This window comes from Phoca vitulina, unplaced genomic scaffold (assembly GCF_004348235.1).
Source record: "Phoca vitulina isolate PV1807 unplaced genomic scaffold, GSC_HSeal_1.0 scaffold41, whole genome shotgun sequence".
In the NCBI taxonomy this organism is placed as follows: Eukaryota; Metazoa; Chordata; class Mammalia; order Carnivora; family Phocidae; genus Phoca; species Phoca vitulina.
The window spans coordinates 544,123-1,120,838 of NW_022589744.1; the positions used below are offsets into that span (position 1 = coordinate 544,123).

The 576,716-nt window shown below is 41.9% G+C and overlaps 6 protein-coding genes and 1 pseudogene across 21 annotated transcripts in view; 5 read left to right on the top strand and 2 right to left on the bottom strand.

Annotated features, from left to right (window-relative positions):
- The first annotated feature begins 1,754 nt into the window (after positions 1-1,754).
- Positions 1,755-96,222, top strand: MAPT (microtubule associated protein tau). 9 transcript variants are annotated; one of them, XM_032429427.1, is made up of 13 exons: positions 1,755-1,929; positions 51,083-51,241; positions 55,340-55,426; positions 61,800-61,865; positions 65,618-66,712; positions 69,377-69,432; positions 72,047-72,244; positions 73,299-73,431; positions 76,811-77,076; positions 87,008-87,100; positions 90,563-90,644; positions 92,050-92,162; positions 95,522-96,222. In XM_032429427.1, exons 2-13 carry the CDS (start codon positions 51,100-51,102, stop codon positions 95,735-95,737), a joined length of 2,547 nt encoding a protein of 848 aa, XP_032285318.1. In that variant the 5' UTR covers positions 1,755-1,929; positions 51,083-51,099; the 3' UTR covers positions 95,738-96,222. The 9 variants fall into 9 exon arrangements, with proteins under 9 accessions (XP_032285318.1, XP_032285315.1, XP_032285309.1 ...); XM_032429418.1 differs by lacking the exons at positions 65,618-66,712; positions 72,047-72,244 and adding an exon at positions 57,886-57,972 and having other exon boundaries at positions 1,766-1,929; XM_032429419.1 differs by lacking the exons at positions 1,755-1,929; positions 65,618-66,712; positions 72,047-72,244 and adding exons at positions 1,946-2,025; positions 57,886-57,972.
- A 4,675-nt stretch (positions 96,223-100,897) lies between these two features.
- KANSL1 (KAT8 regulatory NSL complex subunit 1) lies at positions 100,898-280,289 on the bottom strand. Of its 5 annotated transcripts, none has more exons than XM_032429416.1 (16): positions 279,974-280,289; positions 278,046-278,183; positions 232,586-233,957; positions 152,248-152,389; positions 145,186-145,287; positions 131,672-131,784; positions 130,698-130,893; positions 114,518-114,689; positions 108,587-108,769; positions 107,915-108,103; positions 107,428-107,576; positions 104,904-105,025; positions 104,346-104,403; positions 104,022-104,134; positions 102,989-103,241; positions 100,898-102,703 (listed from the first exon to the last, which is right to left on the bottom strand). In XM_032429416.1, exons 3-16 carry the CDS (start codon positions 233,872-233,874, stop codon positions 102,476-102,478), a joined length of 3,309 nt encoding a protein of 1,102 aa, XP_032285307.1. In that variant the 5' UTR covers positions 233,875-233,957; positions 278,046-278,183; positions 279,974-280,289; the 3' UTR covers positions 100,898-102,475. The 5 variants fall into 5 exon arrangements, with proteins under 5 accessions (XP_032285307.1, XP_032285304.1, XP_032285308.1 ...); XM_032429413.1 differs by lacking the exon at positions 279,974-280,289 and adding an exon at positions 279,169-279,359; XM_032429417.1 differs by lacking the exon at positions 107,915-108,103 and having other exon boundaries at positions 279,974-280,282.
- Positions 227,051-227,146, top strand: LOC116648162 (annotated as a pseudogene).
- Positions 280,290-302,561: 22,272 nt separating the features above from the next.
- Positions 302,562-376,704, bottom strand: CDC27 (cell division cycle 27). 4 transcript variants are annotated; one of them, XM_032429335.1, is made up of 19 exons: positions 376,508-376,704; positions 360,485-360,560; positions 350,653-350,800; positions 348,954-349,079; positions 345,353-345,450; positions 344,457-344,611; positions 344,145-344,356; positions 343,055-343,169; positions 341,235-341,350; positions 333,505-333,604; positions 332,342-332,549; positions 331,964-332,133; positions 328,536-328,688; positions 326,754-326,962; positions 323,724-323,841; positions 313,640-313,768; positions 308,113-308,187; positions 307,142-307,234; positions 302,562-305,306 (listed from the first exon to the last, which is right to left on the bottom strand). In XM_032429335.1, the coding sequence occupies exons 1-18, from the start codon at positions 376,532-376,534 to the stop codon at positions 307,160-307,162; spliced, it is 2,310 nt and encodes a 769-aa protein (XP_032285226.1). In that variant the 5' UTR covers positions 376,535-376,704; the 3' UTR covers positions 302,562-305,306; positions 307,142-307,159. The 4 variants fall into 4 exon arrangements, with proteins under 4 accessions (XP_032285226.1, XP_032285224.1, XP_032285225.1 ...); XM_032429333.1 differs by having other exon boundaries at positions 307,142-307,298; XM_032429334.1 differs by having other exon boundaries at positions 331,964-332,136.
- Positions 376,705-379,733: 3,029 nt separating this feature from the next.
- MYL4 (myosin light chain 4) lies at positions 379,734-404,372 on the top strand. The gene is made up of 9 exons (XM_032429336.1): positions 379,734-379,753; positions 380,728-380,885; positions 391,978-392,128; positions 395,186-395,213; positions 401,105-401,254; positions 402,568-402,741; positions 403,210-403,287; positions 403,785-403,828; positions 404,309-404,372. The coding sequence occupies exons 3-8, from the start codon at positions 392,012-392,014 to the stop codon at positions 403,811-403,813; spliced, it is 576 nt and encodes a 191-aa protein (XP_032285227.1). The 5' UTR covers positions 379,734-379,753; positions 380,728-380,885; positions 391,978-392,011; the 3' UTR covers positions 403,814-403,828; positions 404,309-404,372.
- Positions 404,373-437,863: 33,491 nt separating this feature from the next.
- On the top strand, positions 437,864-473,463 carry ITGB3 (integrin subunit beta 3). The gene is made up of 15 exons (XM_032429965.1): positions 437,864-437,888; positions 439,279-439,364; positions 447,432-447,627; positions 448,520-448,772; positions 450,299-450,461; positions 451,292-451,453; positions 453,334-453,429; positions 453,852-453,941; positions 454,682-454,816; positions 456,039-456,468; positions 460,756-460,978; positions 461,877-461,977; positions 464,068-464,187; positions 468,885-469,051; positions 470,627-473,463. Exons 1-15 carry the CDS (start codon positions 437,864-437,866, stop codon positions 470,690-470,692), a joined length of 2,313 nt encoding a protein of 770 aa, XP_032285856.1. The 3' UTR covers positions 470,693-473,463.
- A 6,711-nt stretch (positions 473,464-480,174) lies between these two features.
- The window catches only part of EFCAB13 (EF-hand calcium binding domain 13), a 145,605-nt gene continuing 49,063 nt past the window's right edge, over positions 480,175-576,716 (top strand). Inside the window, exons 1-24 of the mRNA XM_032429966.1 lie at positions 480,175-480,286; positions 481,934-482,021; positions 484,618-484,683; positions 486,572-486,687; positions 490,266-490,426; positions 500,081-500,195; positions 502,578-502,708; positions 503,593-503,675; positions 505,454-505,597; positions 519,485-519,628; positions 525,360-525,431; positions 533,148-533,642; positions 535,683-535,820; positions 537,066-537,137; positions 542,006-542,149; positions 545,572-545,646; positions 548,288-548,431; positions 550,874-550,945; positions 554,077-554,220; positions 554,807-554,878; positions 559,755-559,799; positions 563,698-563,847; positions 566,544-566,615; positions 575,225-575,368. Coding sequence (XP_032285857.1) covers positions 486,658-486,687; positions 490,266-490,426; positions 500,081-500,195; positions 502,578-502,708; positions 503,593-503,675; positions 505,454-505,597; positions 519,485-519,628; positions 525,360-525,431; positions 533,148-533,642; positions 535,683-535,820; positions 537,066-537,137; positions 542,006-542,149; positions 545,572-545,646; positions 548,288-548,431; positions 550,874-550,945; positions 554,077-554,220; positions 554,807-554,878; positions 559,755-559,799; positions 563,698-563,847; positions 566,544-566,615; positions 575,225-575,368 — 2,647 coding nt within the window. The 5' untranslated portion in view covers positions 480,175-480,286; positions 481,934-482,021; positions 484,618-484,683; positions 486,572-486,657. The remainder of the gene's footprint in view (positions 480,287-481,933; positions 482,022-484,617; positions 484,684-486,571; positions 486,688-490,265; positions 490,427-500,080; positions 500,196-502,577; positions 502,709-503,592; positions 503,676-505,453; positions 505,598-519,484; positions 519,629-525,359; positions 525,432-533,147; positions 533,643-535,682; positions 535,821-537,065; positions 537,138-542,005; positions 542,150-545,571; positions 545,647-548,287; positions 548,432-550,873; positions 550,946-554,076; positions 554,221-554,806; positions 554,879-559,754; positions 559,800-563,697; positions 563,848-566,543; positions 566,616-575,224; positions 575,369-576,716) is intronic.

Here is a 576,716-nt window from a genome sequence, read left to right on the forward strand (position 1 = left end):
ATAACTTTTCTAAGTTCCTTCTAGAGGTTGGAAATACCCCTTTCAGTTAGGGTGACTAGGGGAGGCTTTGGTAAAATTTGAGCTAGGGTTTGAAGGTTAGGTAGGACCTTGGTAAGGGAAGAGAGGGCAAGGACTTTGTCAGAAAAAGAAAACCCCAGAGTAGAGGTGAGGAAATGCCAGCCAAACAAGATCAGTTGACCATAGAGGAGAGAAGAGAAAACTGGAGAGGACAGAGGTTCCTTGAATGCTGAGGAGTTCAAGGCTAAGGATTTAACTTCATTTAAGGGGCAGTTAGAAACCTTTAGATATTTTTGAGAAGAGAGTGCCATGATTAAAATGATTGCTTCCTTAGACTGATCTGACTACAGGGTGCAGGGTGGGCTGACATAGGGAGAAAAGGAAAACAGGGAGACCAGTAAGGTAACTACATTTCCAGAACGAAGGTAGCAGTCTTTAACTAGGATGGTGGCAGTTGCAACAATAAAATAGGTCATTTCCAGAGACTCAGAACCAGTGGTTGAAGAAATTAACCGTGCATCTTCATCACCCATCCGGTACTCCCAATAATAACGTATTAATCCTGTGTGAATAAAGCATTTTTAACAGCCTGCTTTTTGTATTAACGTGTAACATACAATATTGTTTTTTGGTTTTGGGTTTTTTTGAAGAGAATATAAGTGCTATGCACATTAAAGCTTCAGGACATGCCCCATGCCCCTAGCAGAAGATGGCTGCCCCCCAACCCCCATACATATTAAGCCTCCCACTGCCAGGGCTTAAATTAAATGTTGGATAGACCAGGGAAGGCCAAAGTCCGGGGGCCGGGTGACTGGGGGAATGAAAGCCATTGGTCAATTTCAGGGAGGTGTGCTATCCAGGTGAGAATCTCCAACAGGCACTTGGAAATTCGGATCCCAAGCTCTACTTAACAGAATAACGGTGTTTCAACAAGCAAGCTAAAAATAACTGTATTTATGAAACTACTTTGCAACGTGATAACCGTTATTGGAAACTTCGTCTAATTTAAAATTTTATTCTAGGGTCACGGTTAGATAAATAATACATTTGAATGCTCCTTATTAAAAACAAAACAAAACAAAACCAAAAACGTGTATTACGACTAAGTCTGTTTAAAGTGGATTTACTAAAAATCCACTTTGGTCAATAACAAGGGTGGAAAGAAAGCAGGTGGAAAGGAAGCTGACCCAGGGAAACTAATCTCCAACAAGGGAGACCATTTCAGGAAACTCCAGGGCTCAGGATGCCTGGCCAGCCGTAAGCAGAGCGAGCCCAGGGGAGGCCCTGAGTTCCGGGGTGGACGGACTGCGGAGCTATGTGAAAACCTGCCCAGGACCTTTCCGAGATAGGACATCACCCCAGGACAGTAATGAAAAGGGGCAGCGGATCTGAGGAACAGCACCAGCTTCTTCCCAAACCCAGGGAGGGGAACCTAGTCTCTCTCCCAAGGGCGGAAACCCCTTAGACAAAGACTCCAGCCACGGGAGGAGCCCGAAGTGCGCGTGCGCCATGGAACGCGCATGCGCATAGCGGCCAGCGCCGCGGCTCGAGGTGGCGAGGGAGGGGAGGGAGAAGAAGGGAAGCGTCAAAAGGAGGGAGCCAGGAGGCTGGGGCGGGCCGAGTGGTGGGGTGCTCGCGCGCGCCCACTGGTGGCCGGAGGAGAAAACGTCCGCGAAGGCCTCGCTGCCCACCCCTCCCTTGGGGAGGCTCGCGCTCCCGCTGCTCGCGCCTGCGCCGCCCGCCGGCCTCGGGAGCGCTCCCTCTCGCTGGTGCGCGCGCTCGCAATCTTCGCCACCCACCAGCTCCCGCACCCGCAGCAGAGCCGCCGCCGCCGCCCACCTTCTGCCGCTGCCACCACAGCCACTTTCTCCTCTCTTTCCTCTACTGTCCTCGCCCTCTGTCGACTATCAGGTAAGCGCGAGGCTCCTAAATCTGCCTCCTCGTCCGCCCCCTTGCACCCCCAGGCTGCCGCCCCTCGTCCCCCGCCTCAGAGATGGGTTTCATGAGGTAAGCATAGGTCGGGGGCAACGGCTGGGGCCCCTCCCTGCGCCCTGTGCGCTCCGGGACTGGGACTAGGGCGTCTTGGAAAGGCACCCATGCAAGGGATGCACGCGCGCGCGTGTGTGTGTGTATGTGTGTGTGTGTGTGTGTTGGGGGGTGTCCTTAAAGACCCGCTTCGCGCGGACCCGGGCAGAGGTTGTGCCCGAAGGGTGGGGCGCGGATGGCGGTGACCTGGGGGAGGGGGCTGCTGTGCACTCTCGATCGTCACCTTTTGCCGCAATGGGCGTGTGTCTATATGTGTGTGTGTTGGGGGGTGTCCAATGACGACCCCCGAAACCGAACCTGTAATCCGATTTCTCTGCTTTGGTTGGCCATAGGCCCTTCAGGAAGGTATGGATCCGGTTCTAGAAAAGATGAATTCCTGCCTACCCCTCCCTACACCTCCCCGGCAGCAATTCCAGTGGGGCTTTCACTGCCCCTGATTTAAGGCGGTGGCCCACCCCCTCCCCCTTTTCCTCCTTCAGAAACCCACAGGGGACATTTGGGGGCTGGGAGTGGAATCGAGGAGATGGGGAGGGGTCCAGGCGCTGTCACTTTATTTGCCCTTCCCCCTGCGCGCGCCTGGCACCGAGACGCGAGCAGCGCCGTGCCCGAGAGAAGGTATTGCGCGGATCCCGATGTGGAGGCTCCGAAAGGCGAAAAGGCTGGAGTCACCTGGCCTTGCAATGTGGAAGGACTGGGCAGCGGCGGATCCCCGCTCGCTAGCGCTCGCAGCCGCAGCCGCGCACAGACAGGCGCGGGGGCTGCAGGTGCATTTCGGGGCGGGCCCCTTTCTCTGCGCTCTGCGCCTGGCGTCCGGCGTGTGCGCTCCCTGCCGGAGGCGCGGGGCTGGCGCGCAGGGCTCGCCCCTCACTGCGGCAGTGGGTGTGGACCCGGGTGGGCAAGGAGGGGGAGGGTAGGCTGTGCCTCCTCCCACTCCCACCCCTGCTTTTTTTTTCCCTTCCAAACGCGAGGTGCCATCTTTTTGCGGCGTGTCACGTCTTTACTGTACCGTGCCAAGCCGGGTGGCTAGGCTTTGGAGGCCAGGGCGGGGACTGTAATTAAGTGGGGACCCCCACTTGGTAATAATTCAGTAATCAACGCTGAAATCTTGGTATTTTGCTGCTGTGGGCTTGAGCCCTGGGGGCGTTCACCCGGAATCTTTCTCGGGGGCTAGATGCTTTGTTTGTAGGGCTTACGTGATCTGCGCTGCCAGCCCTGGTTTTTTTTGGCTCTTATCTATGAGAGGTTTAACCTAGGCCCCCGCCCTTCCCCCTATTTTCCGCCCCTCATTTTCGAGCCCTCTGTCAGATCTCGGGCTGGCTGGGGTCAAGGAACCCCAGTCACAGCCCTGGGGGCACGGATGGAACGGGCGTGACCCCGCTCGGCCCCCTCCTGGAGCCGGGCGGCGCGCCAGGAAGCGTCCGCGGGGCCGAAGGGCTGGGATTCGAGATCTCTGCGCGCTGTGCCGGGGGCCGCAGAGGGAGGAAGACCCTCCCTACACCCCGAGAGGCCTGGGGGCCACCTCCCACGGGCTGCCCACCAAGGGTCACCAGCGACCCCTGGGAGGTGGCGGGGACAGCGCGCAGGCGGAGCCCCTCTCCGCTTCATGCCCTGTTGCTTCGCCAGGCGAGAGAATGTAAGGAGGGGGCAAGAGGGTTCCTCCTGTGCTTCGGGCCACACCCATTTTTCCTGAGATGACTGGGGGGGGGGGTCGCGGAGGGGTGGTTGCTATGGAAATCACACGCGTCCCAAGAACGGACCTCTGGGCGTTGCCCCGCCCCTTCCCAGCCAAGATTGAGAACCCTAGGGGCAGGCGAGGCCGCGGCGCCTCAGTCTTTCCCAGGCCGCTGGAGGGAGACCCCCCCACCTCAACCCTGAGCGGGTGACTCTTCATAATGGGCCTCCGGCGGCCTCAGCCACCCAGATCAGCGTCCCTCGTGTATTCTTATTATTGTGGCCGAATATTATTTTGGAAACGTACAAGATTTTAACTTGAAAGCCCGAGTACACCGCCTCCCTTGGAACGGGGCCGGGAGCGGGGAAGGGGGGTATGGACCTCTGGCAAAGGAGTCCGAGCCTCGCCCTCCTGCGATGAGCCGGGTCCGCGCGGGTTTCTGGTTAATTCTATCGCTGCAAACTGATGCGGGGGCGCAGTTCCGAGAGGGATGAACATCTCTGGAACCGAATCATGCACGCGAGCCGCACAGCTTGGTCCAAATGTCCAGGGAATGGTCCGGCTCCGGGTCGAGAGCCCGCCAGAGGCCAGGCCGAACCTTCCCGGCTGTAGCGTCGGAGGTCGGAGCCCGGGTAGTGTGGGGCCTCCCTGCAGAGTTGAGTTCGCCAAGGGTGGGGTGCAGGAGAGGCTCAAGGATCATTTCGAGCATCTTCTCCGCTTGCCCCTCTCCACCTCCTCCACCCTAGAACTGGGCGCGGAATTCAGGTTCCAGACAGAGCGAGGGTCTCGGAGCGGCCCTGAGAACCGGTAACCCGCGGCCACGGGTGCCCGGGGCGGACCGAGGGCGGAGGGGTCACCTCCTGTCGATGGGGGGAAAGGGAGCGTGGCGGGAGCGAGCACATTTAGCTCAATGCCGGAAACAAAGCGCAGTCCAGACGTCCGCGATTTTGCTCCATTTTGAAATGTGTTGGAGCTTTGGTGGGTCTCTTGGTCTGCATCCCGGGCGCCAGGGGATGGATCTTCGTAAGCGGATCTGGAAACACCATCCCAGCTCTCCGCGCGCTTGAACTAAACGGCTTCCCCCCTCCCCCTCCCCTTCCCCCTCCCGGGATCTCGAGGGATGCAGCATTTGCGCCCATGCTCCGACGGGAAATGTCCGGGCACGGATCCGAGGGCCATCGATTCCTGTCCCCGATCCCCATCAGGCGGGAGCTCATTTACGACCCCACTTGGCCTCTGGCACCCAGGAACCTCCCGGCCCGGTCTCCAGCTGGGCTGAGTTGGGATGGATGATGGATCCTGGGAGAGCGACTGCGGGGCCTGGCTCTCCAGGCCACCTCTCCTGTGTGCTCAGGTTCGGCAGGATGGCTTTTTGATCCCTTACCCCTCCAACTGACCTGTCCTACAGCAGAAAAAGAAATGTCTTTCCTACCAAAATTAATGAAGGTATTATTTTGCATTTTATGATGCTGCTTAGGTTTGCTAGATAAGAATTGCTTATCTATTCCTCCATCTCCAAACCCTTCCTCTATACAATAAATGAATTACCACCCCATCCCACTCCATCCCAGTGGCTGGTCTCGAGTGACTCCTGAAGCTAATCAATTTCTTGACCAACAGTTGCTTCTGAAACAGCTTGTGTTTACTGCAATAACCAGGCTTGGCTCTTGGGGTTGCCTTTGGATAGTTTGTGGGAGAGTTTTGTTGGCTTTGCTGGGTTTTGGACGAGTGACAGTCCATGTTGTATGTGCCTGCCCCACACAGACCTCCTCTGCATCTGCCCTGGTGGAAGGGCGTGGCTTTGAACTGGTTTCAGGTATCAGGCTCAGCATCCCTGACAGGAACAAAAGAAATGGATTATTTCCACAAATTGCAAGAAAACTTAGAATCAGTTTGACTGAGAAAGGGCCAGATATACTCCAATTGGGGAAAGAGCCCCTGCTATTGAACAGGCGCTTTGACCCACATGCCCTTGCAGGGCAGTGCCAGCCTGGAGATGTAATAGGATTGTGGTGCCCTTTCTTTAGGCTGAATTTTCTTTCTGCCCTTTTAACATCAGTTCATGAAGCCCATTTGTTGAAAATTTTTTAAAAGTTGTGTTTTATTACAGCTTCCCTCAGCATTTATGTGTATGAATATGGTTTGAGTAGCTCCACAGCTGTATATGAACATATATTAATTTTCTAGTTAAAACACGTGATAGTTTTCCAACTAGATAGTATTCTCCTTACTCCCACCTTGAAAAAGAATCACTCAGAAACAAATAAAAACACCCCCAGAGGCTTAATACAGTGTTAGACATACACATAAATGGGTAAAATGGGAAAATGCAGGTCAAAAAGGTGGCAAAAAGAAAATAGAATGGGGGGCTATTTTCAAGGTCATGGCATCAGGAAGGTTTGGGGACAAATCCAGTCCAGTCTGTCCCCTATCAGTGTCCAACTGGCACCCAGAAAGCGGCCTGTGCCCCTTGGTGCACCTCCACACCCTCCCTCCTCTGCTTCTGAGCCTTCTCCCTTCCCGGAACAGCACTCCTTGGCCCCAGAGCCCAGTCCCCACTGCTCACCCCACCCTGGTTGGCCAGAAGAGTTCAGGAGAGAGGGTGGGAAGAAAGCACACAATACCCCAGGGGGAAAGAAGACCCTGCCCTGTCATCTCTGGGACTGTAGGTTCTCCTGGTGCCAGAGGTCAGAAGGATGTGGTGGGAAACCCCATTTGTCTTTGCCCCTTCCCCTTCCTCCTGCCCTGCATTTTTCATTATCGCACTTCAAAAACTACCCCTCAACCCCTCCACATCCCCAGAAATATCCACCTGATTAATCGCTCCTAACATGCCACCCTCGCTGCTTCCACGGTGATTTGCAGGAGCCCCGGCATTGAGGGGCACACCTGAGCAGGTGAGGGGAAGAGAAGACTGCTGCCTCACCAGCTGGGCTGCTTCTGGGAGAGGACCCCAATATTCCAGCTGGGACTCTTGGCTGTTTTCCTGTAAAACAGTGGTGTTCAGTCCCCAGGGCCATTGAGATGTCTAGAGATGCTTTTAATTTTCACAACTGGGGTGGGTGCAACAGGCACCTAGTGGGTAGAAACCAGAGACGCTGCCAAACCTCCTGCAGTGCACAGGACAGTCCCCCACATCAAAGAATATCCAGCCCCAAATGTCGCTCATGCCAGGGTCAGAAGCCCTGCTATAGAAACATTGTTACTTTGGCACTCCTATCATAATGGCACTTATGTTTAGGGAGTGTCTTTTAGGAGGCGCTGTTTTAAGTGCTCCCCAGAGATGATCTCATTTCATCCTCCCAACAGCCCCCTTTCGTAGCAGGTGCTGTTATTATCTCTGTTACATATGGAGAAACTGAAGTACAGAGAGGTTTAGTAACTCACTACAGGTCACACAACCAGTGAGTGGTAGAGCTGGAAGTCCGACCCTAGCTCCCTCCCCTTCTCAGCTACGTGTGGCTTTAATAGGTCTTTGTGGGCTAGCCTGGGAACCCAAGCATGATCTGTAACATTGACCCAGTGGAAGATTCAAATTCCAAAGCCACTGACTCACAAAATGAACTTTTGAAAGAGTCTGTAATTGGAGCACAACCTAAAGCTCATTATTTCTGATCTAGCCTTGACACATGGAGCAAGGGATTTAACTCAACCTCTGTGTCTCTGTTTATAAAACAAAGAGAAAATATCTCAGGGACCTTAAACCTCTTCCCCCAGACCCAGGTTTTCAAGACGGTTCTGTCATACAAAGGAGCAGCTGGTTCTGACTGGCTCAGAGAAGGCTAGAAATCAAGACTGGGGGATCATGACATAGACTCAGCTATGGTCACGGTCAAATCAGTGAAGTTTTAGGGACAGCAGATCCTCATCTATGGACAGTGGACAGTGCCCTCAGAGGGATCGAAGTTTTGGCACCAGCCAGTGGGACCAGCTCTGAGCCTGTGGCTGAGTTGATTTGGGTGGACATGGGAAGGGCCTCATGCAGGAATCTCAGGGCTCCCTTGGCAAAGGTGGGCCTGGAGGCTTTTCTCACTTCTTGGGGCCCAGTCTCTGCAGTGAATATTCCTTTATGTTGTGGCACAGAGGGACTGCCTGGAATCCTTCGACCCCAGGACACACTGCCACTCCACCTGGGGGAAGATCAGAGGCCACTGTCATTCTGCAGCCGACCCTGTGTGGGCCATCAGACATACACCATACACGCCGGTCTCACCCCTATTACCTCGCCAAAGGGGTTACTGTCCAACCATGCTTTTCCTGTCTCTAGGCGCCATGCTCCCGCCACCTTGGCCAGGTTCCTTTCCTGCACAGATGGCCTCGGCCTGAGTGTGGGCAAGCAGTGTGAGACCATCTTGGGATGGTTTCTGAACTTTCTGGGTTCTCTGATTAGGAGACATTCTGCAGATGTGCAGCTAAAACCGGCTTCCCCAAAATACAAACTTGAATGACTTCCAGGTGGATTATCTGAATTTGTTTTTTGCTGCGTTGACATTTCAGTACTTGCTTCAATCAGGGGCACTATCGAATGAATCCGCCCAAAATGTATTCTGTGCCTCAACTATTCAAGGATGGTTACTGAGCATCTTGAAGGCAAACACTGTTTCTTCCTCGACAGGCCCTCAGTGCAGGGCAGTGTCTTGCAGATAGAGGTATTAGGTTTGGCCAGTGGTTAAGGGTATGGACTCTGATCAGACCTCCTGGGTGCAAGTCCAGGGAGTGGAATGTCTGTGGGCCCCAAGCTGTGTTGTTTAGCCTCTTGGGGAGTTTGTTGTTGTCTTCACCTTGGGGTACGGCAGTACCTCTCTCCCTGGTTGCTGTGGGGTTTAAAGGGGGTAAGGAGGGGATGCAGTGCTTAGCCCAGGGCCTGGCACATAGTAAATTGCTCAGTGAATGGTCTCAAGGGCAGCAGCCTCTGGATCAACACTTGTGATGAAAGTGCAAAGGCATCTACTGACCCTGGTGATGGATACACTTGTAACAGATAAATTGTTGCACTGACTAAGGATCAAGATAGAAGTGGGCAGCTGCCCGGTCCCCCGAAAATCCCACACACCCATGTTTAAATGTACAGACAGAATTCTTGCCACAAGCAAGCGGAGTAACTTATTTCTGTTGTCTCCGCTTCTGTCCTCTTCCTTCCTGAAATCTGCTCCACGCCAGGAATAGACTGTGTACTCTTCACACGAGCCGGAGCTGAACCGCGCCCTCCCACCATCCTGGGAACAGTGACCCGGCTTAGCTAGCGTGTTGGGTTCAGAGCTCTTACTAGCTTACTCACTGAATAAAAAGTGGGCACAGGGGCGCCTGGGTGGCTCAGTCGTTAAGCATCTGCCTTCAGTTCAGGTCATGATCCCAGGGTCCTGGGATCGAGCCCCACGTCGGGCTCCCTGCTCAGCGGGGAGCCTGCTTCTCCCTCTCCCACTCCCCCTGCTTGTGTTCCCTCTCTCGCTGTCTCTCTCTCTGTCAAATAAATAAATAAAATCTTTAAAAAAAAAAAAAGGTGAGCACAGATGGGATTGGGAAAGTAATGGAAGGCAGTGGAGGAGAGGATTTACAAATGAAATAATTAAGCAGGCTGTTGAAGTTGGTAAACTGGCAAGCAGGCTTCATGGTCAAGAGAAGAGTCAAGCAGAAAATGTTAAATAAAACAAACTCAACATGTTCTGAATCCAGGAAACTCCAAGCATCCCATGAGCATGCTCATATCTAAATTACTAAATTTGGTTTAAGAAGCCTTCTTATCTATGAAATGAAGACTGAGGGTCATACTATGTTAGTTTTTAAAAAGTCATTAAATCAGAAAAATCATTATGAAATGATACTCCTGGTGTTTGGATCAATTGGTTGGAATTTCTTGTCTTTTTTACCTAAGCCACACTCATAATACATTGTTTAGGAATTCAGATTTTAGCTCCTTGGAAAAAGGGCTTACACTAAAGAGTAATCTGAATGCAGAATCTCTCTAGAGTTTTACTGCTTCGTTCACAGTCTTTAATATTTTGTTTGACAGTAAAAAAAATTACTCATTTTTATGAAGTCTTTCCAAAGCGTTCAACTAGGTTTTCCTAAAACCAATTAATGATTTTAAGAGTTTGCCTTTCATTTTGCACCCGAATCTCATCGGCTTGCGTCTTATTTAAATTATGTGATTATGGTAACAAGTGTGACGGGCCTAGAAGGTTGGCTGTGGTAGGAGGAGGCCTTGGCCGTGGACATCAGGTCCTGTGGACCCAGCCTTGAATATTTATAGTCCTTCCTTTCTGCTTCTTACACGGTGTCAGCCAGGACAGGGCCCACTGTGGAGACTTTGGTATTAAGTGAATTGTGGGCAGTCATCTTCCCCGCCTGCCCCATCTCTTGCCTGCCTTCCAGGATGAGCTCAGCACTTTGAATTCATTCACATAAAATCCCAGGTTAAGGGGGTGTTACAAAATTCTTCCCATAAGACCCAAAATAAATATAAATCCCACCTACTATATTAACCCTCCTTAGTGAAGGGATTTTAGATAAAGGTCCAACTATTAAAAACCATTTTGAATCAGCAAGGTAGAATTAAATCTGAAGCCATTGGAAATGATGTTCCATTCATGGCCCTTCCTTTGGTCTTGCCCCCTCTCCTGCTCAATCCGGCATCTAAGGGCAGAGGGATGTAATTATCTCTGGTCCCAGCTGCTAGTTTGCCTACCCATCTGTGGGTTTCTGTTTTCCCAGGAAGGCTGGGTGATGTTGTCTTCGGAATTAGTCTGCAGTCGTAGCGTAAAAAGCCCAGGGATGCGCTTTCATCTTCGTGGCCTCCTCCCCCGGACACCAAGGATATTAGAAGACCCCTGGGTGCATAATTGCTGTCATGTGATCTCCAGCCAACACATAATGCCAAGAAGGAAGGGCTGGGAAAGACCAATTCATAGAACTGTGGAACTGTGTCCCTCCTCCAGGGTGAAGGACCTGAATGAGAACCAGTGTTCTAAATTATGTGTCAACAGAATTGTCCTGGACCAAATCCAGTTCAGCCATTGATTTGTAGGTCATATTGGCACCAAACTATTGTCTTAACTCATGCCCCCCCCCCACAGCCTAGCCCTCAAAAAGAGGCTTATTGGATAATTAATAATCTAAAACCAAATGCTTTGACGTCCAAGGGAAAGTTACAACTTAAAGAATCTCTTTGGTTTAAAATATATGTACATATAAATATTATAATTATATATATATTTTAAATATTTATTTATTTTATTGGAGAGAGAGTGTGAGCACACGTGTGGGAAGGGGAGGCGGGGCAGAGGGAGAGAAAGAGAGAATCTCAGGCAGATCCCCACTGAGCGCAGAGCCCAACATGGGGCTCGATCCTAGGACCCCCAGACCATGACCCGAGCCGAAACCAAGGGTCAGACGCCCAACCGACTGAGCCACCCAGGCACCCCATAATTATAATTATATATTTAAATGTGAATATTCACTCCCTTATTTGATGTAGGTCTAGACTTTTTATATTAGGTTTGCTGAACACCTGACAGCTTTCAACTTTAGTATTGGTAATGCATCAGAATTTAAATCAAGGTATGTTAATAAGCCAAGCAAAGGTTGTATATATGAGTAAAACACTTGTATATGATCTTCTGTGTTGGGGTACGGTAATAATTGCGGTATAAATTCGTGTGAACCTGTCCCTTTCAAAGCTCCCCTTGCCAAGAATCACCAGGAATAGCTGTTTGGAAGAGTCCCCAGCCCTTCTGCCATCCACATGCTGTCTTGTCTTTTCCCTAGGAACAGGGAAATTCCACACCGGCCCCAACCCTCGTGCAGCAGCTTCTGCCTGTGCCTCACCATGAGCCCAGCTTAGAAAGGAAGGATTTCGAAGAACATCCCTAAATCCGATTGAAAAATGGAGTGATCAGTCACAAACTCACCTGAACCTGCTTTAACCCTATTTAATCTTTCCCCAGGGTTAATCTTGTGGGACCGGCCTGCTGGGCGCCTCCACTGGGTTCAGTTCTGCCTCCAGTATCTCGAGTCCCTCCGTCTTTCACCCTGCAGGGAGCGATGGCTGCACTCTGTTCCCTGCAGAGTGTTAATAAAGACCGAATACATGGAAATAAATCCCTTACGGTGTCACTGAAGTGCTATAAATAATTATGAACCGATGCTTGATGTCTGATGGGAAATGCATGGGAAGAAATTTTTTTAACTGGCAGGATTCATGTTATAAGTTGATAATCTGGGCCAAGTGATAAAGAACTCAAAAAAAAAAAAAAAAGGTCTTATCATTTATTGCTGGCAAGACTGAATTCCAGAAGCTAGCCATCGCCTCATTCTGTGGGCCTCTTATCACCCACTGCGTGGGCTTGCTTGCCAAACCCTGAATTTAATTGCAACCTTTCCTGTTTACCAACTTAAGAGACTCGGGTCAAAGTGGAAGATTTCCTGTGCCTCCATTTTTCCATCTGTAAAATGGGGATTGTGCAACCCCCTCACCCCCAAATGGTTGATAATGCAGGCTCCCTTCGAACTGGGTAGTTGCAGAACTGAAATAAAACCGTCTATGAGAATTCCTTCGAGCTGCTCAGGAGACAAATGCCACAGGGAGACAGAGTCAGGCGCCGGATCTGAAATCTCCACGGGCCGAGTGGAGCCTGATGCCTGAGATCATTCAGCTGCCACCACCCTGCTCCCCTCTTGGCGGCAGGACAGTGCAGGCTCGTTCCCAGGGGTGAGCAACCATCAGCAGGGCCCGTGCCCAGCACAGATGGACAGGCAGCTGCAGTCCAGCCTGGACTGGTCTTGTCAGTTCCCTTCTTTACAGAGGACGTCTAAAGTGCAGGACAGGACAGAGTGTGGTCGTGCCTGTAGGGTAACCTCAGGTGATCCCCTGCCCCTGCTGGCGCCGACTTCTCCGGAGAGGGGCGGGGGCCTCCCTGACCTGTATCATGACCCTCAGATGGCATTTCCTGGGAGCCTTTCCGTTTTTGCAGGGGTTTTCAGTTTCTTCCTAATCAGACAGGGACTTGGTACAGAATCTCCTATTCTAATTATGCCCAGGGGCAGCCTCTTCTGGCTACTCAGTGTTCAGCCCTGGAAGGGAACCGATTAAGGCAATAGTGATTAAATTAAAGGCTGGAGTTGACTTAGGTGGTACGATATTCTGATGGCTGTGTAGTGGCCAGAGGCTTGGTGAAGTGTCATTAATTGAAGCGCTTGCACTTGGAATTTGAATGGAGCTGGAGCTGGGTTATCGTCCAGCTGTGTTTGTCCTGGGAGTGGAGGGCTTCTCTTGCGTGTGGATGGTGGGTAGTATGTCAGGGCACGTGTGTAACCCCAGCCTGCCAACAGCCCGGCTGCCCTACTTCAGACGGACTTAACATACTCCCTATTGGTCTCAACTAGTTTTGTTTTATGAAGATGCTGATAATAATGGTACTAGCTGGTTGCATTTATTTTACTAAAAACATGGCCTCATTTAACCCTCCCTCCCCCTCGAGGCAGGGATTATCATCCTCATTTTGCAGGGGAGCCGACTGAGGCCCAGAGACTTCACCACCCGGGAGCCAGATCATGCTTCTCCCCAATTCCTGTGCCTAGCTGCCTTCATGCCTCCCATGCCTCCCCTCGCAGTCCACTCTCCACGCCAACAGACCTGTCTTTAGTGCGAATGACCAGAGAAGCTGTGCCCTCCAGCCTCCCTGAATGGGTCATATGCAACCTGAGCCTGGAGAAAGTATTTTAAACCCAAAGCTAGCCTCTAAACTGGGCTTCGGCTTCATGTTGCTGGGGACGGCAGAACCAAATTTAGTGTATGGGCAGGTCGACACTTATCCAATGGAGAAGCTCATTTTTCTTCCAGTTTACACAAAGCATGAAAAATGTCCACACCTGCCACACTTCTCTGGAGGGTTTATGTGTGACCGAATGCTGGAAAAGGTGGCCAGGAGGGGCCTGGGTGTCTAAACTCAGGGGAGATGACATTCAGATTCCCAGGCAGTGTCTACAGGGAGAAATTTAATTCAAAGTGGGTGTTTTCCCTGGGCCAGACTGTCTGCTATTAGGAAAAAGTGGGAGGGAGGGAGGGGCTGGATGGCATCATACAGCCTCCTGGTGCACTGTCTGATCCCCCTCACTCGACAATCCACTTTATTTCCCCCATGTCTACACCACTGCCGTTCACCTCTAGGACTAGGAAAAGGGGGAATGATGGGGAGCAGAGAAAGGAGGCTTACACGGATAGGGCTGGGGGTCACACATAGTGCATATTTAGAATTGCAACCTCACCAGGCACTTTTATGATACTGAAATACATTTCCACAGCCACCCTTGCATCTAAAGAAAACAAGAGCCATTTCTCAGTTCTGTTCCTGCCTCCCTCCTCCCCAACTTTTTTTTTTTTTAAACCCACTAGCTCTAAAGTAAACTATATACCATATGTGAGATTCCCACCCTAGTTTGTTTTCTTGGGTTTTTCTGGGGTGGGGGGAGAACCGTGATCATTTCATGGTATTCATAATAATAAATTGTATTCAGGGTGTGAGTAGTGTGAGTAGTTCTTCAAGAAAATTCTTAAAAGCACCCCAAACTGAAAGACGGGGCCACCTGGAGGAACGTTGTTGGTCTTGGCACTGAGCACAGGCCTGCTTAGCTCTCGTGGATCTGGGTGGGAGCTGTAGGGTGCTGACCCCTTTGCGCAAAGCACTGGATGCAAAGTTAGGAGCATGGGAATGCTAGGCAGAGGGCAGCTCTCTTGCCCATTGGACAGGCCAGGGCATGCTGGCCACATCTGGGCCTCTTGGTGCAGGGAGCTCATTCATCATCAAAGGTTATGGCCACATTATAGGCACCAGACCCTACGTCACTGGGACTTAATGACTGAGGCTCCTGGGATTGCTCCCTTCTAGTAGAACAGACCCTGTCCGCAGTGGGCCCAAGTTTGAAGAGAACACTTGGGATGACCTGGCTTTCTGGACATACTAATATTGTTCTAATTTGGACTAATTAGGGAATGGTCAGTCTCATTTAAAAAGCTGATTTATTTTAACATTCTTATTTAGATATTTGGGAGAGGGGAGTCATAAGGGAACATTTTTAACACCAGGCATAGGGCAGGGCTCACATTTGGGTGGCCTACATGGTGTGATGTCGGGGTGCTAGGGGGTCTCCTCTTTCCCCAAATTGCTAACAAGCAGATAGTACTTTACAATTTATATGATCTCATTTAGTTCTTGATGTGAGCCTTTAAAAATTCTTTTCCCTTTTCCAGATGATGAAACTGAGGTTCAGGGAGGTTAAGTGGGGTTCAGGAAAGTTAAGTGGCACCTCAAAATCACATGGCTAGTTTTAGACCGACCTGGGATTTGAACCCAGAACTGCTGCTTCTCAAGAGCAGGCCTCGGGGGCCTGGGTGGCTGAGTCATTAAGTGTCTGCCTTCGGTTCAGGTCATGATCCCAGGGTCCTGGGATCGAGCCCCACATCCGGCTCCCTGCTCCACGGGAAGCCTGCTTCTCCTTCTCTCACTCCCCCTGCTTGTGTTCCCTCTCTCGCTCTCTCTCTCTCTGTCAAATAAATAAATAAAATCTTAAAAAAAAAAAAAAAAGAGCAGGCCTCACCCTGGCTTTTCCATCCTTGGATCTCCATTCATTGCTTTAGCCTGAGGGATCTTACTACTTGTTAAACGGCCAGTGCCTGAGTAGGGGGTAGGGGAGAGGAGACCTCACAGCTTCCCACACCCCGCCCCAGGATAAAAAAAAAAAAAAGCTTTTGATTTTTTTTCTTAAATATATATATGTCAGTGACCTGGAATTTTAGCTTTATGATTATTAAATGAAGAGATTGCTTTTTCTTCTTAAAAGTCTATTCAGCATAAGATGTGTTTGGGGTGTGGGCAAAATTTGTGCCCCCCGAAATGGTCCCTGCACCCTAGGAATGGGGAGGGAGTGGCACTGCAGGTAAAGGGAGAAATCACGGAGTCCAAGCAGACCCCTCTGGGCTGAACCACTGGGCTTGCCCTGATGATTTGCTTTGCTGCCATCACCCACATTTCCAGGGATCTGGGAGACATGGGGAGAGGACGAAACCTCTATCGTGTTAAAGCAGACCCCGCTAAGTAACACATCTTGTAGTACAAGTTATTTTTTCCTTAACTAACAGCTAAAAACGGTTGCTAGAATTTAAAGATAATTAGTAAATTAATTGGGTTTTTCTCTAGTTTCAAAGCAAATTGATTAACACTTTGTGCTTTCACATCACTAGGGCCCATTATTTTGTGTTTGATTTCCACAATTTTGTCCGATTCCACTGTTGGGGCCTCCCCGGGGATCAAGGAGCCCCAGTATCTTTGTATCTTCGGTGCCTGGCACAGCACACGGCACAGAATAAACGCTTGATAATTCTTTAAAGAATGGATAGATGGATGACTGCATGAATTCAATACTGATTAAAACTTAAGGCCTTTCTTAAAGAGACTTGAGAACTGAAAGGGAAATAGGTGTGTAACCTGTATATTTGTGGGTGACATGTCACTTTATGATCATTTATTTATTTAATTTTAGAGAGAGAGAGTGTTCGAGTGAGTTGGGGGGGAGGGGCAGAGGGAGAGAGAATTGTAAGCAGGCTACACACCCAGCGTGGAGCCCGATGTGGGCCTCGATCTCATGACCCCAAGATCATACCTGGAGCCAAAATCAAGAGTCGGACGTTTAACTGACTGAGCCACCCAGGCACCTCCCACTTTATGATTTTAATACCCAGTCCTTTTATATCAAATACAGTTCTGGGGCACCTGGTTGACGCAGTTGGTGGAGCATGCAACTTTTTTTTTTTTGTAGTTTCAAGTTTTTATTTAAATTCCAGTTAGTTGGGGCGCCTGGGTAGCACAGTCAGTTGAGCATCAGACTCTTGGTTGTGTTCTGCTCAGGTTGTGTTCTGCTCAGATTGTGATCTCAGGGTCATGAGATCGAGCCCCATATCAGGCTCTGTGCTCAGCCAGGAGTCTGCTTGAAATTCTCTCTCTCCCTTTCCCCCTCCCCCACCCCCGTTCTCTCTCTCAAATAAATAAATAAAATCTTTAAAACAACAACAAAGAAAACAAATCCAATGCTATATTTTCTCTTAATGCTTTCATATAAAGACCTGAAGTGGGGAGAAGTATAGGTCAGCATTTGGAGTTTTGAGTGTTAAAAGTAGAAATGCGTGCATCTTTTGCCAGAATCTTTTCAAAAGCTAAGACTTTGTATTAGTTTAAGCCTTTAGATTCTCCTGAAAACTGGAACGCCACCATAAACCATGAGCCCTACTTCAAAGACAAAAGATTTTGATGAGCAGGATTGGGTCTGAGGCCTGGTCCCCAAGCTCATTCCAGGAGGAGTGATGAGCAGGTGAAGACAAACTGCTTAAGTCCCTGCCATCTCAGGAGAAACTCAGGCCCAGGGAAGGCTGTCAGAATTAGCAGATTAAACTCCTGGATGCCTGGTTAAATTTCAATTTCAGATAAACAACAATTTTTTTTTTTTTTAGTGTGTGATAGGCAGCAAAATGCCCCCCAAAGATATCAGCCCCTAATCCCCAGAAACTGTGAATATGACCTTATTTAGAAAAAGGATCTTTGCAGATGTCATTCACTGAAGCATCTTGAGATGAGATTACCCTGTATTATCTGGGCAGGTGATAAATGCAGTCACTTGTGTCCTTACAAGAGGGAGGCAGAGAGAGATTAGAAGACTGTGTGATTGATGACAGGGGGCACAGGTTGGAGTTACGTGGAGTGACGTGGAGTCCAGCAGCCACCAGAAGTTGGAAGAGGCAAACAAAGGATTTTCTTCTAGAACTTCCGGTGGGAGTGAGCGAGTCCTTGCCAACACCGTGATTTTGGCCCAGTGATCTGATTTTGGACTTCTGGCCTCCAGAACTATGACAAAATAAATATCTGTGGTTTTAAATCAGTTTGCAATTTGTTACAGTGCCCACGGGAAACTATCACTCTAAATATATCCCATGCAGTCTTTGGGACATACTTACACTAAAACAGTTGTTGTTTATCTGAAATTCAGATTTAACTGGGCGCCTTGTATTTTAACTGGCAACCCTGATTGCCAGGGCCAAAGAAAGGGGCTTTAGAAATTTGCAAGAAAGCTGATTGAGGCTGTCAGGAAGTAGACTTCCTTACACTAGGAGTCTTTGTAAGCACAGTTCCACTGAACCCATTTGAACTGCACCAGCTACCCTCTGGACAAAAGAGGGGGGCAATTAGACAGGTGTTAATGATTTATTCTTTCAACAGTCACTTGAGCACTTCCTATAAAACAGAAGCTCTGTGTAAGGGTGGAGGAGTTGGGCATTAACGGATCCCATCCATGAGAAACCCTGCGAGATAAATCACATGAAATATTGCCAATCACCGAGTTTAGGTGATTCCACATTTTTAATACCAGAGCTGCCCCCGGGGAATCTTGCGCCTTTCCACTGAGGGGTAGTGGGGCCCACGTAGGAGCTGGGTGGTCCCTGGACTCTCGGGCTTTTAAAGATGCTCACAGAATCCACGGTGTTAGCGCTTTCAGGGACCTTGGGTCATCCAGAACACGCAGGGAGTCCTGGGACACTCCAGGATTGCCCCAGAGGCTTTACCAAAATACCCATGCCTGGGAAAAGAGAGAGAAAAAGGTAGTTCACAGGAAAAAAAGCCAAAGTTTTCAGTGGGGACTGAAAAGATGCTCAAGCTTGCTGATTCTAAAAGACTGCTGATAAAGCACAGCGGGATGACACTGTTGGTGGCCCAGGTGGCAGAGATCCTTTCTATGCAAGCAAGGGCAATCTGTATGGGGATTCACTGGGGAGTCGTCTGTTACACAAAAGTCTGGAAATAATTGCTATGAAACTGGTTGACTAAAGTGGGGCCCCCCCAGAATGCACTGCTGTTGACATTCCCTCAGACACGCTAAGCGAGGAACAAGGGGGCTACCATGTGTTCCCACTTGTACAAAAAGAGGGAGAATGCCTGTGAATGAGGCCGTGTATATGGAGCCCATCTTTACCTGAAGGAAAGATGAAAATCAGGTTTTGATGGTAGCCTCTGGGAGAGAGAAATCATAGGTGCGGGCAGGACATGTCATTGTCACTCTGTACTCTACTATTGATTTTTTAATCATGTGTATATGTTTTTAATTAAAAAAAATTTTTTTTAAACAATTTACTTATTTGAGAGAGAGAGGCAGAGGGAGAAGCAGGCTCCCTGCTCAGCAGGGAGCCCAATCTGGGGTTCAATCCCAGGGCCCTGGAATCATGACCTGAGCCGAAGGCAGACGCTTAACCCACTGAGCCACCCAGGTGCCCCCATATGTATATGTTTTTAAAGCTAAATTCATATATATACTTAGGCCCCAGCTCTCTTCAGAAGGATGAAAACATCTGGAAGAAGGGTTCTTTCAAAGGCCCCTGAGGCAAAGCTGGCAGGCATGACACCCCTGGTGGAGAAGTTCTGAGGTGGCTTCACCCTCTCATTTCAGAGAGGCGGAAGCTCTGTAACCAGGTCTTTGTGGGCTAGCCTGGGCACTTCACTGCCTTAGACAGAAGGACTTCCCAGATGAGTTGTAGGAATACAGCTTACCAGGAGCATGCGTACACAGTGTGTGTGTGTGTGTGTGTGTGTGTGTGTGTGTGTGTGTGTGTGTGTGAAGCATATATAAAGTGTAATTGAATACAGAGAGCACCTTCTGGAGTATTCCCTTGGAAGTAGGGGGGAGGGGGCAGGAGGACAAGGGGAGGTGGACTCCTGTGTTCTTTAAGTACCCAAGCCTTGTTGTTGTTTGTGACAACCCAAACTAGCCCCACGAGCCACCACCGTGGTCCCCGGAGTGCCTGGTAGCCTGCATTCCAAGTGAGACCCCCATGGATGAGTTCCTTGGGGAGGGGGGAGACCGGACGATGCGCCACTTGACCATCTTCATGCCCAATCCTTTTATATCAGAAACAACTTCAACGCTATTTTCTCTCTCAGTGTTTCCACACAAATGACCTCATTTCATTCCCCCACTGCAGGCTAGGGGGCACTTCCTGTTTGGAAGGGGAGAAAAACGGAAGCTGCTGGAAGTTCTCGCACCTCAGGGGTGGGGACGAGGCAGTGGTGACTTTTCTGCCAGCAGCCCTCGAGGCCCGGGCCTGTGTCCCGGCCTGGCCCCGCTGCCTGTCTCTTCTGGAGTAACTTCCGTGAGCAACTGCATCCCCTGCTCCAAGGCGTGTCTGGAGTTTCTCCAGAACCCCCCACGTTCCTTGAAGGACATAGAACGTGGCCCCAAGACCCTGTTCTCTGGGGACACTTTCCACACCCAGAGACGCAAAAAGGCACTTCTAGTCTCTTTCAGATACAACACAGCAGTCCTCAGAGACGTTCCAGCCAGTCCTCCGAGGGCCTCATTTCAGTTTTAATTACCGTGTTGTCCCATTGGCGCTCTCCAGGGAGGCTGACAGCCACAGCCGTGGCTAGAATGTAACTTTCCTGCCCCCCAGGCCGGAGCATCTCCCACTGTTTGTTGGCTCAGTCTGCTTGGCCTGTAGGACCCTGAACTCCCAGAACCTTGAAGGTGGAAGAACCCTCAGAGGCCACCTGGTCCCACCAACTAGCCACTGCCCAGACCTCCTCTGCTGCCTTCCTGACCGAGTCACCAGCGTTCCCTCAGGATGGTGGCTCACAGCCTCTGTCAGCCATTTGACGGGGGGACTGGGATGGAGGAGAATGAAGGGGCCAGCAGAGAAAGGTGAAAGTGTTGGGAGCGGCCCCCAAATGTGTGACATCCTTAAAATGAATCACCACTTTCCCTTTCCTGCTTTTTTTTCCTCCTCGAGGGACTCTCCTTTCTCTCACACCTCCCCTGCTCTCTGAGGTTATACTGAGAAAAATCAGCAGAGGTGCCAGTGCAAGGTGTTAAGGCCCACAAGTTTGGCATTTTAACAGATGCCAGAGCCACTTGAGCAATGAGGTAACAGCCCAGAGAGGTAAAGTGACCTCCCCAGAGTCACACAGCAAGTTCATGGCAAAGCTAAGCTAGCACAGGTCTCCTTCCTCCTCTTGTACATCCTGTCCCAGGCCTCGCATTGCCTCCCTGCAATGGCTGGGGTGCTGGAGGGGGACTCTCAGACCCACCTGGCCAGTCGAGGGATTTTCATTAAAGCAGCCAGGCTGAATTGGCTTCACTCCTTTTGAAAGAAGAAGCATACACCCTGCTTAAAAACGCCTGCTAATTTTCCTAGAGCATGTCCACAATTCCTGGAGGATGCCTGGGTGTCCCTAGTGGAATAGCTTTCCCCTCGGGTGTGCTTAAATACAGAAGCAACATTTGTTGCTGGAAAATATCCATTAGGTTAATGAGGTTTTTCTTGCCCACAGAGATGAAGCACGTCCCAGCCATGGACACGTTGCGGTGTGAGCAAGAACTGCACAACCCACAACCCGTTCTGCCCACCCATGTGGTGAGCCCCGGGAGAGCGTGGAGTGGGCTCATTCATATTTCCGTCCACTTTGGCCATTTCCTCCATTGCTGTCTCCTGGAGCCACCTCCCTTTCATTTCCGAAGTCTGCCTCCCCCAAACCCCACATTAGCACAAAAGCTGCTATGGGGGCTCCTGGAAGGTCAGCCCTCCTTGCACCTGCCTGGTCTATTCTTAGTGGCTCAAAAAATTTCCCCAAGTGTTGTTTGAATCATTTATGGTTACCATGTCTTACTCAAGAAACAGATATGAGACGTAGTTTACCCACCTCTTCCCGCTCTCCTGAATTATTGGATGAGAAGTGGTGGCAAGGGTCCACGCCTGGGAGGAGGGCAGGCCAGGGTTGACTCCAGGCTGCCCTCTCCTAGCTGTGTGACCTTGGGTAAGTCGTTTGACCTCTCTGAGCCTGATCCCACATCTGAAAAATGGGGAATAATAGCACCTCCCTTTCAGGGCTGTGGCTAAGGAGTGGCAGTGATTCATATAAAGGGCAGAGCACAGCAAGTGACTAGCCCTTAGTTATATTCCTGAACCACCACCATGACACCCTGCAAACATGCCCCTGTGTGATTAAGCTTTTAGAGGCCAGGTTGTGGAACTGAAGATGGGTTACAGAGGGACTCTCACTTTCTACCGTCTGCACTTGCATTTTTTCCCAAATCCAATAGGTCTGTATTTCTTTTGTGTGTGTGTGTGGCTAAAAGCTTATTATTATATTAGTAACACGTGAGTAGATTCTCATTATCAAAAATTCCAACAGCAGCATGAATTACTTTTATAATCAGAAAAAAATACAGATATCATTCTGAAAAAACTCATCTGCATAATCCCATTTTCCACCCTTCCGGCGTTTTTGAGTCTTTGCGGGCCCTCAGCTGCCAGGGACACTAACCACTCCTGCCGTGCCTGTTGCCACCTCACCCCCCTGGCCACGCCCCCTCGCTCTGGCCACGCCCCCTCCACCTGGGCAAGCTGTTGGATTGTTTCCACTCCCATCCAGCGTGCCGGGTCTCGCCAGGAACTGGAGGAAAGGGCTGCCCCCACCCCCGCCCTCTTCCCAGTGCACCCTCACCCCTGCCGAGGCGGGAGCCCCTACCCTGCGGAGGACCCTGGAGGTTTCCTCAGACCCCGTGCCGACAGCCCTGCTCAGGTTAGTTCCTGTGGCCACGCCCACAAATGAGCTTGTGGGAACCTGTGGGCTCCTAACCAGAGCTGACTACTTACTCCACCTTGCTGACGTTTCTTTCCTTCCCTTCCCCGCTGCTGGACTCTAGTGGAGGTCGGTGGGCTCACAGCTCAGAAGGGTTCACGGGGGGCTCAAGATGGGCCTGGCAGCTCAAAGCTACTAATGTCTGAGACATGAGCTCTGTTGCTAGGCCTTTGTGGGCTAGCCTGGGCACCTGGCTGCCACAGGGAAACTTCCAGGTGAGCTGTAGGTGGAGAATGCAAGTACTGGAAGTGTTTTTCCTGGGCTCTGTATGCACCTGTAATTCACTGTGCAGTGCACATGCTTTATATAGATCGGAGGCCTCAGGTCCCTTTTGTGTTTTTGCTTTTGTTTGTTTCGGGAGATGGAGTGGGCTTTCCCCCAAGTCCTCTGCTCTCTTCCTATTGACCAGCTGCCTGGCTGGAGTTGACAGTAACAACAAAACAAAAATGGTAATGGCTAACGTGTTAGCCTGGTTCAGCTCATCTTCCTGATTCATCTCATTTCATCACTACATTACCCCATTGAATTTGCAATTCTATCCATCTTTTCACCTGGGGAAACTGAGACTCAGGGTGGCTAGGTAACCTTCCTACAGTCCCTTAGCCCTTAGGGGCCACACTCAGCAGTGCAGCAGTCCCCTCCTCATCCTTGGCCTGGAAGACACTCCAGCCTGAGCATCACTGCCTCGAGGGGCCTCCTTTCCCCAAGCTGTGGACTTCCTGCCTGGCTCTTCAACACCGTGCCTGATTGCAGGGGCTCAGCTCTGCCCCTTGACCCATCTCTGTCCTTCAGTGACACCAGACTGGAACGTTCTGGCGAGGTATGGGGTGGCTGCCCAGGCCCTGCCACCTGCAAACGCCTCTTAGTGCCTCGGAATCCACAGACACACCCTCCCTTCCGCAGTCACCCACTAACCCACAGGGGACACATCTGAAGTCCTGAGACAGCGGGGCGGGGGGGTGGTGGTGCTCTGCAGGCTCCAGAGGCAGGGCCTGGGAGTGCTAGCAGCAGAGCTGAGCAGTTACAGTGACAGCTGACTGGAGACAAGGAGCCTTCAGCCAGTCTGCCCCTCATTTGCCTGGCACATTGTGGGTACTTAATAATAATTAAATTCATAATGAACATCAAAAAGCCCAGCAAGTGGTAAATGCATGCATCTTTGCACAATTGTTCTACTGCATGATGAACAAGCCATTAATGGTTAATAAGCGATAACTGTGAATATGGGAAAATCTGATTGCAAAGTTTACTCTTTCCTCCCCTCCCCAGACTTTTAAAACATAGGATCATTTCCCTTACGTTGTCCTTGTAGCAGGATTTACAGTGAAAAGAACTGGGACAAGAACCTTTCTCTGCTCCTCCCTGTAGACATGGGCACACATTTGGAGTGTGTCTCAGTCCATGAGAACCGGCGCGGAACAGGCAGTGGGAAGTTTTCTCCTCCGACACAGGCCATCGGTATCCCTTGCAGGAAAATCCTCTTCTCCGAATACCCTGGCAGCCATTTCGGGAGTGTGTCCTATGAGACAAACTGGGTCAGAGCATGGAGACTGCTTAATTCTTGATGCTCACCAGCCGCTGAGTGTGCAGGACACCGCAGCCCCTCCTTCCTTAACAGCCCGTTCTGGGCAGCCTTCCCTGGAGAAAGCACAGTGCCTGGCCTGGGGTCACGGGGCTTGGAGGGAAATCTGAAGGGGTTCGTGATTGCTTAGGTAAGTGGGTGACAACAGATTGCTTGGTACTCTCAGGGACAAGGTGCAAAGAGCCCAAACAAGAAGCATGTCACTTAATGTCCACACAGGAGTGGCACTGGGGAAACCCCAGCCAATGGTGGCTTCTTGTGGAAGCGTGGACCCAGCTCTGGCCAGATCATTCCAACTTCTCAAGATAAACCAGAGACTGTACTTCAGAGGCGCCTGGCTGGCTCAGTCTGTAGAGCATGGGGCTTTTGATCTCGGGGTTGGGAGTTTGAGCTCCACATTGGGTGTGGAGATTACTTAAAAATAAAATCTTAAAAAAAAAAGATCCATTCTCTTAGCAACTTAAAAAAAGAAAGAAATTGTACTTTGATTAAATGTCCCTATTTTCAAGTATGGGTTACTAATTTAGAAGCTTTAAAACTCTGTCATATAACTCACAGGCTGTTTGTCTGGTTTAAACTCTATCTGGAAGAATTCAAGCTAGACAGCAGGAAGGTGGGGGCTTTGAGACCTTGGGGGAAGGGCGTATGGTCCTGGTCCTGCCCCTGCTGGCTTGGAATCGGGGTGACAACCAGGAGTCGCTTATAGAAAATCATCCCAGTGGAGTGACAGCACGGTTACTGCAAAGCGCTGGGGCAGGGAGCTGTTCACCTCTGTGGCTGAGGCCCACTCTTTGTCAGCTTTGGGCTATTCTGGTGCCATCCTGCTGGAAGTAAAGAGCAGGGACTGAGGAGTCCCCTTAGGGAGGCTCAAAGCACCTAAGCCCGTGACCCTCGCAAATGATTTTTGACTGACATACACTCTGAATCCTCTCTCTGGTCTATATCATCGCTGACTCTGGGCAACTCTGTGCCCCTCTTTCTGAAGGCCTCATATGTTGCTCTTTGAGGGTTCCATTCATCTGATACTTGTTGGTTGCCATCTTTTAACTAGGAGTATTTTATCAAAATTCCCAGCCAAGTTGTCTAAACAAGTTATACCTTAAAGTGTGAAAAGATTCAGCATGTCCAATTGAATGCCTGCTGTGTGCTTGGGAACCACTCAATCCTGGTCCTTGGGAAGCTGAGTCTAGCTAGGGAGGAAACACACACAGTGGTTTTATAAGTCAGTTTTATAGGTGCAATGAAGGTGTTATGTTATTATGTTGAGGCATCTTGACATTCTTTTTTTTTTTTAAGATTTATTTATTTATTTTAGAGAGAGTGTGCATGAGTGTGGGGAAGGGGCAGAGGGAGGGGAAGAGAGAGAATCCTCCAGCAGACTCCTGGCTGAGTGCAGAGCCTGACAGAGGGCTAGATCTCACGACCCTGAGATCATGGCCTGAGCCGAAATCAAGAATCTTGATGTTCTCTTTAAAGAGAGGATGCCTAGAACAGGTGTTACCCGAAGCCTTCTCTCCAGCATTGGTTGTCCTCTCCCATGACTCAGGGATTTTCACTGAGAATAGGATGGGTACGTGGCCCAGAGATGAGGCTGAGGTTGGGACTGGATCCCCACTAGGAACATCAGGCTAGGCCAAGACAGGTCCCCAGAGCCATCAGGAAACAGTGGCCCCTCAACGGCTAGTGTAGCCCAGAAGCCCCAGAAGCGTTCACTCTTGAGACTCAGGGAGGGGCGGCCTGGATGTGGTCCAACCATCCCAGGTTTGCTTGTGGGTGCCAAGGGAGTGTCCCGAGCCAGCCCGCCCCCAGGGCTCCGCCGTAGCTCTGGTTTCCTCCCATAAAAGGGAATCTAAGTCTCTCTCATTAAAGTCTCTCTCACCTCTGCAGCACATAAGGACACTGCAGCTGTTCATGGACTCAGCCACTATGCCACTGTGTGGGACCTTGACCTACCCACTACAGTCTTTAGAAACATATCCCCTTCTTGAAGGGTACAAACCCGTGGGGAAGGAGAACTCAGCCATCACTTCTGGGAAACAACTTCTCCCACAGTTTCTCGGACATGGCAGTGAGGTTTCATGCACATAATCTAGAACCAAATGCCTTGGTTCAAATCCCAGTCCTACCATGTCCTAGCTGTGTGAACGTGGGCAGGGTGCTCAACCTCTCTGTGCCTGAGTTTCCTCATTTGTAAAATTGGTGTAGAAATCATAATACCCACCTCATAGGGTTGGGAAGAGAATGAAATGAACTAAAAGAGGTTTGCATGCAGCACGTGATTGCTGAGTGTTTGCATTTAAAAGACACAATCCTTAAGTACATTCTCTGGATTTCACAAGCTCTCTTTTTGCATTTCACAACTAAGCCCCATCTCCCTTGTAATCCAGCCAGAGTTCTGCTTCACAAGTGTGAGACAGGCCCATGTCCATCTGCAGAAAGAGGAGAGAGAGCAGCCCCTAGCCCACTGTAGTGACACTGGGACGTAGCCTCCTCCTCTCTGCCCCACCAGGTGCTCAAAGTCTGGAATCTCCAAAGCCCATTCAAATGTGAGTGTAGGGTTTAAGTCACCTGTAACTCTGAAGGCTCCTTTGTTCAGTTCATCCTCACTTAGCAGGGTCATGGGGAGTGGAGGAGGGCATATCAACTCCCAAATACCGGAGAGTGGTGGGCTGCCTTCCCAGCCTCCTCCACTCTGCCTGTTCATCCATCGCTTCCCATTCGAAGGCAAAAAGAAAAAAGAAAAAAGAAAAACCAGTGCCCAGAGCAGGGGGAGAAAGGCCCCAAACTCCATGATTTCACAGACCTGGCTCTTCTCCTAGGGTCACTGTGATGTCATGCCTGCCCTCCCTGGCCCTGCAGCCCCTGGGGCCGTCCCACTCTTAAGCAGGTGTGTGCCCACCACCTCCCTGCAGCCCCCATCCAGCCCATCTCTGCCAATAGGGTCTGCTCCTGCCCGTTTGGAATCAGGGTGACAACCAGGAGTCACTTATGGAAAATCATCCCAATGAAGTGACAGGACGTCCCCTACAAAGCGCTGAGGTGGGAAACTGCCTTCATCTCTGTGGCCGAGGTCAGCTCTCTGACAACCGGCTCTGCACAGAGAAGCAGCTTCAAGAGGCCTCCCTGTTTCCTTAGGTAATGTTGCTGCCCTTCCCTGGGCAACGCTGGGGGCTGGCACTCAATACCACACCTGACTTCCCCCGCCTCCTGCATCTTGCATCTTCCTAACTGCTTAGAATTTGGAGCTGAATCAGATCAAGACTTGCCTGTAAAGCAGGGAGGTCTGCAGATACCAGCACAAGCCGTGGGCAGGTTGTCCTAAGAAAACTTGCCATATTGTATGTGGGTGAATTTAGTTTTGACTCCTACACGCCCAGTTAGTGCCTTTCATCCCATGATCCCTTGCTTTTCCTTCTCTTTCCTTGTCGCTTGTGTTGGACATGAGATAGGAAGGCAGAAATACATGTTTGTGGATTTGTTTACTGGTGCAGTGACCATTTCTCGAGTGCCTGCAGGGGGCCAGAATGAGAAGCCCTGAGAGGCAGGGTTTCTCCACCCCTTCGTTTCCACTGTCAGAGGTGATTTGGGACTGGTCCTCCCCACTAGGGCCACACCTCCCTCTGTCTGTGCCCCCGTTCAGTGATGTTAGGTCTGCTCCCATACAATGCCAGTGGCAGGAAATGTTTGGGAAAATTTCCAGGAAGCAGTTTGGCAGGCTGTATAGAGAAGCTTAAAAATATTGCTCTCCAGGGGCGTCTGGCTGGCTCGGTCGGTGGAACATGGGCCGCTTAATCTCAGGGTCGTGAGTTCAAGCCCCATGTTGGGCATGGAGCCTATTCAAATATATATATCTCAAAGATATATATATCTCCCCCCCCCGTCAATCCTTTAATTTCCAAGTTTAGACTCTTTGTCTATTCATGATATCTGCCTCCCGTCCCTGGTAAAAGGTGAACACTGTTCAGAAGCTCTTCTGATGTGGGCTCACTCCAAATTCACTATATATATATAGCTATCCTTTGACCCAGAGTTTCACTTTTGGAATCTGTCCTAAGGAAATAATTAGAAACATGAACAGGATGTATTTAGTAAGAAGTTCACCCAAGTGTTGTTAATAAGAAATCTCAGAAGCAGGCTATGTGTCTGGCCTCAGGGAAATGGTTACGTAGAATGGCAGGTAGTCATTAGAAATTGTCTATGGGAATTTAAATGACTTGAGAAAACCCTTCGGATATAATAGAAGAGCATGGTACAAATTGTATGTCTAGTATAATCTTGACTATGTTTAAAAATGTATATGAAGATCCAAAAAGGACATGCATGTATGGACTGGCTGGCTCAGTCCAGTAGAGCATGCAACTTCTGACCCCAGGGTCATGAGTTCAAGCCCCACATCGAGTGCGGAGCCGACTTAAAATTAAAAATTAAAAAAAAAAAAGGACATGTATGAAAATATTAATAGTGATGTCTCCAGTGGTAGGATTATAGGTAAGTACTTCTTCTGAGCGCTCTTAGGAAGGCTGGAAATATAACCAAAGGGATTTGTCGATTTCATTTGTTTTCTGTTGTGGAAAAAATGTCCCTTAAATGTTGCAGGGGAGTGGGTGGTGGTATCGGGATTTGGTAGTCTTAGGAGGAAGGAAGCAAATGTCCATCCCCGGGGTGGGGAGGGTCAAGAGTTGCTGTGCTAGGCTGACCCGAATGGCAAGTGCTCATTCAGCACCGTTCTGTTCCGGCTGGAGCGCGCTCTGTGCACCTCTCCCTGCAGCTTTCCTGGGCAGCTCTGTGACCTCTCCCTGCAGCTTTCCTGGGCATCACAGCTAAGGCCAAGCCCTGCTCTACTCCATGCCCAGAATTCCATCCCTCCACCTCTCCCACCATTCAGCAGGCTTCCCTAGCTTTTACTTTTCCCCTTCCCCTATTTCTGTCCTCTCCTCCTCTCCTGACTCCTTCCTCAATGTCACCATTTAGGAGGTTTAAATGATTCCTCTCTTTAAAACAAGACAAACGCCCCCTTCGGTCAACCATCCTAGCTCACTCCTCATCCCCAGCCAGATTGTTTCCTAAAGCATCCTTGACAATCTTGCCACCTCCTTGTTCTCCCAGCGTGCCCGCCCTCCTCAGCTGAAACCAGGCTGTACTCTGCATTCTTAGAGAAGTCTCTGCGCCTGACCACCAAGGGAACGCCCACGGCGGGGCGGGGGGGGGGGGGAGCGGAGTGCAGTGCATACGCCCCACAAGGCTTTGGCTCTGTCCCTGTAGAATATTTTATGTCATTGTTGAACACTAAAGGAGAAGTAAGATGGTCTCAGGTATTCAGAGGACAGACATGATTTTGCTTCATCTCAGGACAGCCTTTAGAGGTGGGGTTATATCCCCATGTTACAAACAAGTAAACTGAGGCTCAGAACGGTTAAGTCACTTGCCCAAAATCACACAGCCAATAAATTGCAGAATCAGAATTTTAACCCAGATCTTTCATCTTCAAAGTCTGTGTTCTTTCCACTACCCCCCCCCATCAATCCTTTACTTTGTCTATTCATGATATATGCCTCCTGTCCCTGGTAAAAGGTGAACACTGTTCAAAGCTCTTCCGATGTGGGCTCACTCCAAATTCACTTGATTTTGCTTTGTCACGCCTGCCCGGTTCCCCTGCCGGAAGACCGGGAACTAGGTCATGGCTCAGCAGGGACCACACACTCTGGCTGCTGTGAGGGCCAGCCTCTGGTTTCAGGCCTGGGCAAGGGCCAGACCCCAGTGGAGCACCACCCTCTGCGGGCCCTGCTCAGGTTTCTCAAACCTGGCCCTGACAAGTTATCATGAGCCTTCACATCACTGAATTTTACATTCTAGAACTCACTGTCACCATAGCTGATGTGTGAGGTGGTGTTTAAAGAAAGGAGCATTGAGCATTAGCAGAGAAATTGGTGGTCTGGGGAGAAACTACTCTGCATTCTCTTGCAGACCTGTGATGCATGCACCTGGTGGATTGTTGAAGGGGTTTGCTCGCTCATCACAAGCAACTTTACAGAACAGGGGTATAAGCCACCAGGTACCTGTCACTTCACTGTCCCCCCCTTTCTGTGACAGAATTATCTTCAGAAATGATCATGAGATGATCATAATGATAGCCAGAAAAGAAACAGAAATAATAAAATGTTTCTCTTATTGAATGCTACACATATAATTATGCCACAATGTAAAAAAAAAAGTAATTATTACAGTACAAAACAGGAAAAAAGCTCAACTTCTTATTCGTTTTTATATCCACTGAATTTTGATCATTGGTTGCAGCCCGATATAATGATAATTTATGTAAATCACTGTTACCTTACTAATAAGTGAACTTTAATAAAAGTGAGACATCTGCAGAAGTTGCCTGTAATTTAGCAATCACTAAATCATACCATGCTTGTACCACTTTATTGCTTAATTTTTTTGTTTTAAACACCGTACCTCAACAATTTATTTTATTTTTAAAGATTTTGTTTATTTATTTGACAGAGAGAGAGCATGAGTAGGGGAGTGGCAGGCAGAGGGAGAGGGAGAAGCAGGCTCCTCACTGAGCGGGAGCCCGACACGGGGCTCGATTCCACGACCCCGGGATCATGACCTGAGCCGAAGGCAGATGCTTAACTGACTGAGCCACCCAGGCGCCCCAAGGTTTCCTGATTTCTGATAGTGACCTGATCTCAAGCCCACTTCCCACTGAGTGCGGAGCCCGACGTGGGGCTCAATCTCACAACCTGGAGATCACGACCTGAGCCGAAACCAAGAGTTGGTCGCTCAATGTACCACACCACCCAGGTGCCCCTTAAAATATTTTCTGATGGAACTTTTGCTCTGTTATATTTACTGCCTTAAAAAAAAAAAACAGTAGTAGATAAACAAGAGCATGTTAGGTTTGAGAAGGTTGAAGCGAGCAATTGGTTTGAACTAAATTCTCACAGGTTTTTCTTAGGAATGATCTCTCCAGCCATTTGCCATCAGTTGACTCTGAATTCAAAGAAAGAGCCTTCCATTTGTTGTTTATACTTTGCTTTATTGATTTGTTTCTTTAAATTATGATCATTAGTGGTCACTGGGACATTTAAAAGGGATGTGTTGGATCTAAATGATGCATGAGTTCTTCTTTTCAGAGAGTAGTTTATACTGTGGGTTTTAATTTAACTTAAAAAACAAAACAAAACACTTTTCTTGGACAGTTGCCCAAATGATCCCATCAGCCATTCAGCTGAGACTCTGCCTCCTGCTGGTGCCTCAGTCCCTAGACTTTTGCTTGCTGACAGCCACTGGTCTGGAGACTGGTCGGCACGTGGGCGGGCATGGACTCGAACGCATGACCGGGCTGATGTAAAGTCATCAGTTCTCTGGAAAATGAAAGCCTGCTTTCTGAGACTGTGTGCAGCCAAAGGAGTTCTCTGCTCCGGGAGGCTAATTTCTTGTCTTCCTTTGCTATTGACCAGCTGTGTCTTTGGGCAACTTGCTTAGCTTCTCAGTTGCCTCATCTGCAGAGGATCATAACCTTCTTACCAGACAGAAGGTGGACCCTGAGCCCAAGATTTTTTCGTGTTTTTCTCCTCTTAGAAGGACCTCTGATCCTACAAGCTGTTTAACAACCCTGGGTTAATAATTGGGAAAAGCAAAGGGAACACTTCTGTTTAGATAAGTATGCGTGTTTTTGTCCTCTGGCTGGAAGCGTGACTGGAAGGAACTGCCAAGTTACAGACCTCTCTGGGCAAGGTTGCCGTGTCCAGGAGCCCAACACTGGCATTTGACGATCGCCTGTGGTGGGGTGTGCTGAGAACTGTCCCTCCACAGAGGCCTTTCCATTGCCTCAGAAACTCTGGGCATCCCCTCCTGGGTGTTGTAAGGCTGCCTCTTCCTCAGCCCCCACCCCATCTGTTCCCCTCTCCTTCCCTTCCCCCGCCCTCCTTCCTCTTGCAAGGCTTTAGCTGCTGCTACCTTTTCAGATGAGCAAGTCCTGGCCAGGGCCTCTTCGCGGCTGCATTATGGAACCTGTCACTGCTTCTGGTCCAAGGATCACCCTGCCGAGGCGGCCAGAGGTGGGCACACAGCCAGGGCCAGTTTACTTACCCCCTCGGAACTCACAGGCGGTGCAGGAATTTGGACTCTGCACGAATTAGCGGCTCCACCACCAGCCCCGGAGCCAAACCTGCAGGACGCAGGCTCTTCATTCTTTGTTCATTTCCAGCAAACAGGACTGTCGAAGAGCTTGTGGGCTGCTCTGGCTCCTCGGGGGACTGTTCTCCCGACCTTGGCTCAGGGCCTTTTTAGCTGGCGCCTGGCCTTAACTCTCTCTGATCTGGGCTTCTCTAAAATGTCTTGTCTCTCAACCATCACCCTCTTGACCAGTGACGCCCCTTTGCCTGAAGATGACCCCTTTGCCTGATAATGACCCTGTCACCACCCTCTCCGGCCTAGAGGAAGGACTTTGTTGCTCCAAGCCTGCCCTCACTTCGAGTCTTAGCCCCAGGTCAGCTAGAGCTTTATCCAGCCTTCTCTACCCACATCTCCTTTCTGCTGCTGCCATCTTTGTCTCTTGCACCTGTTCCCGTACTTAGCTCACAGAATCACAGACTCGTGGGGCACAAGCCAATCTGCCTTCTCTCTTCTGACCTGGGTCTTAGACTGTATTTATCTCTTTGACTTCCGTCCCAGATCTGAGAGAGCAGGGAGCCCGTCTTCCATCCCTTTTGTCCAGCCTGGAGCCCGTGCACGTGGTAGGCGGCATTCTGAGAATGGAGTTGACCGTGGGGCCACTTTGCTCCGAAACTATCCCTGTGTCATCCAGTATTTGTGTATGTTTCTCCCTGGCCAGGCTGAAAACCCTGACGGGCAGGAACCACATCTGCTCTTTTCTGGGTCTCTGGTGGGGGTGGTACATGCCTGCCTCATAATCTGCTCACCACCCTCATCCCTGAGGTTACCCCAGCTGCTCAGCCAGGGCTGGGCCAGTGGGGTTGCTCTGTCCTGTTTATATCATCCTCTCCCTGCCTGGCCTACTCTGCTGCCCGTAGGTATCCTGGGGTCACCTTCAGTAATGGAACATATACATGCCCATGCATGTACACACACACACACATACACACACACAGCCCCTAAGTACCGCATCAGGCATCTGTACACAGTACAGAGCTGACAGGCCTGAATCAGCCCTCAAGCCTCCCTCCATGGTGTGGTGATTGGCGAGCCTCTCACTTAGGAGCCCGCTTCTCTCTCCGTCTGTTAATAATAAATGCTTCCTACAACCTCAACGTGGCTGCTTTGATTTAAAAGTGATCTTAACTGAAGAGACTAATGGGTGGTCCTGAATTTGTGCCTTTCAAGCACAAAGCATTGCTTCTTAATTAATGGGATCCTATCCTTTGATTGGGAAAGGCCCTCCCCCCATCCCATCATTAGCTACCCACATCTGGACAGCTCCCAAAGCAGACTCCTGCTTTGAGGTAAGCCCAGGTGTGTTCCCTGAACACCCAGGAGGCTTCGAGAGCCACATGTGCCATCTGAGCACACAGAGCATGTGGGCCTGGGGTTGTGAAGCAGCGTGAGAAGTGCAGAGGGGTGACTCCCACTCCATTTCTTCCCACCCGGGAGAGGAGGGCTCTTCCATCCACTTCGCCATTCAAAGTGGAAAAGGAGCCTCCCTCTCCCACAAGTGCCCGCTCCTATTTGCTTCTGTAACTAACTACTACAAACTTAGTGCCTTAAGTCAACACCAATGTTTATCTGAAAGTTCTGGAGCTCAGAAGTCTGACACGGGTCTCACTGGGTTAACATCAAGGTGTCGACAGGGCGGCACTCCTTTCTGGAGGGTCTGGGGGAGAATCTGCTTTCCTGCCTTTTTCCAGCTCCTGGAGCTGTCTGCATCCCTTGGCTCATGGCCCCACTGATCTTCAAAACCAGTGTTGACCAGCTGAGTCTTTCTCAGGTCACATCACTCTGATACCAACTCTCCTACCTCCATCTTCCATGTCAAAGGACCCTTGTGATTATGTTGGGCCCACCCGGATAATCTAGGATCAGCACTCTATTTTAAACTCAGCTGGTCAACAACCTTAATTCCATCTGCAATCTTACTTCCCTTTTGCCATGTGAAGTAACAGATTCGTAGGTTCTGGGGATTAGGATATTGAACATCTCTGAGAGGCCATTATTCTGTCTCTCACATTAACTAAATGCAAATGCATAGTTTTACTTAAAAGAAGATTTAATAATTAAACTTTTCAAACCGGAACTAGAAGGAGTGTGATAAGTATCTAAATTAGGATACAAAGAATCTGAATCATATTTGATAATACCTTTGGTCACATTGCACTTTTTTTTTTTTTTTAACCAGGTTTTCCTAAATAAGATGAGTTCCTTTTGCATCCTGTTAGGGCATCTTATCTCATTTTGTATTTTTTCACCTAAAATAAGCCTTTAATCACTGGCTTGGGGTGTTTAGACACTCTTGGTCCCTTGGATATTCCTTATAAGTCAACATTTCACGGCTCCCTGGAAAATGCTGTCCAAACAATAAGCCACAAGAACGAAAAAGGAAGTACAGAGTGCTGTAATTGTAAATGGTCTTCTTCGTGGTTTCTAATTACTCTGCTCTTTCTCTTGAACTGAGGAATTGAAGGGTGACAGGTTCTTAACAGATAATCATGTGATGTGACTTCATCCTGAGCCCCCGGGGACCCAGTGACAGAGCACGCACATCTATTCCCAAAATGTCCCTGGGGCCGCATGCGAGAAGAGCCTTGGATTTCATGCATGGCCTGCAGTGGGGACAGTTTTTCTTGACATGTTCTCTCTGAGCATGTTTCAGATTCTCGTGTCCTTATTTTTCTTCAGTAAAAAGTGATCTGTCCTCTCAGTGAACTCACTTTCTCATGTTTTTCTCCATCATTGGTGTAGTCTGAAGGAATCAGATGATTTCTCTCCTCCCTGATAGGAAGCACAGATTGAGTATTGTGATGGGGACTCAGAGAGAACAGTGAGTTGTAAAATCTATGAAATGGGCAAAGACAGCCTGTATACTACAAGTTTCTGTATTTATGGCAAAGATGTTGTGGTATTTTCTAAGTAAACGGAACTGCATTTGACCTGCAGTACCAAATGCATGGATTTGATGTTATGGAAAACAATGAATTTTCTGCCTTACTTGGGGTATCTTCAGTGAAATGTCCCCCTGACTTAGGTTTGTATCCTAGCTTCAGCGCTGACCAGCTGTGTGACTTTGGGCAAGTTACTTCACCTCTCTGTGCCATAGAGGGGCTCTTTCTTTAAGGCCCATTCCAAGCTTGAGAACCCAGGATTATATGGATCCATCCTGGCCAAGCAGGGGCTCCCAGAAAAATACCTGGAGAAAAGCCTGTTTTGAGGGGAGGGGAAGAAGGAACAAAAACAGGAGAGACCTTGATGACAAAGATGACAAACTCAAGGTCATTCCTGGTTAGCCCAACACGCAGCCGACAGAGCAGTTATATATCTCATTTATTTTGTTCACTTGAGGTTTACAAAGGGGTGGGAGAGTTTGAGCTCCTTCTCTGATCACAGGGGAACATTCTCTCCAGTGAGGTGTCAGAGGTACATCTGTTACCCAGGGAGCTGGGGTGGCCCACATGAGAGAACAGGCTGGCTGTCAGATTTGAAACAGACCATGAGCTGTGAGCTTGGGAAGTGTTAGCAATTAATGTTGACCCATCTCCCCCTACATCCCACCAAAACCCATCTCCCTGCCCCACACACTCATTTGTTCACCAATTTACTGGGGGCCTTCCTCGTGCCAGGGTTGGGCCAGCTGCTGAAGCCACAATGGCGAAGAAGGTGGCATGGCCCTCCCATCCTCAGGGCATTAACAATCCAGCACAAGCACCAGGTAACCAGAGAACCACAGCACCGTGCAACAAGTGTTCATCAGGGCACACATAAGGGCTTTGGCAGAGCCAGGAAGGGCTGCTTAAAAGTGCTTCTAGGAGTGCTTTGATAAAGCCTGGAGCTTGAGTAGAAGTTAGCCAGACAGAGGGGCGGGGAAGTGGAGGAGAGGGCTTTCCTGGCAGGGAGACCAGCACGTGCCAAGGCCCGGATGTGAGAGAGAGTTTAGTAGTTTGGGCAGCACCCATCATTTGACCAGGTGCGGTGAGTGGCTCTCAGTTCACACGCTTTCATTCATCCATTTGTGAAGGTATATTGAGCACCTACCTACCCCATACCAAGCAACACACTAAGAACTGAATTGTTTCCAGTGGTTTAAAAAAACAAATGCAGGGGCTCCTGGGTGGCTCAGTGGGTTAGGCGTCTGCCTTTGGCTGAGGTAATGATCTTGGGGTCCTGGGATTGAGCCTTGCGTCGGGCTCTGCTCAGCAGGAAGTCTGCATCTCCCTTTTCCCTCCCCCAGCTCATGCACTCTCATTCTCTCTCTCACAAAAATAAATAAATAAATCTTAAAAAAGAGAGAAAAATTTAATTTTGAGCCTCTCTTGTGATGTTTTGAAAACATCATTATTAATATAATTCGCATGCCATAAAATTCATCTATTTAAAGTTACAGTTCAGTGGTTTATAGTATTCCTTTATGATTTTGATTCTGATGGTGATTCTGGAGACACTGCGAAGACCCAGAAGCAGCTCAGATCACAGACAGGGATGACCGCATCGGGTCACACTTCTTTCCTGCTCTCCTGCTTGATGACTGATGGGTGTGCAGAGTCTCCCCTTGGCTTCCACCCCCCAGGGTATAGGGCTTTCTCATTCTCCAAGTAGAATTTAATTTCCTATTATGTTTCCAAGTGTTTTGTACGTCTTCCTTGCCAACTTTTTCTCTTTTAGATGGAAATTGAGTCATTCTCTCTTCTTCCTTCCTGAACTATAATTTCTGTTTCTGAACATAAATATTGTCCACGCCTTTCTGCTGGATAATGGACATTTTGTGTCTGGGCTTTTTCTGAAATATGTTCTTGGAGCCTAGAACCTAAATGTGTGCCCCGGCTTTGATTTCCTGTCTCTCCCTGATCCGAATTTCTGATGGGTCAATTTTAATTGATCCATGTATTTGTATACCTGGATTGGATCTGGTTCCAAATTTATGTTTAAATTCTTACTTTCAAGATAATTTCTTCATTCCGTATAATTATCCATTTTCTCCAGCTCCAGCTGGATACTCCACGTTGTCAAGCATAATGATTTTATCCAAATCAGAGGGGCATGACCCGGGGTTCCATGCTGGGTAATATTTGCATTTCCTTATTCTAATTTTAACGAAACATCTTATTGATAAATATTGAAACTATTTTGCCAGTCTCAGGAGATGCAGCAAAATTGTCTGGTTTCCCCTTTATCTAAAGAGCTTTTATTTTTCTATTCTGACCTAGCCATGGGATCTTACAGGACACACTTCATTTTGGAAGTGACATTTTCTAGGGCTCGTAAGGCTGTAGCTTCGGCTCTGTGGGGCTCCTCACATCCCTGCTTCTCTAAATTCCTTTTGGAACAAGGTGGATATAAATGCATGAACAGTGACAGCTCTCTAGAGTGTAGACACATCAACGCTCACACGTCACTGGATCTTAGAGAATCACACTTGCGATAGGCAAGGGTTTGTGACATCAGAGTCCCACGCCCAGGTATCCGTGGCTTTCTTGTTAAATGTGTAACTTTCAGTGAGCAAACCCAACCCCTTGGTCTCATTATCTTCCTCCCGGAATATTAACCTTTCTCATCCAGGGGTCCCCGCTGGCTCCACAGGCCTCCACCCCTGTCCGGTACGTCTGGTGGTGCTCCTACGGCCTCAGGTAAGAACCCCACCTGCACATTGTCACCCTAAGTGGCCTCTGTCTCTGTGATTGATCACGGAGGGGTCCTGATGCCTAGAGTCAATGTTAAGTGTCTTGGCAACCTGTCCCTCCGGCCTTGCCAGTGGCTGAGGGCACTTTATGACACGTGAATCAGAGGAGAAGGACACTGTGGGAAAAGTCCTTGACTCTTACAAGGGTGTTTTGCATTGCCGCAACGGGACTGTATTTATTGCTTTTTATCAGATTATAAACATAATATATATTTATAAAACAACATAATAAAACAAAAACGTAGACACCAACAAGAGAAAGTCTCCCTAATTCCACTTCCCTTCCCAGAGAAAACCTCTGTTCAGCCTTCAGGACTTTTTGTCTGCCCTATCATATATATGTTATTTTTTCGTTTACAAAAATTCTGTACAACCACGTTTCTAAAGCTGCTTTTTTCACTTAGTAGATGCAGGATGGCCCTCTCTCCATGCCAGTGTGCTCCTTTCTCCCCCATCCCTCTTACAAAGGAGTCAGCTTCACGCAGGGTGCCCCAGGACACGATTTTGGCCCTGTCTCCAGGCATCACGGGACCAGGGGATGATCTCACTGGGTACACCATCTGCCCTGCCTGGCTGGAGGCTGCACTGGGAGGGCCAAGGGGGCACCACGTGTCATTAGATCCAAAGTGGGGTGGGGCTCTGTGCCCTGAGAAGCTGTTTGGTCTGAAAAATACAAACAGGACGCAGGAAGGTTTGGCCAAATGATGGGTGATAGGGTTGTCATGATAATAACCACAGGTGACACCTACAGAGTGTTTTCTGGGAGCCAGTGACGGTTCTAAGCACCTGACGTATATTAACTCATTTAAGCTCCACATTTGACGGACAGAGCAGTGGAGGCTCTGAGAGGTTGTGTGACTCACCCAAGGTCACCCAGCTACTAAGTGGCAGCCTGGCCTGATGCCCACTGTGCTGTACTGTTGTTAACACGGGCCCCGATACCGTGTCGGGGCACCTTTGTCAAAGGAGGGATTCAGGGATGGTGTGCCTGGGCTGCTGTGGCATTTCTTATGTGTGTTGGAAGGACACTGTTTATTTTCCGTCCTTCTGAGACAATGCTGAGTTCAGGCCGCTCATTACTGAGGGACAGCTGCTAATTAGCGGCAGGCTCCCGCCACTCTCCTCTCCCCTGCGTCTTCCAGAGATGTCCTCAGATTCAAAAAATAGAAATGAAAACATCTTAAACACGACCGCTTTCCTTCTTCATTCTCCTCTTCCCTCTGTGTCTTCCCCATTGTTCCCATCTAATGAAATGTCATGGCAAAAGGAGCCCATTTCTGGTCATTCCTGTGGCTTTGGCAACTCCGGCCTCCCTCGCAGCTTCAGGGCTGCTCCCAGCAAGCTGAGACTTTGGGGCCACGGTTCGTCCCTCCCCAGTCACCTGCCACATCCTCTCCGTGCCTGCACTGGGAGGAATGTGGAGCTCAGACTCCTTAGTTCTGCTTTTGGCATTTACCTTCTCTCCACCATTTCTGAGACCTCCCCAGAAGGACCCCCTCATTTCCCCTCTTCTCCCCGGGCTGACTCAATGCTGCCTCTCACATCTTTGTGCCATTACTCCCCCTCCTTCGGAGTAGAGGCACAGACCAAGGCCCTCAGATTGGCCCCTTATCTTATCCCTTCATGGTAAGCCTCCTCTTCCCCACCTTCAGATACCTTCTCCTTGCTCATATCTCCCCTGTGTTGACAACAGTCCCTTACATCAGTCTAGAACACGGCAGTTCACTAAAGTGCTCTCTCTCACGTGCATGTTTTCAGTGACCCCCACAGTCACCCTGTGAGACATGTGTCCTCATGGCCCTGTTACAAATGAGGAATCCGTGGTACAGAGAGGGCAAGTGACTGGCCCAGTATAGAGCAGCTAGTGGTCCCCACTGAGCCTCAAACCCAGGGCTTTAACTCACACCAGGTGTCTTTTCCACCCAAATCCATGGAGAGATCTGAGCCGAGAACAAGGGTCCTTCAGGAAGGTGTGGAGCTGATGCCTGCCCCTCAGAAGCCGAGAGTCCAGGCATTCATTCAACTGACAAGGCTGGACTTGATGCATGTCACAAAGGAGTTGGGGTGGGGGCGCCTGGGTGGCTCAGTAGTTAAGCTGCTGCGTTCGGCTCAGGTCATGATCCCGGGGTCCTGGGATCGAGCCCCGTGTTGGGCCCTGTGTCAAGCTCCATGCTCAGCAGGGAGTCTGCTTCTCCCTCTCCCTCTCCCCCTCCCTCTCCCCCTCCCTCCATTCATGCTCTCTCTCTCTCTCTCACTCTCTCTCTCTCAAACAAATAAATAAAATCTTAAAAAAAAAAAAAAGCAAAGGAGTTGTGGTTGAGCAGCCTCTTGGTGCACCTGTGGGGGTAGACACAAAGATGGCCTCTCCAGATCTGGAGACCCCGCTTCACAGGAGAGCCCCGGGGGCAGAGGGGTGAGGAAAGTGAAGCAAGGGATCCTCCAGGCTCACCTCTGGGCCTAGGATGGAGGGGGCAGGATGGAGGGTGCCTCCCAGACCCTGCTGTGAGGGTGAGGCCTGGCAGTGTTCTCAAAGTGCCTTGAGAAAGGGATACCTGAGTGCCATCCATCAGTCCCAGGAATGGCTAATGGAGGAGCAGGTGCTTCTCAGAACCCATAATGCTCTTTGGCAAGTAGCCCAAGGGTGCCTCTGAGAGGCTTCCCAGCTCCCGAGGCATTGCTGAGGCAAGAGCCTGATGGAGGAGGCCCATTCATCAGCTATGGCTCTGTCTCTGTCTTCCTGTCCGAGACCCCGCTCAGCCCTGCCCACAGTCAGTTCCCATGCACACTCCAGGCGACTTCCCATTCCTTAGCTGAGCTTTCCAGCAAATCACCACACACCAGACTCTGTCCCCAGCTCTGCCACTACTTCTAGGTCCCCTGGAGGTCCCCCAGCCTCTCTGTGTCTCGGTTTCCCCAGCTGCAAAATGGAGCTGAGATGACGTGCATTAGGGCTTTGGAGTGGAGCTTCATGATTCCTTGATAGAGGTCTCCACCCAGTGTCAAACCCACCCAGTGAAGGCTAAGATTGCAGACTCAGCCACACGCATCCCCCGCCCCACCCTGGGCAACTGAGCCTCTGTGCAAAAATGGAGATAAGAGGGGTGCCTGGGTGGCTCAATTGGTTAAGCGTCTGACTCTTGATTTCAGCTCTGGTCATGATCTCAGGATCCTAGGATCGAGCCCCATGTTGGGCTCCGCACTTGAGATTCTCCCTCTGCCCCTCCCCCTGCTTGCTCTCTCTCTTCCTCTCAAATAAATAAATAAATCTTTTTAAAAATGGAGATAAAATAGTATTTCCTACTTCACATAGGTTGTTACGAGGATGAAATGAGATAAAATGTGTAAAGAGTGCCTGGCTCTAGATATATCTATTCTTATAAGGGGAAGATTATGGATGACTAAAAAAGGTGGGGGGAGGCCCTAAAAGCTCCCCTCCCCCCAGCACTTGTTAAGTGTAATCTTGTGTTGGTTTGTGGACCCTATGCTGCCTGTTAGAGCTGGAAGACAGAGACACAGCAGCAGCACTACAAATTATATCCACTAAAGATCAACCAAAAATAAGATAAAGCTTATTAATATACCATATTATTAAGTGAATGAAATAGGCTACAGAATATGGTCTTATTTAGAGAAAATTCTATGCGTGCCCAGGAGAGGTATCATGTTATTTTGCTTTGCTCTTTCACATTTTTGTATTTGACTTTTTAATAATGACTATGAATCACTTTTTAAAAGAGATTTATTTGTTTTGGAGAAAGAGTTTGTGCATGTGCGGGGCGGGGAGGGGGCAGAGGGAGAGGGAGAGAATCTTCAAGCAGACTCCTCGCTGAGTGCAGAGCCCATCTCAGGGCTCAATTCCAGGACCCTGGGATCATGACCTGAGCCAAAATCAAGAGTCAGATGCTCAACTGACTAAGCCACCTAGGCGCCCCTATGAATCACTTTTATAAAACAATACATTTTCTCTCTCTGTTTCTCTCTCTCTAAGAATTAAGAGTGGTTTGCCCAAGAAAAGCAATTTTTTGCTCTTGTTTTCTTGGCTTTGATATCAGAAGAGACTCCTCTTTATCCATTTGGTGCTCTGAGTTCAGGGCTTTCATCTCAGGTAGAATTAAAGTGGTGGCCAGGGACATTGGTGGTTCCTGAATAGGACAGAGGCTCAGCAACCTGTCTCTACCACCCATCAAGATGTCACACAGCAGTGCCGTCCTCATTGAGACCTGACTGATGGAAAACATATCAGAAAGGGGGTTGGAGGGAAAGCGACCACAGTTCTGAACACAAAGCCCACCCAAGCCTGATCTGTCACCCTGCCAGATGTTACAGAACTATTTCTCTATGCCAGTGACTACAAAGGAGGAGAGAAGCCTTTATTGAAAAAAAAAAAATTAAAACAGAAATCTGAGGCTTAGAACTAGAATTGTCCTCTCAGACACAATCTGAATTTTCTTACGATGGTGGACATTAGCCAGCTGACATCAGCCATGACACATTGTGTGTGCACAACAGCACCACCTCCCCCCAAAAAGCGCCCTTCATTCATGCTTTCATACAACTGTTGATTGTTCTCTTTGGATGGAGGCCCAGGATTATTCCATTTTCTTCTCACCAACATAAGTCTTCCCTCTCTGTGGGCTCCTTTATCTTCTCTCCTCTTAATTTGGCAGTTATGCTTAAAATCTGGGTATTTTTCATTATTGTTCAGATTTGGTTCTAGAACATTCTGTGGTACACTCTGATATGATGTGGCCATGATCTCACACGTTAGAGCTCCTCTGAGGTTTGCCATGCCACGAGCCTTCCCTCATGCACGTCTTCCTGAGGACGTCCCTGTGCCTGTCTCCGTGCTGGGTACCACCTGTGGGGGGCAGGGGAGAAGGGGGGCAGCACAGACAGAGAGGCAGCTCCTCAGACACTCACAGTTGGGACCAGCTGTTAGTGAAGGGTGTCTGAAGCATCAGAGTTGCCAAGAGTCAGCCTCAAGGGGGTGTTGATTTAAACCCTTGAGGCTCTTTCTCTTCCTCCGGGTAGTTGGCTCCCAGCTTCCTGAGTAGAGGGATTTCCTAATGACCTGGGGCCCCGACTCCGCCTCAGCCCAGGAGACCTATATTCGTGCCCTTTCACTAATCTCTGTATCTTAAAGTAAAACAGTTGGACCGTAAGCATTAAAGAATAGAGTGTAAATATGACGAGGACATTTTCGAGGTAAAAAGCTTTAGTTCAGCTGAGCAAGGGTCCTGGTGTTCCTAAGTGGGCATCTCCATCACTGCTTGATTCAATCACGATTATCAGTGTGCTTAACATTTTAGGTCAGATTCTGGCGCCAGGCTGCCTGGGCTTTGAACCCGGACTCCATGACATGCCTACTGTGAGACCTGAGGCAACTTACTCAACCTTCCCGTGCCTCAGTTTCCCCTCTGTAGAAGGAGGCGTAATAATGGAGTCAGGTGTATGAGTTAAATGGGAGTCAATACCTGGAGACACTTGAAACATGGCTCCTGTCATTAGGAGGAATTCTGTTTTCCACCCGAGTGCACTGACACATTCCCGATGGTGCAAAAAAGGGACCAGAGCAAAGGAAAAATGGGATGCAGAAGCCAAAAATAACTTTGGGGAACAAAGTTCATTGTAAGGTTATTTTTGGATTCTAGATTTATCTCTACTGGATCTTCAGCTTTCTGAGAGAGGTCCATTTAGGGTGTTTGTTTTTTTAATAACAGCTTTATTAAGATACGTCCTGTACTATAAATTCACCCTTTAAAGGGTGCAATTCAGTGTTTTCGGCAGATTGGCGAAGCTGGGCATCGGCGCTACTCTCTATTTGCAGTGTGGGATTTTTCAGCGGAGGGGTTCCGAGGGCGAACGTCCTCTTTCTGGACGGAGCCACGGGACGGCGATTCGGCTTTGCGCTGAGTCACGGCGGGCACCCCGGGGCCTGCGGTCGCTGCTGGGGCAGAAGCCCGCCGCCGCCGGCTGCGCGTCTGCTGCCCCCTAGCGAGGCTGCCCCTCGGCCCGGACCAGCCCCGCCTTCGAGGTGGGTTCGCGGAGGGACGTGCGGTTCAGACACGCGAAACTCCGTCCGTGGGGCTCCGAGCGCGGTGCGCCCAGGGCGCCGGCTGCCCTCGGCTCTCCCTCCAGCCCAGACAGCCCGTCATGTCGACCAGTGCTGGACGGGAGAAACGGGCTGTGCTTTTTAAACAGTCTGTTGGGACGTAGTAGCCTAGAGATGGGTCTGAACATCAAAAGATCCGAGTTCAGACCCTGCTCTGCCCCTTCCTAGCTGTGCGACCCTCAACAGGTTATGGAACCTCTCTGAGCCTGTTTCCTCATCCAGAAAGCAGGGACAATGATTCCTCTCATGAGGTTGTTGTATTACAGAGAGACTCTCTCACTCTCTCTCTCTCTCTGAAGTCCCTGTGACTGGCTATAGACAGGGCTCACATAAGCAGATGCTATTAATATTCCAAAGCTGCCAAAAGGGTGTCCAGTGTTGCCCTGGCTTACCCAAGGAGCTTTCTAGAACCTGAATTACTCATTACCAAACTGCAATGCTGTGGGTAAGACAATTAGGAAGAACAGGAAACAGGCAGTAGGTGCAGGAAGGCCATTTGATCTTCACCTACACCAGGTAAAGACCACCCTAGGTCAGAATAAACCTACAGACCCCCTGGAGAACCATACAGGAGGAAAGGCCTGGATGGGGAGCACACGGAGGCAACCGAACTGCCAGGAATCTGTGTCTCAGAGGACAGCAGGGCCAAGGGAGCCCTATCTGAATCTGAGTCAGGTTCCAGACTGCCTCCATGGTCTTCGGCAAGTCATTTAGCCTCTGAGGGCCTTTACCTGTCTGGGATTTGTGTCCTGCCAACCTCACGGGCTTGTAGTGAACCTAGATGTTCTGTCATGGGGAAGGGTCAAGGAAAATGGCAAATACGCTCCAAATAGTGAGCAGAGTCCCCTGGTGACCTTCCAGAAGTCACTTCTCAGCTGGACTAGGTACCTGGGGTTCCCTCATCCACCTCTGGACACTTCCGAGGGCAGCCTGGGATGATCAGAAAACAGAGGTGCCTCTTCAGGTAAGCTCCACAGAAGATGTGATCTCTGCCAGGCAGAAAGTTGGCTCCTTGCAGCCTCGGAAGTTCCCATTCTTTGCGAGCAGAAAGGAGCTGGGGCATGGCCTCACTTACACAGCACCTACACATCACTGTGCCCCATGGGGGCCCAGCCTTGGCAAAGTGAGGAGGAAGTTGAAGGTTGTCTGGGGCCCCCTGCCGGTCTCCTTCTTCTGTCATCCCCCCTTCCCGCCCACACCTTTCTTCTCCCTCCACCCCAGTTTCACCATTATCAGGTAAAAGTCACAATAAAAAATTCTATTTTACCTTGTTTCCAAACTTGTCATTTATTAAAAGACCATGAGTGTCCATCAAAGGGTAAATGGATAAATAAAATGGGGTGTGTCCATACAGTGGAATCTTACTCAGAAATGAAGCCCTGAGTCCTGACAGCATTATGCTAAGTGAGAGAAACCAGTCACAAAAAAGGCCGCATACTCAATGATTTCAGTTACCTGAAATACATAATCCATGGAGACAGAAAGTAGATGGGTGGCCGGCAGGGAGTAGGGGTAGGGGGGATGAGGAGAAACCGTTTCATGGGCACAGGGTTTCTTTTTGGGGTGATGAAAATGTTTTGGAGCTAGTTAGAGGTGGTAGTTGCCCACATTGTGAATGTGCTAAATGCCACTGAATTGTTCACTTTAAAATGGTTAATCTTCCGTTGTGTGACTTTTTCCTCAATAATAATAATAATAATAATAATAAAAGACTGGGTAGCAGCAGTCATGATTTGATTCAGGGATTCATCCCTCCCTGTACCTTCACCCCCTTGCCTTTCCCTTATTCTGTCTTCACCTGTATGTCTTCTTTGTCTGTCTGTCCCTCTCACCCTGTGGACACTTGACCCCTTCTCTGCCCCACTCTGACTCTGTCCATCAGCAAGGTGGCGTGGGGCTGGGAATGTGACCTCTCACAGGACAAGGCGCCTTCCCTCGTGGGCCAAAGCTGGCTCAGCTCCAGAATGACAGGGACAGACCCCAGGACACTCTGGCTCTTGTCTTCTCTAGTTAGGAACTTTCCCAAGGGTGCCTAAAAAATGACCCTTTTTAGTTTACAGATTTAACTCAACTTTTATGCCTCTCCTAGAATTTCTTCCTTACCTCCTACCCCCCACTGCCTTTAAGTCACTGCCTGGGAAAACAGGAGGTAGGAAATGAGAGAGAGAGAGAGAGGAGAAATTGGTTGATTTAGAAGAATAAGAAAGCACAGGGCAGCCTTCGGAAAACAACTCCCTGTGTGTTTATTTTCCTGTCTGTGCGTCCCTCTTAGATTACAGGGATCCGTGGGGTGGTGACTGAGTCTAGTCTGGGCTGTGTACCCACCTCAGGGCTGTGCTTATTTTTGTGTTTTCCAGTCTCCTGTCTTTGGCTGAGAGTCTTAGGGCTGGGATGTGTGGCTGTACCATTTGTCGGAAGAAGAGAACTTTAATCGGGGAGCCCCCCCCTTTTCAGGGCATAAGTGGAGGGTGGGCTTTGGGACTTCGCGACTTAACCATGAGCAGAATGTGGCGAACCATATAGTGCATGCGGGGCCCCAGCGTCTCACACCTCCCGGGTTCCTTTGGAAGAACTGCTTTCTCGAAAACTGGTGATTTTAAAATAGGAGCAACCAACCACTGGACTGGGGGCAAACTGACCTCAGGAGTAGAGAAAAGAGGAGAATGCCCCCTCCCACCCCTGCATTCTTCTGCAAAACCCTCCTGAACTCTGCCAACTTCTTTTCACAAGCTCATTGAGTGAGAGATTTTCTGCTAAAGGATCACATCTGTCTGATAGAGAGAGGCCTAGAAAATATTTCCTGTGTTTATTCCCCGGAGACCTCAAGGGGAACCTGTCACTTCTGGGCCAGTCTCGGCATTGGAACTGCAGCCTGATCACCTCCACTGCAGAAACCCAGATCCCTTCATAAACCATCAGCACTATGAGGGTGAGGGTCCCACTCACAAAGTCAGCACAGAAGATGGCAAGACATCAAGAGTGACCTCCCCCCCAGGGAAGTGCAGGCCTACGTTCCCCACCTCCACCCAGAGAGATTTGGGAACCAGAATGAATGGGAAGACACACTATGCTCCTCCAATAGGAACACTAAATATTCTGAAGAGAGCAATTTTTATCATCTTGGCACATGACACAATTCCAGCCAAAATCCCAATGGAATTTTGAGAATTTGAGAAAAAATATTCTAAAGGACATCTGCAAGAGAAAACATGCAAGAAGGTCAAACAGTTTTTTGGTTTTTTTTTAAGATTTTATTTATTTATCTGAGAGCGCACAAGCAGGGGGAGCAGCAGAGGGAGAGGGAGAAGCAGGCTCCCCACCGAGCAGGGAGTCCGATGCGGGACTCTATCCCAGGACCCTGGGATCATGACCTGAGCCGAAAGCAGACGCTTAACCAACTGAGCCACCCAGGCGCCCCAGAAGGTCAAACAGTTTTGAAAAAGAAAATGAGAGTGTCCATGGCCACCTAAAGAATGACTTGAGATCCAAAGTTTCACTCGGGGGTGTGGGTGGGGGCAACTTTAACACCAATACAGGCAGATAAATGGGGCAGAGTAGCTGGTTCATTTGCTTGGGCGAGAGGACAGATTCTATGACTAGGGCTGGGCCGTTGGTTTAACTATTTTATTTGGGAGGAAATGTTTAGATTCTCACCTCATGTCATACACCTAAATAAATTCCAGATGAATTAATAAGTCAAATGTAAAGAATTAGATCACTGAAAACGTAGCAGAAGCTATTGATGAGGGGCGCCTGGGTGGCTCAGTTGGTTAAGCATCTGCCTTCGGCTCAGGTCATGATCCCAGGGTCCTGGGATTGAGTCCCACATCAGGCTCCCTGTTCAGCGGGGAGCCTGCTTCTGCTTCTCCCTCTGCCATTCCCCCTCGTGTGTTCTCTCTCTCTCAAATGAGTAAATAAAATCTTTAAAAAGTAAAAAAGTAAAAGTCTTTAAAAAAAAGAAAATATCAATGATCTTTGTGTGCCGTAGCAATAGAATAAATCACAAAGGAAAATAGATGTGACTATATAACTATTAAAACTTGCTGGCCAAGGGTGATGGGCGGCTCAGTCAGTTCAGCAGCTGACTCTTGGTTTCAACTCAGGTCATGATCTCAGGGTCCTGGGATCGAGCCCCGAGTCAGGCTCTACACTCAGTGAGAAGTCGGCTTGAGGATTCTCTCTCTCTCTCCCTTTGCCCTTTTCCCCTCAAATAAATAAATAAATCTTTAAAAAAAAAAAAAGCCTTGCTGGTAAGAAGCCATCAGGAACCAAAATAAAGGTGACTGACTGGAGAAACTATCTGCCACAAATGTGATAAAGGGTTGATGTTATTGATGTATGAAGAGCCCACTCAAGTCATTACAATGAGCACTGAGATCTGAACAGAGGTGCAAAGGATATAAACGGGCATTTTATAAAAGAGGAAACCAGTAAATGAGATTTTTACTTGTACACCTCCATCTACCATGTTCCAGGAGGGGAAACTTGGTCATTCATTGAAAGGAATTGATCAAATCTAAAGGACAAAACCACAGAGCTCATTAAACTTAGCATTCACTGAATCTTGAGCTGCAGCTTGCACGGGGTAACCTGAGTTGGCTAGCCTGGCTCATCTGGGTCAGGTGTAGTGTCTCCAGCCAGCTTGGGAGGCCTTGAACTTCTGGGGTGATCCCACCGCTCCAGGGTGGGGCATCTGATGACTCAGCCAGATGAAGTGACTCATGGACCAGTCTCGGGGACAAGCCATTGGGTGGTGATCAGGGACGCCCTGAGAGGTTCCACCAGCGAGGAAGATGCTACTTCCTAGAGCTGGGTGGGGAACAATAGTTTTCTCAGATAACTGGTCCCTCTTAGAAGAGGGGTTCTGACGTTTTGGGACTTTCTAAGGGCAACAGACCATTAGCATATCTAAGGTTAGAGAATATCACCACCAAGTCCTAAGCCTTGAAGGATGAATGGGGACTCTGATCTGCCCAAAATAAAATCCTGCGCATCGTTGGGGAGATGTCAAAGATTTGAAGAACCTCAATCTTGGATGCCTTTGCCAAGAGCTCCCTGAGGCACAGGGTCCTCGGTCAGAATGAAAAGAGGCCCCTTCTCTATAGGCAGTAAATATCTAAGTGGGGCCAGGCTACCCACACAGCAGAGGTCCTGCTGAGCTCATTCTTTTTTTTTTTTTAAGATTTTATTTTTAAGTAATGTTTACATCCAATTAGAATAAAAGAAAGAACATAAATGAAGGCAATTAAAGAAGGGGAAATGGCAGCACACATTTTAAAAATGAAAATAAAGACTAAATTTAGATTAAAATTACGATAAATTATAAAAGTTACAATTATAAGAAGGAAAGATTAAAAGAAAACAAGCACAATGTAAAAAGTCAGAAAGATAGAAGGATAACATAGGCAAATATATTTGAAAGGGACTTCAAAAGGTTAGAAATAATAAAATGATCCTCTGGGCTACTTTTACTAAGTCTAAAATTATCTGTAAGTCTGTAAGTCTAAAATTATCTCAAGTTAAAATATTAATTAAATGAAAAGCTGACATGAATCTGGGGCAAAAAGTAAAAGTAAAAATAACAAAACACTATAAAGATATAAATAAATACATGTAAATAAGTCAACTTGTGTTTATTATATATATTTACTTACATATACTTACATTTACATGTGTGTATTTACTATGTATACTTATGTAACAAATCAATTGAATACATGTAAAATAAATCAAGACAGAGCTGAGATTTTTAAAGGGTTAGAAATAAAAATCAAGACCAAAAATTACAGAAGGGTAAAGAGAGGAAGTAGAAACAAACAAAACAGGAGAGTTTCAGAGATAAGAGTAAAAATAAATATAAAGTAGAAAATAAATAATATGAGATGAGTAATTTAAAAGGAAGGTATTGGGGCGCCTGGCTGGCTCAGTCAGTAGAGAATGTGACTCTTGATCTTGGGGTCGTGAGTTTGAGCCCCGCGTTGGGGGTAGAGATTGCTTAAAAATAAAATCTTTAAAAGGAAGATAACAAAATAAAAGACAGAAGACTCAAATTGCAGAGATAAAAAATGAAAATAATAGAATAACCCAAAGTGGCACGAATGGACCAGAGCAAAATGGCATACTCAGACGTGCAGAAATTCAAAGTTAGTAGGAGTTACTTTTAAAATCATGAACTAAATATTCTCAATAAAGATGAGGACAGAGTATGAGCAAATGACCATTTCTGGTGGGTTCTGTGGAGCTGGAGCAGCTGGTCCGGCTGGGGCTCCAGCGGGAGGTGTACATGTTACTCTTCAGCTGTTCGGGATTTCTGAGCCCCAACCTTGGAATGCATACCTGAGGGGCCTGGTGGGGGCCCCTGAGGTGAGTGGAGGCGCAGCCCTGACCTCCAGGAGGGGCCATTCCACTCAGAGCTAGGGGGGAGGGGGGATTCGGGACATTTGGGTCAAGAGTCAGTTTTGCTTCACTGTTGTCTTATGATGGAAAGATCATGGTTGCTTCTCTGTGCTTCATTTTCCTTACCTGCTGATGTCTTCCCTCTCCTGTTTGGTCTTACGCTTTCCATTAAAAAATTTTTAAAATCAAGCTACTAGTCAGCAGCATTTATATTTTAATGAAGTGGAAAGAGTGCTGGGCTTAACAAGTCAGGCCCGCTGGACCTGCCCACCTGGTGGTTTTGAGTAGGACTGGATGTGATACAGGTGAATTAAAAGTGCCCATACAGGGGGGCGCCTGGGTGGCTCAGTCGTTAAGCGTCTGCCTTCGGCTCAGGTCATGATCCCAGGGTCCTGGGATTGAGCCCCGCATCGGGCTCCCTGCTCGGCAGGAAGCCTGGGAAGCCTGCTTCTCCCTCTCCCACTCCCCCTGCTTGTGTTCCCTCTCTCGCTGTGTCTCTCTCTATCAAATGAATAAAATCTTAAAAAAAAAAAAAAAAAGTGCCCATACAGGTAAACAGGGCACATGGGATGAGGTTGGGCATCCCATGGGGAGGGGATAGGGAGGTGGAGAGTTGTCTTCTACGACCCCCTGGGGAGGTGGCACTTCTCTCCCTTCCCCGACCCCACCCCCCAAGCGTGTAGGTCCCTCCGCTCAGCATGCCCCGCTCATCCTCCCCATCTCCCTTCCCCAGGTGGGCCTTGACCCAGGATGGCTGAGCCCCGCCAGGAGTTCACCATGATGGAAGATCATGCTGGGGCATACGGGATGGGGGAGAGGAAAGATCTCCCCTCTCAGGGGGGCTACACCCTACTGCAGGACCACGAAGGGGACGTGGACCATGGCCTGAAAGGTGAGTGCATGGCCAGGCACGCACACACAGCACGCTCAGGTGCTTGCTCCGGGAAGGGCTGGCCGGAGGGGTGCGCATTTTAAAAGGAATTTTAAATACTTCTGTTGGATTGTCAACAGAGTGAAGCCTCTTAATTTGAAAGGGCTAAGAGAACTCAAAATGTGAGGCTCTTTGAGAATACTTTTCCAAAGGAGAGTTTGACACGTGTGGACAGCAGCGTGACAAGGACTGCAGGGGGTTTGTCAGTCTGATGAATACAGGGTGCTCACTTGAGTCTTCAGCCACATCGATTAATCTTTAAACCAGCCGCATGCATTAGCATGCAGAATCCTCGGCTTTGGACGTTATTTGTGTGTCCTCCTTACGAGCCTGTCTGGGCCCTGTTTCAGCAAGAGTCGGTCAGCTCTGGGATTCCTGCTGTACCTACACTAACAAACTGCATCCTCGAAACCTCTAAATAGTCTATAATACAGTCTTTGGGCCAAATTGTCTTGGCCTCCTCCTCTCCCCTACCAAACACATGTGTTTCATTTCACTGACCACGGAGTCTGGGGAGGCCCCTGGAGAACACTATGCCCTCTCTCCTGCTTCGGACGCCGTCCTCTGTGTCCTTGCCTGCAGCTCCAAGTGGCCCTAGTGTAAGGATTCCGTCCCTGCCCTCCAGACCCATTTCTAAGGAGACAAAATAGCAAACAGCCTGCTCTTGTTCTCTGTTAATGCTAAAAATAATAAAAACACTTTGCAGCCTGGGGTATGGAGTAGTGGCCGGAAGTGGCAGAGGGTTCATCTGTCCGGGAAGTTTCCCCGCAGGAGGTGGGGTCAACAGCAGGTCCCCTGGGTTGGGGAAGCGTGAGGAGCAATAATCCCTACTTGCAGGACTTCTCGGGGGCCTGGTTCCAAAGGTGACTTCTGTCTCTCTGTTTAAGCAGAGAATGTAGGAGTCAGAGGAACCCGGGGATCAGACAAGTGGGCTCCCGGCTGGAGGAGGTGAAGGAAGAGTGGGTACGCTTTCCTGGGGAGCTCAGAGGCTGCACTGTGGCCTTCTCAGGGCCTCCCAGCCCCAGGTGCTGGGGGAGGGGAGTGGGGGGAAATATCCATGCCAGCCAGGTGTCCCAGGGAGCCAGACCTGCCCTCCTAATGTCAAGCTCCAAATGGGGGCAAAAAAATGTGCGTTCTGACCTCTCTCCAACCATAGCCCGGCTCCAGCCAGAGCTGCTAAGTAAGGTGCGGCTCCCAGGGAGGGCAGTGAAGAAATCTGCTTTCTCCTTTCAGTCCTGCTCGCTCCCTTACTCCCTTTGTCCCCCACTGTCTCCTCCTCTCCCACGTTCTCCTTTTCCTCCTTCCCTCTTTCTCTTCCCACCTTGTTTTTCTTTCTCCTGCTCTCTCCCCCCCCCCCCCTCCCCCTCCAGCCCCTCCCCCTTCCCTGTCTCCACCCTGACCCCAGGCGTGTAGAATGAGAGGGGTGGTGGCCCCCAGGACTCGATTCCAAAGGTCAGTGGCACCCCAGCTTTCTCCCCACAGCCCTCACTGGCTGAGGCAGCTTGGGGTGGGAGCCAGAGTTTGCCTCATTCCCTGACTCCCTGACCCCCCCTGACTGGGGCCCTAAGAGCTCCTTCCTCTGAGGACCTGAGCCCACACATCCCCGCGCAAGTCTGTTCTATGTCATGATGGCCATCGCTGCTTCCAAACTCAAGTGTCCTGATTTGGGTAATAAAGTCTGTGGCCACCCTGCTTATAAGGGAACTTCCTTAAAATGGTAATTCAGGCATTTTTGTAGAACTCTAGGATTGCAAACGCCTTCGCCATCAATGTCTCAGGCAGTGCTCACAGTAAGTGCTAAGGGCAGGTGTCACTTTCCCTGGTTGACAGATGACAAGGGGAATTCCCTCTCTGAGTCACAGGCTGCTAGGTGGTGCTGCCCTATCAGAAGGGCTGCTCAGCTCCTTGTCATCCGTTTTGTCCCTTGTCCCTCAGCCAGGTGCCCTGGGAACCCCTCGTGGGTGGAATCCAACTTAGAATCACCATGTACTGAATTCTGCCCCGTGTGAATTGTGCCAGTGATGCTCTCTTTAGAGTAGGCTGGTTTAAAAATTAAATTTAAAATATATACAATGTTGCAAAGAATGTACTGTAACAATGTAGGATGTTAATAATTGGGGAAGCTGGATGTGGGGTATATTCTCTGGAGTATCTTTGCAATTTTTCTGTAAATCTAGAACTGCTCTCAAATAAAAATTTCATTAAAAAAAAAGTCTAGGAGAAAAGGTGGTTTTTACCATTCCTACTTTTTGGAGGAGAAATGAAATTCAATTTGTAAGGTTAGAACAAGTTTACCAAGTTCTTTTGTGTTTCACAATTGTCTCACGTATGCTTCCTAAAACCACTCAATTCTTTAACATAAAACATGATCAGGAGATTTATGCTAAAACATATATATATATATAAATATGATATAGGTATCGTATATATATATGCAAAATTTAAGTTGCTAACTTTTTGTCACTGTTATGAAAGGAAAATGTTTGTATATAGTTTGTTTACCCAAAGCATATACTTCCTAAGAAAGCAAGTGATACTTAAGAGATTCCATAGTTCTCATCAAATTTATTCTTGCTTCTAAGGATTTAAAATGAGTTATTTTTATACGGGGAGTGAGCGGTATGACTTGGCAAGAAGGTGTCACTTTACTAGCAACGTTTTAGATAAGTGACTGACTATCTTGAATAATGACAAGAAACCACGTATAAAATACTAGAACGAAGAGTATTTACATGGAGGCTCCCAGTTGGACAAGGATTCGATACAGCCAAGAGCTGCCAGGTGGGAGAGGGGACAGGGGGTTAACTGATAGAATAATGCACCCTAAGGAATTAAAAGGTGTTAGTGGGATAACTTCTTAGACCTTCCAGATAAGACATTCAGAAGAGGCTTCTTCCTCCTTCTTTCCCTCCCTCCAAGAAATTTAACAAGGCTAATGGAAATGGTGAGGATGGCAGGCTCGGGACCGAGCAGGGGAGAGGCTATTCCGGGACAAGCGTGCTTGGGGCACCTCGTGCCTTATGCTTCTGTACTCGGACAGTCAAGGCTGATTAGTAATGGCAAGACCCAGCAGACAGTCTGCAGATGCTTCCTCACCATTTGTCCAAAACCTTCTTAAGGCAGTTGGCAGGTTTTTGCAAGCCCCGGGCTCAGGCTGCTGTGTGTGTGCTGGAAACTGGTTTAGAATGAGCCCTTCTTCTGGCCAGATGGTCGCCCCCAGGGCCGGGTACCCAGTGCCAGCATTTTAGCAATGGTGTCTGATCTCCCAGTGCAGTTGAACACCACTTGCCTTTTCTCATTTTGGGGTTCTTCTTCGTGCACAAACCCACCCCCACCCCCAGACCCTGCCCTGAAAATGTCTCCAAGGCTGCCCCCACCCTGGGTGGAGTGGCTTTCCTGGAGCCCACCAGAGCCTCCTTGGCTCCGGATTCTGAAAGGACAGTTGTCTTGTGGATAACCGTGGCATACATTTCAGGTGTTACAGAACTGGTGTGACTCCAGTTCTGTCGGTCAGTACTTGGAGATCTTTCTATGCAAGGAGCTGAGTCAAATCCAGACACACAGCCGGAAGTCCAGTTACAAGTCACGGTGTCTGCCCTGAGCTCATTCCTTTTCAGAGGAAGGAGTTGGATCTGAGTGTTTTTCCAGGCGTCTACTTGTCATCGACGAGTGGTAGTGATCTCCCATGAACCTCTCCGTCAGGAAAGACACAGCAGCGGGTTTATTTACAGCTTGGCTTTGTAGTATCGTCCTCCCTTTTGTCAATATAAGAGCCCTTGCCTCCTTTGAAACCACCAGCTGATTAAAAAGCAGTTTCTTTTCTCACCCAGGAACGAGCATCTTTGCCTGATGACCCTGGTGTGGGGATGCAGTTGTGTTGGGGTGGGGGTGGGATCGGTCCCCTTGGTGAATTTATCATGTGGCCACGTCCCATCCATCTGGGTTCCACAGCTGGGGGATTTTCAGGTCTGAAAGACGCTGCTCCCCATTTCCTCCTGAAGCCAAAAGGAGGGGTGGGGAGAGGCCGCCGTTCTGAGGGGCTCATTGTGTATGTTCCAGAATCTCCCCTGCAGACCCCTGCTGATGATGGATCTGAGGAACCGGGCTCTGAAACCTCTGATGCTAAGAGCACGCCGACCGCCGAAGGTGGGCCCTCCTGTCATTGCTTCATTCAGACAGCCGCTCCACGCCTCCAGCCTGCGCTTAGCCATGCTTTAAGCCCTGTGTGCCCCCCTTCCTGGCTGTGGTGGCTGCCACCTCTCCCTCTGGCTGAGAGACATGCTTGTTCGGGGCTTTGCAGGACGGGCTCGGGCCCCGGAATGTGACGGGAGCCAAGCCCTGCTTTGATGCCTTGCTCGCCAGGGCCAGGTTTGGGCACCTTCGTCGTGTGTGGGCTTTGAGGCGGCCGCATTTGCAGAGGCCAGGTTCTGTGGCAAAGCGGGGCCTGAGCACGGCTCCACAAAGCCCCTGCTCCATGTCGATCGTCCTCCCCATACTCCTTCAGAAGCCCCCACCCACCTTGCTCTTCTCTCAGGAGCCACCAGGCCCCAGAGCAGCCTTTGGGCTGAGGAAGGGGCCGGCTCAGTGCACATCTCCAAGCTCACATGTTGGGACTGCTCTGGTTTAGTATCCTTCATTTCTTGGGCTCTAGGCTTGGTCCAGGCCTCTGGACCTTGGCCAGGGTGTTCATTCCAGCACATCTCCTAACCTGTCCTCTCTAGACGTTTGGTGTCTAGGTTATTATAAAGCTCCTCATGTATTTCCTGAAGAGCTCCTTGGTCCCGATTTCGACTACCTGCTCTTCCCATCTATATCTGTTGAGACTGCATTTGATTTCAGATCATGGAAAACCCAACTAGCTGCGGCATAGATATGAAGAGGTTTCTGTGTCTCACATAATAAGACGTCTGGAGGGCAGCAGGTCCCCAGGGTCATCAGCGCTCTTCTGTCTTTATCTGCTGCCATCCTGAATGGTTGGATTGTTGCTTCATGGTGACAAGATGGCTGTGGCACTTCCAAGCATCACATCTGCTTTCAGAGCAAGAAGAAAGTAGCAAAGCAAAGTGGCCAAAAGGGCCCTGAAACCAAATGTGTTTCCTTTTTATTAGGAAAGCAAGAGTTTTCCGACAAGCCCTAGCTAGCTGACTCCCACTTACGTCTCACTGGTCAGAGCTGAGTCTCATGGCCGCCCTGGCTGCAAGCGGGAGGCTGGAACATGGAACATTTTGCTTTCCGACTCATTAGTCAGAGAAATCAAGGGAGAGGGGCATTGAGGATGGCTTTTGAGTAACCAGTCTGTGGTATCTGCCCTTCCATCTTTCCATCCATCCCCCAGGAGGCTTCTCAGCACTTCTCCTGGCCCTGCCCATGACTTTGGAGGCTGTCACAGGATGAGAACCTGGCCCAGCATCTCCCCAAGTGTCCACTTTTGAATGAATTCACAAAGCGACTGTCAAGTGCCTGCCAGTTGCTTGGCATAAGGGTGCGTCTGTGGGGAAGAAAGTGGGCGTGGCCCTTCCCCCGTGGTGCTCAGCCTAGTGAGGAGAATACCCAGGCCTAGTGCTCTTTGCTCTTCTTAGAGCTGGTAATGCAAGACCTTTCCCGCTGATCTTGTTAGGACAGTTTTGCAAGTTGCTACCGCCCTGTGAAGATCCTCAGAGCCTAACGCCAGACTTCATGGCAGCCTCCCAAATCAAGGTTTTCAGTGCTCCCATCAACATTATTCTGGAAGAATCTTCCAGCCAAGTCTTGCTGCACTCTGGATCCTGTACATGTGTGAGCCCCAAGAGCTTCCACTCCCACCCCATGAGGAAGGGGGCCCTGCTGGGGGTGGGCTTTGCCAGGCTGCTCAGCCTGCTCCCGAGACGACCATAATTAAAATGGGTTCCATTTGACTAAACTGACTCAGGCTCTTGGAAAGCTTTCAAAGCTGACAACTCCTTATGTCTGCCTGGAACAGCCTGGGAGTGTGCCAGGGCAGTGCTCGGGGAGGACTGCTGATTTGGAAGGGTTAACCCTGATGAGAGGCTGACAGCCATTCCTGGTGGTGGGTTTTTACCTCTGGCCTCTGCTCTGAGGACCATCTGTAGGCCTGTAGTCAGGCACCCAACTCTGGACAGGACCAGCCTGTTCGTTGCCCCCCAGGGGAGTCTGTGCTTCCAACCATCAGTCATGGGCTCAGGGGACAGGGGGCTTGGAGTTGGGAGAGCACTTGCTCCCATTTCGCAGATGAGGAAACCGAGGCCCAGAGAACAAAGGTCTTGCTCAAAGCCTCACAGAGATGATCTGATTTTCAACATTTCTTCTTTAAAAGCACCTGGGCCCACACCCAGCAGTCTCTTTTGCTGCAATGTTGACATGGGGGCTGTCCCCAGCAGATGGCCTGGGTGTCTCATGAGCCAATGCCACCAAGCAGGATATGAATGTGCTTCCTGCGGAGACATCAGGCAAGAGCACGGCTCTGGGCCCTGCTTTGTGGTATTGCTTTTTGCATGCCGCTGAGTCCCCTCCTGCCTCCCCGCCCCTGCCTGCTCCCACACTAGAAGTAAGGTGAGGGGCTTGGCCTGGCTCATTCTAGCCCCCCTAAGGCGACTCTCGGTTTTCAGACGTGACAGCGCCCTTAGTGGATGAGGGAGCCCCCGGCGAGCAGGCAGCCGCTCAGCCCCACACGGAGATCCCAGAAGGAGCCACAGGTGAGGGTCACTCCCATGGCGGGGTGGAAGAGACCCTTGCCGGGTGCCCGGCTGCCCTACGTGGAGGAGTGGGTGTGAATAGGGGTGATGCTCTCCCCAAGCGAGGCAGCCACGTGGGTGGATGCTGGGTTCTGGGAATCTTTGGTCGTTCCGAGTTTGGTGCCTTGATGCCCTGTTGCTTCCATGGCTGCCTGCCAGCCTCTCGGAGGACAGAGGACCTTCTGGAATCCTTCCAGCTTCTCCTCTCCCGTCTCAGCTAGCATGTCAGCTCAGAGCTCTCTGCCGGGTCCTCTGAGGCAGGCCGGTGGCAGATTCTGCCTTCTTCACCCCCAAGCTCAGTCCCCTCTCCTGCTGGGACTCTGCCCAGTGACAGAGTCACCTCCTAGTGGGGTACCCCAGCATGTGGCAGGTCCAGATGACTAATCCACACCTTTGGAGGATCTTAATGGGACAACCCCTAAGGAGTTCAGCAATGTGATCTAGCATCCATTTCTAGGACCGTTGCTTCAAACATGTTTGCATAGAACAGGCATGACCAGACTGCCCTGTCAACACAGATGATGGGAGTAGCTCAGTCAGGGTACCGACCAGAAATAGTGGTGACCTCAGGGCCACCAGAGGCCCTCAGAGCTGCCCGTGCCCTTAGGAAGTGGCGAGCTCAGCCCAGAGAGCTTGCTTTCATCCCCTTCTCGTCCTCCTCTTTGGGCTTACATAAAGATTCAGCTGTTGGCGTGGTGATTTGGAGGGTGCTCAACAAGACAGGCAGAAGAGTTCTGGACAAGATTTCAGCAGCAATGGAGAGTGGGGGAAGCATCCCCAGACAGGAGTCTTCGTTCCTTCCTAAAGATGGTGCTCACGGCAGCCATTTGGGAAACTGCAGCCTTTTTCCAGGGCGCCATTTGTGGAGAACACCCACGCAGAAGTCCAGCAGCAACCCCCCCACCGACTCATCAAAGTAGTTTCTGCTTTGTGAGTTGGTCTTTTGAAATGGAGAGAGGCGGGGCCTCATCCCGACAGTGAAGGTCGTTTGAAGGCTGTGGAATGACTCATGGGATGAGATCTTGGATAACCCAATTTTTGTCTCCCCCGTCCCAATACAGCTTACTCAGTGGGGGAGCCCTTCCTCTCCCAGGGTGAAAACTGTACCTGTTCTTGACTTCATCATCACTTCTAGGTAACCAAAAGTACTGTAGTCTCTTCAGTCACAAAACGCAGTCTTCGAGTGCTGGGTAGCATGTCCAGTTCCTTGCAGTAGCCCAAGCTCATTCGGGGTTACAGCCCACCCCTCTGGAGCTGGGGAGGCAGGGGAGACCGGAGGCAGGAAAATTCGTCCTGGATTGGCACTACTGTGAGACAGCTTCACAACGCTCTGCCGTGTCTAAAGTTGACTCTTTCTCTCGTGGGCACCTGTTTGGAGCTCTTCAAGCCCCTCGATCCCAGTTATCCCCCCGCAGGTCCCTCCCTCTGCACTGGCTTCCAGCAGACACTTCACTTTCCTCGGCCCCTTGGAATCTGAAGATCCCCCTCTAGGCTTACTTGTGCTGAGGCTGGCTGGCTTCTGTTGGTGGCCTACCGGCCGTGGTCCAAGACATCTCCACACGACTGTTGCCCTGGGCCCGTATCGGGTCTGTGGGAGACACATGGGCATTCTTTGCCCAAGCAAACTTGGGGTGTGTAGACTGACCGCATGGGTTGCTGCCACACCCCTTCACTCTGCCCCTAAAGCAGGGCCAGCCCATCTCTCCTGGTTTTCCCAGGTGGGATTCTGACAGTAGTCTCGGCCATGTCGCTATCCGAGTGTCTCCGAGTGGTGCCTTGAAACCCTTCCAATGGGACTGAGATGAGAGGTGGCCACGTAGCTGTCCTCCACACTCCAAGCCCCCCTCTCCACCCTCTACATCCTCAACGAGGTAGGGAGGTTTCAGAATTGGGGGACTTTTTTCCAGCTATCGTCTAGGACAATGTGTACCCTAGTTTAGTCCTTGCTTTGGCGTGTCACAGTTGCTGTATCTTGGTGCACTGATGAAACTTCTCCTTTGAGGTCCATTTGGGGGTGCAGTATGGCCACCCCACTGCAGGAATCCCTGCCTTGCTGGGGTGGGAGCCCCTGCTTCTGGGGGCTTCAGGGATAGAGAGAGGCCATGTAGTAACCTGATAGCCCACCCACAGTCATACACCTGCCCTGCCCCCTTTGGCTTCTCTGAGCACCCCCCCTTGCTGGGAACTGGGGAGGAGGCATCGGAGTTATCAGCAGCCTTCGATTTCTGACACGTGCCAGGGCCAAGATATTCAACCCTGCACTGGCCTGTGAGTGCGGTGACTTCCCAGCACTCTAGCAATGGTGACATCCCCATGTGTCCCCTCCTGTTCTCGGTCTCCAGGACTCTGTGCCACTCAGCTGGACTTGCTGTCACTCCAAGCCTTTCTACCACAGCCTCGTCAGAAATTCAGACCAAATCTGTGCTTGGAGCTGCATCTCTTGGACAGTTGGCTGTTGTCAAATGACACGGACCTATCACCGTTGGACCTCGCGGGTGGCACAGTGTCAGCTGGTGGGGGCCCAGAGGGTGGTCATGTTTATGATCCGGCCAATGGGGAGCCCGCTGCCGGCCCCCTCTTACCCTCACTGCAGCTGTTCTGGGACAGCGTACGGGCTAGGTGTTTATAAGGCCACTGTGCAGCTGTCCAGCGACCCCGAGAATCTTTCTTTTCCCTCATCCACGCTCTCCATGGGGGGCCCATGCTGGTCACTTGGCATTTCTGTTGTAGGTGTAAAATCTCAAACATCGCAGGACTGGGAGAAAAGACTGGTGGCCCAGCCAGCAACTTGTAGGCATTTCTTCGGGGTGGTGGCTTCTCTGTCACTGTCCATCGGGGCAGGATGGTTCTTCTGGGGTCATGAGACAAGCGTGCATCAACGAGTGGCCAACTTGCTTTATAGACAGCTGTATCCATTGTCCGGAGCAATGTCCTGGTTCTTCATGGTGCAGAAATTGGCGTTGCAGTAAAGCTTACTGATTTCGGTGCTGTTGAAGATGTGGTCTTCTTCATTTGGGGTGACCTGTGGCTCCCTGAGCAGGAGCCCAAGACGCCCTAGAAGTTGATCACTGGCACCGCTGCCTTCCCTCTAACCAGGTGACACCTACTCCTAGCACATGGTTAGAGGGGTTTGCCCAGTAGTTTGGAGACAAGAAACCGAACAGCTTTGGAGCACCTCCCATACTCCCGGCACTTAGCTAAACACATTCACACAAATTCTCATATTAACCATCACTACCGTTATACGAGACAAGCCAGCATCACCACCTGGGGGTCTAGATGAGCAAACAGGCTCAGAGAGGTTAAGTAAATGGTGGTGCCTGGTTGTGAACCCCAGCCTGACTCAACAGCCCTAGACAACTAGTGTCTCCTTGTACCCTTGGTGCCCCCAGAGCCCTGGCTGGGGCCGGGAGTGCACCTGCCACTCAGACATGGTTCCAGTGTCAGAGGCTGAGCAGCAAACTGCCTCTCTGACCTCACCCATCCTGCGTGTCTTTGTTGAGTGGGGCGCTCTGGACCCTGGGCCCACTGTGGAGAAGGTCTTTCCTACAAGTTCATGGTCACGTGGAAGGTATGTGGGTGTGGTGGGGTTCACTTAGTAACCTGCTTTCATCCACATCCCCAGCAATAATATTTGCAAAGAGCCAGAGGAGCAGCCCCTTGGTACTCATAAGATGTGCCTTTCCTGAATATTCTTGGAAAAATACTGGAAAATGCAAAGAGCTTTGTTTCTGGCAAACAGTAACTGTCTTTGCTTATATCTTCTTCATTTGCTGACCATAAACCAGCTGAGGAAGCAGGCATTGGAGACACCCCCAACCTGGAAGACCAAGCTGCTGGACACGTGACTCAAGGTCAGTGGGCTAGAATTGCCAACCATGACCTGGGGGTTGGGAGGAGGGAGATGGAAACACTCAGAGGGGCTCTACCCTATAAAGAGAATTTGTACCTGGGCCCTAGTTCAGGGGATTTCTAGGAGTTGGCTCTCATCGAGGTTGGGCTAATTGGATATAGAAAGAGCTCTAATCCCTTTTTTTCCCCTAATTCCTAAGCTGTTTAGTGGGGAGTCATGAAAGAATGTCCCAACAGAAGCACAGAGATGCATGATAGGTGATTTCCTCTGCAGGCCGCTCTCTGGCCTGTCCCTGGAGCAGGGTCTCAACCATATCCCCACCAAGCAAATTATTTTCAACTTTCTCCTGTGCAACCTTTAGACCTTATTTTGATACTCTTCTCAGGGACCCAAACTTCCGTGTTCAAGGAAACCAGCTTTCTGTAATCATTAAGCACAAGTGTTTTAAGAACTTAATTTTATAAATCCTAAAGATTCCTTATCTCAGGAAATGGAGACCTCTGATATAAATGGAGACCTCTAGGTTCGTTTTCTATCACTCAGTGCATCAATGAACTTGAGAGTCTACTGTATCATGTGGAGGTTTCTAGATTGCCAAAGAGCTAGGAAGACACTGTTCTTTTCTCCAGAAAGTGATGTGGGATTTGTCCAACATTTAGTGCTGCCGCTGGGGCCAGCTGGCTTTAGGAGGACTCTGGGCCCAAAGAAGTGTATTGCTGAGGGTATTTTGAAGCTTAACTACATGTGAGAGGGGTCAGTGCCCCGTAGCTGGCTAACGTTCTCAACTCACATGGCATGGAGAGGTGTGTTTTCATTCTTAAGCTTACAAAGAGCTTCAAAAAGTATTAGAAGAGATAATCAATGTAAGGGGGAACCCCAGCCTGTGCATTACATAATGAGAACTGCACCTCCTGTTTCTTTTAGGTCATGGTTTTCGACTTAGGTAAAATTAGAGGGTTTTATAACCTCTGGAAATGATCATTTATTTCCATAGAAGGAAGTGGATTTGGGTTTTTTCCTACAAATTTTTTTGAAGATTTTATTTATTTATTTGACAGACAGAGAGAGCACAAGCAGGGAGAGCGGCAGGCAGAGGGAGAGGGAGAGGGAGAACCAGGTCCCCCGCTGAGCAGGGAGCCCGATGCGGGGCTCGATCCCAGGACTCTGGGATCATGACCTGAGCCGAAGACAGACACTTAACCAGCCCCCCAGGCGCCCCTTTCTACACATTTTTACTGCAGGCTATGTCTTCATGCCCCTGTGACATATTCCATGCAATGAAAAGATCAGGCCAACATCTTTTGTGGGAACTTTATTTTTGTGCTCACTGAATTTTTCCATTTTTTCCATCAGTGGCCTAGAATCGTGTAGATATAAAGATGAACACCAGATTGACATTTGCCGTGGGAAGTGGGCACCAAATATGTGAAAACATCGAGGTTTCTACCTCCACTCCCAAGACCAACACCTCATGCCTTGATGGGGATTGCTGGTCCACACTGACAAGGCCACTTTGCTCTGGTGAACCTATGCGAGGCTCGGACACACTCATGATCCACAAACACATCTTATTTCCCAAAGGCCTGTTGTCTGTTTTCAGATTTAGGAAAAGCTGTGTAACAAAAGCCCCGTTACTAGATCTTCTTGCAGTTTCTGCGGCAGAAGGCAAACCTCTGGCAGCCTGTGTTCATGAAGTTCCCCTAAGGTAGACGAGGATGTTTCAGGATGGCGTGCAGTGAACTGAGTGTCAGGTGTGGGAAGGCCTTACCCATGTCCTGCTCACACCAGGGGTAGACCTTTCATCTGTGTCACGAGCACCAGGCCTCCTGAGGACAATGTGAGGGGACCGTTTATCCCGAGTCCAGAGGCCTTCACACATGTCGCCCAGATATCGCTTCCCTTGGACTGCCCCCCCCCTCCCACCCCCAGATGATGGCCATGTTTATTACTTATGGAGCACTTCATAGTGTTCTAGGAACTGAGTAGACTCTTCTCCCAGCCTGGCTCCTTCCTGCAGAAGTACATGCATGATGTTAGGTTCAGTCAAACACGCACACACTGTACAATCAAATATTGGTGACTTTTTAAGGTGTGTTTACTATTTATGTTTGGGGCCTTTGTCTCTCTTTTCATGAGGGTCATTTACGGTCTTACAGTATATCAGTATGGTCACATCCTGACCACGAGCAATTTCTAGGAAGCTCTGGGAGGAAAGCTTTTTCCAGAAGGCAGGGAGACCTGGCCTGTCAAGGAGGTGTAAAGACTAGCACCTACCGCACGCGGCCTCTGGTCTGTCAAGCTGGTTGGTTGATGAGGTGTCATGGTGTTGAGGCAACTGCTCAGATTGTCTCTTGTTCGGGCTGTTGGCCCCAGTAAGGTGCCCGTAGACCCTGCAGAAAGCAGAAAAGAACATATCTTCCTGATACCAGTTCACCCATGCAAGATTCCTTTATTGATCATCGCTGGGGGGCAGGCACTGTGACTGATGCTAGGAACACGAAATGAGGGAGATGGTGAGCTCGAGGCCCTGGCATAATCGTGGGGGTGGAGGTGAGCTGTGACTGGCTTCTTGGTAGTGAGCCTGCCGGCGTCTGCACAGACTCCGCCTGGGTGGGGAGAGAGGGTGGTCACGTGAGAGGTATGTCCACGGCCACATGACTGTGTGCACACGTGCATTTCCCACCTCCTTCCCCTCAGCTCCTCCAGTACCCTGAATCTTTGGGGTCCTAGGGTGGAGTTGTGTGGGTTGTTCTGCAGGGACTAGATGCGAGGTGTGAAGGTTGGGAATTAAAAAAAAACCCAAAGGGTGTTGGTTAGGAGTACCAGAGAGCGTGACTCTCCTGTCCTTAATACACGGCCAGGTGCTTTAAGGAGGGCTCACGTGAACGCCGCACGAATGAGGCAGAAAGAATGAAGCGTGCCCTCCACCAACTGCTAGTTGTGGGATGGGCTGAAAACAGTGGTCTCGTTGGCAGGCGATGTCTTTGCCACGCAGAGTCCTTTCCCGCCACAGTGGCTGCCTGGCCTTATGCAAAAGGCCCATCCGTGATCCATGACCCAGATAAATCTGAATCGCGCTTCTGTTTATAGGAACCTTGTGGCAGGTCTGTTAGTAAAGACTCGAGCCCTGGTGGTGATGAATTTAGGCATTTTCCAAATCGTAAGGCGGGGTTGGTTTATGGGCACCTGCTGGTTTCATTTTGCAGAAAGGGGAAACAAAGAGAGAGGGAGAGAAAATGGTATCCTCACTGCACCCAAGCCAGGTCCTAACTAGAGGCCAGAATCTTCAGGAAGCTCAGTGTCCCTGGAGAGAAGAAGAAGCTTCTGTAGCCTAGCAGATTCAGCACAAGGCAGCCCCAGAGCGGGGTTGGCAGCCCTGGAGGTGCTGACATGCTCTGAGCCCACCCAGAGCCCGTGAGAGGCAGAGGAATAACGCTGGCGCTGCACGGGGCCTTGGAGGTCAACAGGTCTGAGCACCCGTTTTACAGTTGAGGAAACTGAGGCCCAGAGAGGCGAGATGCCTGCCCACCCAGCGTCACCCAGTGAGTCGGTGTTAGGTAGACCAACAGAGCTTTCATTCTGAGCAACGGAAAGCAACAAGGATGAGCTCAGAGCACACACTCCTTTTTCTTTGTTAGTTGGGCTTGTGGTGCTGTTTAAATGTCCTTTTCTTATTTCAAGAGTGCGTTCTCTCTCTTAAACAATTATCGCGTCCTTGCCAACCTTTTGCCACCTCTGCCTCTTCAAACCCAGAGGAGTTGAGCATTCCAGGCCAGCAGAGGGAGGTACCTGAGAGGCCCCCGGTCAACGGGCTTAGCCCTCAGGATCAGCCTGAACACGGCAGAGAAGCTTCTGGGGTCTCTGTGCTGCCTCTGGGGGAGAAACGGCCAGAGGCCGCCGCACTGGTGGTCTCCTGCCATTCCCAGCGTCACCCCATCTGCGAACCACCTTCTCCAACAGGAGGCCCTCAGGAGCCCCACCAGCAGTGGGGTCCAAAACCAGGGGATGGGGTCAAGGGGGGTCTGGCCTTTCCAAAGCCCACCTCCCCTGGAAGTCTCCAGATGGAGCCTGGGAGTGTCAAGGCTGTCCAGGAGAGCCTACTCGGGGAGCCAGGGCACCATCGAGGTGAGGCCACCGACCCGGGCACCCTGGGTCTGACAGGCCAGCATGGGTCCTACACGCCGGGGGCTCCCATCGAGGCTGACGGCCCCAGGGAGGCCACACGCCAGCCTGCGGGGACAGAACCTGAGGACACAGAGGGCAGTCGCCATGGCTTGGAGCCACTGGAGCACCAGCTTTTGGGAGACCTGCGCCAGGATTGGCCACCTCTGAAGGGGGACCGTGGCAAAGAGAGGCGGGGGAGCAAGGAAGTCGACGAAGACCGCGATGTGGACGAGTCCTTGCCCCAGGACTCCCCTCCCTCCCAGAGCTCTCCCACCCGAGGCGGGCCACCCCCCGCAACAGTTTCCAGAGGAACCACCGGCTTCCCCGGTTTCCCAGCTGAGGGTGCCATCCGCCTCCCTGTCAATTTCCTCTCCAACGTCTCCACAGAGATCGAGGCCTCACAGCCCCACGGGCCCAGCTCAGGGCCCTCAGTGGAAGGGCAGGACATGCCCCCCGAGTTCACCTTCCACGTGGAAATCAAAGCCAACGTGCAGAAGGAACAGGGACATTCAGAGCTGGATTTGGAAGGGGCTGCCCTCCCAGGGCCCCCTGGAGAGGAGCGAGAGTCCCAGGGCCCTTCTGAGGGAGAGGACACAAAAAAGACTGACCTTCCAGAACCTTCTGAAAAGCAGCCTGCCGCTGTTCTGCCAGGGAAGCCTGTCAGCCGGGTCCCTCAACTCAAAGGTCTGTGTCTTGAGCTCTTGGCTCCTTCCCGGCGACCTCGTGTGGCATCCAGGCTGCGGGCACTGCCACTGAGCTTCTGGCCCCTCCTTGACTCCCGCTGCTTCCGAGGTTCCTAGGGAGGGTCACTAAACCCGCCCCCCGGGCACAGCCGCTCGCCCTCCCGCAGCCGCCTCCTGCCCCTCGGGCTTTGGTAGCACGCACTCCTCTCACGCTTGCCCGCCATGCTGCATGTGACCTCCAGCCCACCCAGTGCTTTCCACCCTGTCCACTTCTCTGGCCCCCCGAATGACCCACAACGGTCCATCAGCCCACAGGTGGCTGGTGTGCCACCCTCCGCAGAGCAAGTAACAGCTGGTCCACTGTGGAGGGCTGATTATGTGCCCTAAATTCATTGTCTAGAACCCTCCCAACACTTCCAAGAGGGCATAATTAGCCCCACTTTGCACATGAGGAAGTAGGCTCAGAGAGGTAACATAACTCGCTGAAGTTCACCAAGTAGTAAGTGACAGAGCCGCGTTCAGAATCCAGGTGGGTCTGCTCTGAAAGTCATGCTCTTCCCTGTTCAGCACAGTACCTTCTAGAAGGTTCCGAAGTGTGCCCTCCGAGCCCAGAGATGCAGAGGGCATGAGCCTGTCTTCTGCTGCTCTTGTCAGTGGACAACACATCACATGTAGCAGGTGACACATACACGAGCATTTGGGGGTAGCCCAGAGCCCAAGCTGAGCCTTTGGCCCAACAGCCCCACCCCTACCCGCCCTGCCTTGTGGCAGGGGAGACAATGAGCACAAACAAAATGTTCCTGTCTGAATCTTCTCTTCCTCCCTTGGGGCAGCCTGGGAACCCCTGTGCTGAGGTTGCAGGGGCCTCAGCCCCAGCCTGCTTCCAGCACAGCAGCCCTTCGGGAGCCGGAGAGGTGATAGGGGAGGTTCCCCTGTGTTGGCGTCTCTGTCAGGAAGACGAGGAGGCCAGTGGAGACCTCATGGTTACTAGTTGGGTGCATTCATACATTTAGGATATCTAGTGTGTTGGAATTATTCACAGGGCTCAGAAATCCATTACTTGAGCTGTCAATTGCAAACATCTGTTAGATTTTATTAGATTTTACTTGTCAAGAGAACTTTGAAATGTTGTACATAAAGGAACTTGTATTAAAATTTAAGACCCCCCCAAAATTCCTATATTATCCTGTTTTAATATATCCTAAATTCCAAAATAGTAGGGGACAAATAAGTGTGACTTGGCAAATTATAATAGTGTTTCCTGAAACGGTGTTTTATTGAATACTGGCTATTGATAGATGTGTCCAGGGGAAAAGGAGCTCCGTGATCCAATAAGTTTGGAAAAAACAGGTGAAGCAAAGTTAAGCAAGGTTTGTTGCAGCAGGACTTGTCAGAGCCTTTAATATTCTACTGCACATTATGACCCTCTGAGAAAGACACAGAGTACGGATTTCCCAAATTTACTTGATCTGACCTGCTAACATCTCCTGGAAGAGGACTTGTGCAGTAGTACCCAATTTGGGAAATGTGGATCTAGCAGATGCTTCTGTTGTGACATGGATGGTGATATCAGGTTGATTTGGGCAAAAGCATGAATCAGTTCCACCTGGGGCTCTTATTAAAATGCATATTCGTAGGCCCCACCTTGAGCTTACCGAGTCTCGCGTGGGCCCAGGAATCTGTTTTATCAGCCCGTCTCCTGCACAGTAATGTGTGACGGTCTCTGGGCTGGATCGTCAATCCGGGCCACTCTAGAAATCCAGTCTCCGGCAGCCAGTGGGAAGCTCCAGGAGGCCCCACTGACTTTTCAGCAGGGGGAATACGATATTGAAACCAAGGACGAAAATCTATCATCGATTTTCAGCAAAGAATGTCAACAAAAGGGAGGGATGAGTTAGAGAGGATGCTGGTAGACACGTGGTTTCACCAGGGGGCGTGGCTTTCTACACACAAAAGCCGCCTGCGGTTTAGTCCTAAACTCGAGACACCTGTAAAATGTTTGATGGTAACTAGTCTGTAACTAATTTGGGAAAACGGCAAGGATTAGTCCCCTTGGGAGGGCCCATAGGTGGTGAGAAGACCTTCCCGGCAGGGTCAGGGGTGGAGCGGGCTTGTCAGAGGGCAGGGCAGCTGGGGCTGGCGACCATAGCCCCCATTAGCAAGGGGCAAGCTCTGGGTGACAGCATGAGTCCGGGGGTCCCGCAGGGGGTCGGAGCATAGCTGAGCTGCCCCGTCTATGGCCCGAGGGCCTCCAAATGCCCTTCCTTGGAGTGGGGTCGGTCCCCACTGGGAGAGGCTGACCCTGGCAGAGACAGGGAAGGAGCCTATGAGAGATGGGGTCTGCACTGTCTACCTTCCCTGATCGCCCCTGTCGCCCACGTGTGCCTGGAAGAGTTATCACCGCGCCCCCTCTGCATGTCCCCACCCTCAGCCAGCCTGCTGCCCCCTCTTGTCAGGGTGCACCAAGCAATGACCCCAGTGTGCTGTGTTGATACTAACAATGAGAGACAGATTCAAGGGGAAAGAAAATCCACTGGATTTCCACCCAGCCCAGCTGAACAGAACACATTGTACGGATCCCAAGAAATCAGCGCAACCGTATCCAGCTCTTTCCAGGAGCTCTGCAATCGGATGTAACATACATTCTCATTTTATATCTTATCAGCTCGCATGGTCAGTAAAGGCAAAGATGGGACTGGACCCGAGGACAAAAAAGCCAAGGTAAGCTGACAAAACTGCAAACCTCTGCCGATGTCAAGTTTATCAAGAAGCCATGCTTATCTGGATTTCTTTATGTAACATGTGGGGAACGTCTGCCACTGAAGGATGATTGATATTTAAAAAGTGCTTTGTATTTTTATGCAAACAGTTAAAATTCCAGCATTTATCCACTTCGATGCTTATGCCAGGGAAGGGCGGTCAGCAGGTGAATGAATTCATGCTCCTAACTGCAATTCCGTTAGCATAGTTGAAATGAGGTGTTCATAGCAAACAAAGATACACTTGAATTTTCTGCAATAAAGTTTGAATTTTGCACATCTTACACTGCAGATCCAGGCTCAGTAAGCGTATATGTACACACACATACTTAAGGTGTAGAGAAAATACCGTTTATTCAGGTGGCCGAGGGAGCATTGATCAAGGAAGTGACCTCTAACCTAAGGTGGAGGGTTCTGGATAAGCCCTAGAAGAGGGGATCTATGAGGCAGATGGGGAAGGAAATATAAAGGAGAGTTGCTGAGGCAGGGATGGGAACAGCATTCTGAGGAGTAGGAACAGCACAGCAAAGCCCAGAAGCATGGAGAGATGATGCGTGTTCTGAGAACTCTAGGCAGGTGGGTTGGTTGCTGCAGAGCTCTGAGTGGGGCTGATGTACGGTGGGATGTAAGCTGTGCAGTAGACGCCATCTTGAAATCTTGCCAAGGTGCCAGTTCGACTCAAACTTTAGTCAGACTTCAAAAACCAACCTGAGGAGCAGTGAATGAAGCACCCGCTCCCACCGAAAGTGCATCCAGAACCATGCTGGTTTTCTCAGTGCTTCCTGTCAGCTGTAGTTTCCCCCCTTAATGACTTTCCATCCTGGAAAATTCCCCCGTAAATGCACAGTAGAGTTTCCCCAGGAAAATCCCACTGAGGCCCTAGATGAAGACCTGTTTTTTGTAAAGGCACCTAAAATTTCCAGTATAAATCCTGCCTGAAATATCTGGGTCTTCACCCGTCCCAGAGCCCTGGTGGGGTCCTCAGAGGCAGAGGGTAGCTCTAGGAGATGGGTAGCATGCGCTGTGCCTCCCTTCTAGGGGGTCAGGGTTTGCCATCACAACCCTGGTGAGGAGCTGAGGGTCCTGCGGGGACTTGGGGGGCTCTGCCCTAGAGGCGCGAAGCCGTAGCAAGAGCTGCTAGCCAGTCGGGATGCACGTCAGGGGAATCCCAGCCTCGTGCATGCATGCATTCCATTCATACATTCATTTGCACACATGGGAACAACATCCCTGCCCTGGACAGGGAGGGGTTGGATCTTGCACGAACCTGGGCCAGGTAGGGAGTGCCGCCGGCAGAAGGGGGCCTTGTGCAGCGGGGGAAGGAGGAGTACCCACCCCCAACTTTTCTTATCACCAGTTTCAGGACCTCAGCCTGTGTCTGTCCCCTCACACCTTGCCCCACCCCTTGGGCCCTCCTCCTCGCCAAGGCTGGCCGCACACAGGGCCTCTGCCATTTTGGTGGGGGATCCGAGGGCAACGAGGAAACAAAGCCCAGGTCCTTGTTTGGTAGCTCTGACTCCCTCTTGGAAACATCTCTGGACTAGGCCTCTCTGTTTTATGCCTGAAGGTGTGACCCCTCCTCCTCCTCCTCTTCCCAGCTCACCTCCTCCCCCAGGGCCGTGCTTCCTGGTCAAAGTCCCCCAGAGCCAGTTAGGACAAACCATGGGTGCTAACCACTGTCCATCAGTTTCCCTCTCCTCGAAGGGGCAGCTCCGTCTGTGAGGTTGTCCGGCCCCATGGCCTCTTGTTGGGTTAACTCACCCAGACTCTTTCCTTAGGTAGAATGTGTTCAAGAGTGAACATTGACCAGATTAGGATTTACCAGACAGTGTGAAAGTTAGTTTTGCTTGAGACTTTAATCAGAAAGTGTGTGTGTATGTGTGGCACGTGCACACGCGTGTGCACATGTAACCTGAGGTGTACGGCAGAATCTTTAAGACTTGGGATAGGCATAATCCTGATGCTAGCAAGTGTGATACTCTAAATGTGGCGGAAGAAGGCCTAGGGTTAGCAGGCCAGCATGAGCTCCTCACCTGGAATTTAGCGGAAAGTGGGGCCCTGCTGACCCATGACACATTGGGGATGACGCATGACACATTGGGGATGACCCATGACACACTGGGGATGTTTTCTTGAAAAACATCTTAAGAGTCGTGCTTTGGCGATCTCCATGAACTCTTTGGGCGTGAAACACCTTTAAACCGGGGGTCTCCAAAGTGGCAGGGGTGCAGCACAAGAAGATCCAATGGGCTAAAGAACATTCTAGAACTTCTATCCATTTTTTTCCTCCTCTCTTTTAACAGTTCTATCAAACATAAGTTTTATAATGTACATCATATGTTGGCATCATAGTATATGTATTTAACTGATAACTACAAGGACGTTAGAGTGTGTGGCCACTTTCGGTCCTTAGGGGATAAGAAGGACGGATAAGGGTACACAATCCAGACAGTCTGGAGATCACTGCTTTAAACCATTGCCTGCCTTGTTTATTTTTAGTTACTCTCCTTTTTCAGTTTGTTCCCCTCCCCCATGTGCTGACTTTTATTTTGATTTTATTTATGTTTATGTTTAAGACATCCACACCTTCCTCTGCTAAAACCCTGAAAACTAGGCCTTGCCTTAGCCCCAAACGCCCCACTCCTGGTAGCTCAGACCCTTTGATCAAACCCTCCAGCCCTGCCGTGTGCCCAGAGTCATCTTCCTCTCCTAAACACGTCTCTTCTGTCACACCCCGAACTGGCAGTTCTGGAGCAAAGGAAATGAAAGTCAAGGTAAGGAAACCACCTTTGAAAAGATCAGGCTACTCTAGTACGGTTTTCAAATGGATGCTGTTTTTAGCCACAAAGACCTTCCTTCAGAGAAACTCTTACCTAGAAGCACCACGTAGAACAGTGAAAATTCTGGTTGAACTGGGACAAGGGGGGCGTGGCACTGTTTTTCTCAGCGCCGCCCCCCCCCGCCCCCGTTCGTTGTTTGTTTGTCCCTTACAGCACCCAAGGGGGCCCTGGTTTCCTGGTTTGAAAATCACCGCCCTAACTGGGAGTGCTTCCAGATCGCCCCCTTGTGGGTTAGATGCAGCACCACGCCCAGAGCCAGTCCCGCAAGGGCACCCTCCCCCCCACTCCCCTTGAACCATCCTATGATCTTTGGTGAATGTCAGTTTCTTTTTGAGTTTGTGTTATGTGTCAAGGTCAAACCCAATAACTGCCCCCAGTCAGCAGACGGCTTGCACACCAGCTCCCAGCTGTTGGCCAGCTTGCTAATTGGTGCTGGTGTTCACCCCGCCAAGGGCTCTTAGCCCTCTCAGGAGTCACCGAAGCCTAAGGATTGTTTGGGAGAGAACAGAAGAATGACCTAGCTCTGTTAGCACCCGCGGTCAGGTTCATCAGTGTCCCTGGGAGCCTCTGGTGAAACCAACTACCAGCAGTCAGGTGAATCCCTGTGGAGAGTCGGGAAATGGCTGTCCACACAGGAATGTCCTGCCCATCGATCGGCCCTGGGCGGATGATGAGCCTGATCGTCACTCTAAGCTCTGTTACCTTTTGATAAAACACAACAGCACAACTCATGCTGAGAACTCACGTAAACAGCTCCTCCAGGAGCCCACGGTGGTCGGGGAGCTTGGCGATTGGGTGGAGCTATGGGTTTGTGCGGCCGGCAAACCCTTGAGATCGTGGAAGACGCTTGTTGCGTCTACCAGGCAAAGGGTCACCCCAATCTTAGCCTCGTTTTGAGTTAAGGAGGTTGAGTGGGGCTGGCATGGATTCTAGGTGAGAGTCACCTTTCCCGGTCGTAAAAACCACTGTACCGTGCTTCGGTTGACAGGGGGCGGATGGTAGAACCGGAACGAAGATCGCCACACCCCGGGGAGCGGCCCCTCCAGGCCAGAAAGGCCAGGCCAATGCCACCAGGATTCCAGCGAAAACCACGCCCTCCCCAAAGACCCCGCCGGGCACCGGTAAGAAGAACGTTCTCTGGAATCCAGGTCAGGGGCGGCTGTCAGTAGGGGCAGTCCTCATCTTTGAGGGCCCCTGGCAGTTAATCACTGCCGTAGCTGACGAACACATGGACACCTGCAGCTCACTAAACACCTGAGCGCTCATTTTTGACAATTTTCCGAGATATTGAATCCCCACTTTTGAGCGATGACGAAATCAAGACCCTAAGAATGTGCAGGTAGAAGTCTGAGCAGCTCACTTCAAGCATGAAGAGCATGCAGCCACGTGACTAAGTGGCAGGAAAGGGGATGCTCTGAGTTTCTCTGACCCCAAGCCTCGGGGCCCCCGCGTGGCGGCTCTGTGCCTCTGCAAAGAGAGCAGCAGCTGGGATGGGGTGACCTCACACCAGGTGTGGCCCCCGCTCAGCTGAACTTGTTGGAGTGGGCCCTTTGGCGGGCCCTGAGCGGCTCGGCTGAGCACCTGCATGCCACGCCTATATCCCAGCGCTCGTGTGAGTAAAGCCCAGTTAGTTCTGAGTACCAGGCAGGCTTCCGTGGAGCGAATCTGCTCCCAGTGGTGCTATAAAGAATAGTTGCCCTCTTTGGGGATGGGAGACAGCCAGGCTGAGCTCCTCTCTCCCACCCCCACCCCCGCCCCAGGGGCCCTGTCCTGGGCGACCAGGTTTGGCTTCTGCACAACTCCGGGGCCATCTGGCCTGCCTTGGCTTTGGGGTGGTGCTCAGGGCCCCGTGGATCTTGTACAGGCCTCGAGAAGCCCGGACTGGTTCAGGGGTCTCTCTGCTGTGCGCTGACCCTGGGGTGGCAGCTCAGAGCCCTTTGTCTGCATGTTTTTGCGGTGATGTTTGCCTCCTTTGCCCTGGGGTGGTGCCTGCAAGGATGTTCTGCTCACGAATGCCCACTGGATGGTTTCTTCCTGTCTATAATTCATATGACATAAGGGTAATTCACAGAATTGTGATTGGATTTTGTACATGATTTTGATCCTGCTTTTCTTCACTTGGCATTAAGCCAGTTGACTCACACAACTCACATGGCTGGGAACGAGAATGCGCCTTTCTCTTTGGATCTTCCCTGCGTTTGGGTGGCAGCTTGCGGGTGGACAGACCTCGGGGGTGGGCCGCCTTGACCTGTGTCCTGCCAGTGGGGACCCCTGCTCCCTGAACACACTACCTGCCCAGCTCACCTCTGCCCTGTGGCCTGGCTGGTGCCTGCAGCATGAAGACTCACGGAGGCCCCGTTTAAGCTTGATTATAATGAGGCTTTCTGTGGATTTTTCTTTTTAAGCTACCAAGCAAGTGCAGAGAAAACCACCCCCTGCGGGGGCAAAATCCGAGCGAGGTAATTCGGGGGCTGCTTCGCCCAGCGGGGCACTCGCTGTGCGTGTGTGGCTGTTTGTTGGCCTAGGTTTGAGAGCAGAGACGACCTGCTTCTGAGGTGTGGGTTTCACACATTGAACCTGAACGCAGAACCGTTCGAATTCCTGCTCCTCTTTCTGTGGCTCATGCAGATGCATCTGTCTGATGGACCTTTCGATTCCCGCGTGTTCTCATGAACCTCAGCCGAGACTCTGGGGGCAGGAAGCATGAGTCTCCAGCTGTTTGTGGGTGCTGGAGGCTCGGCCCAAGGTGGAGGTGTGAAATTCCCGCTGACATTTATTAAACGCACACCCTGTGAGCACTCACCCCTGCACCGGACACTTGCCCTGGTGCTACATCCAGCCTTTAAATCAGCCCCATGGGCTGTGGCCGCTCTCCCCACTTTCCAGATGAGGACACAGGCTTAGGAGGTTGAATGGCTTGCCCAAGGTCAGTCTGCAATTAAGTGGCGCAGAAAGGACTTGTAGCCACCCCCAAGTCCAGTGGTCAGCCTGTGTGCCTGGAGGCAGAAGCAGGGGGACGGGGGGCTGAGCCTGGCGCGGAGGCCCCATCTGTTGCTTCCCGATGTGGAAAAAGCAGAAAAGCTTCGTTTGTTCTGTTGCCCCAGAGCTTGACGACCTTAGGAACGTCCAACAGACATGGAAATTCAAACTCTAAAAATGGCGGGGCTTCTTCTGCCTCTTGACTAGAGAAGTCGCTTTTTCACTGCTGCCCAGGGCTTCCAGGCAAGAGCCACCTTCTCCAGGGTGGGGCCTGCAGGTCCTGGTTTGGTATAGATGGTTCCTGGGGCAGGGACCAGGGTATCTGGGAAGCTTGGAGGTACCAATAGAGCTCAGTCACCCTCAGAGCCGAGGGGAGCCGGGCCCTCACCCAGGCACAGCATCCAGCCCCATGGCTCTGAGACTCAGGTGTGCTCAAGAATCCCCAGGGAACTTGGGAGGAACCAGCAGGACAGGCCCCAGCCCAGGGGGTTCTGTCATTCCAGGTCTGGACGGGCCCGGGAATCTGCATCTTACAGGTCCCACGCCTGACCCAAGGCTCTGGAGATGCTGACGCAGGGGTCCCTGGGCCACACTTGGAGAAACACTGCTTCATGGGGCTCATGGAATAGTAACTGGAGTGTGCGGGGGTCTGGGAAGTGCAGGACGGAAGCAGGCTGGGGAGCCAGGACTGAGTCCGTTGGGGAAAGAGCAGCCCCAGCAGCCTTCCTGGCAGTTGGGAAAGGTGCTCGGACAGCCATACATCGGCGTAGGGGGAAGGGAGTTCTTGGAGAGCACAGGACAGGGCGGCACAAGGGGGCATGGCTCATCTGGAGAGCTAGGGACGGGTGCACACAGAGCAGGCATCCCGTTCTGGAGCCCACATGCCACAGAGAGGTTGGGGAGGCTGTGCAGGGGCCTGCGGGGAAAGGGGCCTGGAACTTCCTGAAGAGCTTAAAATTCACCCAGTGAGTAAAGGGTCTAATAGATCCAGACAAGGGTGGCCCCTGGTCCTGTCACCGTGTCACCCTTATTCAGGGAAAAACCACATAGGATGGCACTAGAGTCTTTCAGAGCACATCCATGCGCATCCGTGCCTGGCCTCCCTCCCTGCGGGCACTGTCGTTATTCCCACGTTCCAGTTGAGGCCCGTAAGCTCTGAGAGGGAAGGTGACTTGTCTGAGACCACACAGCTAGCTGGACCTAGTCTCTTGACCCTGGGGCCGTGGGGCAGAGTTGTCCCCTCGAGAAAGGGTACCAGGTGGTCCTTGGTGACCGCTCTGTTTCCTCCCTGGGAAACAGGGAGTCTCTGTCCCTACGTGACCAGGCCTGGAAGAAAAGACATGTCTCTAGAAATGAGGTCAAGGGCAGCCTCCTGCTGGTTTAGCGGAGCCTCCGACCTGGTTCCCGCCTGCCTCACCAGCCCTGCGTCTGGGAGTGGGCCTTCGGGACAGGCAGCCCCTGGGACCTTTTCTGGCTCCCACCCACCCCAAGCACTGGCCTCACTGCCTCCTGTCTCTGCAGGTGAATCTGGGAAATCTGGGGATCGCAGTGGCTACAGCAGCCCTGGCTCCCCGGGCACTCCTGGCAGCCGCTCCCGCACCCCGTCACTGCCAACTCCGCCCACTCGGGAGCCCAAGAAGGTGGCGGTGGTCCGCACCCCACCCAAGTCGCCGTCTTCAGCCAAGAGCCGCCTGCAGACCGCCCCCGTCCCCATGCCAGACCTGAAGAATGTCAGATCCAAGATCGGCTCCACCGAAAACCTGAAGCACCAGCCAGGAGGCGGGAAGGTAAGGGCGCACGGGCGGGGACTGGCCCCAGGACGCCAGGAGAAGGAGTGTGGGTCCCCCCACCCCTGAGGCAGAGGTGGGAGAGTGACCCTGCCCCCACGCCTCCCCTCTCACCCTGGTCCCTCCCGGATCTCTTCAAGGAAAGGCAGCTCTGGTTCAGTTCTGTGTTGGGGTCACTACCACGCGGTGAGTGCCCTGCTCAGGGGAGAGAAAGTACTGGTTCTTTCCTTCCCTGTTTGAGCCCCTGCTGAACAGGCAGTCCCTGAGATTATGAGGTTGGCTGTATGACCTGGGGGCACCCGCAGGGGTTCCCCAACCTGTCTTGTGTTTAGAAACGACCAATCTGTAGGTGAGTGTCTCTGGCGTTCGTTGGACACCAAACCTAACCTCTATGTTAGGTTACTCTAAAATCCTCAGTTCTGGGGGAATTTGGGGTACCCTTCTGAACAACTGGTTCTTTGGGGCAAGTGGGCGCTCATGAGATCTTTGGGTTTCCTAAAGGTGGAGAAATGTGAGCTTCCAAAGGCCTGAAGTGGTGGGAGGTGGGGACTGACCTGGACCCCCTCCTCCTCCTCTCGTCCCCTGTCCCCCGTTGTATGAGTTTCCCAAGGCTGACATACAAAAGACCACAGACCGGGCAGCTTATATAACAGAAATGTGTTTCCTCACTGTTCTGGAGGCCAGAAGTCCAAGATCAAGGTATCAGCAGGGCTGTTTTTTTTGAGGTCCCTCTGCTTGGCGTGTAGATGGCGGCCTTCTTGTGTCCTATTGTGGTCTTTTCTCTGGGTGCCTCTCTGTCCCAGTCTCTCCTTCCTAGAAGGACACCTGTTATACTGGATGGAGGCCCAATTCTTGAAAGACCCTATCTCCAAATATGGTCCCATTCCGAGGCACAGGGAGTTAATACATCAGCATATGAATTTTGGGGGACACAGTGCAGCCCCTAACAGCCTACCCCCCCAGTACCAGGGGGTGGGGTGGAGAAGGGAGAAGAGGTGGCTTGTATGGAGTACAGAGGACCAAGGCTCTGTTGTTAGGGGCACAGATGTGTTGGGCCTCCCCAGCTTGGGCCGTTTGGGGGGCCGTGAACCTCCTGCTGTGCTGGGAGGATGTTACAGCACCCAGAGCCAGCATTTCCCTTTAATCAGTCAGAACCACTCGTCTCCGCCCACAGCGGGGGACCTTGGCACTATTGATGTCACTCTTGGCAGGAGCCTGGGTCTCCATGAAGGGAGGGCGTCTCAGGGCTTTCTGTCCACGTTGGTGCCTTAACCGAAACTCTGTGCTTTGCTCCCCGCGGAGCCTCAGGGCCTCCCCCTGGCCTTTCCCATCCTTGGGGCCTGAAGAGTCCTGCCCAGTTGGGAGGTCTGGGTGCCTCCCAGGGTAGAGCCCTGGGGCTCACGGCCACTGGTCTGTGGTCCACAGGGTTGGCTCTGGGCCCTTGTTTATTTTTCTGTGGTGTTTGCCTGGCTGCTCCTTGTAAAGATCCTGTGTCCTTCCAGAAGGGGCTCTGGGGCCGCTGGGGTGTTGGCTGAAAGTTGACCCCTCTGCAGAGCTTTGTGGGCAGAGGGTTGCCAAGGTGGTGGGATGTTCCCCCCGGCGTCCGCACACCTCCCTCAGCGCCGTGAGCGTCCCGTGTGTGCCCTGTTTTCATAGCATAGCGGGACCATTTGCCCCTCGTGTGGAAAAAAGGCAAACAAAACCCCACCAAGCCAGCTCTACACCTACAAGACGGTTGTGGGACTGTGACCAGTGTCTCAGGACAAGTCATGACTGCAAGAGGCACACTCCCCATCAGCATCCCCAGCCTGTGGGCTGTCACATACCGGCAAACACCCACCTCTTCCTTCTGGCCCCGGCCGCACCCCCCGGCCGCCCTGAGTTCCTCCGAGGTTAGCTCGGAAAGTGTGGGCACACCTGGCCCATCCAGCAGTTCTCCAGAGACCCCAGTGCCGGGGCTGAACATTTCCCACTGAGGACCCTTCTGGGGCCAGGACCTGCCCCTCACACCCAGGGCTGCCCTGTCTGTGGGGGAGCAGGAGTCCGGTGGATGGGGGCCAGTGACCTGAGGCTCCGAGTGGCCCACTCCCCCCGCTCCCATGACCTTACCATGCTGGTTGTGGAGCTATGTCCTCATTTACTGAAGGATTAAAGGGGAGAGGGCGACTTTATTTGAGACTATGTATGAGAAGAGGCAGGGAAGCGGCCAAGGGAGGAGTAAGTTTCCCTTAAATCCCATGGAAAACCTAGAAAATTGTCGGAAACCTCAGCCATAACAAAGAGGAACACTAATCTCCAGGGAAAAAGAAGAGCCAAGAAACAGGAAAGAAGGCACGTGGGATCCGTGGAGAAGGCCTTCAGAATGCCTGGACTAAAGGCTTCCTGAGGCCTCCTTGAGACTGCTGGGGCCCCATGGCCTCCCGTAGGGCCCGACAGACTGTAAGTGCTCAGTCGGTGCTTATCTCAGCTGCAAAAGGGACGGCGCTGTGAGTCTGAAGAATACCACGACCCCTTGAATAGCAGGTCCCACTGAAGAAGGAGAAGCAAGAGTGTCCAGTTTGAAAAACCTACAGAGACTGAAGACACAGAGGATCAATGTAAATCAGTGGCCGGGAAAAAAGTGTAAAACATCTGTGTTCTGCTTTGTACTTTGTTTTCATGATGTGCTACTATGAGCAGGTATTGCTTGAAGATTCCAGAACGGAATTATTTTTAAAGGAAAATGCAGATAGTCACTTGGCCACTTGGCCAGAACCAGCTGAATCCACCAAAGGTTGGGGGAGAAAGCAAGGCAGGCCAGCATGTGGACACGTATGCCTGTTCCGGGGGACAGCGGCTCTCCTACCTGACGGCAAGAGAATCACCTGGGGGGGGGGGGGGGGGGAGATTCTTTTAAAAATCCTAGTGCCAGAACCTTCCCCAGGCCCATTAGAATCTTCCAGGGAGCCTCCCAAGGTGTTCTCAATGTGCAGTCCCCGCTGAGACCCAGATTCTCACCTGCTGACTCTGGCCTCGACCCCAGTAGGGTCTCCTGTGCACCCTGGATCTGAGGACTGATTTTCCTCTTTCAGGCTTGACCCTGTCCGTTCTCAGATCCCATGCACCTGCCTCCTCCTCAGTCAGCTTATTCCCAGCCCAGGCCCAGCCCCTGTGTCCTGCAGCCCGGCTCTGACTTTGTCCCAGCCCTATTCTTGGGTGGGGAGGTGTTCATACAAGAAGAACCAGCATTACAAACACATTTAAAAAAATAAACTACCCACTGCAGGTGTAAGTGACATGAAATTGACATCCTTTCATCCCACAGCAGCTGCAAATCAATACAGTCCCTTTGGACATAATGAAGGAATGTCCATAGTTTTCACAACTTCATTCTGCCAAACCAGTGATCTGTCAAAGGGTCTCTTGTCTCCTTCCTCTCAACTCAGCTGAAGGTCACCTCGAGATCTTTGGGTCCCCTCACACAGAACAAGAGAAGTGTTTTGTACTCTAAAATTGGGGAAAGGAAGAAAATCCAACTCAGAAAAAACTTTAAGCACAGAAGTGTGCATTGAGCTTTATTTAGAATTGCAAAGCAAAACAATTTAAAGGCCTGACAATAGAGAGGTAATTAATGGTGATGCCATACTATAAAATATTATGTAGCCACTAAAAATATCTTAAAAATTTTTATAAATATAAACATTTATAAATGTTATACTATGAAGTTAAAAATAATAGTGTAGGGGAGCGTCTGGGTGGCTAAGTCTGTTAAGCATCTGTCTTCGGCTTAGGTCATGATCCCAGCGTCCTGGGATCGAGTCCCACATCGGGCTCCTTGCTCGGCGAGGAATCTGCTTCTCCTTCTGCCCCTCCCCCTACTCATGTTCTCTCTCTCTCTCTCTCAAATAAATAGAAAAAATGTAAAAAAAATAATAGTGTAGGAATATTCAGGTTTTGCCTACTGTTGATATAAAAAGTTTGCAGAGAAAATGAAACTATGACAAAATGCCAATAATGACTCAGAGATTGTGTGTTTTTCCCTTTCCTCCCAAATTTTCTACAGTGAAAACATTTCTAATCAGAAAAACATGGATAGGAATACGTTGTAACTGGAAGTGTTACAGTAGATGATAGTAAAGCAAAAAAGAAAAATAGAAGGACATAGAAAGTCCAAGTAATTGAGAAGGGAAATTTTTTTTTTTTTAGATTTTATTTATTTATTTGACAGAGAGAGAGAGACAGCGAGAGCAGGAACACAAGCAGGGGGAGTGGGAGAGGGAGAAGCAGGCATCCTGCCGAGCAGGGAGCCCGATGTGGGGCTCGATCCCAGGAACCTGGGATCATGACCTGAGCCGAAGGCAGACGCTTAACGACTGAGCCACCCAGGTGCCCGAGAAGGGAAATTTTTAAACACCAGGAATTAAACTGTATGACGGAGGATTTATCAGATGCTATGCCAATAATCCATATAGTCTGTAAAAAAAAAAAAGACCTATAAATACAGGGAAACATTGCACTTGTCTATTACCTCAGTGTCCTGCCCCAGAACCTGATTGTGTACATATCACCTACATTACCACAAGTACTTGGGAATTAAAAAATTGTCCTGTGTCACGTACTCTTCAGTTTGGAAGTGAAGAATGCCTTTTCCGCGTGCATTGGTAACAAACACCATATGTCATGTGGAGCTTCCCCTAAATTGTACTTCGAAGGAATTCATCATTTTAAATGCTTTTGTTATTTAAAAAAATTAAATGGCTGCAGCAGAGCAATTATGTTTTTCTGGAGGGAAAAAAGAATGCAAAAAATAAGAATGCAGATGCAAAGGTAAGAGCAGAAATAAATTCGAAAACACAACCAGTACAATAGGACAGAGAATAGCACCGAAAGCTGGTTCCTTCCTCCCGTCCTTTGTTCATTCCTCCGACAGTCCTGGGTCCCCTCTGAGCGCCAAGCTCTGTGCGGAGAGTTCCTGCCCCCGAGGCCTAGAGAAAAGGGGGCAAGAGGACAGGTTGGCCAGGGAAGGAGATGCAGCAGAGAGCCGCCCTCACCAGGGCAGGGTCCCCCACACTGAAGGTCCCCCCCACACAGTCACCTGTGTTACCGACTGTCACCCACAATGCGAAGTGTCACCCACAAGTCAGAGAAGACAGGACAGACCCTTTTGGGGACCATCATCTGGTCTCTGAAAGGACAGTCCCCTGCACAGAGTGCTAGCTTCACAGGCTGAAAGAGGACAGAGGGAAACCGCACCCTGGAAACGTTCAAAGCAAAAGCAAAATTAAGCTAGAACTGGCATCAGCTGGGGCGGCCAGTTTAGGGTTTAGGGTTTAGGCTGGAGTTGTGTTCGTTTACACCAGAGCCCAGGGGAGTTGCCAGCGATGGAGGGAGGTCCCCGCCGGGTCAGTGGTGAACCAGCAGGGCCTTTGCCCTGACAGGACAGGAGAGAATGGAGAAGGAGGAGGGTGGTGGAGGGCATTGCCCACAGGGACCCTCAGGCCGCATGGTCCCTGCGTTGTGGGGACTGAGCTTGGGAAGATCAGAGTTGAAAGGCAGGGCGGGTGAGGGCTCCGTGAGGTTAATGCAACCCCACTGAGAGCCCTCAGTATCCCTCTTTGTGCTCAGTGCAGAGCACAGAGGGAAGAACAGGGGTCCCAGGGACCATCCAGAGTTGGAGAGAGATGGAGCTCACTTGGGGCCAAGGCCGCCTGGTCAGAACTGGGGTGGTGCCTGTGGCTCTGAGGATGTCCAGACCAGTCGTGCGATGCGAGGGCCCCAGGCAGGACAGAAACCAACCAAGAGCCAAAGGATCCCCCCACCCCTCCCCCGCCCATCCTCCGGAGCCTGGGGCTGCAATATTCCAGGTGGCCACTAGATGGCAACAGAATGCTGCCTGTCTCCACGCTGGAGCACTGAAGACTGTATTTTTAAAATTCGTATTTAGTGACAGAGTCCCAGTTCTCGTTGTAAAAAGCACACAGAACATTTACGTGGAATAAGTTAAGTCAGCTTGTACCTGGTATAGTCTGCCTCTCCTGGATCAGGGCCAGGGACTCAGCCGAACCTGACCTGAGGTGCCAGACCCGGCAGAACCAGGTTGGGACCCTTCCCTGGGACAGCCCTGTAACTCCCAGGCCCTCTGGGCACCTCTCCCTGTGCACAGCATCTGTATCTCTGAACAATCTTGTGTAAATACCGTCATTTTAAAGATGCACCAGGTATGTCGACTCTAGTGGAGCCAAGCTGGGCCCAGCAAGCACCAGGCCATGCTGCAGACAGGCTTTGCCAGGGACGGCCGGTGGATGCTGGGCCAGCCTGGGAGCTCCTGGGGGGAGGACTGGGCCATCTGGAGTACCTTGAGACCCTGAGCCCACACCGAATCAGATCAAGGCCCGGGGAGCCTTTGGGACAGCTTCAGGTCCTCAAGGAAATAGACAAAACCAAAGTGGAGCTGTCCTCAGCCCCGCGCCACCCCAGCCTTTCCTCCTGGATCAAACCCTGACCGCAGGAATTTCTCCCTTGACTGTGAGTCCCCTGGATCAAAATTCGGAGCTCCAAAAACATTGTTCTTTCCTTTGGTGAGGATTTTCAGTGTCTGCTCAGAGCTAAGGCTCAACATCCTACATGTTACTCTAGCCGAGAAGTTAAGTTTCTGGATTCCAGTTTCAATGCCAACCCTTTCATCTCCCTTATGTAAATCTAACACTCTGTAAAGGGTGTTGACTTTATCTGACGACTAACAGTAATTCAGGTCTGCTTTGTAAATATCCTTATGCCTCTGCCAAATCCCACAAAAAAACTCGTTGCCTTTTGTGTGGGATTGGAACAAGAAAAAGCCACATAAAAAAAAGTCTACGTATATTGCAGATCTTGTTGTTGCCTAATGTCGCCAAATTCATTTGGTGAAGTTCTTAAAAGGGTTAGTTGAGAAAACCAGGTTATCTTCCTTGAAAAACTGGTAAGTTTTCTTTGTCAGATAAAGAGAGTCATGTAGCTCCTCATGTTTCCCGTTTTGCGTTGGCTTCCAGGAAGCTCGGAGTTCAGTGTAATGTGCAGTCTCATTGTCAGTCCTGATGACCTCTCCCTCTTTGACCATTATCCTTTTAATTTTGTTGCGTTAATATTTCGTGTGTTTGCGTGTGTGTGTTTTCTAATCTAGACTGCCGCAGTGTCTTTGTGAAAGCAGGCAAGTCAGCTTCTGGGACTTAACCAGTGGAAAGGGATGAGTAAAACATGATCCCCACAGAAGGAGTTCAGGTCTGACTCCTTAAAATCTGAGGATGGCATGAACTAATTCAGAGACATTGTGCCGAGGGGCAGCAGCGAGTCTTTGAGAAGCAGGGTGAGAGAGCCCGTCCCACTTGTTGCTCCCACTCCAGCCTGGGCTGAGACATGGCCACTGCATCTCCTCGCCACCAGAAGAGAATTTCCGCGTCCACCGAGAGAGTGTCCTTGAGGGCAGCTGGGGCAGAGCTCTGTTGTCACGTGGGGAGCCTGTAGTTATGTCCTGATGTGAGAAGGTCGCTGAACCTCTCAGGACCTCAGATGGCCTCCTCATCACGAAGTTACGGGCATGGCAGGTGAGGAAGATGATGTGGAATTAGATATTTACCCAACCTCTAAATGAGGAGTGGTTTTTACGTTTAAAAACCAGAGAAGAGGGGCGCCTGGGGGGCTCTGTCAGTTAAGCATCCGACTCTTGATTTCGGCTCAGGTCATGGTCTCAGGGTCATGAGATCGAGCCCCGCCTTGGGCTCCACATTGGGCATGGAGCCTGCTTCAGACTCTCTCTCTCCCTCTCTTAAAAATAAATAAATAAATAGATAAATAAATACCAGAGAAATGACAAAGGAAGAATCTGAGTCTATAAAGATATAAACATTCGTAGAAAAAAATAAATCTACCAGCAAAAAGGGGGCAAAGGGGCAACTTCGTAATAATAATAATAAAAAAAAATGCAGAATAAGCCAACAATGCAGTCCCATTTATTTTAGTCAAAGAAAGCAAACCAAGTCTTTAAAATGCCCGACGTTGGCAGCCATGTGGCAAAACGGACTTTCTCGATGGTGCTCACAGGGTAAATTAATCCGACCCTTTTAGAAAGCCACTTGGAGAGTCGTATTGAGAATTTTTAGAATATTTATAACTTTGACCCAGAAATTCTACTTCTGGGACTCTGCTGTGAAAATAATCTATAATATGGAAAGAACTTGCAAAAAGATGTTCGTGGTGAGACTGTTTCTGTTATTTAAAATAAGTATCTGATCACACAGATGTCACAAAATGGAATATGACATACTATTTAAAATAGTGCTTTTCGTGACTGTAGATAAGACAAATGCTTTGAAGGTGATGGTACTTGATAAAGCAAGATATAGAAGTGTATGTAAGTAATTACTACCCTTTATATGTACGTGATGGTAGTTTTATTTATAGATCTGTGACTTCAAGGGAACAGAACAAAAAGTGATTGTTGTGTTAGGGTGGTGGGAAAACTTTTGTTTTTTTGCTTTTTTAAACATATTTTTCAAAATCATAATGTTATGTTACTTTTCTAACGAGAAAAAAAATACATAGCTTTTTATTTTAAAGGAACAGAGAAGAGAATGAAAAAGGTGGGGCAGGTGTGTGCTTACCCAGTGTTTTGATCCAGACCAGTGAGATTAGGGGAAAAAATGGGGTGGGGTCCAAGAGAAGATTACTCTGTCTTTATTTTGTCAGGCTAAGGACATCTAAAAATGATAAACATGATCTGCTACCAATGTAATTTAATAACTAATAATTTAATAAAGGAAAGGCCGTTCTAACACGGGAAAGTGGGATGGACAGATTTTGCCATCATGTCCTCGTTTCCTCGTTTTGCGGAGAACCTGCGGCCCCCTTGAGGGCTGGCTCTGGCTCTGGGGTCAGAGTTTGGGACCCTTCTCCCCGCCACGAGCCAGGCCAGGGCTCTGGGACTCCAGCAACCACAGCTACCCTCACGGATCCCGAGTCTCCAGAGCAGGGGCCCCCGCCTGCCGTTCACAGAGGCCACAACGGAGGGGTTGGTGCCGTTTCCCGAATTTCAGAGAGCAGTGCTGGTTCTTACTGGGGAACTCCAGCTCTCCAGCTGGTGGCTGTTCTCAGTGAGGAACAGGAACACTGTTTCCAAGCAGGGAGCTCCTGCGGGGAGAGACCCCGGGGATAAAGATGTTATCACTGCTCAGGCAGACCAGACTCTCCTTCTCTCTGCCATGGTTGTCTGTGTATTTCAGTTTTTAGACAAATTGAGTAGAAATCAGTCACCGCTAAAACAGGGATATCTCACGTGGAGGGAGGTCTGGATTCATCTTTCTCTGTAGAGCCATCTGCGTCCTCCCCGAGAGGTGAGCGATTCGCAAACCTAGGCGAGCATCCGAACGAAGCAACCAGGGGAGCCTTCCAGAAGCACAGAGACTGAGATTCTAATTCTAGGTCCGGGTGGGGTCTGAGATTTAAAAACAAAAAATCTGCAGGTGATTCCAGTGCCTCCCAGGCTTGAGGGCAGCCACAGAAAGCTCTCGTGAATGTTCCGGCGGGCCTGGTAGGTGTGTGAATGAGGACACAGATGGGACTTTGTATTTCTTTGATTTATTCATTCAGTTACATAATTGAGCACATCTCACTCCATCCCAGCCTGGTGGACACTCAGCTGTGGCTTATAGGCCTCCGACGTGCTCCGGGGGGCCTCGGTGATGCGAATCGCCTCCCGGTGGATGTGCTTTCTAAGCCCAGCACTGTAAAGTGGAGCCCGTCACCCACAGTTCTGGAATGCCTTCCTGGGGCAGCTCCCAGGGAAGGTGTGACTCAGACCCCCTGCCCTCAGCCTGGGGCCTCCTCTCCCCACCCGGAAGCCAGACAGGGTAGTATGTTAGTACAGAGCAGATGGAGCTGGGTGCAGTATGTCACTCATCCTTTTTTCTGGCTATCAAAGGTGCAGATAATTAATAAGAAGCTGGATCTTAGCAACGTCCAGTCCAAGTGTGGCTCAAAGGATAATATCAAACACGTGCCAGGAGGCGGCAGTGTGAGTACGCTCACACTTTCCCTGCGCCGTACTGCGGTTTGTAAGCAGCAGCATGGGTGTGGACACTGGCGAGACATTGCAGAGAATAAACCATTCTCCGGTTCGGGGTCTGTCTGTGGCCCCCCTACCCGTAGCCCAGGCTCCCTGCAGCCGTGCCCACTCTTCTAGGAGGGCTGCCCCAGCATCCGTGGGTTCCCTGGCCCGTGCAGGCTGCAGGGGCAGTAAAGGGAAGATGACCGAGCCCCTCTCTGTCCCAGACCTGGAGGCCAGGTCCTCACCGCATAATAGCCCTGGTCGGTGCCACCCACCGCCCACCACGGGCTCCTGGAAGCCCCACAGCCTGCGTGAGGTTGGGCTGAAGGTGGCAGTGCTGGGGACTGGGCTCTGTCACCTCCTTCCCTGTCACCGGGGCAGGTTCACTTTGACAGCCCCATGGACAGCTGGCCCACCTGGGCTGACAAGCAGACACAACGTCTTCCTGACCTACTTCAGGGCAGGAGAAGTCCAGTCTCTGCCCATGTTTGTCCCCTGCGTTTGCAAGGGATGAGCAGATCCCTAAGCCCGGGCTCGGGTGTAAAACCAGTCCCCGCCGCTGGCAGATCAGGTGCAAAAGAGCCCCAAACAGTGCACCAGGGGACCCTGCCTACAGCGGTCGGGGGTTGACAGAGAAACGCGGCTTTGCACCCTTTTAGATTTGGCTTCCTCCAAATGTCCTGGGGACTCCTGGTGTTCCCAGTGGGTGAGGGCCTGAGATTTGGGGCTGGCATCCTCACTTCTTACCCACGCACTCGGTCAACTCTGCTGTTACCCTCCGGCCGCTCCGTGGCCACTCACAGTGGGGGCGTCTGGAGGTGGGGTGCCCCTTCACCCCGGCCCCCTCCCCCGCCTCTCAGTTGGCTGGCAGCCCACCTTTAAACACACCGCAGGGAGAGGGCCGAGCCCCTTTGAGGTCCCCTCCCCCCACCCCCGTGGGGGGACGGTTTCTGAGAGCAGGGATCTCACTCCCGGCTGGTGGTGCCAGGGGGAAGGTGGTAGCCCTGGGCAGGCTCTCCCTCCAGAACGTGCCCAGCCCGGGCCCGCACCCCTGCGTCCAGCCCCCCCGCCCAGGTTTATTCTTGCAATGTGCTGCTGAGCACCTGGATCCCGCCGCTTGTCCCCGGGACTAGCGTGTGCTTTCCCACCGCTGCTGCATGCGCTTCGGTAACGCTTCCCCACCGGTGTCTGCTCCGTGTCCCCTCTGTGTCCCCGGTCCCCGCTGTCCCGTCCCACTGCTCCCAGAAGCCAAGAGAAGGTGTGGGGACCAGCCACGCCCCCCGGGCTCCAGGTGGAGTGCGGGTGGCTGTGTCAGCTTTGACTCCTGGTGCTCTGGTGTCACGGGCTCTGGCGGAGGAGGAAGGCCACGTGCTCTCTGCTGACGCCGGTCTAGTCACTGGTGGCGGACGTGCGGGGCAGGCCTAAGCTGTGGGGTCCAGGGGGCCGCAGCCGGCAGACCGCTCCTCCGGGCGTGAGTTTTGGGGAGACAGTAGCTTCCCATGGCTGCTGGCAATGCCCAGGGCATCAGGGGACTTCCTCGGGGGCGCGTGCACGCACGCGCGCGCACACACACACACACACACACACACACCCCGTCTGGCCTGCGCTCTCTGCCCATCTACAGCCAGCCTATATGACCTGGGAGCCCCAGGATTTCTCAGGCTGGCCCTGAGCATGGTCCTTTGCAATAGGAGCCTTCACAGAAAGCGCTTCTCCTGGTGGAAGGTGGCTGGGGGGCTCCAAGCAGCTCCAGGTGTTCTGGGGGTGCTAGACCGCTGGCCTGGGCCCCAGCATCTGGCTGGCTGCTCTCTCTTCCCGAGCCGGTGGTGACTGCCCAGCAGGCAGGCCGTGCTCCTTGTCCATCTCGGGATCCTCCCCACCTCCTGGCTGACTCTGGGCCTGGCCTCCTCTCCCCAGCCTCCAGTCCGCCTCACCTCCCCTGCCCTGGCTCCTACCCTCAAGCAATCCTTTTCCCTCCGCCAGTCCCGGTTCCTCCTTCTCCACGCCTTCCCCTTCACTCCCTGTTCCCTCATCCGGGCTGAGGGGAAAGAAGGAAGGCTGGCTCACAGCATTTACTTCTCCCTCATGCCAGGAGGAGCCCCCTAGCCCCTTCCCCGCCTCTCGGCGCCCTGCGCAGCACGCGCCGTCTCCCAGGCTGGACTCCCTCTGAATCGTTCCTTCCCCACCTGCTCACCCTCACAGGCGCGGGCTGCGCGGGGCGCCGAGAGGCACACCCCTCGCCTCACTGCACACCCCCCCCCACAGCCCGTGGGTACCTGTCGGCCTCAACTCTCCATCAATAAATGGCAAATGCCAGCACGATTTTCATTAATTTGGAATTGTTCCAGATGATTTAGACAGGAGTAGATGTCCCCCTTTTTCTGGCTCTCTGGCTCCAGGCCATCTCTCTCCTGGGTCAGTCCGGGGGCAGAGAGTGGGAGCCAACTCCCCACTCCACGGTGACTGGCCTCTTGTACCCACAGGTGGCCTCACACGGGTGGCTGCTGGAGGCTCTGGGAAGTGTCCATCAGTGACCATCCAGGGACCCTCTCCCAGCCATGGCTATGTGGCCGGAGGGGGGGGGCGGTGGTGGAGCCTGTGGGTGTGCCCCCTCCAGGGAGCTGGGTCTTGGGCTGGGATTGGTGGGCTGCTCAGGGGCCGTCGCCCCCTCCGGAAGGTGGGCGGTGTGGCCAAGCCATATGCTGGGCCCTCAGCTGGTTCTGAGGAGCCCTGAGGTCTCCCCTACCTGTGTGTGTCCCAGCGGGTTCCTCTGTGCTGCCTACCCAGTTCCTGTCGCTTTGCTCCCTGGGCTACAGAACCGAAATGTCCAGGACACTGTGTGTCCAGGTGCTGGCTGGCTCTTCCCGCCGAGTTACCTAACGGCTCTGGGTCCCGCTTGCTGTCACCGTGCTCACTGTAGTGCTAGGGTTTGTGGGAGGCTGTCCTGGGAGAAAGCCCACCCATCAACCCTGCTCCGCCCGCTCCTCTCTGAGGCCCAGCGACCAGCAGACCTAGCTTCCTTGCTTTTCCAACAAGATTTTCTAAATGTGGCACAAATGGACCGTGCTGATCCCTTCTTGCTTTGTCCCCACTGAATGTGATGTCCGTGTCATGTCAGGGAAGAGGGACCGAAACCAGCAGTGTGGGCCCTGCCCCATGACAGAGTCTCCCTGTTTTCCCCTGAGGGATGGAGGGCACTCCAGTCCCACAGTTATTGTGTGAAGACCCGATTCCCTGCGGGGCGGGGTTGGCCGAAGTCCAACAGTACATTTTCCCACCATGGCGAGGGTGTGTTCCTTGGGGCGACAGGAAGCACTGTCCCCAGCAGGGCCTGATCTGACTGACACAGCTGCTTTTCATGGTGTTCCGGCCACAGTGAAATCATCCTGTTTTATTCTTTGTCTCTCGCTCATCCTCTCTCACCTCCAGGTGCAAATAGTGTACAAACCAGTGGACCTGAGCAAGGTGACCTCCAAGTGTGGCTCATTAGGCAACATCCATCATAAGCCAGGTAGCCCTTGCAGAAGGCGGGAAGCGGGGGAGGGCGGGACCGGCCGGGGGTGGCGGGGGGCTTCTCCTGAAGTGGCTGGGAAGGATGCAGGGGACGGGCTGATGAGGGGAGCGTTGGAGGTGGGACTTGCTGGGCCCCTGGAGGGGTGGCTGCCCTGTCTCGCTTCTGAGCCGGGCGCCATGCTGGCCAAGGCAAAGCGAGGACGGAGGGCAGATGCTGGGCCTAAACCCTAAGTCGTGGTTCTCCGAGCGGGTGCACGTAGGGCCTCTGGAGCTGGGGGAGGGCCTGATCTGGCTCCTGGAGGCTGGCTTGTGGATTGTTCCGGTTTGGTCCCCAGCTGACATGGGGGTGGGGGGGACACTTCACCAGCCATTGCCGTGCTCCTGCTGTGACTTTGTTTTAACAGAAAATACTGTTGGCGCTCTGCCGTGCTTACCTTTCTCCTCCCCGTCCCACACCGTGTAGAAACCAGAGCTATCTGTAGATTTCTCTCTGCGGTGATGGGAATATTCTCGACCTGCTCTGTCCAGTATGGTAGCCACCAACCACGTGTGGCTGTTGAACACTGGAAATGTGGCTAGTGCAGTTGACGAAATGAACTAATTTTTTTTATTAATTAAAATTTAAGTAGCTACACGTGGCTGGTGGCTTCCGTATTGTCCAGCGCTGGTCTAGAATCTTAACTCCTGCCTGGGAGTCCAGAGCAGGGGCTTCTGCCTTAAGCCCGATTTCAGAGCAGAACCTTTACTTGAAGTGTTCCCGTGGGGAGAGAAGGTTGGCAGAAACATAGTCCGGAATGTGTCTCGTCAGGTTCTGGCTTCGCTGGGACATGTCGTGGGGGTTTAGTCTCTCCCAGTGAAAACCATCCCTCACCTGGTGCCATCATCCTACCATGCTGGGAGCACCCTTCTTGGGTGGCTTTATCCTTTCTCCAGAAAAGAATGCTGTTTGTCTCTTCCTCAGGCTGTGTCCCCCGTGCTTGGGCTCGGCACCGAGTGTCCGAGGAGGGAGAAGGGTCAGGCCCCTTCCTCGGTTAGGGTGCATTTTGCCATTTAGTTTCATTCCGAGATCTTGCAGGGCTGTGTCTTACAGGATGTTGACATAGAAGGACTTCACTCTTTGGAAGCCAGCCAGTTTAGAGTGTGGAACCACTCCTCCTGGACTGAGCTGTCATTGACCTGTGCATTAAAGAAAGAGGAGGTGTTTGTTGAGCAAATATTGGATGCACACCTTGATGAGAGAGATGGAATAAACTGTTGTGAAGCCCTCTGGAAGGGCTTACTTGGGCCCAGAGCACCTTCTAAATGAAGGATAGTTTTACCTACTCGGAGAGACCGGCGTCTACCTGGCGTCACGTGCTCCGCTCTCCTTCAAGGCGCGGTGTGCTGTGTGCATTGTGTTTCAGGGGGTGGCCAGGTGGAAGTAAAATCTGAGAAGCTGGACTTCAAGGACAGAGTCCAGTCGAAGATCGGGTCCCTGGACAACATCACCCATGTCCCTGGCGGAGGGAATAAAAAGGTAAAGGGGGCAGGGTGGGGAGGAGGCTGCATTTGGATGTGGCTGTGAATGGAGTGGAGTGGACAAGCCTGGTCCAGTTTTCCAGGGGAGGAAAGCTGAGGGGCCTGTCTTGATCGGCTTGATGTGGATTCTCAGCAGCCCCCGGGACCGTGAGTCTCGGCCTTCGCTGCCCATTGCAGTCACCTGGGAGCTTTACCAGATTTGATGCCCGGGCCCGACCTGGAGACTCTGATGGGTCTCAGGTGCCACCTGGGCACCTGGAGCTTCTAAAGCCCCCAGGGGATTCTGCCGGGCAGTTAAAGGTGAGAACCGCTGTCCTCGGTGACAGCATTCGGCCCCGTGGTTGGCAAGCATCCGCAGAAGGAGGTAGCCAGCCCCAGAGCCCGCCCCAGCGCACCACGAACAAGTCATGGGAACATAACCTAATTTTCTAAATGGGTCACTAGGCAGTTAGAGCAAAACAGTGCTGCCGAAATCCAGGTTCCTGTGGAGCCCCTGCCTGTCTGGCACGGAAACGTCCACGGGGAGGCTGCTGGCCCGAGGATCTCGGCGATCCCCGCAGGTTCTTGAGCCTCCGGGTCTCACTGTGTGAGCGCGGGGGAGGGGGACACGGGGATGCGTGTGGCCCTGAGCAGGCTCCCTCTGGGCACATCACAGGATGTGGGCTCGCGGCTGCACGTTTCCTCTTTTGCAGAACTGCAGCCAAAGCACCCTCTGGGGGGCTCCCACCCACGCCTGCCATGAAGTTCTGGAAATGGCTCATCTACCAGTTTGTAGTGCCTCCCAGCAGCTGACAGAGCTGTGGTGGGAGGAGAAGGGGGGTTCCAGAATGGGCACAGACTCTGAGACCCGACCCAGCGTGAGAAAGGGTGCTGCCCGAGGTGGCCCGGCTGGTTGGAAGTGGCAGCCGGCACAACACGCTGGGCAGGGCGGCAGCGGGGAGCCCCCAGGGCCAATCGGAGCCCCCCTGCCCCCCGTCGGGCTCATCGCCGGGCCTTCTCGATAGACACACCCCATGTTGTGTTTGAGGTGAAAGCCCAACGGTCAGTTTTGGAGAAGCCCCCCCGGGATAGCTTAAAGCAGAGGCTACAGACTCAGGCCCGGGGACACACCCCACCCCTAGATGAGCTCCCCGAAGGGTGGTGGGCTGGGGCGGAGGACAGGGCACGGGCCCTTGGATGGCCCTGTGCTCTCTGGCTCCCCACAGTGCCCCATGCAGTCCCCTGACCCCAAGGTGGACCTGAAGAGGTTCCCGAAACTCGGCTTCCGAGGTGCAGGAATTCTTCTCCGTCCCTGGGTCCCTAGTCAGAGAGGGTCCTGGAGGCTGTGTGCCTCAGGGGAAGTGAGGAAGGGCCCAGTTCTCTGGGGCCGTGGAGAAGGTTCTCGGCAAAAGCCCAGCGGCTCTGCTAGCTTCTGTCACCTGCCCCCTTACTGGTTTAAGGCCCGGGCATTGCTGACTCCCTGGGTGAGGGAAGGTCTCCGCCCATCTCTGGAAGCTTCTATGTCCTGAGCAAAGCTCTGGGTTTGACTCTGCTTGGAGCTGTGACCCTGGGCAGGATGGACAAGTGCTCTCGGCTCATTTCTTCGTCAGCAAAATGGACAGAAATATCCACATCCCAGGGTGGTGGGGAGACCCAAATGAGACCATGTTCTAGAAGATTCCTGGTACTTTGTAGCCGTCTAAGAATGTGAGTCAGAGTCAGGCCTGAGTGTGAACTTCTGTTTTAACTCACCTCTGTGCCGGCTCAGAAAGGGTGGGCCTGCCCACCACCCAGAAGACACTGTCTTGATCCCAGAGAGTCCCCTCGTATTCAGTCCCCCACGTCCTGACATGATGAGCAAAACTGCTGACACATAGTGGAGCACAAGACCCCTGCCGCCAGAGCTGCTTCCAGTTTGGGAGATTTGGGGACATTTCCAGGACCCTATCACTTTTTTCTACAAGATACCAACATTAATGCTCTTATCAAAGCTTACGTCCCCACGGCCTTTCGAATACAGTGATACCGAAAGGCTCTTTTTGCAAAGCACTGCACCAAAATGGACAAAATAAGCGTAGAGCTTACATGGGAGCCTGGTTTTTCGTTACACCCACATTCAAGCCCCCTGCAACGGGGACTCTTCACCCCTTGGTCCACGGACTCCTGAAATCATGTGGAAGAATTGTGGGTGGGTGAGCGCATGCCTGCCTGTGTGTACATTTTCCTGGCTTCACCGGATGCACAACGGTTCCAGGGTCCAAAAGAGTAGGGAATTCCTGTGTCCACCACTTCAGGGCTCATCCGGAATTATTACGAACTGCTCACATCTCTAGCAAATGCTTTGAGTGTCCCAGGCATCCTGTGGAGCAAAGACCTCTGGACCCCTGGCTATGTCATCGTTTCTGTACTTGAAAAAGGACTTCGTCACGTCAGGATTTCTAGCCCACCTTCCAGGGCTGCCCACAGCTGCGGCCACCTCCAAACCCCCCCATCACTGGCGAGGAGAGGAATGTGTGTGGCTCCTGGCTAGCCAGCAGTGACTCTGGGGCTGTCCCTTACTCCTCTCCGGCTCCTCCTTCATGCTTTTTATTTTTTTTTAAAGATTGTATTTATTTATTTGAGAGAGAGAGAGCACAAGCAGGGGGGTGGGGTAGAGGGAGAAACAGACTCCCCCCCCCCCCCGCTGAGCAGGGAGCCTGACGTGGGACTTGATCCCAGGACCCAGGACCAAAGGCAGACGCTTCACCGACTGAGCCACGCAGGCGCCTCATCCTTCACGCTCTCCTGTGCAACTTGTTAGTATCTATAAATCAAACGCACATGCCTTTTGACACACCAGCCGTTCCGCTCCGAGGATACGTTTCCCCGCGTGTGAAATGCTGTGCACACGCGGGTATTCAGACACGGCGCTGTTTGTGACAGGCAAAGGCGGGGACGGCGCGGATACCCGCCTGGGGAGCAGGTGCGTTTTGGTACAGGGCGACGGAATCCTCGCCGCCGGCAGCACGCATCGGGGAAAGCGGGTGCCGATAAAGGAAGGTATTAGGTCGAAACGCCGAAGCGTAAAGCATGTGGATACTGTCACCGTGTGTATTAAATATACAGACACACTTCATACATCCCACGGGCTTGCACACGTGTGGGCATCTCTGGAAGGACACACAAGAAGCGAACGCCGGTCACTGCATCCGGAGAAGGAAAGCGGGTGGCCGGCAGGCAGGTGATGCGGGAACCGTGCGCAGGTGGCCCCTCCGGGAAGGTGATCACACAGCCCCCCCGCCCGCACCACGGCTCCCTCCCACCCCGGGCCCGTGGGCAGGCCGGGCTTGCCCGCCTTTCTGTGGCTTCACTCGCCTTCCCTCGCCTCCTCTCTTGCAGATCGAAACCCACAAGCTGACCTTCCGCGAGAATGCCAAAGCCAAGACCGACCACGGGGCGGAGATCGTGTATAAGTCGCCCGTGGTGTCCGGGGACACGTCTCCGCGGCACCTCAGCAACGTGTCCTCCACGGGCAGCATCGACATGGTAGACTCGCCCCAGCTCGCCACGCTAGCCGACGAAGTGTCCGCCTCCCTGGCCAAGCAGGGTTTGTGATCAGGCCCCCGGGGCGGTCAATAATCGTGGAGAGGAGAGAGTGTGGAAAAAAAAAGAATAATGATCTGGCCCTTCGCCCTCTGCCCTCCCCCAGCTGCTCCTCAGACCGGTTCATCGGTTAATCACTTAACCTGCTTCTGTCGCTCGGCTCTGGCTCGGGACTTCAAAATCAGTGACGGGGCAAAAGAGCAAATTTCATCTTTCCAAATTGATGGGTGGGCTCGTAACAATAAAATATTTTTAAAAACATTTAAAAAGATGGCCACACCCAACATTTCCTTGGGCAATTACTTTTGATTCTTTTTTTTTCCCCTCTGAGTAGAGGAGGGAGGAGAGGCTCTGAAAGCTGCTTCTGGGGCATCTCGAGGGACTGGGGGCACCCCTGCTCTGCTCCATCCTGGGGGTGTCGCAGGGGCAGCGGCAGCAACAAAGGATTTGAACCCGGGGCGCCATGTTGGAGCCACAGGCCGATGTCAACCTTGGGGTGGGGGTGGGTGGGGAGGGGAGGGGAGGGGAGGGGAGGGGAGGGGCGGGGCGGGGGGGTGGGGGGGCAGAGGGCAGAAGGGAGAGGTGGGAGGGGGTGAGAGGTGCTGGGTGGGGAGGAGCCGCTGTCCTCCTCCTGGAAGGGCAGCAGGAAGGGCCAACTGCCCCTGCCGCCCGCAGCAAACTTGGACCAAGTGGCCTCCTGTGCTTGGTGGCCCGGGGTCCGCTGCGGGCCAGGGTGCCACCCTCTGGAGAAGGGCTCTGGTCCCTCCCATACCGTGAAGGGACGGTTGGCGGGAGGGTGGCACCCTGCGATCACTTCCTCAGAGAAGCCTGACCTTGATGTCCCCAGTGCTGGCCTCTTTCTCCCTCCCTGCAGGGTGGGGGTCCTGAGCTGAGGGGCTTCCCTCGGCCCCACGGAAACCCCGTTTTATTAAGTTCTGAAGGTTGGAACTGCAGCCACGGTTTTGGCCACCTCACCGACCTGGGACTTTAGGGCTAACCAGTTCTCTTTGTAAGGACTCGTGCCTCTTGGGGGCATCCGCCTGTTCCCAAGCCTGGGCCTCGGGCGTCTCGGGAGCGTGCGGGACTCCGGCAGGTGGGTCCTGAGCCTCCTGCCCCTCCCACGGCCGCTGCAGCCACCTGTCTCCCCCCACCCCCCGCCATGCCCGTGTGTCTGCTGTGCGGAGCCCAGTCACTGCCTGTCCCCATTATGTCACGCTGTCCCGAGTCCCCAGCCTCACCACGCCCCTTCTCAGACATTGGATGCGGGAGGCTCCTGCTCTCCTCTGCGGGGTGTGAGCGAGTGAAGGCGAAGCCCGGGCACACGGTGAGACCTCAGGCTCTTGGCTTCGGTTCTACTCACCAGCTGGCGCGGCCCCCACGAAGCTGACGACCTGCCTCAGTTCCTTACCCCCCGCCTCTCCTCACAGACGTGGGCCAGGGTGGGCTCAGCGATGACCCGGGATGTTTTTGCCTTGTTGACTCGGAGAGCCTTTTCCTCCCAGAGGGCCTGGCCCCCTTCCTGAGCTGAGCTGGCAGCTAGGTTGGCTGTCCCGGTTCCAGAGGTGGCACCAGGACAGGCAGGCGAGGCCCCCAGGGCAGGACCACACTGCCCCCACCCCCGCCCCACGTCCCCCCACTTGCGCCCAAGCTTGTGACCGCCAGCCTCTGAGAGAGCCCCGCCACCGCCTGCCCTCCCCCCGCACCATGCGGACCCCCCGGAAGGGGAGCACCCCCCTCGGAAACGGTTCGTCGGCCCGTCCCAGCTGGAAGCAGTGCCGTCTGTCCTGCCGCAGCAGCTGACATATACATAGACGTCGCCTTTCCCTCCCCGTCTGCACCCTGTCGCCTTGTAGTCGGATCTGTTTATGCTTGGATTCACCAGACTATGATAATGAAAAGGAAAAAAAAAAAAAAGGACGCATGTATCTGGAAATGCTTGTGAAGAGGTTTCTAACCCACCCCCGTGGGGGTCCTAGATGTCTCCCCCCCCACCCCCACCCCCACACTGGGGCTCGGCTCCAGGGGGCCAGTGTGGCTCCACCCTGCTGGGGCCTTCGGATTGGAAAGGCTTTCACAGCACCTGGGACCCACCCGAGACCAGATTGTGACATCCGACGGCCCTGAGCTCCGAGGAAGGCCGGGAGCTACGGCGCCCCCTCGCGGCCCCGCCGGGGCTTCCCTCTGTCGGGGCGGAGCGCGTGGCCGGCCTGCTTGGCCGCAGGAAGATGGCCCTCCCGGTCACAGCAACCCTGAGAGAGGGTCTCGGAACCCAGTGCCAGCAGGGCAGAGGCCCGCAGCCCCTCTCAGCCCGGGGTCCCACCGCAAGCTGTCCCCGCGCCTGCGCGGACGGCCTGCGCCGGAGGAGCCCCGGGAGCCCGAGCTGCCCGACCGCAGGGCGCTGACGAGTCGGGAGACACGCGGCCCGAAGCCGCGGTCGGGGCCCCGCCTGCCCCCACGGGGAAAAGGGAACCGCCTTCGTAGAGAATCGCTGTAAAGAAATTCGGCAACCTCGGGCCCCGGCTCCGGCAACCCTGGGGGCTGCTGGGAGTCCAGGGCCGCCTCTCCAGGGCCGGGCGCTTCGGCTGCAGCCGGGGTTTCCGTGCAAGGAATCATCTGGGCCCAGAACCGGCCACCGTGAGGCTCTCCACCGCTTTGAGCCCCAGCTGCCCTTAGAAGGGTCCTGAGGCAGAGAAGGGAAATGGGGTTCAGGGTTGGTAGCTCTTGGACACGCGGCCCCTCCTCACCGCCAGGGACTCGCGCTGCCGCTTTCTGCAGTTGCTGAGCCCTGCTCTTCCAGACCTTATTCTGAGGGCCTTGCTCGGAGGGGTCTGGGATCTGCCCGGTGGGCCGGTCTACTGGGGGCGGCCTAGAGATCATGGTTTAGGGTGGGAGGGTCAGTGCTGCCAGGGGGACTGCAAAGGGATGCTGGCTCGTGACCCTGAACGAGGACAATCCCCCCGCCCCGCAGCCCCCGAGGGCTGGGCACTCTGCCACCCCCATCCCCCCCACCTCCACAGTCAGTGTCCCTCGGGCGTCCCAGACAGGCTGTGCTGTATGCCTGGTCCCTTCGAGCCCTCCACTCACTTATCAGTAGTTCCATTTAACTTGACTTCAATGCGGAGACTGTATCCTGTTTGCTTGTCGTGCTTCTGGGGGGAGGGGGGAGGACCCTGTAAGATAGTTACCACGGGCAGAGGGAAGTCTTGGAGGGCAGCAGTTCAACCGCCTTGTAACCCTTTTCTTCAGATCAGCCGTTTGCTAGAGGTCCCTGGGGTCTCGCCTCTCCACGGACAGGGTTCCCCAGGGCAGCAGGCTGCCGGCTCGCCTGTCCCCCGCCCAGCCCGGTGCCGGCAGCAAGGCTCGTGCAGGAGCCTGGACGTACAGCTGCCCTCTCTCTCGGGGACCCCCAGGCCCGCAGCCCTGCCTCCCACAGGCCCTGGCACCCTTCCATCTAAGGCGCTGGCCCCTCTGTGTCACCTTTCCCACCAGCTCCGGACACGCAGCCTGTCCTCCGGCAGCTGCCAAGAGCTCCTCCTTCACCGTCTTTTATCTGTCCCCAAGTAAAGCCAACAGGTGGGGACGAGGGTGGAGGTGGTCAGCTTGTTCCATCTATGGGTCTGAGGCTTCGAGACTTCTGGTTTCTCTTCAGCTATGAAAAGGGTTACCCTGGGCACCGGCCCAGAGTCTCCCCTCCTAATGGACTTCGCCCCGTGAATTTGCAGTGTTGGGCAGGACAACTTCTGGCACTTGCAAGTCCCACGATTTCTTCGGTAATTTTGAGGGTGGGGGGAGGGACATGAAACCATCTTAGCTTAGCTTCCTGTCTGTGAATGTCCCTATGGTGTATTGTGTGTTTTAACAAATGATTTACACTGTTGCTGTAAAAGTGAATTTGGAAATAAAGTTATTACTGATTAAGTAAGGTCTCTGTGCGTGGATTCGAAGCAGAAGATGATTCAGGATGTAGGATTTGCGAGTCTTTTCCCAACCTGAGAATTTGGCTCGGAACAGGAATGTCACGGTTGCTAAAACCTGGACATCAGAATTTAGCAGCTCTCTCCAGAGCCCTGGAGGTGCAAGAGGAGTCCTCAGACTTCTTCGTTCTGAGTTGATTCTCCGACTCCGCTGCTCGCCAACCATCCCGGTCCAACTCAAAGGGCAGTACCCGTGGGGCTGACCTCCGAGCCCGTCAGACCCGCGCCCGCATACTGCGACCTGCCGAGGCTGGGCTAGGCGGAGGAGAGAGTCTTCTGTCCCTAGGCCGGCCAGCCAGCTGAGTGAATGGCTTACGGAGCGGCTTCCTCTCCCCTTTGGGTCCTTACTTAGGTGGGGGAAGAGGTCTGCTACATCAGGACCGGGACACCAGGTAGCCCTCAGCAATGCCACAAAGAAAACCGAAACAGAAAACCGTAACCTGTTGTATTATTTAGTAATTAGGTCAACGTCCTAACAAGGAACCCTTAGGTCTTCATACAAAATTGCAAGACTCGTTTTCTTCCCCCCAGCCCCCTTGCTTGAGCCCCTGCGGGCAGAAGCTCCCACAGGGCAGATCCTCACTGTGGCCAGCGAAGCGAGAGGGCAGCCAGAGCCCCGCTGCCCGCGCACTCACGGCGATCTGTCGGGCCGGGGCTTCCCGGGCTCCATCACCAGGACTGCCGGGAGAAGGAAGGAAGGAGAGTAGAGGGATCACGCCTGCCCACTTACTTGTCTTATACAAAGAGGATCCAGAACTTAGCCACCTCAGAAAAATGTTACAAAATACACATTCTCATTGACCCCAACCCCAGGGAGGGGAAAAAAACACCCCAACAAAAGACGGAGAGGGGTGAAATCTCCGTTTAGAATTCAGCCATTTAGAAGAGATATAAAATGTCACACTGCTGGTCTCCCTGGAGAAAGGCACATCAAGAGGCGATGATCACTTACAACCAACAAAAAGATTATCTACAGAGATCCCCCGTCCTCCAGGCACCCCTCACCTCCCCTGACGACAGCCTCTCCCTAGTGACCATCAGGTGACCCCCGCCAGGTGGCCGGAGACACAATGGAGACTCCCGAAGGTTCGGAGCCAGTCCGGGCACGCAGAGAACTGCTCGGCAGGGCAGGGCCCTAGGCTGCCGCCACCGCCATGCAGAGCCCGTCCAACGTCAAGGAAAGCCTGGCAACACAACATTCTGTGACTTTTTTTTTTATTATTTTTTTTTCAATTTTTCCTTCCTTTTTTTTTTTTTTAAGCACTAGTCTGTGCTTTGCGAACAGAATCAAGACATTAACAAAGATCAGCTTCTCTGAAGAAAAGCATTTCTATAGAACAAAGACAGCTACATGTTTCGCTGCCAATACACAGCTCAAAGCAGGAAAAGAAAATATTTACAAAATACAAGGTTTTTTTTTCCATTTTTGTTTTTGTTTTTTTTTTTTTTAACAATGCTAAAAGGGTTATTCAGAATTTTCAACCTTATAAATAGAAGAAGCACTTTATGCATAGGGATATGGTGCATTATTGTTTTTTAAAGAAACAATGACAAACTCTTTAACTTGCAAACAGAATCAAAAAAATCACTAATGTTGAAAATTGTGAAAAAACCCCAACCATTAAGCAGTTTGTCTACTATTTTTATACGATTACAAAATGGCAACAAAAAAAAAAATAAAAATAAAAATAAAGAAGTCCTTATTGCCCCCCCTCTTGGTGATGTGATCATACATGAGACAGGCACAAGGTTAACCAAGGGGGGTGGTGAGGGAGCGATGGGAACCACAGCTAGGACCAGACAACGTTCCACAGGCCAGGGGAGCGTGGGAGGGGAGAGGCCTAATTGACACCGACAGGGGACTGGATGTGAAGGAAACGGGACTAAATGCATCCGTGACAAGAGAATCACACAGGGGAGATGGCTGCTCGTGTCCCTGACCCCCGCGTTTGCACAGGAGTGGGCCAGAGGTGAAGTAGCCCTAACCCTACCTTCCCAGATGAGGACAGGTGGTAAAAACGTCCGAGTGGAAGGACTGTGTGTACAGGGATGTGGATGGTGTCAGGGAGCAGACAGGGCACGAAGGGGCAGGCTGGGGACCTGAGCAGCCGCAGCCTAGGTTACTGCAGTTAAGGAGTCAAAACAGAGATGACCGAATGCAGAGGAAACCCGAACTAGGTCTCCAAGATCTGGATGACAAGGGGAAGCCATTCTGTCAACTGAGAGCTCAGTGAGAACAGGCGGCAGTTATGGCCAAGAGGCTCCGATGGGGGTGCTCTGGCACAGATGGCCAAGGGGGACCCAGCCACCGATGGGAGGGGAGGGGCAAGGGGAGGAGCCCAGAGCGCACTGTTCTCCCCCATGCGAACCGAGGGCGGTCACGCTGAGCTGGAGCTTTCCACCCCCTCTGCCCACTTGGCCGGTCCACCCTGCCCACGGGTGCGAGGAGAGGGGGGACCATCTAACATCGCTAAGTCCAGTGATTCAACAGTGCAGAGGACGTGCCAGGACCAGGCCAGCAGGGTCTTATCCTGAACTTCTGTTTGCCAACTGGAGGAAGTGCTCAGGTGTGTGTGACAACAAAACATGGAAACCAAAACCAAAACAAAACAAAAATCAAAACAAAACAAAAAAATACCAAAGTAGAATCTAAATTCCTTAAATTCACTAAAAACTGTGAAAATTTCCGGCATATGATGTTTGAATATCAAACGCAGAGATTTCTGAAGCTTTAATGCCAATAGTTAGTGAGTCTGTTTAGATTCTCGTTTCCCGCTCATCTGTGAGTGGGACGCTGAGCTGTGACCGTTGTCGCCAAATGCCGACTCTTGAGGGGGACAGCGGGAGGTGAGGTGGGGGCCACCTCCGCCTCTCGGCCAGTCTTGCTGCCTGAGGTGCGCCGAGTGCAGCGGGCTGCCCGTTCCTGCGCATCCAGCTGGTCCTCACACTCCGCCTGGGGGCTGTAGGCCAAGGGGAAGGTTCGCCGTTCCCACGGCTGGACGGACTGTGGGGGAGACAAACTGCCGCGGTGAGGAGCCAGGCCCGGCCTACACCCTGCCCCAAGGCCCTGCCCCAAAACGTGTGGACCGGAGTCCAAGACTAGTCCCTTGAGAGTTCCTGGAGTGGTCCAGGGAGACCCCTCGGAGTGGACGCCTGTTCCATGGTCCCTTCAGAAGATCAATTTTAAGTGCAGCCCCTTTAAAATGGGGAGGGGGAGGCATAAGATGCAGCCCCGTCCCCATTCCGTCCCCGACCCCGCCGACCCCCACGCAGAGGCTGCAGCCCCCACCTGCTCATCCAGCCCCAGCTCCGGTGTGGAACAACGGGTGTCTTCACTGGCTAGGTGTCGGAGCGCGTCCCGAGCCACAGGGGTGAGCGGCGCCGAGTGCAGTTCCGGGCTGATGGGGCTCCTCGGGGACTGGCCGTGGGAGAACTCCGACAGAGAGTGGCTACTGCTGACATCAGGGGAGGCGGGCTGGGGGGTGGAGGGGTTGGCACTGCCCAGCTGGGGAGTTGTCCGGCCATCTGATGACCTGTAAGACCTGGACACCAAGGAGTGCAAATCTCAGTGCCCCGGGGAACAGGGAATTATTCGAAGGCTGATTTTGGGGGGCTGGGGAGGAGGCATGAAAAGAACATCCCAACCAGAGGAGCTGAGGTAGACGGACACGAACAGTGCTTTCCCGGGAACCGTAAAGCCCCTCGTTCCCTCCCCCAGCTGTGTGCCGGCGCAGGCCCACGGTACGACCATCTTAAGAACTGGGTGCACCTAGCGTCCTGAGAGAAAAGCCACGGCGGAACAATGCCAGGGGCTCATCTCTGGCACAGCGCCCAGTGAATTCACAGGGAAGGGAAATTCCTCTAGGCTCTGAGGGGAAAAAAAGCAAAGACAAGAGCCCTAAATCTTTCTGAGATTCCTGAGGGTTTAGCTTCCAGTTCTTTCAAGCAGGACCACAACCCCCCATATTCCACTGTCCCAAGGAGGGTTAAACTGTGGTGAGGCCTCCAAAGCTCCTCTAGTTAAGTCACCACAACCCTCAACTGGCCCCCTAATGCCACAGACAGCCACGACCCGGAGCCCAGGAGACCATGCAAGTTTGCCACAACTGGACAGCGACCCCACTGCTCAGCAAGGATCCAGCCACGTGACCCTCATACCCTCATGAGTCCCAACGAACAGCCGGGAACGTCTGCGTTCTTGACCCTCGCCAGCAGATGCATACGCACAGCGACTGAGGGGCAGGGCAACCCCACGGACGCGGCGCCCAACCCCCCGCCCACCCTCCCTTCACAGGCCGGGGGACCTGTGCCTGCCCCGTCACCTGCTGCCCCGCCGCTGGGGTGGCACACTCGTGGTCCACAGCCACCGAGCCCTCTCCATCTCCTCACATTTGGCATGAAGGGCGGCGAAGGCTGCGTCAGACAGGTCCTCGACCTGCAAGAGAGCAGCCTCACTAGCCCCCCATCCTCCAGGAAGCCGAGTCCAAGTTTGGCTGGAGCAATTCTAGAATCAGCCCCAGCCCTTACTAGGCTCTTCCCCATCAGGACAGGAACACAGTGAGCCTGTACTTGACACCCACAGGTTTTTGAGGCACTTGGGGTGTGTGCGTGCGTGTCCTTCTGAGAGAGAATGACCCTGCTGTTACCTCCTCATTTTCCTCGTCAGGACTCCCCTTCAGAGACCGAAGATCAACCTCCCGCCAACTGCAAAATCAAAAAGGGACAACTGTGAGAGAGCAGGGCCGCCGGGCAGGGTGAGTGTGTCTGCGCCAGAGCGAGCGCTGGGCGCCTGTGGACGGCCCTGCCCTCCGCCCCGGCGGCCCGAGGCCAACGCAGGCCAAGGAACGGCTTACACCAACGGACTGCTACCCATCTACCCAATTTCCCAAGTTGTCAACAAAAGCTGGGAATAAAGATTCACAGGTGAAATCCTGTTTTGATGAGGACAACAAACTCACTGTTTGCAAACCTACTGTGCTGTCAAACAAACACGGCTACAGCCAGCACGCGGCCGGAGGTCTGGTTGGTACTCTTATTAACGGAATGAGAACGATACGCAGAAACAATTTCACTCCTATCAGGGAAGAATTTCTCTTAAAGAGAAGACAAAACCTAAGGCCAGGACCCAAAGCTCGGGGACAAAAGAGGGGAAAAGGCAGTAGCGGGAAGAAGAGGGTGAGGAGCCAATTAGCGAGGGCCTCTACCTGGGAGTAAGGATTTCCTTGTATTGTAGTTTCTCCACCCGAGTTGTTGCAGCAACAGACATCGGGATGACAATGTTGTTAATGTCGAATGAGCTCTCTCCCCTTCTCCTCCTCACTGGCTGCTGTAAGACAAAGGCGAATTTAAAAGGGAGGCGCAATTCTGCAAACATCAAATCCTACACCCAAGACACACAACCGGCTGGCCAGCACAGGCACCTGGGCCTCGGGCCTCGGGCCCCGCTACCCGCACTGGGGATGAGGTCTCCCTCCCACTTGGACGTCCCCTCAGGAGAGCCGCCAGGTGGCCCCACGGAGGCCCTCCTGCTCCCGAGTCTCTTCCTTCATGGGCTCACTCGCAAGAAGACTTCTACTGAATTTTGCAGGGGTGAGCACCCTGGGGCCTCAAGTCAGGTGCTGTGGTTCTGACTCCCCCACATACACCCTAACTACCCCCTCCTTCAGAGTTGTCCTTTCTGCTTTCCCTTGCTATCTCTATCACCCGGACCTTTAGTAGCTCCTAAAACCAATGCTTCACTAAGCCTAGTGCACTCTTCAGGTTAGAAAGGGGAGTCCCCTTATCCTGAAAAGATCCTGGAGGACAGGCCCAGCTCAACGGATCATCTAACCTTGGACGTCATGAAAGCACCTCCTCCTTGTAGATGTGAACTCTTCAGCTAAGTCCGTACCCACCATCTGCTCAGCCCTATGGGATTTCCCCTCTTTTTGACTATTATATACTTGTGGAAGAGTGGAGAGCTTTCTAGCTCTAGTGGAGCTGAGTGGAGGGAAACAGAGGAAGAGGACCTGGACCTGGCTACACAGCTCAGACTCTTGGAGAACGGAGACTTGCTTCTACAGGTTGAGAAGATCAAACTCTTAGGAAAGAAGACTGACAAGGGTCCAGTATCAGAGGAGGAGGTGAGCATCTACAGCAGCTCGGAGGCCAGAGGAGGAATACAGGAGGGAGCTGAAGGCCTTGGTTGGTTTCTATGCCGCAGGAAAAGTCCACCTGCTGCTTGGGCCCAGACAGCAAAGAGCCCGCCCTGAAACAGACACTGGGGCTGGGCCGGGGGGCGCCAGAGGGCAACAGTGGGATGACACAGTTTGCCGCCACGGCAACGCAGCCGGAGACACCCAGGGGCTGCAATTCAAGGCCAAGGCCCAAGTGCGGTCAGCTCAGAGGGAAGGGGTCGGGGAAGCACGATGGGGAAGATGCTGTCCCTTACAACTAACCACCCTGCTCTCTCTCTGTTCCTGGAGGGCGAGACAGGATTGATTCAACCCCTTACGTCAGGACATTCTGAGAACGCTGACAGGCAGCGCTTCCTGGGCCAGGACTTGAGCTGCTGTCGCCTCTCACCTCAGCCTACTACACTGTCTTTTTCACCCCCATTTCCTTCTCTATCAAATGAGAACAGATGGCCTCTGCCTCACAAATTTGGGGTAACTGTTTAACCAAAATGGTCGAAGAGAATTCTGCAAATCTTGCCCCGCTGAGCTCTGTAGCTCAGGCTTAGTGACCTCATACCCCAAAGCCTCTGCCACTGTCCCATCTCTGCTGAAAGGACACACCCCACTACCGGAAGTGTGCCTCATGGAAGCCTCAAGAGAGAGCTCTCCCTGTAGCTTAGTCAAGAATGAATGTGAAGCTTGCAGAAACAGGTGTGTGTTTTCCCTGCATCTTCTTGGGCCTGCTGTTAGCACCTTCAAGGGAAAGAGGTGGGAGTGGGCTGAGGACAACACCCTTTATGCAGTTTACTTAACCATGCAAAGCCTCAGCTTCCCCGCCTACAGAATAAGAATCCTTAATATCACTGATCTACATTTCAAAGGGCATTATCAGGATTGAATGAGATAATATGGGAAAAGCAAGCAGCATAGACACAGTGAAGACGATTTTATTATCACTATCACTATTACCATAATTACCGTAGAAAGGACCCGTCAGTGGGCACCAAGAAACTCTAGGAGCACGCGCTGAGGAGGCACACACTGAGGAATTAAAGTATGAGAAAGAAACCAGCGGGAAACGTGTGTCTGGAATGGCTGTGCCAACAGCTCTCAGGGATGGAGCGAGGCCCTGCCTTCTCCCCTCCCTTCCAGGACCCCTCACGGCAGGGCCTGTTCTCGGGGCTCCAGCTACACTCACCGGGAGAGTAAAAATAAGGAAATGGAATGCCTCCAATGCTCCTAAGTCTCGGTCCTCTACCGCTCCTCTCAGGTGAACTTCTGGAACCAACAGGATTAGAGCCATGCTACTGCTGAGTTCTGGGTGAGACCTAGCCCCACAGATCTGGAATAGTCCATAGGCCACCTTCAGGGTCTGTCTCAGCATCAAGCTTTCCACCATGGAAAACAGAAGGTCAAATACCACCCCTCTGACTTAAAGATGACACATCGTGGCGGGCTGAGCCCCCGCAAATGCCCTGGGTCTCAAATCCCACTCCCTACACTGTCCTCCAGAGCCACCCGAGGAGCGGTAACTGCAGAGGGGCCGTCGGGCCAACCCCACGCAGGTACTTACAGACGCGCTGGCTGTCACCTGCGGGCTGGAGCTGGTGGGCGCCGACGTGTCTGAGGAGGTGGAGAGCTGTCGCACCAAGGGGCTGTGCGGGGCATGCTGGGCGGCCGCCAAGTAGCTGGGACTGCTCATGTCTGGGTGATGCTTTAACACTGCAGACGTCAACAACAAAGAGGAATACGTGGTTACCTCACCGGCCCTGCGGCCAGCACGGGCCACAAGCGCCAGCAACACACAGTTAGAGCCAACGCGCTTCCTAAGCCTAGAGGATAAAAAGGTGAAGCAGACTGGGCGGCGGAAGGTAGGGGGCTGGGCAGGGGTGCTGCAGCAGTAAGAAGTGACCTGCATTTAGAAGCAGTAGGGTCCCTCTACTCTGCCTTGCTAGGAAGTGAAGGAGCCCAAAGCTGGGGGCAATTAAGAGAAGCCCAGGCTGCCCCAGAAAGCCCTGAGCAGAGGCAAATGCAGGCAGAGGTGCCGGGCCTGGCCCTACCTTCACTTCTCTCAGATGAATGGTCTCGCAATCTCATTTTGCTGGGGCTGGGGTCATGCGCAGGTGGCGGCGGGCTGAGCAAGCGCTCTGCTTTTGGCGCTGTCACTCGCTCTACCACGGGCGCGGCCCCCACATGGTCTAAGTGCTGCCTGTGGGTCCTGTCAGGCCGGACTGGGTGATGGGGCAGCTCTGAAGAGGGGAACAGAAAAGGAGCTGTGAAATCTTCTCTCAATCTTTTATGTGAGTTCCGAGCTCGAGTTCTCTCTAGGCCAATGGTAAGACACCCAGGGCAGGAGAGGCCTCTGGGACTGACGCTCCTAGCAGACAGCACAGAGGGCCAGGCCAGGCCAGGCAGCCCACAGGGCCCTCAACCAGAGAATGTGACTTCAGGCTACAGGAGACAGCCTGCCCACAGATGGAAACAATGTCATGCCATGGCTAGCTGTTCGTCCAGCACTGTGGGTCTTGCCCCGAGATGCATGGTGTCTGCAAGAGCTTTCAAAGTCCATCTGAGAACATCCGAGACAAGTAGAAGTAGACGGTGAGCTGAATTTGTATCAGTCAACTGCCTCTCCCAACCCCAAGATACTGCCACAGCAAATCAGTAACTTGAGAATATAAAAGGAATACAGAAATAACCGGAGGCCGACTCCCGGGTCCCCTAAAACTTACTGGCTGTTGTTAGGAAGGAGTTGACCAACTTGTGCCTGTCTTTACGAGTTGGATCTGGCAGGCTGCCTGGCATGGGTGCTCTGTGCTTAAGTGAAAACTTTTTGGGAGGTTTGATTTTGTCAAAAGGCTTGTTCTGCCACTGAGATTTCAGCATGCTCTGGAAGTGCAGGCTTGTGGGAACATCTGCAAGAAAGATGAAACGCTGCAGATTAGTCCAGACACCTGGTCTCCGGGCTCCTCTCTCAAGAAGGGAGATGTGTTCACACGTAACCCGGGCTCTCCAGTGGGCGAGGATCTACATCACACCTTTCTTTTATGTGCCCAGTGGCAGGATGACCCGGCAGGGCAAGCACTGTCCTGTGGAAGATCTGTTTATCTGAACTTTACTGAAGGCATTCTTTTATTCACAAGCAAGTCACTTTTACATGTTCAAGTTAAACAAATACGCCATCTAAAAACACCTTTTGGTAGATCAATGGAGTTTTCTTTGTTCATGTTGTCTACGAAGTATGTTAAACTTTATTGGTTCAAAAGATTGATGAACATCCTGCTTCTATTCTTCTAGAGACTAAAACATTTAAACCTAATACTATTAACACAGTTAATCAGGATATATTCATTCAATAAATACTTATTGCCTACTGAGTATTACTCCCCCCTCCCTTCCTTCCTAGCTCCTCACCTCCCACCTGGAGACTTCTTTTTTGCTGATTAGTTAATATTCGACATCAAAAATTAATCTTTTAAACTATAATTTTTACCACTTTGGTTTACCATTTCTTGGATCTTTCCATTTTCTTAGCTCCATTTTTTATTTTCCTAAGAATGTATCCTTGAGTAATTTCTTTAGAAAAAGTATTTCCAGACTGAAACCATTTTTCTCTGACCTTAAAAGCTTCTCTCTACTTTATTCTAACATTCAGTGCTGCAGATAAAATGGAAGTGGATTCTTCCTTAATTGTAGGTGGTTTTTTTCTTCTTTTAAGCTTTTCCAAAAAACTCAAATACAAAAAAGCTTGTCGTGTATTACGCTGACTCTACAGGTCAATCTGGGGAGAAATGCCTTCTACTCTGCCATCAACACCAAGTCTCTCAATCCATGAATGTGGTATATCTATTTATTTAGGTTTTCTTAAATTTTCTCTCAGCAGTGTTTGACAGTTTTCATTTTACAGGTCTTATACTTGAGAATTGACTTAAAGTATGTATTTCATTTGATGTAAGCATCATTATGCTCCTTTTTAAAAAGACAAAACAGGTACAGAGAGGTGAATTAGCTGTTTGAGGTTTTACAGTTTAGTAAGTCAACCAACATTCAAACTTAGGTTTGTAGAACCCTAGAGCCCACACTCTCAGCCACTACACCATGAGATTATTTTTTGGTCTAGAGAACGGAGAGGTTTAATTCTGAGGTGGAATGAGAGATTTCTCAAATTATTGGCAAAGAAGTAGAGTACAGGATATTTTTGAAGGGAGTTCTGTAGTGTAAAAACGTTTAAACACTCTTTCCTACAGTATATACCATGGATCTCATGACACTTTAAGAACAAATTTGAACACTGGGCTTCTCAGGTCTGGAATGAACATATATATCCCTGAATGAGTAAAATAGTTCTGTTCTCAGGGATGCTTTTCCCCAATGGGCAAGCAGCCTCAGCATCAGACATTATTTTCCAGTTCTGAGAATAGACCACTGGACCTTATGGCAGTCAAACAAATTAGGAAAACTACTGAAATTTTAAAGATAATAAACATTTGCTGTATGTCCAAGTATTGAGATATAGTATGTGAGGACAGTGCTGTCTTCTGAAAATTTTTTTGCATAATCATTCCTTCTTTTCCACACTTAAAAACAAATTCACCTATCCCAACCTTCAAAGATAAATGTCAGCTTTCAGCAACCTCAAAGTTGGGGAGATACCAACCAGACCAAGGATGTTGGATCTCATGGTGTTCCCAGCCCTTCCACTCCTCCCCTAAGCCCCTCAATAAAATGGTTTGATTCCCCCCACCCTCCCAACGAAGGTCAAATGTTTAAAAAAAGGATTTCCCATTAATAAACAATCAAGAATTGAGTTGAGGTTATTAACGGTAAATATTTTTTGCTGCAATTCAAAATGGTTAGGGAAAAAGGTGTGTAGGAAATAAAGCACTGTCTGGAGGCACTCTGAAAGCTGGGCTAAGCTGGAATGTCTAAAAGCCCCAGAAAGGGGGAAAACAACTCCTCTATATCCCAGGACACCTCTTGTCAACAGAAGAATTGGCAAGGTCTATATAATGGGACAACAGAAGCCTAATGATTTCATTTTTTCCTTGTACTTTCCCCAGTCATTGCTCTCCCAAACCTGAAAATTAAGCCAGGAAAAAAAGGAGGTAGGGAGGAATATACGCGATCTGATTTATAATGGAAACAGCACCAGACTAGAAATAAGTAGACCTGGATTCAGGTCCTAATTCCTTCACTGAGTAGAAGGCGAAAACAAGAACAAACCACTTAGCTGGGCAGGCACATCCCAGCACACATGCTCCAGCTCTCCCCTCCTTTGCTGCAGACAAAAACTTAAAAAATCTTCACACTCTTTACCCTATTGTACCCCAAGACCTCAGATTCATCTTTAAAAATTACAGAGTCCAGAAAGCAACTATCAATCAGAGTAAGCACAAGAGACGACACTATTTGTTACTGCTAGACTAGACTAGACTGCTGAGTCTCTCCATTCTTAACACATTACATCAGACTCCAGGACCATACCTAATCCCCTCCCCTCACCTGAACGCTCTGAAGCAGAAGCTGCTACAATTGAAGACTACCACCCTATGCCCTGGAGTTGACGTATTAAGCAGAATCAAGAGCAATTTCCCCTATAAACCCACTGAATAAGCAGTTAGGGATAATAAACTGCTGAAAGAACTCAGGCTGCTATACTTTGCTAGAAGTTTGCTGTGTGTTTAACTCCTCTCATATAAGAATGAACAGGAAGTCAGTTAAATCCCCCAGTCAATGAACAAAAATGATCTCTTAGGAATTGCTGGTCTAAGTTCATGCTCTAAGTAGTAAGTAATAACACCTGAGATCCATGTTGCACTAAAGCTCTGAAACGGATTAGATATGCAGGACCTGAAAGTAAGCAATGAAAGGGTATGAAAGAGAATACAACAGGGATCCATTCAGCCAGAAGACTTCACACATTCCATACCCGCACAGGCCATGCCATTAAAGTGCCATCATCAGAGAAGAGGGAGCAGATGCTTGATCAGGTCAATAACAGGAAAACAGAAGTGTTAGAACAGGAAATAGGAAATAGGAAACTAACATCATTTTAAGTTACTATTTCCTCAGACAAAATGAAAAGACCTTGACTTCACGCTCACTGGGGTCTGACATTCCACGTTGCACTTGACTGTTCTGCTCATTATGTTCCACCATTTTCTCAAGCAAATTTTCTAGGGTTGTTTTTATAATACTCACTTCCTCCTCCTGCTGGTAAACTGCGGTAGCCTCACATACACCAGTCTTGGTAAGCTCTCTCAAAACAGCATAGATCTTCAAGGCCAGCAGGTGGTGCTCTTATGAAGCTCAAACTCAAGTTAACATTCTTTCCACCAAGGTTTTAGACTTCCTCTACATTTCCAAGCTAAGGATTAACTGGCTTGATAAGGAAACAAGCTCCGAGGATCCTCCTAAGAGTACTAAAGAATTATCACACCCTAATGCCTCCACCTTGCCACCAGGCACCAAGCTCCTCAATTCTATCATCTCTAGACACTCTACTTAATGCGAATGGCTGAGGTGTGATCAAGAAGGGAGAAAGAACTCTAGGATTAAGAGTTGGAGTTGGTTCCCATCCTACCTACAAACTGATTAGGAAACATTAGTAAAACTACTTGAAAATCCTGCCATCTCTAAGCATCTTCTAGAGAACAGGCTGTAAAAGGGTGGCCCAGAGGTCAGGTCTGGTGCATGTATGTTTGACCCACATGCTGGCCACTAGTCTTCACTGTTACTATTCTACACAATGATACATGGGAAATCTCAATACTTAGAGGGGGTGCTATTCACACAGAATAATGGTGCCCTCTGGAGTTGGACATCTTTGTGAAAATTTTACAGTTTACAAACATTCTGAATGTGGTATTTGTTTGGATCAAAGCAAAATTATCCCAACAGGAACGGTATTAGATATGGTAACTGTGTCCCCGGGGTCAACCTACAGAAAGTCTAATTTATCCATAGGCAATTATGTTCATACATCCTACATGAAATAATAAAAAATATATATATATTCTCCTTTACAATCTTATAAGGAGATTTAATGACCAACTCTCTTGTCCAAACCCCAGTATCATGGTCAGGAGCTGTGTGAGACAGAGAGAGAGAGAGGAAAAGTATTTAAGGGCAGGCAGGAAAGTGAAAATGCTAATGACCAGAGAAAGGAGTCTCCACATCTTTCCTTCCTTTCTCCCTCAATGCTACCTATAGTTGCTTGAAACAGGATGGAGAAGGGAAGTGTAAGGGCACCAGTCTGTGAGGCAAACAGTCTGAGCATATGTGATTGGGGGAGGGGGAAGGCAATTCACAACTGTATACAGTAACGCTATTGACAAAGAAATGATCACCATGTTTATAAGCTGACATTCAGTGAGTATGGAAGAGGCCTTAACAGAATCAGAATATAACTACAGGCCTCAGGCTTCTTTATTCAAATACGAGACCATACAATTCAACACTGTGATCCTGCGAGAGTAACCCAAGAAATGTTCCTACGTTTTCCTGGTGGCTCCACCTGCAGTCAGAGCCTAGAAATGGGCAGAAAACTGGTTTCTCTTAATATCCTGGCTGGGAAGAAGCATACTACACAATGAAATGAAGGACAGGCATCAGATGACCCAAATTTGAATTCTAGAGCTATCTAAAACTCATCAGCCATTTAGCCTGAGATAAAGCACAACTTTTCTGAGCCTTTTCTTGATCTACCAAACTGAAGTTAACACCTTATGAGATTATTGAGAGAAGCAAATAAGAAAGGTGCTTTGTAAACCATAAAATGCTATACAAATAAAACCTTAAGTTATATGAGCTATAATCCAAATGGCAAGAGAAGGTAAAAACCAATGAACCCCGGAATCTGAAGTACACAGGAAGATGTGTTCTAAAGTTTATTTACTGCTCTACCACTCTCAACCTAAAATAGAACCCTGCCTAGCTTGCTATCCATATGGTCCAAAAGTTTATAAACTTTTTCTTAAAGGGACAGATGATAAATAATTTGGGCTTTGCAGGCCACACTATCTTTGTTTAGTCTGGGTTGCAACTATGTAATGTTCCTGCCGATCTAGCAGAAAAGCAGCCACTGACAAGATGTACACAAATGGGCTGTGTTCCAATAAAACTTTATTTATAAAAAACAATCATTACTAACACCTATCCTAGAGAATGCCCTCTTCTGTTTGACAGTTGATCAAACATTAAATCACTACAATCCCCTCCCCTTTAGCTGTTCTTCAAATGATTGAGTTCTTTTTTGCCTACCTAAATCCTGTAACTGCTCCAGGACTTGTTACCAGAACTCCCTTGACTAAGAAGGAGCTTGATCTAATATTCCTGATGCCATGTGACTTCTAGGAAAAGTGGAAATATTTAGTAGAAAACTTGGACCATATGGATAGCAAAGCTAGGCAGGGTTTTATTTCAGGGTCAGGAGCAACTTGAAAGGCTGGGGGGAAATCTCTCTCCTGGCAAGTTGCAATCTTTCAGTGGTACATTCTGGTCTGATGGATCTGCTGCACCCTATTTGCAAAATTCTGAGAGACTCTGTTGACTGAAACTGATACCTTGATAGCACCTGGGTTGTACCAGGATCCTGGCTGGCTTTCTTTCACTTTGAAGCCTTTAAGTCTCATTTAAGCTTTATATTCTGTGGCCTTTCTTACCATCTGGAAATGCTAGGACTGGGTGAACACAAGAGTCCAACTGGGAAAGGCGTTCCAACAGAGGGGCTTCATAGTGAATTTCTGGAGGCATGGTGACCGTGCTGCCTGAGCCACACAGTGCGCAGGAGGGGTTCACATCACAGCCAGAGCGCATTGTGCTGTTCCGATGAACCTGTGAAAAGCCAAACAAAACTGACAATTCAGTGTCTGATAAAACCCAGCTCTCTCTCATTATCCCAAAGATTCAGAAGGCTCTTTCTAGACTCCTATATGCCACTACTAACCGAAAGTTCAATTAGTTTGTTAAAAAAATCCCTTTTCTCCAACACATTAACCTTCAAAGTAATTAAGTAAACTTGCTTCTTCTTCAATGATGAAATCCAATTACTTGGAGCCGGGGCCCTAAGCATTACCTAGGTACCAAACTTGTGAGTTTAAAGCTACTGAAACTGTGCTGAGAACACCTTATAAAACCTGAATATTTCCACCATCTTGATGGTTTTCAATGGTCCCTGAGATGAACAGCTGGTGCCTGATTCCCAGATGGACATGACTTGCTCTCTCCAGCAATTTCATCCACCTAGGAGCCTGAATAACCAATCACACCTCTCTTGTTCTTTTCACAATTCCTTCTAAAGACTTTCAGGTGGTCTCAAACAAGGTGGCAAGTTTCGCTGGACTACACAGAACTCACTAGCTACATTTTAACCTAGCCTAAGATCCATGGTTATAAAGTTCATGGCTAAGTAATGAAAATGAATTTGGGGGCGCCTGGGTGGCTCAGTCGGTTAAGTGCGTCTGCCTTAGGCTCAGGTCGTGATCTCTCGGGGTCCTGGGATGGAGTCCCGCATCAGGCTCCTTACTCAGCGGGGAGTGTGCTTCTCCCTCTCCCCCCCTGCTCATGCTCGCTCGCTCTTTCTCTCAAATAAATAAATAAAAGCTTAAAAAAGAAAAAAAAGGCAATTTGGTAATGGTGAGTGTTCACACCATAGTCTTTATGTTAGATTAAATTCAAGGAGATAGGGCGCCTGGGTGGCTCAGTTGGTTAAGCGACTGCCTTCGGCTCAGGTCATGATCCTGGAGTCCCAGGATCGAGTCCCGCATCGGGCTCCCTGCTCGGCAGGGAGTCTGCTTCTCCCTCTGACCCTCCCCCCTCTCATGTGTTTGCTCTCTCATTCTCTCTCTCTCAAATAAATAAATAAAAAAATCTTTAAAAAAAAAAATAAATAAATAAATTCAAGGAGATAGAAATTATTCCCATTAAACTTCCTTTGTACAAATGTAAGCAGGCTAAGAAATAACCTCTCCTGCTAAGTCCACAGTGAAATGTAATCTAACTCTTCCAAAGACTTAATATTGGCGGGAAAAAAATGCTTTAAAAAAAAAAAAAGTTTGTTTTTTTTTTAAACAATTTTATGCTTTGGGGAGAAAACTTCAGAGGTCATGCTGAATGCAGGATTCCTAGACTCTAGTGTTAGGATGGACAAATCTGGCATGTGCCAAATCATAACCCATTAAAAAGTCATTTGGGCAGCATCCAGTCCTAGAAGAAAAGGACTTGCCTGTGGAACAGCACCATGAGAAGGGATGCTCTGAGCAAGGGTAGTATCATAATAAAAACAAAAGGGTAGCATGGAAACTGCTAGCGAAAAGCCTACAACAACTCCAAGAGCAGCATTCAGTTTCAGCACAAACCTCTCTTGAAAACTATTTGCCTTTACACACATGTACAGGAGAAAGATAAATATGAGAACAACATGGTCTTTATCAACATTCCCCAACTGCCTCCTTCATGCAACCACATAGATGGGTGGCATGCAAAGAAGCTCCTGTGAAGGTTAGACTGGGCACCTCGCACTAAAGTAAAAGAATTCTAATAATTAGCTGCAATTGTAGATGCCACTGAAAGGGAATTATACCAACTAAACACGATGCTACTGTGTAGACAACATTAACTGGTACTGTTTTGGGAAAAAATATCCCTTGCACTCTGTTTATCAGCGCTGGCTTTCTGAAAGAGATAAAATTTTGAGACAGAGCTGAGAGAGAGCTGCTGGCAGAGATGAGAACCACAGACCACACAGCAGATGAATGGGAGGAGTCAGGTAATTAGGTAGGATCCAGAAATTGCACCAAAACTTAAAACATTAAAAAGAGATTAGAAAAAGATACCAAAATCAAAATAATCTTAAGATGGAGATATGTCTTTCCTCATAAACTAACCCATGGCATCAATTACCTGTCTATATGAAAAACGAACATTCCATTTCATGGCTGTAGTATACCCTTAAGTCAACAGCCAACAGACTGGGTGTAGAGGAAAAAGAACATGGCAAAAATAACAAACTAAAGGAAGAGATTAAGATAAAAGCTAAAACTGCCAAAAGAGGAAATAGATGCCAGAAATAGCAAATTTAAGAGCTGTTCTTTGGGAGTTTTCCTTTTCCTTCTTCCTAAACCCACCTCAAGGGTGGGGTGGACAGGAACAGACCAATTAATAATCAGATAAACTTTAAGACTGGCTTAATGAAGAGAAAAAGGAAGAAATGCAAACATGTAAGAATTCCTCAAAAAAGCACTAGTTAAGTTAAAAACTGGAAACTGAGTGTGTACATATGTAATATGAGTGTATACAAATTATGCATTTCTATGATGTTTAAATGTTACATATTTTTGTATTCCATCTAATAAGGGAATACCATATACATGCATAAAATAAGGTAGAGGCTCAGACAAGTCAATTTCCCTGGTCAAAATCTTTAAAAACATTAAAGAGGGACACCTGGGTGGTTCAGTCAGTTAAGTGTCTGCCTTCAGCTCAAGTCATGATCCCAGAGTCCTGGGATTGAGTCTTACATCAGGCTCCTTGCTCAGCAGGGAGCCTGCTTCTCCCTCTGCCTGCCGCTCCCCCTGCTTGTGCTCTCGTTCTCTCTGACAAATAAATAAAATCTTTAAAAATAAATAAATAAAAGCTTTGAAGAAGAGGTAATTTTCTATTCAATTAAGATGGCTGATACTAACAAAGAAATTACAATTCTATTGTCCTTTCAGAAAAATAAAATTCTTTTAAAAAAGATTTTATTTATTTGAGAGAGAGAGAAAATGTGTACCAGTTGGGGGAGGGGCAGAGGGAGAAGCAGACTCTCCACTGAGCAGGGAGCCTGACACAGGGCTTAACCCCAGGACCCCGGGATCATGACCTGAGCCGAAGGCAGATGCCTAACTAACTGAGCCACCCAGGCGCCCCAGAACCTATCTGTGTTTTAAAAAAATCACAACATATATTTTATAGTACAAAAATAAATTTTAAAAATCACAACAAATATAAACAACCAAACCTGAGCCAAGTGGAGATTTCTGGATATCAGGATTATTCAATATTAGTATATCAATTAATATAATTTCATTTGAATTTAACTGCTCACTCAACTTCACTTAGATGTCTTAACAGGTACCTCAGTTCAAAACTGAGCCCCTGCTCTTCCCAATTTCTAGCTGCTCAGTCCTAAATCTCTGAACTTATCCTAAACTCCCTTCTTTTACCATATCCCATATCCAATCATGAAATCCTGTGGCCTCTACCCTCTTAATGTATCCAGAATCTGACCACTTTATACCACCTCAAATGCAATAACCCTGGTCTAAGTCAGTATCTTTTCTGACTTAAAAGGGGGGTGGTGGGGAGGGAGAATCTTAAGCAGGCTCCATACCCAGCAGAGTCCGATGTGTAGCTTGGTCTCATGACCTGAGCTGAAATCAAGAGTCGGGGGCTTAAATGACTGAGCCACCCAGGAACCCCTCTCATATGAATTTATTAAATAACTCCTCACTTGTCTTCCTGCTTGCCCCTCCTTCCAACTAATCAAAATACAGCAGTAGGAGTAACCGTGGCTTACCAGTCCTCAGCTCATAACGTTCCAATAGCTCCTCATCTCATAAGGAACAAGAGCCAAAGTTTTTACAAATGGTGCACACAAGGCTTTATACCATCTGTCGCTGCTATCCCTTCTCTGACCTCATTTCCTTTTACTTCCTGCTTCTCTCCTTGCTCACTCCACCACTGCTATTTCCTCAATATGCTAGGCAAAATTCCAGATCATGGGCCTTTCCATGGTTATTCCTCTCACCTCAGGTCTTTTTCTGAAATGTAACCTTCTTAAAAATAACTGTTATTGAGAAACATGCAAGTGAAAAAAATAATCTTTTCTTGACTATAACAATAATAAAAAATATTCTGGAGTAAGTTTAACTAAAACTTATAAACACAAACCTTTTTAAAGCTATTAATAATCTACAAATTAATCTACAATCTAAATAAGGTTTTGTTGGGGAAGGAAGAGGCAAATAAGATTTAAACAATCTTAAAACTGGAACTGAAAGAATATATGCTTAAAGGGAAAAGTCCCCATAAAATTTCTGATAAGCAAAGATAGAGGGGAGTGATTTGCCCTACCACATATCAAAATATCTTAAAGTTACAGCAATTAAAATAGTCTGCTACAGAAAAATTAAACAGAAAGAGAATTAGACCAAAGTATACATGACAGCTTAATATGTAGCAAAGGTGGTATTTCTAAATAAATTAGTTTAGGGGTGCCTGGGTGCCTCAGTCGGTGAAGCATCTGCCTTCTGCTCAGGTCATGATCCCGGGGTCCTGGGATTGAGCCCTACGTCCAACTCCCTGCTCTGTGGGGAGCCTACTTCTCCCTCTCCCTCTGCTGCTTCCCCTGCTTGTGCTCATGCTCTCGCTCGCTCTCTCCATCAAATAAAATCTTAAAAAAAAAATTAGTTAAAAAAAAAAAAGGAAAAGATGATCAATAGAAAACTGTGCATTAAGGACACTTCCACAGTCTAGGGATCACACAAGACTCCTACAGAAAACATGCCCTGTTCACCCTGCCCTGGGTGAGCTCACTGTGAAAGATTACAAAGCAGACCAAACACAGACCGATGTGTTGCAGTCAGCACAAAAATGGGGACAACTGGTCCTCAAGAAACTAGAAATGGAATAATTTTTTAAAAGTCATTTGTAGCCCAACATGGAGCTCGAACTCAGGACCCCAAGATCAAGAGTCCCATGCTCTACCCACTGAGACAGCCAGGCACCCCTGGAAATGGAATAATCTGAGAGCGATTTTAAAGTAAGTATATTGGCCAAAGATGTGGAAACCTCACGTTCTCTACCATTGGCAAATATATACATACCTACATGGTTCTCTTAAAATAAATAAATAAATAAAGTATATTACAGTTGTTCAAACAGATAAAGGAAGGAATGAACATCATAAAAGAATAGGAAAGGATGAAAAAAAAGGATGATTCTAAAAGTAACCAGAAATAAATTCTGAATGAAAACCACACACTGGGGTGCCTGGGTGGCTCAGTCGTTTAAGTGCCCACCTTCAGCCTAGGTCATGATCCCAGGGTCCTGGGATACAGTCCCACATTGGGTTTCCCACTCAGCAGGGAATCTGCTTTTCCCTCTGCCCCTCCCCCCTGCTCGTGCTCTCTCTCTCAAATAAATAAAATCTTAAAAAAAAAAGAAAAGAAAAAAACACAAAAAACCAAACAACTGACAGGTTTAATAATAGTAAACTAAACAAAGCTGGAGAAAAACCTGATGAATAGAAGGAACAGTCACAGAGGTTTACTGAGAATAAAACAGTGAGAGAGAGAGAGATGGAAATGGGAAGTATTAAAAAAAAAAAAGATACAGAAGAGAGAATTACAAGATCTACAACAATCTACATATAAATAGACATTCCATATTAAAGAGGAGAAAAGAGGAAAAGTTTAAAGAAGTAATAATTTTCAAAACTCAAGACAGACAAGAACTCTCAGAATGAGGGTGCAAACCAAGCCCGTAAGTGGCTAAAAATTAATTCATACATCTAAATATGTCCTTTGTTACTGCAAAACATAAAAAAAAAAAACCACCTCAAAGTAGGGGGTTGGGGAATTTAAATTACTAGAGAGAAGATACAGATAAACTAAAAGAATGACAAACTGACATCAGAATTTTCATCAACAATAAATACTGGAATGCAATGCATTATCAACCATGAACTTGTCTGTATCTAACCAGTCATCCTGGATCTATATGAATACATATGCTAAAAAAAAAAAAAAAAAAAGGGGAGATGGGGAAATAAGAGAGGTTGTTTATTTATTTATTTATACATTAAGATTTAATTTATTTGAGAGAGAGAGCACACAAGAGGGGGCAGGGTCAGAGGGAGAAGACGACTCCCCACTGAGCAGGACGCCCGATGCGGGACTCGATCCTGAGACTCTGGGATCATGACCTGAGCTGAAAGCAGTCGCTTAACCAACTGAGTCACCCAGGAACCCAAGAGAGGTTGTTTAAAAGTATAAACTTGCAGTTAGTAGATAAGTAAGTCCTAGAGATCTAATACACAATATAGTGATTACAGAGACAACAGTACTGTATTATAAATATGCAAAGAGACTAGATCTTAATTATTCCCACCACAAGAAAGAAATGATAATTTTGTGACATGATAGAGGTATTAGCTAAGGCCACAATTAGTTGGCAGGCGTACTGCAATATCTATGATCAAATCAACATGTTGTATACTTTAACCTTACACAATGTTACATACCAAATATATTTCAAAGAGAAATAGAAAGCAGACCAAAGGACACAGAAGACATGAACACAATCATTAAGCACAAAATAGAAGTTAAATTTAGAACCCTGAAGTCAACAAACGGGATATGGATATACTCACACCCACACAAACACTGTCTTTTTGAAGGAAATGTGGACTATTTACAAAAGATGAACTAAAATTATGTCTATCAACATGGAGATCTTGAAAAGGCAACAGTGAATTAAAAAACACACACCCCCCAAACAAGTTGCAGAATATGTACACCATGATGGCATTTATATAAATTTTTATATGAACATTAAACTAAACAATACATACTGCACTTTGCTCATGGATACATATACGTGTAGTAAAAATCCAAGAGAACCTGAACTGGGAGTATACACAACCAAATTCATGATAGTAGTTACCTATGGGGAAGGAAGCAGGTAGAGGAGATGATAGAGGATAAAACAAACATTGTTCATCTGTAATTTTCTTTTAAATATTAAAAAAAAGTCAAGATATTAACATTTAAGGTGGTATGTACATAATGATTGTTTTATCATTTTTTATACTTTACAGAATTAAAAAAAAATTAGGGAAGGAGGCAGGTAAACCTGCTAAGTTTTTCCATATATAGGGAATTCAGGTTCTTCACACAATAAATTCAGTGGTGCAGAAGTGCTCCAGAAAACTGGCAGTGGGAGTAAAATGAAGTTCAACTATTTCTCGAACTACAGCATAGGTATGTTAAGTATGAAAGTTGCTGAAACCCAGTAACTGAGTTAGGAATAGCACCTTTCCAGATTTAGAATTAAGAAAAAGATTCAACCAGCACATGAGTAGCAGAGACAAGGACCAATGGCCAGTGTACTGATTAGAATAGTGACCCGCCCCAAGGCCCCACCCCGATATTCATGCCCAACCAGAATCAAAGAATGTGACCTTATTTGTAAACAGGATTCTGATGTGATTAACATGAAGTGATACTGAATTGGGGTGGCCTTAAATCCAATGAATGGTGTCCTTAATAACACCACATGAAAACACAAAGACACAGACACACAGGGAAGATGATCACGTAAAAACAGAGGCAGAGATAGGAGGAGATATGCTGCCACAAGCCAATGAATGCTAAATTTGCTAGCAAACACAAACAAAGAAAGCAGAAGGTGGCAAGAGAGGATTCTTCTTTAGAGAGCCTTCAGAGGCAGCAAAGGGCTATCCCCCTTGATTTCAAACTTCTAACCTCCAGAACTGTGATAGGAAACAAATACACCCAGCTACTACATTTTTCTAGTGAAATCACAAAGTCTGGATAGATCAACTTATTTTTTAAGAATAATGAAAGAAAGAAAAAAACCCCTCAGCTTCGGGACTACGAGCAGAATACTGCAGAGTAAAGGAAAAGGAAGCAAATCTGAAAAACTGAGAAAGAACATACCTCCAGAAAACTATTAAACAAGTTTGGTAAAACAATTAATGAATGAAACTTCTCACATCTCCAATAGAGTAAAAGATAAGACAACTTCTATTACATGGAAACAGGGAAGATGAAAGGGCAGTAAGATGACATAAAAAGGAAATATAAAATCTGAAAAGAAAAAAGAAAAAATCTTAACTACCCATGGTAGTAGAACTAAAACCTACCTAAGAGGAACTATGGTCAGAACTAATGATACGGAGAATTAAAACAGAACGTGAGCAATAAACGTGTCTCTCTTCCTTTATACTAGAGGAGAACCAAAGAGATGGAAACCATGACAGAAATGGTAACAGCTAACATCTAAGTACTTATTATGTGCATCCAAACTCTGCCAATCACTTCCATGTTTAATTTAATGATGACACCGAGGAGCAGCAGCTAGTAAGAGCTAAACAAACAGGAGACAAAACAGTAACACAGAGATAACTGGAATACTTCCATTTCCAACTACAAACTTTGGGGAATCAAGAACCAAAGCTAGTATAAAAGACTTAATAGGACCATATTAAAAACCTGCAGCACTGTCCATTGCAGTTTTGCAATGATGAAAGTGTTCAGTATTTGTGTGACTTAAATATGGTAGCCACTAGTCACATGGGACGGACCACTGAACACGTGAAATGTGACTGTGCAAATGAGGTACTGAATTTATCTTAATTTTAAATAGCTACACATGGCTACAGTAGCTACCATACTGGACAGTGCACAGCAGAACTGGTTACCAATATAAAGGATTGAAAATAAGACCATTTTAATTCTATGCCAAAACAAAACAACAAATAATCACCCTCCGCCACCACCAAAAGACAGTGAAACAGTTTTAAGGGACAAAGGTTATGAGCTAAGAACCTGAAACATGGTCAAACTGTTGTTCTAATCCTGAAAAACTAGAAATTAAAATTAAGAACTCAGTAAGTTGGCATATTAAGGTATAAAAAGGACTATCAATAAACAATGAAATGTTACAGTCAAAACAAACCTAAATAAGCCTTTAAATCCAGTTTTAAAACTGAATATATAAAATGAAAAACTTTATTTAATAAAATCCCCATTAAAATCAAAGACTTTATGGAGGTTAAAAAAAAAATGATGTTTCAAAAAACAAAATGCTAAAAGTAAATGGGTGAAAAAAATCACATACTACAACATTAGTATTAAGAAAAGTAGAATGTGAGGCAAAAACTACTGGAGAGAGAAGCCTTAAGTCACTAAGAGGATGTAATTACATAGAACTCCAGACTAGACACCAATGACATTTTTTAAAAAATCAACAAAATATAAGCAGAAACAACAGAAACACCACTTTAACCCAAATGCTATAAAAATCTGTAATTAAATAACGAAAGGTTTAAAAAGAAAAACCATTTTGAATTTGGAAACTCAATCTGTAACTCTTGGGAAAAGAACTCAAAACTCATTGGCAACTTCCAAATAGCAAAAAGAATACTTCACACATCAAAGGCTGTGGAATGCTATCCAAAACTACACTCAGAAGAAAATTCAGAAAGTTGAATGCTTTTATTATTACGTAAGAAAGAACAGAAAATAAATTAAACATTTGAATAAAGGCAGACAGGAGAGAAAAAAAAAACCAAACAAACAAAAACAAAACAAACCAAGACCACAGGAGGAAGGAATTACCAGCAAATAACCAATCTTTGAAAAGACCAATAGGAAAAACTGATGACAAGACTAATCAAGTAACAGAAGACAAATATAATTAAGATTGAGACATGGACATAACTACAGATAACAAGGACTTAAAAATTAAAAATGCTTTCTATAAAATCTGTATGAGTTAATTTGAAAAATCTGATAGATGGACAATTTTCTGTAAAATAGATGCTGGTCTCAGATGGTCTTTACCTTAAAGTTCCAACAAATTTTAAAGAAATAGATACTTCCCAAAAAATCTTTAAAGTTTTCCAAAGCACAGAAAATGGTAAAGTGTCCCAATTCATTTTAAGAAGTTATCCAACATCAAAATTAATAGTGAAATTCTAAAAGTATAGCCATGAGCGGCGCCTGGGTGGCTCAGTCGGTAAGAGTCTGACTTTTGATTTTGGCTGAAATCATGTTCTCAGGGTCATGAGATTAAGCCCCATAGTCCGGCTCAGTACTGGGCTGGAGCGTGCTTAAGATTCTAACAATAAATAAATAAATAAAATAAAATAAAATAAAATAAAGAAGAGGAGAAAGTATTGCATTAAAACCAGGAATGAGATGCCTCACTGGGACCAACTATTTCTTAACACTGCTCTGTAAGTACATCACATCTAGTCAAGGAAAAGGAGTAAGAAGTGTATAAAGAGGTATCACATTATTTGCTGGTGACAGATAGCCTATCTAGAAAATTTAAAATAATCAACCAAAACACAGAGTTCAAATAAGTGTTCAATTACAGAAATCAGCAGCACTTACAAAATAACACTAACAGAAAAGATCTCATTTGCATCACAGAAACATCAAGAATGTAGGAAATACATAAAAACTGAATGAAGAAATAAAATACTTGGATACATGGAGAAATTCTATGTTCCTTTAATAGCATAAATTATATTAATTCTCTCTGAAGGAGTTTCCATTAAAAACCCAATGCAATGCACATGGATGAATTCCACAAAGTAAAGCTCTATTCATCATTTTCTGTTAATCACAGAATATTAATTCAAAGCATTAAATTCTTTTGGCTTGAGGACAGTTTATAAATAAAATATCAGAGCTTCTTCTATTTATTTTATCTTCAGCTTTTCAAAATTTGTCTTTGTCTTATAATGACTGCAAATGTCCACATGGCATTCCTGCTCCTTCCCAAAAGTCTGACTAGTATTGAAAAAGTTAGGCCTCTAAGACCTATCATAAGAAGCCCCTGTCAGTAAAGAATGTATCTTATTTGATATCAAATTATTCACTTTTATTTTTCTAGTTTTTGTTAAGGATATTATTCGAGAGAGAGAGAGAGCAAGAGAGAGTGCATGTGCGGGAGCAGGGGGAGGGGCAAAGGGAAAAGGAGAGAGAGAACCCTCAAGCAGATTCCCCACAGAGTGCAGAGCCCAACGTGGGGCTCAGTGCCATGACCCTGATACCATGACAGCAGCAAAACCAAGAGTCAGCTGCCCCAAATTCTTCACTTGTAATACAAACTCACAATCATTTTAGTTCTTTAGTTTTCAACCACAAATATCATGACACTGTGCCTTAAGAGAATGTCCTACTATATGTCATGTCCTGTATATCCTCATGTGTGATACAAGAGGAAGAAGTGAAAGACCACTGGGAATTCTCCAGAATCCAACTTTAAAATTTAACCCAGGGGTGCGTTGGTGGCTCAGCTGGTTGAGCGACTGCCTTCGGCTCAAGTCATGATCCTGGAGTCCTGGGATCGAGTCCCGCGTCGGGCTCCCTGCTCAGCGGGGAGTCTGCTTCTCCCTCTGACCCTCCTCCCTCTCATGCTGTCTCTCATTCTCTCTCAAACAAATAAATAAAATCTTAAATAAAATAAAATTTAACCCAGAGCAATCCTCCTATAATTATCCTCCAACACAAACAATAAAATTCCAAAATCACACCAGAGCACCGCCAAACCATCTGATAAGAAATGCTACCCCTATGTTTATACAGCAGCATTATTTATAATAGCCAAATTACAGAAGCAGCCCGAATGTCCATCAATAGATGGATAAATAAGAGGTAATGTGTGTGTGTACGTACACGCGCACACACACACAATGGAATAATACTCAGCCATAAAAAAGAAATCTTGCCATTTGCAAGGACATGGATGGAGCTAGAGAGTATAATGCTAAATATAAGTCAGAGAAGACAAATACCATATGATTTCACTCATGTGGAATTTAAGAAACAAAGAAGGAAAAAAAAAAGCATGAGAGAGAAACAGATTCTTAGTTATAGAGAACAAACTGATGGTTACCAGAGGGGTGGTGGGAGGGGGGGATGGGTGAAACAGGTGATGGGGATCGAGTGAACCTGTCGTGATGAGCACCGAGTGAATGCATGGAACTGTTGATATACTATACTGTATACTGGAAATTAATATAACACTGTATGGTAACTATACTGGTATAACACTGTATGGTAACTATATTCTAAAGAATTTTCTAAGAAAATAGAAAATTCTAAAAAGAACTATACGATCTTAAAAAAAAATTAAAAAGAAATGCTATTAAGGCCAATCCAAAAATCTCATGGCATGTTATTTTTTCTTTTTAAAATAATACCTGTACTATGATATACTTATTTTATAAAATAACTAACAAAATAAAAAGCAACCCCATATCGGCCCCACATTTATTTTAAAACTTTTACTGATTTGAAATTTCAGTATCTAGAAACTAATGTTTTAGATTAAGCTGTAAATATCTACCTCATAGAGGCAGAGCAGGAAATAAACATTAATGATACATGTTATATAATTTCTCATTGAGTGTTTCTTCACTGGCTTAGCTAACTGCTAACGTCTACCAAACCAGACCCCTGACAGTGATGAAATATGTAATACATAGCAGTATGGGCAACTTGTTCCAATCTGCACTAATATTACAATAAAATGGTGATACAGGAAGTACCCCCATGTTCTCCCCAGGCCTTACTGACTTCCATGGAAGATAACCCCACTCTCCCAATCTCAAAGCTCTCAGTCCTCCCAACTCTGATATTCACAACATCCTGGTGATTCTTCCTTAGGACTAGTTTTGAAATCTACTGCATCCTGAGAGCTTTGGGGCCTTCAGACAATATTATTTCCTCTAGGATTACTATTGTTACTAGTCTTTCTTTCTGACTCCAGTCTCTTTTATGGCCAATCTACTCCAAACATAAACTACCTGCACACTTTATCTTTTTAAAAATAGCTTATGACACTTAACTGCTCAAAACTAAAATTCTCTAAAATCTAGATGATAAAACCCAAATGAACAGTTTGAGCATTCAAAGCCTTTCATTATTTACTGATAGGTCTCATTCCTATTTATTTCCAACAAGTTCAACCTACTGAACCCCCTTCGCTGTAGTCACTCAATTTAAGATACTAATGACATAAAAACGGCCTTTTAGGAGCAAAAGAAATGTGCTACTACACTAAAAGTACATCTCAATTGTAAGATATACACTGTAATTTCAGAAATGTTGGTAGGACTTGATGGAATAAAAGTCCAGCTGTGATTCAGCTAAAATGACTGTCCTGGTAAATTGAGTGAGTTCCCTAAAGTGAGTTTCATATTTGGATCTAGAGTGAAGTAGAGATAATTTAAAATATGTAGTTAAGCCAGTAACACTGACATTAAACATCTGTTTTTCACATTCTATACTCGTAGATCTACTAGTAACCACCTTTCTTGGGTAGGTAGGAAATGTGGTGGGAGGGGCAGTAACAAAGGTAATTTGAGTTAATCCAGAAACATGTAGTTCCTATTAAGATTTTTTTTTTTTTTAAACGTGGAAGCAAATCCTATTACAGTGAGTGTGAACTCAATGCCATTTACCAACATCAGAAAATGGTTTATCTGTTAACTTCTTTGCTATCTAGGCTCTGTCATTAGAAGGTAAGATCCATTAAGGCAAGGACTTGGTTCACCAATGAAACCTGAAGAATACCTGGAGCACAGTGGGCACTTGACAAAGTGCTGAATAAATTGCTTGGCAAATCCAGCACCACAAGATGATAAAAGGCAAATATCACTGAGCAAGGAGACACAGTGAGCAACCAAGATAGACAAAATGGCCATCGCCTCCAACACTGGCAGAACTCCAGCATTGCTGCTATAACCAGTGAAATGGTTTGTTTCTCCAAACTCAATATATTTCTTTTGTCTTATTTTCCATGTAGCTTACTTTCCATGTAAGGATGATTGTGTTTTAGAAACTGGCAGTGGAACCGAAGAGTCTTTAGTATGCTTTATATGTCTCTCCAAAAGTACATTAGATCTTAGGCACAGACTGGAAGAATCTACTGTCAATAGCAACAAGGAAGGTTTACTAGATCACAGATTGAAAAGAATCCAGGAGGCCACCCTACACCACAGAAAATTTTTATAAAACCCCTAGATGTCATGACACAGGGGGACAAGCAAACTGCCAAAACAGAGGAAGGACACTATTTCCCCATGAAGTTTTTTGTTTTTGTTTGGTTGAGGGTTTTTTTGTTGTTGTTAAAAGCATCAAGAGTCATGATCAAAAACTACTTTCTTACATTTGACAGCAATATACTGTTTTCTCGCTTTCCTAAAATCAACTCTTCAACCTTTAAGAAAATAATTTAGATTTATAGGACTATTAATAAAAAATTGAGACTCAAATGTCAATATGAGAAATTTGCCAAATACCTTTTTCTTTTCTGGTATTTTGGTAATTCAGGAATTTTGAGGAATAGACAAGAGAAAATGGCATAACCTGATAGTTAATTTTAACTTACAATGCTTTCCTTTAAAAAAAAAAAAAAAAAAAGGCAAAGTTTTGCAGTCCAACTGCATACTATTAACAACACAAGCCAAACACTGAAAATCCACTTTCCAGATATTAGTGGTTCCAACAATTCTCTCCCCTCTTCTTTGTCAGTTTTCTCATCAGCAAATATAGTGTAAAAGCTCTGTCGTAAGAAAGATTTCCCTTCAAATAAGCTATTTCTCTGCTCTCCTTTACAGAAGCATTCTTTGAAAGTGTTATCCTAAACAATTCCCTCAATTCTTTCCCTCCCATTCTCTCCTGAACCCACTCCAAGCAGAATCTCATTCTTCTCCCGTTAGCAAAACTGCTCACACAGATCTCGAACAGCCCTAACCCCACCACACCCAACAGTTGGTTCGCAGTCTTCATCTTACCTGGACCTGGCTACAGCATCTCACACACTCCCCTCCTTCCTCTCTGACACATGTTGTTCATTTTGCCTTCCATGTGTCTCACTTTCTTCGTTTTCCTTCTACTTCACTTGTCACTCCTTCCCAGTCTCTTCCTCATCCTTAGAATACCTCAGGCTTAATTCCATCATCTGAGCTCCCCAACAGTCCCTATTCCCTTCGTCTGCTATATTTTTCTCCCCAGCACTTAACACTATAGGACATACCATTATACTTAATTTATTGTTTTATTCTGTCTCTACCCACTAGAGTATTTCAGGAGTGCATTTTTATCTGTTTTTGTTTTGTGTTGTATTCCCAATGCATAGAACAGACCTAGCTCGCTGTAGGAGCTCAATAAATATTTGTGGAATGAGTGAACAAGTGAACAATAACAAAAGTGCTAACAGTAACAGCCGCTCTGTACCAGTAACTTATCAGCCAGACACCCTCCACGAGCAAGTTATATTCATTTCATTTAACCCTCAAACAACCCTGTGAGATCCCTATGAGGCCTAGGGGGGAAGTGAAGGGTTTGGGGAGGGGATAAGGGGGTGTTAACAGGCTCCGAATCACAAAACTACCAAGTAGCAGTGCCAGGATTCAAACCCACATTTATCCTCTTCAAAGTTAATGCTCTTAACCACTGCATGGTATTAATTTTACTAAAGTATTATTTCATTAGTTTTGGAATAAATCCAACTCTGTTATTTGAAGAGGCAGCAATCAAAAGTTTCCTGCACTCGTGAATAATCTCCATTTTCTCTGTGAAGACAAACATTCATTTAGTCATAGCAATTTAAAAATTTTAATGGAGACTCTTATTCGAAAGGAAAGCATGCCACATTGCCATTTTCAGTGATAACAGGACAAGTGGGAAGCACATCACCCTCCTTCTATGTGTTGATGGCAGCACTTAAACTTTTCTCCCATTTCTATTAAAAAGCTCAAGCCAGTGATTTCCAAACCTGGCTCAAGAACGACCTGGGAGTTTTTTGTTTTTCTGAAAACAAGAGTCCAAGGCCCAACTTTAGAACAACCAAATCAGAATCTCTAGGAAACAGGTGTCAGGAACCCAGTATTTTCTCAAGCTCCCCAGGAAACTTGGGTGGTTAGCCAAGTTTGGAAAACACTAGTTAAATGAACCAAAGTTGGCAAGAGACTAATAATTCTATCTGAGCCTCTGGCTCACTGTTTAACAATGACCAAGTCTCACTGGTACTGACCTTCCTGGAAAGAGGAACGATGCTGTTGGGTCGAACAAGCCTTCGTTTCTTACAGCTCAGCACAGGACGTGTTCGGGCTGCCACACAGGTGCCATCAGTTGATGAAGAAACTAGGTTGAGTCGTTGCTTTTTTTGTAACTGTTCTTCAGCATCAGAGATGTCACCTGGAATGTGGTCTGCCAAGATAGGCTGAAGACTATACAAGAGGAAGGAAGAATATTCACTTCTCAGAAGACAAGGAAACAAAGCCTCTAATACCGGTTCAACCTCCTCTGCTTATAGATGTTCACAGACACAAACAAGTATTCTAGGGCAGATGCATGTCACTTCTTAATATAAGTGTGTGTGCAGTGTCTGTGCTTATTTTTAAGACTCCTGGTTGGCATTAACATCATGTTTGAAAAGTGCAAGTCAGTAAGTGATAAACTCAGGTTCCAAGTGATTAAGTTCTCTTCTACAACAGAAACACAAAGAAAATCGAGAAAATTGCAACTGGTAAGAAAATGAATAATCTTGAAAATGTTAATGAGCTGCCTAAGAATCAGTTCTTCTGTAAAATTCGACTTTTAGGGATGGGTACACATTGTTCACTTGTAGAGGGACTCCTTCAACTTTCATAAATACAGATTTACAAACACAGCCTTTAGGGATCTAATCCGTCCTAAAGTAAAAGAGTTTATGTAAACACTTCTCAAGAATTCTACCAAGACCAGGACCAACCATAACGACTCACAAAAGTAGGACCTATTATTTTTTCTCCATTGTGAGTTAAGTTTAGGCTACAGTAAGTAAAAGGGAACTACACTAAGCATGCTAATTAAAATATACTTGCTACAGTAAGCATGCACAATACTATTAAGCAATAAGGCTTCTGTCTTTAAACCAGGGTTAGTCCTGGCTAGGGATAACTAAGAGCCCCAAATTCATCTTTTACAAGCCTACTGCACGTAGGAAGTAGAAGACATAAAACTTACGTGTTAATAACTCCATTGACAGGTCTCAATGCTCCACATGATTTGGTAGACAATGACTCTGAAGGATGACCAGAGGCACCATGGTTTTCCAGTGGCTGAGAAACGGATTCGATCTAAAGGAGAAAGATAAAAATACATGATAATATTTAACCAACAGACTGAAAAGTGGTACCATTTCATCATTTAAATGAAACACCTCAAATTTCAGACAACTAACCTGCAAAACCAAACATATATGACTGAGAAAAAAAAACAAAAAACTGAGAGAACTGGCTTTTGCTTTGGGGTGAAGAAGGGTAAGGAACCAAAATATTCAACAGACTAATATTAAGTGCTTACTGATGGGGAAATGCTTTAATGATTCCACGGAACAGAAGCTTAGCAAAATAATTACATGGTAACAAAGAGTCTTCAAGGGTCAAGAGGATACACAGGTTCAGTATCAAGGCAACTAAGAGAGAATGTAAATGTAGTTAATACCTGCTTAACTTGACAGCGTATGCTGGAAACCTCTTTCTAGAAAACCATACTTTCTGTAAATATATATGCATATACTAAAATAGAAAAAAATTAATAAAAGTGAATAACTAATTACCTGATGCTATCAGTAACTACTGTCTCTGGACTACACAAATCAAATATATGCTTAGGACATAAACTGAAAAAAAGGGAGGTGGGAAAGAATCTGGAAAAGTTTGAATCCGACTATTTCAAAACAAATTATGTATTCATTAGGCTCAAAGGGATAGGTAGAGCCATGAGATGTCAATCATATGGAGTCTCTGAGTTACACTCAATAAAGCCACAGATACACTTATCCGGATACCTCCATTTTGGTGTTGCTGGAATACCACAGAAAGGCGGTGGGTCTTTGTCTCCTTACAACTCAAAATGACTTTAGGGTGTGCTTAAGTTCTCCTCCCTGTAAATGCTACCAGTCCATATCAAAGCCAATATTTTGAGGCTGAAATTCTCTTTTTTAGTATTATTTAATTTCTTTTAGATCTTTATACCCCTGGGGAGAAAACACCAAAGGATCTGCAGAACAGAGCAGTTGCAGGCAAGTACCAAGAAAGGACAATAGAGGGGCGCCTGGGTGGCTCAGTCGGTTGAGTGTCTGCCTTCGGCTCGGGTCATGATCCTGGGGTCCTGGGATCGAGCCCCATGTCACGCTCTCTGCTCAGTAGGGAGACTGCTTCTCTCCCTCCTACTCCCCCTGCTTGTGCTCTCTCTCTCCCTCTCTCCTTCTCTGTCAAATGAGTAAATAAAATCTTTTAAAAGAAGAAAAGGACAATAGACTGGAAAGCTAACTAAAATGTTTTCACACAAATTAACCAAAAAGCTAGATCAAAGTATACAAGCAGAAAAGACATAAGCAAACTACAATGAGTGAACACTGGGAAATGTTCTTAGAGAGAGCCTGTACAGGTACTAAAGTACCACATAAATCCTGATCAGATCAGTCCGTGATGCCAAAATCATGGCAAATTTGGCACACATACTCACTGCCTTAAACACTACATGGATTTCCTCTTGGAAAGTAAAGTGGTGTTAAGTAGCAAGACTTATAAAGATGTTCATATCACTCAATCCTAAAAATTATCTTAAAGAAATAACCCTATAATAAACACATTTCTCAAAAATCTTATATACATAGCTGATCACTGCAATGGTATCAATAATCTCAATGCTCAACATCTGAGGCACAATTATAAACTGTAGCACAGCAAATCAGACTATTAAAAATAATCACAAAAGACATTTCTTCTTCCTTTATACCAAAAGAATATTTAAAGGTAAAAAAAAAAAAAAAAAAAGTCTTTTATGTAGAAATGATTTTGGAAAAAGATCAAATTCAAAATATTTTTAATACAACTGTGATGACTATAAATGTACGTACACAGACAATGACAGGACAAAAATAGTGTCAGAGACAAATTTTTTTAGATAATATTTTTACATTAAAAAAAAAACAAACAGAAATCCCAAATATCCTCCTGAATGCTCATGAAGATTTACTATTCAGGGGGAACCTCAAAAAACCCACACATTATGATATGAAAAAGGACTAGATAATCAGAAGGACTTAATATTCAGGTTGGCATTAACTAGCAGATGTGTGACTCCAGGGATGTTACAGCTTTCCTAAGATTACAGAAGTTCTGGTTTAGATGAAGAAGTTTCCTTTCAACATGAAATTTCAGTGACTATGAACTTTCTGCTGGTATACCGATCTTAAGAATTTCAGTCAATTTTACATTCCCTTAAAATAAAAGCATTTAACATTAAATTATGGCAGAGATATGATCTATATATCTACATGTTTTATAAGGTGTCACTTACAAGTAACAGGTTGAATCCACATTTGATTAAAGTTTATTTTGTAGGGATTATGGGAAAATTAACTGTAAGGACACCTATCAAAACAAAATGTTGCCATTCTTTAACAAAATCTTATTTCAGAAAACCTTATGTACAGAAAGTCTGAAGAAAAAGCACAAAACATCAGAAATCTCACGACCTACAGATAACTACTGCTAAATCCTATCCTGTTTATGCCTACAGATATATATATATATATATATATATATATTTAAATGCCATTAATATTCAATGTGAATTTTACTGATTTTCTTAGAGGAACTTAAAATTTTCCTGGGGGCAATTCAGGCCCCCAAATTAAAACTGAAGGCAACACGGAAAACATTATTTAGCACAGAAATGTTTGTCAAAGATAAAACAGCACATAGCAAGCAATCAAGAGCATGAACCTCAGAGGGAATGTGCCTAGCTTCTAGTCCCAACCATACAAGGAGGCACTCGATAATCAGAGGACCATGGGATATCCTATAATCACACTGAGATCTAAAAGCAGGGCATTGGGGCAATTAGGTTCATCACTCATTCTCAAATGTAAACAGCTTAAAACATTAACCTCAACCCTCCAACAGTGTTCCATCTGGAAAAAGAAAAACAACTCACAACACAATTTTACTTAAAGATACTTAAACGCATTCACAGTTAAGAAAAAGCAAACACTCCCTATCCTGCGGTCCAAAAGGGTGCAAAAAGAGAGAGGGTAGAGATACATTAATAAACACTTCACAAATGTTAAACCCACATTCTAACTTAAGCTTGATCATCACTATTGCAGTGGTTTACATCATTAGTATTTTCAGGAAACTAATACATGACTCAGATATGGTCTTCCAATGGGAAACTGTAAAAAGGATCAAAGACTCTAAAGGCTCTCCTATCCAGAAAGCAGGACTTACTATTGAGCTTCTCTTGAACTGTATGTGGTATTCAGATACACTCTGAGGGTACATGCACACCACAGCCAGAAAGAAAAGAGTAGAAAAGCTGAAGAGAGAGAATTTCTCTTAATTCCCCTTTCCCCAAAAGCAGAGACTCAGGGGATTACCTTTTGGGGTGATCTTAAGAGTTAAAAGTAGCAAGGAGGGTTACTGAAGTGATTTCTTCCCTATCTGAAGGGGCTATATGGAAGAAAATAACACAGCATTAAGATTCAAATTTGTTATACATATAAAGCAGGCATCTGTCTGATTCATCACTCCTCCCTCTGGGCCAGACCATTAAGTATGACAAAGAGCCTTTAAAGAAAAGTTAGGCTAAATTAAGGTCTAAGGGGGTAGATTTTCTTGGGGTCTAAGAATCCATTCCCACTCAACTTATTCTGCCAAACAGTAGAGGAAGTAAAAGGATAAATATCAAAGGCACACACTTAAAAACACATAATCTGCACAATATATGTGTATCTTTAATTCAATTAATGCCAGGTCATAACTGCTTGAAATACCAATTTTTTAAGTGCAACATATTTGTTTAGAAAACTTAACAGTTCCATTCTGCTTACTGGTTTTTTGACCGTTATCAAAAAGGAAAGAAAAAGCTAACTAAAGAAGTCAACTTTTATTCTTGGTTCAAAATAAATTACTTTTTGGCTTTTTATCACTTATTTCATGTTTCAAGCTCATCTCAATGATACTCAACATAGTCTTGCTTAAAATCACCAAAATATTACTGGCCCATAAACAGTGTACCAGTCATTTCCATGAACTAGCACTATGGCCAGTAAATTGTGCTAAAATGAGAGTGGAACCTTCTGAAAATTCCACTTCTATCAAGTTACTTACCTAAGTTTCCATTTCTCCATATATAAAATGGGACTATATTCGCCTCACTTTCCTATGTCTCTATATTGAGGTTAAAAGAAAATCTAGGGCGCCTGGGTGGCTCAGTTGGTTAAGCGACTGCCTTCGGCTCAGGTCATGATCCTGGAGTCCCTGGATCGAGTCCCGCATCGGGATCCCTGCTCAGCAGGGAGTCTGCTTCTCCCTCTGACCCTCCCCCCTCTCATGTGCTCTCTCTCAAATAAATAAATAAAATCTTGAAAAAAGAAAATCTATACAGGGGTGCTTAGGTGGCTCAGTTAAGCAATAGACTCTTGATTTCAGCTCAGGTCATGATCTCGGGTTTGTGGGATCGAAGCCCATGCTGGACTCCACGTTCATCAGGGAGTCTGCTTCTCTCCCTCTGTCCCTCCCACTCCTGTACACTCTCTCTCTCTTTCAAACAGATAAATCTTTAAAAAAACTATATAATTATGCAAAAGTAATTTTGAATTTTTTAAATATGTATGTATGTATGTGATCTCTACACTCAACATGGGGCTCGAACTCATGACCCCGAGATCAAGAGTCGCATGTTCCTCTGACTGGAGCCAGCTAAGCACCCCTGAATTATTTACACTGAAAAATTTCAATCAGCAGGATGCTGTTACTTACAAGTCCAAAGGCTACTGCACCTAAGATTTGTATTTACCAACACCATTGAAAATGCACGTCAAGAATCTAGAAATACAGTAACTGCTAAAAACAGTCCTAAATTCTTGTTCAACTTATTATCCACATCCCTATTTTAATAGTCCTAATTAGTCTTTTTTTTTCTTTTAATATGGCAAATCAAATATTCCTCAGCCAGTATCTATCACTCTACTCTCTATCTCAAAACGCTTGTTGGGCCAATACACTATTCATTGCCCCTGGTGACTGCAAAACTTCAGGAAAAAAAAAAGTTGTTTCTACTTAACCAATGGTAGAAGATTATAGCTTGGGACTGTTTAAAAAGAAAAAGCAAGAGCTTACATTTTTAGCATGCCTTTCTTCTGAGAAAGCATTTATCCTCTGACTTGTTATCACCATCACTCCACAAAGTAAGGAAAGGGTAAAAGAAATGAGGCTTGTTTTACAAATCGAAACAAACACAAATAGTGAAGTCATCTGTCAAAAGCCACAGAACCAACATTTTGTTATGTTAAACAAATCTCAATTTCAAATCTAGTCCTTTAAAAAATATTTACCCAGTAATTACGTTTCCTGGAAGAAAAAAGGGGATATAAAAAAATATACATGTCACGTGCTCATTTGGGCAAAAGAAATACAGGAAAGCTAATCCAAAAACTAATGAAAAATGGCCACCTACAGAAGGTGGGAACATGAGGGAAAGAAGGGGAAAAAGAGAAGAAGGAATGATGGTTTTTTGTATAGCTTTGACTCTCAGAAATGTAGTAATGCTTCACATACTCAAAAACAATAAAATAAAGGGGTGCCTGGGTGGTTCAGTCTGTTAAGCACCTGCCTTCAGCTAAGGTCATGATCCCTGGGTTGTGGGAACGAGCCCCATGCTGGGCACCCTGCTCAGCGGGGAGTCTGCCTCTCCCCTCCGCTTGTTCTCTCTCTCCCTCTCTCTCTCAAATACATAAAATCTTAATATATACCCATCTGCATATATATGTACGTATATATATGCTTTAGCATACATGTTTCCCAGCTTTGTCTGTTGAGAAGCCCTAGAAGCAATGACACCATGCAGCAATGAGCACAACTAGCATCCAGATCTTGGTTTCTGAACTGTTGCCCAATAAAAGGAACCAGGGCTGGAGCAGGTAAAATACAAGATGAGCTGGGAACATCTTTTGGTGCCTAAAAGTAAATACTAACGGAGGGGAACATGTTGAAAAGACACAGGAACCAAGATGAAAGAGGCCAAATACCAAAAAGTTGTCTCAACAAGTAGAGCAACTGAATGAATAATAACAGTAACAGATTATAATCCATAAAATAAATATCCATGAATCCATTCTGATATAAACTGAATGACTGAATAAATACATAAGTAAATGAGAGAGAAAAGACAGCTCTTTCCAACAGAATTCCAACTAACAGATACAGAAAACAGAAAATCATTCAGTAAACACCACAGTAAAAATGGTTGCAGGCAAAACCCACCAGTAGATGATAAAATTGTGGATTAAAGTATAATGAGCAACAGAATATTACATGTATGAGACAGAATTCATTACAAAGGGGAAAATACTAACTTGACAGAGGGGAGGGCTGGCAGGCACCGCCTTAACCAAGGCCAAGGCCATCACCACCACCATCATGTCTCCCCGGTGCACTGAGAAGGGCACAGTACACTTCCGTGGTATTACTGTGATAAATGTATAACCTCTAATAATGATAAAACATCAAGCAACTCCAACTTGGAGGAACATTATACAAAATAACATACCAGTATTTCTGTATTAAGGCCATGAAAGACAACAAAGAGGAAGAACCACCACAGACTCGAAGAGATTTAAAGAGACAGGACAACTAAATGCAGTGTGGGATTTTGGACCCCCCTCCCCCCCAAAAAAAACATCAGTGAGAAAATGAGTGAAATTTGAATACAATCTGAATAGTACTGTATCAATGTTAATTCCTAGTTTTGATCATTGTACAATGATTATGCAAGTTAACCACACTATAGGAAGCCACGTGAAGGGTACGTGGGGACTCCATGTGCTACTTTTATAACTTTTCTGTAAGTTTAAAATCGTTTTTTGAAAGTTTTAAAAAATGAAGAAAAGTTTACCCAGCATTATTGAGTAGACTAAATTTCATTCATACACAAATCTAGTATCAGACTACAGCTTCCTGTCACCTTACAGGATGAAATACATAAACTCATTAAGATAAATACAAAATCTATTATGAATTGGCCCAATCACCCAACACTCCATCAAAGAAAAGTATTTGTAGTTCCTCTACAACACCAGGCTCTCTCAAGCCTTTCACATTATACATGCAGTACCCTCCCTGTCGGAACTCATTCTCAATCTTCAGCAAGTCCACAAGGACTCAGCGCAAGTACATCCTTCTCTATTAGACTACCTTTCCTGACCTCCCTTAGAAGTGAGAACTCTTCCCCTCTTTATTCCCCTGTTATGTGCCTCTTTTAAGACTATGAAGCTCTCAAGGGAAGATACCCGGTTCTGCCAATAGGTGTTCCCTAGGCACACAGCACAGTGTGGAACAATAAGCTTTTACCAAATGTTTATTATGGACCAAATGCTGTTAAAAGCATATTATACTTCTTCAATAGTTAATTATCAACCATTCTAAAGAGGTATAGAAACAGAGCCACTCTTACCTAAGACCCTTGAGGGCTGATGTGTCATGGAATTCATAGCTTTCACAAAGTCATACATTGTATGCACTGGGTTAAGTGCTTCAAAATCAAATACAAATCCAAACCCAAAGAATGTGAACACCAAGAGTGAATTGTAATGTAAACTATGGACCTTGGGCGGCTGTGATATGTCAATGTAGGCTCATCAGTTGCAACAAATGCACCACTTTAGTGGGGATGTTGACCATGGGGGAGACTACCCAAGGCAGGAGTGCCATGCCAGGCAGGGGGTATATGGAAATCTCTATCTTCTGCTCAATTTTGCCATCAACCTTAAACTGCTCCCCCCAAAATAGTCTTAATTAAAAAAAAAAAATCAAATACATTAATATTTCTGCTTCAAAAGGTACAGATAATTAAAAATATAAACAGTCTTAACATATATCACTTCAGGTCAAATTCTGCCACCAAATGAGCTTGATGCAACTTAGGAAAACCACTTTTGGTTCTCATAGATCTTTGGAGTTTGGAAATGCAGATAAAAGAGTAAGGACTTGCATTATTACTCCTACTTTGCACAAGAAGGTATGGGAAGTGTGGGGGGAAAGTAGTGTTCTACACATGTCAAACAGGTCAAGGTGGTTGGCAGTGTTGTCTGGATCTTTTATTTTCTCATTTTTTGTTTAGTAATTCTATGAATTACTGAGTTAGGAGTGTATGTATTTGAAGCATCCACCTTTATGACTCTTCTGCCTCCTTGATGAAATGACCCCATTTATCAATGTAAAATGTCCTTCTTTATCTCCGGTAATTCTGTCTTAAAATTTTATCTCTGGTATTCCTGTCTTAAAAATTATTTTGCTAATATTAATACATCCATAGCAGCTTTTTTATGCTTACTGTTCACACTATAGGAAGTACATCTTCCCGTCCTTTTATTCCCCATTGATCTGAGCTTCCAACTGTTACTATTCACCTTCAACCTAAAGAAAAGTTCTTTAACATTTGTTTCAGTGCAGACATTCTGCCAACAGATTCCTCTCAACTTTCTTTTATCTAAAAAGGACTTTATTTCCCCTTTTTTTTTTAAGATTTTTATTTATTTATTTGAAAGAGAGGGAGAGAGGGAGAGAAAGCACAGAGCGAGAGGGAGAAGCAGGCTCCCCGCTGAGCAGAAGCCCAATGCGACACTCGATCCCAGAACCCTGAGATCATGACCCCAGCAGAAGGCAGACGCTTAACCAAATGAGCCACCCAGGCGCCCTATTTCACCTTTATTTTTTAAAGGATTTTTTTGGCCATGTATAGAATGTTGAGGGGCAAATTCCAACCCCCCCCCATTTTAATGATCTTACCCCATCACTGTCTGTCCTCCACTGTTTCTGAAAAGAAGTCACCTATCCTTATCAATATTCACTTATATGGAATGCATCTTTTTTCCCCTCTGGCTACTTGCAAGATTTTCTTCATCTTTCATTCTCACCATGTTAAATTTCTCCTGCTTACTATTTTCTGAGTTTCTTCAATCTGTAAAATTATCTTTTTCATTCACATATCCAGCCATTATTTCCTTTACCCCCACCCCTCCCCACCAGTACCACTCAATCTCTCCTCCTTCTGGAACTCTAGTATACATAGTCACTGTTTCCCCAGGATTATGTTCATTTCTGAGCAGTTCTATGTTCAGTCTATTTTTTGGCTGGTTAATTTCCACTGATCTGTTATGTGCACTGACCCTTTTTAAAGATTTTATTTATTTATTAGAGAGAGTGAGAGAACACACGCACAGGGGAGAAAGCAGAGGGAGAGGGCCAAGCAGACTGTGTGCTGAGCATGGAGCCCGATGTGGGGCTCAATCCCATGACCCTGAGGTCATGACCTGAGCCAAAATCAAGAGACAGATGCTTAACCAAATGAGCCACCCAGGTGCTCCATGAGCCTTTCTCTTCTGTAAGTTTTCAACCTGCTGTTTAGTATACCAGTACACTTTTTACTCAGATACTGTACTTTTCAATTCTCCAATTTGTGTTCCACAAGTTCCATGCGATTCTTTTTTTAGTTTTCACCTCTCTGCTGAGATTCCCCCATGTTTACTATCTTTTACTCTAAATCTTCAAACATATTTTACTAGATGCTTTTAAATTTTTTTTTTTTAAGATTTTATTTATTTGAGAGAGAGAATGAGAGGGAGAGAGCATGAAAAGGGGGAGGGTCTGAGGGAGAATCAGACTCCCCGCTGAGCAGGGATCCTGATGCGGAACTTGATCCCAGGACTCCAGGATCATGACCTGAGCCAAAAGCAGTCGCTCAACCAACTGAGCCACCCAGGCGCCCTAGATGCTTTTAAACTCTTATTTCCTAATTCCAATCTGAGCCATTTCAGGATCAGTTTCTACTATTTTTTTCTCATGACTAAGGAAGACATCTTTCTGTTTATTGATAGGTCTAATAAATTGTTATTGGGTAATATATTGTATATGATATTGAACTCTGGATTCAATGAATTTTCCCAGAAGCATGTTAATTTTTGCTCTAATAGGCAAATTTCTAGTTCTATTTGGTTAGAAACCAAATGAAACTTGATTTTGTATAACATGTATAACATGTTTCATGCAGAAACATATTAGAGCCTATTTTGGATTTTTCCTTAATCCTATGGTGAGTCCCTTAGTCCTGGGAAAGTCTTTAAATCCTAAAGCATGAGCCTTCCTTAGTTTCAACGTAAGGCCCAGGCCCAAGGTATTTACCTTGGTAAATGGTAGAATTCAAACTCCAAAATTCTGTGTTCACTGCAGTGGGCAGTGATTACATTCTCTGCTCAGCTCCTTCAGCGTACCAACTGTTGCTTTCTACTAGGCTCTATCAAAACTCACTGAACTTGTGAAGTTCAAGGGTTCGATTAGCTGAAGGATCTGAGAGGGATTTAAATAGATTGTGGGACTAAGCCCTCCACTCCACCCCCCATGACTCCCTCTTTGCCACTATTCCCTCCCTCAATTTCTAGCTGCTTGGCAGCGGTGACCTCCAACCTCTGACAATATGAAAACCAGTGAGATTGTGGCTCTCTAGTTGAGTTCTAAAAACCCTGTACCAAACGGACTAAGGAGGCCCTCATCTCTGAATGTGTCTTCTGTCTGAAATTTTGTTGACTTTCTTTGGTAATTTTTAAATGCATTCTTCCTACCTAGTAATAGGCATAGGTTCCAAGTTAGCTCTTTTCACTCGTTAATTCTTAGTTGGGGAAAAGGGGACTACTATTTATTCAGGAGAGGGATATGGGAGGAGAAGAAGGAAAGGACGTTTTAGAACATGGGAGAACAGCGCTCAACAGCTTTATACATTTCCTCTTTCCAGGAACACACCCTTTTTGTTCAGAAGGTTTTCTATTTCATATCAGAATTTATTAGTGCAGCAGTTGACTTTATCAGTACCTGCAAAGCCCTTAGTTTCTCTCCTCCACCTACTCTTACCTTTCAAACTGCCTCTGAGTTAGAAGTCAGACTGAAGTAAGTTTGTTTTTTTTTAAAGGGGCATTTTTCTAGAAGTTTCTCCCTTCTTCTCCCCCACTACTCTGTGGTATAAAAACAAAACCCACTCCATCTCAGGAAACATTTCCTGCTTGTCTCCATGGTTCTAAAAAGGCTCACCCATGTATCCAGTCTCCAAAATAATTCAGTTTCTGCAATATCTGTACTGTGCTCATAACCAAAGCAGATATATATTAGTTCAGTCAAGAAACACTCATTCAGTTTGTAAATAACACAAAAAGATGATTATGTGTCCTTTCAGTGTAACACTTGAACATCATCTAAACAAGCCCGCCTAGGGTCATATAACTCTCATTAAATTACTTAACTTTGTTTTATTTACTATTTATACCTGATTAGGGCTCAGATGCCTCAAGTTGGATGTTAATTTCTAGAACACTGAGGAGTTAAAACCGATCTGTGTCTAGTTGAAAACATAACTCCAAAGGTAATGGCTTTATTATTCTTATAGGATATTTTAAGTTTTGGAGGTTACTGAGTAATCGCATTCCAGCACTCATTATTCCCACCTTAATCAGTAATTCACAATGTATTTCTTCGAAAATTGTGTTTAACTTCTTGAAACTATATCTTGATAGTTTAAAAAAAAAATCCTCTTTGGCTTTTTTGGTGAGCTTCAGAAATGAAAATACAAAAATGAACGACACAGCACAACAAAACACACCTCTGACATAATTATTCTTAAACCACAAGTCTTGAAATGTTTTTTGAAAGGGAGGAGTAAAAGGGGGGTGGCAATAAATACTTCCATTTTAGAAAAAAAATTAATAAGCAAAATAGAAATGGAAAATAGGGTGGTTAAATATGAGTATGAAAATTTACAGCTGTCCCTGTCAAGTGTGACTTAAGATTTTTTAAAGCAAAATTGAAGACAAGGTATAAAAAGAAGCTGGGTAACAAAAAGGCAAAATTAAAGATTACCTTAAGAGCTACAAATATAATTCGAAGTAAGCCAACTGTATTTGAGCAACCAAAACTATTACATAAAACAAAGGTGAACAGTCCAGTCCCTACAATATATTACAAACCAAGAACTTTAAAAAGCCTTCCTACAGTGAAAACCCCTGCTTGGCAGTTGACATATTAGGTACAAGGAAGATGATCTTGACCTTCAAGAATCACATGATCTAACACTAAGCATACGCATGCAAGTGAATGGTGGGTAGGAAAAGAGACAAGTCCTGAAGGGGTGCACGCACACGCACACATGTCAACATGTGTAAATACAACAATGAGAATCAGAAACACAATGAGAGACTGTCATGTCCTATCCTTCACCAGCACTGAGGTGAGAAAACCCTGACTACAAGAGATTGTCCACAAATTTTTGGAATTTCTAAATACACAAATATATAAATATCTTTACAAAACTCACTCCCAATCATGTATGCCTCAAATCTCATGTTTCCTGTACATCATACCACCAAGCACCAGCTGACCTTCCAACCTTACCCATGTTTTCTCTCAGACTTGTAACAATTTTTTTCTTGGCTAGAGCAATCACTAAAACAGTTTCACAAATCATTTGTAAAAAATAATTCTATAGATAGCATATAATGAGTCCACACTGTGGACTTGAATACTCGCAAAATCTGGCATTCTACTCTTTAATTTATTTAAAACCATTTTCCAGTTAAGAACCATTAATCTCTTAAGATCTTCACATTTATCCCTGGCTTTAAGTTCTCTCATTAGGAAAGTTAGTTTCCACCATATCACATGAATTCCTGCTTAAAATGATAATAACAAAGGATAACAAGCTTTGTTGATTTGCAGATGAAAGAGACTAGCTGGTTTAATGCAGGATTTAAAGACCCAGCAACTCTAGCCTCCCAAACAAACCACAGTCGTGGGACTCTGGAATTTCTAATGAATGACTTCAGAAATGCTAATATTCATAAAAGCCAATGAGCTTCTGGGGGAAAAAAGTGAAACAAATAAAAAAAAGTGCTCTTGGGATTCAGAAGTTAAAGAAATTAACTGGGTTTTGAGAGAAATAGAAAAAGAGAAGGAATCATGGAAGAGGAAGATGTGGACTAGGCTTTAAGGATACAGAAAATTAGAGAAAATGACAGCTTTACTCTCATTACAGAGTTAAAGGGGGTAACTCAGAGAGAGCTCTTTCAACATCTTTGTGATGTCCAACCTCTAGTCCAACCTTTTCATTTCGTAGTGTCCCAGAAATACCATCAGAGCCACATGGTTTCCTGATTCTCAGTAACACTCCACACTGCCACACTTGCTCTGGCTGTGTTGTCTTGAGTTAGGAACTGCTTTTTAAAATCAAGGTCAACCACACAGCTGCAGGAGGGGCCCTGTGCCGCTCTACTCAGGAATTCAAGCCTTGAAATGCCGAAGGTGATAAAAGGGGATATAGTCCTTTCCTTCAGCCAATGCCAGGATCCTTGTTACAGAGAATAAACTGTGTACTGATGCAAACCCCGGAATTCTCACTCATTTCCCCCCTTTTCTGTCTTTTATACTTACCAATTTATCATTCCCATGATCTGTCTTCACTTCAGAACTAAGCGGAAGGAATAAGTCTGTTGTATGCTCTGGGGGAGGTGCCTCCCCGAGAACTATCAAACCCTGCAAGACAGAGAGAAAAGCAGCATAAGGGAGCGGTATCCTAAGTCACAAATTTAATTTATGAGTTAGTATCACAAGAGTTAGGGGCAGGCGACTGGTTTACCAAAGCCCTTTTCCCTTTTCCTATGGTTCTGAAACAAAAACACACACTACCAGCAGCTTTGCTTTCTCAAGGGTTATTTCAACATAAAGCCTAGCAATAGCAAGGAGTAAGGCCCAAGTCAGACCCAAGCTTCCCCCTTTTCCCATTTGAATGCTGTGACCTACATAAGCTTGTTACCTTTAGCATCTTTTAATCTGGAATCTTGAGCAGAGTATGGTACTTTATACTGTATTATTAACTAGATTATACTGCAGTAACAGCAGCAATGCAATTTTTCTAGGTAACTTGATCACAGATGTGGCTTAAAGATTACCTTAAATGCTACAAATATAAATGTTAAGTGCTACAAATATAAATGATAAGCCAACGGTATTAGAGCAACCAAAACTACTACATGAAATAAAGGTGGAACAACAGTGCAGTCCCTACAATATATTACAAACCAAGAAATTAAAACCGTTCCAAAGGCACCTGTTTCTCATAAGCATAAATAACACTCCAGGTTAGGTTCCTGCTTCACAACCTCAAAGTCAGATCTTACATTCATCCCAGGAAATAAAAAATGTAAAAAAAGAAACTTAAAACGGCTCCACAAATCCTATCCAGGCAGCAAGGGCCCAGCTTGGTAAAGACAGAAGTGAGCTTACAGGGTAAAACAAAAAGCCACACACATGACTCTCACCGTGAACTCAAAGAGAGGTAACCAAAACCAAGTTTTGACACTGTATAACAGAAAGACTGGGATGAAAGTAACCAGGGCTTTGTGTCTTTGGTTCTCCTTCTCTGATCTAGAAAATAAGGAGATCTGAATGATAAGACTCTCTTAAAGGTAATTTTGTATTAGAATCACCTGGGGAAACTTACCAAGCTATACCTGCCCAGCTTCAACATCAAATCTACTCTGAGTCCCTAGGGTTAGGGCTGGGTATTTGACATTTTATAAAAAGCTCCACTGCTAAGTCCTAAGGCAAGCTCTAAATTGAAACATATTAGACTTGATTAGTCTTGACTCAGCATCAGAATCCCCCAGTGAACATCCTAAAATATGGATTTCAGGACCTAAAGATTCTGACTGTATCAATTTGAGCTCCCTACACAGACTCTTGTAAGCCAGTGAACCAGATGATCCATTCCTAGGGTCCTTTCTAACTCAAAAATCTCTGTTAAGATAGGGGATGCAAAGAGATGAAATGGGGCAGTGGGGGACTGGTATTAAGAAAAAACAATGGAATTCTACCTGTTCCCCCCCGAAAATGAAGAAAAAAAAAGTGTTACAACACCCCCACCCCCAAGCAAGAGAAACAACACTTACATATCCTGGAATAAGACTATGACTAGCCTATGTAGAAAATGAAGTGGTAACTCCTCAGAAAGGGAGGCAAAGACCATTAAGAAACGTTTGCCCTAGCCTTCAAAATGAAGTTTATCCGGCTAAAAGAACTGCTGAAAAAGATTTTCTTCTCTCAATCACAGCATAAAACAGACTTCATAAACTTTACCATGTCAAAGTAAAAACTATTCGCAAAAACCAGTCATCTTGCACACTATTCCCTTCTTAAAATAGTGCATTCAACATCTTCCCTGCTTAAGAGCCCTGGTTACAGTTACACCGGTCTCATGATCTCCTAGAAAATGTCTGTACATATATGAGGTTGTTGCCACTGAGAGGAGGGTTATTACAATATAGTTACTAGGTAAATAAATGCAGTTAAAGGTTACAATACTAGCTGCTCTTATGTCCTTTTCTTCATATTGATTCTGCCCTTTAAAAATATATTTATCCAAAATGTCATTCATCCTTTCAAAGAGCTTGTCAAATCCAAGTCCCATCTCCTTCCAAGAAAATGTCCCTGGTTAACTGAGCCCTACTTGTTTTATCTACATTACCGGAGTTCCTAAAGCATCCATATTATGTCCCACATTCTGTGTATTTGAATCTCATTTCCAGAGCAGAATCTTGGGCCAATTTATTTACTACTGCCTTAATTTATTTATTAACTAATGTTAAGCCCCTTAAAGACTTAGACATAATACAAATATATTTGAATCCCCCATATTCCCTAGCAGAATCATACACCAAGAAAGGAAATGTGTAACAATTGTTTTTTGAGTTTTAGGTTAAATTTTTTTTTTTCCTTGAACAAGAATATTAAGTTTATATTAATTACAGCCAGAGCCTAAATAATCCAATTACCAGGTATAAAGTTACTCCCTCAATTTTTTTAGGTGAGAAGGTAAGTCAGGATATAACAGCCACTATTTTCCAGAGAACACTTTTTCCTTAAACCACTGAGTAATTTCTTAAACACCTCTCTGAAAGACAACAAGGACACTCTCCTGAGACTTATAAATAAGACCTGGTAGGGACCACTTATTCCCCATCATTTTACAGACCCAGAGAGGATGGAGGTTGAAGGTCATGTCAACAGGCCAATCCATGGCAGAACTAGGGCTAAAGACTGGGTCAAACTACTCTTGTTCTTTCATTCATTCAAATCAAGCCATCAATTATCCATTTATTGACTTTTTTTTTAGGGGCTGGGGATACAGGAAAGAAGGAGAGACATTTCCTTCCACCCTATATCCCCATCCAAACCCATCCCTGAAAGTGCTTACATTCCAATACTGGGGAAGACAGATAATAAACAATATAAGTAAATAAATTTTATGTAGTACATTAGAAGGTGTAAAATGCTAAAGAAGAAAGGACAGTGTGAGGATTAAGTGGGAGTGGGCATATCAGGGCTATTACTGCACTCTAAAATAGACAGCAAACTCACAGAGGCCAAGATACAAAGACTGAGAGAGTCTCCCCATCCTTCACCACCGCTCAATTCAAAACCAGGATCATGCCCAGGCCCCCAGGCCTAGAAAACTCCTACATAAGGATCCAAGAAATTGGGATGGGTCATAGCTGCATGTTGTCATAATATATCCTTATAAATTATTCCTCTGTGGAAACACAAAGCTGTCCTACAGAAGTCAAAAAAAAAAAAAAAAAAAAAGAGAAAAATAGTATGAACCAAAATTGAAAAAGGAAGAATTGGTAGAAAGAATTAGGCTAAGCCTAATTACAAAACAGAAAGAAAAGCAAGCAAAAGAAAGCAAGCAAAAAGGAAAGAACAGAAAAAAACTTAAGTTGTAGACTTAACTGCTTCTATTTCACCAATTTCATATAATACATGGAGTCAAAGTACAAGATTAAAAAACATCACCTCTTAATTTATAATACAGAATTAAGATGTAATTTCACATACCCCCTCCCCCATCTTAAGATAAATCAGTGATCTCACTGCAGATCAGTTCCACAGGAACCGTCCTGGGTTACCTAGACAAGACATAGCTTTCCACAATGCCCTTATAACCCTGTAAGATAGGAATGTCAACTGCTTTACATCACTTTTGAAGACAAAGGTGTATTTCTAGGCTTCTACTATTCTATTCAGCTCCTTTTCTATCCAGAAACTTCAATGCTCTTCCGCCTCTCATTCCCAATAGTATGTCCATCCTTAGTTAGCAACTGCTGTGTAATTTCACAGATCAGTCAGAAGAGATAAAAGAAAAATGGTATGTTTTGTATTAGACATGGATGTTGAAGACTGTGTCTCCTTTAGCAACAGAACCCATTTGGTCCCTGTGCTTTCCCCCTCAGTTTTATTTGGCAGGTATGAAATCTCAAAAAAAAAAGCTCGAGACATATAATGAAGACAAAAGAACAGCAGAGTGTTAGACAGAAAATGCTTTGGAGTCAAATAAATAGCTCTGAGTTCAAATTTAGCTCTGCCTGTTACAAACTTGTAAGCTGTAAGATTTGCTCTGTGCACTAAACAACATACATGAACATACCTATCTATGTATATACTCCAGGTACATACATTGTTTTCCTTTATCATTCTATAAGGCAAGGGAACATCTTTAAAAAAACAAAACAAAACAAAAAAACTTACTGAACATGAAAATTAAAATAGTAAGGAGCAGTGTACAGAGGAGCTCTTAAACACTGTATCCTTTCTCCAAAAAGCAACAGGAATCATTACTCTCAAAAGAAACTCTCAAGATTCTCTCAACCTGGAAGTTAATACTTAATTTCTGACAGAAAAGAAACTGGTAATCAACTAGTGGTAGTTCTCACTTTTTTTTTTTTGGAATATGTCACTTTAAAAAAATTAATGTTAACATGCTAGAGAGTAAATCCTTAAAAAGAAAAAGAAAGCTTCACCCTCTAATTCCCCAACCTAAGACAAATTATAACACTGTACAGTTGACCACCAAACCTAGATTCATCTCATGAAAAGGCCTGTACTACCCAGGCAATCCTAACAAATCTTGGAGCAGGATAAGAAATGGGAACATCAATCCACTTTACCAAAACATAGGCAGTTAAAAATTTTAATAACTCAAAAAGCAGGCAAGCTCTTGGAAGCAACTAACTTGAGCAACAGTCAAATGCTTGTACCTCAGCTCTGAGCTCACGTTTACTTGACCATGAGCAAACTGCTTACCTCTCTGACCCTCCATTGGTTTACCTTTACATTTGTAAGTAATAGTAAAACACTTAGCACAGTGCCCAGCACGCAGTAAATGCTCAAAGACTTCTATTATTATAGTGATATGAGACCAAATGCATGTTAATTTACCTTCGGGGTAAATTTTATTGCTTACATGTTATACAGGCTTGAACAGTATCTGTCTAAAATTTATGTAACCTAAAACCTATAAATGTATCCTTATTTGGAATTAGGGTCTTTGCAGATATAACTGGGTTAAAATGAGCCCTACTGTGGGCCCTAAATCCCAATATGACTGGTGTTCTTTTAAGAGGGAAATGTGGGCACAGACACACAGAGACAAGATGCCCAAGTGAGGACAGAGGCAGAAATTGGAATGATGCTTTAAACGGAGGAACAACAAGGACTACCAGCAACCACTAGAAGCTTAGAAGAAGCAAGGAAATATTCTTCCCTAGAATCTTCAAAGGGAGTGTGGCCTTCCCTATACCTTGATTTTAGAATTCTAGCCTCCAGAAAATAAATTTCTGTTGTTTTAAGTTTACCACCCAATTTGTGCTGTTATGGCAGCCCCCAGAAACTAATACATTTGTTTTAAACAGACATTGTATAAATATAAATAAAGTTGTCAGTTTTCAACATATTACTTGTTAGGATTATCATTCAACTTTTACTCTTCCTATCACAATTTTGTAACAGACACTTTGTATTCAGACTGCAGACCAAGAAAATATATTATAATCTTGAACGTCTTATTTTACAGACCATGAAAATGGAGATTCAGAAGGTTCAGTGACTTTTCTTCCCAAGCTTATATAGCTATATGGTAGCAAAGATAGGACTAGAACAAAAGATTATCATCCCCAAGCCTGGCATTTCTTTAATACATTATGTTCTGAATAATAAAACTCTTAAAGAGTCAATATATCCACAAAACTCCAGAATAACCACTTTCCAGATATTTAGAAATATCTAAGACTTTTGAAAGTTTCCTAAAACTGCTGTCATTATTGCTGAGTTATGAGCTAAAGAATAAAACAGGAACCAAAAGTGAATTAAGAATATCTTCTCTGGGGTCCTGGCTGGCTCAGTCAGTGGAGCACGTGACTCTTGATCTCTGGGTTGTGAGTTCGAGCCCCCACTGGGTGTAGAGATTACTTAAAAAATAAGATCTTGGGAGGAAAAAAGTCACACACAGCTAGTGAGACTGTAAACCGAGGCTGTTGCCAAATTACTTCTATGAAGTATGCATCAAGGACATAAAAGTATCCATGATGTGACTTAACTAAAGATGTTTATTATGGTATGCTTTATAATTTTAATAAAGGGCATAATTAAAATAGTTGCCAAGAAAGGCAATAGAATATAGCCAATAAAAATGTTTTCCCAAAAAAACAACTAGAAGAGCACTCCAGTGGAATTTTTGGAGTAAAAGCTTAGATGACATATATGGGAGGCTGCAGAACTTTAAACTCTCATCATTTTATTGTCAGTTGGTCATCCTTTAACTTTTGGCCTACTAATTAATTTAATGCATAGAGTCCACACAGTACAGCAATTCTCTGAAGACTGTGACCAGCACTAAGGCAGGACAAAAAAGTGTTGAGACACTTATTTTTAAAAAAAATTCTTTAAGAATGTAAGCTCCACAAAAGTAGGACTCTTATTTAACCACTGACCCTTCTAAAGCGAACAGTGCCTGGTTCACGGTAGGCACTCACCTACCTGCTAAATGGATGCCTCTTCCATGTACATTTATCCCTCAGTCAAACCCAAACTCAGTAAGGGACTCTTTTCTAAGTTGATTTTTAAGAAGAAAAATTACCACAGTGTCACTATCAAAGATAAAAGGTAAGAATCAGGACTCTGCAGATCGGAGGACACAGAAAAACCAAAATCCCAAACACCAATGTCTAATTTCACTGGAACAGTCTTTCAGGAAAAATCCTGTTTTTCCTTAAGAAAGCAAGGGAAGCTTAGTGGTAAAATAGAAATGCATCTAAGTAGAAAAAGCAAGATGATATCCTCAGTCTTCATTGCTTTTCCATAAATATAACAAATAATGAGTTACATCAATGGGTTTTATTATATAGTCGCTTTCTTATGTTTCCTATTAGCCCAAATATAGGAACTGTTTTGTTCTAAACGCATGTTCAATTTAACATTATATTCTAATAGTGTTGTCTGCACTATTCTAAACAACATCAGGCCCTTAAACAAATTAAACCACTGTATCAGATCATATTAAACCCTTCTCTTTGACACAGTTAAGAGTCATGGAGGGATTGGGAAAAAAGGATAATGGTAATTTTTAGCTGGGCTGAAAAAGACCAGACATTTATCTCTTACCTTATTAGCACGTATCTGTTTGTAAATATCTGTTTGCTGCCGAATTCGATATTCCAAGTCAGAAACATGAGCCTGAAGCCAGTTCCAGCGGCTGACAATAGCTGCTCGGTCTGCAGCCCATCTCCATTCTGATCTGCGTCTCCTAAAAGGAAATAAACTGAGTGAAATTCAAGAGTAGAAGCAACATTTATACCCAATGGGAATGGGACGATTTTAACATCTAAAGGCCCTTATGTCGCCCACTCTAGTGCCAAGAAAAATCCAAGACTTTATGTATGTATATATGTATGTATGTCAATCACAGGACACACATGGACAAAATTTCACATATAGATACTTCCCAAATTAACTAGTTGAAACTGCCTTCTAGTATCCTGATACTGTGGCAATTTCAGAGGAGACACAGAAATATTCTCAGAAGACAGAAATTTCTCAGGAGATCGAGAAGTATTTTCTACTTTTACATAAGACATATATAAACAATAAAGATTATCTACACAGAAAATCCAAAAGACATCACAAATTATTAAAGCAAAGAATTTAGCAAAACTGTAAAGATTGGCATACAAAAACTCAAAGTGTGCCAACAAGCAGAAAATACTCATTTTTATAAAAAGCACTATTCACAACACCAACTAATGCTAACATGATACATACAAGATCTTTAGAGAATTAATAAAACCTGAAAACATAAAGACCTATAAAAATGAGATACAATTTTTTTTAAGATGGCAATTTTCACATGTGTATAAATTCAAATAAGTTCTAATCAAATTCCCTACAGGGTTTTTAATGGAAGCAGATGAAAAGATCCAAAAATTCACAAGGAAACAAAGACCAACAGTAGAGAATTCTCAAGAAAATATGATGGAAACTTCCTGGCATTACAGACTTACTGTAAAGCCATGACAATTAAAGCAATCCAGAAAGACAAAAAGACCAGTGAGACAAAATACAAGACCCCAAAACTTAGAACTGGATATATAAAAGGGATGACATCCATTATCAGTGGGGAAAGATTGAACTATTCAATGAATAGTACTGAAATGGTCAGTTCTTTACATAGAAAAAAGTAAAATTAGTTTCCTTCCTCATTATATAATTCCGTAATTTTGGAATTCCTAAATCTGAAAAGCCAAACTGAAAGAAAAGTATCTTTGGAAGGATTCCTTAAATAAGACAACAAAAAACATTTTAGCTAAATTTCAACGTACAATAAAGTTAAAGGCAAGATGCTGTTTGGTAAGATTAAATATCAGAATATAGAACAGAACTCCAACAAAAAGGTGAAAAAACAGACAATCTAATAAACGATAAATAGAAAATTCATGTAAGAGAAATCCAAATGGCCAATACATAAAAATACACCCTACCTTGTTAGATTTTTGGTTAAAATATTAGTATCAGGTCAAATATTAGGAAGCTATTTCAAACCCAGACTGGAAAAACCAAGTTTTGGTAAGATGTGGAGAACAGCAATTCATACACTGCCGGTAATAAAACCTGGCACATCTGCTTCTGAAAGGTAATTTCAAAACACTTGGCTAGAGAGAAAAATGTGAATACCCAACCATCATGAATTTCTATTTCTAAGAACACCTGCACATCTGCATGAAGAAACAGATTCACTGCAGTAGAGTTTGTAATAGCTAAAAGTTACAATCTAATTTGCTAAAATAGGGAAATAAACTAAGAAATAAGTTGTTTGAGATAACACATTAATAGTAAAAGAATTTAATGGACTACTGCTTATTAATAATTATTATAATATGTATCAACATGACTAAATCTCAACCATATGGAATGGAAAAATTGTAAGAAAATTAAAAAAGAATAAACATACAATAAGGGCTGTTACCAATACATAAATAGTAAATGTATAAAAACATGCATAGAACTGATATTCAACAAAGTTAGGATCAGGGTCCCCTCATCACCCTGGGAAGGGGAATGAAGAAGTTGGATTTTAGCCCTCTTTAATAACGAAATGTGTGATTCTTCTTTAAAAACAAAAGTCTGGGGTGCCTGGACAGCTCAGTTGGTGGAGCATGTGACTTTTGATCTTGGGGTGGTGGGTTCAAGCCCCATGTTGGGCATAGAGATTACTTAAAAAAAAAAAAAAAACCTTAAAAACTATAATAAAAATTAAAAAAAGTCTGATAGAAATATGACATTTTAACATTCCTTAAATATTAGAGGGGGTATATGGCACCTGGTATATTCTGTAATCAAGGTATTTCATAATCTTCCATAAAATTCTTTTCCAAGAAAGCAGCAGTCACATTGACTGTGTAGCCCCACCTCCAATCAGGATATACACACTCACTACTAAAAATTTTAAATGGCTGTAAGTGAACTTTAACAACAAACAAAACAACATAATGTCGGGGCGCCTGGGTGGCGCAGTTAAGCATTTGACTCTTGGTTTCAGCTCAGGCCGTGATCTCAGGGTTGTGAGACCGAGCCTCTCGACAGGCTCCGTGCTCAACGTCTGCATCTGCTTGAGACTCTCTCCCTCTGCCTCTGCCCTTCCTCCTGCTCTCTCTCTCTCTCAAATAAATAAATCTTAAAAAAAAAAAAAATGTCAGTGAGAGAACACATCTAACCACAGCAGGATTAGAAATGAGTTAATACTTAATTATACCATTATAATTAAGACCAAGGTTAGCAATGTGATATTTTACTTTTATATGGTCCAAAAATAAGCCATTCAAGCCAACCAATGTGATAAAGTATTATCCAATTATTTCTCTTTTAGAAAGAAGGCATTTTATAGTTCACCAATCTTGATGGAATCAGTACAAGATGTAAAGATACTTTTTTATTTTTTATTTTTTAAAGATTTTATTTATTTATTTATTTGACAGAGAGAGACACAGCAAGAGAGGGAACATAAGCAGGGGGAGTGGGAGAGGGAGAAGCAGGCTTCCCGTAGAGCAGGGAGCCCGATGTGGGGCTCGATCCCAGGACCCTGTGATCACAACCTGAGCCGAAGGCAGACGCTTAACAACTGAGCCACCCAGGTGCCCCAAGATACTTTTTTAAAAAGTATAATTACCTGAGGTGCCTAGGTGGCTCAGTCAGTTAAGCATCTGACTCTTGATTTTGGCTCAGGTCATGATTTCAGGGTTGTGAGACTGAGCCGCAGGTCTGGCTCTGGGTGGGCTCTAGCGTGCTGGGCATGGAGCCTGCTTAAAGATTTTCTCTCTCCCTCTGTCCTCCCCCCGCACCCCCATCTCTCTCTTGCTCTCTCAATAAAGAAGTGTAATTATCTGGTTTAATGTTGGCTGCAGGTCTAGTTCTAGCCCAAATTCATGAAAGAACCTCAAGAAGTTAAATATAACCTCTGGATCATTCCTGAACTATAAAAATGCCCCTCCACCTTTTTTATAAGAGGCAAAGCTAGTTAACCTGTATATCAAATTTCCAACTTCCATTCCTCTACAAGGTTCACCTTCCTATCCTGCTAAATCTCTTGGTTTTATAAGTTCATTTCATTCCCAAAGCTACCACAGCACCAAATGTCTGTCTACCATATCACCACTGGGCTACTCCAATAAACCTCCTTAGCTACTACTCCTAACATAAGTTACACATTACTTTTCCTAAATAAACTCCCTTCAAACCTCATTACTTCCTGTTACTCTTATGTGTAAGGAACCATACAGCTCCTCTGTGGCTTCTTTTCAAGTCCGAAGTCTTCAAGAAAACAAAGTATAAGGGAAGTCAAATATTGTAAAAGCAATTCAAAGACAAAAAGTGATTAGTAAAATTAACACAATGTTCATTTAATGACAGTTTATTCACAGACAAATTTGTTTTAACAACTGACAGTGGCTAGCCAAAACAAAACCCTAATGTTGAAAACTAAAGCAAAGGAAAGAAAATTTCTTGGCAGATTTACAGTGCTTCGTCCTTAGTCACCCTTGATGGACAACGAATCCTGGCAGCCTCTCCCAATGATCCTGAACTTAGCTCATAAGCCTTGTCACGACAGTGTTCCAGGACACCAAGCACTCTTAATTGGCAAGAAAGATGAAACCTATTTGTTATCTCTGAATTTAGACACATCTTAACCAAAAGCATTCATTCATTCATTCATTCATTCGACAGAGAGAGACACAGCAAGAGAGGGAACACAAGCAGGGGGAGTGGGAGAGGGAGAAGCAGGCTTCCTGCAGAGCAGGGAGCCCGATGTGGGGCTCGAGCCCAGGACCCTGGGACCATGACCTGAGCTGAAGGCAGACGCCCAACGACTGAGCCACCCAGGTGCCCCCAAAAGAATTCTTTTTTCCTTTCTTCTCTGATGTCAAGGGGGAAAAAAACAAAACAAATAAAAACATTTTAAAATCTGTTTGAAAGTCTGAGACTAAAAAAGAGAAGAAGATTACTTAAAACATTTCAGTTCACAAGAACTTTAATGAGTAAGTACTATTTTTCTCTGATATTAAAGAACAGCCTTAACACGCGAGCGTGCACACACACACATACACACACGAGTGAGGGAGGAGGGGCAGAAGGAGAGGGAGAGGGAGAAGCAGACTTCCGCTGAGCAGGGAGCCCGATGTGGGGCTCAATCCCAGGACCGTGGGATCATGACCTGAGCCAAAGGCAGACGCTTAACCGACTAAGCCACCCAAGCACCCCAGTATCTTGTGTTTGTAATAGCAGCAATATGGGCAGAAAGCCGAACTATTAGCAAAGGTATACAGTTAACAAGTCTGAGGTAGCTCTGAAGATGTTACCACACTCCAGTGACAGAGCAGAACACCACAAAATATTATTGTAAGAATAAGATCTTCACATCTAACCTTCCCCCCCCATAACAAATAAAACATGTCACAGAAACTCAGTTTACCAGAGGGAGAGGTGGATTCCCCCCAATGTTGAAAATGTAAATTTATTACTCTGATAATTTACAGATCAAAGAGATATTGATTTAGTATTAGTCGTACAGACTTTAAAAAAGAACACATGACTAAGGTTGCACAGTGATAATTACATACTGAATTGGTTTCTAATGTAGTCCTTGTGAATGATGAAGAAAGAGATATGGATTCCAACACAGATGAGTCTTTCAATTCTTTCTTGTTGCTTATCCTTTGCTAACAATTCGTGAAGTAATTGTTTTAACTTCATTGCCTATACAGGACGCTAGAATGCCTTCTAACCTATTATTCTGCTGTGTACTACTTTATTCCAGTTTGTACCAAAAATGTTTGTCTACACCTACCAGACTACTGCCTGAGAATTCATTTTAACTCCTATTTTGCCCCTCACTGTTATAAACATTTCATTGGTAAATTTGCTTTCTCTCCGTGTGCTATATGAAAATCCATTAAAAGTTTACATTATGGATTGATTTTTGGTTACCTAAATGCAGGAAGATACAGTATCAATGTTTCCTTTGGTAATACCACATGCATAATACATTTTAATGTTGCCAGCTATGTACCAGTATCTATTTGTATAAAATAGTATATGCTGTATGTATAGACTTCTTTTTAGAGGGTTAGAAGAATATTACCACATATCCAGAACTTAGGGTATTTTATAGGATCCAAGAATATAAAATATTTATGCTACTCACTTGAACAAAAAATCATTTCCTCTAAAAAAGCTCTTATATTTATAAACACTTTGAAACTATATAGTGGAAAACACTTGAAAATTTAGGGTTCAGCTTACATGTTGGTCAATGTAGAAAAAGAAAAAGTGATTTTTGTCTTTAATTTTCTAAAATCACCTTGAATGGTAATGTTAATGGAAATGTTTCATTAGAAGAGGAGTAACAGATCAACACGGGGACTTTTAAGCTCCTCCTATTTTTATTAAATTAGGAATTATACTTTGAATCCTCAAAGATGTCACTGATAAAAACTTTTCTATTGTACCCTGAGAGGTAATGATCTGAATCACTTAACTCAGAGGTGGTTACCACTGATTTTACTAAAATAAAAGCCATTAAGGAATGTAATTTCTGCTAAGAGAAAAACAAGAATTTGCAACATTACTAATATATCAACTCTTTCTATTTGATAAACCGCCACAGACAGCAGAGCAACAAGCAGCAGTGACAGATACTTCCTTTTTCTCAAAGATAAACTACAGCAAAAGCTGACTTATCTAAAAGGAAAAGTAAAGCTAGGCACTGAACCACGTCATACTTGACCTACTGCTGTCTTTAATGAAATCACTTAAGTTCTATTCCAAGATGGACAATCTGTTAATCCAGCAGAACAGTGCTGGTGGACACTACTTTTCCCTGATCTAGAAATATATATATGGCGGGGGGCGGGGGTAGGCAGAGGGAGAAGGAGAGAGAATCTCAAGCAGGCTCCATGGTCCCAGCGAGGAGCCTGATGTGGGGCTTGATCTGACAACCTTGTGATCTAGAAATTTTTTAAAAATCTCATTAAATAACAATGAACAGGCTGGAAAGACCTGAATGATGGTAATAATTCCTCTTCGATTCTGATTTCATTTCTATTTCCAGTTCTTTCACTTTATGTAAAAAAAAGAAAAAGTTCTATTAACAAATTAAAAGTAAAATGACTGTCTACAGCCAAGTTACACAGCACTATGTTGAAAAACTGGCACACAAATTATTTCAGAGTTCTGTGCTACTTCCAAGTGTTCAAGAAAGTCTGAGACACCTAGATTCTGAAATCTCCAGGTTCTTTAGATGACTTATAAAACCAACAGAAGCGGCGCCTGGGTGGCTCAGTCGCTGAGCCTCTCTCTGCCTTCGGCTCAGGTCATGATCCCAGCGTCCTGGGACTGAGCCCTGCGTCGGGCTCCCTGCTCGCCAGGAAGCCTGCTTCTCCCTCTCCCACTCCCCCTGCTTGTGTTCCTGCTCTTGCTGTCTCTGTCAAATAAATAAAATCTTTAAAAAATAAAAAATAAAAAAATAAAACCAACAGAATAAAGTAAGTAAAGTTGAGATCATCCCTGAACATCTAGAGCATACAAACAGTTGCTAGATTCACAGTATCCAGGGAGTGAGGGTCACAAGAACAGAAAATCTTGACATTATTGAGAGCCACATTAAAAATATATGTATATGGGCACCTGGGTGGCTCAGCTGGTTAAGCGACTGCCTTTGGCTCAGGTCATGATCCTGGAGTCCCAGGATTGAGTCCCGCATCAGGCTCCCTGCTCAGCGGGGAGTCTGCTTCTCCCTCTGACCCTCCCCCCTCTCATGTGCTCTCTCTCGCTCTCTCATTCTCTCTCTCAAATAAATAAAATCTTAAAAAAAAAAAAATATATATATATATATACACACACACATATATATATATATATAAGTATTCACTACCTAGCTCAAAAGTAGTATTGAAACGAATAGGTGAAGGAGCAGGAATATAGGTTCAACCCAAATTCTTAACTTTTATTTACTTTATGTGATCATAGACATGAAAACTGACCTCTGGAAATAACAGCAACATCAGCCTCATGGGAATGTGGCACTCATAAAATGATATAATCCTAACTGCAAAGTACAATCTGTGTATTAGAAAAGATTAAATAAACATAACCTTGGATTCCAATTCTGTATCGTAAAAGATACAAAAGAAGGGAAAAGAGGAGAAATAAAGAAATCTCTAAGAGGCAGAAAAATACAGGAAATAGATGATGTTTTCAGTTATCAACAGAATTCTGAGTCTGAGTGCTGGGCTTCACACTCATCTAAAGAAGTTCCACTCTAAACAGCAAAACTGAAGTACAGTTGACCCTTGAATAACATGGGGGTTTGGGATGCCAAAACAACGAACTACCTGTTGACTGGAAGCCTTACCAGTAACAAAAACAGTCAATTAACACATATTTTGTATGTTATGTGTATTACATACTGCATCCTTCCAATAAAGCTAGAAAAAATATTTAAAAAATCATAAGAGAAAATACATTTACAGTACTATATCGAAAAAAATCCACGTACAATGGACCCTCCCAGTTCAACATGTTATATTCAAGGCTCAACTATAGTTCATTAGAATAGATACTGTATTCAGTAACAACTTCAATGACATTACCCTCTGCCCAAATTTAGAGAGATGGAGGAAATAAAATAAAGGAGGGGGGGGAAGTATACCATCAAATATCCTTCATGTTTTGGCTGTAAAATAAAACTTAGATGAGAATGGGTTAAGAAGCATTTTGTATCTGTCATTCTAACTGGTTATATCAGCTTTCTAGAGAGGTTTGTAGTAACAGGAAACAAATCTACCAGAGCCAATTCTAAACTTCCAATTCATCCTGATAAAGACTCTGGGGTGAGAGGTGTGGGATGGGGGGTTTGAATACTTAACCCCTTTGTCCTACTGTTTAAACCAGATTACCTCTGAAATTGAAGAGATTTGTGTATTTTGGCAAATTACTTAAGCCAAACTTTCAACCACCAAGAACTCTTCCTCTCCCCCCCACCCCCGCCCCAGTGCCAGTGCCATTTAATAAATATTTAAGCACCTATTATTTATTACCAGGGATTATACTAGGTGCTAGGGATAGAGTAGTAACAAACAAGAACTGTGGCTCATTAAGCTTAGAGTTTAATGGGCAATATAAATGTTAATAAACAATCATGCAAAATGTGAGGTAAAAGATTTTAGCTATGACATAAGATCTAGGTTGAGGGATCTAGAAGACTTCTCTGTGGTATAAATATTTAACCTAATAAGCTCCAAAGAATAAATCAGGACATGGACAGGCAAACTTGCTCAGGATGAGAGGTCCCAGGGGGAGGGGGATGTGGAGATGCATAGAAGATACTAGGGATTGTGGTACGTCTTAAGAAGAAATCATATGTATACAGGTTCTGTACCTGGAGCTCAAACAGTAAACAAGCAGAAAAATGCACTGGAGTTGACACTGGATATAGGTAGGTAGTAGGGTCAGATCATACAGAACTCTGAAACCCATGTTAATTTTATGAAACAGTATTACGCAGTCCTGGTCTTGGCCTATGTTCTTGCATTTACCTTGGGCTCTTTTGTTTGTTTGTTTTTAAATTATTTTTTAAAGATTTTATTTATTTGAGAGAGAATGAGAGAGAGAGAGCATGAGAGGGGGGAGGCTCAGAGGGAGAAGCAGACTCCCTGCTGAGCAGGGAGCCCGATGCGGGACCAGGATCATGACCTGAGTCGAAGGCAGTCGCTTAACCAACTGAGCCACCCAGGAGCCCTCTTGACTTTTTAAATGAAAAATCTCAAATACAAGCTAACAGATAAAGAACGGCCACATAACCATCAACTAACTTCAGTAATTATTAACTCTTGGCCAATCCTATCTCATCTATAACATCTACCCCCAATCCCCGTGGATTAATTTAAGTCAATCCCTGCCATCAGATCAGTACATCTGTATGTATTTCCATGTGTATCTCTAAAACATAAACTCACTTAAAATATAGCAATACTATATACTATGCTCTATGTATATATATACACACACACACTATCACATAATCTAAAAAACAGTAATTCCTTAATGTCCAATATCCAGTTACTGGTCAAATATTCTGGACTGTCTCAACTGATTTCTCCAATTTGAAAATCCACACACTGTATTTGGTTAATACATCTAAAATTTGTAACAGATTTCCTCTTTTTCTCCTTGCAATTTATTTGTAGAAGAAACAGAACTATTTGTCCTTTAGAATATCCCACATTTATTTTTATCCTTGTCCCAAAGTCCATACTTTTGAACTTTATAAACTCAACCTCTAAACTACTTTTAGTTTGTTATTTAGTGTTTAGTACAGATCAACATATAAATTATTTGTACTTTTCTACATTTAATTTTTTACATGTTTAAGACTGAGACAGGGAAGCCTGGGTGGCTCAGTTGGTTAAGCGTCTGCCTTTGGCTCAAGTCATGATCCCAGGGTCCTGGGACTGAGTCCCGCATTGGGCTCCCTGCTCAGCGGGGAGCCTGCTTCTCCCTCTGACTGCTGCTCCCCCTGCTTCTGCTCTCCCTCTCTCTGACAAATAAAATCTTAAAAAAAAAAAAAAGAAAGAAAAAAGACTGAGATATGTACTAAAATACACCCAACCTTTCAAGATTTAAGGTACTCCAAACTCTTCTCAATGCCTATTTGTCAGACTTTTTATTAATCATATAGTAACATTTACATAATATGTAAATCTGCCAAACACAGTAAAACAAAAAATGTAGTAATTCTCCAACACAGCCCCTGAGTAGCAGTACTCAGGTCAATCTGTTTGTCATATCCAATTCAAGTTTCCAACCTGAAAATATCCAGGAGCACCCACCTCCCTCCGGGGAAATCTTTCCCCTGGAGAACTGTATCTCAGAATTCATTACTTTGTATTCTTCAAGTTTACTCTGATCATCTTATTTTGTTATTTATGTGTTCTCTATTTCCAAAGTCATGTCATGAAGACTTTGGTCTTCAATTAGATTATCCATGCCTCTTTATGGGTACTACCCACCATGTGTTTTAACTGTAGATCAATCTTCAATGACATCTGCATACATGTAGTTTACAAATAAGGAATTCCCAGGAAATTAAAAAATATATATATGAGACTGATTTAGCCAATGGTTTGTACTGCTTAATTTTCAAACTGTTTAAAAAACAAAACAAAAAAAAAAACACCCACCTAACCGAAGCTTGAAAGACCCAGAATGCCTTTGACACACTGAAGGGTTCCAACAGAGAAAAACACAGCATGACAAAGAAGGATGGAAGTGGCTTATAGTTCTTCTTGGCTGGCTGTAGGACTAGACACAGAATCTGAGCATGAAGATTCGGAACAAAACACTGGCCTAGTTACTGTGTCTTTTTTAGAGAATAGGACTCTGTTATGTTTCAAGAATAAAGCAAAATGACAAAGTTAATACAGAAAGACTCTCCGTTATTCAAAGAACTGCTACCCCAGAGTGGCTCCTCCAGAGTGAACCAATCAATTTTCTACTTCTGTGCCTACAGAGTTCATCTTTTTAGAGTGGATTCCATTTTAGAACCTTTCAAAATTCAAACTGAGGTCAGAATATTCAAATTCTATATATGACACTAGTTCCTCCTTTGAAAATCCTGAATAGTTAAATAATCCCACTTGTTCAAGAGCTATAAATTAAAGTATAAGTGTAGCTATTATTTGGGGCACCTGGGTGGCTCAGTCGGTTAGGCAGCTGCCTTTGGCTCAGGTCATGATCCCAGGGTGCTGGGATCGAGGCCCGCGTCGGGCTCCCTGCTCAGCCCTGCTTCTCCCTCTCCCTGCCGCTCTGCCTACTTGTGCTCTCTATCTCTCTGTAAAAAAAATGAAAACCTTAAAAAAAAGTTTAAAAAAAAAAAAGAGTAGCTTTATTTGATCTAACTCACTCACCTAAGCAAGAGACTGAAAAGGAGCATTATCTTACAACTTAAAGTACCTATTGTAAAGCAGCAGGGGGCTTAGAAACTTTCATAATCATCACAACATCGCAATAAAAACAAAGAAAAACAATCTCCAATCTTCAGCATTTCCCAACTTCCCAGCCCTGGGCTTTAAAGTAGAGTGGAGGAACAGAAAAGCACAATGTATTGACAAAAAGGAGGAAGGAGGAGGAAGGTACACCAGCACTTCTTATTCCATGGGGGAGACTTGTTTCTGGCTAACTCTAGATCAAAGAAATCTATGGATTCAGCCCCTTAGATTAACTATATAATAGGATTTCTATAGAGAAACATTTTTCTACTCACTTCAAAAACAAAGTACAGCTTGTAAGAAAGAATATGGTGTATGGAGTTAGTAAACACTAAATTCCAAATCCTGGCCCTGCCATTTAGCTATTTATAGTTACTGAGCCAGCTAACTGAAAGATGTGGAAGAACCAATGTTCTTATCAATGCTCAACTCTAGAAGTGATGTTCCAACTTTAGCATGTATAAGAAGTATCTGAAAGTTGAAGTGAGTCCCAGGGACTTGAATGAAAAGAAGCCTCTTGGATAGTTCCTATGCAACAAATGTGAAAGACCACACTTTCAGAAACAGTACTCAAGAGCTACTGAGGTTTAGGCATAAAAGGACACATCTTGAAAAAAATGAAGCTGAATCAAAAATCATTTTGTTAATTTATCAGTTCTTAAACAAAAGAACTTCTGGTCGAGGCAAGACGGTGTAGACTCTCTTCTTCCAGCTCATCCCTGTAAAACACAACTATAAACCCTGAAAATTACACCAAGAGGCAATCAAAGAAAAACTCTGAAAGGTGGAAACAGGAAGGTGAACTGGTTAGGGACCTCAGGACTAGAAAAATGACAGAGTAACAGGGCATCTAAAAAATCCCATTCAAAAGAAGGTAACCCAAGCCTAGCATTTCCTAACTTCCAACCTAGCAACAAAAGTGGCCTGGACAGGCTCATCATTCCCCTGATGGAACAGGAATACCACCCACAATACCAGGTAAGCTCTGCAGCAACAGAAAAGGGGAAGGATCAGGAGGTCAGCTAACAGTAAGAGGCCAGAGAAAACATTATTACCACATTTCTCTCTTTCCTTTTTACAACAAAGATTCATTATGTCTAATCTCTCTCCCATTACCTCTTAGATCCAAGTTCTCACCCCCACTACTGCACTGAAACTGCTAGTCAAGGTCACCAATGACCTCCACTGTGCTAAATCCAATTCTTAGTCCTTATCACTCTTGACCTATCAGCAGCATCTAACACAGGTGATCACTCTCTCCAACTTAAAATATTTTCATAGGATTTTTCTCTTGCCTTTTTGAATTCTTTTTAAGACTCCAACCAGGGGCGCCTGGGTGGCTCAGTCGTTAAGCATCTGCCTTCAGCTTGGGTCATGATCCCAGGGTCCTGGGATTGAGCCCCACATCGGGATCCCTGCTCGTCAGGAAGCCTGCTTCTCCCTCTCCCACTCCCCCTGCTTGTGTTCCCTCTATCGCTGTGTCCCTCTCTGTCAAATACATAAATAAAATCTTAAAAAAAAAAGACTCCAACTGCCCACACCTCTCAATCTTTTTTCCTACACCCACTTCCTAGGGGATCTTATCAAATATCATAGCTTTAAGTATTGACTATGTTTCTGACTCTAAAATTCTTATTTCTAGCCAAAACTGCTCCTCTGAATTCCTGATTCCTGTAATATACCTGCCTCCTCAACAGCATTTGAATGTCTAAAAAGCATCTCAAACTTACTATTCAAAACTGATACTCCCTCTTCCCCATCCTTTATACCATTCCAAACCTGCTTCAATTGGACTGATCTGCTTAGAGGTAAAAACAAAAACAACAACAACAAAAAACCACCTCTGTTATCCTTAACTTCAAACCCCGTACTCACCCCCCTCACAGACACCCTCCCACCCCAACACATACACACATTCAGTCCATCAGTAAATCTTATTGGAACTATTTTCAAAATATGTCTAGCATTCACAAACATTTCCTGCCACCCTCACTGTTACTTCTTTGGTCCATACTGCCCAGATTATTGCCAAGAGCCTCTTAAATGGTCTGGCTCTCATCCTTGACCAAATTCAGGCTATTCAGCATGAATACAGCAGCCAGAATGATGTTGTACAAAAGGACAAGTTAGAAGACATCACCCCTCCCCTCCCCGGTATCAGTTCTGGTTGCTTCCCATCTCTCTAAACAAAACAAAACCAAACCCTCCAAGTTCCTTACAATAACCTGTATGGCCCCAAATGGTCATGCACCACTTACTACCCACTCCATCCCTGCTTGCTCTCTGGCCTCATCTCCTACTCCCCTGGTTCATTCCTCTCAGTCACTGCTTTTACTACTATTCACTGAACATGCCAGATAAGCTATCAACCACAGGGCCTTTTAATCGGTATCCCCAAGGTGGACGTCCTAACTTTCTTCAGGTCTTTTCCTCATAAGTCACTTCAATGAAGCCTTCCCTCTTCCCCGAACAAATACATTCTCTCTTTCCTTTCCATCCCTCCTCCTGTAAAATATTTTAATTATCTATCTTACTTATTGTCTGCCCCCCCCACAGATACACTAAAAACCCCCTCTAGAAGAGTAGGGACTTTTTTTTTTTTTTTCTTTTTTTTATTTATTTATTTATTCATTCATGAGAGACAGAGAGAGAGAGAGAGGCAGAGGGAGAAGCAGGCTCCCAAGGAGCAGGGAGCCCGATGCGGGACTCGATCCCAGGACCCTGGGATCATGACCTGAGCTGAAGGCAGACGCTTAACCATCTGAGCCACCCAGGCACCCGAAGAGCAGGGACTTTTGTTTACTATCATATCCCTGGTGTCTTGAACAATGTCTGGCATGCAGTAGGTAGTCAAACATTTGTTGAAATGGAGGGAGGAAAATAGGAAGGGAAAAAACAAAGGATAGAGGTTAGAACTATGACCCCAACTTTTCCTTGTAATACATAAAACCAAAGTAATCCTTGAGTGAAGCTAGCCTCTTTCTCATTTGGTACCAATAGATCCCCATAAGCCATTCTGGCCTCTCTTGACCAAAGCAGAAGCCAAAACTATAGCCCACATTTTTAGTCCAAGTCTACACAGACCAGGGAAAATATTACAAAATGAAAACGGCCAGTAAGGTATTTATATGATCCATATTCTTAACACCAACCATACACAACTTGAATGGATACTTACTGAGGGTACTATAAATGTTCCACATGCTCTTACAAATAAAACAAACTTCTCACATCTCAATTCCCACACTCTTTCAAACCATTTCCTAAATAGTTAGAATCTTGAAGTGTATGACATATATAAGCTATTCTATTTCAAAGTTTCCTTGGCAACTTTTGAACATTCCTCCACATGAACTTGAAAACTATTTTGTCAGGTTCTTTACCATATGGTATATAAATCCACTCCCCACCTACCCCACCCATTAGGAATTAATTTTTAATGACCTAGTCAGCCCTCAGAGATCAAATCAGCTTGCAGTAAACAATGACTGAACGCACAATGCCCTAATAATTGTGAGATATCAGTAAGTAGTGCTATCCATTACAGCGCTAAGTACAATAACCTAGCATCCGGTTAAGTGCTCAATAAATGGTAGATGCCACTGCCCTTAGTATTTCTGACTACCATAACTGACTGAACTAACTAGGCTACCAAGAGGAGCTCTGTGCTCTTCCATCTAAAGACAAGCTTTTGTTTTAGTAAATGTGAATTCCTTAAACACACTTGAGAAACAGGAACTTGACACCAAGTATCTTTTGCATAGGAGGGGTGAAGGGTGAGGAGGGAAATGGCTTCAGAGGCAGATTATTCTGTAGTGGTCCCTCACTGAAAAAAAAGTGATGATAAACACACCCACAAACTCAGGATCATTGACAAGTGACCACAATAATTGTTCATCTTAACTCAGTAAGAACCTGTTCTTGCAATACTTAAAACAAAAACAAAACAAAACAAAAAACCCAAGCACACGGGAAAAATTTTTTATGTGCTTCGAAAATAATGGCAATATAGCTACGTTAAAATCTCTGATTTTCAGGACGCCTGGGTGGCTCAGTCAGCTGAGCATCTGCCTTCAGGCTCAGGTCATGATCCCAGGGTCCTGGGACTGAGCCCTGCGTTGGGTTGGGCTCCCTGCTTGGCAGAGAGTCTGCTTCTCCCTCTGTTCCCCCTGGCTTGTGCTCTCTCACTCTGTCAAATAAATAAAATCTTAAAAAAGAAAAAAAAAAAGAGTCTCTGATTTTCAACAGGACTACTGAGAAAAAGCACTCAGTGATCATACAATAAGATCTTAAGCTGTACTTCCTTTTACTCATGTTTCCTCTTAACTAACACACATTGTAAAAATCACAAATGTAGTGCTTACTATATACAGAACACTGCACATCATATATTAATTCATGTAAACTTAATGACACTCACACAGGTATTATTTCATTATCACCCCATTATACAATGATGAATTTAAGGAAATTAATACAAAAACGTTGAGAAATTTGTCCAAGCTCACACTGCTGCTAAGAAGAAGAGCCAGGACATGACCTCTCTACTCTGGCCCAGAGTTCTTGTTCTTAACAGTAGGGATAGTATAAATTTAAGAGAGTATCCACTGCCATATTAACTTTTTCAGAAATTGTGCTTAATTCACTAAGAAAAGGCTCAATTCACTCCAGGTGCTTTAACAAAAATTCTTTCCCTTAGTTATAAGACTCATACAGATTTTTAAGTTTCTTGATCAATCTCTTGATGATGCCAAGTCTAAATCTAAATCGCTCTCTCAAAATGTGCCAAATACTTTTAAACTGAAAGAAACCTCAGAGATTATCTCTAAGCATCTCAACTTTTAAAATGGTCAAAATGAGACCAAAATGGGGCCCAACAGAGTAAATGACTTTCCCAGCATCAAAAGTCAATCCAGTCAGTCAACCTCTTTAAAATTTTTATTTATTTATTTATTTGAGAGAGAGAGGGAGACAGAGTGAGTAGGAGAGGGGGGAGGGTCAGAGGGAGAGGCAGACTCCAAGCTGAGAGGGGAGCCCAAGGTGGGACTCGATCCCGGGATTCCAGGATCATGACCTGAGCTGAAGGCAGTCACTTAACCAACTGAGCCATCCAGGCGCCCCTAGTCAGTCAACCTCTTAAAGCAAGTATCAGAAAAAGATGCTCAGAAGAGTCTGGCACACCAACACAAACTAAAAGTTACATTCTGATTTTCAAAAATTATTTTGGCTTAACTAATTGGTACAGGTAACTATGACTCATACGTCGTCTTTTTAAAATTTAACAACTGTTTTACTGACTCAGAAATAAGACTACTTGTCAGTATGACCATCTTTGACGTTTTCTTCCTAATAAAAATATAGAAAATTAAGACTAATGATCTATTCTGAGAAATAAGCAGGAGCCATATGAGAAAAACACACACTTACTATCCAAATGGCAACATCTATACTGAACTAATAAAGAATTCCACCATTAAAGGAAGTCAAGCCCCCAATCTATTCTTTACTTGCATGGCCCTCAAGTTTTCTCACTTGCAAAATTGATCTCTAGGATCCTTCTAGCTCTAAAATTCTACCCATCTTTGCTCCTAAGTGTCACATTATAAACAGGAGAGTCAACATTTTGTTCCCAGTTTAAGGCATGTTTGTAAGTCCTGCAAACAAGGTCCCTACTAATTAATTACAATAACTGGTGTGTCAAAAGTTAGCTCTTACGAAGTTATTATCTTTATGCCAAGGAGTTCCTGAACTACAAACTATGTAGCTATCAATTTGTTTACTGTTAAGAACCCTGGACCCAGAATTAGCCTAAAGAGACTCTAAGCAACCCAGCATCTAAAACTAGAACATCTACCTGAATGGGACTGGTTAAGTATCAAAAAAATCTTACTCTTAAATATGAATTCTAAAGAGGGAAGAAGGATATGGATTTCCTAACTTGCAAAAGTAAGACTAGAAAAAAATTTATCTGAGGTTCTTAAAGCACACAACCATCAAGTTCTCCATAGGAGTACTACATTTTTGATAGTTTATAATAATGTTTCCCCAGTTACGACCACATGTTAACATTTTATTACAACCTTGTAAGCAAGAGAAAACATCTCTAGTATGCCAATTCAATAATTCTTGATATGAATGTTTAAAAGGAAAAGAGAATGGCAAAAACCATTTTTAAAATTTTAAACTAGACAACAAAATGAAAACAATGCCTAAGTTATCAGACTCTTGACTGACAGCTGACAGTCAACTTCCTGAGTAGATAACTAGCTCCGGAAAAAACAAATCTTAATCCCATTAAAAAACTCATCAGACGACTGCTTTAGCATTTTAATAGAAATGCTAAATTCTTCCCAGAAGGAGGTTATAAATTACATCACATAGAAGATTCTGTCTGGATAAAGCTTTAGAACAATTTTTCTTTTACGGTCTCTCCTTTTCATTTAGACACTCTCGAAAGGTCTGTCCAGTGGCTCCTGGGTGGCTCGGACGACTCCACTTCAGCTCAGGTCGTGATCTCAGGACTGTGACATCAAGCCCCAGGATGGGCTCTGCAGTGGGCATGGAGCCTGCTTGGGATTCTCTCTCTCCCTCTGCCCCTCCAGCACATGCTCGGGCAGGGGCTCTCTCTCTAAATAAAATAAAGGTCTGTCCAGGGAGAGGTCCATCTCATTACAATCTTTTTAACTAACGAGCACAAATTTGCTCCAACATTTCTTTTACAACACTTAGTTGTTTTTATAAGTAAGGCAAGCAGAATTGTTTTAAAGAATAAAAAGTTTACAACAGTTGTTCTTTCTTCCCTACTGCAGGAGAGGAAAGAGGATAAACCTGTACAGAGCAGCAACAGTTCTGTATCAGCCCCTCCCCACCCCCCACCAATTATACAGCTCATGAAAGCTAAACAGAAGTCCTAGGAAAAATACACATTCTAGAGATGAAGGTAATTTTAGAGGTGTATTACATGATGGCATATGCCTATATAACTTTTCAGAAGCTATATGTGATTTCAAAGTAAATGAAAGACAAATCTTCACTACGACATTACAAATGAGAAACAAGTTTATTTGTAGGACACTCCCACTCCCACCAAAAAGTATGTTCAAGCAATCCAAACATCTCTAGGGAAACCAACAGATATAATCCTTATAGAGGAGCAGAAATGCTATGGCAATTACAAAACATGCACACACAGCTTTTAATGTTTCCCCAGAGATCACTAGGGTCATCATAGAGGATGGCCATAAAATGCTTAAGTTGCTCATAGACACCAGGCAAATGGCACAGAAGTGCAGGAAAGTGGGTTATTCATCAGGCTAGTCACCAATGTGATGAAGCAGGGAAAGAGCCTCTGTGGATTGAAAAATACAATAGAAACAGTCTGGTTTGCTTCACATTTTCTGATTAGTTTTAGAATTCACATTACTAATTTCAGAATCACAGAAGAAAAGAAAGAACCCTAGGAACCAAGTCTTTCACAGATAAGGCAACTGATCTGCCAAGACTTATGGTACAGTGAGAGAGCTAGACCCAACTTCTAACTGAGAGGACGTTGTACCACACAAAAATTAAACATTTAGTAACTTAAATTTTGTTAGCAATAGCCTGTTTACATATTTCGTAGTCCCCTACTATTTGTGGGGGATATGTTCCAAGACCCCTTGTAGATGCCTGAAACCTCAGATGTACTGAACTCAGATATATACTATGTTTTCCCTATACATACATACCTATGATAAAGTTTAATTTATAAATTAGGCACAGTGAGAGATTAACAACAATAATAATAAAGCAGAACTATTATAACAATATGCTGTAATAAGTTATATGAATGTGGTCTCTTTCTCTCTCTCTCTCAAAATATTATTGCACTGTACTCACCCTTCTTATATTGATGTGAGACAATAAAATGCCTACATGATTAGATGAAGTGAGGTGAATGATGCAGCATTAGGCTACTACTGACCTTCGGGTGATATGTCAGGAGGATCATCTGCTTCCAGACTTCAGGAAGTAAAACTGTGGATAAGGGGGGACTTTGGTATTCCTCTCAAAGGATATGCTGATGAAGTCAAATAACCTATTCAACTATTAGAATCTTTTCTATTAAGGCACAAAACATTAAAAGTAGATCAGGAAGGAACAGAACTCAATTCACTTTCATCCTGTAACTCCTCTGTTCAGCCTCTACCAGTGGATCCCTTCACCTCTAAGTACAATGTAATCTCAACTTTACCATTAAAAAGTCATTAATAGTCTCCAACTTCTATTTTCCAAGAGAGTTCAAAAACTTTTCAACAGCAAGTAAAAGTTCCATCATTTTTCTTTCAAGGCTTGGGACCCAGGAATTATTTTATACATAGAACAAAAATAGGTCTATAGCTTCTAAAAGAGCACTTGAAATTATTTTTTTAAATGGCAGAACAATCTCAATGATTAACAGTAATGTTGTCATAATATTTTAAATTACATTTTTTTAAAAGTGTACACTGGTTGTGTCCAAATTTGAAAAAAATTGTATTATGACAGCTTTAAAAGAGGCCTATAAATTCTTTGGCACTTCTTCCATTCAGAGGTAGGGTTCTCTGTCTCTGTCTTGAATGTGAGAGAGCCTATGACCACTTGTCAATAAAATATGGTGAAACATGATGCTAGGGGACTTTCCAGGCCAGATATTAAATGAACAGGCAGATTCTACCCTTGTTCGCTAAAACACAGAGATGCCATGTAAGAAGTATGACAACCTTAGGCTGTTATGCAGGTACATTTGGCCAGCGGGTCTCAGCTGAGCAAAGGACTCTAGGCATCTCTAACCAGGTGCCACACATATGAGTGAAGATGCCATCTTGGAAATGACCAAGTAGTTGGCCCCCAGCCTTTGAATCTTCTCTGGCTGAGTCCAATCTCCTAAAACAGAAACAAGCCGTTCCAACTGTATCCCGAATTCTGACCCACAGAACCTGTGACAATAAACCTTGTTTTATGCCAGTTTGAGGTGGTTTACTAAGCAGCAAAAATAACAGAAATAGCCATCATCCAATCAAGTTCAACATTTGCATACTTTAGTTACCATCTAGTAATTCTATTCATGGGTATATACCAAAAACAAAACCTTTAGCATGCATATACGAGGAGGCATGTTCAGAATAAGAGCACTGAACATTGTTTATAAAATAAACTAACCCAAGGGAAAACCCAAACACACAAAGAGGAGAATGGATAAATTACAGTATATTTGCTCATTGGAGCAATGAAAACGGACTACGGTTACATGAAATAGCACAGATGAATTTTTGTAACATAATGCTGAAAATCCAAGTCCCATAAAACAACTTATAGTATACTCTCTTTTGTAAAGCTTAAGGCTAAACAAAAGTAACCTAGAGATCACTGAAGAAACTTGAAAAGGTGTGAGTGCGTGTTTTACCACTGCTTTAGAATCTTTGCTGGAGGGGCAGAAATGCTTTCTGTTGGCTTCCCTATAATTTTTTACGCAAACAAATAAATAATGCAACTAAAAAAAAAGAAAAGAAAAATTTAGGATAGAAAATGGGGGTGGATCTTATAAGTTTTTGGTATTAACAGTCACTGAGTTGGGCAGTAGTGTCAAAGGTGTATATTATTTTTAAAATAAAGCCATGCATGGACCAGTAAGTGTCATGAGCCCAAAAGTCTAACTAAAAAAATAAATACATATACACAGGAGTACATAAAATAGGAAGACATGCTATGAGAGAATGGGGGTTTGGGGCAAGAGTAATCACATTTTCATTAGGTTAAGAAAAATACCTTTTCTAGTTTAAGACAGCAAATACTGAAATCCATTATGCACTCCACCGATTTCCCTTTAAATACTCATGAAAGTAAGAATTTTATAGTTTCACGGAGCTAGAAACTAAGAATACTGGTCTCTGAGTATCCAGAGAAATTTCCAATAACCAAACTCAGAGAAGGCAAAAAAAAGTAGGGACATATAAGGAAAGATAGATTTCCATTTCCTACCACTATATCATACTTAGAATCTTCAATAACCAAAAATAGTGAGGGCATCTACTCACAACTCCTTCAGCAAACTTTTAAAAAAATAAAAAAGGAACTCATTTCTTTTTCCTTCATTAAATTTCAAATACTGAAATGAAAACTAGACAAAAGTAGATAAAAAAATTAATATTCAGTTGGCAATGAAAAGGTGCTAAAGCTGATAAGACGATGGGAAGCAGTATTCATTGACTGTTTCTAGCAAGGAAAGGACTACAGACTGCACTGGGTTATCCAAGAAGCAACACTACTCAAAATGGGAAAGCAACATGACACATCAGACGTAAGATCCTTTCTCAGGCCAGCACATATGGGCACCATCAATACCAGCAAGTTGGTCAGAGGCTGTACTCAGTCACACTTAGGAAGCTGAAAGTAGGAATTTGAAGCAACCAGGTGGACACTGAGAGGAATCCATCAAACTGTTTACTTGCAAACACCAAGACCTTTGCAAAGCCCTTTCCTCTGAGACAATGTAACTGTCTATCTTAAAATCTCCAGAGAAAAAAACAGGGAAACTACCAGAAGTAGAGTTCACAGTAGAGGTTACAAAAGATAAATAAAATAAATGTCCCCAAACTAAAATTCTTACATCCTTCCAAAACTGTTTTTGATGGTCTTCCCCTCCTTTGTAAAAGCACACACACAAAAAAACCAAAAACACAACAAAATATTCTTCCTCCAGTTCCTCAAAAGCTTATTATTCCCAACTCCTCTCTTTCCCTCACAACCATGTTTAGTCTACCAGAAACGTTATGGGTTCTACCTTCAAAATAGTTAACATTTGAACATGGGGGTAAGGGGCACTGACCCCTGAGTGGTAGATCCATGTATAACTTCTGACTCCCCCTAAACTTAACTACTAATAGCCTACAGCTGACCAGAAACCTTCCCGTTAATATAAACAGTCAACTAACACACATTTTGTATGTTATATGTACTATATACTGTAGTCTTATAATAGAGTAAGCTAGAAAAAAGAAAATGTTATTAATAAAATCATAAGAAAATACATTTATAGTATCATACTGTATTTACTGAAAAAAATCTGGATATAAGTGGTTGTCAAGGGTCAAGTGTACATTTAATCTCAGACCACTCCAGATCACTTCAACCAAGCAACCACCATCTCTCACCTGGAAATGGCATCAACTTCCTGAGTAGTCCTTCTCAGATCTACCTGTCACTCCTTTGCTTCAACACATTCCCAGGTAACCCAGAGTAAAACTCACAGTTCCTATGAAGTTCCTGGCTAATTCCCATCTCCTCTCATTTTCTGATTTAAACTGATTTGACGTGGAACACCCTTTTCTCCTGATATCCTTGGGCAATAGTCCCTTATTTCCTTGAGGTCACCTTATCAAAGAAGCCTTCTTTGACTGACATATAATTAGTAAAGCTGCTGCTGCTATCACTACCCTCCCCCAATCCTGTTTTGTTTTCCACAGCACTCACCACTTGACATATTATATACATGTTTATTGCCTCTGTTCCTCTAGCAATTAAGTTCCAAGAGGGCAGGAATTCTTGAATGTTTTAACTAATGTATCCCCACAAACTTAACAGTCTCCTCATATACAGTGAGCATTCAATAAATGTTAAGTGAATGAACGAATACTAGTGATGGGGGAGGTGAGAAAAGGAGTATCCTATATACAGTGGTTCATGCGCATGCAACCATGTACATGCCTGGGAAGTCAGCCAAAAATCTTTACTGAGGATTATTACAGATTCGATCTAATTTCAATTAAAATCCCAGTGAGATTTTTTGAGGGAATTTGACAAAGATGGATGCATCTGACTAGACAAACTTAAAACTTCTGTAATTCAAAGAACATACAAACTCAAAGGCAAATAAAAAGCTAGGAAAAATAATTTGCACTTACACGGCAATTCAAAAAGACAAACGATTTCAGAATATGTTTATATAAATACAAAGCAAGGGTTAAACTACATTAGTAAATCAAAGCAATAAAAATTTAAAGAATGCCTTTTTTTCCCTATCAAATTCAAAGTCTTTAAAAATAGTATCTGGGGCAACCTGGGTGGCTCAGTCGGTTAAGTGGCCAACTCTCGATTTCAGCTCAGATCGTGATTTCAGGGTGGTGAGATCGAGCCCCATGTTGAGCTCTGCACTGAGCCCACGTGGAGCCTGCTTGGGATTCTTTCTCTCCCTCTACCCCTCCCGCTGCCCCCGGGTGCTCTCTCTCCTTAAAAAAAAAAAAAAAAAAAATTTTTTTTAAATCTATTATCTGCTAGGTTTCAGGGAAACAGTGACAAAACAGTTCAATTCTGGACAACAACATAACTCTTATCAAAAACCTTAAAACTGGGGCGCCTGGGTAGCTCAGTTGGTTAAGCGCTGGACTCCTGATTTTGGCTCAGGTCTTGATCTCAGGGTCATGAGATCAAGCCCCGCTTGGGGCTCCACACACGGCGTGGAGCCTGGAGGTTCTCCCTCTGCTCCACCCACCCCAGCCTGCATGGGCACACACTCTTGCTTTCTAAAAATAAATAAATTAAAAAAAAAAAAAGAAAAAGAAAAGAAACTTTAAAACTATCATTATCCCATGACCAAAACAAATTTTCTCATCTAGAAATTTAACCTAAGATAATAATCTGTGCTATGAAACAAGGTTTACTTACAACAATGTTTTTTAAACTCCTACATAAAAGATCACAACTTCGGTCACATTGCTTAAGTTGGTTTTATTTGCTTGTAGTTGAATTTTCTTTGGCCTCCATATGGGTATCAAATTTTTTTCAGTCTGTCACCAGCACTTTAAAATATTATACGAAGACAAGATGATCTGCCAATTCTGGGTCTGTAAGTGTCTCTCAATGACTACTATTAGCTAAACAGTAGCTGGTCCCTTCAGATGTGGCACATGACTCACAGTTCACCATCATCCTCATCCTAAGAACCTGATTCATTTATATTATATGCCTGATGATCTCCTGAAGTTACCAGAGTTGGAAACCCTACACCTAGAAGTCAATCTCTGAGCCTATAGGGCTTTCTAAACACATACAGTTGGGCCCCACCCTCAGAGTTTCTGATTTAATAGGTCTGATGTGGGGTCCCAGAATTTACATCTCTAACAAGTTCCTAAGTGATGATAATACTAGCTAGTCCAGAGAACGCCTCTGAGAACCTTAGACTAATGAAGCTTCCTCATTGGAGTTAGAGAGGGGCCCAGCCTCCTGTGAACTACACAATTACAGGATACTTGAACAATACTGGGGATTCCTTGGGAGGGAGGGAGAGGCAGCAGCGTAGAAAAGCTGATGGATAATCCAACAACTCACTGCCTATGGTCATTGTGCCATCATTGCAGATATCATAGTACCACCTCCCTCCCTAATTATCAGAGGTGGAAAACTGCTGCCCCACACCTAATTTAGTAATAATCCTAGATTAAATTCTTAGTCCTATTTTCTCAATTCTACATTCTTCCTCATGGGTCTTATCTATTCTGTAAGTTTTAATTACCTCTTCTACACTTCATGTAAAAAACAACAGGGGTTTCAAATAAAGATGGTTACACAAAACACCTTATAGCTCCAATATTTTATGACCAACAAAAATGTGTATTACTAGCCCTAATGTTTTCTACTGAATTCGATTTTTCTCCAGCTGGTTCACTAATACAGTAGCTACCATTTGTTGAATGCTTCCTTTTGTTCTGGGTACTGCTACACACTTTACATGAATTTCATCATTTAATCATTGTAACACCCCTAGTTGACAATGCCTATTATCCCCATATTGCAGATGGAGAATCTGAGGCAGCAAGAGATTAGGTCACTTGCCCAAAGAAGAAAGACCTACATCTGAACCCAATCTGGCTCCAGAGCCCTCAATTATAATCCTTGTACTACACTGCCTTCATCATGTGAAATTCAACAGAGCCAACTTTAACTTCATCCAAAACCAGCTCTTCATTTAAACTTGCCTATTATCTGTCCATATCCTCAATTTCCTACTCAGGTCCTCAGGATTGAAATCACAAAGTTCCTGCAATCATTAAGTCCTATTACATTTCACACCTGTCCTTTTTCTTCTTAATTCCATTAACCTAAAAGTCCTTTAGACATTCCTTCACATGGTCTCTAAAATAACTAGTCTCTAAAGTAACTCTTCCTGACTCTGGTCTTCCCCCAACCCAAAGCTACAGTGCTTCTCAGCCTTTGGGTCAAAGGCCAACTTAGTTAACAGGGAATCCAATTCAATTCAAGGTCTTTCTTACCTCTTGGACCCATTTCTCTATTTCCACACATAGACAAGAACTCTACTTAAAACACACCAACACATATGCAGAACGTTCCTTATTTCTGGGGGAGGAGAGTGAAGGATGGAGGCAATGTTCAACCTAAAAAAAAGTATCATTTCTAAGTGTAAAGCTACAAGCTTTGAAACCAGAACACTGAAACATCAAACCCCTCTTTCAGGGAGCCATGAACAGTTAAAAAAGAATCCTTAAGTTTATCTTAAACTTTACAAAATGTTGTATGTCAATTACAGTTCAACAGAGCTGGGAGGGGGCAGGGAAAGAGAATACTTTTAACTGTTGAGACATTCCAACATAACAAAATCTGAATGCCAAAGTGAGCTTCATTCTTGGTCAGGTTGGGCAAGAGCTCTGGAAACAGAACAAAGTCTTAGAGACCATGTACAAACCTCCAGAGGAACTCTAAGCTGTTTGTTACAGGAGAGTCCTGTTTTTAAGCTTGAATGAAAGCAACACAATTTCCTAAAGTATATTTATAATAAGCCATGCGGTTTCTCACAATATAACAATCTACCACCATGATTCTGAAGAGTCATATCTGATGAGTCAGATACTAGCAGCTATCTTTAAAGGTAATGTAATAGGTAATATTTTATCTCAAACAAATAAAATGTGAGAAAGGAGGCACTTCAAAGAAGAAAGAGCAGAGATAAAACTAGACAACTAGATTCCAATCTTCACTCCGGTGCTTACGTGGGACTCTGGGCAAGTTTCTGCCCCCCTTACTCTGAGCCTCAGTTTCTTTTCTGCGAAACTACCTAACTTCAGAGTTGTGGTGACTTAATAAAATTGTGTGTGTAATGCCCCTAGCACAAGAGTACGGGCACTAGAAGAACATTAATACCCTCCCTCTCTTCTTTATCCTATCATCTAATGTGTTAGTGTTAAATTGGGTATTAGGATTACCAGTAATTTATTATTTTGCTTCGTTTTTAAATGTTTTAATAAATTACTTTTAGAATAAAGTATTATGTAAATAAAATTTTCTTTTAAAAAATTTGCATCAGAAGAAATGAAAAGACAAACCCAAATGATTTAGTTTTATTTCTTAACATTTTTTTCCTGGCTCCACAACATGCCCATTCATAATAAACTCAACACAAGTTAAATCTCATATCACAAAAAGCAACTTTCAATTAGAGACAAACTATATATTCTCAATATTGCCATTGTTTCTACCCACAACACCATGTCCCTAAAGCTGAAAATCACTTACCTGAAAAGCAACATGTTTTATATAAAAAACCTTAAAATTCTTGCTATTTCTCAATTAAAGCAGACAATTCCACTATAACATGTGTGACTTCGTGTGAGATAAACAAAATAAAAACACATTAGTCCCTGCCTTTAAGATACAGCATTCAAAACGAAGTGATATCCAATTCACCCTAAACTCAGCCTCCACACAGACAGGCATAAAGATGGAAAAGTCAAGTGTGCTAGCTATAATCCTCTGAGGGGACCATCAAGACTGGTCTACAAAACCCAGTAGAGATCTACGACCCTGCAAAGCAAGGGAAGGTGCAGATAACGGACTGAACAAATGAACAACAACAAATCAGTGAAATCATGTTTTTAAGCCTGTTGCCACATAATATTCTCTTATTTCTCAAACATGTCTTACTATTCAAAACCACTTACTGAGCTGCAAGATACTGGTGATGTCCAAGACAAAAAATTATGGCAAAAATGCTATGAAGAGGGACAATCTTTACTTGACTTGAGGAAAGAATTCAGAAGTAACTGAACAACTTAATAGAATGGAAAAGAGGTCTACTCTGGGTATGAAATTATGTTAGAAATCGATCTGAATTAGGAGGGAAAGACAATTTGATGTGCTACTGCAAAAGAGGAAAAAAGACAGGCCTTGGCAATGAACCAAAGACCAAGATCGGAAAAAGCATGATAGCATATATATCAGCATGACTGCTTTATTTAAATTAAGAGAATTTATTTTTTAGAGTAGTTTTAGGTTTACAGAAAAATTAAGCAAAAATTAGAGTGCCCACCCACCCCCACAGTTTCCTTTATGATTAACGTAATGCATTAGTGTAAGACATTTGTTATTACTGATGAGCCAACTGATACGTTAGTATTAAAGTCCATACCTGACATTAGGGTTCACTCTTTGTTTTGGCACTTGACAACTGTATAAGGACATGTATCCACCATTACTTGTTTTTTTTTTTTAAGATTTTATTTATTTATTTGACAGAGAGAGAGACAACAAGAAAGGGAACACAAGCAGGGGGAGTGTGAGAGGAGGAAGCAGGCTTCCCGCCGAGCAGGGAGCCCGATGTGGGGCTTGATCCCAGGACCCTGGGATCATAACCTGAGCCGAAGGCAGATGCTTAATAACTGAGCCACTCAGGCGCCCCCACCATCACATTTTTAATATATGATAGCAAATTCAAAGAGTAATGTTCTAGCATCTCAATATCTTTATCACAGTAATATAAACTAAACTGATCATTCCCCCGCTCTCCCCTCACCTTTCCCATCTCAGTAAAGAACACTTTGCTTCTACTGGGTGAGACCAAAAAACTTCTTTCACAACCCACACACCTAGCCCATCAGCAAATTCTACCTGTTCTGCTTTCAAAATATATCCAGAATTGAACAATACTTCTGACAAACTCTACCACCCTGAACACCCTCACCCAAGCCACCATCCCTCTCTCTCACTAGAATGTTACAATAGTTCCCAGTTTAACTCGTTTCCCTACTCTTGTCCACAGCAGTCATCAGTGTTTCTTTCAAACTAGGTCAGATCATGTCACTCCTCTGCTCAAAGGTGAAACTGGCTTTCCACCTTGGAGGAAAAACACAGTTAAAAACTGAGTAAAGTCTCAGTTGGTTAAGTATCTACCTTCAATCCCGGGGTCCTGGGATTGAGTCCCTCATCCAGCTCCTTGCTCAGCAGGGAGCCTGCGTTCTCCCTCTCCCTGCTTGTTCTCTCTCTCTGACAAACAAATAAATAAAATCTTAAAAAAAAAAACAAAAAACTGAGTAAAAACTCAAATAGACTTTGCTCATGGGGCTTCTGCACCTGCTGATGCCCTTGCCCAAAATGCCTTCCCACATACGTCACACTTGACTACCCTGTATTTAATGCTGCCCCCTCCTCCTTCACTGCGTTTCTATCCCCCATCTACTTTGTTCTATCTCCACAGCATTTATCAACATTTAACATATACTTTGCTCATTTACTGTCCTGATCCCCCAACTAGAAAATAAGGGCAGGGACTTTTATCCATTTTGCTCTCCGCAGCAACTACAAAGTACCCAGCCTTCACAATAGGTAATGGGTCCTGTAGGTGACATAATTAAGTACTGGTAGGAAAGTAAAACCAGAATATAGCTGCTAGCACCTATAGCCTAAACAGACAAAGTCCCTTAACAACAATTTAGTGACTGATTCTGGAAACACAGAAGTTCCCTCACTCTATTAAAGGCTTCAGAGGTTCCTTTATTAGAAAAAATGTTCAGGGTCTAAGAGGCTGGGCTTCTGCCTTCACAGAACTTCCCCTGTATACTTACTAGTCCATTACACAGTCACTAAGTAAACCACACAGGAAGAGATTCATGGGTAAGGACATAAACATATTTAGGCTACTATAATAAAGACAAAAATGCATTTAGCCTTGAGTACTTAAAGATAAACAGGCATTCACAATGTGAAATATGAAACATTTCTAATCATATTCATAACAAAAATGCTACCAGATTACCTGGCTGAGAAATATGGGGAAGGGATCTCCTATCAACGAGAAGCATGGTTAGAAACAGTGAATTAATCCATCATAATCAAGCAACTTACACTCATTGGAGCTTTAATGTAAATAAAAGTACTTCCCCTAGATCTAGAGTTCTAGACCCCAAATACATCTGCATACACAGGGGTACCACCCAAGGCCCTAAGAAGGAGGTAAGAGTGGAGATGGCAGAACCATAAAATACTACACATACAGTAACACGTCTCATTACTCTTTATTCTCTACAAGACAGCTACATTCAGTGGAAATCTCTTATAAAATGGCAAGAATGAGAGAACCCTGCCCATTAACACAATAAAACAAACTCATTTATATAAGAATGCCCTGCCTAGGGACGGACACCTGGGTAGCTGAGTTGGTTGAGCGACTGCCTTCAGCTCGGTTCGTGGTCCCAGAGTCCTGGGATCGAGCCCCGCATTGGGCTCCCTGCCCCGCAGGAAGCCTGCTTCTCCCTCTCCCACCCCCCCTGCTTGTGTTCCCTCTCTGTTTCTCTCTCTGTCAAATAAATAAATAAAATCTTAAAAAAAAAAAAAGAATGCCCTGCCTAGGGAAAGGTGAGTTAAAGGACAATGTAGAAGAACCAACAACTTCAGCCTTTCAGATCAATTTGTGTTGACTGTGTTCAGTATATCAGATTTTACCATCAGTACTGTCCATTTCATTTCAGTTCCCAGGCTTTAAAATACCAAAGGAAAGTGGTGAGTATACTGCATGTAAGCATTAGTAATATTAAAAATAGTCGCCACTTAATGAAGCCTGAAGGGCCTAGTACTTGACACATACTTTCTTTTAATCTTAATAATAACTAACAAAGTATATATTGTATTCCAAGGCTATTAGACACTGAGCAATTTGGACAAAGTCACACAGTTAATCAATAACAGTAGGAATTCAAACTCAGATCTGACTCAAAAATCTGCATTTTAAAATAAACCTGAGTAGGGGTGCCTGAGTGGCTCAGTAGGTGAAGCATCTGCCTTCAACTCAGGTTATGATCTCAGGGTCCTGGGATTGAGCCTTGCGTGGATCCCCACTTAGTGGAAAGTCTGCTTGTCCCTCTCCCTCTCCCTGTGCCCCCCAATCGTGCGCGCACTCTCTCAACGCTCAGATAAATAAAATCTCTCTAAATAAATAAATAAAACCTCCGTAAAGCTGTTAGAAAAAAAGTCTGCATTCTTTCCACTAGATCACTCTACTTTTCTTAGTCAAAACTGAAAGCCTTACAACAGATATATAAAGTGTATCTTTATACGGTTATGGAAAATATTTTATTTTCACAAAATAAATTAAAGGGGGCTTAAAAATCTGAAAATATTAACCTACTAAGAACTGCAATACTTTCCCCCAACTTTAAATTAAATGAATTTAGGCCTCAGTTTTCCATAGTCCTTTCCTCCAAGATATCTGAGTACCCTAAAAACAAATACATGAATAACCTGGTTATTTATCTCCATTGTTAAGTGAAAAAAAGTAATGTGAAAATGTTTCTGGCCATACTCAACAACAAAAATTGCCCACCAGTATGGAATCTTTCCTTCAAAAATTGGTCATGGTTATTACCCAGCCTCTAAGTAATACATCTGACTGGGTTATCATGCTAATAAAGGAGAAGAAAGGGAAGCCACAGGAAATTCAACAGATAATTTATAACTGGCTCTCAGAGTCACAGACTGGGTCTAATCAGAGGTCAAATGACATGGTGGGATTCTGGAAGCTGGCAGCAACCGTATTTAATAAAATGTCTTTTACATAACACCATCACTTTCCCCGCAAGAGAGTTCAAAAATTATTTTCACTCCTCACTCTAAGGATAAGAAGGCCATAACAGCTCAGAGCAACCAGATTTTCTAAAAAGGAATTCAATTCTGTGTTCTCTTCAGAATCTTCCTTTCCCAATAATGGAGAAAAAAATTTCATGTATGAATCAAATTGAGAGAAAAAAGAAAATACAAAAGGAGCTGTAAATCTCTGTTCATCATCTTCAAAGCAGCATCAAAAAATTAGTAAGAAAAAGTAAAATGCTGATGATTGAACATAGTACCTCTCTATTCTCCAATATAAGGCATCTTCCCAAACCAGTTACTAGTTGAAGTACCTGGTAAGAGTTGAGAGATAACTTCATCCTTCACCCTTGTCTAACTATGAACTTAGAACACTGCAATACCTACATAAAAGACTTAAAAAAAGGAAAGAGAAAAAGGCAAGTAGTTCCCTAATTCCTAACTAGGACCAAAGGTCCTGCTTGATCTGGCCCCTGCTCATATCATCAGCATCTTTAGCAACTACTCTCAACACCTCTCCTTGCTCTTTCACACTCTGGCCAAACTGGCAGAGACCAAAGGGGAATTCCCTGGTAGCCCCTTTTCATGGAACTCCTTGTCTTTTGCTATACTCATCATCATTATAATTTTAATCATTTAATTCAAGCATTTGTTTTTAAATGTCTGTTTCAAAATACTTTCATTATTGTGGTGAACAGTACAAAGTCCGTAACAGGAGGAAATTTACATTCCAGAGGTGGAAAAAGACAAGAAGCTAGTAAGCAAAAGCATGTGTGTGCATGCAAATATAAAAATGTCATTGTGGGGATGCCTGGGTGGCTCAGTTGGTTGAGCCTGTGACTCTTAGTTTCAGCTCACGTTATGATCTACAGGTTGTGAGGTGGAGCCCCTTGCTCAGCAGGGAGTCTGCTCCCTCTCCCCCTGACCCTCCCCCACTCACGTGTGCATGTGCACGCTCTTTCTCTAAAATAAATAAACCTTTTTTTAAAAAGTCATTGTGATGTGAAGCTGTCCATTTATAACTGGTGGTCAAGAACAGCTCTTTAAAAAGTGGCAGGGAACTAAACAGTATGAAGAACCCAAGTGGGGGCACCTGGGTGGCTCAGTCGTTACACGCCTGCCTTCGGCTCGGGTCATGGTCCCAGGGTCCTGGGATCGAGCCCCGCATCAGGTTCCCTGCTTGGCGGGAAGCCTGCTTCTCCCTCTCCCACTCCCCCTGCTTGTGTTCCCTCTCTTGCTGTGTCTCTCTGTGTCAAATAAATAAAATCTTAAAAAAAAAAAAAAAAAAGAACCCAAGTGACAGGAGACCTGCACAAAAGCTTTCCAGACAGAGGGAATAGTAAATGTACAGACAGGAATGCACTAGATTAAGAGTAAGAAGACCAATGTGGTTGGAGCACAGTGAGCTAAGGGAAAAGTAATAAGATGATGATAAAGAGGCGAATCAAAGCAGACATAACCTAGATCCTATAGGGCCTTTGTAGTCTATGATAAAGAGTTTGACTTTTGGAGAAATTTGAGTAGGGATACAATGTGCTATCATTTACATTTTGTTTTGTTTTGTTTTTTAAGTAGGCTCTAAGCTGGGCTTGAACTCACAGCTGAGATCCAAACCTGAGGTGAAATCAAGAGTCAGATGCTTAACCAACTGAGCCACCCAGGTGCCCCTATCATTTACATTTTTAAGCTCACTCTGGCTGTTGTGTGAACACACTGTAGATGATCAAAGAATCAGGAAGACAAATTAGGAGGCTGCTGAAGTTGTCCAGTCAAAAGATAATAATAGCTTGGACCGATGTGAAGCACTGGAAATGGAAAAAGGGAAATTACATTCATAATGTAATCTGAAGGTGGAGCCAACAAGATTTACCAATGGATCAGAACACGGAGATGAAAGAGAAAAATTTGGTATCTGTGTCACCCCCGTGAGAATGGATTTAACCACTATAAAAGCAGGGACTGTGTTCGACTTATATTTAGGTGCTTGAACACAGGAAGAGTACAGTATGTTCTAGTTAAATGAACTAACGAATGGCTTATTACATTTCTCAAAAGAATAAAAATACAAGCATTTACTTTTGCTGGCAAATACAGGTAGGGTGTCAGACATGTAAATTAAGTACCTTAGGAGAAGAAAGGGAAGTTAAAAGATTCCGAAATAAATCAGAGACTCATGTTTCACTGAACTTGCAAACTCACCTCAAAGCACCACCTGAAAGTGGAATATATATGAAAATGGTTCATTTAGGGAAATGAATCACGTATCTGAACATCATTGCTTTTTTGTGTGTTAGACTGGCTACACCATCTGACATGATTACTTAAATTGACAGACTTGCTTCATCAAGTAGAGCTAGAGGTCCTTGGAGTCCTTGGTATCAGGAATCTGGGTAAATCAGCCATAAATCAAAGCATGTTGAATTTTTTTTTTTTTAAGAGACAAAATAAGTTTAGCAAACAAAGTCTGTTAAAGGGGAGAATGGAAATTATTTTTAAAATAACTCAAAGCCAGGGCGCCTGGGTGGCTCAGTCGTTAAGCGTCTGCCTTCGGCTCAGGTGATGATCCCACGGTTCTGGGATCGCGCCCCGCATCGGGCTCCCTGCTCAGCGGGAAGTCTGCTTCTCCCTCTCCCAGCCCCCCTTCTTGTGTTCCCTCTCTTGCTGTGTCTCTGTCAAATAAATAAATTAAAAATCTTTAAAAAAAAAAAAATAACTCAAAGCCTACTCATGTATTTGCAAATTACAGGACTAAATTTCTACGCTTTTAAATAAAATTCAGATTTGACATTCTTAACCTCCTCTGCAGGAGCTACTTAGGATGGGGATAGTGGGGAACTATTTTCCTCCAAGTAATTTATTGGAGTCTTAAGGTAGTATTTCTCAATGCTTGCCATACACTAGAATTATCTAGGGAGGTATTAAAACATGAATACTGGAGACCCACCCCAGATAAATTAAATCAAAATTTTATTGGGAGTAAGGCCTGGACTTTTTCCTTAAATGCTTTCCAGGTGATTCTATTTAGCAGCCCAAGTTGTGAACCACCAACCTAAGCAATAAAGATTAAAGTAGAGTGATTTAAATAAAAAACTCTTAAAGAAACTCAACATCGTCTGAGTCAAAATTGAGCCCTCATATTAACATGTGGCTCATAGCGGACATTTTGGAAAGCAGATAAAAGGATGTTAAATGGTTCTGTTTCATACATACTCAAACAGCTCAGGTAAGGAGAAAACATAATTTTAAATAAATAAAAACGCTGGTTAACCCCACCCTACAGCTTGCATTACTACAGCAGCAACAACACTGGAGAGTCAAATCAAGGTCTTCTTCCTGAAAAGCTGCCTTAAATCTCTATAGAACAGCAATTACTGCTGCAAAGCTAAATACATCTCCAGCCATCAAAACAAGTTTCTTTAAGAAATTCTATAGAGCACAAGAGAGTAAAGCATAAACCTTGGTTAATTAACTGATGTACCTCCTTTCCATCCTCCTGAACAAACACCTGAAGAAGGCTGCCATTAGTTTCTTTCCAATTACACTCTGAAACCCTGATCCTTACGTCATTACAGATGCCCAAACTGCCACTAGTTTTATTTTTAACTATCACAGAAATGACAAATTTCCAATTTATGATCAATGATAAAAGAGACAGGAATAAAAGAGAAGGGAAATTGAGTCTGGTTTTTACACTAATTCAGATCCTTCTACATTGAATTAATTGGATAGTCAAAATGATAGCTGAATGGGAATACAAATAAAATATGGGAAGCATTTTTAGTCATAGTATTAGGCTAAAAGGATCTACACCACTGCCCTTATTCATCCAGTTCCTGGACAACTGAAATCAGAACACAGGACCTTTCATTTCATGTTCAGCTAACCAATTAAGAATTTTCTCAATAAAATTACTTAATTAGCACTGTCTTATTTCAATTGTTTAAAAGCAGCAAAGTGGTAAGAAACTTGAATGCCATGAGCATTCAAAGTATACCTTATGCATTAAACCTGAGTGCCTAACCGGTACTTGCCAGAATGATTACAATATCCATCATCTTCATCATCTGGACCATTACTATGTGAACAGCATTCTGCTGAGCACTATACAATGATCAAAAAACAGGGTCCCTATCCTGAAGAAGCTTATAAATTTGATGAGATAAGCAAGATAGCAAAGAACACATATTAAGGCTTAAATCAGGAAGTACAAATTAAGTTAATAGCAGTTCCAGCTTTGGAGTCTCAGAAATTAGCAACAAAAAAATTGTTGGTAAGCCAAATAATTAACAAGAAAAACTGTATGTTGGAAGCCGAGGTTAGAAGCCATTCCTTTGGATCAAGAAAAAGGTACTCTGTGTCTAAGCAAGCAGACCGAGGCACTCTCAACTTTGCCATTTACTAGCTAACTGTGTGAACTTCATCTAACCCTTTAAAAGAGGATACTACAACCAATCACCATGAGAACCAAATAATACAAAAGCAGAAAGCATTCTGCATCACGTCTGGCACAGTCTCAAACTCTGGCTATTACCACCACTACTGTTAAGACAACAGTGCAATCCAAGGGCTGGCAGGATTATCTGATTTTCAAGTCCAGTTGTTTTCACGGCTTGGATCCCAAACAAGCAGCAGCTGCATCACCTGGGAACTTTTTAGAAATCCACACTCTAGGGCTCCACCTCAGCTCTATCAAATCATAAACTCTGAATTTTGGACCCAGCAATCTGTGTTTTAATAGCCTCTTGGTGATGGTGATGGACACTGAAGTTGGGGGACCACTGCTCTAGTCAAATCTCCTAACTTTACACATAAAGAAACAGAAACCCAGAGACTGATTTGTCCGAAATAACAATAATGGAGAGTATTTAAGAGTCCATTATATGTCAGATACTATGCTGGCCACTTTATGAGGTTTTCCTCATAACCACCCAGCCAAGGACTCCATTTAATAAAAGAGGGTTAATTTGTTAAAGGTTATTCAATTATTAATAATTTAATTATTAAAATATTGGTAAAACCAACACTTATTTTAAACCCAAGTATGTGAGCCCCAAATCCTTACTAGACCTATTACTACCAACTGGCATTAGGGAACAGTACTGGAAGAACGCTAAGACTCCTTCATTCAAGGGCACTGGTCTTTTCCTACCACTTCAACTGCAGTAATTTTACTATGAAACATAACCAGAAATTACCACAACTTTAAAAAGCAACTCTCAAAAGAGAGGTGGTAAACTGTTCTGCACTCTAGAAAGAGAAGAACAAAACGTATTATAAAAACAGATATAAGAGACAAAGAAGCAGAAATGAGAGCATGGAGATACAGAAATGGGATAGATACTTTTGCAGATACCTAAGTATAAAAAACCATCTGCTATTCAATCTTCCTAACCTCCCTATTCCCAAGAGCCTAGAAATTTTATATAGTGAGTTATCGGCTCACTACAGTGGCTACAGATTTATAAAAGCAGAAATAACAAGGTGTTTTTATTCTCTTAACTATTAGAATTTTTAATTCTAAAAATTTTAAGTAAACATACCTGATAACTTAAATCTGAAATTAATTTAACCAAGTTAAACAGTATCCTTTCTTCTGCATCCTCCAGTTTCATTGGTTAAAAGATACCAGAAGAAAGCAGAAAAAGAAAATTCCTCATTAATTTCTACCTTCTCTATTCTCTTCATTCATACAGTATGTACTGTTTGCCAATGCTGTGTTAGGCACCGAGCTACAGAGTTAAGTACCATAATAGAGCTTACACTGTAGTGGACAGAGACAAAAATCAAATACATTAACAACATAATTTTAACTTATGGTTAGTTCTATGATGGAACCTGGGTGATGGGACAAAATAATTGGGAAAAGCCATCTTGAAAAAGGTGGTCAAGAAAGGCATCACTGGCGTATTTTAAGGTGTTTCCTGAAGAAGACACTAAGGCAAAGGCAGTATGCTAAGTAATGGGGATGGGGTAGGGAAGTGGAGTTGGGGGTGGGTGAGAAGGGTACTGATCACAATAGAATAAGCTGGATTTTAGCAAGAAGAAGCAAGAACTCCATTTTAAACATATTAAATTTGAGGTATTTACAAGACAGACCTTGGATATAAATCTGAACTTCAGAAAGGATATATAGCCGGGCCTGAAAACTAACCGTTAGGCACTTTAACATTCAAACGATAGGAAAAGAAGAGGAGCCACAAATTTGGATAGAGCCCTATAATATGGCAGAGGGGAAGGGGGGAAGGACTGTACCATCTTGTGATAATTAAATGGATTCTAGCTGATAGCCCCTTTATGGTTCTGGGTCTCCCCAATTCTTTTCTCAAAGTCAAGTAACAGTTGGACCTAATTTCTACTCTTTGGCCCATCCATACTCTACATCATTCCTTCGTATTTTTTTAAACAAACACAGGAATACTTAAAAAAGAAAAAGATGGGGAGGGGACAGCAAAAAAGCTATTATCTTTTAGAGACAGATTCTGAAATATTTACAGATGAAATAATATGTTATTGGCAACTGGCTTCAGAATACTCAGTGTGCGTATGTGGGCATGGTGGGGTGGTCTGGGTAAAACTAGGACAGCTACGAGCTGATGCCTCTTGTAGCTGGTGATACAGTGGGCTTTATCAACACTGTCCTCTCCCTTTCTATGTAAGCTTACATTTTCTATAATAAAACCTAAGGGGGTGGGACGTGGCAAACACCAGCCTAAGAGAAACCTCTTGATTTTATCCAGGTAATGAGAGGTATAATCAAGGATCCACAGGGTTGACACGGACTTCTCAAAGATTAAAGGCATAACAGCAATGAACTTGAAGGGTAAAAGATTTCTTCCTAAACTATATATTGTCATCTTAAAACATGTCATAGGTGCTTAAGTCAGGCACAAATCTACCAAAAGGGTGACTCAACAATTCTCCAAAGGGCTATGGCAAACCAGGCTCTACTCAACACTTGCATTTCTTAAGACAGCTACTTGAGTTTAGTAAAATTTCATCATTTTGAGAATCTCCCACCTCGGAAAGCTAGGAAACATTAACATATAATGGAGCAGGCATCAAATGTTCCTATACCAGCTAAAAAAAAAAAAAAAAAATCACTCATCATACATTCTGTGAGATGCAGTAGGCTCAGTACTTGTTAACCGGTAAGGAACTGGGTGCTGCATGTTCGGAGTCATAACCCTATACACTAACCAATTATAATAGTGTATTTAAGAAAATAATCCAGAATAATCTTCACATAGAAGACCCCAAAATAAAAATTCCTAATCTACATTCTTTAAACAAAGTACTACTTCCTTCTGAATGCTATGAATGCTATATAAGCTAATATCCCTTTCCTTGTTCAAAACTCTTTTCTGAAACCTGAGTTATTTTGAATTCACCACAAAGTTTAGATTAAATTTTATTTTACATACACACACACATACATGTTCACATACCCATAATCATCCCTCTCAGGAGTTAACAGAGATGAACCAAATTCATTCTCTCTTTTGCTAAAATAATTTCCTAGAAATGACCTAAAATTATCCACAAAAAGTAGAAATTTGACAATATCAGGACTCACATTTAAACTGAAATCCTCAATGATAAAGCGCATGGCATAAACGCACTAAGCAGACAGATTGCCCAAAGCCCAATCCCACCTCATTGCCTCCATACATTTATCAACCAAATTTGTAGGCCTTTCCCTTTGCCCACCCTACAGGCTCTCCGTTCCCAAATAATTTCATGAAGATTCAGAAAGAACCAAAAAGGGAAGGGGAATCTTTTATTAAATTTACACAGTATCTTTCCTCCCAAGGTTCAAAATTAAATAAAACCAAGAGAAGAAAACCAGAAGGTCAAAACACTAATAAATTCGAAGGCAAAATACAAGAACAATTTAACGCCATTATGGATCAAATTATGTCAGCCAACACACAGTATTTCCTAGAATCTGTAAATTAAAAAACAAAGCACTTAGTTTGTCATGGTTACTTTTATTTTCTGGGCTGGGAGTTGAGTCCAACAAACCAAATATAAATACTGAAAAATCACATTCTTCAATTATTTCCAGATTAAAATACCTCTCCTGAACACTTGTTCTTGTTATTTGGGGTGGGGTTACAGCAGAACTGAAGTACAGCGTAACACAGAAATAGAAAGCAGATGCTCCACAGTGTGTCAAACCCTTCTGCCAAAACATTATGCTTATCTTTTCTCCTGGGCTTCAGTGCACACTTACTCCCTTGGCTTACTTCCGTCCCCTGGCCTTCCTTCTTCCTTTTTTACTCTACTTATTTATTTTCTACTCAACCCCATCCTCTCTAATACCTAACAGTCAAAATAGTATTTCATGCTAAAGCATTTTCTGAAATATTTCCAGATATTCCAAACAGATATCATCTCCCCCTTTATCTAAACCTTAGACTCTTATTGCATTTTTTAAAGTGCATTACTATTTCTGCCCTGTATTCATCATAGACAGTACTTATATATCTAATTCTGCATTCTCAGAATTTGACTATAGCATATTATCTTCAGATCCCAGCAAAAAATCTTTGTAATTTTGTAGCAGATACAGTATTTATTGGAGAAAAAAGTGGAATTCGCTCCCTCTAGATACAAAAAATTGTCACAAAAAGTTTTCAGTGTGCACTCAATGACAATGTGCCTTTCATCTTCCTGTTCTGAAAACTGATTTCACAAGAATGATTCATCCTTCAGTGGAAAAATCCAGGTGAAAAGGTGGTTTAAGTGTGTTACAACCAGCTTCCCACCTCTCTAGCTGCCCTCAGAAGTGAACAGTGGCTCACTGCAGCTGACACAGGTTAAGTGATTGCCCCCGGTTCGGTAAGCCATCCAGGAACAGAATTCACATTTCCTGACTCCTGACCTAACTTCAGGAGAACACTGCTCCCTCACACACAAAATAAACACTAGCCTTCAGTTTGCTAAATTAATAACAAGCCCGGCTGTTTGGATATACAGTTATCTAGAGGTTCAAAGATCTTTAAAAATATTAAGTCCAATACAAAGATGAGGTAGTACTTTTCACTTGATCTAAAGGCCTCACCTGACAGCAAGAACTGGAGTCCAGGGATCATCACAGTAACTCACCAACATACTTAACAAAGGAAGGAGAGTTCGTAAGTAAGAGAAATACAGGATGCACACAAATTTTACCTCTAACCAGGAATCCTGTCCCAGAATTCATTAAACCTATTCACACTCAACAGCCTCCAGCAGCTTAAGAATCAATCCTAAAAGCACCAAAGTATTACCATTAAAAGTCTATGACGTCTTAATTTTTTGAGAAGAAACTAGTGTCAATTCACTAAAAGGGAAAGCATGTAAAAGGAAAACTAAACGGCTTTATTTGCTGCTCACCCCCAAACCTAGAGCAATAGATGGGACGACATAGGAACATAATGTCTATTTACTAAATAAAGGAAGGAAAAATCTTTTCATCTTTATTAAACTGAACTCACATTATTCCCATTATTTTCTGTCCTCTTATGGCACTTGCCAAATTTCTGGAACTGAGTTTAAAATCTTTCAAAGGCAAAAAAAAGTACAGTCCCTAACATGCGTTGGATATTGTGACAAATACAATTAAATACTCACTCTCATCAAGTTCAAAAGTCCTAGCTTCCTCAAGACACTTTATGATTTCCATTATTAATCTTTTCTCTTTAACATCTATTTCTCCATTAGGATTCCTCGACCTATTATATTATTCATCCATCTATATGGGCACATGCTTTCCGAAGCATTCAATGAATTGCTTACTATGTACTAGTCAGCACAGAGAAGCACAGAGAAAACCTAAGCTTTTGAGTGACTCAACCCTGATTCTAGTTCTTGCTTTTAACCAACTACTAAGCTATCGGACAATGGTTAAGTCATTCATGATGCCTAGTACTCATTTTTTCCTATCTGTAAAAATGTGAAAGATTAATATATATTAACATACATAAAAGCATTATGTCAGTAACAGGCACTAAGTGAGTGTTAGTTTCCTTCCCACTTCCCTATCCTATAATAGCACCCACTGACTTTGGAAACTATCACTCCAACAACAGAAAGCATTCTTAGAAAGCATTGTGTGTGTTTTAAGAACACACACATGTGTGTGTTTTAAGGACAGTGCTTTTGGCCCTGGTCTAAAAGCTGCCATCAGATGGGGCGCCTAGTGGCCCTTTTGGCCCTGGTCTAAAAGCTGCCATCAAACGGGGCGCCTAGTGGGCCAGTTGGTTAAGAATCTGCCTTCAGCTCAGGTCAAGATCCCGGGGTCCTGGGATGGAGCCCCACATGGGGCTCAGCAGAGAGCCTGCTTCTCCCTTTCCCTCTGCCCCCTGCCCCAACCCCCTGCCCTGCTGGTGCGTTCTCTTGCACTCTCTAATAAATGTATAAAACCTTTAATAAATAAATAAACTCTGCCATAATTATTTAAGTAAATCAGTATAATCAAGAGAGGTAAGAATTATTTTCTATTTTTTTTACATTATAAATTTTAAAAGTATTAAATAAATAAAAGTCAGCATTTCCTCTTTCTCTATTCCCATGCTTCAGAAATAGTCACTGTTAATACTCTGGTGTGTATTTTTTTTTTTAAAAGATTTTATTTATTTATTTGAGAGAGAGAATGAGAGAGAGAGAACATGAGAGGGGGAAGGGTGAGAGGGAGAAACAGACTCCCTGCCGAGCAGAGAGCCCGATGCAGGACTCAATTCCAGGACTCCAGGATCATGACCTGAGCCAAAGGCAGTTGCTTAACCAACTGAGTCACCCAGGTGCCCGGTGTGTGTGTATTTTTGTCACCAAGGTTCTTTACAGATATTTGGAAAATAAAAAATAGCAAAGAATATATCACCTATACACCACCGAAATTTAAAAGAACAAGTACGTTTCCATTTTAAAATTATATGCATTTCCATCTTAAAACACATGATGGGGAAAGAGTAGTCTTTTTTTTTTTTTTAATTAATTTATTTGACAAAGAGAGACAGCTAGAGAGGGAACACAAGCAGGGGGAGTGGGAGAGGGAGAAGCAGTCTTCCCGCTGAGCAGGGAGCCCGATGCGGGGCTCGATCCCAGGACCCTGGGATCATGACCTGAGCCAAAGGCAGACGCTTAACGACTGAGCCACCCAGGTGCCCCGGGGAAAGAGTAGTCTTTACAATTAATGATGCTGGGACAACAAGCAAAAAAAAAAGGAATTTGGACCCCTACCTCACACCATATACAAAATAATACAAAGTGGATCACAGGATTAAATGTAAGAGCTAAACTATAAAACTAGAAGGAAGCAGAAGAGTAAATCCTACATGTCCTTGGGTTAGGCAATAATGTCTCATGCTATGATACAAAGAACAAAACAAACAAGAAAAAAAAGGTAAAATGGACTATGAAACTTTAGAACTTCTGTGTAATAAATAAATCAGGAAAGTGAAAACAGCCCAAAGAATAGAAGAAAATATCTACAAATCATATATCTGACAAGACTTGTATTCAGAATACATAAAAAACACAATTCAATAATTAAAACAAATAACCAAACCACTTTAAAAAATGGGCAAAGGATATAAATAGGTATTTCTCCCATGATATACAAACGGAAAGTACCCGAGATACACAAATGGATCAACATCATTAGTCACTAGAGAAATGTCAAACCACAATAAGATGCCACCTCACACCACCAACATGGCTAAAAAAGCAGACAATAAAAAATATTGGCAAAGATGTGGCACTGGAACCCTTATCCACTGCTGGTGGGAACATAAAATTATGCAACCTCTTTGGAAAAGTTTGTCAGTTCCTCAAAAATTAAACATGGAATTACCATATGACCAAGCAATTCCACTCCTAAATACATACCTACGAACTGAAAACATGTCTACAAAATCTTGTACATGAATGTTCCTAGCAACATTTCTCATAATAGCCAAAAAGTTGAAAGCCCAGCAATGGATGAAAGAATAAACAAAATGTGGTAAAACCATACACTGGGATATCGTTTGGCCATAAAGAGGAATGAAAATACTGATAAATGCTGTATCATGTATAAACCGTGAAAAATGTTTTTTTTTTCATTATGCTAAATTAAAAAAAAAAGCACAAAACTAAAGGCCACATATTATGTGATTCCATTTACATGAAATGTCTAGCACAGGCAAATCCAGAGACAGGAAGATTAGTGGTTGTGAGGGGCTGGGGGTAGGAAATGACAGGGGGTGGAGGGGGAGAGACAGCTAATGGGTAGAGGGTTTATTTTGGGGATGATGAACATTCCAAAATTAGCAATCATAGCTGCACGACTCTGTAAATACATTGAAACACACTTAACCATACACTTTTAAGAGGTGAATGTTAAATAAATCAATTATACCTCAATTTAAAAATACTAAAATTCTCTAAAAATTTACTGACTCTGCATCCTGTCACGCCAAATATGAGTTGGTACCTGGCAACTTAAAAAATGCTGTAACACTAATCTTCCAGTTTATAAAAAGAAGAATTCTTCAAAGATATTTAAAATAATTATAAATACAGCATGTTTTGATTTCATTTTTTCTTTTTTCAATTTGCTGTGCAGCCATCAGCACCATCCATCTCCAGAAGTCTTTTCATCTTGCAAAACTAAAACCCCGTACCCATTAAACAGCAACTTCTGATTCCCTCTTCTCTCCAGACCCTGACAAATACCATTCTTCTTTCTGTATCCATTGAGTTTGACTGCTCTAGGTACCTTATGAAAGTGGAACCTTACCTATTTGTCTTTTTGTAACAGGCTTATTTCACTTAGCATTGTATCCTCAAGGTTCATCTATATTGTAGCATATGTCAGAACTTGCTTCCTTTTTAAGGATAAATAACATTCCATTTTATGTTTACACCATATTTTGTTTATTCATCTGTTGAAGGATACTCAAGTTGCTTCCACTGACTTAATTTTTATGTGATCAATAAATAACTGAAGTAAATCAATTTATTAGGAAAAAAGATTATGCAAATATTTGCACAACTCTGTGAATACACTAAAAGCCAATGAACAGTAAGTATACTTTAAACGAGTGAATTACATATGAATTCTTATCTAAATAAAACTGTTAAAAAACACACACACATAAAGGCTCCTTTTGTTCATATTAAATAAGATGAAATACAGCCTAACACCCAAATAATCACTGTTAAGTATTTCCATTGCTGAAACACTGGAAATACCTGCCATCATTTTATGCTGCTTCTAGCCAGTATGCAGAACTGGATTAGGAATGAAAATCTTTACCAAGGTGACCCAGCAAGAGATTCCGTTAAGGTCCACTCAGGTGAACAAAAATCATCCAAAAATTCACCTTTCTCCATCAATATTAATAGTAAATTGTTTTGATAGTCAAAATATTTTTGTAGTTTAAAAGAAATGAAAAGCAATCATAGCCTCCACACTAGCAGTGAAACTAACCTACAAAAGTCATGAATTTCCATTAATTATATATTCTATCCCATCCCTTTCCTTCTGAATTTCAGATTCTTAAATAATTCAGATGAAATAAATAACATCCTTTCTTTGCTTCTCAAATCAATGGTTCTCAAAACTTGGCCTTGCACTAGAATCCCCTGGGGGGGCTTTCTTGTTAAAACACTGTTAAGTCTCAGGGCGCCTGGGTGGCTCAGTCGGTTGGGTGTCTGCCTTCGGCTCGGGTTGCGATCTCACGGTCCTGGGATCAAGCCCCGCATCAGACTCTCTGCTCGGTGGCGAGTCTGCTTCTCCCTCTCCCTCTGCCTCTGTGAACTCTGTCTCTCTCTCTCAAATAAAATAAATAAAATCTTTAAACAAAACACTGTTAAGTCTCATCCCCAGCTTTTCTGGTTAAGTAGGCCTGGGGTATGCTCTGAGAACTTGCATTCGTAACCTAGGTCAGAAATTCCTAACCAGAACTTAAGTGCCTGGGTCATGTGCATTCTGCTGGTCTGGGGACCACACTCTGACAACCACTGTTAAAGTTAAGTCTAGGGGCGCCTGGGTGGTTCAGTCGGTTAAGCGGCTGCCTTCGGCTCAGGTCATGATCCCAGGGTCCTGGGATCGAGCCCCACGTCTGGCTCGCTGCTCAGCAGAGAGCCTGCTTCTCGCTCTCCCTCTGCCTGCCACTCTGCCTACTTGTGCTCTCTCTCTCTCTCTCTGTCAAATAAATAAATAAAATCTTTAAAAAAAAAAAAGTTAAGTCTAAAAGGCAAATTTAAAGGTCTAGATATAATTGATAATATCAGTATGGTTTTATGACAACTTACTGTATATTTGGGTAGAAAGTAAAAGGTTGAAATTACGAGGTTTTGCCTATGTGTTCTTTGGTATTTTTTTAATTGTTTAGAGTTAAACCATGCAGATCAAAATAGGTGAAAGAAGCTCAGCCTCTCAAAATTTATAAATGATACAAAATAAATAAAGTTCGGGGCGCCTGGGTGGCTCAGTCGTTAAGCGTCTGCCTTCGGCTCAGGTCAGGATCCCAGGGTCCTGGGATCTAGCCCCGCATCGGGCTCCCTGCTCAGCGGGAAGCCTGCTTCTCCCTCTCCCACTCCCCCCGCTTGTGTTCCTGCTCTCACTGTGTCTCTCTCCGTCAAATAAATAAATAAAATCTTTAAAAAAAAAAAAAAATAAATAAATAAATAAAGTTCATTAGTGTTCATCCTTTAAAAAGGTCTTATACACAGTAACAATTGATACAAACAGTTCTCAGGAGAAAAATATTTCAGAGAAAATCAAGGAGGAATGCAGACAGGCCTACACATCAAGGGACAATGGTCATTTTACATGGTGGTAAGATAAAGTTACCTATTATTTTGAGTGTTACCACAGTGAACTAAATATTTGAAAAATGGTTTTTAACTGCGTGTCTTTTGCCTCTTTCTCTGTTCTAATAACTGCATACATTTGTGAGATTCTTCATCTTAAAACATCAATTCCATTATGTTAGAACTCTGAGCAAAAATGTTTCTATTGCTTAAATGAAAGCATCTGAAACTCCTCTCAGGCCTTCTCAGACCCTCCACAATCGCTCCAACCCAGGTGTTTCACGTAACCTCCCTACTGCCCTAGCACAATTCAGTAATAGTCATTGCAGCTCTACAATCCAGCCATTAACGTAAGTGTGCCATACCAGGGGTCAATGCTACTGATCACTAACACATATCTGAGCTAGGAAAAAGGAAGATACAGTTCTATGCCACAATAATCTTTATTTACTGGCTAAAACTGAGCTAGGTCAAGTAGGTGGTTACTAAATGTGAAAGACTGAAATCTTGCAGTGTCTAGTCACATTCAACTTCCTAATAGATGGTTGAGATACCCATGCTTGACTAAAATCTATTCCCCCCCAACCCACCCCCACACTGGGAACCTAAGCAAACTCAGTTTTCAAGTTACAAAGCTACCTTTCAAGACAAAAAGGTCTTGAGACAGGGAACATCTACATTTAAACTCAGAGGTTGTCCCATGGAACAAGGTCCAAACTGAAGTTCTGCCACTAGGAATCTTTTCACATTTCACAGAATTCTAGATTTAGCTACTCCTAGAGACAAGAAAACAGCCAGTGTCCTTCTCTTCCCTCAAAGTTGCCTACACATCTAAGTCAAGTTCACTGAAGGGAGGAGAAAGGGGCTGTTTAAGGGTCCATGCAGTACCCTGAGTTAACAAAAGGTCTCTCGTACTAAGCTCAGAACATTCCAGTGGGCTACGACAGAAACACTGTGTGGAAAAATAAGAAAAACGAGGCAATTTTCACCTTAGATGCCAAAGAATGGAATATAATTACATTGTTTTTCTTCGTTGTTAGGTTTTTCATTGTTTTAAACTACATGAAAATGGCAAAAAGAGTAAGCTAGTCAAACATCACCTTCCAACCCTTCCCCCAGACCTTTAACAACTGACCCTTTAACAACTCTCCCAACTAAAATTAAAGTTTGAAGAGACACAAGCTCTTTAAATCATCAAGCAGAAGGTTCTCACAGTTCCACCTCTTCTGGAAAGATAATGATAATAACCAGTTAAAGAAAAATTAAGCGCATCAACTGCAAATACATCATATTAAAGCAGTCTCTAACTTTAGACTTTATGGATAATCCATGTCTCTGCAGTTGGTATCAAAAAGCCAGCTGCAAAGACAAAATGAGGAAGACTATCTGTGAGAAAGACAAAGGTTTAAATTGACACCAGGCAGGATAAGACTGTCCAAGCAGCTGAAACTGCAATAATAAAAGTACTGTTATCAGAACAGGGGCTGGTGATTACACTAGACTCCATAACACCACTCAAGCCACAAGATAGTTGTCCCACAGACAGATCCAGGTAGAAACACAAAGAGAAGGAACAAGAATGGTCCATCAGACCTAAAATGCTTAAAAGAAACCAGCTATATTTAGACAGAAAACAAAAGCACATTCATTAAATGAAATAATCCAAGTTAAAAGTGTTTAATAAAATATCATAAGCCAGACAACTGTCGGTCCACAGGTAAATGTCTTTCACATATTTGAGCAGTTATCAGGAGAAGACATTCTGTGAGTGGGGAGAAGCACCAACACTGAAGTTGCAGGGGAAAAAAAAACTTTCCCACAGATGTGTAAAGGCTTTCCCTATTGTTCAAGGAAGTTGTGGTCTTCATTCCAACCAAGTATGGATGACAACCCTTTTAGGAGAGTTACTATAAAAGGGTATGAGTGCTCTGGGCTACATTCATGATTTCAGTTGCTAGTCTGCCACTAACACCAACAAATTTATCTAGAACTCAGTTCCCCTATCTATAAAAGAGAGTAGCCCAGGTACCACCCAAGGCCTCTTAAAACTTCTACCACATCCATGACTCTAAGATCATTATTATATAAGAGAGAAAATGAGGGCGCCTGGGTGGCTCAGTCGTTAAGCGTCTGCCTTCGGCTCAGGTCATGATCCCAGGGTCCTGGGATCGAGTCCCGCATCGGGCTCCCTGCTCGGCAGGAGGCCTGCTTCTCCCTCTCCCACTCCCCCTGCTTGTGTTCCTGCTCTCGCTGTCTCTCTCTCTGTCAAATAAATAAATAAAATCTTTAAAAAAAAAAAAATAAAGAGAAAATGAAACCATTTTCATCAGAGCGCATGGACTGGCCAGATTTACTTTTCACGCCATAGAACTACCACTTCAAAAGAGAACGCTGGCAGTGTTTTAAATATGTATAGATAAATTTTACCAAAAGCAGTAGAGGTCACACAAGTTTTAGAAAAAGGGAAATGTAACCAGACCACCCTTAGTGCCTACTAGATGGTAGGCAGTGATTTTCACTTACATTATCTTAACATTTTAAAGATGTGCAAAATCACTTAGGCCTTTCATAGACTGCATGAAAATTTAAATCACCAAGATAGTTTTCATTTAAAATATCATTTATCCTGTCATTATCCTTTCAACCTACTAGAGAGAGGAAGAGGAGGACACATGCATGCATACAATTATAAACTGCTTATCAAAGGAATTGTTTCCTATTACCTGTACTTATTTCTAGGTTTTTAATGTAGGTAAGATACCAAATAAAAGACAAAAAATTATTTTTTAGTATTTACTATTTTTGCTATTTGCCAGTAATAAAAATTTCTAATGAAAGTAATCCTATTCGTAAAGGCATTAAAAAAAAAATACAAGATGCTAAAAAATGCCCTTAAAAAATAGACTATATGAATATAAAGGAAACTGGACAACCCAAATTCTGGATGGAAATACATTCTTTCAAATTAACATGTAGGCTAAATGCAACTTCAAAAGTCCCAAAGGGAAGTAATATAAATATAAATGGTTCTGAGACATTAGTTAGCTATTTGGGAAATGAGGTGGAGAGGACTTATTTAGATCATAGCATGCAACAATAAATGTTTTGATGAATTAAAGGGCTAATTTCTAAAAATAAAGCCACTAAAAACATCTAGCAGAAAACAGGAAAAAAATTCTATTAACGTCTGGAAGGGATGAAAGATTTCCACTTTTAAGGTTGAGAAAGAAAGCTCAAGAGAAAAAGATCAATAGACAAAAAATTTAAATATTTATAATTTGTATCTTATCCAAGTTTGATTTCCAGTATTTTCTTTTTTTTTTTCCCTCCAAATTCCTGGTTTAATAAGGACTTATTTTGACAAAAAAGGGTCCCAAACATCAGGCTGTTCACAAAAATAACCCACAGTATCAACTTTAGAAAACAAATCTTAAGACTATTACACTAATTATTTTTCTAGAGGATGCATTTGACATGCCAACTCTCATTCACAAAAATACATTGTTACATTTGTGTTGAACAGCCCCACATAGCACTCTTATGCACTCAAAGCTGCTCTCAGGTGCTACTCAACTAATGCGATTGCCTCTGCAGTTAGGGAAGCAACTACTGAGCTCATGTATGAATGAATGGAAAGAACTGTACTTCCTGCATTAACAAGAGATTATTTTGGAGACAGCTGATAAAAACCACACATCCTTTTTATTGCTAAGTCATAAAAAGATATCAAAATTAAAAGCAAAAATTACAGGGTAAGACTTAACATAACTACTAGGAGTGTCAAAAGAAGTGAAAACGGGACTAGGCGCAGGGCAATATGAATTAATGAACATGGGAAGGACAAGGATGGGGAGAACAGTGAGCATGTGCTGAAGAAGATACTAGGGGAGAGGATCTGGTGAAAATTTTGATCTTAGACAAGCGCCTAGGTAAAGAAATAATGGCACAACATTTCTAAACCCCACTATGTGCTGAAGAGTCATCCTCGCCATTGGCGCGGTCTCTGTCATCCTCTCCTTCCTCAGCCTCTTTTTCATCATCCTTGATCAACTCCAGCTGGTCATCCCCCCGATCTTCATTATCATCATCATTCAGTAGGTCCCCCTCCTCAGCAGAGTCATCTGCACCCCCCTCAGACTCCATCTTCACATCAGTCTCATCTTTCTTCAGGGAGCTGCTGCTCTGCTCCTCAAAGCCGAGGAACAGGAGGGGGAAGGGAGAAGAGATTCGATTCTGAATCTCCCACTCCCGGGTTCTACGTGGAGAAGCCAACTGCTGCTCGAGGTCGACAACGCGGCCAGACCGCTCAGTCTCGTCTCTTCACAAAATGGCCGATTTCCAGTATTTTCAATAAAGGATTAATATCTCTATCACTATATCAAGGAATCATAAAAATGGACAAAACTCCTTTTAAAACATTAATTAAAACATATCAGAGTGTTCAACCTCACTAATAATTTTAAATGCAAATTTAAGTAAAGATGTTATTTTTCACCCATCACTTTAGCAAACATTAAAGGATCATTCTCAAAAAAAAAAAAAAAAAAAAAAAGATCACTCTCCATGCTAACTGGAGTATGGTTAAACAATCCAATATACTGCTGGTACAAATGAATACAATGGACAATGAATGAACACAACTCAAAAAGCAACCTAAGAAGATATACATGCAGTCTTCTGAAGTGTTCAAACCCTCTTTGGTAGATTTTGAGAACCTAAATACATACATAAAGCAAGAACTTTATGCACAAACAATAAATATTAGAAAAGTCCATCGGGGCGCCTGGGTAGCTCAGTCGTTAAGCGTCTGCCTTTGGCTCAGGTCATGATCCCAGGGTCCTGGGATTGAGCCCTGCATCGGGCTCCCTGCTCTGCGGGAAGCCTGCTTCTCCCTCTCCCACTCCCCCTGCTTATGTTCCTGCTCTCGCTGTGTCTGTCTCTGTCAAATAAATAAATAAAATCTTAAAAAAAAGGGGGGGGGCACCTGGGTGGCTCAGATGGTTAAGCGTCTGCCTTCGGCTCAGGTCATGGTCCCAGGGTCCTGAGATCGAGTCCCGCATCGGGCTCCCTGCTCAGCAGGAAGCCTGCTTCTCCCTCTCCCTCTCCCCCTGCTTGTGTTCCCTCTCTCACTGTGTATCTCTCTGTCAAATAAGTAAATAAAATCTTTAAAAAAAAAAAAAAAGTCCATCAATGGAATAATAATAAAGCATAAGTATGTAGTAAAGGAAACCTTTTATGCCTTCCTTGTTCACGTTCATGTTCAATGCAATGGATACCAAAATATTGCAAATTTATAAAACTCCCAACTCCATAAATACACTGCAAAGACAAACATGTTCACACAGCTATAGTATACACAAACTAAAAAGTCCTCAAAGGCCATGAGACACACTAAAAATATGAGACCTTCAGGTGAAATGAAGGGAAAAGCAAAAAGTAGGGTAAGAATATCCATTAAAAGTCAAATACCATATTATGTACTCATACATTAAAATTTTCACAGCAATACTCTGAGTTACTGTGTTCCCAGAAGGAGAGAGAGGAATACTAGAGGTCCAGAGTGGCTGAGTGATGTGCTGAGGACCAGAGAGCTAGTAAAATGATAGAGCTGGAACTCTGATTCCGAATCAAAAGCTCTCCACACTACCCTAAACGAAGGGAATGTTTTCTACAGCGGCACAAGACACGTAACTTAGAGGTAAAACACTTGTTTCATATATCATAGGTTTCATCACTCCTGTTTCAAAACATAGGTTGTTTTTCTGACTTTGTCATCAGCGAAAAAGGCAGTAATTTTTTTAAATTAACCCAAGGAAGGATAAAATTACAGTTTGAAAGGTTTACTTTCCAAGTCCTTTCAAAATCTCTATTATTCCCAATAGCAGGTACAGATTGTACAATTCTAGATTTCCCATGGTGTGCCAAAACTCTAGGAGATAATTAAAAAATGTTTAATGAATGAATGAACAAATACTAATTTAAAATAGAACTAGAAACTCCAGATCTCCCCGTAAGTACAAGAGGCCTACAACAACAAAATTCTGAAATACCAGTAACTACTAATAAACAGCCATTAATTACAGGTGTAGGTTGCCGGGTCCACAACCAGTAGACAGTTTAAGAACACCATCTACAAAGAGGCTGCCCCCACCCCCTCAAAAAATGTAGCTGGGGACAATGCACAGCACAAAATAATCCCAAGAATGAAATTAAGACCCTTCAGAACAGCTGGTTATAATTTCGCTTTTGCAGTACTCTCCTTCACAAAGGAATGATAATGACACTCCACTGAACTTTCCATGTGAAAAGAGAGAATATTAGGCCTCCTAGGCCAAATGTATTGCTAATGTATGTTTTTTCCCCACACAGGATGGATGGCACTTCTAACTCCCCAGATTATTTATACAGTTATTTAGATGGCAGGCAGTAGGTAAAGAATAAAGTATCAAGATAAATACTAATCTGTTATAAAGTTCACCAGGAGTTGGATATTCTAAATTCAGTTTCTAATTCCCAACAGCAGGAACAAGGTCAAACAATTAGGTGGTGAAAAGAGAGAATATGGATAAATACAGATATTTTAGGACAGGTACTCTACAAATTCTATCTTCCCATCTAAAAATCTGCTTCTTATATCCTGCTTTAACCCTACTCTACACAAAGAAAAGCCATGGAGAATGGTTATATTTGAAAGTAAAGGTGTTTTCTAAGACTGAAGACTGGTAAACTCAATCAAGAGGTACGTTCACTTACGGTCATGTGCCAATTCACCCTCAATGGGCCCATCCCCGTTTCAGATACAGACACCACCATCTGGCCTTTCCTATTTTCTAAGATTCTTAGGAAGACAACTCTACTGATTTAAGCCACAAATTTTCTATTCCTACTTAACCAATTTGATAATGTAATATCTGGAACAGTTCTAAATTCCCCAAACCTCCATCATCAGGAATTTTTAAAAGGTAGCTATACAGAAAATTATCTTCCTGAAGAACAGTTGTGCTATGCCAAAATACAGCCTTATTCTCAGGGCTAACCAACTACTTAGGTCTGAATTTTCATGAAATAAATAGCTCGTAAGGTTTTTTTTTTTTTTAATCAAAAAAGCATAATCGTCAAGCTGGTATAGCTTACAGAATCCCCATCTGTTATGAACTAGGAAACCAAACTACAAAACTTACCTAAAAAGTGTGTCTAAAATAAATCACAAGCTCTAAGTGCAATGATGAGTATGGAGATGCTCCATCCACATTAGCTTTTATAAAGCCTTTTTGTCCTCCAACCTGGATAGCTAAAAACATCTCCTAAAGAGACAATTAGTGTTACCTCCATAGAACCAAACCCTCAGTAAGCACTCATTATTTTGACACCAATTGTGAAAAGTACTAAAATAAATGCATCATTCATGCACAAGCTTCTGAAAATACTACCGACCTCATATTTGAATAGGCTTTTAGTTTTCACAGAAATGTTCACATAGTCATCTGATGAAAACAATAGGAAAGAGGGCAAGCCATCCACGTTAAAATTTCTAATTTACAGATAAGAAAATGGATTAGTAAAGGTTATATAGCATAACCAAGAGGTCATAAAGTAACTAACTGGCCCAGTTGGTACGTGGTCTTTTGACAGTCCAAGGCTCTTCTACTTTCCTCTTACACTGATCATAAGGTGTAAAACTGAAACATATCACAGGAATTTGATAGGCCTAAGACTCTTCACACCTAGATAATGTTTCTTCTTTTAAAAAGGTAAAAGATCCAACCAACTGGCTAAGAAATGTGTTGCTTCAAATGAGAACAGCCTGAAAAAGCCACAATACCTGGATGCAAAAATATGATCCAATTAAAAAAATGAATATGCTCAAAAAGCAACAAATAGAGAAAAAAACAATGTATGTATTTTGCATTACTGGTTTAAAATTCTAAATGTGTTTTAAAGAGAGAGGGTGAAAAACCTCAACTGATGATACTACATAACCACATTATCTTCTGCTTGTCCAACTTAACAAACATTTCAAAATATTTTATTATAAAAACCAAAAACATGGGTCAGCATGGAAATAGGTTGAAGGTAAAATTTAGTTGTTTTCCACATGAGGCAATATCTGGTAATAGAAGTCTACATGGTAGTGTTTTCTCCAAGTATGGTTCAAGGATTACAAATATTACAATTACCCATGAGGTAAAATCCTTGGCAGAAAAAGGCCTAGAAATCTGGATTTTTTTTAAGCACTTAAAAAAAATTCTAATAAACTTAAAATTTAAGAACCACCAGGATACAAACTGAGGACAAGCTTAGGGTAAAAATAACCTTGGCCTTGGTAGCTGTAGAACTTGAGTAATTACTTATCCTCAGCCCTGGTTTTCGCAATGGTAAAGCAGGGGTGGTAGGGACATAATTTTCCTACTTCACAGAAAAATTCTAAAGCATTAAAGGAGATGGTTTATAGAAAGTACTTAGCACAGAATTTTGACACATAGTAAGTAATAAATAGCAACAACTATAGTGGAAAACTTCCTGTATTTATAAATATTTAACACTTTTAACATTAGCGAATAGCTATTAAGCTTTGTATGTTGTGTCATTTCACTCCTTCCCCTACAACTCCCAAAAGAAAGCAGCATTTTAAATATAAGAGTCACATGATTTGAAAGGGGGGGTGCACAAATCAACCTTGTTTCCTTTAAAAACAACTGGAAAGTTTGGTCACATTTTAAGGACTAGAATTTAAACATTACACACAATTTGTTATACATTTACATATATAATCACCGCCTGGTTAGACAAAAACCCACTTCCAATCATAACAGGAAGGAAATACTTACTGTTTATCAAAAGAAGGAAAAATTCATACTTCCCAAGATCAGAGCTCTGAAAACAGTATTTAACGTAAGGTTTTTAAAAAGAGAACACAGAGAATGGAGAATGACTTACAATTAAAAGCCTATTCTAGGGGTGCCTGGGTGGCTCAGTTGGTTAAGCATTTCAGCTTAGGTCATGATCTCTTGAGTCCTGGGATGGAGCCCCGCCTCAGGCTCCCTGCTCAGTGGGGAATCTGCTTCTCCCTCTCCCACTGCCCCTCCACCCTGCTTGTGCTAGTGCATGCTCTATCTCAAATAAATAAAATCTTAAAATAAATAAAAGCCTATTCTATCCCAAAAGACCATCCGCAAGCACTTACACTTGTAAAAAAAAAAAAAAAATTGATACCTTCCTCTCCTTAAATCTTGATAATCCAATCAATTGCCAAACTCAGTTTCTCTCTCATCCATTCTCTCCTTTCTCTTTCTAGTAGGGCTACTTCAATTCTGGCTTTCATTTCATTTGACATGAAGGGACAGGTTTAGACCCTAGCCAGAACAACAATGCTAAACAGGATTTCTGCCTCCACTCCTTTAATCCAGGGGTTGGTAAACTTTTTCTGTATAGGGCCAGATGGTAAATATTTTAGACTCTGCGGTCATAAAGTCTCTGTCTCAAGTACTCAACTCCGCCACTGTATAGCTAAAACAGCCATAGGACAATATGTAAGTAAATGAGCATGGCTAAAAAAAACTTTATCTGCAAAAACTAACTTCAGGTCAAATTTGGCTTACAGGCCAATCCGCTGACCCTTTCTAACCCAACTAACAACAACTTTGCTAAATTCCATCACAGATCATGTTATATATGATCAAAAGTCCCCTTCCTTACAAAGAACTCAACAGTTCTTAACCTGATACACAAAGGCTTCCTCCAAATGGGTCTAATTTTCATTATCGACAGTTTTTTTCCCTTCCCTCCCCCTACATTACAGACAAATTGGCTTCCCTAGTGTGGTTCCTTATACTCCCCAATTCCAAGCTTTTGCTCAATCTGTATACAGAATGACAACCTTTCTTTCCCTCCCTCTGGAATACCTAACATCTCCCTTGCTCTCCCCACCCCAATCCAGGTCTACTAAATCTTATCCATCCTCCAAAAAGTACCCTTCTCTTTACCAAGAAACTCTTTCTTAGCGGAACTTCCATGGCACCTTATTTATCCTTTGTGACAATGATTGTTTTATATCTTATATACCACAGTGAATTATGTGAATATCTTAGGTCTCTTCAGACCATAGACAGGATCTATTTATGACTCATCTGTGTATTTCCCATAGTACTTTACACTCAATAAATATTTAAAATAAGAAACTATTGTTTTCAAAGAAAATACTCCTACAATTAAAAGCCCTCACATAACTTAGCACTTTTCAGGGAATAAGTCTGAGGCTTTCTTGTTCCGTATTAGTATACTGCATAAAAACTAGACACTAGCTCAACAAATTATGCCTTCAAAAATCAGTCTCAATCTCGTTACTCGGAAAGCAAAATGGTAAAGTGGGAAGGACATAAAAGGGCTGGATTCAAATCCTAGTTCTGCTATTGTGTCTGTTTCCTCCCTGTTAGGTATTAACACTACCTCTACCTGGGGGGAGAGGGGAACAGACTAGGAGTAACTATTAGCACACAGCAGGCAAACAGTAAATTATTATGCATTAGGACTTTCATATAAATTTAATAACACCTATCTAAAGTGATTGCAAGGTTCCTATTCTGTTGTTGAACATCTTCTGTGCTCAGCAATATGAAGAATAAAGACATAGATGGTCCCTTGTTATGGAGAAATTCAGTCTGGTAATGATCCTTTCACAGATAAGTAACAATATATTGAGTCCAGCTAATTCTGAAAAAAATGAATATTATTTCAAAAATATTTTAGGCCTAAAGCTAAACATTTAACAACAGTGAGTTATAATCAAGTTAATAAGTTCCTATTAAATTAAAATGTCAAGCTTCTTACAATGGCCTACAAGGCTTTCTAATTTCATCTTCTGCCACTCATTCTACACCTGATTATCACGTATGCTCATGTCACCCTGGCTTTCCTGCTGAAAATCCAACAAGCCAAGTTCAGCTCCACCTTAGGGCGACTGCAGCTGTTCTCTTCACCAGGAATGCTCTTCCTCAAGGTCTTTAAGGACATCCCTCTGCCTTCATTTTGATGTCAGCACACACCTCACCTCCTTAGAGAGGCTTTCCCTGATCACCCTATCTAAAATAATCACCCCACCAGGTAACCATCACTTTTGATCTCCTTACATTGTTTTATTTCTCATGATAGCAACTGTTAAACTAGCCTTCGTTCATTTATTCATCATCTGTCTCTCACGTTAGGGTAAAACTTCATGAAAAAAGCAATTTCTTATTGGCAGCTGTATCCCTAGCAATTAAAATAGTGTCTGGAACATACAGCATACTAGATACACGTTTGTTATTTAAGTGAATACATGCTTATGAGGGATGAGGAATATTCCTTCATCATCACAAATTACAATAGCTTCTTATACTCAACTGCTTCCAATTAAATCTAGCATGTCAAGGCTACTCCCAGGACAGAGGTTCTTAATTTGAGACCTCAGGGAGTCATTATACCCCCTTTTTTTTTTTGAGGGAAAAGTCTATAGCATTTCTTTTTTAAAGGGTCCCTAATCACAAAAACATCCTAGGAGCAGTGATTTACAACTTTGGCTGTAGTATGGAATCTCCTTGGAGAATCTTTAAAATACAGATGCCTGGTCCCACCCCTGAGATGATATCTTATCTGGTCTGGTACAGCATTACCATCAGGTTTTGTTGTTGTTGTTAAGCTATCCAGATGATTCTAGTAAACAGCAAAAAACTGAGAAAAATGCAACTTGGAAGCAACAGATTTTGGATCAGATTTCTCAAAGCCACTTATATATGGAAGAAAATAAAATTTAAAAACTAAGGATTCTGAAAGAATTAGCATCTCTGGAAAACAGATTCATTTAAAAGTGCACAAATAATTATCATAGAAACATTTTAAATAAAGATTAGTATCTCTAACTCTATTTAAATACTAATCTGCCATTGAGATTTTAGACCTTATCCTCAGAACATAAATCCCATTTTTCATTTAAAACACACTTATTTCATATAAAAGTTCACTTGTTAATAATATAGTAGGTAAAACCTAAACATATCAAAAGAATGACAAAATACTTTTTGATGACTAATCAAGAGTACAACTATGAAGCCCTTTGCAGCTTTATCGCTAAAAACTTATTTGAAGCAATATACATGTACCATTTAGCCTCCACTGTTATACAGGATGACACACAGTAGATTTAGGTGAAACTAATATTGACAACACACACAAAAGGAGAAAGAAGATGGACAATTTCAGAGATTTATTTAGATCGTGCCAACAAGGATTTGAAAAGAACAGATGTCAGACAAGACACGGGTGGTGGGTTTTTGGGTTTTTTTTTTTTTTTTTTTAAGTTCAACAAGCAAACATCAAGTAATGAGCCAGTTCATCGTTACCAATCCAGAGTATCATAGGTTACTGGTTTTAATATCCTCACCCGAGTAGCCCCCTTTAAAAAATGATTAACGGGATGAGAGAGCAAAAAACCAAAATGCTAAATACTTGAAGAATAATAAATAAATGCAACGATGCTAAAGTCCATAGTGGCAAATAAATTTAAATGTCAGGATACTTAGAATAACTAAGGCACTACCTACTCTTCTGTCTTGACTCTTGACTGTATAGAGATATTTGCTGAAGCAGCAGATCATGAGCTCACCTGATAAAAGAACACACAAACTTAAAGCAACAGTTTTTAAATCGAAAAGCCTTTGGGGAAGAAAGCCAGACTTCTAGCTACGAAGTCTCTCTGGCTTGACTCAGTCATACTGCAGTGACAGTCCATCCCAAGCCTTATATATGAAAAGCCCTCGTCAAGTGAGTAAAGTAAATTTAGTGAGAGTGCAAACACAGAGACACACATGCAGGTACACAACTCATCAACCCATTTTAGCTGAAGAGATTGAGCTTGAAATGCAAAGAAAACATGAGTAAATGTAAAAGAATCAAGAGTTGGAAAATTTCTCTTTGAAATTTCCCTTCTTTTTTTTTTTTACAACAATGGGCACAGGGGGAGCTTTAGCATGCTACATCATTTTACTCTATAAAAAATAATGTCCTCTTATTCGTAACTTTCTTTTTTATCAAGAGCCTCCGGAAATAAATGTTCTGGGATAAACTAGTAAATAAATAAAGCCACAAATACACATTCCCAAAATGTGGGCTGGAAACAAACACAAAGCAGCACAGGATATGAACTCCATTGGCTGCTTACAAAATGCTTTCATGTACAGAAGCCTCACAGAACAGGAACAGAGCTGCCAGTATAGAGGAGGAGGAGGAGCTGACAACTGTGTGAAAGGGCTGTCTGGAGGTACAGGCATCAGAAGACCTCGTGACCATCAAGAGACCAGGGTCATTTATTCAATAGCATGTTACCAACTCTGAAAGCCTGCAACCCACTCACTCCTTTTAATCTGGTGAGACAAGAATAAACAAAAAAGAAAATATCAGTGGGAAGAAGAGAGAGAAGTTAAGAAAATCTGATCCAAAAGGAACTACAACATGGGGGAAAAAACCCAGCCCCAGTAGTTAATTGCCTAAGTCAGAGAAGAGCAAAAAAAAAAAAAAAAAGCTGAACAGTAAAACAGCCTATTTCATGAACAACTTCAGATGCCTCCATATGTAAGAGAACACCCTGGTCCTGGATTGAGCCTTACCTCGGGCTCCCTGCTCAGTAGGGAGTCTGCTTCTCCCTCCCCCCACCATGCTCTATCTCTCTCAAATAAATAAAATCTTTATATATATTTTTAAAGATTTTATTTATTTATTTGACAGAGAGAGACACAGAGAGAGAGGGAACACAAGCAGGGGGAGTGGGAGAGGGAGAAGTAGGCTTCCCGCGGAGCAGGGAGCCCGATGCGGGGCTCTATCCCAGGACTCTGGGATCATGACCTGAGCCGAAGGCAGGTGCTTAACGACTGAGCCACCCAGGCACCCCTAAATAAAATCTTTAAAAAAGAGAGAGAGAGAGAGAGAAGCAGAGAGACAGAGAGAGAACTCCCCTCTTTCTAGTTGCTGCTTCAATGACCTGTTCTCGCAGCCAGGTAATACTGCACTTACCTCTACATACATCCCTTCTAAATGGGATGCAGTGTTTTGAAATCAGCTCATTTCCCTGAACTCTTAACTTTTGAAGTAGAGGCTAAAGGATAAAACGATATCTAATGGGGGGGGGGGGATAACAGTGATGAGGAAGAGAAGAGTAGAAAAGGCAAGGGAAAACAGACTGGAAAGAACAAAGCAGTGGTTCACAACCTTTTCTACCTCGACTGAGGAAGGTTGACTAGCATATATTCATGTGTCTGAATCATATGTAATCGGAAATGGGGGGGAAACTGAAAATATTTGATTGATTCTGATTTGTCCCTTAGGGGAATATTCCTCCTCACGATGGCCCTTTAAGAATTTCTACTTTAAAAGTGCAGTCTGACTCATCAATGTCCATCTTCATTGCAAAGCCCTAAACACTACTAGAACACAGTTAAAAGTATATTTTCTTAGGGCTGGTGACAAATGTGAGGGTCGGATGAGGGGAAGGAATAAACAATCAGAGCTAGAAGTACTCCTATTATATAGTTTACAAGATGCCTTCTCAAGATTTAATCTCAGCTTTAGTTTCTTTATCTATGAAACAGACACAAAGCTTACTACGTAACTAGAGAATATTGTCAAAAATGAAAGAACTATATACATTCCAGGCACCCAATATAAAAAGTGCCCTTTCCCTTCCAAAGAGAGATAAAGATGAATCCAATGGTTCTCAACTGAGGATTTCCCCCCACCCCAGGACACGTATTTTTGTCAGGATGCAGGTGGCAATGTTTGGAGACACATTTTATAGTCACAACTAGCGGGATGGAGGGAGGGTGCTGATATTTAGTGGGTAGAAACCAGAGATACTGTTAAACATCCTACAATGCACAGGACAGCTCCCCACAACAAAGAGCTATCTGACCAAAAATGTCAGTAGTGCCTATGTTGGGAAACTCTACCCAAACAAACTCATTTCCAGAAAACCACACAAACATGGAAGAGAAAGGAAAAAGAGTCTATATATTCCCTATAGTCTATAAGAAACCTATTTTAAAAAGGCAGTCTAGGAACACCTAGGTGGCTCAGTCGGCTAAGCCTTCAGCTCAGGTCATGATCCCAGATCCCGCTTCTGGCTCCCTGCTCAGCAGGGAGCCTGCTTCTTCTTCTGCCTCTGCCTGCCACTCCCCCTGCTTGTGTGGGCGATCTCTCTCTCTCTGACAAATAAAATCTTTTATAAATAAATAAATGGCAATCTAAAGACAGCACTCCTATCTTCTGGCAGCTGTTACTCAAATGACAAATGAAAATGTCACAAATATCAGGAAAAAAAGCTTGTAAACGTCAGAAAAAGTTTGTCTTCCTAAACGTTATTTCAAAATGCAGGTAAAGTGTCAATGAGAACCTATTAAATTCATTTTTTTTTTTTAATTTTTTTTTAAGATTTTATTTATTTGAGAGAGAGAGAATGAGAGACAGAGAGCATGAGAGAGAGGAGGGTCAGAGGGAGAAGCAGACTCCTTGCTGAGCAGGGAGCCTGATGTGGGACTCGATCCCGGGACTCCAGGATCATGACCTGAGCCGAAGGCAGTCGCTTAACCAACTGAGCCACCCAGGCGCCCCTAAATTCATTTTTCTAAATAAAAGTAGTAACACTGAAGCTTGAAGTTAAAACTGGCATGCTCCTATCAATCAGAACAGAATAAAGTGACACAACTCTTTCAGAAAGCAACCTGGGGTAAAAATAGGCTAAAAATGATGATATCCTTTGACCTCAGAACCCAATTTAAAAGAAAGAACACAACGTGCAAAAGTACTCAACGCATAATTACGAAAAACTGACAACAATGTCCAACACTCAAAATCTAGACACAAAGTCTGGATATCATTACTACTATTTATGTGCCTGACCCTAAAACAGGATATAGGCATTTTGCATATATTATCTCCTCTATCCTAACAAAACCCCCATAAGGTAAGGTTGAAAAGTCCCATATTACAGAAGAAACTAAGGTGCAAAAGATCACAGAGCTAGCAAGTCAAGAGACTAGATTCAAATCCAGGTGGACCAGGATCTAAAGTTTCAACCACTTTAGTGCTACACTGCATGCCATGAGTAACTGAGGTAAAAATTTGATGAAGTATTATGAATTTAGTAAAAATAATCATGACTACTTCTTACAGATAGAATTTTATACCTAAACGGAGAACAAATACTTTTCAAATACCCATAAACGGTTTAACAATTGACCATGTAATGGATCACAAAGACATAGCTCAAATTCCAAAAATCAGACAGAAAGCATACAGGCCACATTCTTTGAACACAATGCAAAAAACCCTAGAAACCAACACTTTTTAAAAGGGGAGCAAAAAAGAAAACAAAAAAACAAAAAAAAAAAAAACAGAAAAACTTAACACATCTTATTAAGTAATTCTGATGAGGAGAAACCAAAATTGCTCTATTTAGAAATGAACTATGAAGACATGACAGACCAAACTCTTAGAATTTGGCCAAAGAACTAACTCAGAGGAAATGCTAACTTAAATGTTTATTTAAGAAAGTAAGACAGATTGAAAATAAATGACCTAAATGTATAACCTAAAGCTGCTTAAAAAAATCCAAAGCAGAAGAAATGAATAAAGACAAAAACAAAACCAATGAAATACTGTTAACAAAAGATAAATTCAATCAACATAAGCACAAGTTTTTGTAAGAACCTAATTTATAAAGCAGAAAACTTTGTATCCAAGAAAACAGAAGTGAAAGAGCAAATTAACAACAGAGTAAAGCAATACAAACAAACCACAGATCTACGGGGAAGATTCTAAGAGATTACCAGGCAGAATTTCGTGGCAATAAATTTAAAAATTTAGGCAAAATGAGTGATTTTCTTAAAAAATGTTGCCAAAATTGGGTCATGAAGAGGTTAAAAACCTTAAACCAATAACCATAGAAACAATTTACAATATCAGCAAAGACCCATTCATAATAGTAAAATGGCAACTATGCTGTTCAGACATTTTAACAAGTTCTAGCAAAATGTTAGCAAACAGATTAATCCTTGCCAATTATTTCCAAGTGGAGAAAAAGATGGGAAAATTTAACAAGTCAGTCTATAAGCCTGCCACAACCACAGCCAGCCTAAAACTATGTTATAGGTCATTCCAAGTTATGAATATGGGGGAGGAAAAGCAGTCCTTCCTCCACAAAAACACCTAAATCCCATTTGACATGCATTAAAATAATAATCCAAATCATCCAGACAGTATCTGATAATGTTTAGCCTAAGCACTCCCCACTGGAATGCAAACTCCAGAGAGAGCACAGGTTTTTTTTTTTTGTTTTTCTGGGTTTTTTTCCTATTTTGTTAACTGCACTGGAGAGCTCCTGACAAATACTAAGCACTCAAATAAATATTTGTTGAATAAAATCATGGGCCAATCAACATCAGGAAATCATTTAAAGACTCTAAAGAAAAAAACGTATCTATTACTATCTCCAAAGATACTGAAAAAGCATCGATAATATATTCACAGTTGTAACAAAATTCCTTATTGAATTAGAAATTAAAAGAACTGTGACTGCCGTGACAAAAGACAATTATCATAAACTGACAGCACAAATCACACTCAATGGCAAAACATAACTTCTCTAATTAAAGTCAGGACCCTGATAAGAAAGTCCCCTAACTCTGATACTATTCTACCATGTACTAGAAGGTTCTAGTCTGTGCAATCAGACAAGAAAAAGAAACACAAAGTCTTAACAATTGAAAAGGAGAAAACAGGGTGCCTGGGTGGCTCAGGCGTCTGCCTTTGGCTCAGGTCATGATCCCAGGTCTGGGATTGAGTCCCACATCGGGCACCCTGCTCCACAGGGAGTCTGCTTCTCCTTCTGCCCCTCCTCCCACTCGTTCTCTCAATCTTTCAAATAAATCTTTAAAAAAAGAAAAGGAGAAAACAGAATGTCACTGTCACTCAGGTGACTATCCATCTAGTAATATCAAATAAAAATAAGTCAAAGAATTGCTAAGAGTAGGAAAATTCAGTAAGGCAGCCAAAAACAAACAAACAAAAATCAACATATAAAATCGAGTTTCCCCATATATCTACAAGAAATTATCTCATTCTTAATAGCATTAAAATCTGCAAAATATCTACAAATAAATATAATAGGAAATGTGCAAGGCCTATAGAAAGAAAAGTATAAATTTTACTCTAGGGTGCCTGGGTGGCTCAGATGGTTAAGCGCCTGCCTTTGGCTCAGGTCATGATCCCAGGGTCCTGGGATCAAGTCCCGCAGGGAGCCTGCTTCTCCTTCTGCCTCCTTCTCTGTGTCTCTCATGAATAAATAAATAAAATCTTTAAAAAAAAAAGTTTTTTACTCTAGACATAAAGGACCTCAATAGAGGAAAATACCACAACTTTGGAAGACCTAATGCTGTCAAGATGTCGTATCTCCAAATTAATGTACAGTCACAAAACAGTCCCAATCCAAATCCCAACAGGATTTAAAGGAAGCTGATAAACTGATTCTAAAATTCATATGGAAGAAGATAATGAGCAAGACCTTCACAAAAATATACATATAATTTTAAGGAAAAGGAGAGTGTAGTTACTCTATCAGATATTTCAAGCTATGGCAAGTAGTATATATTTTATCCATTTAAAGCTTTAGTAGTTCATTATATTACTTTATTATGTATTACTAATTCATTATATTATTATAGTATTCCTTATATTACAATTCATTATAGCTTTAGTAATTCAAACAGTCTGACATCCATGCAGGAACTGACACTGCATCACACAGGAGACAACACATCAACATAAATATATATGGAGTTTGTTTACAATAAAAGTACTCTTTCTAATCATATAAAAAGAATGTTCTATTCAATATATTGTTTAGGGATAACTGGTTATCCACTGGCAGCCAGGGGGGTTAAAATGTTGCCTCAAACCATACACAAAAACACAGATACAGAGAACAGATTGGTGGTTGCCAGAGGCAGAGGGATGGGGGTGGACAAAATGGGTAAAAGGAGTCAAAAAGTAAAAACCTCCAGTTATAAAAATATAAATCAAGGGGATACAATATATAGCATGGCAAGTAGAGCTAGTAACACAGTACTGCATATCTGAAAGTTGCCGGGAAACTAAAACTTAGAAGTTCTCATCACAGGGGCACCTGGGTGGCACAGTCGGTTGGGCATCCAACTTCTTGGTTTCGGTTCAGGTTGTGGCCTCACAGTCATGGGATGGAACCCCACATCAGGCTCGGCCCTGAGTGCAGAGTCTACTTGGGCGAGTGCAGAGTCTACTTGGGATTCTCTCTCCCTCTCCCCTCCCACTCATGCTCTCTCTCAAGTAAATAAATAAATAAATCCTTTTTAAAAAAAAAGTTCTCATCACAAGTAAAAAAAAAAATTCTGTAACAATTTAGTGATGGATGTTAATCAGACTTATTGTGATCATTTTGCAAAACATACAAATAGTGAATCATGTTATATGCCTGAAACTAACATAATACTGTATGTCAATTATATCTCAGTTAAAAAGAAAACCAATTTTAAGAGCTAAACATAAAAGCTACATACAGTCAATCCTCTCAGAGAAACATTTCTCCCAACGAAAGGCCTTACACTCCAAGTAATTTCCTTCCATTTCTTTCCCTTCCCACGCACTAATATATATTCCTTCTTGCCTCTCCTAGTTCCATCAATATTCTGCTAATTTTCTAACATGAATATCCAGTCATGTCAAAAGTTTACTTAAGTGTGTAATCAATGAGGGCGCCTGGGTGGCTCAGCTGGTTAAGCGACTGCCCTCAGCTCAGGTCATGATCCTGGAGTCCCGGGATCGCGTCCGGCGTCGGGCTCCCTGCTCAGCAGGGAGTCTGCTTCTCCCTCTGACCCTCCTCCCTCTCCTGTTCTCTGTCTCTCATTCTCTCTCTCTCAAATAAATAAAATCTTAAAAAAAAAAGTGTGTAATCAATGAAATACGTTAGATTTGGAGTCAAGAACTCTAGTACAACCTTGACTCTTAACCTAGTAATTTTTAGCACAGTCATTTGACCTCTCTGTCCTGACGTTTCTCAACTATAAATGACAAATTTGTGCCTATTCCCAAAATAAGTTTTAAAATGTTCTATATTTCGGACACCTGGGTGGCTCAGTTGGTTAAGCGACTGCCTTCAGCTCAGGTCATGATTCTGGAGTCCCAGGATCAAGTCCCACATCGGGCTCCCCACTCAGTGGGGAGTCTGCTTCTCCCTCTGACCCTCTCCCCTCTCATGCTCTCTCTCACTCTCAAATAAATAAATAAATAAATAAATAAAATCTTTAAAATGCTCTATATTTCATCAGTCTTGCATTTGTACCTTTCTTTCCATTCTATGCCCATCACTCTGGTTCAAAAGACTTTTACTCACAGATAGGCTACTTGCGTATAAGTCTTACCCTGGCTTCCAAACCATCCTACACTTCCAATCCATTCACCCCACATCACTATCAGAGATTCTTTTATCAGCACTCCAACCATGCCATTCCATGTTAGTGATTCTGCACTAGTCGCAGATGGCTCTCTTCCCTGTTACCCAACACAACATCCTCACCTGAGGTCACTCATCCTTGGATCTGAAACATCCTATTTCCTCTTGGAAACCTAAGTGTCATCTTGGATCAAACTAAAGTTCCACTCTTCTCTGGGTTTCTGATCACCTTAGCCCAAAGTAATCACTTTTTCCTCCTAAATCTCAGCATTTAATGCCTGTATCATGCATCTAATTACAATTAAGGCATTCACTGCCATTCTAATGCTTCCTTTTCTACTTGAATGTGGGAGAAAAAAATCAAGTCCAGTAAATTACTCCTTGAAGACAGGAACCAAGTTTTCAATTCTTAAGTGTTTTCATCATTCCTTATTTTACTATCAGAGAAGTATTTCCCTTGTCCTTTAGGGGCAAAGTCAATCTTAATGACAGATGATCTTGAAAGGCTAGGCTCCAAATAATTAAGAGTTACCTTGAAAATTTTTATATCTATTATTCTTTGCTTAGAGAATTCTGGATCACCTTTTCTGGAATTGCCACAGGGACACTTTAGACTATCCTTAATCATGACACATACTAGTTTCTATTCAGATTATCAACTATAGTAACTTCTATACCTGTTGAAGGACTATCTGTTAAGGGAATATAAGGCATGGGTGCCTGGGTGGCTCAGTTGGTTGAGCGACTGCCTTCGGCTCAGGTCATGATCCTGGAGTCCCTGGATCGAGTCCCGCATTGGGCTCCCTGCTCAGCAAGGAGCCTGCTTCTCCCTCTGACCCTCCCCCCTCTCATGTGCTCTCTCTCTCTCATTCTCTCTGTCTCAAATAAATAAATAAAATCTTTAAAAAAAAAAAAAAGAAAAAAAGGGAATATAAGGCATAGCTCTTGGAAGGCGGGCCTGCTGGGAAACACCTAAGAGCAATACTGCACCTCACCCTTCCACAAGTTTTTCAGTCAATCTTAATGTTTATGGATGAAATCAAGGAAATGTGTCTCATCTAGTAATACCATTACACTGTCTATTTAGAATAAAGCATGTAAGTGTAAATAATCTAACACTGCTTTGGACATTAATAGAAATAATAACTTCCTGCACCTAATAAAATGGAAAACCAAGTATAGCTGACCCTTGAACAACACAGGTTTGAAGAGTACAGGTCCACTTATACATGGATTTTTTTTTCCAATAAATACAGTACAGTACTTTCTCTTATTGTTTCCCATAACATTATCTTTTCTCTAGCTTACTTTATTAGCTTATCAATTATTATTTAAATTACTATTATTCATTACTTGCTGTATCAGCTTATGTATATAATACATACTACATACAAATTATGTGTTAAATGACTGTTTATGTTCTTAGGCTTCCAGTCAGCAGTAGGCTATCAGTAATTAAGTGTTGGGAGAGTCAAAAGCTATATGTGGATTTTCCACTACATGAGAGGTCGACATCCTTAACCCCCATGTTGTTCAAGGGTCAACTCTATATACATATCACATCAATGTCTTGAATGTACACTTGAAAATATCAAAGTCACCTCACGCCTCTCAAGTCTGAGATCTACTTACTATCAAGTTATGATTAAGAACAAATTAAGAGAATTCTCAATTGGGAGGAAAATCACTGCACCAAGCAAACTTCCTGCAAATACAAAATTAGCCTTTCCACTTAAAACTTCCAAGTCAAATTTCTTCTGTGAATGCTTGAATGTATTTGCATAAGAGATCAATTTCAAATACAGCTGGGAAGAAGCAAAATGAGTCTTAAGCAAGCCTCACTCTTGTTTTCATCTTACAAAGAGAAGATTGGCCTGTCTTCCAGCCTTGTGAATAAAGATCTTGCAAAATTCACTATGCAAAGGGTGTGCCCAAAGAATACTTGGTGGAAAAATCTGCTGGACAAGTGCCAATTTAAAAAGAAAAACATTTTCACCCAGTTGGAAATCTAGAGAAACAGTGGTTGCAGCAACTCAGCTGAAAACTCTTAAGATCTGAAGAAAAATTTTTAAGAAAAAACCCAGATCTTTTCATTCTCAAGAGTAAAATTCTATGAAAGGCAATTGAATGAATCAAAGAAAGAGTCATCTATGTTAACTTTATGCATCTAGGCAGTAACTAAAATTCCACGTTTGATGTTTGACAGTGTCAAAGGGCAACTGATCTCTAATTCTACATAAATGAACTTTATAATCTGTAATTGCCTTTAATCAATTATTTCTGGGAAAGAAATAGGAATAAAAGATAACTTTTTATTGTTTTCTTTTAAAAAATGAAAAAATGTTTATTGTTTTGCTTATTTGGTTTTTGGGTTTTTGTTTAAATATTTTATTTATTTATTTGACAGAGCAAGACAGCACAAGCACGGGGAGCAGCAGAGGGAGAGGGAGAGGGAGAAGTAATGACTCGGGGCCCGATCCCAGGACCTGAGAAAAAGGCAGATGCTTAACCAACTGAGCCACCCAGGCGCCCCTGTTTTGCTTGGGGGGGAGGGCAGATATAGAGGACTGTTTTTCATTAGGGATATTTATTTCCAAAGTATAACATTCCAACGGCTTTATTCAGCAAAGAGGATACCCATACGGTAAAGCCCTTTGTCTTCACTCTCTCACTATCCCCCATTCTCAGGGTCCATACCTTCCTTTCAGATTTCTGCATTGCCGTTAAGTGGAACACAATTAAAAAAATAAAATGACAGTTACTGCAGGTATACAGACTGGCACCAGGTTGCCTCATGAAAGAAACAAGTGAGCAGACTGCTGCTGCAGCTCTGCCACTAACTCCCTGACGGGACCAAGTCTGCAGACCCCCTATGGAAATACAGGCAGGATGAGCTCCATGAGGGATCACTCAGCGGCTCAGCATACCTCAACAAGATGGACAGAGTGCCTAACAGTGGTAAAACTCTTTCCCATCCCAGTCTGGGTCTCATCATTACAAAACAACAAGTGACATTTTCCAAAAAGGTATAATTTAGACTTTGTAAGTGAGGAACCTAGGAAGATTAAAAGAATTAAAATGAACAATTCTCAACAATAGTCTAGAATTCTTTTTTACCATATTGCTCCCTAATCCCACAAATGCTAAGAAAAATAATAACCTCCAGTTCACCCTTCAAGTTTTCTGGTGATTATCAAATCAATAAAAATAAGATACTGAATGTTAATCATAAACTCCATACTCAGACATGAAAACAACACAAACCCAGATAAGTGGGTGGAAAAACCAATCAGGATATTCTTTAACTGCTATTTTATGCCTTTCAACTTCCTATAATAACCAGACTCACCAGAAAAAGATTTTTTGAGGAAAATACTTCAAAAAACACTAAGGACATGCTTATAATTCATATATCAGTTATAAGCACAATGCAAGACTAAAGGAAAAAGAACATAAAATACTTCCACATTTTAAAAGACTTCTTTTTCCAGCAACTGGGGAAATAAGGATTTTTCCACATAAGTTAAAATATAAATCATCCCTTTAGAATGTCAAAAATGTTTTTAGAAAATTATGAACTAGGTCACTTCTCTGGATTATTTATTATAGTAAAGGAGAAACACCTTCCCATCATCCCTCATGATCAGTGCCATGCCCACCAGTGTACTGTACAGTCAGAGAGGCATCTAAAGAGCAATGTCCCTTCAAGTTGCTCCATTTCTGGGAACAGAATCTTCTTTCTGCTCCCTCCCAGTCAGTTCAGTAGAAAAATACTCATAGAAAGAGCAGCAAGAAAGAACTAGCTTTTTATCTTCGCTGAAGTAAATTATGTAACATGTTTATAGTCTTGGGCCTCAACTGTAAAATGGAGATCTCACCTTCATCATATGAATGTTTTAAAGATTAAATAAGATCCCAAATGTAGGGGGCACCTGGGTCGCTCAGTCAGTTAAGCGTTTGCCTTCCACTCAGGTCATAACCCCAGGGTCCTGGGATAGAGCCCTGTGTCCTGCTCCGCGGGCAGACTGCTTCTCCCTCTCCTCCCCACCTGTGCTCTCTCTCGCTATCTCTGTCGCTGTCTCTCTCAAATAAATAAAATCTTAAATAAATAAATTCTTAAAAAAAAAAAGATACCAAATGTAAACCACCTAACATATAGAAGGTGTAATCAATACATACTAATTCTCTTGCTTCCTTCTTTTTTTAAAAAAGTCACTCCAGCCACTTCCCAGATGCTAGGTCTGCCCTAGCAAAATGACCCTCCCAACCCATCCAACCTCTATTCCATACAAGAAATGAATAACAGGTTATTGCAGGCCAAAGAGTGTATCTGGTTAAGATACAGACTATTTACCTTTCCTCAAAATTTATTACCAAATTACTTAATATTACTATAAAGTCTCTTGAATATAAAGTTAAATGCCCTATTTTACACTATGTTTGGTAGATTTCTTTTCATCAACCAAGTCTAAAGGGCAATTTGCTTCTGTTTCCACTAATACAGCTCAGTGTTTATGCCCAGGCTGTGGGTAAACAGCCTAGAATAGTACCTTGATTTCTTGTTAGCTGTGAGACATTAAGCAAGCTACTTAAACTTTTCATTTCTCATTCTCAGTCTGTAAAACTAAGATAATACCTACACCTCATTGTATTGTGAGAACTAAATAAGTAAGTATAAGCACTTACAACACTGCCTACACCTCAGAAATATTCAACCAATGTAAGCTATTATTTTTTTCCTAACATGTTTCAACTCTGTTGTCTGATTAGGCAAAGTAGGTTAAAAATGTTGTTCCCTAGTTCCAACAACTCACTTCAGTCAGTCCCCTCCCCCCGGGGTTCTGTGATCTCCCAGGTTTCATACTAATTTAGTCCCAGTGGTCCTAAGCTCTGTCTCCCCCAGTTTCTATTTTCCCAGGATGCATCAAGTGCCAGAACAAATGGGAAAAAAAGATTAAAGGGTGAGCAAAAAAAACCAGTCACTACACATACACACTTCTCATTTAATCCCCTGGCTCATGTCCTCTATTAGGCAAAAGTAAAACAACCTGAAAATGATTTAAAATTGAATATAACCCCTCCTTCCTGGTTGTCATTCCTCCAATCCTCACCAACCCCCCAACCTTTTCTCCACAAATCCTCTTACCTGAGAGTTCTGAGTATAATCTATACAGTTGCTACAATGCTACTAAATAGGTTACCAGGGCAACCTGCAACATTTGTACTTGACCAAAAACTTTTCAGGATATTCTACTTGAGGAAAAGACTCTCCAGACACTTTTATCAGATTGAAATTGGTTTCAAAACAATTTTGTTCATCACTTCGATGCAAAACCCTTCTTTGTAACTAAACAAATATAAAATCAAACAGGCTGAAGTGGCCACAAAGCATTACGAGGAACCCAAAATAGTAAAATTTACTTTATATATATTATGTACTGCACCCATTAGTTAAAATTTTAGAGACTCAATGCTCTCTTTACATTGAATGTAAGAGCATAATTTCCCCAGCTATACAATGGGAAATAGGAAAAAAAAGAATGAACTGATAGATATTAAAAGACATGACCTGAGGTATAAATTTCTGCCTAGCCTGCAAATTAGTCTGTTTTGATCTTTGTTTAGGGAGAGTAGAGAAACTAATTAGATTACTATTCATTTGAGGGGTGCCTGGGTGACTCAAGTCGGTTAAGCAACGGACTCGATTTCAGCTCAGGTCTTGATCTCAAGAGTCATGAGTTTAAGACCCACATTGGGCCCCATGCTCGGCGTGGAGTCTACTTAATAAAAAAAAAAAAAGATTACTATTCATTTGAAATAAAATGTGGTCCCATGCTTTCCCTTTTCTACTAAAATAATGTATCATGCACATGGAATCTAATAGGGTGCTATGCAAATGACACTGAAACCTCTGGGTATACCCAACAGCCAAAAATGTTTAAATGAAAATTGGCAAGTGCCCACCACATTCAATAACCTCCTTCCAACTGTTCCTTCATCTCAGCATAGCCATTCAATCTAGTTATTCCTGCCAAAAACCTAGGAATCACTCATAATACCTCTTCCTTCTCTCTCAACATCCACTCATCACATCCAATCAATCACAAATTCTAGTCACTCTATCTCCAATATTCAATTCTCACTCTTTCCTGCCGAAGTCTGAGTCCACCATTCTCTCTTAGCTGGTTTACAACAATAGCCTAACTGCTCTCCCAAAATCTACATCCACTTTGCTCTTCACACAATTACAAGAGGTTTTTTTAAAAAAAAATCCAAAGATGTTTAAACATCATTGGCTCCACAATTAACATTTTAAATGTGAGATAACCAACAAAAACACCGATATGACTTGGCCTCTAACTACCTCTCTGGCTCATTTCTCATCACTCTCCTTACACTGTGCCCTGTTTCTGAAAGTGTCAAGCACCTCCCATCCCCAAGGCCTTAGCACATGCTGTTTCTTCAGTCTGTAGCACACTCTTCCTTCTTCACCACCAATCACTTTTCATCATTCAGGTCTCAGCTTACATGTTACTTCTTCAGTATACCTGCTATAATACCCCCACCCATTTTAATTAGATGTTCCTGATATGCACCCTTCAAAGCTCCCTGAACTTCACTTCTGTAGCACCCACAACCACTGTAAATACGTCATTAACTATACGATTACTTGCTTAAATAATGAGTCTCTCTTTCTAACCTATATTGTCCACAAGGACAGGGCAGGGATTGTATCTTACTCACCACTATATACCCCTACCACCTAGCACACCTCAGTAGGCAGTCAATACACCTGATAAATGAATTCATCCATTTCAAAGTCTCCAATATAAGGCTCTGAGGTACAGATCCACTCCTCACTTTGTTTATACAGGATTACTTGGAAGCCCATTTCCTGATTTTTTAACACTTGCTGGAATGTGCAAAGGAATACAGAAATTTCATTTTTAAGACACTAGTAAAGAACCTGGACCTTCACGTGCTAGTAGGGTTATTTTGCAAAATGTATTCTTACAATCACCCACGGCTTGAAACTCCATCTATCATACTCCCTCCTTCACTGACCCCTCACATCCACTGTTAATCAAGTCCCACTAACTCTGGGACACCTGGGTGGCTCAGTCGGTTAAGCATCTGCCTTCGGCTCAGGTCACGATCCCAGGGTCCTGGGATCGAGTTCCGCATCGGGCTCCCTGCTCAGCGGGGAGCCTGCTTCTCCCTCTGCCTGCCGCTCCCCCTGCTTGTGCTCTTGCTCTGTCTCTGATAAATAAATAAAATCTTTAAAAAATAAATAAATAAAAATAAAGTCCCACTAACTCTACTTCTGCATCATCTGAGCTTTTCTCTTTCCTCTGTATACTACATTTATCACTCTTACCTATGTTGCTGGGTCTCAAAAAAACACCCCAGTCTAGCCAACAAAGCCCCATGCCTTTTAGCCTCTGTCCTCACTGTACACTGTGCCTTCTACCTATACTGACCTCAGTAGGCCACAACCAAAAGAAAACTTCGTACCAAAATCCTAGCCCCCCTTCAAGGCTCATTCTAATGTCCTTTCTTTCCAGTTGCATCAACCAGCTGTGATCTCTTCCTGTTTCATTTATGTCATCTAATATTTGCCTTATATTACTGTGTGCTAGGCACTGCTCTAAATATTCATCTTTGTCTTACCATTTATCTAAAGTATACTTGAAGATAATCTGTTTATTCACCTACCTCATCTCTTGCCTCTTTTACATTTGCTCATTTAGTAAATACTTATTCTATGGCCATTTCAGTACTACCATAAGAGTCCTTTCACTCAATTTTAGAGAATGAAAACACCAGTCACAAGGCCACAGAAAAAAAACATCTCTAGCAACTAGATCTGCAGCAAATGGGTAACCCCCGAATTCCTTGTTGCCTAACTTCCTTCCTTCAGAATCACTCAAGAAACACCAAGAATAAATTCTATCTACATATCTTAGAAAAAAGGAAGGGGGGAGAGGGAAAGGGGAAAAATACAGAAGCTCCTATTTCTGCCACTGGATGTCATATGCAGGTTAGCAGAAAAACAAGGGGCATTAAATCAAAAGTGTTCCACAAATGAGTTTATTCACCTCTGAAGTAAGTTCTATAAGAACACAATGGAATTATTCTCAAGTATGTATCCCACACAGTATAGTCACTTTAGTGGACTATTAAAAAAAACAAAATAGTGCTTGCTTCGGCAGCACAAACTGGAACGATACGGAGATTAGCATGGCCCCTGCACAAGGAAGACACGTAAATTCGTGAAGCATTCCACATTAAAAAAACAAAAACAAAACAAAACACACACACACACACAGAGGCATTAAAAGAATCAAAGCTGTAAGTCACAAGTCAAGAAGGCTGTTTTGTTTCAAGTTACACCAGTGACTTATAGGGACTTTTGCTTCACAGTTTCCCCAAATGCAAAAAACAAAAACAAAAAAACTACAACAAAAACAACAACAACAAAAAACAGTGCTGAGAACAGCTCCATCAATCCATGTTATTTAAAGATAGTATAGTCACAATTTAAAGTAGTTTTGGCCTCAGAAGTTATCTAGCCAATTCCTTCATTTTTATTATAAAAGTAGTTACATGATTAGCCCTATAGCTAGTCTATAGCAGAGACGGATTAGGTATGACTTAGTTCTCCTGGCTAATACTACTCTCACTCCATCATTCTATGAAAGGATAACGAATAGCAGAATAAGGACAAATCAAGTTGACTACCACCCTGGCAACATCATTTGTGTATACTTAATAAATTCAAATAGGAAGCTACAACACAAAGCATTCCCTGATACCTAAAAAACAAAACCTACAAACACACAAGTAGTTCGGTATACACTGAAATCTTTATTAACAATTCCAAGAGGATGAAACTCCCCCAGAAGAAAAGTCACTGCAATCAAGATAATCCAAAATTCAAATAATTTCTTTAATGTCATTAAACCGAACATCTAGTTTATTTTTACCCAACCTTGATCTGAAACAGACTTTAGGAGGCTATCAAATAAAACATAAGTTAGCATATATTAGGCCAGAAATAAAAGCATGAAAATAAAACAAGAACAAGGAGAACAAAATGAAGCCAAGAATGAGGCTTAAAAAAAGGTACAAGACCTACAAGCTTGGCTCTAAACTTCCAAAAGCCAACAGGACAATAGAAACCTAGTGAACAACACAAATTATAGCATCCAGGTAATAGACACAGACTTAAAAACTTAAGAAAAAAAATCAGTCTTGGTTGTGTATCTTTCTCCCTGAGGTCCTTATAAAGAAAGCACTGTGTAATATAAAGATATATATAATATATATAAAACAACATATATTTCAGCAGTCCTAATGAAACATTTTATGGGATTCTTTTTTTTTTTTTTAAAGATTTTATTTATTTATTTGAGAGAGAGAGAGAGACAGAGAGAGCACAAGCAGGGGAAGGGGCAGAGGGAGAGGGAGAAGCAGACTCCCCTCTGAGCAAGGAACCCAATGCAGGACTGGATCACCAGGACCCTGGAATCATGACCTGAGCCGAAGGCAGATGCTTAACCAACTGAGCCACCCAGGTGCCCCTATGAAGGATTCTTTTTATAATGACCACCAAGATAAGCCTATAATAACAGTTAAGAAAAAACAGGGCGCCTGGGTGGCTCAGTTGGCTAAGCAACTGCCTTCGGCTCAGGTCATGATTCTGGAGTCCCAGGATCGAGTCCCACATCAGGCTCCCTGCTCAGCAGGGGGTCTGCTTCTCCCTCTGACCCTTCCCCTCTCATGCTCTCTGTCTCCCATTCTCTCTCTCAGATAAATAAATAAAAAATCTTTAAAAAAAAAAAAAAAACAGTTAAGGAAAAAAATATATATTTTTTTTAGAAAAGAGAAGTTTATATAACTAATGTCCAGGTACCCAAAACACTACTATCTAAGAACACATTTAAGAGAATATCTGGAAAAAAAAAAAAATTATTTTCTTAACAGCAAGTACTTACTATAGAAGTTTGTAAGTACAAGGGCAAAGAAAATGAAAACCAAATTTAGCAAAATGAGATTATCGGCCCAGGAATTCGTAACAAAATGGCAGAAAACTCTTAAAGGGAAAAGAGAGGGAGTAGTATAAAGGAAAACTAAAGTGGAAAGGAGAGAGTGTGCGCGCGCACACACACGCACATACTCAACAATTATACTGTGTACACAAGAGATAACTAAATGCTCTTATTTCTATTTCTACAGTTAAGAATTAAAAATTAAGGTGATTGCTGAAACATATACCTTCCTTGCCAGTTCGTCCCTCCATCAAGAAGATAATGTTTAAATTCCTGCTCCTTCCACAGTGATATTACTAAACAATGATACAGGTCAAACCCAGTATAGTGCAGAATTTCAAAAGTAATTAATGTACCAAGACAGGAAGATACATGAAACGTTTTAGGATGATTTTCCAAAAAGAGTTTAAAATAAAAAGGTATAACAACAGTTTTAAGCTAAATAAAATCAGTTACCCAAAACAATTAATCAAGAAAGGAAAGAACTTCTCTAAGATAACTCATCTGGAAATACAGAATTTACTAACTGTAAACTAAGCATAATATGATGATAAATATACAATTTGCCAAAAATTCAATAACATATAAAAGTCAATCATTCCACTACTGCTAGCATGTGCCTATGACTTACAACGGATCACTGTTTTTCCTCTTGGAGGTAGGAAAGAAGAAAAAACACAAATTCTTGGTGAAGGCTTGTTATTTTCACAGAACCATCCACTTGTAATTTAAGCCCCATCATTTAAAAACAATTCATTTCAACAGCTTCCTCTGCTAAATATCTTCATCATGGCTGCCTAGACTAAATCTAGCCAATTTTATCTCTGGCAGGAGTACTTCAGCAAAGGAGTGAAATATTAAGCTACCTTAGGGAAAAAAGTTGAAATTCACCAGCTGGGTCAAGCTCCTGAACAGTGAACTAACTTCTTATTCTAGGACTCAAGAATTATAAATGTGGTTAGGAGATTTGGGAAGAACTATTAAATCACAAAGAAAAGGCTTCTCAGCATCCAAACAACCACTTCCCCTGCCTCTTTTCTTCTTTTTTAATCAAAGTAATGCCTCCATTCTCACTGTCTGGCCAATTGCTGAAAACCTTTAATAAAATACTCAGAAGGTCAAAAACACCTGGCTAAATACCAGCCTTAGGAGTCAGTCTGGTGACCTTGCTCGACAAAAACTTTAAAGTACTTATGCTTTATTGGTGGTTTTAATTTAAATTTAATTATATCATAATGAGAAAAAGTATATTTACTTCACAGTACTTGTAGTGCCCCAATTTCCTTACTTTAATATGATCCTATACTTGGAGATTCAACTTCTTAAAGCATTGTTTAGCTGATTTAATTTCAAGAGGATTCAAATGATTCCAAAAAGTTTCCTAAAGTGATCCCTTAGCTGTCCTTACACTTTACAACCTTCCAATCAAGAAACCATTACGTGATAAGAATGCTCAGAACTAAGTAGTGAGTGAGTGGACTAAGCCTAAGCAGTCTTTTCAAATCACTAGATTATTCCACGAAACAAGAAAAGTTCTCATTTAGGTATTTTGATTTCACTGAATTGGAACAGTTCCCCACATTACCAAAACTTAGAAATGTTTTCAAAACAAAGTATCCTGAAAACAGTAAACTTATAGATTCTAATTTTTCTCAAATATACAAAAGAAGTACATGAAATTTAAAATGGATCAACTACAGTATTTGTTTCATGAAATTACTCTTAAAACACAAAATATTTAACATTAACCATGATTTTTTTAAAGCAGTGGCTTATGCAGTAAAGTCAGCAGGAAAATGCCACAAATATTTGCAAGCTGGGTTAAGTCACTAATCCATTTATTTATGTATTTATTTATTTTTTTTAAAGATTTTATTTATTTATTCATGAGAGACAGAGAGAGACAGAGACAGAGGCAGAGGGAGAAGCAGGCTCCCCGCGGAGCAGGGAGCCCGATGCGGGACTCGATCCCAGGACCCCGGGATCATGACCTGAGCCGAAGGCAGACGCTTAACCGACTGAGCCACCCAGGCGTCCCCAGTCACTAATCCATTTAAAGAAACATAACTACGTTACAGCAGTAGCAAGCCTCTGAAATAATATCTGCTTTAGATGTGAATACAGAAGTGGACTCTCGAGTACGGTAAGCTAACAACAACAAAAAAAATGAACTAGGTCTACAAGGAAGAAATTGAGCAAAATTATCCAGACTTTTTCCCTTGAAATAGAAACATAAGCTAAAATTGAGAAAAAAGGAGATTTACTTATGCTTAAAAAAAGCATGGCTGGGGGCGCCTGGGTGGCTCAGTCGGTTAAGCGGCTGCCTTCGGCTCAGGTCACGATCCCAGGGTCCTGGGATCGAGCCCCATGTCGGGCTCCTTGCTCAGTGGAGAGCCTGCTTCTCCCTCTCCCTCTGCCTGCTGCTCCCCCTGCTTGTGCTATCTCTCCGTGTCAAATAGATAAAATCTTAAAAAAAAAAAAAAAAAAAAGCATGGCTGTCTCAACAAAGTCTTCAGTGAAAACCTTAGTCACCTTTTTACTACAGGCAAGGAAAAACTAAATATTCCAACATAACCACCTATTTCAGGCTACTTTAGCAATCTAACCTTTGTAACATCGCTGGCCCAAAAAGGGAAATGAAAGAGGATCTACTAGTCAACTCTCCTGACCTTCTTTTCCAACATCTCGTGCTTCCCTCTCTCATAAGTCTAACACTTATAAGTAGATAAATGTAGATTGGTTTATTTTTAAGGAGATATACTATACTTCCTTGTTCATCTGTAAGGAGCCACTGGAGGAGGGAAGGACATGAGTAAAGCACCTCTGGATTCACCATGCCAATCTGGGGTGCCACCCAAAGCTTGTGTACAATTTTCCTCCAAACAACAGATTTGGAAAAACCAGAAAAAATTTATCCCAAGTATGTCAATAAATTAAACTTAGCTGAGAAAAAAATAAAATTCAAATCTGATAAAGACGGGCTCTTAATTTAGGAAGTAAATCAAGTTGTGAAAGTGGATTGTACTTAGAGGCAACCTATAAAATACTCTGAAGCATTTTCTGATTCTTAGTCCTTAAAATGTAAGGAAATCTCAGTTGTTAAAAGTGAAAACTGGGTACACACTCTGCTGAAAGTTTAACTAAAAGCAACTACAGAGGCACCCGGCTGGCTCAGTCAGTAGCACATGCAATTCCTGAACCCTGGATAGTGAGTTCAAGCCCCATGGTGGGGGTGGAGTTTACATTAAAAAAAATAATAATAAAAGCAACTATAAATTCCAGCGACATTAACAAAGTCAACTAAACTTCTGTCCCCACTTAACTAGAAATAAGAGAATCTGAAGTCAAGCCAGAGACTGACAAAAAGTATCCTACATACAGTTTCAAAAGAAATCTAACTTCATTCTGAAAGAAGTATATAGTTTTACAAATAGGATGTCTTCTGGGTTTTTTTCTTAATAAATAACATCTACAGCAACACAACACTATGCCAGAAATATCTTTCATTTCTTCACTAGCAAGTACATGCAACCACATACCTAAAATTAGAAAAAAAGACAAATGGAACATAGGCACCTATATACAAAGAATCCCATTCTCCCCATGATGGGAATTCACTAATTCTTTCTCCCTTGCCCTAGCATTTCTCAAGAGTGATATCATGCATGGGTTTTACTCACAGGGGTACATGGCGCTGCTCAGGATCAGCTCTGGTCAGTTCCTCCTCTTCGATATCGGACTCCCCTCCTGAGCTACTGTCGGTGACGTCTGAATCAAATGCTCGTTCACTGCACCTCAAGTTGGCTATACCACTGGCTGTAAATCTCTCCAATTCTTCTGAAATCGAATCGCTTTTCAGGAAATTGCTAAGTCCCTCTGAAGTGGTGGTCTCACTGGCAGCTTTTCTCAACGCAGCTTCAGCCTTTCGAGTCAGCATCAGCTGGCTCCGGGGCCTCAAGGATTCCAAGTTTGGCAGTTTGCTCAAAGTTTTCTCTAAAAACCCACCCAGCTGATGTTGTATGTGCCTCTCCACCTGCTTGGCTTGCACAACCTGTAAGCGCTTCTGTAACCTGCGGGCACGGCTCTCAATATCAGCCTGCCTCCGTAGTAAAGCTGTTATCCTTGTGTCAGAATCTAAAGCACTGAAAAGAATGGAAGACAGGGGAGGCTTTTTATCCTCTAACTTGACACCCCCCAAGTTAGAACTGGAGTCTGTGCCAGGTGATAATCTACTGCTTCCTTGAAGTGCCGGCTGTTCCATGGAATTTACAGAAGATTTGTTTGCAGTGCTATTATTGCTAAATATAGTTGTGTGTTCTACATCAAGGCTTCTATGTGGAAGAGTGCAATTGGTCATACCCCCCTTCGAGTCCCCAGATTCAGATGCCACCACTTCACCCCCCTGAAGAGAAGATGAAGTGAGAGCTCGTTTTCCTGCATTGAGGGGACTGGAATTGTCATGATCAGAATGTGTTGAACTTTTAGTCAATTTCTTAGCCAACCCATTTACAGGTGCTTGTGGCAGAGCTGTCTGACCACTCGTATTCATGGTTCTAAGATTTTCTAAGGAAAACTCCAAAACTGGCTGTCTCCCCAACAGCTCAGCTCGGAGTTCATAGGACTGAGATAAGAGAGGATGAGATTTAAGGACCGTCTGCTTGCTGAAGACACCTTGCAATTTCAACGACTCCTTTGAGGGCACAGATGTTACATCGGAGCAGAGATAAGATGCTACCAGTGGTTGCAGCTTTCCCAACTCTTCCTTGGTAGGATTATTTCGGAAGTCTAGACTGGGATCCTCTGCAGCAATGGCTTTTCTTTTGGTTCCGTTGGCAGCAATAAGGATGTTGGCGTTGCCGTTATTTTCGGCACTGCCAGGGGACAAAGTGGAGGATGGGGGAGCCAGTTTGAACCGGATATGGTGTGCTTCAGCTGCTGCGTCAGTGAGAGCGGGCGCCATCGCAGCCATTCAGCACAGAGAGACAGGAAGTCCAGCCTCTCCCGGTGCCGAGGCCAGCTCCACGGCCCCTTACTGCCTCCCCAGAGAACAGACTAAAAGAGAAAAAAGAAAAGGAAGTTAGAAATATATGCACATTAGAAAACAACTCACATGCTTTTAATACAAACACTGCTTGAGGCTATAATCCAAACTCTGCCTCCAGAAAGAAAAACACTAAGACTATTCTGGAAACCTGGATACTCAAAAAAGGGGGGTGGGGGGGGGTGACAATCCTTGCACAAAGAAAGAAGTCCACCCTTCTTTTTTGTCACTTGTTACCACAGACTGAAAATAGCCAAAACAGAAGTTCCGTTCTGAAAGAATCAGATTGTTAAAGTTAAATCATCTGCATAAAAAAAAAAACCACTATAAAACTTCTTGAAATTAGTGGATTTAAAGCAAATGTATTGGGATGCCTGGGTGCCTCAGTCAGTTGAGCATCTGACTCTTGATTTCAGCTCAGGTCATGATCACAGGGTCACGAGATCAAGCCCCACATCCTTCTCCTCTCCCTCTCCCTCTGCCCCTAACCCTGTTCAGGGCGCGCTCTCTCTCTCTAAAATAAGTAAGTCTTTAAAAATAAAACAAAGCAAATGTATCAAACCAAACACTTAGCAATTAAACAGAAAAGAATTAGTAAGACACGCCCCATTCCTACCAAAAAGCTTGTATGCTGAACAGGTCTGTGCATTTCTCTAGCCAGAAAATCCAGTGCACATCAGCATCTCACTTCTCTGACAGCTCACACCACCAACTTAACTGTATCACACCTGTTATTTTTGCTTCATCCAGTTTCTCTTTCACTGTCCTCAATACAGCCCACCTCTGAAACTGCCCAACACATTTCTTTTCCTTTACCCCAAAACTTTTTAAGTTTGTTTAATTAATCTCTACATCCAATGTGAGGCTCAAACTCATGACCCCAAGATCAAGAGTCGTATGCTCCTCCAACTGAGCCAGCCAGGCACCCCCTTTACCCGAAAACTTCTTGAAAGAATAATATAAATAGCTGCTTCTGCACTCTTCACTCATAATCTGGCTTCTAATCCTACCGCTCTGGCAAAGGGCACTAGTAATCTCATTATCAAATCCAATGGTCAAGTCTCAGTCCCCATTCTATGGGACTTCTCTGAAGCATTAGGTAGTGCTGACCACCTCATTCTTCTTGAAATGCTCCTTTCCCGATGTCCTTGACACCAAGGTCCCTTCTGCCCTCTTCTCTCTCAACTCACTTCCTTGGTAATAACCACCTAGTATAGTGAGGCCTCCTAACACTCAGAAAAACTTACTGAGCTTCACTAATTGACACTCCCACCCCCACGATCCTCAAGCTCCCTAAAACTCAAAACTCTCTTCTTCCAATACATTCTTCACCCTGTTTTATTATCTCAGTTAATGGCATTGCTTGCATTTAGTAGCCCAAGCTAAAAACCTTGGTCATTTGCCTCTTCTACATGACATTGGACTTATTTGGTCAGACAGCAAAAGGAAATTTATATAAAGAGCTAAGCCAATTATTTTTTAAATTGCTTTTTTTTTTAATTCCATTGTAGTTAACACAGTGTTTAGTTTCAGATGTACAATATAGTGATTCAGCAATTCCATACATCACTAAATGCTCATCACAAGTGCCCTCCTTAATCCCTATCAACTATTTACCCACCCTCCCACCCACCTCCCATCTGAAAACCATCAACTTGTTCTTTATAATTAGGAGTGTTTCTTGATTTGTCTCTTATTTTTTCCCCTTTGCTTAATTTGTCTTGTTTCTTAAATTCCACAGATGAGTGAAATCATATGGTATTTGTCTTTCTCTGATGGACTTATTTCGCTTAGGCATTATACTCCCTAGCTCTTACCCATGTTGTTGCAAATGGCAAGATTTCATTCATTTTTGTGGCTGAATAATATTCTATTGTATATATATATATATACCACATACATGAATGGACTTGACCCATTCTTCAGTCAATGAACACTTGGGCTGCTTCCATATCTTGGCTATTGCAAATAATGCTGCTATAAACATAGGGGCTAAGCCAGTTATTCTTAAAGCATGGCCTACAAACTTAGGAGCTCGAATTTCAGGGGTCCACAAGACCAAAGCTATTTTCATATTAATACTAAACTTTATTTGTCTCTTCTCACTGCATGGAAGTTTACATTGAGGGTGCAAAAACAAGGCTGAGCAAAACTGCAGGTACATTCACATAAATCAAGGCAGAGGCAACGAAATGTACTAACAGTCACTGGTCATTGTATGCTCTACTCATTTACAGTTTAAAAAAAAAAGTCCATTCCTTCTAACAATGTCTTTGATGAAATTATAAATCTTATTAAATCTCCAATCTTGAGTATGTACTTTTTTGAGTATACATTTTTAAATACTGTGTGATAAAAGGAAAAAGTACACATAAAGCAACTTCTGCTTCTTTAAGAAGTCTGGGAAAAACCATTATACAATTGATTTGCAAGCTGAACTGGAAGCATTTTTCACAGAACACTATTTTTACTTGGCAGAACAACTGACAAACTATGGTTATTCAGACTTGAGTAGTTAGGTATTTTCTCAAAAATGAACAAAGTGAACCTGTCATTTCAAGGAAAACCACTAATGTTTGTTGCCAATGATAAAATCTGAGTTTTCAAGCAAAAATAAGTATTTTGAAAACTTGTATCCACCACGAGCTCGAAAATTTTCCCAATACTTAAAAAACTTGTTTCCAATTAAATAGATTACTTCTAATATCAATGAATGTGAAATTTTTGATACCATATGTGTCAACATCTGGAAGATCTGCGTAACTCAGTGAATGACCGAATGACCAAATGACCAATGTATGCTGGAAACTGATGCATGGGTAAAAGCAAATGCAAGACAGACCAATGGATTTTATCTAACAGGATACAAAAAATTCACTGACTTAGTTTTTGCTTCCACAGTGCAACTAACCTTTATGAAACTACTACTTATCAACTATGTGTGTAAGTGTCAAAGAATACCCACATTTATCTAAAAAGGCTATTATACTATTCCTCTATTTTCCAACTCCTATCTGTGTGAGGCCAGATTTTCTTTATACGCTTTAACCAAAACAACCTATCACAACAGAATGTATGCTGAAGCAGATATGAGAACCTGTTTTCTACGAAGCCAGACATTAAAGAGTTTTGCAAAAACATAAAACAATACCATTCACTAAACCTTTCTGCTCTGGTAAAAAGTTATTTTTCATAATACATAATGGATTTTGTCATTTTAAAATGAATTAATAATTATTTTTAAAATTTCTCAAAGTTTCTAATACAGCAACTATTGATAACCCAAGAAAGTTCTTTGTGGTTCTCAACATTTTCTAAGAGTAAAAAAGGGCCTTGAAACCAAAAAATTTGTGTATCACTGAACTAACGCAACCTCCTCCCAGTCAAAAAAAAAAAGGGCAACTTCCAATTTGGTCAAACATTTTTCTCTCTAGATCAATACCAACACAGGAAAACAGGCCCTACAGGAATACATGAGGATTCTTTAAAGTATGACAATTCAAATTACTAATATTGAAATATTTAAGCAAATGACTGAGAAAACCATCCATACAAATACCAGTACACTTAAAAGTCAAATTTGTCTATTCCTCTATATAATTTGCCAAAAGTTTCTTGTTCTAAGATTGTAGTTTAATAAACGTCCTATGAAATAACTAGATCTTCTGGGGCTTACGGAGCTTTATCCTTATGGACTTTTCGGGCATATGGCATTCAATGTGTCACAAACTGTTCTATGTCCACTTTCCCTATTTGATTTTAAATTTAGTAATAATTCCTAATATAGTATAAACAGTTGTGCTACAGACCAAATGTCAAATGAACCAATGTTCACATTATTTGTTCAAAATACATTGAGTTAGTTTTATAACATGCAAAGGATTTTCTCCCAGGGGCGCCTGGGTGGCTCAGTCGTTAAGCGTCTGCCTTTGGCTCAGGTCGTGATCCCAGGGTCCTGGGCTCAAGCCCCGCATCGGGCTCCCTGTTCGGCGGGAAGCCTGCTTCTCCCTCTCCCACTCCCGCTGCTTGTGTTCCTGCTCTATCTCTGTCAGATAAATAAAAAATCTTTAAAAAAAAAAAAATTTTTTTAAAAAAAAGGATTTTCTCCCATAAACAAAAATCACTATCAGGTCTTTCCCATCAAGAATGTCTCCTCTTTTGAACTGACATCAATACATAGTTGATAATAGCAATGAAGAAAGGCGCGTTATCAGTATAAGATGAGAAATACAACATGTGAGAAGAGTAGCTGTGAGTAGTTGTAGTCTACTAACCCAGAGCTCTGCAGTAAGTCTCAGCCATGGCAGGAAACACCCCCGCCCCCCCTCCATGGGGACCCAGGCAAGGACACAGATGTTACATAGCTTACACAAAACTTACTCAGGAAAACCCAGGCTCACCCAGCACACATAAAACGGGTCATAATTAACATCACACCACAGAAGGTACTTAAGCAGTTGGTTTAGAATTATACAATTCCTTAAAGTTCACAACTTAAAAATCTTCTGGCTCAAATCCCAACTTTTTCAAGATTTCTCTGACCCTCTGAAAGTACATCTGTGAACTTGACATTAATCACGTACATCTCAAAGGCAAGAGTTTATTTTGTTTACACACGCTCTCCTTGGTCTCAATATCCCCACAGGATGCACACTGCAAAGAGTAGTTACTAAAACAATCACCTAAATAAGTAGGGAGGGTGAAAGGAGAGAAGGGGAAAGGCAACCTCTTCAGAAGGTATTCCATTCCTAACTCCTAAATCTTTATTTCTATATCAAAACAATACTGTTAAAAAAAAAAAAATTGAAATCTTCATCCTTTCCCTTTACTGACTGAAAATACTATGCTGAGATTCAATGTTACCCCCAAAGACACTCACTCTGTAAGTATGGGGAACAGGTCTGGCTTCACATTCTGGCTCTACCCTCATTTAAATTATTTATGTTGTTCCTCAATTTCCTCATCTGCAAATAACAGAGCCTACCACAAAAGGCTGCTTGATGATTAAATAAAATACTTACAATTACTTAGCCTAGTGCCTGATACAAACACCCATTATTTGCACTATTATTATAACCTATAGACAAAAAGCAAATATAAAAGGAATAAATTTCAGTAAGACTTCTTAATGCACAGGAAAAATATAAAGCAAATAGTTCCCTAAAACATCACTATACTTGAGGACCCATGCCCATAAAAATGGACATGGCAAATCTAGTTAGCACTCAATATTAGCTGTAACTGCTATAAACTACCAAAGCTTAGAACTTTTCTTTAATTTTTGCTATATGTTTAGATTTACTTTTTTGGGTGTGGGGGTAAAGACCACAAGTGAGGGGTGGAGGGGCAGAGGGAGAGAATCCTAAGCAGGCTCCATGCCCAGCACAAAGCCCAATGCGGGGCTTGATTTCACAACCCTGAGATCATGAGCCAAAATCAAGAGTTCGACACCTAACCAACTGAGCCACCTAGGCACCCCTAGATTTACTTTTAATACTTCATGATGTTACTTACAATAAAAAGAAAGCAAACCAAATGCCCGACAACTTGTTTAAAGTATGCAACAGCCATACAACGGAATACCATGCAACCATAAATAATAACAATGTAGAACTACATTTACTGACTTGAAAAAGTGCTTGCTCCACTGTTAAATGAAAAAACAGAAAGGTGTTACAAAAAACAAAACTCATACTATGGGCTCATTTTTGTCTAAAAAAAAGTAGGTGGTTAAGATTCTTTTGTCTTTTGTTTTCTAGCATATATATTGTCTCAACCATAAACATCTATTACTTGCATTAAAAAAGGAAAAGAAGCAAAAATAATGCAAATTCTTAACCAAAAAATCTGAGTAAGGCAAAATGTCAAGGTAACTTTCATAAATTTAACATACTGAGCAAAATGTTCATTAAAGCAATGATTCCCATCCCACTTGAATCCCAAAAGCTTCACTCTTCAATTTAAAGCAGAGAAAGACTCTCAAGCAGTTTTACAAAAACAGAACTTATGATAAATAACCTTTCTCCAAAGAATACAAAGCATTAAAAGCTATAATTAACTTATTAATCCTCATAACAACCTGGGCAGGTTTCAGGATGGGATTATAACTTCCAATTTACTAGTGGGGACAGATAATATTAAGTTGTACCGTACGTTCAGAATAAAGAAACCTAAAATATCCCAATTTTTAGTTCATTTAATAAACCACAATCTGACACATGCTGTCACTGACATTAATTAAGATCCTGCAGTAAGTTTGAAGAAACCCCAAAAAAGGGCTATAAAAGATTGAGCTAGGTATTAATGGTTCTCCTCCCAGTTCCGAGGAAGCATTTTGGGGACTGGAAGATGTCAGATGGGTTCAGCAGGCAAACACATTTGGGGAAAACTGTCCTGATGGAGATTCACAATGCATTTCATCAGACTGAATACTTAAATGTTTGCCTTTACCAAACCAAATGAACATTCTTTTTTCCCATTACACCTATTAGTATCTTGCAGAACACTGTTCTGAAGGATACAAGTTGGGATAAAGTTCAATTATGTGACCTTCAGGGTCTCTTCCTATGCTTATGATTCTATTAGTCTAAATTGAAATACAGGTTCAAGGAAAAACTTCCACCTAACACAAGTAGCACTTGGGAAGCAAAAATATACCCCTAGGGCAGTTTCTCAACACTAGCACTATTGCCATCCTGTGCCAAATAATTTTTTTGTGGTGGGGGAGGGGCCTCTCCTTTAGCAGCATCCCTGGCTCCACCCACTAGATGCCAGTAGCACCCTTCTACCAGTAATGACAACCAAAATCACCTCCAGACACGTCACATGTCCCCTAGGGGGCAAAATCACATGTTCCAATAGAAAACCACTGCCTAGATACAGACTTTATACATACATATATTTTTTTTAACTGTTGTCCTCATAAATGTTTTCTTTGCAGAAAGCAAAACATATCTAGCTGCTTCAAATACTCCACATCTACAAATGAAAACCTTGTCTTATTCCTTTAGGGTTCCCAAGACAGGACTCCAGGTATACAAGAACAATCTGGCAGCATCCACCTTGCAAAAATGTTGATAAGCTGCAGAGACCCAAGGAGAGGGGTATGGCCACTGGGCTGGCCAACAAACCACACTTTCACTGGAAACAGAAGCACAAATCAGATGCGGAAGAAAAGTCTGCCCATAATGTGGCTTCTATTAGTCTCTTCCCCACCATTACCTCATTACTCTGCACTAAGTAAAGAAATAGGAGCAGGAAGGATGGTTAGGGAAGTGTCCATGAGGTTGTCAAAATTTCAACTGAAACTTGAAAATTAGCTAAAATATCATCACGTAAAAGGCTATAGCAAGAGAATGGTAATGTGGCATTCTTGTGAAAGGAAATGGCATGGGAAAAGGCAAGGCTGTGGGAAAACATAGGACATCCTGGAGGCTAAAAGAAATGATCAATTTACTTGAAATATAAAGCATATTTTAACGGAGGAAACAGTACAGAAAAAAGTGGAAAGGCAGTCTAAAGCCAGATCATTAATGGACAACCTTGAATAGCCACCCTTAACTCACACTTAAAGGCAGCAGAATGTCATTAAAGGTTTTTCAAATAGGAAGTGACACACCAGAACTGTGCTTTAGAGACCAGGTGGACAGGATGGATTAAAAGAAAGTAAAAAGGCAAAGAGCACTGATGAAGCTACAGCAGTAACCCAGACAGGGTGCAGCCAGGAGCACAACTAAGGTGGTCACCACAGCAGAATCAGCAAAGTTTCCCCTCCAAGCTTAAACACAGAAGTTGGAAGGGGCTAAAGTTTGCAGAAGGGCCAAATAAACAACACAAACAAAATGTGAAGGCTCTTAGAAGACTCTCTTTCCTTCATAACTTCATCTCCTTCATGATGAAATCCTTCCATTTATTTCTCATAAGGCTATTCGGGTGGTATATCCTTTCTATTCCTAACCTTATCAACCCAAACCCAGTCTGGGGCCTCATTAACTCACACCTAAATTATGCTAATAACTTCTTGACAGCCTTGGTCCTTCAATCTGGTCCGTACCTTTTTATTACCTCACTTCTCTACTCTGGAATAGCTCCTCGTGCATTTCTCAGAAGTCCAAATTCTCCAAGATGAAATTTAACACAGTATCACAGCAAATGGATCAGGTGCAGTGGACCTAGAACTCCCCCAGATTCCCAACTCCATAAACTCTGCCTATGCTGCAGCTTCTACCTGGAAGACCCTTCTAACTTTTAGGCTCAAAATTTAATTAATACTTCAATACATGGCATTTCCACAAAAACTTTTCCAGACTGTTCAGATTCACATCTCTCTCTTCCTGCTTAAATTGTACGATGCACTTAAAAAGTCAACATCACTCGGGCGCCTGGGTGGCTCAGATGGTTAAGCGTCTGCCTTCGGCTCAGGTCATGATCCCAGCCAGAGTCCTGGGATCGAGTCCCGCGCATCGGACTCCCTGCTCCACGGGAAGCCTGCTTCTCCCTCTGCCTCTCTCTCTCTCTGTCTCTCATGAATAAATAAATAAAATCTTTAAAAAAAAAAAAAGTCAACATCACTCAATTCAAACTATCTGAATGTTCCCCAATTGTCAATTTATGAATTCTAGTTCCACGATGGCGAAGTTCCTTAGCATCCTTCTTAGGCATGCTAACTTTACCTAAAGCTTGGAACACAGTAAGCACTGTGGGTACTTAGTGACTGGGCTACAGCAGTCAAAAGACAACATTTTGCTACCCAGAGAAAGATGAGGAAATTCTAATGAAGAAACTAACACACTCGAAATAATGGGAAAGGATTTGAGAGATGATCCACGAAGACCTCGTATGAACCAAGTGGTACATGTACACCTTCTCAAGAAGAGAAAGAGAGGAAGAATGCAGCTATGTAGTGATCTCTGATAAAGTACTGAAAGCTACATAATGGGACACATTGCAAAGTATTTCTTTTACGTGGAAACAAATGTTTTGTTATGGAATACAATAGAGAATAGGAGGCAAACTTTTTATTATAAAATGAACTAATGGGGACTGCACCCACCCTAGTCCCTGACATGTTCCCATGCCAACAGGGCTTCTTATAACTGAATACGGTTTTGGTTTATAATTACTAAGGGAAACACAGCTCTGACGGGAGGATAGGTTATTATTACGACTGCTGTTCACTAACATTAACTAACCTTTTACTATGTCATTGTACTGTTTTATACATATGCTCTCATTTAATCCTCACAACAACATTAAAAAGCAAGTACTCTTACTCTCGTTTTATAGATGAGGAACCTTGATGCTCAAAAGTTAAGTAATGTGCCCAAGATCAAACAACTCCTAAGCTGCAGAAGGAGGATTCCAATTCAAACCTCTAGATCTAAAACCCATGCTTTTAACTACTATCTTAAGTAGCTGAAGGCTAGGTTTAAACTGGAAGAGCCTTCATTGCTAGACACTAGACTTGGAATTTTAGTCTTTAGACGAAAGTCAGTGAGGGAACACCAACTGATGATCTCCAATAAACATTTTATGAAAATGCCTACAACATTCAAATCACCACACTAAGTGCCTACAAGAATGAAAAGAACCACTCAAGACAGACACTACTGTGTGATCAGGGAATCCCAGGGAACCACATTAAGGGGCCCTCACACAAGCCAAATCAGTAGGGTCATAAAAGGCTTCCCAAAGGAGGCAGTATCTTAGTTGAAACCTAAAGAGTAAGTAGGGAGGGCCCAGCATCACTCATAACAGCTACTTCAAGAATCCCATATCCAAACCCATTCCCTGCCCCAACACCAAATCCAAAACCAATTCCTGTCGCTCAACATTCCCCATGTGAGTGAATACTGATCCCAACTACTGATTTACCATCTATCATAGATAACTCATTTAAGCACATACTAATGCCACATACAAATAATAAAAAGACTACAGGAGCAGCTTCATTAACGACAAAGATAAGAGGATAGAAAGTAGGTGCAAAGGTAAAACCAGATGATAAATACTGTGCTTTGCGTGAAGGGGTCAAGGAAGGGTTCCAGAAAGAGAGGACATTCTGACTGAATTTTGAAGGCTGAGTAGGGAGGGTTCAATAGGTAGAATGATAGGCACATTCATTCCATCCTAATGCCACTGCCTCAGTTCACAGCCTCATTATGTACTACAGTAATTCAGGCAGTAATAATTTCCCAACTGTTCTTTCTTCCTGTCTCAGCAAGCCTTCAATCTAGCGTCCACTACCAAAATGATTATTAGAAAGGAAGGAGAAAGAGACATAAATCTGACCATGCTGTGATCCTCTTAAAAATCTTTCAATGACTCTAGGGTAAGGATGAATCCGAACTCCCTACACAGCATATATCTGGCCCCTTTTTACACTCAGCTTCATCTCCAACCTGTCCCCACTCCAGCCACCTGAATCTTATTTATAGCTCCAGGCTCTTTCCATGCCCTTGCACCTTTGCCCACACTACTCTTTCTTTTCAAGGTTCACTTCCAAGATCACATGCTCTTTCAAGTATTCCCCATTCATTATAGGTTGAGTTAGGGGTCCTTCCCTCTCTAGGGTCTTATCTGCACTCTCATGACACCCTGGGCAACAGCTCATAATGTAATATAAACTCCCAATCTTGTCTGTCCCCTCCTTCCCTAGACTGTACACGTCTCTTTAAAAAAAAAAAAAAAAAAAAAAAAAAGGAGGGGGAGGGTTATGGCTTGTTTTATCTCTATCCCCCACATGTAGCACTGTGCCTGGCAGAAAGACCAATACACGTTAGGTAACCTGAGTACTGTATGTTGAATGCATCAGATGGGGATCCATGATGAAGTTAATAGAATGTCTGATCATAAAGATAACAACCTAACGAGAAGCAGGCATCAAGTGAATCTAGGACAGACTTCATCTACCTCAGGTTCCAGTCATTTACAATGCCAAGCACCTGCACTCAGACTTGCAAACTTTTTAAATGTACTTTTTAAACTATTAAATTTGGTTACATAAGCCTTTTGAAAGCAGTATCTACCAAAAATTTTAATGCAATTACCCAAACATTTACCTAGTAACTGCACTTCTAGGAACCTATCCAACAGAAAATACTCTCATAGGTAAAGAAATATGCATAATTCTTTCACTGAAAAATTGTAACACAAGGAAAAAAACTGAACTTAAAAGACACACTAGAATACTATGCAGTTATTTAAAAGAGAACTGCATAATTTAATTTGAAAATCCTCTATGATACACAGCTACATTAAAAAAAGCCACATAACAAGTATAATCCCATTTGTGTTTAAAAACATATAAACAGAGAACTGTTTCGAAAGATGACTATGTATCAAAGTATTTATTGGAGTTTTATCCTATTTCTACCCTATCATCTGAATTCAAATTTCCTACCAATCTAGCTCACAAAAGAAAGAAAAATGTATTTTTATCTCATTTCTTTCTAACAAACTCTAATAATACAAGTGTTTCTGAACAATCCTAAAACCAGATACTGCTTGAAGGGTCCAAGCAATTCAAAAACTTACCTTATCCCTGAAGAGTTTTGAATTAATGATAAAAAAAAAAAATAACTTTTCCAATGCCAGGAAAATGTTAAAAGTTAATACTAACATCCTCCTTTCATTCACTTGGGAGGCCAAAGGGAAAACTAAGAGGTAAGCAGTAAATCAGTAACTGAAAAACAGCAGTCCAGTTTTTTTGATATATGCTTGAGGTCTTCAAACATCCTCAGTTGTCCATGGTAATGTATGAACAGTTTAATGAAACTTCCCTGACATTTCAACTTAATCAATTAGTATTTCTACAAAGCCTCTCTACTAGCAAACATCAGAAACTAAACTAATTAGCTTTCACCTCTATCCCTTCACACCCTCCGGGGGAGGTGCTAATAAGCAGTTACAAAGGCCAAATAGCAAATAGCAAGAGAAAGCATACGTATCAGTTTTTAGCAATTTTTGGTTTAACATCCTAACAACAAAATTGTTATTCATCTTTTTTATTCCTCAACATTTGCCCTCCAACTGAATTTAACCAGGTCTGACCTTAAGCTGCTCTTTTTTTAAAAAGAATTTAAAAGATGAGGGGCTCCATTAAGTTTGATACTACTCAACTTTTTCCAAACAAGGGAAGAATATGCTGTATTTAAAATTCAGAAGGAGATCTCATTTGGGATTCCTGTTCAAGTAACAAGAACCAGAGTTTTTGATAACATTTAGATAAAACTGCACTGAATTTACCTCCACCTTATTACATTTCCTGACTCCCAAAAGCTTGGGGTGGCAACAGTAATTCTAAAAAAATTAGAACTAGAGAAAAAAGGCAAGTTTACAATCAACAACAATAAAATGTATAGCTAAATAATTCTCAGCTAAGTAACTCCCTAGGGGGTCGGGCATTCAAATGTTAAAATTTTATGGAGCTAGCTTAAAATCTTGGAAAAGCAAGGCTTGCAGAAGGTAACATTCATTAAACAGCTACTATGTGCCAGACACTGCAACCCAACAACAACAACAAAAAAAACAAGAATTTAAAACGTCTCCACGTTGAAGGCCTCCCGGCATAAAAAAGTTTAAAATCTTCATATATGCTCTTTAAGTTTCTCGCTCAGACTACGCAAGCTTATTTTTCATTCATGAATTATCAGTTGTGCTCTCTACACTGAAGTTGGTTTCCTCATACTCTGCGTTTTTAGCTTTACCTTTATTCTATCAAAGACATGTAAAAGGTTAACACACATAAAAAGTACCTATTTCAGTTCTTTTTGGAAAATCACATCAACTGGCTTATTTTCTTCTATACATTTTACCCTACATTGTAAAAGACAAGCACATGGCATAATGTAGGAACAAATGATAACTGAACTAATAACTAACAGAGACCCTTCCATACATCTTTTTCCTATGACCCACAAACTGCAAGTGACACCCAAGGATACCACTTACTTTCTACCCCTTCTTGTGGCCTTCAAAATTGAGTTGGTGACCTCTGCTACAGTGGGATATTTGTCTTTTCTAATTCATACTGTCTTTTTGATCTCACATTCCAGGGAGTAGGAAGTACTGATGAAAGAATTTTATTTTGTGTTATGAATTATTGCACTCAGGCAGGAGTATTTTTGCACAACTTTTAGTATGCCCAGAGGCTAATAAGCATTTATTAGGATAGAAACTATAATTCAAACATACATCTTCAGAATCAACATGAAGACTCAAAAACTAGTCTGAATTTAGATTTCCAGAAAGTATTTAAAGTCCTATTTTAGGAAAAGGACATGGTCCAAGTACTCATTGCACTGACACAGTAGGCAAGCCAGGTGTTTAGGCCATTTTATTAGAGACACCTGCACTGTACTCTTTCGTAAAGTGATCAAGTAAAACGGGACAAAAGTTAAAATATGCTTCCTGAGACATGGAACAGTTTAACCAATCAAGCCAGAAACTTAATCTAAAAGAGAGAAAGAGGGTGGTGAAAAGGTGCTTTAAAACTAAATAAACCACTCAATGACAAGATTTATTCCGGGGCAATCCACAAAAGACCACATACTTAGCGTGTACTATTCCCTCCTTTCCAAACTCAGGGGAGATATCCTTTGGGGGGGATGGGGGTGGGAATCAATTTTTAAAAATCTCTCTCCAGGAACGAAGTCACTTAGTTTCTGTATCTTAACAGCTTCACCAAGAAAAAAATAACCCCTACCAACTCCCCCAAGGAAGCTGACTAAATATAAGAGGAATAGGCATTACTCTTTAAACAAAGGATTTTCAATAACTTGTTTTGAAAATCCAATATGGACTAGCATATTTTTTACATTTTAAAATTGCTTTTCCAGTATAACAAGGCAACTAAGCTTTACTCCACTCAATGCTAAAATACCTTCTCAAACCAGCATCACCACTCATAATGGCCCTATGTTTACAGTTTACATAATTCTGGTTATGTCAAACAGAACAAATCTAAAACTTGTTATTCACCTTAAAATACAATTAAAATCTGTGGTCAACCCAATAAAATGGAGAGGATGTAGAGACACTGCTTACAGTGTAGCATTACTAAAGAAGAAAGAGTACTGGCAGTGTTTGAAGAAGAAAAAAAAATGGAAGTATTTTCCTTTCTTCTCACCTTGATAAAAGCTCAAAAGTGAACTAGGCTTACTCATTTTCCAGCTTCCAGAATTTTCCTCAACAGGATAATGATAAGTCTAACAATCAAAGAATGTTCTGCAGGTTTAACCACAGAAATAACGTGTGTAGGCAGGAATAAAAAAAATCAGACAAAAATTTAACATCTCACTTTGGTAAAGCACAAAAGTCAAATACTAACGTTCTGAATAAGGCTTTCAGGAAAGATGCAGGGACACTTCTAAATACTTCATTCAACAGATTCATGTAAGTGGAAGGACCAAAAGCCCTGCCTTACCTCAAACTCTATCAATAATTAATTGATCACTCTCTTAACTGTCTACAGACACAAATCAAAAAGTTATTTTATATATACTTAAATGTAGTAGTCCTCAGAAACCATCTTCACTATAATACAGATGTTAAGAATCGCTGTCACATCTAACGTTTCCCTCCAAGTAGTGCATACTTGAGAAATAAAAAGTTAACCACCTCAAATCATGAGATCACTAACAAATATATCAAATACGGGAAAGGTCAAAGAAATTGCAATACTCTGTTGGAGAAACAAAGCGGAAATCAAAATCAAAATTTCATGACTGAGAACAGTTACCCCACATATAATACATTTTTTAAATTCCCAAGGGATGAGCATTTTTACCTTGCCTTATTTTTAGAACTACACATCACACTGTACATATCACATGACATGATGTAACTGTTAGCAAAGAAAATGGCCCAAACCATTAAAAATATACATGATAAAAGGAAATGAATCAATGCACTTAAGAATCACTACATTTCATTTTTACTTTTTTTTTTAAAGATATTTGCTAACTCACTGTACTTTTTTTTAATTGGAAAAGTAGCTAGTAACCTATGTAAAACAAGAGAAAAACATACTTGATATTTTATAATATAGAAATTTACCCAATTATTGGGAAAACTGAGATGAAGAAACATATAATGAAACAATTCTTCTAAACCTCAAGGATTAAAAGCAAAAATTCTCTGGATCAAAAATGCAACAGAAACATGATGAAATACCTTTAGGTGGAAAACAATTATTACTCAAAAGTATTCCCTGTTGTTGGGAGAAAAAAATAGTTTTAACTGACAATGGCTGCAGACAACTGAAAATTTCTAAATTGGTCAGGCAGTTTATTAGAAAAGGAACCAAGTATATCGTATAGAAGGGGGAGGGGAAAACACACCCACTTAAGCCTTTGTAAACAGTGGTACTTAAAAGACCCAAGAAGCTGGGAAAAATCAGAACTACAGACTATTCTAAAAAATGCAAAACATATTCCAACGTACTACTTTCCATACTTGAAAGGGCTTTAGAGACAAAAGTTCAGTAACAATCTATAACTATATCATGATTATGCAAGGCAAAGATTATGTAATTTTATCATTTATTATAAATGTTCTCCTACTCTCAAACTAAAACAACTAAAATGTTTTGATCTCTCCAATGGGGAGAGGGTAGGTTCTTCTGGACTACAATTTAAAAATATAAACACACACCCCAAAACAAACAAAAAAACACAATGATTGCTAGCCACGTGACAAAGGAGATGGCAACACCAGGATTGTGAATGGAGGGGAGGGAGCGAGGCAGGAGGACTAGGAAGATTTCTCGGAACTTTGGGGAGCTCGGGATTCGGGTCTCCCGACCCTTAAGGTACCAAACTCTAGCCCTACAAGTTGTATCGTTAACATTCTCAAATACAGTTTTATTAACAGATCAGGAAAAATGCTCCAGTTGACCTCCAGAATAAAAGGGGGGAAAATCAGAGGAAAGAGAGCAATTTAAAGTGGCGCCATCATGTCACCCCTTCTCCCCTAAGGCAATCTATAAGCAATAGTTAAGTAACGTGTTTCTCCAAAAAACCACACTGGGATCCCGACAATGGAAAACAAAAGGATTTTTAAGTAAAATATGAGGGTAAGGTTGTTTATCGGATGGAAAACAATCAAACTATTTGCTGAAGAATCAAAAGACAGTCAGCCGGAAAACAGGCCCCCCAAACTCACTTAAAAGCAAATAAATGCCTCTTCCTCTTTAGTTTTTTTAAAAAACAAACAAACACGTCCGCCTGAGGGAGACTAGATCTGAAAACCCAAGTGACCTCAATATACAGGCAACAAAAATAATAAATACACGAAACAAATAACCATCTGACTTAACAATCAGAGTTGTGATACACACCGTGAAACGCGCAAGATGTGTGTTCGAGCAGAGAAAGGCCTTCTGCAGTCAAGAGAAGTTCAAGGCGAGAGCCAGAGTTTGTTTGGGGTTTTTTTTACGGGAATAAACCGTGTTCGTAAGGCCGCATTTTTAAATAGAACGCCAAAGGAAAAGCTGGCGAACGAGGCGGCAGCTGGTGGGGAAGGGCCCCCGCACACCCCCGCCCTTGGGGCGACTCCCAGCCCCGGACCCGCAGCGGGGAAGCCCGGAGAGGCCATTTAAAGTTCCGGGGATTTTTCCTGCCCTGCCCTGCCTTTCTAGTTACAACTAACAAAGAGAGAGAGAAATGGGAGCCACAGGGAGAGCGAGGAGAAGGAGAAAGGGCAGCGGGAGGAGGAGGAGGAGAGGAGCAGCAGCAGCAGCACCTACCACGTGATGGAGGAGCGTTGCCCGGGCGGATTCAGCCCCACAAAATGGGCGCAGTTTGCAAACAGCCCCCGGCCTGGGCGCCGAGGGCCGGCGGAGGCAGGCGGGGGCGCGCGGCGGCGGCTCCGGCCCGGGCCCGCCGCTCTCCTCCCCCCCGGCGCCCGGAGCCGCCCTGACTTTCCGGGCGGGGGGGGGCGAGGCGGAGGGGGAGGGGAAGGCGGCGGCGGGGAGCGGCCGCTTTTTCTTCTCTTTCGGGCCCCTTCTCCGGCCTTCCTCGGCTCCGGCGGGGCCTGGGCACGGCCGGGGACCGCAGCCCGGCCGGGAGGACTGGCGGGCGGGGGCAGAGGGTGAAGCCGCCCCCCCGCCCCGCACAAACAAGCGCCGCCGTCTGCAGCCCGAGCCCGCACCCCAGCCGCCACCCCCGCACGCCTCTTCCCGGCCGGGGAGCGCGCTCCGGCCGCCCCCCGCGCCTCCGCGGCGAGACGAGTCGGCTTCGCTACGGTGCTCTGTTCTCCCGCCGGCTCAGCGAGCGGTGGCGGCGGTGGCGGCGGCACTGGGAAAATGGCGGCCGAGCTCCTTTTCCCTCCCCCCCTTTAATCTGAAGCGGAGGGAGAATGGAGCGAGCGAGCGAGCGGGCGAGCGCCGGGGACACGGGGAGGAGGGACAGCAGCGCCTCCGCCGGCTGCGGCTGCGGCGGCGAAGGGCCGCTCCGCCCCGGCGCGCCGCCAGGGGGCGCCCGCCGCGCCGCCCCCGCGGGCCGCCAGGAGGCGCGGCCGCCGCCGCCTCAGTCATGGCTCCTCGCCGCGGCCGCTGTTTCTGCACCTCCATCTGCGGAGGCCGCGGCGCCGGGACCCAGCTGCTCCCAGACGTGCGGCGACGGCACGCGGCACTGCGGCAGGCGGGAGCGGGCCCTCGCTCCGGCAGAGGTGAGGCTAACCTGAGGCACTGACGCCGTCACATTCCCTCCGCGCTGGGGCTGGTGGGGCCGCGCGCCGGCTATGAGGGGGCAAGGCGGGCAGGCGCGGCGGAGCAAGAGGACGTGAGCGAGGAACTGTTTGCACTGTGTAGTAAACAGGCTAATGCCGTCGGTGCCACACTATTCCAGGGCTAAACGCGCGCTGAATCGGGTAGGAAGCTCCCTGACCAGTGAAGCGCTTTCTGCCGCCCTTTGTCCTAGCCGACTGCCTCCGTACACTGCAGCACGCCTGGGCACTAGCCCCAGCGCAGCGCTCCGCAGCCGCCAGGGTGGAAAAAAAAAAAAAAAGGCGCACGTCGTCATTGCGCAGGCGCATGCCAGGGCCCGCGCCGGGCCAGCCCGGGAAGGGACAGCCGGGAGCGAGAGGGGAAGTGATGGCCCACCCGCGCCGGGCCCGCTGGGAACTGTAGTTTTCGTTAAGAAGCACGCGTCTTGTTTTGGGTGTCATGGCTTGGCAGATCCGCCAAAGCAGGCAAATGGCATTACACAATGAGTATTTATGCTTCCTGTCGCCACCAAAAGGAAGTTCACTGCTATGCTAAAAGTTTAACAAAGAACTCCACAGAGAAACCCAAATCTCACAACAAAAAGCAAACTTCCCACTTTCCTACCAGAGTTGGTTTAAAGTGGTGGCACTTTATCGTTTCTCATGACCAGTTTGTTGGCACAGTATTTTATTCCTCTCCCAAAACAGGGCCATAAAATAATGGAACCTTTTCTAGATGAAAAAAGTTAAGCAATATAATGCAGTGTCACACAAAGTTTAATTCCACTATCCTTTAAAACCAAAGAAAAAGTTGCCAAAAGATTAATTCAGTGCTTTGAGATTTTAAAAAGGAACTCTGGGATTCATCAGAATTTACTTTAAATGACTGAACAACAACAACAACAAAATGATTCCAACAATTAAATCATCAAATTCAGCAAGATAGAAAAAGGAAGATGAGAAATGCTCAATACTGTGAAAAAGGAAGATGAGAAATGCTCAATACTGTTTTGTGGCTTACCAGAACCAATATCCGGTGGTATGCCTCGCTTCTGCTAGTCAAAAAACACCCTCAGTCCTCCACAAAGTTACAATAACTCGCCAGCTCCTATAGCATCTACACCTATATTTCCATCAGTTTCCATTTGTACTCTTAAAATCACACTATCAATGATAGTCATGGTTCTCAAATATCAAAAAAGCAAGCAGCTAATAATGAAGTCACAAATTACACAAAGAATAAACTAATATATGTGTACATATTTGTATATACATCCAAAAGAGATGCTAGTCTTGGCTTTTTATAATCCTGGTAAAGAAAATTTAGTTGATCAAGAAATGTATATACATATCTCCACATAAATAGTAATTCCAAAAATATAGCAGAAGGGTGTTAAACACAGACCAATAGATGGCGAACTAGAGCCCTAATCTAAGGATTCTGACATCTAAATGAGCAGAATGAAAAACACCAAATAAGGCAAAGCCCCTTGCAGTGTATACTTAAAAATATTACGTTCAAAGACACCCACCCACAAAATAATTAATCTTACTACTGATTAGTAAGTAGCCTGCCAACTCTTAAAACTCAACTGTCAGATTTAATTAGGCCCCCAAATAACCAAGTTTATAAAATACATTTTTTCAATGGATTAGGAGAAGGTGGAAATGCTTCTTTTAAAACATGCATTTTGGGGGCGCCTGGGTGGCTCAGTCGGTTAAGCATCTGCCTTTGGCTCAGGTCATGATCCCAGGGTCCTGGGATGAGCCCTGCTTTGGGAGGGCTCCCCACCAAGCAGGGAGCCTCCTTCTCCCTCTCCCTTTCTTTCCCGCTCATGCTTGCTCTCTCTCTCTCTCTCTCTCTAATAAATAAAATCTTTTTTAAAAAATTAGGGGCACCTGGGTGGCTCAGATGGTTGAGCGTCTGCCTTTGGCTCAGGTCACGATCCCAGCATCCTGGGATCGAGCCCCGCATGGGGCTCCCTGCTTGGCGGGGAGCCTGCTTCTCCCTCTCCCTCTAACGTTCGCCTTGCTTGTGCTCTCTCACCCTCTCCGTCAAATAAATAAATAAAATCTTTTAAAAAAAAATTAAAAAAAAAAATAAAACCTGCATTTTGGGGAAAAATAAATTCCAACTTTCCCATTCTCTCATTGCTTAACCTAAGACTCGGGAGTTCAGTATTTATGGCATTTAAATCAGTCAACATGTTTTACATTCTTGTCTCAAACCAGATGTCTTTTTGCTAAGGCACCAATTTTTACAAATAAGGACATTCTAAGGTGAGCCACTACAAATGCAAAAATCTTAAGAAGAGAAATACATTTTCTTAAAATTTACCCCAGAAATATAGTGGATGTCAAGGCTGATTAAACATACACACACACACACACACTCATACACACCTTACTGTTCAAATCACTCTTGGAGTAATCATTGTGGATGACTCTCAAATATCCACTTCATCCTAATGGATTAATTTAACCCATCCTCTCTGCCAATGATTGGTTAGGAATGGGCATGAAACCCAATCCTGGCCAATGAGACATGATTGGAAGCCCATTGGAAGGCCTGCAAGAGAGAATTGTGAGAAAAGCTTCTTCATTCCTAAAGACGAAATGAGAGAAACAGTTCCCTCTTCTTCAGACTGCTAAACATGACACCTCAAAATGCTACAGTCCCCCTAGAGCTAGCCTAAAGATGCCACCAACATCATCAAAGAGGGCAGAATGGAGAGCTGGCAGGAACCTTTGTCCTTGGTGACAGCATGAAGCCATTACATCAAATAATCCTGACATCTGCAAGACTTTTGGACTTCCAGCTACATGAGAACAATGTAACAACAAACATTTCTTTATTGTTTCAGCCAATTTAAGTTAGCTTTTCTATACCTAAAGTCAAAAAAATTCTAATTAATTTCTCATATTTTAGAATATCTGTATTACTTTGATTATTCATATTATCATACTATATAAAACCTTATTTATTCTTCAGCAAAGTCCTTCCCTTCTATACACAACTCTGTATCCATCCATGTCTTTATCTATATTTTCTTTCCGCCTAGAAAAAGAGGACCATCCCTCCTCACAATCGTTCTTTGTTCATTCCTCTCCCCCAATATACTGCCACTTATTTTTCCTTCAAGATATGTTCCACCAGACCACTATTATCATTTACATACTTAACAGTAATATAGATAACTGGCACTATATTACCCTGATCTTGATTAAATGCTTTCTGTAATTCCTTTGAGATTGTTTTCATATATCAGTCTTACTTCTGAAGCCTGCCTGAAAGCCCTTAAAGGCAGGAACTATGGTTCAGATTTATAACTCTCACCTGTACAATAAACATATTCCAAGAAGACACTCTCTAATAACTTCCCCACCATTTATCTCTTAACAAGCCAGATATTCTTAAGCAGAACCTTCTATCACAAATTCAGTACTTCATATGTCCAAACTAATCTCAAAATGACAAGGGGGTAATTTGTTTTGCACTTAAAAAATATATATTAACTCAGGGGGTGCCTGAGTGGTACAGTTTGTTAAGTATCTGACTTTTGGTTGTGGCTAAGATCGTGATCTCAAGGTCATCAGATCGAGCTCCCCCTAGAGCTCAGGGCAGATTTTGCTTGAGATTCTCTCTCCATCTCCCTTTGCCCCTCCCACTTGTGCTCATGCTTTCTCTCTAAAATAAATAAATAAATCTTTATATATATAAAAAACTCAGGAGAGAACGTCCTAAACCATTTAGTTTCAAACAAATAGGGTCCCAGTTTCTGTTATTTATCATTGCATCATTACATCCCCGGGACCTAGTCCAGAGCTTTGCAGAAGGAGGCACTTTGTAAGAATTTGCTGGAAAAAAAAAAGAATAAAAGGTATAGTGTGGTAACTAAGAGTATAGGATGCGGGGGTAGCCCTAGATTTTATCTGCCTCCATGAATTGCCAGCTGTGTTACTCTGGGCAAAGTATTTAACCTATAAGCCCCAGTTTCTGCTCTGGAAAAAGGAGATTGTAGTGCCTACTTCATAAATTTAACTATTAAAGCTATTTTCCAAAGTTAATAATTGAGAAGGTTAAAATACAAGCTAAGGTCAGCACCTCTTCCCTAATTCAAACTTCAAATTCCTACCTACTCTGGCAAACAATGTTTTCATTCATAAACTCAGATAACACTACCAATAAAAATACTTTGAGCTCCCTAAAAACATATTCTAATTCTGAAAAAGATTATTTACATTTATAAATCTAAAGCCACATAAGAAGATAAAATGCATTCATTCAACAAAAATTTAGTGAGTACCTATTAAGCTCAAGACCCTGTTCCAAATATCACAGAAATGAATGCATCAATCTATTTAAGACAACATTAAATTATATCATGAAAGAAACATCTTTAAAACTGAAATCGGTGCTTGCTCTCATGTTAATATTTCACCATCTAAATATTAAGTAGAAAGCCAGAATGAAGTGAGCCAATGGTAAGAAATTTAAATCAAAGAATTTTGGGTGTAGAAGGAATATGGAAGGTCATCTAGTTAAACCTCCAAATTTTATTAATGCAAAAATGAGATGAGGCCGAGAGAGAACAGTTAGGATTCTGCCCTAAGCCCTACAGCAGAAGGACACGCTGAGATCAGAGGTCAGTCTCCAATTCTCACTTTCCCCCTTGCATCATCTGCCTTTCAGAGAAGTTCCAGCCTCTCAACAGAAACAGGCTACTCACTTGATAAGAACTACAAGCGTGATAAAAAGTATTAAACCCAAACAATACTACCTATTTCACAGTTTCACAAGTATCCAGATTTAGCCAAATATAAGTAAAAGAAAATCCTCACCGTGATTACAATGACTATAAAGGCTCAGAAATCCATTTTTTTTCATTAAATGGAGGTCTCGACTGATTCCAAATATATACTTTTTTTTTAAGATTTTATTTATTTATTTGACAGAGTGAGAGAGCACAAGCAGGGGGAACAGGAGAGGGAGAGGGAGAAGCAGACTCCCCATCGAGCAGGGAGCCCAATGCAGGAGCTCGATCCCAGGACCCTGGGATCATGACCTGAGCCGAAGGCAGATGCTTAACCATCTGAGCCACCCAGGTGCCCCCCAAATATATATATATATTTTTTTAAGATTTTATTTATTTATATGACAGAGAGAGACACAGAAGAGAGGGAACACAAGCAGGGGGAGTGGGAGAGGGAGAAGCAGGCTTCCTGCTGCGCAGGGAGCCCGATGTGGGGCTCGATCCCAGGACCCTGGGATCATGACCTGAGCCGAAGGCAGACGCTTAACGACTGAGCCACCCAGGCACCCCGCCGAATATATATTCTTATGTACTCAGTCCAGTAGCAAACTTTCAGTAAGATTAAACAACTTAAGGCATGTAAAAAACTTTTGTAAATGGCAAAGTATTATAAGAAAGCATGGCATTCCTTAGTTTCAATCCCACCTAAAAACAAGATAATTTTCTTCTTCATACTAGAGATAGACTCCCAAATTTACATAAAGTTGTTACCTTATCATTTCACCTTGAGAAGAAAAACTAATCTTAGACAGCCTCGTGTTTTAACTGTGTTAGTAATAAGAACAATAACTAAAGTTACAGGTTAACTCTGAAAGCACTCCTGAATCAAGAAGTACTTTATTTTGCGATAATTCAGAAGATAGCACTAAAATTCAACTGAATACAACCACTTAAAGGAACAGGTCAGGTTCTTTATTAGAGAGAGAGATGGCAAGAGAGGGAACACAAGCAGGGGGAGTGGGAGAGGGAGAAGCAGGCTTCCCGCTGAGCAAGGAGCCTGATCAAGGAGCCCGATGTGGGGCTCGATCCCAGGACCCTGGGATCATGACCTGAGCCGAAGGCAGACGCTTACGACTGAGCCACCCAGGCGCCCAGACTGAGTACTTTAAAGGAAAAGTTGGAAAAACACTGCTTTAGATCATTTATAGATAAATATGCAATCCCCCCAAAATCCTGAATATAATCCCTCTATACAAATAATGAAACTTGCAAAGATCTAATGTAAAAATTGTTGTGGATACAATATTATAAATGAGACCATAAGCTACTAAGAACATGACTAGAATTCAGGAAATGCTAAAGTCCCTATCTTATCTCTGTCACTCATTTACTAAGAAATCATATATAATTTCCTTAACAACAACCTTTTCTCATTTCTGAATTAGACAAAAAGAATACAGTATTTAGTATTTTCAGCCATATTCCAAATTAATTCCCACAATCAAATTTAGACAAATTTATCTAAGAAAACTTGTCCCAAATGAACTTTAACTAGAAGAACAAACAGAAATAAAAAAAAGTTTTTTTTTTAACTGCTAAATGAAACTGTATCTTCTGTGATATAAAAAAGAAAAAAACTTTCTGTGTAGGGGAGGGGGCAAAACTCACATTTCTTATTATATCTATACTGGCAATATCAAAATGTGATCCTGCTGGTAATATTTAGGCTAAGTCATTAAGTTTTTATAATATGACAACAGTAATATTAATATTCTTGCCTTGAATGACCTTCTTTGATTTTCAGTAAAACTGGATATCCCCTTAAAGCCCTAACATTCTTTCCTATTCATTCATAAACATTTATTGAGGTCCTAGTGGATGCTAATCACTGTAGTACCTGCTAGAGGAAACTACTGAGTCACCCTCATAAGTTACGTGGCAGCCAAGAAAAATCCCTTCTATTCACTGACATTTTAAATGGTTAAAAATTCAAAGCTAAGAAGTAATGAGAACAATTAGCAAAATTTTAGTGCTTTTGCTTCCAATTACACTTTCTTCTGATCCCTTTTGTGAAGCTTGCCTAAACCACCCCCAAGAATGCTAAAACTGGGTATTATTTATGGCATAACTAGAATGAGGTAACAATGCAATTACCCCAAAATAAAACCAAAGTTAAGGAAACCAAGTAAGAGGTGAAGATCTAAAGTACTGGACTTAGAACCTCTACCCTGAATATCTAGGATAGGCAGAATTCTAGAAAAGGAAAATCTGTGACCTAATCCAATTGTATTTAATTCTGCATCCCTCCTTTCACTCTCAAATATTTTCTGTTGCACTGGGGGGAAGCTTTTAGGTCTCTTCTGACTGCCACAAATTCAATAGCACATCATTTCTTAAACATTAGTTATATTAACTATTATCTTCATTAATTAAGCAATTAGAATTTACTACTGCTAAACGAATGTCCAAAGTTAAACAACAATTATTTCAAGATGAAGTCAAGAACATATCTCAATTCATATGATAATACTGTTATTACCCTAATACCTAAACCAGACAAAGATATTTCAAAACAAAACACTACAGACCAATATCCCTTATGGATATAGATATAAAAATCCTCAACAAAACACTAGCAAATGAATCCAGCAACATATAAATAGGACAGTACACCTTTGCCAAGTGTGACTAATCTTAGGAATTCAAGGTTGGTTTAATACCTGAAAGTCAATGAATGCAATACATTATACTAATAAAGAATTAAAACCACATGACTACTCAGTTGATGCAGAAAAAGCATTTGATGAAGTCCAATATACCCTTGCATGATAAAAACACACAAGAAACCAGAAATTGAAGAAAACTTCCTCAACCTAACAAAAGGTTATCTACAAAAAAACCACAGCTAACATCATAGTTAATGGAGAAAGACCGAATACTTTCTAAGATCAAGAACAAAACAAGGATGTCTGCTCTCACCACTTCTATTCAACATTGTACTGGAGATTCTAGCCAGGGCAATTAGGCAAGAAAAAGAAAGAAAAAGCATTAAGGTTACAAAGGAAAAAGTAAAACTAATCTATTTTTACATACCATAATGCTGTATATAAAAAATCCTTAAGGAACCAACAAATAAACTATTAGAACTAAAAAAACAAGTCCATCAATATTATAGGATACAAGATCACTATACAAACATAAATTATATTTCAATACACTAACAATGAACAATCTGAAAATGAAATTAAAAACAATTCCACCTATCAAAAAGAATAAAATACTTAGAAATAAATTTAACAGAAGTATTAAAATTTATACTCTGAAAACTACAAAAACTGTGAAAAGAATTTAAAGAAGTCCTAAGTAGAAAGACATCCCATGTTCATGGATTGGAAGACCTAACACTGTTAAGATGGCAATTCCCCCCTAAATTAATCTAGAGATTCAATTTAATCCCAGAACAATCTTGAAAAGGAAGAATGAAGTTGGAGGACTCATACTAACTCAAAGCCATAGAAATCAAGAAAGTGTGGTACTGGCATAAGGACAAACATATAGATCAATAAAATATAGGTTAGAGTCCAGAAATAAGACCTCACATTTATAGTCAACTGATTTTTTCTTTTTCTTTTTTCTTTTTTAAGATTTTATTTATTCATTTGACAGAGAGAGAGCACAAGCAGGGGGAGTGGCAGGCAGAGAGAGAAGCAGGCTCCCTGCTAAGCAGGAAGCCCGATGCAGGGCTTGATCCCAGGACCCTGGGATCACAACCCGAGCCAAAGGCAGACGCTTAACCAACTGAGCCACCCAGGTGCCCTACAGTCAACTGATTTTTGACAAGGGTGCCACAATAATTCAAGAGGGGATAGAGGGATAGTCTTTTCAGTAAACAGTATGAGGACAACTGGATATTCACATGCAATAAAATGAAGTTGGACCCCTATCTCACACCTTACACAAAAATTAACTCAAAATGAATCATAGACCAAAATCTAAGAGCTAAAATCATAAAATTCTTAGAAGAAAACAAGAGTAAAATCTTCATTATATTGGGTTAGGCAATGGTTTTTAGATACAGCACAAAGTACAAGAAAAAACATGTAGCTTGGACTTCATGAGAATTATAAGTTTTGTGCATTAAAGTACCCCATCAAGGGGCCCCTGGGTGGCTCAGTCGGCTAAGCATCCAACTCTTGATTTCAGCTCAGGTCACCATCTCAGGGTTGTGAGATCAAGCCCTGTGAGATCAAACTCCTGCTAAGCACAGAGCCTACTTGAGATTCTCTCTCTCCATCTCCCTCTGCCCCTCTACCCACTCGCACGCTCTCTCTCTAAAAATAAATAAATGAAATCTTTTTAAAAAAATAAATAAAGGATCTCATCAAGAAAGTGAAAACATAACCTACAGAATGGGAGAAAATATTTGAAAATCATACGTGACAAAGTTATAAGTCCTTTGTCTTATAACTCTTATAACTTGATAATAAAAAGACAATCCAGTTTAAAAAATGGGCAAAACTTTTGACAGAAAAATCTTCTCCAGAGATATACAAATAGCTAATAAGCACACGTAAACATCTCATCATTAGTCATCAGGAAAATGAATTCAAAGCCACAGGGAGACACCACTTCACATCTACTAGCATGACTATAATCAAAATGATGGATGGTTAAAAGCGTTGACAAGGATGTGGAGAGACTGAACCCTCATACATTGCGGGTGTGAATGTAAGGGGTGTACTTACCTTGGAAAACAGTTTGGTGGTTCCTCAAAAAGTTAAACAGAGTTACCATATAACCTAGTAATTCTACCCCTAGGTATATACTCAAAAGAACTGAAAAGAGGTGTCCAAACAAAAACTTACACAAGAATATTTATAGCAGCATTATTCATAATAGCCAAAAGATAGTAACAACCCAAAGGTCCATCAACTGATGAACAGATAAGCAAAATGGGGCATATTTATACGATGAAATATTATTTGACCTTAAAAAGGAATGAAGTACTGATCTATGCTACAACATAGATGAACCTTGAAAACATGCTAAGTGAAAGAAGCCAGTCACAAAAGAGCACATATTGTATGATTTTATTTATATGAATGTCCAGCATAGGCAAATTACAGACACAGAAAGATTAGTGATTGTAGGGGACTGGGGGACAAAAGGGAATAGGGAGTGACTGCTAACAGATATGGGGTTTCTTTATGGGGTGTTGAAAATGTTCTAAAATTAGATTTTGGTGACAGATGCACAACCGTGTCAATACACTAAAAGAAAACAGTTGTACATTTTAAATGGGTAAATTTTATATGTGAAATGTATTTCAATAAAGCTGTAAAAAAAAATGGATGGAGCCAAAATAATACTTAATTTCTAAACAATTTCACTTTCAAAAAAAAAAAAAATGTTGAACCACTTGCAAAAATCTCAAGAAAAGGCAAGCCATAATTCTTTTATTTCCCCTTAAGAGATTACCTCAGAGCACTAATCTGCCTTCATGTAACACTTGCAAACTCATTACCAGCAATACACACAAGCAAAAAATGAGGTTCCCATCAAACTCAACTTACTCTAATTAACTCTATATGAGAATGAAATGAGGAAGACCCAACACGTCAGCAATACAAACAGTTACCTATAGATAGATACAAACTAGAACATCAGTGAGGGAAGAGTTTCAAGAACACAAAATCCTACTACTGGAAAGGTTATCTTCAATGAGATAGGACTAGAATGTATTACTATTTTATTTTTTTTAAAGATTTTATTTATTTTTTTGACAGAAAGAGAGACAGCAAGAGAGGGAACACAAGCAGGGGGAGTGGGAGAGGGAGAGGCAGACTCCCCGCTGAGCAGGGAGCCCGATGTGGGGCTCAATCCCAGGACCCTGGGATCATGACCTGAGCCGAAGGTCGACGCTTAATGACTGAGCCACCCAGGCGCCCCATGGATTACTATTTTAAAAGCTTAAAGAAAAGCAACGATATTATACTCTGCCCTAAGAATTTTATAACAGATGGTTGACAAGGCTTCTATAAATGGGTAGTTCAAAGAGAAAAAATGTGGCATTGTCATCCCCAGCACTATCCAGAGTATGAAGAAGATACCCTGATCCACAGATACAGGATCTGAGAGGTAGAGTATGTGCTGAACAAAAAAGTATGCTGATCAGTCAACTCATTTCCAAGCCAGATTAATCATTTGTTTTTCTCCCCCATCAATCAACGATTCTTTTTTTTTTGCATATGATCCAATATAAATGTGTTTATCATCTAAGTTTATCCCCATAATCATCAGACTGATAAAATTAATGCTGAACTGGCATTCAAGTTCTAGCTCTGCCACTTGGTAGCTATGTGACTTTGGGCAAATGGCAGCACCACTCTGTTTCTTCATGTAGAAAACATGTCAGGGAGCCTGACTAGTTTAAATCAAGATTTCTTTGCAACTCTAATGCTCAAGGATTCAGAAACTTGAAAACTACAACAATAACAGTAATGCGGGGTTCAACAATCTATATGTTTACCAACACGAAACTTTGGGAGGGAACTGATAAAATTTTAAGTAATACAATAATGCTTTCTCAAAAATAATTAGAACAGGGGCACCTGGGTGGCTCAATTGGTTAAACATCTGCCTTCGCCTCAGGTCATGATCCCATCATGATCCCAGGGTCCTGGGATCGAGTCCCAAGTCCCGAGTCCGGCTCCTTGCTCAGTGGGGAGTCTGCTTCTCTCTCTGCCCCTCCCCTCATTCATGCTTTCTCTCTTGCTCTCTCTTAAATAAATAAAATCTTAAAAAAAAATTAGAACCTACAACATACACATATAACAAAACTTGGTTCTAAATTATAATCATGAACTGACATACATGATCCATAGGTAACAGAGATACAAAACACACCCAACCAACATTCTGTAGAGTGAGAGAAAAATAAAAATATTTATATGAATACCTTCACCTTCCTGCCTCCTCTCCTTTCTGCCCACCCCTTTCTATCCTAAACACATTCAGAAAACATGTGCTGATCAAAAAAAAATGTATTATATGGTTACCTAATTTTAGAAAAAAAGTGTAGACTTTAGTTATAATTAAAATTGTTTAAGAAGCAAATGAGTAATACAAAACATAGAGGTGGACTTTATAGTACTGTACTGAGTGCGAGAGATTAAAAAAGTCAGGAGCTCAACCCAAATTTTTTAAAATGTTTAAATTTTAAATTGCTAACTAGTGTGGGGGTGGGGGAGGGGAGGGGAGGGGTAGGTGGAAGAAGGGAAAAACTTTACTCAAAATAGAACAACAAAAATGAGGAAAAGCTATAAAAGACCGTAAACTGTAGCTAATCAGGAGCACTAAGACATATGTAGGCAAAACAACAATTAAAACCTTGCAAGAGGGGTGCCTGAGTGGTGCAGTCAGTTGAGTGCCCCATTCTTGGTTTCCACTGGGGTGGTGATCTCAGGGTCATGAGATCAAGCCCCAATTCAGGCTCCATGCTCAATGCAGAGTCTGCTTAGGACTTTCTCCCCCCCCCCCCCTCCCCCCCCCCCCCATGCTCACACACTCTAACTCTCTCTAAAATAAATAAATCTTTAAAAACAAAAACAAAAAACCTTGCAAGAAAATGCAAAGCCACAAAGAAGTAGTTTAAATACATATATTTTAAAAATATGCCAAATAAATACTGGATGGGTCACTTGATAAACAGGGTATAAACAGTGATAAAAGCAAGACAGCTGATAGCTGATAACTTTAATTTGCTTCAATATTTACCAAGGAAGACATGAGGAAGAAAAACCTATTTCTAAATTACTCTTTAAAGCATATAAATCACTGATAGCCAATCAAATTCACCATTAAAAAAAACCAGATGCTTCCAAACTAATATATCAGATGTTAGGTAGTCATGGAATCCCAAAGTATTCACTGCATTTTAAAACAAGGTGAGTATAAAATTATAAAACTGCAGGGCAGAACTTAACTGGCTGTTTTATGAGAGGACTGACCTCCTATAAGCCCCAGAAGGATGGAATCGAGATCTGTTTCCCCTATCAACATTTATCCAGCCCCTTGATCAACTCCTGGCATATTTAGGCACTCAATAAATATTTGCTGAACAAAAATGAACAGAAACATGCCATCAATATAACTCCCATGTACTCAAGAGAAGGGTTCTGGCTGCAAGCTTTAAATCAGCCAAACTGGCAAATCTCTAATAGAAGATGGGACCAGAAGACATACCAGCATGAATAACCTTCTGAGGAAAAGACATCACGGCTTCTAAAAGACCATACCAGTCTACCCAAATTCTCTAAGAAGAAAGTAAGTATGTGAATATGATTTATGTGGGCTTTTATAAAAGTCTTGACAAGATTCTAAGTAAAAGGTTATTTTTTTTTTAAAAACCTAAGTGACCACAAAATTGAGAATATTTATCATAAATAGGTTGTAAGTTAGAAAATTATGGTGGGTGCCGAGGCACTTCCCCAAATGAAGAAGTATAAGCACAAGACTGATAATTAGGTAACATTTTGGAAATGCTATATTCAACATTTGAATAAATTATATTAAAAGACATAGAAAATTCCCCATTTTGCAGATGGAATGATGAGCTTCCTGATAGTGAAATAATACAAAGCTGAAAAAATAAGGGAACTGAGAGGTGGAAAGGATTTTTAAGTGTATCAAATGAGAAACATTTACAAAAAGTAGGGATTCATTTTCAGCTTAGAGAATACTTTGGCACGCATGAAAGTTGTCTAAATACCTAAAAGATCTGTCCAGCAGAAGAGAAACTAGAGTTGCTCTAGGCAGTTCCTGTGTAGACAAAATTAGGCCCAAAGTGGAAACTGCAGAGGGGCACATTTCAACTCAACATAAGGTCAAGCTTTCTAACCATCAGACCTAACTAAGAAGGTAATTCTTACCCTGCATCAGCTCTAAGAGCCCAGTGAGCTAGAGAAAGCCAAGATACCGCAGACAGGAAAACAGCAGGTATCACAACATGGACAAATGGAAAGTAAGGCATCTACAGGAAAAAACCCAAGTTGTACCTAAAGAATTCATGGCTTACAGTTAAAAAAAAAAAAAAAGAATTTTTTAAAATTAATTAATTTTTTAAAAGATTTTATTTTTCAACAGAGAGAAACAGCGAGAGAGGGAACACAAGCAGGGGGAGTGGGAGAGGAAGAAGCAGGCTTCCCGCCAAACGGAGCCCGATGCGGGGCTCGATCCCAGGACCCTAGAACCATGATCCGAGCCGAAGGAAGTCGCTCAACGACTGAGCCACCCAGGTGCCCCCCAAAAAAGAAATTTTGAATAATTATAGAGTGTTCCTCTAAAAAGACTGTGATGTTCTGTGCAAAGGTGGGGGATGGGGGGTGGTTGGAAATTCTATTGACAACAACAAGGAAAAGACTATAAATAGAACATATTTTCCTATCCTTCTAACAAATCACGATTTAGCTATATCTGAAATGTAGTTCTGACTGGTTACCATAAATCCAGAAAGGCAAACTAATGCTGACAAGGATCCAAAGAAATGTAAATGGAATGACTAAGAGGCTGAAGGAGGTTTCACCAGAGATTACATTTTAAAATCATCATCTTCAACCGAGAAACATGAAAGCTAAGGAGCACTATGATCAAAATCAGAAAATATATAAATATGACAAAAATACTAATTTATTCACCACACCTTGGTACAATATATTAAGCTTTTAAAGTTGAAAATCTAGTCTTTTTTTCCACAACAGATAAGAAATGGTGTGGCACCCCAATGTTCATGGCAGCAAAGTCCACAATAGCCAAACTGTGGAAGGAGCCGAGATGTCCTTCAACAGATGAATGGATAAAGAGGATGTGGTTCAGATATACAGTGGAATATTTTTTTTTTTAAAGATTTTTTTATTTTGGGGGCGCTGGGTGGCTCAGTCATTAAGCGTCTGCCTTCGGCTCAGGTCATGATCCCAGGGTCCTGGGATCGAGCCCCGCATCGGGCTCCCTGCTCGGCGGGAAGCCTATTCTCCCTCTCCCACTCCCCCTGCTTGTGTTCCTGCTCTCGCTCGCTCTCTCTGTCAAATAAATAAATAAAATCTTTAAAAAAAAAAAAAGATTTTTTAATTTTTTATTTGACAGAGAGAGAGAGAGCACAAGCAGGGGGAGTGGCAGGCAAAGGGAGAGCGAGAAGCAGGCTCCCTGCTCAGCAGGGAGCCTGACGTGGGGCTCGATCCCAGGACCCTGGGATCATGACCTGAGCCGAAGACAGACGCTTAACCATCTGAGCCACCCAGGTGCCCCTATACAATGGAATATTACTCAACCATCAGAAAGGATGAATACCCACCATTTGCATCAACATGGATGGAACTGTAGGGGATTATGCTAAGTGAAATAAGTCAAGCAGAGAAAGACAATTATATGGTTTCACTCATATGTGGAACACAAGGAATAGTGCGGAGGACCACATGGGAAGGGAGGGAAAACTGAATGAGAAGAAATCAGAGAGGGAGACAAACCATGAGACTCTGGACTCTGGGAAACAAACTGAGGGTTACAAAAGGGAGGGGGTGATGGGTATTAGGAGCGTACGTGTGGTGATGAGCACTGGGTGTTATACACAATGAATCTTTGAACACTACATCAAAAACTAATGATGTACTATATGCTGGCTAATTGAACATAATAAAAAAAATAATTATTGAATAAGTATTAAAAAAAAAGAAATGTGTGGAATGTGTTATCACCAAGAGGTATTTAGGGTGAAGAAAACTTAAGGAGTGCATAAATTTATGTATATTAAGTCCATTCTGGGGTCCTACAGGATAGAAGTGACATCTTAGGTGGGGCCCTAAGTTTCTGGGGTTAACAGCTTATAAGGTAACAATGCCTCACCTCAAAACATCCCTTAGTGACAGAACAATTGGCTGATGACCCTTGTCTAATAGGCTCAGTGAGGTTTGTTGCTATAGTTCCTTTCATTCTTTATGTATACATGTTTTTATATTTTTTCTTTATCTTTTATACATTTAGAATCCTTATATAGCTCTGTATCCTTAATTTTTCATTTATCAAATAGTCAACATTCTAAGACATTAAAAGTTCTTCAAAAATATTATTTTATGGCTGTATCATCATCCATCCTTAAATATGCCATATCATACCTATTTTTTTTATAAGATTTTACCTACACCCAACATGGGGCTCAAACTCATAACCCCAAGATCAAAAATCTCATACTCTACTGACTGACCAGGCTCTACTGACTGACCAGGCAGGCGCCCCATAATGTATCCATTAATCTCGCTGCTCATTTAAGTTTATGCTGAATTCTCACTAGTATAGATAATGCTATGACAATTATCTTTGTTCACAAATCTTTCTATATATCTCTATTTTTCTCCCCTAAAGGTGTATGCCCAGAAGTGGAAAAAACTAAGTTAAAGGACATCTTTAGGTTTTCGATATAAGTTGCCAAAATACTTCCAGAAAAATGGGGCCCAATGCATACTTCAACTAGTAATTGCAGAGACTGTCCCCGTATTACCTTTGGTAGCACAGTTCAATTGCCAATTTGATAGGTTAAAATAAAAATACCATATGGGGTACCTGGCTGGATCAGTCGGTAGTGCTTATGCCTCTTGGTCTTGGGGTCATGAGTTCAAACCCCACATTGGGGATAGAGTTTACTCAAAAAATTTAAAAATTTAAGAAAAGAGTGTATCATTTTTGCATTCCTGATTACTTATCAGAATAAAAATGTTTCTCATATGCCTCTTGGCAATTGTATTTCTTCCTTGTGAACTTTGATTAGTTCTCTGTCCGTAAGGCTTTTCTTTACTTTTTTATTTTTTATTTTTTTTAATTTAAATTCAGTTGGCCAACATATAGTAAGTACATCATTAGTTTTAGATGCAGTATCTTCCTTTCTTTTGGCTGGAACAAACTGAAAACCAGTTGAGATGTAGTCACGTATCAGTGGCTTCAGCTCCCCCTGCTGGCCAAAAATTACTATATGATTAAGACCTAGATAAAAATAAACCACAGACTACAATTAAGAGTTGACCCTTGCACAAGGGTTTGAGGTGCGCTAAACCACTTATACACAAATTTTCTTCAATAAGTATGTTGGAAAAACTTTTGGAGATTTGCGACAATTGAAAAAACTGGCAGATGAACCACATAGTCTAGGAATATCAAAAAAATTAAGAAAATGTTTGGTAAATCATGAATGCATAAAATGTATGTAGATACTAGTCTATTTTATCACTACCATAAAATATACACAAATTATAAAAAATTAAAATTTATTAAAACTTACACATACAGACTGTACATTATCTTTTAATTTTTGATGTCTAGTGTCAGTAACATATATAACATCTACAGTATTTTGTGTCATAAAAGACAATATTGATGTAGATATTGATAGACACATGATTCATCTTATAAAGAGGCAGTGTAAACTGACAGCATCTATAAATATAGTACAGTCCTGTAAATGTATTTTATCTTCCTTATGATTTTCTTAATAACATTTTCTTTTCTCTAGCTTACTTTATTGTAAGAATACAGTATAGAATACATGTAACATAGAAAATACATGTTAATCGACTGTTCATGTTATCAGTAAGGCTTCTGGTCAACAGTAGGCTATTAGTAGTTAAGTGTGGGGGAGTCAAAAGTTATATGTGGATTTTCGACTGCACAGGGTTGGCACTCCTAACCCCTGCATTGTTCAAGAGTCAACCGTATAAGCTTGTCCATATTCTGGATTGTTGCTAAAAACACAATTTATATACAATAATAAAAGGTAAAACAGTATGTGTCTAAACTCAACAGAACAGTGATGAAAAAGGAACGGATATCTGATCACTAGTAAAGAATTCCAAAATTATAATCAGTTTACTGCCAAATATACTACCCAGTTGGAACATCGTAAGCCTAAATACTATTCATTTCCCTATACTTCATTCTAATAATGTGAAAACATTCTAATTACCAGGTGACACTGGGCTGTCAACAAATTGGCCTCTTTTTCAAAAGCAAAACTAAGAAAACGAGAACACCTATGCCTTTCATCATTCATTGGAAATTTAAAGCAAAAACAAACCAAAAACTTCCTTGTAATCCTTATTCCAAGCTACACAGCTGCTCACACTGAACAGGCTGAGTCCTACGGTTCCAAAGGGGAAGGCCAGGACTGGTGAATAGATGTGAGTAACTCAGCTTTTCCACTCATACCCTCCTAAAGATGTACTTTACCTCACAGATTGGGCAATGTAGTCCTTAGACCACTCGTTCAACACACATTCACTCAGTGCCATCACATGGCCAGCAGTGACGATAAAAGGTAAGACACGACCTCTACTCTCAAAGGACTTGGAGACTAGGTGGGGGAGAGAAGCCAACCTGCAACCCCCGTACGACAGAAGTGCCAGGCGCGTGCACACACACCCAGAGACGACGCCTGTGTACACGGGAAGCTCTGGCAGTGTCAGCTACCATGCTGTTACTCTTCTTATCATCCCTGTTATTAAAGATCCAGGGGCGGAAGCCATTTTAAACAGAAGCAAGTGCCCGTGTGAAGGCCCAGGGGCAAAGAAGCAATCAGGTGCACAGCGGGAACTGCCAGCAGGTCAGCATCATCAAGGGCAGGGTGTTCAGGAAGGAGAGAGATGATCTGGCCGAGGCCACATCACCAAGGCCTGGATACTTGCCAAGAGCATTTGAATTCTACCTTGAAAGCCAGGTAAGCCAGGGGGAGAAGGCATACGATCAGACGATGAGATCGACATTTTACAAGGATCACTATGGCAGCAACTTGGAAAACAGAAGGCAGTCAAGTAGAATGATCAGAAGGCGACAGAGCTCACGCGGGCAAAGGGTGGCAAAGGTCTGAACTCAGGAGAGAGAAGTAGAGGCGACTAAGGAAACATTACAAATTAGGATCTCAAGAACATGGTAACCATTGGGCCAGAAGAAGGAATCCTGACTTGAGTGACTGGGTGGGTGAATGTACCACTCACAGGGACATAAAGAGGGGAAGAGGCTGCACTTGGGGGAATAGCTGATTAGGTCATCTTGAAATAAACATGGGACAACCAAGTGGAGATGTCCAGGAGGCAGCTGGGATCAGAGGTGCTAAGACCATGTGGAGCCGGAGAAAACACAGATGCAAATCATCAGTATATGGATGGAGACTGAGACACAAACCTCTCCAAGATGTCCCCCAGGAAATGCAGAGGTTAAGAGGAGAGAGGGCCAAGGTAAGGCAAACAGTGATGTGAAGGACGAAAAAAGTCTGCAAAGAAAACAGAAAGGGCAGCCGGAGAGGACAATGATGACAGAAAGAGCTTGCACTCACATCGTTTGTACTTGACTGTGCCAAGCACCTTTCCATGCGCTTTTCACTTATTAACTCATTTCCTCCTCACAACAGTCCTCTGAGGGAAGTGCTATTATTTTTATTATTTTCCCCATTTTTTAGAGGCAGCAACTGAGGCATAGAGATGTTAAGTTATTTTCCCAAGGTCACACAGTAAGTGGCAGGCCTGAAATGTGAATCTAGGATTCTGGATCCGGAGTGTATGTTCTGTATCACCCTTCTACGTTGCTTCTCAGAAATGAAGACAAGCAGCCAGGAGGGACCACTGCCACCACAGCCAGGGGGCACGGTCCACAGTGCCAGACACTACGAGGAAGCCTCAGAAGATATGGACAAAAAGGGATCCTCTGAATGGGGCAACAGGGATGAATCTGTAAGGGTACACATAGGTAGAAGCTACCAAAGGACCAACGGTTGTAATGTAGGGATTTTGTATTCTTAAAAAGTGAAAGAGACTTGAGTGTATTTATAAGCTGAAAGACAAGAGCCATCAGGGAATAGGAGGTTGAAAATTGGTTGGGAAAAGAGACAACTGACAGCCAGAGGTCCCTACAAGGAGGAAGAAAATAGCTCAAGAGGCCAGAGGGGTGGGCCTAGCATGGGAAGAGACAAAGAGAGACACAGGGATGGGCCCAAGAGGTCTTCTCTCCTGACAGGCTTTGTGTGCTCTCTGACCCAAGAGGCAAAGTCACTGGGGGAAGGGTGATTTCCTTTATAAGGAAGGCAGCTGTTTAACTTCCAAAGAAGCCCCCACAAATAAGATGCTTTTAGAATTATAATATTAATTAAATTTTTTATTTGACTCTTCTACCCGTTTTCACTCTCATCTGGCTGTCTCACTTACCAAATTATGATTTAGGTTACAAACGTTTCACAAGATGATTTTTAAGGAAGAAAAAAATCTAGCAAAAACTTAAATCACTAAACTGTTCAGAATAAAAAGATAATTTTTAAAAAATATTTTTTTCAATTTCTTCAAATCAAGTACCTGCATATATTCTCTGAGCTTCCAGAATTACTATGGCTACTCCCTTTGTCCTCTGGAGTAAACGGGCCAACAAAGCCCAGCGCTGCTCTCCTACCCTCCACCTGACTTCTCTCTCCAATGCCAGCCCCTACCTCTGGTGCTCTGCCCCGGCCTGGTCAGCACTCTCTGACCTAGCTGAATGGCCCTTCCTCCCATAGTCCAAACAATTACCCAACACTATGAACTCCACTTCACGGTAGGGAGCTAGGAGAAGGAATTTAGGAACTGACCTCTGATGACAACTCACAAAGCAATTTCATAACCCGTATTTATCTAGAACAGTCCCAGACCACTGTAAAAATCTGATGAAAGCAACGGACCCTTCCTCTCCCTAAAATGCACACAAGCAAACTGTATCATTTTGTATCAGACTGCCAGAAAATTGTCATTCTTCATGTATTTTATCCATAGAAAAGTCCCTCCAGTCATCACTAAAGATCTATTTACCTTTCCGTGGCAAATAATTTATATAAGCTTAGTTTGCTGGTATCCTGTAGGGCCTACTACAGAAAGAAAGCATTAAAAGAGAGGGGAGAGCTGCTGGAGGCTGGAACAAGGACAATAATTGCCTGACACTAAGGTAGGAGAGCAAAAAAGTAGATGATAACAGACAAAAGAATATAAAGAATAACCCAAGAGTGGGGCACCTCATTGGCTCAGTCAGACAAGCATGTGGCTCGTGATCTCAGGATCCTAAGTTTGAACCCCACATTGGGTGCAGAGATTACTTTAAATAAAAAAAAAAAGAATAACCCAAGAGTATAGAATACATACATACTAGTCCATTTATAGAGTATATTTTATGGTCTCCAAAGGCACATTATAGTTCAGTCCAGTAGAGCAATTGTGAGGAATAGTGAGGATCTTTAATAATTTTAGATTCTTCTTAAAAGATAAAATTTTGTGCAGGGTGCTTTCTTTAAGGAGGCAGAGAAGCATGCAATACCTTTAGAAAAACTTTCACCTAAATGCTAACTGTTTAACTCTTAACACTAGAAGCTTCAGGAGAAGGAAACCATCAGACAAAGGTATAGGTCAGTGGTGAAAGGTAAGGCTTAAAAACGAAACAGAAAGGTCAGCAGCAGCGAGATCATCAGGGGTCTGTACACTACATTAAAAAGTTTGAACCTGGGGCGCCTGGGTGGCTCAGTCGGTTAAGCGGCTGCCTTCGGCTCAGGTCATGATCCCAGGGTCCTGGGATCGAGCCCCACGTCTGGCTCCCTGCTCAGCAGAGAGCCTGCTTCTCCCTCTCCCTCTGCCTGCCACTCTGCCTACTTGTGCTCTCTCTCTATCTCTCTGTCAAATAAATAAAATCTTAAAAAAAAAAAAAAGTTTGAACTTTACCCTAATGGCAAACAGGAAAGGAATGGAAGCACAGGGCTGACCAAATTAGGCCACAGGAGGAACTGCCTCGAGGTCTTGCTATTTCTGGGGGTGACCCATACTGTCTCCCCCAAAAATGACAATTTGAAGCCAGATGTTAGAAGCTAACCATGCCAGCTTCTTCAAAGACGGCATCTGATTGCATGTAAAACACAGGCAAGGGGGTGTTAATTCCCCATTGGGTAGCCTTAGCTCCCAAACCCCTAGAGACAGACATCTGGGCCCAATTCTTACAGATTAAAGAAATCCCAAGGTTCTATCAATTTCCACAAAGGATGAGACACGGAGAACAAGACTGTAATTTTGACCCTAATTTTTCAAACTGGAATTTTACTGATAGCTTAAAAAAAAGAATAATCTAACCTTGTAAAGTTTTGATTTTATATAAATCTAAAGTTTCAATGGCAACAAAAATCTATACATAATAAAGATAAATCCATTAGAAGCCTAAGGAAATAATCTACTTCTTTAAATCATGTTACTAATTTGCACCAAAATTTTCATTTCCTACGTACAGGTGTTGAGGGTCCCCATGTTGAGCAACCTAAGTCTGTGAAGCTGACAAGGCTACTGGATGTTGTTATGGGTTGCACTGTGTCCCCAAAAAAGATATTTTGGACTCCTAATGCCCAGTATAGCAAAACTGGAGATAGGGTCTTTACAGAAGAAATCAAGTCAAAATGAGGTCACTGGGGTGGGCCCTAATCCAGTATGATTGTTGTCCTTTTTAAAAAGGAGAAATTTTAAACACAAAGACATGCACACAGGGAGAACTCTATATAAAGACTGAAGTCATGTGGCCATGGGCCAAGGACCTACCAGAAGCTGGAAGAGAGGCCCGAACAGATCCTGCCCCAGCACCTTCAGAGGGAGCATGTCCCTGCCCTCAGATTCTAGCCTCCAGAACTGAGACACAACCCGTTTCTGTTTTGTAAGCTACTCACTCTGTGGCATTCTGTTATGGGAGCCCTGGCAAACAGATGTCACGAAGAGAATTAGCAGCCCGTGTTTACTGAGCACATACCAAGTGTCAGTCGAAGCATTTTGCAGCAACAAACTCATTTAGTTCTCCTGAAGTCCACCCTGGGATCTAGATACTAGGATCATGCCCTTTTTACATATGAGGACACCAAGGCTCTAAGAGGTTAAGGAATTTGCCCAACATCAGCCAGAGCCCGCACTCTTACCACCAGGCTATAAGGAACTATTATTAATGGTAATTACTGTCATAACTGTAGTAGTTCACTAAGCCAGATACCATGTCCCTTACAGCTATAATATACACAACAATCCTGTGAAATAAATGTTAATATTAATACAAAGGAGGACTCTGAATCTCAGAGAGATTAAGAAATTGCCCAAGATCGCACAACCAAGAACATGATAGTGTATCTAATTGCCAACATGAGGGAGTAAACAATGAAAATCTTTTTACTAAAACTTTGAGAGCAAGTAAAAATTTTAAATGCCTGACCTTCCAATTCAATCCTAGAAATACACATCTATAAATTCAAAATTCTTCAAGCTCTCAGGAGACTGTGTGTCCTAGGTGACAGTACCCTTCTGCCACTGTTCAAGGGCTCTGTGCTCTCTCAGTGGTAGCCCTGGCTATTTATTTCTGACTTCCAGACACTGGAGGAGAAGAGATGTAAGGACCGAAATACTGTTTTTTAAGGGTTTTTTAAATTTTGTATTAAATTTTTTAATTCTGATACAAATATCAAAAGTATAAAAAAATATAATACAGTGAGAAGTCTCCTTCCCACCCTGTTCTCTACCCACCCAGTTCCTAGACTTAACAGGTAACCAATGTCACCATTTTGTTTATTCTTCTGAAGTTTTTTTTAATGCATATATACCAAGCCAATACAAATTTCCTTTTCTCCTTCCCCCCCCCCCCCCCCGCAAAAACATCAAGGGTAACATACGACACACACTATTCTACATCTTGCTTTTATCACTTAACTATGTATCTTGGAGACCTCTCCATATCATATTGAATTATATTTTAATTCTGTCCTTTTGTCAAGAATACTTTTTTACTAGGGGCGCCTGGGTGGCTCAGTCGTTAAGTGTCTGCCTTTGGCTCAGGTCATGATCCCAGGGTCCTGGGACAGAGCCCCGCATCGGGCTCCCTGCTCCGCGGGAGGCCTGCTTCTCCCTCTCCCACTCCCCCTGCTTGTGTTCCCTCTCTCGCTGTGCCTCTCTCTGTCAAATAAATAAATAAAATCTTTAAAAAAAAAAAAAAGAATACTTTTTTACTTGCCTTCCATCCCCGTTCAGTCTAGCACTCAGGGCAATCAGCAGTCCAGAAAGCTACCTGAGAAGTGATGGTGGCACCAGAGCACATGCCAGAGCCCATACATCCCTTCTCTCTGCTACCGCAGCTTCTCCTTGCTCTTTTCTCCGGCTTGCCCATTTCTCCTCCTCCTCCTTGTTCATCTTCCATCTCACCCATGCCCCAACCCTGACAACTGGACTTAGGAACATCATAGTGCTTAGTCATGGCTAGCAATGAAAAAACTGTAGATCCCTAATATATGGAAAGGGGTAAGTAATCTCCATGGGAATTTGTAATTAACAACAGTGCCTTAGGGACGCCTGGGTGGCTCAGTCGGTTAAGCGTCTGCCTTCGGCTCAGGTCATGATCCCAGGGTCCTGGGATCGAGTCCCACATCGGGCTCCTGGCTCAGCAAGGAGCCTGCTTCTCCCTCTGCCCGCCTCTGTCTCTCTCTCTCTGATAAAAAAAAAAAAAAAAAGAAATCTAAAAAAAAAAAAAAAACAACAGTGCCTTAAATTGAGGAGTGTTTGTTTGGAGTTCTTTTGCCTTTGTTACTTATCTTTCCTTTGGTACTTTGGTTTGTGAAAAGGGTGCATAATGGCACTATTTTCTATACTCATGGAAACAAGCAATACTCAGGTCTAACATGATAGAACTAGAGTTCATTCTGAAATAAGAGAATCAGAAACGAAGAGTAAGAGCTATAAAAAATGAATGTTTTGGTTCCAAAGTATACATTTTAATTAATCTACCTTTTTTTTTTTACTTAAAAATAAGCAGCTGTAATCTGAAAATACATCTCAGAAACATTTTAAGGATATTCAGAATGAAAAAGAGAATAAAGTTCTCTCTCCCTTTTAATTTTCTATTCTTTAAATTCAATGCTATCCTCTTCCTCCCAAAAGGTGCCCTTTTCCTCCCAAAAGGTCTCCAACACAACAAGTTTCAAGGTTTTTTTTTTTTTTTTAAGGTAATAAAAGGAATAGGAAAATGTCAGCAAATAAAAAATTTGTTTAGACTCGGAAGAGGTTTCCCACTGATCAAAGGATTGATGGGGAACATAAAATTAAGGCAGCCACATAACTAAATTCTTAAGTAGGTAACTCACATAGTACGGAACACTTGACTTCCATTCTGTTTTCCTGCCAAGCCAGAGGCCTCTCGTACAACTTTGGGGGTTACTGTGGAACTATATTGTAACATCCCAGATTCAGAGATCTAGAGTTAAATCTTAAACATCATATATATGTTAAATAGCACGCCTCTATGTACCTAATACATTAGTTAAAACTAAGGTGACTAAAAAATAAAATACGATATACTGGTCTCAATTTCCTTAGGTTTCTAGAGAACTAGTACCCATTCATATCCCCTTGCCTACTTCCTAAAGATAACAGGGGCCACCAGATCCTGGCACTAAACACTTGGTACCAAAGAAAAATACTCTTGTACAAGGTTCTTCAATTCTTACGGGTTCAGGACGTCTGGCTAGATTCCCCACACAACCCCTCCAACTCTACAAGGAGAATGGCTGGAAACTGTGTCACTTTGGCTTCCTTTATACTAATATAAGCACAGCACTCCTTATCCAACAACAGCAGCTGGAACATAAATGAAGATGAGAATTCAGTCTACATTTACCTAAAGATGTCCCACAGTCCCATATTTAAGTTACCCAGACTGCATTATTCGCTGATTTATTCACTGCGTTAACTTAGAATTCCACAGGACAGACTACCACACAACAGTCTTAACTACACTAGTATATAGCTCCAAAGGAAGGCAACCTGCGCCCTCCCGGTAAAGCTTTACCCTCTGTTTAGTCCTAATGGAAAGTCCTTTGGCCACCTCTCTACGAGAGATTGGAAGGAAGCAAGAGACTGGAGAACCATCATTATCAATGAGGGCTTTTTCATCTAAAGATCATCTGTCCACACTGCCCAAGAAGTCCTGTGAGATGAAACTTGGCACAAAATGCTACCTGTTGAAAAAAACAGTGTAAATTCGAGTGCAGAGGACTAGGGGGCAGCAGGAAGACTCTCAAACAGAGTTGTACACAGAAACCAACAGGTCTTAGAATGTTCTAATCTACTATATGAAGTCTCAAGTAAACAAATGGTTAATGACACATCTTTTATAACATATGAATCAGCTACAGATTTGCAAGAGTGGGACACACCCTAGTACCTATGACTCTAAGTACCTGCTTGAAAGTGGACCTGGATGTCTGATTGCCAATCCATCCTACTGAGACTGGAACAGAACTTTACAACTATGTGGGTTGTCATCATTTAAAGTTAAAAAGTAAACACATCATTATAATGGAAGTTAATTCAAGAACTTCATTAATACTTTAACACCAATAATCAAGAACAGTAGCAATACAAAGTAAGGAGTAACCAATCAGTCCTAGAAGCAAACACAATAGTACTTTTGGAGGGGAAAGGAGTGTCAGGTAAGAGGGTTGAAGAACTGCAAATTCAAGGATTCGAATATTCTCAATTCTAAAGAAAAATAAAATAAAATGAGAACTTGAATTTTAAAAATAACACATCCTACCTTGAGAGGCATCCAAATAGCATTCATAGTGTCAGAAGAGTTCAGACAATACTCAGAAATGAGCAAGAAGGGAATCTTAGTAATCCCTCAGTCACCAAGTATGAGCAGGTAGGAAAATTTTTTGTTTGAAGAAGGTATCTGAAAGAGAGGACTGTCAATTAGACTAAAAACTAATCAAGAATTACCAAATACTTTAAGCTATCAGGACAGAAATTCAAAGTACTATTTGCATCACCATCCTATAAGTAGAGACCACAGTCCCCTTAGAAAAGGGCACCTGGGTGGCTCAGTTGGTTAAGCAACTGCCTTCGGCTCAGGTCATGATTCTGGAGTCCCAGGATCGAGTCCCGCATCGGGCTCCCTGCTCAGCGGGGGGTCTGCTTCTCCCTCTGACCCTTCCCCTCTCATGCTCTCTGTCTCCCATTCTCTCTCTCAGATAAATAAATAAAATCTTTAAAAAAAAAAAAAAAAAAGGGCAAATGTGTTTATGTATATCTCCATGTATATGTAGAACTATATTTTACATAAAATGTGGATTAAATGTGTAACACGTTTTAGATAATATAAAATTGCTTATCAAATAATCAGAAAACCAAAATCCCTGATTAAAAAATGACTATTCAGGGCACTTCAAAAACATTATTGAAAAGTGATTTAATTGACCATCTAAAAAGACCCTTGCCACATTTAATTTTATTTGATAAGTTAAAACCTCTCTGACCATTCTGATAGTCCTAAATTTTATTAAATTTAAGTTTCGGAGCCCATTCTACATGAAAAAGAAAATCTATTCTTGTCTGATATGCTACAAGCAAATAAAAGACCCTTCCTTCCTAGAGATCTTTAAAAGCAGACCAAACAACTTAATTTTGAGTTTGGGAGGGAGGTAAGTTTGCGTGGAGGAAGGAGGGACGATTAAATGACCTCTTGTAAGATCCTTGTTCAAGTCCTAGGCCTGAATGAAAATTCCAGCTTAACCAGTTACTGCTTCGCTTAAAATGGAGGCTTGCCCGAGTAGGGACAAAAATAACAGCACACCCCCCCCCAACCCGCCCCGTAAAATAAATTTGAAAAATCAAAGACTACAATACCCTCGTTTTTAAGAAAAATTAAAAATAAAAACCTCTGTGGAGTGGATTTGTTCTTGCTATGCGCTTGTCACTTCTCCTTCGAAGACTTGGCATCACTTTCCTTACCGCTCATCGGATTTTGGGGGTGATTGGGGGGCGCAAAGGGGGGCAGGAGTTTGACTGTTGACCTAAGTCTCAGGAGGTTTAATAGCCCCTCCATGATCCCCACCGCAAAAGCCAAGGAGAGAAGAGAAAGGGGAGAGCCCGAGTTCCCACCCCTCCCCCCGCCTTGGACCCTAGTCCCAAACCTACCCCCCCCCCTTCCCGCAGTGGGGCGACTCCTTCTGCCCCATCCCCATTGTTAGGACGGGGGCGAGTGGGGGAGTGGGCTCAGGGCAGGGGCGCCTGCGGCCGTTGCCCCGGCTTGCCTCAGGAGGGGCGGCCCGCGGGATGCAGCTTCCCTTCCTCCCCGCGTCGGTCCGTCCCACCTCGGCTCGGCCTGGCGCCCCGGGCTCTGCTCGGCGCCCCCGGCCCCGGGCCCGGCCTCGACCCGCCCCCGGGCAGCCAGGCCCCCCGGCCCCTCGGCCCGCAGCCCGCAGCCCAGGCCTGCGGGTGGGCGCGGGGCGGGGGTCCCGGTGCCCCACACACGCGTCCCCGCTCCCCCAGCCCAGCCGCTTCCAGGGCCCTCGGCGGCGCCCGCTCCCCGGGCCCGTCGGCCCCCCGCCTCCCGGCCGGGCCGCCCCCTCGGGCTCCCGCGCTCGGGGCCGCCTCCCCTTCCCCATCATCACCCCTACCGACTCGTGCCCCCACCCCCCCGGGCACCAGTGCCAACGGCGGCTCCCCCGGCCCCGGACCTACCTGCACGGCTCAACCAAGCCTAGAAGTGGGGGCGGGGAATCTTCCGCCCTCCTCTGTCTCCCATTGGCCCTTCCGGGGCACATCGTGAGCGCCATTGGTTGATCGAGGATGTCCGTCAGAGCGCTGGGGCGGGACAGAGGGGGGGAGAGAGGGATGCTGGTGCCTCGGCGTCTCAGTCTCTGTGTATCTCGCTGTCTCTGTCTCTGTCTCGGCTCTTGGAAACGAGAGACATATGGACAAGAGGACGGGAAGGGGGGCCGAGGCGGGAGGAATAGAAATAGGAACCCCGGCAGAGCTTCCCACCAGTCTGCCACTCAAATCCCCCTACCTAAGTGCCCTGTAGATCCTCTTCTCCATCACCCCCAACCCCGGCCCCTCACCCCTGTAGGTTCCTCATCCAGGAAGCGACGTGATGAAAACTCGATGCCGGAAGGCCATAGGGGGAGATTTTTTGTATGTACATAAAATATACACATACCAATACTTATATATAAAGTCAAACACATATATGGTCATGAGGGCCTGGAGAGGAAAGGGCACTTATCTTACAGACAGGGAAGGACTTGAGATAAAGCCAAAAATAAGAAGGAATCAAAAATCACTCTAAGAGCTAGCAACAGTGGTTTCCTCCTGGGAGGGGAACTGAGTGCCTAGGAGACCAGATGGGAGGAAGACTTGTGTTCCCCAGCCCATCCTTTTGTATCTTTTGATTTTTGTACCATTCACAAAGATTCCAGTTTTTTTTTAATTAATTGATTTATACTTTTAAATAATTCCAAAGCCACAAAACCAGGGGGACAGACAAGAAGATCATCCAGGCAAAGTGGGACAACATGCAGATGTGGGGAGGAATCTTAGTTTTTAATATGTTCCTTCCAGATATCAGGGATAAAAGCAAGTGGAGGTGTCCCAGAGGCAGCTGGGGTTATGGAATGAGGGAGAGAGTGGGCAATCAGGACTAGGGGAGATTTCCAGTTCTCCACCTGATATGGTGGTCTATGACATGCTAAAGGATAAACTCCCCATAAAAGTGTAAAAACACACCCACAGTGACAGCCAATGAAAAGAAACAGAAAGACGGTGAGTGACATAAGAAAAACAATACATATTGAAGAGGCATGAAAATTAAGAAAATAGACTAATAAAACCATGAGAGCCTCACGGGCCTTGAGGTTCACTTCAGGAACCCTCTTTAAGCTCACTCAAGAGGAAAGAAAGCCAAGAAAATGCAGTAAGGCAGAGTTCTTAACGTTTTCAAACCATAGACCCTTTTGGCATTCTGGTGAAGCACATGGACCCCTTCTCAGAATATTTTAAATGCATAAGAAACACCTACAAATTTAAAGGAAACCAATTATATTAAAACACAATTTTCAAAATATTTTTAGAAGTGTGATATAGGGGGGCCCCTGGGTGGTTCAGTTGGTTAAGTGACTGCCTTCGGCTCAGGTCATGATCCCAGGGTCCTGGGATCCAGCCCCACATCAGGCTCCCTGCTCCTCGGGGAGCCTGCTTCTCCCTCTCCCTCTGCCTGCCGCTCCCCCTGCTTATGCTCTCTCTCTCTCTCTCAAATAAATAAATAAAACCTTAAAAAAAAAAAAAAGAAGTGTGATATAGTAATATATATGCTTTATATTAATGTATTAAATAATAAGATCTAATGGCAGGCCTAATCACCATAATTTTGAGGCAGTAGATGAGCATAAATAATATTTCAAGATACTTGCAATGACTGTCAGGTATCAGGAAAATATCTGATTTCTATTAGTGACAAGATCACAGTTACTGCTAATACTGCTTGATTTATTTTCTCTGCTCAGAATTGAAGGTAATGCTAATTTTCATTAGACCTTAACACAAATAAAGACATATTACTTTTCTTGATCTAAGTTCATGAATTTCCTAACCTGTGGATCACAGGTTAAAAAACGATACCCTAGGGCACTTGGGTGGCTCAGTCAGTTAAGTGTCTGCCTTCAGCTCAGGTCATGAACTCAGGATCATGGGATCCAGCCACGCAGGCTCCACATCAGGCCCCATATCAGTGCGGGGTCTGCTTGAGATTCTTCCCCACCCCCCGACCCCGCTCATGCATGTGTGCTCTCTCTCCCTCTAAAATAAATAAATAAATAAAATCTTTAAAAAAAAAATCTGTATCAGCTAAGAAAAAATATTTTCTCTGAATTGATTAATTTTGCTTAAATCAGCCTGAGAAAACATCTTTAATCCAGCTCCTTATTTCATATATCTGCAAAATGGGGAAAACAATAGTACCTATCTCCTAGGGTTTTAAATTAGTCAATACATGTAATGGATATAAAATAGTACCTGACATAGGCTAAACACTCAATTTTTAACTATTATTATTATTTTATTTGGCATCTTGTAATCCAGGTCATTCCATGAAAATTGGTGGTATGATTATTTGTATTAATGACAGGTATAATAGCAAATGAAAAGCAAAAAGGGGATAACCGAGAACACTTGTTTTTTATTTAATGCTTCAAAATTAGAATACTCCACTTCTGCCAGTTACATTTTCTTTCCTCTATTGGGGAAAAACATCAGTGCCTCTTTAAAAGGATTGTAAACTCAGAAAAATATTTTGGCTACTCATATTACAAAAGCGCTAATTTCCATGATTCTGTATCTAAAGACTTTCTACCAATCAGTAAAGACCAGCAATCCTAATACAGTGCTAGTGAGAATGTAAACTAGTAGGCCACTTTGGAAGACTGATATAACCTAAGAAAATTTAAGATATGCATACTCTATTCCAGCAGTCCCACTACTAGATATATATTATAAGGAAATGCCGAATTTTAAGGGTTAGAATTACTGTACAACACTATTCATAGCAGCATTACTCCTCAATGCCCCAGACTAGAAACATCCCAAATGTCTACCAAGCATAAAACGGTTAAAACGTGGTATATATCTATATAATGAAAATTAACCAACTATGGTTATATTCAACAACACGAATAAATTCTTACAAAGGTAATATTGAACACACACAAAAAAGCAAGATACAAAATATGTATATATATAGTCTGATTCCATTTATATAAAGTTCAAAAGCAGGCAAAACTAAACCGTATTGTTGAGGGATGCATATGCAGGTGGTAGAATTCTAAGGTAAAGGAAGTGAACACAAAGTCATGAGAGCCAGTAGGGGGCAGACGGAGTTTTGTTTAATTGGGAGTGGGGGTTGTTCTCAGGGGCTGGTAATGTTCTCCTTTTTGATCAGGTAATGGGTACACAAGTGTTTGCTCTATAGCTATTTGTTCAAATGAACCAAAAAAAAGTTTTATATATTCTTCTGTGTGCGTGTTATATTTCACAATGAAAATATTTTTTAGAACAGCATCTCTTTAGAAAAATCAACAAAGGATATGACAGAAATTTCACAAAGAGGAAAATAGTAAAGGCTCTTAAACTAAAGATGTTCAACTTCTTTAAAAAACATGCATTTAAAACTCCACTATTTTCATCTTACAGGTCATGAAGATAAATAACATTTGCTAACCCTTTCTGTTGGCAGTGGAGGAAGAAATAGCTATTTTCATGTATCACTGGAGAAAATATAAGTTGTTCCAATATCTATGGAGGGCAATTAGGCAATAGCCATCAAAATTATAAATGCAAATACCCTTTAATTCAGCAATCCTATCTCTAGACACATATTCATTTATTCCCCAAATAGTTATTGAGTACCTACTATGTAACAGGCACTGTTTTACGCTCTAGAACTTAATTTACTGATATATTCTCTGAAAAGTCTGGAAACATGGGGCTGTTTATTTCATTTTTATCATGGACTGGTTTATGAGGAAGAAGGCTTGAATCTCAGCCAGAGAATATACTTAGGATTAGATCAGAGCACCTTAAATAAAGTATAACAAATTGTTATACCTTAAAGAAAGTATAACAAATTGTTTCCCTACTTTCAAATTTTTAGATAATCTGTATAAACACAGTTATCGGTTTGTTTTTAATTGTTTATAATAACAAAAGATGAGGAAAATAAAAGTTAAGTGCCTGTCATTATAGGACTGGTTAAATAAATTATGATTTGAACCCTGCTCTGTCACCAGGGCAGGCAGGCTTCATTGGCATGTCACCTGTGCAAGCACACAGGGTCCCACACTCAGAATGACCCCCCAACACACACACACACACACACACACACACACACACACACACACTACTGCTGTCATTTTGAAACTCTTAACAATTTTACTTTTGAACTTGGATTTTGTATGTGAAGTATGATGGGGCATGAAGCAAATGCATGAGCAGAGGACATGGGCACAGTGAGGTGTCATCATTCCTTGCCACCCCATTCACAAATAGCATTGGTGATGCCCCATGAACACAGAATTCTGGAGGGCCCGTGATGCACAGGAGCTTGGCAAAAATCAAAGTGAGCGCAAGATAAGCCTGTTACATGGATGACTGAATAAGCCCTGAGAGGCCATGCTTTCCATTCAAACTGGAACTTGCTTCAAACCCAGAAAGAAGACATATTCTAAGAAACACGGAAAACCAAGGACCCCTAATCTATCTATTCTTACTGGTGTTACTTCTCTGTATGAGCGCATCTCTCATGCTAAAAATGGTGACACAGAAGGAAAAGGCAGACAAGTCAACCCCGAGTTCCTTACCCTTTCAGTCCTTCCTTCCTCATCAGTAAGTGGAAAGCGGGGTATTGGTAGAATGTGTGTATATCAAAAAGAGAAATCAAAATGTTTGAGTTACTTTATCCAGAGTCCCCACTGTCCTGGTAAGAACAAAATACATGTGCAAGTACAAGCTACAAAATACAAATTACATAATTTTGATGGTTCAACAAAGGAGTTAAATGTCTTTAAAAATGGCATCGCACAATATAAAGACAGATGGTAAAATTCATACTAATGATTTAAATTTTTAATTGTTCTTTACTTAGATGATGTCACAAATGAAAAACAGTCAAGACAGAGACCGTGAAAGAAAAGAAAAGGCTTTATACATTTTAGTATCTTTAATGGTATATCTTTCCTGCGTTTTGAATAAAGCGTCCACATTTTCATTTTGCATTGAGTTCCTCAAATTAGGTAGGTGGTCCTGTCCATTGCTTACTAATTTTGTGACTTTGGGGGCGCCAGGGTGGCTCAGTCGGTTAAGCGGCTGCCTTGGGCTCAGGTCACAATCCCAGGGTCCTGGGATCGAGCCCCACATCGGGCTCCCTGCTCAGTGGGGAGTCTGCTTCTCCCTTTCCCTCTGCCGCTCCCCTTGCTTGTGCTCTCTCACTCTCTCTCTCTCTGTCAAATAAATAAATAAAATCTTTAAAAACAAATTTTTTTTTTTTACATTGGGCAAGTTATTTAACTTTTCTTTTTAAAAATTTTGTTTATTTATTTGACAGAGAGAGCACAAGCAGGCGGAGCTGCAGAGAGAGGGAGAAGCAGGCTCCCCACTGAGCAGGGACCCCGATGTGGGGCTTGATCCCAGGACCCTGGGATCATGACCTGAGCTGAAGGCAGACACTTAACCTACTGAGCCACTCAGGCGCCCCGGGCAAGTTATTTAAATGCTGGGTGCCTGTGTTTGCCTCTCTGCAAAATAGGATTTAATAATCATACCTATCTTATAGTATTGTTGAGAGGATTAAATACGCTAATTAAAGATGATTAGAGTAGTGTTTAGCTACTACGTATTAAATGTTATGATTATTGCTGTGTTTCTATTAGCAAATATACAATGGAATAGTAACCAGCCATTAAAAAAAAAAGGAAGTCCTATCTTCATGTCCTGCTAGAGAGTTATCTCTGAAATATATTAAGTGAGAAAACAAAAAAAGTACCAAACAATGTTTATGACATGATTCCATTTGTGGAAGAAAGGAGAGGAAAACACGTCTCTACGTATATACTTGTATACTCTTAAAACACGTTCCTGGAAGGATACACAAATAACACTGTTTGCCTCCAAGGAGAAGAAAACAAGCCGCTGGAAGATGAGGTAAGGGAAGGATTTTTCTCTCTTTAAACTTTTGAACCATGTCAGAGTGTCATTTATTCAAAAAAAATAAATTAGGTTAAACATTCTAAATGTCTTCTATATTTTAGTTTGCACAATGCACTGCCAGACCCAGAAGCACAACTAAATAAATAATTGTTGGCCAAAATATTTCTTAAAAATTATAGAGGGATACACACAGGTATCTAATGTGACATCCCAAAGTCAGAACAGGAGCTTAAATTCTAAACCACACTATCTAAAGTAAACTTGGACTTTCTATCCTTTTTTTTTTTTTTTTTTTTTTTAGTTTCCATACATAGAAAGCTATACAGTACTTTACAGAGCAACTAAGAGAAAATCTCTGTGACTAGGCAGAGCAGGCAAGGTTAAGGAGCTTGTGCCTGTCCCGGATCGGTCTGGCTGGCACTGGACTGAGGTCCCTAACCCCGCTAGGTTCCGTGCTGGAGAAGCTGCAGCAGGCGGGGAAAACCAAGTGTCATCCTTACCAAGTGATTACGCTAATCTGTGTTGAGAATCAGGGTAACGGAGGTTCCAGTGACCATGGGTGCAGATCTTATTTTTGACTCCTTTATTAATCCTCCAATTGCCTCTAGAGCTTATGACATGATAATAATGGCTCATGTTTTCTAGTCAAAGATGACACACCTGAACCATTATGAAAAAGACCTGTTCCTTAAGTTTGATGGATCCATTCACCTGCATCTGTGGGCATCACTGTGATCAATCAGTCTGTGAACGTCAGGAGTGAGGGGTGTGGTTCGGGGCCATGTAATACAGTAAGTTCCAGAGCAGTGGTTTTACTGTGTAGGATCTGAGGCTTTTTTTTTTTTTTAAGTAATCTCTATACCCAACGTGAGGCTCAGACCTACAACCCTGAGATCAAGAGTCGCAGGCTCCACCAGACTGAGCCAGCCAGGTGCCCCTGAGGCAAATATTTAATGACTGTGTGCCTCAGTTTTCTCAATACTAATACCTACCTCCTAGGGTTGTTGTGAAGATTAACACAGGTCAAGTCTTGCACATAGTAGGTGCTCAGTGCAGGCTGGCTGACGCTGGTGTTGTTCAGGTCTTAGGACTCCGGCCGTCTGAATTAAAATATAAGAGAGAAGATCCTGAGTTGTACACACTGGTCCCCATGTCCATTCACTTGTATTGATTTTCCTTTACAATATCACCTGTTTGTCATTTCCTCTATTCTTCCTGTCATCAGCTTAGTTAAGAGATCATTTGGCAATGATATTCAGTAGGGCTGGAGTAAAATGCAAGTAGATATAGTATACATTGACTCTATTTATTCCCAAATAATAGCACAGGTCGCTGGGTTCTCCCCCAGGAATCCTAGTAGCTGACTGCTGCCCGCTTTTAGCAATTAGGTTTCTGTCCATCTCAACCTCAATAGTCCCTACGAATATCATTATCGAGCACCTGCTCTGTGCCAGCCGCTGCCAAGACCCTGACATGCAATGAGAAGACAATGCCCCTGCCTTCAAAGCGTACACAGAGATGGGCAAGACAAGAACAGGTGAAGCCACTAGACCGGGATAAGGGCTGAGATAAAGGGAACTGTGGGGGTGAGGGGGGAGAGGGAAAGCACAGGGGCACTAGCATGTGCAAAGCCCAGAAGATAAGAGACAGCAGCCACTTTCCAGAAATTGGTAGCTCAGTATGGCGGAAGCATGGCGTTCAAAAAAGGAAACCAGAAGACATCAAGTAGGATTAGTGGTTCTTGAACTTGAATGTGCATAAAAGCAGCCTCCTGGGCTTCATCCCTAGAGATTGTGATTTAGTAGGTTGGAGCGAGGGTACCAGCAAGTGCTGTTGGTCTGAGGGCCGTCCTCTGAGAAGCACTGATGGGGAGAAGAAGGGTAGGGTCAACTTGCAGAGAGCTTGAGTATTATGCACAGAGAGAGGTATGCGCTTCCCCCTTAGCAGGGGGGTGCGGAGCGCCTCTGAGGAGTTTAAGCCTCCAAGAGACATGGTCACAGCTACCTTTTAGGAAAATGACTCTGCATGCCACATGAAAAAGAGAGAGAAAGCAAGACGGGAGTCAGGGAGAGCCGTCAGGGGCCGCTGCAGAACACCCAGTGGAGAAATCACAAGGATCTGAAATAAGACATTGTCAGTTACCCGTTGACCTGGGTGGCAGCAGCTAATACATTTGCCCTTAAATGTTTTTGATGAATGTCCCCCTGGGTAGCTGCCTCCACTTTGGGAGAGTTCGAGCTAGGAGAAAGAAAGGTGAGCCCTTCAAGTCAGTCCTTCAGGGAGTCACCAGACTGGTGAAAATCGGCAGCCTTGGTTCTTTGATATAAGAGAGAAGGTCCATTCTGCTCCCTTTGGCACTAGGAACCTGCACCAGGAATGCGAGCCGCACCTTCTAGGTGTCACTGAGCCGGGCAGCAGAAGACGGGGCCAAAGTTAAAACACCATGAAATTCTCTTACCAAGATCCAGATGGCTTTCTTTCTTCCTTTCTTCCTTCCTTCCTTTCTTTCTTTCTTTCTTTTTCTTCATTTTTCTTTCTTTCTTTCTTTCTTTCTTTCTTTCTTTCTTTCTTTCTTTCTTTCTTTCTTTCTTCTTTCTTTCTTTCTTCTTTCTTTCTTTCTTTCTTTCTTTCTTTCTTTCTTTCTTTCTTTCTTTCTTTCTTTCTTTCATTCTGTTTATTTAAGAGAGAGCTGGGGGAGGGGCAGAGGAAGAGGGAGAAAGAACCTCTAAGCAGACTCCCCGCTGAGCATGAAGCCAGCCTCCCGGGGGCTCCATCCCACCACCCTGAGATCCTGACCTGAACAGGAATCAAGAGTCCGAAGCTCAACCGACTGAGCCACCCAGGCGCCCCCAAATGTTTTTTTCTTGATTGAGTCATTGGCCCAGTTGCTGTAAACTTCTGATTCGTCTTCAGTTCCGATAAAGTTGATTCTGACCATTTTTGCTGGTTTATTCCCTGCTTTGGTGGAGCGATGGATGTTTGGGGTTTGTTACTCTGCCATTTGTACTAGTGTCCTCGATAATGTTTCGTAGTTTCCAGTGTACAAGTCTAGCACCTCTTTGGCTAGATTTATTCCTGCCATTCACTGTTATTGTTGTTGTTGTTTATTGCTATTGTAAATGAAATTGTTTTCTTTATTTCATTTTCAGATTTTTTTCATTGTTCATTGCTAGTGTGTAGAAATACAATTGATTTTTGTATATTGATCCAATATCCTACAACCTTGCTAAACTCATTTGTTAGTTCCAACAGTTTCAGGATTTTTTTTTTTTTTTTGAGAGAGAGAGAGAGGGCAGAAGTGGGGGGAGGGGCAGAGGGAGAGGGAGAAGCAGACTCCCTGCTGAGCACAGAGCCCAACTCTGGGTTCAGTCCCAAGACCCTGAGATCATGACCTGAGTCGAAATCAAGAGTCATAAGCATAATTTTGTAAAACTTGTTTTTGAATATATATATGAGAAAAGTTTCTAAAAGGTGGGAAATATGTTTTTACTTGGAAATTGAGTAAACAAGATGTTTGTATTTGTCAGAAAGCCTGCGGAATTAATCTTAAGGATCTATGCGAAAACTCCTGGTTGCTGAAGCTCCACACCTGCCCTGGTGAAAGTTTAGTATAAATGCCTGACCTCCTCAGAGTCTCCGCATTGAGCCAAGCAGAGTCTCTCATTATCTGTCAGGGAAAGTGTCAAATTGAGTTTCTGCAGACTGCAACATCCAGATAAAATTGTTAGGTGGCTTCAACTTTCTTGTGCAGATTAGAGGAAGAAAATTCTGCTCACAGAGGCTTCCATATTGGCTGGGAGTCTGCAGCAGCTGAGGTAGAGAAGGACTGGCTCTTCAGATAAGATTACACGGCTTTTTCACCCACGTGCCTCTCTATTAACTTGCTCCCTGCTTAACTCGTTGAAGGAATATGGAAATGTTGCATTAAACAAGCATGAGGTCTTCAGTAACTTCTCTCATATTGCCTACCTTTGACATCCTGAATTTAAGGGTCTTGGGTTTAACCTTGAGTTAATGCTCCTAAAATATTCAGCTTCGGAACTGCCCAGAGTCAGCTGAGGCCTTCATTGAGACTTACCCTAAGACCTAGCTCAGTCTCTCCCTCTGTTCAATCCTGCTTCCTTTGTTTCTCTTCCATCGATGTTGATCCCAAGAACATTCCCTAATAAAAAAGCTTCGCCAAAATAATGGTATAAAGGAAGGATGTGCAAGGTATTGGATTCAGGAAACAAGAGAACCATCATAAAGGAAGAACAAAGGGAATCTCTAGGAGGATGGTAAAGGGAGATCTCATGGGGACAGCTATTGACGAAAAGAATGCAACCAGTCCAGACAGAAGAAGCTCTGAAACCTATAGAAGATACTTCAAGATGAAATTCAAGGAATAACTAATATAGTCAGCCATCTTGAGAGGAGATTTGGACAAATGGTAGAGTTTGGAGTTGAATTAATGATAAGTATTTAAAAGCTTAAAATGAGAAATGAGGCAAAGAATTCTAGGGAAAACAAAACTGCACAGGGAAGGAAATCGTAGGTTGCCATGGGACTCAGTTGTGAACAGGGTTTAAAAAGTTATGAAATTCTAAACTTTGGGTATTATTCTAACCACAATTATAACTATATTGAAGGGAGAATGGGAAGCTTATGTGCTCAGGGGGAAGCAAAAGAGGAAACATAAATCTTCATTTTCCTCCATAGGCACTCAATAGATAACTCCTAACACTGAAAAATCAGATGTTGTCATTGGAAAATGGAGATAAATATTAAGAGAAACTGGCAAAAGAGATGAAAGTGATTTCCATTTGAGGAACAGACTGCTCTATTTTGCAATTTTGAATTTTTTTCACTATTTAAACTATACAAACCTATATCTTTGATAAGAATAAAAAAGTAGGGGCCCCTGGGTGGCTCAGTTGGTTGAGCATCTGCTTGGGCTTGGGTCATGATCTCAGAGGTCCTGGGATCAGCCCGCGTCAGGATCCCTGCTCAGCAGGGAGTCTGCTTCTCCTTCTCCCTCTTCCCCTGCTCATACTCTCTCTTTTGCTCACTTTCTCTCAAATAAATAAATGAAATCTTAAAAAAAAAAAGTTGCAAAAATACAAATAGTACAGGGGTGCCTGGCTGGCTTAGTTGGTAGAGCACGTGACTCTTGATCTCAGGGTGGTGAGTTCAAGCCCCACGTTGAGCATGGAGCCTACTTAAGAAAAAAAAATACATATATATTACAAAAAACATTCTCTACCCAGATTCACCTATTGTTAAAATGTACCTTATTTACTCTCCTTTTCTCTCTCTCCCTCCGCACACATACACACACATATACATATATGCATATATACTTATGTATGAATGTGTCTATAGATTTAATTATATTTGTCTATATACATAATTATATGTGTGTGTGTGCGTGTGTGTATTCCTTTTTCTGAGACTTTCAGGAGTAAATTATAAATATCATGGCCCTCCAACAGACACATGAAAAAATGCTCAACATCACTCAGCCTCAGGGAAATACAAATCAAAACCACAATGAGATACCACCTCATACTGGTCAGAATGGCTAAAATTAGCAAGTCAGGAAACAACAGATGTTGTCAAGGATGCGGAGAAAGGGGAACCCTCCTACACTGTTGGTGGGAATGCAAGCTGGTGCAGCCACTCCGGAAAACAGTAGGGAGGTTCCTCAAAAAGTTGAAAATAGAGCTACCCTAAGACCCAGCATTGCCCTACTGGGTATTTACCCCAAAGATACAAATGTAGTGATCCAAAGGGGCACCTGCACCCCAATGTTTATAGCAGCAATGTCCACAATAGCCAAATTATGGAAAGAGCCCAGATGTCCATCTACAGATGAATAGATAAAGAAGATGTGGTATATGTATACGATGGAATATTATGTAGCCATCAAAAAAGTGAAATCTTGCCATTTGCAACAATGTGGTTGGAACTAGAGGGTATTATGCTAAGCGAAGTAAGTCAATCAGAGAAAGACAGTTATCATATGATCTCACTGATATGTGGAATTTGAGAAACAAAACAGAGGATCATAGGAGAAGAGAGGAAAAAATGAAACAAGACAAAACCAGAGAGGGAGACAAACCACAAGAGACTTTTAATCATAGGAAAGAAACTGAGGGTTGCTGGAGGGGAGGGGGGGTCAGGGAGAAGGGGTAACTGGGCGATGGACATTGGGGAGGACACGTCATGTAATGAACACTGGGAATTATATAAGACTGATGAATCACTGACCTGTACCCCTGAAACAAAAATACATTATATGTTAATTGAATTTAAATTTTTAAAAAAGAGTAAAAAAAAAAATCATGGCCCTTTAACACCTAAATACTTCAGTGTATATTTCCTAAAAAGAGGGATATTCTCTTACATCAGTGTATATTTCCTAAAAAGAGGGATATTCTCTTACATAACAACAGTTCATAAATTTATAATACCTTATTATACTGTACATATTCTTTTTTTTTTTTTACTTTTATTTATTTAAGTAATCTTTACACCCAACGTGGGGCTCAAACTCACGATCCTGAGATCAAGAGTTGCACACTCTTCGACTGAGCCAAACAAGCACCCCTACCATACATATTCTAAATTTGTTATTTGACCTCATGATGTCCTTTAGAAGATTTTTTTCTTCCAGGACAGGATCCAGTCTAGGGTCAGGTATTGCATTTAGTTGTCTTGTTTTTTTTTGATACCATCAACTATATTCCCTACCTTGTACCTCTTGTCCTTGTGACCCATTCATTCCATGACAAGCCTCTACCTCCCACTTCCCTTCACCCATTTTGCCCTTTCCCCAGTCCCCCTCCCCTCTGGCAACCCCTATTCTGTTCTCTGTATTTATGGACCTGTTTCTGCAGTTGTCATGTCTTTAATCTCTTTTAATTTGGAACATTTCCACAGACATCTTTTATGACATTACCATTCTTAAAGAATATCTTCAACCACCCCTGATGCTTTATTCTGTTTTGTTTTTTAATCAACACAAGAAACAACAGATGTTGGCGAAGATGTGGAGAAAGGGAACACTCTTTTTTTTTTTTTTTTTTTTAAGATTTTATTTATTTATTTGACAGAGACAGAGATAGCAAGTGCAGGAACATAAGCAGCGGGAGTGGGAGAGGGAGAAGCAGGCTTCCCGCCGAGCAGGGAGCCCGACGCGGGGCTCGATCCCAGGACCCTGGGATCATGACCTGAGCCGAAGGCAGACGCTTAATGACTGAGCCACCCAGGCGCCCGAAAGTGAACCCTCTTGCACTGTCAGTGGGAATGCAAATTAGTGTAGCCACTCTGGAAAACAGTATGGAGGTTCTTCCAAAAAATGTTTTGTTTTTTAAAGTAGTATGTTCTTTATTTTGTATTTGTCCAATGTTTCCTTTGTTTAAATTAAGGTTATGCATTCTTGGCTGGAATACTGTCTAGGTGATGTTTTGTCTCTTTCAGGATATTATACCTGGAGGCACACGTTATCTAGCTGTCCTTCATTGGATGTAATTTTGACTATCCAGTTGAGGAGCTATCTAATTTCTCCACTGTTGATTCTTCTTTCTCCTTTGCAATTAATAAACTATGTGGAGGACACAATTTAAAACCATGCAAATATAATGCTTGTCATCAAAATTCCCCTCTAGCTTTGTCATCCATTGATGATTCTTGCCTCATTCGATCATTAATATCATTGTTACAGGATGAGTCTAGCACTCCCTCTTCATTTACCAAGCAGCCTTTGGCTGTGGGGATGACATTGCCACCAGTGGATCTGGAAGGCAGAGCATCGAGCCGCAAGGATTATCCTCAAAACCTAACGTCTAGGGAAATATGTCCCATTAGATTTTGGACTTGCTTGGTACCATTCATTCTTTTCCTTTTTTCCTATTTCTCCCTCTTGGAGTGAGTATGTCTAGCCTATGACCGTCTTATCATTGCATTTGGGAAGCACACAACTTGTATGGTTTCACAGGTTCACAGCTGGAGAGGAATTTGCTACAGGAGAAATTGTACCCTCCATATCTGATTTAGATGATATTTAGAGGAGACTTTGAATTTTAGACTTTTGAGTTGATATGGGAACAAGATAAGACTTCGGGCTGTTAGGATTTCATGTATTTTGCATGTCAGCAGGGCATGAATTTTGGGGGCCAGAGGAAGAATGCAACGGATTGAATGAATATGTCCTTCCCAAACTCATATGTTGAAATCTTAATCCCCAATGTGATGGTTTTAGGAGAGGGGCCCTGGGAGGCAATTAGATCAGGAGGGTGGAACCCTCATGAATGGGATTAGTGACATTATAAAAGAGGTCCCAGTGAGCTCCCTCATCTTTTAGCCATGTGAGGATATAGCTAGATGACCACCATCTATGAACCAGAAAGCAGACCCTCATCAGACACTGAATCTTCTGGCACCTTGATCTTGAAACTTACAGCCTCCAGAACTGTGAGAATGTCGTTTGAGCCATCTGGTCTATGGTGTTTCTATTATAGTAATCTGAACACCCTCTTTTTCTTCTCTCCTTCACTTTTCTTCCTCCTTCCCTCCCTCCCTCCCTCCCTCCCTCCCTCCCTCCCTTCCTTCCTTCCTTCCTTCCTTCCTTCCTTTCTCCCTCCCTCTCTCCCTCCCTCCCTTCCTTCCTTCCTTCCCTCCTTCCTTTTTAAGATTTATGTATTTATTTGGGCGCTTAGGTGGCTCAACTGGTGAAGTGTCGGACTCTTGGTTTTGGCTCAGGTCATGATCTCAGGGTCATGGGATTGAGCCCTGCATTGGGCTCTGTGCTCAGCGGGGAGTCTGCTTGAGATTCTCTCCCTCCCCTGCTCATACGCTCTTTCTCTCAAATAAATAATCTTTTAAAAAAGAGTAAAAAATAGATTTATTTATTTGAGAAATATCACGCATGTGGGCACACAAGAGCAGTGGGAGGGGCAGAGGGAGAGGGAGAGAGAATCTTAAGCAGACTCCACACTGAGCATAGAGCCCAGTGGTAGCGCTCAATATCACAACCCTGAGATCATGACCTGAGTGGAACCCAAGAGTCAGTTGCTTAACTGACTGAGCCACCCAGGCACCCATCTTTCCTTCCTTCCTTCCTTCCTTCCTTCCTTCCTTCCTTCCTTCCTTCCTTCCTTCCTTCTCTCTTTCTTAATTATTAATATGGGCTCATGAATTCTTATTTTTCTCCAAATGGCTTATAATTCATTAATATACTTCTGGAGATCAAATGTCTCCGGTTTGGCCAATGGGAGACCCTTCAGGTTGGCTCCCGCATCCTTGTGATACAACTCCATCTTTTTAATTTTTTGGGGTTTGGTTTGGTTTTATTTTTTAGCTCTTTCTTCCTTTCTGGCATAGCAAAGTGTGTACTTTCCCTGTCCTAACCCTAGAATCAGCCTTTCCCCATTTCTTTTAGTGGGGCACTAAGTGTGCTCATTGCTACTGGGATGTCTTTGCTTTTTAGCCCTTTCAGAGGAGAGAGTTGAAAATATATGAGTGTAAATACACAAATACACACACATACCTACAAATATACATATAATACATAAATACGTGTATACATGTATATATGCAGATACACATACATATACATATTTTAGAAATCATGAGTTCAAAACAATAATTTCAATTCCAATTAATCCCCACAGGGTTGTTTCTTGTTCTTTCTTTTCATAGTTATACGTATCTTCTTCTACATTGAGAACTCTGATCCCTAATGATATCAATGTGTTTATTCATTTGTTCAAACCTGTAAGATATTTAAAATAGTCTCCCAGGACACCTGGCTGGCTCAGTCAGTGAAGCATCTGCCTTCGGCTCAGGTCATGATCCCAGAGTCCTGGGATCGAGCCCCGCATCGTCTCCCTGCTCCGCGGGAAGTCTGCTCTCCCTCTGCCTGCCGCTCCCCCTGCCTGTGCTTTCTCTCTCTCTCTGACAAATGAGTAAAATCTTAAAAAAAAAAATTAAAAAAAAAAAATAGTCTCCCAATCACTTTACCCATACCACTAAAGCATAGCTACTAACGAGTTCAGGATTTGTTTGTACTTTTACCCCCATCCCTGCATACACATCCTTTCCTGTCCAAGAGTGAGAGTATACAGTCAAATACTGTGTTCAAAAGTCACTTTATTATTTTTTTTTAAGATTATTTATTTATTTATTTGACAGAGAGAAAGACACAGCGAGAGAGGGAACACAAGCAGGGGGAGTGGGAGAGGGAGAAGCAGGCTTACCGAGGAGTAGGGAGCCGATTCGGGACTCAATCCCAGGACCCTGGGATCATGACCTGAGCTGAAGGCAGACGCTTAACGACTGAGCCACCCAGGCACCCGTCGTAAGTCACTTTAATTCTTCTTAGTCTCCTTTCCACTCCCTGTCCCAGGATGGTCATGGTACTCATTTGCAATATAGTTAGGTTCATTTGTTTGTTTTATTTCAATTTTAGTTTTCCCCTTCCACTCTTGTTTTTTGAATGTATGACAAATTAATATGCTCTCAAGAGTAAAAATGTTACCAAAAAGTATCCTCAGAGATGTGTCACCCTCCTTGAATCCGTTCCACTACATTTCCCCTCACCCCATATTGGTAACCAACTTCATTATTTTCCGGTTTGTCCTTCCAAGTGTTTCCTTTTGTGATAAGCAGATAGATGTATATATATATATATTTTTTTTTTTTTTTAATATTTTATTTATTTATTTGACAGAGAGACACAGTGAGAGAGGGAACACAAGCAGGGGGAGTGGGAGAGGGAGAAGCAGGCTTCCCACTGAGCAGGGAGCCCGATGCGGGGCTCGATCCCAGGACCCTGGGATCATGACCTGAGCCGAAGGCAGACGCTTAACGACTGAGCCACCCAGGCGCCCTAGATGTATATTTTTATTTCCCTTTTTTTCTTACATAAAAAGTAACACGATCTTTTGCACTTTACTTTTCACTTAATAACATCCGAAAATCATTCTATAACAGTTCATAGAGATCTTCCTCATTTTTTTGGAAGAATCTTTTTAATGCAATTAAACTAGGATCATTGTATTCATGTCTCTGATGATTTAGTAAGTTTTTGGTTGTAAGGCAGTTAAAAAGAGACTCCAACAGCCCTGTTACATAGTTGCATATGAACATTCAAAAGCAGAGTGCGGAGGCGCGTGTACCCCCTCCCCAATACCATGGGCAGAGAGCATTGTTATAGGTGACCTCATTTTCCTGAACAGTGACCAGCTTCTTGGTAAAGTTTCAAACAAAACAAAGCAGCCTTCTCTCCATTTAGGTGGTAGTTGGTTTCCTGGAAAATTTGGTGAGTATGAAAACTCTGCAAGCTGTTGCTGCTACTTAGGGAGTGGAGAGAGCCAGAAAGACAGCTTCCTCCATCATTTTTACAGCTGCGTGGTTTTCCATTGTGTGTGTCCTGCAGTTTATCTAACCGATCTTCTGTGCTTGGGCATTTAGATAGTTCCCAATATTTTGCAATGACAAATAACCCTGTGATAAATAAAATCATACATATGTATTTTCATTCTTTTGAGGTGCATCTTCAGAGTAAATTCCTAGAAGTGGGATCACTGGGTTGGAAAGTAGAAATATATGAAGTTTTGTTCTATACTCTGCCAATTTCCTCTTCATGAGGGTTGTATCATTTTGCATTCCCATCACCAACGTAGGAGAGTACCTGTTTTCCCACAGCTTTGTCAGCTGAGTTTATATTCAAGTTCTGAATTTTTGCCCATCTATTGGGTGAGAAATTGTATCTCAATGTAGTTTTTAGAATTTTTTTTTATTTGAGTAAAGTTGACACACACAAGATTACATTAGTTTCAGGTGTACAACATGGTGATTTGACATCTCAGTGTAGGCATTCTTTTTTTTTTTTTTTTAAGAAAACTCTATGCCCAACGTGGTGCTTGAACTCATGACCCTGAGATCAAGTCCATGCTCTACCAGCTAAGGCAGCCAGGCGCCTCTCAACGTAGTTTTAATTTGTATTTCTCTTATTGAGTGAAAGTGAACAACTTAACATGGTTGAGAGCCATTTTTAAATCTTTTTTGGGACTATTTATGTCCTCTCTCAAACTTTTTTATACATTAGGAGTATTAATCTTTTATTTGTGACATATGGGCAAATATTTCTTCCCAGTTTGTCACTTATTTTTTTTTGTCATGCAAAAGGTTTTTAGTGTATTCAAATTCACCATTTTTTAGTTTCTGTTTTTTTTTTTCTTTTCTGACATAGGGTAGCTCTTCACTTTCTCAGATGCTTTTAAGAGGATATGTCTTTTCTTTAGCTTTGTGGTTGTTTGTTGGGGAGACTTTTCACCAGCAGAAAGGCTTTGACATTTTGATTTTTGCAGGATGTGGATGGCTGTACTCTATTCCAAATAATTTCATGGACAGAACTGTTAGTTTCAGAGCTGTCAGTTCCACCCTATCTCATGCAGTTTAAAGATTTTGCTGGCGGGTGGGAAGAAAGGTTGATGTGCTTTCTCTTTTCTGTCGGTCTGACATTTCTGCCTTCTCTTTCATTACCTCTTCATTACCCATTCTCCCCCAGAAACACGGCTTCTTTGAGGCTGCCACTCCTGGCCCTACACGTTTTCAAACCCTTCCCTAAAGAGAAGACTGTGACCTACTGAGTGCCAAACTGTGTTCAGTATTTTGTGTTTATTGTTCCATTCCCCACCCTCCCCCCGTAGATTCTGTTTGTGCTTCTTCTAAGTCCACTCCTCCCTTCTGCTGTCCCCAAGAGATTCAACCCCTTTCCTCACTCTCTACACTCACAGGTTTATGGTGGTAGCAGGATCCCTACTGGATTCACCCCCCACCCCCACCCTACTTAGAGGTGATTTGAAGTTACAGGTTTCTGGTAGTGAAGGCATGAATCCTGTGCAGTTTTTCTTTGTTCTATTCGATTTGAGAGTTGTTTTGGCAAAGTGAGGGGCAGATTTGTCATCAGGCTACTGCCATTGCTTTCCAGCCCCAGAAGTCTCAACATGCTTAATAGATGCGTACATTTCAGGACATAGTCATGACGAGAACCATTGAAAACTAGCAATAGAAAGGTATCTTCATTGACTATCAGTGCTTATAAATGGTAGTTGAAGTGGGAGTTGAGTGTTAGGGTTGGCAATGAGATTAGCAAAGGGGACATACTGAGTAACAGTGGATTGAGATTTTATCGAGTTGAAAGTTTGAGAAAGTGTAAGCATTTTCTTTAAGACTGGGAGCAAGACAGTGAGTGCTTTTGCTATTACGGTTGCTACTGCTCAATATAACATTGGTGGTCGTGGCCATAGCAGTTAAAAAGGAAGAAAGAAATGAGGTATGTTATAAAGGCATTAAAAAGGAAAAAACACCATTATTTGAAGATAGTATAATCTTAAATAGAAACCCTACAAACTCTCAGGTAAGAAAGTTCACTGAGTTGAATATAAGAACAGTTGCCAAAAAGCAGGGATTTCTTTATAGCAGTGTGGCAGGGGCTTCTGGCTGTTGAACCAACAGCCATTCCCCCTTCTTTGCTAACAAAATCTGTTTCTGTACAACCCCCGGAGATAAGTCATGATTTATCTAAACCAGTCATAGCAAACCCATTCCGTTTTACCAGATTCTAAACTTACCAGCATCCCTTGCATCTGGGGAGGATTCTATGACCCAGGCCTGGCCAATAATGTGTGAGCAAAAGTCTGCCAAGTTGTTCCTTTTTGCAAATGTTCTGGTTTCTTTAAGCCTTAGTTTCCTCTTGCATCAAGCAGATAATACATGCCTTACCTTTTAAGACTGTAAAGATGAAGTGAGATTATTCTCATATCAAAGTGATCCATAAATGCAAAACAAAAAGTAAGTAAATGCTCATATTATTCAAGATAGTCAAATGATTATGGGCACAGATGTAGCATTGGTATAAATGCTACAAATTGGCAATAAGTTTAAGGAGTGCCATTATATACAAGGAAATCCCTTTACCCAATCAAGTCTTATTATATAAGTTCTGATATATTATATCAGTTCTTATATAAGAACTGATGAATTTTTTCTTATGTAGCACCTTGCCCAGTGATTTAACTCACAAAGCGTTAAGAAGAATCTAGCACCACAGAGAACACATTATTTGGGTGATTTGCAGATGGTTACGCCAATACAGCTGATAAGTTCTAGATCAGGGTTTGCAAAACATAAAATGTCAGATCATATGTACAGTATAATCTATACTACATGTATATATATTTAAAAAAATATATACAGATAGTAAATATTGATGCTTTGTAGGCCAGATAGCCTCTGTGCAACTATTCAACTGTCCCAGAAGTGAGAAAGCAGCCACGGACATGTAAACAAATAGGCACGGCTGTTCCAATAAAATCGAACAGGCAGTGAGCCATTTGGTCTGCAGGCCATAGACAATCCCTGTTCTAGACTCAGAGTTTACTGTTCTACAGTGAACTTGTCTCACAGGATCATGTCTTGGGATCAACCAAATCAATTTTCCATGACATCATCTCCACCCTATTATTACCACTGTATTATTACCACAGTGCAACTGAAGCACTTCCATGGTGATTTACTGCATTTGATCCTCAGTCCTCCGTGAGCGAAGAAGGGTAGATCTCATCTTCTTTGTATTGATCAGAAAAAGGCTTAAGTGAATTGTTCAAGGTCACAGAGCTACTGAAGGGCAAAATCTCTATTTCCTAGAGATTAGTTTAGTGCTTTTTAAAAATAGACGATTAGAAACCTTAATTCTACTTCATTGTTCTTCTTAGCTTCTATTGTTAGTCCTTTTCTTACTCAAACTCTGGTGAAGCATTATGCATTTTCAAGGACTTGAATTTTCTCCTTAAATGTAGCTTTTAGCATCAAATTGAAAATTCTGTTTTGAGGGTACTGAATATGAAAAGAATGCTTGTGATAGGGAGAAGAAATTGGTAGTAAAAAATTTAATTTTGTTTTCTATCTTAAAGCAAATTCTAGTCATTCAATGAGGGATAACACTTTCAATTTCAGTGTGAGGAGAAACAGGCAGGATATAGATCAAAGCACCATCAAAGGACTACGCATGTGATAGATTTGAATCTACAGTTGATACTAAAGTTTCCTCTGTAAAACCCAAACTTTTATGATACTCTATAGCACATAATTTAAAAATGCTGGAGAGGACACCTAACAGTCAATAAGAGACATGATTTGAAACTGCCAGAGGAAGTCCAAAACTGAATAAAAGGGTTTGAACATACACTAATGCCCCAAGTGTCCAGCTATATCATCTAATAGCTGAAGCCGTTTTCTCTTCTGTAAAATGTTAAACACCTACTTTATAGGGTTGAAGACTGAAAATACTATGGACAGATCAAGTAACACAGTACATATGGCAAGATTTCATTAAATGTGGCTATTTAAATGTTTGCACTTATAAAGCTTACACTGAACCATTAATTAGCAGCTAAACACGCCAAAGACTGCTTCCTGTCTGCACTTCTACTAGTTATCCCTGTCCAACTGACAGTAAATGGCAAGTCCTAGGGAGGATTATGAAGCCTGTCGTCCCCACTGATCTGCCCAACTCATCCCCCACTTCATGTGTTTTCTCTATTGCTACCCCTTCTTCAAGTCGGAACAAAACCATTCAGCTGTCTATACTTTATCCAAGATAACCAGGCCAGGGAAAAATTTAGTTTCTATATTCTACTTCTCTCAGAATTTTCTTTCTTGGGGCGCCTGGGAGGCTTAGTCGGTGAAGCGTCTTCCTTCGGCTCAGGTCATGATCCCAGGGTCCTGGGGTCGAGCCCTGCATCGGGCTCCCTGCTCAGTGGGGAGCCTGCTTCTCCCTCTCCCACTCCCCCTGCTTGTGCTCTCTCTGACAAATTAGTAATAAAATCTAAAAAAAAAAAAAAAATTTTTTTTCTTGATTTTTAGAAGATTCTAATTGGAACAAAAAAGCTTTGTGTCCCTTTTAAATAAATTTCAGAAATCATATGATTAAAGAATAAGCAGGTGACTTGCAAACAGCTGCTGCCAAGGGGCTTCTGTAGGCTGAAAAAAATATATTCTAAAAATTACCACATTTTTGTCACAATATTTATTTTGGAAATTCCAAAGAGTACTAAAAAAGGATGTGAGTTTTAAAAAAAGTATATATATATGTATTAGAAGAGGGTCTAAGTTTAAAAAAAAATTAGAGAAACACTGCCCTAGACTTCTGTGGAATGTAAAACTGTTAATTTTTCACTATTTTGCTGTGCCTTACTATAAAAATACAGATGGCACAGCTGTGATGTAGCTTCAACAACTTAATTATAAATTGCTTTCAAAAGTAATTTATTTGGATTTTTCGTATCCTTTAATGAATGCAAATATATTAACAGAAAAGGCTTTCTCCCCCCCCCCAAGGACTGTACAATTTCTGAAATAAGTCAGGAAAAGCAAAAAAAAAGACACAAAATTACATTGTTTCAATGCAAACAGAACACACACATCACACCCACACTTGCGTTTTCCCAGGTTTTCACAAAGAAAACAGGTCACCATATTTCTCAGTGAAGACCCATACTATAGTCTGGCTAATCAGAGACTTCCAAACTTTTTTCTTCAAAAAGAGCATTTTTAATAGACTAAATACTGGTTATCACTGAGTTTTTGTTTAAGGTACAACAGCAGCATGGTTCAAATGTAACTTGCAGTTCTTGGAAAAAAACAAAAATTTTAAAATAATGAAATACAGAAAAAGTAGGGACCACCTTTCATTATTTTGAGTACCATTGTTCGCTTGAAAAAATATTTCCAACCTTCTAAAATCCTAGAGTTAAGAACCATTTCCAAGGGGGAAAAATATTCAATGCCACAACATAACTTCTGAACAAAAGTGTGTGTGTGTACACATATATGTATGTGTGTGAAAAGCTTAAAGAGACTAATAAAGTTCCCAGTATTTTAAATTTCCTTCAAAGTAACTACTGAAATTTCAAACAAACATTTTGCTTGATCAAAATATATGTCCTTTTCTGGTTGTTTGATCCTCATTCCAGGCAAAAAAAAAAAAAAAAAAAAAAAGGCAAGCAAGCAAGCCAGAAACAGTTACTAGGTGGGAATAAGGCTTCAAATACCTAAACATTTTGAAAGTAGGTATGAGGAAAATGAAATCAGACTAAGCTTGGGCTGAGTGTCCCACAGCCAGCCATTGCCATGGTGTGCCTTCCACAACTATCCTTTTATCCTTGGTCTCAAAATTAGTACCAGAAAGGCTCTCAGCTCTGGCACAGGACATAAATTCCTACTACAAAAGATAATTACACATCAGCAAATGATGTTCTGAGCTTAGCTTTCTCCAGGCTTTGTGACAGAGCTCAGGCTGAAGCTGTCTGTGAAATTCTGTATTTGGTACTGTCATACACCTGGCTTATGATGTGCCGATTAAAAAAATAAAGGAATATAAAATTAAATATTACAGAACTAATGAATAAAATGGAATATTTGTTAGAATCCAAGTGCTAGCCTTTGGGAATTTTTAATGATATTCATTTACTCCCAACCTTTCCTTTTTCTTATAAATTATTTCTTTAAGCAGCACATATTATTACATAGATTTAGGTAGGAAATTTTGTTAAATACCTCTCTGGCACCCAATACCTAATCTAAGACTCTGACTTGAATTAATTTATGATGGTCCACATTCAAATGAGCAGATTAACAGTAAATGATAGGAAGTTACTGAGTCTACAGGTTAAAATTTTGTTCACATCTTCTGTAATCCACCTTGTTTTCACAACTTGACTAACAAGTACAGGTAACCAGTAGATAAATTTGTCCTTCATCAAATAATCCAAAATAATAACCGTAGGCCTGTCATTCATAAGAAACTATAATTTGTTATATTCTGACATTGGCACTTAAAAAAATGTTAACAACTAAAGTTTCTCTAAAAATTTCAATACATTACAATAAAGGAGATACACAATTTAAGACTTTAAATCTGTTACTGTGAAATTCCAATAATTCCCATTTTATTATGCATAATTAGATCTTTAAAATTGTGGCCATTCCCCGAAGACACCAACTTATATTATGAGAAACTCAGGAGAGAACTCATCTCCTTCATAAGAATGGGGTTTTTTTTGCAGCTAAAAATTTCTAGTATCTTAAACCCAATCACTCTTGGTAAACATTTTGGTGACTCACACTACTGAAAATAATTTGAAGCAGAGAGCCGAAAAGAATGGAAATGACCTCAACCAAAGGTAACTACACATTCTTGCACCCTGCTTAAACACTTAGAAAAGTCAAAGGGATACTTTCTTGAACAAATATAGATTCAAGGTACAATTCTGATTGTATTAAGGCTTTCGCTATCATGATCTCTTAAAGTCTCTCCACTTTAGTGTTCTCATTTTGATTCTTATGGTGAACTTAAATGGTAAAAGGCCTTGTTTTGGCTTTTCAGTGGGCAAACACTCTACCATCTCTGAATGTTAAAGGTGATCCCACAGAGCTCAAAGAGAAGAGGCAATATGATAAAGGGACAACTTTAAAGTTTGCAATACCAAGACAATGATCAACACTTTGAAGCAAGATGAATAAATTAAAATTCTTGGTTAGACATTAAAGCATTCTTGCCAAGAATAAGTGTACACTGTATGGAGGGATATTTGATTCCTACACGAGTCCCAATGTGCCCATTACATTTGCTTATGGGAGACACTGCAAGTTTAAGGTAATTTACATTCCTTGGCAATCAAGTTACTCTGTTATAGGCAATGTCTTTTTATTGTTCCATCTGGCACTTGCTAACACCATTCTTGAAGAACCTAGAAATGAAGGTCAGTCACTCTGTTAATCAGGAACAGAACCAAATAAAAACAAATTTTTGGAAAAACAACCAAGAAATTCTGGTTCATCACTATTTTCCATATCTAACGGTTCCTTCAAGATAAAACATAACTCTTCCTTCCATGATAGCTTTCCAACAAAGGGAGATTAAAGAAAAAAAAAAAAAAGAAAAGAAAGTTCCCCATCCTACCCCCTAAATTGTCATTCATACTGGTGAAAGAGCCAGTCTTGTTAGCAGCTAAATATTGCACTGCCTTTCATTCTGTGTACAGTCAGGGTCCAATGAAAGTGGCACTCTCATGGTATAAGGGATGGATGACGACACTGCCGGCTCAAGAGTGAAGACTCAGTATATGGAGGGACAAGAAACATGTCAGCACTAGTCACACATCCAGTTGCAAAAGTCTGATTTCCAGAAGTTAAAATTCATCACTTTCAGCTGCATGAAGTTGTGTGTCGTCTGCATCTGTCATGCTGCTCTCCTGGGATTCATCTGTTCCCACTTTAAAAAAATAAAAAGAAAAGTCTACAGTAAGGCGTCTGACAAATATTTCTTGTTGGTTCATGAAAATAAGGAAAACTATTCTATGCAGAGAGATGCGATCTTAAATTAAGGCCCTTAAAAATCCTGATATCCTTCAATAAAATGCAATTCAGGTTCTTTGTTTTACAGCTTGTCTGAAAAGATTAGTTCATTGCATTCAACCTTTAAGCGTTTTAACTACTGGGATGCCCGGGTGGCTCAGCCGTTAAGCGTCTGCCTTCAGCTCAGGCCAGGATCAAGCCCCGCATAGGGCTCCCTGCTCCGCGGGAAGCCTGCTTCTCCCTCTCCCACTCCCCCTGCTTGTGTTCCCTCTCTCGCTATGTCTCTCTCTGTCAAATATATAAATAAAAAAATCTTAAAAAAAAAAACAAAACGAGTTTTAACTATTAAAGCTGCCTCTCCCTAATGAATTCCTTATTCCTACCCTAGGAGTTAGAGCTAGTTTTCCGAGACATTAAAAAAAGACTGACATTCCCTCCAACTGTTGACTCTACTTTGGGAACAGTCCCTGCTAGTCCACAGAAATATAAACTATACCTTCAGTTTAAAAAGGGTTATTGGGATTATAGGAATTATGATTTTAATTAAAGCCTTTGCCAAGTTTTCTGGAACAAAGGTATCTTAGTTCATCTCAACAGAAGTTTCTCAATTCTCTTATTATTAAAAAATGCTATTAGGGGCGCCTGGGTGGCACAGTCGGTTGAGCGACCCACTCTTGGTTTCAGTTCAGGTCGGGATCTCAGGGTTGTGAGATCGAGCCCCGCATCCAGCTCCATGCTAGGTGCAGAGTTTGCTTAAGATTCTCTCTCTTCCTCTGCCCCTGCCCCGCCCCCTGTCTAAAAAATAAATAAATCTTAAAAAAGGACTTCATTCAAACTAGTTATGTTCTCACTAGTTATGTTAAGATACACACTCAAGTTAGAGTGCCTCAGTCAGTTGAGCATCTGACTCTTGGTTTCAACTCAGGTCATGATCTCATGGTTCCTGGGACAGAGCCCCATGTGGGGCTCCATGCTCAGCAGGGAGTCTGCTTGAAGATTCTCTCCCTCTGCCCCTCCCCCCACTTGCGTGCTCTCTAAAATAAAAAAAATTTTTTAAAAATCTTTTAAAAAAAAAGATATACACTCAATTTAGGGATAGAGTATTTACTACTGCCTTAAACTACTTCTTTGTTCCCTCCTCTTTTCTTGACCCTTCAATTTATATACATTAGCCGTATTTTTAGATTTTGAATTTGCCAGAGCTTCAGAGAATTTGAATAGTCATTACTACAGATCTGTCAATACTTTTCATCAATACTTTAAAATGTGCACAAATTTATTCTTCATTCACTTAGCACTTATAATATCTTCAACATATCGTCACATCTATCATCCCTTCCATCCCACCCCGCATTCCTATGAAGCAGGTAAGGCAGGCATTAGTTACGTATTTAAATTAATGTCCTGGTAAAAATCTGCAATGGATTTGTCAAAGTCACAGCAAATTAGATCCAAAACGGAGAGTAGTTACCTGACTCCACATGCACTTTGTTAATATATTGCCCTATTTAATTTCTCTAAAATTCCATTTGGTATAAAGAATACACCATGGTTAAAAAAAAAATTTAAAAGCAGCCCACAAATCCTTAGGCAAAAGGTAGCTTTCTGAATATTCAATAGTCAAGAAAATTTCCATGTTTATTCTGTGTCATTAAGAAATATCTGTTCCCCTTTGCCTAACTCTGAGGTGATGTTTTATTAGCTCTCTGGTTTGATACACATACAAACCTGATTCTTATGGATGATACTCACTGATCTGTTCTTCTTGGGTTATTGGCTCCTCATCATCTGGAAGGTAGCGCTTATCAATTGCCTCTTTAATCTGGTTATTGGCTCCTTTAGGATCTAAATCCATAGCCCAAGAGAAATTCATCAGGGCGAGGTGTGTTTGACCTAACTTCTTGTAAACCTAAAAATAAACAGCAGCACTACATTTTTCATTAAGTTGTGAGTTTCAATTATAAAATCCTATACATTAATAATTTAAATAGGCTTCTGATTTACATGCTATAAACCCATTCTGATGAGTAGGTCACTTTCATCCTATAGAAAAACTCAGACTAACTTCTGAGTTCCTTCTAATATATTCAGATATTTTCAGAATTCCTTGCCTCTGTCTCTCTGATAGTGAGCTTCCAATAAATCATACTTTGATTGGATCAATGACAACTGAAAGAAATGGACTACAAGCTGCTTGATTAGCATTATGTACACTGATTTTTAAAGGCTATTATATCAACTCTTAACACCTGTCCACTGTTCCCAGCTACCTTCACCAGTTGGCATCTATGGGCCAAGTCTGTAAAGTCTTGACTAGTCTGGTCTTGGAAATCTTGGAAGCCAGTTCTTCTAATTAAGACTACGCAGAGCATCAATTTTTTTCTTTTGGGGGATGCCTACATATTTTGTTGATAATTGGAAGCTAAGAGCTTTCCAAGATGTAGTCTCAGTAACGAACTCATGACTGCCATTGGCTGCAAGTGCTAATATACTTCCAAAACCATAGTATGTTTAGGATTATGGTGTGTATGTTCTTGCTCCTTCATCAGGATATCATCTTCTTAAATGTTTTAACTAAATCCATTCTTTATTCCCAGAGCATTTAGTTCAGAGCTCTGTTGAATTTGCTCAGTAGATGTTGCACAATATGTATTATATTTCTTCTTCAGAAGTTAGTATTTGTTATGAAAGTCACAGTTTAGGACCATGGCCCAAATCTTTACCTTTCCTATTAAGAAGTAAACGAGGGATTCTTTGGGAACAATTTGTTTCAATTCTTCAAGTTCTTGTAAAGCAGACTGAAAAAAGCAAAGAAAAACAGAGTAGCAAAATTTTACAAAGTTCTAACTAAGCAAGTGTTTTTATTTGATTTCCCAAATCATCTTAACTAAAGCTTATACTAGATCTTAATCAATGCACTTCCCTATTACGTTAATTCTTCTTGTGAAAATAAAATGCATGAAAATACTTAAGACAACAGGAACTAAGAATGGCAGGAATTCACCAGAGTACATGGAGAACACACAGACATGGGGGTGACAATGCTTGCTTTGGTCACCATTTTATTTAAAATAACAATACTCCATTACACTGTGTGTGAAAGAGTTTTTTTTTTTTTTTTTTTTTAAAGATTTTATTTATTTATTTGAGAGAGAGAGAATGAGAGAGAGAGAACACATGAGAGGGGATAGGGTCAGAGGACGAAGCAGACTCCCTGCCGAGCAGGGAGCCCGATGCGGGACTCGATCCAGGGACTCCAGGATCATGACCTGAGCCGAAGGCAGTCGCTTAACCAACTGAGCCACCCAGGCGCCCTATTACACTGTGTGTGAAAGAGTTTTGAAAACTAAGTTGCAGAATAAAACAATTCTGAAGTTCTGTTAATAAACCATCTCCCTGATGCAAACACTAAGCTTTGACTACCAACCTGCCATTTTAACTAATGATGAAGAGTAAAATTTAACCCTCTGAATTAAGTCAAAACTGTCTAGAAATCTTCTGACCACTGCTAAAGGGTTCGGGAAATTGAGAGAAAAGACAGAGAAATAGATTTGTATTTAAAAGACATGATCAAAAATAAAACTGGTTCCCCAAATGAGATATTGTCCATTTTTCACCTAGCAAATGGACAAAAATAAAAATAAATTGATGTTGCATAAAGTTACTATGAGAGAGAGGAATCAGGCATTCTCATTACTGAAGGTGGAATTGTAAACTGATGCAACCTGTTTGTGAGGACAATTTAGCATTATCTATTAAGTTAAAAACTGCACCATTGATTCAGCAATCCCGCTGCTAGGAATTTATCTCAGGGATATATTAAAAAAATTCACTAAATCATCTTTATAAGAACATTCGACCCAACATGCTACTGCAAATCACTAGAAGCAATCAAGGTGTGTCTAATCATAGTCTAGTTAAATAAATTGTGGTTCATTCTCTATGCAACACTAGATTTATAGGTGCTCAACCATATGTTAAAAGAAAAGAAGCAAAAGTGAGATGCAAAAGAGTACGTGCAATAATATTATTTCTTTCGTAACAAAACATATATGCCACACATATACCAATGATTATGTGGGTATTCTCACAAATATTTTATATTTATGTGAGCATATAAATTTTTCTTTTTTTCTGGCAGAAATCAATACATATATGCCCCATATAAATGGCTTACCTTTGGGAAGGGGATGATTGAGGTAAAAGGGGAGCAGGGACCTTCTATTTTTATCTTGGTAGCTTTCTCTATTTTTTGAATTTTCTAACATAAATATTATATTTTATTTCTCTTTAATGTCCACAGAGGTTATCTACTTTTCTTCTCTATACCTCTTTGTAGTAAAACAAAATCCAATGTAAGTTAGGTTAAAAAAGAAAAAAAGGTAAGTATCAACTATCTATCCACAGGAGTGTTAAAGTGAAAAGAAGCAAATTATAGAACAGTATGTGTAGTTGCATTAGTTTCCTATTCTGTCATAACAAATTACCACAATTTTGATGGCTTAAGACAAATTTTTTTATCTTATAGTCTGTGCATTAGAAGTCCAATATGAGTCTCACTGGGCTAAAATCAAGGTCCCTTCCTTTGTGCAGGGTATCTGTTTCCCTGCCTTTCTTGGCATCTAGAGGCTGCCCACATTTTTTGGCTTGTAGCCTTCTTCCTCCATCTTCAAAGGCTACAAAGGCTGGTTGAGTCCTTCTCATGCTGCTTCTGACTACAGCTGGGAAAGATCCTCCACTTTTAAGATTCATGTGATTAGACTAGCACCGCCTGAATAATGCAGGATACTCGCCCCAACTCAAGGTCCATATCCTTAATCACATCTGTAAAGTTTCTTCTGCTGCGTAAGGTAACACATTCACAGGTGCTCAGGATTAGGGCATGGACATCCTTGAGGGGTCATTACCCTGCCTACCACAACAGGGTAAGTCTACTTTGTTAGGTACAATTAAAAATATATAAATAATGAGAAAAAGATCTAAAGAAGTATGTTCTGAGTTGTTAACAATGCTCCTCCCTGGAGGGTCCCCTTATGAGGCACATTCAACTTCGTATTTTCTTATACTTTCATATTATTTGAATTTTTGGGTAACAAGCCTATTACTTTCATAAAAAGCCCCCACAAAGATATAAGGAATAAAGCAGTGATCAAAGAGAGTGGACTAGTAAAGGTATCAGAGGATTATAGCATTTGGGTAACATAAGGGGATTTATTCATTGATTGGTATAAGACTTTAGTATTATTTCTCTAAGAAGGGTATAAAGAATAAGGAACCAATCTTATTTCACAGTTCTAAAAAAGTTTAATACACTCCTACCTGACCCTCCCTTAACCTAAGGCCAAATGTAATTTCCTGGCTTTTGTAAATTTTTTATAGGCATTATCTAAAATAAAAGATTTACATAAAATGTTTTTGTGGGAAGTAGTATGAAAGTAGCTGTGTGGTAGGTTCCATGGACCCATTATCACAGTATAATGATGTTTGAAATTTTCTATAATAAAAAGGAATAAAAAAGAAGAGTAAAGGCAAACACACACACACACACACACACACTTACTTGGTGTATTTGTTTCAAGTGCTGTGTTTTTTACACAAGTATGTAAGGGGCTCTGGTGCATCCTTAACACTTCATTGTCTTCCTAATTGCTGGCAGCCCAAGAGAAATAAACTCAAAGTACTGCTGGGCTGAATGGGTCTGAGAATCACATCTGCTAGTCTAGGAATGGAACACTTATTACATATGATAATTCTACGAGGTAGACTGTTCTCTATTCCTTCCATACTATTAAGTATTGTAAAATATACATGGAATAAAGAATCAAGATAAAAGATCTGTGGTCACGGATATTATTTACTTACAATCACTGTTAACACCTGTCAAATGTTACTGACAGGGACTGATAAAGCCTGTACCACAACGAAGAAATCTGAGACTGATTTTAATATTGCAAAAAAGCAATTTTTACACTTGTTGGGTCTCCAGACTTCTTTACATTCTTAAAGCTTATTGAGGAACCCAAAGAGTTTTTGTTAATGTGGATTATAGCTATCAATACTTACTATATCAGAAATTAAAATGTGAAAGTTTTAAAAATATTTATCCATTAATTTAAAAGTAACACCACCAAACCATTACATGTTAACATAGATAATATTTTTTTAATGAAAAATAACTTTTTCAGAACAATTAAGTCAGTAAGAATAGTGGTACTGCTTAACATTTTTGCAAATCTCTGGTTAAAAGAAAACAGCTGGACTCTCTTATCTGCTTCTGCATTCAATCTGTCATGTAGCTTTTGGAAAATTCCACTGTACATTGGTAAGATGATAAGAGTGAAAAAGGCAAGTAACACCTAAATATTATTATGAAAATAGTTTTGACCTTGTAGACTCCTTGAAAGGATTTTTGGGGGCCCCCAGAAGTGCCCCGGCCATACTTTGAGAACCACTGTTTTAAAGAAATCTTAATCAGGACAATACACCCCAATCCTTCACTGCTCACCACACACAGTTCAGAATGGATAGGTTTTCTTTCTATAACTGCGTGTTGTAATTGTTATAAAACTTTCATTTACCATACCTCCCCACCTCAATAATCTAATTACAAAGACTCACTGAGAAACAGTGACTAACACAGTATCAGAGTTCTCACTTTTGCCTTAAAGACTTAAGACTTACCTGATATCAATGCAGCTCATTAAATAGGATGATATTTAGAAGGCTTTTGCCACAGAGAGGTTGCCACCATTTGCTTTTCATTTTTCAAGCCAAGACATTTCAGAAGTAATCAGTAACTTTTTCCTCATACCCCTTTTTATTTTAATAGAGGTATACTGGATGTACCCGTGCATCAAAGTAGGCCTTACAATTTAGCCAAACCCTAAGCTGGTAGTCAAAAATGGCTGTGACCATTATAGCTTCAACAATGGGTCAGATTAGAATTTGGGCTTCTTGAACCAAGAACAGGGCTGATTTATATGGCATACTTCGTAGGTGTGTTGATATTAAAATGGCTTTGAGAATAATAAATTGAATAAAATCCTTCAATTGAAGAATCTGACCACAAATGTAAAGAGATACAATGAAGCAAAAACATGAAAACAAATGATGAATTACAATTATAGTACCTCAAAGAGCAAGTTAAAAGTTGTAAGGTGTTTCTTAGATTTAAAAGTAGCTTTTATAGAAGAACAAAAACAGTAGGACTAGACATCCACTTCTTGATAAAGAAAAAGAGTGAGATTAGGGGAATCACTGAATAAATGACAAAGAATAAATCAGATGGTTGATTTTATGTATCTTTATCAGTCTGGAAATATTAAGAGTTTATCATTGGTTTTGTATTTTTCAATTTCAGCAAATGTCAATGTGTACTGGAAGAACTGATTTCTAGGGAGGCTACTGAAATGGATTATTAGGTCCAACATATTCTGTGCACTTAAATTTTGGAGTTTTTTTTTTGTTTGCTTGGTAACTTTTACTCTTTTTAGGAAGAGCCTAAATTTATTAAAAAAGTAACCTGAACTTTAAATCAAAACTTTGGATTCATGGTTTATGACTGACTAAATGATGACAAAGATCCCATTGTCACTTTATGCCTCTTTTTTCTTTCTCAATTTTCCTTATCTTATTTTCTCAGCTTTTTTTCATGCTACAGCTCTACAATTTGGAAAACAGTGTGAGAAGAGAGAAAAACATCATACTAAACCAAGTATCCTTGTTATAAGCTTTCATAACTCACTATACTTTTCCTTTATGTACTCAACATGTATTATTTTTGTCATTATTTGGTTAATGTCTGTTGCCCCTCTAAAAGGGTACTAAAGGCAGGAAATGTGATTGCTTTGCTTTGCTTGCCACTATATTCCTAGTCCCTGACATGCAATAGGTACTCAGTAAATACCTGTTGAATAATGCACACACATTCATTTGCCACCTGTTCAGATATTTTGGTCCTAAGAGGATGGTTTAGGTCTTACCTTTAAGATAACTCCCTGATGGAAAAACTGTCTTTCTATATATGGAATCCTTACAAGGAATAACACATATTCCTAAATATCCATACAACCCATCCTACCTATCAGTATTTCATAAAGAAATAAAATCACAAAAGAAAATGAATAGCTTCTGAAAATGGGAAAAATAAACTATTAGAGATGAAAAAGTATAAATAACTTTTGGTCTATTAAAAGAAGGGGCAAAACTTAAGCAATAAAATGCTGAAAACCATTAAAATACATATCTTACCTTATATTTTTCATTTGCAAATAAAACTGAGGCTCTGTGAAATTTGCATAGAGGGTTCTTGGGATCAATGACAATGGCTTTGTTTAGGGTATCCAAAGCCTTCTCAGATTTTTTCAGTGCATGCTGAACCTGTAAGAAATAAAGATCATATTAATGTTTCCTTTTGACATTTATGAAGAAAGGGGAGAACCAAATACTGTGACTCAAGTCAACATAAAGATAATAAGACTACTGAGGCATCTGGCTGACTCAGTGGTAGAGCGTGCAACTCTTGATCTCAGGGTCATGAGTTCGAGCCCCACTTGGGCATACAGATTACTTAAAAAAAAAAAAAGATATTAAAACTACTAAAGTTGTATGGTCTGAGAGGGTTTTCCACAGAGTTAAGTGGACTTAATAGTTGATTACCAGACTATTAATAGATTATCTCTAAAATCTCTTCTAATTCTAGTTCAACTGCTTCACTTTCGAGATGAGAAAACTGAAGCCCAGAATGTTAAATAACTTGTTCTGGGATCAGAACCTAGGTCCTCTGGCACCCAATCCACCATTATGTATCCATAATGATAACCCACAATGATTATTTTATCTTTAGAGCAGATATTTAGTACCTTCAAGTCTAAAAGATAAGAAAAACCTTGATTTTTCCCTCACAAGAAAATCTGTCTTATTTAGCTAGATAATACTCACATTTCAATATGTTTATTATGGTCCTCTAAATATTAGGCTTTTCAAAACTATGTTCAAAGAAACACTAGAGGATTTGGCTCTAAACCCTTACCAGCCCTGCTTCACTCAGAACTTCTAATTACATTTCTACTTATTTTAGGAATTTATTTTAAAAATAATTCTTCTGCTTCACATACTTGAAAACCACTGATCTGTAATACAGGGAAGTAAATATTTTAAATAACTTTAAAAAACCCCACACAACCCCAAGCATCACATTCATTTGTATATACTCATGCTATGCCATGTTCCTCCTTAGATGAATTGTATGTTAAAAAGAAAGTGTAAGTGCGTGGATGTGGCTGTGGAACCTGAACAAATACCCCTCACTGGAACAAGAATGTGAGTAGGTACTGCCGAAATCTGGTGCTAAATTCATCTATACGATGATCTTTGCAGAAGGTTATTACTACATGTGGCCAAATACTCTGCCCACCAGATTGAAATCCTAAACACTAGTTCTCTAACAGAGAAAAGCATATTCTATTACCTGAAAACTTCTTCAAATGAACCACACAAAATTTTAAAACCGTCTATTCCACAATCACTTTAGAAGAAAGCCTACTTTAAAAGATGTCCCAACTTCACTAAAAGGTATCAACAGGTACTTAAGTTTGATTTGCTTAAGTGATGAAGAAAAATTCTTTGTTGATATATTTTGCATAGTATCTAACTATGAAAAAAGTTACCACGGCAATTAAAAAAATTATAAAGAATTCTTCTCCCAGGGGTGCCTGGGTGGCTCAGTGGTTAAGCGTCTGCCTTCGGCTCAGGTCACGATCCCAGGGTCCTGGGACGGAGCCCCACATTGGGCTCCCTGCTCCGCGGGAAGCCTGCTTCTCCCTCTCCCACTCCCCCTGCTTGTGCTTGTGTTCCCTCTCTCGCTGTCTCTCTCTCTCTCAAATAAATAAAATCTTAAAAAAAAAAAAAAAAATTCTTCTCCCAAAATGAACAGTGAAATTCCCAACTCACATAATTTCCTCACATTGTATGCCCATTTCCACAAAAGCCAAGTTTGCTGAGAGAAAGTGAAGAGTAGGAGAGGGAGAGAAGGAGGACATGGGTAAGAGGCAAGAACAAGAACTACAGGCACTGTGCTTACAGAGCAACTAATAAATGAGATTTCAAAAAGCAAACATACTTTTTCTCCAATTGAAGTATAACTTATTATCAAACACTTAAAAAATAAACATAAAAATGTTGATTTAAAAACTGACTCAATGGAATAATTAGAAAAATGATCTTAACACTATGCATGGATTTGAATCGTTTTTAATATCTTAGAAACATTCTACACATCTTAAGATTAAAAAAATTAAGTTTCTGTTCTGATTTTTAATAGATAGCTTTTTATGACAATATTCATAATACTGACAGGTACATGTTAAGGCTAGTTACAATCTCCTTTTGTGACTTTTTTTTTTAATCTTTTCCTTTCTTAAAAAAAGAAAAAAAAGTAAAAGCCAGACTCCTTTAGAGCTCTGAAATGTGTATACAGAAAATGAGAGTGCACTCTCTCTTGCTCTCAAATAAATAAAATCTTAAAAAAAAAAAAAAATGGGGGGGGCGCCTGGGTGGCTCAGTTAAGTATCTGCCTCCGGCTCAGGTCATGACCTCAGGGTCCTGGGATAGAGCCCTGCATCGGGCTCCCTGCTCAGTGGGGAGTCTGCTTCTCCCTCCCCCTCTGTTTCTCCCCACCACTCATGCGAGCTCGCTCGCTCTCTCTCAAATAAATAAAATCTTAAAAAAAAGAAAGAAAAGAAAAGAAAATGAGAGTGCAGTGAACATAACGTGCAGTCCTACAGTCAGGACACAGTTGCTCCTTCCCATTCTACCAGATATTGCACTTTCCATCAAGGGATACCCAACCAGCCAATACTTCGCATTTTTTACCACATGCTATTCTACCTACAGCACCAAAATAAAAGGTAATGGAGTTTTTTACATGACTGAGTTGCAACTCCTGATCTGCTAATTTATGCAAAATCTGTGTTGAGTTCATCAAATTGGTAATCTTTGCCCTCGTTATTTTTCTAGTTATTCCACTGAGTCAGTCTTTGTGATTAGTGGTTCTCAGATCAAACAGATCATGTAGACAGACAGTACAAGTATTTGGGGAAACACTGTTTTATTACCAAAATGTTGGAAAAAAGTTATTTCATTACCTTTCAGATTTCATAAAGTGCAGTGTATGTAACATCTACTAAAAGACCGTAAAATATTGAAATTTTCCTTCAAACAAAGTGTAAAAAATATACTAAGCCTGTAAATTGCTGTGACTAGACTTCACTGTCATCTTAATACATTCTTGCATGTGGAAACACACACACATGTGATCCATGCGATACAGATTATGGAACTGGGCAGCTTTGGCGTATACGTCTCATGCTTTTTTTCAGGAATAGTTGCAGTGTTTACACAGCAGCATTACTTCTCAGGCTTTGATCGGGTGCTGTTGCTTGCTGTGTATGAAGAGAAATGTGTCAAACAAGTTTAAGGTTTAGTGTGTTCTGAAGAAGGGTGTGAAAAACAGTGTTCATGGGCTTTTAGAATGCTTTCCATTTTCAGTCCTTGTAACTCAGCCGTTCAGTACCTAAAAGCAATTCAAATAATATGAACATTATCTCCTACTAGAAGTAATGTTTTCAAGTCTTCACGGCACATTATGATTGTAAATGTCTCTCCACCTCAACAGTAAGTCTATGGGAGTCCCATGAAGATTCATGAAATGTCTGTAGTGACTGTTAGTCATGTTGAATAAGTGTAGTATGAACAAAGTATTTTATTGCACAGAGTAAACAAACAGTATGTTGCCTAACAAAGCTCCTGCTGTTTTATTACAACATTACCTCTTGTTTTTATAAAATGTACCAAGATTTGAATTGATAACTTTATTTTACATGTAAAAAAACCCAGTTTTTTTAAAAAGTAAAATGGTGATCCACATCACCTTTTAAGAATTTTAATTAGTTCTGGGAGAGAGTCCAAGATGGTGGAGAATTAGGAGACGTTAGTTTCATCTGGCCCCAGGAATTCAGCTAGATAGCTATCAAATCATTCTGAACACCTGCAACTTAACTGGCGCTCTAAGAACTGCTGCAATTCTACAAATAGAAAAGCGACCACTTTCTGGAAGAATGACAAGACGGAAAAACTCACCTCAAAAAAGAGAACAAGAGGCAGTACTGACTGCCAGGGACCTAATCTGTATGGATATAAGTAAGATGTCAGAAGTAGAGTTCAGAATAACGATTATAAAGATATTAGCTGGGCTTGAAAAAAAGCACAGGAGACACTAGAGAATCCCTTTCTAGAGAAATAAAAGAACTAAAAATCATAAGTCGAAATAAAAAAGGCTATTAATGAGATGCAATAAAAAATGGAGGCTCTAACTGCTGGGATAAATGAGGCAGAAGAGAGAATTAATGGAGAATAAAGAAGATGAGAAAAAGAGATAACTACTGGATCACGAGGGGAGAAATCGACAGATAAGCGAAACAATATTAGAATAATTGGGATCCCAGAAAAAGAGGAAAGAGAGAGAGACAGAGGGGCAGAAGGTATATTAGAGCAAATTATAGCTGATAACTTCCCTAATCTGGGGAAGGAAGCAGGCATTCAAGTCCAGAAGGCACAGAGAACCCCCCTCAAAATCAATAAAAAAGGGTCAACACCCCAACATATAATAGTGAACCTTACAAATCTCAGAGACAAAGAGAAAACCCAGAAAGCAGCTCGGGACAAGAGGCCTGTAACCAACAAGGGTAGAAACATTAGGCTGGCAGCAGACCTATCCACAGAGACCTGGCAGACCAGAAAGGACTGGTATGATATACTCAGGGTGCTAAATGAGAAAAATATACAGCCAAGAATACTTTATCCAGCAAAGCTGTCATTCAAAATAGGAGACATTAAAAGCTTCCAGGACAAACGGAAACTAAAAGATCTTGTGATTACTAAACCAGCCCTGCAAGAAATATTAAAGGGGATCCTTTAAGTGAAGAGAGCCCAAAAGTAACATAGACCAGAAAGGAATAAAGACAATATACAGAAACAGTGACTTTATAGGTAATACAATGGCACAAAATTCGTATCTTTCAATAGTTACCCTGACTATAAATGGGCTAAATAACCCAATCAAAAGATACAGGGTATCAGATTAGATAAAAAAGCAAGACCCATCCATATACTGTCTGCAAGAGACTCGTTTTATTTTTATTATTTTTAAAAAATTTTTTTAAAGATTTTATTTATTTATTTGACAGAGAGAGAGAGAGCACAAGTAGGCAGAGCAGCAGGCAGAGGGAGAGGGAGAAGCAGGCTCGCCGATGAGCAGGGAGCCCAACGTGGGGCTTGATCCCAGGACCCTGGGATTATGACCTGAGCCAAAAGCAGATGCTTAACTCACTGAGCCACCCAGGCACCCCCAAGAGACTCATTTTAGACCCCAAGACACCTCCAGATTAAAAGTGAGGGGGTAGAAAACCATTTATCATGCTAACGGATATCAAAAGAAAGCTGGGGTAGCAATCCTTATATCAGACAAATTAGATTTTAAACCAAAGACTGTAATAAGAGATGAGGAAGGATACTATATCATAATTAAAGGGTCTATCCAACAAGAAGATCTAACAATTGTAAATATTTATGCCCCTAACATGGGAGCAGCCAATTATATAAACCAATTAATAACAAAATTAAAGAAATACATCGATAATAATACAATAATAGTAGGAGACTTCAACACCCCACTCACTGCAATGGACAGATCATTTAAACAGAAGATCAACAAGGAAACAAGGGCTTTGAATGACACACTGGACCAGATGGACTTCATAGATATATTCAGAGCATTCCATCCTAAAGCAACAGAATACACATTCTTCTCGAGTGCATAAGGAACATTCGCCAGAACAGACCACATACTGGGTCGCAAATCAGGCCTCAACCAGTACCAAAAGAATTGGATCATTCCCTGCATATTTTCAGACCACAATGCTTTGAAAGTTGAACTCAACCACAAGAGGAAATTTGTAAGGAACTCAAATACATGGAGGTTAAAGAGCATCCTACTAAGGAATGAACGGGTCAACCAGGAAATTAAAGAAGAATTAAAAAAATTCATGGAAACAAATGAAAATGAAAACACAACTGTTCAAAACCTTTGGGATGCAGTAAAGGCAGTCCTAAGAAGGAAGTATATAGCAATACAAGCCTTTCTCAAGAAACAAGGTCTCAAATTCACAACCTAACCTTACACCTAAAGGAGCTGGAGAAAGAACAGCAGATAAAGTCTAAAGTCAGCAGGAGAAGAGAATTAATAAAGATTAGAACAGAAATCAATGAAATAGAAAACAAAAGAACAGTAGAACAGATCAACAGATCAACTAGGAAATGGTTCTTCGAAAGAATTAGTAAGATTGATAAACCCCTGGCCAGACTTATCAAAAAGAAAAGAGAAAGGACCCAAATAAATAAAATCATGAATGAAAGAGATCACAGCTAACACTGAAGAAATACAATTATAAGAATATATCAGGAGCAACTATATGCCAACGAATTAGGCAATCTCGAAGAAATGGATGTATTCATGGAGATGTGTACAAACTGCCAAAACTGAAACAGGCAGAAATAGCAAACCTGAACAGACCCATAACCAGCAAGGAAATTGAAACAGTAATCAAAAATCTCCCAACCAATCAGAGTCAAGGGCCAGAGAGCTTCCCAGGGGAATTCTACCAAACATGTAAATTTAACATCTATTCTTTTGAAGCTGTTTCAAACAAAGAAATGGACTGAATAATGTATAGAACTACTGAATCACTATGTTGTACACCTGAAACTAATGTAATATTGTTACATTGTGTGTCAACTACAATTAAAAAAAGGAAATAACAAAAAGAAATGGAAGGAAAACTTTTTTTTTTAAAGATTTTTTAAATTTATTTGACAGACACAGAGATAGCGAGAGCAGGAACACAAGCAGGAGGAGTGTGAGAGGGAGAAGCAGGCTTCCTGCTGAGCAGGGAGTCTGATGTGGGACTCGATCCCAGGAACCCGGGATCATGACCTGAGCCAAAGGCAGACGCCCAACTAACTGAGCCACTCAGGCGTCCTGGAAGGAAAACTTCTGAACTCTTTCTATGAGGCCAGCATTACCTTGATCCCAAAGCCAGACAAAGACCCCACCAAGAAGGAGAGTTACAGACCTATATCCCTGATGAACATGGATGCAAAAATTCTCACCAAGATACTGGCCAACAGTACATTAAAAGGATTATTCACCATGACCAAGTGGGATTTATTCCTGGGCTGCAAGGGTGGTTCAACATCCATAAATCAATGTAATACACTACATAAATAAAAGAACGGACAAGAACCACATCATCCTCTCAATAGATACAGAAAAAGCATCTGACAAAATATGGCATCCTTTTTCTTTTTTTTAAAAGATTTTATTTATTTACTTGATAGAGAGAGACACAGCGAGAGAGGGAACACAAGCAGGGGGAGTGGGAGAGGGAGAAGCAGGCCTCCCGTGGAGCAGGGAGCCCGATGTGGGGCTCGATCCCAGGACCCCGGGATCACGACCTGAGCCGAAGGCAGATGCTCAATGACTGAGCCACCCAGGTGCCCCTAGCATCCTTTCTTGATTAAAACTTCACAGTGTAGGGATAGAGGGAACATACCTCAAAATGTCATAAAAGCCATATATGAAAAGCCCACAGCGAATATCATTCTCAATGGGGAAAAACAGAGCTTTTCCCCTAAGGTCAGGAACATGGCAGGGATGTCCACTTTCACCAGTGTTGTTCAACATAGTACTAGAAGTCCTAGCCTCAGTAATCAGACAACAAAAAGAAATAAAAGGCATCCGAATCAGCAAAGAAGTCAAACTCTTGCTCTTCGAAGATGACATGATACTCTATGTGGAAAACCCAAAAGACTCCACCCCAAAATTGCTAGAACTCATACAGGAATTCAGCACAGTGGCAGGATATAAAATCAATGCACAGAAATCAGTGGCATTGCTATACACTAACAGCGAGACAGAAGAAAGAAATTAAGGAGTCGATCCCATTTACAATTGCACCCAAAACCATAAGATACCTAGGAATAAACCTAAACAAAGAGGCAAAGGATCTGTACTCAGAAAACTATAGAACACTCATGAAAGAAACTGAGGAAGCACAAAGAAATGGGAAAACGTTCCATGCTCATGGATTGGAAGAACAGATATTGTTAAAATGTCTATGCTACCTAGAGCAATCTATACATTCAATGCAATCCCTATCAAAATACCACCAACTTTTTTCAAAGAAATGGAACAAAAGAATCCTAAAATTTGTATGGAACCAAAAAAGACCCCAAATAGCCAAAGGAATGTTGAAAAAGAAAACTGAAGCTGGGGGCATCACAATTCTGGACGTCAAGCTCTATTACAAAGCTATAATCATCAAAACGATATGGTATTGGCACAAAAACAGACACATAGATCAATGGAACAGAATAGAGAGCCCAGAAATGAACTCTCAACTCTATGGTCAACTAATCTTTGACAAAGCAGGAAAGAATATCCAATGGAAAACAGACAGTCTCTTCAACAATGGTGTTGGGAAAATTGGACAGCCACATGCAGAAGAATGAACCTGGACCACTTTCTTACATCATACACAAAAATAGACTCAAAATGGGTGAAAGACCTAAATGTGAGACAGGAATCTGTCAAAATCCTAGAGGAGATCACAGGCAGCAACCTCTTCGACCTCGGCCACAGCAACTTCTTGCTAGACATGTCTCAAAAGGCAAGGGAAACAAAGGCAAAAATGAACTATTGGGATTTCATCAAGATAAAAAGCTTTTTTGCACAGCAAAGAAAACAGTCGACAAAACCAAAAGACAACCGACATAATGGGAGAAGATATTTGCAAATGTCTTATCAGATTAAAGGGCTAGTATCCAAAATCTATAAAGAACTTATCAAACTCAACACCCAAAGAATAATCCAATCAAGAAATGGGCAGAAGACATGAACAGACATTTCTGCAAAGAAGACATCCAAATGGTCAACAGACACATGAAAAAATGCTCAACATCACTTGGCATCAGGGAAATACAAATTAAAACCACAATGAGATACCACCTCACACTGGTCAGAGTGGCTAAAATTAGCAAGTCAGGAAACAACAAATGTTGGTGAGGATGTGGAGAAAGGGGAACCCTCTTACACTGTTGGTGGGAATGCAAGCTAGTGCAACCACTCTGGAAGGCAGTATGGAGGTTCCCCCAAAGTTGAAAATAGAGCTACCCTATGACCCAGCAATTGCACTATTAGGTACTACCCCAAGTATACAAATGTAGTGATCTGCAGGGGCACCTGCACCCCAGCGTTCATAGCAGCAATGTCCACAATAGCTGAACTATGGAAAGAGCCCAGATGTCCACGGACAGATGAATGGATAAAGAAGATGTGGTGTATATATATACAATGGAATACTACTCAGCCATCAAAAAAGTAAAATCCTGCCATTTGCAATGACGTGGATGGAACTAGGATATTATACTAAGCGAAATAAGTTAATCAGAGAAAGACAATTATCACATGATCACACCGATATGTGGAATTTAAAAGACAAAACAGTATCATAGGGGAAGGGAGGGAAAAATAAAATAAGATGAAATCAGAGAGGGAGACAAACCATAAGAGACTCTTAATCATAGGAAACAAACTGAGTGTTGCTGGAGGGGAGGTGCATCAGGGGATTGGGTAACTGGGTGATGGACATTAAGGGGGGCATGTAATGTAATGAGCACTGGGTATTATATGAGACTGATGAATCACTGAACTCTACCTCTGAAACTATTAATACACTATATGTTAATTAATTGAATTTAAATAAAAAATAAAGTAAAATAAAAAAAGAATTTTAATTAGTTCTGACATATCTATATCACTCAGCAGCTAAAACATAGGGAACCATTTGTCTTGAAATAATAATTACTGAATTTAGAAGCTAAATATTAACATGGAAAAAAGTGCTTTCAAAATATGAAGTATCTCATGTGAGTCTTACAACAGCCCTACAAGGTAGTAAGATGGTATTATTTGTCATTTATAAAATGGAAGCTCAGAGAAATGGACTTGCCTGAGGAATGAGGGTACTCCAGTCATTTCTCTTTATGCCAAGGAAAAAGGTGGTATTTTTGGCTATAAAATAAGCCACAATATTGTTCCAAGAATATAAACAAACAAACAAACAAACAAAAAGCCCTAATTTTCACCACAGCAATTAAGTCAATAACAAACACATTTCGCAAGGGAGATTCACTGAAAAATATTTGGAAAGCTACTTACTACTCCAATGTGGCAAAGTAAAACTGAACTTTGAGGGTTGATATCAAGTGCTTTCTGGAAATGCATTTCTGCAAGGCTGAATTTTTCTTGCTTGTAATAAATCATTCCTAAACCATACCTGAAAGTATAAAATAAAGTATAATTTTAGGAATATGAACTTTTGGCTGGTAATTTAGCTCAACTAATAAAAGGGTATGTTATGGAATCTGGCATTTTAATAAACTAAGGAGAAATACTGGTGGTCTCAGAGAAGGCAAAAACTATCAATCATAAGAAAATCATCAAAGCATTTCATTTTTTAAAAAATTTTTTTCATCATAGCATTTTAGACAAATCACTTTTGTAAGTAAAAACAATAAATCAAATCAATCAATCAAATAGAACTTTGACAATGGGGAAAAAAGAAACTACATCCTTAAATCCATCATTACAATCTAGATTTAACAGCTCATTTTTACTGAGTGGCTAATTATGTGTGTGCCAATAACTTTGTTAAACTCTTTATGTGAATTATCTCATTTAATCCTAGGAGGAAATGAGATAGGTATTTTTTTTTTAAAGATTTTATTTATTTATTTGACAGAGAGAGACACAGTGAGAGAGGGAACACAAGCAGGGGGAGTGGGAAAGGGAGAAGCAGGCTTCCCGCGGAGCAGGGAGCCTGATGCGGGGCTCGACCCCAGGACCCTGGGATCATGACCTGAGCCAAGATAGGTATTGTTATCACTCACATTTCAAATAAGGAAAATGAGTTTAGAGAAGTTAAATAACATGCCCCAAATTATACAGCTAATAAGGATTATAGTCAGATCCTTCCTTTATGATTCTAAACCCTAAACTCTTAACAATGCTATTTCTATATGATTGGTGCAAATGCATATACATCATTATAATTACATATGCATAGTGTCATGTTCTGCTTCCCCTCTCCTCACTATATCAAAATATACTCCTGCAGACTTAAAAATTATAAATTTTATTTATTTTTATTTTTTAATTTTTTTTAAAGATTTTATTTATTTATTTGACAGAGACAGAGATAGCGAGAGAGGGAATGCAAGCAGAGGGAGTGCGAGAGGGAGAAGCAGGCTTCCCGCGGAGCAGAGAGCCCGATGCGGGGCTTGATCCTAGGACCCTGGGATCATGACCTGAGCCGAAGGCAGACGCTTAACGACTGAGCCACCCAGGCGCCCCCAAAATTATAAATTTTAAAGGCTATGTAAGAGCATGTTAACTTGATATACAGGTATTTCTTCTGAATTTTCAAAACACCAAATGAACATAATGTGACTGATTTACATTAAGGAAACCTCTTTTGGCTATAACTAGATAATGACAATGGGGAATAAACACCAAATGAATGTATAAGAAGAAAGCACAATATATCTTCTTATATTTGGGGTGAAGAAAAGGTATAAAAAGCTCTGTGCTAATAATGGTGATGGTGGAACAACAGAAGAAAGACTATTTACTCTGGAGTTGTAATAATAAATTTTAAGTTTAGATACTTTAAGTTAGATACTTAAAGTTACCTAAATTCCTTATTTTTATAACAATTTTGATATGGTAAGGTTTTTTAAGAATGCAACTATTATAATATAGGACATACCCAAACGTTTAAAAAACAACACAAGTCCTATTGAGAACTGAGTTCTTAAAATATTACAGAGTATTTTACGTGAAGAGAAGGCAGTACCAGCAAGCCTGACTGTCTAATATGTCAGCAGAAGCCAGCATTTGTCAGGCCATCTTTTAGGTAATGTAACTACTTAGAAATGAGATATAATCCATTAAAAAAATGTATATACACAGATCAAAAAAATATGTTTTAATATATAGTGATTCAGATTTAGTGACAGAATGAAAATTCAACTGCTATAATGACTACCTCAAAAGATAAAAAGAAAACCATGTCTGACATAAAAACTGTAGCAGAGTTATGATATCAGAATTACACTTCTTGATATGTAAAACTATTAAGTCAGTCAAGAAAAATACAGTAAAATGTCAGCAGTAGATACAGTGTTGAGGCAGAAATAAGAACTTTTTAATACCTTCTTTTTTTTTTTTTAAAGATTTTATTTATTTATTTGACAGAGAGAGAGAGAGTGAGAGCAGGAACACAAGCAGGGGGAGTGGGAGAGGGAGAGGGAGAAGCAGGCTTCCCGCCAAGCAGGGAGCCCGATGCGGGGCTTGATCCCAGGATCCTGGGATCATGACCTGAGCCAAAGGCAGACGCTTAACAACTGAGCCACCCAGGTGCCCCTTTAATGCCTTCTTCATTTGTTAACTATATGAGCCAGGTAACCTCCTCAACAGAGACATTACCTAATAAACTGGAACACCGAGTTCTAAATAAAGCTAATGGGGGCGCCTGGGTGGCTCAGTTGGTTAAGCGACTGCCTTCGGCTCAGGTCATGATCCTGGAGTCCCGGGATCGAGTCCCGCATCGGGCTCCCTGCTCGGCAGGGAGTCTGCTTCTCCCTCTGACCCTCCTCCCTCTCATGCTCTCTGTCTCTCATTCTCTCTCTCTCAAATAAATAAATAAAATCTTTAAAAAAGAAAAAATAAATAAAGCTAATGAACTAGACTGGTATTTAATAAACCAGAACATTGTAAAGAGCAACAACTAGTGGATAGTTTTCAATGTTTATTTTCTACTATCCAATAGGTGATTATACTAGTCCTCTCCACTTTCCCAACCATGTTCTATATGAATCACTGTTTCAGTGTTTTAAGAAAAAGAAACAAATCAAATAACAAAATCAATTATTTTCAAAAGTTTGGTAGGAGAAAAGGTTGAAACTGTTGAGTATAAGGATCTAGTATTTATTAGTTAACTTAAGAGTTTGTTAAAAGTACACATTTCATATAAAAAAAAACATTTTGGTTACAACTTATCAACCAGTATATACTATTCTTAAGTATTAGTAACCAAATTCATGACAATAAAGAGATGTCTAACAAGAAAAATTACTGAGTATCAGTCCCATCAGTAAGACATTGTCTTTCCACTTCATTAGCACTTACCATGCATTATAATGTCTTGGATTGACTCTGATAGCATTTCGAAAACAAGCTAATGCTTTGTCTAATTCTTCAGTTAATACAAACTCATGCCCTAATAGAGTATAGGCATAAGCATAATTTGGATCAACCTGGATAGCTCTCTGGAAGAATTTAATTGCAATATCATGTTCCCGTTGCAAACTGAAACAGTTCCCTGCAGCACACCAGGCCTTAAAAAAAGATGGAAACAAAAACCAAATATATAATTAAAATTTTGTTTCAATTTCTCTAACAAAACCAAATTTATGACTAAAATCAAGACTCAGAACTCACTTAGAACAGAAAAACAAAAACTGAAGTTATCTTTTTTAAAAATTTATTTGAGAGAGAGAGAAAGAGAGCATGAGCGCATGAGAGCATGGGGGAGGGGCGGAGGAAGAGGGAGAGGGAGAGGGAATCTGGAGCAGACTTAGCACTGAGCCTGGAGCCTGTTGGGGGCTCGATCTCACAACCCTGAGCCCTAAGATCAGGACCTAAGCTGAAACCAAGAGTTAGACACTCAACCGACTGTGCCACCTAGCACCCCCTGAAGTTTTAATAGATACAGTTGATCCTCACTGTTCATGATTTCATATTGGTGAATTTGTCTACTTGTAAAAATTTATAGTATTTGTAAAACCAAACTCTACACTTGCAAGTGCTTTAGCGGTCACCCAGCATATGAGTTGTCCAACAGGCACGGTCCCAGTTGAAGTAAAAAAAAAAAGGTGACTCTATGCCTCCTGTTTCATCTCTCACATAGAGATGACCAAAGGATAGAGAGTGTAGGGGGAAGTGCAGTGCAGGGCAAGAAGCTCTGACTCTGGGGCCAGTTGGACAGAGGATTGAATCCTAAATATGGTACCTGTTGTAGGGGAGCCTCAGGCAAATCACCTTAACACTTCTGAATAGCATTTTCTCTTTTATATAAAATAAAAATAATAAAACCTACCAGGATGGGTTGTTTTTAGGATGTGTGTGTGTGTGTGTGTGTGCATTTCTCCCAAATAAAATGATCTAGTCTTTGCTAATAATAGTGTTTACAAAAACTACTGAACATAACTACCAAGAATAATGAGAATTGACTGTTTTTAATTTAATTCTAAGATTAGATATGTTATACAAGTACCACTAACTAATCTTGAGATGCAATGAAATACAATTCTTACAGGACTGGAGCATGCAAATGAATTGTGCCTATGTCTTAGAATGACAATAAAAAACCACTATTTTACTTTAATTTAAAATTAGCGCTTTTTCCAATCTACATAATTTCTGCTTAATGAACACTAATCCTGCTGGCAACAGCAATTTTTTTTTTTTTAAAGATTTATTTATTTCAGTGAGAGTGAGAGAGCGCGCGCACACGTGAGTGCGGGCAGTGGGGAGAGGGAGAGGGAGAGAGAAATCCAAGCAGACTCTGCACTGAGCACGGAGCCTGACACAGGGCTCGATCTCACAACCCTGAGATCAGACTTGAGCTGAAACCAAGAGTTGGATGCGGAACTGACTGCACCACCCAGATGCCCCAACAACAGCAATTTTAATACAGCCAAATCTTGATTAATCTTGAATAAAATATATGCTTATGAATCTGCACCACATATTCTAGGACTTTTCTCTTCTCTGAGTCCCTCTTTGCCTGTAGAGAAGGGTGAAAAAGTGTGGATGATGCTAAATGGTGTTTGAATTACTTGCTTCATCCCCACTTGGCAAGGGTGATCAGAAGACAACTACATAAGCAAAGTGTTTCAGTTATCATACCTCTGGTGAATTTTTATCCATGTCTGTTAAGTCTTTTGAAAGAACTGAAAGAGCAACATCTTTTTGAAGATGCCAAAGTGTTGTAGAGTAGATCTCCATGCCTTCAACTCTGTAATTCTCAATCCTTCTAACCTCTGAGAATATTCTTTCAGCCTGAAATAAAAAAACTAGTTAATGGGAAAATAAGTTGATACAATTTACATATATGCAGGGAGAGCACTGGGCACTGTTCTCATGGGACCTAAATGCTGCCTTGTTTTACAGTGTTTATGTGAATTAGTAATAACATAGGGTCCCAATGAACAATGTTCCACAATAGGTCAAATATTGAGGTAATCAAATTCACACTTAACCTAGGTATACACAAGTCATGGTAAGAGCATTAAATGTGAAAAGAAAACCTACGTTTCCACCAAAATGACAGAGGAGAAATCTATACAAAGTTACAATTTACAAAGGACAAGTCAATTATTTTATTCTCAAAAAACACATTTCCAAGTTTTAATAATGGCTTTACAGAATAACTCAGGAAAAGCGAGAGAATAATGATTTCTGTAACACAAAACTACTTATGCACTGACTTTTATTAAGAGGTTGAGTTAAAAACTTTAGGGGAAAAACAGGTTCAGTTGGCTACCAATGCTATGACATGTTGAACACTGAGCATACCCACCGATGTCATACCTGCGGGGGAACTGTAGCTCCAGCCTAGTGATTCTCTTTTCCTTTGCAGCACTAACCTGACTTCAGGGTCCCTCCTCAGCTACTTTTTTTCCTCCCCTCACTCACAGCTCCCAGAATGGTTTCTCTCACCTTGAAGTTTGAGGCTTTGGGTTTTATTTTATTTTATTTTTTCAAAGATCTTATTTATTTGACAGGGAGAGACACAGCGAGAGAGGGAACACAAGCAGGGGAAGAGAGAGAGGGAGAAGCAGGCCTCCCGCGGAGCAGGGAGCCCATGCGGGGCTCGATCCCAGGACCCCAGGATCATGACCTGAGCCAAAGGCAGACGCTTAACAACTGAGCCACCGAGGCGCCAGAGGCTTTGGGTTTTATAAAACCAATCAGTAGTTCCCTAGTTTATTCATTCAAAAGTTCAAAATTCTGAAAGTCAAGTTTAGTTTAGAATAAAAAATATTTGGACTGTTCTTAATGAAATGAAAATGGCGTGAAATAAAGAAACAGCATTTATAAAACTAGGAACTTCAAGAAATGGCTATATATTATCTAGGATTAGCTTAATGATTTTTAACTTCTCTGAAATCCCTTAAAAGTTATAGATAAGTTTTTCCAATAGGCATTGGTTATAAGAAGACAGACCTAACCACAAGTCAAATATAGGTTTTGGAAATCTTTTGGTTTCAAATTTTTCAGGATCTATTGCTTCCTCTGAAAAGTGACTGTGGCATAGACAAAAAGAAAAATGAAAAAAACTCATGAAATTAAGTTGAAACAAAGGCTTCTGTTTAGTTAAGTATCTGGGACACTGCTCTATAATTATAGGGAAACAATAAAAATTATGTATCTTAAAGGACCTGTGAAATAATAAATTAGAAATAATTTTGAAAGGGGCTTGCCAAACACAGCTTTTGCCTACGTATCAGTAAAGGACCATTATCCAAACATGGAACTTCTAGCAATGAATAAGGCTAATCTGTCTACAGCAACACTTCTTTCTTTACCATACAATAATACATGAGTTGGTATCTTCTGTATTTATTCTCTACCTAGAACACATTTCACCCCAGATCTTTGCATGGCTCATGAAGGAGTCACCTCCTTTCTCTGAGCATACGTTTTGGTAAATAGTTCCATATATCGTTGTCCTGCAATCCCTTTAACATGCTTCATTTTTTTCTTCCTATGACCTATTGCTACCTGTCCTTATACACGTATTGGCTTACAATCTATCTCTCTTACTAGAATGCAAGCTCTATAAAAGCAAGCAATTATTTGTCTAGCTGTATTACAGAGTCTAGAAGAGAATCTAAGACATAACATGCACTGAATAAATGAACTGAAAGTAAACAGGGCAAAAAAGTAACTTTATTATAAACTTCAAATAATTTATTTTAGAGAAATTTTATTAATATATATATTTTTTAAAGTTTTAAACAATTTTTTTAAGTTTAGGGGTGGGGAGAGAAAATGCTCAGAAGGTAAACTGGGTAGGAAATTAATTAATTAGTTTTAAGATTTTATTTATTTGACAGAGAGAGAGAGAATAAGCAGGGAGAGCAGCAAGGCAGAGGGAAAAGGAGAAGCAGACTCTGCTGAGCAGGGAGCCCGACGCGGGACTCAATCCCAGGACCCTGGGATCATGACCTGAGCCGAAGGCAGATGCTTAACCATCTGAGCCACCCAGGCGCCCACATATATTCTTTTTTTTTTTTTTTAAAGATTTTATTTATTTTAGAGCAAGAGAGCTCAAGCAGGGGGAGGGGCAGAAAGAGGGAATCCGAGGCAGACTCTGTGCCGAGTGCAGAGCCCTACACAGGGCTCAATCTCAAGACCCTGAGATCATGACCTGAGCCGAAATCAAGAGTTGGACACTTAACCGACTGAGCCATCCAGGCGCCCACATCCATATATTCTTATGTGAAATATTTGTACCCTACTCCGTTGGATCTGAAAATATATATTACCATGTAATAGGTGTCTATAATAAAAATTTTTTCTACTATATGCACAGTTCCTACTGGGATGAATTTTTGGCATTTCATATGTTTTATAATCTTGAAAAATACTATGAAGAAAACTGTATATAATGGAGGACATAATGTCCTCAAGACTTTTATCCTTTAGTTTTAATTATATTCGTTGCTTAAGTTATCTGTTTATACCAGAAAAAGAGAAGATTATTAACACAAAGCCAAAGAAAATTCTAATTTCCAATTTAAATTTCCTACCCAGGGCTCAATGGCTGGGGGGCTCTGTCGGTTAAGCATCTGCCTTCAGCTCAGGTCATGATCCCAGAGCTCCTTGGGAGCTCTGCCTCTCTCTCTCTCTCTGTCTCTCATGAATAAATAAATAAGATCTTTAAAAAAAAAAAAATATATGGATGACTTGGATTCTCTACAAATCTATCTCAAGCAATCTCCCCAAATTTAAACTACTCACCCTTAAACACAAGAAAAAATTGTCTATTTATATATTAAAATGCTCAGAAAATAAAGACATTACATAATAAATATTGACCTTTTTTTTTTTTTTAATTTTAAACAGCTGCACACCCAGTGTGGAGCCCAAGGTGGGACTTGAACTCACAACCCTGAGATCAAGACCTGAGCTGAGATCAAGAGTCATATGCTTAACCAAGCCACCCTGGTGCCCCTAAATATTGACCTTTTAGATCTAGCTGTCTCAAGCACAGGCATTTTAATTTAAACTAGCTCTAAAAAGGCATGTAAACAGTTTTCTATACTTACTTGCATGTACTCTGAAAGTTCAAAATAGGCCCTTCCAATTTGGCACAGTACCCAACCAGTATTGTAGTGGTGAGAAGGTAGGTGGCTCAATATATTTATAGCTTCTTTGCAGTTGTATGAACACAAAGCTAAATAACCTTTCCCCATTTCACGAAGAAGGCTCATCAAACCTTCTAGGAGAAAACAATATAGTAAACAAAGGAGGAAAACACAATAAAACAGTTTGGTTTTCTAGAAAGGCTAATACAAAATAATTTATTAAAAATTCCAACATCTATCTAGAAAAAATGGAAGGTACTTTAATGAACATGAAAAAACTTACTTAAAATAAGTGAATAAAATAAAATACAAAGAAGATATTAAGCATTTAAAACAGACCTGCTGCTGCTTTCTGTAGATTAAATGCCTGGATCTGAGGTGTGATTGTGGAGATTTTCCCTTCTGAAATGATGGAAGAGTCCAATTTTGTAATTTCCAGGCTATCATTTATGTTGGGTTGAGTTATTCCTCCTTTATTAGTTTTACTTTTAGTTTTTCTGTTTGGGATTTTAGGTGGAAACTTCATTTTTAACTTTTTGCTATTCTCCTGTAAAGGAGGAAAATTCCACATTTGTTAAACGCATGTATTTTAGACTTCCCAATCCTTTCTCAAGTATTAGTCACAAAATAAATATATGGTTTTGACTGGCCTAAATTTTTCTCAGAAAAAATTTATAACAAAAAATTTCAAAGTCATTTAATTTTAAATGCAACAATTCTGAAAATAAATTGTATTAATGAACTAGTATGTAAGGTAAATCAGTATTGTTTGTTGCTCTTTTCTGAAAGCGTATAACTTTCATTTATTATTTAAAAATAAGAAAATAAATGGATGCAATATTACCTAATTGTCTCAGAGCATTATAACTGGTAAGTTATAAAACTGTTGAATTGTTCATGTCAAAGTTAAAAATTATCCATAATATTTGTCAATGGACCAACAAAAACTTACCAAGGGCATAATGAGGTCCTTGTATAAAGAAATGTGCAAAGAAAACAGAGGAAATTTATCCTTCCCCTAATTTTCCTAGTGAGAATATCTGACATAGCCACAGGGCATCATCAAATCCAGGAGACTGAATTGGTTCAATACTATCAACTAAATTACACATCTTATTTGGATTTCATCAGTTTTTACATGTACTTTTTTTTTTTTTGACGTGATAGTTCTATATGTATGCTTCATGTAATCAACCACCACAATAAGGATATAGGACTGTCTGACCACTACACAAAAAAATTCCTTTGTGCTATGCTTTAGTAGTCATATCTTCCCAAGTCCTAACTCCTAATAGCCACTGATCTGTTTCCCATCATAACAATTTTGTCCTTTGAACAATGTTTTATAATATTTATTAAAGAACCAAGAAAATTTATAAATGTTATAGACAGCTTTATAAATTAAAAAAACATTAGAAAAATTTAAATAGTCTCTCAATTTATTTATTAGAGATGGGGGGGAAGCATTAAGTAAATGTGACATATGGAAATCTTTAAATTACCTTGGTCGTAGAGCTGTCACTAGTAAAAAGACGTGAACTTCTTCGAGGCAGTGCGTTTGGGGGAGATGTGATAGTGGGGCTCAATACCTGAGGTGTTGTACTAAAAAAATGATAAAAGTAGACATTAAAAAAAAACCCCAGCTTATGAGCATTACCTATTGTTTCAATTCAGATACATTAAAAAAACACATTCATCATGTTTGTATTCTAAAGATGATGAGTTTGGTCAGTCCGTTTGTCATCCCTCTACGAAAACTAAGAATTTAAAAGCTATCTGTATTACCATAAAATAATAAAGATTATACCACAGAGCTTCATTCTATCTGAAATTGCTAATTTGAATTTAAAACAATCCACACAAAAACTGTGTATCAATAAATAATAAACACATCTATAAACTAATTCTCTCTAGCCCTCATTTGCAACCATAGCAAATTAGAGAAAAAAAGATAGTTGGACATGGATAGTCTAAATGTGGGATATTTGCCAACAAATAAATACCATTAGAACAATTATTATTTCCCTATAAATTCAAACTACCACATCAAGGTTTATTCTGTTTAGAACCAAAGAAATCTAATAATTGCCTGGGTACATTTTTTTTTTTTTAACTTTAAAAGGCAAACTCTAAGGTACAAGGATTCCATTCTTAGAAAGTAAGCAAACTTAAAACCTCAAGTTACCTGAAAGTGGGTTAGTCTATGGACTAAACGGTTTACAGTTTATGTGAAATCCCACTAGTTACCTGAATTTGAGTCACAGAGGCTTCTAAGAGTTAAAGAGACACTGACCAGTGAGTACAGAAAGCCCAGGCTGCTCTTACCTTTTCAAAAGACAGAATCTCAATGTAGGTATTACAGCAAGTGAGGTCACTTAGGTTGATGAATTAATTTTATTTTATGATACATTTTTATATGTATTTTTAATTTTTTATTTTACTTTTTAAAAAGATTTATTTGGGGGGGGGCAGAGGGAGAGAGAGAGAGAGAGAGTCTTAAGCAGACTCTTCACTGAGTGCGGAGCCCTACATGGAGCTTGATCTCACGACCCTGAGATCATGACCTGAACTGAAACCAAGAGTCAGATGCTTAACTGACTGCGCCACCCAGGCGATCCGATACATTTTTTTTAAAATTAGGATTTTATTATTATTTTTTTTTAATTTTTAAAAAAAGATTTTAGGGGCACCTGGGTGGCTCAGTCGTTAAGCGTCTGCCTTCGGCTCGGGTCATGATCCCAGGGTCCTGGGATTGAGCCCCACATTGGGCTCCCTGCTCTGTGGGAAGCCTGTTTCTCCCTCTCCCTCTGCCCCTGCTTATGTTCCCTCTCTCACTGTGTCTCTCTCTTTCTGTCAAATAAATAAATAAAATCTTAAAAAAAAAAAAGATTTTATTTACTTATTTGTCAGAGAGAGAAAGAGCGAGAGAGAGAGAGAGCACAAGCAGGGGGAGCGGCAGGCTGAGGGAGAAGCAGGCTCCCCACCAAGTAAGGAGTCCGATATGGAACTCGATCTCAGGACCCTGGGATCATGACCTGAGCCAAAGGAAGACACTTAACCGACTGAGCCACCCAGGCATCCCTAGGATTTTTTACTTATTTATTTTTTTTAAAGAGATTTTATATATTTATTTGTCAGAGAGAGAGTGTGAGAGAGCACATAAGCAAGGGGAGTGGCAGGCAGAGGGAGAAACAGGCTCCCCACCAAGCAAGGAGCCTGATGCAGGACTTGATCCCAGGACCCTGGGATCATGACCTCAGTCGAAGACAGATGCTTAACCGACTGAGCCACCCAGGTGTCCCCCTAGGATTTTTTTAGAGGAGATTAGGGTTCACAGCAAAATTGAGGGGAAGGTACAGAGAGATGTACCATATACCCCTGCCCCCAACATGCACAGCCTCCCCCATTATCAACATGCCCCACGAGAGTGGGACATTTGTTATAGGTGATGAAGCTACACTGAAGCATTATAAAGTCGACAGTTTTATGATAGAGTTCACCCGTGGTTTTGTTCATTCTATAGGTATGTGTGAATATATAATGACATATATCCATCATGGTATCATACAGAATATTTTCACTGCCCTAATCCTCTGCACTCTGCCTACTCATCCCTCCCCCCTCCAACCCCTGGCAACTACTGATCTTTTTTATTGTTTCCATAGTTTTGCCTTTTATAGAAGTTGATTCATTTTTAAAAGTACAATATTCTTTATTTGAACAACTATGTCATTTATGCTACAAATGTGAATTATATGTTGTCAATAATATTACCTAATTATAGAAAAGAGTTTGCCTGAGAAGTGGGAGGGAATAATTTCATCCATGGAGCAGTTTATAGGGAGGACAAGCCTGAGAAAAAATGCTGAGACTTCTTAAAAGCCAAGAAAAGTTGCAGGAGTATAACATGAATCTTGTGGGGGTAGAAGTAAAAATAATTGTAAGATGATTCTGGGGCTAGGAGGATGAAGAAGACAAATTCTTCCTAATCATAATTTTCATTACGGTTCTGTTAGCTCTGAAGGGCAATTTGACAAAAGAAAAAAATGTCCAAAGTCTGATAGGCATCAGGAAAATGAAGCAGGATACTGAGTTTGAAACACTGGTCATAGCACATGAAATATACTCATCTCTTTATAACTTGCATCTTTTTAACTAGGAATTTGAGAATGAAAAGAATGTGCTCTAGAATCAGACTGTTGAGGTTTGAAATCAATTCTATCACTTATTACCTATGTGATTATGTGCCAGTTATATTAAACACTTTTTTAAAAAGTTTTTGTAGGGGTGCCTGGGTGGTTCAGTCGGTTGAGTGTCTGCCTTCGGCTCGGGTGGTGATCTTGGGGTCTTGGGATCAAGCCCTGAGGCAGGCTCCTTGCTCAGCAGGGAGTCTGCTTCTGCCTCTCCCCCCCCCACCCCCTGCTCATGCTCATTCTCACTCTCTCTCAATCTCAAATAAATAAAATAAAATCTTTAAGAAAAATAAAAAGTTTTTGTAAGTAGTATCATCTTATGGTTTCGTAATAAAATATGAATGCTAGTTATAAGAAGATGCCTTGGAAAGAATATAAAAATTATTTTTAGAGGTTAATATATGTAGAGAAAATGATGACATACAAACTTTTTGGGGAAATTTAGCTAAGAGAACTATGCTATTCTAATCATCTCTAAAAAAACAACTTTCTAAAAAAAAAAAAAAAAAACAGACTTCCACTGCCAATTGTAAATGAAGTAAAATGGACCAGATTTACTATCCCATCTTAAACAACTATTAACACTGAACAAAATATATGAAACGATGCTTTTCAGACATTGGACAGCAAGCACATATGCCTGAGAATTCTGAGGACACAGTGCAGGGAGAGGGAACACAAACAGAACTCAGTGGTCTTCCTGTGTTGAGAAGAAAATGTTGAGACTTACAAGAAGTGAAGGCAGCTAGAATATGAAGGTCAGAGTACTAGAAAGGGGAGAGCTACAAAGAAGGAGAGCTTCAAAGATCTGCTCTAAGTTTTCCTAGAATCTGCAGTTGAAACTGAGTAGTGCAACTGTTTGAGTGTGTTATAATAAAAAACTCATCTGGTCTTTGTCCTGAATTCTTGAGAAGCAGCTTCTAAATGCTCTGAATTTCTCTCTCTCTCTCTTTTTTTTTTTTTCAAGATTTTATTTATTTATTTGGCAGAAAGAGAGACAGCAAGAGAAGGAACACAAGCAGGGGGAGTGGGAGAGGGAGAGGGAGAAGATGCGGGGCTCGATCCCAGGACCCTGGGATCATGACCTGAGCCGAAGGCAGATGCTTAATACTGAGAAACCCAGGCGCCCCAATGCTCGGAATTTCTCAAGCGATATGAGTGTCTTTGTTCTTCATGGTGGGCCCCTGAGACCACACCTGAGTTTATGCTGATGAAATGACTTGTGGTGGCCCTAGATAGGTTCAGAATACTGGGCTGGCCATGTTGGAAAGACCAACCAGTGATTAGACAGTTGAAGCTTTCAGCTGGGTGTTAACAGCCTGACCTTCTCTAGAAAGGGGACAGCGGCTGGAGATTGAGTTAAATCACATGACCAATGACACAATCTATCATGCCTATGTAATGTAACTCCAATAAAAACTTTGACTACCGGGGCGCCTGGGTCGCTCAGTCGGTTAAGCGGCTGCCTTCGGCTCAGGTCACGATTTCAGGGTCCTGGGATCGAGTCCTGCATTGGGCTCCCTGCTCAGCGGGGAGCCTGCTTCTCCCTCTCCCTCTGCCTGCCTCTCTGCCTACTTGTGCTCTCTATCTCTCTGTCAAATAAATAAATAAAATCTTTAAAAAAAAAAACACACAAAAAACTTTGACTACCAAAACTCAGTTGAACTTCCTGGTTGGCGAACACACTGATGCACTGGTGAGGTGACATGTCTCACCCAGGGGAAAGGACACAGAAGCTCTGTGTTCAGGACCCTCCCAGACCTCATCCTATGGGCCCTCGTTTGTCTGGTCCTGACTGGTATCCTTTAAAATAAAACTGTAAGTATAGAACTTTCCTAGATTCTATGAATTGTCCTAGCATATTAAACCTCAGGGGGTAGTAAGAACCCTCAAATTTGTAGGTAGTTGGTCAGAAGTGAAGGTGGCCCAGGGAACCCTTGAAATTGTAGTTGCTAAGTCAACAAGATTTGTTAAGTCTTGCTGGGACGATGATCTTGCCTGCAGAGTCTATGCTATTTCTGGGTAATTAGTACCAGAACTTACTACAGTATTACAGTAAGGAAAACTACCTGAATCTAGAGAAAGAACTACTGCAAAGGAGCTGGCAGAACAATTCTTGGAGCTCACCCTGGGCTGGGAGTAGCTTATATTTTCAATAGTCAGAATGAAGAAACCTCATACTCAGCACGTCACTGAGTATTCAAAGGATACTGCCTCAATAGTGGGGCAAAATTAGTCTAGACTAAAGGCCACTCTTGTCTTACCCAACAAAAACTTAAAAATCGAGACCTGAAATGAATAAACTATTAACAAGTAACTGCCTCCCGGAATAAAACAGAAATACTTAAAAGAAGATAAAATAGTCCAGCACTCAACAATGTAAAATTTCCAACATTTACTGGCATAAAAACAACAACAACAAAACTAGGCATACAAAGAAGCAGGAAAGTATAACTTATAATGAAAAGAAAAAAAAATCAATAAAAAACAGACCCAGAAATAACACAGTAAGGACAGTAGACAAAATCATTAAAAGAGCTATTATAGATATATTCCATATGCTCAAAAAGGTAGAAGAAAGAATGGACATGTTAAAGGAGAGAACCAAATCAAACTTCTGGAGATAAAAAATAGAACATCTGAGATTAAAACTATATCTACATTCTGGTTGGGGTTAATAGCAGATTAGACACTGCAGAAGAAAAGATTAGTTAACCTGAAGATATAATAATAAACACTATCCAAAATGAAACAGAGGAAAAAGACTGCAAACAAAAATGAACACAGTACTGAACTGTGAGGGACAACTTCATGGTTCAGTACTGTGTCCCAGGAGGGGAGAGGGGGACAGGACCAGAAAAAATACTTGAAGAAATAATGGCCAAAAATTAACTAAATTTAATAACAACTACGAAATCACAGATCCAAGAAGCTCAATCAATTTGGAGGCCAAGAAAGAGGAAAACTACACGACAGCACATCATGATCAAATGACTTAAAATCAGAAATCAAAGATAAAAATTGTAAAACTATCAGAAAAGAGACACATTACATACACAGGAACAAAAAATGAGAATGACAGACTTCCTGTCAGAAACAAAACAAGCGAGAAGACAGTAGAACAACATCTTTAAAGAAAAAACTATGAACAAGAATTCTCTATCTAGTGAAAGTATCTTTCAAAAACAAAACAAAGATGAAATAAAAATCTCTTTCAGACATACAAAAGCTGAAAAAATTCATTACCAGCAGACTTGGACTATAAGAAATTTTAAGTCTTTCAAGATGAAGGAAAAGGATACCAAATTGAAATGTGAACCTATAGAAAGAAATAAAGAGCACCGGAAATAGTAAATATGTGGGTAAATACAAAATAGATTTCTTTTTCTTATTTTAAAAAATCTCTCTAGAAGATAACTGCCTATTTAAGGGAAAAACTATAACAATGCACAATCGGGTTTACATACATGTGAGGTAAAATCTATGACAACAATAGCATAAAGATGGGGAGAGGAGCATGAAAGCACACTATTATAAGGTTTTATACTATATATGATGTGGTACAACATTATTTGAAGGTAGACTTCGATAAGTTAGAATACATACTATAAACACTAAAACAGCCTCTAAAAAGACAAAATAAAGAATAATTATTAATAAGGCAATGTTATATTGAACTGTGTTTCCCCAAAAATATGCTGAAACCCTAACCTCCACTACCTATGAACGTGACTTATTTGGACGCAGGCTCTTTGTTGATATAATCAAGTTAAGATGAGGTCATTAGGGTGAGCTCTAATTCAGTATGACTGATGTCCTCAGAAGAGGGAAATCTGGATATAGAGACACACAGGGAAGATGACCATGTGAAGACAGAGGCACATATTGAGTTATGCTCCCACCAACTAAGGATGCCTGGGGCTACCAGAAGCTGGAAGAGACAAGGAAGGATCTTCCCTTGGAGGCTTCAGAGGGAGTATGGCCCTGAATACACTTCTGTTGTTTTAAGCCATCCAGTTTGCAGTAACTTTGTTATGGCAACTGTAGGAAACTAAGATAGGCAATAAAGGAGATAAAATACAAAAAACCCCCACAAAATCATTAAAAGTTGATGTTTATTAAAGTTAGTATAATTGTTTAGCTTAAGTGAAATGTATAATTCCATAAATTATGTTTATATATTCTTTAGGATTAGCATTTATTCAGCCTATATAATGGTGCTCTGCAGGAGCCCTCAGGTTCCTTCTCATAACTGAGCCCCAGGCAATCCCTGTCACCTGTCTGTGAGTTGGCAGTCATGAGACTTGCCATCTTGGCATTTCAGAAATATTGAAGCCTTTTATATTAGTCAAGGTATATGTACATCTGTGTCTATTTTAAGACTTATGGTACATGTTCACTATTTTACAAGGAGACAGAGTTGTATCATTCTTTTAAAATATTAGCTATGATTTGTTTTTGAGTACTTCAACAGAAAAAAGAAACCCTACTTAACACTATTTCTGTGTGGCAGTGGATTATTTAAAGATTTACCAGAAGATTAACTTTATGATCTGTATATATAAGTGCATAATAGGGGAAGGGGAGAATGAAACCTATCTGTACTTGACCAATGAAGGTCATGTAATAAGAAGAAAATTATTTTAGAGGAGTGTTCAGAATATCTAGTTTAAACAAATTCATGAGGGAATTAGAGTAAAATAAAAAGATCTTTTGGTTACCTTTGTCTTGATTTGTATTAAAATACTCAACTAAAAATTACACTAGTCTTTTCAGTAAGTTTGAAATTTTTTTTTTTAAAGATTTTTATTTTTTAAGTAATCTCTATACCCAGCGTGGGACTCGAACTTACAACCCCAAGATCCAGAGTCGCATGCTCTACCGACTGAGCCAGCCAGGCGCCCCTAGAAATTTCTAATTTGACACATTCAAAATTTATAATAGTCATTCTAGACTTCTCGGGGAAGTCAAAACCTGCCTAAAGTGATTTTATAGCAAGAAAAGCCAAGAATATCAAATAATGATACCATAATAAATACCTTGTTTGTGGGCCAGAACTTTGTGTTTGTGCAACAAGAATTGGGGTTACCTCTCGACTATTTCCACTCTGTGAGAAGACAGACTTTGTTCCAGTTTGGCCGATTCTGGCAACAGACTGTAAAACACAAAAAGTCTAAGGTTTGTGAATTATAAATTGCACTGAAAATGGTAAAAGACACCATGATGCTCCCATCTACATTTTCCCAATGCAAGATTTCATAATATATACTGTAATATATACAAGTATGGTATCTTAATTATTTGTCTGAGCACTTCATTTGCAGGCCCTTCTTCCTTCCACTGTTTTAAATTAAGTATGCTCTGTGTTCCTTTGCTACTATCTTTTCCTAGGAGAGCCTGGCTATTTTGACAGCTTTAACTATTATTTCTATCACCAGACCATATTCTTTCCTCTATGACTAACTATTCACTAAATATTTTCATCTAATTTACCACCACCTCAAAATAAAACTTTATAATCCTTCCTCTTCTTCCTTCCCCAAGTTGGAACCTCTACATTCACCCAAGGGACAAAACTTAAGAGTCAATTCTGGCCCTTCCTTACTTAACAAAGATCTACGTACTGCACACAATATTCAGTTTGATATTTTTAGTTGATACTACATGCAGAACTACAAGTAGAGCTTTCCTATGAATATCTTACAGCAGGGTAAGAAGAGAACAGGGGCAGAAGAGGATGAGACAGCAAATGGCTTTATTGTTTGGGTACTGAAATCACCTACCCAGCACTGACTAACTTGTCCTTGATTGCTATGGCTTGCTGGTTTTGGCCTACTTCATCTGGCATGCTGATTACTACCCTACTATGCCTTCTGACAATTGTAATAGACTAATTTCCACAATTATACTTCAGGTAGCTGCCAACTCTTAAAAATGAGATTTAAAGTAATCCATACATTCAGTACTTTGCAGCCTTTTTTTACTACTCTCAGAGTTTCTATCACTACTCATTAAGATGCCATTATAGAAACAAAATTTCACAGACTCTAAGGAATTTTTGGAGTAAAAAGAACAAGAACAAAAGTCTCTAGGAGGGTAAAGGGTTTATATCAGTCATATACTAGTATGACTTACTTAGCTTCCATTTCTTAAACATCTATTAATGATGGCAATACGCATTTTAAATACATAACCTAATTTAATTCTCACAGAAGGTAACCCTGTACCACAGACCTGTTTCAAGGAAATGGCACTCTGACCTTTAATGCCATAGATCTACAGAAAAGAACATTATTTAAAAGTCTCAAGACTTGTTGCAGTATTTACTATAAGGATACTGTCAAATATTTTTTATTTTATTACACATTTACTATAAAGTTACTATACACCTATGAGAATCCGTCATAAAAAACTTTATTATCAGAAATAGCTGGCTTTATGCAAGTCAATTTTTTTTCATGTTAATTAGTACACTTAAAAGATAAATACAGTCGGGACAAGTAAAACAATGGCAGGTGTAATTTCTGTTATTTATATTCAAAGTGATAGAAACCATCTTAATTTTGTTTTAAAAAGGGTAAATCAAAAGTAAAAATCTGAATGTTTATTTAGCTACATGCTAAAATAAACTATACTTGGAGGTTATAATTTTACATGGCCAAAGAACAACCAGCTTTATGTCTCCTACTATAACCAGCAGCTTATGACAATGATGGCCTTCTTTTACATTTAGATCAACAACTCTAAGGCAGTAGTCATTATATAAAATTAGATTCTCTCTGAAATTGCCTTTAACAGATTGGAATTGTAAATAAATTTCTTTCATCAACATCAAAACTGCATTTTACATGGAAAATACCTTTTTTGAAGGGGCTCCAGTAGATGGCACGTCAATTACAGAAGATGTATTAGTGTAGTTTTGTAAATAGGATCCATCTCCAGGACTTGGGGTTTCTAATGGCAAAATCCCAAAACTGAGAAGAGGTTGAAATCAAGGTGTCAAAAAGTCATCAAGGCATATATAAAGCAGCAGTATACTTAAATTAGAAGGTCTAAAAGGAAGAGAATGGCAAATCAGTCTTGGGGGCAGTGAGGATCTGAGGGGCAGATTTAAAATAAGCTGTGAATGTAGACTATTCCACCCACCATAACTAAATTAAAAAGAAAAAAAATCAAACAAGGAATTAAACTGAGCAACAACCACTGATCTCAGGAGATTTACTGGAAATGAAGAATGGCTTTGTAAAAGCAAAGATCCAAATGATCAAATTATTTAAAATTCTTGGAATTTATGGGATTTAGACACTGTTCCAGAGACTGTCTCTAGAGACCAATGAATCCATCTGTGGATTCAGGGAGTTGTTGTAATCTCATGGTCATGCTATTTTAGTAACTCTCTGGCCCCGGGACCCAATTCATAGTGTCTGTTCTAACACAGAATTTTTTATTTTGACACTTTTGGATAGGTATCCTCTGGGCTGGGTTCCTGTATTTATACACATATATACCTCTAATAATTTTGACAAAATATTTCCTATTGATAGGTATCAATCCTTCTTCCATGGTTTGGAAAACAGTACTTTAACAATAATCACTGCTGTAACTCTGATTATAACAAAAGCATTGCAACATTTCAAAAGGTTCACTGATATTCACTGACACACAGCCAAAAAGACAGTATCTTTTAACACATACAGTAGCTGAAGAAGGCATATTTAAGAGTTTTACATTTTTCTCTAATATTTAATAATAAATTTTTATCACAGGTATTGTATCTCTTTTACTTCATTTTCAAAACAGAATAGGTCCATTATTGACTTACTAAATGCTTCCATTTCCATAATGATTTAGAAGTTGCTGTTCATATTAATTTATATTACTAATAATATGAATTATTATAGATCATTTACTATTATAGCATATTTTAAAGTATGTTTTGTTTGTCTTACCTTGGGGTTAATGGGCTAAGAGCAGCTGGTCCTCCTAATAAGCTTCGACCAGTTTTTGGTTTATTTTGAACCTGTTTAGATAATATGGAAGTTCCTGTTCCAAGAGGGACAGTATCTGGTGAAATTACAGCTGAATCAATATAAGACACTGAGGAATCTGTATTCAAGGAGTACTTTGAATTGGAAGATTCTAAATTCAGTCTGTTTAATTCCTGAAACAGAAAATTTCTACCATGTCATTTATGATACATTATTTAGGTCATTCTTTCCTGTTTTTCATAATATTTGAACACTAGCATATGATACACTTACAATTGTGTCCTGGGGTGTTTCTGTAAGAACGGTCTCAGGCTGTCTGTGAGATAAACTATGATTAGATACTAGTGTTGTGCATGAGCTGGGCAGACAGTTGCTAAAGTTCTGTAAAGATGTTAATTTAAATGTTTGGTCAGGATCTGGCTTTTCACCTGTAAAGGGAAAAAAAAAATGTATGCCTCTGAGGAAATGAGGATTAATATCTTTTTTCAAGTATGCACAAATTAGTGGAAATAAGGCCTTATCCAGTGTTTTAAAGTTCTCCTATCTGTTTCAGCTAATCAAATTTACCTCCCAAAAGTCCATCTGTCAATTTATTATAGAAATTTACCCCTCAGATAAAGCTATAAATTTAGAAATTAAATGGAACTACAATAACACTGATTTTAAATATAATAAATCATCAGAAAATGCAGACTTCTGTGTTTCTTTTAAAGCAGAAAGCAACTAGATCTCACTTTACTCAAAGTAAGGAGTGATGGTCGAGAGCTGAAACCCAATAGACAGTAAAGTTTTAAGCACTTCCATGTATACATACACAGTTTTAAAATGATCGTTCATGCATCCTAGAGCACATATACCAAGGCACTCTTTCCCCATACTGTCCAGGTCTTATTTACATTAACAGTTTCTGCTCCAGGCATTCTATTAATTTCTTTCCTTACCTAGAAAGCTAGTGTTATACTCACAATACAACTCATTCTAGAGTACACAAGGCCACATCATTCCTTAAACATGATTCTATTACCTTAATTCTTGTTCTCAATTTTAACAGCCTTTAGCTTTGAAAAATATTTTTCTTGTGAATAATTTGTATCACTTTCCAAAAATTGAGGAGGAGGAAAAAAAGAGTAAGTAGGGGAACCCTCCCCTAGCTGCCTCTACAAACCTACCTATTTCACATAATGATTCAAAGGGGGACCAGAGGAAAGGATTTAAACTAAGGCTCTTTTGGTAACATTCTGATCCTTTGGCAAGCCGATCTGTCTTGCTGTAAAGACAAACAAAGAGATTAGACAAGCTATACAACCCAAAACATTATAAATTTTCATACAAAAAATTAGGTACTGTTATATATGTATTTACAATACATATATAAGTTCTGAGAGCACTCTTCTTGACAAGTCCCTAAATTACCAATTTCCCCTTCTTACCATTCTCCAATCTCTATTATTTAAGGCAGTTCAAATCAAAAGTCCGGTGAAAGCAAGAACATGAATTGAAAGGAATGTTACCTTAATAAACTATCAACGCCTTCTTGAATATTATAATTGCTTTTAATTTCCTGTCAGATACTAGAATTACTGAAGGAGAGATGGACAATATCTAAATATTTCAGTCTTATTCTTAATTTTTAATGTAATATCCCAGTGGTAATTTTGAAAGTGACTTAAATGCTTTAAATATAGCATTTTTAAATAATCAGATCTTCTAATGAAGTAGAGGTGATGGCTTTTTTTTTTTTTTAAGATTTTATATTTAAGTAATCTCTACACCCAACGTGGGACTCGAACTCACAACTCTGAAATCAAGAGTTGCATGCTCTACTGACTGAACCAGCCAGGTGCCCCGAGGTGGCAGCTCTTAAGGAAAAAAGGTTCCCAAAGAATTGGGGTGAAAAATTATTTAGATGGTACTGGGAAGAAACCAGTTAATCTAAGAACCAGACTTATTATTGGTTGTGTCCTAAACATAGAAGTCTCATGAACTACTGTAGACAAAAAGACCAATAAAGAGATAAAAAAGAGGGATGCCTGGGTGACTCAGTCGGTTAAGCATCTGCCTTCGGCTCAGGTCATGATCACGGGGTCCTGGGATTGAGTCCCGCATCAAGCTCCCTGCTCAGCGGGGAGCCTGCTTCTCCCTCTTCCTCTGCCTGCCGCTCCCCCCTGCTTGTGCTCTCTCCCTCTCTTGCTCTCTCTCAACTAAATAAAAATTTTTAAAAATCTTAAAAAAAAAAAAAGAGATAAAAAAGATATCCTAACAAGCTATAGCTATAAAACTACAACAGGTATATATCTAGATTACTGGGTGCAATTTTGGTCATAAGACAGACACATGATGGCTGAAATGAAAAGCCACTTTTTTGGAGCAGAGTTTTCTCCCACTGGATATTTCACCTTGTAATATTTATGATGAATAAAAGGAACCCATCCTTATTCTTTTAAAGAAGGGGGGGAAACCCTTCTTCGTGGTTAAGGCCTGATTCAGCTGTACCTTCAAAGCTTTTAATAATCTTGTTTAAAAATAATTAGTAACACATATATAGTATTTTTGTGATTTTAGCACTTTATTTTGTTTTATTAAACTTTATTTTGAAATAATTTTAGACTCATATACAAGTTACAAAAATAACAGAGTTCCCATGTACCCTACACCCAGCTCCCTCAATGACAACATTTGACGTAACCATAGCACAATTATCAAAACTGGGAAATTGACAATAGCATAAACTAAACCACAGACTTTATTTGGATTTCAGCAGTTCTTACATGCACTCGTTTATGAACAGTTTTATGAAGTTTTATCGCATGTATAGATTTGTGTAATCACCATCACCACAATCAGGATACAGAACTGTTCCAACAGCCCAGAGAAACCACACCTGCCTCTGCACGGCCATACTCTTGCCTCAACTCTACCCTCTGATCTGTTTCTATCATTATAATTCTATCATATCTATGTTTTATGAGAAATTCTGTTGCTCTGCATCCTCACCAGCACTTGGTATTGTCAATTCTTATTTTAGCCATTCTAACCAGTGTGTAGTGGTTTCTAATGGTGTTTTTTATTTGCCTTTCCTTAATAGCTAATGATTTGGCACATCTTTTCATGTGCTTACTTACCATCTGTATATCTTCTTTGGTGAAATGTCCATTCAAATACTTCGCCATATTCTAATTAATTTCCTAATTTCTAATTTTCTTATTATTGAGAATTCAAGAAACAAAACTGTTTCTACCAAGTCTTTCCTACTTACCATCTTACCCCTCCTTCTTTTTTTAAATTTTATTTTATTATGTTATGTTAATCACCATACATTACATCATTAGTTTTTGATGTAGTGTTCCATGATTCATTGTTTTCATATAACACCCAGTGCTCCATTCAGTATGTGCCCTCTTTAATACCCACCCCCCTCCCCTCTAGAACCCTCAGTTTGTTTCTCAGAGTCCATAGTTTCTCATGGTTCGTCTCCCCCTCCCATTTCCCCCCCTTCATTTTTCCCTTCCTGCTATCTTCTTCTTTTTTTTTCTTTTTTAACATAAAATGTATTATTTCAGATTACCCCTCCTTCTTAACCAGGTAGAATTAATTATTTCCTCCTTCAGACAAAATACTGCTCATATTTTATCACAGCATTTTTATTGTGATGATAAAAACTTACGAACTTCTGAGTTTGAGGGCAGGCACTGTGAGTTATTTATCACATTCCCAGCGTTAAGTACTGTGTCTAGCTAGCCATAAATGGAGGATAGATCTCAAAATTTCTTGAATAAATGACAAGAATAATCATAGTTGCATGAACTAAAATTCATTACTCCAAGTCCTTTTACTAAGATAAATAAATATATTGATATTATATCTTTACTTACTCCTGTTCTCTAAAGAGTGGTGTCATCTGAAAATGAGCCCCAAAATTCAGCCAAATAATTTATTCTGTTCAAAAAGATATTTTCAAGGTTTTTAAAAAACTACTATTCAAACTAGCCTCAATTTATCTTAAAATAGATGCTTTCCTAACTCTTTAGAAAAGCAATCCTCAACCATTTCTCCTACAGTATGTAACAGGTTACATTTATACATGCGATGCACTCCCATGGGCAGCTGGAACAATTCCTATTACCTACTTACATCTCCACCCTCTAGTCCCCAACTCACAATATTTCAGAATAAAAATCAGTGCGAATATTATTATAGTGATGACTTTGAATTCACTCTCACTTGCTTTCAAAAGACTAAATTTAAATAAATGTAAAGAAATTTTAAATACATTTAAAATTCTTTCCAAATCACTATTATTTCAACTACCATTGTAGGAAGTTTCTTATGACATGCCTCAAAATTAGTGTGGTAAACCAGATGGGAATTACTATACTTTATTACTGAAACTTGCCTTCAAGCCTTGTTCTAAGGAGCAAAGGTGATATTTAATATTAGAGAAAAAACTTCACTCATTTCTTTTTCCTCAGTGGATCACATGAAGATATTCTCCTCACCCAAGGCAAAAAAACAAAACAAAACCATATGTGCACTCAATTATTTATTAGGTAGTGTTGCTGTAGCTACTATCATTAAGGCAAAGTGGATAGTCAAAAATGGGATCAACATCTCTACTACTTTATAGGTTTAACAAGGTCATAGAACTAGAAGACTGTGTGACTCTTCAGCCAAGCGCTATTTGATAAACACAGATAATGTAAGTTTTTTTTAATTGCAAAGACTTCTAGCACTGGAAACAATCTTCTGGTAACTTGAATCATTCTTACTTACCAATATACATGTCCCAACAATGAAAGAGTAAAGCAAGCTGAATCACCAAACTCAGTAACAATATCATCATGGCTTTTCTGCTTATTAAACACTCCACCAGATAAGATCTGTTCCCCTTCTGCAAGCCTTTAAAACACAAATTTACAGATTAACAAAAGTCAGTATAAAAAGTACTGTGTGTAAAGACATTCTTCATTACCAATGTACTTCCTTATATGGAGATAGATAAAGTAAGAAGTCCATAGCACCTTTAGAACAGTAATAACCATGTATTTAGAATCACTTGGAAGACTGGGAATTTATGATCTTAAAATTCCAGTCTTGTCTTTAAAAACAGAACCAGTTAAATTTAGTCTCTGTATGTACAAATGTAGTCTGAGCAACATACACATTACTCATGTCAAAAGAAATGGAAGGCCATTATACTGGGGGAAAATGTGAATGTTTCTTCATTAACAGATGTAGTGGTCCTTTTTAGTTCTATAATTCCTTGAAATAGGAATCAGCAAGCAAATTAAACAAGTCTAGCAGATTTTAACTAAAAACTGCATACTTAATGGTCTCAGTCATTTTTAGGTTTACAAATGAAACCTGAATAGCACTTCATCTCTTTTTATTTGTCAATTAATGTTTTCTTGATATAGAAAATCATAAGTGTTCCCCAAAGGAAAAAAAATGACCTGACTTCACTATATATTTTTAGCACATCAGAGTTTGTAATGGTTTCTGTTTTAAAGTTTTTTCCAAACATCATGTGGAAAACTCTCAAGTAAGTTTACACAGCATATCCTAAACATAAAAGGTGATATCTATAGTTCTTTTACTGTCAGAGAGACTTTTAAAAAACCATGAATACTTATAAATGGGATAAGAATGTCTAAGGTAAGAACTGGCTTAAGAAATTAGCAAGTTAAATAAATTTTTAAGAATTTAACATTAGAATCTTTGAAGTAAAAATAATTTAATAACAAATGTTTCAGAAATTTTATAGATATTTTAGTTAGCTTTAATTTAAAAGTCATCAGTTAGACAGTGGACAAATACAATATTATTAGTCTGTGGAGACTTCATGAGGCTTATTTGTGTCCTCTCACTATAAACCTACAAACTAAATTCACATATAGGCTTTTACAATTACCTATTTAGTCACTTTTAGCATTATTGCATCTCTTTCAGCACAGAAAAGAGTTTAACAGAAGATAACTACCTATATCTATAGCTACCTCCAGATTCAGAATAGGGACAGCTGACTTGATTTAATTGTAATGTTCAAAAGAAGTGTTCTCCTGAATCTGCCCCCTTGCTTCAAAGGGGTAGGAGCAGTGGTTCCCAAATAGAATGATCTTGAAAGGCAAATAATTACACAACTACCTAGACACAATGAAGCGTTAATCTCAGGTGAACAGGTAAGGAGGTTTTACACTTCAGATAATTTTGGAAAATGACAGGAATTAGTTATAACTTAAGTTTCTCCAGAGTTAAATTCTATTATTTATTATCATAACAATGAAATCTCTCCATAACAAAAATGGTAATGCCACAGGCAACAGTATAAACATTTTAAGTTACTGAAATAGACAAATCTCTACTATCAAAAAAGAGGAGAAAGGGAGTCAGAGTTTAATCTATCAAAAGGATTTTATCCAAAATTTTACAGTGTAAGTAAACAAAATTAGATAGAAAAGATTTAAAAACTTACTTGCTGAGATCAACACAACATTTTGCAAGCAGGTATTTACACTGCGGTGTAGTACAACTGTGTCCTTTCAAGAGTCTATATGCTTTATATGCCTTTCCTGAGCGGTAATAACAGGTTGCCAATAAAAACAAGGCTTCCTCTGAGTGTACTAAGAGCACATATGAAAAAGAATGGCTATTATTCAGTATGTTGAATGGTAATCACTGTTTATCTGGCAATAAACAAGTTTAGCAACAAAATATTAGTCATGTTATTTAATATAAAACAATCATTTATTAATCCAAATCTGAATGAGAAATACTTTACTGATAGAAATCTTAGTTCCCCAAGTCCTGATTACCTTCTTACAAAGAACCAAGGAAATAATACAGTGAAGACAGTCATGGTATTTTCTATAAATCCTTAAGAAAAGTGCGCGCTTGTGCACACACCCACACACCCGCACCTACCTTTAAAACAGACTACCAGTAAACTGTCTTGTTTTTTTGTAATATTTTTCTAATAGACTCTTTGAGAGAATAGAAGTTAAATTTCATGAGAGGGAAACTCAGGGTTATAAAGCTAATTATCAATCTGAGATTATTTTCTACATTAAAAAAGGACCAGATTTTAAAAAAAAAAAACACCCTTATTTCTAACAGCAAACATACACTAAATTATATCCAAGATAATTTAAGACAAAAGAATATTCTAAATTGTGAATACCCACAATGTTTAAACATTCAATTGACAGACTTAACACTTCTATAGCAATAATAATTATACCGCCCTGCAATGGCAAGAGTGGAATTATTCAATCTGTCCTCTAGTCTTACTATTAGGAAATGTCCCTTTTTACTTAATGAAATATGGCATTTTTTCCCTTATTTACTGTCTTCCAAACTGACCATCACCACACTTCTATCCTTGCAAGTTCCCAACCAATCCAGGTGAAAGGCTGTAGATGAAACAACAAAAGAGATAGAGGGAAAATCACAAATCTGTGCTTCTAAAAATGGGTTATGTAATAATCTCAGTGGGCTGAAGGATATTCTAAACCAGTGGTTCTAAAGTGTGTCCCTCTGCCAGCATCAGCATGACTTGGGATCTTGTCAGAAACAGAAATCCTTAGCTGCATCTCAGACACATTAAGTCAGTAATTCTGGGAGTGGGGACCAGCTACCTGTGTTGTAACAAACCCTTCAGGCGATTCTGATGCATGCTGAAGTTTGAGGATCATCGTTCTAAAGTACAAGATAAATTTGCCACATCCTCTTAAAAAGTGAACTCCACTCAAAGTTTGGGATTAAAAAAAGTAGTTAACTTCACTCAAAGTTTGGGACAAAAAAGTAGGTAATTTGAAAGTTTACTCTTACAAAGGTTTTTTGGGGGTCATATACAGATGCAAGCAAAAACTAATAGAACCCTTCCTCTCTAGTCCATCTTATGATTTTTCATGAAACCCTAGTACAAAAAAAATATGCAATGAATGATATGCAGTAAATGATAAGAAATTTTGGCAACATGTTAATGGGATGTACCTAGTATTAGTGCATCAGAAGCAAAAAAAATGAATAGGGAACTCTACTGCAGTGAGAACAAATTGTTAATTTCACTGAACTGTAAGTGCTAATTCACATAAATTAGAAAGTGTGATTTCTTCCTGATTTTGCAAAGGCCTAGTTTCGCCTTATAAGTTTTTAAAAACTATTGATTACACCAATAAACAACGGCTCCCCAAAACTAGTTTAACTTTTAGCCATAACAATCCTTCATCAAATGTTTTGTTTACAAATACCTGATTATGCTTAGGTCCATTTTCACTGCAGTAAAATTCCCTAATAACATAAAGATACCAAATATTCCGTGTGTGTGTGTGTGTGTGTGTGTGTGTGATTTTAGTGTCACACTGCAGTTACCTTTTTGAAGTGTAATAACTTAAAATCTACCAGTTCAGATGGGAATATGGATTGGAAGTTTAAGCACACCTTAAGGTTAATGAAAGGATAAGATATTGAAGTAAATCTAGAACTTGAAGGGTTGTGAAAGACACGGAGAGACCTGGGTGGTTTTCGAGGCTCCCCAGAAATAACTGGACAGTCCTAAACACTGAATCAGTAGTAAGGAGTTATATAAAGCTAAAAAGCATAGACTATTAACAAATGGATTTCATCTGGAACAGTAACTCCAACTGATTGACAGTGGCTGCCTCAAGTGCTGAATTCAGAAAAATTCTAAGGCTGACCATGGCTAACTAGTAAATGTGCAGATATCAAAGTAACAGGACCTAGAAATGGTTATAGATGTCTGCATGACATTTATTTACCATCCTTAGAGCCTTAATTAAAATATGCGATTGGGAATTATAAGGTCCATAATATACTTTATAATCAGAAATAAAGTGAATATTGACTCCACACAGTCACTCTTAATGTAATATTGAGAAATCAATCATGTACTAGTTAAATTATGGTATATCCATATGATGGAACACTCTAGAAGTGTCAAAGAAAAAGAAAGACATAGAAAGATTTCTAGAATGCATTGTTAAGCGAAAAAAGCAAAAACAAAAAAGAAGTTGTGCAGCAATACTGAAACTCCTCTTCTCACAAACAGATTAGGCTTCAAAAACTGAAAGGTCATTTCATGTAAGTCCAAAATAATTAAGAGGGGTTTAGGCTTGCATCCTCCAGATACATTTCCATCAAATTGGAAGGTGAGTTAGTCCCTCAAAGATTTCAAATCAGATAAGACACCTCTTCTTGATGTTGACTTACAATGTAAATGAGCAGCCTTTTTCCAAAGTGGACCAGTTTTGGCAAGACTTAGAAGACTGAGGAGATGAAGGTTCTCTAGCCTTGATAAAGTCTACAATTATCATAGAGAACTGCTTAGAGGTTAGAGTACTCTGTTTGCGGCCTTATCATGAACTCAACATTGTGAGTATTCAAAGGGCATAGAACCTATGAAATCATCTATGATTTGTGACACACTTTTCATCTTGATTATCTTTTAAGTCCTTAAATCAAGGATGGGCAGTACAGCACATGCATTAGAACTATGGACTCTAGAGCCAAACTGCTTGGGGTCAGATTCCAGCACCACCACTTATTAGCTTCATGACTTATGGCAGGTTAACTTCTCTGTCCCTCAATTTTTTTATCTGTAAAATAAGGACATAAGAGATATTGATCTCGGGGGCGCCTGGGTGGCTCAGTCGTTAAGCGTCTGCCTTCGGCTCAGGTCATGATCCCAGGGTCCTGGGATCGAGTCCCGCATCGGGCTCCCTGCTCCACGGGAAGCCTGCTTCTCCCTCTCCCACTCCCCCCTGCTTGTGTTCCCTCTCTCGCTGTGTCTCTCTCTGTCAAATAAATAAATAAAATTAAAAAAAAAAAAAAAGAGATATTAATCTCTAAGGGTTGCTACCAGGATTAAATGAGTTAATAATAAGAGAGTACTGAGGATAGTACCTGACACATAGTAAGAGCTATATGTGCTATTATTAAATTATCATTGGCTTTCTCCTAAATTTATAATATCTGAATAGTCATTTGATAGTAATATGGGTTATACATACATGACTCTGAGCCACAAGCTCAAATAATTCCATTTCATTACTAACTTTTCTTTTGCTGAAGGATTTCAATTACCTGGGTGCTGTGCTTTTCAGATGCTGCATGATTCATTCCATCCTTTAGAGTCATTTCTTTTGTTGAATACCTCATTGACATATACAACTTCAGTATTTTAATATTATTCCCACTTTTTATTTTCTCTAGTTGTTTACATCCTAAATTTCAATACTAACTGGTTTTATATTTGTTGTATATGATAGGGTTAATAATGGTTTAAGATACTTTGAAATCATGCTTAGAGTAAATATACCACAGGTAAGAGGGTGGAGGAAGTTTCAGAAAGGCTCTTTAGTGTTGGTGGGGAGGGGGGAGGGGCAGTGGCCATACATAAGGAGAAAGCAGATGGCCAGATTGTGCAGGGCTTTGCAAGCTCTCTAACGATTTAGGGATAAATCCTCTGAAGCATTTTAAGAAAAGTAAAGAGAATGGGTTGATTTAGGAAGTGGAAAGAGAAGAGGCAGGGAAGGGTAGATATGGGAAAACCAGTTAGGAAGCTTTTTTAGTAAGAGATGTCTTAGATTAGTGTGCTAACATAAATCCAGCTTTGCATGCATTGAGTTTGGTGTGTGTGATGTTTGTGTGAAACAGCTAAGTTAATGCAATGAAACAGTTGAGTCTCGAATAAAAAAAAGGTTGTTGGGAAGAGTTAAGTCTTAATCACTAACACATTATAAAAATGAAAACTATGACAATTAAATAGCATCATCTTTTTCACTGGCAAGCATTTAACTATGATAGTAAAACGTTAGGCCAATGGGCCAGACATCCTTTTGGAGGCCCCCCTCCCCAAATGTAACAAACTGACTGAATTTTTAGACTAGATATATGTATTAAATTTTCCAATAATGACCTAAAAATGAAACATTACGTCACATCATTAGTAGCATTCTGGACATTTCCCCTCAATGATGACCTTAACATAAATTGGTAAATAAGTTTTTTTAAAAATGTTGCCATTTGTAGTCACATATTTCTGTGAGTTTGGGCTCTCAATATCATAGCTTAGAGAAGAGAAACAGATGCTGAACCTTTTACTCTGGTTCACTTCTCTTCAACTGAACCCAATTTACTGAAATCAGTACACCCAGTGCAATTTCTACATCTGGCCCATTACTCATTAAGACAGGTAGAAACCGGTGAACAATTTTATGGTAAATACATAAAATGTATTCATACTTAAAAATAAACATTTTGTAGTGTAGGATGCAAAATCTACATCAAGATAGAACACTAGATTTCAAGCAACTGTGAGCTTTTCATGAGGACCCTCAAAATAACTTAGGGAATACATGTTGACACAATGTCTTCAGCTACTTCTTTTTCCTTGCTTTTCACCAGGTACAATCACCAGTCCCATATGGTCTCATAGATAGCAAATTTTCATCTTTCCCCAGAGGCCCTGGGCATTTCCTTATAAAATAAAATGCACACAAAACTTACATCTGGTTAGTTTTCTAAACACAAATAACTCTTCTCTCTCCAAGGACCTACCCTATTAATTGTATTAATGTATTCTTTGCCCATATAGTCTATGACTGTTTCTATTTGTTCCTAACCACCCATTTCTATTCATTCCCAACAGCTAAATATATATAATTACAATTAAAAATCTTAGAAAATTTTAGAGGTACTACATGTTATCTATTAGGACAAGGGGAAAAACTGAATCTATATTCTGTCCAACAGTTAATCAATTAGCAATGGAGAAAAACCTTGGTCAAGGATATCAGGTATTGGCAGCGGGAAGGAAAAATAGGTGCTTACAATGGCAGAAGGGGATATGGAGGGAGGTGATAAGATTAGGACAGTTTTTCCAAACAGCAAGTCTCAATTCACTGTGGATTGTGAAATCAATTTAGTGGATATCAACCTGCATTAAAACAGTAACAACAAACACTCAAACAGAAAAATATCAGAGTGCATCGTATATAAGACGAGTAAAAAAAAAATCTGAAAAGCCACTGTATTAGACTATGCTAGGGGAGAGGAACTTGTAAAGGACTTCCTACGTGCCAGAAACCACAGTAGATTATTATAGTTAGTGCTGAAAATGATTGTGTTATATAGATACTTCTTTTCCTAATTTAAAGATGAGGAAAATTAAGCTCGGAATAACTTCTTACCTAAGATCAAATGGCTAATGAACATGTGAGCCGACATTCTCTCTTACACCACTCTGCTTATACCACTGTCTTAGGTGGGCTAACTATACCACTCTTAGGAGAAAGACAAATGGATGACAAGGAACTAGTGAAATTCAAGAATTTGGCTTTCAGAGGGTCCTATCCATCTACTTCTTTAGCCCTACGGGGTGTCTTTCCCTAAAACATAGCAGCTACCACCAGTGGCGTGGGAGGCCACGGAGCAAAAGGGAAAACAGGTTACATCTAGTATACCGACTCTGATCAACTAGCACTGTCAGCCAGCAACACCGTGTCCACGAGAATTCCAAGGCTGGTTCCACGGGAGTAAGTAGTATGACAGATTAGTGATGTCTATCATAAATCAGAGTGGCATGTATTTGCTACCCTTTGTAAAATGGAATCAGAAAGATTTGCCCCTTACTGCCTGTGAACACTGGTCTCAGTTTCTTCCTTTCTAAAATGGCAATAGCAATGTCCACTTTATAGGATTATTAAAGATTAAATAAGGAATTAATATTAAGTATGTAAAGAGCCTAGTACATAGTAAGAAATCAATAAATGGTAGAAGTTATGCTTGTCATTATTATTGAATTAGGATAGTATCTGCTCCTGTTGCACTTAAATTCTAAAATCTTCCCTCATAGAAATAAGAGTCAAACAGAGTGATTAGGTTCTACAGTTAACCCCTGAACAATGAGGGGGTTAGGGGCACCTATCCTGCAGAGTCAAAAATCCGCAAGTAATTTTTGACTCCCCCAAAACTTAACTACTAAAAGCCTACTGTTGACCGGAAGCCTTACCGATAACAGTCGATTAACACATACTCTGTATGTTATATGTGTTACATGCTGTATTCCTACAATGAAGTTAAGAGATAAGAAAATCCTATTAAGAAAATCATAAGGGTGGGGGCGCCTGGGTGACTCAGTTGGTTAAGTGTCTGACTCTTGATTTAGGCTCAGGTCATGATCTCAGGGTTGTGGGATCAAGTCCCACGTCGGGGTCCGCAATGGGTTTGGAGCCTGCTTGAGATTCTCTCTCTCTCCCTCTTCCTCCCTGCCCCCCTGCCCTCTCTCTTTAAAAAGGAAAAACAAAAACCATAAGGGAAACACATTTACAGTACTGTATTGAAAAAAATTTGCATACAAGTAGATCTACACAGTTCAAATCTGTTGTTCAAGGGTCAACTGTATACTGAGAGAAACTAACACTTACTGAGCAACTTTCCAAGCGTCAAGTGCTGTATCAAACACAGACAGAAAGTGGACTGAACAGCTTTATGCAGATTCATCTGGAATCCTGCCCCAATTCTATGGGAAAACCTAATCGTCTTAACTGGAAACCACTAATTCACAATCTTCTGGAGCCTAACTATAATAAACTAGAAACTGCCAATCCTTTAATAAACAAATTCAAAAAAGAAAGTATAAGAGAGCAAAACATGAGGGTTGTGTAGGTATCAATGAAAATATATGTAAGTAGATTATGCAAGATAAACCTTGCTTTTATATAATTGAGCAGAGTAGGGTAATCTATTGCATTATCTTCTAAGCCTCTTCTCACTCTTCCATATCTTTTCATTGGGATCTCAGACTCCTGCTGCACAGATCTTCCCCACTCTCCTCTCTGAACTCTGAACTCCTGTTCGCCCTTGAAGGACCTGACAGCACTCTCAAAGGGATGCTATTTCCCTCATATCCCACTTATATCAGAGTCAAGGTAAGGTTTCCTATTCGCTTTTTTTTTTTTTTTAAAGATTTTATTTATTTGTTTGAGAGATAGAGCAAGCATGAGCAGGTGGGAGGGGCAGAGGGAGAGGGAGAAGCAGATTCCCTGCTGAGCAGGGAGGCCTATGCAGGCTTGATCCCAGGACCCTAGGATCACGACCCAAGCTGAAGGCAGATGCTTAACCGACTGAGCCACCCAAGCGCCCCTCCTCTTTGCTTCTTAAAACTATTTCCAAGCATTACTCTTTGCCTGTTTGTGAAATTCCCTGCTCCTGAGTACATACCTTCTCCTTATAACTCTCAGCTACTAAATTCGGGACATTCTGCTTCATTAATAGAAGAATTTTACAACTGGTTGGCTCATGGTCTTCCGCTCCCATGTTATTCCCATACATCTCCCAATTCAACTTCATCTGGAGTTCTGGCACTTCTCTGTATCTTATTTACCAATCCCCTTCTGTGTTAACTTTCCTATATAGCTTCTATTTCCTGGTTCCAGATCTTGTCTATATTCATAATGTTCTTATCTCTTGTCCTTTCTTGTGACACATGCCTGGCAAACCCCTAATATCTACCTTCTTATGCTTGCAGTTAGGTTACTAAGCACTTGCTACTAGTGTAAAATCATACCACTGAGCAGAAAGATTCCACTAGCAATTCATATAAGAACACACAAAACACACAAAAATAAAGCTCATATGTAACCATAAAAAAAATTAAACTTCTTGGCAAGTAATCCAATGGGAATGTCACAAAAAGTAGAAAAACTGAGTTAAGCAAACACACACCTGAGTAAAAAGAAGGCAGCACCGTTTCTGGTTGGGAAGGCTATCTATAGTAAGATGTCAATACTTCTAAATTAATTTAGAGAATTATATGGTTACAGGTCAGCACTGATCAAAATCTTTGTGAAATTTCAAAGCAATAATAAAACACACACAGAAAAATGAAAGGTAAAAAAGGGTAAAGACTTCTTATCAAAGAATGAATTGGAAAGAAAAAAATGATGGGAGACACGCCTTATGAAATATTAAAATACAATATAAAGTGTTAACTAAAAATGGTATGATATTGGATTAAAAACAGATAATTAATGGAAGAGAGGAGAAATTCTGGAATCAGAACAAAATATTTTTTTAAAATTTAATATAAAACCAAGTAAAATACCATGTGGGAGGGAAAAAAAGCATTGTTTATAATATATAATATTGAGTAAATTGATAATATCATGATAAATTCTTTAAATTTTTTTTAAACCACCAACAACCACATATTCACTGTAGTGGTAGAAAGATGGTAATTTTCCAGCTACTGAAGCAATAGGAGAAAGTATAAATGACAAAGCTGATGAGTTAAACTATAAAAAAAATTTTAAATATTGAAATAATAAAACCCAACAGAATTAACATTAAAAAGCAACAATCTGGGGCAGATATATAATAAAGATATAGCGCACAGAAATAGGAATAAATTTAAAACAAACACTTGAGAAAATACCCAGGGTCCCTTATAGTAATAAAAATGCAAAACAAAATACCTCACAATTCTCAAGTAAGCAAAAATACATTAAATTGATCAAATCTGATACGTATAGGATTATGAAGGAAGTCTTATGCTGTTAACATCCCAAATTATTATGCCTCTCTCTGATGGGTTACCAACTGGGGAAAAAGTAATTTGTTGTAGAACTGATCACACTGTTTGAGTTGTAAATTTCATTCTAGAATTTATAACCCAAGAAAATGACTTAAAAGAACAAAAAGCTGTACCTAATTATCTATATTACCATCTTAGAAAGAAAATTACAATAATTAATGACAGAAACAAAACATAGATTACCAGCAGATGTTTACTGAACATTTACTACCATGCCAGAAGGCTGTGCCAAGTGCTTTAAATACATTATCTCATTTCATTCTTCAATGTTATGAAGCAATTATTACTATCTTTATTTGATAGATGAGAAATCTGAAATACTCAGACACTGAGCAACTTGCCCAAGGTACACAACTGCATATTTAAGTGACAGGGTTAAGGGTTTGTACCAAGGCTATAGACTAAATTCTTGCCCTTAGCCACAGAATATAGACTTTTCTAACAAAAAACTTGGAAAAAAATATCTAAAGTTGGAAAATGATTAAGTAAATCATAGTGTAAAACCTGAAACAACTCTACAGTTATTAAAAGTAGCATATAAGATACAGGAAAAAGGTTTTAAGAATTAGTGCCAATCCTAAAGAAAAAACAAAAGTGATCCCCAGAATCTTGTTATATATGTCATAAGAAATGACGGAATTCCATATATTTTATTCACTTATGGTTCTATAGAAATGAAGAGATTACAAACCTTCAGCATACAGTCGTTCTGCAAGGAAAACTGCATCTCGGTAAGCATAGTGGTTTAGTGCTTGCCATATAGCAGCCTGAAAGTAGAGGAAAAAGAACATAAATATACAAACAGAGAGAGTTTCAAAGTAACTCCTAGCAGAGCCTTGCATATAGTAAACAAATCAACAACCCTAGTTTAAGTAATAAAACGTCAATGCCCATCATGCAAACTCCATAGTTTGCTAGACAAGGCTCTTCACAGTATGGCTCCTAACATATCTGAATTTACTCACTCAACTCTCCATGGACATTTAGGCCTCTGTGCCTTTGTACTTCCTTTTCCCCCACAGAGGAATGTGGGCTCCCTCACCTACCTCCTTTTACAAACTGCTCATCCCTAAAGATCCAGCTTAATTAACATCTACTTCATGAAGGTTTCCTAGCTGATTCCTAGCCATTTTTTTGATAAACACATCTCTTCTAGTGAAGCACTCACATTTTGTTATAATTACTTGTTTACAGGTCTGCCCAAACCACTAAACTATACTGCTCTAAACTTACAACAGTGGTTTAAACAATTTTTCATGATATACAAGAAATGTATGTCATCCTCCCCAAAAACTTCCCCACCTATTACCTTTAATGCTACCCTGTTCTCACCCTCTCAAGAAAGCATATTAGGATACAGATAAGTAGAGCGACTATAAGAATAACCTTTAATCTATTTGAATATATTTTTCTATTTTTTTATTTTATTTTAAAAAAGATTTTATTTATTTTGAGAGAGAGAGAGAATCTCAAGCAGACTCCAAGCTGAGCATGGAGTCTGACACGGGGCTTTATCTCACGACCCTGAGATCATGACCTGAGTCGAAATCAAGAGTCAGACTGCTTAACCGACTGAGCCATCCAGGCACCCCATATTTTTCTTTTTTAGAGTTAGAAAACATATCTATAAAGTATATATCAAAAGAATATTTTAAGTAATAACAAATGAAAACATTTAGACCCATGTGCTTCCTGTCTAGCTTAAGAAATAAAATATTACCAATATACTTGAAGGCCCCTCCCTATGTGCTCATCAGTTACATAACCTCTTTCTGAAACTACCACCCTGAATTTTGTTAATCTTTAGGTTGTCTTTACAATTTGTATACATATGTATGTATCATCTTTAAGCAATGCAACATTTAGTTTTCCCTGTTTTTGAATTTTAAATAAATACAAAATAAATATAATCATATTGCATATATTCTGCTATGATTTGCTTTTGTAATCCAATATTATATTTTAAAAATTCATTCTCAATCTATGCAGTTGGAGTTCATTCATTTTGATTGCTGAATAAATATTTCCATTGTATAAATATACCAAAATGTATTTTATCTATTTATGGCATATGAACATATGGGTTATTTCTAGTTGTTTTTTTCCCCCCAGTTATAATAGTGCTGCAAAGAACATTCTCGTTTGTCTCTTGGGGTATCTGTTTAAGAATCTTTCCAAATTAGGATATATATTTAAGAATGAAATTATGGGGCTGCTGAGTTCATGTTCATATACATGTTCATCTTTACTAGGTTACGCAAATTATTCCCAAATTGTTGGTTTAATTTATACTCCTACCAAAATGCATGATTTCCCATTATTCCACATCCTTGTCTACACTACATACTGTCAAAAACATTTTTAAGTGTGTTTATTTATTTATAGTAATCTCTACACCCAATGTGGGGCTCGAACTCATGACCCTGGGATCAAGAGTTGCATGCTCTACTGACTGAGCCAACCAGGTGCCCCTAAATTTTTTCATTTTTACTAGTCTGATAGATATAAAATGCTTATCTCGTGTCTTTTATTAGCATTTCTCTGAATATTTAAATGAGGCTGTGTTCATTGGTAATTTAGTTCATGTTTATTGGTCTTCTGGCAAACGCGTGGTTATGTGTCACACATTTTTCTGTCAGGTGATTTACCTTTTCTTACTATTTTACCCAGCATTTTTAAAAGCACTAAACCAGAGAGGTTTCTTTTAAGTTCCAGTGTGTCATATAACACTAAGTTTTAGTCTATCATATAAATTATGTATATATAAATTATGTGTTCATATATATTTATGTTTTGCCTAGCATTTTTAGGAGCACTAAACCACAGGAGTTTCTTTTAACCTCTCTCGGTTTCTTTTAACTTTTAGACTATCACAAGATATAAAAGTCATCAATTAATTTTTTAAAAATTCATAAACTTATAAATTGAGATATCTTACAACTGATCATGATACAACAGCATTTTTTTTATTTCTAGCATGTATACCAGCTCATAATTTATTGAATAATTTACTAGAGTTACAATAAAACCAGCAAGATGGGATTACCTAATGAAGACCACTAGCTAACATTGTTAACAGTAAAGCTAGATTACATTATAACAAGTAATTAATACGCCTCGGATATAGTAAAAGCTCAAACATTTGAATGAATAAGCAAATGTTTAATAACATTTCTATGGGCATTATTATTATTTTAAAAGATTTTATTTATTTATTTGACAGAGAGAGACACAGCTAGAGCGGGAACACAAGCAGGAGGAGTGGGAGAGGGAGAAGCAGGCTTCCCGCGGAGCAGGGAGCCCGATGTGGGGCTCGATCCCAGGACCCCGGGATCATGACCTGAGCCGAAGGCAGACGCTTAACGACTGAGCCACCCAGGCACCCCTCTATGGGTATTATTAATTATAATTTTTTATATTAAAATCCTAGTAGTAGTTGATGACTTACTTAGCCCAAGGGTGTATTTTTCTATTTCCTCAAGAAAAAAATGGTAAATGAATTTCATTTGGGGTCTCTAGATCCTCTTGTTTAGGCTTACTGTCTATACAGTCTAAATTTTTTTAAAGTCTCAGAGATGTTAATTTGGCCATTTCCATCCAGACACAAGGGAAAGGAAGGAGGGAATTTAAATTTAACTTTGAATAAACTATACTAACCCAGGCAGCATTTTCCCCCTAATGTTAGTGTTCTTAATCCAGTCATTTCCTACTACTTCAAGAACTATCTAAAACTGCTATTCAAAGTGTGGTCCTTGGAGCAGCAACACTAGTTATCTTCTGGGAGTTTTCTGGGAGTGTGGAATCTCAGACCCCATCCCAGACCTACTAAATCAGAACCAGCATTTTAACAAGATCCCCAGGTGATTTATATGCATATTAAAGTTGGAAAAGGACTGATCTAAAAAAGACTTAGTCTAATTAAAAACATCCCTGCTCAACAGACTTCCCAAAGCCAAAGAGGTTGTCTCATCTAATGTTAATTCAAGATGTTATGAATAAAATAATTTCTAATCTTCAGGCCATATCCCTTAGCTTTAAAAGAAAGGCCTGAATTATTCATATTCCAAAGCCTCTTATTTGTAGGTCTTCATGTTCCTTCTTGGCCCCAACCCATTTCTTACACCTAATAAAATATCCTACATACTAATATAAATGAATCACAATACCATCTCCTTTCATAATCCCCCAAATTAGTTGGGCTACAAAGAAATCTCCCTTTGGTCTAAAATGTACCATTTCACTCTCCCCCAATATTTTCAGAAGTAGTTGGCATAACCTATAGGATGATTCCAACAGTATACACAAAAATACGACTTATCTGCTTTAAATAAGAGAAATCCTAGAATTTTCAGATACTTATAAACTCCATACTAAAGATAATTTGCTGTCCCAAAGCCTGATTGATCCCAACACCCCTTCTCATAATTTCCAGAAGACAAAGGGGTTCATACAATTGTAATTTTGCCACACTTCAGTTCTCTGCCAGCTGCCATATATGCTTATTTCTGGAATACTTCCATATGATTTAATCCCATAATGTCCCTCAATCTCATAGAAAGGAATACTTAAAATACTGAAATATCATACTACACTAAAAAACACTCATTCATAATTGGAAGGTCCTCTATTACTTGGGAAGTAAAATAGATGGAAGAGAAAAAAGAGAAGACCATAAATACCAACAGGACCTTAAGAAGGACTGTTAGATCACTATATGATTCTTCCCCAATTAGAGCCACCTAAGTAAGAAAGATACCAAAGACAAGCTGTGCTGAAACAGCCAGAACCCCCAATAAAATGTTCCATATTGCTAATAATTCTTCCACATACCATTAACCAAGGATCTGAGGTTCCTACTCCTTATAACTCCTTGACTTTTTTTTTTTTTTAAGATTTATTTATTCATTTGAGAGAGAAAAAGCACGAGTGGAAGGGACAGAGGGAGAGGGAGAGAGAATCTCAAGCAGACTCTGTGCTGAGTGCAGAGCCTGACATGGGGCTGGATCTCACGACCCAAGATCATGATCTAGGCCGAAACCAAGAGTCAGACACTTAACCAACTGAGCCACCCAGGCACCCCTCCTTGACTTTATTTCTGATAACATTTGCCTGTGGTGGATTTCAACAATATCCTCAGCTATTTAGAGTACAAAGGTATACTATTACTGCCTGAGTACATTTTTTTACTGACTCCAGCATGATTGACCATGAATGAAAACCAATGGGCAGGGGATAGTGGTATCTTTTCTTTAAATTTTCTGAACTGGAGAGTTCTAGTACTCATTCATTCAATAAATATTTACTGAGTCCCTACTATGTGCCAGGCACTTTTTAGACTCTAGAGTAATTAACAAATAGCTTCTGTTCTCATGGAGTACCTTTCAGTGTTGTTCCTGTCTAGATCAGTGGCTATCAATTCTTGCTTGACAATGCTCTACCTCAAATCCACTGCATCACAATCCCTGGAAGCTGGGATTGAGCTTAGATGTCTTTATTTTGAAACCTTTTCACTGGTAAGCATTCAGTGCTCAGAATCATTTTGTTTTTAAAAGATTTTATTTATTTATTTGAGAGAGAGAGAAAGAGCGAGAGAGAGGACAAGTGGGGGTAGGGGGAGAGGGAGAAGCAGACTCCCCACTGAGCAGAGAGTGCAATGTGCGGCTCCATCCCAGGACCCTGGAATCATGACCAGAGCCAAAAGCAGATGCTTAACCAACTGAGCCACCCAGGTGCCCCTCAGAATCATTCTTTTACTCTTCTAGATAAGTAGTTCTCCATCCTTTTACAGCACACTCTTTTGTGAAAACTTGTAAAAGCTATGGACCTTCTTTCCAGAAAAAAGCACATGTACATATATATAATATATATATAATATATATATACACACACAGAAAAATCGTGTATAGTGTTAGGGGTTCACAGATATCCTGGTTCATTAAGTATCTCTGGTCTAGCTGATGGGAGACAGTATTAGAGCCTGATACATAATAGGTTTCAATAAATATTTGTAGGATTGAATTTAGATTTTGAAAGAAAGGAGAAGAGACAAGTTACTGACCTAGAAAGGTACTTTCTCTTTTGCATACAGGAGACTACTACAGTACTAGGGCCTGGAGGAGCACTGCTGCTGCCAGAATTAGGAGAAACTCAAAAACATCTTTTACCACATAAGGTCACAGATGCTGGGTTAAGTATACATGAAATAATGAATGTATTGGTAAATCAATTTGGGTACGTTATGGATTTAAACGGTTTGAATGGGCTAGTGTCTAACAATTATTTACAGAACTGCACCTAAAGAATGGTATCTAGAATCTATTCCCACTTTCCTAGTCCCATTCCATAACAATCTTCTTCCCTTTAAACCCTTAGCCTTCTAAATGGTCTTCCTGCCTATAAGCTGTAAGGTAATCTGCCTGTCCCAGAATTACATTCCTCAAACATAAATATCATCACTGCTAAACAGAAGATGATAGTGAAAGGCCTGGGTTCAAAAATCCATGTTCCACGACTTACTAGTTCTGTGTTTTGGGCAAGTAACAATGTCTCAAGTCCTAGTCTCTAAAACATTAGAGTCCAGTAAAGTACATAATAGTTCCTAGCACATACTTAATAATTACTCAATAAATTTTAGCTGTGCCATCTTCATTATCATCATGTCTTCCTCCCTAATCAAAACCTTCTAATGATTCCTCTTGGATAGCTCCACAAAGTTTACAAAATATCTACAGAACAAAGCACAAACTCCTTAGTAAACTATTCAAATCCCACCTGGCTTTAATCTCCCTTTTTCAGCTCTTCCCACATCTCACCAAAGCTGCCCATGGTCTAGAACCAGAAAAAGCCTCCATCAGTCCCTAAACATTCACTATATTTTCATACTATAGAGTCTTTGCCTGTTTGAGTTATCCTTTGTCTTTAACTTCTATCTCCTGAAATTTTAGTCATCCTTTCTTCAAAATTCAGCTTACATGTTCTTCTGTCTTTCCATGAAGACTTTACTGATCTATCCCTTGCAATATTATTTACTCAATCCTTTGAGGTTCTAGACCATTTTGTTCATACTTTTAAAAATATCAGGCTGTGAGCATCCGTGTGGCTCAGTTGGTAAAGCATTTGACTCTTGACTTTGGCTCAGGTCATGATCTCAGGGTTGTGAGACTGAGCCCTGCACTGGACATGGAGCCTGCTTAAGATTCGCTCTCGCTCTCCTTTTGCCTTCCCCCTTCCCCTGGCGCATGTGCACGTGCACTCTCTCTCTCAAAAAAAATAAATAAATAAAAATAAAAACTATCAGGCTGTTTATTAGATTTGGTTATATTATTTGTTTAACTAGGTTGCAACTTCTTGAAGAAAAAAGCCAGATTCTATTTTCTCTATAATTCCCTGGTTATACTACCTAACTTGTTATTTCCCTAGTTATCCTAGATAACTGCCTTTAAACATAGTGCAGGCTCAATAAATGTTTGTAGAATGAGTATTTGTTTTGGAACTTTGAATCTATTTTCCACTTACTGAACTATAAATTTTTAGAAACCCGATCTGGAGATAAAATACAAGGTAAGGCATTCTTAATATAATTACCTTTTACTAATATGAATAAAAGGGAACATTAATGTTGACAATATAAAACAGTACAAAATAACATCTAGCTGTTTCTTCCTTGACACAACAAGCTTAACATTAAAAAGCAAGGGAGCAAGAATCTGGTGAGGAAATACCAGTCAGTCTGACAAAGGGGTTGGAATAGATCAGGTTTGGGGGCAACAAAATTTCTTAATGATGTGATCTATTAATACCTGAAAGATATTCAGATTTTTCTGGTTAATAGCAACCTAGATCATGTCATATACTTCCCTTCATACCATCAGATCATTTGCCTTATCATCTTGCTCAATATGCCCACCACTTCTGAAGCACATCATTTATCCATCCAGTAAACATTTAATGAGCATATGCTTTGTCTGCTATATGATCCTGATGTCAGTAAAAAAATAACATAAAAAACAACTGGGCGCCTGGGTGGCTCAGTAGGTTAAGCGTCCAACTCTTTTTTTTTTCTTTTTAAGATTTTATTTATTTATTTGTCAGAGAGAGAGAGAAAGAGGGAGAGAGAGAGGAAAAGCAGAGGGATTGGCAAAGGGAGAAACAGGCTGAGCAGAGAGCCCCATGTGAGACTGGATCCCAGGGTCCTGGGATCATGACCTGAGCTGAAGGCAGATGCTTAACCAACTGAGCCACCCAGGTGTCCCTAAGCCTCCAACTCTTGATTTCAGCTCAGGTCATGATCTCAGGGTCGTGAGATCGAGCCCTGTGCCACGCAAGGCACTCAGCAGGGAGTCTGCTTGAAATTCTCTCTCCCTCTGCTCCTCCCCTAACCCCATGCTCGCTCACTCTCTCTTTCTCTCTCTCGAATATTAAAAAACACACACACACACACACACACAAAACACAAACATCAAAAAATAACTTGAGAGAATCAAGTTCTTCAGGTGGGCTGTACAAAGCCAATATATTGGATTTTCAAATCTCTGCCCACAATAAATTATGAATTTTGAATTATGAATTCAAAATTATGAATAAGCCAGGCATTATTCCATAGGCACCTATTTGGTCACTGTCATTGTGGCCACTGTGCTTTTTTTTTTTTTTTTTTTTAAAGATTTTATTTTATTTATTTGACAGAGAGAGAGAGACAGCGAGAGAGGGAACACAAGCAGGGGGAGAGGGAGAGGGAGAAGCAGGCTTCCCGCGGAGCAGGGAGCCCGATGCGGGGCTCGATCCCAGAGCCCTGGGATCATGACCTGAGCTGAAGGCAGACGCTTAACGACTGAGCCACCCAGGCGCCCCTGCTTTTGTTTTAAGTTTATTTATTTAAGCAATCTCTACACCCAATGTGGGGTTTGAAATCACACCCCAAGATTAAGAGTCACATGCTCTACTGACTGAGCCAGCCAGGTACCTCTGGGCTTTTGTTTTTTTATCAAACAACTGGGAAGATGAACCTTAGAACAAAAATACGTGGTGCTGGCAAGGAGTGAATGTAACAGCAGGTTAAGTATACTACAGAATCTCTGCTATCTGGCCTACATCTCCTCTGTACTAGGACACAGAAAAGACATAGATAAAAGGTAATGTGATAAACTATGAGTGTTTTCCTCAGAGAACTTCAACATTTGCACTGAGAATAACACAAAAAAAGTCATTCAGAAAACAACAGGCTAAAGGGTGTTCAAATCTAATTTGACTCAACAATTTCTTGAATGTTTAATATATTCTCCCAACTACCAACTCACAGCAGATGAACCCTAACCCTAACTCTCTAACACTTGCTAATCAAGATGATCAAGAGCTTCATTTTAATCATCTGTAAAATAGGATAAAAACACTACCTTTGAGATAAACCTAGTACAGTACTTGGCTGAATTCTAAACCTCTGTAAGAATGTATCTGTCCCTCTGGTGTTCCACCAGACCATACATGACCTAGGGTTCTGATACCATGCATATAGGTATCTTTCAAAATGATACTCATTTAAATTAGGCAACTACAATAATAATGAAAGGAAGAAACTCAATTTACTTTCTAAGGCAGACCATTTCCCCCCCTGGATTACTTTAATAGTATCTTATTTGTCTTCTCTGAATTCTTTTCCACCCTATGATCCATTCTCTCTCTGTGCGCTTTTCACAAATCAGATCTGATCATATTATCCCTTTGCTTGAGATCATTCACCGGCTTCTCATTGTTCTTAATAAAAATCCAAAGCACCAAACCAGGGAGGGTGGTATAGTCCATGTTTACCTATCCAATTCACTTTGTATCATGTTCTCTTATGTTCTCCATGTCAGGACGACCTTCGTTCAACTCCTCAAACCTGCCAGGTTACCTTCCTGCCACAAGTCCTTTAAATATACACATAATTCACTTTACCTGGCACATTCCTCTTCTCCTCCAAACTATGCAAAGTTGATTCATTCTTTGGACTTCTTTCTCAGGGAATGCTTTTTTGGGGGACCTCTGATGAGGTCAGGTATCCTTATAACACACTCTAACAGCATCAAGTACCTGTCCTTTGTAATACTACAGGAGGAGACTAGTTGAGTGATGTCCTCCTCACTGTAATAAAAACTCCAGAAAGGTAGGGACTACATCTGGTTTGGCTCATTATTGGATTCCCAGCAGCTGTTATGTACTTAAGCAAATGCTTAACTAATGTATGTTGAATGAGTAAAAAACTGATCTTTGATTTCTGCCAGTCCTCCCACTCTTAGCATCTTAGGTTAGTCTTAGCCTTAAGTTTCTCTGTATTATTATGCGATTGATCCTTGGACAACATGGGTTTGAACTATACAGGTTCACTTACATGTGGATCTTTTTCAATAAATACAGTACACTACTGTAAATGTATCTTCCCTTCCTTATGATTTTCTTAACATTTTCTTTACTCTAGCTTTATTATAAGAATATAGTATATAATACATATATAAAATATGAGTTAATCAACTGTTAATGTTATTGGCAAGGCTTCCGGGCAACAGTAGGCTATTAGCAGCTAAGTTTTTGAGGAGTCAAAAGTTATACTCAGATTTTCAACTGCATGGGAGGTCAGTGCCCCTAACTCCCGCATTGTTCAAGTGTCAACTGTCCAATAGTTAAGGATCTCTGGAAATCTCTATTGAAAGAAACTCTGTGGCACATAGAATTATTCTTTTGTAATGAGAATAATTACCACCTAATTACTCCTTTATAAAATATGGGGATTTCCTACGAATCTACTTGTTTAATTTTGTTGTAAATGAAAGAACATGTTGAATAGAAAGAATATATCCAGGACTTACTTTTGGAAGTATGTGTTCTAATTTGTGGGCCAGCACTTCCCAGAGTGTGACTTCAGGGGAAAAATTTAACTTTTCTGAGCCTCAATTTTCTCTTCTGGAAAATAGAGCTCTATTTCTTGGACATGGATTAAATGACATGATACATATATGGTGTTCCTGGCAATAGTAGACACTTAAACCTTATCCTTTCCTGTCTCCCAATATAAACAAATTCAATAAATCTACAGTTTATCTGCCACAGCATATCTGCCACAATTGCTTATTTTGTTAACATATAAGCCACAAAAAACCCAAATGGTTCATCAGCTAACTTAGTACTACTGATCACCAGGAAGATTTGACACATATATACGATGGCCATAAAGTCCTAGAACTTTGGATTTTTTTCTGTCCTATTAAAACTAAAGAAATGAAAAAGTATCATAATCAAAAGTTCTACCCATTTCTGATATAAAAATCAAACTTTGCTCAGAAGAACATCATTCCTTTATTACCAATTCTTTAGAGGGTCAGAAAGTGATAGTAAAGACAGCCAACTCAAACTCTCATATACCCCAGACATATACCTTGCCGCTTGGAAAACCCCACATACAGCTTCCATCACTACTCTGCTCAGGCACCTCAAAGTTCCTTAGTGATGGCGTCTCTTTGGGAGGAACAGGGAGGGAAATGGATTATTTTCTAAGGCACTACAGATGGGTAGCTTATGAGGAGCGGGGCTAAGATTATCCCCTTGGCTAGTTATCTACTTCTGTTTAACTGCTGGTGTGGACCTGCCCCTAAAAGCATATCATTCAGCGCATCACCTCAGGAATTCTACAAATTAAAGCCAGATAGATGAAATGCTGCCAAAGTTATGAAGACAAACAGAGCAACACTGCCCCAACCTCAAAAAAAAAAAATTTTTTTAAAGAGAATTCCTACTGATTAAATGAATGGGTTAGTCCTAGGTTGCAAGAATTTAAAAGATGAATCAACATAAATGAAATGGCAAAGTTCCTTCCTTGCTTGCTCTTCTTAAACAGGTAGTATTATTTAAAATGTAAACAAACCTCTATTAATTGTACAACTAATTCAGTCTTAAATGTGACCATATAAATTACTTTGTTTTATTCTTATTTTTGTCAAAAGAAAATAGCTGCCCTTTTTTGGACCATAAAAGAAATGGATACTAAAAGCTTCAGACAAGATAAGAAGGTATAAGGAAAAAAAAAAAATCACTGTGGAATTTTCCTGTTATATGTTACAATCTAATTTCTAGAACTCTAATTTAGTTTAGGTATACATCAGTGGTTCTCCATCTGGGTGATTTTGCCCCCCCCCCCGGGATATTTAGTAATGTCTGGGCAGGGGGCATTTTTGGTAGTCACAAATGGAGGGGGCACCTAGTTGGTAGAGGCCAGGGAGGCTGCACAACACTCTACAATACATAGGACAGAGTCCCCCACAACAAAGAATTAGCTTGCCCCAACGTCAATAGTGCCAAGAATGAGAAACCCTGGTGTACATTACCATGTAATTGCATTATTTTACTAGCCTGTATGTCTCCCTAACTCTTATCTTGTCCCTCCTTCCCAATAGCACCAAATTAATCTTCCCAAAGCAGTGCTTTCATTACAAATTCTTCTGTTCAAAACTTATAATGGCTATTTATTACCAAGACCTTAAAACCCCTCAACCTGGATGTTAAGTCCTGTATAATCTGATTCTCCCTGGCTAGCAAAACCTTATCTCTTCCTGCTCTCAATTCCCATTCTAACCAAGGCTATGATATTTTACCATTTTTTTTTTTGGTTTTGTTTTGTTTTTGGTTCCTGAACACCATTCTCAAATTTGGGCTTTTGCTCATGCTGTTCCATGCCAAAAACATTCTTTCTCTTCTTTACCAATTCAAACCCTTCCCATCTTCTAAAGCTTTAAGTTCTACTCCATCAAGAAACCCTTCCTATTTTTCCAGTCTACAAGGATCTACTTCCTAAATTTATTAGTATCTGTACAATCAAATACATACTGACTTGTAACATTAGCCAATTGTTCCTGTTAAACATTCTTACCCTCCCAACAAGACTAGACCCCTCAAAAGATCAGAGGTTATGTCTCCACATTTCTACTGGTTGGCTTCACAAATATCTCTAACTTATTTTGTTCAAAACAGGTTGTCCTCCTTCAGATTTGTCCCCCTATCAAAGGATTCTTCATTTATTAAATGGTGCCACTAAAATGAAATCCAGGCAGCTGTTCTTGATCCCCATGCTCTCCCATTCAGTTTCCATTTCTCCTTGGTCCTACCTCCAAAACATCTCTTGAATATCAACCTCTTTCCTACTCCACTACTACCACTTTAGTCTAAGTTACTTTCATCCTAAGACTGTTTTTACTTTTGCCTCCTTCCTCTCATTACATTTCACATATAGTAACCAAGAGATCTAACATCTACATCAGATCAAGTCAATCCTCTTCTGAAAATCCTTCAAGGACTCCCCACACACTTAGAATGAAAACTGAACTTCTTATAATGGCCTCCCATTAATATGCAACTCCAGCCACACTGGCCTCCTTTCAATTATTTCAATGCCAAGTTCTGCTATGTCTTAGGGACTTTGCACATGCTGTTTTCTCTTCCTGTAATGCTCTTCAAATTACTATTTCCTTCTCAACCTTCAGATCTCAGCTTCAATGTTATTTGCTCAAAAAGGACTTTCCCAACACCATTTTTAGAGAAGATTTTCATATGTCTTTTATATTCTTCTGTGCTTGGTAAATAACTGGTGTATAACATTCTTTCCAATTTGATTTTTTCATTGAGACTGCTTCTTAACTTTTTGCTGTTTTGCAGTACCTCTTTTGGTAGTTCAACTGCAAACCTGACACCTGGGCTTAGGTTAAGTCCCTCCTATTAGGTCTCTCTCCTAACACCCTATTTATAGTGCCCTTATCACAGTTTGTAATTATTAATTTGTGATTATTTGTCTAATGCTTTCTCTATAGACCATAAGCACAAAAAGGGCTATGTCAGGACACTAGTCCATAAAGGAATTAAATTATCATATAGTTGCAATGACCTCCTCCTCCACCCCATTCCCCAAAGCTTATCCTCTCAGTTCAGTACTATGTAGCACAGTCTTCAAGATATTATATTGTACCTAAATATAAGGCAATCTCCTATTTTCCAAAAGAAAATTTCATAAACAAATGTGTTCAGCTAACTTAAGTATGTAAGTTTTTTGAATAAAGACCAAATAGTCAAATGCCTATTGATTTATTAATTTAGTTACACATATATATTTTAAAAATCACAGAATATGTAGTATTTAGAAATTTTTTTCTATTTTCATTGAACAACTTTACTAAAACTGTTCACATCTACCTTTGATATCAACAAAGCCTTTTTTTTTTTGTCATCTAACACAATTTTCCTGAATACAACACCTTCAATTCTAAGTTATTTGAAATATGGTACCCTTTGAATCCATATTAGAATGCTGTAACCGTACGGGTGCCTGGGTGGCATAGTGGGTTAGGCGTCTGATGCTTGGTTTCAGGTCAGGTTGTGATCTCAGGGTCGTGGGATCAAGCCCTGTGTCGGCCCCATGTCAGGCTCCAAGCTCTGCATGGAGTATGCTTGGGATTCTCTCTCCCTCTGCCCTCTCAAATAAATAAATCTTAAAAAAAATTAAAAAAAAAAAATGCTGTCCCTGTACATCTTATTCCAAGCCAAAAGTATTCCTTCACTATCTAAATGATCTGTAAAACAGTACTATGTGTATAGTATCCACTTACTATACTGCTTATTGAGGCGATTTTTACAAGCCTTGTTTTTAACTTCAACACTTCTGTGAAGTTCTATCCCCAGGAATAATTGATAAATCCATTAAAATGTCTTCGCTTTTTTAAAAATCATTTTCATCACTACGTCAAAAACTAATGATGTATTGTATGGTGACTAACATAACATAATAAAATAAAATTTAAAAAAATAAAATCAATTTCATCAGGTGAATTTTATAAATATCCAAATTAACACTGATTGAAGTCATTTAGGCTAGTGTGTCTTCCCCAGTTATATTAAAAATAATTGACAGAATTTCTGCCTCATAATAGGAGAGATGTTTGTAAAGACTCATATATTAAGTAATGCTTTTCTATGAGACAATTTGGAGGAGGAGCTAAGATTTAGGCTTAGGTGGTTTATCAGACTGGCTATTCCATGGTAAAAACCCTGAAGTGCATTACTGCTAAGAGTAAGGAAAAAAGAGTAAAGCTGATGGGTATCATCTAGGAGTAGGCTACACATTTCTTTTCTTCTCCATGTTTTTATACAAATTGAAATTGTTATTAAATAGTGGTTAAAGGCTAACAATGAAACTAGTTTATCATTTGAGAAGACTACTGGGGCCAAAGAAAGCAAATGTATCATTAGTTAAGACAAAATTACAAGAATATGAAACAGAAATTAAACAACTTGAGTGATCTGCTTATCCATTTAAGAAGGTACAGATAACTTTTAATTTCACATTAGGCCTCAAAAAAATAATCTTAAAAGGGACTCTTTACCAGGAAGAGGAATTTGTATGGCAAGAAATAGCTTTGGAAGCATTGATACAACTTACAAACAGGTAAATCTCCTAAGACAGAATCCCACGTTACATTAGTTCAAATACTAATAGCTGTTATATGTAAAGAGCTGTATGTAAAGAAGAAGCCAACTGGGAGAAATTTCTATCTCATCCTGCGAAGAAAAACTAAGGAAATACGGACGTGGCGATGCATTAAAATATTTATCATTTGACATCACAGGCCTATTAAGGGTAATGTGAAGTAATTTCTAAAATCGATTTGCTTTGTAACTTCAAAATAAAGCAAGCCCATAACTCAATGACAGCAGCTGGTAGAGGTCAACCCTTCTATTCAAGGCAAAGATCCTACGGTGAGTCTCCCAGACCTGGTCCATCAGTAAGGGACAAAAGATTCAGTTTCTTGAGATGGCAGGGGGAAAATGACTTGGCACTGCATCACACTTCAAATCCAATAGGGTTTCTCCCATGCCCACAGAGCACTGTGCGTCAAAGCATACCCTGGTGTCGTAAGGACAGTGAAATGGATGTAAAAACCCTGTCTTTCATTTCCTGAACGCCTTATCAACATGCACAATAAAACACTCCTGATCCCCATCACAGGTCACGGGGAAAACCCCCAGATTTGCCGTTGCCACCCCCTCCCCTCGTAGAGGTGCTTGCTCCTCAGCACTGGGCCTTGGAGTTTTCTCTTCCCAGATCATTGTGTGGGGGGGGTGGGGGCGGTGGGGGGGTGGAATTCACTGAGCGAGGAAAGCAACGTGGGCTAGGAAGTCTGTTACCAAAACAGAAATCGGGATTAAAAATACCGATCCTATCGTCCCTCCACCTTCTCCTCCCAGAGCACAAAAACAAAACCAAACACCCCCCGCCAACTTGCCCCACCATTACGAAGGTAGCCCAAGCTCTGATCAAAGGTGCATCCCAATCATCCTCCGGGCGAGAGAGCACCTGGGGCGAGTTTTCGGCCCCCCCCCCCCGTCCCCCCCCCCCCGCCCGCCCGCCCCTCGTCTCTCACCCCAGCCGGGGCCAGGCCCCTGGACTGACAGGAGGGGCCGGCCGGACGCTGGCATTATCGCCGAACCGCGCTCACACGGGTGGAAGCAACGCAGGACCTGAGGTAACACGACTCGGGCTGCGGGCAAGGCCTCCGAGCCGACGAGAAGACAGGCAGGACCCGGCAGCAGGGGAGGCGGGAGAAGCAGCCGGGCCTAGGCCGCACCAGGCCGCGGAGTGGCCATACGCGGCTTCCCGGCCGAGGCTGCGAGCCAAGCCTCAGCGCTGCGGGGTTATCATTACCTGGACGGGTTCCTGCAGCACCGTCATCCTTGAGGCTCAGGCCCACTTTCTGCAGTGCCTCAGGCCCCCCCCGTAGCGGCTCCGGCCCGGCCAGCCCCGGCTCATTTAAACTCACCAGCGACCGTTACCGGGGGATGGGGGAGGCCGAGCGATTACCGAGTACCTCCGAGCGGTACACGGAAATACCCGAAGTGGAGAGATCCGCGCGGGAGCCAGACGGAAAAGCCCGAAGGAGGCCGGAAACGCCCGAGGCCGATCGGCGAAGGAGGAGACCGTTGCCGAAAATTGTCGAGGATTCCCGGAGACTACCGAGTGCGATCCAGAACGTAGTTTTCTCCTTTCGGCCACGCCTTCACTCACGCACGCCACGCCCAATCGGCCACCCTAGGCTGGGCCACGCCCAATCGGCGGCCGGCCGGCTGGGCGTGGCTTGCCGAAGCGGGCGGGGAGCGTTACGTGGCCGGACTACCGTCTCCACTCGCCACTCAATCTCTGCGGATCAGTTGATGCGCGGTAGATCAAGCAGAGGGTAAAACACGAGAGTTTGGGGCTGACTTTAATCAAGAAGTATTTGTCTGTTGAGTTTAGTTCATTCATCATTCCAGAAGTACCTATCATGGCTCAAAGGGAAATAGGAAATTTGGAAGGACTGCCACCCTTCAAAGATTTAGTATGGACCGGAGCTGTCCACACTGAAGAGTTTACGGTCTCTTTAAAGGAGAAACAATGTAACAGAGTGCTACGTTATGTGGTGCCTACTATAAGTGAGGTCAAAACTAAGAGGAGAGGGAAATAAATTGGGATTAAGATGAGGAAAGTTTCATGGAAGGAAAAAGGGAGACTTAAACTGGACTCTGAATGATGGGTAGAAGTAGAAGACTGGCAGGCGAAGGGAAGCAGAAATGAGATCAGTCTGGTAAGAGTTAAGGCATTAACTGGAAATAATTACTTAGGTGACCAGATCATGGAAAATCTCAGAAGGCTGGCAGAAATTTTTATTCTGTTGGGAAATCCGGAGGCTTGATTTTGAATTTTACCTCTGGCACTAACTAGTTTTAGGTCCTTAGGCAAATCACATCTCTGAACTTCTATTTCCTTAGTCTGAAAAAGATGACTAAAGGAATTAAATGAATTGATGTGTCTAATAGGTTCTCTCAAATTTCCTTCCTATTCCCTCTCCCCCCAAAATGTGTGAACCAATGAACTATTAAAATTTTGTTTTTGTTTTTTTTAAAGATTTTATTTATTTATTTGACAGAGAGAGCAACAGCAGGAACACAAGCAGGGGGAGTGGGAGAGGGAGAAGCAGGCTTCCCGCGGAGCAGGGAGCCCGATGCGGGGCTCGATCCCAGGACCTCTGGGATCATGACCTGAGCCGAAGGCAGACGCTTAACGACTGAGCCACCCAGGCGCCCCTAAAATTTTGTTTTTTGGTAGATGATGAAAACAGTTTTTGAAAGTTACTTGTCTAATCTAAGGCCTAGGTCTGTAAGTCAAACCCCATCCCTTCTCATTGATTAAAGAAAAGACACAGGGCGCGCCTGGATTCAAGGGGAGGAGAAATAGACTCCACCTCTAGATGGGAGGAGTAGCAAAGTGACACTGCAAAAGGCTTGTGCCCTGGAGGGATTGATTGCTGGACCATCTTTGGAAACAATCTACCAGATATGAGATGAGAATCTAGTAGTGGTAATGGAAAGAAAGAGGTGGGTAAGAGATATCACCCTTAAAATTTGATGCTTTGAACTGAACGCAACACTCCATGTTTATTCTAATTAATGCAGAGAATGATGAGACTCTTGCTTTTATTATCTGGATGACTTCTATTAGACTAAAGTTGTATTTGCATTTTAAACTGTCACATGACATTGTTTGTTCATGCTAAGCTTGTGGTCATTTTACACACACAGCTCTCTCTTTTTTTTTTTACACACAGCTCTTTTTCACTCAACATGCTGCCAACCCAAGTCTTGTACTTGTGCAGTAGATTCTTGTAAACTTGAATGTAGGAACTTACAACACAGCATATAATGATGATATTTTTTGTGTGTGAAAATGTGTATCTAGAGTCAGCGTTTAAAGAGACCATGATGCTTGGCGTTCTGGCTCTGAAGCTTAGAATTTGCTTAACGCACACCCTCCACCCACCCCCACCCCCCGCCCCAAAACGCATCTCTTTTCTAACTGTTCTTCACTGGGCTAATACATCTGTTGTGATTTTCTGCTCATCCATAACAAGGCCACATTGTTTGAAGTTAGGCTTTGGTGGGATCTTTTAAAGCATTTTTACTTCCTTCTGTGTTCCTGATTGACCTACTTAAACTTGCCATCCAGCAACCACTGGAGCATCCTGCTGTCATCCATTATCCACGTATGTTTAGCTGGGGAGCAGATCTGGGTTGCAATAAGCATTATTCCAAACATGGTAAATTATCTCTTCTCTTTAGCCTGCCTCTTGGTTTGTTTCATGTTCAATCAGATTCGGAGTTTGGCTTTTAGCGAACTATTCAAGAAGCTAGACTTGGTATCATTGCCAAGATGCAGGTCCCACTAAAACATAGCCCCACTAAAGCAAGCTTACTCTTCCGAATTCCTTCAGCCCCCCTTATCTGTACCCTTCTTTTGTCCCTGTTGAAGCTGCTGTCTTATCCTTCTTCTATTACCTGACCTTGAGGCTTTTACCCCTGTGTTTCCTCCTCCTTCTTGGCCAAATCATCCCCTTCCTTTGGCATCTCTGATCACACAGTCTCCTGGTTTTCCTCCTACTGCTCTGTTCTCATCAGTTTCTTTTGCCCCCCACCTCCCAATATTAGAATGCTTCAGGGGCCATTCTAGGCCTTCTCCTCACCCTATGCTTCCTTCCTTTGCAAACCCATCCATTCTCTTGGCCTCCAGTTTCATCTAAAATTGTTCCAGGGGCACCTGGGTGGCTCAGTCGATCAAGCCTCTTGATTTCGGCTCAGGTCATGATCCCAGGGTTGTGAGATTGAGCCCCAAGTCAGGCTCCGAACTGGGCTTGAAGCCTGCTTAAGATTCTCTCTCTCCTTCGCCCTCTGCCCCTCCCCCACTTCCCTCTCTCAAGGAAAAAAAAAAAAGTAAAATTTTTCCAAAATCTCTATCTCTAGCCAGACTGCTTCCCAGAACTTCAGACCCGAATGCCAGCTGTCAAGTGGACATCTCACAGGTGCTTGTTCAGAACGACATCCCCGGTCCTCGTACTTGAAGTATTTCCTACCCCAACTTAAGGTACAGCCACTCTCTCCGTTGCCCAAACCCGGAACCGCTCTCTCTCTTTGACCCTAGCATCCAGGGACAAAAGCCCTACTAATTTTACCCTGGGTGTACCTTCATGTCTCTTCCTGTCTCTAGCTTCACCTATCCTCAGAACCAAGTCTGATCATGTCAGGACTCCCTCCTAAACCTTCCCACCCAACTCGAGATTTCCCTTTGCGCTCAGGACATTGCTCAAACCTGTTCACTTCTCTCTTTCTCTCTCTCTCTTTTTTATTTGAGAGAGAGCAGAGTGAGCACACAAGTGGGGAGGGGCAGTGGGAGAAGGAGACAAAGAGTCTTAAGCAGGCTACATGCCCAGTGCGGAGCCCCACCAACACCAGGCTTAATTACCCCCGACCCTGAGAGCATGACCAGAGCCAAAATCAAGAGTCAGACACTTAACCAACTGAGCCACCCAGGCGCCCCTAATTTCTCTTATAAGGCCCTCCAAGGTCTTGTCTCTGCCTCCTTATTCAGCCTTGTCTCATCTCCCTGTTATACTCTACATTCCCACGAAGGGGAACAGAATACGTCACTTTGCCATAAGGATTATTTTGACCTGAAAGCAATTAGGAAGCAGCAAACACAGAAAGAGCTCTTTGCTTTCTCGCTATCTGCCTAAAAGCGGGACATATATTTCCCTTTGTGAAGGTGCTTCCTCTCCCCTCTCCCGTACCAGGAGGAGGAAAACAACCATTATCACTAGAGACAAAGAGTTGGCACTGATTTGGGTCTGTACAAACAAACCTTACTGAAATAACCCTTATCTTCCATTAGTTTCCCCATATATTTACCTTTCCACAACTTACCACCCCAGAGGCCCAAACCTTTTCTGCTCTATTTTGTCACTTCTCCACAAATTTATTGCTGTTTGCTAAGATGGTATATATGCCCCACGTCCTAACCACCTCTTGTTTTTAAAATTTTGTTAATCTGTCTTTTGTCAGTTTAATTTGCAGGGCCTGTGCTACAAACCTGAGAGAGTAGAGAGAAGGTCACATGAGACATATAGCAAGAGAGTGGTCATCTGCAAGCCAGGAAGAAAGCTCTCACCAGAAACCAAAGTTGCTAGCACCTTGATCATGGACTTCTAGCCTCCAGAACTGTGAGAAAACACATTTCTGTTGTTTAATCCACCCAGTCTGCAGTATTTTGTTCTAGCATCCTGAGCAGACCAATATAATCAGGATGATTTATGTCTTATCTCCCTAAGGGAAGGCTGTCTTATATTTCTCCATATTGTTCTTTGAAAAGCATTACGTATCTAGTATATGCTTAAAAAATATTGACTGATTAAAGTGGAAGCCTTTACACTTACTACTTCTTCTTCCTGAAATACTTTGCCCTTACTCTTTAGCTAAATTCAACTCATCCTTTAGGCCTCAGCCTTGATATTATGTCCTCAGAATTTTCCCTGTCCACCTAACCAAAATTATTAGCTCCACCCTGATTCTCTCTTACAGAATCTTTGTTCTTTTCCTTCATAGTATGTAAGGTCATTTTATTTTATTTATTTATTTATTTATTTATTTTTAATTTTATTTATTTATTTGAGAGAGACAGAGAGTGTGTATACAAGCGGGGGAGAAAGGCAGAGGGAGAGAGAGAAGCAGGCTCCCCACTGAGCAGGGAGCCCGATGCGGGACTCGATCCCAGGACCCCGGGATCATGACCTGAGCCGAAGGCAGACACTTAACTGACTGAGCCACCCAGGCGCCCTGTAAGGTCATTTTAATTATATTTGTTTAATATAAATTCCATGAAGGCAGGGACTTTGGCTCACCTTGATGTCCCCATTATCTAGTAGAGTGCCCTGCACAAATATAAAGTTATTAAAATATCATAAATGTATCTGATGATTAAAAGACATGACCACTCAGTGTTATCTCTTATTGGTCATAACTTGATGCTCTTTGACCCTCCCTTTCTGGACCCAGAGAACATGCTGGTTTTGTGCATAAGTCCCTAAGGGATTTCAAGTCAAAGCAGTCTGAAGTGTTGAGGCTAATCAGAAATGCATCCTGGTTGAGGTGCACTCTGAGATGGGCTACATGGCCTATGGCAGGGAGGGGTAGGCAGACTTCAAAAGCACAGGGAAGAAGATAAACTGTAAGCAAATTAGCTTGCCTGGAGTGAAGGCCGCATAAGCTTGGTTGAAATGGTAGTTTAGGGGACAGTTGATAAGCTTTGGGTTCCAAACTGATGACTTTAGGTTGATAAAATAGACCTGGGGAGCTGCTGGTGGTGATTGAGCTGGGGAGTGACTTCATGAGAATGGAATTTGAGAAAGATTATGCTAACAGCTGAGGATTATGTGAATTGGAGGGGAGCAAGAGTAGGGGCCAGGAGTGCAGCAAAAGAGGCTGCTAGGGAGTTGAGGCAACTCTTAAATTTCCATTATTCTTGATTCCTAGCTAGTTGGGATATGGGATTGTTGAGCCCAGTGGGCAAGAAAGAATTCTTGAGACGATTTACAGTGCAAAAGGTGTTTTTATTATAGCACAGGGACGGGACCCATGGGCAGAACGAGCTGCATTGTGATTGTGAGGAGTGACTGATCATATATAGGGTTTTCTATCCTATGGAGGTGAAGGTGATGCTAGGGCTCCAGGAAATTGAGTCTATAGGTTCCTGGAGGTCTGACTATTATTAAGATTGTATTTTTCTTATAAATCATGAAGACAGTTACAAACTATAATGAAGTTTTGTGTTCTACACGACTGCGATCTTTATCAGTTGACCATTTATTTTTCCCCTGCCTTTGTTCTTAGGCAGTTCCTAGTGCCTGAGGAATGTTATATGTATATCCCACCTTATGGGGCCTTCCTGGGGGGAGGGGGGGATTTCGGGGTGTCAGCTTGTGTTTTGCCCTCAGCTTGCTCTCTCATCAGCTGAATCTGAAAAAAGACGCAAAATGAAAATAGTTCCAAGTTACTCATTTACAGTGAAAAATATTCTTCTCCAATTCCTTCTCTTTAGGACATTCAGATTCCAACTAGAAGGCTGCTTACTGAGTGCAGACTGACCAAAAGAGTGAATCGAATGATCTGGCTGGCTATTACCTCCTTTTCCTCAGAATGGACATATATGCCTGACTGCTAGATTAAAAATATTTCTATTATCTGGAGAGGATGTTCACTGAATAGTAGATTCTCTGTTTCTCTCCCTTTTAGGTTCTAGGCAAACTTTCATTTTTCTCCGAATAAATTGCATGGCAATGAATTAAATACAGACTTGATGTTCCAGTCTTGAGTCTACACTGTAGTTGTCTCGAATAGAGCCTGTTGTTGCTATTAGTTTGTTTTGTGTGTCATAAATGTATGATTTGGGAGGTAGGTGATGAGCTAGGTTCAAAATATACTGAGTTTGAAGTGCCTCAGGTGAGAAATGGCCAAATGTTAATTGAAAATGTGAAGCTTGAACAATTTAGGAAAAAAGTTGGAGATGGAGATATTTTCCAGGGGCGCCTGGGTGGCTCAGTTGGTTAAGTGTCTGCCTTCGGCTCAGGTTATGATCTCAGGGTCCTGGGATTGAGCCCTGTGTCCTGGGATCGAGCGAGCCCCGAGTCAGGCTCCCTGCTCAGCAGGAGGTCTGCTTCACCCTCTGTCCCTTCCCCTTGCTTGTGCTCTCGCTCTCAAATAAATAAATAAAATCTTAAAAAAAAAAAAAATAGAGATTTTCCAGGTAGAACTAAATGCATTCTATTTTGGTTATGTAATACCTTATAAAACCTTTGTGAGAGTATTTATCATTACATTAAAGCTATTTATTTATCTGCATCCTCCACACCAGACAGGAAGCTTCTTGGGGGCAGGGATGGCCTCTTACTCATTTTCGTAAAAGCATGTGCATACTATAGGTGTAATAAGTGTTAGTTGAATGGATGAATGGATGAATGGATGAATGAGAGTAATCGGGTTAAAGGAGATACAGGACAGCAGGGTGAGTGACAGAACTCTGGTATGATAAGTACAGCAGAGAAGGCCCAGAGACAAGAGCACTAGGTCTAGCCACAGAGAAGTCACTGGTGGGGTGCTAGGGAGGAAGTCAGAATTTGAGAAGTAAAAGAAGAAGTTGGTGGAAAGGGAAACCAAGAAGAGAATCATTTTTAGCACTAAAAGCATGTCCCAAAATGCTGAGAAAAAGTGCTTGCTAAGGTGTTGAGTCTCTTTTTCCTTACTGAGAGCCACCCATGCTGTGGGTGACAGGGCCAGCTGTCACTGATGCTTTCTTGTTTTCTTGTCCTCTTGGGGGCCAGGACTCTCCATGAGGGAATCCCATTGGCTCTACCAGCTCCCACTGTCACCTTAGTGTCCTGGGTTCTAGTCTCAGACCTGCCATGACTCATAGTGTGACCTTGGGCAAGTCACCCCCTTCTGTCTGTGCCTCTAAAGTCCCTTGCAGCTGACAGGATGTCTGGGGGAATGCAGTTTGGATGACTGATGAGGGTTCTGACTTGCTCTCCATTGCTTTTCAACTATAAATCACTTTGCCAGACACCAGCTGTCCTGCCCTCTGCTTTAGATTCTCGGGCGGGATCCAACCCACCTGTTGCTGGGGCCTGCCCAGTGTCTTCCTCCCACGGTTCAGCTCACAGATCCATCACTAGGCCGCACTGCCTTGATCACAGCACAGGAATGAGCTTCAACCATTTAGACAGACTGTTGAGTGATTGGGCCAAACGTGGAGCATTCTCCACTTATGCTAAACAGCTGAGGAAATGAAGGTGGATGGGATGATTTAAAGTGCTCAGAGGACCAGTGCTATCAATGGCCCTTAAAATTTTGATTTTAATTTGATTTTAGACCCTTCCATTCCTTCTCTGCCTTTACCTTTGGTGCTCTGGATTTTCAGGGTCACTAAGACTTCAGGTTTTCATTGCTTTTTTCCTTCTTCTTTGGGCAGAAGAAATCTTAGCTATAGGGGATTGGGTTAATCATTCTCCTTGAGTTATATAGCCTTCTTTCATCACTGATCCATACAAAGCTTTTTGTTTAATTAGTTATTTATTCCTTTTTATCTTGTTGCCCCATCCCATCCAAACAATACTCACCATAAGCAACCCTCAAATACTTTTAATGTGTATTTTTTTGTTGGTATGTGTAATACTTCTAGTATGCATGTGCTTAATAAAATTTAATAATACATCCTATTCTCCCAGTATAGCCAAAATTTTATTTCAACATGTAAACAATATTAAAATTATTGATATATTACATTCTTTTCTTTGTAGTAACTCTTCAAAACCCATTGTGTGTTTTTTCTTACAGCATATCTCAATTTGGATGCTAAATTTTCATCACAAATACTTAATCTGTATTTAGATTTCATAATTTCACAGTTGAAAAAGTAGATTCACATACCTAAGTTTTCCAAGCATACTTAAAAATTTTCCAGTAACTGAATCAAGTACCAAAAAAAATCATTTTCCTTTAATAGTTGCATCCAAATGGACAAAATTGCTTCCTCTATTTTAAAAGAATTTATCAGTATCAAAAGTATGTCCAAGTCAAGTAAATTCACTAACTGCTGTGTCAACTCAGTATTATTAACATGAAATTCAAGGAGATATTGCATAAATTGAAAAGCAACTCCAAATTTGTTAATATCAACAAAACATTTAAACTTTTCTTGTCATTTTTGCAGCCAGTTTATATAATGCTATTGATTAAAATCTGCATATTTATGTTAGAGAAATGCATATTAATTTGCATTGTGGCAGGCTTCAGTTTTAGCATAAATTCTTGTACCTATCTAGCTAAGTTGCAAATAAGTGTTTTCTTTCCTTGGAGCTTCAGGTTTAGCTCATTCGTATGCAGTATGATATCAGTGAGATTATATGCAGATATTTTAAATTTATAGAAATGTAATTGTGGTTTATATCTTATTCAGCTTCTCACTCATTGCTATATTCTTCTGGATACACATCTAATCTTTTGCTTCTAACTGGTCTGTACTCTCTCATGGCCCTGTCTCAGTAATGGAGACCCACATTGCTTCCCCTTCTGGCCACCACAAGTCATGCTGCAGCAAAGAACCTCTCTATTCATGTCTCTTCTAAACTTGAGTGAGATTTCTTTCACATGTATACTCAGCTTGATTGCCCTTCTAAACCACAAAGCCCTTCTACTTCTATCCCCCCTATTTCTTAGCTCTTCTATTTCTTTGCTTTTCTTTTTTTTCTTCTGGAAGATATTCTTTCTTTTGCCTTTCAATACCCTACCATGTTTCCCAGCTGTGTCCATCGTGCTACTTTTCAAATCTATTGTGTGTTCTATTTTAATGATTAATTTTTTATACCTAACATGTTGCTTGTTTTATCAAAGTTTTTTTTTTCCTATTTCTTTCTTTTTTTTTTTAAAGATTTTATTTATTTAATTAATTGACAGAGAGAGAGAGACAGCGAGAGAGGGAACACAAGCAGGGGGAGCGGGACAGGGAGAAGCAGGCTTCCCGCCGAGCAGGAAGCCTGCTGCGGGGCTCGATCCCAGGACCCTGGGATCATGACCTGAGCCGAAGGCAGTCGCTTAACCGACTGAGCCACCCAGGCGCCCCTTTTTTTCCTATTTCAACTATACTTTATATATCTGATATTTCTGTTTGGTTCTTCTTTATGTCTTTTTGTTCTGTATCATATCAGTAATATTTCCTTTTATCTCTTTTAGCATGTTTACTAAGCTCCTTTTAAAATCTTGGCCTGTCTGTTGTCATATTTCTACTTAAGGTACCATCTGGGCTGTATCCTTTCGGATTAGTTGTGCTCCTCATCTGTCTTGTTATTTTGCCTAAGGGCACATAGGTTGCTTGTCCAATAGAGCATGCCAGTGCCACTGAGCTCAGGGGGTAAGGGTTGGAGGTGAATGAGCCCTAGTACTGAGAACAGTGTCCCCCCCCCCCCCCCCCCCAGAAGGAGCAGCCTTGGTAGGGGGAGATTTTTTTAGATTGTAATTCACCTGCCCTGAGCGTTTAGGGAAGGAGGGAGAACACAACTATCCAAAGTTCAGTTGCCCCCTACCTGTTTTTTTTTTTTACTAGCTCTTTTTTACAGCACTGTGCATCTTCAGTGCCCTGATGTTACCCTAACCAGCACCTGGATCACAGGTTTGAGTCACACAGGTGATGGGGCAACGCTGTATGTTCGAAGGCAGTAGTGGAGGAAAAGAGAGATTGGAACCCCGGAGCTCCTTTTTTTTGGTCATTCCACAGCCTTGCCTGGCGACATCTCTCCCCAAACCAAAGCCACCCTTCTAACACACACACACACACACACACACACACACACACCAGTTCAAAACAGGGCTCCCCTTCATCCAAGGGGTTTCTCACAGTTCTCTTCATTTCTTGGTATTTTCTCTGTATAATTCGTCCACTGTTGATCTTGGGAGAGGAGGCAGCAGGCACACGATTTCAATCAGGACCCAGGCTCAGCTATTTTGATGACTTGCTCTGTCCTAGACACTGTCCTAGGCATGTCACCCATAGTAAGTCTAACACCTTTTTGCACCGTCAAATGTCTCAAGAATTCTTTCTTGACCCTTGGGCTCAACGATCCCCTATCCCAACCAGCCAGGATCCAAGAATAATGGAAATTTAGAGTTGCCTCGACTCTCTAGCAGCCTCTTTGCTGCACTCCTGGCCCCTACTCTCTCTCTCCTCCAAATCACATAATCCTCGTGACCAATCTATGAGGTTATATTAGCAGCCCCATTTCACAGATAAGAAAACTGAGACATAAAGAAGTTCACTTGAGGGGCACCTGGGTGGCTCAGTCGTTTAGGTGTCTGACTCTTGATTTCAACTCAGGTCATGGTCTCAGGGTCGCGAGAGTGAGGCTCTGAGCTCAGCGGGTAGTTGTCTGCTCGAGATTCTTTCCCTCTACCCCCCCCCCCCCCACGCAAGCTTTCTCTCTCTAAAATAAATAAATTAAAAAAAAAAAAAGTTAACTAGCTTGCCTAACCCATTGAGTCAGGACTCTAACCTGGGCAGTCTGGCTCCTGAGTGGGCCCTCTTACCCCCTGCCTTGCGGCAGAGCCCAATTTACCCAGTGCCCTCTATGGGGACAGATCTGTGTTGGCCAGGGCGTTGCCCCATGATGTCTAGCTTATGAGGCACTGGCCAGAAGAGAGGAGGGAGGGTGACAAGGACAAGGCATTAAGAGCCAGGCCTGCTGTCAGCAGCATTTGATCCCAGGCAGGAGACTCTGATGGATCTCTTTCAGGACAGGACACAGGGTGTGCATGGTTAGAGGGGAAGGGAGAAGAGCGAGCGAGCGTGCGTAAGCCCAGCCCAGATGAGGGCTGATGTCAGTTCTCTATGCGTCTATCCCCGGATTTGACATGGGCTGTAAATGGGTTGGTGTGAAATTCTGTCCTATGTTTTCCATCTACTGAGTTTGAAGTCCTTCCAGTGGGAGCATCTGAGTGGGCTGGAGCCACTCTGGCTCAGGAACCATTAGAGGCCTCAGAGGTGCTGGTTAGGCTTCCAGTACCCACTACTCTACTTGCCTCTTCACACTCTGCTTCTTCCGTCCTTCTCTCTTTTTTTCCTTTGCTCCGCTTGGTCAGCGTATGTTGGAGCGGGAAGACAACGTCATAGACCCGGCACCGGATACTCTAGAGGGACAAGAAGGTAAAAGTCAGTGACCATGAAGCAGAATGAGGGCTGCGAAAGTGAAACCTCTGGCTCCAGTTACTGGGCTTTTCTGGGCTGTGAGCATCGAGAGTCGTGGTAATAGCAAGGCCAGGGGCGGGTATCTTGACTCTTGAGGCATGGCTCTTTCTGGAAAACCACACTCCCCTCTAGTTGCTTCTAAAGTGCCAGACACTCTTTTAGCTGGTGTTGCTTAAAGAGAATCAGAAACTGATTTGAGGAGTGTCTCCTCCCCCACTGGGGTGCTTGTGGCCTAAGGTTTCAGGCAGGCTGGCTCCTTGTGTGAGTGGGGCTGACAGGCAGGCTGCCCGGCCCCAGGGACCTGCTACATGCTTCCGGAGCCACAAATATGTCACACTGTGGGTACCCAGTGGCCGCCCTCCCCCCTTCCGCCATTCCTCTCCACCTCTTCCTCATTCCTAAACCCACACCTCCCAATCCCAGGAGCTGCTGCCACCTTACCTGTCCCTCCCCCAGGAGGCCCCCTCTCCTGGAGTTCCTTCCAGGAAGTCTGAGAAACCCCAACACACATCTCACTTCATCTAGGAAAGCGAATTAAATTAACAGCTGTAAGTATTTCTAATGTGCCAGGGATGGTTTGTGGTGCTCTGCTTACGTCGTTTCATACAGATCTCACAACAACTCAAGAAGGAAATGTTTACTGTTGAAGGTCTTTAGGGTACTGGGCCCGAGATTAGGAAATGGCAAATCCAGGATTCGGCCCTATGCTCATCTGTCTCTAAGGCCCACACCCTTTCATGTCTGCGGATGCTCAGCCAGCGCTCTAACCTCAGAGCTCTGTTTCCAAGAGGACTGGATATTTTGCTCCTCCTGAGAATTAAAACAAAGAAAGAAGGAAAAAGGAAAAAAAGAGAAAGATAAGTGAAAGGAAACTCCTGACTCTGTCTTTTGAGGATCAAACTTCTTACTGGAATGGTTAAAATAACTTGTTTCTTAACTGGAAGGGGAAATGCGAGAGCATCTCATTCAGTGGTTATTTTTAGACTCTTAAACCATGGAATCATTTCTTAGACAATGATCGTGGGACCCCGGTGTAGAAAAACACAGGTGTGGTGCTGATTGAAATGGCAGGGGGAGCTCCCAACCTGGCCTCTCCACATCCCTTGCAGTCAGAAACAAGTTAAGGGAGCCTTGGGTGTTTGTTGAACATTGTTTGAAAGCTCCTGATGATCTCTCATTTTAGAGATAAGCAAGCTGAGGCCCAGAGAGGGGGAGTGGCTCTCGAGGTCACAACTAGTGTCTGGATCTTCCAGCTTCCAGCTTGCAGCTTTCCACCAAACCCCGGTTTGTGTATCTTTGCAAACCCCTGCAGCACACCTAGTCCGGGAAGGGGATGCAGTGGGAGGACAGGAGGAAAGAGGCTGGGCTTCCTTTTTCCTTCTTCCTCACCACCAGCAACCTGAGCTCCCAACCCCTGGGGAATGAGGAAGTCAGGGAAGGGAAAGATAGGTAAAATGGAAAGGTGCAAACAGAGGCCTCTGGAAGTAGGTGACATGAAATCAGAAGGAAGAGAGAAGGTGAGGCAGAAGGGTGGGGTGAGGTGAAAGGGCTAACAGCTTCTGTCCCAGCCAGGACCAGTACTGGCCTGGGTTTGGGTCTTACTCTCTCTAGTATCCCCTTGGGCAAGCCCTGGCTCCTTTTCCTGCCTCAGTTTCCTTTGAAGGCCTCTCTGCGTAACAGTGGTGAGAGCCCACCGAGGCTGTAGGAGCTGCAGGGCGGGGGCAGATCTCCACACACCGCTCGGGAGCCAGAATTAGCCGGCTCAGCTCTGCCTATGAATGGCTGAATGTCTCCAGGCCGCTTAAAAGTCCCTCTGGGCATTAGGTTCCTCGCCTACGAAAGCAGGTAGGATGAGACCAACTCTAAGGGCCCTTTTGGCTCGGATAGATCTGGGAAATGGAGCCTGGGGAAGGAGCGGATGTGGGCCCCGGGCACCTGGAATCGCACACAGGTGTATGTAGTGTAGCCATCTTGTTTCATAGGGAGGAGCCTCATAGGGAGGGTCCGTTCATAGGGAGGGTCCCTTCATAGGGAGGGTCCGTTCATAGGGAGGGTCCGTTCATAGGGAGGGCCTAGAGAGGCAGAGTGACTTCGGCTTCTCTCAGCTTGGACTTTTATCCTTCGAACTGGAGAGCCTTAAAGTTCAGCTCAAAGCAATTCTGTGCAGTGGGTAAGCTTTTTTGTTGTTTTCTGAACATTTTATAGACTTTCAACATTTTTTACAAAAACAGTATATGCTCGTTATTAAAAATTTCCATTAATACAGGAAGTGAAAAAAGTACAAAATTATGAATGGCCGTCGTCCCCCCTTCCTCCCCGCCCCCAGGTCCCAGGGGTGTTTCTTCCTAACATGTTAGTGTGTATTCGGCCTGACCTTTCGGATGAACACACAAACATATTATGTATGCACCGCCCCCCTCATCAATGGGATTATGATCTCAATGATTTGAGCATAAACTTTAGAATCAGACACACCTGGGTTCTGATCCAGCTCATAGCTAATTAGCTGAGTGACCTTGTTACCTGACCACTTTTAGTTTCAATCTCCCCAAGTGTAAAATGGGAGTAATAATGATAGCTACTTTATAGGATTGTGGTGAAGGCATAATGAGATTTTATATGATGGTGCTTAACAGTGCCTGGTACACAGTAAGCATTACACGTACACACACACGTACACACACACGTACACACACACGTACACACACACACAGTCCTGGGGCACAGAGTGAGTTAGAGGTATAGTGACAACGGGACCCAAGTTTTCTGACCTCCAATCACACTGACTCTTAGCCACACCTCCCTGCCTCTCACCCCAGCCCCCCAGGCACAAGTTCAGCGCTCAGGACTTGTTGAATGAATGATTGAGGTTGCTGGTGGTGGGGGTAAACCCAGGGATTCGAGGTCTGTGGAGTTCCCGGGATGCCCGCTCTGGAGGATGGAGGGCTTCACCCTGTGAATTGGGAGGGGGTGGGGACAGTGTGGGTTGGCTGGACCAGCTGTTGCTTCAGGGCTCCAGGCCCAAGAGCTGAGCCTCAGGGCAGAGCTGAGGCCCCAGAGTGGCTCTCAGCTTAAAGGAGCCGGGCTTAAAAGGAATGTGCAGTGGGCTGCCTCTGCTCGGGAGGGGCTAAAAAAAGCCTTACCCTCCCCTGGGCTTTGTGTGAGGGTTATCAACTGCTCTAGTCAGCTCATCTCTCTGGCTGGACTCTGGCATTTTTGAGAGGGTCTGTTTTCCTGGCCCCTCTGGGTTTCCACCCATTGGCAGGAAGGGGTCAGCCTGTCCCAGAGGTGGAGGCCAGGAGGAGTGTGAGGTGTGGAGGGAGGGGAGGCTCGTCGCCCCAAACCTGGTGACAATACACAGTTGTCATCTGTACCCTGCTGGTGTTTCTTCCTTTTATAGTCAGAGCAGTTGCTCTTGCTCTCACCCAGCCCCTCTGTGGGGGCTCCTGCCCAGGATAAAAGGGGAGGGAGGCGGCCCAGTCTCCTGTCTCATCTCCCAGGCGCCACATCTCTTGATTCCTTCCTAGCTTCCATCTCCGCCGGAGATCCCAACAAGACAACATGCCTCCCAAGAAGCCTGAGCCTAAGAAGGAAGCGGCCAAGGCTGCCCCAGCCCCTGCCCCGGCCTCAGCTCCTGAGCCCCCCAAGGAACCTGCCTTTGACCCCAAGAGCGTAAAGGTGAGTGAGGCTTAGCCACTGGGGTGGAGGTGGGGATGACATTCAGGATCCTGTCTGTCCTGGACCTTAGAGACCTATTTTCTGGAGGCTGGACGGGCTGAAGGCTGTGGTGGTCCATGCCCCACATCCTGGTGCCTGGGGTGGTGGAGCTGGTGTGGGGGCTGCTGAGGGGTATTTGGACTTGTAGGCCTTCCCCCTCAGGAACAGGTTTCTGCTCTGAGGAAACCCTGCTCTGTCATCCCAAATTTACCCAGCAGAGTCGGGAATGGCAGGGAGATACAACCAACTAACCATTCAGCCTTAAATTTTAAGGCACTGTGGGAGCCATCATAGTGAAGAGAAGGAGAATGACCCTTTCCTCAGAGGTAGTATGATATCTTTCTGGAGAAAAGACACATGATAACCACCAGTGCAACTTGGAGTAAGTGATGTAAGCAGTGAGGGAGCTGGGGGTCTGGAATAGGCTTTGTTCTCAAAGACCCTTTCAGTGGGCACGTGTTGGGGGCAGAGGGGCTCTAGGTAAGGTGAGAGGAGGCTGTTTCCCTCTCTTCTCCCCTACCAAAGTGGTTCCCTCCTTCTGTGGCCTCAGCCTGGGCTCCTGTCTGGGGTATGCAGTGGACAGGCCCATCCCAGGCTGAGAACTTCCCTCTAACCTGGTGAGGGAGTGGGGCCTGGCTCCCTCCCTGTCCACCCTGCTCCCCTCACACTGGAAGGTTCTTCTCCCTGCAGCTGGTCCACCAGCCCTGCCTGCTGACTCAGTCACTTCAGGCCTCCCAGCTATCTGGCCCAGCTGCTGAGGGAATGGAACTGGGAGGGGCTGGGCCAGGGAAGGAGGGGTCAGAGGCCTCTGGAGAGTGAAGCAGTTCTAAGTCTTGGCACCAGAACGTAAGAGGTCAAGTGCTACTGGTATGAAGAGCTATTAATAACAGGTTGGGAGTGGTGGGCCCCTGGGGATAGCCACGAGGGCAGGGCTGGGGGTGGTGAAGAATCAGATCAAAATAGGAGCTCAGGACCAGGTTCTGTGACAAGAAGGTAGGGAAACTGCACCTCCGGGCTCCAGTTTGGATGATCCTCCCTAATCCTCTCAGGATTCCTCCCCCCGCACCTACAGCCCCAGGAGACCCTGCTGTTGTGCCGAAGACCCTGGGGTTGATCTATGGTAATCCCTGCAAGGGTCAGGGGTCAAGCACAATCGGCTTGGCCAAGAGACGGAGGCAGTTGCGTGTCCCTGGGCTTTGTTACGGTACACGTGGAGGCAATCGTGTCAAGACCTTGAAAGTACCTGGGTCGTTCGTTACTCCCGCTACGGGCAGAGCCTCACAAGAAGAGCTGACTCTCTCCCGCCCCATCAGGATGCTTTTATTTCTGCTTCATTCCGACAATGCGCTCCTCCTGGGGGGTGGCCTGGTCCCTGGTGTCCCGGTGACAGCTGCCTAGTGGTGTCAGGTCAGAGCCTTCTCTTTGACCCATCACTTCCCTCCATCCACTCACCTCCCCCGCTTTCTCTCCCCCGGTTGCAGTCCTCTTTTTTTTTTTTTAATTCATTTATTTTTATTAATTTTTTATTACGTTCAGTTAGCCAACATATAGTAAATCCTTAGTTTTTGATGCAGTCCTCTTTCCCACATCTGGATCTTCCAATCCTGAGGGTGTTGAAATTGCTTTAAAGTGAAAAAAAAAAAAAAGTAGGTGTCCTTCATGATTGGAAGGATATGATTTCCCTATTATTGTACTGATCTGGTTCCTTTGCTTTGAAAACTCTGCTCAAAAAGACAAAACAAAAGTAAACTTAACCCAGTATGTGTGGTTATGACCACAGATTCTGATTTTATGTTTTTATACTCATTTCTCTTACACATTTACTCCTGGGGCAACTGCACCTTTCCCTCAGAGAGTTTGTGCAAAGCATCCTTTACCCTATTTCAGGGGTATCTTTACCTTCCTGACCAACCCCACCTGCGGCAAAGCCCGGTCCTGGTCACAGCTAGTTTCCTTCCCCACCCGGTGTAACCCCTACTCCGCTCTCCTAGCTCATTCCAGCCACCCCCAGAGGTCCTCATGAACAGGGGTTCACCTGCGGGGCACAGCACAAGCTGCAGAGTTAGGACTAGGAATGGTGCTCCGTGAAAAAGGTGCGCCGGGGGTGGTTACCACCCCTGGTGAAGAGGAGATCAGGTGGGGAGCATGGTGGCAGATCAAGGATGATGAAGTAACACACAAAATCCCAAATTACAATAATGACTCATGCTTGTTCATTGTCATTCATTTTCAGAGCCTCCCACCTGCCTCTTCTGTACTCAGCATTAAATTATTATGCATTGTGGGGGCGAATCCAAAATTTATTCCTTCACTCAACAAATATTTTTTGAGTGTCTGCTCCGTGCCAGGCATCTCTGTGAGCGGTAACAAAAATCCTGGCCCAGGGGGAGTCCTGGCTTCAGGAGGCCTGGGCACATCTAGAGGCAGGGCCGTGGGATAGCTGGGAAACATCGAGGGCTCACCCAAGCTAGGCTTGCCCTGATGCCCAAGAGGGACATGTGCTGGGGGGTGGGGGGTGGGATGGGGCGAGGGAAGAGAAGGTGGGATTGAAGGAGGTGAATGGAGAGTCAGCTTCAAGGAGGAAAGGGGGGCGGAGGGTGAAGAGTGGTGGAAGCCCAAAGGGAGAGGAAGTCTGACAGTGGGTGGGCTGTGGAGTCAGGTTGGAAGTGAGGGCAGTTTATGGCCAGCTAGGATGAGCAATTTATATTTGACCCGAAGAAATCACCATAGGGAGTCGCCATAGGTTCTAGAGTTCTCTAGAGTATTTTGCTTTCTCTCTTTCCCTCATTCTGAGCCATCACTTCACACGTGGTATTGAGGGCGCTCTGGTGGCTGCACTATTTGATAGCTCATTGTAGTTCATTCGTCAGGAGACCGGGGTGCCCTTCGTCTCCTCCCCCCACTGGTGGCCTGCGGGAGGTCCTCCCCCCGTCCCCGACTGTGGTGGAAGCCACTTCTGCTTCCCTCTGGGAGCCTTTGGCAGTCTCAGCCCTCATTCTTGTGTTTCCTTCCCCACAGATAGACTTCACTGCCGACCAGATCGAAGGTGAGTACTGACGGCTGCCCCTCCCCCAGCACATCTTCCCTGGAGGAGGAGGATGGAGAAGAGTAGTTGCTATCACCAGGGTCCTCGTAAGCACCTTAATCATCATCATTGCTCACCCGTATTTGCTCATTTTCACCTAGGATATGTGATGACTTAAGCACTTTATGTGGATTAACTCAGTCCTCACCATACCCCCAGGAGGTAGGGACTATTATCACCCCCATTTTACTGTGAAAAATTGAGACACAGACAGGTTCAGTAGTTTGCCCAGTTGCACACAGCCAGCTGGTAGTAGAGCCAGGACTCAAACTCAGGCGCTCTGATTGCAGACCTGAATTCTCAACTGTTCTGCCAGACTGCCTGGAACGTAATAGATGCACAGCAAAAATGTCTTTTTTCCCCTCTACCTGCAAAACCTACTATTCAAGATACTTAGAACCCTCATTTCTGTTCCTGTTATTGGAAAGCCCTCCTTAGGTCACTGGCATCCTCCCCGCTCATCCTGTAGCCTGCCGAGATGCTCGCCTGCTAATGGTGGCAGGGCTAGTGGTGACTTGGGGGTGCCTAGTCCACCTGTGATCCCCATCACCAACCCTTCTCCATCTTTGATGAAGACAATTTGTTTTCTCAATGTTATATGAAGTGCTATTAAGTGCAGCTCTCAAGCCTCCAGATCTCCTACCCTCCAACCTGATTGTTGCCCCTCTCCTGTAGGAGTCTGGGGTTTTGAGAATAGAATGTTTCATCATGTTCTATCTGCTTTATAGCTGGGGCTCATTGCCATTGCAACTTATCCCTCTGTTTTCCCCACCAAATGCCTCTAGGACATAAAATCATTAAGTTTTAGTTAGAGTTAGAAGTTTAGAGTTAGAAGGGACCTTGAAAGGTCATCTGATCCAACCCCTTGATTCTTTTTTTTTCTTTTTTTTTTAGAGATTTTATTTATTTATTTGACAGAGAGAGACACAGCGAGAGCAGGAACACAAGCAGGGGAGTGGGAGAGGGAGAAGCAGGCCTCCCGCTGAGCAGGGAGCCCGATGTGGGACTCAATCCCAGGACCCTGGGATCATGACCTGAGCCGAAGGCAGACGCTTAATGACTGAGCCACCCAAGCTCCCTCCAACCCCTTGATTCTAAGCACATACTATATTTTATTTTATTTTTTTAAGAGGTATGCAATTTTATTATTTATTTATTTATTTATTTTTAAATAATAATTGCTTTCATTTAGCCTTATCCTTTTTTTTTTAAGATTTTATTTATTCATTTGAGAGAGAGAGAGAGAGCATAAGCAGGGGGAGAGGGAGAAGCAGGCTCCCTGCTGAGCAGGGAGCCCGATGTGGGGCTCAATCTGGGGCTTGATCCCTGGGATCATGATATGGGCCGAAGGCAGATGCTTAACCTACTGAGCCACCTAGGCGCCCAGCACATACTATATTTAAAAAAAAAGTATGGAGTGCCTGGGGGCTCAGTCATTAAGGGTCTGCCTTAGAGTCAGGTCATGATCCCAGGGTCCTGGGATCAAGCCCCACATTGAGCTCCCTGCTCAGCGGGAAGCCGGCTTCTCTCTCTCCCACTCCCCATGCTTGTGTTCCCTCTCTTCCTGTCTCTCTCTCTCTGTCAAATAAATAAATAAAATCTTAAAAAAAAAAAAAGTCAACCAATACCTGCACACAGTAAAACAAAAACAAAAACTCATATTCTACTTAAAAGTAAATAAAAAATAAAAATATTTTCCTCTTGCTTTCCTGTCATGTTGATCCCTCTTCAAAAGATAACCACTGTTTTTTAAAAGATATAATAAATATAATAAATTAATATACCTTGGTATCTTTTATTTATTTATTTTTAAAAATTTTATTTATTTGAGAAAGAGAGAGAGAGCACGAGTGGGTTGAGGGGCAGAGGGAGAAGCAGATTCCCCACTACGCAGGGAGCCCGATACGGGCTTCGATCCCGGGACTCCGGGATCATGACCTGAGCCGAAGGCAGATGCTTAACCGACTGAGCCACCCAGGCACCCCAATATACCTTGGTATCTTTTTATAGTTAACAGTTCTACTTCATTTTTTTAAAGGATTACATAGATTCTTATACATGGATGTACCTTTTAATTGAACGAGGCTAATAGTGATAGACCTTTCGTTTGTTTCCTGTTGGGAGCTATCAGCAGCATGCTTTCCCCAGGGGACCTTCCTAGGAGTGGGTCAAAGGATACATACATTTTAAACTGTAATAGTTATTGTGAAATTGTCTTCCCAAAAAGTGATGCCAGTTTACCCACAAATATGGCATGAGAACTAGCAGATGCATTTTGAAACTAGTGAATTGAATCTGACTCTGCTTTTGCAATACCCCGTGGACATTCACTTTCAGTCAATAGTTTGCTGTGCTGTAAGATACTTAAAGTTAATTTATGTTATTTTTTTAAAGATTTTATTTATTTATTTATCTGAGAGAGAGATTGAGAGAGAGAGAGAGCACATGAGGGGGGAGGGTCAGAGGGTCTCTCCCTGCTGAGCAGAGAGCCCGACGCGGGACTCCATCCTGGGACTCCAGGATCATGACCTGAGTTGAAGGCAGTCGCTTAACCAACTGAGCCACCCAGGCACCCCTTAAAGTTAATTAAAATGCATTTTAGTTAAATAGATACTTGTGTGTAGATACAAGCAGGGTGGTACCCATGAAGAGTAGAGAGTCAACTAATGCTAAAAATTTTTCATTTCCCAAATGGGAATCATGGTCAAAGCCAACTGGGACAGCTGGTTGCCTCTTTTCTCCATGAAGATTTTCAGGGCTGTGGTCTAACTCATTTCAGTCTGTCATCCCTCTGACTTTGAAGATGTTGTCCCTTTTTTGGATCGGAATTGTTTCTGTTTGAATTTTACTTCTGCTATCTCTTCATTTGCTCTTTGATGAAGCTGAAGATGTTTTTCTTGTGTTATGCTAGAAAGAATATTATTTGGAATCAGGAGATTTTAGTATTGGCCCTAATTCTGCCACTATTGGCCATGAGACTTTGGGCAAGTCACTTTTTTGAACCTTAATTTTCTTATCTGCAAAGTAAGAATATATGGTTCTTTTCAATTCAGAATTCCATGACTCTATTCAGCATCCTTTAGATAGCCTCTATTTGAAGATAGTTATCAAATCCTGTCTTTGTTTTATATTCTCTGGGTGATATGGCCCCATTTTATTTTAATGCTTTTTTTTTCCTTGTAGAAACTAGCTTCTAACTCTTGACTTACTTACTGGTCCCTCTTCAGAGCTCCATATTCTTTTTTTTTTTTTTTTAAGATTTATTTATTTATTTGAGAAAGAGAGAACACGCGAGGTGGGGGAGGGGGGAAGAGGGAGAGGGAGAAGGAGAGAAGCAGACTCTCCGCTGAGCGCAGAGCTGGGAGGCAGGGCTTGATCTCATGACACTGAGATCATGACCTGAGTGGAAATCAAGATTGGACGCTCAACCAACTCAGCCACCCAGGCACCCAGATTTCCATATTCTTACAGGAAGGGATTACCACCTTTGCTCATAGCTCTAGCAAGGCCCTGACTGCTATAGACTATGGAGAAAAGGTTTCTTCTGGGCCCATGAACATCACCTCTCATGCACCCCAAGATCACACTGGCTTTTTCTTCTACCTAGTAGCAGCCCTAAACTTGAGTGTTTGGGGTTTATGCGTATACCAGGCTTTGCAGCAGGCTGGAGCGTTAGCAGGTACAATAGGTCCTTCCCTTCTCCTCCTTCCTCCTCACTGTTTTCTTGGTGTCCTGGATAGTTGACCAGAAGTAACATGTGCGTTGGTGTATAAATGAGGATAATTATAGCATAAGGTTTTTGAAAGATTAAGACAACATTATTAGCTCAGAGCTCGGTCCATTGTAAGTGATCAAATCATAGGTCATAGTTCTTCTACTTTCCCCCTCATGTTCCACCCTCCTGTTAAGGATCATTATATTCTTCTTTTATGAGAAGCCTCCTTCTTTTATTACATCTGACCTCACTCTTCTGAATGAACTAGGAGATCAAAAAGTCCGAGTTAAGGGGTGCCTGGGTGGCTCAGTCAGGTAGGTGTCTGCCTTCGGCTGGGATCATGGTCCCAAGGTCCTGGGATTGAGCCCCTGCATCAGTGCTCAGCAGGGAGCCTGCTTCTCCCTCTGCCCCTCCCCCATGTGTATGCTCTCTCTCTGTGTTAAATAAATAAAATCATTTTATAAAAAAAGTCTGAGTTCAGATTCAACTAACATATTTATTGAGCACTGAATTTGTGCCAGAAGCCACGCTAATTGCTTTAAAAGTTAAAAAAAAAATTAAATCCTTCTAACAAAACTGTGAGGTAGGGGTTATTTCCTTTAGACAAAAGAGGAAATGAAGGTCAGTGAGGTTAAGTGACCTGGCCAGAATCACATAGTTAAGTGGTAAAATTAAGATTAAATGCAGTAAGATAAGACTAGCAGCATTGTTTGAGCATTTACTTTATGCAGGACATTTTGTTAAGATTTTTAACATGCATTATTGTATCTGATTTGAATGTAATTTAAGAACCCTATGAGGTAGGTGCCATTTCTAGAGGAGAAGAGGTTTATAGAGGTTAAATATTTACTTGCCCAATATCACACAGCTAGTAAGCAATGGAAATGGAATTTGAACTTAATTATTCAGTAATTGAAAGACATGTTGTTTTGTACCTTTTAAATTCTTACAAAGCCTAGTAAAGACTTGCAAATAAACATCTTGCAGAACTGCTTTAATACGTAGAATGGTTTGTAAATAATCCGTAGGCAGCCTCTAAGGAATAAGTGTTTCTAGAGTACTTGGTGAGGATTAAAAGCAGCTTTTTTCCTAAGTGGTTCATACATTCCTTAGTTTATATTGTTAATCTGTTTAGTAAACCATTTCTTTGCTATTCCCAGGCCAAATTATCCCCAGTAATGAACTGGTTGAATCCAAATTAATGAGGAATTAAGGTTCTTTGCAAAGGGCCCAGGAGTGCCTTAATTTGACCTTGCTCCTTGGACACCTGCCCTGGTACCTTCAGGGAGTCTAGTCCCTAGAGCTCTGAGCTGGCTCCAGAACTAGGGAAACAATAGTAACCACCCTTTGTTGATTCCCTTACCATGTGCTAGACAGCATGCTTGGCACATCTGATAATCCCCCCAGCAACTCACTCTGGTGGACATTATATCCCCACTTGGAGCTAAAAAAAAACCAAAAAGGAGGGCCCACCAAAGTGAGTAGTTTGCTCAAGGCCAGTGGTAGGTCAGTGGGAGAGCTGGTGTGGTCCGACTGTCTCTACCACGTCAGCTTGTCTCCCTGGAACAGGCCGTGCTGTGAGCTGACTTCTGAGCAGGTCTTATCACTTCGCAGAGTGCCTCCACACACCACCACCTCCTTTGACACTCACAGTTAACTGGGGAGGGAGGGGAGGGTGGAGCTTTATTCCCAGGGTTTGCCCAGGAGTCCTAGCTGGGCTCATTCTGGGCTACTCGGCAGAGCCAAGATGAGAAGCTGGGAATCCTGACCTCTGAGCCAGTGCTATTTTCACTTCCCTGCCATTTGACAGTCAGGCCCCTCCCCTGCAGCAGGGCAGGGTGCATGGACCGGAGCGGCGCCGCAGGGGAGATATTCAGATGACACAACAATAACTGATAGAAGGGATCCCAGGCCCAGTGCTGGAGCAGGTCACGGAGGCTCCAGGATGCCCCTTTGGTTGTCAGAAGAGGGCGTGGGTGGGCTTCCAGGGAGGGGCTGGAATGATGGCCGAGGGCAAATACTGAAATGTTTTATCAGCCACATTGACCTGCTCTCAGCCTGGGTGGAGGCTGATGGGCCCCCGGCCACTGTCTTCGCTTGGCCCCAGGGAGGCTGCAGTCGGGTCTTCTCTCTGCAGAGTTCAAAGAGGCTTTCTCGTTGTTTGACCGGACGCCGACTGGAGAGATGAAGATCACCTATGGGCAGTGTGGGGACGTGCTGCGGGCACTGGGCCAGAACCCCACCAACGCCGAGGTGCTGCGCGTCCTGGGCAAACCCAAGCCTGAAGGTCAGCGTGGGCCTGTGGCTCAACCTCCTGGTGTCAGCCTCGAGGCCCCTGGGGCTCTTTCTCTTCTCCCGCGATAGCCCTTCAAGACCAGACCCCTTCCCCAGGTTACCCTTCTCCCCTTGCTAGAATTCATCTGGAAGTCTCCGACAGTTGATTCTTGAAGAATGTGGCCAGGGCTTGCTCTTGTCTTCCCCGTGAAGTCGAAGCTCCGGGGGAGCAGGAACGACCTTCTGCTGCTTCAGTGTCTTCCTCTGACGCCCCAGGGTGCGGGGAAGTGAGGTGGGGATCTGACCACTAACCACCTGCCCGCACGCCCACGCCCAGTATCTTAGTTGCGGCACTGAAATGTCACGAAGACTTTGTTTCTAATGATGGTGAGAGCACCGGAGATTGCAAATTATTTGTTCAAGTTAAAGTGGACTCAATATGAGCTCCGTAATGATGCCCTGTCACTCATTTGCATTCAGCAGGTTTTGGTGAATGAGTTTCAAAAGTGGTGTAAGGCAATGTGTCCCGTTTGTGACTGTCATCTGTCATGTTTGGTAGTAGAGTTAACAGCTGCCCTAACACACATCCTTTGGAGAGGTGTCGGCACTAGGTGGGGACATGCAGCAGCCAGGCAGGCCTTCTCTAGAGGCTTCCTGGGCCCCATATTGCTCCCCTCCCCTTTCCTTGGTTCTGGCCCCTTCCCCTCCTCCTCTTGCTGGTGAAGATACCAGTGTGGGGTGAAGGATGTGGGCAGGAAAGGGCCAGAGGACCAGCAGGGCTTCTCAGAGGTAAAAGATGTCTGGGTGCTTCCATTTTTGGAAGTTCCTGTGTTGTTATAGAAGAAAGAATTGCCAACATCTGTGGTATTTAAAAATTAAAGCTTTTAACACACCATAATGTGGGAGAAGTGGGCTGGCTCGTCACAAAAGAATTGCAAATTTATAAAAATTATTGATTCAGAGTTGCTCCAGGCAATGTGGTCTAGGGATGAGGCCCAAAGGAGGAATGATGCAAAATTCCCTTTTGGCCATCCTATTGGTTTACCTCCGTGACGTGTCTGTCACATGTCAAAAGTCTAAGCTGTGAATGTGAGGCCTTGTTCTGTGACCCTTCGGGCCCCTCGAATCCTGCCACGACCACCCTCGGACCCCCCTTCCCCCCCACCTAGCTGGCCACCTGGAGTTTAGAGGTCTGGGTGGAGTCATAGTGGCTCTTCCCTTCCGCCCTGGTCCTGGCCTGGCAGAGCTGGGGCGAGGCCCCCTACGGACCCGCCGCTCCTCTTGAGCCTCTACTCACATCACATTCTCTCTCCTTCCCGCCTAAAGAGATGAATGCGAAGATGCTGGACTTCGAGACGTTCCTGCCCATCCTGCAGCACATCTCCCGCAACAAGGAGCAGGGCACCTATGAGGACTTTGTGGAAGGGCTGCGTGTTTTCGACAAGGAGAGTAATGGCACAGTCATGGGTGCTGAGCTTCGCCATGTCCTCGCCACCCTGGGTATGCAGGCTGGTGGTGCCCAAGGGGGAGGAAGGGAGTGGTGGGAAGGGCCCAGGTGGCATAGGTAGGGGGTAGACTGGGGTCCCTGCATCCCGAGGATCGCATCCTGATTCAGGCCCTGTCTCTCCAGGCTCTGCAGGAACAACCTTCCCCCAAGCTGGGCTTGGGAGGAGGGAGAGCAGGGCGGCAGAGCAGGGCTGAAGCCTGAGATGTGGGACCCAGGGATCCCACCCTTGTCATTGCCTCAATCACGGGGGCCCTGGTCTGCTCCCCCAGTGCTGGCTGTAGGGCAGAGGGAGAGGCCTTGGGGAGTAGGAAAGACCTAAGACCCTTGTCTCCCCCTCCAAAGCTTGGATGTCCACTTCCCAGATCTGGGGAGCCTTGGGCCTTGAGACTCGAGGGGGTGCTTGGGTTTGGCCTGTCCCTCCTTTGCCATGTGTAATTCAGAACCTACTGCCCCCACCCCAGGAGAGAAGATGACTGAGGCTGAGGTGGAGCAGCTTTTGGCTGGGCAAGAGGATGCCAACGGGTGCATCAATTACGAAGGTATCAGGTCGTGCCTCACTTCCTCGGGCACCCAGGGACGGCGGGCACAGTTTGGGCTGGGCGGGTCTGCAGAACAGAACAGATCCAGGAATTAGAGGCTAGATGGGTGTTGGTGAGCTCCCAGTGGATGTTCTTTTCCATCCTTGGAGTGAACAGCATAGTATAATGGAAAGAGCATGGGTTTTGGAGATAGACTGGCTGTGTGACCTAGATCAAGTCACTTACCTTCTCTGAGCCTCAATTTTCTCATCTGAGCAACGGGGTGATGCTGGCACCATTCTTAAGGTTGTGGGGATTAGCAGAGACAACATAGCTCATTTCATCTATGTCCAGATGTCAGCTTAGAATACAGCAGAGGTTAGGTCTCTTCTTCCAGCTTCTCCCCAACAACCCCAAATAAGAGAAAGAATCAGAGTCTGGAGAAAGGGTGGTGGGAAGGTTGGAAGTCGGGCTGAGAGGGGCCAAGTGCGGTGACTGATTTCTCTCTCCCTTCCCAGCCTTTGTCAAACACATCATGTCTGGGTGAAGCAGACCCCTCAGGGTGAGTGCAGCCTCCCTCCTGGTCCCTTCTGGGGTCTGCCAGGGGCTCCCAAACACCACCACATGCCCTAGAGCTTTTCTGTCCCAAATCTGACCCCGTAGTGGGAGAGCAGAGGGGTTCATGATGGGAGAGCAGCCTGGCCTGCCCACCATTCCCTGCACTCTCTGTGCTCCTGCCTCCTGCCCTCGGTCCCTTCCAGCCTGGCCTTGAGCTCTCCCTGCTCTTTGCACCCTGTCTTGACCCTCATCAGTCCCACCTGACAGCCTCTGTATTAGGGTCTCTCAAGGCGAGACCATTCCCTCCTGTACGGGCTCCTGCATGTGCAAAAGCCAGGTCCTTGGGTGGAAGAGTGCCCAGGCCTGTGCCCTTGACTCTGTTCCTATTTGCTCCCTTCCCTGGGCTCCCCTGGCTGAGGGCCATCCCAATTGGGGTGTGGGGTTTGTGATAAGGGGCTGGGGCACATCTAGCACTTTCTTTCAGGTGCCTGGCCCTGGGCCATAACCTTTCTGGGGTGAGTTAAGCCAGAGGCCCAGAGTGACTGAGCTGGAGCTGGGGAGCTGGGGTCCTGGACTTGCCACTGCATCACAGCCCTGAGGACACCCCGGGCCAGTAGCCTGCCCTGTAAATAAACGGTTCTGGCAAGCCTGGGCCAGATTCTCTGATTCCGTGTGTGTGTGTGTGTGTGTGTGTGTGTGTGTATGTGTGTATGTGTGTACGAGATATGAGGTTTCACGCATATTCCTCGGAGAAAAGAGTAGTATCTGGGAGCTGGGAGACAAGGGCCGAAGCCCAGGGATCTGGAAACATTAAGGTCAGACCCATGAGCAGAGAGCTCCGGGGGGTTGGGGGCTGCAGTTGGTGGAGCTGTAATCCGGAGTTTTGTTTCCTTCCAAGGCTCACTCCCCCACCTTGTCTCACCTCCAGGTGGTAAACAGGAAGGGGGTATAGGAGCACTGGGGCTGCCAGGGACCCCTCAAATTGTTCTTCTTTTTTTTGTAAAAATTGTGGCAAAATACATATAAAATTTTCATCTTAGCCATTTTTAGGGTACAGGTCTATAGTGTTAAGTATATTCACATTGTTGTGCAACCCATCTCCAGAACCTTTTCATCTTACAAAACTGAACCTGTATATCCATTAAATACTAACTCCCCAGCCCCTGGCAACATTCTGCTTTCTGTCTTTATGAATTTGACTCCTCAAGATACCTCATATAAGTGGAATCATACAGTATTTGTCTTTTTCAGTCTGGCTTATTTCACTTAGTATAATGTCCTCAAGGTTCATCCGTGTTGTAGCCTGTGTCACAATCTTCTTGTTTTTAAATCATGAGTAGTATTCCACTGTAGGTAGGTACCACATTCTGTTTATGGTCCTTGTTTCTTGATGTGGGCCCCTTTAGGTGCCTCTTTCCCTGAGTACAAAGCCCCCGGTGCCTGATTCAGCCCTGCTTGTCCTGGACATCTCACTGACTTGCTGCTCAAACCCCCGGGTCCATACCCAGGACTCTAACTCAGGGCTCTAGAAAGTGTCAGGGTCAGAGGGAGCACAGACCTCAGCCTGGGAGGACAGGGGAGCAGGGAGGGCCAAGTGGGAAAAGGAAAGAGATGAGAAAACCAGGATTGGGAAGAAGGTGATAGAAATGTGGTGACGGTTTTTTGTTTTTTAAGATTTTATTTATTTGAGAAAGAGAGAGAGAGAGAGAGCATGAACAGGGAGGAAGGGCAGAGAGAAAAGCAGGCTCCATCCCAGGACTCTGGGATCATGATCTGAGCCGAAGGCAGACACTTAACTGACTGAGCCACCCAGGCGCCCCAGAAATGTGGTGAAGTTGAAGACACACACCCATGAGCAGAAACACTTATGTTGGAGCTCAGGGGCCCAGTTACCCCTATATGGGGGTCCCTATATCCCTGAGAACTCCACAGAGTGGATCAGATTCTCCTTCTCATAGCCTTTTTGCTGCCCCTTTGGAGCATCTAGCCACAGAACTTCGTGGAACTTCTATATATCTACCCATTGTTGAAATTCCATGAGCCCAGATGGGAAGCTTGTCGTGGGAGGCTGAGAACCACAAACCCAAATTCACCCTTCTCAGAATTTACAGTCTGGCTGGGAAGATGAGACCAAGGCCTGTGTATAGCCTTTCTTCTTTGAAGAGGGCTCCGGCTTTGAGAATAAACTGGTTGAATCATAAAACCAGAGATCTTCATGTAGTTGTGGAGAGGGGTCATTGACTTGAGTGGTTTTTAAACTGCTTTAGCTCCAAAGCCTTTTGGTCAAATTAAATCCTACGGGGGAGCCAAAGAGAATGGAGTTCTAGGTGAAGCGGTGGGCTGGACTCCAGCTTCTTGGAGTCTCTAACTTGTGTTCCTTGGAGCACAACCGGGAGACCCCTGATCGAGCCAGACCTGATTGTCAAAATAAAGAAATGGATCGTTAGAGGTGAAGTGACTTATCAGAGATCACAGCTAAAGGAACCCCAGAATCCCATATTTTTCCCATTTTCAACACACCAACCTGCCTTTGAAATTTTTTCCCAAGTTAAGCTCTTGGGAGTCCGACTGCTCTTTTTTGACCTTACTTATTTCTCCTTTTTGAAAATCAGCCTCCCCAACTTGAAATCTAATATTCTTCCTCAGTGTCAGGGCCTTGTTAGGTTTTCCTCCCTCCCTCCCTTTCTTCACGAAGTGTTTATTGTCCACTATACGCATTTATGAGGAATTGGGGTTAAGGCTCCCAGTGATTAAAAAACTGAGAGTGTTTTGCCTGCCCAAGTAGCTTATGGTCTAGTTAAGCAGCGACATAAGCATCCAAGGACTAAGCAAAGAATGATTGTCAAATAGCATAACTTTGTAACTCCACAAAGGATGAGTTCCCAGGAACCTGCATGAAGAGGAACCAGGAGGAAATGAGGTGTGACAGGGAAGATTTTCCTCGGGAGATGGGCTTTAAGTGAGACCCAGGGCTCGTGCTCAGGCCTGGGGAGAGGAACGTCATGAACCGGGTTTACCAACTCATTCAATAGACACTGAGTGCCCTGGCTCGGGCCTTGGGGATTTACTGCGCCAGACAGCCATGGTCCCTGTCATCATGAAGCTTACAATCCAGTGGGAAGATAGACATTAAATAGTTGTAATCATGTGACAGATAACAGCCAACCTTTTCTGAAACCAGTATCAGTTATTGTTCTATTTGGCTGTGAGTTATGAAGACCAAAAGACAGTGGCTTAAAGGAAACGAAAGTGCATCTTTCCCTCCCATTGAGGTTCAGAGGCTGGCAGTCCAGGGCTGCTATGACAGCCATTCTTTTCTTTTTTTTTTTTTTTTTTTAAGATTTTTGTTTATTCATTTGAGACACAGAGATACAGAGAATGAGAGCATCAGCAGGGGGAGAGGCAGAGGGAGAGGGAGAAGCAGGTTCCCTGCTGAGCCGGGAGCCCGATGTGGGGCTCGATCCCAGGACCCTGGGATCATGACCTGAGCTGAAGGCAGCCGCTTAACCATCTGAGCCACCCAGGTGTCCCATGACAGCCATTCTGCACAAAGTGCTCAGGACCCCAGACTCCTTTTATCTTGTGGCCTTGCAGCGTGTGACCTCCGCTCATGGTCCAAGATGGCCTCTCTGGCTCAGCTCCCACTTCTACTGAAGGAATAGTTCTGGACGCATTTCCTACTTGGTGAGCCTCCTCAGGAACCAGCACAACCTCTATGGTGTTGGGCCTGTTCATCTGAAGACAGAAGAAACTCCTTCCCTCCCCTGCCTCCCTGCTGCTGGGCCCATGTCAGTCAGGCTCAGTACTTGCCCCTCCGGGGAAGAAGTATGGGTAAAAGGTGACCTATTACCAAGTTTTTCTTTGACTGGACGAACTTCCAGTATTTCAAACCAGGACTCGGGCCATGTCTTAGTCTTTTCGGGTTGCTATGACAAAATACCATAGACAGGGTGGCTTAAACATTAGACATTTATTTCTCACCGTTCTGGAGGCTGGAAGTCTGAGATCAGGGTACCAGCATGATTGGATTCTGGTGAGAACTGTCTTCCTGTCTTCTTGCTGTGTCCTCATAGGAGAAAGAGTGGGGAGAAAAAGAGACAGAGAGAGAGGCTAATCCCATCATGAGGGATCCACAATCATGACTTTGCCAAAATATAATTATCAAAGGTCCCACCTCCAAATGCCTTCACACTGGAGCTTTAACATATGAATTTGGGGGTGAGGGACACAATGCAGTCCGTTAGCAGACTCTATATAGGAATAGGACTGAGCCCACTGAGGTCCCTTCCACCACCCTGAGGGGTGGCTGACTATGGACCTAAGAGGGTGGCACCTCAAGAGGTCAAATGAGGGTTGGGGGGAAGAGAGGAAGGGGGGTCCCAGATCCTGAGCAGATGGAAGGAGGGCTGCAGCCTGAAGCTAACAATGGCACCTTCCTGATGTGATGTCAAGTGCTGGGACATGGGACAGCTGTCTTGTGGAAGAAAGATGACTGAACGTGCCCAAAGGCCAGGCTTCCTGTCTCCTGGAGATTAGAACAGTAAGCACAGATCCTGGTTCAGAGTCCTCACCACCCCAAGACCTGTGGACAGGTGCTGCAGAGGAAGCTTCCTGCCCCAGGTCAGAGAGGATGAGTAGCCTCATTGAAAGGGGATGAACCAAGGCAGGGAACAGGGAGGAGATGTAGGGAAAGCTCCTGCTTACACTCTCCCTGCCCTGCCCCTTCCTTACCTCCCATCTAAAGGTCAGTGTGTGCCTCCTGAATGCCTGAGCATGCGGGGAGCCTGTCCTGCCCCCCTTGGAGAGACAATGGGTAAGGCGACTAGTCACTAGGGCTAAGGTGATTATGAGACGGGACCTGCTGATGTCAAAGGCAAATTTCAGAGAGATGATAATAACGAGCATTATCAAATTAGCGAACACCTACCATGTGCCAGGCTCTGAGCTAAGCACTTCACATCACATTTTCTCATAGCAGCCTAGGAGATAAGAGTTAACATCCCCATTAAAAAATTTTAAAACATGACATAGAAAGAATAACAACAACAAACTTGACTCTTAATTTCCCCCCTCCGGTTGAAGGCTGTAGCATGGTATAATCTTATTCCTAGAACGCCGTTTTTATCAAATTGCTTCCTCAATTAGGACTTAAAAGCCTCCCTAAAAGGTCATTCCCAAACCTTTCTGTTAATTTCTAAGGCCTTCCTTTATTTGGCCCTACTCTGCTAGGACTCACTCTAGCCGGCTGACCTCTTTCCCCTCTGTTAGCTCCCTAACTCTGCTTCTTCCTCCTCTCCTTCCCAGCCCCCATGACCTCTTGATTCATCTCATTCCTCCCTCCTGATGTGTGCTCTTTTTTCTGTCCAAATGATTCCCACCCTTCAAGACCCAAGTCAGGCTGCCCCCGACTCCCACCTCTGCCCCCAGCTTTCTCCACTGGCAGAGGTCTCTGTGCTAATTATCCATGGCCACAGTTTAGTCTCCTTAACACTGTTGCCAAATTGGAACCGAAGATATCAGAGCTAGAGGAGACCGTAGAGACTTCTAGTGGAGTGTAATCACCTGAGAGCAGCCCTGGGCATAGTGCCATCCCGTGTTTGGTTGGCATCCTCTAAAACCTCTTTGGTTGCTAGGGCTTTAAGGTAGAATGTGTGTTGGTCGAGATCGCTGGCGGTGCAATATCCGCCTCAGACCGCTAGATGGCAGAATTGCAGCGGCATGCCACCGCAGGACGCCCGGGTGTGAGATCGCACAGCGGGACCCCAGGCGGAGAGGGATTCCCAGCCTGGGCTGGAAGGACCCTGCAGAAGTCACTTAGTCCATCTCTGTGCCTTCGGGAAAATGGAGGTTTTATTCACTTTCAAAGACTCACAACTATTAGGTAGCTTGCTTTAGTAACCCCACAAAGTTTTGCAATGAGGGGTCAAAGAGAGGACACTGTTCTGGACCCATTCAGTCAGCTCCTAAGTCACATCGTGCTCAGCTTTTTCAGCTCCACAGGTTGCAAAATGAGGAGGATAATTAGGTCATCTTTAATCCCCTCTGGCTCTCTGCTACTGATCACCTAGAACTCAACAAATTTCTTGCTATTTTTCAGCTTTTGTCCATTTGCTCTATTTTCACTGCTACTGTGCATACACTTCTAGAACCCTTGGTGGTAGAAAGCATTCACTCAGAAAAACTATCGAGTGCACAGTAGTAGGTGCTTTGGGAGATTAAAAAAAAAAAAGGAACAAAGTCACCATGGTCTTCCACTCCATGAGTTTACACTCTACTGGAGGACAAACAAACTACATGTGAAAAAGGTACACCATGTCAAAAGACAAACTAGAAAAAAGGACACCAGGCAGTGTAAGTCTATGGATCAAGGGAGAGGCCTGGGACCAGAGTGCTAGGAGCTCAGGGGAGAAATAGTCAGGGAGGGTTTCATAGAAGAGGTGTGGCAAGCTTGGATGGGCTATAAATAGGTAAGAACCCAGAGAGAGGATTCCAGACAAGAGGTGCAAGGTGTTTTCTTCACCAACTAGAACCACAGTCTCTGTCTTTTAGGATTTGATAAAAAGAAAGAAGAATAAGAGGAGAGTGAGAAAAAGAACTGGAGAGAATGGGATGAGAGGCAAGGAGAAGGGAAGAGAAAGAGAGGATGGAGGGTGAGCAGGGACCACACTCTGGAGCAACGTGCACCAAATTCAGAGGTAGAGAAGAGACGTTAAAACAATGTGAAGATAAGCTGGGAAAGTACTTTCTTTTCTTCCCTCATCTTGTAGAACCACAGAATTACAGATGTTTAGGGTTGGAAGGGATCTCTAGTTCAAACTCCTCATAAAACCTTTATAAAATGATTGCCCAGGGGTGCCCGGGTGGCTCAGTTGGTTAAGCATCTGACTCTTGATTTTGGCTCAGGTCATGATCTCAGGGTTGTGAGATCGAGCCCCGAGTCAGGGTCCAACTGGGCCTGGAGCCTACTTAGGATTCTCTCTCTCCCTGTGCCCCACCCCACTCTAAAAAAATAAAAATAAAAAATTTAAAAAATAAAATGATTGCCCATTATTTACTTGCATTTCTACCATGACATGGGATTCACTACCTCCCAAAGTAACCCACTCCATTTGAGATAAACTCTAGCTGATACTCTTCATAGTAGGAGTCTGATATTTACATTCCTGAGATTTCCATTGACTGGTCCTGGATTTGTCTTCCAAAGTAACCCAGAAAAGATGTAAGAACCTTTCCCATGATAGAAGTTGGCATTTCTTCTTTCCTCGGCTGAGCACCTGCCAGCAGGTGCTTATTCTAGGCCCAGATTCTTAAATCCATTTAACGTGACCAGTGGCTGCCTAACTTGTTCTACCCGGGGCTCAATTCTCTCTTAGCAATGTACTTTCACACTTTAGAGTCTGGAAATTAATCTTCTTGACAGAAAGATGGAACTGAGGTCAAAATTGGCCACACAAAAGACTGCGCCCTTCCTGTTCTTCTTCTTTTTTTTTTTTTTTTAAAGATTTTATTTATTCATTTGACAGAGAGAGACACGAGAGAGGGAACACAAGCAGTGGGAGTGGGAGAGGGAGAAGCAGGCTTCCCGTGGAGCAGGGAGCCCTATGCGGGGCTCGATCCCAGGGCCCTGGGATCATGACCTGAGCCGAAGGCAGCCGCTTAACGACTGAGCCACCCAGGCGCCCCCTTCCTGTTCTTCTTGCTCGGAACATAAACAGCCTATTTTCATTAATTCTAACATTTAAAAAATTTCACTTCCTTTCAGACTTCCACCTTCTTGGCCTTGTTCTCACAACCCCATGCCACAATTTGATGTTCATAATCAGCCCTCGGCTGCCCCGCTTACCACCTTTCTGGATAAGAACCCTACAGAATTCCCTTTCCTCAGCTCTATCAGCCTCTTTGGAGCCCCTTCCCCACTTGTTTCCTTAGTTAGTTGTTTGCAATTTGCTTTTGAACACCATCCCTTCCTCTGGCAAGAGGAACAGAGATTCTTTTTCTTTTTTTTTATCCAATTTTTCTTTTTTTTTTAAATTTTATTTTATTATGTTATGTTAATTGCCATACATTACATCATTAGTTTTTGATGTAGTGTTCCATGATTTATTGTTTGCGTATAACACCCAGTGCTCCATTCAATACGTGCCCTCCTTAATACCCATCACCGGGCTAACTCATCCCCCCATCCCCCTCCCCTCTAGAACCCTCAGGGAACAGAGATTCTTAACCATAAAGACCCCTATGGGCACATTCATTTGCTCTTTTTCCAAGAAGAAGATTTGTACTTTACATCACATTGTCGAAGGGCTCAGAGACCCAAAAAAGGTTAAGGACCACTATTTCAGAGCTTCTGTGGGATTCTGATTATCTTTCTCCTGAATGTTTTGACATTACATCTGGTGTGGCCACAGTTCCTTCCCGGCTACCATGACCTCTAAGATAGCTCGCCCCCTTCTCATAGGACTCTCTTCATATCAGCCTCTCTCCCAGACATCCCTGAGTCATTTTAGGTTTAGAGAGGCAATTCCATCTTTTACTTCCTCTGCAGCCCCACTTTTAGCTGAATAAATGTTTCTACTAAGCTGATCTGCATGGGCGTGCCCGCCCCCCTCCCCCAGCTGGAGCTCATTGAATTTCTGCAGTCACTTCTCCCTTCTTTTATCACAGAGTCCCTTGTCAAATGGAGGTGAATCCCAACTCATAAATATTTGGTCATCCCCAAGAGAGTGTGTGCACTTTCTACAAAAACCTAGTCATTTTACATTTATATAAATATTTTTTTTTTTTTTTTTAAGATTTTTATTTGACAGAGACAGCGAAAGAGGGAACACAAGCAGGGGGAGTGGGAGAGGGAGAAGCAGGCTTCCCACCAAGCAGGGAGCCCCGCAGAGCCCAATGCGGAGTGGGGGGGTCTCGATCCCAGGACGCTGGGATCATGACCTGAGCCGAAGGCCGATACTTAACGACTGAGCCATGCAGGCGCCCCGCATTTATATAAATCTTACATGGTGTATCTGGCAACCAAGGGCCACAATCAGTGTAGGGACAGGGGGTTGGGGCTGTCCACGTCTCAGTTTTCTCTGTGGCACTGGAGACTTTGGTCCCAGCACCTGAGGACCAGAAACAGCACCACTGGCTGTGCAGGTCTCAGGGCTCCCTCAGCCTCCCAGCCCTCAGGCTTCAAAGGAGATTAGAACAATGACCACCTGGGCCCTACCCCTTCTCCCATCCCTTCCCCACCCATGCTCAGCTCTCCACTCAGCTCCTCTGTTCCTGACATGTTGTGGAGAAGCCAGGGTCAAACATCCAGTGTTAAAAGCGTGGTTACCAGTTGGAATGTGAAGAGTTTCACAAACATTTACTTAATGCATTTTATTGCTGGTACTGCAACTTTCCATTTGACTTAGAATTTCATCTTTGCGATGGTTTGCCAGGATCTCCTTTCTTATAATGGCAGCAGGCACTTTGCCAGGCCTTTGAGGTTTATGAAATGAAATAGAGTAGGGGCACCTGGGTGGCTCAGTCGGTTAAGCATCTGCCTTCAGCTCAGGTCATGATCCCAGGGACATGGGATGGAGCCCCGCCTCGGACTCCCTGCTCAGCGGGAAGCCTGCTTTTCCCTTTCCCACTCCCCCTGCTTGTGTTCTCTCTCTCTCTCTGTCAAATAAATAAATAAAATCTTAAAAAAAAAAAGAAATGGAATGGAATGGAATCTGGTCCTTGCCTTCAAGAAATATCAAGACTCGGGCGCCTGGGTGGCTCAGTTGTTGAGTGTCTGCCTTCAGCTCGGGTCATGATCCCAGGGTCCTGGGATCAGAGCCCCGCATCTGGCTCCCTGCTCCGCGGGAAGCCTGCTTCTCCCTCTCCCACTCCCCCTGCTTGTATTCCTTCTCTCGCTCTGTCTCTCTCTGTCAAATAAATAAATAAAATCTGAAAAAAAAAAAAAAGAAATATCAAGACTCACAGATAAGCTAAGACATGTGTTGTGCACAAACACAAAAATATCAAGCAGAAGGCAGAGGCTTGTAAGATAGATACTAGCAAAGAAGTGGGTGAATTTGAAAGGGAGACGCAGCCTGATTTCCAGTTAGGAGATCAGAGAAGGCTCCTCGGATGAGGACGAGCTGGTGTGGAAAGAGTAGAGGCTGGGGGTGATTTTGATTCACACGGAGGCAATAGAATGCTGGTTAGAATATTGTCTCAGGGTCTCAGGAGCTGTGTGACCTCCAGCAAATTTCTCAACCTCTATGAGCCTCAATTTCCCAATCTACAAAATGGAGATAATAGTAGGACTGACCTCATTTGGTTATTAGGAGATGAATTAATGAGTGAATACACGTAAAGGACTTAAAACAGTATCTGTCACATACTAAGGACTCAGTAACTATTAGCTCTGCAGGGGAGAAGGGTATTCTAGGCAGAGGGAACTGCTCTAGCAAAAGAAGGAAAATGAAAGTACTCTTCTTTTTAAAAATGTTAATTCCAGCAGTTAAAATACATTGTTATATTAGTTTCAGGTGTCCAATGTAGTGATGTAACACTTCACTTCTGTACATCACCCAGTGCTCATCACCCAGTGCTCATCACAAGTGCACTCAAAAACTATTATTCTTTTGGGAAACCCCAAAAGAATAGAAATACCTGGCAAACGAATGGAGAAACACTGCTCATTATAATAGCAACTGCCTTTGCTGCACACCTATCCTGTGCTAATGCTCTTTTGTGCTTTCATGCAATGCTCATTTACTCTTTCCAGCACTCTTCCTGGGGCAGGTGTGATTATCCCCACTCTACAAACGAGGAAACTGAGGCTGGCAGAGACTAAGTCTCACAAGGGCACTTAAGTGAGCCTGCAGAAGCTTCAGGAATCGGACCCACATCCATTTGCTGCTTGAGCCTGGGTTGAGTTTCCAGCTATAGCACCCCTGCCTTCCTTGAAGCCCTCCTCCCCACCCCTGAGTCCCTCACCCCATGGCATATATACAAACCTGCCAGCCGTGTTTTTATTTTTAAAGATTTTTATTTATTTTTTCAGCCAGCCAGTTAATACCAACCAACCAACCAACCAACCACCCAACCAACATGCAACAAAATCCAAAATACCGAGGTAATTTGGAGTACAGAAGTGACCAGAGACCGATCCCAGGGAGCGGACCTCAGGGGAAATGGGGCATGCCACTCGAGGCTCCAGCTGGGAAAGTGGAATGAGGGGACACCTCCCTGGTGGCCCTGTCCCTCTGGTCCTTCCTTTGTGGCATCTGGGGCATCTGGTTGAGTCCTGAGGGTTGCTGGGGGAGAGATGGAACACGAGGAGAGTATTCCAGGGGAGATGGGGGAGGAAGGGAGTCACTTATGTGATATGATTTGCTGCTTTGGTGGATAGGTTACTAAATTTCCTTTTTTCTGCAGATTTGGACTTGTTAGGAATCATCTTGATACATAATCCCTCTAGCATTTTTTATTTGCTTTTTTTCCTACCTTGATTAAAAAAATACAATTAAAAATTGCCACAGATAAATAGGGCTGGGACTTATGTCTCATGACCTGTGTAGCTTAGTTCATGTACCTTTGGCAATTTCATCATGTGCTCCTCTCCCATTTTCTGCCATGCTACAGTTAGTTTCTGAGGGACTTTGAGAGTTCTGTCCTCTTGCCTCAAAGGGCACCCATGGTCCCCTGCCAGAGTGTCCCAAGTGTCCATTATCAATCACCTTTTTTTTGGGGGGTAGGCATTGAAGGGTCCTGGGGATAGCTTGCTAATGGAACGTTTGGGCACTGAAGTTAGAATGGCAGCTTTTGGAGCTGAGGACTTATCAGTGAGTGACCTTGGCGAGTGACTGTCTCTTTCTGTACCTCAGTGTCCTCATCTGAAAAATGGGGATTAAAAATAATACCCATTTCATTAAGGGGATCTCTGAGGATTTTACAAGTTCAGAGGTATGTGGCATTTAGTGCAGGGGCTGTCACATAAGAAGCCCTCAATAAACGTAAGCTACAAAGTTGTCAGCACTCCATCATCTTAGCTACAAAGTTGTCAGCACTCCATCATCTCAGTTTATTCAGTGGATTGCCCACCGAAGAACTCGGAGGCAACAGGAAACACATCTCATTTTGTGATCTGGGCAAAGGAAAGCTCCAGAAACACAGGGCATTCATTCAGTAGGATGGTCCCAGGTGAAGGTTTTACCACATACAAAATCTTCCGAACATTTAGAGGATCAGGGGAGGGTGCAGAGTTCCCAGGGAAGCACCAAAGAAAGAAACAGGATCAGGAGGACAGGTGAATGGCGGTTGGGAGAAACTAGCTAGGGATGGGGAAATGCAGCCCTTGGGGTGGTCACAGGTGTGAGCCCCTGAGGGGAGGAAAATGGAGCAAGAGGCATGGGGAGGTGGGTGGGGGGAAGGGGGTCAGAGAGGTCACGGAGCTCTCCTGCCAGGGGTCCTCGTGTGAGTGAAGGAGGCATGGGCTCTCCCCTTCTCCACCTTCCTTAGGCCTCCTGGCTTCCAGGCCACGGCTGAGGACTGCAGGTCTTACTGAGCTGGAAACAGCTAGAGCCACGGGCAAGTGAGCCATGCTGCTGATCACACTCCCAGCTCACAGTCATCCCACTCTTTGTCATCCTTTCAGGGAAAAACAGAATCCCAGGGGCCCTCTGTTTGGCCCAGACCTTGGTCTAGTGCCCAGGTTTTTCCGGTGTGGCTGCCATATCTCAGAAGTCAGCTGGGCATGGCTAAGAACTTCTTATAATAGTCAAGACAGGAAGTGGTCAGGGCCTGGAAATAAAACAGCTCTAGGGGCTGGGAGGGTAGGGAAAAGGCTTTTTCTTGGGGTGGGGGGAAGGCTTTGTGTGCCTCCTTGGGCCATAATTCCCTTGCATAGACTTCCTGAACTTGATCTGGACCGCAGGGCCCCTACGGATAACTTTTTCTTTGTGGACTTCCCAATTTTATTTCAGACATGGGCAATTTGAGAATGTTTTATTCCAATAGGAATTTCTCCCATTAATATAGCAATGCCCACTGGAAACATTTGGGGGTGTCTGCCATCCTATACCCACACTTACAGGAAGGGAGACAATGGGTTGTAGAATAAGCTCAACCTGTTTTTTTTTTTTTTTAATATTTTATTTATTTATTTGACAGAGAGAGAGCGAGAGCAGGAACACAAGCAGGGGGAGTGGGAGAGGGAGAAGCAGGCTTCCCGCCAAGCAGGGAGCCCAATGCGGGGCTCGATCCCAGGACCCTGGGATCATGACCTGAGCCGAAGGCAGATGCTTAACGACTGAGCCACCCAGGCGCCCCTCAACCTGTTTTTCAATCCAGCTTTGCCGCTTAACTACCTGGGTGCTTTTGAGCTAATTCCTCCATCTCTCCGAGCCTCCATTTTTTCACTGGTAAAATCAGGTTTTCCATGCCTATCTTGTGCTGACTAAAGTACGAAAAATTCTTAGCATAGTATTTTGCCTATAGTAACCACAAAATAAATGGCAGATAAATAACAATAATAATAATAATAATTGCCTCTTTACCCCTCCAAGCCTGAGTTTCTGCCTCTGTAAAAGGAGTTATTATGAGGATTAAGGGAGATGATCAATACTTGTAAAGAAGGAGGTATATAAAAGAGGAGGGTATATATGTTATATATCATACATTATATATATGCCAAAGGTCTGCCATGGATTAGAATAGGGGCAGGGAACCTGACCCAGGAGCTGCAGAAGATGGTCAGTTTGACCAGCAAGGACCCCACTCATAGCCTATACTGCCCTCCCACCTCAATTTGGCCAACATTGCTCAGGGGTCTAGCGATAGGCAGCAACAAAGAAGCCATGGGTGTCCTGACTTGTAGGCAGAATCTGGGGATTGACTGGGAATCCAACAGAAGTGAGTTGGTCCTAAGGTGGAAAAACGAGCTCACATTTATTGAATACTTACTTACATGCCAGTGACTGTGCTAAGTACATTAATCTTTTCCCATCCAACCCCCATTTTACAGATAGAGAAATGGAGGCTTAGTGAAGTTAAGTAACTTGCCCACCGTTCCTAATGAATGGTGGAGCCAGGCTTCAAATCCTGGCCACCCGACTATCGTGAGCTCAAGCCTTACATTTCTCTGTCTCTCAGGAAGGTGAGTCAGGAGAACATGGCGACGGCTGAGACATGTGTCTGGAGCCCAGCCACAAGCTTGCACTCACTGGAGCAGAGCCCCAACGAGGGTGCCTGAGGATTTAGAAAGATACCAAAACAGGAATTTGGGGCCAGAAGCCAAGCAGCAGCTCTGTTATCAGAACAAGGCATTACCCTGGCTTCAGGGGTGGATGTGGAAAGGGCCTGGACTGGTTTGAGATGGGGTGTAAGCAGTTAGGTGATGCCCTCTGTGGGCATGGAGCTAGAGTCCAGGCTTGACCAAGGTGGCACCTTGTTCACCGAGCTGGGATGGAAATTCCTGGGGCTCTCACTTCTTTTTTTTCTCAGTAGAGATAGTTCTGGCTCACGTGAGGATGCACTTCAAGACAGAAATGGATTATCTCAGGCCCAGCTGGTCAATGGATATAAAATGCCAAGGCTGAGCTCCTCTCTCCCTGACTACCTTGATAAAATCTAGGAGTGCTTTCTCAGATAGCTCCCCAGAGCCCAGAAATTCCAAGCTATACCATATTTAGACACTGTGGACTCTGAAAAGCCCATTTTCCTTCAAGTCAAAGGAACAGCAGCTGGGTCATCTCTTTCTCAATAGACAGAATATCCTCTGCCAAATGTGTAGGAGGAGAAGATCCTGAGCCAATATGCTACTCCACACTTAGTCTCCTGAACTAGAAGAATGTATTTGCATTGAGGGATCTACAGTCTCTCCACAAATAGTAATAATAATAATTATATATTCCTCTGTGCTTTTCAGATTCCAAAGGGCTTTCATACCATGGTCTCGTAGAACCTCATAACTGTGTGTGTGTTGGGAGGGGGTAGAGTGGGATTGGCAGTGAGACAAAGGGCGGGATAGTTATTTTTTACAGATACGGGAAATGAGTACAGAGAGGATTTGGACTTCTTCAAGATCATGTAACTAGTAAGAGGTGGGTCAAGGGCCTAAATCCAAAGGCCTTCTGACCCGTAGTACAAAGGGGAATGAAGCATGTCTCTTAAGGCAAGAGGTCCAGGAAATGGTCACAAACCTGGTTCCTCCAATGTACCGTGGTGACAATAAGGAATTCAATAGGAGTAGGGCTTCCCCAGGAGGGGCAGATAACGGATGAGAGCATGGGGAAAGGATCCCTATTTTGGTGTCAGCCTGGCCATGGTCAGGCAAGGGGCCAGATAACATGATTTGTGCCTCTTAAATGGGTCTTGGGGAAGATCTACATGTCATGCATTGAATACCCCTCCCCTCTATAAGCTGGGGGGTATGGCACTTGGGAAAATCACAGAATGGACACTCAGTGTCCATCATCTTTGTTTGATTGATATTTTATAAAAATTAGTTATGAAATTAGTAGAAATTAATTAATAGTTAAAATTACTTGCTAGGCAAGTAAAAAAAAAAAAAGTAGAAGAGATTCTTTTATTTACTGAGGGCCTACAGGGGAATGTAGAGATAATTAGCTACAGTCCCTGCTTTCAAGGAGCTCATCGTTCAGTTGTGGTGCAAGAGATGAGGATAAAGCACTTCATAATCCCAGAACTTCTGCTTCTGACGATGACAGAGTGGTACGGGATTTGCTCTCCCACAGTAAACAATAAATGTAGACGAAATATTTGAGGAGCTGCTTTAGACCCTGAATGTAGGCAACAGAACTAAAATCACTGAGGGAAGGTAAACACATGAGGTGAGGCTTACATCTGCCCAGATTTCTGCTTGGGGGGACTTTCTGGATTGCATTGCAAGGAAGTGGAGTCTAGGAAGTGTTTGGTGATCTCACGGAGCTCAAGAGCACAACTTCAAGTTGAAGGCTGCTGAGGGTCCTGTAATTTGTGGGGAAGGCTGTTAGAGTGGAAGGAACTGACCAGAGAGGTGCCCCCAGAAGTCTGTATGGGGGCTCCCCAGGGTCTTTGGATGAGGGACAAGCTGCACAGGCACATGGTGAGACTCCACAAGCCTTAGCAGAGAGCAGCTGGGAGCCAAACAGAAAACACTAGAAGTTGCACATGGCTTAGAGATGTTGGAGTTTCAGCTCAGTCGAAGTGCAGAGACTTCACTGAACAAGTTGGCTACTTAGATGATCCAGGAAGTTCACACACCTTAGGAGCAAGGACCATGTTCTAGGGGTGCCTGGGTGGCTCAGTCAGTTAAGCGTCTGCCTTGGGTTCAGTTCATGATCCCCGGGTCCTGGGATCGAGCCCCGTGTTGGGCTCCCTGCTCAGTGGGGAGCCTGTTTCTCCCTCTCCCTCTATCGTCCCCTCTCCCCCTCCTTCTCAAATAAATAAATAAAAATCTTTTTTTTTTTTTTTAAAGGACCATGTTCTACATACTAGTCCTGAAAAGGAATAAAACCAAGATGGGCTAGATCGAGATCATCTGCCAGTAATTTAAGTGCCTAATAGAACAACACTCAACACTCTCCGAGGGAAGACAACATAAACTCTAAAATAAATAGTCTACAATGTGTAATATGCAGTCTAATATTACTATACATGTGAAGAAGGAGGAAATTGGGACCCAGGGTTTTAAAAAAAGCAATCAAGATAAACAGTCCTGAGATAGGTCAAAACGAGCAGACAGGCATTTTATTTATTTATTTTTTTGTTTATAACAGCTTTATTCATAGGTGCCAAAATATGGAGGTAATTATGATGTCCTGTAATAGGTGAATGGATAAACGGTGGTAAGTCCATACAATGGAATATTTTTCAGTGATAAAAACAAACGGGCCTGTGGTGCCTGAGTGCAGACAGGCATTTTAAAACCATGGTTGTAAATATGCTTGAGGACCTAAAGGAAAATTTTCACACAGTAATTGAAGATATGGGGAATCTCAGCAGAGAAACTGAAACTATAAAAGAGAAGTGAAGGGAAATTCTAGAACTTAAAAAAATACAACATCTGAAAAATTCCCTGGATAGGCTTAGCAGCATAGTAGGGGCTGCAAAATAAAGAACTGTAGATTATTCATTTGAGACTTAAAGAGAGATCAATAGACTAATCTGAAAAACAAAAACAAAAAAAAGGATTAAAAAATGGGGCACCTGGGTGGCTCAGTCTGTTAAGAGTCTGAGTTGTGCTCAGGTCATGATCTTGGGCTCCTGGGATTGAGCCCTGCGACAGGCTCCGAGATCGGCAGGGAGTCTGCTTCTCCCTCTCCCTCTGCCCCGCCCCTGACTCGTGCTCTCTCTCTCTCTCAAATAAATAAATAAAATCTTTAAAAAAATAGTGCCTCAGTAGTCTGCGGGATAATCTCTAAGTACTTATAATAGCTTATGTAATACACTATATAGATGACATATACTTATATAATACTTATAACTTATATAATTATTATAAGTATTTAGATAATATCTAAAATATGTGTAATTGGAGTTTCAGAAGGTAAGGAGAGAGAGAATGGGCAGAAAAAATATTGGAAGGAATAATGACTTGAAATTTCCTATACTTGGTGAAAAATAGGTCACTTCTATATTCAAGACACTCACCAACCCCAAGCAGGGTAAATACCAAGAGAACAACGCCTCTTTACCTTACAGTCAAGTTGGTAAAAAAACAAACAAAGATAAAGAGAAAACTTAAAAGCAGGTAGAGACAAACCTGAGACAGTTTGAGCAACAGAAAAATGGAAGCATTACATTATAACTCGTGGAATAAAGTAAGTATCTATGAATTCATATTGATAGAAATAAATTACTGAAATTTTAAAATGGGAGGGAAGGAACAGCTCTTCCTCATTGTGGAACACCAATTAGGAGTGGCAGAAGAAAAAAAGGCAGGTAGAAATCACTCTTAACCATGTAACTGATCTCAGTCAAGAACCATTAATAGATGTTAACATTAGTGAAAGTATGAAGAAAAACAGGATATTTGTATAGAATTGAAGTGTCTCTCATAAAATATTTATTAATTACAAAGAGAAAAATAGTAACTGGATGGTGAAGAAGTCTGGCAGACACCACCTTAACCATGTGACCAAGGTTAACATTGTAAGTAATAAGACATATTGTCACCATGTACTGCCCAGAAGTGCACCATTATTGTGGCTTTCACTAGAATGCCTCAATATAATCATGAGAAAACCTCAGGCAAACCCAAACTGGGGGGACATACTACAAAATAACTGGCCTAAAAATTGACACAAAAGTGTCAAGGTGAGGAGAGAAATAGACTGAGAAAGTGTCACAGATTGAAGGAGATTAAGGAGACATGATCACAACACAGTATGGGATCCTCTGATGAGCCACTAAATTCTACACCTGAAACCGATTTTACCATATATGCTAACTAACTAGAATTTAAATAAAAAATTGAAGTAAAAGCCAAACAAAAAAACCTAACTAGAATTTAAATAAAAACCTGAAAAAAAAAATAATCACTTGCCCAAAAAAAAAAAAAAAAAAAAAAAGGGCAATACGGAATCCTTGATTAGATCCTGGACTGATAAAAGGACACTAGCAGGAAGATTGACAAAATCCAAATATTGTATCTGGATTAGTTAATAGTATTGTATCGATGCTAATTTCCTGTGTCTGATAATTATGACTTGGTAATATAAGATGTTAACATCAGGGGAAACTGGGTGAAAGACAAAAGAAAAGTCTTCAGTGTTTTGCAACTTCTCTATAAGTGTAAATGGTTTTAAAACAAACAAACAAACAAACAAACAAACAAACAAACAAAACCAGAGGGAAAAGACAAGGAACAAGAATGTAAATAATGGCTGACTTCTCGTCAGAAACAGTGGAGGCCGGAAAACAGTAGAACACCTTTAAAGTCCAAGAAGATCCACCAACCCCCGCCCCCCCATGGCTGTCAACATAGAAATCTAGATCTTAGAAATATTATAAACGACGGGGAAACAAATGAAAGTTGAGCATATTTGTTGCTAGGGGACCTTCACTGCCAGGCTTGCTAATGGAAGTTCTTCAGGCAGAAGGGGCTGGGAACGTGGATAGCGGGTTTGTTGAACCCGTGTCGGTGCGGGCAGAGCTGGGCTGAGGAGACACCTGGGGAACTAGGAGATTGGTTATAATTGTGCGAATTGAGTAAATAGGTGAATATATAGGCAGAGATGTGACCATGCTGTGTGATCTGGATTTTGTGCCAGGGCAAGTACAAGACTGTGGACGTGGCTTCTGACCCAGGGGCCCTTCACCGGCTAGGGAGTCTTAAAGCCCGGGTCAGGAAGCCTAGCTACCCTTTGTGGGCTGGCTCCTCCTCTGTTCCCTTGCAACCTGCAGCGGCACTTCTGCGAATGAATGGGTGCTGCTCCTTTGGAGCGTCCGGTGTTTAGGAGGTCTGAGGAGGAAGGGCCCACCTCTGCAGAGGGCGGGGCTGGAGGAAGGGGCCGTCAGACAAGCTTCCATGGAAGAGATTACATCGGGGATGTTTGGAAAGATAGGTGCAATTTTCCAGGTGGAAAATGTAGGAAGATCAATCAGACAGAAAGCCAGACAGGAGCATTGGGAATGCGAAGTATCTTCCTGCGCTAGGGTGGGAGACGAGGCTGGAAAGCTGGGTCGGGGCCAGTTTTCAGGCATCTTGGGTGTCTCCCAGAGAAAGCTCAGGGAAGCCCAGGAGCTGGAGAGACTTCCATGCTCTTTGATGGGTCAGGTCTTGTTTTTACGGTGAGTCGAGCTACCCATCGCGTCGAGGGTACCAACCCCAACCACTGGCGGTCTCCTGCTCCCAGCCCTAGCATTTTGCCTCTTTGAGCCGCCTGAGGTTTCTGGTCTGGAGAAGACCCAGAGACCCAGAGGAAGGATTGGGGGACAGGCAGAAAGTGGGAAGGAGACCTTTGAGGAAAATACGATAAAGCTGTGAAGCCTGTGAGTTTGCGTTTGGAGGCGGTCTATTGACCGTGTTCTGAAACGTTCATCAGTCACTGTGTGCAAGCAAGCATCCGCAGAGAGAGGCCCTTTATGGACATCCCTGCTTACACACAAGCTTGAGATGTCTCAACAGGCTTTCCGGAAAACCAAACTAACCCAAAGAAAAACTCGATGAATAATAAAGGACTAAACCGATGCTCGGCACCAGAGTAAGCACTCAAATGGTTTGTCAAATAAACAAATCAAAGTGTGCCTGAAGCAAACTCAAGGTACAGAGGGAAGTGCCCATTCGTTCGGGTGAAAGAGGAAGCCATATGCGCGTCTTCAGGAGGTGGGACGGGGTCAGGAGAGGGGCCCCAGGCTCCCGGTTTTTCTAAGCACACCAAGCGTCCGGGCGCGCCCACGACCCCACTCCGGTCCCAGTCTCGGCGGGTCTGCGGGTCCAGGCGGATCCCGGCGGGCGGGGGCGAGGCGGGGAAAGAGCCGCCGCGGTTTCCCACCGCCCCCTCCCCGGCGCAGGGTCCGGAGAAGCGCGCGAGGGGAGGAAGCGCGAGCCGGCGGCCCGCCCCGTTACGTCCCACCCACCGCGTCCCCTCCCCCGCTCCCGCTGCGGGAAAAGTGGCCGCGGGCGCCGCCGCTCACTGTGGGGCGGGCGCCGCGGCGGCAGCGGACGAGATGCGGGCGCGGCCGCTGTGGGCCGCGGTGCTGGTGCTGGGGGCGCTGGCGGGCGGCGGCGGCGGAGGTGAGTGAGGCTCCGGCGCGGCGGGGACGCGGCTTCCCCCGGAGATCGCGCCGCGCATCCTGCCGCAGCCCGAGTTGGCGGACTTGGAGCCGGGCAGGCGGCCGGCCGGCCCCGCGCGTCTGCGCTCCGAATGCGCGAGGCCAGGCTGGGGCCGCCGGAGCCGGCAGCCGGGGACCTTTCCGGCCCCGCGGTGACAGGCGTGAGAGGCCAGCTCGGGCGGGTGCTCCGGGACGTCGAAGCCCTTGGCCGAGTCAGGCGCCCGCCCGGGGCGGCCTGGGCGCGCGCGGTGTGGCGGGCGCACCTCCCGGGCGGCGCGCCTCGCAGGTGGTCTGGGGCTTGCGGAGACCGGCTGGCCGCGGTGGGCACGGCGAGCTGCGGCTTCCCGGGGCTGTTCCCGCGCGCTGCCAGAGGGATGTGGTTGTAGCTGCTCGGACGAGCGTGTGTGCGCGCGCGGGTGTGCCAGCTTCTCGACATTACCCTCTCTTTGTGTTACACTTTCTCCCAAGTTCTTTTCTTTAAGTCTTTTTCCTTGGTGGCTTCCCGCGGGAGCGGTTCGGAGCAGGGCGAGGGCTCTGTCTCCTACAGTGTCCCCGGGTGGCAGCCGTGCCTCTGCTGCCGGGACAGACCCTGCATCCGAGAAACCTCCAGCGTATGCGAGGAGCCACAAGAAGGGTCCCTGGAACTGGCTTGGATCCCTGGCTTTGTCTCTCCTGCTGCTGCACGCCCTATATGCCAAGACAGTTGGCATTCAGCCTCCTTGGTGCTGGGGAGCGGGTGGAGGGGCAGAGGAGGTTACAGCGCAGGGATGCTGCCCGTGGTCCTTCCGGAGCCCTGGTTACCTTCCCAGACAGAACTCTGGCTCCCGTTCCTCTGGGGCGTTCCCCTGCCGGGGACGCACAAGTGTGCATATATGTACTTTTAATGAAAAGTGTAGTACTCATTGTAAGACAATTTAAATCCCGCAGAAGGCATTAAGAAAGTTAAGATTTACTAAGTCCTTATCAAAGATAGCTATTCAGAAATACTTTGATGATTGCCTTCAAGATCTTGTGTGTGTAAGAGATTATACAGGACAAGACAACAGTATCTTTTAAAAACACTTTAATGAGGTATGATTGACATACAAATAACCCTATATATTCAGTGTATATGACTTGATGAGTTTGGAGATACATATACACCCATGAAACCATCACCACAATCTCTGAATGATGTCTTGGTGGAGGAGTTACAGATAATATATAGGGGGCTAAGTTGTTTTTGCTGAAGCTTCCCATGTGATAGATGCTCAAACAGGTCAGCTGATATCTTCAGCCTACAGTGAGCAGCCTGATGACCGTGGTACCGAAATACAGATCTCCAGCCTTGTGCCCTGGGAGGTGTTAGAGAGGCAGTTCAAATGCTGCCTGATGTTAATGGGGGCAGTGGAGCTGTCTCCTCCAGATGGCTGCTCCCGTGAACTTAAAACATTCGTTGCTTTTCTTTTCACCTCTACAGCTTTCTGAATTTTGAATGATTTCTGAGTCTAACCATTGTATTTTCTTATAGTCTTAGAAGAAAGCAAAATAACATAAGATAGAGCCTAGCATGGCACATGTTTCAATATTAGTGAAAATGAAGAGTGTACATTATTTTGGTGTCTGTCCCTCCACCCCTCACTCCTAGTATTTTTTGTTAATCTGATACAGAGTTGTAATGATCCATATAGGACTCCACTGCATTGACATACTTTAGTTTGCCATATCCTTTGGGAGATCTGTTCACAGATTCGTCGTTATGATTGGGACGATTCCAGCTGTATGACGAGTTGTACTGAGCTAGCCCCAGGCTCCTTCTGAGAAGCAGGTTGGAGTAGTGTTTCAGAGCATGGACTCTAGAGTTAGATCTCCAGAGTAAGAAGCCCCCAGTAAGAACAGTTTATATTTGAATCCCCTCCCCCAGGATTGGTAGCTGGATTGCAGGTGTTGTCAGATTCCTGGGGAAGCAGGTGGTAGGAGGAGAATAGAAGAGGGGTGTTGGTACACACAGTGTTGAAGGGACACAGAGAGAGCTGGGTGGTGGCACAGAGAGGTTGTCCCAGAATAGGAGTCTGGGATGGGGAGAAGAGAGGCTGTTTGAGAGTAGAATTGAGTTTTGGAATTTATGTCCAAAGATGATCTTTTTAACTTCACCCAGGAGGTATTGGGTTTTGTGGCTTCCACCTATATAAGTCTGTATTCTAACCTGAGACCTAAGGGATAACAAGTTTTGTTTGCTGTCACCATCTAAGTTGATTAGTTCTGAGCTGAAGTGCTAATTTCTCCTCCTGAGTTTATATCCTAAAAACTCTCCAAATGAAGCCCTCTGCCTGGAGAGACATGGCAGGAAGGCTTGTTGGCTGGGGAAAGGGACAGTTATGTTTTTGTTTTTTTTTTTTAAGATTTTATTTATTTATTTGAGAGAGAGAGAGAGAGAGAGAGAGAAGCAGCATGAGAGGGGAGAGGGTCAGAGGGAGAAGCAGGCTCCCTGCTGAGCCGGGAGCCCGATGTGGGACTCGATCCCAGGGCTCTGGGATCATGACCTGAGCCGAAGGCAGTCGCTTAACCAACTGAGCCACCCAGGTGCCCCAGGGACAGTTATGGTTTAAAGCCAGCCAGATGTGGGTTTAATTCTTGATTTTGCCTCTTATTGGCAGTGTGACCTTAGGCAAGTTACTTAATCTCTTGGGACCTCAGTTTCCTCATCTGTAAAGTGGAGAAAACAATACTTCAATGACTGTGCTAATTAGAAAATAAGCATCCAATAAGTGGTATGTATTATTGCCATTATTCTTATCCATGGTATCTACTGTGTATTGGAGACAAGCTATTACCGCTTCACACATGAGTGCAACCTGGGCTCGTGGAATGAGACCGATGGGGCCCCTTCTCCCACACCTAAGTGACATTCCCCCACTGGTGGTTTGGCATATCTCAGCCCCTCTCACCCAGCAAGAACCCACACAGAAGAGACCAAGGAGGAAGAGGCGCATACATGTGCTTTATTGACTAGAAAACCTTAAGTTCTGCCTCTGGGGAAAGAGGAAAGTAAAAGACATTCACAAGATTTCAGGTTCTATGAGGAGAAGAACATGTCTATTTTGTTCAGTGCTCTAGGCCTGATGCCTGAGACATTTGGCAGCCAAAATAAATTCTAGGGAACGCTATGAGAAGGCATCTAGAGGTGATGTGCCTCATTGTAAGAAACCCAATATTTGAATATCTGCATTCATTCACAGAGGATCCTCAAGTGCTCCATCTGGGCATTCTGGAGAATTTTAGAATATAGCTGAGATCATGAATTCTTCGCGAATTTGGATCTCTGCACTGTGGTGCCTTAGACCTCTGTTTTCAGGGGACCCTCTGTGAATTCTCTGCCTTTTTCTCCCTCTCCTGGGAGGAGACACACAGGAGGGAAGCATCCTCCTTTACCCACCTCAAAACTGCAAATGGTAGGGGTCTCCTGGGGACGGCATCAGATGGGGCAAGGAGGCAACAGTGAGGAGGGGGAGACTAGATATGACTCTGGAATTTCCTAATAGAAATTCCTCCTCTGCAACTCCCCACCCCATTCAGGATCTCTGGTTATCATCCCCTCCCAGCCCTACGAATCCTTCTGCCTCTGTTGGCAGAAATAGCCAGGAAGCATGCCCACAGGAACCACAACTCATGAATCAGCAGACAGATAATTAACTGGGGGAATGACTGAGCAGCTTCAGGGAGAAACCACTTGGCCTGACCCAGCCCCCTCTGATGCCCACAGCTGGCCTGCTACTTCACCCCATGGCCTCCCCTCCCTTCCCCCAAACCCTGGCCCTATCCTGAATGGGAAGATCATTGTGCCTGAAGGAACTCAGGTCGTGAGTGGCAATGCAGGTGGGAGAAGAAAAATGACACGGCCTATCCTCCCTGTGTAAACTGCTGCCATTTATTTAAAATGTGAAACTCTCTAGCCAAAAAAAAAAAGTGTAAAAATCTCCTTTTTTTTCCCCCATGCACACAATATCTCCAGGAATACTCTTTTTAAAGTTAGGTTTATTGAGGTGTAATTTACATGCAATAAAACCCATCCTTTTTAGGTGTACAGTTTTTTGAATTTTGACACACGTTTGGTTCAGTAACCATCAGCATAATCACGATACAAAATATTTCTGTCACCCCAAAAGGTTCCCCATTGAGCTCCTTTGTTATCAGTACCCTATCCCCACCTTTAGTTCCTGGCAACCTCTGATCTGTTTCCTGTCCCTACGGATCCACCTTTTATGGAATGTCATATAAATGATGTCATAGGGCATGTAGTCTTTAAAGTCTGGCTTCTTTCACATAGCATGACACATTTGAGATTCACCCCTGTTGTTGTGTGTATCAGAAAGCAAAGGGTTTATCCAAGGCTACTTCATCTTCCACGGGTATTGAGACAGTTACCCTGAAAGCAGGGGGACTATATCAGTTAAACCTGGATGCAGCTTTCAGTTCCTAAATTTTCTAACTGGATAAATGCATTTGGGCCATGTTTAAGCCATTTGATTTCCCAAGTGCTATGTAGTAATATCTTCAGGGTATTGGAGAGGATTTTGCAGCAACCTGCACTTTTATCATTGGTCTGGAAAGCAATGTGTATTTTGTGGCCAAATATGGTATGTCACAATCCTTGGGGCCAGAAGCTGTTAAGTAAACCTGGGGCTATTCTACCTTTAAAAAAATTTTGTAGCATCTCTGAAAATACAAGTCCTCCTTTCTGGTTTTCAGTCACATTGTCACAAAAAGACTAGTCTCCCTCTCCCCATCATTTCTTAGTTCAGTTGGTGAAGACATTCCAACACTCAAGGAGAGAATGAGGTGAACTTTTTTTTTTAAAGGAAGTTGAATGCTGGAGAGTAAAATGGCTGGTTCCCCTTTAATTCTGTTCTCCCATCATGTTCACTATTAATCAGATGATGTGTTCTATTCAGATTTTCTTCCTTGTGTACATAATAATCCTTATGTGTGTCTGTATTCCTTACCTAAACTTGTATTATTATTATTATTATTATTATTATTATTATTATTATTATTATTTAAACTTACAAAAGCCACTTCCTTTCATGCAGAAAAAAACCCAAACCTCAGGTGTGAAAAGAGCTGCGGGTCAGGAACTGAGAAACCTATATTCTATTCCCACCTGTGCAGGCTTTTTCATCAATTTGCGGTGACTTTGCACAAGCCATCTTCCCCCTGGGCCTTAGGCACTTGGTGTCTCAGGGACACCTGCTCCTCCCCACCTTTAAGTGGAGAAGTTTTTCTTTTAACTAATTCGTAACATGGAACTCCAGGTAAAGATTTATTTGGGGAAAAAGAAAAGGGAGGTCTATAGTTAAAAACAGCCTTGAAAAACTTTGCACCGGAAGAGAGCTCCAGAAGTTTGGCAGAAGGCACATCCAGTAACCACTTCAAAAGTCCCTGTAGTCAACCTTAATTTCTTTGCTAACTGGGATTCTTGGATAGAGAAACCCGGGCCTATGAGACCCACCCATGGTTGGGGAGCCTACATTTAGATGAATGCCAGGTTAGAAAGTGAGACAGGACAGAGGACATTTAAAATCAGCTTTAATTTTCTTTTACCTTGTAAATGTAATTCAGTTTGTTGTGTAAAAAAAAAAAAAAAAAGTCAAGCAATACAGAAATAGAATAATGCAGAAAGTACCAAGTCCCTCGTAGTCTTGTCCTTAAAGATAAGTGCTGTTGACAGTTACTCTAGTTTTTTTCCTATATATATCACCATAAACAGTTATTTATCCTTACTGTTATTTCTCAAGTAAGATCATCCACAACAGGATCATTGTCACTCAGTAATATATCCTAAGCATCTTTTTATGTCAGTTTGTATCTTTCCATTATTTATCCTAAGAGTTACAATTCTAGCCAGCACGCATACTGTTATATGGATGTAGCAAAATTTACTTAACTGATTCCCTGTTGGCAGACAGTGGGATCATTCCCAGTTATTTGCTACTACAAATAAAACTGCAGGGGATGGCCTTGTTCATTGTTTGCACCTTTGTTCAAGTGTTTCTACAGGCTCAATTTCTTGAGCTGAAGCTGCTTGGTCAAAGGACATGAATATTTTACATTTAAATTTTAATAGGTTTTGCCAAATTGTCCTCCAAAATGGTGGGAGCAATTTGCCTTCCTACCAAGATAGGAAGTGGTGGATGGGGTGGGGTGGGGAGCAACGAGGACTGGTGGCATCGCTGTTGCCTGCTCTCCATACCCACCAGACATCAACTGCAGGAGGAGAAGTAGCAGAACTGGAGTGCTGGATGCCAAGGAGGTCACCAATAGGGCACTGCTGGGCCGGGCCCCAAACAGAGCTTGGTACGTTTTTGCTTCTTCTCTATACTGAGTGAGTCAGATGGGAGGTGGGGCCCGTGCTGATAAAATTTTCCAGAGCTGGAGAATCAAGTCTCCACTAAGCTATTAGGAAGAAATGGACATTTGTGCATTGTGTGTGTGTGAGGAGTCTTGGGCCCTGGGATGCTGGGCCTCCTAGAGCATTAGTCATCCGTGATGCTTTCTGGCTGGAATATATCCTCCCAGGGCTGGCCGCACCTTGAAGATCTTCTAATCCAACACTGTTTGCTTTACAGAGAAGCAGAAAGGGGAGACCCTGAGAGTTGAAGTGACTTGCCCAAGATCATCCAGCTAGTTTCGGGGCATTGGTAGGGTCTAGTCCTGGGGGCTCTTGTCTTTTGGCCCCGTGATTTCTTCAGCATATCCTGTTAGATGCAGAGGGCCTGGGGAGTCTGACCCTGAGGCGGGGCTGTGGTGGGGGTGGGGATGGGCATTCCCAAGGCAGGAAGCAGTTAGAGTGAAGGTAAGGAGGAGGGAAGCCAACATTTACTGAGTCACCACCGCAGGTGGTTCTTCCGCTTAAATTATCTCATTTAATCCTAACAACGAGTGAGGTAAGGATTAGGTGCATATTTGGGAACATGGGGAAAGGAAGCAGCGGTTTGGGGTCTCCCATGCTTGGCTGATGTGGCTGCATTAGGCCTGTTAAATACTAGGGAGCAATTCTGAGTCCTTGAATAGAAAGTGAAAGAGTCACTGGACCTTTGAACCCCAGGGAGATGACAGGACCTGCCCGAGGTTACACAGCCAGAGGAATAGCACAGGTGTCTTTGGACTTGAGATCTGCCTGCGGCTCTGCATGTCTTCCCCGCCACGTCCACTGTTACACAAGAATCATGTTCATGGTTTTACCTCCACTGCCCCATGGTGTTGCTCAGGGACTGGGTGTTCATTTTATATGACAACCATATGGAAGACAGGACTCTGTCCGAGGAGGGCCTTCTGCAGTGTTCTGCACATGGCTACCGAATTAACCCAGTTGGAGATGATCACCAGGTGTGATCTGGCTTCACTGTCCAAGGGGATCCACTTGTTGGGGACAAAATCCATCCTGTCTTTCTGCCCTGCCCCGCATGCCATCCATCAGTAAGGCCCTGGCACGTAACTAGGGTCTGACCACACTATTAACCCCGCTGCACTCCCAATCCAAATCCCTGCCATCTGTTGCCTGGATTACTGTATTAGCTTCCTAATTGGTCTCTTTTTGTGTTGTTGCCCTTATGTCTGCCTTCCTCTGAGTGGCCAGGATGATCTTTTCTCTGCTCACCTCTGCTCAGACTCCCCTAGTGGCTTTCCATCACGTGGAGAATGAAAGCCACGCTCCCTTCCGTGGTTATAGCTTCCGTGTGTTCTGGTCCCTGACCACTACTCGAGCCACTTCTCTGCCTCATTCCTCCTCCCTCTCTCTTCCTGCTATTTCTTTAACGGGCTGAGGTCCATTTAGCACTTGTCGTGATTCTTTCTGGAATGCTCGTCCCTAGATCTTCCCGTGACACACTCCTTCATATCATCTTGAAATATCAACTCAGAGAAGTCTTTTTTTCTGAAAAAAATTTTTTTATTTGAGTTCAGGTGACACACGTTACGTTAGTTTCATGTGTACATAGTGATTCGACATCTCTGTACATTATGCTGTGTTCACAAGTGTATCTACCATCTGTCACCAGGCAGTGCTGTTACAATACCATCCACGACATTCCTTATGCTGTACCTTTTATTCCCAAGACTTACTCGTTCCATGACTGGAAGCCTGGATCTCCCACTCCCCTTCACCCATTTTGCCCGACCCCTTACCCCCCTTCCCTCTGGCAAACAGCACTCTGTTCTCTGCATTTACAGGTCTGATTCTGCTTTTTGTTTGTTCATTAATTTGTTTTGATTTTTAGATTCCATATATAAGTGCAATCATATGGTATTTGTCTTTCTCAGTCTGACTTATTTCATTAGCATAATACCCTCTAGGTCCATCCATGCTGTCACAAAAATTGGCAAGATCTCATCCTTTTTTATGGCTGTGCAATATTCCTGTGTGTGTGTGTGTGTGTGTGTGTGTGTGTGTGTGTGTGTTTTACATCTTTATCCACTTATCTATTGATGGACACTTAGGTTGCTTTCATATCTTGACTACTGTAAGTAACGCTGCAATAAACATAGGGGTGCATATATCTTTTGGAATTAGGGTTTTTGTTTTCCTTGGGTAAATACCCAGTAGTGGAATTGTTAGATCATATGGCGTTTCTATTTTTAATTTTTTGAGGAACCTCCTTACTGTTTTCCACCATGGCTGCACCAATGTACATTCCCACCAACAGTGCACGAGGGTTTGCTTTTCTCCACATCCTCACCAACACTTGTTATTCCTTTCCTTTGTGATTTTAGCCATTCTGACAGATATGAGATGATATTTCATTTTCGGTTTTGACTTGCATTTCCCTGATGATGAGTGATGTTGAGCATCTTTTCATGTGTCTGATGGCCATCTGTAGGTCTTCTTTGGAAAAATATCTATTCAGGTCCAGAGAGGCCTTTCTTGACCACCTTCTCTAGAAGGGATTCCTTCCTCTCATTGATGCTATTCTTTAGCTCTGTTTTCTTTTTAAAAAGCATTTGCCACTGTTTGAAATTGTATTTTGTAGTGTATTTTTTTTGTCTTCTTTTTTGCACTAAAATTTAAGCTCCACAGAGTAGGAGGCTTGTTTCAACCACATGCCTCCAGTGTCTAGGAGAGTGCCAGGCACAGGTAGGTGCTTGATGAATATTTGTTGAGTAAGTGAATGAATGAATGCCAACATCACTGATGTATGTTAGTAGAAAAGTATAAAGCCAAAGTACCCACTTTCCCATTATCTATAGATGGATTAACCATAGCAGTTTTCATTCCAGGATGGCTTTTTTTCAATCATGCAAAGTATTTCAGGGCAATGTTCCTCAAAATCATGTCATATATGCTATGGAAATGCAAACCCATTTTGTATTAGCTTCTTAGGGCTGCTACAACAGTGTGGCTTAAAGTAATGGAAATTTATTCTCTCTGGAAGCTAGAAATCTAAAGTCAAGGTGTCAGCAAGACCATGCTTTCTCTGAGACTCTGGATAGAATCCTTCCTTGCCACTTACTATCTCTTGGTGGTGGCTGATCCTCTGGCATTCTTTGCCTTCCAGTTGGGTTACTCCGATCTCTGCCTTTGTCATCATGTGGCATTTTCTCTGTGTGTCTGTCTTCACATGGTATTTTCCCCTTACAAGGACATCCGTCATATTGGGTTAGGGCCTCCCCTACTGACCATATCTTGATTACATCTGCAAAGACCTTTATATCCAAATAAGGTCACAGTCATCAGTACTGGGGGTTAGGACCTCAGCATACCTTTTTGGGGGCACAGAATTCAACCCATAACACATTTTAATATTGGTAGAAGCAAATTATACACCAATGTCTTCTGATGTTACATACCATATTTAACTGTGATGTGCTTAAAACAATTTTTTTTTTTTTTAAATCCCTGAAATTAGGATGCATCCTACATCCATAGTCTTAGGTATGGTGAAATGTGGTCATTTGGATTGCCTGCCATTTTGAGTAATGCTTACTGGAGCTTTGTGCTCAGAGGTATGTGTTACCTTGAACTCCACTTCTCCTGTCTCCTTCCCATTCCTTAGATTACTGAGCTGATGCTACATGTAATGAAGGAAAAAAAATAAAATAAATTTTCTTAGCAGCCTCCTCTGGAAGAAACCACTTGTGAATCCATATGGCAGTGAGCATGAGATGTTTTGTTCTTGGATGACTCACTCAGCCAGGTGACTGCAATGGAAGATCAGGCATGGCCTGAGTCACCCGGTGTCCCCATGGACCTAATTGGGAAGTGACCAGTCAAGGGAACCCAGGCCAGAACTCCTCTCTGGCAGAGAGGAAGATAGGCTGTAGTATATGCAGTGTGCATCATCCTCCCTTCCCACTAAACACCTCTCCACTTGACTTAGCGCTCTCCTGAAATTCCGTGGCCTCACTAGGGTGGCCCGTTCCTGCTTTCTGACATCCTGTCTCATTGGACAGCACGTCCTCAAAATAGCTCTCATTGACGCATTATGACTTCCGCTTGTTCCAACTCCCTTCCTTGTCCCCCCCCTTTTTTCCCTCCATTTTTCCCATCCTTTGTCTCTCTTCTGGTTCTGTGATTTGGGCTGATGTGCCAAACCACAGCCTTTCCTTCTGCTGTCCAGGCAAACTTTCTGGCAGTCTCGTCTAGCTTTTCTAATGGGCCTCCTCCTCCCTGCCAGCCCTCCTAGGTTGGATTTTTGAACACTAATCTTCCTGACTCCATTTAGAAGTTAGATCTGACAGTTGATCATTTTACACTCATCTGGTGCTTTCCGGCTCTGTGCTCCCACCGCCGCCCCGTTCAGGGCACGCTCAGCCGTGTGTATCGTGCAAAACACCCACCTACCTTAAACAGCTGGGGACTCAGGATAAAAACAACGAGGGCAAACACAATAGCAATGAGAGCTACTGGAGCATCAGCTGCCTGTAGTGAGCCCTTCCTGTGTGCCCGCCCTTTGGGCCCAGAGTTTGACAGGGATCGGTTCATTGAATCCCTACAGCCACCCTGTGAGGACCAGGGCCGATCCACCTTGTTTCCTGGCTCTGGCTAAACCGTGGGAGGAAATGGGTGGTGGGGGTGGCTAATTCTTTTCAATGACAAAAGTTCTGATGAGGATCACCCCTTTTCCAGCGGGGCTGAGTCTGGGCCCTTGAGGCTAAGCAGAAACATAGCCTTATGAATGACTGGAAACAGAAGCCCAAACTCCTTCCACATGTTCAGGAAGGAGGGGTGGCCTCAGAGCTGCAGCTCATTGAATTGGCATGGCCCAGGCGTAGAGACTTCTGATGAGTCAGTCCCTTTTAGCCACTGCAATCCAGAGAACCTGCCCTTGGTGGCAGGTCTTGGTGGGGGTTATCATGGGGGGGATGGCTGGTTCACACGAAATCAGCCTGTGATTCACTGAGAGAGGAGGTAAAGGGAACTGGCTGACACGACTCCCTAAAGAACAAATCCCAGCAGCTTGTCTCAACTTCTGGGGTCAGGGGCTGCCCATTCACTGGGAGGGGGCCTGCTGTTATTTATTTCCCATCTGGCAAGGCTTTCTATTGTGGCTACAAGTCAAGGACTCATAGGCAAATAAATGCTAATTTGAGAATGAATGGATGGAAAAACGGAGAGGCAGGGAAAAAGTTTGCAGAGATAATTTGATGTGCCCATACCTCCCATGGTCCTCTCTTCTAACTCTTCCCGACATCTCCTTGTGCTTCTGCTCCTCCCCACCCCCAGTGAAAATCGATGGCATTTATGTCCAGAATTACCCCCCTGGATGCCGATTCCCATGGAAACTTCAAGGTGGGAGGCAGAGACCTAAAATAGTTCAGGCTCTGCTCCTCTCAGAGCTCTTTCAGTAAGGCAGTAAGGGGGGGCTATGCTCACATCTGGCTGGGAAAAAAGCCACTGGGAACTGAGACATGGCCAGGCGGCCCTTGCGGGGGTGGAAGGGGCCTACTGGGTGCGTCTTGGGATCTGAACCATGAGGCCTTCTGAAGCCGGCTGCTCTGGGAAGACGGGATACCTTTCTTCCATTATAGATAGACAGTGCCTGGCTGAGGGCTGCCCCAACTCAGAGGTGGCCTTGGAACCTTAGAGCCAGGCTGGGAACTGCTGCCATAATTCCCCACCTCACAGTCCTCACGCTCGCTCGGTGAGGGTGTAGTTCACGTCAGAGGCTGTGGCCCAGGGGTCACTGCTCATGGGCTGGTAGCAGCACCCCACTTGCAGAATTGTGCAGTTGGGAAAGGCCTTTGAAGTGAGACAGACTCAAGCTCTGAGGAAGTCTGGGGCTTCCAGGATTCCACATATGATTCTGGTGTTTTTAGGAGAACAATGAAAGTTTAAATTGTCAGAGGAACAGTTTCAACCCATTTGCATGTCTTATATTGGAATTCCATGCATAATTTGGAGACATGAGCTCAGTTGCTTAAAAAACAAAACAAACCTGACCTAGTCCAATGCCTCTTCATTTGCTCCAATATATATTTATGGAGCATCTGCTTTGAGCAAGGACTGGGGCTCGCCTGGGCTGGCCTGGGCTGGACAGGGCAGGCCTTATGGGGCTTAAAATCTATTGGGTGGCAGTGTTGTTAAGACAGATAGACGAATAATTGTAATATGTTAGGAATTGTCGAGCAAAGAGACTGGCTGAGAGGAGTTAAATGACTCGCCTAAGGCCTCATTAATAGTGGTAACTCAGTTAGGACTGCAGTCTATTGATTGGGTGCCTACGCTTTCTGTTAGATCCCCCTGACCTCTAATGAGGCCCTGAGGTGTATATCATTAAGATGTAATGTTTAAAGAGTTAAAAGTATGATTACCATACAAATGTAACGTGAACTTGTGTCAAAGTATTTATTCAACTTAATTAATGAGGGAAGCAGTAAGATGTTAAGATTAGTTTCAAAGAACATTCAGGGAAGGGAGGGGACCCTGGCTGGCTCAGTCAGTAGAGCGTGCCACTCTTGATCTTGAGGTTGTGAGCTTAAGCTCCACGTTGGGTAGAGAGATTACTTAAAAAAAAAATCTCTAGAAAATTCAGGGAAGGGAAATTTATAGTTGATCGGTCAAAAGAACGTTGAAATTAGTTATCTGACAGTTTTGAAATTGGTTAATGTTCTACAAGGCAATAAACCCTACCCTTCAGGGGTACCTTTGCTCCCAAATTATTTGCATTGTTGTTGGACAAGAATCATATACACTGTTCTCATCAAGAATCATATACACTGTTCTCATCAAGAATCATTTCCACTGTTACTGGTTTTCTACAAGGTAACCTCTACCCTTACAGGGTTATAAAATATCCTAATCACTAGAAGTCAAACAATGGTATACACCCCTAGAAAATCAGGTAATCCATAAGTATGGTGGGTCTACTTGTCCACACCTTGCGTTACATTGAAAGGACACCTGGTATTTCCTTTGCCTATTTCCAAATTTTGGATAATTTTTCTCAACAATAGTGTGTGTGTGTGTGTGTGTCTACACACACACATTTTCTGGGTATGTTTTGTCTAGATGTTGGAAGGGAGTTCAGTCACGCTATAGTAAAATGGACTGAGACATTCAGCTTGATGAGAAGTTTTGGGGGCACTGGAAAACACCGTATTTATTAGGCTGATTTCCCTAAAAATAAATTTGTTGGTCTTACCAGCTGGGGGCAAAGGGACTGCTTTAAAAAATTGGATGAAGGGCCTGGATCATGAGGGGGAATGTATCTTCCTCAGTCTGTTCCTTATGTTGGAAAAGGCCTTCCTGGGGGCACTGCAGAAAGAGGAGGTTTACCTGGCTGAGCCCAGGAAGCCTGGGCTGGGGGAAGAAGGGAGGATGAGAGCTTCTGTCTAAGCAAGTGCGTGGGGTTTGCTTCCTGGCTCAGCTTCTCTGGGTTATTTTGGTCCCTCTCTTTGTCTCTGTTCTTCCCCCCAGCTTTTTCTCTGTCCTTTGACCATGTGAAGACTGTTCACATTTGAATGGCATTTTGTAATGTAGCAAGTGCACAAATCCTGTGAGGTAGATATTACCGTTTTCATAAAGGTTAATGGAGTTGCTCAAGGTCACGACGCAGCTAGGAAAAAGAGCCTTCCGAATTCAAATATGGGCCTTTCAGCTCCAATCCATGTCCTTCCAGCTTATCTCACTCAGGCTTTTCTGACATTTGTGGAGTTGTCCCTGGACCATTCTACACCTTGACCCGAAGATATATGTATTGGGAAGCTTGAGCAGGTTTCAGAAGATTTGCTTTGTCCTGCCTGGCCAGTGGAACGTTCCCCGCCCCCACCCCCCCACCGTATTTAGGCTGTGTGCTCATGTTAGTGCATCAGGGCCTTGGATCCCTGTGTAGGGGCTGTGAAGCGATCACTAGAATAATTGGAGAGAGGGCACATTGCATTGTCCTGGGCCTCAGATTTTCCTATGCACAACGTAGGTGTCAAACGAGTCGTTAATTAAAACCTTTCCGTCAGTTATGACCTGACACTTAGGGTCCAGGGCTCGGTCTTGCTCCAGCACTTGTCATCATTGGGGCCTCATCAATGAGGGTGGTGATGAGTTTCTTCCGACCTTTCTCATTCTCTCTTCCTAACCATACAGCCTTTGGTTGGTGAATGTCCGGGGTATGGTCAGACCTGCTGTGTGCATCTGAGAGCTGTAAATCTGGGTGTTTGGGGATGTTGGGCAGGATGGGGCAGGCCAGTTACCCTGTTCAGGCCAAGTGGGTGCTAATGCTTTTGTCTCTGTTGCAGTGGCCAACATCTGTACCACACGAGGTGTCCGCTCCTGCCAGCAATGTCTGGCTGTGAGTCCCGTGTGTGCCTGGTGCTCGGATGAGGTAAGGAGACATATGACCTTACTGCTTCCCCAGGCTCAGCTGCCTTTGTGCAGGAATGGACCCAGAGGGGCATCTCCTTCCTGTTAAAGACACAAGCCCCTTGTTCCTTCTGAGTAAAGCTAGGGTGAAGCCTTCCCATTGATGGATGTCAAAGTGAGCTGTCATGGGGTCGTTGCTGGGAATGCCTTCCAGATTCTGCTGTGTGGCCCCCTAGCATGAGCCAATTTTGGTTAGGTTCCTGGTCTCACTGTAGCCATTGTCCCTCCTTACCACACTTTGCTTGCTTTTTGTTAGGGTGGAGCGCCCCAGGGAAGCAGGGCTTCAGGTGTCAAAATGAGAGGCAGCAGAGGGTTCTTGGTATAGAAGGGATGCTGGCTTACAAACATTCCAGAAGGTTTTTTTTTTAATTTTTAAAAAGATTTTATTGGGGCGCCTGGGTGGCTCAGTCGTTAAGCGTCTGCCTTCGGCTCAGGTCATGATCCCAGGGTCCTGGGATCGAGCCCCGCATTGGGCTCCCTGCTTCGCGGGAAGCCTGCTTCTCCCTCTCCCACTCCCCCTGCTTGTGTTTCCTCTCTCGCTGTGTCTCTCTCTGTCAAATAAATAAATAAAATCTTAAAAAAAAAAAAAAGATTTTATTTATTTGAGAGAGAGAGAGAGATTGAGAGAATGACTGGGAGGAGGGACAGAGGGAGACGCAGACTCCCTGCAGAGCAGGGAGCCCTACGCAAGACTTGATCCTAGGACCCTGGGGTCGTGACCTGAGTGGAAGGCAGATGCTTAACTGACTGAGCCACCCAGGCACCCACATCCCAGAGTTTTTAGAAGGCAAATAAAGGAGAAATCTTGAGCTTCCATGGCGGGGGTGGGGGGGGTGGGGGGGGAATGTTCAGTCAGAGGCTCTCTTCTCTTTTCCTCTGTGAAGTTTGGGCCCCCACAACTTTACCTTTTCCTCTCTCTTTTATTTTCCTCCTTCCTTCCCTCTCTTAGGTGTCAATGAGAGAAGGTGCTGGGCCAATTTGGTGAGGCTAGGAGGGTGACAGGAAGGGGTTAGTTGTGTCTAGGCAGAGGGTTTGTTGTGTCTGGGGCCCTAGGGAATGAGTGTGTATGAGGGAATGGCTATGTTTGTGGCCGGGATGGGAATTTGGAGCTGGTGAGGGCCGGGGGGTGAGTGTGGCTGGAGAGATTCCAGTGATTACAGAGTCTGAGGCTGAGTCATTGGCCAGGGCCTCCAGCAGGTGGTTACCTGAACTCCTGGCCCAGGCTGCTTCCGGGCTACCTGAGGCGTCCTCTTGGTCACAACAGCACGTCTCTGCCCTCTGCAGTTTTAGGACTGCTCCAATCCAGCCTCCTCATTCTCTTTGCTTCTCTTCCCAATCTGCTGAGTTTCCTAAAAAGGCAACCTCCCTGGCAGGCTGGTGGGAGCGTGGGGTGTGTGTGTGTGGGGGGCAGGGAGTGGGAGCTGGGAGGCTGTGTTTATCCCTGGACAGGAGGATTGCCAGGAGGTCAGCCCAACACACTACTCTGCCTCTGTACAGTTCAGCACGGGAACTGTTTCCAGAGGCAGCTGCCCAACATCTGGGCCACATTGACTTCATTTAGCAGATGAAACATTCCCTGGGGCTGCGAGTGAGGGGTGGGGAGGGGGTGGGTCAGTCCATCCCCTCTACCCCCACAGGTTCTCCACCCCTCTGGGCTGAGCTCGCTGCTCAAGTGTGAGGTGGCCTCCTCCCTTCTCAGTTGCCATATCCTCCTTCCCTTGGTTGCCATCATAAGATCGTTAAGCTGCTTTTGTAAGGAAGCTGGAATTCTGCAACTGCATCCTCGAAGGTGGGAGAGCTTCTTGGATTGGATGGCCTGAAGCTGGCTGGAGCAGATGGGTAGCCAGTGGAGAAGGGTCACTCCAAAGATGCTCCCCGTTCCTTTTCTCTCCTTTTCAACCCAGAGTGAGAGGAAACGCAGGCAAGTGTGGCTGAGCGGAGTCTGGGGAAAAAGAAAACACACTCTTGGAGTGTCTGTCACACCTTTTGATCGGCACAGGGACCAGCCCTGTAGCTGAGGTATGTGGAGGTCCAACCAGACAAAGCCATGTGACCAGATTTTGGAGATGCAAGTGTAGAAGATTTATAGATGACCATGGTGTATTTTGTCCTCTGGGGCAGACCAGGGGAGGACATGGGGGAGAAGGTGCAGGGTAGGATCAAAGCATAAGGTGGGACCTGCCTAGGAATGGTGGGGGAGGGGGTGGGGTGAGTCAAAGAGGAAATGAGTGCATCATGGACCAAAGAAAACTGATGAGTAGAAGTAGAAGGTCCAATAAGATATTCTCTGGGAGCATGGAATATAAACAGGAAAGTGGGGGAAGCCACGAGTTTAGTGAATGACTACAACTATCTCTGGGAAAGGAGGAGGAGGGGAGGAGAGATAGAGGAGGAGCCCAGTGTGGGGCAAAGCGTGTCAGCCAGCCTCCTCTGGGGAGGAGTGGGAGGTGGGAATCCTGGGCTGTAACCTGAACATGACCGCTGTTTTTTTGTTTTTGTTTTTGTTTTTGTTTTGTTTTGTGTTTTCTTTTCCTGAGGGCTTCCCCTGCACAGGCCAAGTTTAATTGCTGAATGTGTCTTGGCCATTGACTTAAAAAACCAGAAGTGAACTGCCTGGGCCATTTTGAATGTGACTTGTTGAATAGCTGACCCTAGAGGGCCCTCTGCTTCTGCCTCCCCTACTGTGGCTGTTCAGGCAGGGCTGGCAGTGTCTGGAAAAACAACTGGTTGGGCTCAGCTTTTCCTCGGTCCTAGAGGACAGCACCTCTGGGTGTGTATAGCAAGTGCTTGGCCCGGTCATAGGAAAACATAGCCAAAGTGGATGAGTGCAGTTTTGGGCCCATCTGCATAGGGTGTGTCCTTGGGGGTGGGGTTACATACTGATATGGGAGGGGGGGTGTTGCCTCTGGGCTGTGAATGTAGCGAAGAGGCCAAGATCACACAGAGATTCAACTCATGGTCTTGGGCCTCACTGGTGCCATGTTGGAATCTAGAACCTTCCAAACTTGCCTGGTTGTAAGAATCACCTGGGGTGCTGGTTAAATAGAAAGGTTCCCAGGATGGATCCCAGACCTTTTGCATTGGAATGGGTTGTTATGATAGCAAGTTTGGCAAATACTGCTGATCAAAGGGGCTGATCTGGGGTCATGGTGGAAGGAGGTGGAGTTAAGGCAGCTAGATAAAGTATAGGACACCCAGTTAAACTTGAATGAAACAACAAATAATTTTTGATATAAGTATGTCCCAAATATTTACTAAATTTGGCGACTCTAAGATGGAGGGAAATACTAGGAATTCTTACATAGTCCTGAGTACACATCAGAAGGTGGACCAGCTCACACTTGGCCTGACAGCCAAGGATGAACAAAGAAGAATGGGTTTGGGTCTAGCCAAGTAGAAGACTCCAATAGGAGTGACTTATTTCTTCTCTGCATCTGTGGGGGACAGGTGTGGGGCCATTATTTAATTCCTTTTTAGTCACAACATAATTTTGTTCTCACTTCTCTGCTGTTTTTTCTTTCTATTTTTTTTTAAATCCAGAGTTTAAGTGTTTATCTTGAGAGTTTTGCTCAACTTGTTATTGTAAAAATAAAAGTATAACATTGAAAGTGCTCCCTCCCATATACAAGGGGGTATGGATACCAATAACCATAAATCAAAGTGCTTTTCTTTTCTTCTCCTTCTTTCTGTCCCTTCCACACTTCTCTGTATGCTCTTGTAATTTCTTGTCCTCACTGGATGTCCATCAAGAAAACAATGTTAATTTATTTCGGTTGGAGGTTCTCTGGGGGAAAAATAAGTAGCAGACCCTATTGCCCCTTGTCCTCCGAGAAAAGAGTATGCAATAATCGTAGTAATTTTAATGGTAATAGTAGAAAAGAGTCAGCTTCTATATGCGTTTATTTGTTTATGTCCTATCAAAAGGATTTGAGTATATTTCACTTATATCGAGATTTTTCATATTTTGAAAGCATTTCGTGTTCACAGTCTTATTTGACCCCTGACTAAGCCTGTGAGATAGGTAGGATAATGACAGTTTTTTATGCTTTACTTTCCCAATGTCCAAAATGGGATGAATGAAGAATGGAACTAATAGCATGCATCACTCTCCCAGGAGAGGGAGGGGGTTCAGCTCACACCATGCGTGGGCTGGAACCTCCCACCTCTGTGCTCAGGATCTTCCCCTGGGTCTTGGTTATTTCTGCCCTTTTTTGTGTCACATCCGGTTTCACTTGGAACTAGGACTTTAACATTCCTCTTCCCTCCTTCCAGTTGTTTCTCTGAGTAACCTAGAGACATTCCTCTACCTTCCCAGTCTGGGTTATTAAGAAAGGGAATGTTGCCCAAGTGTGTTGAGGTCACTGCCTTGGTATCTTTCTGGGACAGAAGGCTCTCAGGGAGAGCATGACTGAAGAGCATGCCTGTTATGTTCCTGACCTCTGATGTCAGTGACCATAGAGGGAGGGAGGGAGTTTTTGTTTCTTAGTGTTTATATTTCTAAGGAAATTCATAACAAAGCATAAGGACTGTCAGCAGGGCTTAGCACTTCAAACCTTCTTGTAATAAGCACTGTCATGTTAGGAAGCAGGGAGTCAGGAAACCCCCTCCAGAACATTCTCTCCCTTCTCCAGTGCAGCTTAAAGATACACAGTGGCCTTGCTGCTGTCATTCAGCCTCTTGGTCTCCCCCTCCCTCTCCCCTTCAGTATCTGTCTTAGTCCTGGAAAGGATCAGCTCCTCCATGCATCTTGGTCCTTCCAATCATTGCCTTTTTTGGAAGGTTTTCTCCCCAGGGCTTTGTGGGCAGTTGGAATCAGAGATAAGATAGGGAGTGCTGTGAGTAGGAGACTGCTTTCTGAGGGAGAAGGGTTGGGAGAGCCCTGCAGGGGCAGCAAGAGCACTTTGGGCACAAAAACTCCACGAGCCCACAAGTTCTCCCCTCTGCCATTCTGTCCTTGGCCAGGGCTGGGAGCAGGGAGGGCATTTTCATCTCCCTTGGAGACTTGGAGGATCCGTGATGTTCCCACTGGAATCTTTTGAGCCAAGAAGGTTAAGTCTTAGGCACTGTTTCCCATTGCTGATGCCATTTATCCACCTCATACTTGTGAGGCTGAGCGGGAAAGAAGGAAGCTGCTGGCTTCTAGAAGCTTTTTTCCCCAGGGCCAGGAGAGTCCTCATGCTGTTTGTCTTAGTCTGTTCAGGCTGCTATAACAAAAATACCATAGACCAGGTGGCTTGAGAACAAATGTTTATTTTCCACAGTTCTGGAGGCTGAGGAGTCCGAGATCAAGGTAGCAGCAAATTTTGTGTCATAGTGGTTGTCTTTTTGCTATGACGTGGTGGAAGGGGCCGGGGAGCTCTCTGGGACCTCTTTTCTAAGGGCACCAACCCCATCATGAGGGCTCCACCTCAAGACCTAATTACCTCCCAATGCCCTACCTCCTAATGCCTTTAACATCTGAATTCTGGGGGGTACAGACATTTGGTCTATAGCACTGTTGGTCTTCATGTTCCCACCCACCTGGGTAAGATTTTCAGCCTATCAGACAAGGGCTGGGCACGAGAGGGAGAGAGACTTTGAGTATCAGGAGGGGTTTTAGGCTATGGAGTCCTGATTTTTTGCGCATGGTTGGTTCCTTGTGGCCAAATCCCTCCCCTGGAAATATGGCTACCAGTCACCTGCAGGGGCTAAGGAGGCAGAATGTTATCTGTCCTTCCCATACCTTCCACATCCCCATCTTGCCTTCTGTTCCCTAACTGGGCATTCTCAGGTGTGGTCTTTGTGGGGCCATTGCTTGCATACTTCTGTTTCTCTGCCTCGATTCTCACTCTACACAGCATTTAATACAAACTATCATTTTATGAGGATCATTTCAGTCAAACAATCTAGTTAGCACCTCACTTCTGCCATTCTTAGCACTGGAACTTTGGGCAAGTTACTTAACTTCTCCAAGCCTTAGATATCTTTCTTGTAAGATGGGCTTCCTCATTTGTGAAGCCTCCAAGCCTCAGGTTTTTCACTTGTAAAATAATAATAATAGTTCCAGCATGAGAGAACCGTAAGCGGGAGGGTTGCAGGAATCCACATAAAGCACTTTTCACAGAGCCTGACATGCAGTGAGTTTTCAATAAATGTTAACACCAGTTTTGGGGCGCCTGGGTGGCTCAGCTGGTTAAGCGTCTGCCTTTGGCTCAGGTCATGATCCTGGGGTCCTGGGATTGAGCCCCACATCAGGCTCCCTGCTCAGTGGGGAGTCTGCTTCTCCCTCTGCCCCTCCCCCTACTCATGTTCTCTCTCTCTCTCTCTTGCTCTGCACTCTCTCTCTCAAATAAATAAATAAAATCTTTTAAAAAACCCCCACCAGTTTTCCTGGGATATTGGTATGGGTTATTCAGCTGACTTCTGGAAACGGTTGTGAGAGGGGGTAGGTAGGGATGGAGGCGAAGATTGAGAGCCTGAAGGCCTAAATATTGTGAAACAGGCCCAGGGAAGAGTTTTCCAGCTTTCTGGCCAGTCCCCCCAACCTGGCAAGGAAGGAACTCTCATGGACTGTGCCCACACAGTGCTGGCTCAATGTGCTGGATGTCAGAGCAGGGAAGGGCTGAAAATGCCATGTCACCTTAACCCCCTTACCCAACAGGTGAGAGAACCAAGGCTCAGAGGGGTGAAGTGATGAGTCTGAGGGCACAAGGCTAGCTAGTGGTAGACCCAGGATGGAGCCTGTTTCCAGCTTTCTTTCCAGCAGCATGCCTCCTACTCAGTACTCAGGTGTAGACACACACAGAGCTCTGGAGAACCGTGAGATATACACCAGGGTGTTTGGAAGGGACTCCATATGTCCACGGTGAGAGAGGAATCTTAAAGTGAAGTGATAAGATAGGCTCTGGTCCGTGCCTGGCATCTTGGGATTTGCCCAAGCTTGTGGAGTTTATTCATAACTAACTTATCCAGGAGCTATTTATAGAGCACCTCCTAACAATAGCTTTTATTTATTGAGCACTTATCCTGCAGCAGGCACTATACTATCGGTTTTATGTGCATTGTCTTGGGGCGTCTGGTGGCCCCGTCAGCTGAGTGGCTGGCTCCTGATTTCGGCTCAGGTCATGATCTTAGGGTCCTGGGATGGAGCCCTGAGCTGCACTTAGGGAGGAGTCTGCTGGAGGTTCTCTCCCTTTGCCCCTCCCCCCCACTCTCTCTCTTTCTCTAAAATAATAAATAAATAAATCTTTATATGCATTGTCTTATTTAGTCCTGCATAATGTCCCTGTGAGTTTGGGCTTTTATTATCTTCATGTTATAGCTGAGGAAGCTTCGGTGACATGCCCCAGGAACCAGCTAGCAAGAGACAATGCTGAGATGTAGTCTCTGCCAGTCTGCTCCTATGCTCTTAGCTCCAACTCTGCTGCCTCCCAGTCCTTGTTCCCCCTCCCACCTTTGTGGTGACTCCTGGGGTGGGTGCTGGGAAGAGAGAGGGGACAGCTCCTGCCCTCAGGAATCTCACACCCCAGCCAGTGCTTAACATAGTGTCTTCCAACCTGTTTGACCCTGACCTAGAGAAAGAAATACATTGTATATCTGCGTGTATTATATCCAACTCAGAATATATAAACGTGTCACGAAACAGTATTTACTTCTACTATTTATATGTGTTAATACTTTCTATTCTATTCAATTGCATTTTATTGAATAAATTGATGGCTGAGACCCTCTACACTGATTTTGGGGACTCACATGTGGGGTGCATTTCAGTTTGAAAACTGCTGGCATAACAGGCATCTTATAATACTGACCCTCTTCCTAACTACCAATCCATGAACAGGCACTCGCCCAACCTTTCTGGTGCCTCAGTTTCCCCCTTCTGTACAATGGGCTATCTTAGGAGGGACCACCCTGAGTTCACTTCTGCTGACTTAGCTCCAGAGGGCGGGCTGGGTGGGCTGGAGGCTGTTGGGAGTCGGCCAAGCCTGCAGGAGGCAGAGAGCCACAGAGCTGCAACCACAGGGCTTCACCTGGGGCTCCTGTCTTACAGGCCCTGCCTCTGGGCACTCCCCGCTGTAATCTGAAGGAGAATCTGCTGAAGGATAACTGTGCCTTGGAGTCCATCGAGTTCCCCATCAGTGAGGCCCACATCCTGGAGGCCAGACCCCTCAGCGATAAGGGCTCCGGAGACAGCTCCCAGATTACTCAAGTCACCCCTCAGAGGATTGCACTCCGGCTTCGGCCAGGTAGGGAGGGGGCTCTTTTCAGAGAGAGACCCTGGACAGATGGGCAGAGGGCACAAGGTGGAGGCCTGAACCTTGGGGAAGTAGCTTGCAATGGAAATGAGGTGGGAAGAGAAGGATGTCAGGGGCAGTGTGGGCCGGAGAATGCAGGAAAATGGAAGGTAGTGGAACCCAAAATCAGAAGATCTGAGTTTGAATTTTAACTGTCCCATAGATTAGCTGTTTGACCTTGGGCAAGTTACTTAGTCCTTCTAACATAGTAGGAACTCAACAAAATGTCTATTACTTCTTTCCCCCAATGCCTGTTTTACCTAAATTGGTAGCTTTGTGTTGAGGCTTGAATGAGATAAAAGATGAGAAAGCAATTTGTAATTGTAAGCCCCCTTTCCAGGTGAGATTGGGGCAGGGGCACAGGGGCAGAGAGAATATAGGGTCAAGAGACCTTCAGGGGAGGAAGGATTAGGCTATGGGACAGGCTTTTTGAAGCTTTGATTTAGACTTTCCAGTTATATCAAGAAGATTTAACCAAGTCCCTTCCTTGTGCAAAGCATCTGATGGGAGCTATGGGATTCAGAGAAGGATGGGACTCCTGCCTTTTACAGCGTCTGAAGTGTAGTGACTGCCAAACCTCTGTGACTCTTGGGACCCAGAGAGTTAGACAGATGGGCATTTAGAAAGGGTGGAGAATTTTAGAATAGAAAAAAAAAAAAGAGGTTAATAATCAGAGGATCAAGCAGTTGGAAGAGGAATAGAATGGCAAAGGGAGAGGAGAAGGAACCAGGGCTTTCAAGTTTGATTTGATCAAGAAGTTACATCATCTCAACTGTGTCCAAATCCACTTATGAAGTCTTAGAGGGAGAAAAAGGAGAAAAACTAACATCCTCTTGGCTTCCAGATGATTCAAAGAATTTCTCCATCCAAGTCCGGCAAGTGGAGGATTACCCTGTGGACATCTACTACTTGATGGACCTGTCTTACTCCATGAAGGATGATCTGTCGAGCATCCAGAACCTAGGCACCAAGCTGGCCTCCCAGATGCACAAGCTCACCAGTAACTTGCGGATTGGCTTCGGGGCTTTCGTGGACAAGCCCGTGTCACCATACATGTACATCTCCCCACCAGAGGCCCTCAAAAACCCCTGCTATGAGTAAGTCCCTCCTGTAGAAGCCAGGGCAGCATCCCTCCCCTTTGTCTCAGGCAAGTCCAAGTTCTGCTTCCTGTTTCTAGCTCTAGGATAGCTTTGTTGTGGCCATCTGGCCAAATCATATCTCCTTTCTACCTTGGGCTTCCTGTCTGGCAAGTGAGCTGGCCTGTGGATCTGGAGTGTTGTGTCAATAGAATCCAAGGCTGTTTGGAGTGTTAGTAATTGCCAAAACCTCTATGACCCTTGGGACCCAGAGGATTAGACAGATGGGCATTTAGAAAGGGTGGAAAATTTCCAGAAAGAAAACTAATCACCTTTTGGCCTTGGTCACAAATAAGTAGGAGATAAGAGAGAATGGGAGGGAAATGAGATAAAAAGTAGAGAGAAATTTATGGATAAGTAAATAGAGGAGTTATGATTTCAGAAGATTGATTCCATTGTCCTCATCATCCAGAGTATGAGACGTACAGAGCCAAAATGCAAGGCATTATGTCCTAGAGGAATATAAAAAGAGTAGAAATGATATTTTTCGAACCTTCTAATAAATTCAAAAATTGTTGAGTGTGCCTCTGTTGACACTTTGTTTTTTTTTTGTTTTTTTTTTTTAAAGATTTTATTTATTTGACAGAGAGAAAGACAGCCAGAGAGGGAACACAAGCAGGGGGAGTGGGAGAGGGAGAAGCAGACTCCCCGCTGAGCGGGGAGCCCAATGCGGGGCTCGATCCCAGGACCCTGGGACCATGACCTGAGCCAAAGGCAGACGCTTAACGACTGAGCCACCCAGGCGCCCCATCTGTTGACACTTTGGCTTACAACTGAATGAATGGCTTATTTATTTAATTGGTGGAGACTATAAAGATCCAGGGAGTATAATAATTTAAAATGATGGTTATTGAGCCTGACAATATACAAATTTACTTTTTAGTTTTCAAAATTATATGATGTACCCTTTCAACCTGTCTGAGTTGTAAAGTTTCCCCAGTAAAGGTGTCAGCCATCAATTAAGCCACTGGGCTGGGGACAGAAATGCTCCCGTCCAGCGCAGATCTATCAGTTTGTTGATGGTTCATGGACATTAAGTTATTGATGAACTTTTGCTTTATCATTGTGTTAATGTTACTTTAGAGAAGTGTTAAGCCTAAGGTGATAGCAACAACTATCGAGTCTCTCTCTGACGTAAGTGCTTTTCATGAATTAACTCATTTAAGCCTCAAACAGCTCTTATGAGAGATGACCAATCATGTCCTCATTTTTATAGAGAAGCTTGCCTACAGTCCCATGACTAGGAGCTGGGACTTGAATCCAGGCAGTCTGGTTCCACAGCTCACTGTCTTCTCTTCTAGGCTAGCTGGAGGGAAAGCCAATGTGACAGGAGGGGTTTGGAGTCTGAACTATCTGGGTAATTGTGGTTGTATAGCATAGGCCTGGGCAGTGTGCTATCCATGTTTGTCTCTCCTTCTGTCCCTCTCGCTCCCCATGCGGCCTTTTCCATCAGGGTATCTGCTTAAATTATCCCCCTCCCTCCCCAGTATGAAGACCACCTGTTTGCCTATGTTTGGCTACAAACATGTGCTGACGCTAACTGATCAGGTGACCCGCTTCAATGAAGAAGTGAAGAAGCAGAGTGTGTCGCGGAACCGAGATGCCCCAGAGGGTGGCTTTGATGCCATCATGCAGGCTACAGTCTGTGATGTGAGTTTGGAGGGCACGGAGCACCTGGTGTGGTTGGCATAGATTATAATGGGGGAAGGAAGTGGTTCAACTGTGGGGATTTGTGTGTGAAATAAGAGCCAAGTTTTGTACAGTATGAGCAATAAGTTTCTCCTGATATGCAACCTTTGTTCGTATCACCCCCTGGCCAGAGCTGACATTTTTTGAACCTCAGTGATCCCAGCTGTTTTCTGGAGAGAGCATCATCCTGCCTTCTCTGGAAGAGTCAAGGCTGGGTTGACTTAACCTTAGCAAAGTGGGCAGATGTTCAGATGGGATTTCTTTAGCCCCGCCCAGCTCTGCACATGCAGGCGGGTTTCTAGACAGGCCACGGGATTATTGTTGGAAAAGTTATATTTGGCGTTGAAGTAGGTGTCTTTCAGAGGCTTGAACTAATCAGCTGAGACTCCTTTCCTAAGAGAACAGAAACCCTTGAATTGGAAAAGCTCCAGCTTGTGTTCCAAGGCCTGGGGCTGAAGCCGTTCTTCACGATGACTTACTCAGCCCTTCAGGCGTGGAAGTCCTTGGGTCTTTGTCTTCTACCAATGACAAGGCTGAAGTTGCTTTCTCTCTTTTGATTTTTTTTTTTTTTTAAAGATTTTATTTATTTATTTGACAGAGAGAGAGATAGCGAGAGCAGGAACACAAGCAGGGGGAATGGGAGAGGGAGAAGCAGGCTTCTTGCCGAGCAGGGAGCCCGATGTGGGACTCGATCCCAGGACTCTGGGATCATGACCTGAGCCGAAGGCAGACGCTTAACGACTGAGCCACCCAGGCGCCCTTGATTTTTTTTTTTTTTTTTTTTTAAACAGGAGAAGATTGGCTGGAGGAACGACGCATCCCACTTGCTGGTGTTTACCACTGATGCCAAGACCCATATAGCGCTGGATGGAAGGCTGGCAGGCATTGTCCAGCCCAATGATGGGCAGTGTCACGTTGGAAGTGACAACCATTACTCTGCCTCCACTACCATGGTGAGATTCTTGGTACCACCTGTGGTCCCAATTCACGATGGCCAGGGCTGCTCTAACCCAGGCAGAGCCTTCGTGTGACTATGAAAATGGCAGCCCTTCCCCAGGGCAGGGCGCGGGGCTTGTTTCAGCCTGTCCTCCCACTGCCTCCCATAACAGCTGGACACCGTCATCCAGGGGACAGACGGCACAGCCATTATAAGTGGTCCCGGCTGTGGTCATTGCGGCCACCCCCTCCGCTGCCTCCAGCAGCAGCATGGCATCCAGAATGGACCTGAAGGACTTTTGCGGGTCCAGCTGGAAAGCAGGCCTGCCTGTCTCCTCTGTACAGATTAGCCTCTTCTTGGAACACCATGCTCACTTGTGGTTATTGGAAGAAGACAGAGGAAAAAGAGACACAGATCATCAAAAGAGCAGAGATCTGTTCCTGTGGGGAAAGGTTGAAGGGCTCCAAGTCATTTAGCTTCAAAGAAAGAAGTTTAGCTGATACCTGAGAAGACTTCTGATAAGTTGTTTTCTATGGCCTTAGAGGGTCAAATAAGAGGAAGGGAGTTTAATTGCTGTAAGCCATAAAGAAATGTAAGACCCTCAGAATACTGATACCCTGGATATCTGGGGGTAGGTGTGAACTCTTTATCTCTTAAAGACAATACAGCAACTCCTTGTCTAGGTGGCTTAATGGTACACCTGTGTAAAGGCAGGAGTCTGAGCTGGATGATCTCATGAGCTCCCTGCAAGGTCTAGGATCCCAGGGACATGTTCACAGTTCACCAGCTTCCCCACTGTGGCTTGAGTTCCTTGGTGTCAGCCCTATCCAAGTCGGGCACTGCCAGGCATTGGGTGAGTCAGTGGTAATCATTGATCCCTAATCTAGGCAAGACACCTTACCAGGGGCTGAGGGAGATAAAGGGACTATGTAAGGTCATCCCCTTTTTAGTTCAGTTGAGGAGATGTGCTACCAGGAATACACGATGCGTGATTAATGCTAAAGGGGTAGCATAGTCAATAAGGGCTTTCGGGATTCAGAGGAGGAAAGCTCATCACGAACTAGGGATGGTCAGGGAAGACCTCCCAGAGAAGGTGGGACCTGATCTGGGTCCTAAGGAAGGAGGAGGATTGCCAAAAAGAAGGCCAGTCCATGGGAGAGAAAGAGCAGGCTGGCTCAGTGGTAAGTAGAAGAGGAAGAGATGTGAATGCTGGTTGGCAAGGAAGGCTGAGACCACCATGTGCTGGTGCACCACGAGGATGCACATGCCAGGCCGAGGCATTTGTCAGTAGCTACAAAACGAGGAAACTTCACCCAATGAGGCCTGACACCTATGGGACGGAGAGCGAGGGGTAGGAAGACTCCGAGTTCCACTTTGCCGCTCCCTCCTTACTTCCTGCTCCTCACCCAGCCCTCTCTCCTCTGAGCCCCAACATCATCTTGTGATGCCACTCTTTGGATCTTCGCTTTGTTTTGTAGTTATATGTACCTGTCTTCAGCTCCAGACCATGAGCTCCTTGGCAGCAGAGACTATAATATATTTGTCATTCAATAAATGTTTGTTAAATGAGTTAATGGAAAACAAAATGAGGCCTGACAGTACCTGGCTCATGGAAGCTGCTCCTTGGTATGAATGCGTTGAAGTCTAGTGGGAAGAAAGAGATGCTTGGTTTTGACACCACCAGCCTTTGCCTCTTCATCTATCCCTGGAGTTCACAACTGGGTTTGTGTCGCTACTTACTCCCTTGCCTCACATTGCTCATGGGGTGGAAAGGTGTAAACACCATCACTGTCTGGGCCATGGCCCAAATCAGCCAAATTCTAAGGTGTAGAATCCAGGGATGCATGTGAATAGAGGTGAATTCTTAACCAACCTCCATGTCCTCCCTTTTTACAGGATTATCCCTCTCTGGGGCTGATGACCGAGAAGCTATCCCAGAAAAACATCAATTTGATCTTTGCAGTAACTGCAAATGTAGTCAATCTCTATCAGGTGACTATGCCCCCAGGGCTGCCTGGAGTGGGGCCTGTGATGATGGGTGGATCTGTCTTGGGGACCCAGCGTGCACTACCATGGACCAATATTCCCAACCAGGAAAGACCCTCCTCCAACTTGTTTCCAGGAGCTAATGATTCCTTTTTATGGTTTCTCTCCTCCAACCTTGAACCTAGGAGGATGGGTGTGTTGGTGTTTGCAGAGCCAGAGGGGAGCCATTAGTGGGGGTGAAGGGTGTGAGAGGTTCTTTAGAATTTTATTCAGGGCTGAAAAACTGCTAGGTTTATTACTGGCAGTAACAAGTAAAATATCCCTTTGTTCCCTCAATCTTCATTTCAAGACCCTCAGTCTGATTTGGGGAGGGCCTTTGGAGACCACCATCTTCCTTCAGTCAGCCTTGCACATCTTTGTCTTCCTAGAACTACAGTGAGCTCATCCCAGGGACCACAGTGGGGATTCTGTCTACCGATTCCAGCAATGTCCTTCAGCTCATTGTTGATGCATATGGAGTAAGTGTCTTGCACTGGAAATGGGCCTGCTAAGAATCCTCCTCACTTGGCATGACCCAGGAGGGCTCAGATTTGGGAGTCCTGGATGCTAGTCCACCATGCAGCCTTCACTGCCTTCCTCTTATTCTTCTAGAGGCTCGCTGATGGCCAGCACTGGGAGGAATGCAGCCTTCTGAGAGAGAAATGGCTCAGAAAGGAATGCCTGGGAGTGTTAGGAGCAATGGGTAAAGAGCTTAGAGGAGGTGGAAGGGAAAGAGAGGATGGGGATGGTGATGAGGAAGGAGCAGAGTCCTGAAATTGGAGGAAGGACAGGGTGAGGGACGGGGCTCCAATAGCAGAGAGAAGATGGAGCTGAGCCATGGGGAAGGTGAAGTTGGTTAAAAATTAGGTTAAAAAGGCTACTCTCCAACGGGACCAGTGCTGGCACTCCCTTTTTGCACATCCATGAAGCTTGCAGGCGGGTGTAGCGGTTTAGATTTTACCCAGACTCACCCAGGCACCAGTGGGGACAGAGAGAGAGAGAGAGAGAGAGAGAGAGCGAGGAGCAGGTCTTGCAGGAAATATAGTAAGAAACAGGTTCCTAGGGGTGCTCCCCTCTGGCAGCTTCTAGGCGAAACTCAGCATCTGGCACTGCTGGGGTGAGTCCAGGGCCCCCAATAGAATTTGCTTGGGATGAAATTGGTTCCTCTCCACTTCCTCTCAGCTCATCCCCTTACTTTCTTTTGCCCCTTTCTGCTTAGAAAATCCGCTCTAAAGTAGAGCTGGAAGTGCGTGACCTCCCTGAGGAGTTGTCTCTGTCCTTCAACGCCACCTGTCTCAACAATGAGGTCATCCCAGGCCTCAAGTCTTGTGTCGGACTCAAGATTGGAGACACGGTGAGGTGGGCTGAGCTGGGCAGGGTCTGTACCCCCAAGTGTCTGTGGACACCCCTCCCCTCCCTTCCTTGTACCTTCTTCCTGAAGGTCATGAGAGGTTAGAGATCATGGAGCTGCCCACCTTTTCCTCTGAGGCTCCTGTTGTCTAAACTTCTCTGTTACATAAACTTCACCATCAGGATTTTTTTAAAAAACATGCATGTAGGTTTCCTCTGTTTGCGTATGCATAGTTGATTGCAAATGAAAATATTTCTTACCTTCAGTCCCTAACCAGTCTCCAACCTCCCCCAAGGTAATGCCTTTCTTTCCTCTACAATGTACAATGACAGGGTCATCTGTAAGTATTTACTGAGCACTGACTTCGTGGCAGGCATCATTCTAGCTGCTGAAGATTCAACAGCAAACGGAACAAGCAAAAAGACCAAACACCCACTCTCATAGACTTGCGGAATGCAAACGTTCATTTTGCTCCTCCAGTCCCTCTATGGCCTCTGCAGCTTTCTTTCCTTAGTGGTTGGTTCTCTTCTGCTTCTGCCTAAAGGGGAAGGGCTGGTGAGAGGGAGGGAAGCAGAAAGGGGGAGAGCTATATCTATATCATCTGTATCTATAGCCTCTGTATGTCCATCTCTATCCCTCTGTCCGTATGTCTATCTATCTATATTCTAGAACAGGTGCACATACCCTATCCAAGAAATATTGGCTGGAAAGGTATATGATGGCACAAGTGATGAAATATTCATGGAAATGAAACAGTAGATCCTGAGCCTGTGGTTGGGCACTGTGTGGGGTTGTGTGGTGCAAAATAGTGCTTTGTGTGTCTTGCTACAAAGATATATGACATTGTGTAATCAGTCCAGCTAGCTTAGTTGGCCAGAGCAGAATGTTTATAAGATCACAGGTTCTGTTCTGCTTGAGCTGGCTTATTTCATATGTGGAATTAAAAAACCCCAACATATCTCATGACTAAATTACATCTGTGCACCCAGCCAGATATAACAGGACAACTGTCCCCAGGCTCTTCTTTTTGCTTTGCAGACCTGGGTCGTGGGGAGGCTGAGGAACTCCAGGTTGCTGGGGCATTAGACCCCCCAGTTTGGCTACTCCTCGGGCAGGGCAGGGCAGGGCAGGGCAGGGCAGGGCCCAGCTTCTTTCCCTCCAGGGCTGGAGTGTTAAAAGTGTCCAGGTCCACCCGCGTCTGAATGCGATCCTACTCTCCTCCCAGGTGAGCTTCAGCATTGAGGCCAAGGTGCGCGGCTGCCCCCAGGAGAAGGAGAAGTCCTTCACCATCAAGCCTGTGGGCTTCAAAGACAGCCTCACGGTCCAGGTCACCTTTGACTGTGACTGTGAATGCCAGGCCCAGGCCGAGACTTCCAGCGACCGCTGCAACCATGGCAACGGGACGTTTGAGTGCGGGGTGTGCCTCTGCGGGCCTGGCTGGCTGGGGTCCCAGTGTGAGTGCTCGGAGGAGGACTACCGCCCCTCCCAGCAGGACGAGTGCAGCCCCCAGGAGGGCCAGCCCGCCTGCAGCCAGCGGGGCGAGTGCCTGTGCGGCCAGTGCGTCTGCCACAGCAGCGACTTCGGCAAGATCACGGGCAAGTACTGCGAGTGTGATGACTTCTCCTGTGTCCGCTACAAGGGGGAGATGTGCTCGGGTGAGTAGAGCTGCACGCGCTCCCGTCCCCATCCCCATGCGCGCTCACGCATCTGTGGCCTCTGGAAACTTTCGGCCAGGGCTCGGGTGGCCACGGGAAGGCCGGGCAGGCAGAGCCGAGTGGATGGTGTTGATGGTGCTCCACTCCCACGGCAGAAAGCAGAAGGAGGTTCTCTTTAATCCCTCCCAGCTCCCCAAGTCCTTGCTCCTGGGGTACACACAGAAGCGGAAGTGAGCTTGGGCTCCGAGGGACTCCCCTCCTAGAATAGCTTGGGGCGAGTGGGGAAGCTCGAAGGTGAAGGCAGTTTTCTTCTTTTCTTTCACTTGCCCTTCTAATACTTTCAGTCACTGGTTCCTAATCCTTTCAAGGATAGGGACCAACCCCTTATGTTTAGGTAAAAAAAAAAAAAAATCACTGACTGATGGTAATTAGATTTTTGGTAGTTACAGGTTTGGAAAATACATGATATCAGACTATCTAGCAAAGTTAGCAATATTTGTTTTTGTTTTTGTTTTTTTTAAGATTTTATTTATTTGACGGAGAGAGACACAGCGAGAGAGGGAACACAAGCAGGGGGAGTGGGAGAGGGAGAAGCAGGCTGTCCGCTGAGCAGAGAGCCCGATGCAGGATTTGATCCCAGGACCCTGAGATCATGACCTGAGCCGATGGCAGACGCTTAACGACTGAGCCACCCAGGCGCCCCAGCAATATTTGTTTTACATGAATTTGTCTTTTCATCATAAGACTTGGACAATAGTAAAAAAAGCAAGACGATGGAGCACATTTAAGGAGCCCAGACACTTGGAATGATGGCGGGAAAAGTGTAAGCTCCGATGATATGTCAGCACTATTTTGTTGTCACTCTTGGCACTACTGTCCCAGATCTGTGCTGTCAAGTGTAGCAGCCACATGTGGCTATTTAAATTTAAATTCATCAAATGGAATTATAACTTAAGCAAAATTTAAATAAATTTAAATGGAATGAAAAATGAAAACGTCAGTTCCTCTTTTGAGCAGGAACCACATGTGGCTAGTGGCTGGCACGTTGGACAGCACATAAATTAGAAAGCATTGCCATTGAGGGGTCCAGCCTACAGATGGAGGATTATGATGTCAAGTCCTTCTACCTACAGGATACTGAGGTTTTGTCCTTCTCATGACAAAATTCTGTAAAATCTTGAGGCCCATTGAAAATCTCAAGCTGGTTTTTCCTGGCCCGAAAGACCACTCCTAGGATGCTTCTCCAGCTAGAAGAAATCAAAGTAATGTGAGTTAGTCTATCTGCAGACATGCTGACTCTCAGCATGTCTGAGTAGTTCCTGGGGCACTGGGGAGAGGTTTTTGCTGCGCTATGATCATTGAGGTTTGATCCCTCTTGTGACAGAGAGATCGAAGACATTTGCAAACTGGTTGGGATTGGTTTTTGGGTGTATTGTGTAGCCAATCAACAGATTATAATTGGCTTCTATGGTGATCTAATCTATGACTCAGATTGGCTTCCTTTGCACTGGGGCTTAATGAGCTGAGCTAATCTACCTAGATGTTCACTTTAACATCAGTCTAAGAAAGCTTGATTAGAAAGGTAAATCTGTGTCATTCTAAAACATGCCCTAGTAACATAAAAATGGCTTGTTTTTATTATCTGCAACATTGTTTCCTTTACTCAAGCCAACAAAATTTGAGTGAGAGATCGAGAGATGGGAGAGAAATGATAGGGAGAGAGAGAGATCAGGTACACACTAACACACACACAAACAGCAGTTTGAGTTAGAGGGTGAGGCAGGAATTTCAGCTCATTGTAATACTTAATAGTACTTACATCATATTCAAAGTGCCAAAGGGAATTGGTTAAGTTTGATGTGGGAGACCATGGGGAGAGGGTTGTCCTAGGAGAGGCCTACAGACAGCCCCTCGGGGGCACCAGGGACAGAGGGAGGTCTACTCCTCCTCTGTGCCTCGTGGTTCCTGGTCTGGTGTGACGCCCTGTGGGAGGAATCCCATCCAGAGTGGGTTTCCTTCAGCTGCTGGCTGCCCCGAAGCCATAAAACAAAGCTGCCTGGGTCAGCAGCCTGCTTCCTGCCTCCTACCGGTGCAAGAACAGCTTGTCCCCCGTGTGCTCCAGCTTAATTCATGAGGGAACCCCAGGCAGCCGCTGTAGTCTCTGAGAGGCCTCCCCCACTGCTTCCAGCCGGAGTGTTGTGTGCCTACTGGTTTCGGGTCTAGATCCTGTGGTGCCACCATCACACTCTCCAGGGACAGATACTCAGGGACACGTACTTATTGAACACCTGTTCTGTGCCAGGCACTCAGTCCAAATGGGTGAACAGGGGTCATGCCTGATTCCTGACTGCTCAGCTTATACACCTGTTCACCACTGTCTCTCCCCAGAGCTGCTGGCCTGTGGTCTGTTCTTTGCCACAAGCCGTGGCTCATGAGGGTGGCACGCTACCACTTGGCTATTTCCCCAGGCTCTGGCCTTCCCCCTCCCCCCTCCCCACCGGGGTATGGCCTTTGTGGTTTCATGTTATCAGCACCCCTGCCTCAAACACCAGGGAGTGCATCCTTGTCCTCAAGGGACTCCCCACCTGCCACGTCCATGAGCGTAGATTGATCAGGCGCCCCTGAGCCAGGCTCTGTGCTATAGTGTTGTGGGATCAAGAGGCATGGATAAGACAGTTTTCCCCTTAACTTACCTAAGGATAATTCACAGCATGAGGCAGAACCTGCCCGGTCTCGGAAGTGAGGTGTCCTTGGGGAATAGTTATAGGAGTCCACTGCAGAGAGACTCACTGTAGGCAGAGGAAGCCTGGGTGGCTTCATGGAGGAAGTAGGATGTCAAACAAAGGGCTGGCTCATAAAGCAGGGGAGAGGAGCTAAGCATCAGCCCAGAGGGTCAAGCTGTTTAGGGAGAGTGTTTGCCTTCCACAGGACCTGAAAGGCCTGCTCCTCCCTTTCCCCTCCCCCTCCCTCATCTCCACCCCGCCCCTGCTGCCTTCTTTCCTATTTCCCTCCTCTTTCTTACACTTTCTCTTCATTCCTCACCGCCCTCCTCTGACTTCCCTGTGAACCCAGGCTCAGCCACCCTTTGGCTGGCGGGGTGCCCGTCCTGTGACATTACCACACTGTGGCTTCCTTTTATGGGCGGACCCTGCCAGGGCTTGCTGGCTCTAGCCTGCCACTCGACTCCCAACTTCACTCCCGGGCTGGCCTGGCAGACCGTGTTCTCAAAGATCACTTTGTTGGGCCGCACAAAGGGAACACTATGGGACAGGGGTTTCTGAGGAGGCCGAGGCCTCTGAGTGCTGCCAGTCCTCTGTGGCGTCGGCCTTTCCCTGTCCGGGAGCCATCACGAAAAGCTGGGTGTAGTGGACACTGTGGGGCCCCGCTCGCCTGGCTGTCACTGGGATGCTGAAGGTCCCAGCTAGCGGCCGTTTGAGCCTGCCCATGCACCTCCCTCTCCTCCACCATCTTGGGGCCCATTTGCTCACACAAGTGGTGTGGTTTTCAGACCAATTGAGGTTACTTCCCCCTTGCTCCCTGCCTTTCCTCTGATTAACAATCAGATTTTTATTATTCATCCACTTCTTCCTGATTCAGAATCCTTGAGAATGAGTCACCTTTTCTTCCGAGTTTGGGAGCCAAGTTTTCAAGCCTTGTTAAGTAATTAGGGGGATGTAGCACCAAGAGTTAAAACCTGCATTTAACCAACCTAACCCCCACCCCAGGCCCCTCTCTCCCATTCCTACACTCCTGCAGTAAAGCGAATAGCTCTTTCCTACTAGCGCTGCTGGTTCTTTGCAATACTATGCTAATACAGCACAGGGCACACGCTGAACGTGTATGTTTTCCAGGAATTTAGCTAGGACATAAGCTCCAGGGCCATAGGGGCCTTGCCTCTCTTGTTCACTGCTGAATCTCTGCTGCCCAGCATGAGCTCAAGCAGTGTTTGTTGAGTAAATGGATCAATAAACAAAACATTAATTGCCTGCCTCCTGTGTTTCAGATGTTATGCTAATCACTCCTGGCGGACAAACTGATATGTCCTCTCCCATCGTGGAGCTCACAGTCTAGAAGGAGAAACAGATAGGCAAGCAAATGGGCTGATCGTAAGGGTTAAAATAAAGGTCCATGTAAACGCCAGGAGAACACAGGACAGGCAGTGGATTTGGCCCGGGGAGGATGGAGGGAAAGCACAGAAGTGCGGTGCTGACGAGGGGCGGCAGGAGGAGGGCAGGGGGAGGTGGGGACCCTCACCTGCTGCCGCCCCCTTGGGCTGTGTGCTTGCAGGCCACGGCCAGTGCAGCTGTGGGGACTGCCTGTGTGACTCAGACTGGACCGGCTACTACTGCAACTGCACCACGCGCACGGACACCTGCATGTCCAGCAACGGGTTGCTGTGCAGCGGCCGTGGCAAGTGTGAGTGCGGCAGCTGCGTGTGCATCCAGCCCGGCTCCTACGGGGACACCTGCGAGAAGTGCCCCACCTGCCCCGACGCCTGCACCTTTAAGAAGTGAGTGGGCTGAGAAGTGAGTTGGAGAGAGCGGGGTGCTGGCAGGAGGGGGAGGGTCCCCCAGGCTGGAATCCACCCCCCTCCCACTCCTCCAGGGCCTGTCTCTTACTCACCAAAGCTTTAGGAAGAAGAGTCCCCTGCGGCTAAGAGGCTAGCTTTCCTCTTTCCACTGAAGAGTTGGGGAAACGTTGGAGGGAGAGCCAACCAGGCAGGGGCCAAAGTAGTACCCTGGGGGCTCCAGGTGGAGAAACCTGCTCTCCTGGGCTGGCACCCTGAATCCCTGAGTTGGGAGGAAGGCTAACCCAGGGAGCTTCCAGGGGAATGTTCCTGTGCTGATATTCTGATTCTGTGGGAGATGTGGGGCTGCAGTTATGAAGGACACTGTGAGACGGGAGAAGGTCACGAGTATGTACTTCACTCATCTGGGGGTCAGGGGATGCTTCTGCCATTTCTCTTGCCACTTTAAGCAGGGCTGGACTCTTGGGGTGCGCAACCTGTGCATCTGTTCAGCGGCCCGTGCTTAGAAGAGCCCCACACTTGGTTTACCGCTCTGCTGGCCCTGTCTTGTAATTCTTAGTCATTTTTAAACAAGGGACCTGACATTTGCCTTTGCACTGGGCAACCAGATTACATGACCGGTTCTGCCTTTAGGGCTCCCCAGTCTGGCATAGGCTTCACTTCCTGTCATACTCTCGGTTGGGCCATGAAGAAGTTTAATGATGGTGCTGGGGCCCTCTGCCTGCCAGGCCTCCCACCCTGAACTCACAGACTTGACCCTCTGGGCCCCCGGGATTGTGGTACAGGTGTTTGTTTTCTGGTGTATGGAGGTCTGAGCCGGACTGAAACCTTGTAAGTTTGCTCTTCCCTTGTCTTAATCTCTGTGTCCTCTCTCTTTTAGGGAGTGTGTGGAGTGTAAGAAATTTGACCGAGGAGCCCTCCATGAGGACAATACCTGCAACCGTTACTGTCGTGATGAGATCGAGTCTGTGAAGGAACTTAGTAAGTTCAGTGTATCTCAGAGTTGCGCGCGCACACACACACACACACACACACACAAACACAGCTTCTAAAATTGTGCAATTAACCCCAGAAACTGTTCAACTCTCATCAGTAACATGGAAGAATAATTCCCACCTTAAAGGCATGTTGTGCGGACCTGATGCTTGCTAGGCACTCCCTAAAAGCTGGCTTCCCTGAGTCCTCCTGCACCTCTACTAATTGGTTCCACAGTCCCTCCCCATTCTGCTTCCCAGCACCCACAGACTCAGCAAGATCCTACAAATAACTTTTAAAGTATGCCTGATTTCAGACCCTAACTTTACCTCCTCAAGGAAAAGAAGACAATGCATCCCATTTTACAGATGAAGAAACTGAGGCACAGAGTGACAGGCATCATTTTAGGAAGCTAGTAAAGCATTTACTGAGTTTGCTTAACGAAGAGTGTTAAACAGTGCCCAGGCATACTGCTTTGCTGGTTTGGAGGGAAACCTTTACCTTTATGGATTTGTAGTTAAACTCATTATGATGGAGCCCTTCCTGGAATAAGACAGATAAAAATACAGTGGGGAGCGAAACTCTTGCTTGCAGTTATTCTGGTTTGTACTTTACCTTGACTTAAAAGGAGATAATCTTTGCTGCTGTCAGCACATCTGATATGATTATCTGGGTCAGCCTGGCATTGGCTGGTAGCAGGGAGATGGTAATCTCTCCCGAGATAGCCATCTCCCATGAAGGCAGGAAACATGTTTTTTAGTGAGAGCCACAGTAAGACACAGTCAGCTTCTGGCTGGAGTTTTACAGAAAGGGTCAGATCTCTGGACCCTTTGGCTAATATTAGAGGTGGGGCTGGGAGTGAGGATAGTGATTTGGGGATTGAGTTTGAAGACACAGCTTTTCCTCTGGAAGAGACTGGGTGTATGCTATGATTAGCTCAGCGGGGAGAGACTGCTGAGAGAAATGTGAGATGTTTTTATTACCTAGACCAGATGGATATCACAGGTTAGCTGATTAAGTATTTCTCATACCTCCTCCCCCCATGCCATGATAATCATAAAAATGAATGCTTGTTTGTATGGAATTGTATGACTTATAAAAGTTATGAAAGTGCCCTTTCATACCCACCATCTTATCCTTTTCTCAACAACCTAGTAAAGTAGAACTGTAGTACTGTTATCTTCATTTTACAGATGAGGATATGGAATTTCAGGCAAGTTACATAATCTGCCCGAACAAGTTAAGCTTAGAACTAAATCCGGAAATCCTTACCCTTTCCATTGTACTCTTATACCACTGGTTTTCTGAAGGCCTGTTGGGTTCAAGTCTGTAGGATGTGCTCTGAGACTCAAGTTCTAGTCCTGCTCCATCATGCACCTGTGGTGCAACCTTGGGACATTTGCTTAACCTCATCATGTGTCAGTTTTACCCATCCAGCTTCATCACTGGAGGATATAGTGCAGCTGATGGAGGGGTACCTATTGTTTCCCTGTCAGAATAAGATGTTTCAGAATCAGAAGGGATGAAGCCTACAAAACGTGATGGGAGTCCGAGAAGAAGGGATGGCTTGAGAGGAGCACTGGATCAGAAGCAGAAATGGAAGAAATATAAGGGCTGAGTCAATGAATTATTAAGAATCGTTGGGCAAGCAGAGAAGGGAAAGAGAGGGAAGGGAACACCCACTGTGTGTTAGGTACTGTTTACTTTATGCCATTTAGTTCTCTACCAACCTTGTGAGGTGGGGTATCATTTTCCTTTTATAGATGAAGAAAGAGAGAGCCAATGAGATCAAGTAACTTCCCTAGTATTACACAGCTGGCAGGTGGGAGGGCCAGGCTTTGAATCAGATCGTGGAATGTGTCATGTCCCTTCCAGAGGAAGGAATAAGAACCAAAAAGGGCCTGTGAGGGACAAAATACAGAAGTGAGGGTCACTAGAGGTAATTGCCAGGCCATCTCAAATCTAGACATCTTGCCTAACATCAGGCATAGGGTTTCCTGTTGCATACTTTCTCAGAAGTCTCATAACTGGGGCTTGGAGATGGCCCCATATTCCAGGAATCGCTTTTCATTCTTCCATCTTTTTCCCTTCCTCAGAGGATACTGGGAAGGATGCAGTGAATTGTACATACAAGAATGAGGATGATTGTGTCGTCAGATTCCAGTACTATGAAGACTCGAGTGGAAAGTCCATTCTCTATGTGGTAGAAGAGCCAGGTGAGTGAACCCTAAGGGCCATGTTAAGCAGTAATTTCCATCCATTGCTCCTCTTACACAGAACAGCCAGTTTAAGACTGACCTTACAAGTGATAAGTTAGGGCCTGTCATTGGACTATGGGTGATACTTAAATACATATATTAGTGAGAAAGCAACTTTGCTAATTGAGGAGATAGAAAAATAAGAAGGTGGGTAAGGAAAGGAAGAAGGTAGAGGGGCGCCTGGGTAGCTCAGTTGGTTAAATGGCGGACTTGATTTTGGCTCAGGTCATGATTTCAGGGTCATGGGATTGAGCCCACGTCGAGCTCTGCGCTCAGTGTGGAGTCTGTTTAAGATTCTCTCTCTCCCTCTCCCTCTGCCCCTCCATCCAGTCATGCTCTCTCTCTCTCTAAAATAAATAAATAAAACCTTAAAAAAAAAAAAGAAGGTAGATATGGATCCCATGAAGGGACAAAATATATCATGGCATTTTTTGAGGTGACAATGTTAAGAAGTAAGGAATTTAAAGTCTAGGACTGTTCAGCATCTGCTCTACTAAAAGTAGGTGGTTGCCAAGAGCAACCTGCTTGCTGCTTCAGAGGAAGGCCTGATGCTTTGAGGTGTTGACCTTACCAAGTTGGCCATGAGACATGGTGCTGGGTTTGAGGCACCCACCCAAGGTGCCCTGAACACTGAAAAGAGGGTGCTTGCTCTGGAAGCAGGAGGAGCCCATCTATCATACACACAGACCAACTGCAGGCTTGTCACCATGTAACCACAGTAGATTTGCTTGCTTCCCCTTACTACCTCTGTCTCCTTCCTTTCTCTTAAACAACAGACTAAGCTATGAATCATTAGAAAATATTTTCGAGTACTTATTATATGTCAGGCAGTGGACTCGGTGCTGGGAGGATCACAATAGATAAAGCAGAGGTGGCACTCACAGGCCAGGGGAGAGGTGCATGTAAATCAATAATGACACTGCTGAGGGACAAGGGCTATGTTATGGCAGGGGCTAGACAGGAACTTTTGGGAATGAAGGAACAATGTCTGAAGGCAGAGACTAAGTCAGTTGGTTGCTTGACATTCTTTTTTTTTTTAAAGATTTTATTTATTTATTTGAGACAGAGAGAATGAGAGAGAGAGAGAGAGAGCACATGAGAGGGGTGAGGGTCATAGGGAGAAGCAGGCTCCCTGCCGAGCAGGGAGCCCGATGCGGGACTCGATCCAGGGACTCCAGGATCATGACCTGAGCCGAAGGCAGTCGCTTAACCAACTGAGCCACCCAGGCGCCCCGGTTGCTTGACATTCTTAACAGCTGTAGGAATTTCTTCAGATCTTCCTTCAGACCAGCGTCCAGCAAACTCTTTCTGCAAAGGGCCAGATGTTAAATATTTTAGGCTTTGTGGGCCATGTGGTCTCTGCCATGACTACTCTGCCATTGTAACAGGAAAGCAGCATATATTTAATGCACGAGCCTAAGCATATTTACAAAAACAGATGGCAAGCCACATTTGGCTCCCAGACCGTAGTTTGCTGGTCCCTGCTTTAGGAAAGTGGGTCTCAAACTTTTGTATGTTCCCCCTTGTTAAAAAGAACCCAGAGTCCTGAGCCCCGTCCTGCTTCCATGAGCCTCTGTGTTCTTGATTAGTGCTCCCAGCAATTGTGAAACACCCCAATATTTGAGTGCCTCTGTTTTGGACACATCACTTCCCCTAATGAGCCCTCTCAGACCTCCTCTGGCATCCATGCTGCTGATTCGGTTGGGGGCTCAGAGCAGCTGTGCTTCCCTTAGAAGCGCCTTCATCACACCATTAAATTGCTTCTTTCATCACCCATCTCTCTCAGTAGATCACAAGCTCCGTGAACACAGGGACTGTCTTATCTATTGTTATATCCATACTTGGCTCAGTCATCTACAGAGAAGATACTTGATAAACGGTTTTTGAGTGAATTCATAGGACTGATTATTCCTAGGAGACAGGCAGGCTTGTATACCTCTTGATACCTGCTAGGAGGATTTGGGCTGCTTGGAGAAGGAAGGGGGCAGAAGGGGGAAGAATCTCTGCTACACCTGTGTCAGCCAGGGTGTTGCTGGCTCCATGGGTAGAGGAAAGCATGGTGCCCCATCTGTGATATTGTTCACCAGCCTTGCCCAGGGCTCTCACCTTTAGAAGGAAGAAGGGTGGTAAAGAAAGGATATGGCCTTCATTTTCTTTACTGACTCAAGGGAAAGCTAACATGGGAAGGGGAAAGGGAAGAGTCTGGATATGTATCTGTGGATTATTTGGCCATGACCCCCCACACTTTCCCATCTACCTGTGTTAACACATTTCATGGATTTTTCTACACCCACCATATCTGTACCTTTGTCCTTTCTCCTTTCAGAAGGGCGGTATGTTCTTGCTTTTGGGTTTAACATTACTTTACGTCTTTGCTGCAATAATCCTTACTGATGCTTCTGCTATATCACTTACCAAAATCTTTTGGCTTGATGTTCTTAGACTGGATCTCCTTACCTGGAGTTGTGGGGAATAAAGATGGTGATAACCTGAGCTGGTACAAATAACCCCTGGAGGGGGGGTAACTTTTCTGATGTGGACCCCTTCCTCCACATTGGGAAATGGGATCCCAGGCCTACATTTAATATCTTGTTGCCCCGGAATTCCAAGTTCTGCCTCTCCTCTCACCCACCACCTCCAACCATTTTCAGGTGCTCTGGCTTCAAGCAGAATGTAGCACTTGAGGTCCTGGAGTATAGAAGATTATTCTCATTCTCTTCTCTAACTCATGCCCTTGTGGATGCTCTCCCTGAAGGGCTGGACCATTTCAGGGCAGCAGAGAGAGCACTACCAAAGGGCTTGGCATTGGCTGGGTGGTGTTCAGCCTGCGTAGAGTGGGATCCCCTGAGCTGGGTCCTCATCACTCTCACATAGGGTTTCCTGGAAAATACAGTATATCCCATGCAATATTTAGTACATACTTAGGCTAAAAAGTTATTCATTGTTTATCTGAAATTCACATTTAACTGGACTTCCTATACTTTTGTATAATCTGCTAGTCCTACCCAATCTTTCTTGACCTCAGGTCCCCACCATGGGTCCTCATCACTGTGGCTAGGAGAGCTTTCTAGAGACCACCTGATCCTGTCCTCTGCTTCCAGGAAGCCTGCCATCCACCCCCTTAAGGACAATTGCTTAACAGATGCTTTTCCCTGAAGATCTCTTGACATTCTACCTGTCCTGTCCATACTGGCATACAGAATTGAAGAGATTTTACTTTGAGGTTTGAGGGTCAGCCCTATCTTCTAGAGAATTTGTAATTGTTTTTCCCAGAAGAACTGGGACCCTTCACTCCTGGGAACTCAGACACTGGGACCTCAGAGCCTCTCTCCAGATGCTTCTTTAATTATAGACAGGTTATAATTTGGTGGCTTGGGAAAGAGCCAGCTTGGGTTTGTGTTGGTGGTTGTTTTTGGGTCATGTGTGGTGAGCACAGAGTATATGTTTAGAGAAGAAGGTGGGAGACAGTGTGGAAAGTGGGTGTGACCTCCTCTCCAGACCCATCAATACTCATATATCCAAATACCTAATTACATAACACCTGAGAAGTCACTGGAGTGAGGTCACCCATCAGACACCTGTGGTTTATGGGAAGCAGAGCTCTGTGGAGCACACTCAGCTTGGCCTTCAGAAGGGTGACGCACCTCTGTCTGTGTTGGTTGTTGACTGGGTTTGAACAGGAAGTCAGCTCTCAATAGGGTTAAGATTTTAGATGATGAAATATTTTGGGAAGGAGCCCAAAATATTCTCTTTGTTGGCAGGCCTCCTGGTCTCTAAGTGTGCTAACAAGGTCATTAGGTATCCAGCCCTCAGGGATGTACATACCTAAATCAGGGTAACAAACACAAATGCCTACAGGAGCTAGGTACATAACTTAGTGAAAACAGTCAGATATAACAGGAAGGCCAGTAATAATGGTAGCTGATATTTATTGAGCACTGAGTTTGTGCCAGGCAGTCTTCTGAGTTCTTTAAATATATGGAGAAATAGGAAACAGACACCCAGAAAGGTGAAATAATTTATCGAAGGTCCCATAGCAAAGTAAGTGGTAAGCCAGGATTCGAACCCAGGCAGGCTAACTCCAGAGCGCAAGGTAGCATGGCCTCAATAAGTTACCTGTTGCCTCTGTTTAGTGGAGAAAAGAGGATGGTGAGAATTCTGGCAAACTAGAAAATGTGTCCCATCCAATGGGGACAGCTGCTCCTCACATCTCACCAGGGCTGCCCTGTGGGTTCAGTGTTTCCAGACCTTTTGATTTTTTTTCTAAAGAGAAAAAGAAGAATCTGAAATTTCAGGGGGATAATCTCCTGATTATTCAATGTTGCCAACAAAATCAAAATTTTTTATTAAGTTTTTATTTTAACTCCGGTGTAGTTAACATAAAATCAGATTTTTAATGAACACTTACATAGGTTCGATTCTGCCATGGGTGACCTGTTTATGACCTCTGACTTAAACCACTCAGGACAGATTACTGCTGTCTTAAAGATCGACACCCCCTCCTTTAAAAAATTAGTTGGTGTATTTCCTAAGTCCTGTTTCCTTTAGAGAACTTTCTAGTAATTTCTTTCTTGGTCAAGAAGATCTATTCATAGCCAGTTTAAGTGATTCCTGCTACATTCACAACCTCTCTGCTCTGTGCTCTCTCCTGACAGAGTGTCCCAAGGGTCCTGACATCCTGGTGGTCCTGCTTTCAGTGATGGGGGCCATTTTGCTCATTGGCCTTGCTACGCTGCTCATCTGGAAGCTCCTCATCACCATCCATGACCGGAAGGAGTTTGCTAAATTTGAGGAAGAGAGAGCCAGAGCAAAATGGGACACAGTAAGAGGCTGGGCTGGGCATTTTCTCAAGTCATTGGTTTGAGAGTCTCAAGTGGAAGCTGCAGATGCATAGGGTGGCCAGGTTCAGCTAGCCGATAATTTCCCAGTTAGCCTCTGTTCTGGAAATTAGGAGATGGTCCCATTGTCCTTATTATACCTGGAAACCCCACCCGATTCTCTCTCTACCACATAGTGACAACTAGTCATGTCAGTGAGTACTGACTGAACACAGGTAGGGCCCAGCTCTGCTCTGGACACTGATGCAATGAAAAAGAGACTTCTCCAGTTGAAGAAGATAGGACAAACTTGAGAATTCTACACTGAGAACATATAATACATTATATCCTGATGAAGTCCAAAGCATTAAACACAAACAGAAAATTAAAAAAAAAGAGCTAACTTTTGCTGAGGATTCACCATATACTAGGAACTGTTCTAAATGATTTTTAGGTACTAACTTCTTCCATCCCTGTAACAGCCCTAGATAGGAGGCAGCATTATTTTTCCCATTTTATAGGTAAGGAAACAGCACAGAGAGCTTAAGCAGCCTGCCCGATTGTGGGAGGGAATTAAGTTATGATAGGAATTACTTTTTGGGCCAGCCTCTTAAAAAATATCCTTGGGGTGCCTGGGTAGCTCAGTTAGGTGTCTGCCTTCAGCTCAGGTCATTATCCCAGGATACTGGGATCGAGCCCCTCGTTGGGCTCCCTGCTCAGCAGGGAGTCTGCTTCTCCCTCGCCCACTCCCCCTGCTTGTGTTCCCTTTCTAGCTGTGTCTCTCTCTGTCAAATAAATAAGTAAAATCTTAAAAAAATATCCTCCCTGTAGTTTATTCTGATAGAATTAAATGAAACAATCATCTACTGAGAACTTTCTGTATACTTAATTTTACTCTGTTCTTCTTTGGTTCATCTTCCACATTTTAACTTTTTTCTGGACCTTCCAAATGGCTGTTTGACTCCATGCATGTCCAGGGGGAGGCTTGAGATTCTCTCTCTCTGCCCCTGCCCCCCCCAAATAAGTGAATAAATCTTAAAAAAAAAAAAAAAAGAAAAGAATTTGGGAAACCCAGTGAGGGTTTATTTTTTCTTGCTAACATGACAATTTGTGGGTAGTGCTTGGAGGGATGAGATGAGAACAAATTAAAATTATTTTGAGCAAAAGCTGTCCTCTTGGTTTCAGCTACCACCTGCTACATTTCCCATCTCTGCCCACTTCCCCCAGCATGGTCACAAGGAAGGAAAAATAGGGAGAAGGGCAAAAGAGAGAGTTCAGGAGAGAGGCAAGAAATCAATACTGGCAAAAAGAGATCCTGAAATGTTTGGTGATCCCCCAAAAAGTAATGGGCTGGATTCAGCCCCTTAGAAATAGCAGTAGGATGGCTTTCCATCTTCTCTCTGCTCTTATTTCCTATCCATTCCCATCTTAAGGGTGAATATGGGGTACAATGAGCATTAAGTGGTTCATCAATGGTATATCCCAGAGAAGGGTGTCTTGGGTAGACTTTTCAGACGAAATGTAATCCTTGAGGGAAGGGGAGAGGTGAGGAATTCACTGCTTCTCTGTTCTCTCCATAGGCCAACAACCCACTGTACAAAGAGGCCACATCCACCTTCACCAACATCACCTACCGTGGCACTTAATGACAAGGAGTCATCCTCAGATCACTATCAGGCTGTCCCAGAATTGTGGACATCTCTGCTGTCATGTTTACAGGGAACGATATCTGTGGGGCGAGATTGGGGGCTGGGCGTGGGGTGGTTTGGAAGAACATCAGTCTGTGGAAGTGTGGGTCTCTGTGCGTGTGTCCATGTGAGTGTGCTGCGTGTGGGGGAATGTGTAATTTAAAACTTGTGATATGTCCCAGGTAAGCGGAGCTCCTCAGCCGTCCACAGAATGCCTCCTTCAGGGATTCTTCCTGCTTAACCTGAGGGTGACCAACACAGCTGAGCAGGTGTTCTACATTACCTCAGTGAGAAGCCAGCTTTCCTTTTCCGGCCATTTCTTCCTGAAGAGGAGGGCAGGGCTGAGCCTCTCATTCCAGAGAAAGGGACCTTGACTCTACTATGAGTTCATGGTTCTTGGGCCTGATGCTCAGCAGCTCTGATAGCAACTGCTGGGCTTGGCAGCCTTATTGTGTCATCTGGGCCTTTATCTCCTTTCCCTTCCCTCAGGCTGAAGGAGAAGTCTTGCTAGCAGTTCTGTGGGGAGTGAGGATGGTAGGGCCACTCAGGGGTCATGCATGGCCTGGATGAATGTGCCACGGTCCCCCAGTTCATCGTCATCACCCTTCATATTTGTCTCATCAGCAGCTCCACGCTAGAAGTTCCTTTAGAAGAAGTGCGTCACCCTTAGACCAGCATTGCTTCTTTACCTTCTACTTCCACCCTCCCACTGCTGTAGACATTTGCTACATCCTGGGGATTTCTTTCATGACCAAACACTTTTCCTCCCAGGGAGAGTGCTGTGATTAGAGCCAGAGGTCTGGCCCCACCCTTCAGGCCCTCTGCCCCTGGTCCAGGGCACCTGCACACACCCAACCTGGTGCTTCTGTGTGCTACATCCATCCATCCATGCGGCTGATTGCATTTATCTACCTCTTGGCTGTCCTTGGGTGAAGGAATCGTTCCCATGGCTCTCCGAGTCTGCTGGACATAAATGCCACATTTGGAACGCTGGGTCAGTTGTATCAGCGTGTGTGGCCTATTCTGTGGGCTGGGCAACCTCATTTTAACTCAGTCTTTAATCCTAGAGGCCAGAAGTGCAATTTTATTTTATTTTTCTCATTGGGTCACCTGAAACCATGATGAGGCTTGCTTAATCTAAAGGAGTATGTATATAATCACACTTGCATTATATTTGTAACTTTATTTGGTGGTGAGGAAGAAGTGTTAAAAAAACAAACAAACCCACACAGACTTGGACTGGATACACACCCTCCCACTTGGCGTCATTCCTAGGCAGGTGCTGCTCTGTCACTGGGTCTGTAGGGGCTCTCTCATCCTGGAAGCCTGTGGGGATGGACCCATGGGCATGCCGGGCCTTTTCTGAGGAGGTGGGATACAGGCTGTTCTTTTTTCCTAGCCATAGCTGTTTGCTCTGTTGGTATTCACCTTAGTCTACCACCCTTACCCCCATTCCATCAAGAAAAAGGGAAGGACCTATAGAGAGTGGTCTGATGATCAGAAAATCTAAGTCCTGGCCTCAGTGTTGCAGCTAAGGAATCTTTAACCTTAATTAAGGCAAGTCTCTTCTTCTCCTTGGGGCTCAATTTTCTAGTCTGGAAAATGATAGGTTTGGACCGGTCACTCTAGAAGGTCTGTTTTGGTGTTGATATTCTAAGATGCTGGGACTTCCCGTGGCATCAAGCATGGAGTTAAGATTCTGTGAGATGTTACTGTTTGTTGTTTTAGTTGGGAGACCTGAGAGACCTGGCTTTGGCAAGAGCAGATGTCATTCCACATCACCTTTCTCAACAAAAGAGCCTCATTCTATTCTCTCTCAGAACCCCTTCCCCGACGTTTGTTAGCAGTTACATCTCCTGATGTAGCACTCAAGCTCCACTTAGCTTATGATTTCTTATTTCACTTTGCACACATTTGCATCCACGTATAAGGAAAAGGCATCTATAAACGTAGCTGAAATATGTATTCTGTATCTGTGGGTTAACATTGAGAATAAGCTTTTGGAATTAGGAATGGGGCAAATGACTGAGCCTTGTCTCATCCATGGATTACCCTTTACTGAAGGGGATGGTAGTACAGTCGAGGGTTGAATCCAAGAAGTTTCAAACCTAACTATACCTTTTGCCTACTGAGACAAGAGTCCATTAGAGTAGTAGTTGGACATTTTCTTTAGATAAGATGGTTTATATGAAGAAATTGTATCAAAGGAGGAAGAACATATTTAAAAGATAAAAAAAAACGGTAGGACTCTTGTCTGAGCTTCTGGAACAAGGCTTCTAAGCCTTTGTCTGTATGTGGGGGAACCTGTTCACGAGATAACAAAGTGCAGTCAGTTCTGGCCTCATGTAGGGTGAACATCTAAATAGTATTTTGGCATTGGCACGGCCCCAAAAGGTTATTCATGCTCAGCTCATCTGGAGATAATTTATGTCAATCTCAGGGTCCGTGGACAGTAACGGGAAGCTTTGAACATTCCTGACAAGTTGTCACATAAGGAGTCAGTTCTTTACCTCTCAGATATTCTTAGACCACCCATGATTTCAAGATACTTCTCTTTGTTAAGTATTCCTGGTTGAAATGACTTAAGTGCCTTCCTGACTTCCCAACCACCCCCTCTGTTTGAGTTGTGCAACAGTGAATTAAATGTGCTTTCCAAAACGAATTGACCTAAGGCTGCCCAGTTCTTCCTGTGTTGTACTTTCTGTTTTCTTTGGGTGAAAAGAGTAAGTGTCATTGCCTCAAAAATGATTATTTTAGAACAAGCATGTTTCCAAATGTAACCGAGGGATGACTGCTATGGGAACCGAAGTTTGGTCCAGAACCCAGAGTTTTTCTTTAGACTTTAATAACATTTTCAGTCAGTAGGTTATTACGCTCTAAGAGTTAGAGTTGTTTTGCTTTTAATTGGGGATTTTTTAGAACTTGTGCAACCTCAATAGAACAGACTGTCAGTTTAGCTTCGGTTTTGTTTGCAGGAGGCATAAATCGGTACAATAAAGGCTTAATGGCAAATTATTTCCAGGATCATTTAAATGCCCAACTTTTATTTAAGGAATTAGGTCTCAGAATGTGGTCCCAGGACCAGCAGCCTCTGTATCATATGGGAATTTTTAGTTTACTAACATTGTTGGTAATGAAAATGCAAAGGCCACACCCCAGAACTACTAACTCAGAAAACCTGAGAGTGGGGCCCAGCATTCTCTTTCAGTAAGCCTTCCTGGTGATTCTATGGCATACTCCAGTCTAAGAACCACTGACATTGGGGCGCCTGGGTGGCTCAGTCGTTAAGCGTCTGCCTTCGGCTCAGGTCATGATCCCAGGATCCTGGGATCGAGCCCCGCATCGGGCTCCCTGCTCCATAGGAAGACTGCGTCTTCCTCTCCCACTCTCCCTGCTTGTGTTCCCTCTCTAGCTGTGTCTCTCTCTGTCAAATAAATAAATAAAATCTTAAAAAAAAAAAAAGAACCACTGACATAAAGAGTCACATACCTATCCTTCTGGCTTAATAAGTTTGCAGTCAGTCAGTTCAGTTACTAAAAATTATGAACAGAGCTTGGCTGGTAGATTAAGAAAACCAAATATCTACCCACATAAAATGAAAATCTACTTTTGATCCATTTTCCAAGTTAAGTGATCAAAGGCTTCTTGGGTTCACTGTCAGCCACCAATTCCCATGAAAAACTAAAAGAAGTAATAGATCAAAATCACAGGGAAAAACAACAACTAACAGGATCCTTGGCAGGCATCTAAGAAGAACTTTTACTTACAGGGGATGGGATCAATATCCTCATTATTTGCACTATCATTCTATAGGATAAGACTTTAGAATTTGTAACTTCACTTTGCTATTTAAAATGTACTGAGCCTCGACAGTGTGGGATTGAAGTTACTTTACAGGACACTCATAATCTTTGCCTTTGAGTCTTGCATTCCTTACATAATGTACATTTTTAAAAACACATTATAGTGCATGACATCATAAAAAGATTACATGAACATAGACTGAGTCCTTTTATGGTGAAATTTTGTAAGAGTCACTGTGTTTTATTTATGTCATGGCGACTGATGACTAAATGTCTGGATGAAAATGGAGGACTTTCTGTGAAAATGAAATAAAAATCTGTATGTCAAATCACATTAGTAATCCCCCAACTCTTGGCCTCTGTAGTCTGAACTCTATAGTAGGAGCCACAGTGCACTCATTTTTCACACTGATGTAAGGAAACAATAGCATATGCTTTGCATGGAAGCCATTTAATACTTGTTGAAAAATAATTTCTATTTGGCTTTGTAATATATTTCTGGAAATACATATTTCTAATTTTTTGTAGTTTGACCGAAGCATACAAGGAAGTAGTTTTAAATCCTTGTGATAGGGGTTAACTATATTGGTTTTTTTTCTACTTAAAAGTCTTATTTTATCCTGTTTTTTAATATGAATTCAATTAACATATAATGTATTATTGGTTTCAGAGGTACAGGTCTGTGATTCATCATCTTATATAATATCCAGTGCTTATTAAATCACGTGCCCTCCTTAATGCCCATCACCCAGTTACCCCATCCCCCCACCCCCTCCCCTCCAGCAACCCTCAGTTTGTTTCCTCTGATTAAGAGCGTCTTATGGTTTGTCTCCCTCTCTGGTTTTGTCTTGTTTTATTTTTTTCCTCTCTTTCCCTGTGATCCTCTGGGGGTTAACTATATGGTTAAATAAAAATTTAAAAGCCCACTTAATGTGGCTACCCAAGAATGGTTAGTATGTGAAAAGAAAATTGTCAGGAACATGATTGTGTTCCCTGCAACTGCTGTCATAGCGAGGTCTCTCCAATCTCTTACACAGAGGAAACAATTTCCATCAGCTGTGTATTTTCTGACAATGCATGCTTATAGAATATAAATCTAGAAATCAACATTTAGGAAATTTAAGAGCCTTTAAGCAAAATCTCCCCAGTAAATTATTATTATTATTTTTTAAGATTTTATTTATTTATTTGACAGAGAGAGACACAGCGAGAGAGGGAACACAAGCAGAGGGAGTGGGAGAGGGAGAAGCAGGCTTTCCGCCAAACAGGGAGGCTGATGTGGGACTCGATCCCAGGACTCTGGGACCATGACCTGAGCCGAAGGCAGATGCTTAACGACTGAGCCACCCAGGCGCCCCCGAGTAAATTATTCTTTATTATTGTCCTGAAAAGAACTTTGTAAGAAAAAATTTCACCATTCATTGTGGTTTATGTAATATATTAGTTGGGTTTTCCTGTGACTCATACACAATTGGCATGATTCTTTGGAGAGAGCAGAGTGCTGGGTGTGTAAATAGCATTTGGTGGCCAATGAAACTACTTTGTTAAGAAAAAGGAAAAATGTTGATGGACGTATGCTAGACTTTGCTTTTCCCGACTCTTATAATCACCCATTGTGACAGAGGTTGCTAATTGTGCCCCCCTGTTTTCCCCTTCTCACATAATATTAGAACTCCTAATTTTCAGTTGGACACATGGCTGTCCAGAATAAATCCTGTTTCTTAGCCTCCCCTGCAGCTAGGTGTGCCATGTCCATCTCAAAGAAGTGAGATGTAAATGAAAGAGGTGCATACAACTTCCAGTAAATGCTACTTAAGGGAGGGAGCATGCCTTTCTTCTCCCCTTCCTTCTTCAGGAAGGCTGGAATGTAGAGATAATAGCTAGAATTTAAGCAGACATCATGGATCAGGATGTGACCTAAGGGATTATAGTAGTTATCTATTGCTACATAACAAATTACCCCACAATTTATTAGCTTAAAATAGCAAACACTATCTTGCAGTTTCTGTGGCATGTCAGCTAGCTTCTCCCTAAGTGGGTAATCCAAGAGAGAGCAAGGAGGAAGCTGCAATGTCTTTTATGACTTAGGTTTTTTTTTTTTTTAAGATTTATTTATTTATTTGAGAGAGAGAGAGAATGGCGGAGAGGGGCAGGGGGAGAGGGAAAGAGAGTCTTAAGCAGACTTTGTGTGGAGCACAGAGCCTGACATGGGGCTTGATCTCATGACCTGAGCCAAAACCAAGAGTCAGTCCTTTAACCTACTGCACCCCTATAACTTAGTTTTTTGTTTTTAAAGATCTATTTGAGAGAGAGAGAGAGAGCGTGCAAGTGAGCATGAGCAGGGGAGGGGCAGACAGAGAGGGAGAGAGAATCTCAAGCAGACTCCCCACTGAGCATGGAGCCAGATGCAGGGCTTCTCAGGACCCTGAGATCATGGCCTGAGCTGAAATCAAGAGCTGGACACCCAACCGACTGAGCCACCCAGGCGCCCCCATGACTTAGTTTTGTGTCATATTATCACTTCTGCCATACTCTATTCATTGTAAGTAGTCTTCTATATCCAGCCCACATTCAAGAAGAGTAGACTCGATGCCATCTTTTGAAGATAACAAGCATTGAAGTAGATAGAATTGTTGCCCCTGCCCACCCCCGTCCCAAGGATATCCACATTCTAATCCCTAGAACCAGTGAATATGTTACCTTGCATGGAATAAAGGATTTTGTTGGTGTGATTAAGGACAGAAACAGGGAAATCTCATGGATTATCTGGGTAGCCTTAATATCATAAAGGTTTTTATAAGAGGAAGGTAGAGGGTCAGAATGAGAGTAGAAAATGTAATGATGGGAACAGGTCAGAATGAGGTGGCCATGAGTCAAGAAATGCATATAGCTCCTGAAGCTGAAAAAGGTAAGGAATAGATTTTCCTCTAGAGCCTTCAGGAAAGCAGCCTTTGATTTTAGCCCTGTAAGACCAATTTTGAACTTCAGATCTCCAGAAATGTAAGACCATAAATTGTTGTTTAAGCCACTAAGCTTGTGGTAATTTGTTGTTTAAGCCACTAAGCTTGTGGTAATTTGTTACAAGAAGAAACTAATACACCAAAGAATTTGTGGACATATTTTAAAACTGCCACAGTCCACCCTCTGGTGACAAATTATTTATAGTCCTCCCATACGTAAAATGCCCTCACCCCTCCCAAAACCCCAGAGTCTTAACTCATTATAGCATTCACTCAAAATTCAGAGTCTTGTCCTCTAAATAGGTCTTGGGGCAGACAAAGCTTTTTGGATATATTTCCTTATATTCAGCCACTTGAGTACAGTACCTCTCAATTTGAAGTCATACAGAAAAAAGCTATATGCTTCCTTCCTACAACAACCAATATAAAAGTTAGGGTAACTACTACAGACACTCCTGTTCCAATAGTCAGAAAACAGGAGGTTCACAGAAGTCCCTGGTCCACAGCAGGTCACTGGGTACAGGTTTATAGTTCCACATTCAAGGCCTGGGAATAATTTTTCATGGATTTTGGTTCTAGGCTCTTGGTTTTACACCGTAAGTCATTTTTCTATTAAAGGTAGCATGTGTTTACATCTAAGTAGTTTTCTCGGCCTGCTTCCTGCTTACAGAACTTGGGGGCCAAAAGGCCTCTTTCCTTTTTGTACTTGGATTCTTTCAGCCCAAGCTAGCAGGGTTTCTGACAATACAATAGTCTAAAAAATTACGAATCTCCTGTGAATCCTTTTGGGTTTCAGTCCATTAGATAAGAGCCCTATCCATAAATATCTTTGAGCTAAATCTTTTTGTACCTTGGGCTTCTGCAGAAGGACAAAAGCCTTAAGCTTCTTCGAAGTCGTATTATTTGAATGAGAGGATCCAAGAAGCATAACCTTAAAATCTTTACAGAGGCTTTTGTCTGATTGAAGGGTACTCTGTCATACCTCCCTTAAGCTGCCAATGGAATGAAAGCCAGTGGAGCAATTAAATAGAAGATGGTGTGCCTGCAACTGTGTAAACAATTATCTTGCCTCCCAAGTGGCTATTTCTGAATCTCCTAAATGTGAGAAATAAAAGTCTATCTTGCTTAGGCCACTATTATTTAGGCATTTTCTGTTACTGGTAAAAGAATCTAATACTAACCAATATACTCTTGGTGCTACTTTGGCGGGGGGGGGGGGGGGTGTGTGTCTGTGAAACCTACTAATACAGAAACTAACTTGTCAATAAATTCAGTACTAAAAACCACAAGTGTTCAATATTTGTGAAGCATCCACAATCTGTTGATCAACACACAGACCGAAACCATTATAATCTTTACACATTAGAAGTTGATGGTTTATGAATAGGTGGAAAACGGGCTGAGTCCCTTAATAGATGTGACTGTAAACAGTGTAGGGGGTGGGGAAGCAGGGAATGGAGGGTGGGGTGTTTACAAAAAAAAAAGACATGGTCTCAGCACTCAGATTATTTATTTATAGACTATTATGGGAGATAAACCACATACATGTTAACATTTATTGAGCACTACATATACATTTTTGAATTATCACAATCCTGAAAGAATGAGAAAATTGGGGCTTAGAGAGCCTAAGAAGTTTGCTCCACTGCATACAGTAAGTAATTCGGATAATTGGCTGAATAACTGAATTTGAATAGATCTGTCTCTAAAGCCCATGCTGTTCACCACAATGTTAACGGAGATCCACCAACAATGAATCAATTAATGTGAATAAATTTACCTCTGCGTAAAGAACATATACCTCAAATCGTGGGCTTTTTTGGGGAAAGTACTGCAAAACGCTCTTTGCTTGACAGAACACTTACAGTTTAGTTTAGCAAACCTTAAAAATGATTAATTTCACTGAATTGGATTCCTAAATTTTAGTGACATAATAATCGGGGAAAGCCATGAAAAATCGCTTTGTGTCTTTTACCAATATCATCTGGTTTGCAGGATGCACACACACAAGAAGCTGATTTTCAAAGAAAAACAAAGTATCTCTTCCCAAAGGAAGCGTTAGCCGTCTGAAAGGCAGCCTGGAACAAATTTCAGCAAAGTAGCGGAACAAGGGACCTTGCGCCCAAGTCCGTTATAGAGTAGTAGAAACCAAGAAGGATGGAATGTTTTAGAAGGGAGGGCGGGAAGTATTCAAAGGATGGATAGAAGAGAACATTGAAAAGCGGTCAGACTAGGGCGGGACAGCGCACCGGAGAATGAGGAGAGCAGCAGGAAGGGTAGGGAGTGCAGGATGGAGGGCGAAACTGAGGTGCCCGGAGGAGAGCCCGCGGGGAGCAGCCCCTCCATTCGGGTCCAGGCCGCCGAGCCCGGCCGGGTGAGGTCACAGGCCCTTGTGAGGTGGGGTAGAGCGGTGGGGCCGTAAGGATGCCCAGTCGGCGCAGAGGCGGCAGCGAGCTCGGCCGCTCCCCGCGGCCCCGGAGCCCCTGCGCCGCGACGGCGGCGGCGGTGGTAGCGGCAGCAGCGGCAGCCTGGGTCCAGCACTCAACCAGCGCCCGGGGCTCGGTGGGCGGAGGGTCGGCCTCGGTCAGGTGACCTGGGGGCGGGGCCTCGCCGCGTGGGAGTCCGGGAAGGCGGCGGAGCGAGAACGCGCGGCCGCGCGAGGGACTGTGGGGTTTGCGGCGAGGACCTACTGATCCCGGAGGACTAGGGCCTTTAGGCCGTGAAGCGGGAGGAGGGAGACACCCCTGGGAGCCCCAGGGGGTCCACGGTGGGACCCTCAGGGGACAGAGGTGGGGAAGCAAGACTTGTTGAGAGAGAGAGTAGCGCCTCGGATATTGAGGGAGGAGCGCGCAGCACGGTGCGAGGGACAAAGTAGAACAGTTATGGAGATGGAGGAAGGTTCCAGAAGGGGCAGCGAGGTGACTGGGCCAGACAGTAAAGGGGCGGAAGGGTGACGGGATTGGGTCTGACGGTGCCTCGGAAATGGTGGTGGTTCTAGAAGGGCGGAGGTCATTGTGGTTGGGAAGCTGCCCCGCTCCTTCAGCATACACTTAAACATGCGTTAGAGCCCTTGTTTTCATCTGGTGGGTAGTTTAACTTGTTTACATGTCTACTTACTTTCTTCCCTAGAAGTCTAAGCAAGCAGGGCCTATTGGAATGTTCACAGCACAGGTTCTTGCATGAAGTGGAAGTTCACTCAGTATTTGTTAAAGATGGTAATTGGGGGTGTTGCGTGTCATGTTTGAACTTTAAGGGCTGCAGGTGCGGTGAAGAGATGTATGCAGTTGCTTTAATGGACGTTTGCGGTCAGCATAGCAAGGGAAGAGTGAGTGAGTGAGGGGGGGGACTTGTGAGGCAAGCCAAATGGAAGGAAAGAGTAGGAAGATTTCATGTAACAATAAAGAATCCCCCTTAACTTTATTTATTTTAAAATTTATTTATGTATTTAAATTCCAATATAGTTAACATATAGTGTTAATTTCAGGTGTATGATATAGTGATTTAACAATTCTATACATTACTCGGTGCTCATTAGGATAAGTATACTCTTAATCCCCATCACCTATGTCACCCACTGCCCCAGCCACCTCCCCTCTGGTAACCGTTAGTTCTCTATAGTTAAGAGCCTGTTTTATGGTTTGTCTCTCTTTTGTTCTTTTTCTTTCTTTCTTAAATTCCACAGATGCGTAAAATCATGTGGTATTTGTCTTTCTCTGACTGACTTATTTCACTTACCATTATACTCTCTAGCTCTATCCATGTTGTTGCAAATGGCAAGATTTCATTCTTTTTTTATGCCTGAGTAATATTCCGTTGTGTGTGTGTATGTATCTTCTTTATCCATATATCTGTTGATGGACACTTGGGCCACTTCTATAATTTGGCTATTGTAAATAATGCTGCAGTAAACATAGAGGTGCATATATCTTTTTGAATTAGTGTTTTTGTATTCTTTGGGTAAATATCCGGTAGTGTGATACTGGAGCATATGGTACTTCTATTTTTAACTTTTTAAGGAACCTCCATACTGTTTTCCCCAGTGCCTGCACCAGTTTGCATTCCCACCAACAGTGCACAAGAATTCCTTTTTCTCCATATCCTTGCCAACACTTGTTTCTTGTGTTTTTGAGTTTAGCCATTCCGACAGGTGTGAGATTATATCTTATTGTGGTTTTGATTTGCATTTGCCTTACGATTAGTGATGTTGAGCATCTTTTCATGTGTCCTTTGGCCATCTGTATGTCTTCCTCCCCTAACTGTAACATATATCTATTAAATTATACAATTTTGAAAATTCTATACTTTGCCAAGAATTGGAAAACCCTTTAGTAATAATATGATAGCTTGATCTACATAGGGACTGAATCAATATGATACTTTAAAAAGTACTTGTGTTGTATCAGAGGGTTTTGAATTTCCTCATTTCTTTTTGATAGTTTTGATGAATCAGATAGTGACGACCAAGATGTAAAGGAAAATGAGGAAGAACAGTGTTTATTTGGGAGCGTGGTGGGCAGAACACAGGTATGGCTGGTGGTGGCTGTTTTCTCTCTCACTCTCCTAGTACCACTGGGACAAGAGGGGGGAGTCGATGACCCCTTCTTGATTCTAATAAGTGCTTCCAGACATTTTTTTCATCCCATTCTCAAAATGCTCAGTTTTGCATCTCACATTATCAGATTATACCGCCCACTACCATTTCCTGTTGTTTCAGTCAAATTTCAGCTCCTGGCTTTCTGCTGCTCTAACTGTACTCCTGTCATAATTCTTGTGATTTTAGCATTCATACAGATGATCCTTCTAGTACCCTGATCTCTCAGTTCCTATCCTCCTACAGTAATTTAATCTTTCCTTTGTCACTTGCTCCCTTTTTCATATTCTCAGTCTTGTATTACCAATAAGTGCAACTCTTTTATCTTAATACAGTAGTCCCCCCACCTTATTCTCATTAGTACCCCCTTATTTAGATTTCCATGGTTTCAATTACCCATGGTCAACTGTGGTTCAGCAGAAGATCTTCCTGACCTATCATCAGAAGGTCAGTGGTAGCGTAATGCTATATCACAATGCCTGTATCATTCACCTCACTTCAACTCATCACGTAGGCCTTTTATCTCACATCATCACAAGAAGAAGGGTGAGTACAGTACAATAAGATATTTTGAGAGAGACAACAGTCACATAAGTTTTATTACAGTATATTGTTATAATCTATTTTATTATTATTGTTAATCTCTTACTGTGCCTAATTTATAAATTAAACTTTATCATGGGGATGTGTGTATGGGTAAAACAACATTTACTGGGTTTGGTACTCTATAGTTTCAGGCTTCCAATGGGGGTCTTGGAATGGATCCCCCATGGCTAAGGGTGGGGGGAGTACTGTATGTCCCACTCTCCAACCATCACATTCCTATCTTTCAGGCTCACTCTGACTCTAAATAATCCTTGGATCCCACCAGGATCTCCAATCCACTTTTTTTTTTTTAAATGTCACTCACCCTCTCTTGTACTTATTTTCCACCCACCTATTCAGTTTGTTTCATGGTCAATAATTAAAACCGCTCCCTTGCATTTCCCCCCAGTTCCTTTATCACATTTTCAGTTCATTTTACTTTCTTGGCTAAATTGTAATCCTAGATTAAATCTAGATCTCTGCCTCAGTGCGAGCATTTCTGCATTGAACATAGCTAGAGAAAAAAACACAACTATGCTTACTGGTTTCACTTTAAATTCATGATCACTTCCTCAAGGGGCCCTGATGCTGCCCAGCAACCTTATCAAGTATCCCTGGGCTATGAATTCTTCCATTCTCCTAGAGGACTGTTTTATAACAGTACCTCTGTCTTCAAACATCTAGCATCTCTTCTCACATCCTTATTCTCAGTTGGTTATGTTCCTTCACTAAGAAAACTAAAGCAATGAGGGGCCCCTGCTGTCTCAGTTGGTAGAGCATGTGACTCTTGATCACAGGGTCATGAGTTCAAGCCCCTTGTTGGGTGTAGAGCCTACTTAAGATAAAAATTAAAAAAAAAAAAAAAATATATATATATATAATAAAAGAAAACTAAAGCAATCAGGTGATTTCCACAAGCCTCCACAACCGCATCTACTCTTCATGTAATTAAGCCAATTACTCTGCCACGTCTACTCCTATGAGTATATTCTAGGCTAAGAACAAACCCTGCCCTTGTGCCCTAAATCTCATCTCCTTTATCCTTGAGAATATTGTTTCAGTAATTCTCCTCTACTAGATTATTCTTATCAGCATATGAACATGCCTTTATTTTCCCCCATCCTAAACCCTCATAACACCTTTACCCCTCAGCTACTACCTCGTTTCTCTTCCCCTTTATAGCATAACTCCTTGAAAGAGTCATCTCTTCTGTTTGTCTCCTATTTCTCTCCCCCACTCTTTCTTGAACTCACTCCAAGGACATTATTTCCTTACCATGCTACCCAGATAGCTTCTGTTTTTGGTGTCTTCCATGTTGGAAAACCTAATCAGTCATTTAGTACTCATCTTACTTGGCAGCATTTGTCCCAGTTCATTACTCATTCTTCTTTTGAAGTATTTTTTTTTCACTTGGCTTTTAGGAATCTAGACTCACTTGATTTTTCTCCTTGTAGCAACTAGAGTGATTCTTTCAGAAAGGACTTTAGATCATGTCATCTCTGCTCAAAACACTCCAGTAGCTTCCCATCTCAGAGCACAAACCAAAGTTCTTACAATGATCTAGGGGCCTTCTATATCTGCCTCCCTCTCTTGATCCCCCCCTGATCCCCTTTACTCCTTTCCCTTTGCTTTCTCTGCTTCAGCTTTTTGGGCCTTTCCACTGTTGCTTGAACAATGAAGCTCCTTCTTACTTCCTGAGTCTTTGTACTTGCTTTTCTCTGGCTGAAATGCTTTCCCCTAAGATATTCATTCAGGGCTGTACTTAAGGTCTCCCTCTCAGTAAAGTCTCCCTTGGCTGCCCTATCTGTTCCCTGCATCTTTTCCCCAACACCATACTTCATATTCTTCTCCCTTACTTTACGTTTTTTTTTCTTTAGTGCTTATCACAGAAAACACACTACATGTTTTACTTATTTATCTATTTTATTGTCTCTCTTTGACTAGAAAGTAAGCTCCATGAGGGCAGGATTTATTTTTTCCTGTTTTTACTGGAGGAGAGCCTAGTACATAGTAAGTATACAATATATAAATGTTGAATTCATATGGATTAAATTCATATGAATTTTATGGATGGAGGGATGAATGGATAGATGATTGGAAAAGAGGGATACAGCTCTTTGTTTGTGTTGGTTTGTCCTTGCAAGTTCACATATGTGTCATAGGATTGAAAGAGTTGAGAAACAATTCTCTTGTCGGATTTATGGGGAAGAGACTTCCTGTACTATTTTTTCTCTTAGCTTGGAGAGGGTTATGGTATGTGGTATCTGATTCATCCAGCAGATTAAAACCTGTCGACTTTTTGATAGGTCAATAAATTATGAAACTTCTTCCTTTCAAGGTTTATTTAAATAAAGCTTACTCTGCTAAATTAAGTACTTTGAGGGGCGCCTAGGTGGCTCAGTCGGTTAAGCATCTGCCTTCGACTCAAGGTCATGATCCCGGAGCCCTGGGATTGAGTCCTGCATCAGGCTTCCTGCTCGGGTGGGGAGTCTGCTTCTCCCTCTGTCCCTCACTCCTGCTTGTGGTGCTCTCTCTCTCTCTCAAAAATAAATAAATAAAATCTTTTAAAAAAATTAAGTACTTTGATACCTTAAGAAACTCTGAGTAAGCTCAATACGGAGGAAATGTCTTCCTTCTTTCACTCCTCTGTCTCTTCCTCCCTCCCTTCTTTCTTTCTTTCATTTATTATATACATATAGCATTGTGTTTGGTATTGTGAGTAATAATTCAAAGAATGATACCAATCCATTTCTTTCAGTCCATCCATGAAATTTAGATTATAGTTGATAGAAGAGATATATATGTGATAAAAATACAAGGCAAATGATTAATGCCAGTTGAATAGTGAAGACAGTAAACACTATACCAAGTAGTTTAGAAGTAAAGATTGTACCGGTTAGAGAAGATCTAGAAGAGGTTACATAGAGTGGGTTGCTGGGGAAATCTGCATAACCATCTAATGTCTTCTGAGATGGATATTTGTCACATGGTTTCATTTTATTTTAATGTGTTTTGAATTCCAGAAATGTTGGACATATCACATTCAATAATTAGGATAACATTTTAGAAATAAGTGATTTTGAAGTACTGTGTCTATTAGAATATTAATACTTGCAGTTAAACATTACAGTATGAAAATGAGACATAATTACAACTAACTGTAATATAACTAGCAATGTAATGAATAACACATCCAATGTGACTCAGATAGGGGTATAAAAATGTGAAAATGTGGGGTATTTCTAAAGTTGCTTGGTATGTGATGTGGAAGTCTCTGGTTTAAAACAGGCTAAGTCATCTTTTGTTTGCAATAGCATTTTTTTTGAGAGGCAATGTTACAGGGTTCTGAAGACCACAGGTGCCTGAGTTAGGCTGCCTAACTTCAAATTCTGACTCCACTGTTTGTTGGCTGTAATCTTGGGCAACTTGATCTAAGTCTTTATTTTCCTCATCTGTAAAATAAGAGTAATAATAATTCCATAAAAGATATTTATGAGGAATAAATGAAATCATTTATGTCGAAGTGTTTATCATAATGTCTAATACACAGTAAGCATTTAATAACATTAGTGATTGCTTCCAGGTTAGTAGTTCTGCTTCTCTGGGTTTATTTGAATAAATCAATTTAACTGGATTTTTCTGCTTTTTATGCCATTTGAATTTGGATTTCTCTATTTCTTCTTATACCACAAAAGGTAAAGTTAAGGGACTGGATGATCTTCTGTGAATTACAATCTACGAACTGTTTTTTCTAGCTTTTGCATACATACCTATTCCGTATTATGCTGTGAGTGTTACATTACAGGGATAACTTCAGGTAGATAAATATAATTACTTAAGTCTCTTAAACAGGCACATGATTTTTTCTTTCTTTCTTTCTTTTTTTTTTTTTGGACAGGAAATCCTTTTGTGCTATTGCTCATTCATACTTGTTCATCAAGGCCGTTGAGTCCTCAAGGGCAGAATTTACCACTAAACCGAAAAATGGAAACTAAAGTACCTTTATTCTGCCAGGTATTTTTTCAAAACAGTTTCTAAAGACTCCTTCCTCTTCTTTTAAAAAAAAATTAGTTTACTTTAAAAAATTATTTTACATTATCTCACATCCTTAATCAGTAAGCAGATTCGTAGAGCAATATAGTTACAAGATCTTGCTTAACAACCAAGGTGATTTTTGAGGTCTTTTCATGGGCATATACTGAAACTTCTCATCCCAGCAACCTATGTAGTGTCAAGAGATCTGTGGTGTATGGTGAGAGTATTTTGGGGGGTTGGAACTGGGATAATTTTTCAGGAGAATAAAGGATTTAAACCTACATGAGAGGTTGTAGATGACATAATTAATGATGTGGGAATCTAACTAGATGGTAATATAAAAGATACCAAGTTTCTCTAGCCTTCTTATCTGTGATTCAGGGATGTTCTTATCCATTGGCCAGTATTGTGTCAAACAAAAAACCAACCTGGACTTAGTAAGGAGAGATTTTATTCAAAAGGATTATTGTGAGAGAGAAAAGGGACTATTTATTGAAATAGCAGGAGGGGGGACTATTGCAATAGGGAGAAGGCTGTGACGAGAAGATCTGCAAACATCTCAAGGGCTAGGCAAAAAGGGCTTTTTTTTTTCCTTCTTAATAGACAGGAATCAACAAGGCTAGAAAGAACTGGGTATGGGGAAGTGGAATGAAAGAGTGGCATGATTGGATAAATAGATCAGAGAGTATTTTAGGGGCCTGGAGGAAGGAGAGAAGCTTAACCAAAGTTTGGCTAATAAGCATTTTGTTCTGATTAATCAGTCAGTAGGGTTAAAACAGTTTGGCTAATCATTCATGAAGCAAAGAAAGGGAATTTTGGCCTTGTCATAGGTAAACAAGGAGGGCATCTGTGAGTTTTATCTAAAGTGTATGGGGAAGGATGGTTCTTTGCAGTAAGCCATTTTCCAGAACACAAAGGGTGAGGGGATTCCTTTAATCTTCACTGTTTTCTGGAAGCACAGGGCTCAGGTAGAACTAACTCAACATTGTCAACTGAGAGTCTTAACCTTTTAAATTTACACTTTTAATGGATCTAGTGCCACCAGGTAAGACATGTATCTATACTATAACCCCCCCCCCAAAAAAAAGAAAGAAAAAAAATCAAGGCTTCTTGCTAAGTACCGAGGTGTGTGATATATATATTAACCTGTTCCACCTTTTTATACCTAATGTGTTGTTGATTGTGCCCTCATAACCTGATTTTGAAGATGAATTCTTAAAAATTAAAAGAATTAACAATATTAACATATACCAGTTTGTCTTCCTTAGGCTATATAGTTTATATTTCCTACATCTTTAACATAGAGTTTCAGAGGTGGTTTCATTTTCTGTATCATCTAAGTTTCTGTTCACTATTTGACTGCTTCTGTTCATCTGGTCTTTGATAACAGGTTTTTGTTCCTAGTTTTTAGATCTTCCTCTTTTTATTTTCCTGGTTTCTATTTTGAGTCGTTTTTCTCAATATCTCTAGGAAATTTTTCATCATTCCTAAGAAACACCTCATTAAGGCAGCAAATCCGATTGCCTTTTTGAAGCAAGTTGTTAAAGATGTGTCTCTATTGTAAGACGCATGTATGCAGACCCTAAAAGTCACTGAAATAGTTCCCTTAATTTCCATTTTATGTAGAAATAGAGGTTCTCTAAACTCCCTTGGTGATCTGCTTTATAAATTGCCTGTGTAATTTGTTCAGGGGTTAAACACTAATACACCTTTGACCCACTAGATGCATTCCAGTTGTTTTAAGCAAACAGCCAAATTTCAAAAGAGTATATTTCTAACTTCATTCCTCTTTTTCTAAACATGTTCATTGCTTCTAGGGTCTAGTTCCTTTTTTGTCAGGGGGCCTCTCTATTTAGAAGTAATATAGCTGCTGCTTATTTTTTTTTTCTCAATAGATTTTATTTTTTAGAGCTGTTTTAGATTCACAACAAAACTGAGTAGAGAGTTCCCATACACCCCCTGCCCCTGTGCATGTGCAGCCTCCTCCAGTATGAATATCCTACACCACAGTGGTACATTTGTTACAATGAACCTACACTGGCATATCATTGTCACCCAAAGTCCATAGTTTACATTGGGATTGACTCAGTATTGTACATTCTATGAGTTTGGACAAATGTATAATTACATGTTGCCATTATTATAATATATAGAGGAGTTTCATTGCCCTATGTATCTTCTGTGCTCTGCTTGTTCAACTCCTGCCATCCCCGCCCCCCCCCCCCGCCATAGGCAACCACTGGTCTTTTTAGTCTCCATAGTTTTGCCTTTTCAGAACGTCATATAGTTGGAATCATACAGCATACAGCCTTTACTTTCTTGTTGTGAAAGTTGGGCTCCTTTCACTTAGTGATACGCATTTAAGGTTCCTCCATGTCTTTTCATGGCTTGATAGCTCATTTCTTTTTAGTGCCAAATAGTGTTCCATTTCCTAGATGTACCACAGTTCATTTATCCATTCATCCACTGAAGGACATTTTGTTTTTTTCCAAGTTTTGACAATTATGAATAAAGCTGCTATAAACATCTGTGTGCAGATTTTTGTGTACATATAAGTTTTCAACTCCTTTGGGTAAATACCAATAAGTGCAATTGCTGTAACATATGGTAAGAGTATGTTTAGTTTTTTAGAGACTATCAAACTGTCTTTCTAAGTGGCTGTACCATTTTGCATTCCCACCAGCAATGGCTGAGAGGTCCTCTTGCTCCACATCCTTGTGAGCATTTGGTTTTGTCAGTGTTTTGGATTTGGGCCATTCTAATAGATGTATAGTGGTATCTTGATATTTTAATTTGTAATTCCCTAATGACATGATGTTGAGCATCTCTTCATGTGCTTGTTTGCCATCTATACATCTTTGGTAAGGTGTCTATTAAGATCTTTTGCCCCCCTTCTTTTTTTTTTTGAGAGAGACCAATGTGCAAGTGGGGGGCAGGGGCAGAAGGAGATGGAGAGAGAATCCCAAGCAGGCTCCATGTCCAGGATGGAGTCTGTTGTGGGGCTTAATCTCATGACCTCAAGGTCATGACCTGAGCTGAAACCAAGAGTCAGATGCATAGCCGACTGAACCATCCAGGCGCCTCGGATCTTTTGCCTATTTTTAAGTTGGATTGTGCTTTTTGTTACCATTAAGAGTTCTTTGTATATTTTTTGAATATAGCCATTATCAGATATGTCTTTTGTAAATATTTACTCTCTGTCTATGGCTTGTCCTCTCATCCTCTTTAGAGTGTCTTTCGCAGAGCAGAAGTTTTTAATTTAATGAAGTAAGCTTAAAGATGCTTTAAGAACTAGATTCAACAATTGTTAGATACATTCATGAATGCTGGGCATTTTATAGCTGTATAATGCACTGAAGATAGTTGGTGGCATTTAGAATATGTACCTAATCTGAACTAATGCACTAATAATTAAATCCTTTACAACAAAATTCTGTTTGGTAGCATCATTTTAGAAAAAATACTAATCTACAATGAGTGATTTGACCCAGAATGTCATATTTAATTTATATCTGCAAAGAGAACATAGTTGACTATGAATCTTGGTTGGTCCCCAGGCAGAAGAAAATACCAATTTATCAGATAATGGCTGTAATTCATTTGCAGCCAACTTGCCATCAAGACATATTGACAACAAGAAAGAAGTCAAGTTTTCTAAAACAACGCAGAAGAGAATGTCGCATGAAATTAGGGGTTTGAGACTAGAATACAAAAAAATGTAAGTTAAACTTTGAACTTATTTAGTTGAATTATACTTCTGTAAGTTTGAGAGAACCAAAAATGTAGCTCATAAGTTCTCCTCTAAAATATATAGGATCATGAATATTTGTGGCCATTCTTTCAGGAGTGTAGTTTTAATTCCTAGATAGCAATTCTTTTCATTTTTTTCTCACTTCCCTCACAACTTTGTGGAAGCCTATGAGCCATCATAGATTTCCAGTTATAGGAGAGCAGTTATCCGTATGTCTGTAAGTTTATCTTTTTTTTTGACAAAGTAATATATTTAAATGTACAATATGACGATTTAACATATGCTTGCATTGGGAAATGATTACCACGTTTTACTTATTTCACATATTTACCTTATTTACTTATTTATTTTTGGTGAGAACATTTAAGTTCTATTCTCTTAGTAAATTTCAATTATACAATACAATATTATCAACTATAGTCATCATTTTATATATTAGACCCACAGACCTTATTTATCTTTTAGCTGAAGTTTTGTACCCTTTTACCAGCCTCTCCCTATTCTTTTTTTTTAAAAGAATTTTTTATTTATTCATTTGAGACAGAGAGATACAGAGAGAGAGCAGGAACAGTGGGGAGAGGCAGAGGAAGAGGGAGAAGCAGACTTCCTGCTGAGCAGGGAGTCTGACATGTGGCTCCATCCCAGGACCTGGAGATCATGAGCTGAGCCAAAGGCAGACGCTTAACCATCTGAGCCACCCAGGCCCCCCTCCCTATTCTTATTTACTGTACCCCCAGCCCCTGGAAACCACGATTCTACTCTGTTTCTATGAATTTGGCTTTAAAAAAAAAGATTTTATTTATTCATTTCAGAGAAAGAGCGTGAGGGAGAGAGCATGAGCCAGGGTGAGGGCCAGCAAGAGAGGGAGAAGCAGGCTCCCTGCTGAGTAGGGAGCCAGATGTGGGACTCTGATACCTGGACTTGATCCCAGGACCCTGGGATCATGACCTGAGCCGAAGGCAGATGCTTAACTGACTGAGCCACCCAGGTGCCCCTGAATTTGGCTTTTAATAGATTCCACATATAAATGAGATCATCCAGTATTTGCCTTTCTCTGTCTGACTTATTTTACTTCACATAATGCCCTCAAGGTCCATCCATGTTGTCACAAATGGCAGGATTTCCTTCTTTCTCATGGCTGGATAGATTCCAGTGTGTGTGTGTGTGTATGTGTGTGTGTGATATATCACATCTTTAACCATTTATCTGTTGATGGACAGATTGTTTCCATATTTTGCCTATTATGAATAATGCTGCAATGAACACGGGGGTACAGATATCTCTTTGAGATCCTGTTTTCATTGCCTTTGGATATATACCCAGAAGTGGAATTGCTGGATCATATGGTAGTTATATTTTAAATTTTTTGAGGAAACTCAACAATTTTCCATAGTTGCTGCACCAATTTACATTCCCACCAGCAGTAAACAAGTACTTCCTTTTCTCCACATTCTTGCCAATACTTGTTTCTTGTCTTCTTGAAAATGGCCAATCTAAAAGGTGTAAAGTGATATCTCATTGTGGTTTTGATTTGCATTTCCTTGATGAGGAGCGATGTTGAATACCTTTTCATGTACCCGTTGGCCATTTGTATATCTTTTTTGGAAAAGTGTCTAGTCAAGTCCTTTTTAAAGTGGATTATTTGTTTATTTGCTATTGAGTTGCATGAATTCCTTGTATATTTTGACCATTAATTAATCAGATATATGGTTTTGCAAATATTTTCTCCCATTCCATAGGTGGCCTTTTCATTTTGCCGATGGTTTCCTTTGCTGTGCAGAAACTTTTTTAGTTTGATGTAGTCCCATTTGTTTATTTTTGCTTTTGTTGCCTTTGCTTTTGGTATCAAATCCAAAAAATTATTGCCAAGACCGATGTCAAAGAGCTTACTGCCTATGTTCTAGAAGTGTTACTCTTTCTTTCTCAAGATTGCTTTGGCTCTTTGAGGTCTTCTGTTGTTCTATACAAAGTTTAGGATTATTTTTTCTATTTCTGTGAAAAATGCCACTGGAATTTGAATAAGAATGCATTGATTCTATAGATCACTTTGGATAGTATGGACATTTAAACAATATTAATTCTTCCAAGGCACAAACACAGAATATCCTGCCACTTATTTATGTCTTATTCAGTTTTTTTTTTAATTAATGTTTTATGGTTTTCAGTGTACAGATCTTTCACCTCCTTGGTTAAATCTATTCCTAAATATTTTATTTTTTGATGCTATTGTAAATGGGATTATTTTCTTAATTTCTCTTTCTGATGGCTTGTTGTTAGTTTATAGAAATTTCTGCAACTGATTTTGTATATTGATTTTGTATCTGCAACTTTACTGTATTTATTTATTAGTTCTAACAGGTTTTTGATAGTCTTTAGGGTTTTCTGTATAAAAGATCATACCATTTGGAAACAGTTTAACTTCTTCCTTTCCATTTGAATTCCTTTTATTTCTTTTTCTTGCCTAATTGCTCTGGCTAGGATTTTAATACTATTTTGAACAAAAGTGGTGAGAGTGGGCACCCTTCTCTTGTTCCTGACCTTAGAGGGAAAGCTTTCAGTTTTTGACTGTTTAGTATGATGTTAGCTCTGGCTTGTCATATATATCCTTTATTGTGTTGATGTATATTCCTTCTCACCCACTTTGCTGAGATCTCTTATCATGAAAGAACATTGAATTTTATCTAATGTTTTTTCTGCATCTTTTGAGATGATCATATTATTTTTATCCTTCATTTTGTTAATGTGGTTATGTTTGGAAAAACCTCAGTTCTCCTATGTTTCTCCTTTACTATCATACTACAACCATATTCATAACACTTCTGAAGCCAAATGTGTGGGGTTTTCCCACACCAAGTCATTCTGTGACACCAGTTGAATGTCCTACAATTTAACTCAATTCTAATGCTATCTACCTAGAGATAGCATCATATCCCACAGGTTAATGGCTCAGTCCCATGAGACTGTCCCCCCACCCCGCCTTTATATGCCAATCTCAAGTAGTAAGTTCCCAGGTTCTCCACCACTTCTGTTTGATTTAGATACAAATCAGAGGTTCCCATGACCCCTCCTTGGGTTTAATTAATTGCTAGAACATCTCACAGAACTCAGGTAAACACTCATGTTTACCAGTTTATTAAAGGTTATGAGAGAGTATACAGATGAATAACCAGATGAAGATATACACAAGGTGAGATTTGGGAGGATCCCAAGCATAAGAGCTTCTGTCCTCATGGAGTTGGGGTGTGTCACCCTCCCAGTTTGTGGATGTGTTCACCAACCTAGAATCTCTCCAGAGAGGGGAGAAGGGTTGGAAATGGAATTAATAATTGATCATGCCTACATGAGGAAGCCTCCATAAAAATCTCAGTAGTATGGGGTTCAGAGATCTTCCTGGTTGGTGTAAACATCCACATACCAGGAGGGTGATGCACTCTAACTCCATAAGGACAGAAGCTCCTATGCTGAGATCCTCCCAGACTTTGCCCTATGTATCTCTTCATTTGGGTTTATCTGTATCTTCTATAACTTTTAAAATAAATTGGTAAACATAAGTAACTATTTTTCTGAGTCCTGTGAGCTCTTCTGGCAAATTAGTCAAATCCAAGGAGGGGCTTGTAGGAACCTCTGATTTATAGCTGATCAGTCAGAATCATAGGTACAACCTGCTGTGATTGGCACAAGTGGGTTGGGGGCAGTCTTGTGGGACTGAGCCCTTAACCTGTGGAATCTGACAGTATATTCAGGTAGATAGTGTCAGAATGGAGTTAATTTGTAGGACACCTAGCTAGTGTGGCAGAAAATTGCTTCATGGGGGGGGCGGGAACCTCACACATCTGGTGTCAGAAGTGTTGTGAGTATGGTAGTAGTGTGAGAGTAAAGGAGAAACACAGAGGAATGGGTTTTTCCCTATATTGTGGTGTATCACATTTACTGATTGGCCTATGTTGAACCATATTTGCATCCCAGAAATAAATCCCACTAGATCATTAATGTACTGTTTGTTTGGTTTGCCAATATTTTGTTGAGAATTTTTACATCTATGTTTATCAGGGATACTGGGCTCTAATTTTCTTTTCTTGTAGTGTCCTTGTCTGGCTTTGCTATGCTGAGGCTAATGCTGGCCTCATAAAATGAGTTTGGAAGTGTTCTCTCCTCTTCAATTTTTGGGAAGAGTTTGAGAAGATTTGGCATTAATTCTTTAAATATTTAGTAGAATTCACCAGTGAAGCCATCCTAGACTCTTCTTTGTTGGGAGGTTTCCGATTACTGATTCAATCTCCTTACTAATAATTAGTCTTTTCAGATTTTCTATTTCTTCATGATTCAGTCTTATATGTTTCTAGAAATTTAGAAATTTATATATTTCTTCTAGGTTATCTAATTTGTTGGCATATAATTATTCATAGTTTCTTATGCTCTTTAGTATTTCTGTTACCAATTGAATGTCTCCTCTTTATTTCTTATTTATTTGAGTCTTCTCTTTTTTTCTTAGTCTAGTAAGATTTGTTAATTTTGGTTATCTTTTCAAAAAACAAGCTCTTAGCTTCTTTGATCTTTTCTACTGTCTTTTTAGTCTATGTTTCACTTGTTTCTGCTCTAATCTTTGTTATTTCCTTTCTTCTGTTAACTCTGGGCTTAATTCTTTTTCTTTCTTCCAATTCCTTGAAGTATAAAATTAGGCTGTTTATTCAAGATCTTTCTTTTTTCCTTATATAGGCATTTATCTCTATAAATGTTTCTCTTAGAACAGTTTTTGCTGCATCCAGTAAGTTTTGGTATGTTGTGTTTTCATTTACTTTGTCTCCAGATGTTTTTTATTTCTCTTTTGATTTTCTCCTTGACCCATTGGTTGTTCAGGAACATGTTGTTTAATCTCTACATATGTGATTTTTCCAGTTTTTTTCTTGTGATTAACTTCTTGTTTTATACCTTTGTGGTCAGAAAAGATGCTTGATATGATTTCAATCTTCTTAAGGTTTTAAAGACTTGTTTTGTGATGATCTACCCTAGAGAATGTTGCATATATGCTTGAAAAGAATGTGTATTCTGCTGCTGTTGGATAGAATGTTCTCTATATGTCTGTCTCTATAGGTCCATCTGGTTGATGGTGTAGTTGGAATCCAATGTTTCCCTTTGTCTTTCTGTCTAGTTTATCTATCCATTGTTGAAAGTGGGGTATTGAAATGTCTCTTACTATTGCTGCATTGTTGTCTATTTCTCTCTTCAGATCTATTATTATTTGTTTTATATATTTAGGTGCTCATATGTTGGATGCATAAATATTACAATTGCTATATCCTTTAGATTAACTCATCCTTTTATTATTATATAATGACTCTTGTCTCTTGTTACAATTTTTGGCTTAAAAACATGTACTGAAGGGGCGCCTGGGTGGCTCAGTCGGTTAAGCATCTGCCTTCGGCTCAGGTCATTATCCCAGGGTCCTGGGATCCAGCCCCATGTCGGGCTCCCTGCTCAGTGGGGAAACTGCTTCTCCCTCTCCTCCCCGCTCGTGCTGTCTCTCGCTCTCTCTCTCTCAAATAAATAAATAAATAAAATCTTTTAATTAAAAAAGTATTGAAATTTATTTTGTCTAATATAAATATAGCTACCCCTGCCCTCTTGGTTTCCATTTGCATGGAATATCTTTTTCTATCCCTTCACTTTCAGTCTATACTTGTCCTTAAAGCTGAAATGATCCTCGGGTGCCTGGGTGGCTCAGTTGGTTAAGTGACTGCCTTCGGCTCAGGTCATAATCCTGGAGTCCCAGGATCGAGCCCCACATCAGGCTCCCTGTTCAGCAGGGAGTCTGCTTCTCCCTCTGACCCTCTCCCTCTCATGCTCTCTCTCTCATTCTCTCTCTCTCTCTCTCAAATAAATAAATAAAATCTTTAAAAAAAACAACAACCTGAAGTGATCCTCTTGGAGGCAGCATATATTTGGGTCTTTTTTTTTTTTTTCCATTTAATCTGTTCAGTCACTTTATGTCTTTTGATTGGAGAATTTAGTCCATTTATATTTAAGATAATTATTGATAGGTATGGACTTACTATTGTCATTTTGATTGTTTTCTGGCTGTTTTATAGTTTCTCTGTTCCTTTGTCTTACTCTCTCCGTTTGTGATTTGATGATTTTCTCTAGTGATATACTTAAAATTTTTTAATTTTTATTTTTAAGTAATCTCTACACCCAATGTGGGCCTTGAACTTACAACCCTGATATCAAAAGTCACATGCTCCACCAACTGAGCCAGCCAGGTGCCCCTCTAGTGATACACTTTGATTCCTTTTTTTTTTTTTTTTTTTATCTTTTGAGTATTTACTATAGGTTTTTGCTTTGTGGTTACCATAAGGCTTGTATAAAACATCTTATAGTTATAAGTCTATTTTAAGCTGATAACAACTTAACTTCAAAGGTTTATAAAAGTTCAACATGTTTACACCTCCCTCTCATTTTGTTTTTGATGTCACAATTTACATCTTTTTATATTGTATATCCATTAACAGATTATTGTGGTTATAGTTATTTTTTTTAGTGCTTTTAAAATTTTTTAACTTTTTTATTAACATATAAATGTATTATTTGTTTCAGGGGTACAGGTCTGTGATTCATCAGTCTTACATAATTCACAGTGCTCACATAGCACATACCCTCCCCAATGTCCATTACCCAGCCACCCCATCCCTCCCACCCCCCTCTACTCCAGCAACTCTCAGTTTGTTTCCTGAGATTAAGAGTCACTTACGGTTTGTCTCCCTCTCTGGTTTCATCTTGTTTCATTTTTCCCTCCCTTCCCCTATGATCCTCTGTCTTGTTTCTCAAATTCCTCATATCAGTGAGATCATATGATAATTGTCTTTCTCTGATTGACTTATTTCACTTAGCATAATACCCTCTAGTTCCATCCATGTTGTTGCAAATGGCAAGATTTCATTTTTTTTGATGGCTGCATATATTTCATTGTATATATTATACCACATCTTCTTTATCCATTCATCTGTTGATTGGACATCTTGGCTCTTTCCATAGTTTGGCTGGTTATAGTTATTTTTAATACTTTTGTCTTTTAACCTTTATATGAGAGTTCTATATGATTTACCTACCACCATTATTATAATAGAGTATCCTGAATTTAAGTATATATTTACCTCTGTCAGTGAGATTTATACTTTCATTTGTTTTCATGTTACTAATTAGCATCCTTTCATTTTAGCTTGAAGAACTCCCATTAACATTTCTTATAAGGCCAATCTAGTGTGATGAACTCCTTTCATCTTTTTTTTGTCTGTAAAACTCTTTGTCTTTCCCGAAGGACAACTTTGTGGGGTAGAGTATTCTTGGTTGGCAGTTTTTTTCCCCCTAGCACTTTGTTTTTGTTTTTGTTTTTCAAAGATTTTATTTATTTATTTGACAGAGAGAGAGAGAGACAGCGAGAGAGGGAACACAAGCAGGGGGAGTGGGAGAGGGAGAGGCAGGCTTCCCGCTGAGTAGGGTGCCCAATGTGGGGCTCGATCCCAGGACCCTGGGATCATGACCTGAGCCGAAGGCAGACGCCTAATGACTGAGCCACCCAGGTGCCTCTCCCTAGCACTTTGAATATGTCATACCACTCTCTTCTGGCCTGCAGGTTTCTGCTGACAAATCTGCTGATAGTCTTATGAGGATTCTCACTATTCCTTTGTGTTAGATGACAGAAGGCAAGGAAGGAATGGGAGGTGGTATAAGTGTTCCTTTACTTTCTTTCATTAGCATTGTATAAAATAGGTTAACACCTGGGGACACACAATGCCCTCGAGGAAGTGAAGGTCTGGGAAAGGAAATGTATAGATGAGCCTGGAGCATCTGGTGTTACAGAAATAAGGAAACTAACAAAGACTCCTACCAGGGATGCATCAAAAGGACTCAAGAGCCTACTTGAAGAGACTCCCACTATACATGTGATAATTAGGGTATCAATAAGGATAATAATTACAAGGAAGTAAGATGAATTTAATGTATATAAATCCAAGTGTACAAAATGATATAAAAATTACTTTGTCACTATTGGAGGTTACAAGTGAGCCAAGTCAGTGTTATGAAAAGTGGCAAATAAGGAAAAGAATAAAGTAATTATCCTGCCTTTCTGTATGAACTATACCACTGAGTAATCAAATAGTTCCCAAGAGGAAGTTTTTCTTTAAAGAGATATTCTAGCTGGGGTGCCTGGGTGGCTCAGTCGTTAAGCATCTGCCTTTGGCTCAGGTCATGATCCCAGGGTCCTGGGTTCGAGCCCCTCATCGGGCTCCCTGCTCAACAGGAAGCCTGCTTCTCCCTTTCCCACTCCCCCTGCTTGTGTTCCCTCTCTCGCTGTGTCTCTCTCTGTCAAATAATAAACAAACTCTTTAAAAAAAAAAATTCTAGCTAATGAGTGAAGAAGGAATGATAGATTTAGGTATAAATATTTTATAGTCCCTGATGATTTGCTGAGTCTAGTTATTATGTATAAATATAGCAGCTAATACCACAGTTAGAGAACCACTTGTACATTATATGCCTCCCAGTGGAAAGCACTGGCATCTATATAGTGGTTTTGCCGAAAAAAACAAACAAAAAATGTTAATCCGATTAAGTCTTTAAAATCCTACAACCAGGGATGCCTGGGTGGCTTAGTCAGTTAAGCGTCTGCCTTTGGCTCTGGTCATGATCCCACATGGGTCTCCTTCCTCAGTGGGGAGCCTGCTTCTCCCTCTGCCTGCCGCTCCCCCTGCCTGTGCTCTCTCTCTCTCTCTCTCTGACAACTAAATAAATAAAATCTTGAAAAAAAATCCTACAACCATGGTAATACAATTAGCAAAATCCAGACTGGAAAATGTATAAGACAAATTGCCTGAGAATAATGGTGATGATGATGATGATGATGATCATGATCATGATGATAAAAGACATGGTAGGAAAACCTATAGATAAATGGAGATTTAAAAGACACATCAACAGGGGCACCTGGGTGGTTCAGTCGGTTAAGCATCTGTCTTTGGCTCAGGTCATGATCCCAGGGTCCTGGGATTGAGCCCCATATTGGGCTCCCTGCTCAGCAGGAAGCCTGCTTCTCCCTCTCCCACTCCCCCTGCTTATGTTCCCTCTCTCGCTGTCTCTCTCTCTCTGTCAAATAAATAAAAGCTTAAAAACAAAAAGGACACATCAACAAACTGTAATGGGGACCTTATTGAGTCCTGATGCAAAGTGTTAAAAAATGTTGACATTTATGAAACAGTTGGAAATTTGAACACTGACTATGTTTGATAATATTAAGAAATTATTATTAATTTTTTGGATATCATAATCGTGTTTCAAATATATTTTTAAAAGAAAAAACACCTTGTAGAAATTCATACTAAAATCTTTACACATGAAATAATATAACGTTGGAATTTGCTTCAAAATAATAAGAAATGGAAGTAGGGATAGGGATATGGATGAAATAGGATTGCCCATTATTGAAGCTGGGTGATGGGTACATGGGAAGATCATCAATTACTCTGTCTACTTTTGTATATGTTTGAAAATTCTGCAAATAAAAGATGAAAAAACAAAAAGTAAGAAAAAAGCAATTCAGGAATTATTCCAATTTTCTGTGCAATTTAGGAATGAAACAACAATATTCCTGTGTGGAGAAGAAAAATCCTCTGATTTTTCAGGAGGAAAAAAGATCAAGAGAAAGAAAAGTTTTCAAGGACAATTGCATACTAAAAGAACTGAGGTAAATAATGATCTGGAAATATTTATTTTACTTTTGAGTGTTGTTTTTAGCTTTCAAACATTCCATCACATTTTAGTTCAAGTATTGAAATGTCACAGTCTTAAATAGTTCCTCTTCCTCTTCTTCCCTCTCCCCCTCCTCCCCCTTTCCTCCTTTTCTTCTTCTTCCTTTCCTTTTTTTTTTTTTTAATATAACAAGGAACCCTTTCAGAAGAATATGACATTTTCCCCCTTTTCCTCCATTAGATCTTTATTTTTATTACTGTGCTCTCTGTTAATACTTCTGCTGTTATAACAATGACCCTAGGCATTCCTTGGCTGTGGCAGCATAAATTCAGTCTTGGCCTCCATCTTGCTCCGTATATGGTCTTCTTACCTGTGTTTGTATCTCAGGTCTCCTTCTACTTCTATAAGCACATCATTGTAGATCTCATCTTGAGATCCTTGACTTTGTTCCATCTGCAAAGACCTTTTACCAAATAAAGTCACATATATAGGTTCCAAGAATTAGGATATCTTTTTGTGGGGCTGTCATTCAACCTATTACATTCACTATATGATGTACTTAGATACACTCTCTTTTGTCTGGATAATTTCTCCCATCAGTTTTCTAGTTTTTCTCTCTCTAGCTGAATCTAATCTGCAGTTTAACCTATCTATTGAGATTTTAATTTCAGTGCTTATATTTTTTACTTCTAGACATTTTATTTGGTTTTTCTTATAATCTGCCTTCTGTCATGTTCTTTGCTCATGTTCCATAGTTGTTTCAAGATTGATATCTGATAAACCTAATATAAAGTCCTTGGGGATCTAAATCTGTTTATTGCTTTGTCTGATTCTCACTCATTAACTTATATCCTTATATCCTATATATCAAACTATATATTTGATCTAAATCTGTGGGAATCTCATGATGACTCTGGATTTAGAGTACCCTCCTCCAGGAGAATTTGAATTTACTTCTGCTCTGCACTTCAGAGCTGTTACAAACATGGGACCACTTTAAATGAATTTTTTGGTTTCTATTTTCCTAGCCCATGTATTTAGTGTAGATTTGAGTTCTACACTTATTTGTGGGTGGAGCTATAATTATAACTAATCAAGAGTAGTACTCTCTCTTCTCTCTCTCTCTCTTTTTCTTTTTTCCAGCCAAGAGCTGAGACAATGACAGATTTTACTCTGCATGCTTCTTTTATTGGGGGATAAATTGTTTTGGTTTGGTTTTTTTCCTTTTTTTTCTTTTCCCCTAGCCTATTCTTGCTGGTAACATTGCCTTTTGAAAATTTTGGCTCTATGTGGGATCTCAGTACCAATTCTTACCAATCGTGTATGGCTTCAGAGTCTTCTTTCTACATCCTGCATGGTCTTTAAAAGACAAGGCTCTAGATTCCATATAAAATTGAAGACACCTAATATTATAGTCCTCATTTTCTTGTCTTTCTTTTTTTTTTTTTTTTAAGATTTTGTTTATTTATTTGACAAAAAGAGAGAGACAGTGAGAGAGGGAACACAAGCAGGGGGAGTGGGAGAGGGAGAAGGAGGCTTCCAGCGGAACAGGGAGCCCGATGCGGGGCTCGATCTGGGGACCCTGGGATCACAACCCGAGCCAAAGGCAGACGCTTAACCGACTGAGCCACCCAGGCACCCCTAGTCCTCATTTTCTAAAGTGACACTTTTCTATCTACCTAGCTACTTGCCACTTTTGAATCATGTTTATACATACATGTCAGGTGGATCGTTTTCTCAATCATAAGGATAATTTAAAACATAACTACCTGTGTTATTTGTTTTTTTTTTTTTTTAAGATTTTTGTGTACTTATTTATGTGTGTGAGAGAGAGTAGAAGCCAGGGGAGCAGCAGACAGAGGGAGAAGCAGGCTTCCCGCTGAGCAGGAGCCCGTTGCAGGACTCGATCCCAAGACCCCTGGGATCGTGACCTGAGCCGAAGGCAGCCGCTTAACTGACTGAGCCACCCAGGTGTCACACTACCTGTGTTATTTGAATAACTGTTTTGCTTCTTTACATTATTTTGCTCATATAGTCAAAACCTATATATGTAGCCAGAATCTGGTGGTCTTGTCTTCACTGTACCATAGATTTGCCCTGCTTTGTAAAATCCATTATTATAAATTGACACAATATTAATATTAATTAGGAGATGATTTAGTTGCATATTTAGAAAAATGTGGCTTTGCAAAAAAATATTTTATAGTTTATTTCAAATTTTAGTATATGTAAACTAATTTCCTTACGAAAAGCAATTTTACATCGGTGAGGAGCCTAGATATGATATGAGGAACCTATCTTATAACAGGTTTATTGTCCAATAATGCTGGTTTACCAATGTGATCTCAGTCACCAACGTTCTTGTATTTGGCTCTAGATTGCCTCTTCCTCAGTGAAGCTGTCGAAGGAGAAGATGACTAGGGAAGAAAACTCTTTATTCAAGTTGTCGAATCAGTACAGTGTTCATAAGACTTTATCACCCTTTTGTACATCTTCCTCAATTATTCGGTATTTAAGTCATCGTATTTTTTACCCTAAATGTTGCATTCAGACTTGGGTTTTTCTTTTTGGAATCATCTATCCTTTCCACATAAAGTATGCAAAGTAGTTTGTGCAAAGTAAGACTCTGCTCTTAGGAAGGATGGTGTAGAGCTGAGCCCACTGTATACGGAAATGAAAGACTTAGAATTGAGTATTTATTGACCTCACATGCTAGCTTAGGCTCTTGTACAATTCACGTTATATCTCTGGGCCTCAGTCTCCACATCTGTACAAGAATCTTGTACTAGATGGACTCTGGAGATTTCTTCTAACACTAACATTTTATGATTTCAGTTATTTACGTGTTATGGGATTAGATAAATCATCTTTTCAAATTGTTTCTACTGACAGGTTGTGGAATCTGGGATTCTTTGCTGTTTAAAGATATTCTTGTTTTTCCTTCCTATAATAACTTTCTAAAAATTTGCTGTGACTTGAATTAAGAGTAGCAATAATTGGACCACAGCCAAAGGATTGTGGGTCACGGCCACTACTTACTGACTAGGATAAATTCTGCTCCATAGAGCAGAAAGAAGCAAGGTGGGAATTCTGGGGTGAAGAATATATAATTCACTATCACTTGGACAGTTCTTTAAGAAAGGTTTTTGTGGAGTAAGACACTGGAGAATCTCAATCCATTGATAGGTTTGTTTTTATTTTTGTTTTTAAATTTAATTTAATTTTATTACGTTATGTTAGTCACCATACAATACATCATTAGTTTTTGATGTAGTGGATAGGTTTGTTAATATTTTAATGGAAAAATGGCATAAATATTTTGTGTGTGTGTGTGTGTATGGTGTTTTGTTTTGTTTTTGTGCTGCTTTCTAATGTGGCTGTTTCTTTGACAGGAAAAGGGAAATGATTTCTAGCCTCTACAAGACATTATATAATCAAGTACCTCAAGGAGACTTACACTCACAAGAATTAAGTGGTAATAATAAGTTCTAGAATTTCTTGAATTAATTTCCTGATTGTGTGCTTTATTAAGAATTGTTTCAGTGGTTAGTATCTCTTTACTCCTAATGGCATATGATATCAACTAATATTACATGATATGGCAAATGCCGTGAGCAAGGCATAAGTAAACTAAACTAAGTATTCATGAATATCTTGTTGTTGTATTGATGAGATAGGCAAAATAATAACATATGTGCTTATTCTAGTTCAAATTTTTTGGGAAAAAAGTCTGGATATTACACCCAATGAATACATTAGTAAGCACTGGAGTCACTGATTTTACTGGGATTTAGTTCTTGGTATCTAAATATTAAGAATCATAGTACCCTTCACTCCTTGACACTGAGTTCTCCCATATCTTGGGCCTCTCCTCTATATTTATAGAGTCATTTGGCATATTTTTCCACTTACCTTAACTCTGGTCATCATATTAGACATTCTTTTTTTAGTAATCTCTATGCCCAATTTGGGGCTCAAACTCACAACCTCAAGATGTTGCATGCTCTAGTAACTGAGCCAGGCAGGAGCCCTTATACTAGGCATCTTTTGTCCCCCAGTTTTATTGGGATATAATTAAGATGTAGCCCTGTATACGTTTAAGGTGTGCAGCATAATGACTTGACTTACATACATTGTGAAATGATTACCACAATAAGTTTAGTTAATATCTGTCATCTCATGTAAATACAGAAAAAAAGGAAAACATTTTTCCTTGTGGGGAGAACTCTTAGGATTGTAAACAATATCCATGGCCTTCCCTTTTGTCTCATTGGAGAAAATGCCCTTTCATGAGACTAATCCCTTCACTCTTGATTTTCTTTCCTGCAGTTTTCTTCCGCTTCCTCAGGGACTATGTAAAATTTTTTAAATATATATTTATTTATTTGAGAGAGAGAGAGCAGGGGGAGGGGCAAAGGGAAAGGGAGAGAGAGAATCTCAAGCAGATTCCCTGCTGAGCATGGAGCCAATGCAGGGCTATGTCTCACAACCCTGAGATCATGAACTGAGCAGAAACCAAGAGTCGGACATGTAACTGACTGAGCCACCTAGGTAGCCCAGGACTATGTCAATTTTATACTCTGCTTTTCAAAGAAGCTTCTTCAGAGTTGTTTTCCTTAATTATTTATTTACTTCCCATTACACTGAAACCTGGTTTCCATCTCCAATACTCTATTAAAACTCCTATTATTAAAATCATTATTATCAATATTTTAGTCTTTCTCTGGTATTTAGCCCTGTCATCCAGCACCTGTTTTTCTGAAAATTACATGTTGTATCCACTGAACTAAATTCAACTCAGCAGACATTTTTTGAGGATCTGTCCTGAATTAGACACTGGCACTTGAAGAATGAAAAATCTTGCCCCCTAAAAGTTGACAGTTTAGTGAGGAATATTAACATGCAAACAGTCACAATACCAAGAGCTTTGACTGAGATACATACCAAGTGGTATGGGAGCATGGAAGAAGGATTTAACATTCCTAGGTAAAGCTGTGGAATCCTTTACGATGTGAATTTTGCATGACTTTCTCACAGTTTCTGAGAGTTCTTTAGAACAGATTTAGAGGCCATTCACCCTAGACGGACCTAAATAAGTCACAAGATCCATTTTAAAGCAAAGGATTAGAACACAAAGATTTGCTCCTCTTTCTTCTTTTAGTGATTATTGTTGTTGTTTTTCCTTGAGAGAGGGTGTATCAGGGATAAGGATAATTATTCATTTGAATTAACTGTTTTGGTGTGTGTGTTTAGCACTTCAGAAGGCCTGTAAAATTTTCAGCAAAATTCAAAGTGGTAAGATTTATGTGAATGATCTGCCAATGATCCATCATACCTTGAAGATTTCTATAAGTGATTCAGAAATGCGAAAGGCACTAAAGACTATTGATATTGATGGTAAGTTTTATGTTTTCATTATTAGTTTAAGGTCTGCAAACATAGATATAAGTTATATGTTGGTTAGATTAATTGCAAATCATAGGAAAGCTAAGCATTATAATATGTTATAAAAACTGTTTTTTTGCACATTTATGATGATATTAAAAATTGGGCCCCAGGTACATAATTGGATTGTTAATTACTGGATTGGATTATGACATACTTTCATCAATATTTGGTATTTTTAGACTTCTGATTTTTGCTAATTACATGGGATAGGAATGGGATAGGGAAAGTTTCTTAAGGCAAAAATGTTTGAGTATAAAAGAACAGATTAATATAAAATTATTATAAAAATTAATATAAAATTAAGAACTTTTATTTATCAAGACACCTTAAAGTAAAAAGACAAGTTACAAACTTGGAAATATTTGCAATTCACAGAACTGGCGAAGAATTAATTTACAGAATGTGTAAAGAACTCATACAAATCAGTAATAATAGAATAGAAAAATGGGTAAGACACATGGACAAGTATTACACATAAAAGAAAATATGTATAGCCAATAATCATATAAAAATATGTTCCATCATCAGTAGCCAAGGAAATGTAAATAAAAATCCTAATAATTTCATTTGAAATCACCTAGAAAATATTCTTTTGTAGTCAGTGTCCAATACTTTAATCAAAGAAGTAGATAATAGGGAACTGATTACATTTATAGACCATTCCAAGCTTGTTAAGGAGGAGAGACAAGTTTAGAATAAAAATGGCATAGATAAGTTGAAGGGGTGGCCAGAAATAAAATAAATTCAGTACACATAAATGCAAAGTAATACTCTAAGGTTGAAAGCATCAAGCTGCTCAAATATAAGATGTGGATTTATTATTATAAAAGATTTGTAGATGGAAAATCCTAGGAGAGGTATGGACCACCAATAGAATGTTACTAAGCAATCTAATAGTATTGAATTGACAAGTTGCAATACTGTGTAGGTATCCATCTGTCCATCTACCCAAGTCATCCCAACATTTTTTGAATGTCTACTGTAGACAGCTTTCAGAGGGTATAAAAATAAAATGATAAAAATAAATCAAACTTTTAGAAAGGTTAAGAAGCAGCTCTATTCTTTCTGACATGTTTATTTATCCATATGTTAATTTTCTTGGCAGATCTATTTTTTCTGACATGTTTATTTCTCCTTATGTTAATTTTCTTGATGATTTTTTTGAGATTTATATTAAAATAATTATTCAAAGTGGAAATAACTTCGTTCTCTGGAAGCACAGGAGAATATAAAGAAGAAAATAAAACTTATGTGTAATCCCACTACATAGAGCTGAACTTTGGTATTTTTGCGTATATTTTTCTAGTATTTTTCTAAGCATATGAGTGTGTGTGTTTGTGTGTGTGTAAATGTGGTATATACACATGCATGAACACATAATTTTAAAAAATATGGACTCATATGCATACAGTTTTGTTACCTTTTTCTGTTAACATTATATGTTAGTCAACTTTCCATGTAAATAAGTATAGATCTAAGTATAGCTCCTTTTTAAATGACTGTGAGTTATTCTGTGGGACAGATCAAAAAACAAAAACAAATTGTTTTGAAAAATAACCTATATAACAAATAATCTATATAAATATAAATTATTTCTAATATTCTTACAGTTACAAGCAGTGTTTTCTTTCCCATCAGACAAAAGATAGCTAAAATTGAAATTACTAGGTCAAAGAATGTGAAATTTTTAAGGTTTTTAGGTAATATTGTTATTAGAAATCCAAAGCAATAAAACTGTAGAATTTTAGGTATTCAAGACATTAGATGTAGCTTCTTCCAATTACCTGGATTTACCATTGGGGAAACTGAAGGATAGAAAGATGAAAGTCTACTCTAAACTATCATATTTGTTTTTATTTTATTTTAATTCCAGTGTTGTTAACATATGGTGTTATATTGATTTCAGGTGTACAATATAGTGATTCAACAATCCCATATATTACTTAGTGCTCACCAAGATAAGTGTACTCTTAATACCCTTCACCTGTTTCACCTACGTCCCATCCACCTTTTCTCTGGTAACCACCAGTTTGTTCTCTAAAGTTAAGGATCTGTTTCTTGGTTTGTCCTTTTCTCCCCCCTTTGTTCATTTGTTTTGTTTCTTAAATTCCGCATATGAGTGAAATCATATGGTATTTGTGTTTCTCTGACTGGCTTATTTCACTTAGCATTCTACTCTCTAGCTCCATCCATGTTTTTGCAAATGGCAAGATTTCATTCTTTTTATGGCTGAATAATATTCCATTGTATATATATACCACATCTTCTTTGTCCATTCATCTGTTGATGGACATGTGAGCTGCTTCCATAATTTGGCTATTGTAAATAATGCAATAAATATAGGGATGCATATATGCCTTTGCATTAATGTTTTCATATTCTTTATAGTAGTATGATTACTGGATCATATGGTGGTTCTATTTTTAATTTTTTGAGGAAACTCCATATGGTTTTCCACAGTGGCTGCACCAGTTTGCATTGCCAACAACATTGCATGAAGTTTCCTTTTTAGTCACATCATCGCCAATGCTTTTTGTTTCTTGTGTTTTTGAATTTAGACATTCTGATAGGTGTGAGATGATATCTCATTGTGGTTTTGATTTGTATTTCCCTGATGATGAGTGATGTTGAGCATCTTTTCATGTGTCTGTTGGCCATCTGTATGTCTTCTTTGGAGAAATGTCTGTTCATGTCTTCTGCCCATTTTTAAATTTGTTTGGATTATTTGTTTTTCTGGTGTTGAGTTGTATAAGTTCTTTATATATTTTGGATACTAACCCTTTATTGGATATGCATTTACAAATATCTTCTCCCATTCAGTAGGTCGTATTTTTGTTTTGTTGATTCTTTCTTTCACTGTTCCAGCCATCTTTTTATTTTGATATAGTTCCAATAGCTTATTTTTGTTTTTGTTTCCCTTGTCTGAGGAAATATATCTAGAAAGATGTTGCTATGGCTGATGTCAGAGAAATTATTGCCTGTGCTCTTTATTAGGATTCTTACAGTTTCAGGTCTCACATTTAAGTTCTTAATCCATTTTGAGTTTATTTTTGTGTATGGTGTAAGAAAGTGGTCCAGTTTCATTCTTTTGCATGTTGCTGTCCAGTTCCAACACTATTTGTTGAAGAGACTTTTTCCTATTGCATATTCTTGTCTGCTTTGTTGAAGATTAATTGACCATATATTTGTGTGTTCATTTCTGGGTTTTCTATTCTGTTCCATTGATCTGTATGTGTCTATTTTTGTGCCAGTACCATACTGTTTTGATTACTACAGCTTTGTAATATAACTTGAAATCTGAAATTATGATATCTCCAGCTTTGTTTTTCTTTTTCAAGATTGATTTGGCTATTTGGAGTCTTTTGTGCCTCCATACAAAGTTTAGGACTATTAGTTCTAGTTCTATGAAAAATGCTGTTGGTATTTTGATAGGAATTGCATTAAATCTGTAGATTGCTTTGGATAATATGGACATTTTAACAATATTTGTTCTTCTAATCCATGAGCATGGAATGTCTTTCCATTTGTTTGTGTTGTCTTCAAATTCTTCCACCAGTGTTTTATTGTTTTCAGAATACAGGTCTTTTACCTCCTTGGTTAAGTTTATTCCTGGTATTTTATTAGTTTTGGTGTGATTTAAATGGGATTGTTTTCTTAACTTCTCTTTCTGCTGCTTTGCGATTAGTGGCCATACAACCAATTTTAGATGATATATGTTAGTTTAAATTTTTGCTCATTAATTTTTACATTGAAAAAATATAAACCTACATTGAATATCTTGGTGATAATTACAAATACATGAAAAAGTTTCATATGTGAAGTTAAGGTTTTTTTGTTTTAATTTAGTATTTTTAGCTTTTGGAAGTTTAGAAATTACAAAATGAAAATTACCTCTTCACCCTAATCTTTCTATATAATTCCTCATGGTAAACACTGTTAATAATTTAGTAGGTATTCTTCCTGGCTATTTGTTATATACATTTTAATTGGCGCATATTTATTAATGGTGAAATCACCTCTAAAATTTTTGCTATAACAAATAATGCTACAAAGAACATTCTTATTCATTAATTCTTGCACATCTGTGTAAATATTTTTATAGGATAGATTCCTAGAAATGAAGAAGCTGGGTCATAGGATATGCATATATCCATAGGAAAATGGTTTATGTCAAATTATATTATTTCATCCAGCTTTATTGAGATATAATTGACAAATAAAATTGTGTATATTGTATATATTTAAGGTGTACAACATGATTTGGTATACATATACATTGTGAAATGATTACCATAATCAAGTAAATAACACGTCCATCACCTCACGTAGTTACTTTTTTGTGTGTATGTGATGAGAACACTAAGATCTCTTAAGATCTACTCTCTCAGCACATTTCAAATATACAATGTAGTATTTTTTTTTTTAAAGATTTTATTTATTTATTCATAAGAGACAGAGAGAGAGAGAGGCAGAGGGAGAAGCAGGCTCCCCGCTGAGCAGGGAGCCCGATGCGGGACTCGATCCCAGGACTCTGGGATCATGACCTGAGCCGAAGGCAGACGCTCAACCATCTGAGCCACCCAGGCGCCCACAATGTAGTATTATTAACTGTAGTCACCATGCTGTAAATTAGATTCCCAGAACTTGTTCATCTTATACCTAAAGTTTGTATCCTTTGATAAACATCTGTCCATTTCCTCCACGCCCCAAAATATATCATATATGTATAGATATAGTTATATAGATATAACATTTTCTTTATCTATTCATCTGTTGGTGAGCATTTAGGCTGTTTCCATTTCATGGCTATTGTGAATAATGCTGCAATGAATATGGAGTGCACATATCTCTATGAGATAGTGCTTTTATTTCCTTTGGGTATATATATAGAAGTGAGCTTGCTGGATGATATGGTAGTTCTGTTTTTAATTTTTTGACACCACCTTCGTACTTTTTTTCATAATTGGTTATAATACCAGTGGGTTTTAAAATTATCTGAATATTTTATAGTTTTACTGAGGTATAATCAGAATATTTAAAGTATACAGTTTGAAAATTTTGACATATGTATATACTTGTGAAAACTCAATACCTCTTATTCCTACCCCTTTGTAAGTCCTCATCCTCTCTCCACAAGCCCCCTCACCACTCTCCAAGTAAACACTAATCTGCTTCTGTCACTACAGACTGTTTGCATTTTCTAGAATTTTATATAAATGGGATCATGCAGTACATACTCATTTTTTAGTCTGATTTCTTTCTTTCAGCTTAATTACATTGAGATTAATCTATGCTTTTATACATATAAGTTTATTTCTTTTTGTTGCTAGGTAGTAATCTCTTTTGTGGATATGCCATAATTTGTTTATCCATTCACTAATGATGGACATTTGGGTTGTTTCCAGTTTTTATTTATTACTAATAAAGCTGGTGTAAACATTCATTTGTATGTCTATGTGTGCTGCTATGCTTTCATTTATCTTGGGTAAATACCTGGTGGTAGAATGATTGGGTCATATGGTAGATATATATTTAAATTTTTTAGAAACTGCTAAACTGTGCTTGCAAAGCAGCTAAATTATTTTACATTGCCATGAGCAATATATGAGAGTTCCAGTTGCTCCTCATCCTTGCCAATCCTGGAATGGGTGAGCCTTTAAAAATTGTAGTCATTCTAATAGTTGTATGGTATTAACTCATTGTGGTTTTAATTTGCACTTCCTGAATGATCAAATGATGCTTATTTGTTATCTGTATATCTTATGCCCATTAAAAATGTGTTTGTGTTCTTATTATTGCATTTTGAAAGTATATATTCTGAGTATGTCCTTTACTACATATGTGATTAGTAAATATTTTCTTCAAGTGTATGGCTTGTCTTTTCATTTTTTGAAGAATGTCTTTCAAAAAGCATAAGTTCATACTTCTGAAGAAGTCTAGTCTACAATTATTTCTTTTATGGATTGTACTTTTGATGTTTTATCTAAAAGGTTTTTGTTTAACCCTAGGTCACATAGAAGTCAGAAAACAAGTCAAACTAGTTGATTGAAATTTGTGCAGATGTTTCATTGTTTTTTGAAGGAGAAACCACTCTCAAGTTATTATACTGAAAAAGAAGTTTTGAGGCAGACAACTTGACAAACTTTCCAATATTAGAGAAAGTGTTTCTGTGGTTTAGAAATGAGAACCACTAAGCCTTGTCAATTTCTCTGACGTTAGAAGCCTGCAGACTGCTGGAAGCATTGAAATGTTCTTTTATAGGTTACTTTGTTCAGATGACATTAAATTGAATTGTGGGTTTATAATAATTTTCTTCTGAAATAGATAAACCCTTTCAAAGTTGGCCTCATTTACTAAATGAAGAGGGAAATGACTTCGTAGTTACTTAACTTGAAGAATCTTGAAAAATTCAGATGTTCCTTGACACAGATCTATACTTGTCTAGAAAATGGGATTTAAGAACCCTGATTCTGTGTTTTGTCATACTTTGTAAATCTGGATTTTCAACTCTAGTTGCTATTAGACATGACTTGTGCATTATCATGCAAGAAAAGTCATAATTTAAACTTCTCATTCAAGCCAAAGATTTCTTACTGAAATTTTCATTTGTACAATTTAGATTTCTTTTTTTCTTCTTTTAAGAAATAGGCATTACTTTTTGCTTGAGAAATGAGATGATTTTGGGGGGTTAAGGATTGGTTTAATATTGTGCAATATTTTATGCATTTGTTTTAATGTACTTTGTGTACGTGTATGTAATGAGAGCGAGTGAGAGAGAGGAGAGAGAGGAAAGGAGGACAGGAGAGAGGGAGATGGAACAATGTGAGGCAAAGCTTTCATTAGAATCTCAATTGGATCCACAATATCCCCCGAAACCACTGGTATAGAGGGCTTTTCTAGAACACAATCAAATCAGTCCTATTCTTTCAAGGTAACACCATTATGTATGTAAAATTGACACGTTGCATGATTTTTTTTTTTGCACCTAATTACAAATATAAAAATTAGAGCTTTGAGCAAAGAGCACTGCAGTATCTTTAATTCTAGTCTATATCATTCTTATTATTGCTGAACACTATTTATTATATAATTACAATATGTAAATTTTTTTCTGATAAATTTTCTTTTTACATTCTATATTAAATGTTAATGTTGACTATCCTTGTTTAAAGACTATGGTATTCTAATATCAGTCAATTCTATTCACATTTTTAGTTTGCATTTTTATCTCATGTTCTTAGTGAGTTTGCTAATGCAGTTTTTTTCCTTCTGTTTCTGAACCATTATTATAGTTAATGGAATGCTGGACTTTTCAGATTTCCTTAAGGCTGTGAACGATGTTTGTTATTTGGTCTCTCAGGATCCAGGTAAAAAAAAAAGATTCTTCAAAATTAAAGAACAGAATGATTTTGATTGTAACTGATTTTAAGGTGGGGTGGTTATATGAATTTACATTTTTTTCAGAATCTTTTAAGTACTTTTCCCCCCAGGAGTCTAGGTTGAGAAAAATTAGACATGAGTTATTTCATAAAAGGAACTGAAAAGTGTGGATCACTTCCATGGTATCCTAATTTTCTTTCTCTAATCTCCATTGGATGCACACAACTGCTAGATTAATTTTCTTTTCTTTTTTTTAAAGATTTTATTTATTTATTTTGAGAGAGAGAGTGAGACAGAGAGCACAAGCAGGGGGAGCAGCAGGTAGAGGGAGAGGGAGAAGCAGGCTCCCCACTGAGCAGGGAGCCCGATGTGGGGGCTCGATCCCAGGACCCTGGGATCATGACCTGAGCCGAAGGCAGATGCTTAACCGACTGAGCCACCCAGGTGCCCTAGATTAATTTTCTTAATGTGATTTTTGTCATGTCATTCACCTGCTCAGAAATTTAGATGTTCTTCCTATGATCAAATGAATGTAGTCCAAGCTCTTATGCTTAGCGTCCTCACCTCCTCATAATTTTGCTTGCCATTCCTCCTTTCTCTGTAGAATCTTTTCCAGGCAAGAACCCCATGCTCCAGTTAATCAAAAATCTCTATACATGCCAGTTTCATTCTTATTTCCACACCTTTGTTCGTGTGTTTTTTCTTTTTTTCCCTTTGAAGTCTCACATGTTTTCTTCTATATGTTAACAGTACTCTATTCACTGCTTATATTTCTCCCAAAAAATTTCAGATGCTGATGGATCTCCTAACAACTTTTAGTTTACACTACATATAAATTGCAAAGAAAGTGATTGGAAGAACTATTCATGTTACTGATAGAAACAGTGCTTCCAAAAGTCTGAGATCTCCAGTGTTCATGACCTAATTTTAAGTTTCTTGGTTTAAAACAAAACAAAACAAAAACCAGTTCCTTGGTGTTTTCATTAGGCAAGATCAAGTTCCTATAATCAGTCCTTGGGATTATATATTTTTGTAGTCAACCTCACTGTATTTTCTTAGAATCAAGGATATATGAATGCGATAGTCTTCATATACCTGGATAAGCAAGCAAAAGGCAAGAAAAACTTAATGTTTATGTATTCATTAATGTAATAAATGTTATTAAATGCCTACCATATACAGCAATTAACAATATAGATAAATGCTTGGCTTGCTTTTCTTTTATTAATCCTTACTTCCTACTTGGCATTTTGATTAACTCCTATAGCATTGGTTTTCTCCTGGTTCTCCCTTTGTCTGCTTGGTTTTCACCTTGAAAACCAAGCTTTTTCTTGACTATAGATTTATATGTGTGTTTGGGTTCCTAAGTGCTGCCTACTTTTTAAGCCACAGTTTAGCTCCCATGTATTCCTTTGTTTTTCAAATCCCAGATTCCTATTTTAACCTTATTTTTGTTTATGGTTAAATGTTCTGAGACTAACAAAGTCCCAAGTTTATTTTTTACCTCTTTTTTATTTATTTATTTATTTTTTATTATGTTATGTTAATCACCATACATTACATCATTAGTTTTTGATGTAGTGTTCCATGATTCATTGTTTGCGTATAACACCCAGTGCTCCATTCAGTACGTGCCCTCTTTAATACCCATCACCAGGCTGACCCATCCCCCCACCCCCCTCCCCTCTAGAACCCTCAGTTTGTTTCTCAGAGTCCATAGTCTCTTATGGTTCGTCTCCCCCTCCGATTCCCCCCCCTTCATTTTTCACTTCCTACTATCTTCTTCTTCTTCTTCTTTTTTTTTTTTTTTAACATATAATGTATTATTTGTTTCAGAGGTACAGGTCTGTGATTCAATAGTCTTACACAATTCACAGCGCTCACCATAGCACATACCCTCCCCAATGTCTATCACCCAGCCACCCCATCCTTCTTACCCCCCCACCACTCCAGCAACCCTCAGTTTGTTTCCTGAGATTAAGAATTCCTCATATCAGTGAGGTCATATGATACATGTCTTTCTCTGATTGACTTATTTCGCTCAGCATAACACCCTCCAGTTCCATCCACATCATTGCAAATGGCAAGATTTCATTCCTTTTGATGGCTGCATAATATTCCATTGTGTATGTATACCACATCTCCTTTATCCATTCATCTGTCAATGGACATCTTGGCTCTTTCCATAGTTTGGCTATTGTGGACATTGCTGCTATGAGCATCAGGGTGCACGTACCCCTTCAGATCACTACATTTGTATCTTTGGGGTAAATACCCAGTAGTGCAATTGCTGGGTCATAGGGTAGCTCTGTTCTCAACTTTTTGAGGAACCTCCATACTGTTTCTAGAGTGGCTGCACCAGCTTGCATCCCACCAACGGTGTAGGAGGGTTCCCCTTTCTCTGCATCCCTGCCAACATCTGTCATTTCCTGACTTGTTAATTTTAGCCATTCTGACTGGTGTGAGGTGGTATCTCATTGAGGTTTTGATTTGGATTTCCCTGATGCCGAGCGATGTTGAGTACTTTTTCATGTGTCTGTTGGCCATTTGGATGTCTTCTTTGGAAAAATGTCTGTTCATGTCTTCTGCCCATTTCTTGATTGGATTCTTTGTTCTTTGGGTGTTGAGTTTGATAAGTTCTTATAGATTTTGGATACTAGCCCTTTATCTGTTATGTCATTTGCAAATATCTTCTCCCATTCTGTTGGTTGTCTTTTGGTTTTGTTGACTGTTTCCTTTGCTGTGCAAAAGCTTTTTATCTTGATGAAGTCCCGATAGTTCATTTTTGCCCTTGCTTCCCTTGCCTTTGGTGATGTTTCTAGGAAGAAGTTCCTGCGGCTGAGGTCGAAGAGGTTGCTGCTTGTGTTCTCCTCAAGGATTTTGATGGACTCCTGTCTCACATTTAGGTCTTTCAACCATTTTGAGTCTATTTTTGTGTGTGGTGTAAGGAAATGGTCCAGTTTCATTCTTCTGCATGTGGCTGTCCAATTTGCCCAACACCATTTGTTGAAGAGACTGTCTTTTTTCCATTGGACATTCTTTCCTGCTTTGTCGAAGATGAGTTGACCGTAGAGTTGAGGGTCCATTTCTGGGCTCTCTGTTCTGTTCCATTGATCTATGTGTCTGTTTTTGTGCCAGTACCATACTGTCTTGATGATGACAGCTTTGTAATAGAGCTTGAAGTCCGGAATTGTGATGCCACCGACTTTGCTTTTCTTTTTCAACATTCCTCTGGCTATTCGGGATCTTTTCTGGTTCCATACAAATTTTAGGATTATTTGTTCCATTTCTTTGAAAAAAGTGGATGGTACTTTGATAGTGATGGCATTGAATGTGTAGATTGCTCTAGGTAGCATTGACATCTTCACAACATTTGTTCTTCCAATCCATGAGCATGGAACGTTTTTCCATTTCTTTGTGTCTTCCTCAATTTCTTTCATGAGTATTTTATAGTTTTCTGAGTACAGATTCTTTGCCTCTTTGGTTAGATCTTTTTCACCTCTTAAAACAATATGCCTAATTCTTGAATATGCTATTTTTATAAAATAGCCAAGCAATATATGAATATAAATATGTAAAAGAGGCTCTTTAATTCTTCCTAGATTGTTAGTTTAATGTTGACTTTGGAATCTTTTTATATGTAATTTGAATATATATGTATGTATGCATATTGATATATTTTGTAAGACAAAATGAGTTACCAATTCCTAGGCAGAGTAGAACAAGAGGACCTAAATCTTACAGAGGCAAGTGAAAAGATCAAGCATACAGTTAGGAATCAAGAGACCCTAAGAAAATAAAAGGGAAAAATAGAATTCTCTTCTACTTTAAGAGAAAGGGGTCATGCCAAATACATTATTGTCTAGCATGATTTTTTTTTTAACTGAATAATATGTCTTGGAAGGTTTTCCATGCCAGTAGGTGTAGGTCAGCCTATTACTTTTTAATAGCTGTATGGTATCTGAAAAATGTAGATATACTAGAATTTACTTAACTAATCCTTTATTATTGAATATTTAATTGGTTTTAATTATCTTAGTATTATAAACAATTTCACAATGAATATAACTTTTCTTATATTTTTTAATTTTATATATACTTATTTTTGTATTATATTTTATATTTATATCTGTGCCTATATCTTTATGATGCCTTTGTAAAGCAAAATTAGTTATCAATTATTAGGTAGAAGAGAACCAGAGGGATCTGTGCATGCATTGGAGCATGCCTTCAACACTCAGACAGATAGTTTTCAACTCTTCCTTAGCCTTCACTTCCTTCTTAAGTGTATCCTCAATGTAAGCCAGAGTGAGAGTTCAGAACCTGCTCAGGTTTTCCTGGGTATGGCCCTATCCATGTGTGTGGCCATCTAGGTGCTCAGGAATATGTTTTTTTTTTTCATATTTTTTGAATATGAAAAGGCCTTTTCAAAGGCCTCTATGGATATCTCATTCCCCAGATTTTCCTTTTAAGCTTGTTTGCTAGCCTATTGTTTGCTCCAACTGTTTTTATTGACTTGGAAATAGGCCCATGACATATTTTTGGGTGGAAAGATAGTAGACTGTATGTACTGTTTTATTTGGGTGAAATGTTCACAATCATTGATGTGCATAAAGAAACGTAGAAAGGTATCTGAGTAGGATATTAATCAAAATATATCATCTTTTGCATGCCCTGAATGGGAAATATTTGTTGCTTTTATCTTTATTCTTTGTACAGTTGTGGGTTTATTTGACTTTTTAAAATTAGTATGTCATTAGAAGAGCAGCAATAACATTGAAGAGCAGGACTTCAGAATCTGTCTTTTTGTTGTTGTTTGTTTCAAGTTTTATTTAAATTCTAGTTAGTTAACATATAGTGTAATATTGGTTTCAGGAGTAGACTTTAGTGATTCATTACTTACATATAACACCCAGTGCTTGCTCCAACTGTTACCCACCACTTCAGGCATTCATAATGTTAACTAATTGCCTCTGATTGTTTTTGATGAGTACTCCCAGGGAAAAGACTGCATTGGGCAAATTTTGAGTCAGGTCAAATAAGGATGGTTGTACAAGTAAGGTCTTCCATGGAACCACCAAACAGGTCTAATAATGACAGTTCTTAGGGAATGGGGCTTTGAAGAAGTTCTAACCTCATTCTTTTCCATTGGCTGTCAGGCTGCTGTTTTTCATCATGATTGTAGGCTCTTAGTTTTCAAAGTTCCTAGGAAGCTGGAATGGTGAGATGAGAATATGGCAAGTTAAATGCCACAAAGTTCACTATTATCGAGATTCAGCCATTTTTCTTGAAAAAAACACCCTTTGGATTGCTGTAAGCCTTTGATTTATATCCAGAGTTTTGAAAAAAGTTGATCTGATAATTTTCGCCAGTGTTCTCATTGCTTTTATGGAGGAGAAGGTTCTCAAAGGTCCTTCCTCTGCCACTTTTGCTCGCTTGATCAATAACTACTGATTGAATGAGTGAATAATGCCCAGTTCTTCCTCCCTGCCTGTGCAAATCTAAAACCTTGTGGATCAGTTTGCTCATTATATCTTGAATTCCAAGAAAATGTGGTCTGACTATAAAGTGATTTGCTCTCTGGTATTGATTATGGGAACTGTGTTTCCTTATCAAATTAAATTAAGGATTGCAGTGGTCTGAGGAGCACTTAAATTCAGCATTAGGACCAGGTATCAATCTGTTTAGGTTTTAAGGAAGACATTTGTTTAGGGAAAATTCTCTCATTAATATGAATATTTTCTTCTAACTGTTCTTTCCAATTCACTTTTGATACTAAGGACTGTTAGCATAAGAAAATGAAGTTTCTAGGGATGCCTGGGTGGCTCAGTTGGTTAAACGTTTGCCTTCGGCTCAGGTCATGATCCCAGGGTCCTGGGATCGAGTCCCACATCGGGCTCCTTGCTCAGCAGGGAGCCTGCTTCTCCCTCTGCCTGCTTGTGTTCCTCCTCTCGCTCTCTCTCTCTCTCTCTCTGGCAAATAAATAAAATCTTAAAAAAAAAAAAAAAGAAAATGAAGTTTCTATGGAGAAATAGAAATGTTACATCTACTCCATTCTTCTCTCTTTTATACTATGTTTTCAAAATTACATATTATAGATTATACCACTGGTAAGAAATTATTTTAGTTAAAAGTTTTAACTAAGAGGTGACTCTGGTATAATGAGAGAACCCACACCTTTTAGCACAATACCCATAGCTTTTAGCACAATGCTCACCATATAAATAGCATTTAATAAATACCAGCTATTGCTCATATTATATCAGTAGTGATAATAGCAAAAATTATAGTTTATACTAAGAATGTGGTCGGAATTGAGCAAATGCCTACTTGCAGATAAATTTTTAGGAAATCCTATGCCTAACCTGGTAGGTTATTGACACAAAATCAGCTCCTCCAAGAAAAGCTATTGGTTCTTATGGTAAAATAATTTCTTTGTTTATTGTATTTTTGCAGCATTCCAAAATGCCTTGAAGATTTTCTGTAGGATAAAAAGTGGTCGAGTTGCAACTGATGAACTGGCTGCCGTTTTGGATAGCATGGATATCCCTGTAATCCCTGAAACTTTTCAGGAAGTGATAAAACATGCTAGTATAGACAGTGAGTTATTTGAATTAATATGTATATATATCTTTCTTGGATATCAGTTTTCTGATTCATCCTTTATTTCTCCTTCTTTTTCTTCTGATTCTTACCTTTTGCCATCATTACTGCTTACAGGTGTCTATGGTAAGAGATAGTCTAAGAAAATTAAATGAGAAATTTCTAAAATTGTCATATTTTAGTATGTTTGGTAAAAATCTAAGAGAAAAATGGATTTATTTTCTTTTCAAACTTACCTTTCTTTTCCAATAGTCATTTCTTATCAGTGTAGAGATAGTTTCTGTAGTGTCAAGGGCATTGGCTTCTCAAGTTAGGAGACCTAAATTTCTTGAGTTTTTAATTTTTTTGGATAGCTTTGATTATATAATCCTCCTGTGCTATTCAGTTACCCTGCAAAATGTAGATTTCTTTTAAACATTATAAATATATTTAGCAGATGTTTTGTATCATATGTTTACATGTCACCAGGGGGTGTCTGATAATAATGGACTGATAAATAATTGATTCATTGATTATCCATTTATTTAGTAAGTCAGTCATTTAATATTTACTGTGCTTGAAACTGTGCTAGGTGATACACAGATGAATAGAACACACTTCTTTTTCCAAAGGAGCTCACATTCTAGTGTGGAAAGAGTCAAGTAAAATGAGAATTATAATGTTGTGTAACAAATACTATTATAAAATGTAGATAGGCTGCAAATATATCCTGGAAGCACCAGAGAAAGATTATCAGAGGATGTGATACCTGAGCTAAATCTTGAAGGATCAGTAAGGGTTGGTTGGTTGAAGGTGGTAGTAAAGAGTGAGAAAGATATTTTAGACTGAGGGAAGAGTTTGTGTAAATATGGCAGGAAAATAATGAGACATGACATCTTTTTTAATGGGCTTCCATTAGTTTTTGTCATTTGTTAGTGATGGCTTTTTAGTGGGTCTTTGGCTGCTGAAATGTGTTGTGAAGATAGAACCAGGCTGCATGGATTTTTTTGTTTTGTTTTTGTTTTTTGAGAAGGAGAGGAGTGAGAGGGGCAGAGAGAATCTTAAGCAGACTCCACACCCAGTGCAGAGCCTGATGCGGGGCTCAATCTCACAACCCTAAAATCATGACTTGAGTTGAAATCAAGAGTTGGTCACTTAACTGATAAGCCACCCAGGCACCCCAGGCTGCATGGATTTTACTAGGTAGTCATTTATGGTGGGTTCTGGGTTAGTACACAGAAGTGGAGGGATGTTCTGAGGCATGAAGATGTCCATAAAATGGGGATTTTAAAGTTTAATCTCAAGCCATATTATTAAATAGCCTTTAGGGCATGCTCTACCAGAAGAAACCGAAATCATACGTGAGATCACTGCAGCACTTTTTTTTTTTTTTTTTGACTTAGGTAATTCTGGTCTGGACTTCCAGACCTTCTACTTTATTTGGGGAGCTAAACTGAAAAATTATGCTAATTTCATAGGATTGTTATAGGAATTAAATATAAATATTTATTACTGTGTTTGGCACCTAAAACAGTCTCAAGAAATGTGAAGCAGAAACCTGAGAATTATCCTTGACAACTCTGTTTTCTCTGTTCTCCTCATGCAATCATTAGGAATTGCTATTATTTTAAACTCCTAGATGTCTCTTTCTAGCTATCTTTCTATTTTCCAATATTACTACCTTAGTCCAAGTTACCATAATCTTTCCTTAGGACTATCAATGTTCATCCTAACAAGTCCACCCATATCTGGTCTTTCCCCCTTTACACTGTAGCCAGAATAATCTTTTCAAAACACATATCTCATCATGTTACCTCCTGCATAAAATCTAAAAATACTTCTTGGGATGAAAAACCCTTTAATGTTGCATACAAGGCCTTGCAATATGTGGCCTTTACTATAGGTCTCCAGCTTTATCACAGACCACATTCTGCTTTGCTCACTGTGCCTTCACAGAGTTTTGGTTGTATACCCTGCCTCCTCCTGCCATAGCCTTTGCATGTGTTCTTTTCTTTCCCTGGAACATTCTGCTCCTCCTAGTTAATTCCTACTTACACTTTAGATTTAAACTCAACTCTATAGGGATGTTTCCATGACTTCTCTAACTTGGTCAAATTCTCATACACTTTCACAGCACTAACCACAGTTGCAATTTTTATTTCTTATTGTTTTATTAAGCTCTGTATCTCAAATAAGACTAAGCAGCAGGAAAGCAGATATCATGTCTACTTTTGCTCAATATTGTATCCTCAGTACCTACTAGTACAGTGCTTATGGTACATATTAACTGCTCAACAAATATATGTTGAATGAGTTAATAAGTCTCACCCTTTACTCCATTTCCTCCAACCAGGGAGAACAAGATTTCTTCACTTTGTCATTTTAATAAGCTGGTTGTGACTTAAGGTAAAATTCCTCATAGGGAAGGTCCTTGTCCTTGACTAGGAAAATCATTTTAATAGGTTTGTTTGATTATGGGAGCTAAAGCCTATTGGGAGACACCTAGTTTGAGCAAAAAGATAACATAAAGTACTCTATATAAGAAAATAACAGGAATGGGGCGCCTGGGTGGCTCAGGTGTTAAGCGTCTGCCTTCGGCTCAGGTCATGATCCCAGGGTCCTGGGATCGAGCCCCGCATCGGGCTCCCTGCTCGGCGGGAAGCCTGCTTCTCCCTCTCCCACTCCCCCTGCTTGTGTTCCCTCTCTTGCTGTCTTTCTCTGTCAAATAAATAAATAAAGTCTTAAAAAAAAAAAGAAAATAACAGGAACTTAGAATACCACAGTGGCTAATTGGCAGCTGGAGGAAGAAGACTGAGGGAAGCTAAGAGTGGATTGGGGGTCCTGCAATCAGTAGAGAGTAGCTATAGAACTCTAGGACAATAGTACGTAGTTGCTTGTTGTACTATAAAGAACTCCCATACTCCCATTAATTGCGAGTTATCTAGTAGAAGTTGGTTATATACAATAGCCTTGTGTTAGTAGTGTTGGTGGGTGGATTTCAAGGAGAAAAGTCTATAGGTTCTGTGTTAGGTAGGCTTGTGGTGGAGAGAATATAGCACCTATAGAATGTGATAATGTGAGTGAGATCAAGAGTCCAGGGGAACATAGAAAACAAAAATCAATCACAAGAGTATAAAACACTCAGGAATCCTCAAATTTTGGAGGAAGTATAGATTTATGTTCATATAGTGTATGGTCTGGGGTCTGAACTATTTTTGTTAAATATTAAAGGAAAGGACAACCCCAGAATGCCAAAAGTCTTAGGTTACCCAGGTAGGAGATGTGGATTCTTCTATAACAGAATTTTGAAGTAAGGAGTGAAATAACTAGCAGAAGGTATAGCACCCTGTTATAGGTACTATTTTATCATCTTGTTTTTGTATTTGGTTTGGTTTTTTTGAGTAATAATGATATGTGGAGAATATGTTCATCTTTATGAGTGTTCATAATGAAGGGGAAAGAATTACGCCATTGGAATTTGCAAGGAAGTTCAACAAGCATTTGCTTCATTAAGATATGGCAAAAGAAATACGGAAAATAACTTGATGACAGTTCTGGGAGTGTCAGGTAGTTTGGTTTCTGAAATAGGATATTGGTGCATTAGTTTTTTCTCTCGTGATTAGTAATCTGATAATTGAACTGGGCGAAAAGTAGTGACTAGCATAATTTTTGATAGAGGAGGTTTTTGATATTGCAGAGCTATTGTGAAGATTATGGAAATGTAGTATTAATAGTCACTTAACACCTTCAAAGTAATGTTGCCCTGAATATGACCTTGATGATTAGGATAATTTTTTTCCGCACTAGATGTTTATATTTTCCAGGTTGAATTTCCTCCAGAAGTACATATATAGGAGTGGGAGGTTGTTTTGAACTTCCCTTATGAAATAAATGGTGCCTATAACTATACTGATTGCCTCAGTCTCAACCAGGAATTATTCATTAAGGTTTTGATAAGCCAGATAGAGGCCAAAATAGTAATTTCAGATTCTGTAATGCTTATTTGGCCACTAGGGACTATTTAAATAGATTTTAATAATATTTGTTTGGGAGATTTGTGATAGGTATCTATTATTGTATAGAAGCAAGGAATAAATTTTGAGCAAGAGCTAGTGAATCTATAAATAGTTGGCTACTGCATTCTCATTGGTTGATACTGGACCTCTTTCCAGAGAAGGGAGGTTTTTCTTTTTCTTTTTTTTTTTTTTTTAAGATTTCATTTATTCATTTGACAGAGAGAGACACAATGAGAGAGGGAACACAAGCACGGGGAGTGGGAGAGGGAGAAGCAGGCTTCCCGCGGAGCAGGGAGCCCGATGCGGGGCTCGATCCCAGGACACTGGGATCATGACCTGAGCCGAAGGCAGCCGCCCAACGACTGAGCCACCCAGGTGCCCCGAGAAGGGAGTTTTTTAAGTGGAGAGCAGATATAAACAATATGGCCTTCTCCATTGGATTAATTTACGTATGGTCGAATACGTTGCACTGATCGAATTCAAGAGTTTGAGGGCTGAAGCCTTGAATTATTTTAGGACTTAAGCTATGATCTAAGAACTTAGGACATGGACTCAATCTACAGTAAGTGCCAGGAATTCCCTGGGGAGTGTAAGGGGGGTGTTAGAACCATAATCAAGAAGTGAATGAGATTAAATACCAAGGAAATAAAAAAACAGAATGTAGGAAGCAGATCCTAATCAGAAGATAACTTAGCATCAATTGGTCTAACACTTCTTTGATTGGGTCAAATATTTACCTTGCTTTGCAGTAATTTAAAAGCCTGCATCTGACATAGCTTACCAATTTTCAAGAATCAGAATGAATCAAACCTACCCAACACCAAAACTATATTGTGTATAATTCTTCTTTGACTCAGAAGGCACATTAAAAGCTTGCATCTTTTTTTCAGGGTCTTCGCTTATGCATATAATTGAGCAGTTGATCTCTTATGCATAGACTAAAGAATAAACCTAGTATTTTTATAGGTAGGTAGGTCAACTCTTGGTCTTTTTCACCTTGGATGTCAAGCAAACTCAAACATTTAGAGGCAAGAACTACTGGGAAAAGCATTTTCTACCTCTGTGCACAATTGGAATGACATTATTTAAGGTCACTGCCTCTGAACCCATCCTCTGTCATGCACTGCCCAAGAAGGAAAATGGTCTTAGAAAGAGGCAAGGGCAAGAATGGTAGGAAGTTATAATTATGAGAGTTCTGGGCACCTATAAGGGCCTAAGTAAATGGTTTTCTGCTATCCACAGTGTAGACATTGCATTATTCTTTACAGCCTTCAGTATATTTTATTCATTCAAAAATAATTTTTAAGTGCTGGGAAGTAGATACTTTGCTAGGCATTGGGGAAACAAATGACATTCTCTGCTCCTGAAGAGCTCATGATCTGGTGAGGAAGATAAGAGTTAGAACTTGAAATTCTACCTATGGTAAACTCTCAAAAAACTGCTTATTAAAATATTATCTTGATTACCTAGCTTTGGGGCTTAAAATGTGACTAATTTCTTTTGATGGGAAACTCTTTTATTAAGGAGAAAAGAAAATAATGGTCTTAGTCTTATGTTTAGTGTGTACTGAGTTATTAATTCACAATTCCAGGTATTATTCAAGACCTATAATAGCTGGCCCTCCACTCCTCCTTCCACACATCTCTGTGTTGTTTTCATATTAGAATAGGATGAAAGTAATATTTGTGTTCAAAAAAGAAATACAGTATTTGAACTTATTCTTTCTATTACAGGTAACCACAGGGTGGATATTAGAGATATTATATTTACTTTGGATGAACTACAGCACCAGTATGAGGATTTTTGTAAGTGAGCTCTTGTTGCTATAACAAGCTTTGTTTATAAATAAATTGTCCTTAAACCCTAATTTATAGGTTTCATCATATGAGTTTTAAAAGCCTTCTCTGAAACCATTGCTCTAACTCTTAAATTAGGGAGATAAAAGTTTAATTCCCTAAATATACTAATTAAAATTAGTTATATAACTATCTCATAATTTTCTACTTTTATCTTTCCCTTAATATTTTACAACACAAAGTAAACTTTAAAACAAATTAGTAACACTGAAGAAAGATATTTAATTTGCAAATTGTGGGTCATTCTGACATCCTGACATTGACAGTTAAACATATTTAGTATATTCTTCACTATCATTCATGATTTAGTTCAGTTTTTCTTCATTAAATATATTTTTTTAACTCTTCCAATCACATCATGTCATTCCTTATTCTTTCTCTAATTTGTTCAAATATCCTTTGATCAAGATTATCTATGTATATAATTTTAAGAATTATATAGTCGTAATAAGCTTACTGCAAATAAAGCAGCCTCTCGCCTGATCCTTTCCTCAGCATCTCCAGAGGTAAACATTTTAGATGTTTTAGATGATTACTTGACATTTGTCTTCATGACTATAAATAACATGTTTGTATTGTTACTTGTTGATTTTTAAAATTTGGGGTAGACGTAGTAAACTTCCTAATATGAAAAATAAGGATTTAGCTCTGTTTCATCTTTCTTGTCTCCACCACATCTACTTACTCTTCCCATACCTATTCACACTCCCAATATAGTTACATGGTAATTTGATTAAGTTTTAATTCAGTATTTATGCTAATATGTTTATGTAAACACTATACATAGCTGAACTATATAGTATCTTGTAGCTACTTTCTTTTTCTCTGCAAATTTTTCCCTCTTTGAATTAATAATTGTCTTATTTATTTATTTGCTTGGTTTAAATATTTTATTTATTTATTTATTTATTTATTTATTTATTTATTTTGAGAGGGGGATGAGGGGGAGGAGCAACGGGAGGGGGAGAGAGAGAGAGAGAGAGAATCCTAAGCCGTCTCCATTCCTAGCATGGAACCCAGCGTGGGGCTCGATCTCATGACCCTGAGATCATGACCTGAGCCGAAATCAAGAGTCCAACAAACGCTTAACTGACTGAGTCACCTGGGTGCCCCATTTGCTTGATTTTTAAATAAGTATATTTATTGCTGATTGAACCCTGAATTCTGCCAACTCTCTAAATATCCTCTCCATAAGTCTACATGCACCAGGTATTCTATTAGTTTTGTCTTCTTGAGGAAATCTTCCTTAGAGTATTCTGATGTTCTTCAGAATGGATTTGTTTCCCTGTACATCTTGTGTGCAGCTGTTATCCTGGGATCTTTCTTCATTAACATTCTGGAGACTTTTCACTTCTCTCCTCCTGTATCAGATTCTGTCTTCACATCTGATTGATAGTTTGGGTATAGAATTCTAGATTGTAAATAATTTTCTGGATTTTCTAGTTTTCAATATTGCTGTTGATGTCCAAAAATTTCTGACTCCTGACTCTTTGTATGAAACCGATTTTTGTTTTTGCAAGCTTATAGGATATTTTCGTTGTGTATAGTGCTGTGAAATTTCATGATGGTATACCTTGAAATAAGTTTCTTTGCTGTGATTGTGTTGGATACAGTGTCCTCTGATTCTGGAAAATTAAAACAATTTGTTAATGATTTTCTTTCCTCTATTTTTCTGTGAAACTCTTATTATTTGGATATTTGATATTCTGGATTGATTCCTTTTTTTTTAGGATTTTATTTATTTATTTGACAGAGAGAGAGACAGCGAGAGAGGGAACACAAACAGAGGGAATGGGAGAGGGAGAAGCAGGCTTCCCGCGGAGCAGGGAGCCCGATGTGGGGCTCGATCCCAGGACCCTTGGGATCATGACCTGAACCGAAGGCAGATGCTTAATGACTGAGCCACCCAGGCGCCCCTCCTTTTTTAAAAAAACAAAAACAAAAACCCTTTTCTCTTGTCTCTTTGTTATGCTTTCTGAGAGATTTCCTTAAATTTATCTTCCAATGCTTCTATTTAGTTTTTCACTTGTAGTTTTTAAATTTCCAAAAATTGCTCTGTTCTCAGATTTGAGAATGGTAAGCTAAAAAGCTGTTTGGAAGCTCTGAGATTGAGGGTGGAACTAGCTGACTATGAGCTGTGGGATAGTGGTTCTTAACCAGAGGTGATTTGGGGATTTTTTTTCCCTCCTTCCTCCCTCCCCCAGGAACATGTGGCAGCATTTGGAGACATTTGTGGTCATCACAATCTGATACTTCTGACATCTTACTTATATCCATACGGATTAGGTCCCTGGCAGTTGGTACTTTCTCTTGTTCTCTTTTTTGAGGTGAGTTTTTCTGTCTTGTCATTCTGTCCAGAGAAGAATAAGTGAATGAGAGAAGAAAATGCTAAAATGACAACACCCCAGATAAATATACACTAAAGAAATCAGAAGATACCCGAAACCAAAAAAAAAAAAAAATCAAAAAAAGAGAAAAAGAGAGAATATAATGAGACAGTTGAACAGAACAGAGCAGTACTCTGGATTCTGTGTGTATTCTGGTCTGTTTTTTAGAAGAAACTGTATCTCAAAATTGTAAAGAAAGAAAACCGTGTGTGTATACACACACACACAATATAAATTTATATATATTTATGTATATCTATATATAAATATATATACAAAATATATGCAAAAATAAATACATTGAAATGATAGACTATAACTGTAAAGATGAATATAAAAAAGACTTTAAAAAAGAGAGAATATAATCAGTCTGGTGAAGAGAGCAAAGCAGTACACTAGATTGTGTGAGTATTTTGGCCTGTTCGTTAGAAGAAACCGCATCCCAAAATTGTAAAGAAAGAAAAAAATGTATATATATAATTAAATACTATATATATATGTGTGTGTGTGTATATATATATAAAATTAAATACAATCAAAGGATAGAATATAATTATAAAAATGAAAATTAAAAGACTTTAAAAAAGAGTTGATAAGATCAGAAATTGGTTGAAAAGAGAAAAAAATTAAAATTGAAAGACTAAAGAATCATGAGAAAAAAACCGTAAGTTTTGTATACTATTTTCCCCTAGCGCTGGAGTTTTGCAATTCTTTGTGATTGGTAAACTTAGTCTTGGCTGGATGTTCCTGGGGGAGGGGCCTGTTGCGCGGATTCTCAGGTATCTTTGCCTGGGCAGAACTGCACCACCCTTGCCGCGGGGCCAGGCTAAGTAAGCTGCTCCAGATTGCTCTATGTGGCTTTTGTTCCCTGAAGGCTTTCTGTGTGGCTTTAGAGGATGAGAATGAAAATGGCGGCTTCCCAACCTCCAGCCCCGGAGCTGAGAGCTCCCACCCTCCCACTCCTCAGTGCACCCTCAGGGAAAAGCAGTCAATCACTCCTGTGTCCCTGGTCTCTGTCTGCACTCTGTGCTCACTCAGCCTGCAACCCAACGTTTCTATCTCGGGCATGCAACCCTGCTTTGAGTCTCCAAACCCTGCAGACTCGTATGGCTCCTCCTGTGGGAGGTAGATGGGTCTTACCATGGTTCTACTGCTTGCTGGGCCCCTGCTCAGAGAGTGGTTGCCCGACTGTGCCGGAGTTCATGGTTTATGGCAATGCCCAGCTGAAAGCCCACTCCTGGGCTCACTGATTGCAGCTGGCTTCCCCACTCCAATGCCTGGGAATTGTGCTGCACTCAGGCACCCCTATTCTTTCTATGACCCCAGGGATTCTGAGACCACACTGGCCCACCTAGGATTCTGCCCTGCTTTGCTGCCTTAGCACCTTTCAGGCAGGGATGCCCCTCACTGGAGCAGACTTCTAAATGTTCTGATTTTGCGCTCTGCTGCTATATCACTTTCTGATAGCTGGCCTCTGGAGGCTCCCTCCCTCTGTGGTTTATCTTCCGATATATTGCCTCGGATTCACTTCTCTGCACCTCCTACTTTGCAGAAAATGGTCCCTTTTCTATTTGTAGAATTGCAGCACTTCTTTTCTTAGATTCCTGGTTGAGTTCACAGGTATTCAGAATGATTTGATAGCTATCTTGCTGAATTCCTGGGACCAGACAAAACTAAGGTCTCCTACTCCTCTGCCATCTTGGACTCTTCTCTCTGAGTGTTTAAATCATATTTAGTGTAATCTTTTATACATTCAGATCTAGGTATACCATATTATTATTTGTTTCTATTTTTTCCTGCTTTCAACCATTTTCTGCCTTCTTTTTTTGGAACATTTTTAGTATGCTTGTAAATTTATTTTGTATGTATTTTCACTATATTTCTGCATGTTTCTGGTGGTGGTTCTAAGGATTACCCTATACATACTTAATCTTTTACAGAATACTTACATAAATACTTTACCAATTCAAGTGGAATATAGAAGTTTTACCATAATATAGCTCTTTTTATCCTCCCTCTTTTATGCTGTGGTTTTCTTATGTATTACCATAACACACATTGAAAACATCAGACAATGTTTGTAAGTTTTGCTTTCAATGATCAAACATCTTTTAAACTTCCGAGAGGAGAATAATAGCTTGTTACATTTAACCTTGTCTTAACTATTCTATATTTCTCTTCCTTCATTCTTGACTGCCCAGATGTCTTTTGGGTATCATTTCCATTCTGCATGAATAACTTCTTTTAAATTTTGAAAAGAACAAATCTACTAAAAATGAATTAGCTTAGTTTTTCTTCATTTGAGAATATCTTTATTCTCTTTAATTCCTGAAGGATATTGTCATTGGATATAGGACTCTGGGTTGACAGCTTTTTCTTTTAGCATTTTTTTTTTTTTAAAATTTATTTTTAAGCAATTTCTACACCCAATGTGAGGCTTGAACGCACAACCCTGAGATCAAGAGTCCCACACTCCACTGAGTCAGGCAGATGCTCCTCTTTTAGCACTTTAAAAATGTTATTTCTTTTACTTCTGTATTCCACAATTTCTGATGAGAAATCTGATATTATTCAAGTCATAAAATGGGTTTTTTTCTCTAGTTGCTTTCAAGATATTTGTCTTTAGTTTTTGGCAGTTTGATTATGATTTGTTTGGTAGTAGATTTTTTGAGTTTATCCCTGTTGAGATTCACTGAGCTTCTTGAATCTTTCTTTTGCCAAATTTGAAGGGTTTTTTGCCACTATAATTTCAAATATTTGTTCTGCACCACACTTTTTCTACTGTCTTTCTGAGACTCCACTGACACAAATATCAGACCTCTTTCATATTGCCCCACAGGTGTTTGAGACTCTATTCATTCTTATTTTCCTCTGCTTGTTCAGATAATTTCTATTGATCTATCTTCAAATTCATGAACTCTTCCTCTGACAATTCCATTCTGCTATTGAGCCTATCTGATGAGTTTTTTCTTTTTTGCTTTGGTTATTACATTTTTGAGCTTGAAAATTACAATTTGGTTCTTCTTTATGTCTTTTATGTTGTTTTCTGAGACTTTCTATCTTTCTATTACTTTCAAAAATGTTTTTTTCTTTGTGTGTTGGACATTTTTATAATAGTTGCTTTGAAGTCTTTATCAGATAGTTCCAACATCTTTGTCATCTTGGTTGTGTCCGCATCTGTTGGTTGTCTTTTCCAAAGCAGATTGAGATTTTCTTGGTTCTTCATATGTGAAGTGATTTTGAATTAATATCATGGACATTTTGAATATTAAGTTATGAGACTGTGGATCTTAAATCCTTTGGAAAATGTTTAAATTTTGTTTTTGCAGGAATTTGCCTTGGTTTGGTTCAGGCTACAAGTTTCAATCAATTTTCTGTGTTTTATAGTTTCAATGTCAATTTGTTTTTCACAGCCTTTGCAGTACTATTCAGAGATATGGGACATCCAGTGGCCAATCTGGTGGTTTATCTTAGAGTTCAGTTCTCAGAATTTATGGTGTACTGTTTAGGGTCAAATCCATGTAGCTCAGGGTGAACCCAGGAGTTCATAAACAATGTTATGAAGTTATTTCCCTGAGCTCTCCCTCTTCACAATTTACTTGGTGCTTTATAATCTCCTAGAGCTCCTTTAATTAGTGTTGGATTTGGTTCTGATGCAGTTGAATTACTTGGAATCAGTTGGGTCCTTTTGAAGCTTGCTTTTTAAAGCTTTTTAATGATGATCTCAGAGCAGCTTTTATACTAATTTAGCTCCACTACTAAGGCAGCATTCTTCAGATGAGTCTACTGAATGCCCCATGTATTATGAGATCTTTTTGCTCTGGCTGATGGAATCACAAATCATTCTCAATTCTCAGTGAGCTACAGGAATTGTTCTACCTACAATTTTCTGGTAATTCTTTCCTTGTCGTTGGGTAGTAATCCTCTCATGTATATGCAGATTAATACTCAGCCAAAGAGTTAATGCTAATCTCCAGAACTCAGCAGTTCTCTCTTCTTTGGCACTCTACTCCCATATTCTAGATTCTTTGGCCTTCCTCTTAATCTCTTTCCTCTACTCATTCAGACCATCAAGCTCTGTTCAGGTTTTACTTTCCTATGCTGTGGCATGGAAACTACATCCAGACAGTAAGCTGGTGCAGTTGTAAGGTTTCCAGCTGGATTGTTTACCTTCTTTAGAGGATTACTTAGTCCTGTGCTGCCTATTGTCCAATGCCTGAAAACTGTTTTTTTCCCCCCCACATAAATTGTCCAATTTTTTAGTTATTTAAGGCTTGAGGGTAAAGTTGGTCCCTATTGCAATGTCTTAGCCCAAAGCAGAAGTGTCAAAGATTTTATTTTTTTACCCATTCACTAGCCTATTTCTTTTTGATAGAACCTAGAGATCCATGTCACCATCTTTAAAGATTTCCAAACTTTTTACACCTAAAACTAATACAATGTTATATGGCAACATAAAAGAAATGAATTAATTTCAAAAAAGATTTCCAGACATTTAAAATCCAAGTATTTTCCTTTGCTTGTTCATTTTAACACACACTAAACTAAGAAACTTTCTGTTTTTTCTAAGTGAAATGACTTCATAGTCAAGATTGTACTGCTACTCTGTTGAAGTTTCTTGGTTTTCTTTGACTTATTTGATGAGCTCATGGAGTTGTTTTGAGGATCAAGTAGTATAACATTTGAAATACTTTAAAATGTGTTATTCAAATGTAACATACTATTCTGAGCCATCAGGTGGACTTTACAAATGAAGCCCTAGTGGACATTGTATTAATATTTTTCTAAAGATATTATTTATATAAAAAGTTATTCCCCCCCCCCACAAGTACTGAGAATCTTTAGGAGAGTAAATATTTGTATTCTGATTTTATAAATAAAAATTTCCCCAGTACAACTTCCTTTTAGTTTGGTATGCTCATAATTAAGGGATTTGTAACTGTATTGACATATCAGCCTGTTATCTTTCAAAATTGGCAAAGAGTGGGGAATGAGAACTATGTGCTTTAGGAGGCTATTACTTTTGATTCAGTGTAACTTTGAATAGCTCTGGATGGAAGAATTTAAATATATTAAACCAGAATATTATATTTAACCTAGTTAATAGTTCAATCTTTTGGTTACCACCTCTGTAATTTTTTTAACATAGTAACTTTATGTATTTAAGCAACTGATAATTTCTTGAATAGCTTTCATGAGGACTTAGTTTTTTTTTTTAAAAGAACGATTTCAAATTGTACAGGTAAATGAAATAATTAAATATGTTTCTCTTGCTTAGCAATTATGGAATGGTCAGGCTTGGATGAATCTCCTTCTAACAGAAAGTTATCAAATATATCAGAATGCTATCTACAATATAGGAAGAAAAGCACTTTATCTTCCAGTCTGTTTGAACCATCATTATTCCCAAAGTTAAATAGAAAAAACCTCCAACATCATAAAATTATGGAGGACAATGATTACCTTGAATTTAAAAGATCAAAAAATCCTTCGCAAATAAAAAAATTCCTAAATGGGATTGATAGCAGTAATATAGGATTCCAGGAACCATATTCAAAGGATGGCATAAACTTTAAGAAATATTCAGAGAAGATTGAAATTCATGACTCAAAGTCTATACCACATAACTTGAAGAGTATTACAAGCCTCAAAAAGTCTCTGGATAAAAGTGATACTTTTAGTATCCCCAAACTTCAGAAGCCAACTGTGAGAAGACATTCCAGCCCCCTAAAACAGGTTTCATTAAAGGAAAAAGCTACAATGAATGCTCTGGGTCAGTATCATATACGTAAGTCAAAATCTAGGTCCTTGAGTTCTTGAGTTATCACCAAAACAAGCTGAATTAATCAGTTAATAGGTAGTTGTATGCATTTCAATTGTCAGTACTTTTGAGTAACTGCCACTTCTGGTCTATAGGCCAATGCATATAACACTGTGGTTTTGATCGTTGTGCCTTTCCAGATGCTCCCTTTTTCAGATGCCTAACTTTGACTAAGAAGCTTATTTGTGATTAACTGGACTCACTCAAGTTCCCTAGAAAATAGAGGGCCTGTTTTCTTTTGGAAATAGTTATTTTATAATTTATTTAACAAAGTATGTAAGAAGTCTATGTGAAATTTTTGCTCAGGTTCCATAATTTAAATATATGATATCCATATCCAGTATAATATGATAATACTTCAGATATTATCTCTTATGGATGTGGGAACATCAAGAGAAAATTAATATTAAACATCTCAACCGCCCAGGGCTTTATGGACTTCCTCAAAGATGAGCAAGGTTTCCCAACCAATATATGTTTTATTCCTTCTGTGGTACCTCTATCACAGAAATACTGTGTATGGAACTCCTTCCTGTAGTCCTTAGCTGAAGTTACTTACGTTATGTTTATTTTTTTTAAAGAAACGTAGTGATCTTTTTATTGCATTTCATATTACATGTAATTGCTAAAATGAGTGCTTAGTGATATTAGTGATTCTTATACAGTAATACATGTTTTCAATAACTCAGTTGAAAAGGGAGTGTGCTCTATTAAGGAGGCACAATGATATTTATTTTGATTCCTTTACCAATGCACTACTATTACTCTGTGCCGCATTCCTATTTCTGAGTTCTTTATATTCCAGGAAGAATTAAAACCCTGCTAAAAGAATAATGGAGTAGTAGGCATTTAGGCATTGAGTAGAAGAAGACTGTGGAAGAAAGTGGTTATCTATCTTCCTGGTGTCACTAAAATCAAATCACCTACCATTGCCGTACTTAATGTTCTGTGCATAGAGAAGTGTGAAATAGTTTATCTGATAACTTCTCAAAATAAATTGATGGTAATTTAGCATCTATGAAATGTGACTGTCACTTGATTTACATTTTAAAAACATTTTTAACTTTTCATTCAAAATCATTAAATAATTTTAAAATCATAATAATTACACAAAAGTAAAGACATTCCTATTTACTCCTCATCTAGTTTTCCCATGTGTTAAGATCTTGTATAACCACAGTAAATGCACTAAACAAGGAAATTAACACTGATACAATATTATTTACTATTCTGAAGACCTTATTTGATTTTTTTCATTTGTTCCATAAATGTTCTTTGTCTGGTTCAAGGTCTCATCCAGGATCACACATTACATTTAGTTGTCATGTGTCCTTAGTCTCCTCTGATCTGGGATGGTTTCATGACTGTGACACTTTTGAAGAGTATTGACTAGTTATTTTGTATAATGTCCCTCATTTGAAGTTTTCCTTGTATTTCTTCATGAATAAGTTCAGGTTATGCATTTTTGGCTGGAATACCACCAAAATGATATTGTACCCATCCCAGTGCATGATATTAGGGGGCTTATCATGAGGCCATGTATATCTGCTTCTAAAATTTTATGATTTTGAAGTTTGTGAACTGCAAGCATGGTAGACTAAAGTGATGATGGGAAGGGGAAGAACTCTCATTTTTTGCTTGGAATCCTAGAATTTGAACATATTGATGTTTTGATCTCTTGAACTCATTCATTATATTTTAATCAGAACCAAGCAGCATTGGCTGAGCCACTTGAACAAGTTGTTCCTCCAAACAAGTAGTTTATAAGTGTTTATAGAATTTTCAATATTGTTTTCTGTTTGAACTATAAAGGAAGTATTTAGATATAATGTAAGATACAACAGAAATATGAAGAAAAAAGCAGTCCTATGAAATAATATTAAGTAGATAAAACTTGCTTTCTGACTACTAGATAAAGATTTTGGGTGCTAATTGTTGCTTAAGACACATAAATTCTGTTGCCGAATAGTACTTTACATTTTGTATATTTAGAAAACATCCGTGAAGCTATCAGTAAACTCCAAGAAAATTACATTGCTGCAGAAGAACTTAAGTCCATTTTGCCTTCAGTAGGAATTACTTTATCAGACAAAGTGTTCAAGAAGATTGTGACAGACACTACTCAAAATGGTGAGACTAATAATGCCAAACTTCTTGAGAAAATAGATACTTTTATGGGATAGTTTTAAATGATGGAATAAGTTCTCTCAACTAGGAATAGAGCAGAATGGGCTAAAGAAGATTCTAAAAGAACAGATATAAAAATGGAAAGTAGTATATAAAAAAAAGTTCCTGGAAAGTCTTACCTAATGGATTGGTTTGGAGAAGCTAAGCCTTTTGTATCTCAATTGTTTATGTAAGACTCCATGTCTATCCCTAGCTATGTCTGCTAGTATGGGACAGGTACTGGGGAAGTCTGATCCAGTTGTAGGGAGGTTCAGGCAGTAAGACCACAATATCCAAGGGGTACAAAAATCTCTAAGCAAATAGCTTAAGGATCCAAGAAGAAATAATTGGAGATTCCAAAATGGAGAAGGAGTGCTACAGCTAGGAATTTAGGGCTAGTGCTACTTAAACAAGTAGGCAGGCAGTTAGCATCTAGATGATGTTAAATGGCACATCCCAGGCACCAGCCTAAATTCAATGCAGAGTTTAAGTTTCCAGGAAGGGTTGTTGTATTAGAGAAGTTGTTTTATCATTAAGAGCTGTCCATAGCAGTTCAGTTGAGGAGAAGGCAGAGGCAACATTTTGGGGAAAGAATGACTTGGGAATATGTTAGAAATGAATTCTTAGAACCTGAGCAAAATTTCCTAGCTAAGGCAAAGAGAAAGAAGATTTGATTAAAAAAAAAATCTAAGGAATAGGTGCTACTAAAATTATTGAGCTCTTTATGTTGCTTATCAGGATTGGTATAAACACTATGAAGGGTTTGTACCTAAAAATAGATAATTATTTGGATTAGCTGGATACTAGGGGTAGAGATGGGGACACTTGGGTATGTAAGGACTGGTTAGTATTGTCAAGGTATCTTAATGGATAGCATATTGACTGGGTTTTCATGATGGTATGAAATAGACTCAAATTTCTCATGGTCCATCTATATGGGCACTTTTCCTTTTTCCTATATCTATCAAGAACTAAGTACCTAATCCAGTCCATTGCACTTTATAGTAGATATTTAAAAATTGTTGAGTAATTGTTGAAATGAAATGAACTGACCTAATTTAGAAAGACTCATCTAGGGAAACAAGATATGACGACTCAGTAGGATGATGATGAAGTGAAGGAGAATTCTTTCATAGTTGTATTAAAATATGAATTTACCTTTTATGCAAAAACACAACAGAGTGCATAATCCAACTCTTTATTTTACAGAAAGTGGAATGGTGAACTTAGATGACTTTATGAATGCTCTCACCATAGACCAAAGTCTTCCTGAATATGATGGTAGGTGGGAAGTTTATTTTAAAATGATTTGGAGGAAAGAAGCAGTTAGGTTGAAAAGAGTTAGGTTCAACTGAACTGAGTTTGCTTTTCAGATAGAGACTTAATAGTCCTGAAATCCTCAGGCAAGCCATTTGCCAGTTTTTTAAAGACTTGTTCTATCAAGGTAATAATAGCTAACTTGCTTACTTCACAGAGTTGTTAAGTGGATTTTAAAAACTGTACTATATAAATGTACAGTAATAGTAAGGTAATGAGGAGATGAAATAGGTACTTAGCTCCATTCTTAGCAATTGATGGTTGATTTGATTTTTAATTTTTTAAAAGATTTTATTTATTTGTGAGAGAGAGAGAGGCAGAGAGAGGGACAGCACAAGCAGGGGGAGCGACAGGCAGAGGGATAAGTAGGCTCCCCACTGAGCAAGTAACCCAATGCAGGGCTCCATCCCAAGACCCTGGGATCGTGACCCGAGCCAAAGGCAGACGTTTAACCAACTGAGTCACCCAGGTGTCCCTGATTTTTAATTTTTTATAAGGAACTTTTTGAAATACTGGTTTGGTTTGCCTTTGTTTTAGAGCATTTCTAAAAGCAGTTCTATTGACATACAATTTACATACATAAATTTCACCCATCCAATTTTGATGAAATTCAGAGTCCTACAACCGTTACCACAAACCAGTTTTCAAAATTTTTGCTTGCAATGATTTTATTTTTTATACAAATAATTAAATATTTTTCAGCAAGATTAAAAGAAATGGAAGATAATAAGGCTTGCTGTTTTTATTTCCTTTTATTTATTCATATGCTAAAGAAGAAAGATAAGCTTTTTGTCTCTTCCCAAAAGATTTCTCAGATAAGGAAAAATTAATCCAAAGGAAAAGATTTTCTCTTATACTTAGATAAAAAGTCTCATGTTAAAAGCTACATTATCATTTGTCGTTTCTGATGAATGTAAGTGCTTAAGTGTCTGGATTTCTTGAAGACACTATTAGCAAATCAATTTCTTGAATGCTCCACCATGCAATCATTTTTTCACCAACTCAGTCATTGTTTCATTGCTGTTTTTTGAAGTAATGTCTTGGTCACAACTAACTACCCTCCCCCCCGCCCCACCCTTTCCCCATTATACTATTTTTGTTTTTATTTTTAATTTTTTTTTTAAGATTTTATTTATTTTTTGACAGAGAGAGAGAGACAGTGAGAGAGGGAACACAAGCAGGGGGAGTGGGAGAGGGAGAAGCAGGCTTCCCGCGGAGCAGGGAGCCCAATGAGGGGCTCAATCCCAGGACCCTGGGATCATCACCTGAGCCGAAGGCAGGTGCTTAACGACGAGCCACCCAGTCGTCCCCCATTATACTATTTTTAAATTTTATTTTTAATTGTATTTAACACATAACAAAATTTACCATCTTAACCATTTGTAAGTGTATAATTCAATAATGTTAGGGTTAAATATATTCACACTGTTGTACCACCAATCTCCAGAACTTTTTCACCTTGCAAAACTGAAACTCTGTACCCATTAAACAACTACCCATCCCTGCCCCTCCAGTTTCTGGCAGCCATCATTCTACTTTCTGTTTCTGTGAATTTGCCCACTCCAGATGTTTGAGTGGAATCATACAGTATTTGTCTTTTCGTGAATGGCTTATTTCACTTATCATAATACGCTCAAGATTCATCTATGTTGTAGTGTATGTCAGAATTTCCTTCCCTTTCATTCTAACTAATATTCTATTGCATGTGTATACCATATTTAGTTTGTCCTTTCATTCATTAATAGACAGTTGTGTTACTTCTACCTCTTGGTAGTTGAGCCTAGTGCTGCTGTGAATGTGGGTGTGCAAATACCTCTTTTGAATTCCTGCATTCAATTCTTTGGAAATTGGACCAGAAGTGGACACAATCCAGTTTTATAACATTTCCATCATTCCTAAAATTCTCTCGTGCCCATTTGCAGTTAAATCTCTACCGACATCCCCAGACAACCACTTATCTACTTTTTTTTTTTTTTTTTTTAAGATTTTATTTATTTATTTGAGAGAGAACAAGCATGAGCGGGGTGGGAGTGGGGAGGGGCAAAGGGAGCGGGAGAAGCAGACTCCCTGCTGAGTAGGAAGCCCCACCAGTGGGGCGGGAGGGGGGTGCCTGGGCTCCATCCCAGGACCCTGAGATCATGTTGGAAGCCGAAGGCAGATGCTTAACCGACTGAGCCACCTAGGCACCCCACTTATCTACTTTCTATCTCTATAAATTTGCTTCTTTTTTTACATTTAATATAAACAAAATCATATAACATGTGGTCTTTTGTGCCTGACTTCCTTCACTTTTTTCACTTTCATTAGCCATTCATAGGTCTACTGGCAACAAATTCTTTAGTTTTCCTTCATCTGAGAACATCTTGATTTCCTCTTTACGCCTGAATATTTTTTTCTGAGTATGGGATCTTACGTTGACAGTACTTTCCTTTCAGTACTTGAAAAATATTGTGCAAATTTATTCCAGCTTCAACTGTTTCTGATATAAATCCTGTCATTCAGATTGGTTTTCTTTCCCTACAGTGTTTTTCCTTGGATGCTTTCAAGGTTTTTTCCCTTGTCTTTAGTTTTTAGAAGTTTAATTATGATGTTTCTTGACATGGATTTCTTGGGATTTATCCTGTTTGAGGTTCACTTTTTTTTTTTTTTTTTTTGATCTATAGGCTAGTGTTTCTTGCTAAAAATTTGGGAAATGTTCAGGCATTATTTCTTTGAGTACCTTTTTAACCGTGGTCTCTTTCTCTTCTTCTGGGACACAAATGTTAGATTTTTTTTTTAAGGGTTTTTTTTTTTTTTTTTTTTTTTGAGAGACAGCGAGCTAGCGAGTGGGAGCATGGGCAGAGGGTTGGGGCAGAGGTAGAGGGATAAGCAGACTCCTAGCTGAGCAGGGAGCCCGACGACAATGTGGGACTTGATCCCAGGACCCTGAGATCATGACCTGAGCTGAAGTCACATGCTTAACTGACTGAGCCACCCAGGTGCCCCATTAGATTGTTTTTTTATTCCTACAGGTCCCTGAAATGGTTCATTTTTTGGGTCAATTTTCTCAGTGTTGTTCATTGGGTGATTTCCATTGCTGTCTTTCCGTTCATTGATTCTTTCCTTTCTTTCCTCCCTTCAGCTCTTGAGTTGATCCACTGAGCTTTTTATTTTAGTTATTGTATTTTTTAGTTATGAAACTTCCGTTTGGACTTTGTGTGTTGGTGTCTGTGCAATAGACAAAGCACGCTGCTTTCTCAGTCTTCACATACTGGTCTTGTACAGGAGAAGACCCTCACCAGTCAGTCCAGCCATATATTCTCTGGGCTTCTATGGACTTTTTCCTTCTCCAGGCTCCAGGACTGACAAGACACATGCTGGTTCTTGAAAAGCTGTGGTGCTGGATGCATGGATAATCTCTTTCCCTCTCCAGGGGGAAACTAAGAGCTGGGATTTTTAATCTACTCTGCTCAGCAGAGAGGAGGATCACTGGCATCTACCAGCCCAAGCCACCACCTTTATTTTATCTAAACAACTAGGCTCTGCTAGAATCATCAGAGCTCCAAGACTGGCAAGACAAGAGCAAGTCTTCTGGGGAGGCCTTTTGGAAAAGTTGGACTGGTGGATGTGTGAACCAATGGCTCCTTTACCTTGGGTGAAGCTGGGAGCTCTTCTGGATCATATGGTGCTGCACTGGGGGGCAGGGTCTCCAGCTTTTGTGGGAGGTTTTCCCAAATCTTCCTACCAGCTTCAATGCATCTGGTTTTGCCTTCTCCTAGGGTGTAAGAGCCTTTCAGTTAGTTTCTGGTTTCTCACAAAGGGAATTTATTTTTGAATTTCTGCTGAATCAGTGTGTTTGTGGGAAGAAGGGTCCAAGACTTCCTACTCAACCATCTTGCTGATGTCACTCATCAGCTGTTTACTTTTAAATGAGAATTTCTTTCACGAGATAGGAACGTGTATCTTGTTGTACATATTTATATATAAGAATCATCTTTTTAAGAATCATCTAATTCAGACATCATTTTGATGATCATTTCTTTGTTTAGCAATCCATAATGATTTCCAGCGACTGCCTAAAGTTGATTAACTCCTGATAATGGCTTTAATGCCCTCCACTGCCCAACTTCCTCACTTTACCTATCCTAATCTTCTATTAGAGGAAGTCTATTTGAGTTTAAGTTGTTCCAAAGTTTACACACGCATACACACACACACACACGCATGCATGTCTATCAACCCCCTTATTAATTCCATATATTTGCAAGTTATTTTAAGAAAGTTTTCATTGCAGTAAAAATTTACCTGTTTAAATTTAATGAATGGAATACTGCCCAAATTTGTGAAGCATATATTCCAAAGTATTATAAAAAGACATGTAGGATAGTTATTTCTAAGTAATAATATTTATATACACAGAAGATAAACTAAGATAAATTTACCAAAGACTGAGCCATGTATTGCTACGAAATCTTACCACAATTCATCATTTGGGATTGAGGGTTTTCTACTTCTGTTTCTGCTACTGAGAAACAGACTGCTAGGAAATTTTAAATTATTAGAGAATTAAATGAGGAAATTGTATAATATTTTTCTTCCTATGCATTTAAACTGCAATTAAATTGGCACTTCCTTAAATAAAGAGACTATAACAAAGTAGAATATATTTTTGGCTCTGATTTTGTACCTTGTTGGTTTTCAGTATTATTAAGAATTCCAGTAATTCTTTTTATACATAACATTTCTAAAGTTCTTGTTTGTTAACTTAGTGTTAGAACTAAAATTCATCTTACTATTGGTGTTTTCTTTTCGACTTGTATTTAATACTTTATAGCATACTGCTTTATTTTCAGTGTTGACTGATATCATTAAAGCCATTGATAAAATTAAAGATGAAAATATGGACTATGAGGATCTGAATACTTGTCTTCAGGGTTTTGGAGTTTACCTTTCTAAGCCAGAATTTGAGAAGATCACAGAGTTGACTGAAGCTATTGGTAAGTGATATATTTTCAGGAAAACTGGGTTTACACATATGAAAGAGGGTCATTTGCTGTTTTTTCTCTTCAGAATAATGACTTTTATTTTTATTAGAATAAAGATCATTAAAATTAAACCAATACAGAAAAATACTCAAAAGTACAGCAAAACACACAAAATCCCATTACCCAGAAATAACCAGTAATAACCATCTTTTCAGACATTTTTTTTCCTATAGGCAAACATGCAAACAAAAAGAAGGATTTCTGATTTTCCTTTCTGACAAGGTAGATGTCAGGACAAAAGGCATTAAATGGGACAAAGGACTCTGTATTATGTCAAAGCCCACAATTAATAATGAAGGTACTAGTATTGACCCTTATAACTAGCTAACTTTATTATAGTTATGAATAACTAACTTTGACTAGTTTCACCCTTATAACTTAGCAACAACTTTTCTAAAGGGGATGGGTGGTAGTGAGGTAGACAAATGTGTGGGGTTATAGGTGAAATGCGAATAGCCATGAATTGATAATACTTGCAGCTAGAGGGAGAGTAAATGAGCTTTTATTACAATATACTTTTTATTTTGTGTATATTTAAAATTTTCCATAAAAAGTAAAAAAAAAGTAAAAAAGAAATAGGAACAAATATAAGATATGTAAGAAAATGATAAGACTTTGTTAAGACATTATAGAATATCTAAATAAATGGGAATATATCCCATATTCATGGATTCAGAGACCCAAGACAGTCAATTCTCCTAATTAATTTATTTATCCAAAGCAGTTCTGTTAAAACCTTGACTTTTTTGATGAGTTAATTCTAGTATTATTATTATAAAGGCCAAGAATAGCTAAAACACTCTTGAGGAAAAAAACAAACATGTGTATAGGGGTGTGTGAGTGGTGTTGGAGGGAACTTGCTCTCCTGGATGTCAAAACTCATTATAAAGCTATAGTAAGTAAAACAGTGTGAGAATGGCACAGGGATAGAGAAATTGACTGATAGGACAGGATAAGAAACTTCCAAACATATCCACACATATATATGGAAACATATATAATGAGGTGGCTGATCACAGCGGGGAAAACACCATTTAATAAATGGTGCTGGAATAATTAATTATTCAAATGCAAAAAATGAAATCAGATCCCTATCTATGTATCATATTCAGTAATAATTTCCAGACGTGAACAGTAAAAGTTTTAGAAAAAGAGAAGAAAATTTTTCTGACTTACAGTTAGGAAGGATTATTTTTAAGAGACAAAATCACTAACCAGAAAAAAAAGATTGATAAATTTGACTACATTAAATTAAAGACTTTTCTTTATTAAAAGATAATACAAACAGAATGAAAATACAAGCCACAAATGGAGTGAAGATTATTTGCAATACTCATAACAGTGAAAGATCATTGTGGAGAATATAGAGGGAACCCCTATAAATTAACAACCCAATAGAAAAGTGACTAAATTACAAGAACAGCCATTGCCAGATGAAGGAACACAAGTTGTAATAATCATATGAAAAGGGGCGCCTGGGTGGCTCAGTCGTTAAGCGTCTGCCTTCGGCTCAGGTCATGATCCCGTGGTCCTGGGATCGAGCCCCGCATCGAGCCCCGCATCGAGCCCCGCATCGAGCCCCGCATCGAGCCCCGCATCGAGCCCTGCATCGGGCTCCCTGCTCAGCGGGAAGCCTGCTTCTCCCTCTCCCACTCCCCCTGCTTGTGTTCCCTCTCTCGCTGGCTCTCTCTCTGTCAAATAAATAAATAAAATCTTTAAAAAAAAAAAAATCATATGAAAAGACTCTCAACATCATTAGTAATTAGGGAAATGCAAAATTTAGGTCACAATGAAATATCTTTTTATACCCATTACACTGGCAAAAATTAAGAAGTCTGTTAATTTAATTGTTGGTAAATAAGGCAAAAGTGGTAAAAAAAACTTTTAAAAACATTATGTAGTATTTTGAATGGTTTTCATACTTCATGACTTAGAAAATCCACATTTAGCTATAGATCTCAGAAAATCTCTTGCACTGATATACAAGGAGACATGTTTAAGAATGTTCATGGCAGCACTGATCTTAATAGCAAACAACAAAAAAAGAAAAAATAGAAAAGAAACAACATGATCAGTGATAGAATATATAAATAAGTTGTGGTATTTGCCATTGGTGCATAATGGAATACTAATTGTGTATACATTAGTGAAAACAATATACTATATGGATGATTCTTAGAAATATATTGAATGAAAAAAGCAAGTCTCAGATTGCTATAGCAACCTGACAATTTTTATCGAACTCTAAAACAAAATTAAGGAATAGTTTATCTTGTTTAGAATTATATGTAAAAAAACAAGAGATTGGTAAATTTGAAAAATTCAGCAATGCTCTCTCTGTAGAGAAACAGTAGAATGGAATGGGAAAAGCACAGAAGCAGATGTAGTGGTATTAATAATGTTCTTCAAGTGGATGGTGGGTTCAGTGGTTCAGCTGAAACATATGTGTATCAAATGACATTAAATAAGGGAATCTATTGCTTTAGAAATTTATATGTTCCTGTTAGTGAATATAAATCTTCATTAATTCTATCATTCCCCCAGAATTTTTAAAGTCTCATTTTTTTTTTTTAAGTCACTAAATATTTGGGTAAGAATACAAAGTGATTTGGTGCTCCTTAAAGTAAAGTTTTCAAAGATATTTAATCTTGGGAATAGGACAATAGGCTGTGCCTTATCTTTCATAGATTAGAATTAGAATTTTTTTAAAAAAGTGGGATAAGCAAAGGAGTAGAGTTATCAAAAGCTCATTATATTTATATAAAACCTTTAATGTGGCCTTCGAAAATTCTTAGAGATTGTTTTATCCATTCTAATATTGGGATATTATATATAATCAAGGAGAGACATTTTCTAAGTATAAAATGACTATTAAAGTGTTTAATAGTTTAAATAGTGTACTGGAATAAAGACAGCGATGTGAATGGTAGCCTGATGTGGAAGAAACCAGAAGTTGAACGAGCTTACTTCTGATCTCTGATCTTGTATTTCCTTTTGTGACCTTGGAAAAAAGTGATGATATCTATCATGTATAAGTATTTTTTCTAAATATGTAAAATAACATACTAATTCTTCACCTACATATCTTAATGAATTGTTGCAAGGCCAAGTCAAGGTAATGTAAGTTAAAATTAAAAATGTTGTACACTTGTGACTAGGAAGATTTTGATTAATTTTCCTGGCATTTTCAGCATTTACTTTCTCCCTGTAAGTTGAATTGCTTTTTCTCTTATACCCATATATTTTTAGTGATATTAGCTGATGGCTATAATTATATTAACTCCCTAAATAGAGAATTTATTTTACATAATTCAATATTTGTCTTAATAACTTAGTACTTGAAGATAATGAAAAAAATGTTCTTTTCCCTTTAGAAACAAAAAAGGCGAATTTTAAAGAATTCATTGATATAATGATGACCAATACGGAACGCTTCTCTGAAAAATTATGTATGTAAGAACATCATATTTTATGCTTTTAGTGGACCAAATGGTGTGACAGATTTTAGAAGAATATAATATACCAAAAGACATCCTACAGGTTATCAGGCAAATAAATGCCTGGCTTACTGCTGATATGTTTGGCCTTAATCTTCTCCAGTAATGATCCAGAACAACCTCCACGTGCAAATGAGTTGAAAGCTATCATAATCTCACACTTACTATAGAGAGTTAGAACCGCGTATATAAAATTCATTTTGGGAAGAGCCAAAATGTCTTCCCAATTTGGGGAAGTGATGCCATCTAGTGACTATAGTTGAGTACTAGTAAGCAGATTTTCTACTTTAAGCTGTATTTTTTTTCCATCTTCCAATTTATTCAGTAACATTTATCGAGCCATTGTTATGTATCAGGCTTTATGTTAAGCTGTGAGTGTGGTAAGCTGAGGAAGACAGTCTTTGTCACTCAGAAGCTCACTCTAAAGAATTATAAGGTCAGGGGCGCCTGGGTGGCTCAGTCGTTAAACGGCTGTTCGGCTCAGGTCATGATCCTGGGGTCCTGGGATCGAGCCCCGCATCCGGCTCCATGCTCTTCGGGAAGACTGCTTCTCCCTCTCCCACTCCCCCTGCTTGTGTTCCCTCTCTCGCTATATTTCTCTCTGTCAAATAAATAAATAAAATCTGAAAAAAAAATTTTTTTTCTTCTTATGTTTTCTGTGACACTGTAATCTCCTAATTTTTCTTCCATCTTATTGGCTCTTCCTTTTTTAAAAAAATTGAGATTCAATTGACATATAACATTGTGTAAATTTAGCTGTACAAAGTGCTGATTTGATACACATATATTGCAATATGATCACCACTATAGTGTTAACTAACACCATCATCACATCATGTAATTATAAAGTAATTATCATTTCCTTTTTTTGTGGTGAGAACACTAAGATTTAGTCTCTTAGCAACTTTCAAGTATATAATACAGTATTGTTAATTATAATCACAGTGCTGTGCATTAGATCCCCAGAACTTTTTCATCTTCTAATTGTAAGTTCATACCCTTTGACCAACATAGTCCCAGTTTCCCTACCCCTCAGCCCCTGGTAACCAGTATCCTACTCTGTTTCTGAACTCTGCTTTTTAAAAATGTAATTAATTAACTAATTAATTAATTAATTTTTTGGAGTTCTGCTTTTTAGATGTGAGACCTTACAGTGTTTGTCTTTCTCTGTCTGCTTTATCTTACTAAGCATAGTGCCCTTAAGGTCGATCCATGTTGTCACTAACGTAAAGATTTCTTTCTTTCTTGTAGCTGAATAATATTCTATTGTAAAAATCGCTCATCTTTTTTGGTCTTGTTTGCTGGCTGCTTCCTTTATGGCTGACTTTTAAATGTTAGCGTGATCCCAAAATCCATTCTGAGCCTCATTCTTTAAGCCTCTTCCTGAATAATCTTACTACTTTAAATAATATCTCTATCCTTTTGACTCCCCATTTATCTCATACTTAATATGTATAAAAAGGAATTCTTGCTCTCCAACAATCTTATTCTTTCCCTAGTCTCTCTTACCTCAGTTTTTGACACTACTATCCACCCAGTTGCTCAGTTATTGAACCTAGCAGTTCTTCATGGCCCCAGGCTCTCATTCAATTCATCACTAAATACTCTCAGCTTTGGGGCACCTGGCTGGTTCAGTTGGTAGAGCGTGCAACGCTTGATCTCTGGGTTGTAAGTTTGAGCCCCACATTGGATGTAGAGATTACTTAAAAATAAAATCTTAAAAAAAATATTCTCAGCTTCATTCTCAAAACACATCCTTTATTTGTCCACTTCTCATTATCTTTATCACTATTATCTTTATCACTATTATCTTTATCACTATTACCACTTCTCATTATCTTTATCACTATTACCACTATTTGAAGCCACTGTCATCTTTTTCTCTGAACTACTACAGTACCTTCCTAACTGCCTGATCTTCCAGAGAGTCCATTCTCTATACAGCAGCAGAGTGATCTTTTACGCATTTGTGATGAGATAATTTCACCCCCCCCACACACACACATTAAACCTTCCATTAAATTCTATTGGAATTTTTTAAAAAACAAAATTTCTTCCCATGGTCTGCAGTGGTAGATTGAAGAGAAAGTAAGATCCAGGGAAGAATTTTGGGGGGGAAATGTAGAGCAAAAGCTATTTAATTCATGTTTTTATCAATTGGACTTGTTTATGAATTCAGACTTCTATAAATCTATATAGTTCAATGCAAATTACTCTATAGTGGTTATTCAGGGGTGGGGTCACCATAAGTTCTAGAAAGGTTTCAGAATCCTCAAAGACACACTAATTTTGGTGTTAAATATTTTATTGTATTTTAATATTTGAAAATTGGCAGGGGCGCCTGGTTGCCTCAGTTGGTAGAGCGTGGGACTCTTGATCCTGGGGTTGTGAGTTCGAGGCCCACATTGGGTATAGAGATTACATAAAAATAAAATCTTTAAAAAAAAGAAAGAAAATTGGCAACCATTTATGCTGTATTTGTTATTCTTCTTAACCGTAAAAACCTTAATTCCTGACTAGTCCAGATAATAGTTTACTGTACTAACTTCTTGGACAAGAATGTTGTAAAACTTGTGTGTTATCTACCCTTCAGTATTGCCTGAGACTATTGAAAACCTCCACAATCTCAGCAAAGAAAAGATGAATGCTTCTTACCTGTGGAACACTCTGTCCAGGAAGAATAATAACTTGAAAAAAAAAGAATTCCTAGATGCACTGAAATTAGCAATAATTGATGGTAAGTACTCTAAATATTAAAATTAAAAGATTTACAAGCATATGGTTCTATCTTCTATCAATCTTTATTTTTCCTTGTATCTTGTATTTGGTTGATATGCCAATATATACATTTAGGAAATATAAAGAAAGCTCAGATTGTTTGTCCTACAGAAAAAAATGTTAATATCTAATTTACTATTACTCTAAATTGATCAAATATGCATTGACTATCTTCAGGTTGTGTTACATGTTACTGGAAAATGGCACATCCCAGTGAACACAGAAGGGATTGTTAGGAAATATTAAGAGATCTATTCCATTTTTTTTTTTAACACTATTTGGGATATCCATACTGTTTTGTTGAAATAGGTTTTCATTTAATTTGCTAGAAAAACACACCTGATGGTGGCTACCACTTCTACTTAGTTAGCAAGTAAAAAAAAGATTCAAAACAAAAAATAAGTTCACAAAAGTACTGTAAAACAAAGACTATAGACTAAAATTTTAAAAATAAGACTATCATTTACTGCTGATGTTCTGTAGGCAGGAGAGAGGTAGGACACAACCACAGGTGAACATTTCCACTCCCTCGTGAAGTTACAAATGTATTATTGTACTCTTGCATGTGGAATGTTTATGCCAAACTAGCCTAGTAACATAAGCATGCGTCTGGGGTCTTTGTCAAAGAACTGTCTTTCCCTGTGAGGATTACTTACCCCTTTTTCTCTGTTAAGCTCCTGTTTAAGTGACACTGGTAATTTTGGACTTTAAGTGTGTTGATTGTTTTGTTTAGTGAGATATTTGAGATGAGGAGGGTTGATCAAAATAGAAGGATACTTACCACCTGATAGTAGGGAATTTTTCCCCCCTCTCTTTTCTTTTATTGCAAAGCTTCAGTTTCTCTTGATAGAGTGAGTGGAATTTGAAGGCAACACATACCAGAGAAAGTATTATGTAGCATTTATTTTAATCAGACCAGTAAGGTATCATTTTATGAGCTATAAAAATAACTCAGCTATCTCTAAAATTACTTATTGTGATAATAAAAACCCCATATACTGTATCTGATTTATTATTATATACTTATAAAGCAAAAACACAGTGTGTAAAATGTAGGTTATTCTACCATCTAAATCCAAATACATGCATGATATTGAAAACTTTGTGTACCCCATCTGTCATACCATTTTTTCTCGTAACATTGGACCTTCAGTACAAAGATTTAATTCTTATTTTAATGTAGTGGTTTGCAAAGTTTTGAACCTTGTTATTTTTGGTTTTGTATTTATATTTGGTGCTGTTAAAGCAGGAGAATTCTTTTCTTCTAAATGAAATCTTACAGAGTACGTCAATATATAAATCCTAAGAGTTGAGTTTCTCTGATTAAAGTGGGGGAAATGATCAAGTGAACTGCTTAAGTAGCTCAACAGAGACTTAGAATCATGAAGAAGAACTTAAAAATTACTGACCTAGGATATACTTTTTTGACCATGTTATGTTAAAAAGGAAAAAAAAAACTGATTTAGATTTCCTGTACTTAGTGAGATTGAAGAATTACTTCTTGGTTATTGATGGTATTCTGTATTGACTCATTAATATTTTAAAGTATATTTAAAGTTTTTAAAAAATAATTTTAAAAAGATTTTATTTATTTGTTTGTCAGAGAAAGAGAGAGAGAGAGAGAAAAGCAGGGGGAGCGGCAGGCAGAGGGAGAAGCAGGCTCCCCGCTGAGCACGGAGCCTGATGCGGGGCTTGATCCCAGGACCCTGGGATCGTGGCCTGGGCTGAAGGCAGACAGCCAACTAAGCCATCCAGGCGTCCCTAAAAAATATTTTTATGATGGTTACAAAAAGGCATTGAAAAACAGAAAGGGTATTTATCATTTGGCAAATTTAGAAATGCTTCCCCAATATCTCATTTTATAGCACCTGTATTCTATCCTATGATCATAAACTACAGTAATTCTAAATCCTTGCACTAAGTTTCCCTGTTCCTGACTGGGAAAGCAAAGCTGTCTCTGTCCCCTGTGTTTGTCACTTTGGCTTTCTAGTATCTGCGTGTTCTTGTGTACGAAATGGGTGTAAACGTGTTAGAAATTACAGAACCATCTGGCATTGGAAAAATCTTTAATCTAGTACAGTATTTTTATCTTCAAACATTTGAAAGGTTAAACTAAAACAGGTTTGTCTCTTAGTGTTCTCCCTAGGAATATGGATTACACAGTTTTCTTGATTGATGGGAATTGAAAACTCAGCCCTTCTCCTATAATCTTAAGGTTTATTCATTCCATAAAATTAATCTTTTGGAGAGCCAACAATATGAAAAGGAAATATGATTCTTATGACTACATCAAATAATTTACCTTTTTAGAGATTGCTACATTGGATCCTGACTTTTGCTTAGCGAGGCTGATCTATTAAAAATGTTTGAACATAATAATAAAAAAAAGTTTTTCTTGCAGAAGATGATGAAGTACAAATAGAAGAATTTGGAAAAGTGGTAAAGGATATGCGTGATGCCTCCAGGTTAAAAGGTAAGTACTAGATTATTTGTGACTGTTAAATTTACTTTTATTGAATGGATGTCTTTTTGTTTTGTTTTTTAGTGTTTCTAGTTCTGCTAATTTCTGGTTAACATGTTGGTATTGATCTGTTTTAAAGCAGGCAAAACTTGGTTTTGATTAAAAGTTGGCAGCTTCCATGATGAAAGAAAAAAGGCTTTTTCTGGAATGGGGTCTGTGTAAAGCTATTTTAAATCCCCTTTTTGTTTTTGGGCTTTATATAAAGTAAGCTACTGGCTTTAAATTTTTTCAGATATGAATATTTTCTATATAATTTTATGCCTCAGACTTAGGACTCTACCCAGTGTATAGGCTTCTATATTATTCTATAGAGTTTCTCAGAAATCTTCTACTGCTTCCTTTAGTAGACATTCCTCATGTTCTTTCTTTGGTTTTTGTGACCATGGCACTCTTGTATTTTAACATTTTGATAGCATGGGTATTTTCTACTACTTGACTTCCATTTTTGCTTAAAAGTTAAAAAACAGAACTAAAACCAATGAAGATTATACTCGTGGAGTTTGTGTACTTTTTTGTTTGGAAAATAAGTTTTAAACTTAATATCACTGGTAATTTATTTGAATAACCACTCAAATGAGTATTTGGTCAATAAGCACTATCAGGAAAAGAATACAACATAGGTATATATTTAAGGAAACAGATGGAGTCATTTCTGGGTATAAAGAAATAGACAAATACTTCTCAGATTTTCAGTAACCACTCTGCCCTGCATAGGAAATTTCTGACATTATTGTTTCTCTTTTAGGTTAAGAAAAGTGTTTAATAATTCCCTGCTGACATATAAATATGTTAAATGGGTCACATAACATAATTAGAATCAACATAGTATAGTTATCTGTGCTCTAGGAAACAATGCATAGAGGTAGAAAAGAACATGGGCTATGGACTATGATATATGATGGTTTGTGGTTTTTTGACTTATCAGCTGGGTAATCTCTCTAGGCCATTCTGGTTTCCTCATCTTTAAAACAAGGAAGCTAATAAAATCATGTTTCTCATAGAGTTTTCAGGCTCAAGTACAAAAACACATGTAAAGCATATAACCTAATTATTAGGCACATATTATATACTTGGTAAATGGTAGTTAATTTTGAAATCAGAGAGCAGAGCTCAGAAAGAGACTGGTATTCAGAACAGGTAACTTTTTATGAGGAGGAAGGAAAAAATTTTGAAATTAAGCCATTGGAAAAGGAGAACAGATACAGTTTAGGTACCTGAATCTGGGAGGTGGTCACATTAGGAAGATGGCACTGGAATTTTTCAGCTAGTGCAGTGTAAGGCCAGTAACTACAGGGAAGAGTTAGGAAGTGCCACTCTAGAAGACAAGTGTTAACGTAGCAGGCCTGAAGCTGCTCTCTTTAGAAAAGTCTGCTTGCAAGGTTGACTGGCACATGAGAACTTGGCTTTCAGAATGTTCCCTTCATTACTAATGGATAAGGCTAGTTCACTGTGCCTTGACTATTTGTTGGCGAACTTGGAGGGGCCTAGAAAATAGGCATATTGTGAATAAAGTTCTATGCTTTCCTTCAACATGCACACATAATTATAAGGGATTATAGTCAGGTGTCTGATCTTGTAGTTTAATATTTTAGAGGTGGGGCAGGCAGTTCTAGGTAATGATGAGGATTAAGGATAGCCATTGGTTTGGATGACTTTGGAAAGGAAGTGAAGGCTTTTTGGAGTTAAGAGGTCAAGGTCATCCTTATTGTCATCAGATGATAACGGGAAATGGGGTTGAGGGAGGATTATGAGCAAGGTGCCAAAATCCTCAGAGATGGTGAAGGTGTGCTCAGAAAGTAATAGATGATGGTGTCAGGAGGGTGGCTTAGGTGAATGACAGGACTGAGCCTCAGAGGGGAGGGCTGAGGTTTGATTGAAGGTGGAACTAAAGTAGCCTGACAGCAGCAGCAGAAATTTAGGGGTGTTTTTAGGTGCCGGCAAAGCTCAGATTGCCATTTTCAGTTGCCTCCCCATGATGTTAGGAGGACAGAAAATGAGGCAGGATCAAAGGTACTAAGGAGCTGTGATTACTATTTATAGCTAGTTCCTGATGGCTTTAGTAATAATCATAGTAGTAGTAGTGACTTTATTGCTATTAATATGACATATTTATTAAGTGCTTGCCATGTATCTAGTATTGTTTTAAGTGTTTTTCATACCTCATCATATTTAATCTCCACATCAACCTTGTGAGGTAGATAGTATTATTATCTCATTTCAGATATAAGACTACTGAATTTTATAGAGGGGTTAAGTAGTAATAATTTGCTCAAGGTCACATAGTTCAGGTGACAAATCCTGGAGCCAGGATATGAATGCAAGTCTATCTGACTTAACACTGCCTCCTTTGAAAGGGCTGAAAATGAAGGAAAATTCCAGATGCCAGGGTACTACTGGATTGTGGTAGAATTAAAAAAAAAAAAAAAAAGGCTAATGAGTCTTTATAATACTTGTGTTTCATATTTTACATTTCTCATGATTCTGAAATTCATTTCACTTCAATCAGGATGAGTTAATTTTGTTGACTACCATTAGAGCTTCATGGTAAAATAACTACTTTGTGTAATTGCAGTGAAAAATTCAGCTATATGAATCATTTTGGTTGTGCCAATTTTATATTAGCACCAAAGAAACATGACAGACCAAGCATATTGTGTTGCTGGACTTAGAATTCCCTGAGGCCTGGGTTCTTCACTGAGATTTCTTATTCTTCAGTTCAGGATGTGATAATAAATCTCGGACTGCCTCTGACAAAAGTCTTTAGTGATGGCTACTGTTGTTTTTTAAATCAGAGGTTAGGGGGCACCTGGGTTGCTCAGTCAGTTAAGCGTCTGCCTTTGGCTTGGGTCGTGATCTTGGGGTCCTGGGATCGAGACCCGCACTGGGCTCCCTGCTTGGCAGGGAGTCTGCTTCTCCCTCTCATACTGCCCCTGCTCGTGCGTGCTTCCTCTCTCTCAAATAAATAAATAAATAAAAATCTTTGAAAAAAGAAATAGTTCATTCCTTTAACAACAACAACAAAATAAAATAAAAGATAAATCAGAGGTTAGTTCAATTACCAAATAACTTTCTTCTATTTCTAGAGTTACAGGACATTGTCTTAGCTCTTGATGTGCTTGAAGGTGACATGATACCTGGGAAGAACTTGGAGAGCTTTCTAAGAAATATTGGGATTAAGTCACCTGAAGAAGAGATAGAGAAAATTCTTCAATCAGATTTTGTTTCTGGTAATCATTTAAATATTACTATCAGGTTTTCTTTGTTTTGTTTTGGGTAGGAGACCCTATAAAGAGAGTATGCAAGGTCTTTGTTTAAGTAAATGGGGTTCCTTTGTTGAGCAAATAAATATAGGTATTTGCTTGTATTACTGTAAACATCTAAAAAGGAGCCTTTCTTTTACATTCCTCTTTTGCAGTTATGAGAATACTTTTTTAAGAAGCAGGTCGAAATTTTGTGGGGGTTGGGCTTGTTGGTATCCACTTCCTCAGATATGTCTTGATTTAGTGACTAATGAATAGTTTGGAAATTCCGGTTCTGTGACTAGAAAACCTAGCTTTGCCACTTTGCGCCAAGTGAAGTTATTGAACTTCTAACTTTCTCGGTATTTTAGTTCCCTTAAAGGTAGAATCAGAAATAGTATATCTACAATCTTGTAAGGTTAATTGCAAAGCATAATGGGTGAAAATGAATCCAAAGTATCTTGTATATAAAGTGTTTAAGAAATTGTATGCTGATTTTGATTTTCATACTAGCTTTTTAATATTACTTTATCCAGGGATTCTTGTCTATCACCTCTCTCTCTCTTTCTTCCAGACGACAACATGGTGAATGTTAAAGACTGTATGAAGGCTTTGAAGGACAACCAGAAATTTTCCAATTTTCTTGGTAAGAGTGTTATGGTAAAACTGTTGAATGGCCGGCCACAGCACAGGACTCGTTCAGAGGTCACCTAGTCAAATACCATATTTGGTGCTTAAATCTTCTTTGTAATAGTATTTGTGCCAAATGTTTTTTCATTTATATTTGAACATTTCCACTTACGGCAAACTTTACTACAGTTTTTTTCATTTAAGTATTTTTACTTGAGGGGCGCTCAGTCTGTTAAGTGTGGAACTCTTGATTTCAGCTCAGGTCATGATCTCAGGGTCATGGGATTGAGCCCCACGTGGGATTGAGCACACACACACGTGCGCGCACTCTCTCTCTCTCTCTCAATAAATAAATAAATAAATAAAATCTTAAAAAAAAAAGGAATTTTTACTTCAATGGAAACGATTGGGAAAATCATGAGGTTGTAATGTTTTCCAATAGCTAAATAAGAAAACTTTATTACATAATAATAGCAGTTTTTAAACTGTTATAAAAAAATATAGTGGCCAGAAATGTAAGAAATATAAAGCATAAGGCTCTTGTAATGTCACCCTTTGGAAATATCCCTGTTAATGTTTGGTAAGTATCCTTTTAGGCTTTTTTATTGGCATCTATGAATATTTGTGTATTCTTAAATTATTATTTAAAAATTAAATTACTATGTCCATAATATTCCACAACTTGCTTTTTTAAAGAAATTAACAGTGTATCTTAGATATTGTTTCATGTTCCATTATATCATATAAACTACCTCATTCTTTTTAAAGACTGCATAATATTCCATTGTGGGGATGTACTATAATTTTATCCACAACACTTTTGATGGTATTTAGGTTATTGCCAATTTTTAGCCATTCAGACATTTTGATGAGCATCCTTATATGTGTATATGTGCACAAAGTTTTCCTGGAGGATAAATTCCCCAGAAGTCACAGTGCTAGACCAAAATATATGCAGATATAAGATGTTAACAGCTACTGCTTAATTATCCTCCCAAAGGGTTGTAAAAATTCACTTTTATCAATAATGGGTATTAGTTATTGAAAATTCTGGTAAAAAAATTCTATTATTGTTTTAATACATACTTCTTTAATGACTAGTGAGGTAAAACATATTTTTCGTGATTGTCAAGTGTGCTTTGATTATATTTTAATTAGATTGTCTTTTTCATATGAATTTGTAAAGAGCTCTTTGTATATTAGGCACATTAATGTTCTGTCCTATCGTAGTTTTTTTCTAGTTTATAATTCATCTTTGATTTTGGTGGATTGCTTTTTGCCATTTTCTGTCTTATTTTGTCAGTGTTGGTAGTTTTTATTCTCCTAGGAAATTTATTTTATTCAGGTGTTTTATTGGAATATTAATACAGCCCTGATAATTCTTTTGATTTTTTTGTATCTGGTTATTTTCTCATTCTTGAATTTGCACATATGTACACCTTACCTTTTTCTATGTTTACTAACAAATCATTTTAATTATCTCTCTTTTTAAAGCACTACCTCTTAATTTATCTTTAGTGTTTCTGTTTATAGTTAAAAAATTAATTTCTGCTTTTGTCTTTATGAAATCCTTTCTATTGCCCATTTTATAGTTTTTGCCCATTTTATAGTTTTTCTAAGTTGTTTAAATTATTAATTTACTTTTTTTTCTTACTGGACATTAAATGTTTATCATTTTCATTTTAGTAAAACTTTGGTTTATCTAACGGTCTTTGTTTATCATTGTTGTTATTTTCTAAGTATTTTCAGTCATATTTTGATTTTCTCCTTGATGTAAGAGTTGTTTAAGAGAAAACTTTAAAATTTAAAGCAATTTTAAAAAAATTTTAAAGCGGTTTGAATTTCATTATTGCTCTATCTTTGTTGTTTACTTTTAGTTATGTTTTTTGTGGTCAGAGAATGAGGTCTATAGTAGAGGATTTGATAGTTTCATGCTCATTAGATATGGAGTTTCTTCAATTATTATGTGTTTATTTAAAAGCCACATTAGTGGCTTTCAGGGACAGGCTAATGGTAATTCACATTCATCCTACTATTTGTCTTAGAAATCCTTATGACTTTTTGAAGCAGCCCATTCCATAATTTTGGACAGCTGCAGAACTGGTCAATTATTCTACATATTTGGTGGAAATCCTGCCTTATAATTCCATTCCCAAACCATATTTAACATTTGGACTCTTCCTCCTATCAGTAGCCCTCCAGAGATGTGAGACGAACTCATTTTTTTTCTTTCACATTGAATCATCTTTTCTCTAGACTCACACTTCCCTTCAGCCCTTCCTCACATGGCCTGTTTTTGAAACTTCTTACCAATGACTAATGACTAAATCATGGAACAACATAATGAGTTAAATTATACTTCTACATAAACTAGCTAATTTTAAAGTAACTTATTATACATTTCTCTTAATGAATCCTGAGAGATGATTTTTTAGATATATACTTTAGAAATGTGAAGGGTTTTTAAAAAAATATTTTATTTATTTATTCATTTATTTATTTGAGAGAGAGAGAGGGAGCCAGTGGGGGGAGGAGGAGAGGGAGAGAGAATCCCAAGCAGACTCCATTCTGGGTGTGGAGCCCAACGTGGGGCTCTGTCCCAAGACCCTGAGATCATGACCTGAGCCGAAATCAAAAGTCAGATGCCCAACTGACTGAGCTATTCCGGGAGGTCAGTTGTGGATTTCCTCTTCTAGATGTTTGATGTTATTGTGCTAAACATAATAACCTTTGCTGATTCTATAAATTGGGTGAAGTGAGGTGACAGGAGCAAGGGGTGTAGGGAAAGAAAATGGAAAGGGAAGGATTGGGGTTTGAGAGCAGTTGTGAAGAATGAGGGTATTTTTTACTGAAATGGTGAGCTCATTAATAGATAACTAGAGAAACTTTGGCATACTTTTTTGTTCATATAGGAATAGCCCACCCAGAACCCAGAATTTTAAGAAAATAATTTTAAGAATAAAGATAAGGGTTATAGAAAACTGTAGTGGAGAATGGATTGCTCTACTTATTTAAATGGCCACATGTGGGTAGTGGCTGCCATTTTGGACAGTGCAAATCTGGAAGAGTCCATCAGTTTTATTGTTATGTTCCAAAGATTTGGATCCATGGACTGAAGTACATGTTGTATATATATTCTCTGTGTTTGTAGCATTGAATGACATCATCAATTCATTGGACTCTATGGAAGAAAGTGATCAATCTGATAAGGACAAATATGCAGATGTACTTGGAAACACCAATAGAATTTATTTCACTGATGATAGTCTTCAAGAAATACTGGATGATTCCTTTGTTGAGGGTGAGTTAATTGAGTGACTTGTAATAAAAATTTCTTCTAAAATGTTATCCAAGGATTTTTAAATATTTTACCAAATACTAATTAAATCTTAATACTTAGTTCCTAATAATATTTAGTTAATATTGTAATATTTAGTTCCTAAATAATAGCGTAAATGTATTGAAATGTGATTTACTACAGACCAAATTTAGGGATATACCTTATATTCTATATCCACAGATATATCCATTTAGTAATTACAGTATCAAATTCCTGGATGATCTCTTGGACTGGATTGTAAAGTTGGTCTCAAAGTATTTATATATGTTGTTGTATGGCTTTGAAATGTTTCTTTTTAGTGCTCGCTTCGGCAGCACATATACTAAAATTGAAATGTTTCTTTTTAGATTAATTTCATTTCAAAGTTAATCCCTTTCCTTTTATGAATTTTAGAGAGGTCTTAATAGTTTTCTAGCTTTTTTTTTTTTAGGTGAAAGGCCCTTTGAAAAGTGCAAGTTATTGTTGGAACAATTAAAACATTTGTCTTTATAACACTCATATATAAGTGTTGAGCTGCTCTTTGATCTACTTACAAAGAATTTACCTGACCTATCTCTATTCTCAGCTGGGATATATCCTTATTTGGAAAGCCATTTCTTGCCTTAAATTTAGCTTCAGGTAAAAAATAAGATCAGATCTGCCTCTCAGGGAACAATTGGCAATGTGTGAAGACAGTTTAGATTGTCAAAACTGATGGGTGAGGGCTGCTGGCATCTAGTGAGTAGAAGCAAGGGATGCTGCTAACCATCCTATAATGTATGGGACAGTATCCCCCCAAACAATTATCTGGACCCAAATGTAATTTTACTGAGGTTGAGAAATCCTGTTTTAGAACTATCTTATAAAATTGCCAAACCTACTATTTTGAAAGTACTTTTTAATAGGTTAGTTGTTGTCGTTGTTGTTTTTTAATCCTGCTTAGAACAAGTAAAAAAAAATTAAGGTAAATATAATGTATTTTTATTCTAACCTCCTTTTGTTTTAAGGTAATACCTGGACTAGTTGTGAGTTATTCTAAACTGCTCTCTAACTGTAATATGGTCCATCTATGCAAATGGACATATTTTATTTCTATCACTTGTCTCTCAAATAGATCTCTGTAGCAATTTGCATTTTTGTAGAAAGTGTATACGATGAAGGGTATAACTGCAACTTGTCCCAAGGAAAAGCTCCAGGATTAGATAGATAGGTAGGCAAGCAGAACCAGAGAAGGACAATTCAGACTAATAATTAAATATTTTACTGAATATATGGGCCTGGGGATTAACCTGCCCTCTTAGGGAGAAAGGAAACATTTGTGACATTAGAATCTCAGTCACATTTAAGGAGCTTGGTGGAGGTTGACAAATCCATGGAGTCTAAGAAGTAAGAGGAAGATGAGTAGAGAATAATATTCTGGAAGCCAGTGGAAGATTTTGAGAAGAAGGGAATGGTCAATGAGAAATGTTACTGAGAAATGAAGTATTTAATCTATCCATTGGCTTTCTTTCAAACTGGATAAAATCAGGATGCTGTTCCTTATGGCATAATCTCTCTCCCTCTAAATTTGCAGATTTTAGGAAAGAAGCTTTGTCTTCAAATCTGAGACTACCAAAAGCAGATGATAAGAACTTTATATATATATATATATGAAAGCATTCCCTATAAAAGAGTTATTTTTTAGGATCATTGCCAGGTGCGAGTGGATTGATTCCTAGTCCATTTTTCCCACTCCAGCCAGAGTAATATTTTTTTCAAAAAAGTAAACTGATCATGTTATGTCTCCCTATTTTTAACTCTTTAAACATTTTCCGTTGCTGTTAGATAAAGATCAGAATCCTGCATGTCCTAGTCCTCTAGCACAATTTTGTACCATTACCCTTGTTTTCTATACTTTCAAATACATTGGCTTTCTTTCATTTCCTTAGATCTCTCTTTTCCTCCCACCACAAAGCCTTTGCATATTTTATTCCCTGGAATATTTTTCCCTGACCCTCTTTACCTAGTTAATGTTTACTCATCTTTCAGATGCGCGTCAGGTTCCTCTAGGGAGCCTATCATTATCTGCTAGTCTAGATCAGCTTCCTTTGTTATATGCTTTCATTAAACCATGTCTAATTCATAGCATTTATTTCATATTATAAGTACCCATTCATATTTTTTAAATGATACTAGAAATGCTCAGTATTTTTACCGTATAAAGTAACAAAAATAAGGGCATCTGGCTGGCTCAGTCAGTAGAGCATGTGACTCTTGATCTCAGGGTCAGAAGTTCAAGTCCCATGTTGGGTATAGAGCTTACTTAGAAAAAAATAAAGTAACAAAAATATTAAATAACTTAAATCATCTTAATTCGTTAATACCAAAATAATATAATTTTTCATTAGAAATTTTTTATTTGAGTATAGTGAACATACAATGTTATATTTGCTTCAGGTGTACAACATAGTGATTCAACTTCTCTATACATTATGCCATGCTCACCACAAATGTAACTACCATCGGTCACCATACAAAGCAATTACAATATCATTGACTATATTCCCTACACTGTGCCATGACATATTCATTACATAACTGGAAGCCTGTCTCTCCTACTCCCCTTCACCCATTTTGCCCATCTTACCCCCCTTCTCTCTGGACACCATCTGTTTGTTCTCTATATTGATAGGTCTGATTCTGCTTTTTTTTTTTTTTTTTAAGATTTTATTTATTTATTTGACAGAGAGAGAGAACACAAGCAGGGGGAACAGCAGAGGGAAAGGGAGAAGCAGGTACCCCGCTGAGCAAGGAGCCCTACACGGGGCTCAATTCCAGGACCCTGGGATCATGACCTGAGCTTAAGGCAGATGTTTAACCACCTGAGCCACTCAGGCACCCCCTGATTCTGCTCTTTGTTTGTTTTTTTATTTGTTTTGTTTTTGAGATTCGACGTATGAGTACAATCATATGGTATTTGTTTTTCTCAGTCTGACATATTTCACTTAGCATAATACCCTTTAGGTCCATCCATGTTGGCAAAATAGCAAAAAAAAAAAAAAAACAAACAAACAACAAAACTCATCCTTTTTCAGGGCTGTGTCATATTCCACAATATACTACATCTTTATTCATTCACCTACTGATGGACACTTGAGAACTTCCATATCTTGGCTTTTTTAAAGAGATTTTATTTATTTATTTGACAGAGAGAGACACAGCGAGAGAGGGAGCACAGCAGGGGGAGTGGGAGAGGGAGAAGCAGGCTTCCCGCTGAGCAGGGAGCCTGATGTGGGTCTCGATCCCAGGACCCTGGGATCATGACCTGAGCTGAAGGCAGATGCTTAATGACTGAGCCACCCAGGCACCCCCATATCTTGGCTTTTGTAAATAATACTGCAATACACATAGGAGTGCATACATCTTTTTGAATTAGTGTTTTGTTTTCTTTGGGTAAATACCCAGTAGTGGAATTATTGGGTCATATGGTATTTCTATTTTTAATTTTTCGAGGAAACTCCATATTGTTTTTCACAGCAGCTGTACCAATTTATATTCCACCAACAGTGCACAAGGGTTCCTTTTTCTCCACATCCTTGCCAACACTTGTTACTTCTTATGTTTTTGATTCTAGCCATTCTGACAGGTGTAAGGTGACATCTCATTGTGATTTTGATTTGCATTTCCCTGAGATTAGTGATGTTGAATATCTTTTCTTATGTCTGTTGGCCATCTGTAATGTCTTCTTCAGAATCCTCTGCCCATGTTAAAATCTGACTGTTTTACAGTCAGATTTTTAATTATTTGATTAATGATTCTTTCTCTTACGTGCCTGGAAGGGTCATTGAGCCAAGAACTGTGTCTCCATTTTGCTCCAGATCCTAGCATTGTTTCTCCAGATCCTAGCACAATCCTGGCTTTCAGCAGGCTCTTAGTAGTAGCTACTATTAATAATTAATATTATATAATATTTACTGTGCTAGGTATTGTTCCAAATCTTTTATGTTATCAACTCATAATTGTAAATATTTATGGAATGAATGAATGACAATAAATCTGTCTTATCTCATTAGTCTCATCCCTCATCACTTCTGCATTTGTATTTATTTTATAGCCATACTACTTATTACAATTTAAATTGGCTCTATTTGCTTTTGGTTCCATATCTTTGTATGTGCTGTTTCCTTTCTACACATTTTCTATCAGACACACTCATATTTTTTCCCCTACACTCAGCTCAAACGTCACTTCTCATCCCATAAGACTTTTCAGAGTTGTAGGTTAGGTGAACTGTCTCAGTGCTTTCATAATATCTTGTGCATATTTTTCTCATTGTACCAACTATATAATGTATTATAATTTTATTTACAGACATGACAGATTCAGTCTCTGTCTTCAAGGAATTTATAGGAAACTTTTTTTTTTAATAGGAAACTCTTTGATGAGAGTGCTGAAATTTTCATTGTTGGTCTTAGTAGCTGCAAAATAAATGTTAGTAGAATGAATAAAGGTCTAAAATGGTATTATGGTATTCTTTCCAAGTGAAGGTTTAGATCTGTTGGTTTAACGCATCAATTTTCAGACTGTGGAAACATATACAATTACTTCATTTTGGGATTGAGAGAGAAATAGAGTGGGAAATGGTCTTGATGAAAAATTAGAACACCCAATAATGATCACGTTTTATATTTTAAATTGGTGTGGTATCAACAGGACTACCCCATTTGGTTGTATGGGCTGTGCCTTGCCCAAAGACGCTTGGTTGAGAGGGTACACGTAGAGACTGAAAAGCACTCCGTATTTCACTGTGCTCTTCAGGCTTGGACCCAGTGCTAGATTGCAGCTGCCCAGAGGAAGGTGTGCCTCTTTGTAATTGATGCATACAGAGTGGTGCCCTTTTTCAGTCACACAAAAGCACAACATGGACTGGTAGTGGCCCTGGGGATCAAGAGCTTTAATCTCAAATTTTAGCCTTTTTTTGTTTACTTTATCAGTTGATAGAAATCTTTAGACCTACATGTAGAGGACTTAACTATTATATAAGAAAGGCTTACAGCTCATTCGGAATTTAATAGATTAATGGATTCAGATAACCCATCATATTCTCTTCGGCAGGTAATTTTTTGGTTTTAAATGCTGCTTGAGATAATTGGTTGTTAGTTTTATTTATTTTTATTTATTTATTTATTTATTTATTTATTTATTTATTTATTTGACAGAGAGAGATACAGCGAGAGAGGGAACACAAGCAGGGGGAGTGGGAGAGGGAGAAGCAGGCTTCCCGCGGAGCCAGGAGCCCGATGTGGGGCTCGATCCCAGGACCCCGGGATCATGACCTGAGCCGAAGGCAGACACTTAACGACTGAGCCACCCAGGCGCCCCGGTTGTTAGTTTTAAATAGAAAATATTTTACTTTTGTTCTACAGAGATTTTAGTTAAATATATATACTTAATTTGATAGTTCACCTATAATGGACTTTGGACAAAATATTTTGCACTTTTTAAAACAATAGTATATTATATATATTTATTTATCTTTGTAGAGATTAAAGAAGCTGCTCATATCTTGTCAAGTGTTGATAATGGCAAGATTGGTATACCTAACTTGGAACGTGCCCTGGAAAGTTTGAATGTTAATTTGACTGAGGAGGACATCAGTGAAGCCCTTAAATGTTGTGACATCAGTGGTGAGCATTTTTTTGGCTTGAGATTCTTTTCATTTTTCCCTGTTTATAAGAAATAGTCTTAAAGCATATATATGTGGGTAAAATGCTAAGGGTAGTCACACTGGAGACTTAGGCTGATACAAATTAGAGCCAAAATAGTCTTCTAATTTAAATATTTATTGACCATATCTATCTGTTCATACTTATCTGGATATGTATACTTATTTAGATAATTACCATTCATTTCTTGTAAGCATGGGTGGGAAAACACCATTGTGTTAAAACAAAGACATGATACCAGCAGCTTCATTTTGACATGCAGTCTTTCTTCAGAGGGGATCCACCTTCATCTGTCCTTTTATAGTACTTGTCTCATTCTGTTTTTTAACCAAAGGAAATACCCAAAGTTTCACTACATTTTAGAAGAACAGTTATTTAGTTTTCGTCATTGTTTCCAAGTGGGCATATATTTATCTGTGTTTTCCATTTTTAACTTCATGTAATATGTACTTGATCTCCTTTCCTATATATATTCACTCTTAAGTGTCAAATCAAGTGGGAATACTTTTAGAAGCTGATGAGTTTCACTGGTTTTAGGTGGCTTTTTATTTGGGGCTTATCTTAACCAGCTTGTTTTTTCTATAGGAATTCCATGAGTCTGTGTTTAAGAGTACCTCCCCAGCACAGTTTGGTTATTGCCTTTGCCAGGTACCCTAGATTATTATTGACCTCAGTCAATTTATGTTTTGACCTGGGGTTTCTCATATCATGAGAGCAGTATAAATTTAGACTCTAAACCCACAAGAGATGCAAGAGATTCTTCACAGGAGATTTTTTTTCCCCACTGCCTCTCAGAATTAGGAAGATTTAGGTCTCCTTGTTGTTTACCTGGGCCTGTGAATACAGTATTTTAATCTCCCTTTCACTGGATTGAACTTCTTTAAGCATTCCAGTTTTTGTTTTATTAACATATAATGTATTATTTGTTTCAGGGGTACAGGTCTGTGATTCATCATTCTTAAACAATTCACAGTGCTCACCATAGTACCTACCCTCCCTGATGTCCATCATCCAGCCACCCCATCCCTCCCACCACCCTCCACTCCAGCAATCCTCAGTTTGTTTCCTGAGACTAAGAGTCTCTTATGGTTTGTCTCCCTCTCCGGTTTTGTCTTGTTTCATTTTTCCCTCCCTTCCCTATGATCCTCTGTCTTGTTTCTCAAATTCCTCATATCAGTGAGATCATATGATAATTTTCTTTCTCTGATTGACTTATTTCACTTAGCATAATACCCTCTAGTTCCATCCCCATCATTGCAAATGGCAAGATTTCATTTTTTTGTTGGCTGCGTAATATTCCATTGTATATATACACCACATCTTCTTTATCCATTCATCTGTTGATGGACATCTAGGCTCTTTCCATAGTTTGGCTATTGTTTGGACATTGCTGCTATAAAGATTGGGGTGCATGTGACCCTTCGGATCACTACATTTGTATCTTTGGGGTAAATACCCAGTAGTGCAATTGCTGGGTTGTAGGGTGGCTCTATTTTCAACTTTTTGAGGAACCTCCAGACATCCCTGCCGTGTTCCTGACCTTAGGGGGAAAGCTCTCAGTTTTTCCACATTGAGTATGATATTCGCTGTGGGTTTTTCATAGATGGCTTTTATGATATTGAGGTATGTACTCTCTATCCCTACACTGTGAAGAGTTTTAATCAAGAAAGGATGCTGTACTTTGTCAAATGCTTTTTCTGCATCTATTGAGAGGATCATATGGTTCTTGTTCTTTCTTTTTTAATGTGTTGTATCACATTGATTGATTTGCAAAGCATCCCAGTTTTATTTGGTATCTAAATTCAAGCTCTCAATGTAGCATGGACCCAAGTTTTCTTTTATGAATATGCATGAGCATTTAAATCAAGCACCTTTCCACTTTGGGATCTGATATGTATCCCCAAATAGCAGTAGGCTTAGTACTCACTGTTTTCTACTCTTGATCTCTGTGCCCACTTAACGTATTATTATTTACTTTTCCTATAACTTAGTCATGCATTTATAGAATATTGTAGTTCATACAGCATCTCTAAGGATTTGCAGTGTGATGATTTCTGTGCTACCCAGCTTGCCATTTTGTTATAAGTTAAAGTCTCTTTAATGTAGTTGATAGTTCTATATTTTCTGCTGTGGTAACATTATTGTGTCTTACTTCAAGTGTTTGTGTGTTCTAATAGTTAACATTGTCACCTCTGGCCTGAGACTACCTCGTTTGATACCACATTCTCTAGCACTTTCTGGCTTTTGTGACCTAGACAAGTTATTTAATTTCTCTTTGCTTTCATCCTTTAAAGATAGGCATATCAAGCATACCCATGTTATAGAATTATTTTGAAGATTTTGGTTAATAAATGTAAAGCATCATAAAAGGATCCTTAGTATGTATAAGGAACTGAAAAGTTATGTAAGTCTTTTTTTTATTATGCTCAATTAGACAACATATAGTAGAACTCAAAAAAATTAGCTATTGAGATCATTAACTGTTCAATGGATAGTTCCTAAAAGTATGAAAAATTATATTGAAATAGTTTCAGTCGTTTGAGATAGAAAATAAGGTAGAATGGAATTTTAGGTGTTGTAAGTTAGAACGTTTACTTTAGGTACAAATTCACAGTATCAGGTTTTTAATGTCAGCATGCTTGATTTTGACTTTACAGATAATAAGGAGGTGAATTTAAAAGATTTCTTTGAAAGAATTAAAGAAAGTCCACATTTCAAAGAGTCCATAGGTAAGTGAATACTACTAGTTCAAAGACAAATGACTGTAAAATAAAGATATGAAATGATATTAAAAAATCAATATATGGATTTCAAGTTTTTACACTGTAGGCTCTATAGGGTTTTTTTTTCTTTTTTTATTGTTATGTTAATCCCCATACATTACATCATTAGTTTTAGATGTAGTGTTCCATGATTCATTGTTTGTGCATAACACCCAGTGCTCCATGCAGAACATGCCCTCCTCAATACCCATCACCAGGCTAACCCAACCTCCCACCCCCCTCCCCTCTAGAACCCTCAGTTTGTTTTTCAGAGTCCATTGTCTCTCATGGTTCATCTACCCCTCCGATTTCCCCCCCTTCATTCTTCCCCTCCTGCTACCTTCTTTTTTTTTTTTTTCCTTAACATATATTGCATTATTTGTTTCAGAAGTACAGATCTGAGATTCAACAGTCTTGCACAATTCACAGCGCTTACCAGAGCACATACCCTCCCCAGTGTCTATCACCCAGTCACCCAACCCTCCCACCCCACCCCCCACTCCAGCAACCCTCAGTTTGTTTCCTGAGATTAAGAATTCCTCATATCAGTGAGGTCATATGATACATGTCTTTCTCTGTTTGACTTTTTTCGCTCAGCATAATACCCTCCAGTTCCATCCACGCCATTGCAAATGGCAAGATCTCATTCCTTTTGATGGCTGCATAATATTCCATTATATATATATACCACATCTTCTTTATCCATTCATCTGTCGATGGACATCTTGGCTCTTTCCACAGTTTGGCTATTGTGGACATTGCTGCTATAAACATCGGGGTGCACGTACCCTTTCTGATCCCTACTTTTGTATCTTTGGGGTAAATACCCAGTAGTGCAATTGCTGGATCATATGGTAGCTCTATTTTCAACTTTTTGAGGAACCTCCATACTGTTTTCCAGAGTGGCTGCACCAGCTTGCATTCCCACCAACAGTGTAGGAGGGTTCCCCTTTCTCCACATCCCCGCCAACATCTGTCATTTCCTGACTTGTTAATTTTAGTCATTCTGACTGGTGTGAGGTGGTATCTCATTGAGGTTTTGATTTGGATTTCCCTGATGCCGAGCGATATTGAGCTCTTTTTCATGTGTCTGTTGGCCATTTGGATGTCTTCTTTGGAAAAATGTCTGTTCACGTCTTCTGCCCATTTCTTGATTGGATTCTTTGTTCTTTGGGTGTTGAGTTTGATAAGTTCTTTATAGATTTTGGATACTAGCCCTTTATCTGATATGTCATTTGCAAATATCTTCTCCCCTTCTGTCGGTTGTCTTTTGGTTTTGTTGACTGTTTCCTTTGCTTTGCAAAAGCTTTTGATCTTGATGAAGTCCCAATAGTTCATTTTTGCCCTTGCTTCCCTTGCCTTTGGCGATGTTTCTAGGAAGAAGTTGCTGCGGCTGAGGTCGAAGAGGTTGCTGCCTGTGTTCTCCTTTAGGATTTTGATGGACTCCTGTTTCACATTGAGGTCTTTCAACCATTTGGAGTCTATTTTTGTGTGTGGTGTAAGGAAATGGTCCAGTTTCGTTCTTCTGCATGTGGCTATCCAATTTTCCCAACACCATTTGTTGAAGAGACTGTCTTTTTTCCATTGGACATTCTTTCCTGCTTTGTCAAAGATGAGTTGACCATAGAGTTGAGGGTCCATTTCTGGGCTCTCTATTCTGTTCCATTGATCTATGTGTCTGTTTTTGTGCCAGTACCATACTGTCTTGATGATGACAGCTTTGTAATAGAGCTTGAAGTCCAGAATTGTGATGCCGCCAGCTTTGCTTTTCTTTTTCAACATTCCTCTGGCTATTTGGGGTCTTTTCTGGTTCCATACAAATTTTAGGATTATTTGTTCCATTTCTTTGAAAAAAGTGGATGGTATTTTGATGGGGATTGCATTGAATGTGTAGATTGCTCTAGGTAGCATTGACATCTTCACAATATTTGTTCTTCCAATCCATGAGCATGGAATGTTTTTCCATTTCTTTGTGTCTTCCTCAATTTCTTTCATGAGTATTCTATAGTTTTCTGAGTACAGATCCTTTGCCTCTTTGGTTAGATTTGTGCCTAGGTATCTTATGGTTTTGGGTGCAATTGGAAATGGGATCAACTCCTTAATTTCTCTTTCTTCTGTCTTGTTGTTGGTGTATAGGAATGCCACTGATTTCTGTGCATTGATTTTATATCCTGCCACTTTACTGAATTCCTGTATGAGTTCTAGCAATTTTGGGGTGGAGTCTTTGGGGTTTTCCACATAAAGTATCATATCATCTGCAAAGAGTGAGAGTTTGACTTCTTCTTTGCCAATTTGGATGCCTTTTATTTCTTTTTGTTGTCTGGTTGCTGTGGCTAGGACTTCTAATACTATGTTGAATAGCAGTGGTGATAGTGGACATCCCTGCCGCGTTCCTGACCTTAGGGGGAAAGCTCTCAGTTTTTTCCCATTTAGAATGATACTCGCTGTAGGTTTTTCATAGATGGCTTTTATGATATTGAGGTATGTACCCTCTATCCCTATACTCTGAAGACTTTTGATCAAGAAAGGATGCTGTACTTTGTCAAATGCTTTTTCTGCATCTATTGAGAGGATCATATGATTCTTGTTCTTTCTTTTGTTAATGTATTGTATCACGTTGATTGATTTGCGGATGTTGAACCAACCTTGCAGCCCAGGGATAAATCCCACTTGGTCATGGTGAATAATCCTTTTAATGTACTGTTGGATCCTATTGGCTAGTATTTTGGTGAGAATTTTTGTATCCATGTTCATCAGGGATATTGGTCTGTAGTTCTCCTTTTTGATGCGGTCTTTGTCTGGTTTTGGGATCAAGGTAATGGTCGCCTCATAAAATGAGTTTGGAAGTTTTCCTTCCATTTCTATTTTTTGGAACAGTTTCAGAAGGATAGGTATTAATTCTTCTTTAAATGTTTGGTAGAATTCCCCTGGGAAGCCATCTAGCCCTGGGCTTTTGTTTTTTGGGAGATTTTTGATGACTGCTTCAATTTCCTTAGTGGTTATAGGTCTGTTCAGGTTTTCTATTTCTTCCTGGTTCAGTTTTGGTAGTTGATACATCTCTAGGAATGCATCCATTTCTTCCAGGTTATCTAATTTGCTGGCATAGAGTTGCTCATAATATGTTCTTATAATTGTTTGTATTTCTTTGGTGTTTGTTGTGATCTCTCCTCTTTCATTCATGATTTTGTTTATTTGGGTCATTTCTCTTTTCTTTGTAGTCTCTATAGTTTTAAAAAAGGATTTTAAGCAGCTTATAAAATATAAATAATACAGGAATATAAAACACAAGTGAGGAAAATGGGACAAAGTTATAATGGAGGGAAAAGAAATAAAACAGGGTTGGAGAAGATACATAGTAAACACCTTTTCTGTTATTACAAAGTCCTTCCTCAAGAAGAGGTAAGTTTTTCTTCATTCAAGGGGTTCTGGATCTGTGAAGGAAATCCGGTCTGGAAATCAGGTGAGGGATCACTACTCTCTGTTGTGTCATCTCAGGTTAGGCCTCTGGAGTTTTCAGGTCTCCTCAGCTGGACTGCCCATCTATTTCATTTATGGAAATCTTAACTTCAACTAATCGGTTTCTCTAAATCCTCGTGGTATTGATCCCCGTATCATTCGTATTGCCATATCATCTCTGTTGCCTAACCACATCATTTTGCCCCTGCTGTATAAAGACTGTTGCTTGGTCTTTGTCCCCGAAGTTCCTCTCATCCTCCTTAAAATTAGGGAGGTATTGAAATTTCAATACCGGCATCTTTTCCTAACCCCCACGTCTACAGGGAACAACTACAAAGAACTCTCCACAGATGCAGACACCCCTGTCACAATGTATTTCTCAATGCTTTGGTGAAACAAATGTCTTTTCTTTTTTACATTTTAATATCTCTAAAATTAGAACACCTTTATAATTGATGGCATTATTTATCAGATGTACATTTTTATTGAGATATAATTCAATACCATAAAATCCATCCTTTTTAAGTGTACAGTTCAGTGGGTTTTGGCGTATTCACAAAGTTGTACAACCAGCACACTCTAATTCTGGGACATTTTCATTGCCTCAAAAAGAACCCTGTAGCCTTTAGTAGTTATTTCCACCTCTCCCCAGCCACTGACAACCACTAATCTACTTTCTGTCTATATTGATTTGCCTATTATGAATGCTTCATATAACTGGAATCCTATTACATGTGGTTTTTGTGTCTGACTTCTTTCATTTAGCATACTGTTTTCAAGATTCATTTGTATTATAGCATAAATGAGTACTTCATTCCTTTTTTGGTGGAATAATACTCTATTATATGGTTATACCACATTTTCTTTGGCCATTTATCAGTTCATAGACATTTGGGTTGTTTCCATTTTTGGGCTATTATCAATAATACTGCTATGAATATTTTTGTACTTTGAGTACAGGTTTTTGTGTGGACGTATATTTTCATTTCTCTTGGGTATATACCTGGGAATGGAATTGCTGAGTCACGTGATAACTTTATGTTCAACTTGAGGAACTGGAGTGTTTTCCGAAGCAGCTGCCCCATTTTACATTCTCACAAGCAATGTACATTTCTTTATATCCTTGTCAACACTTGTTACTGTCTTTTTTATTATAGCCTAGTCTAACAAGGATCTCACCATGATTTTGTTTCGCATTTCCTTGGTGGCTAATGATGTTGAACATCTTTTCATGTGTTTATTGGCCATTTGTATATCTTCTTTGGAGACATGTATCCTTTGCTTATTTTAAAATTGGGTTATTTGTCAAGTTGTAAGAGTTCATATATTCTGGATACTACACCTTTATCAGATACATGATTTGCAAATCTTTTCTCCCATTTCCTGGGTCTTTTTTATTTCTTGATGGTGTCCTTTGAAGCAATCACCATACATTACATCATTAGTTTTTGATGTAGTGTTCCATGATTCATTGTTTGTGTATAACACCCAGTGCTCCATTCAATATGTGCCCTCTTTAATACCCATCACCAGGCTAACCCATCCCCCCACCACCCTCCCCTCTAGAACCCTCAGTTTGTTTCTCAGAGTCTATAGTCTCTCATGGTTTGTCTCCCCTTCCAATTTCCCCTTCATTTTACCCTTCCTACTATCTTCTTTTTTTTTTAACATATAATGTATTATTTGTTTCAGAGGTACAGATCTGTGATTCAACAGTCTTACACATTTCACAACACTCACCATAGCACATACCCTCCCCAATGTCTATCACCCAGCCACCCCATCCCTCCCACCCCTCACCACTCCAGCAACCCTCAGTTTGTTTCCTGAGATTAAGAATTCCTCCTATCAGTGAGATCATATGATACATGTCTTTCTCTGTTTGACTTATTTCGCTCAGCATAATACCCTCCATTTCCATCCACGTTGTTGCAAATGGCAAGATTTCATTTTTTTTTTTTTTTAAAGATTTTATTTATTTATTTGAGAGAGAGAGAGAGAGAGAGCACATGAGAGGGGGAGGGCCAGAGGGAGAAGCAGACTCCCTGCTGAGCAGGGAGCCCGATGCGGGACTCGATCCTGGGACTCCAGGATCATGACCTGAGCCGAAGGCAGTCGCTTAACCAACTGAGCTACCCAGGCGCCCCAAGATTTCATTTTTTTGATGGCTGCATAATATTCCATTGTATATATGTATACCACATCTTCTTTATCCATTCATCTGTCGATGGACATCTTGGCTCTTTCCATAGTTTAGCTATTGTGGACATTGCTGCTATAAACATCGGGGTGCATGTACCCCTTCGGATCACTACATTTGTATCTTTGGGGTAAATACCCAGTAGTGCAATTGCTGGATCATATGGTAGCTCTATTTTCAACTTTTTGAGGAACTTCCAGACTGTTTTCCAGAGTGGCTGCACCAGCTTGCATTCCCACCAACAGTGTAGGAGGGTTCCCCTTTCTCCGCATCCCCGCCAACATCTGTCCTTTCCTGACTTGTTAATTTTAGCCATTCTGACTGGTGTGAGGTGGTATCTCATTGAGGTTTTGATTTGGATTTCCCTGATGCCGAGTGATGTTGAGCACTTTTTCATGTGTCTGTTGGCCATTTGGATATCTTCTTTGGAAAAATGTCTGTTTATGTCTTCTGCCCATTTCTTGATTGGATTCTTTGTTCTTTGGGTGTTGAGTTTGATAAGTTCTTTATAGATTTTGGATACTAGCCCTTTATCTGATATGTCATTTGCAAATATCTTCTCCCCTTCTGTCGGTTGTCTTTTGGTTTTGTTGACTGTTTCCTTTGCTTTGCAAAAGCTTTTGATCTTGATGAAGTCCCAATAGTTCATTTTTGCCCTTGCTTCCCTTGCCTTTGGCGATGTTTCTAGGAAGAAGTTGCTGCGGCTGAGGTCGAAGAGGTTGCTGCCTGTGTTCTCCTTTAGGATTTTGATGGACTCCTGTTTCACATTGAGGTCTTTCAACCATTTTGAGTCTATTTTTGTGTGTGGTATAAGGAAGTGGCCCAGTTTCATTCTTCTGCATGTGGCTGTCCAATTTTCCCAACAGCATTTGTTGAAGAGACTGTCTTTTTTCCATTGGACATTCTTTCCTGCTTTGTCAAAGATGAGTTGACCGTAGAGTTGAGGGTCCATTTCTGGGCTCTCTATTCTGTTCCGTTAATCTACGTCTCTGTTTTTGTGCCAGTACCATACTGTCTTGATGATGACAGCTTTGTAATAGAGCTTGAAGTCCGGAATTGTGATGCCACCGGCTTTGCTTTTCTTTTTCAACATTCCTCTGGCTATTCAGGGTCTTTTCTGGTTCCATACAAATTTTAGGATTATTTGTTCCATTTCTTTGAAAAAAGTTGATGGTATTTTCATAGGGATTGCATTGAATGTGTAGATTGCTCTAGGTAGCATTGACATCTTCACAATATTTGTTCTTCCAATCCATGAGCATGGAATGTTTTTCCATTTCTTTGTGTCTTCCTCAATTTCTTTCATGAGTATTCTATAGTTTTCTGAGTACAGATCCTTTGCCTCTTTGGTTAGATTTATTCCTAGGTAGCTTATGGTTTTGGGTGCAGTTGTAAATGGGATTGACTCCTTAATTTCTCTTTCTTCTGTCTTGTTGGTGGTGTATAGAAATGCCACTGATTTCAGCACAGAAGTTTTTAAGTTGGGTGAAATCCAATTTATATTTTCTTTTGTCACTTCTTTTGATGTCACATCTAAAGATAATCCAAGATCATGAAGATTTATACTAGTGTTTTCTTCTGAGAGTTTTATAGTTTTAGCCTTTTAATTTCAATCTTTGATTCGAGTTAATGTTTGTATGTAGTGTGAGATGGGAGTCCACTTTAATTCTTTTGCATGCAGATATTCAGTTATCCCAGCATCATTTGTTGACAAGATTATACTTTCCCCATTAAAGGGTTTTGGCATCCTTGTCAAAAATCAATTGATCGTAAGTGTATGATTTATTTCTCGACTCTCAATTCCATTCCATTGATTTTTATTTATTCTTATGCCAGTACCACATGGTCATGATTACTACAGCTTTGTGGTAAAGTAATAACCTAAGCAATAATCTTTAACCAGAGCAGGGCTTCAGAATTACGTGTAAGCTTGATCCACCTGGTTCTACTTCTGGGCTATGATTGATTAGCTTATATCAAACCAACCCTCCTGCTGAGAATAACTAGTAATATCTGGACTAAATTAAACAGCATCAACAACCACAACTGTTTGAAGGCATTGGAAAGCAACCAAAGCTGTCAGGGTTTGTGGGGCTATAAGATAAATACAAAGAGTGTGACTTGTAGCAGCAACAGCAGCTGCTGCTGCTTCCTGTCTGTTTTGTCTCTGTAACATAACTCTAAGTGAAATAAAGCAAATTTTGATGTAAATTCATTTGTAATGCTTCACAGTTATTTCAGAGGCCACATATGAAGTATTATGTAGCCAAAGGCAGAAAGGTTGACCACTTACATATGTCAACTTGAAAGGCACATTAGTTAAGAGCATGGGTTTTGGAAGTATGGTGCCTGGACTTGAATCCTGGCCCTGCCACTTACTACCAATATATTCTTTAGTAAATCACTTAACCTCAATTTCTTCATCTGAAAAATAGGGATAATAATGCCTATCTTGGAATTGTAATAAGGCTTAAATATGGAAAGTAGAAGTACTTAGAACAGTCTGTAGCACTTAGTAAGTTTTCAGTAACTGCTAGCTATTATAATACATAATGGTTTTTAAAACTATACTAGTAGTTTCATGTAAAATTCTTTTATGCTGGGGCGCTGGGTGACTCAGTCAGTTGGGCATCTGCCTTCAGCTCAGGTGATGATCCCGGGGTCCTGGGGTCAAGTCCTGCTTCAGGATCCCTGCTCAGTGGGGAGCCTGCTTCTCCCTCTCCCTTTGCCTCAGCCCTCCCCCGTGCTCGAGCTCTCTTGCGCATGCGCTCTCTTTCACACACTCTCTCTCTCAAATAAAAGCTTTAAAAAAATAAAACAAAATAAAATTCTGTTATGCAACCCAAGCTTTTTAAGTGAAAGTGAATAATATACTCTTATTTCTGCTGTTGAAATATTTGTTTTTGCTCTTTTTTTGCAGCTACACAGCTACTCTTAGCTACTACCCAAATTCTCCAGAATGATCTAATTGATGCCTCTGAACTCAAAGCATTATTGATAAACAATGACTTTTATGCAGCTAATGTTTTACTTAATGAAGTATTAAGACATGAACCTGAACCTGGTGAGTAGTTTGAATGCATCTGTGTTATAAATGCATCTCCTACCAGTGGGGGTGGGAGATGTATGGATGGGATACACAGCAATGGAAGGCATCCTGTGGGAGCTGCAGTGGGATGACTGGGGAACATCAGTGCTGCCCTGGTGTGCCAAGCCTGAGCCCTGTGAAACCAAATGGAGGGGTAAGTCAGGGCCTACTTTATACCTGTAGGTGGCAGTACTTGGTAGATGAGGTTACTTTGAACTGACTGGCATGGGTAGTACTCAATCAGAATGCCATGCACAGAATACAACAGAGTCCTTGAGGCCCTTTGCCAGGTGTCAGCCCTTTAGAAGGTAAACTATGCTGATATCCAGGAATACCTCTGGGGGTATTGCACATGGTGTTGGCTCAGGGAAGCAGATATTTATAGATGTACAAAATAATTTCATTATTTTAATGACTGATATTGTTGAATATTATCTTTGCTATATTTTCAAAAGAGATGGAGAGTAGTCTTTATTTTTCTATTCTCTGTAAGAGATTCCTCAGATGTTAAGTAGAACCCACAGGTGAAGCCTAATGGGCCTAAAGATTTATTTATGGGAAAGTTCTGGATTATTGATTTAATTTCTTAAATTGTATGGGATTACAAAGAAAATAGTATATTTTCTTGTTAATATTGGCAGGCTCTATTTTTATAGGAATTTGTCCATTTCATCTGACTTTTCAAATTTATTGGATAAAGTTGTCCTTGACCTCACTTTTTATCTTTTTTGATGTCTGCCTGATCTGTAATAATATCTTCATTTTCATTCTCGGTATTGGTGATTTGGAGCTTTTTTTTTTTCACTCAGTCTCCACAGAATTTTTCTTTTCCTTTTTGTAAAATTGAGATATAACGGACATAGAATATTTTGTAAGTTTAGGGTGTACATTGTGTTGATTTGATACATATATATTGCAATATGATTATCACCATAGGGCTAGCTAACACCTCTATCACATCACATAATTATAATTTCTTTTTTGTGGTGAGAACATTTAAGGTCTAGTCTCTTAGCAAACTTTCAAGTATATAATACAGTATTAGGTCAGCACAGCATTAAATTTCTAGAACTTACTCATCTTCTAACTGCAAATTTGTACCTTTAACAACATCTCCCCAACTCACTGCACTCCCCAAGTTGCTGGTAACTACCATTCTACTCTGTTTCTACGAGACTGGCTTTTTTAGATTCCACATATTGGTGATATATACAGTATTTGTCCTTGTCTGGCTTATCTCCTCTAAGCATAATGCCCTCGAGACTTATCCATGTTGTTGCAAATGGCAGAATTTCCTTCTTTCTCATGGTGGAATAATATTCCC

What these genes read in the sequence shown, in the direction of transcription:
- MAPT (XM_032429427.1), top strand. Translation starts at nt 51,100, where the DNA reads ATGGCTGAGCCCCGCCAGGAGTTCACCATGATGGAAGATCATGCTGGG. An exon ending in TGCTGGACACGTGACTCAAG is followed by an intron (nt 61,866 to 65,617) that starts GTCAGTGGGCTA and finishes CTTCAAACCCAG; the next exon opens with AGGAGTTGAGCATTCCAGGC. An exon ending in CAAAGGAAATGAAAGTCAAG is followed by an intron (nt 72,245 to 73,298) that starts GTAAGGAAACCA and finishes TTCGGTTGACAG; the next exon opens with GGGGCGGATGGTAGAACCGG.
- KANSL1 (XM_032429416.1), bottom strand. Translation starts at nt 233,874, where the DNA reads ATGGCTGCGATGGCGCCCGCTCTCACTGACGCAGCAGCTGAAGCACAC. An exon ending in GAGCAGCGCCATGTACCCCT is followed by an intron (nt 152,390 to 232,585) that starts GTGAGTAAAACC and finishes ATTTCCTTTTAG; the next exon opens with GAGACGCAGATCAGAATGGA. An exon ending in AGCTGGGGCTGGATGAGCAG is followed by an intron (nt 102,704 to 102,988) that starts GTGGGGGCTGCA and finishes TCTCCCCCACAG; the next exon opens with TCCGTCCAGCCGTGGGAACG.
- CDC27 (XM_032429332.1), bottom strand. Translation starts at nt 376,534, where the DNA reads ATGACGGTGCTGCAGGAACCCGTCCAG. An exon ending in TACTTTGCCACATTGGAGTA is followed by an intron (nt 313,769 to 323,723) that starts GTAAGTAGCTTT and finishes TATTTCTTACAG; the next exon opens with GTTCAGCATGCACTGAAAAA. An exon ending in TTGCAAATGAAAAATATAAG is followed by an intron (nt 308,188 to 313,639) that starts GTAAGATATGTA and finishes TGCTTTTTTCAG; the next exon opens with TCTGCTTTACAAGAACTTGA.
- MYL4 (XM_032429336.1), top strand. Translation starts at nt 392,012, where the DNA reads ATGCCTCCCAAGAAGCCTGAGCCTAAGAAGGAAGCGGCCAAGGCTGCC. An exon ending in TTGACCCCAAGAGCGTAAAG is followed by an intron (nt 392,129 to 395,185) that starts GTGAGTGAGGCT and finishes CCTTCCCCACAG; the next exon opens with ATAGACTTCACTGCCGACCA. An exon ending in CCATGTCCTCGCCACCCTGG is followed by an intron (nt 402,742 to 403,209) that starts GTATGCAGGCTG and finishes CCCCCACCCCAG; the next exon opens with GAGAGAAGATGACTGAGGCT.
- ITGB3 (XM_032429965.1), top strand. Translation starts at nt 437,864, where the DNA reads ATGGTATACACCCCTAGAAAATCAG. An exon ending in GTGCCTGGTGCTCGGATGAG is followed by an intron (nt 439,365 to 447,431) that starts GTAAGGAGACAT and finishes CCTGTCTTACAG; the next exon opens with GCCCTGCCTCTGGGCACTCC. An exon ending in TGCAGGCTACAGTCTGTGAT is followed by an intron (nt 450,462 to 451,291) that starts GTGAGTTTGGAG and finishes TTTTTTAAACAG; the next exon opens with GAGAAGATTGGCTGGAGGAA.